This window comes from Taudactylus pleione, unplaced genomic scaffold, assembly GCF_031769625.1.
Source record: "Taudactylus pleione unplaced genomic scaffold, aTauple2 ptg000478l, whole genome shotgun sequence".
NCBI classification, from domain to species: Eukaryota; Metazoa; Chordata; class Amphibia; order Anura; family Myobatrachidae; genus Taudactylus; species Taudactylus pleione.
Window position 1 is genome coordinate 55682 of NW_028284880.1, and position 576716 is coordinate 632397.

The 576716-nt window shown below is 47.0% G+C and overlaps 3 protein-coding genes, 1 non-coding gene and 1 pseudogene across 9 annotated transcripts; 2 read left to right on the forward strand and 3 right to left on the reverse strand.

Annotated features, from left to right (window-relative positions):
* Positions 1-3923: 3923 nt before the first annotated feature.
* Positions 3924-46173, reverse strand: CCDC83 (coiled-coil domain containing 83). 2 transcript variants are annotated; one of them, XM_088449022.1, is made up of 12 exons: positions 46103-46173; positions 38924-39080; positions 37611-37731; positions 31411-31495; positions 29070-29238; positions 22571-22738; positions 19101-19192; positions 13220-13288; positions 11673-11794; positions 8385-8479; positions 7521-7645; positions 3924-4268 (listed from the first exon to the last, which is right to left on the reverse strand). In XM_088449022.1, the coding sequence occupies exons 3-12, from the start codon at positions 37718-37720 to the stop codon at positions 4098-4100; spliced, it is 1206 nt and encodes a 401-aa protein (XP_088305148.1). In that variant the 5' UTR covers positions 37721-37731; positions 38924-39080; positions 46103-46173; the 3' UTR covers positions 3924-4097. The 2 variants fall into 2 exon arrangements, with proteins under 2 accessions (XP_088305148.1, XP_088305149.1); XM_088449023.1 differs by lacking the exon at positions 38924-39080 and having other exon boundaries at positions 46103-46170.
* A 38522-nt stretch (positions 46174-84695) lies between these two features.
* Positions 84696-84803, reverse strand: LOC148503013 (U6 spliceosomal RNA). Its single transcript, XR_015869947.1, has one exon. It is a non-coding gene; the product is annotated as a U6 spliceosomal RNA (small nuclear RNA).
* Positions 84804-107927: 23124 nt separating this feature from the next.
* CCDC81 (coiled-coil domain containing 81) lies at positions 107928-165954 on the forward strand. Of its 2 annotated transcripts, none has more exons than XM_088449038.1 (16): positions 107928-107988; positions 111081-111156; positions 115181-115242; positions 119405-119561; positions 120432-120688; positions 123198-123283; positions 125800-125945; positions 130269-130386; positions 136048-136159; positions 138179-138325; positions 146579-146686; positions 147234-147403; positions 152688-152766; positions 156391-156617; positions 156922-157047; positions 165520-165954. In XM_088449038.1, the coding sequence occupies exons 2-16, from the start codon at positions 111090-111092 to the stop codon at positions 165656-165658; spliced, it is 2001 nt and encodes a 666-aa protein (XP_088305164.1). In that variant the 5' UTR covers positions 107928-107988; positions 111081-111089; the 3' UTR covers positions 165659-165954. The 2 variants fall into 2 exon arrangements, with proteins under 2 accessions (XP_088305164.1, XP_088305163.1); XM_088449037.1 differs by lacking the exon at positions 107928-107988 and adding an exon at positions 108381-108465.
* A 1225-nt stretch (positions 165955-167179) lies between these two features.
* On the reverse strand, positions 167180-417122 carry ME3 (malic enzyme 3). Of its 4 annotated transcripts, none has more exons than XM_088449041.1 (15): positions 417063-417122; positions 400667-400895; positions 359726-359859; positions 349111-349260; positions 313230-313305; positions 292095-292256; positions 272891-272994; positions 249281-249390; positions 208696-208793; positions 190422-190535; positions 180655-180760; positions 173190-173332; positions 172840-173013; positions 172324-172422; positions 167180-169812 (listed from the first exon to the last, which is right to left on the reverse strand). In XM_088449041.1, the coding sequence occupies exons 2-15, from the start codon at positions 400886-400888 to the stop codon at positions 169651-169653; spliced, it is 1854 nt and encodes a 617-aa protein (XP_088305167.1). In that variant the 5' UTR covers positions 400889-400895; positions 417063-417122; the 3' UTR covers positions 167180-169650. The 4 variants fall into 4 exon arrangements, with proteins under 4 accessions (XP_088305167.1, XP_088305168.1, XP_088305166.1 ...); XM_088449042.1 differs by lacking the exon at positions 417063-417122 and adding an exon at positions 411595-411676; XM_088449040.1 differs by lacking the exon at positions 417063-417122 and adding an exon at positions 411376-411523.
* LOC148503016 (U8 small nucleolar RNA) lies at positions 345147-345252 on the forward strand (annotated as a pseudogene).
* Positions 417123-576716: the final 159594 nt, after the last annotated feature.

Below are 576716 nucleotides of genomic sequence, written 5' to 3' on the forward strand. Positions count from 1 at the left end.
CCGACTACTATATAGCAACCCGCAATCAACGATCGCGGGTCCGTATAGTAACTTGCTCGATATCGAGCAAGTTGACCGGCATGCACGGCCGATGGACGATATCGCTCTCGTCCATACGTGGCCGCGCATCTCTGGCCGATGGTAAGTTGGTAGGGTCATTTTATATGAGCAATTTGTACGATGTCGAAATTGTTCTTTTAAATCGCTACGTGTTCACGTGCCATCAGTTTTTTTTTTTCAAGTACATGTATTTGGGTCCCTTCTCCCATATATCGGGGCTGCGTTGCTTACTTGCTACATTGTTGCTTGGTGGTTGAGGTATAATTCTCACATTGGTATTTAAGGCGGCAGTCATAACACAATGCACCTGGAAGTTTAAGCGCCAGTTTTATGTTACTTTAATCCTAACATTCTGATGATGACGACCTTCAACTATCGACATTTTGGTGTCAACATAGTTAATGTTAATCTTGTGGTGTCAACGTGGCCAATGCCAAGTGACTAATTTTGTGGAACCTCCCCACCCGGAAATAGAAGTTTTGGGGCGATTACTGGAAGAGTTAAGCATTCTTAGGATGTATGAAGGGGGTTCTGCAGAATATATCCGATATCTGCCGTTTCCAACCGCAATAGCAGCCCCAGTAGGGTTCTAAGGGGCACGAAATGGTCACACCAAAGCTTGGCTGGGAAACTATTTCTACGCATTTTTACCAGAGAGGATTCCTTTGGATCCCTTCCCATCAGCTCGGGAACTGGGCTTGTGCCATACGCTCACCGGGTCTGAACAGGGAAGCAAAGTGTTAGCGGTAACTATCAATGCTTTCTAGCCCTTCACCAGGGCAGGTTCTTTGATAAATGCGTGCAGGAATTGAGATGGAGCGTAATCGCATCAAATCCGGAGTATGAGAGGCCGCCTTACCTTCCAGGTCACGCCTAACATTCCCAAATAAATCACTTCTAGCAGATAAGTTCTATCTTGATGAAGAAAGCCTGATCTTTCCTTCCTGCCCACCCTACATGTATAGTGGTGCCCAATCGCTGTGTTCCTGCCCATTGGGCTTGCTGCTACGTTCTTCTGTCATCTCACCAAATGGTTATCCGCCAGATCGGAGCAGCTATCTGACCAGTGGGGTTCTTTATTTTACACTGGACCTACAGCTAGCAACAAGTTACCAGGACTCCAGTGACTTACAGTGCAATGCGGGACACGGACTTGGGTTTATACACATTGCTGCATTAGTGATCATAACACTCCAATAAGCAGCAAAGGAGTCAGCAATCAAGTGTTAGGTGGCCTTGTGGGGAGTAAGGAGAAGCACATGAGGGAAGAGGGCCCTGCTCATTAGAGCTTACATTCTAAAGGGGGAGGGGCAGACAAACGGGTGACACAGATGGGGTAGACGGGGAGGAAAGAGCCTGTAGTAGTGGGTTAGGATGAGAGCTGTATAACTCCCCTGACCCTGGTGTGATGAGGCTGCTCAGCACTAGCTTATAACTGCCCACCGTCTTCACAACGATGTTGTACATTTAGCAATGACTATACACACACACACACACACACGGCCACATACACGACTCCAGCAATAATTTGTACTTGACCTCGTGAAACCTAGGTGACCCTTACTGTATGTCGCAGAGGCTAATAGATCTTTCCAGCTAATTGAGTTCCTTAGAAGCTTCTTGGGGTCGGCTCACAGCCCACTGCAACTTAGTTACCCTATGGGGCAAATCCAGAGTTCTCCACAGGTGATCGTATCTCGCATGTTTTCACGCTGCGCATTCTCAGGTGCCTAGCGTGCGTCGCGTCTACGGGCGAATAGAATTCCTGATTAAATGCTAATAAACATCATAGCAGTCCAATGATTTGTTGGTACTTTCCCTGGGGTTTGCTTCTGTGTGTGTGAACCTATACTACAAACATTGTATTCACAACTTACAGTAACGCCAGCTACGCGATATGTAGCCCGCCGATCTGTCGACGGGACCCTGCATCGGCAAGTGTATACACACCTGCACAATGCTGGGCGTGACGACCCGATGTAAGATGCCATGATGCAATCGGCAGAATGGCATTGTACACGATATCTTCTGACTGACCGTGCAGCACGACCAACTAGAGAAGATATCGCATGCAACCACGGAAGCGCACAAATTGGGCATACACATTTAATATGCCTGATTTGACGTTCCGATTTGCCAGGGCACAACAAAACGGGCCATTATCGTTCTAGTCTGTACCCACCGTTACTGGTATATTGATGGTGCCTAATAATGGTTTGTGGCTTTTCCACTGTGAACTTTAAGTTGAATAAATGGTAATAGGAGGCTATTATTGGAACGCTGTTCTCGCTACTCTGGACCTGTTTGACTAGATGTGGTGTCTGCAATGCCCCATTTAACAGCTGCAGGAATTAGACACTTTAATTACACAAAGCACAGCCTCAGCTCCCTAGTGTGCAGGCCAGATGTAAAGGAGGTCCGAGGCACTGCGCAATGAAGTAAATTGGGAGTGCGTGCCTCAGAGCGAATAACTGATGTGCTCCACAGTGAACTTAAATGACCCCTCCCCCCACTACCACCACCTGAAGTAATTGCCTACTGTGATACAGATGGTCCAGACCTTCTCTGACGCTGACCACTCTCTGCCCCCTGGGAAATGACACCCACAGGGCTGTATTCAATTGGAAGAGAAAAGTCTGTTTCGCCGATGACGTAATTTTCGCAGATTTCACTTTTCCCCGTATTCAGGTAGTCTGACTTTTTGCCGGTGCGAAAAGTTTGCGCCTTGTAACCAGCAGAAAATGTTCGCCAATGAAGACCCAGGGTTTCGGGGTGCAATGTTGCTGGAACCACCCTGCACCCATTGGACATCCCCCCCCCCCCACTGACGTTAACTGCGTCAAAAAATGTAAAGAAAACCCCCCACAAAGGACACCCCAAAAAAACACTTTGAAAAAGTGGGGAAAAAAAAATTCAAAAACTAGCGAAATAAACTGGGGGGTCCCCAAGTATGCCCCAGGGTTTTGTTTTGTTTTTTAACTGATTGCTGAAGGTGCCTTTTTAGCGCTTTTTAATTCTTCACTTTAGCCAATTAAAAACATGCTTGCACCCATTTTCATGTACCCCAAATTTGATTTTGATTTGAAAAAGTATCGCACAGAAAAGTTGTGAAGACGGCGAAAAGTCCGGCAACAGTGTAACCGGCAGAGGACCTACCTAAGCCTGCAGTAAGTGAATTCAACCAATCTCCTTAATAACAAGTGACGTTTACATAAAATGAAAGAACTTTTTCTATAAAAACCTCAAAACTTGGGCTGAAATACTCTGTGCTGCTGCAACTCCATGGCTCTGATTGTGAGTGGGCTGTTGCAGCTCTGCCTCTCCCCTCTCCTGCGTGTGTCTGTGTAACAAGTCTAGGAGAGAATACAACAGAAGCCCCGGTCACACATGCCAAACTAACAATGTACTATCGCTCTAATTGAGATACTTGAAGGGTTACTTTAAAGCCAATGTTCATATAATAAAGGATTCTATAGGGGAAAGTCAGTTATCAGGGACTGTATGGTACCAATGTCTGGCTGCGCACCTCAGGATAATTACGCTAGGCCGACCGCACAACGCTGGTGGCCACAAGGTGCTAGCGTCCCGACCGGTTCTCCAACATCTGGTGGCTGCTGCCACTAACCAAATTGCCCCTTCCCCACATGCTTGAATTAATCTGTTTTAAATGAATCAGTAATTCTATTCTAGTGTACATGAGAACCAGTATTGATACATGTGCGATGTCTCCTGTTTTCCAGTAGAAATGGGCTATGTTAGTATATTACATCCGATTCCTATTTAATTAACCTGGAAATCATCCATCATTGTAAGAAGGCGCAAAAGCTATGGTAGGAAACCGCTGTTCCACATGTTGCCATGGTTATAATTCTGTTTAATAGATGTAATGGATCTGCGGACACACAAAAGGCCTTCCTGCCATTGTCCCGGCCTGGACCATCCCAGCAGAAATATGCGGCTTCTGCATAAGTCTGCTGAGTGAGGTTTGTACATTGATTGTGCAGAGCTCTGTGCCCAGAAGCTGTCCCCGCACACCGTCACTGTGGTAAGGCCGATATGATCATCCTAGGAGTCACCGACCACTTTACCCTACTGTGATTGTGTGGCTCCTGGGTGCTCTCCGTCTCTTGGCTCTCCCTGTGTATGGGCTTGGCTCGTCCCTCGATGCTTAACAACTTCCTCTCCAATGGGCCCAGCTGTAAATATTCCTGCAACCGAGTTCAAATAAATGAGTTATAAGAGAATTCTGAAAGAATGCAAAAATTTCCCACTTTACGTATATCTACATTTATTCTCTCCTGCGATACCTTCTATATCAAGTATACCCATGTGTACATCTCTATTACACGGATCTACCAAAATGAAAAGGAGTTAGGAAAATACCTAACTTTTACTAGGCGCTTCTATATATACGCATAAAATCAAGCCTTTTTTTTTTTTTTACAATAATATAATAAACGCAGCTCCCCAACAAGTAACTGAGTTTATTCACAAGGACAATAAAACAAAAGAGATGGGATAAAATCCCACCACTGGGTGCATGTACCAATATAATCAAAACACAGGTGTATGTGATGCAATTAAAATGCACTTTAATATTCAAAAAATTGCCTCTAAAGCATAAAATATAAAGACATCAATACAAATGAATGAATGCAACTTATCATGTAAATATTGCTATATATGCAAGTCCCTGAATTATCAATCTGATTCCCATAAAAGGATTTATATTTATTCCAATCACTCCATTGACAGGTAAGTATAGGGACAAAAAATCATTTTTAAGTGCCGTTTTTCTGTGTCAGTATGTAGGTACAAAGTCTTGTGTTCCAGTTGAAGATGTAGGGTTAATACCCAGGAAAATAAACTTCCAATGAAAAAAAACTCTCTATTACACACTTCCATGCATAGAGGCCACTACAGTGGACAGCTGTTTCTAAGTCGTCGTCTATAGAAACACACTTTTGACATTACTAGTGCCCGAGGTCCTCTTCTTTGGACCTCTACCAAAAGTACAAAGTTTGCCACCTGGTGGCAGCTTTTTAATTCCCACAAACCAATAAGGTCAAATTAGAATGGCAGAGAAAAGTTCACCAGCTCCGAGCACTCCAGGGATTTCTGTAAAATTTTTTACTCAAAGATGTCAGAGCAGGTAAGTAAAAAAAACAAATTCAAGGAAAGTAACCTTTAGGGCATAAAAATGGTAGATGTTTTGATCAAATACTCAATTTATTATTTTCACAGTGAAATCATTTGCCCACTTCAGTGGACGTCGTGCAATAAAATGAGTCAAAATCAGTTCACCGAAGTGAAAAAGGCTAACTTCTAGGTATGACACAATTTAAGAAATAAATGACAACATTTGTGTTACAAACGCTGAGGGCATTTTTATTTCTGCATGAATATATCCATAAATAGACGTGATGAGAACAAATTGCAGCCGTAACAGACATTTCATTTTACTTTACGTTTTTTTGCAAAAAAAACCACCAAAAAATTACTTTCACTATTAAACCTGTTCCGCAATAATAGGGCAATATTTTTTTTATGTTGCAGATGCAGGTTGTCCTCACCAGTAGACATGTGTATACCTCCTTTAGTTTTACAGTTAAAAAATTTTTTTTAATAAACCCTGAAGATGAATAAAAACATAAAAAAAATAAAAAAATTAGGATTATCATTATGCGTGCATGAAAGGGTTAAACACTTTGGGGGGAGATATACCAAGCCTTGGGGGAGAGATAAAGTTGAGAAGTTACCCAAAGAACCAATCAGCTTCTACCTGTCATTTAGCTAGTGCAGTCTTTAAAAATGACAGCCGCTGATTGGTTGCTTTGGGGCGAGTTCTCCACTTTATCTCTCGCCAAGTCTTGATACATCTCTCCCTTTTGTGTTTTCTAAACCATGTACTGTGTGTGGCTTAATTCGTTCTCGTATGTTGATTGTTGAAAACGTGAAATAGTTTTATATATTTACATCTCCTCAGACGGTGCTATGTAGAAAAGTGTATATAATAATAATAATAATAATAATCATTATGTGACTCTTGCTGTTCCTTCTGTCACAGTGTCAGCTGTAGGAGCTGAGGAAGGCAGTGTAAGTGGATTAGATGTGAGCCATTAATGTTGCTCTATTAAATGTTATATATTAATAATATTAGATGAGCTGTATACATGTCACCCTTACAGCACCATTGTAAAGGTACGCTAGCGTCTTATTGGTTGATAACAGACTCAGGGGATTATATAAAAGATTCTAATATTATGGAACCGGCGGGATTTCAGCTAATTTGCCAGTAAATCAGTCAGAAGGTCGGAAATCCCACCGGTTCCATAAACTCGGAACCTATCACAGAACCCCCTCAGACTCTGATCATCGGCCAGCCAGGAACATGGGGCAGTTGTAATCCCACTGACTGACCTGATCTGCTCACTACCGTACCTTGTGTGTGGTCACATCATTCACAAATCTGATTGTTCAGTCATCAGTCCAAGCTGTAGTATTACACTGCAGAGAGCAGCTGGTTTTTATTCTGTGTTCATATTCTATGCAGCATAAGTTGTACATTACTACTTTGATATTGTGCCCTGTGGGAGTGGAGGTTAGAGGGAGCACAATCTGCTGCATTGGTGACCTAGGCCACAATGACTGAATTTGCAGCAAATTGCATCATCAAGCCCTCACCCCTGAACGCCTGGTACCCCAGTGTAGGATCCAGGGGTCTGCTCTACTCTCCCGGGAATGTGGGGGACACTCCAGAAAAGTAAGCAAGTATGGATTATATAGACTCCGACCCAAGATGTATCATTTCCCCACAAACAATCAGCTCGCCGACTCACTGGAATCTAGATAATCTGGATTTCAGTAAATAGAGTCTCCAAAACATAGCAAGCACCTGATGTGACACCATTTACCCTTACCGCGGCTAACAGCTCTCGACGCCCGGCTTACCAACGTTCGGTATGCCTGGCATAAAGATTTCGACGTGGGGCTAATGATAGGCGTCTGTATTTAGACGCCTATCTTTAGTCCCATGCTGAGCTTTCAGTGTGGGGATTCTGGCAGTCGGCATTCCGGCCACCGGCATCCTGACTACATTCCCCTGTCACCTACACACAGTAGAAGAGGCCATTTTGTCATTGTACTATTGTCTGGAACATTGCCTTTGCCCAAGAACCAGTGACGACATGGAGGCACAATACGTCTGTGATGTCCCATGTGCCTAGTGACTGTATAGACTTGTGTTGTCCTAATGGAGTTCCAGCCACCAAAATAGCTGCTGCATTGTGCATAAGTAATGGACGCACTTTAACGTCACTGCTTCAACCCAGCTAAAGGTATATTTTGAGTAACTGTAGTTTTGCATTTATGAAAAAGTGCAAGTACTTATAGTTTCATAAACGATAAAAGTATTCCCCATATAGTCTGTATAATGTATGCCTGAAGAGCTAGCACTTTACTTTGAAATCCTTTTCATCTTCAGTCAGTAAGTGTTTAAGATGAAGAGGTATTACTGCGTCCGTCTCTTCTCTGTCTGCAGTCTCCCCGAGTGCGGCGGCCTCGCTCCCATGTCCTTGGTCTCCACCTAGAGATAACAGTAGTAAATATGAAACATGTTTAGGTGCTGATTTGAATGAAATGGACATGTGACCCACACACCGTGACCAGCGCTATCATGTAATTATTGGCAGTTGCCTAGGGCGCTATTGATTAGGAGGCTCCAAAATACTGAGTGAGCAACAATCACTGTCTTACTGCTGCCCCTGAGTCCCCATACGGAGTGCTGACAGCTGCTGCTCCACCATGTCTGTGTTGTGTTGGGAGTCTGGCACTGACCGTATCATGCTGTCACAGCCACATAGCTGGTCCCCGGAAGTGAGGATGCTGCCTCCACCTTCCCCCTGCTGAGGTGAGGGGCTAGGAGTGCCATGTAACAAATAGAGGTAGGGCCTCTGTCTATGGCACCCCCAGAGCCAGCACCAGTCCTGGAGTCAGCCATTTTGTGTGAGGAATTAATATGGGAATGAAGCCTGTCAGTTCAATAGTAACCACTACCTCATCAATATTCGTCAGGCAGTGCCTCAGTGGTGATACAGAATGGATGCCTCCAATATCCTGCGTGACGATGGATAAGAAAATACTAATAACAAGAGTATTTGTTTTAGAACCGTAACCGAACATATTTGGATAAAAATTGGGACTAAATAAGCCTTGACCATGATCCACTCAAACCACAATACACCCAGGATCATCTGCTTACACTTGCTGCTGTTTCATGTGTAAGGTTAATATATATACGGTGTGATATGAAGGATTTTTCTGACCTGGGGATGCGTTCAGATCCTGCCTGGCAAAATCTTCTTCCAGTGATCCATCTGCTGGGAAATCCAGGCCAATCACCTGGGTCAGGAATGCTCTCCTGAAAGAGATGCAGTTTCATGTGTTACAGGACATATTTCTTGTTTCCTGATTAGGGTCATTCGTGTGAGGTTTTATTTCATACACTTGGGTGTTTCTAGCCCACATTACAGAAGAGGCGAGTTCCATAAGTTCCTCAGACACAGTCCCTACATGTAATTACAGGGTATTGTATACGAGATAGACAGTAATTAGTTAGACAATGTCTAGATAGACACCAGAAGTTGGACAGGGAAAAAAGTTAGACCCAAACAAAAGTCAGACACATTAAAGTTAGACATGTTAAAAGTTCGACAGGTACAAAAGTTCGATACAAAAATGGTCGACAGTTTTTTTTTGTTTGTTTGTTTTTTTTAGCCCTAACTTTAGCCCTCCCTCCTGGTGTCTAACCCTAACCGTGGGGGTAAGTGCCTAACCCTTAAGCTGCACACACCCGTAAATATTTTCTGTCCAACCATTCAACTAGTTGATTGGTTGGAATGAAAATCTGGTAAGGTATGGGAGTAACAGATGATCAGCAATTTGCTCCTAAATGCCAGAAAACAGATGAAAATGCCGTCAGACAAGTTTGAACAAATTGTTTAGATCAAACGTTTAACAAACAACAGTTTTTGTCCATTTTCGGTCATTTGGGAGCAGATTGCTGATGGTCATTTGCTTTCATACCTTACCAGATTTTCATTCCAACCAGTCAACTAGTTGTATGGTTGGACAGAAAATCTTTGTGTGTACCCAGTTTAACCCTCCAGTAAGTGCCTAAACCTAACCCTAAAAAAACAAACAAAAAAATGTGTCGACCATTTTGTGTCGATCTTTTTCATGTCGAACTTTTTACATGTCTAACTTTAGTGTGTCTGACTTTTGTCTGTGTCAAACTTTAATTCTTGTCTAACTATTAACTGTCTAACACCAGGTGTATACATAGACATTGCCTAAGTAATTACTGTCTGGCTATAGTCTGGAACCCGATCCCGCAGCTGAATCAAATTTAGGAGACAGTCCTAGCGCTTGCTGGATGTTCTTGGGTACCCTGAAGCCTTCTTCACAACTATTGGACCTCTCTCCTTGAAGTTCTTGATGATCCGATAAATGGTTGATTTAAGTGCAATCTTACTGGCAGCAATATCCTTGCCTGTGAAGTGCTTTTTTGCAAAGCAATGATGACTGCACCTGTTTCCTTGCAGATAACCATGGTTAACGGAGGAAGAACAATGATCTCAAGCTCCATCGTCCTTTTTAAGCTTTCAGTCTGTTATTCTAACTCAATCAGCATGACAGAGTGATCTCCAGCCTTGTCCTCGTCAACACACTCACCTATGTTAACAAGAGAGAATCACTGACCTGATGTCAGCTGGTCCTTTTGTGGCAGGGCTGAAATGCAGTGGAAATGTTGTTTTTGGGATTAAAGGCCCGATCAGAACCGCTCGCTAGATGCGTTTGCACGCAGCTGTCAGCTGCCAAAGTATGCAAATTCCACGATCGCACGGCAAGACATTAGCACGCTTACTATGTCTTGGCGTGCGATTGCGGAATGTATTTAGATACCCACCAGCCTGTCACAAGACGCCCACTTTGCTTTAGTAACATATGTCATCTCCAGGAAGTGTATTAAACAATCGGTAACATCGGAGCCGTACGCAGCACTTATGGCTGACCATACCCTACCGCTAGCACTGCGAGTGCTGCTGTGTGTAAATCAGCCATGTGACGTGTATGCTGACGCTGCGTCTTAATTATGCACGCCCCTGAAACGGCATTCAGATGCACAGACATGCCTGTGTTCGCACCACCACACCCCCATTTCCACCGACCACCCCCTGTCACCACCCACAAATGGCTCATCCTGTTACTCATTCTAGCGAGGCATCTATGTACAAGGGGCCATCGCTTTGCGATCGCATGGACTGGTTCGTGCACACGCACTGCATCTTATACGCAAGCGCATATTGCAAACATTGCAGGCTACGTGCGAACGCATCCTAGTGAGTGGGTCTGAATCGGGCCCTGAGTTCATTGCCATGGCAAAGAGGGACTTTGCAATTAATTGCAATTCATCTGATCACTCTTCATGACATTCTGGAGTATATGCAAATTGCCGTCATAAAAACGGAAGCAGCAGACAATGTGAAAACCAATACTTGTGTCATTCTCAAAACTTTTGGCCATGGCTGTACATCACTCATCTCCTGATATACTCTGTGCTGCTCGGGACTGTGCACCTTCCACTATATAACTCTGTCTGTCGCTTCCTGCTGCCTCCATTCCCCTCCTTACATCATGTCACTGCCCCTGTCACATGCAGCCCTGTCCTCACTAACATCACTCATCTCCTGATATACTCTGTGCTGCTGGGGACCCTGCTCCTCACACTATATAACTCAGTCTGTGGCTGCCTCCATTCCCCACCTCACATCATGTCACTGCCCCTGTCACATGCAGCCCTGTCCTCACTAACATATCACTCATCTCCTGATATACTCTGTGCTGCTTGGAACTGTGCACTTTCCACTATATAACTCTGGCTGTGAGTTCCTGCTGCCTCCATTCCCCTCCTCACATCATGTCACTGCCCTGTCACATGCAGTCCTGACACTAACACATCAATCATCTCCTAATATACTCTGTGCTGCTGGGAACCCTGCTCCTCCCACTATATAACTCTCAGTCTATGACTTCCTGCTGCCTCCATTCCCCTCCTCACATCATGTCACTGCCCCTGTCACATGCAGCCCTGTCCTCACCAACACATCCCTCATCTCCTGATATACTCTGTGCTGCTGGGGACCCTGCTCCTCCCACTATATATCTCTGTTTGTGGCTTCCTGCTGCTTCCATTCCCTTCCTCCCATTATATTACTGCAGCAGTTACATGCAGTCCTACCATAACAGCGGTGGACGGAGGCGGCACACATGCGCAGCGATCATTTAGTGCAAAAAGGATAAAAACAGGGGCATGAGAGGCAGCACGCCCCCAAACTTCACACCGGCAAGGGGGGGGGGGGGGGGGGGATTGGTGGCCTAGAAGCCCCTGCCACTTTTTTCCATGCATGTCTTTGGCACACGCATATCAACCCGGCTCCAGATTTCTGAATATTGCCATATACGGGTGGTCCAAAACTCATTGACAATTGCAAACATCAAACTGGTTACTTCACATAAATATAGGGTAGGATCAGTGTCATTAAATCGCATACCGTGATATATTTAGGTCATGAAGATGGCCATCGAAAAGGCAACTTATCAATTCCACATTTTCTTGCTCGATCTTATAGACAGTTTCCTCCAGATCCTGAACATCTGTCCTGTAAATCGCAATCTGCCGTGCACACAGGATGGAAAGCGGATATCTGTTATACTCAGATGTGGGAGTTGGCAATGCCGGCTCAGAGCCTCATTTATCAACCAGTTTTTTATCAATCAGCTCCCTACTGTCATTGGTTTGAAAAATGACAGTTGGGAGCTGATTGGCTGGAGCACCATTATCCTACAAAGCGAGTTTCATCACTCGTTATCTGTTTGAAAAATGACAGTTGGGAGCTGATTGGCTGGAGCACCATTATCCTACAAAGCGAGTTTCATCACTCGTTATCTGTTTGAAAAATGACAGTTGGGAGCTGATTGGCTGGAGCACCATTATCCTACAAAGCGAGTTTCATCACTCGTTATCTGTTTGAAAAATGACAGTTGGGAGCTGATTGGCTGGAGCACCATTATCCTACAAAGCGAGTTTCATCACTCGTTATCTGTTTGAAAAATGACAGTTGGGAGCTGATTGGCTGGAGCACCATTATCCTACAAAGCGAGTTTCATCACTCGTTATCTGTTTGAAAAATGACAGTTGGGAGCTGATTGGCTGGAGGACCATGTATCATACGCAACAAGTTTTATCACTCGTTGTGAATGATAAAACTCGTTGATAAATGAGGCTCTCAGTGTAAGGCGAGAAGTTACCTTATAAGTAGATTACAAGCGATAAGGTGACGGGAGTCCTACTCTGCAAAGTGAGAATAATACGCTACAGCTCTGCGATCAGTATTATATACTCTAACATAAAGGTACCGATTACATCCAGCCAATAGCTCGGCCAAGCCCCGCTAGTGTCAAGTTTGCTGAGGGGAGCGTTGCTGTGACATCTTGGCTGGGCTGGATTAAGGTTCGTGGGGGGCCCAGCTCACATACAGTATGCTACAGTGCCCCCTACGCTGGTGATATAGCTATATGTGTGACTGCCCCTTGCCACCCTGTTGTTATTCCAGCATTACAACTTGGCAACCCCGAGCCCCCCCCCCCCCCCTTTTTGGTGCCCGTGACTACATCTTTGGCACTTGTCTGACAGTGTGGTAGAACATGACTTAATTGTCTGTCATGCCTACGTGAGTGGATGATACATATATACTAACATTCCGATGTTTGGAATCGGGAAGGGGGTATGGTTGCATCACAATGGGGGTTGTGGCTACAACACCCAGGTGTGCGCCCAACCCCCATTTAACCTGCTAATAATCATTCCCTACAGCAAAGCTCGTCCGGCAGCACTAGCCATGGGTTCTGTTAATAGCCCTTAAAGCTATGGAGAAGATGGTAAATGTAAGTGACGGATTTCTACCATAATATAGAATTTAAAAAAAATAATGATTTTATTCTATTATCAGATGCATACTATGACTTGGAAAAAGAACCAAAACAACTAAATGTTTGTAGGTCTCATTTACCAGTTTATTAAGTCAGACAACACAATTACCTCTTTCTTTAACCAGTTGTTCTCTTTCATCTCTTTCCGGCTCTGGGTGTCGATGTGCTTCACTGCGTCCTGTCGAGAGACCGTAAGGTGAGTCCTCTGTTCCCTCATGTACGGATACATTGCTGTAGAGTGCCTTCATGGGCGTTAAGGAGGCACACCCTGAATTGGCCTTAAGATGCCCCATTTCCGTATAAGTAGCGCCTGGGAGGTGGCTAGAAGTGCACGCAAACATGGGCCGGTCAGTGGGCGTGTTATGGGAGTGTAGGGGGCGTGTCAGCGCAAGCGCCTGCATTCCCAGACGCACAGCCGCAGGCATAGGAGGCCGTGGTCAGATGGGAACATTGCACCTGCCATAGCGCTGGTGCAGATTCGGATGGCACAACCGATGGTGACGTATAAGGAAGCGCCAATCGGTATTACAGCGTGCATCGGCACTAATAATGGGCGTCTCAGTCCTTGTACATTCGGCCGTACGGATGTAGACAAGGGAGCGATAATTTGCATAAAGTCGCAGACGAGCGACCGCCAATAGATGCTGCTGCGCGCACTTCTGCGTGTGACTCTAAATCCTAATATGTGATCAAATCTAATGTCATAATATCCCATCACATATTTTACCTTCTCATTGTTAGTTCTACAGTAAATAATAACATAGGAAGGCCAGACGTGAAAAAGTAAGTGCACCCTTAGTGATTCCATCAATAAAGACTGTAACTTGGGCCGGCTGCAAGTCATTATTTAATAATTAAGAAGCACCCCCTCCCTTCTCTATACAAAAGCAGAACCTTAAGCAGTTCCAGTTTTGTATGAGATCCTGACAGATTTCTGAAAGTTTTAAAACCAATAGCCTAACCCGAACCCTCCCATCCCGCATCCTAACCCTAACCTTCACCCTAACCCACCCATTCCACAGTCTAACCCGAACCCTCCCATCTCGCATCCTAACCTTCACCCTAACCCACCCATTCCACAGTCTAGCCCGAACCCTCCCATCCCAACCCTAACCCACCCATTCCACAGTCTAACCCGAACCCTCCCATCCCGCATCCTAACCCTAACCTTCACCCTAACCCACCCATTCCACAGTCTAACCCGAACCCTCCCATCCCGCGTCCTAACCCTAACCTTCTCCCTAACCCACCCATTACACAGTCTAACCCGAACCCTCCCATCCCGCATCCTAACCCTAACCTTCACCCTTACCCACCCATCCCGCATTATAACCCTAACCTTCACCCTAACCCACCCATTCCACATCCTAACCCTAACCATCCCATCCTGCAGTCTAACCCTAATCCTCCCATCCCGCATCCTAACCCTAACCTTCACCCTAACCCACCCATTCCACAGTCTAACCCTAACCCTCCCATCCCGCATCCTAACCCTAACCTTCACCCTAACCCACCCATCCCACATCCTAACCCTAACCTTCACCCTAACCCACCCATTCCAGTCTAACCCGAATCCTCCCGTCCCGCATCCTAACCTTCACCCGAACCCACCCGTCCCGCATCCTAACCCTAACCTTCACCCTAACCCACCCATTCCACAGTCTAATCCTAACCATCCCATCCTGCAGCCTAACCCTCCCTTCCCGCAGCCTATCCCTAACCTTCCCCCTAACCCTCCCATCCCGCAGTCTAACCCTAACCATCCCCCTAACCCACCCATTCCACATCCTAACCCTAACTTTCCCCCTAACCCACCCATTCCTAACTCACCTATTCCACAGCCTAACCCTAACCCTCCCATCCTAACCCTAACCTTCACCCTAACCCACCCATTCCACAGTCTAGCCCGAACCCTCCCATCCCAACCCTAACCTTCACCCTAACCCACCCATTCCACAGTCTAACCCGAACCCTCCCATCCCGCATCCTAACCCTAACCTTCACCCTAACCCACCCATTCCACAGTCTAACCCGAACCCTCCCATCCCGCATCCTAACCCTAACCCACCCATCCCGCATTATAACCCTAACCTTCACCCTAACCCACCCATTCCACATCCTAACCCTAACCATCCCATCCTGCAGTCTAACCCTAATCCTCCCATCCCGCATCCTAACCCTAACCTTCACCCTAACCCACCCATTCCACAGTCTAACCCTAACCCTCCCATCCCGCATCCTAACCCTAACCTTCACCCTAACCCACCCATCCCACATCCTAACCTTCACCCTAACCCACCCATTCCACAGTCTAACCCGAACCCTCCCGTCCCGCATCCTAACCCTAACCTTCACCCTAACCCACCCATTCCAGTCTAACCCGAATCCTCCCGTCCCGCATCCTAACCCTAACCTTCACCCTAACCCACCCATTCCACAGTCTAATCCTAACCATCCCATCCTGCAGCCTATCCCTAACCTTCCCCCTAACCCTCCCATCCCGCAGTCTAACCCTAACCATCCCCCTAACCCACCCATTCCACATCCTAACCCTAACTTTCCCCCTAACCCACCCATTCCTAACTCACCTATTCCACAGCCTAACCCTAACCCTCCCATCCTGCAGCCTAACCCTAACCCTCTTCTCCCACAACCTAACCATAACCCTCCCCCTAGAGCCTAACTCTAACCTTCCCCCTAACAACTTACCCGGGCTCGGGCTTCCTGGAGGGGCCCGGCGCTGCCCCAAAAGTCATACATCACAGCAACCCAGTTGTGTGCTGGGCTGCAGTGGGAGGCAATCTCCAATGCCTGTGGGGGGAGCGATCACACTGATCGCGCCCCCCACTGGCTATGCGCCGGGCTCAGGGGGCTCACAGGGCCCCCTCCCCAGGGCGCAGCGCCACTTGGCGGTGCTTCAAAAAAAATCTATATTTTTCCCTAAGGGGTGTGACCACACCTCCCACTATTAGGCCACACCCCCGTAACATGGGCCCGTGGCTCTTGGCATTCCTGAACCCTAACCATCCCATCATGCAGCCTAACTCTAACCCTAGAGTAGAGCCTAACCCTAACCCTCCCCCATGCCTAACCCTAAGTCTCCCCCTAACCCTAACCCTCCCCCATGCCTAACCCTGAGTCTCCCCCTGACCCTAATACTTACCCAGATTCGCTCCAGGGGGAGCCGTGCCCTGTGCAGAACGGGACTGAGGCACCCGTTACTGCGCGCGGCCAAAAATGGAGGCATGCCCACACCCCCTAAATGACATTATTTTGGGGTATGCCCGTATCGTCAGGCTAGGGACGAGCCCATCACTCCATCAGTAGCTGGGCTGCCCCAATGCTCGCAGCATCCATTCTCTTCTCTGGGGTCCGGCACCACCGCACAGATGCGGAGGTGGAGGTACCTAACCTCCCGACCGCCCGTGGAACAGCGGGGCAGCGCCCGAAAAACGGGACTGTCCCGTTGCAATCCGGAATGGTTGTGAGGGATGCGCCCACTATGGGGTGGCGTCCCTGTTCGACCGCACTGGTCGAACGTGCCTCAAGCCGGCCCTGTACTTACCTACGCAGTCTGTCAGTATTCTGACAGTCGGGATCCCGCATGTTGTAACCGTCGGGGAATCCTGACTGTCGGGATGCTGATTACATCTCAGCAGTTCGGTGTGGAGCACTCAGATTTCCGATAACCTCATGACAAGTGGGGAAGACGTGCAGTGAGTTCAGAGAAATCATTGTTGCTGCTCATTAGACCAGTGAGGGGTGTTATGGCCACTTCCAAACAATCAGAAGTTTAATGAGAAAGATTAGTTACAAATTGAGGACAGAACTTATATTTTTAGTACTTCCTAGGTCCAGCTTTGCCCACAATGATGTAATATATCCCTTATCATTAGGCTATGCTCTGAGGGCCTGATTCAGAGCCGGACGCTCTGACAGAGCGCTCGCTCTGAATCAGGGCCGGCCCTCTGGTTTTTCAGAACGGCCACCTGGCCGCTCGCATAGCTGTGGGTGACCACCCATAGCTATAGCGAGCGGCCATGATGATGGTCGCGATGGTCAAGACCATCGCGACCATCGGAATTGCGACGAGACCCTTGTGGTAGGGTCTCGTTGCCGCAAGCCCAAGAGTGCTTTCGGCTGAAACAGAGCCGAAAGCACTCCCACTGACATCACAAGTGATGTCAGTGGGGCCGGCCCCAGACGGTAGGCGTTTCCATGGGAACGCCTCCGTCTGGGCAGCCACGCCCCCGTCTGAATCAGGCCCTGAGTTGTTATATAGTTAGCGGATAACCGACACTCATCACTAAGGGACGCATTTATCACAATCCGCATTTTTAATGCAGATGTGATTAATTATTTTCACACAAATTAATAAAATTCTCTTGCCAAGAGACTGGGAGCCTGATTCAGACCCGTTCGCTAGCAAGCAATCGCTCGGAGCGAGCGATGTCTTGCAATGTGTGCATGCATATAAATCGCAGTGCGTGTACGCAAGCCACTATTTGCGAGGGGAAATCGACCGCTCGTAGTACACAGACTGGCCGCTACTTTGAGTGACAGTGCCGTGTGTGTGGTAAAATGGGAAGGTTATTGTGAATGGGGGAGTGGTGCTGTGGACGCAGGCGTGTCTGGCCGTCAAAACGGAGGGGACGCAGGAATTATCAGAGGTAAATGTTGCGGTCATTCCATGGTACATTCGGGGGATACTTCATATTTGCGGATATCCCACAAAACTTATTTGATAAATAGGACCCTAAGACTGACAGGAGGGTTCTGAGAGACAACAACAGGAGTGCAGGGACCAGGAGAGAATGGAACCATTACTGCACGGCAAGCTGTACTAACACCATCTAACTAGGTAAAGTCAAAACAAAAGTTACAATTATGTTCACGCAATCATAGAGACCTTTTAAAAAGCAGATACGGCAACAAAAGTAAATAATGTATCAATGGGCCTGATTTACATTTGGACACAGTCTATTTGCAGTCTGTACCAATATTTCGAACTGTGCATGTGTACAAATTACACGTGTCTGTATTTAGAGATGGACATATTACACTATTGGCCCGACACCAGGAGAGGGGGATAGGGGACGGTTAACACGCAAATCCCATTGTATATGTTACAGCCGCAGGAATCTGTACCGAGACTCCCACTAGGGCCCTTTTGAGTTCAGCCGCTCGCGTACAAAGACGCACCATCGGTCACAGCATCGATGTTCTGAGCAATCTTATGGCCACTTGGAATGTCCGTCACAAGTAAGCTGCAGGAGCCTTTACCACTGCATATGAATTCTCATTCGCAGGCTGAGACACGCCCCCAAAATGGTCTCCACTCGTCTGCCTCACCACCCCCTGTAACCTCCCACATACGCTCCCCGACTGTCAATCACTATGGCTTGAAGTCCTCACTGCGAACGCCGTTGGAAATCTAATTTGGCACGTGTGCGGTGTGCCTCATACGCGTGCGCAGTATAAAGAAAATCGCTCAGATCTGCAAAGATCAGCTTTGCGTCCGCAGGATCAAGGGTCAGCTGCGATAGCAAGCCAAGCCACTGTGATCGCAATGCCATCTCAGCACTAAATAAGGACGCCCACTATACCATACGCACATCCGTAATACTTAGCAGAATAACTAAACCATCGGTACAATCGAGTACCATCGGACCCATACGCGCACTTGCACAAGCCCAGGCCTTACTCAGAAATTGCTAACAGCCACGCACGCTAAGGCCTCAGGCTGCGTAGGGCTTCACAGTGGATACTTTAAGCACTGGCACGCCTGCGTTTGGAAGCCCCCCCCGTCACCGCCCACAAGCGGCACTTCTTGTCAATCACTCTGCGAAGGGTCTGCGTAGCCTCTGCGATCGCAGTCCAGATCGCTGTGGCTGGTTCGCGCACACGCACTGCGAACACAACAATCGGCCAATCCTTGCTGAATCAGGCCCCAGGTCTATAGTTACAAATATTTATTCATTTATTTTTACCAGATTCGCACTTTCCCTGGTTTCATCCATCTTCCTCCCTGTTTCTCTGTCTATCGTATCTTTCGTCTTCTCCAGGCTTTTCCTGAAATATCCTTTTTTGGGCAGAGAGAGGAAATAATATCAATAGTAACCTGCGAGGAATTATAGCCATGTACAAACACGTGCGATCGCTGGCAGACGCCAGGGCCCCGCGGCCGCAGTAATGGGTATTTTGTTTGGTTAGCTGTCACTGAAATGTGGAACTGCAATATATATCGTCACTGACTAAGGAGAAAATCATATTCAGTTATTTAGAGCCTTCTTATACTGTTAAACCCCATTTATCATTAACCTTAGTCATTAATGGAGACAAATCTGGAAGTCCCAGAGATCCTGACTTGTCGGTCAGCAGAGCTGAATAAAGGCATGCATTGTATCTGGCTCTGCAGTGTCCTCCATCAATTTCCTCCTGGCTCCCCCCTGGCAGACCATTAGTGGCATTTGTAGCTCCAACCTATGCAAAGCAGTACATATGTACTGAATATAATTGCCATTAGATAAAATGTTTAGACGCTGCTACTGTATGTATAAAGGCAATAAATGTGCTATAAACTAGATTTAAAAAAAATAAATAAATATTGAGATTGACTGAATATTCTCTGTAAAGCTCTGCAGAATATGTATGAGCTATATAGATAACTGGGAATAAATAAATAATGTACTGTAGAACGCTGTCTTACTAAAGTGAGAGTTTTTAGAAGTGAGTTTTAAAAGTGATGTTGCCCATAGCAACCAATCACATTCTAGTTATTATCTTCTAGAAGGTGCTAGTTAAATGTTAAGTAGAATCTGATTGGTTGCTATGGGCAACATCACTTTTAAAACACTTCTCAAAACTCTCACTTTAGTAAATTTAACCCTGAATGTCAACATTTTGCACCGCGCCCATCTATTAACGTTACTTTATATATTATTCATACAATGGCCCTCATTCAGAGGCGCTCGCAAGAAGCGAGTGCTCGTTCTGAATGAGGGCGGACGCTTAATTTTTGAAGTGCGGCCTCCTGGTCGTTAGGGGAGCTGTGGGTTACCACCCACAGCTTAACGACCGACCAGGTTGATGGTCGCGATGGTGAACACCATCGCGACCATCGGGGCTTGCGACGAGACCCTAAGGTTGGGTCTCGGCAGCCGCAAGCCCCAAGGAGCTTCCTGCTCTGAAAGAGCAGGAAACTACCCACTGACATCACTGATGATTTCACTGCGGCCGCTCACAAAACGGTAGGCGTTCGTTAAGGAACGCCTCCGTTTTGGAAACACCCCCCCGGCCCGCCTACAAAACGGGGTGAGCTGTCGATACATCGACAGCCGCCCCTTTCGTAGAGAGCTCCGGAGCGAGAGAGTTTCTCTAACTATCGACCCGGTTGCGAGCACATTGGTGCTTGCGACCGGGTTTGAATGAGACCCAATGTCCTTTCTGGCGCAAGTTCCCCAGTGGAATAGCCAGCACCACCTCTTCAAAATAAATAGTTTATGGAAGATTTGTAGTACGGCATTAATACAAACGTGTCTTGATTGTCTGGTACAGTGTGTGATAAACTGCATAAACTTTGTTACGCATTTTACAGGACTGCTCCTCTCTTCAGACAGTTTGTGCCTATTTTTTTATGACCATCCTATTGCTGGAATCAGAATAAACACACTTTATCTCCTTGCAGAATGCCAGCTTCCAGTTTGATCTGTGCTGGGGATTTTTAGCGGCCCTGTGAAACGCGTCAGAAGTTTATGCAGTTTATCACACGCTGTACCAAACAATCAAGACACGTTTGTATTAATACGATACTATAAATCTTCCATAAACTATTTATTTACAAGAAGTGGTACCGATTACTCAACTGGGGGAACTTGAGTCAGAAAGGACATTGGACCAGATTCAGCCATGAATGTTAATGCAGTTTTTATGCAGATTGAGCAATTGTTTGCCATTGCGAATGCGCCGCACTGCGCACACACTTCAATTGTCTTTCCATTTCACAAGCAAAGTGGATCCATTCGCAAAGTGAGTGACCGGTAGTTTAACCCTTACAATAAACCTCCCCATTCCTTACCTTAACCCTCCCCCGTTAGTGCCTAAACCTAACCCTCCCCCCTTGGTGCCTTTACCTAACCCTCCCCCCACTGGTACTTTACCCTTCCCCCGTGACTAACAGCTAAGATGCCTGCCGGACTTTCCGCCTACATGGTGTATTTTTGAAGAAAACAGTTTCTGCGCGTGCGACCGCTTTTCGCCCTATTTAATTCCAAAGGACGCGAAAACTGCACCCGGCGAAACTTGAACTTGAAAGTCCACTCAAACATGGGGAAATCATCCTGACACCCCCCAAAAGATGCACTGACATGGGGGATCACTATGGATACCACCGAATTGCCCTACTAAAGGTATTTGGGGTACTTAAATGGTCTCAAAAGGTGCTGTTTAGCGTATTTGCATTAGGGGTGAAGAATAGCATTTAGAAGTTTTTTATGATGAAAATAACTAGTCCCAGCAAAATTGGGGTACCTGAAATGGGGGGTAGCATATTTTAAAGTTGCTAAAGTAAAGTTTTAAAAATCGTGATAAATCCACCTGCCGCAACCACCTGCAAACTTAAAAACACCTGGGGCATATTTGGGGACCCCCCTGGAGTCTATTTCGCTGGTTTTTAAGTTTGTCCCCCTACTTTTTAGTTTTTCGCCCCCAAAACAAAGTACTTTTTTGGGGTGTTCTTAAGTGTTTTTTTTATTTTATTTTGACGCAGTTTACCTTTGGGGTTTCCACAACGGTGCACCCCAAAACCCCAAATCTGCAATTTTTTTCTGCCTGCTTTCAGAGGCAAATCTTTTTTGCCTATCCGAATGCATTGAATTTCCGCGCACACGAAAAGTCTTTGCTATTGAAGACGGCGGAAAGTTTCTGACAGGCGAAATTACGTCATTGCCGAAAACTTTTCGCCGAGAACGGCTTTTCGCCTGCAATTGAATACGACCCTGAGGCGTGTCTTGATCATTTATTATTTCTGCCATATGACCACAGCCACCTTTATTATTAAAATGACGCTATTCACGGTATTTCAGCCCCGCCCCCTCCCTACGGACCCATCTATCTCTCCATCCTGTTATTTTCTATAATTTTTCAGTATACCTGAATGCTAATTATAGTGTCCTCTTATTATTATCACTGTAACTTTACTTAGCGAATGGATATTGTTCTATTTCTAATTGTAACATTCGAGCCAGGTTTAGTGCTCTCGCTTGTTGTGGAACTACAAGGCCCAGCAAGTGACGCCCTCGGCCGCCTCTGGTACTGCATCCTGTGTAGAAGCCATCTAGGGTGATGTGATACTTTTCATGTTTCCACTTTAGAAAAATAAGTGTATAAGAAATAAACCCCAGAAGGATGTGCGGGGGAAGTGTGCGATGTCTATTGCTTCACTAAATCACACTCAACCCACCGTCTATTTCTGAGAAGCTCTGTTTCATGTCGCTGATTTCCCCTTCTAGACGATGGATGTGTTTATCGTGCTCTACGCTCCCAGCATTCTTATACGCCAGCCAGTAATCCCGCTCAGCCTCAGTTACTGTGATCTGCTCCTCCAGGACGCTCATTTCCCGGCCAAGTTCTGAAAAGCAAATATTTAAAAGAGAGAATAAGTAGCAGTGATTTTATTTCCATACAGATGAATGCTCGGGCTGCCGGCATCATCGTCACCAAGTATAGTCAGGTCCTCCGCACGCAGAGCGGCGTCAATAACTCCCACTCACGCATCAATTCATCTCTAGATTACAAACACTGCTGGAGAGGAACGGGCTAAGCGCCCTCTACTGGTATTGCTTTAAAAAATATTGCTGCTTTAAATTCAGCAGCAAAATGGCTGAAATATCAGCACTTTTACACACTTGTACCCTATTACATTGCCACCCTAAGGGGCAGATTCATTTGCACGCAGGGGGTTCCGGCTTTGTCACTGGGTTGCATAAGCTGCTCATTTCCGGTTTGCAACCTATGGAGGTGGGAGCAGTAATGAGCTATGTAATTGCGGTTATGTGAGCAACGTAAGGTCCTGGCCCCAGTTAGTGTGTATTTGAGTCTGCCCCTAAGGGGTCAATCCAATTAGGTGCGATTATCTCACCCTCGTGAGTAAGTGGCGCTGAATGCCAGAGGGCTGCTAGCAAAAATGTGCCAGTCTGGGGTGAGATCTGGCGGTAAAAGTGCGAATTGGCGTGCCGTTGCTGTCGTTTCTAGGCTGTTCCAACGGCAATTTGCCCCCTTCGCACCGAATTGGATTGAAACCCTAATAGTCACTCTCATAGGAATATACAAAAGTCCATAGCTACTTCGTCCAGGTCATAGCTGAAGCACTGCCGTTCCCACATGATTTTAAGGTAAAAGGGGCTCAATAAATGGGCGCCCATGGGAGGTGGACGTTTCAGTGAACATTAAATTGCAACCGGGTTCTTTTTCCATGTAAAATAACAGAGGCGTATCTATATGATAATTGGGGGTAAGTGTGGGAGCTGGACATCAGGGGGGGGGGGGCTAGGGGACACACCGAACGGAGCTGGGTGTGGCAGGGTGGTCCAGAGCAGCAGAGAGGGCGTGGGATGGGACAGGGTGAGGGGGTTAGACCAAGGTGTGACCTTTTACTAGTATGGTCACGTAATTGTTATATACCTATGTAAGGCACTGCAGAACACTTGTGGCGCCATATAAATAAAAGATAATAATATATACAGTATTTGCCAGCAGTGTTTCATCTGCCTGTGGCACATTGCTGTATGCTATCCTTACCGCATGCCCACTTAGTGACCAATATATTCCTTAAAATCAGGGTTCGGTCTGGCTGGGACACATAATGGTCTGCGTGGGACTTCTGGACGCAGGAAGCTGTCAGATGCGTGACCGCATTACGTACGACTTGGGGCCCCATTTATCAATGATCACTTTTGCAATGCGATCAGGGCATGCCAGTAACGCCCCTGATCGCATTGCAAAATGCGATCCTATTGGCTGGATGTATTATCCGGGACATGCAGGGAGACGGGCTCTGAAAGGATCCCATCCCTGTGATGTCTCCAGAGGGCAGTCGGGGCTGCTGCGCATGCGTAGTCCTGCGGACTGCACATGAGCGGTTCTCATTGCCGGCGGAGGGTTCCATGAGATCCCTCCGCCGGCTGATATGCGGTAAGTGCCTATAGACTACAGCGGCTAACGCTGTCTTCAGATGGCGTTAGCTGCTAGTGCCAATATCGGGAATGCTCTGTTTGAGCCGAAAGCTCTCTGGGGCTTGCGGCCACGAGACCCTACCACAAGGGTCTCGTCACAAGCCCGATGGTCGCGATGGTCTTGACCATCGCAACCATCATCCTGGCCGCTCGCATTAGCTGTGGAGGCGTCCGGCTCTGAATCAGGGCCTCTGCCTCTTCAAATCATTGTATTGTAAGATGGAGAAATACAATTTCTTCCCAAAAGAGGATTCTCTGGAGACATCATCATCTACACCAGTGGTTGGGGAACAGGGGTAAATTACCCCACATGGGGTAAAAATGAAATTCCTGGGGGTAATGGACGGACAGCCGGGCATGCATATAGGTATAATATAGAATGATTCCTATGCATGCCCGGCTGTGCCGCAGGAAGGCTCTAAGCCGGACGCCCGCTGAGATGTTATTACCAGCGGGCGACTGGCTCCTTCCCTGCAGCGCCGCATTAGCCAGCATCCGGCTCTCTCCATGCGTTCTCTCCCATAGTTCCGAGGAGCAGCCGGGCGGACAGGACGGCGGCGGATGCAGGAGCGGGGATTAAGGTAAGTGGGGTTTTTTTTGTACAAGCGGCACTACAGGGGCATTATATGAGGGCACTACTACAGGGATATTATATGGGGGCACTACTAAAGGGGGATTATATGGGGGCACTACTACAGGGGGATTATATGGGGGCACTACTACAGGGATATTATATGGGGGCACTACTAAAGGGGGATTATATGGGGGCACTACTACAGGGGGATTATATGGGAGCACTACTACAGGGGCATTATATGGGGGCACTACTACAGGGGCATAACTGGGGGCACTACTACAGGGGCATTATATGGGGGCTGATTTCCTTCCTTTCAAATCAAGGAGGTAACGTCGGCGTATCTAAACATATTTTGGGGTAAAAGGTTCCTGACCCCTGATCTACACCCTCATCCGGGGATCCTGCTACTTCACAGTCTCTTTTTCATTATTCCAGAAATCTCCTGTCTCTCAGCTAACTGAGCAGACACACGTTGGTTTGGGAGGCCCAATGCAATCTTGCAGTCTGACTTAAACAAACAGACTGTCAGAGATGAGGATGAAGGCGAGAGGACTCTGGACTCTAGGGAGGTAAGTGGTAAATACTAAAGCAACACTGAGCAAAATAATGTATATAAATAACACTATTCCTATGGCAATTCCAATAGAAAAATAAATTCAATACTGTTACTGCAGGTTATGTACAGTATGTCAGAACGTACGGCTTAGTATACAGGTAGGAGTGTAACCAGCTAGAAGGTATAAAACTGGCACCTTGGTAATACCATGTTGTATTGTATGGTGGGGGGTGTAAAATGCGGGGACATATTTAGGGGAAGAATTAATTAAGTGCACAAGCTGCCAGCAGGTCTTCCGCACGGCTATGCGCCTTAACTCACAGAGGCTGATCCTGCTCACAGCCTATCAAGTTTTGAGCAGAAACAGCCCATCGTAACTGGCTGATAACTGGCCGCCATCGGGTTTGCATACATCTCTGATTCAGACCCACTATATGATCCACTGTGCGATATATCGGTTCGACACAGATGGAAACAAAAAACAACGTTTTTCTGCACTCCCGAAAAAAAGGTGTGTAGTTTTGTGATACAATAATGCCCCTTACACATTATGCCACACTAAGTAGTGCGCCTTATAACACATTATGCCACACCGTAATGCCCCTTACAACACATTATGCCACTCAATAATGCCCCTTATAACACATTATGCCACACAGTAATGCCCTTTATAACACAATATGCCACACTAAGTAATACCCCTTATAGCACATTGTTGCACACAGTAATGCCCCTTACACATTATGCCACACCAGTGGCGGCTCTCGCAGGTAGGGGGCGTGGCCTCACGGCATCACTCCATTGTAATCACTCCGGGGTGGGGGGGTCCTGGAGGTGCGGACTGCCTCCGGGAACTGCTCTGTGTGCAATGCCGGCTCCCTCACTGTGTTAGGAGCCGAGTGCTTCACGTAATGCTACAATGCAGCACACGGCTCCTGTCACTGAGGATTAGTTGGCACTTTGGTGTCAACCCTCAGCTTGTGAAGCCACTGTGCCACACAGTAATGCCTTTTACATCCCACCCTGAAAGATCTACTTCACCAACCCTCATCTCCGCTCCACCTCAGCTCAAAACAGGTTGCACAATTTCTATGTCCATATATAGAACCAGATTATTGGGAACATAGGTTATAACCTGTAAACTCTGGGCCTGATTCAGACCCGCTCGCAAGCGGGTCAATGGTGCCCTAATGCGCATGCGCACAACGGAGGGAGCTCCGTCGTGCGCATGCGCGAGACCCGCATAGCGACAGCCAGCTGTCGTTATGGGTCTCGCACCAATGGGGGCGTGCTGTCGATGGTGAGTGGGAGACTAGATGTCAGTGGGAGTGCTTTTGGCTCTGATAGAGCCGAAAGCACTCCTGGGCTTGCGGCAGCGAGACCCTACTGCAGGGTCTCGTCGCAAGCCCGATGGTCTTGACCATCGCGACCATCTTTTTGGCCGCTCGCATAAGCTCGGGGTGGTCACCCACAGCTATGCAAGCGGCCAGGAGGCCGCTCAATATTTAGGTAGGAGGGCCCTGATTCAGAGCGAGCGCTCTGGTCAGAGCGTCCGGCTCTGAATCACGCCCTCTGTATGTATCAGGTTTGTGCCCATTATGCAGTTACCCCTGTAGTAGTGCCCCTTATGCAGTTCCCCCTTATGCGATCCCACTGGAGCAGGTAGGATATCACCATGGAAAATCCAAAGAAGAAACACAGGTCCTGATTCAGAGACGGTTGGTAATGCAGCCGCTCTCGCAATAGCGGTTTTGGGAATATCCAAATGCTAATCTCAGTCTTCCTTTTGTGCTCCAGTGTACGAGATACGAGTGTATGAGATCCCCGCTTTCAGGCTCTGTGGTCTGTGCATTTACGAAGGAGATTGTAAACACTTCAATACCGACCCAACATTGGTCCCACCATTGACATTTGCAGTTGCCTAGGGTCTACTCTAGCTACTCTCCTCTAATCCATAACACACCCATTAAATGGGCCGTTTCTGCGATCACTTTAGGTCACCTCCCAGTCTACACACAGATACGCCCAGGGATCGCAAACCCCTTCTCAAGTGTTACCGATGCCGTAAGCATGCCGTTTGCACTCACAGTAGCAAAACATTGCTCAGGTGCATACATTTCGGCACTGAGCCCGTCTCTGCATCAGGCCCACAAATCTCACGGCTCAAACATAGCAAGTGTGGTGACTAAAGGTGGTCCTGAAATGTTCACTTCTGTTGCAGCGAACTTTAAATAGGTGTGAAACAAATCATGTAACTCCAGGAATTGCAGCAAAATAATCCTATGTGTATAGACAGGAAAAGCAACTGGTGATATTTGCACAATTTTCAAAAAGGATGAATATGCTCACATATATATACTGACAGCAATAATACTGAGTGTATTATAAGGTGTGATTATCTCACCACAGTGGCGTATCTATAATGGGTGCAGAATAGATACTAGATGTAATGTAACCAGACAAGTCGTCCAGCTTGTACATCCCACGGAAGACTCAAGGCCACCGCCTGCAGCTAGAAGAAATGGATTTTATTCTCCAGCTATGAAAGGGATCTTTACTGTAAGAGCTGTGACACTATAGGATGCATTTCCACATGGACTGGCATTGGCAGATACTACAGTACAACAGAATAAATGATCAGACAAAACAGGGCATACAAAGTTACTGTTATTAACATAACACAATATAATATATTGATCCAGAGAAGCGATTGATCATCAGTATGGCGTCAGGAAGGAATGTTCGTCCTCTGCATAAAACTGGACTTTACAGGGTTTTTTGCCACCTTCTGGATCAGCCATGATTTGCCGGGAGTAACTTTGTGTAACTATGGGGGGAATTCAATTCCCAACATTGATGCGATGTGCAGTTCCGGAACACATTGCATCCTGCCGGCATCGCGTGCTTTCTCTGTGGGGTGCGAGGGGAAACTTGCGATGTCGGCGCTACCACACAATGGGCCTCATTCAGAGGCGGTCGGAGGATGCAAGCGGTCGCTCAGAAACTGGGCGGCCGCTTGCATCCTGACCGCCCGCCTCTGTTGCGGTCGTTAGGCTGTGGGTTAACACCCACAGCTCTAACGACCGCTCCGGTGATGGTCGCGATGGTCTGTGACCATTGCGACCATCAGGGCTTACGACGAGACCCTAGGGTAGGGTCTCCCTTGTCGTAAGCCCCGGAGAGCTTCTGGCTCTGTCTGAGCCAGAAGCTCTCCACTGACATCACTAGTGATGTCAGTGGGGCCTCCCCCAAACGGTAGGTGTTCCCATGGGAACGCCTCCGTTTGGGCTGCCACCCCCCGGCCCGCCTTCCAAACGGGGCGAGCTGTCAATCAACATCGACAGCTCGCCCCCTTTGGATCGAGACCCGCTACGACCGGCGCTGTCGGTCGTAGCGGGTCTCACTCATGCGCACGACGGCGCTGTCGTGCGCATGCTCTGTGGGGGGCCATCGACCCGGTCCGAGCGCATCAGCGCTAACGACCGCCTCTGAATGACCCCCAATATATGCGCAGCTGGGCATCATGGAACCTCCCACAGAACTGACCCCTTCCCCAGATATAACACCATAAGGGAGGCAGGAAATATTCTTTTACCTTCAAACAGAATCTCCTTCTGGTGAACAAAGTCCCAGGTGTCTTGCTTCGCCTCATCCACTTGTTCTCTGTTGACGATTTCTTTCTTGGCCAGTTCCTGTTCCTCGGCTTTTGCCTGTCCGAGAAGCTCCTTGATGTGTCCGGTCTGTTCGGCTTTTAGGCGTTCATTCTGGATGGGACGTAACAGCTGGTTACATTGGTATAAACTGGAAGCTTCACCATAGACAGCAACATCGCCTTTTTCAAAAAACAAACTGACCTCATTCACAGAGCACGTTCCAGATCACATATGTAAAGTCCGGCCAACGTTAGGAAACTTTCATGAATAGGGGCCTTTTACATTGGAGCCTTTGTGCATTGTGTCACTTGTAACCTCTGTACTCTACAGAGACGGAATGCCGGCTAGGGATTATTGATAGTTGTGGAAATACCGACGCCTATCACAATACCGACCCCGGAATACAGAATGACGCCGGACCGAACGAGGTAAGTATGGTCCGCGCGTCCTCATACACACGGGGGGGTGGTTAGGTATAGAGCGCCTGGTGGGATTTAGGGTTAGGCATCACCCCCGGGAGGTGTAGGGCTAAGCTAGGGGAAGGGGGGGGGGTTAGGGATAGGCACCCCCGGCGGAAGGTTAGGGTTAGGCACTAAGGGGGGAGGTTAGGCACCCCTAAAGGAGGGTTAGGGGGGGGGAGAGGGGAGGTTTAGGTAGTTTACTCACCTCCGTCGGGATCTCCGCTGTTCGCCCGGCGTCGGGATTTTGACCGCCGGGCTCTCGTTCTGCGGTCATTCATACCGGTTCCACAGAGACACATGGACACTCAAAAGGCATGATGCTGAGACACAGGCAAAGTGGCTGCAGCTGCGGGTGCCTGATTTACTACGTTATGCTAATGTGAGATTCCGTACAGTTAGTGCAGCAGTGCGTGCGCAGGCAAACGGAAACCCGTGCCACCTATTGACTTCTCGCCAGCCGCCAGATGCAGGCTTCCCTTCCCCGTATGTACGAAGCTGTAGATACACGCCCATGACTCTCCTGTGACACGCCCACAGGTCAGGGCAGTTCCGTGCACTCCCATCGCCGCCCTGTTCCCACCCCAAAGCGCCCAATTTCACAGAAAGACCGATCCTGACAAGTTCTGTCCCTACTCAGAATGGGACGGACATAAGCAAATTTTTGTAAATATGGCATCTGCGCATGTGCTGTATACAAGAACTCGCCATTTCAGCCCGTGCACAGCGTTTTGTCCTACTAAGGCCCCAGGTGTCTGTGGCAGATCCATCACTTCAGTTACAGGGTGACCATACAATAATGGACACTTATTATGCTGGAAAACTTAGGCTGCCGCCCAAATGCCCGGGACGTTCCTTGCATGATGTGGACAAAGTACAGGGACGTCTCCTATTATACCCACAGGCAAATGTTATATTTTGGGTTTAAAAACAAGAGATTTATTACTTCAATTGCAGGAGCATACCGGGGTTAGAAAATTTAGCCAGCGCTTCTTTCCAACTCTGTAATGAACTGATTATTACTCTTTACGTGAAATGCCGTTTCTGGGTGGTAGCTGGGCAGTGACCATGCGGTCCTTGTGGGAGTGTTGTGGACGTGTAGGCTGACTTCCGTGCTCGTTCATTGTGTGCGGATGCGCATATGACGCCTGTTACAGACGCATCTCTTGCACCCAGTCCTGATACTAGTGATGACAGCTGCGGACCTAAAAACAGTGGGCGGTATGCAGTCGGAAGTCGGCGGACCTAATCCCGATAGCCGGCTTCCCGACTGTCACATCCCGGCAAGGGTCTAAAGACAGGCGTCGAAATGCCGACGCCTATCAGACATACGCCGGGAGCCCGACGCCCGGCATTCAGATTGAAGGGGCGCAGAGCGCGGATAGCCGTGGAGGGGTAGGTTTAGGGTTCCCGGGGGGGACAGGGTTAGGCACCCTCCCGGGAGGTTAGGTTTAGGCTAGGGGAAGGGGGGGTTAGGGTTAGGCACTGGGGGGGAAGGTTAAGGTTAGGCACCCCTAAGGAAGAGTTAGGGGGTAGAAATAGGTTAGTCAATACTTACCTTAGGACGATCGGGATTTCCTCCTCTGCCAGGATGACGCTGTCGGGATTCCAACCGCCGGGCATGGGTCCAGCGGTAAATCATACCGATTCTCAGTGGGCGCATGCAGGTGCAGGGATTCTCGGCGTACACGGGTGGATACTCACATTAGCATAAGATAGTAAGCAGGCAGCCACGGCTGTATGGAACTGCGGCCGCGAATGCGTCTAACCTAGAATGAGTCCCATTGTCAGCTTTTTAATAGAAGTAAGATATCGTCACTCTTACCCGTTCTTTATACCTAGCATTCTTCTCTTCCATTTGTTTGACCTCAGCCAGAAGCTCTTCAGTTCTAGACTCCTTCATCTGGATCCTGAAAGGAGCGATTCACTTAATTAGAACATATTCTATAAGCAAGATAAAACTGATTTGGAAGGAGCTTTAGCTAAGAGGATGCTGGTCAAGAAATGAGGTAGAACATTTTTGGTCGTCAACCTCATCAAACTAAAGCTACAGACTCTGCTCCAAAGAGCTGAAAAACAACTTTGGTTAAAGCACGGACAATACCTTTTATCTTCGCTTTTCACAGAGCATTTGAAGTGTGTTCTTTAACGGGTTCAAAGCCACCCCGGCAACCCATTGTACTACGTACTCCATCAGTGCTCCCACCAAACTCGTATTTCTACTGAGCATTAATGCTATTAAATTGCTGCAGGCAACCCTGAAATTAATACAAAGCAAAGTGAAGCAAACGCTTGTAAGAAAGTGCATGAGGATGAGACATTTGGCGCACATTTATATTAGGGCTATGAGCATCACAGTTGTTTTTTAGAATGTACCTTAATTAATGCCCAGGTATATACCGTATGAGGTCTAACGGTCAAACCTTTTTAAGAGGACAAGTGGAGATGTTGCTCATAGAAACCAATCAGATTGCTGCTATCATTTATCTAGTACCTTCTATAAAATGATAGCTAGAACCTGATTTGCTGATCTGGCTGCTATGGATAACACCTCTGTTTCTCCGATAATTTCCACACTCCCCATACTTAACTATGGGGGATGTTAAAATTGTGGGATTCATCAAACTCCGAAAATGCTTTATTTTCGGAATTTGAAAGTGAAACTGTTCGTCATCTTCAGATGGCGTTCAGTTTCCCGAATGTGCTTACAAGCTGCTGTTCAGATCTCTCATGCTGTGCTGCTCGCTCCTCCTCATCCCGGCCGCCTGCAGTTAACTTGTCCCGGTGACCGCTCCTTTAATATGGCCGTACCTGATTCTTTGATTTGTAGTAAGTGGTCACCGGACGAGGCTGCCACTCACTGCTACCCCGGCTTAGTTTAGGTTCTGCATGTTAATGCATATTTCTTAAATAAAGTTTTTAAGAAGAGAATTTTTTAAAATTTATTATAGGCTACTTCTCCACGTTGATGCCCGCGCATGCACATTAACATTATCATCCGGCGAAGAGCTGGATTTCTAACCGCAGCAGGTGAAAATTACAGTATCACTAGTCCGAAAAGTTGTCTCCGCAAAAGGAGGCACTTTTCGGAAGTGGTCATGTTATGAAGGGGGAATGATGAATTACACAATTTTCTTTATTTTAATATGCAAATTTAAAACTAAGTTTTCACTAACTACAATTTTAACATGATGAATAGAGCCCTTATGGCTCTATTTACTACAATCCGCATACTGAATGCAGATTGTAGTGTGATATTACGGAGTGAATTCGCATTGCGAATTCAGGCAATATCACAGGGATTTACTACAAATCCCTTACAGGGACAGAGCTTGCGATAAAGCTCTGTCCCTGCAAATCCCCTTCGGAGCCTTATCACGGTATTTTTGCAAAAAATACCGTGATTAAGTGCCCGTGCATGCGCCGACCGATTGCCGCTGCTACCTCCCCTGGCGCTAAGCCCCGCCCCCGCAATCATGGACCCCCCTCCCCTCCCGCGACCCCCCCTCCCTTAATAGCACTTACCTGCATGCTCCGGGCCTCCGGTGATGTTCTCCATTCCTCATGTCAGGTGATCTCCCATACTGCACTGGGGCCCGATCACCTGATGACCGGGCAGCAGTGCACTATGTGAGACCAGCTGACTGGAGGGGAGTCATCACCGGAGGCCCGATCACCAGTCCCTCGAGTCAGGTAAGTACATTTTTTTACTATTTTTTTTTTCTTACAGTAATCAGCTTGCGGTCTGTTTAGACCACACAGCTGATTACTGGGACCGACTCCCGGCTCTGCTCTCACCGTTAGAGTTGGGCAGGAGGCCGGTAACCGGGGGAGACCCTGGATAACTCCACCTCCAGGTGGCGTTATCACAGGGCTTTCCCCGATATTTTTTCACATTTTATTTTTAGTAACTCTGGTCGGATCACATTTCCCATTACAGTTATGAGAAATGTGATCTGCTTTACTAAAAATAAGTGATACTTAGGGGTTGGAGTAGAATTTTACAAATTCTACTCCAATTGCACTGTAATAACTATAGTTGATACTAAAATAATGTGAAAAGGGTGTGAAAACACCCTTTTTCACATTATTTTAGTAAAAATAATGTTGATAAATAGAGCCCTCTGTGAGAACCATGTCAGATGTCTTAAACACAGTAGAGGCTAACCTAGAAGAACTGACTCAAATGAGCATGCAACATGTACAGTAATTCCACAAGGAACCAATGGGGGAAGTAGAACTATAGGGAGTAAATTTACTAAGAATCATGTCTTGTCCGAGATTGCCCCAAGTTGAAACTCGATTAGAATCGCTGAAACACGGGAGATTTTTGCCTGCTGAAACTCTCAAATTTACCAAGAATCGTGATTTGCTGAATCGTGTTTTTCGATGATGTATGTCATCGAGTTTTCTCTGCCCTAGTTCCCTGTGTCTGACCGCAGCTAAACTCACCCGAACATGCAGCCTGCACATATCAGTGAGATACTGTACGTGCAGACTGTTTGTGTGTGTAAAAAATAAAGGGTTAATTAAAAAAAAAAAAATGACAGAAAGGTAAGTATGTGTGAGTGTGTTTTGTATGTAATAAAATTTTAATTTCAACGGTGTGTGTACTGTGATTATTTTACTATTTTTTTTACAGCAGGGGTATGGGGGCACTTGTAATTCCAGAAGTGCCAAAAGGCAGGCACGCTGGCACCTGTAATTCCATTGTAAAAAACAATAGTACATATACAGTCAGGTCCATAAATATTGGGACATTGACAGAATTTTCAGATTTTGGCCTCTATTCACCACCACAATGGCTTTGAAATGAAACAAACAAGATGTGCTTTACCTGCAGACTTTCAGATTTAATTTGAGGGTAATTACATCCAAATCAGGTGAACGGTGTAGGAATTACAACGGTTTCTATATGTGCCTCCCACTTTTTAAGGGGCCAAAAGTAATGGGACTATCAACTCAAAAGCTATTTCATGGACAGGTGTGGGCTATTCCCTCGTTATTTCATTATCAATTAAGCAGGTAAAAGGTCTGGAGTTGATTCTAGGTGTGACATTTGCATTTGGAATCAGTTGCTGTCAACTCTCAATATGAGATCCAAAGAGCTGTCACTATCAGTGAAGCAAGTCACCATTAGGCTGAAAAATCAAAACAAACCCATCAGAGAGATAGCAAAAACATTAGGTGTGGCCAAATCAACTGTTTGGAACATTCTTAAAAAGAAAGAACGCATCGGAGAGCTCAGCAACACCAAAAGACCCGGAAGACCACAGAAAACAACTGTGGTGGATGACAGAATAATTATTTCCCTGGTGAAGAAAAACCCCTTCACAACAGTTGGCCAAATCAAGAACACTCTCCAGGAGGTAGATGTATATGTGTCAAAGTCAACAATCAAGAGAAGACTTCACAAGAGTGAATATAGAGGGTTCACCACAAAATGCAAACCATTGGTGAGCCACAAAAACAGGAAGACCAGATTAGAGTTTGCCAAACAACATCTAAAAAAGCCATTACAGTTCTGGAACAACATCCTATTGACAGATGAGACAAAGATCAACTTGTACCAGAGTGATGGGAAGAGAAGAGAAGGAAAGGAACTGCTCATGTGTGGGAGCAGGTGAATTGATTTCCCGAATTTAGACACGAGTTTTGTCCAGACCTGTGTAGCTGACCTTAGTGCACACGTTACTGACAAATAAATCTTTGCAGTGCAATGTGGTGTCATCCATCTTTTGTTTTGGAATCATCTAGAAAATTATCTCTCATTGCACATAACATTGGGAACAACCAGAATGTAAATTGTGCACAGTTGGATATAACTGACAATAAGGATATTTCAAGAAATTATTCTTTAACACCTGGACATTAGGCACAATCTTCCACCATGCAAAATCCAATATATTTGTCATTTTATGGCTAAACATGCTGAGCCTGAACCACCAGAGGTGGACAAAGTGCTGATGTTTGCGCAGCTGAGTGATTAGTTGATACTGCGCATGTGCAAAAGTCCTGAAAACCCCTAGGACCCATGCATTCTCTTAAGTGTACGTGGAATCTGCTGTTGTGTTCAGAAACGCTGGCATTAAAACCATGGGCATTCCTGGGCGGTGTCTGGGAGGTGGCCTGAAGTGTGCTAAAAGGAGGCCATCTCATGGGCGTGTTTCTCATGGGCGCTTTCCCAAACACAGAGGCCATGTTTAGTCAGAGTTTAGAAGTAGACACTGTGCCAGCCGGGATGTAGTGGGTATGCCAGTGGACGGGATGCCGAGCGTCGATATAACGACGCCGTAATCCCGCCACCCGGCAAAATGCCGACACCGCTATCCTGAAGGGGATCAGGATACCGGCATCAGCATCTCGACCACTGGAATCCCGAATGATGAATCCGGGTAAGTATGCATGGTTAGCCCAGGGAAGGGTGGGAGTTAAGGTTAGGCACCCACCAGGAGGGTTAGGTTTAGGGTACAGGAAGGGGGGTTAGGGTTAGACACCACAGGTGGGAGGTTAGGGTTAGGCACCCCCACCAATGAGGGAGAGTTAGGGTAGGGAGAGGGTTAGGTTACTTACTAACTCCGTCGGGATTCTCCACCTTCGGGCTTGCACTGTCGGGATCTGAATCGGCGGTATTTCATACCCAACCCGTGCCTGCCATAGGCTGGTGTAAGTGTTGTGATGGTGGACACGATGGTGGAGTGCTTGTAAAAAAAAACGTCGGATTTGTACTGTCCACGAGCAATGAAAGTGGGCGTCTCAGGGTATGTACAGTGTGCACAAAGGGAAGGCTGAGACTGAGAAGGCTGAGACTAGCATTTGCATATTACCGCCGCTGTGACTCCGCAAATATACGTCACCATGGCGGCATTAGTGTCCTGCTCTGAATCAGGCCTAGTGGCTTTGGCCACACATCCTACAGTGCGGAAGTGAATAAGAACACGTGCAGAACAGGCCGAATGTAGGTACAGTAGATGTTTTGTGTCAGGACAAACTGGTGCCATCATTTAGAAGCCCCTTGAGGCATTGACTGAATAGGCTGCCATTTATGTGGCATTACCCAGAAGTCTGTTCCCCTTTTACGGTGGGATATTTGCATATTATTTGGAAATCAACTGGTACCACTGTTTTAGGTAGGTTGTCTCTACAGCACCTCTAGGTGACCAGAGAGACCTAGAGGGTTTTTAGAAGTTGTTGCCCATAGCAACCAATCAGATTCTAGCTATGATCTTCTAGAAGGTGCTAGATAAATGACAAGTAAAATCTGATTGGTTGCTATGGGCAATTTCTCCACTTCTATAAACCCGCAATTTAGGGCCTGATTCAGAGGTGGACGGATGGAGAGGTGCGTATAAAAAAACAGGTATGTCACCGGTATTTTGGGAGCGTGCCAAAGCCATACAGGGTCGCTCAGATGTCCGATGGTCCAAGCGATGTTTGCGTCTCATTACAGAAGACAGCACCTGCAGCATTTGTATATGTTCTCAGATCCGCATGGACTGAGCCGGACTGTGGCCACCTCTGAATCAAGCCCCGAATAAGGATGCAATAGATTGTTCCCATAGGGATGTCCTGTGTAAGTAGAATACCGCATCATGCTTTTAACAACCCGTATGTGGTGTATTGGCTGAAGGGGTTGGCATGAGAGTGGCATTACCCAGAAATCTCTTCTCAATTCTAAGTAACTTAGGAACTAAGAGGTGGAGGCTGCTGTGTCCACTCTTGCGTCTGTTGCTGGAGTCGCGGCCCCGATAATATGCAAATGCTGGTATCAGCCCCTGGTGCAGTAGCACTGAGTCGCCGCAGGGCACATTGCAGAGGCTCCACCCACCTATGTGACCAGATACTTACTGATAGGCCAGCAGGGCATACTGCAGAGGCTCCACCCACCTATGTGACCAGCTACTTACTGATAGGCCAGCAGGGCACACTGCAGAGGCTCCATCCACCTATGTGACCACCTACTTACTGATAGGCCAGCAAGGCACACTGCAGAGGCTCCACCCACCTATGTGACCAGATACTTACTGATAGGCCAGCAGGGCTTCAGCAAAGGTCATTTTGTCTTCCTTAGATGTTTTACTTTCCCTCTTTTTCTTTGTCCCTTTCTTTCCCTTCTTCTTTTCATTTTTCCCCATCAGGCAAAGGGCTGTGAAGAGAGGGACAGGAGTGTTACAATATATGCCCCTACAATGTCCTAGTGTGATGCCCCAACACAGACTGTCTGGCCCTAATGGAAGGTCTTGTTTATGTGAAAGAACACTGGCATTGAGGGGGTTAATCATTCCCCTCACATTGTGACATCAGTGGGTAGCAGGAGAGCTTTAGGACCCAGGGGACTCAAACAGAGTGAGTGAGGAGCAGGAAGAGCCCTGAGAGGAAAGAGCAGCCTGACCTGTGAACTGAGGAGGCGGAGCCTGTTAGGAGGGAAAACAGAGCTGTGAGGAGAGCTGGGCTGACAGGAGCAGGCACGGAGCTTGTCAGGATCCAGTGTGAGCTGCAAGAATCAGCGAAGAGCGGAGGCTGCAGGGGCTGCTGAGTGAGAGCCACGCTGCAGGTGTCAGTTGCTCAGATAAGGAGAGCGGACAGCGAGCGAACATACGACGGGCAGGAGCTGCGCCTGTGATACTGCCACAGGTCCAGGACACCAGTTTTAACGAGCCGCAGACATCCAAGACAGCTGATCCTCCGGGTAAGCCACAGGGGAGACCAGCTGAAGGGGGTGGACAGATAAAACAGAGATAGCGCAAATGGACAGGTCAAGAGCCCTCAGTGCTCATCCCCAATTGTCAGCCCACTAGTTTGTTCCTCAATGAGGAGTGATCCAGCCAACCCTGCACCCAAGGAAATGACTTTCAGTAACTAGGCAGCCAGTATAAGCTAGCTGCAGTATTCAGCCCTACCCACTGTAAGGAAGTGAACACTAAACTCATACTCACTACCCTAATCTACAGGGAGATCTGTATAACCTGCTGCACTAATGCTTCAGGGAGATTGCCATAACTGCTACCCTAATTCTACAAGGAGATTTGCATAACTTGCTATTCTAGTGCTACAGGGAAAACAGCAATAATTGCTACCACATACTTTGAGAACTGTGTTGTCTGCTACCAATACTAGCAGGGGACGTACTAAAAGGAATGACAAGCCCCTACTAGCAGGGAGGACTGCTATATCTGTTTCACAGTTAGCTAAGAGTACTGTCTTGAAGGGCTATCTGAATATGTAATGTATGTAATGTGATCCTCAGATTGTAGTTGCATTTGTGAATTCTGTTTATTCTGAAGTGCAGTTATAGCCAACAGTAATTCCAATACTGTATGTTGATTTGCATAACTGACCTTTTATTCACCAGAGTACCATGACACCGTGTTCCAGTTAAATAAAATTCATAGTCACTGTCCAAACGAGTAGTGACTTTGTTGGGGGTTCTCTGGGGGGTCCTTGTCTCTCTGCACACCAACTAAAGGATTCCAGGAGTGGAGCGTGGTCCAAAAGCTGATGGAAGGTTGGGACCAATTACAAATACAGAAGGAAGTAGGTACGACACATACACCGCTCATCAACGCTCATCCCTTAGGCTGCTTTTACACTAGGAGTGGCACTTACACTACACAACAAAACACTAACGTGTACCCATTGCCTGCAAGAGGTGGACTCATAATATTCATAAAGTCACTATGAAGTAGGGGCACAATTGAGAGATTAGGATCAAAGGAGCTGATATGTAGCAATCTCCTGGTATTGATACATTCCCTGCTGGCTGTTAGTGATGTGTATACATTATAGCTCAACTAGGGGATCTTTATCCAAACCATTATTGGACTCCGGGATTCCATATCCCATTGTACTGGGACCCTGTATCTCTGTGTGCCATTGTACTGGGACCCTGTATCTCTGTGTGCCATTGTTCTGGGATCCTGTGTCTCAGTGTGCCATTGTACTGGGACCCTTTGTCTCTGAGACGCGGGTCTCAGAAGACTAGCACACAGAGACAAGGGTCCCAGCACAATGGCAGACTGAGACACGTGGTCCCAGAAGACTAGCACACAGAGACACATGGTCCCAGAAGACAAGCACACAGAGACACTGGGTCCCAGCACAATGGCAGACTGAGACACGTGGTCCCAGAAGACTAGCACACAGAGACACGTGGTCCCAGAAGACTAGCACACAGAGACACATTGTCCCAGAAGACTAGCACACAGAGACACTGGGTCCCAGCACAATGGCAGACTGAGACACGTGGTCCCAGAAGACTAGCACACAATTTAACATTGTTCTGGGACCCAGTGTCTCTGTGTGCTAGTCTTCTGGGACCCTGTGTCTCTGTGTGCTAGTCTTCTGGGACCCCGTGTCTCAGTCTGCCATTGCTCTGGGACCCTGTGTCTCTGTGTGCTAGTCTTCTGGGACCCTGTATCTCTGTGTGCCATTGTTCTGGGATCCTGTGTCTCAGTGTGCCATTGTACTGGGACCCTTTGTCTCTGAGACACGGGGTCTCAGAAGACTAGCACACAGAGACACTGGGTCCCAGCACAATGGCAGACTGAGACATGGGGTCCCAGAAGACTAGCACACAGTCTGCCATTGTTCTGGGACCCAGTGTCTCTGTGTGCTAGTCTTCTGGGACCCTGGGTCTCAGTGTGCCATTGTTCTGGGACCCCGTGTTTCTGTGTGCCATTGTTCTGGGATCCTGTGTCTCTGTGTACCATTGTTCTGGGACCCCGGGTCTCTGTGTGCTAGTCTTCTGGGACCTCAATTAAGCTGAACACCAAAGTACCCTAAAAATAGGATTCTGGAAACTCACTTATAGATTTGACCAATCTTGCTTACCCCTACTCTATAGGGGTTGGGTATGGGATGCCAGCACTCGGTATCCCGGCTGTCAGAATCCAGACAGCGTTATCCGACAGGGTTAGCATACCGACACTTGTTGGTCGGTATGCTAACCCTTCCCCTAACCCCTTAGTGCCTAACGCCTAAACCTAACCCTCCCCACACCATACCTTCAATATCCCGACAGGATGCCGGTGCCGGGACTGTGACCGACGCTGGGATTCTGTCGCCGGTAATGTAAGTGTCGGCATCCCGACTGCCGGGATGCTGAATGTATTCCCTCTATAGCATGTTAAAATGTTTATTTAATTCTTTTTTTTAGTGGTCTATTTAATTCAATTGTAAGAAAAAAACACCAAATCGTCAAGTGGGAGAACACTCTGCTTCTAGTGCCTGCATGTCGCAGATCTGCAGGGGGAACACCATCCCAAATGTACAGAACGTTGTAAGTTATTATCTACCACACCTGGCCAACACCTAACAGGCATCCCATAATAGCATTGGCCAATACCTAACAGGCATCCCATAATAGCATTGGCCAATACCACCCAACAGGCATCCCATAATAGCATTGGCCAATACCATCTAACAGGCATCCCTTAATAGCATTTGTCATGGCTTCAATGTATCTTCCATATTGTCAGAACTTTATTTATATCACTTGTATACAATTATAGCGTTTTATTTATTGTCGGGTTTAATCATTTAGATGTTTGAATAAATCATAGGCTTTCATTTTTAATGAAGCTGAATAATGGGAAAAAAAACTCTACTCTGGTTCCGTTTGGTGTTGCCTAGTCGTCACTATCCCTATTTATAATGAAACGCATATATTATTGAACAAAGGAAAGAGATTACCGTACATCAAACTTGGAAAAGTGTAAAATGGAGTGAAAATGCTAAATTTCCTGCCTGATTCTATAAGTTGGCTCAGGATATACATTATATTATATACAGCTGTTCCTTCTTCTTTTTTTCATTCCATTTGAGGAACAGGTTCTATTCGTCTGGCTCCCAGCCTGAGAGGAAAATGTGCCGTAATTCAGGGAAGTACAGGAAGAATCACTTCATTTATGAACTTAAATAGAAATCGGCACTGTTTGGTGATTCCTGTTCTGTATGGAGAACAGCTGAATAGACAGGAAGGGAGGATAGCCATGTCCTGCTTGGTACGCCAACAAAAATTCATTATACTCCCAATTCGTACTCGCCCTGAAAGCTTTGCCTTTGAGCAGACTTCTGAATTGCTGCTCGTATAATATGTCATACTGGAAATGCTACTTTAAAGAGGGGTTTCACAGCCATCTCACAGAAATGCTAGCTAGGCTTACGTCAGTAAAATCAGCACATTCAATAGGGCTGGAAGCAATTAGCTGTTTCATCTTTAAATAAAAGTCAGTAAAGGGACTAATAGAAAATTAGGGGTGCGGGGGTGAGGTGATGTACGATTGGCTGCACAATTACATACATATGTCTGGCCCACTGTGCCAAGTGCAAGATGACAGATTTGGGGAATGAGGGCATCAAACATAGGGCCTGATTCAGAGCCGGACGCAATTAGCGCTCGCTCGTCCAGAAAATAGGGGTGGCTATTCAATTCAACCGTTCGCTCTTTGCGGTCTGTTCACGCCTCTAGGTCTGAACGAGCGAACAAAACTTGTGGTCGTTTTTTTTTAAAATACGCCCCCTGGCCGCTCGCATCCTACGTCATGTCCGCTATTTATTAGATTAATCGAGTACATCGACCAGGGTATGAACTGCTCGCTATTCTTGGGGTTGGTTTTTGCTACCACAATTTTGCAGTTCTGGCTATAAAATAACCCAGTGACGTGGTCAATGACGCTGCTGTTTTAATTATGCACACCCATAAAACGCCCGTTTTGACCTTTAAGCACGCCTGCGTTCGGATCTCCACTCCCCGTTTTCAAGCACCTTCCCCTGTTACCACCCACATACGCCTCATCCTGTCACTCAAATTATCAGGCATTCGCTATTTTGCAAGGACATTAATTTCGACCGCACTGACTGGTTCGCGCATGCGTATAACGATCCGTACGCATGCACAGTTGGGCAAACATCGCTCAGAGCAAACGAGCGGCCGCTTACGAGCGGGTCTAAATCAGGCCCATAGTGTAGCAAAGGGCTGATGTTTTAAGCATTTACTTATTTGAAACTGAAGCAGCAGAAATAATGAAAGATTTAAAGAGACCGAACAAACAGAAAGAATTAAGGTCTGATTTAGTGGTGGATGCATCTATTGGCGGTCGTCCCGTCTGCGACTTCGTGCAAATGCCACTCCGAAGCCCTTCCCTGGTGTACATCTGTGTGTATGAATGTGCAAGGACTTAGACGCCCACTTTCACCGCCAATACAGGGGTGTCAAGAGTGGTGTGGGGAGGGTGCTGATTACCCGGGCCCAGGTTCCCCTGGGGGGCCCAGGCCAGCCGTGGATGAGGCGGAATGCCCCCCTTCTAGGTGCACGCCACCGCAAAACATAATAATTTAGGTCAAAATTTTAACGATCAGGTGTGACCACAAACCTATGTTTGGCCATGTCACCTTTAGCACCTGCGCCCGGCGTCCATACAAGCTGTAATACCACCTGGTGCGTCTTTAGGCATCACCATCGGTCCCACCATCGAACTTCCAGCAGCCCTATAGCAGGTGCAGATGTGCCGTCTGAGAATGGCCTCCAAAGTGAACAATTGAGTGTGCGAGTGTGCAAACACGCCCACAACACTGCCATAACACATCCAGACCATCACCGAGCGTGTTAAATCACCTCCCTGTCACCGTCCAGCACTTTTCCAAGACAGCTCTCATGCCGTATGTCTCAATTGCAACATCGCCATTGTGTGTACACGCTGTAGAACACATGCGCCATAGGAGTTTTAGGGATTTTCACGTACACACATTAGAAAAAAAATCGTCTAACTCCGTCAACCTTGGCGCTGCGTGTGACTCTGAATCAGGCCCCTAGTATGTGTAACTATAGCCATGTAGGAATATCAATCTGAAAATCCACAGGTCAGCCCCGAAAGATGAAATAATGAGCATGTGCAATATTCCAGCATCGTGGTCTGGTCAGCGGCATCTCCAACTTCTGAACAGCAGACTAGGGATGGCCAGCGGAAACCAGTAGTTGGCAACCATCAATTTCTGATATGATGGATACGAGCATCAATGTCTCTGATATGATGGATACGCTTTTGCTACTCAATGCCAATATTGTATTGGATGTCACCACCGAATGCTCCTTTCTGATGGCTGCTGACGTCACTTACACCAATAGGAAGAAACCATGGGGTAGATGAATGAAGCAGAGAAAAGAGTGGAGAAGTGTGCCAGTAGAGATGTTACCCATGGCAACCAATCAGCTCCTGCCTATTATTTTATAGACTGTACCTGATAAATGCAACTTCAAAGCTGATTGGTTGCCATGGGCAACTCCTCCAGACTTTCCACTGCTTCATACATCTACTCCCCTGTGTCTCTAGCAGAGCTCCTTTGTGCATGCACAAACTACGGGGTCTATTTACTAAGCCTTGGATGGAGATAAGGTGCCAGCCAATCAGCTCCTGTCATTTTTCAAACACAGCCTGTGATATGGCAGTTAGGAGATAAAGTACCAGCCATTCAGCTCCTATCACTTTATCTCCATCCAAAGCTTAGTAAATAGGCCCCTATATCTGTCCACTGCACGCGAGCAATATATTCTCAGCTCTATTTATAATCATTATAGATACCAGACACAAAACTATGGGAAAATCCCTCTTATTCTGGACACTGACCCCCTTATCAATATATAATATATTTCTATCTATAATATCTAATTCTGTTGTTATTCTACCAAGCATAATGCATAATTCTTGGGCCTCGAACCCTGGTAATCCAAACTGGGTAGCGTGTAGGGTTAAACATCTGGGTCAGCCGACCCGAGTCCCATTTACACCATGGGAAGATCCGGATTTCCTGGCGCTTGGCGATTATGTCATCGCCAAGGGCCAGTAGAAGAGTACCACTGCACACGGGTGCAGTGTGAACGGCGCTGACCTGGGAATAACTCGGGTTGGTGCCACAGTGTGAAAGGGGTCTGTCCCAGATTGTAACCGTGTTCCAAATCTCGGGCCAAACCCTGGACTTGGTGTAAATGGGGTATTAGCTGTATAACCCTCGTTACTAGCACATGCTCTGCATGATTTCCTGAGCATGCATATGTATCATGCCTCCCTCTCCTCTCTCTGTATCATGCCTCTCTCTCCTCTCTGTGTATCATGCCTCTCTCTCCTCTCATGCTTCCCTCTCCTCTCTCTGTATCATGCCTCTCTCTCCTCTCTGTGTATCATGCCTCCCTCTCCTCTCTGTGTATCATGCCTCCCTCTCCTCTCTGTGTATCATGCCTCCCTCTCCTCTCTGTGTATCATGCCTCCCTCTCCTCTCTCTGTATCATGCCTCCCTCTCCTCTCTGTGTATCATGCCTCCCTCTCCTCTCTCTGTATCGTGCCTCCCTCTCCTCTCTGTGTATCGTGCCTCCCTCTCCTCTCTGTGTATCATACCTCCCTCTCCCCTCTGTGTATCATGCCTCCCTCTCCTCTCTGTGTATCATGCCTCCCTCTCCTCTCTGTGTATCATGCCTCCCTCTCCTCTCTCTGTATCATGCCTCCCTCTCCTCTCTGTGTATCATGCCTCCCTCTCCTCTCTCTGTATCATGCCTCCCTCTCCTCTCTGTGTATCGTGCCTCCCTCTCCTCTCTGTGTATCATACCTCCCTCTCCCCTCTGTGTATCATGCCTCCCTCTCCTCTCTGTGTATCATGCCTCCCTCTCCTCTCTGTGTATCATGCCTCCCTCTCCTCTCATGCCTCCCTCTCCTCTCTCTGTATCGTGCCTCCCTCTCCCCTCTGTGTATCGTGCCTCCCTCTCCCCTCTGTGTATCGTGCCTCCCTCTCCTCTCTGTGCATCGTGCCTCCCTCTCCTCTCTGTGCATCGTGCCTCCCTCTCCTCTCTCTGTATCGTGCCTCCCTCTCCCCTCTGTGTATCGTGCCTCCCTCTCCTCTCTGTGTATCATGCCTCCCTCTCCTCTCTGTGTATCATGCCTCCCTCTCCTCTCTCTGTATCATGCCTCCCTCTCCTCTCTGTGTATCATGCCTCCCTCTCCTCTCTCTGTATCATGCCTCCCTCTCCTCTCTGTGTATCGTGCCTCCCTCTCCTCTCTGTGTATCATACCTCCCTCTCCCCTCTGTGTATCATGCCTCCCTCTCCTCTCTGTGTATCATGCCTCCCTCTCCTCTCTGTGTATCATGCCTCCCTCTCCTCTCATGCCTCCCTCTCCTCTCTCTGTATCGTGCCTCCCTCTCCCCTCTGTGTATCGTGCCTCCCTCTCCCCTCTGTGTATCGTGCCTCCCTCTCCTCTCTGTGCATCGTGCCTCCCTCTCCTCTCTGTGCATCGTGCCTCCCTCTCCTCTCTCTGTATCGTGCCTCCCTCTCCCCTCTGTGTATCGTGCCTCCCTCTCCTCTCTGTGTATCGTGCCTCCCTCTCCTCTCTGTGCATCGTGCCTCCCTCTCCTCTCTGTGCATCGTGCCTCCCTCTCCTCTCATGCCTCACTCCCCCGCCCCGTGTATAATCAGGTAGAAGTATCACCTTGTGTGTTATATAACCATACTGGGTGCCAGTCTCAGTACCCACCTGTTACCAGCAGATGAGAGACACTCAGTCCCCTGGATCACAGAAGCCTCATGCAGCAGCTTCCTCTCTCCCACAACAATCACTTGTTACCTTAACAACAGCAAACTCACTGACTGCTGGTTACTCTGTATCTGTCATGTTTCTGTGTAGTCGTAGGATTGTAGCGCCACTTGCTGGACGCACAGAATATGACAATATATAACAGACAACATGCCATCTGCAGTGTGAGTTGTGTGTTGGTGAAGCCACTCTGGTGCTACTAAATCTGCTTATAACTTAGATCATAAAAAAAAAACCAGCAACATTAGACAGATATTAAAGTAACAAAACGTGCATGTATTAATGTTAATCAATATAATAATAATAATAGTAAACAATGAAGTTGACTTCACAATTCATATACTTTGTAAGCTTTGCCCGGATTAAAAGGTAAATGTAACAGAACTGTCATAGGGGCATATTTAGATTGGTGTAATATCCCACGGCTTTTGTGACACTGAGGGTCTCATTCAGACCCGCTCGCGAGCGCTGTACGCTCGCAAGCGGGTCGATGGTGCCCAAGTGCGCATGCGCACGACAGAGGGAGCTCCATCGTGCGCATGCGTGAGACCTGGCGAGCGACGGGGAAGCTGTGCTGTCGATGGTGAGTGACAGCACGGTGGGCGTGCCAGGGGCGTGGCTGCCCAGACGGAGGCGTTCCCATGGGAACGCCTACCGTCTGGGTCCGGCCCCACTGACATCACTACCACAAGGGTCTCGTCACAAGCCCGATGGTCGCGATGGCCTTGACCATCGCGACCATCATCATGGACGCTCACATAAGCTGTGGGTGGTAACCCACAGCTATGCGAGCGTCCAAAAGGACGCTTCGCAATTAATAAAAACATGCCCTGATTCAGAGCGGGTGCTCGTTCAGAGCGTCTGGCTCTGAATCAGGGCCTGAGTTTGCACAATCAGGGATCTGCTGTCTCTGGTATGCAGTGTCTGGGCATAATGGTAAGCGGTTAGCATACTGTACCTGTTTCTCAGAACCTTGGATGCTCTGTAATTGCTGGCCTGTGGCGGCCGCCTGTCTTTTCTCTTCCTGGCAGGGGCGTATCTATAATGGGTGCAGGCCATTTTCCCGGTGACCTGCGCATATTCTATAGACTCTGGGCGCACTCTAGTTCCCAGAGTCTATAACTCCAGCGCTGGCCACGCACAGCTCAGTGCGCTGCCAGCCGCAGGACAGAGAGGAGGGGGCCCGTGTCGGAGACTGCACACGGGCCCCCTCCTCTCTAGAAACGCCCCTGCTTCCTGGTCATAGTCTATGTGCATGTGCAGAACAGGTCCTGCAATCTCGCTCGCAGACCCCCCAAGCTGCAGTATGATTGACATGCTGCAGCATTTGGAGGGTGGAGTGGGGGTGTGGCTGGTCACCATTCCCGGAAATGGGGGGGTGTCGACCCCATTTTCCAGGTGGGATAAGACCAGGGTCTACGTTGATGGACGCAGATTCCTGGCCTCTTTTGTAGACAGCACCCAGTCAGGTTGCGGGAAGCTTCAGCTTCTGCAGCCCGATCAAAGGCGCAACCATTCTGACTATGGGTCGTATTCTATTTGGAGCGAAAAGCCATTTTTGCGTGTTTTGGGCAAAAACTTTTCGCCAATGACATAATTTTCACCTGTTTTGGTTTTACCCCGAAGACTTTTCGCCTAGACGGAAAGTCAATGCAATGTAATAGGCGGAAAAGTTTTGCCTATGAATAGCAGGCGGAAAAAAGTGCAGAATTGGGGTTTTGGGGTGCAACATTGTGGGAACCCCCGTGCAGCCTTCAGACAGTCCCCCAAAGGTAAACTGTCAAAAAAAAAAAAAACACTTAAGGACACCCCAAAAAATCACTTTGAATTTGGGGGTGGAAAAAAAAATGTTGGGGGACAAAGATAAAAAGTAGCGAACTTGACTCTGGGGGGGTCCCCAAGTATGCCCCAGGTGTTTTTTTCATTGCAGGTGTGTGCGGCAGGTGGATTTTTCATGATTTTTTCAACTTAACTTTAGCAACTTTAAAATACGCTGACCCCCATTTTCAAGTACCCCAAATTTGCTGGGATAAGTTATTTTCTGCAAAAAATACTCCTGAATACTATTCTGCATCAGGTATAGAAAACGCTATTTAGCAGCTATTGAGCCCGTTTAAAAACACCAAATACCTTCAGCAAGCCAAATCGGGGGGTACCATAGCTAACCCCCTTGTCAGAGCATCTTTTGGGGGGTGTCAGGCTGACTTTCCACTTGTTTAAGTTTCGACAGGTCCCGTTTTCGCCTACTTTCAAATTGAATATGGCGATACGCGGGCACGCACGCGATACTTTTCCACCTGCAAAACATGCGATGTAGGCGAAAAGTCCGGGAGGCGGAAAAGTATCGCGGTTCGGCTCAAATTGAATACGGCCTATGTCTGATGGTGATCCCGATCCCAGCCTGTCGCCGTCGGTCGCAGTGCTGGGATTGCTAATGCAGCAAGGACGTGTCTGACACCTCGTTCATCATTTGCATTGGAGATGGACGGATTTGCCCAGCCGCTTGTGTGCGGCTCTGCAAATCCGTCCATCTCTGAATCAGGCCCTAAGCTGCTGAAGGCCGCTCCTGCTTCGCCTGCTAGCGTTGTGAAGCAGGATGCGGTTATCGCGATTGTTACTAACATTAGCCTACCGACGAGAGTGACCCTTGGAAGTCACTAACCCGACACATTTCTCAACATCCTGACGGGTTTCTGCGCATGCACAAAATCCATCCACCAATTAATATCAGGACAAACCAATTGGTTAACAGTCACCGTCGATGGCGTTGCCATATAGAAGCCTACTGGGTTAATTTCAGAGCATACCCTGAAAGGGAACCAATCTCTTCGGCGGTTCTCTCTCCGGCGGTCCCACGGCACTGCACTGGTGGCAGTAGATTCTGGCGGGCCTCCGGGAAAATGGCGCCCATGACATTTTCCTGGGGACAGCGGCATTGCACATGCGCAAGTCACCAGGAAAATGGCCGCCACCATTTTCCCAGTGATTTTTGCAGTATTGCAGCACCAGCTCGGCGATGTAGAGCAGCACTACGGACAAGTATAAGACTCTATGGGTGCAGGGTGTGCGGTGTCTGCCCCCCTGGACCCAGGGGCCCGTGTGCACCGCACACCCTGCACCCATTATAGATATGCCCCAATAGGATCCCTCCCAGGGTCCCCTGGTGCTGGCCGATGGCCCTGCATGCGCAGAGGAATTGCTAGGTCATAGACCTGGAAATCCTCACACGGTTTTAATCACAACTGTACACCCATACGGCTGTTTTTGCGATAAGTGGCGGGATGCATCACTTTCAAAGGACGACGAGGGAGCGAGCAGTATGTGCTTTGATGTGGGCAGTGGAGGGGGCAGTATATGCTTTGATGGGGGCAGTATGTGCTTTGATGTGGGCAGTGGAGGAGGAGGTATGTGATTTGATGTGTCGCAGTGGAGGGGGCAGTATGTGCTTTGATGTGGGCAGTGGAGGGGGCAGTATATGCTTTGATGTGGGCAGTGGAGGGAGCAGTATGTGCCTTGATGTGGGCAGTGGAGAGGGCAGTATGTGCTTTGATGTGGGCAGTGGAGGGGGCAGTATATGCTTTGATGTGGGCAGTGGAGGGGGCAGTATATGTTTTGATGTGGGCAGTGGAGGGGGCAGTATGTACTTTGATGTGGGCAGAGGAGAGGGCAGTATGTGCTTTGATGTGGGCAGTGGAGGGGGCAGTATGTGATTTGATGTGGGCAGTGGAGGGGGCAGTATGTGCTTTGATGTGGGCAGTGGAGGAGGAGGTATGTGATTTGATGTGGGCAGTGGAGGGGGTGGTATGTGCTTTGATGTGGGCAGTGGAGGGAGCAGTATGTGCTTTGATGTGGGCAGTGGAGGGAGCAGTATGTGCCTTGATGTGGGCAGTGGAGAGGACAGTATGTGCTTTGATGTGGGCAGTGGAGGGGGCAGTATGTGCTTTGATGTGGGCAGTGGAGAGGGCAGTATGTGCTTTGATGTGGGCAGTGGAGGGGGCAGTATGTGCTTTGATGTGGGCAGTGGAGGGGGCAGTATGTGCTTTGATGTGGGCAATGGAGGAGGCAGTATGTGCTTTGATGTGGGCAGTGGAGGGGGCAGTATATGCTTTGATGTGGGCAGTGGAGGGGGCAGTATGTGCTTTGATGTGGGCAGAGGAGAGGGCAGTATGTGCTTTGATGTGGGCAGTGGAGGGCGCAGTATGTGATTTGATGTGGGCAGTGGAGGGGGCAGTATGTGCTTTGATGTGGGCAGTGGAGGAGGAGGTATGTGATTTGATGTGGGCAGTGGAGGGGGCGGTATGTGCTTTGATGTGGGCAGTGGAGGGAGCAGTATGTGCTTTGATGTGGGCAGTGGAGGGAGCAGTATGTGCCTTGATGTGGGCAGTGGAGAGGACAGTATGTGCTTTGATGTGGGCAGTGGAGGGGGCAGTATATGCTTTGATGTGGGCAGTGGAGGGGGCAGTATATGCTTTGATGTGGGCAGTGGAGGGGGCAGTATGTGCTTTGATGTGGGCAGTGGAGAGGGCAGTATGTGCTTTGATGTGGGCAGTGGAGGGGGCAGTATGTGCTTTGATGTGGGCAGTGGAGGGGGCAGTATGTGCTTTGATGTGGGCAATGGAGGAGGCAGTATGTGCTTTGATGTGGGCAGTGGAGGGGGCAGTATATGCTTTGATGTGGGCAGTGGAGGGGGCAGTATGTGCTTTGATGTGGGCAGTGGAGAGGGCAGTATGTGCTTTGATGTGGGCAGTGGAGGGGGCAGTATGTGCTTTGATGTGGGCAGTGGAGGGGGCAGTATGTGCTTTGATGTGGGCAGTGGAGGGGGCAGTATGTGCTTTGATGTGGGCAGTGGAGGGGGCAGTATGTGATTTGATGTGGGCAGTGGAGGGGGCAGTATGTGCTTTGATGTGGGCAGTGGAGGGGACAGTATATGCTTTGATGGGGGCAGTATGTGATTTGATGTGGGCAGTGGAGGGGGCAGTATGTGCTTTGATGTGGGCAGTGGAGGGTGCAGTATGTGCTTTGATGTGGGCAGTGGAGGGGACAGTATATTCTTTGATGTGGGCAGTGGAGGGGGCAGTATGTGCTTTCATGTGGGCAGTGGAGGAGGCAGTATGTGCTTTGATGTGGGCAGTGGAGGGGGCAGTATATGCTTTGATGTGGGCAGTGGAGGGGGCAGTATATGCTTTGATGTGGGCAGTGGAGGGGGCAGTATGTGCTTTGATGTGGGCAGTGGAGGGGGCAGTATGTGCTTTGATGTGGGCAGTGGAGGGGGCAGTATGGGCTTTGATGTGGGCAGTGGAGGGGGCAGTATATGCTTTGATGGGTGCAGTATGTGATTTGATGTGAGCAGTGGAGGAGACAGTATATGCTTTGATGGGGGCAGTATGTGATATGATGTGGGCAGTGGAGGGGGCAGTATGTGCTTTGACGTGGGCAGTGGAGGGGGCAGTATATGCTTTGATGTGGGCAGTGGAGGGGACAGTATACACTTTGATGTGGGCAGTGGAGGGGGCAGTATGTGCTTTGATGTGGGCAGTGGAGGAGGCAGTATGTGCTTTGATGTGGGCAGTGGAGGGGGCAGTATATGCTTTGATGTGGGCAGTGGAGGGGGCAGTATATGCTTTGATGTGGGCAGTGGAGGGGGCAGAATGTGCTTTGATGTGGGCAGTGGAGAGTGCAGTATGTGCTTTGATGTGGGCAGTGGAGGGGGCAGTATGTGCTTTGATGTGGGCAGTGGAGGGGGCAGTATGTGATTTGATGTGGGCAGTGGAGGGAGCAGTATGTGCTTTGATGTGGGCAGTGGAGGAGGCAGTATGTGATTTGATGTGGGCAGTGGAGGGGGCAGTATGTGCTTTGATGTGGGCAGTGGAGGGGGCAGTATATGCTTTGATGGGGGCAGTATGTGATTTGATGTGGGCAGTGGAGGGGGCAGTATGTGCTTTGATGTGGGCAGTGGAGGGGGCAGTATATGCTTTGATGTGGGCAGTGGAGGGGGCAGTATATGCTTTGATGTGGGAAGTGGAGGGGGCAGTATATGCTTTCATGTGGGCAGTGGAAGGGGCAGTATGTGCTTTGATGTGGGCAGTGGAGGGGGCAGTATGTGCTTTGATGTGGGCAGTGGAGGAGGCAGTATGTGCTTTGATGTGGGCAGTGGAGGGGGCAGTATGTGCTTTGATGTGGGCAGTGGAGGGGGCAGTATATGCTTTGATGTGGGCAGTGGAGGGGGCAGTATGTGCTTTGATGTGGGCAGTGGAGAGGGCAGTATGTGCTTTGATGTGGGCAGTGGAGGGGGCAGTATGTGCTTTGATGTGGGCAGTGGAGGGGGCAGTATGTGCTTTGATGTGGGCAGTGGAGGGTGCAGTATATGCTTTGATGTGGGCAGTGGAGGGGGCAGTATGTGCTTTGATGTGGGCAGTGGAGGGGGCAGTATGTGCTTTGATGTGGGCAGTGGAGGGGGCAGTATGTGCTTTGATGTGGGCAGTGGAGAGGGCAGTATGTGCTTTGATGTGGGCAGTGGAGGGGGCATAATGTGCTTTGATGTGGGCAGTGGAGGGGGCAGTATGTGCTTTGATGTGGGCAGTGGAGGGGGCAGTATGTGCTTTGTTGTAGGCAGTGGAGGAGGCAGTATGTGATTTGATGTGGGCAGTGGAGGGGGCAGTATGTGATTTGATGTGGGCAGTGGAGGGGGCAGTATGTGATTTGATGTGGGCAGTGGAGGGGGCAGTATGTGATTTGATGTGGGCAGTGGAGGGGGCAGTATGTGCTTTGTTGTAGGCAGTGGAGGAGGCAGTATGTGATTTGATGTGGGCAGTGGAGGGGGCAGTATATGCTTTGATGGGGGCAGTATGTGATTTGATGTGGGCAGTGGAGGGGGCAGTATGTGCTTTGATGTGGGCAGTGGAGGGGGCAGTATATGCTTTGATGTGGGCAGTGGAGGGGGCAGTATGTGCTTTGATGTGGGCAGTGGAGGGGGCAGTATGTGCTTTGATGTGGGCAGTGGAGGGGCCAGTATGTGCTTTGATGTGGGCAGTGGAGGGGGCAGTATATGCTTTGATGTGGGCAGTGGAGGGGGCAGTATATGCTTTGATGTGGGCAGTGGAGGGGGCAGTATGTGCTTTAATGTGGGCAGTGGAGGGGGCAGTATATGCTTTGATGTGGGCAGTGGAGGGGGCAGTATATGCTTTGATGTGGGCAGTGGAGGGGGCAGTATATGCTTTGATGTGGGCAGTGGAGGGGGCAGTATGTGCTTTGATGTGGGCAGTGGAGGAGGCAGTATGTGCTTTGATGTAGGCAGTGGAGGAGGCAGTATGTGATTTGATGTGGGCAGTGGAGGGGGCAGTATGTGATTTGATGTGGGCAGTGGAGGGGGCAGTATGTGATTTGATGTGGGCAGTGGAGGGGGCAGTATGTGATTTGATGTGGGCAGTGGAGGGGGCAGTATGTGCTTTGTTGTAGGCAGTGGAGGAGGCAGTATGTGATTTGATGTGGGCAGTGGAGGGGGCAGTATATGCTTTGATGGGGGCAGTATGTGATTTGATGTGGGCAGTGGAGGGGGCAGTATGTGCTTTGATGTGGGCAGTGGAGGGGGCAGTATATGCTTTGATGTGGGCAGTGGAGGGGGCAGTATGTGCTTTGATGTGGGCAGTGGAGGGGGCAGTATGTGCTTTGATGTGGGCAGTGGAGGGGCCAGTATGTGCTTTGATGTGGGCAGTGGAGGGGGCAGTATATGCTTTGATGTGGGCAGTGGAGGGGGCAGTATATGCTTTGATGTGGGCAGTGGAGGGGGCAGTATGTGCTTTAATGTGGGCAGTGGAGGGGGCAGTATATGCTTTGATGTGGGCAGTGGAGGGGGCAGTATATGCTTTGATGTGGGCAGTGGAGGGGGCAGTATATGCTTTGATGTGGGCAGTGGAGGGGGCAGTATGTGCTTTGATGTGGGCAGTGGAGGAGGCAGTATGTGCTTTGATGTGGGCAGTGGAGGGGGCAGTATGTGATTTGATCTGGGCAGTGGAGGGGGCAGTATGTGCTTTGTTGTAGGCAGTGGAGGAGGCAGTATGTGATTTGATGTGGGCAGTGGAGGGGGCAGTATGTGATTTGATGTGGGCAGTGGAGGGGGCAGTATGTGCTTTGTTGTAGGCAGTGGAGGAGGCAGTATGTGATTTGATGTGGGCAGTGGAGGGGTACAGTATGTGCTTTGATGTGGGCAGTGGAAGGGGCAGTATATGCTTTGATGGGGGCAGTATGTGATTTGATGTGGGCAGTGGAGGGGGCAGTATGTGCTTTGATGTGGGCAGTGGAGGGGGCAGTATATGCTTTGATGTGGGCAGTGGAGGGGGCAGTATATGCTTTGATGTGGGAAGTGGAGGGGGCAGTATATGCTTTCATGTGGGCAGTGGAAGGGGCAGTATATGCTTTGATGTGGGCAGTGGAGGGGGCAGTATGTGCTTTGATGTGGGCAGTGGAGGAGGCAGTATGTGCTTTGATGTGGGCAGTGGAGGGGGCAGTATGTGCTTTGATGTGGGCAGTGGAGGGGGCAGTATATGCTTTGATGTGGGCAGTGGAGGGGGCAGTATGTGCTTTGATGTGGGCAGTGGAGAGGGCAGTATGTGCTTTGATGTGGGCAGTGGAGGGGGCAGTATGTGCTTTGATGTGGGCAGTGGAGGGGGCAGTATGTGCTTTGATGTGGGCAGTGGAGGGTGCAGTATATGCTTTGATGTGGGCAGTGGAGGGGGCAGTATGTGCTTTGATGTGGGCAGTGGAGGGGGCAGTATGTGCTTTGATGTGGGCAGTGGAGGCGGCAGTATGTGCTTTGATGTGGGCAGTGGAGAGGGCAGTATGTGATTTGATGTGGGCAGTGGAGGGGGCAGTATGTGATTTGATGTGGGCAGTGGAGGGGGCATAATGTGCTTTGATGTGGGCAGTGGAGGGGGCAGTATGTGCTTTGATGTGGGCAGTGGAGGGGGCAGTATGTGCTTTGTTGTAGGCAGTGGAGGAGGCAGTATGTGATTTGATGTGGGCAGTGGAGGGGGCAGTATGTGATTTGATGTGGGCAGTGGAGGGGGCAGTATGTGATTTGATGTGGGCAGTGGAGGGGGCAGTATGTGATTTGATGTGGGCAGTGGAGGGGGCAGTATGTGCTTTGTTGTAGGCAGTGGAGGAGGCAGTATGTGATTTGATGTGGGCAGTGGAGGGGGCAGTATATGCTTTGATGGGGGCAGTATGTGATTTGATGTGGGCAGTGGAGGGGGCAGTATGTGCTTTGATGTGGGCAGTGGAGGGGGCAGTATATGCTTTGATGTGGGCAGTGGAGGGGGCAGTATGTGCTTTGATGTGGGCAGTGGAGGGGGCAGTATGTGCTTTGATGTGGGCAGTGGAGGGGCCAGTATGTGCTTTGATGTGGGCAGTGGAGGGGGCAGTATGTGCTTTGATGGGGGCAGTATGTGATTTGATGTGGGCAGTGGAGGGGACAGTATGTGCTTTGATGTGGGCAGCGGAGGGGGCAGTATATGCTTTGATGTGGGCAGTGGAGGGGGCAGTATATGCTTTGATGTGGGCAGTGGAGGGGGCAGTATGTGCTTTGATGTGGGCAGTGGAGGGGGCAGTATGTGCTTTGTTGTAGGCAGTGGAGGAGGCAGTATGTGATTTGATGTGGGCAGTGGAGGGGTACAGTATGTGCTTTGATGTGGGCAGTGGAGGGGGCAGTATATGCTTTGATGGGGCAGTATGTGATTTGATGTGGGCAGTGGAGGGGACAGTATGTGCTTTGATGTGGGCAGCGGAGGGGGCAGTATATGCTTTGATGTGGGCAGTGGAGGGGGCAGTATATGCTTTGATGTGGGCAGTGGAGGGGGCAGTATGTGCTTTGATGTGGGCAGTGGAGGAGGTAGTATGTGCTTTGATGTGGGCAGTGGAGGGGCCAGTATGTGCTTTGATATGGGCAGTGGAGGGGGCAGTATATGCTTTGATGTGGGCAGTGGAGGGGGCAGTATATGCTTTGGTGTGGGCAGTGGAGGGGGCAGTATGTGCTTTAATGTGGGCAGTGGAGGGGGCAGTATATGCTTTGATGTGGGCAGTGGAGGGGGCAGTATATGCTTTGATGTGGGCAGTGGAGGAGGCAGTATGTGCTTTGATGTGGGCAGTGGAGGAGGCAGTATGTGCTTTGATGTGGGCAGTGGAGGGGGCTGTATGTGCTTTGAGGTGGGAAGTGACGTTGACAGTATATATTGATGAGTGAGCTGGGTGGGAGGTCAGTGTGCTGGAGGGGGTCAGTGAGTGTGTTGAGAGGGACAGTAATGGGGTCAGTGTGTGTGCTGTGAGGGGCTCAGTGTGCTGTGTGGGGGGATGAGTGAGTTGGGAGAGAGGTCAGTGTGCATGGAGGGGGTCAGTGAGTGCTGTGAGGTGGGCAGTAATGGGGTTAAAAAACAATTAAAAAGTGTGAGTAGGGCGCTAATCAAATAAAAGGTAAATTTTAATGAAGCAACACATATTCAACACATATGTAATAAATAATTGAAGATATCATGGCTAAAAGATCAAAAAAACATCTAGAGGTAAGCGTGAAAATGGAAATAAATATGTGAAAATAAAAACAGAAATCAAACAATGTTATATAGAATCAGCAAGCACCACAACAATAATACGATGCTACGTGTACAAATTAGCTCAGCTCCTAAATAGCACTAATCAATGCTGCTTGGCAATACAACATCAGAAAAGGAGTCTGGTGTGAGATGTTTGTAGCTTAAAAGTATCAGATTGTAACTCCATTTGGGAGGGATAATTTGGTCCCTTTTTTAAAGACAAATTGTTGACAAAAATAGTCTCTAGCAAAGGGCCTGATTCAGACCCGTCGATGGCCGTGCAGTGCGCACGCGCAAGTCCCGGTGCGAGCGAGAAATCACTCGCTCCGGCGCTCGCATCCAAAAGGGGCGGCTATCGATGTTGATCGACAGCTCACCCCGTTCGGTAGGCGGGTTGGGGAAGGTGGCTTGCCAAACGGAGGCGTTCCCGAAGTAACGCCTGCCGTTTTCTAGGCGGTCCCCACTGACAACACTCATTACGCGTTTCTACTGCCTCAAGCCCATCGGCGGTTTCCTCAGACCATGTGCCTCCAAGACCCGGCAGACGCTATAAGTACTGGTCTGCCGTCAATTAGTGACAGGTGTTTCCTCCGGCTCTATATTACGCAGGTTCATTCTTTATGCGTAGTGAGCATCGTTCCGGGTATACATAGTGTCAGAGCAAAAACGACACTGTATTCAAACGCTATTTACTTAGTTAGATTGCCAATAGTTATAATCGCTTAGTCTCATATGTGCTGTCACTTTGTTATAGCAATTCACTTGTAGAGTAAACATTATAATCATTATAACAGAGACTAGACTATTTTGGTGGAGCATTGCTGACAGAATAAACTCCCTACAGTTATAAAACATTTGACATATATAAAAGAAAAAAATGGGGGTGAAAAAAACATGTATCATTCTATGGTATAGCCCGATGTCAATATAATATTATGAATTTATATCACCTCATTACTGGGTATCGATCATAGAACTACAGTCAATAGGACTTTATATTTTATTTTTATTAATATCATTAAAGTTGATTTTTTATTTAATATTTCATATGTATAGTATAAATATAAATATATACCACCTCATTATATTACGTACATACTAGAACCACTACAGACCATGTCATCTTTCAAAACCACACTGTATATGTTTTCATAGGTGTGTATAGTTTTTTTGTCAGTGCCGTTTTTGCTCTGACACTATGTATACCCGGAACGATGCTCACTACGTATAAAGAATGAACATGCGTAATATAGAGCCGGAGAAAACACCTGTTACTAATTGACGGCAGACCAGTACTTATAGCGGCTGCCGGGTCTTGGAGGCACATCGTCTGAGGAAACCGCCGATGGGCTTGAGGCGGTAGAAACACGTAATGATAGTGCCCACCTGTGGAGAAGCTAAAAGGTTTATGGGCTGCCGTTCCCTCTGAATGTGGTTCCCTGCTTCATTGGAAAGAGACACGGTGACTGGTTTATACCACTGCTGGTTTTGTCACATACACCACGCAGCACCATTGGGGTACAAATTTTGAGTGAGACGTTTTACTCACTACAAGTGCATGTTGTTTAAACTCCCCCGGCAACCCACGCTTGAAACTCCACAGCCTCACTATTATAAAGTTTCCCACCTGGATTCACTTATAGTTTATGCCCTCGATTGGGCCTGCTACATACAGCAAAAAACAGTGGCCCTGATTCAGAGCCGGACGCTCTGACAGAGCGCTCGCTCTGAATCAGAGCCGTCCCTCCTACTTTTTGGAGCGGCCTCCTTGTCGCTCGCATAGCTGTGGGTGACCACCCACAGCTATAGCGAGCGGCCAAAATGATGGTCACGATGGTCAAGACCATCGGGATTGCGACGAGACCCTTGTGGTAGGGTCTCGCTGCCGCAAGCCCTGGAGTGCTTTTGACTCTATCAGAGCCAAAAGCACTCCCACTGACATCACTAGTGATGTCAGTGTTGCCAGCCCCAGACGGTAGGCGTTCCCATGGGGACGCCTCCGTCTGGGCAGCCATGCCCCCGGCACGCCCACCAAAGGGGGCGTGCTGTCAATCACCATCGACAGCACGCCCCCTTTGGTGCGAGACCCATAATGATGGCTTGGCCGTCGTTATTCGGGTCTCGCGCATGCACACGACGGAGCCGCCTCCGTCGTGCGCATGCGCACTTGGGCAACATTGACCCGCTCAGCGCTCGCGAGCGGGTCTGAATCAGGCCCAGTATACGACATATACCGATTTCTTTTTTTTTTTTTCTATCTGGTGTTTTTTATTGAAAGTTTTCCATAAACATAACATTCAAACAAAAACAAAAATAAAATAGCATCATCATTATATTGAAACACAGTCGTGAGTAGATTGTAATAGATTACATTGTTACAATAAACAGAGAAGAAAATTATTGAAATAGACATTATATAAGCAAACATGACATGTGTGATTATTTTGCGCCGACAAAAAGATTATAAATGATTACGAATGCAACTGTTGCATAGTAACGGGCAATGTACAAATTGCCAGAAAACAATAAAAAAAAAAAAACAGGTTATTACATAACATCACATCAGTATAACACTTTAATTAGTAGAATATTGGGAATACATTTACAAATTCACTACAACCCAAGGTAAGCCAGATACAACTCGACTCCAATCAGTATATTTATACGTCAGTTTCTGCCTCATTCGCTCTGCCCAATTCTGAGTGACACCATCTGTCCCATTTTTTGTGATATGTATTCATAGCATTGCGGGACCTAAACATATGTCTTTCATGTCTGATTACAACATTCACCAACGCTCTCCACTTATGTAGAACGGGGAAGTCAGTTGTAAACCACGTGCGGGCCACAATCACTTTAGCCATTGTGGAGAGACACATAACATCGATAGAGTACTGGGGAGTGCGTTTCTTCCAAATCCAGTCCAAACAAACAAGTCACAGGACTAAAGTCTGGCAGAGAAGGTTCCGTAACCAAAATATCTCCCCATACCTGCCTCCAAAATTCATTTACTAATGGACAGCTCCATAATAAGTGCCAGAAACCAGCACTCTCTTCCTGACATCTAGGACAAAGTGAGTCCATTCTAAGTCCGGCTCGGTGCAGGGATACAGGTGTACGGTATACTCTGTGCACTACGTAATAATGCACCTGTTGATACCTAATACATGGAGTAGTATAACTAATTGAACCCAAGATCTGTAGCCAGTGCTCATCGGAGATGGGGCCAAAGTCAACTTCCCACTTCAGCCTGAGGGGAGCAAGCAACTCTGGGTTTAATTTATTATTAAGAGTCGCGTAAATACAGGATACCTTACCCCTAGACCCCAAGGCAGAAAGTAGAGTTTTAACAGGAGATGGAGATAGTATAGGAGCAGCTCCTGTAAACTGCGCCTGCACAGCATGTCGTAACTGTAATTACCTAAATAAGGCTACATTGGGGACAGCAAATTCAGTTTGTAATTGTGAAAATGATTTAAGATGACCATTCTCATATAACTGACCTATAGATTTAATATCCCTTAAAAGCCACAAATTGTCATTAGACAGTTTGAACAATTCAGCATAAGAACTGTTAAACCAGAGGGGGGAGTCCACGTCTGTCCCAGAACATTCAAACAGAGTATGGGTATATCGCCAAATCAGCATAGCTTGTCGCAATAGAGGGGGCAATCTAGAGGTGGACATGCCTGATAGTAAAAATAACAAAGGGGTACAAGAGAATCCCACCCGTTCAGTCAAGAAACCCTGTAACGTCAAACTGGAGGTATCAGATATCCACTCAGATAAATGTACTAACTGGGCAACAATGTAGTAAAACCGGAGATTAGGAAGACCTAAGCCCCCACAGGTTTTATTTTTACAAAGGGTTTTGATAGAAACACGAGCAGTACGACAACCCCAGATGAAAGATATAATAATACTATCAATACTACTGAACACCCTTTTAGGTAAATAAACTGGAGAATGCTGTAAGATGTATAGATACTTGGGCTGGATAGACATTTTAAACAAGTTTATACGCCCCAATACTGACAGAGGTAATTTTTTCCAAACGTGGATTTTTGCTTTAAAATTAGTGGTTATGGGGTCTATATTTTGTGAGATATAATCTGATGCCAATGGAGTAATCCATACACCCAAATGTTTAAACCTTAGGGTCCACTGCAGGGGGCAAGGCAAATGTTTCTGTACAGGGATACATCCCGATATGGGAAAAATATTGGACTTATCCCAATTAATATGTAACCCCGAAAAGTCGCCAAACACACTAATAATACGTGAAACTGATTCCAATGAGTGTGCATAGTCCTCCAGAAAGAGGAGCATATCATCTGCATATAGGGCCACTATATCCTCTGCCACACCTGTCCTAATTCCTCGGACATCAGGATCCGCCCTAAGCATACAGGCTAATGGCTCAATGGCCATAGCGAAAAGAGCAGGTGATAGAGGGCATCCCTGACGAGTCCCCCTCATCAGGGGAAATGCATCTGACATATGGCCGTTCACAGATACCCTAGCTGCCGGAGAAGAATACAGAAGCTGAATCCATTTTATAAAACGGGGACCAAAGGCAAACTTATGAAGTACTGTTCACAGATAACCCCATTCTATTGAGTCGAAGGCCTTGGCGGCATCCAAAGACACCACCACAGCCCCCTCCCCAAGCATATCTTTTCTCTGCAAATGATAGAATAATCTACGGAGATTTTGAACCGTAGACTTCCCCGGCATGAACCCAGTTTGATCAGGGTGTATAAGTGAAGTGATAAATAAATTTAGGCGAGTGGCTAACAATTTAGCTAATATTTTAACATCTGTAGATAATAATGAGATAGGACGTTAGGATTCAGAGAGAGTAAGGTGCTTCCCCGGCTTAGCCAGTACTACAATAATAGCCTCGAACATAGACGGGGGATAGCTCCATAGTCAAATAATGAGTTGAATAAATTTAATAAATAGGGATTAAAAAAATCTTTAAATTTCCTATACACTTCTACAGGAATCCCATCGCTGCCCGGAGCCTTAGAAGCAGGAAGGGAAGACACAGTCAACTCTATCTCCTCCAAAGTGAATGGTGCATCTAAACATGTGATAGCCTCTTGAGATAGTTTCGGTAGAGTAACACAATCCAAATATTCCCGAAGTCGATCTGGGGAATAGGAAACTCTGGAGGCATATAGGGAAGAATAGTAGTCATGAAATACCTTAGAAATATCGACACCAGAGTAGCGTAACTGGTCTCCAGAATCTCTAATAAACTGTACAGTGCCAATATGGGAGTCTGCCTTAGCTAAAGAGGCTAAATATCTACCCCCAATCTCCGACTGAAAATACTGATTGTGTCTAGAGAAGAGTAGTCTACGTCTAGACCTGTCAAATAAGTATTCTGTCCACTCCCTCTGTGTACTCAACCACAATTCACGATCACATGGTAATCGAGAGAGGACATATTGACCCTCCAGCTGTGAGCACAAGAGCTCAAGACGAGACCCCTCCCCCTACTATACTTTTTAATCTCAGATACCCGTCTAATAAACGAGCCTCGCATGTAAGCTTTGAAAGCATCGTGCCTAATACCTGGATTTGGACATTGGAAATTATCTATCTGGAACTTCTCCCATGCCGCAACCAGTTCAGAGCCAGCTCCCATCATAGATAGCCAGAATGGATGTAATTTCCAAAACCACACCCCTCTATCTTGAGACATGTTTATAGCAAGTAAAATAGGAGAATGATCTGAGATACCCCTAGACAAATATTTTATATCGCTTACCATGGGCAGAATATTAGAGGACAACAAAGCTAAATCAATTCGGGACAGTGTCTGATAGGAGGTAGAATGACATGAATATTGAGTGGCATTCGGATTTCTACTACGCCAAGCATCAATCCAACCCAATTCAGCTATAAGATTGGCGAATGGAGTGGGAGAGGGAGAGGGCAGCATCAAATCAGTACTCTCCCTCCACCTGTCCAACCGACGATCTACAACGTTATTAAAGTCCCCCACACAGATCACAGGGGTATCAGGAGATTGAGCAACAAACATAGCAGCCTGTCGCATAACATCATTACTATACGGAGGAGGGATGTAAATCGCTAGTATATGAAGATGAACACAATTAACAACAGCACGCATAAAGACATATCTACCTTGGGTATCAATCTGGCTGGATTCCAAATTAAAACGTGTTTTACTAATAAGGACCGAGACTCCTCTTGCATTATTTGAGAAAGTAGAGTGGTACATGTGACCTCTCCAAGGCTTTTTAAGGGCCAATACCTTACTACCATATAAGTGAGTCTCAGAGAGACATACAATTTCAGCCTGGTATTTCTTAATTTGCGTCAGAACAAGAGAGCGCTTGACTTTATCGTTCAGGCCTCGGACATTCCAACCCAATATACGTAAATCACCTACAGACGTAGCCATGAGTTATACATCTCGACAGATATAGGATGGCGCAGCAGGGATCATTAATGGGGAACAATACTGAGAGAGCGATGAAACATAAAGAAACGAGCCCGTGTGCATCTAGCCGGCAGGGCAGCAACGAACAACATATCACATTCAAAAAAGCAGAGACATTACAACCTGATGACAGCAAAAAAATAAATAAATAAACAAACATCCACCCCCTCCCTAACCCTCCCTGTATAACCTTGAAAACCTAAGGCATACCTAGTTCCCATGCCCTAAACTCCCCCCCCCACCTAACACTAATTAACTAACTAACCAGTATACTTCAATTTAGAGCTTGAGTTATTAGGGAATAGGATATATATCCTACTGCTATATTCAGCAAGGAACTCCCTAAGAAAAAATAAACGTAATTGGTCCCCTGGTGGAGACAGACATCTATATATAAATTTTTTTCTTCCCCAGAGTCACACTGGAAAAAAAAAAAAAATCAAACCATTACAAAATATGGACAATAATATTTGCAAGCATTAATTCCTTTCAGCGAGGAGCACGGGGCTGACGTTCCAGCCAGGATTCCGCCTCCTTAGGATTAGCAAAAAAATGGGTGTTATTATCATGTACTACCCGCAATCTAGCAGGGAATAGCATAGAGTACTGAATATTACAGTCACGGAGTTTGCGTTTGACTTGTAGGAACTGTGAACGACTCTTCTGCACCTCCAGTGCAAAATCAGGAAAGAATGAGACGGATTGATTTTCAAATTGAAGTGGACCCCTGGTGCGGGCCAATCGAAGAGCAGTGTCCCGGTCTTTAAAGTGTAGTAAGCGGGCAATGAAGGTTCTGGCAGGAGCACCCGGTGGAGGAGGCCTGAAAGGAAGTCTATGGGCACGTTCCACAGCAAACTGTGGACTAAACGCCTCACAAGAAAATAGATGAATTAGCCAGTCCTCGAGGAATTTCTCAGGCGTCGAGCCCTCAGCCCTCTCAGGGAGCCCAACAATACGGATATTATTGCGCCTGAGGCGCCCCTCCACATCCGAAAGTTTGGCCTGGATAGATACTACTTGCGAAGACAAATCCTCCACTTTATGTTTTAGTGGCATGGTGATGTCCTCTAGGTCGGAAATACGGTGCTCAGTTTCGCCGACTCTCTCACTTATTTTTTGCATGTCCTGACGTAATAAAGACACATCGATCTGCACCTGACCAATTTTAACTCGTTGTTCGGATGTGGATATTGCCTGTAGGATCTGCTGAGTAGAGTGTGATGTATCATTAGAATCCGTGTCACCCTCGACAGGCAAAGGCGACGGGGGATGAAGAGCACCCTGACCAGATGGTTGATGCACCTGAGAATTTCTAGCGAACTTTTCTAGTTTAGCAGCCGCTAAAGCAGCATTGCTAGTTTTCCCCATGATGTAACTTAATATGTGGGCAGTCGGGCAGTGCTAATAACAACTGATAATTCCACCCTAAGTGAAAGAATCACTATATGTGCCCAAAGTAACAATGGTCAGAGCAGGCCAGCAAAACAGGGGAGTTGTAATGGAGGAACACAGCGTCAGGTGACCTAGGAGCCGTCTAAAATGGCGCCCAAAGACGAGCTTACCAATCCAAGGACCAGCGGAGAGGCACCAGCAGCGGAGAACACCCACTGTCAGGATTAAGGAGCGCAGAGACTCCAGACAGCGCGCGGCAACTGAGAGGGAGAGGAGCAGCGCGCCAGCGGGACCCGCCGATCAGAGGGATTCAGCCAGGAGAGAGGAGGCACAGACCTCACCGCGTCACAGGCCCCAGCAGTCCGAGACACCCGATTTCGACTGGGAACTTTGTTTGAGACTTTTTTTGTCAACAATTTGTCTTTCAAAAAAGGATCCATATTATCCCACCCAAATGGAGCTACAGGGGCCTATTCATTAAACGTAAAAATTCTCTGGAGATAATTAGCTTTAGAACTCGCATGGAGTTCTACCTAATTATAGGTGGAATTCATCATTCCACCTCTCCATAAGTATCTATTCCGAAAAGCTGTCATTTTTGCGATGACAGCTTTTCGGGAAATAGATACTTTTCCCTGCCTACACTACCTTATCGCATCTGGAAACAGTGCTGCGCATGCGCTGTTACATCTGTAAAACCAGCGCATGCGCAGCACTGCCTACAGATGCGTTAAGTTTTGTACCCCCCCCGTTTCCCCCCCCCCCCGACTTACCTGTCCGCGCAGCAGCCTCCGGCTCCGTCCTGCTGGTCTGTCATGTGGTTTCCCAGCAGACCACATGACAGATTAAAATAAAAATAAAAAACTTTTTTTTTTTGACTAAACTTTCTTGTGCTCTGCTGGGGAGCACACATGACAGACCAGTCTCCGGAGTCTGAGGACGGAGCAGAGCACCGGAGGGACTCGTCGGGGGACCTGCACACGTGGATACAGGTAAGTTTCACCTGCTATTAAATTGATAATTTTCGGAATTTGATGAATACCATAATTTCCACATCCCCATACTAATGTATGGGGAGTGTGGAAATTAACGCAGGGGAACTTAGCAAGGAGATATCTGTGATATCTCCTGTGTTAAGTCTGTTCATGAATACCAAAATAACGTTATTTAAGGAAAATGTCCTTAAAAACTTTATTTTAGTGTTGATGAATAGGCCCCACAATCTGATACTTTTATGCTACAAACATCTCAAACCAGAATCCTTTTCTGATGTTGTATTGCCAAGCAGCATTGATTAGTGCTATTTAGGAGTTGAGCTAATTTGTACATGTAGCATTGTATTATTGTTGTGGTGCTTGCTGATTCTATTTAACATTTTTTGATTTCTGTTTTTATTTCTGTTTTTATTTTCACATATTTATTTTCGTTTTTATGCTTACCTCTAGATGTTTTTTTGATCTATTAGCCATGATATCTTCAATTATTTATTACATGTGTGTTGAATATGTTTTGCTTCATTAAAATTTACCTTTTATTTGATTAGCGCCATACTCACACTTTTTGCTTGTTCTTTATCTGTTTTTGGGGATCATCCAGTTTTCCCCAATTGTGGAGGGCTGGTTGTCAATTAGGTGGTGCTTATTTTTAAGAGACGGACCACTGATATTCTTTAGGTATTAGCGCTTGGGGTTTTCTTATACATAGTATTGGGGTTAGTGTGTGTGCTGTGTGGGGGTATAAGTGAGCTGGGAGAGAGGTCAGTGTGCTGGGAGGGGGTCAGTGAGTGCTGTGAGGTGGGCAGTAATGGGGTAAGTGTGTGTGCTGTGAGCAGGGCCGGCTCCAGGGTTCGGAGCACCCTGTGCCAGCCCTCGAGAAGGCACCCTAACCGAATTTGGGGGTGTGGCCTAATTACCATAGGCCACTCCCCCTGTGTGTTGTTATTTGGAGGCATGCCCGCATGGCACGCCTCCAAATAACGTCAGGCTGGGGGTAAAGCCCAGCACTCCGTCACTGGCTGGGCTTCCCCCAGCCCTCTCCCGTAAGTGAATGGTTGCCGCGCGCATTCACACTCCGGGAGTCCGGCACCACCGCACAGCTGCGGCAGTGGTGGTCCCCAACCTCCCGATTTGACCAACCGCAGGCCACATCGGCCCGCGGGTGGAACAGCGGGACAGTACTGTCCCGCTGAAATTGGGATGCTGCGGAGGGGTGCCGCTCCTCTACGGGTGGCGCCCCTGTGCGACCGCACTGGTCGAACACCCCTAGAGCCGGCCCTGGCTGTGAGTGGCTCAGTGTGCTGTGGGGGGGGGGGAGAGTGAGCTGGGGGGGAAGTCAAGTGTGCTGAGAGGGGGTGAGTGCTGTGAGGTGGGCAGTAATGGGGTAAGTGTGTGCACTGTGAGGGGCTCAGTGTGCTGTGGGGGGGCAATGAGTGAGCTGAGAGGGAGATCAGTGTGCTGTGTGGGGGCAATGAGTGAGCTGAGAAGGAGATCAGTGCGCTGTGTGGGGGCAATGAGTGAGCTGAGAGGGAGATCAGTGTGCTGTGTGCGGGCAATGAGTGAGCTGGGCGGGAGACCAGTGTGCTGTGTGGGGGCAATGAGTGAGCTGGGAAGGAGATCAGTGTGCTGTGTGCGGGCAATGAGTGAGCTGAGAGGGAGGTCAATGTGCTGGGACTGGGTCAGTGAGTGCTGTTGAGGGGTATGCAGTCGGGATGCCGACTGTCTAAATCCCGACCGTCGGCATCACGACTGTCTAATTCTGCCAAGGGTCTAATGAAATGCGTCGAAATTCCGACGCCTGTCATTTACATGCGCTGGGAGCCCGGCACCTGGCATACCGATCGAAGGTAAACCGGGCGCCGGGCACGGATAGCGGCAGCGGGGTTAAGTTAGGGGCTCCCTGGGGGGACTTAGGGATAGGTAGCCCCCCGGGAGAGTTAGGCTAGAGGAAAGAGGGGGTTAGGGTTAGGCACCCCCGGGGAAGGTTAGGGTTAGGCAACCCCCGGAAGACTTAGGTTTAGGCAGCGGGGAAGGGGGGGTTAGGTTTAGGCACTTAGAGGGGGGTTAGGGTTAGGCACCCCTAAGGGAGGGTTAGGTTTTTGGGGAGGTTAGTTTGTGCTCACCTTAGCTGCTGACGGGATCTTCACTTCTGCCAGGCTTCCGCTGTCGGGATTTGAACCGCTGGCCATCCCCTGTGAGGTGGGCAGTCACAGGGTTAGTGTGTGTGCTGTGAGGGGCTCAGTGTGTTGTGGGGGGTGGGGCAATAAGTGAGATGGGAGGGAGGTCAGTGTGCTGGGAGGGGGTCAGTGAGTGCTGTGAGGTGGGCAGTAACAGGGTTAGTGTGTGTGCTGTGTGGGGCTCAGTGTGCTGTGAGGGGGGCAATGAGTGAGCTGGGAGGGAGGTCAGTGAATGCTGTGAAGTGGGCAGTAACAGGGTCAGTGTGTGTGCTGTGTGGGGGGGTGATTGTGCTGGGAGGGGTCAATGAGGGCAGGGCTGTAACTAGTGGCATGCGAGCAGTGCGGCCACAGAGCTCTTTGGGCGGCACAGCTGCTCACCCGCGGTCCCTGCATCTCGCTAGCAAGGTGACTGTAATGGCACCCTGCTACCAGAATCTCTGAAGCAATACCGCCTGGCGCATCCTTAGGATGCTTCAGGCATGCCCACCACTGCCCTTACAGCACCCCAGTGCATCCTGAGGAAGCTTCGGGCAATGCTATAATTACTGTTGTTCGTGGCCCCCGTCCCCTCCAAATGACATCATGCAGAGGGGGCGTGGTCTGCACCGTAATGTAGTTATAGCACTGAGTGAGCGCTGTGAGGTGGCCAGTAATGGGTCAGTGTATGTGCTATTAGGGGCTCAGCATGCTGTGGGGGAAGGTGATGAGTGAGCTGGGAGGAGGTCAGTGATGCTGTGACAGGGCAGCAAGGGGGTCAGTGTTATATGAAAAGAACTGTCAGTGAGAGCTATGAAGAGGGCTATAAGGGAGATATGTGTGTGTGTGTGTGTGTGTGTGTGTGTGGGGGGGGTAATGTGACAGCTAGGGGGCAGTAAAATAGATATGATTAGTGAGAGAGATATGGGGGCATATCCAATTATCCGCAGGTTTTTTTTAAGCTCTGTGTGTGATTTTCTTTTTGAAATATTTTGAACAAAAAATAAGAGTTATGGTAGACTTACCTTTGTTAACTCTTTTTCTTCGAAGTCCATAGGCTCCACAGGGATACCATGGGGAAATGTGGTTGTAGTTAAGCTTTCTGCTCCCAGGATGCCTCAGGTCCTCCTCCACACATACCCCGCCCATAGGCATTCAGTTTTGTAAACAAGCCCAAGGTAGGAGAAGGAAGGACAAAGTACACCAGAAACACTCACATAAGATGAGGGAATCGGTGACCGAAAGAAAAATTACCCAATGCAGCCAGATGTGTCAGGGTGGGCGCCCCATGGACCCTATGGACCTTAAAGAAAAAGAGTTAACAAAAGTAAGTCTACCATAACTCTTATTTTCTTCTTCAGGGTCCATAGGGGCTCCACAGGGATAACCATGGGCATGTCTACAGCAGATTTCCCTAAGGGTAGGAACGCTCCTGAGCAGAAAGGAGAACCCACCACCCAAAAGGAAGAAAAAAGAAAAACAAGAGCGCTATCACTATATATATAAAAAAATAGAGGAGGCTGCTAATCAGGGGGTTAAATCACTCCCCCTAAAAGACAACGATCCAAAGAAAAAAAGGCAATCAGCGCCTAAAGCTCTATTCTAATAGAAATAACCATATGGTGGGGGGGCGTGGCCTGACTGTCAATGGAGGCAGCTGCGTCTCACCAAAGCTCCGAGCCAGCATAGAGAAAGCTAGCCTCTTTAGCCCCATTCCAGTCAGCAGAGACCTCCAGACCCCTACTCATGCTTCCAGGGTTTGACACTGACCAAGCGGGTGAGAGCCGAGGAATCGGGAAGCGGAATAGGCGCTTTCGCGGGTTGCAGCTGGCCTGCTTCCCCTTGAGCCGGGGACTGAAGCTCACAAACTAGCCGCCGCTGACTTCTGGCGGCATCACCTGTACAGTGGGCGCCCGATGGAGTCCTCCCTGCCGCACCTCACGGGATCCCTCTTCGGTCCTCTAGCCTTGGATGCCCCGCTGCAGTGTCGGAGCTGGTGTTCCTGCTCCTGGGAACTCCCGGGAGACGACTCTGGCCAGACGCCTCAGCATCCTGCAGTCTCCGGTGGCCATCTTGGATCTCTCCCCACATGCTGCTGCTGGTCATATTTCAGCCGGGTTGTTAGATGTGAAGCCCCGATTGCTGACAGGAACATTTGCTGCTTGTGTGACTCCGTAGAGTAAGGGGAGGGTGGTGAGTCCCTGAGGGGAGATTATATTGCATCTGAACATAACACTGCTTTACCTGCTTCACTGACACTATCTCGTGACCGGTTGGCATTTTTTTCTGTATCTGGAGATCCTGTCTAACTACCTGCACATACCCATTTTATTTTTCACTAGCCTAACAGGGTTAATTTTCCTCAGTTATTTTGTTTTCTCTTTCCTGATATCTTTTACTTTACTGCTGGTGATTATTTGCCATTTCCTATACACTGGCCCCCTCTTGTGGTCGTTTGTGATAATTACATCAAGTACTAATTGTGGCCTCAATTAGTGAATCTCCATTTGCTATTATATTTTTTCCCAGCTTTTCACGTTCCTTCTGAGGCGTACAGATTCTCTTGGATGGTGCATCTCTGGATTTAAAGATGTACGCTTAATATTATCACCCAGCTTGCCTTCATTATTATTTTAGAGCCCTGTGTCTCACTTTTTATACCATAGTTTTTTTTTTTATATTCATTAATTCATTATGTCGCAAAGAGGTAAGAAACCTCCACCATCCTCTGCAAATTTCTTCGGATCTAAATCCAAAGGTTCTCAGAGTTCGTCATTGCTCCCAGAATCCCCTTCCTCCCCTTGCTCATCCGACGCTGGCATTGATCCCCAAATTCAAGCGGTTATGACGGGTTTGTTGGACGGAGTTCAATCCACATTCAAGCAAGAATTGTCGAAAGCTATAACAGAATTTAAATCAGAATTGACATCTCTCGGCAACAGAACGGACGCGCTGGAATGTAAATCGGACGACTTATGCCGTTCCCAACATTGTCTTGATAAAGAACTCTCTAGACTTCATGAATAGGTAGAAGCACTCAAAGAAAGACAAGAGGACCAAGAGAATCATTCTCGTCGCAACAACATACGTATCCGGAATATAGCAGAATCGGTCCTTGGTTCCTCCTTACCGTCATTTCTGAAAGACTTTTTTCAACACTTAGTGCCAGCTCTTACAAATGAAGATTGCTTATGTGATATAGCCCACATGGCACTCCGAAGCCCTCTCCCACTCAACCACCTAGGGACGTTATAGTCCGCCTGCATTATTTTCGTTCAAAGGAACGGATCTTGTTAGCTATTCAAGACTCTCCGGTGATACCCTTCCAAGATATGCAGTTATAAGTCTTCCAGGACCTGGCCTCCTCTACTATTCAGAAACGGCGGGATCTTCAGCCAGTTACTAAGATTCTACGGCAGCATCAAATCCGATATCGCTGGGGATTCTCTGTTATGCTTCAAGTTTCAGCAAACAACACTGTGCATAGTGTCAAGACCCTCACTCAAGGTCAAGAATTATTAGCCAAGCTTAACCTTCTGATGCCAATTTCTGCTCCAGTGACTACCACACTCTCTCCCAAACCACACCGCTCCCAACCTGCTTCACCGGACTGGACTAGAGTGTCCCGTCACCATACTAAGGACTGTGAGCCCACCTCAACTGTGCGGTCACTCTCTGGTGTTTATTCTCTTTATAATAGGGTTTAATCTCCCTACACTCTTCCTTTTGAAGTTTGCTGGGAGGAACAGTCCTCTCTTTTTGGTTCTTTGCGACATACGTTATTATTTTCATGTATACTACGATGTTTAGATTATGAGTTTTTCTTTTTCCCTTGTCTTTCCCATTCTCCTCCCACCCCCCCTCTTTTCAGTTCCCCCTGCCCTTGTCTATCCCTCCCCCTTTTTTCCTTCTCCCCTTCCCTATTTTTCCCATTTATATATTATTATTTTTTTTCCTTCTTATATTGACACAGGATTATGATCCCTGTACTACAGGGATTTTTGTTTGATTTGGTTATAGCCGATCTTATATGTAAGGTCCAGACAGTCCTTCCACTCCCTTTAATACTTTTGATAAATGTTATGCTGATTGATATTATTGCGGTCCTTGCTTGGGACCCAATTTACCAGGGTTGTGTTAACCAAATGGGTTCTCTCTTTCTTTCTTTTTTCTGTGGCTCTCCCATGTTTTTCCCTCCCATTTCTTTCTGTCCCCAAGGGTGGCTCTACTTAGGCCAAATTTCTGACTCATTATATCTATGTGTTATGTATGTAGTACTTTTCTATATATTTTTCCATGTCTCTTAAATTGCTATCAATTAATGTAAACGGTCTTAACTCTCCTAAGAAACGTACTGTTTTCTCGGGGGCTTGCGGGAGGGAGAAAGCCGATGTTGCATTCCTACAAGAGACGCATCTTACGGGCCTGCACTCCCAACTTCGAGGTAGGTGGTTCGTCCAGATCTTCTTTGCTTCAGCGAATTGTAAAAAACGTGGGGTAACCATTTTAATTCGGCGTAATATCCCTTTTGTCCATATTAAAACTGTGTTAGGGACTTCCGGTGGGCGGGCCTTGTATATGGCCGCGTTTTAGAAGGGTTCCCGATTGCCTGGGTCTTTTACCGAATCTTAAAGCAATAAATTGCTGCCCCAGGATTCCTTAACGGTGCTGGCCACTGTGGTAACCCTTCTGAGAACTGATTGTGGTCTTTCCAGTTCTCCATACTATCCCCGGAGTCCTGCTCCAAATACTAGGAGATCTCCTGCCTCTCCCGCCATCTTGCTGACACACCTGCAAAACCCAGCAACGCAGGTTACTGCGGAACATCCATTGCAGCCACCCTGTCGCTGCTTACCTGAAACAGGGGTCGCTTGCTTGGAAACCGGAGGCCCTCCAGAGAGCTGTTTCTGCCGGGCGTTGCTGGACGGAGCGTCTGCTGCCCGCGACGAGTCAAGCGGACCACGTGGTGACACCACCGGAGGGAGAAGACACCTGCTTGAAAGCAGGAACTATTCAGGGAGCTGTCTTTGCCGGACACTGCCGGAGGAAGTATCTGCTGCAGGGTGACTGGAGTTGAGCGGACCACGCGGTAATATCGCGTGAGCCAGAGGACACAGAGACCACCGGAGGAGCTGTCTTTGCCGGCGCTGCTGCAGGACGACTGGAGTTGGGAGGATCACACGGTGATACCGGAGGTGCAGTAATCTACCTGTATGGCCATTCCTGCTGGATGAGGTGGAGCCCTGCTGTTTGGTGTCCGGAGCTTGCATCTTGCTGTGGCTGCCTGAGGCTTTTGACGGAGCGAGTGACTGGTCTAATAACAAGAGATATGGTAAGAAGAACTTACCTTTGTTATCTCTGTTTCTACGAAGTCCATAGGGTCCACAGGGTGACCTTGGGGTATAGCTGGATCCTGGATCCTCGGGCACCACGGAGTTAAAGCTTTTAGCTGCTCCCAGGATGCACTTGGGTCCAACCTCCCCTATACCCCGCCCCCGAGCCACAGGCACCTCAGTTGGTAAGCAGCCCAGGCCGGAGGAGGAGACGAAACAGAGAGAAGGAAGACTGGAACACACAAGAACCATACTCACAGAAATGGGAGACGGAAAACCGGTGACCAGTCACAGAGCCCATATGAAGCCAGGTGCGTCAGGGCGGCTGCCCTGTGGACCCTATGGACTTCGTAGAAACAGAGATAACAAAGGTAAGTTCTTACCATATCTCTTGTTTTCTACTTCAGGGTCCATAGGGGTCCACAGGGTGACCTTGGGGATGTCCCAAAGCAGTCCAACTAAGGGCGGGGACGCTCCTGTGCTGATAGGAGAACCCGGCGCCCAAAGGATGCATCCTGAGAGGCAAAGGTGTCAAACGCATAGAACCTCAAAAAGGTCTGAATGGAAGACCAGGTGGCCGCCTTACAGAGCTGAACAGCAGAGGCGCCACGGCTAGCAGCCCAAGAAGGGCCCACGGACCGAGTGGAATGAGCCTTAACAGAGGCTGGAACAGGTAAACCCTCCTGCATATAAGCCTCAATAATAACAGAACGAAGCCAACGGGCTAGAGTCTGTTTGTTGGCAGGCCAACCCCTCTTGTGAAAACCAAAGAGGATAAACAAAGAATCCGACTTCCTCACAGAACTAGTCCGGTCCACATAAACCTGGAGTGCCCTTACAACGTCTAAGGAAGTCTCCCCAGCCGAAAGATCAGGTGACTGAAAGGCTGGTACAACAATTTCCTGATTAATGTGGAACCTGGAAACCACCTTAGGCAGGAAATCAGGACGAGTGCGAAGCACCGCTCTGTCCTGATGAAAAATCAGAAAAGGGGGACGACAAGAAAGCGCCCCCAAATCTGAAACCCTCCTGGCAGAAGCAATTGCCAAGAGGAAAACAGTTTTAAAAGTTAGCCACTTGAGCTCCACTGACTCCAAGGGCTCAAAAGGAGGACCCTGTAAGGCCCTAAGAACCACCGCCAAATCCCACGGGGCCACAGGTGGCACAAAGGGAGGCTGGATTCTCAAAACACCCTGGAAAAAGGTGTGTACGTCCGGCATAGCAGCGATCCTGCGCTGGAACCACACCGACAGACCAGACACGTGTACCTTCAGTGAAGAAAGACGTAATCCTAAATCCAAACCGGACTGAAGGAAAGCCAGAATACGCGAAACTCGGAACACCTGGGGATCATAGTTTCTGGCCTCGCACCACTGAAAGTAAGTGTGCCACACTCTGTGATAGATCCTCGCGGAAGCAGGCTTGCGCGCCCTCAGCATGGTGGTAATAACGGAGCTAGAAAAGCCCCGAGACCTCAGGACGGCTGTCTCAAGAGCCACGCCGTCAAAGACAGTCGACCCAGATCCGGGTGAAGACAGGGCCCCTGAGACAACAGGTCCCGCCGTTGAGGTAGGAGGTACGGAGCGTCGATGGACAGGCTCCGCAGATCGGAGTACCACGGCCTTCTGGGCCACGCTGGGGCCACCAGGATCAGTGTGCCTCCGTCCTGTTTGAACTTGCGCAGGACCCGAGGCAGCAGAGATATCGGAGGGAACAAGTAAGCCAGTTGAAACAGCCATTTCACCGACAGCGCGTCTATCAGACTTGCGCCTGCGTCCCTTGTCCTTGACCCGTACACAGGCAGCTTGTGATTGTAACGGGACGCCATCAGGTCCAGCTCTGGCAGCCCCCACTTGTCCACGAGTAGTTGGAATACCTCTGGATGAAGCGACCATTCCCCGGGATGCACATCGTAACGGCTGAGGAAGTCTGCCTCCCAATTGAGGACTCCTGGGATGAAAACTGCCGAGAGAGCTGGAAGATAGCGCTCCGCCCAAGCCAGGACGCGGACACCTCCAACATCGCAGCTCGACTGCGAGTCCCTCCCTGGTGATTGATGTACGCCACCGTGGTGGCGTTGTCTGACTGCACCTGAACGGCCCTTCCGTGAAGAGCGGTGCCGGACGACTGCAGGGCTCTGTATACTGCCTGCAGTTCCAGGATGTTGATGGGAAGAATCGCTTCCTCCGCCAACCAACGACCCTGAAGTGACAAGGAGCCTGTCACCGCCCCCCAACCCCGGAGACTGGCATCTGTCGTGAGCAGAACCCATTCCGGGATCCAAAAGGGGCGCCCCTCCAGGAGATGCGCTGTCTGCAGCCACCAGGCTAGGGACAGACGCACCTCCGAGGACAACACCAGCATCTGAGAGCGGATCCTGTGTGGCAATCCGTTCCATTCTGAAAGAATCAGCCCCTGCAGGGGCCTGGAATGGAACTGGGCAAACTCCACCATGTCGATTGCCGACACCATGGACCCCAAAACTCTCATCGCTGAGTGCACCGACACTCTGCCACTGCTCAGACAACTGTGAATCCGCAGCTGTAAGGAGGAGACCTTCTCTGGAGTCAGAAAAATCCGTTGCTGACGAGAGTCCAGCAGGGCCCCCAAATGAACCATCCGTTGTGATGGGATGAGGGAGGATTTCTTCCAGTTGATCAACCAGCCGTGCGCCTGTAGACAAGCGACCGTCAGGTGGAGATGCTGGATCAGTACCTCCGGGGAGCTTGCCAGCAAGAGGAGGTCGTCTAGATACAGTAGCAACCGTATCCCCTGGCTCCGAAGGTGAGCCGCCATGACCGCCATCACCTTGGTAAATACCCTTGGTGCCGTGGAGAGACCAAAGGGTAGAGCCCTGAATTGGTAGTGGTTGTGGAGAATAGCAAACCGCAGAAACCGTTGGTGCGATGTTGCTATAGGCACATGGAGGTAGGCGTCCTGGATATCCAGGGAGACCATATAATCCCCCGGTTCCATCGCCAGTATGATGGAACGCAAAGTTTCCATCCTGAATTTGGGAACCCTGAGAAACCTGTTCAGGGACTTCAAATTGAGGATGGGGCGATGAGAGCCATTGGGTTTCTGCACCAGAAACAGCGTAGAGTAATACCCCATCCCACGTTGAGACTGTGGTACGGGTATAATGACCCCCGCCGTCAGCAAGGCCTCTATGGCTTCCTGAACCTGCAAGGCCTTGGTTTTGTCCTGAGAAGGACTTGTGCAAAAAAACTGGCAAGGCGGCCTGTGCCGAAAAGACAGGGCGTACCCCTGGGAGACCACTTCTCGCACCCAGGCATCCGTGGTGGTATTGTGCCAGCACTGGGCGAATTGAAGAAGTTGGCCTCCCACTCTGGGGTCCCCCAGAGGGAGGCCCGTCCCATCACGCAGAAGGCTTATCTTCTGGCTTGGAAGAAGGGCGCCTAGCACTCCAGGCTTGCTTCTTTGGCTTTGAGGCGGTCTTGGGTGCGGACTGCCTCGGGAAGGACTGACCCTTTGCCTTGCCCTGAACCCGAAAGGAACGAAACGCAGAGCTCCGGACCTTAGCAGGTGTAGTAGCTGAAGGGAGGAAGGCTGACTTGGATTTTGCCAGGGTATCTACTATTTTGTCCAGGTCCGGACCAAATAGTAATTCCCCATTAAAAGGTAAGGCCTCCAAGCCTTTCTTTGAATCCGCGTCTGCTCTCCAAGACCGCAACCACAAGGATCTACGAGCAGACACTGCTGCCGCCGAAACCCTAGAGGTCAACAGGCTAGCATCCAAAGATGCTTCTCCAATGTAGGAGGCGGCATCTCTCATCTGTCCTAACAACGCCCTCTGGACGTCCGGAGATTCATCCATAAACGTGTCCTCCAAGGCGTTGGCCCACCCCTCAATGGCCTTGGCCACCCAGGAGATGGCCATGGACGGCCGGGCTACAGCCCCTGAGAGAGAATAAATAGACTTTAGACAAGTCTCCACCTTCCTGTCCGTAGGATCCTTCAGCGAGGATATAGACGGCAATGGCAAAGTAGCACTCCTGATGAGGCGTGTTACATGGGAATCGACTGCAGGCGGAGTTTCCCATTTCTTACAATGCGCTTCCGGGAATGGATAATTGGACGCCAAGCGTTTCTGTGGCAGGAAACGCTTACTGGGCGTCTGCCAGGCCACCGCCATGTGATCAGTCAACTGATCAGACAAGGGGAACGCTGTAGAAGTAACCTTAGCTTTTTTAAAACTAGGATACCTTGACTTGGGAGCGGGTGCCTCATCCTCAATCAGAAGAATAGCCCGCACCGCCTTAACCAGAGCCCGCACATTGATGGAAGACTTAGTGTCTACCTCCTGGACTGAGGCATCTGAGGCTGAGTCATCCTGTACCTCACCATCATCCGAGAACCCCTCAGAATCCGAAAGATGCGCAGCCTGTGCCATGACTGAGCATTTAGACGCCCTGGAGGGCACGTCACTGCGCAACATCGACTGAAAAGCCGAAGATGCTGCCGCCAAATCTTGGACAGTGTGGGAAAGCGCATCCACCCAGGGTGGAGGAGCTGTCACAGGAGCCTGAAACGGCACCACAGCCGGCTGTGCCACAGGGGTGGACTGAATATACATTGGCAACCCCGCATAGGGACCAACAGGCTGAGACCCCGGGGGAGTCTGCAATAATTGTGGGACACCCGGGGAATGGGGGATGGCAGGCTGGGGCAACGCCCTAGTAGGGGCGGCAGTCGGGACCGACAGACGGTCCGCGATGGACACCAGCACCTGGGAAAACATCGCCCATGGTGGCTCCTGCGAAATGGGAGGTTTAGACGTACCAGGGACCGCCTGGCACCGTCCGCACAGGCCGTCCTGTGACAAATCCTCCCTATCCACTCCTGCAGAACAGCGCCTGCAGGAGAACAATGCTGGAGCCCCAGAGTGCTCAATCTCCTCCTCAGACATGACTTAGGAAGAAAACGTGCGCACTCACCAGTGTGCTGAACAACAGCCCACAATATGGCACCGTGTAGCACACAACTGTATGTGACGGACCTCACAAATACGTGATCTATATAGGTGAGGTCAGTAGAAACACCCTTCCCCCGCACACCTGTAGGGCTTGTAGGAGAAGGAAAGGGATAGGTACAGGCTGACAGTAAGTAGAAAAAAGACACAGACAGGCAGCACTAGCAAAAGTCACATACCATGCAGGAAGATATACTCACTGCACCTTTCCACTACAATCAACCTCCCAGATTCAGTGTCTGGGAGGGCTATAGCGCTGTGTACACTGTCCTTGTCGGGGGAGAGGTACACAGGGGGACCGGTCCGCATGCTCCCTGAGAGTATCCACGCTGCCAGTAAGAAAATGGCCGCTGGAGACCTCAGAGGAGGAGTGGCCCGAGTAGCTGCAGCTCAGCGACGCCAGACTCCGAGCTGAAAGGCGCGCTGAGCTGAGGGGAGGAGCCGCTGACAGGGAAGGCTTCCTCCCCTAGCTAGCATATTTAACCCCCAAGGTTGCGGCATCCCGCTTGCCGCTTAATTACCCTGGTGGTCTAGTGGTCTGGCGGGGTATGCCTCCGATGGAGGGGGGGCCCGCCGCCACCGCTAGCGCCCCCGGTCTGTCCCCTAGACCGGGGGCATGGGACTGCATATGAAAGGCATTACCTGCGCACCGCCGCTAATCAGCGGTGCGCGGCTTACCTGATCTCCCCGGCATCTTCCGGCAGCAGTCCCGGGGGAAGCCAGAGTCCGGCTAGTACAGACTCTGGCTTCCCCCGCCGCGATCCCCAGTTCAGTGCTGGCGTCGCGGCGCCAGCAGGGAGAAGGAGCGGCAGCGTGGGCGTCTGTACAGACAGCCCATCGCTGCCGCTCTGGAGAAAAAGAAAAAACTGTAGTCAAAAAATAAATAAATTTAACTAAGTTAAAAAAGCTTTAGGGGGCTGCTCCTGCAGACCCCCCCCGCAGGGTGACCCGACTCCGGCCGGGCACCATCTTAAACTGAGGTGCCTGTGGCTCGGGGGCGGGGTATAGGGGAGGTTGGACCCAAGTGCATCCTGGGAGCAGCTAAAAGCTTTAACTCCGTGGTGCCCGAGGATCCAGCTATACCCCAAGGTCACCCTGTGGACCCCTATGGACCCTGAAGTAGAAAGTACCCTGGTCCTGGCTGTGGGTCGAGTGAAGTTGCTGGAAACGAGTGGGGGAGAGTCGATACCTAGGTGGTGAGAGGCGCTGTCCCCTGCCAATTTATTTTCTTTTTTTCAAGTTCTCTTTCCATATGGGAGTGCTCTTGAATTTCTTTTTCTTTTTTTTTTTTTTAAGCCCTGAGATCTGAATTATTTACTGAAGTGAAACAAGCTGAGCCACTAATTTCTATATGTAATAGAGTGATGGTAAAATTATTATCCCAACTATATTATCTTTCACTGATTGAACTGCTATGTAACCAGTACTGGACATAATATTATAATCCAGAGCTATTTTTATTTAGCTGCTTTTTGGTGAAGAGTGACGCTGCCATCTAGTGGTGAAGATACTATTTACTTAAAATATACATCAGAGAGTAATATTTATCTCAGCGCACTATATGTTACTCTCTTAACTATTGATGTAACTGATTTTGTTCTAATGTAAATTAGATTTCTATATATTGATATCCCTCGAATATCTGTTTACCAAATGTGATTTTACAGGTTATGTACAAATATTATACTATGACTAGAAAATCTACTAAGGCGAATTCCTCTCAACCAAAAACTACACAATCCATGTCTTCATCATCTCCTTCTTCCCCGAATTCACCAATGACCTCTCCAGACACCCCTCCTTTAGCCCCTATAGGAGATACACAATCCTCTATTGTGTTAGCCGCTCCCTCAGCAACGGCGGCAGCTCAGGAGATGTTAGTTATCAAACCCATAATGGAACAACAATTTAAAGATTTTCGTGATACTATCACTAATGTGGTTTCCCAATTGGATTCACATTCCAAACGTCTAGATGCGGTGGAACAACGCACGAGTGATGTGGAAGATACTTTAATATCCCTTCAATCTTCCTCCAAATCTCAAGGTGATACTGTCAGATCTCTGATTGACAAAATCGATGATCTAGAAAATAGGAATCGCCGTAATAATCTTAGATTTATAGGGATCCCTGAATCTGTTAAAGGACAACATTTATTAGAATACTTGCAACAATCACTAACTGTGGCCCTTGATGTTACATCATCAACAATCCCTATGATAATTGAACGGGCACACAGATTGGGTCCTGAGAGATCGACTACAGGATCACGCCCACGTCCTGTAATTGCCAAATATTTAAATTATAGGGACAAAGAATTGATTCTCCGATCCTATCGTCGCCTAAACTCCCTGACCGTAGATGGTCACTCTATCCTGATCTTTCAGGATTTCTCTGCTAACGTATCTCAAAGACGTAAAGAATTTTCGCCTACTTGTAAAATATTACATGATAACCATGTTCAATTTGCATTGCTATTCCCTGCAAAATTAAAAATCACAAATGAAGGCACTACTCATATATTTGATGATCCTAAACAAGCCCAAAACTATGTTCGCTCAATGTCTATTTTCACTGCTTCCGCTGCTGGGCATGTTACTTGATATATTATAAAGATATAAAATGTACTTTGATATAGAGGGACTATATATTGTATATTGTATGTTTGTTTCCTTATATTTCTATTATTGGTTGATATGTCAGGAAAGAAGATGGCAACATTTTTGGGCTCTATTCTCTCCTGTTTTGGTATTTTATATATCAATGTTGATTTTTGAAAATTTTAAAGTATGTTATTTGATACATACTTCTTTTTCATTGTTTTTGGTGGAAAATGTTGGAAAAGGAAGTTTTTCGGAGCATGTGATTAAAAATCTCACACTTATTAGAAGTATATGTTTTTTCAATTCTATCTCTCTTTTTCTGTTATATGTGATTGCTGGGTGTGGTCTGTTGGGTCCTTTTGATTTATTTTTTCTTTTTGAAATTTGATGCCCTTCCCACTGGCTGGGATGGGAGGGGAGCTGGATACTAATTATGTTTCTTATTATCAAAGCTCTTTTTGAAATCAGATGACGAATTTAAACAAGGAACAATCTGAACCTCTCTCTCAGATTTGAGACAATGTACGAATAGTTTCGTGGAATGTTCGGAGTTTAAACTGTCCTGTTAAAAGAAGACGGGTAGCGGCCCATCTTAGACGCCTAGACTCTGATGTTATCTTTTTGCAAGAGATGCATTGGGTAAATTCTGAAAAGGGGACCTTACGTGGGTCTTGGATTGGAGATTGTATATCTTCTTCCTATATTTCAAAAAAACGAGGAGTTGCTATTCTGTTTAATAAATATTTAGATTACTCTATTTTGAGCTCAGAAGAAGACCCTGAGGATAGATATTTGCTCTTAGATGTTATGATAAGGGGAGATCCTTATACCTTACTTAATATTTATGCTCCGAACTCCCCTAATATGGATTTTTTTCGTAAAATATCTAACTTACTTTTGAGGAGACCTACCCCGAATCTGGTGGTGGGAGATTTTAATAGTGTGGCAAATGAGACATTAGATAGATTTGGAACTTCTTCTTCACCTTCTATCCCTATATATACTGGGGGGATTGGACTACTAACTTCGATTCATGGATTATGTGATGTTTGGAGACTGTTTAACTCTACGGATAAAACTTATTCTTTTCATTCTCGAGTACATAGATCCTTTTCTAGGATTATTTAATGGTGGCGGACCATATGGTCCCCTCAACAGTATCTCCTGATATCCATAGTATTATGATATCGGACCATGCCCCTGTTTCTTTAGATATTAAAACTAGATCCCCAGGATGGTCTTTTAGATTTTGGAAATTTCTGTCTTTTTTGATACAATCAGATGATTTCAAACAATTTCTTACAACTAAGTGGAACGAATTTGTAGATGATAACCTAGAACATTGGGAAGATTCATCCTTATTCTGGGAAACTTCCAAAGCAGTGCTGAGAGGCCATATAATGGCCTATATGGCTGGGAAGAAACGGGAAAATCGTACAAAATATGATAATTTACAGAAGGCAATGAATGAGGCATATGAGAATTATGTGACTGACCCATCAGAGGTTAATTTTACATTTTATAATCACCACCGTCAGTTACTGGAGAGTTTCTTGTTGGCTAGTGCGCGAACCCAGCACGAATATACTAAGAATACATTTTATAGATGGGGAAATAGATCGGGCCGTCTTTTGACAAACATGGCCAAACTGCAACACCCCAAACATTCTATAAAGGCGATACGTGACCCCTTTACTCAAACTAGAGCCTTTGGTACTTCCGAGATAGTGTTTATATTCCAAAAATATTATGAACAGCTATATACCGCTATTCCTGAATTCCCTGAACTACATGATGATTTACTAGATGAAGCAAGGCTGCCTGTGCTCTCTTCTTCCCAAAGAGAAGAACTAACCCAAGAAATAACTGGAGGTTTCAGCAGTTATCACTAATCTTAAAAATAACAAAACACCTGGCCATGATGGGTTCTCAGGAGAATATTAAAAAATGTTACGCCCGCAACTAACTCCGTTTTTGACACAACTTTTCCAAAAGATATTATCTGGCCATATCCAGTACCCAAATTTTAATAAGGCACATACTATTGTTTTACCTAAACCTTCCCGTGATCCAGAACTGGTCACCTCCTATAGACCACTAACACTCCTCAATTAAGATTTTAAAATTTTGACAAAAATAATGGCAAACCGCCTTCAGCTTCTTTTACCTCAAATTCTCACTAATCATCAACTTGGATTTACTCGAGGTAGATTTTCTGTTAAAGGAATTAGAAGAGCTTTGGCGGCTATTATATCGCATTCTGAGGTAGGCGATTCTCCCCCGGCCATGCTTTTAAGTTTGGACGCGGAGAAAGCGTTCGATTCCGTCTCCTGGACTCACCTGTTCAAAATATTTGAGAAAACAGGATTTTGGTACTTACCGATAAATCCCTTTCTCCGATTCCACAGGGGACACTGGAGTTCAAGACAGTGGGGTATAGACGGTGGTAGAGCAGAGCCTGGCACTTTAAATAATTCAGAAGTGTGACTGGCTCCTCCCCCTCTATGCCCCATCAGCCCCAGTTTAAGAACTGAGCCCGAGAGGAGACGGAGGACAATAGGAAAATGAGGAGAAGGAGATGAACACAGAACGGAACAATACCGACTGAAGGAGAACCGAGGAACCCACTGCAGGGAACACATGCAGTCACACAACCATATAAGGAACTAAAAAAACACGGCAGGTACGCAGCGCTGGGCGGGCGTCCAGTGTCCCCTGTGGAATCGGAGAAAGGGATTTATCGGTAAGTACCAAAATCCTGTTTTCTCCTTCATCCACTAGGGGACACTGGAGTTCAAGACAGTGGGGACGTCCCAAAGCCAACCTCCCGGGTGGGAAGCGCGGAGAACTTGCAGACCCTTTGGCAAAACCGAAAACCCGGATCGCCAAGAACCGTAGGCTCAATGGAAAGGCAAGAGCTGAGGATCAAGTGTCGCAGAGCAGAAGAGACAATCAAAACTCCCTGCTAAACAACCACAGAAATTCCACAACTTACAGCGTAATTCGAATGGAACAACAGCTAGCGAAAGAACACCCGCAGATGAAAACATCAAAAGCAGCATAAACCCAGCTGAAAACAGACCAAGTCCGAACCATAGTCGAACATAGGAAGCTGTATAAGTCGCCGACAGCAGACCTCCAGCAGTGCTGGACAGAATACATATAGACATACGTATAAGAATACCAATCTACAGATACAGAGCTGATCCTGTCCACAGACTCCTAACAAGAGTATACAGGGAGGAAAAAGTGAAGACCGAACAGTCGCCCTGGACCATTCTCGAGGCCCAACTACTACAAGGCTGTCAACCAGCGGAAGGAAGTCTCCAACAAATAGAGATCCCACGGGGTATGAGGCAGAGGCGGTTTTGAAAGGAATTGTGGTCTCAATTCTTTCAGAGAGTCAGACAGCAGTACCACCACTCTGAAACAGAGAGATCAAACAGCAACGGAAACCCTGCAATAATAAATCCCCATACCAGACCACTGGCAGAGTGTCTGGCAGCTCATCAGTTGCCTGCCTATAGGGAGGTCACTACCGCTTGGGATGGGTCTCAAACTCGTGTATGGGGCGCCTCAGGCGGGGACTATACGGCACACGCCCTGTGCCGGCCTGAAAAGAAAACCACAGCAACGACCCCAAACAACAGACAACATCCCTCATGATGGAAGTGCGTAGTCAGTACAAACTGCTGGCCCGAACATAGTATGAAAACAACCCGGATACCCAGGCAGTTAAAAAACACGGATGCAACAGCCACCCAGGGAGAGCTACCAATATATATAGAAGCATCCCATACAGCAAGGCTAGAGAACTAGGACAACCATAAAAGTACCCATCAGGTACCTGTCAGTGTGATGAAAATATTCAAAGATACTGAACAGGAATCGGGCTCCCAATGCAGAACAGAATGACCGCACACTTTAATGTAAAGAAGTGCCTTAGCCCATAGAAGTGCTACAGTCCTTTATAACTCCAACAAATTCTAGTAGAATAAAGTGACAATTAAGTATGGAATGCTTCACGAAAATGCGTGTCATCCTTGCGCAGGGGCTATGCAAATCTTCTCTGTATCGTTCCAATTTTTAGAAAATGTGCTGCTGAAGCGAGCACTCTCAATGTTGGAACTATGCACCCACACGCCAGGAAAGCTCTAAAGTGTAGTAGAGCCAACTGATCATGAGAGCGGATGGCTGCTAGGACTGCAGCTAGGGTGCGGACGGGAGACTTGTAATGCCAGGTTGCATGAAATAGTAGCCTCTTCCGAGGAATTAGTGAGGTACCGCTTACCTGTGAGTAACCAGAAGCCCTCTAGACGCTATGTAGAATGTCACTGACCTTTTCCCTCTCACAGCAACCCGTCACGTCAGGTATAGAGAGTAGTTCAGTGGGCTAAAAGCAATGCTCTACAGCACGGACTTCAGTCTGGCGATGTTGTCTTAGGAAATACTGTAGAAAACTAGCAAAATGTTAGTGGAGACAAGAAGCTTGTACAACAGGACTCTAAACCTGAGCTTGTTACATTAGGGATGTGTATACATATAGAGATTATACATATACCCTAAATACGGTCTGCTAGTGTATCAGTACATTCATACTTATAATGGTGAAGTGCATATTAGTTAAAAGGCGGATTTAAATAAGACCTTGTACCGGTAAAGATACACACAGAAATATTACATATTTGATGATGGATCCCCACCAGTGACCCTTGAAAGTTATAGTGATCACAACGTGAAGGATTCAAAATTGAACCGCAGGTCCAAGGATTTACTTGATACTCACCCATCTAATCAAGCCAGGCCTGACCCCGCCTATTCGGCGGGTGGCCCTAGGCCTTCAGGCACAGGAGCAGTAACTGCAGTCTGTTGTCATTTAAACAATTAGGTCCTGAGCATGGTGTAGAACCTGGATTCCCCATGTACTGATATGAAGTGTATCTAGGGGCCACTTTATAGCCTTGTTTAATTGAGATATTGACAAAACAATAATCTTGAGTACTAGAACCTATACTGAGAAAGGCACCTGTACATAGACATAGAGTGCCTTAATTATCCCAGGTAAAGAAGGATATATCTGTAGCGATAACCCCAGTTAGGGTTAAAAAACAGGTTTTCCCAATTATTAGTAAATATTCATACAAAGAATGTGAATATATCAGTATATATACACACGTACACCCAGAGAACATAGTTGCATGAGAAGGCAATCTCTTTGAAAGGAAGAGTTAGCACCAATATAGGAAACTTACTTGTCAGACTCCTGTACTAGGAGATTAGCATGCTATATTATATAAATATATATATATATCTTGCATTCTTAGAGTCCTATAGTTTGCTCCACAATATACATGTGTGGACATACAAGAAGGCCCCAGGACATGCATAGGGTCCATACTAGAAGCAATGCCTGAGGGAATTGTGACTATCACAATGTAAGCTGCAGGACATGACTCTAGGCTATAGAGCCACCATATTATATATACGGTATATGGATATAGTACCAAACTACCGCATCAGGAGAGTCCAGTCTCCAATCGCAGGATCCTTCTTTTAAAATATGCTAGGTATCAGACAAAACTGATAACAGATCCTCCACTGCCTTTACGGTAAGGATAAGAAGCGATACTATACGCGTACCTACATCAAGATCAATAGGTGACAATAATATTTAACATGAGCAACAGGTAGAGCCATGGAATGAACTGAGCCAAGACCTTGGTTGAGCCCAGGACAAACTTCACTCCAGACATATTTATATGTTCTAAAGTAGGGCTTATGTATATATAAAAAAAAACAAAAAACAAACAAACAAATATATACATACATGTGGCTTACCTCCACGCAGGGAGACTGCTCATGTGCCGCGTGTGGCCGTCATTCTGCTACGGCATAGGGGCCTGGATATTTTAACAGCGTGATGTCCCAGACTGGTTTTGATCCTGGGACCCTTCTGTCACTGGTGTACTCGCCTTATTGGGTGAGCCAGTTGAGCTCCAGTTGAACCCGCTTTTTCAAAGTGGGAATCAAAGAGACGACCTCAGTGCAGTATACTGATGTATACAGGCCTATTTGACACAGACATAGATCAATCGGCAGATCATGCGGAGGGCAAGTGACACGGACACAGCCTCTGTATTAGGCTGCGGCATGTTCCTCCCTGAGCTAGTGTCAGGGGCCCAGACACTCACTCTATAATAGTGCCGGCGGGTCCCATGATATGTAGAGGTGCTGCTCTTTACTAGGAGTACTGATTAAAACTTAATCAAACAGACTCCTGCAGCCATTTTGAGATAAGACAATCGTAAAATGGTTATAACTATCCTCTACACAGTAACATCACAATGACGTAGGGCAGCAGTTAGGATAGTTATGGGGCCGACTGTTTTGCAGTGCTCTCTCTTCTAACAATTCATTGTGGAATCTGACCACCATTCAAGTTCTATATGGACCTTGCCGCTGCGTAACTCAGTAAGCAGGAAGACTGCTACACTGCGTGCGTAGGTTTGTAATTCACTCAGTATGCATCAGCATAATCTATTCTAGCAGTATACTATTATAGAGACCAAACTAGGTTCTATCTAGATTCTGCCGCTGCCCATATATGCTACTGCTATGCACAGGGGATTATACATATATACATTTTTTTTTTTTTTTTTTTAACAGATTCTACACAGCACAGCTGGCAATACTGGCAATAACAGACATTTTATATACATATATACACATATATACATACATATACATATATACATACATACACATATGTGTATGCGTGTGTGCATGCATGCACACACACATACACACAAATGCACACACATGCAGGAAGGCCCCGCACATACATACATGTATAAACACACACTTCCCCATGTAGGCATGTCATATTACATTAGGCATGCCTTGTACTAGCTGCAGCAGCGGAATTGCATTTAAGGTTACAGTGGGTGTAGCCTCTACAGGGGCCCAGACCTCTCTCTGCACTGCCAAGCGTAAACCTGCGCTGTACTGCGCGCCAACTAAGCGAGAGGCTTAGAAGCAATTGCGGAACCTGCTCCCCGGGAGTAGTGATGGCCGCCGGACCTAAGCCACGCCTCCGCACAACCAGGAATAGCACTAACTTCGTTACCGTTCCCGCTAATGGCGGGCATTTGGCGCTACACCTCCCATCTTCATTTTGGGAGGACTACTGCGCGCCTCACGTCCTGTCAGCGCTGTAGTCAGTGGTGCAGCGTCTCCTTCTTTATAAGAGGAGGGAGAGCCTGACTCTGTTTAAGCGCGCCTATAACAGCCGCGCGGGAGATTAACTTGGCGCCGGTGTTCTTTGTAAGCACCGGCGCTGTGATAATTGACAGCCGCTGAGCGGCTGCTAGATTACAGACAGCCACGCTGAAGCGGTGTCTAAGTGCCCCCCGTTAATGCCGTCGCCGGAGCTTCTACGGTACAAGCCCCGGTGCGGCTACAATTATTCCTCCACAGAGGCACCTATAGTGACTCACTGCCAGACGGTCCTCCCCTCATTAAATAGGAGGGGGAATTAGTGGCTAGTAGAGACCCGGCCGCTGACTGCAGAGTGCAGCGGCGGGTCACATAAGCAGCTCCGACACTGCCAGTTTACTGACAGGGGGAAAGAGGCTGTAATAGCCGCTTGTTCCTGAGCCCAGCGTTTTTGGCCCACCACTCCAGCTAGTCAGGAGTGGTGGGATACTTACGGACTGCTGCGGCCGGGATGCTGGGCTGAGGGGGCGGCGAGGAACCCGGACACATGCCGGTGTCAGCAGTGGCGGGCCTCGCAGAGTCCGATGACTCAATTTGTTATTGCCCCCTCCTCAGGGTCACCGGACACAGGCTGCAGTAGCCGTGTGGTGCCCTCCCGGCGGCTCCCACGTAGCAGGCAGACTGCCACAGTAAGCAGCCTGCCTGTCCTCAATGCTTGTTAAATAAACCTTAAAATTAAAAACTATGAAAAAGGCTGGAGACAGCCTGATGTGCGACCGGCTCTCTCGGGCACATTCTAAAAACTGGGGCTGATGGGGCATAGAGGGGGAGGAGCCAGTCACACTTCTGAATTATTTAAAGTGCCAGGCTCTGCTCTACCACCGTCTATACCCCACTGTCTTGAACTCCAGTGTCCCCTAGTGGATGAAGGAGAAAATAAATTTTGGACTCCCGTTCTCCAATTTTGTTGAATTTTTATATGAATCTCCAACAACTACTCTTATTGTTAATGGAGTGTGTGGTTCCCCGATAACTATGACCAGAGGTACCAGACAAGGCTGCCCAATGTCGCCGTTACTCTTTAATATAGCTTTAGATCCGCTACTGCGATTATTACAATCTTGGACTAAGTTTCAAGGAATTAAAATAGGTACTCCGGAATTGAAACTTCAGGCATTTGCAGATGATCTACTCTTATATATCTCGAACCCAGGCACTTTACGCTAAAATATCAGGTTTTAAAATTAACCCTGATAAATCAGAGGCCTTATATTTGGGCCGCAGAGTGAAACCGGTTTGGGGAGACTCTTACCCTATTATTTGGGCTAAAAGATCCCTAAAATACTTAGGAATTGAGCTACCTAGATACATTGAAGATTTATATGATCTCAATATGAGACCCCTAATTGATAAAGTGATTGGAGAATTATCTAGATGGAAACATCTTTTACTATCCTACCTTGGTAGAATTCATCTGCTGAAGATGATTTCTTTCCCTAAATTATTATTTCCTTTACAAATGTTACCTATTTTATTGACTGTGACGGATGAGAAGCTAATATATAAAAGTTTCAGAACATTTATATGGAAGTCCAGTCATCCCTGCATGGGACTACTGAAACTTCAACAAACCCGAAATAATGGTGGAGTAAACTTACCTAACCTTAAACTCTATAGCCATGCTGGGATTTGGAGATATATCAGAGATTGGCTACATAAAACAGATCACTATACAGATTCGGCTTTGGATCAATCCTTTACTCCTCGATGCCATTTAATAGCGCTCTTACATCTTCACAAAGAGGAATTACCAGAAGAGGTTACTCGCAATCCTCTTTTAATTTCAGCTTGGCGAGTATGGCATTTTACACAAACACAGAGAAATCTCAATAGTCATTATTCTTTATTTCTCCCATTAATATTTAACCCTGAATTTCAAAATGGTGCTGCTTCGATGCCTTTTGGTTCTTGGGAATGAAAGGGGATCTTGTGGGTTCGTGCGCTGGTTGACACTGAGACTTGCAAGTTGTTGCGGGTGGCTGACGTTTCCACTAAATATAATTTACCCCAATCTCACTCTTGGGCAGTCCATCAAGCTCAACATTATGTAAATTCGGTAATTAGGGTGTTCTCACCTTTAGACTGGTCTAACTCGCTAGACCTTTTATTAGCCTATGGGGGGAGGAGGGACGATATCCCTACATTATAAGATTCTTCATCCTCCAATGGACCATGAAAGAATAACCACAGGTATTTCTTCTTGGTCAAAGTTATTCCCTCATTTATCTATGACTAAAATATTGAATTCACTTTCCTACTCTCAATCTATACTCTCAGCAAGTATTTATAGGGAGATGTTTTATAATATTTACCACAATGGATATATTTCCCCCCCATCGCAGGTTTGTGATGGGAGCGTCTGACACTAGCAATTGCCTAAATGTGGGGCTGAGGAGGCAAATTTTGTTCATTGTATGTGGGAATGTCCATTGATACGACAGTTTTGGTCATCAGTCAATAGATATGCCTCTTCTTGCCTGGTTTATTTACCCCTATCGGCGGAATGGGCAATACTGGGCATTTTACCATCTAATGTTCAAGCTCCATCTGAAAGTAAGAAATTGTTGATGATAATCTCTGCAGTGGCCCGTAAAAGTATACTCCAGATGTGGATTAACCCATTACCTCCATCGATTTCACTATTTAGAGATAAACTACTTCATGTTTTTCGGATGGATTGGTTAGAATCCACCCTACAAAAAGAGATCAAAACAACTTATTTTTTCCAATTATGGGAAGGATATATAGACTCGCTATCTACATCTATCAAACAGCAAATTTTCAACTGTTTTCGATATACCTCAAGGTATGAGACTCGTATATTGCTTAATGACCCTCCGATTGTTTTTAACACTCCGGGTTGATATTAGACATTTGATTCTATTTGGATGGGAGTGGGGAGGGGGGGACCCGGCGGGCCACGTCCAGTGAAGAAAAATCTATGTATACAAATTGTGTTATTGTATGATTGATTGTATACTATATATACTGCCAGTTTAAATTGTGATATGTTTTTCTATGCTCTGATGAATAAAGTTTGAAAAAAAAAAAAAAACTGTGTTAGACCCAGAGGGTCGATTCCTTATAGTGATTGGTACCCTACGTACTGAGATTTTCACTTTGGTGTCAGTGTACGCTCCTAACCAAGACCAGCCCCAATTCTTTGATTCTCTGTTCCGGCGTATTAGCAGAGTGGCACAGGGCCATATTATTTTGAGTGGAGATTTTAATACCATTATTGATCCCCTGTTAGATAGATCCAACCTACCTTCAAACTCCTCCGGGATGTCTCTTCCTAGAGCTTCTCACTCTCCTGGCTTCCCTTAAACATTATGACCTTTGTGATTTCTGGCGTCTTAAACATCCCCATGCCAAGGACTATACTCATTTATTCCAGGATAGACATGATCCATATTTCCTCCTCTATTACCTCTCTGGTTACGGAAGCAGGTATTTCCCCCTTCACATGGACAGACCATGCGGATTTCTATATTCTTTTAGATGTACATCGTTCTCCTCGTGGGAAGCGTAATCGGCGCCTTGATGACTCCCTTTTACAACATCCTCCCGCTCTGCTAGAAATAAAATTGGTGGTGACCCGCTATTTTGAGAATACCTCTCCTGATATTACTCCCAGTATCCTTTGGGAAGCCCATAAGGCTACTATACAGGGTTTCTCATTTCTAAAACCTCAGCAGTTAGGAAAGCGGCTGCACAGGAAATCCATTCCCTTGAGTCACAAATCTCAGTACTATTGATTCAACATAAGACATCCCCTAGCGCTTCCGTTCTAACCCAAATTGAGAACCTACGAGGTCAGCTTAATGCCCTTCTGTCTCGCCGCGCTGCACTTATCTTGCAAAAACTCTGTCAATGCTTTTATGATAAAGCTGACAAAATTGATTCTTTATTAGCCAATAAACTGCGTCGCAGACAAGCATTAGGTGCGATAGACAAATTATACTCTCCGTCTTCTGGTTCTCTTACCTATGATCCTGAAGTTATGGCTGAGGAAGATTTAAGAAAAAAGTTGGATTTTTATTTGTAATTACTAACAGGTATAAAAAATCCTTATGTAGCACCTGCCAAGAGGAGGTCTCCTGCACTAATTCAGAATGAATAAAAACAACAAGGGGGACGTGGCCTAGCCAGCAGACTGGACAGAGATGGCTTTTTGCAGCTCCTGCCTACCTGTTCTACACAGTGAAAACCTGCCCTATCACGTCAATCCAACCCCCCCTCAGAGACCCCTGAATTCCCGGTCCACCCTAGCTCCACTTCCTGAGCTCTGAAGTGGATTTGGACCCCTGCCCAAATTGAGGCCGACCTCTCCTGCTGAAGCCGCGGCCTTGAGTTTGGGCCATACGCAGACAGTTGGCTGCACTCCCTTCGTGGACACCGCCGCTGGTCTCTGCTACCTGCCGGGATGTACCGGTGCCTCTCCCAGTGAAGATCACCCAGATAGGGAATCCCCTGCAGTCTCTCTCGGACCCCTGGAAGCGGCTTCGGAAGGTACTGTGCTCCTGTTACGGCTGCTGCCGCTAGTCTCCGCTGCCTCCCGGGAGGTGCCGTCTCTGCCCGTGCCACTGATCTCTGCTACCTGCTGGGACATGCTGGTGTCTCTCCCTGTAGAGATCCTCTGGATAGGGAATACCCTGCTGTCTTTCTAGGACCCCTGGAGGTGGCTCTGGAGGGTACTGTGTTCCCGTCACAGTCGCCGCTGCTGGCCTCGACTGCCTCTGCCTGTGAAGCCCCTCCTGGTGGGGACTCCCCTACTGCCTCTTCTAGACCCCTGGAAGCAGCTCTCTAAGGTGCCACAAATCGCGGAGGTGTACCATTTTGGCCCTTAATATACAGCCCCCAGCCCCCACTGCACCCTGCCAAATCCCTGTCATTTAACGCTCACCTCAGATGTGGGTGAGTTTTTTCAGGGTGGACACTCACCTCTATGGCCACTCTGAGTAAACCAGCAACAAGCCCTTTCTTCATAATCCTGAGGAATATTGCCGACTAATTTCTGTTTGACACCCCCCTTCACCTCTCACAGCACTCTATATGTTACAAAGGGGTTAATCTGTGCTGAAACCAGCAGTTATCGTTTTTCAACTTTACTGAGTTTGTAGTATGCTTCAGTAATCTTGGAACTCCCTCCTGTGGTCATAGCTTCATATGGCAGGACATAAAGGTATTGAATTTATTTTTCTTGTTCTCATTTTTTTTTATGCCATAACCTCTGACCTACACTCATGTACTGGTTGCTCAAAACCGCAACTAGTATCCCTACTATGCTACCATGAAACTAGGCTTCACTCGACCATAATGGCTGCTTAAATTTTGGCATCTGGGGGTTGGTGCTCGACTGCCTCATTTCTCTATGGCATCGTAACACTACTACATACGTATCCTGCCCATCTTTAACCTACATTTGCTAATTCCTACATGCCATGGGCAGGACCAGGAAATCTGCTCATACGAAAGACGCTTCTCATCCTAGAAGAGTCATCACAACCAAACCTACATCCTTTCCTTTTGCCGACTCCTTCTAAACAAGATTCTCCCCGTTTCTTTAGTTTCCTCTCCAGTTCCATCGAATACTCCTAGCCCTTTGTCAATGGAAACCTCAGCTTCTCAACCATCTGCAAGGTCAGGCAACAACATACAAGAACTTCTGGCATACGTTAAGACTCTGCCAACGAAAAATTATATCCAAAATACTCTACGACAGGAACCGGCCTCTGTTAAACAGGATCTCTCCTTACTTTCAGACCACCTCACGTCCCTAGAAGATAGTCGGAATCACACGGATGCTACTCTGTCTAAGCTGACAAATATAGTATCTCAACAGTCTATGGAATTACTCTCGCTTAAGACTAGGATGGAGGACTTGGACAATTGTGGCCAAAGAAACAACATACGCATAAGGGGCCTGGCCGAAGATGTTCCCCCCCTTCTAGCTTGATCGACGCTCTAACAAAATTCTTCAACAAGATACTTGCCAATGATCCAAACGATAAGCTACAATTCGACCGAGCCCATAGGGTACTGCGGCCTCGTGGCTCCTCCTCCGATCGCCCAATAGATGCAGTCTACCGACTACACTATTTTTCTCAAAAAGAAGAATTAATGCGGAAAGTTAGGCAACTGGATAAAATAGATTTTAATGGCGATGCCATTCATCTTTATCAAGACTTATCCTGGCATACTCTACAGCAACGCCGAGCCCTACGCCCGCTGACCCCACACCCCTGTGATGTATAATACTACTAAGAACTCGGATGATAATTTTTGTTCCATGATCTCAGTCGCAGGTTTTTCATTGTTGTTTATCTCGTATATCTTGTTACTATTTGTACTTTTCCGTTTCTCTGCTCATTTTTCCTTCCTCCTTTTTCTTCCAGGGTCTACGACTGCTTCCACTCTCCTCTGCCCTCCCCGATGTCTCTACCTACTAATCTCCTCCATAAATGCCCGTGAACTAAATTCCCCCGAAAAACGATCTAAACTTTTACGCTCCTTATGGGCAAACAGGGTAGCTGTAGCACTGGTTCAGGAGACCCATTTTAAACTGTCTGCACGATCCCAGTCGCTATGTGATATGCATTATCCTACTGCCTTCTATAATAATAACCACAGTGGGAAATCTAAAGGGGTTGCAATCTTTTTCTCGCGGAAACTACCCATTTCTGACGTTACCGTACGCAGACTCATTCCAGGCAGACTCCTCTTGCTTACTTGCCACATTTATAACCAGGACTTCACATTCATTAATATATATTCCCCCAACCAAGGCCAATATAACTTCCTTCGATCTGCCTTAGACATGCTTGATCCCTTAATTAAAGGTATCATACTTTTGGGTGGAGATCTCAACTGGACGTTGGCCCCCCCCTACTAGATACATCAAACAGTGAACCTAGATATCCTCCCACTAACTACAAGCAGGTCAAGACATTGTTCCATAATTACCAATTGGCAGACTCTTGGAGGACTTTATATCCCATAGGCCGCAACTATTCCTTCTTCTCCCATCCACACAACACTTATTCCCGCTTAGACTATTCCTCAGTCACAGACACCTACGCATGGTCGCTGAAGCTGACATTGGACCAATATCATGGTCGGACCACACTCCAGTCTCCCTGACTTTGACTCTCCCACATCTTTTCTCTAAGCAATGGACATGGCGACGAGTCCCTTCTTCAAGATGCATACTGTAAAGCTGAACTTGATACGGCTCTGTCTGACTACATTGGCCATAATGTTACCCCAGAAATTTCCCCAATTTCAGTTTGGGAGGCGCACAAATGCGTCCTCCGAGGCAAGCTTCAATTAGGCTCACATATTAAAAAACAAAATCTGCACAGAATGCGGTCCTGTTACAACAGATTAAGTTGCTAGAGGCGTCTTATAAGCTTAATATGTCCAAAGATGACTACCATAAGCTTTTGGAAACCCGCAATGCTCTTAGTAAAATACTTTCTAATAACATCCAATCGTCCTTTAAAAAGTGTAGAAATCGCTTTTACCAATGGGGGAACAAGCCGGGAAAACTTTTGGCTAGAGCGCTGAGAGCCCAGTGAGCATCTGGATTCATACACACACTTAAGGATAGTCTATAACCTGCCTGACCTTAATCTTGTCTTGTCTAATCCCCTTGCTTCATAAATTTTTTCTCTCCTCTATTTTCATTCCTACTATCTCCCCTTCCGATAATCTCGCTTCGGAACGTCCGTTTTCCATACAAGAAGTGGAGCTAGTTATAGCTTCTTTGCCTGCGGGCAAAAGCCCAGGACCTGACGGCCTAACCATAGCCTACTACAAGATTTTTCAAGACAAATTAGTCCCTATGATGTTAAACGCCTTTAATAACGTCTCAGCGGAATCTCGATTCTCTAAGCAATTCCTGGAAGCCCACATTTCCGTCATTCCTAAAACAGGTAAGGACCCCTCCCTGTGCCCAAGCTACAGACCCATCTCGTTATTGAACGTGGACCTTAAATTATATGACAAATTAATAGCCAAATGGGTAAATCTCCTCCTTCCTCAGTTGATCCACAATCACCAAGTTGGATTTGTCAAAGGTTGTGAGGCACGTGATAACACCACGAAAGTCCTCAACCTGGTTAATTATGCTACTTCTCATCGAAGACCCCAATGATCCTACTCTCAACCGAGCGCAGAAAAAGAGTTTGATAGAATCAATTGGTCTTTTATGAGATCTGTGCTTGTACACATCGGATTGGGTCCTCTCACCCTTCATAGGATTTTAACTCTATATTCCTGTCAATGGTGTATTATCGTGATCCTTTTCCATAAACAATGGCACACGACAGGGTTGCCCTTTGTCGCCGTTGATTTTCATCCTTTGCTTGGAGGCATTAGCAAGATCTATACGAGCCAACCCTCATATTTCTGGGATTCTAGCAGGTGACCAGGAACATAAACTGGCACTATTCGCAGATGACCTACTAGCTATCGTATCCCACCCAGGGACATCTCTGCCTCACTTAATGCCTGAATTTGAACATTTTGGACAGTTTAAGATTAATTTCTCAAAATCTTGGGCTTTAAATTTGTCTGCTCACACCTCCGTAATTTCAGGTCTATGGTCCGCGTTCCCTTTCCCTTGGCACTCCTCCCATATCACTTATTTAGGGGTTAAAATTACTAAAAACTTGTAGCAACTCTTCGCCACTAATTTCTCCCCCCTCCTCTCATCCATCCGAACGGATTAGTCTCATTGTCATTTGAAGCATCTTTCTTGGTTGGGGAAAATTAATATGGTAAAAATGAATACACTTCCCAAGTTGCTTTACCTCTTTCAATCTCTACCCTTTCAGATTCCAGATTCTTGATTTTGTTCACTGCATTTCTTAATCCAGCAATTTATCTGGTCCAGGAAAAAAACCTCAGATCAGACGTGATCTTTTAATGCGGCCAAAACAATTGGGCGGTCTCCAACTTCCAGCCATCAAATCATACTACCATGCTACTCATCTTAATAGAATCCTTGAGTGGACTAGATATAGAAAGGTCAAGCAATGGGTCGCTCTCGAAGGGTGCTTTATGAATCTTCCCCCTGAAATTATACATTGGCTTCCTTCTATTCCTAAATTATTAGACATTCCTCATCTGACAATTTCTCCCTCGCTCTATTGGGATGTCCTTAAGACATCTATACCACATTTCTTCATGCTTTGGCCCTCTTAATTTCTGGCTAACCCTGATTTTCCCCCTGGTATTAATCTTACACATTTCCCTAATTGGGTGCGGGAAGGCCTTTTTAGAACTGGCCAGCTGGTGACTACGTCAGGTGTTAAAACATTTATTGAACGCCAAGGAAATTGGTCAATCCCACACTCTGACTTTTGGATGTACCTACAGGTTCGCCACTTTCTGACCTCCGCAGACACACTAAAAATTTCTAATAGAGAACTCACTTCATTTGAGAGACTATGTATCTCGCCAACTTCTCCCTCCCACACAATTTTTGCCATATACCAGATACTCTTACCAACCCTTCCTCTTCCATTCCTCCATGGGCTAAAAAATGGGAACTATATCTGGGTATTTCCCTCACGGAACAAGAATGGCAAACTATTTCTCAAAACTCACTGTAGCTCAGTCTGCAGGACTACCATAGAAACTCAATATAAGATTTTAATGAGATGGTACAGACACCCTACTCTACTCCATGCCATGTTGGTGGGATTGCCCTCAGTTATCTAAATTTTGGTCGGAGGTTAGCTCCATTTAACAACAAATTATAGGCACCCCTGTCCCTACTGATCCGGCATTCTGGCTATTTATTCATTCAGATACCTCACTGGGATGCTACAAAAGTCCCCGCTGCACCATTTAAGTAATGCAGCAATGGCAGTCATCCCAACTTTTTGGAATTCCCACAACTCCCCTACTCGTAAAGATTGGTTTCGGAGAATTGATTATTATATATCCATGGAAGACCTGTTGATCTTTTCTACAAATAGGACTTCTATTTTCACTAACACTTGGTTTCCATAGTTAGAATATAAAACCTCAGTGGAATTTAAAAACTATATGTCTTTAACCATCTCTACCACGTAATATGACATGAAGTTAATCTTATATTACAAGATGACCCTCCCCCGTCCCCGCTGCCTGATACTCCTTCTGTTCTTTCCTTTTTTCTGTTTTCTTTTGTTCTTCAATATAATTAGTGTTTCTTATATAAATTTGTAATACTGGATTCCAATATGTACACATTTTGATATGAATATGTTGCCATTTTTATGCCTTTGTTGTATGTCTGTACGTTTTCTCTTTGGAACCCTTAATAAAAAAAAAAAACAGATTGCACAAAAACATAAAAACAAGAAACAAATACATTCTCAGATGATACACGATTTTAAAACATAAATATGAGCTGGAAGAACTAATAAAACTGTTTATAATAAACCTTTTAGCATTGCTTGGTAAGATATTTTCAGTCCCATATTGAGATTTTACACAAACTGACTAGGGAATCAGAAAGATCATTTAAAGGTGCAGATCGAAGATTGAAACCTAGCATACCACACATAGCTAAACTGCAAAGCAGGTTAGAATATATTAATATTAACATTAGGGAAAGCAGGGGGGGGTAAGGAAAAGGAGAGGGAGGGAAAGGAGAGAAATAGGGTTAAGTAGTGTCGAAGTCAAATAATTGAATGTGATCGCTCACAATTGTTATCTGACGATCTGGTCATCTATAGTCTGATGTCGAGTGAACCATGACGCTACTTTGCATCAGCGCAATCCGATGCGCACAAATGAGAATCCACCACATACACTGATGCACATAACGCACACACATAAACTTATATGCGTACACATAGACGCTCACATTCATATTCACATACATACGAACATTTCCTATTATAGGCACATACTTACACATGGACGTTCATTGTATATAGTTGCTATTTCAACACACAGACGCACATATGCGGACACATATGTGCAAGATGGTTCCCACACATTATAGTTAATAACCAGTGTTATTAAAGGTATTATTGACTAATAATTATGATGTAATATGTGCTTAAATGAGATCTAAGGTTTAGAACATAGTGGACATGTCATGTTTGGTATCATACTAAATCCCTGTTTATTTGCAGACTCCCGTACCTATCGGCAAAGGAGTCGCATCTTGCGTCTGCTAGTTATGGATGATAGGGAGTTATTGCATAGAATGTTATTATCTGTATGCAGTGTTGTAGCTAGTATTAACCAGTTGTTCGGCGGGAAACTACACAATGTGACCGTTTGAGGACTAAGCTATGCCCCTGATGACACCGTATGAATCAACCAATGACCAGATTATCCAGAAGCAAGAACCAATGGAAACCTGTAAACTAGTTCCTTTGTTAACATAGAACTCTGTAAGGTATATAAGCTGTGACCCGACTCCAGTGTACGGACATCCTCATTGATGATCACAGACTTCTGGATTGATGACTGTATACTGGGACCAGTGCGCATGCGTATGTATCGGCTTGTACTATTACTGATTGCTTTTTACTCTAATTGTTAAATCTTTCATCGTTTTACTTTTTCTTTACATAAATAACTTTTTGTGCTTTGGAACCATACGATTGGACTAGAAAGCAATTCTTTATTAAGCGACTTGCAGCGCTAAATAGCGACTAATAGGAATCAATAGTAGGGAGATAGGAGGGCACACAACCCTCATCTGGGTAACTCCAAAATGATCATGGGCAACACAGAGGCTGACACAGAGCAGATACAAGTCTAAAGTTACAGGATAGTCACAAAAACTCCAGATCAATGGTCTCATTCAGCCCATCTGGATGCAAGGTACCCATCACATGTATCCAGTGGGTTTCTCTCATACATAAATCTGTCCCCTCCCCTGAAGGTTTTAGGGATTTGTTCTAAAGCCCAAAGTCTCAGACTATCCGGTTTACCATTATGTTTCTCCATAAAGTGACGTGAGACACTTTGTAATTAACTTTTATTAATGACATTACGGCGATGTTCAAGGAACCTTTGTTTAAGAGGAAGAATTGTGTGTCCCACATACTGTAACCCACAGTCACATAGGAAAACATAAACCACATATGGAGTTGTGCAGTTAATAAAATACATGATTTTATGCACTATTTGTGTCACTGTCGAATGTACAGGTAATACATTTTTGATGGCCACAACGAAAATTCCCCCTAGGTTTTAACCACCCTATATGTGTTGATTCTTGAGAAACAAAAGCACTTGGAGCAAGATGGTTCTGCAAATTTTTACCTTTTTAAAAAAAAAAAAAATAGATGGTCTATCCTTTATGTTTTCCTTCAACAAGGGATCCAATAATAGCATAGAATAATTTTTCTTTACTATCTTAGTGATTTCTTGTGCTGAGTTGTATTTAGTAGAAAACAAACTACAGAAGGATCAAAAAAATGTAAGTTTTTATTCCCTTTTTTATGAAGAGGCCTGGATAGGATGGCATCTCTATCAAAGGTTTTTAGGTGGGCTTTAGCAATAAGGGACAACGGGTATCCTTTCTTTCTGAAGGCTTCCCAAAGTTGATCTGCCTGTTCTACAAATTTGATCTCCGAGGAACAGTTACGTCTAATCCTTCGTAGTTGCCCTACTGGAATATTGGATAACCATATATTCTGGTGATTACTGGAGTAATCTATAAACGTATTAGTATCCACTTCTTTTTCGTAAATGTCTGTTGTAATCGTATTCTTACAGATTTCTAGTGTGATGTCCAAAAAATGTATTTTCGTAGGTTGATGAGTACTAGTAAAGGTCCTATATTAATTTTTATTCAAACGCGCAACCAAATCAGTCGGATAAATCATCCCCATCCCAAATGAAAAAAAGGTCATGTATGTAGCGGCTGAGGGTTGCGCTGTGTGCCTTGTCGGGAAGCAGGCAAGTCAGAGAATGCCGGTTCTCGCGACTTAACCAGGGTGTTAAGACGCGGTAACCGGCATTCTCCAACTAAAGTGCCGGGTGTGCGGCTGTTAGCGCTGCGCTAAGCCGGCAAACAGCTGCGCGCCCGGCACTTTTGTCGGAATTCTCCTCGCATCCCCAGGGTGTGCGAGAGGAAATCCTTTAGCCGCCTATACAGCGAGTTGTATTGAATAGCTGCAGGAGCTCCCTCCCGCAGCTATACTACATCGCATTGAACTGAATTCCCCCCTTTGTTTCCAAGTAATCTGATTTTATGTAAAAAGTCAGTGGTATCAAATAATAATACAAATAAACTGATAGATTAGCCGTAATGGATTCAATTCCTGATATAATAGGGCGCCCCGGGGGATGTGCAAGGGACTTATGGATTTACTTATGTAAAGTAGCAGACAAAATGTAGTTATATATACACAATACCCATCCAATAGTCCGAATACACATATATTCCCTTGTGTCCCTATTAATTTCAGTGGGTATGCCGATGAAAATAATGTCCCACAAGGTGAATGTTGTAATCCGCGTGGTGACAGGTGTGTCTCGCTATTTAGCAAACATGCCAATCAAAGTGTCATTGCATAGAGTATATTTTTATAATAATTTTAAAAAAAAATTTATTCACCATATGGTTATTTTTATTAGAATAGTGCTTTAGGCGCTGATTGCTTTTTTACCCAAAGGGAGCATCCTGAGAGGAAAAGGTGTCAAAAGCGTAGAACCTAAGAAAAGTGTGGACAGAAGACCACGTGGCTGCCTTGCACAATTGTTCAGCAGAGGCACCACGACGAAACGCCCACCATGGTCCCACAGACCGAGTAGAATGTGCGGTCACCATGTTTGGAACAGGGAGATCAGCCTGCGTGTAAGCCTGAGAGATAGTCATACGCAACCACTGGGGCAGAGTTTGTTTGTTAACTGGCCAGCCTCATTTGTGAAAACCACACAACACGAAAAGAGTGTCTGATTTTCTAAACGAGTTTGTACGATTAAAACGAATATGAACCGCATCCAGGGAGGCTTCACCTACACAAAAGGTCTGAAGACTGGAGATCTGGAACCACAATCTCTTCAATCACATGAAAATGGGACACTACCTTAGGAAGGTAACCCGCCTGATTATGGAGGACAGCTCTATCCTGGTGAAAAATCAAAAAGGGAGATCGACAAGAAAGCACTGCCAAATCAGAGACTCTGCGTGCAGAGGAGATAGCGAGGAGGAAAAGTGTTTTCGCTGTCAACCACTTCAAAACTACTGAGTCCAGAGGTTGAAATGGGGGAGCCTGTAGCCCCTTGAGAACCAAAGACAAATCCCACGGTGCCATTGGTGGGACAAAGGGTGGCTGAACCCAGAGAACACCCTGAAAAAAGATTTCTAACATCCGGCAGAGAGGCGATCCTTCACTGGAACCAAACTAACAGCGCAGAAACCTGTACTCTCAGGGTGGCCAGGGGGAGACCGAGGTCTAACCCAGCCTGGAGAAAAGCAAGTGCCAGGGAAACCCTAAAAACTGTAGGGTTATACTTTCTGTGGGAACACCATTGACCAAAAGACTGCCAAACTCTGTAATAGATGCAAGCACAGGAAGGTTTTCGTGCCCTAAGCATCATCTGAATCACAGAGCTGGAGAAACCCTTGGCTCTTAATAAGGAAGACTCAAGAGCCACTCCATCAGAGACAGACTAGGTAAGTCCGTTTGCTCGCAAGGGCTGGAAGGTGGACAAAAATGGTTGTTCAGACAAATTAGTTAAAAACACACAAATTTAACCAATTTGATCATTTTTTTTTGTCCTTTTTTCAGTGTTTGGGACCATGTGGTCAGCTGTCATTTGCTCCCATGCATGATTTTCGTTCCGGCCCACCGGATTGGACAGATGTCTGAGAGAGAATTGTGTAGTGGACGCCCAGCTTTAACCAACTACCCATTTGTAACACAAAAGGGCTCTAGCATAAAGTAGTACAGGGAGATATGCATAATTCCTATAGATATAAGCACGATCACTAAAAATGGATAGATTATGGTAAGATACCAATTGAATACGTAGAAACATACAGCATTCGTTGATTTAAAGAGCTGAATCACCATTCATTAACATATGAAATCTGCATACATTATGAGTACAACCATAAAAATGGCTTCCCACTGGGAGGTACATTGCATTAACATAAAGCTCATACCAGCAGTTATAATGCCCATTTAATAATATGGGAGATTAACATGAACATAGCAGGCATGCAAAAAGGAGATCCATGGAGTATAAATAACCAATAAGATGGCCGCCCGCTACTTAGCGACACAATCGGAGACCAAGGACAAGTTCAACCAATAAGATGGTCGCTGTAAGACATTCAGCACTACGAATAATCTCCGCCAAGATGGCCACCATAGACGGCGCATGCGCAATGACACTATGGGGACTCCAACACATGCTTTAGTGAGAGGAACACGCAAGCCAGCTGTGACGAACTGACAAACCCGGAAGTGCGGGTAACACGGACACCGGTAACAAGTAATTGACCACCTTATATAAAGGACGTGAAGGACAAAGGTGGGCACCCTTGAAAAAGTCCATATTCTGGATGAAACGCGTTGGTACCACACCCCTTATTCACAGAACTACTACTTGACACTAAATGTGCATAGGTGCACTTTGGAACCAATTTATTTATAGAGACTGCTAATGTCTATTAACATAGATGAACTCTGATGAGTCAGGGTACACATGCTTAAATCAATAAAAGTGTTATATTAGACACAAGTGTATAGTATTATCTATAGTGCCATTTACCTGCATGCATATAAACACACCACCTCCACCGCTGCAAGCACCGGGACTAGGAGAACCAGCAGGAAAATACTGTAATATTTGGTAAGTACATGCATTTCTTACCTATCCTGCACCATCGTGTTTTACCAAGTTCCAGATACTGTGCAATTGCATTACATTTGAGGTGGAGAGGAGGACGAAGAGGGCTGCATTGTCACCAGCTTACATTATAAGAACACCCATCCTACAGATATCACGGGACTACAATTTTGGGATTGTCCAGGAACTTTCTCCCTAAGAGTCTCTTGTTTTTTTGGACATAGAGACATTTCTTCAGAAGGGACTGGGATTATTTACAGGCTTTAAAAGAACAATTTTAAGAACACCCTACCCACAGATTACAAGTTGGGATTGTATCAATATAGAGTGGGACAATTTTCTGATCTAGTCATTTAAAATACATATACAAACAAATCCATATAACAGAATAGGATTGCCCCAGAGCGCACCACAATTAATTATATATATATATATATATATATATATATATACACAGTCAGGTGCATAAATATTGGGACATTGATAGAATTTTCATATTTTGGCCTCTATACACCACCACAATGGCTTTGAAATGAAACAAACAAGATGTGTTTTAACTGCAGACTTTCAGATTTAATTTGAGGGTAATTACATCCAAATCAGGTGAACGGTGTAGGAATTACAACGGTTTCTATATGTGCCTCCCACTTTTTAAGGGGCCAAAAGTAATGGGACTATCAACTCAAAAGCTATTTCATGGACAGGTGTGGGCTATTCCCTCGTTATTTCATTATCAATTAAGCAGGTAAAAGGTCTGGAGTTGATTCTAGGTGTGACATTTGCATTTGGAATCAGTTGCTGTTGACTCTCAATATGAGATCCAAAGAGCTGTCACTAAGCATGGTGGTGGTAGTGTCATGGCGTGGGCATGTATGGCTGCCAATGGAACTGGTTCCCTTGTATTTATTGATGATGTGACTGCTGACAAAAGCAGCAGAATGAATTCTGAAGTGTTTCGGGCAATATTATATGCTCATATTCAGTCAAATGCTTCAGAACTCATTGGATGGCGCTTCACAGTGCAGATGGACAATGACCCGAAGCATACTGCAAAAGCAACCAAAGAGTTTTTTAAGGCTAAAAAATGAAATGTTATGCAATGGCCAAGTCAATCCCCTGACCTGAATCCGATTGAGCATGCATTTCACTTGATGAAGACAAAACTGAAGGGAAAATGCCCCAAGAACAAGCAGGAACTGAAGACATTTGCAGTAGAGGCCTGGCAGAGCATCACCAGAAATGAAACCCAGCGTCTGGTGATGTCTATGCGTTCCAGACTTCAGTCTGTAATTGCCTGCAAAGGATTTGTAACAAAGTATTAAAAAGTGAAAGTTAGATTTAGGATTGTTTAGTTTGTCCCATTACTTTTGGCCCCTTAAAAAGTGGGAGGCACATATAGAAATCGTTGTAATTCCTACACCGTTCACCTGATTTGGATGTAATTACCCTCAAATTAAATCTGAAAGTCTGCAGTTAAAGCACATCTTGTTTGTTTCATTTCAAAGCCATTGTGGTGGTGAATAGAGGCCAAAATATGAAAATTCTGTCAATGTCCCAATATTTATGCACCTGACTGTATATATATATATATATATATATATATAATATGAGATATGGTAAGAAACCTTTGTAATCTCTATTTCTACGAAGTCCATAGGGTTCCACAGGATACCTTGGGGTATAGGTGATGACGTCAGGCATCGGGCACCATAGTTAAGTTTTCAGCCTCCCAGGATGCACTAGGGTCCCCCTCCTATACCCCGCCCCCGAGCCAAGGCATCTCAGTTACGTACCAAGCCATAGGCCGAAGGAGAAGGAAGAGAGAGAAAAAAGATCTGGACACACACAAGAATCACATTCTCACCAGAGGGAGACGGAAAAAACGGTGACCAGAGTAAAGCCCATCTGCAGCACAGGTGCAACAGGGCGGGAGTTGTAAAAAAAAAAACTTCTGGGGAGGATGCCTCCGGAAGGTGAGGGCATAACCCTGAGACCACTTCCTGGACCCAGGCGTCTGTTGTTTGATGCCAGTATTCCGCAAAATGAAGAACTCAGCCTCCCACCCTGGAATCCTCCAGGAGGAGGCCCGCCCCATCAGGCAGAGTATTTGTCGTCCGGCTAGTAACCCGGGCGTCTGACCGGCCAGGACCTCTTATCCTGGCTGTAAAGGATAACTGAAGTCTGCATGCTGATAGAAGAGCACAAGGGATATAACCATTCAGAGATGGGATGCTGTGAGATGTGGAAGGGGGGGAAAGGCAAGGGATAGATTTGCATTTGTAACTAATATAATTGTCCTTTTATTTCAGTAATCTCTTGCAGAAATGAATCTTGTCCAGAAACATTAGTTTTTAATGTTTAGTTTTTATATACAATAAAATAAATTTGAGTGTATCAGTTATGTGTATTGTTTTGCAGCTGCTTCAGTTATGTCCAGTGGCGTAACTAGGGTTTTCGGAGCCCAGGGCAAGATGAAGAACGGCGCCCTCACACACACTGTAATGCACAGGTTCTCAAACTCGGTCCTCAGGACCCCACATAGTGCATGTTTTGCAGGTCTCCACAGAATTGCAAGAGAAACAATTAGCTCCATTTGTGGATCTTTTAAAATGTGTCAGTGAGTAATGAATACACCTGTGCACCTGCTGGGTGACCTGGAAAAAGTGACCTGTGTGGGGTCCTGAGGACCGAGTTTGAGAACCATTGATGTAATGTAAATGTGCACGCGGGAGGCGTGGTCACATTCCGGAAGGGGCATAGTCACTGTAAATGGGGTCTGCTAACATGACAAGCCACCCGTTTCTCGTCACTCTGGGAACATTCCTTTCCATATGCACCTTACTTATATGGTGGTTTCTCACAATGTGGAACTCTGAAGAAATGTATCCTCCCTGGGATGACGGCGTCTTCCGTCAGCATTCACTATTCATGTAGGTCTTATCGTCCGGAAGATGCCTGTTTGTATAGGAATATTAACAAGGTCATCATCATACAACAGAGGCTCAACCAGACTCGTGCCCCATGTACTGTAGCGGATTTACCGCTAGGCAACCCAAGCGGCCGCTTAGTGCCCAGCGGGTCACAGCTTGTAACATAGTTTAGCCCCAGGTAGACTGTCAGCACATTGATTGGACAACTGCCAGGTCTGTCTCACATAGCACAACCACTCCCTTACTGGGCACATTTAGCACCCCCATACTGGGCAAACCTAGCACCCAGGGCTGGATTAAGGGGGGGCGATCGTCCCTGGGCCCCCACATTAGTGTAGTGTAGACCGCAGAGCGCCGCCACACTACACAGTGACAAACACACAGGCGCCAGTGGCGGCTGTGTGTTTGTTATAGCAGCCAATGAGAGTCAGACAGACTCTCATTGGCTGCTTCGTCAACTGAGGGAGTCAGCTGTAGCTCACTCATGAGCTCCGCCTTCCGGTCGCGTCTGGAGCGGGGATTCAGGTAAGCTGTGGTCTTTTGTGTGTGCACGTATAAGGGGCACTGTCACTGCATGGGGGGGCGCTACAGGGGTCCACTTCATGGGGCACTGTATAGAGGGGGCTACTTCTGGAGGCAATGCATAGAGGGGACTACTACTGGGGGCACAATATAAGGGGCACTGCATAGGGGGGGGGGACTACTACTGGGGGCACTGTATAGGGGGAACCACTACTGGAGGCACTGTATATGGGGCATTACTACAGGGGGCACTGCATAGGCGGGACTACGACAAGGGGCACTGTATAGGGGGAACCACTACTGGAGGCACTGTATATGGGGCATTACTACAGGGGGCACTGCATAGGCGGGACTACGACAAGGGGCACTGCATAGGGGAGACCATTGCTGTGGGCACTGCATACTACTACTGAGGACACTGCATAGGGGACACTACTACAGTGGGCATTACTACTGGGTGCATTAAGGGGAATAGAAATATTTTTTTTTTCTTCCTAGTGGCCGGCGACCTCCTAGGGTCCATAACGGGCTAACCCCAATCTGCGACAGGACGCCCAGCCCACCCACCTACGCCTCTGTAGTTCTGCGCGTCCACGCACTCCTCCTACTCTCATTGCACGGGAGCGCGCGGGTGACGTCACTCCTAGCAACAGCGCGGGAGCCGACCGCCGCGCGTCCTAGTGACCGGCGCGCCCCCGCCGCAGCACTGTGTCATCTCTGAGCAGCCCGGGTCCCGGTAGACAGCGGGTAAGAGCGGGTGTCTGGGGCTCTGTAACACCTATCAGCGAGGCAGAGGACAGAGTGTGTGCATGCGCTAGGGGGTAATTAGAACTATAACTCATTGATAGAGCTGACGATTTAGTGTCTCTCCAGCAGCTAGAGCAGGGGCAGGCAACCTGAAGCCCTCCAGCTGCTGGGAAACTACACATCCCAGCATGCCTTGCCACAGTCTAAGCAATCCCGGACAGCAAATATGTGGCAGGGCATGCTGTGAGATGTAGTTCCACTGCAAGGGAGTGCCACAGATTGCCTGCCCCTGGCTAGGAGGGTTAATCACCCTGCATGATGGAGTCTCTGGGGGTCACAGCCCGTCCATATATTAATGCAGCTAGATCTGTTATATTTATTGGAGCAGAGCTTGCAATCTAATCATGTATGTTGCCTAGGAGGAGGAGGAGGGTGCCGTGTATGTGGGGGTTGATAAAGTGTCTTATAACCTTTGCAGTAAGTATATAGCAATATACAATTTCACAACAACAAAAAACCAAAACCTTCTTCAGGGTCCATAGGGGTCCATAGAGAGACAATGGGGATGTCCAAGTTTTGTTGGTGTCCGGTCCCCCAAGTACCACCTACACCCCAGTTTCGCCCTGTGGACCCTATGGACTTAGAAGAAAGAGAGTTAACAAGAATAAGTTTTACCATAACTCTCCTTATTTGACATGTGAAAATGTTTGCTGCATTAGTGTTTTTTTTGGGGGGGGGGGGGGGAGGCGGGTTAAAAAAAAAGCTCATACGGAATTGTAAAAAATGGCTTTGCAAATACATCCCCTCCGGAGGTACTTTCTTTAGAAGGGACTGTAGTAAGCAGCGTAAAAATACGCGTATAAAGCACCCAAATAGACGCAGCGTAAATACGCAGGTGTTTGGCAAGCGCAGGTTATCAAATGAACCCAGTACAAATGAAAACAAAGGAAAGCAGCTAAGGGACCTTTTGCGTGCGATTCTAACATAGGGACAAACATGCAGTAAACTGCCCAAGAAAGCAAATCCATGGGAACACTGTATTATACTACATGCAAACCTGCACAATTTTACTCACAATCCGACCGGCGTGGTTATTTTCAGAGCGCCAAAGCGATCTCAATAACCTCTGATTTCAAGTGTACACATTAGTAATTTACCATTCCGGTCCGAAAAATAATACTTATTAGAGCCTTGTCACAAATGTGACGTTTTAAAATTAACTGTGGGCAGACATGTTGGACAGATGATTGGGAATTCACACACACTACTAGTGCTCACGCCATGCCAGGGGCAAAGCACTGAGGTGCGGGCAGGGCTTCCCTGGGCACACTCCCAAAAAGGGGGCATGGCTGACCATAGAGAGGGCATGTCCTTGTGACACGTCCCCAATTTGTCACTCTTGGGCACGTGCCCAGCTCTTCTGGAGTCGCAGGGTTTCCACCAAGCTCTCCCCTCATGGTGATCAGAAACCCGCTGGACTTTTCGGCCGGCAGGTGGGGACGTCACAGGGACGCTGCTATATGGGCAGGGCGCATTTTGCCACTTTAAAATCAGGCAGGGTGCGGCTCCCCGCTATATCAGCCTAGCGGGAACACTACACTACAAAATGTGCACGATATTGGCTCATCGTTTTGGATAAATGCCGTGCAGCAGGTCAGATCCAATCAGCAGTTCTGACTATGGGCCTTATTCAATTAGCCGCGAAAAGTGAAGTTTTGGAGAAAAGTTTTTGCCGATTTGGACTTTTCGCCTGTTTTCAACTTATCTCTGTATTCAATTGCAGGAGTTTTCGCCTAAGCGGAAATGAAACAGGAGAAAAGTTTTCTCTATGTAGAGGCGGGCGAATTGGAAGTGCAAAATCACTATTTTGAGGTGCAAATGTGGGGATTTGGTTCAGAACCCTTTGTACAACACCCCCCTAATGACTAATCAGTCCAAAAAACGTAAACATTTATTTGAGAAGACTCCAAAAATGAAAATGAAAAAAAGTGTTGGAAAATATGTAAAAAGTGGGGGGCCTGGTACTTTGGGGGACTATATGGTTGGGGCAGGTGTTTTGGGGATTGCAGGAGGCTGCAGTAGGTGTATTTTGCAGATTTTTTAAATCTTCACTTTAGAGACATCAAAACATGCTAGTACCCATTTACATGTACCCCAAATTTGTCCTCGGTACTTATAGTTTCTGAAAAGAAATAGCTTTCTGTAATTTTTCAGCACTTATGCATATACGCATATAACAGCCAACTCTGACACTTTAAAAACATGAAACACTTTTATTAGGTCTAGTACACAGGTTCTCAAACTCCGTCCTCAGGACCCCAAACAGTGCATGTTTTCCAGGTCTCCTCACAGAATCACAAGTGAGATAATTAGCTCCACCTGTAGATCGTTTAAAATGTGTCAGTGAGTAATGAATACACCTGTGCACCTGGTGGGTGACCTGGAATACGTGACCTGTATGGGGTCCTGAGGACCGAGTTTGAGAACTGCTGGTCTAGTAGAACACTTCTATATTGATTTCTAATGTTAGTGCAGCTTTTTCAGGAGTACAGACTGATTTCCCCAAAATCTTAGGGACTTTTCGCCAGTTTCGCTTTCTGCAGATTTCGCCTTTTGCCTTTTCGCGTCTATTGGAATTGAATACGGCGATAAGCGGGAGCACGCAGGGATTAAGTATCGCCTAAAAACATGCGAAGGCGTGCGAAAACATCGTGGCTCGGCTTTTCGCGGATAATTGAATTCGGTCCTATATCTGGTACAATAATCGCCCCTGGTGCTGCGTACACCATGTGCGATTATCGTGCCGAGCAGCCAAACATCTGCTAATCAGCCGATTATTGCATGGAGCACAGTTTCCCAAGCTGTCCAGGTTTTAAGGTTATCCATGCGTGAGTCCCAGATAGTTACATCAAATTGACTGAGTTACTTATTACTTCATCTGTGCTGAGGCATGGATATCCTTAAAATCTGGACTGTAATGGCTGTGTTTGGGAACATATGGATAGAGTTTACCTAGCTTTATACACATTGTAGCAGTTTGTGCAGTCTTGTGTTATTTTATTGCCCTTACTCTTTAACCCCGTCTCCATTAGGTTTGCAAAATGTTGTATTTTTTACAAGATGCTGACAGGAATGGCTTTCCCACACTCTGCAAACTCTCCGAGGATGGTAAGTACAGTCAGGGGATTTTTATTACATAACTGTATAGCTCATATTCAGAAATACTGTTAATAATATTGAGCTCGGTGCAGTACAGCTGACTGTGACAGACAGTGCATACACCTCACAACATTTTATTGGTAATATAGTAAGTTGGGGCCGGCTGTGCTGATTAAATGGAGGATGTATTCCAGTGTCTCAACTGCTGCCTCTTGTAGGAGATGTTGCCCAGAGCATCCAATCAGATTATAGCTATTATCTTCTAGAACAGTGATTCCCAACCCTGGTCCTCAAGGCACACTAACAGTCCTGGTTTTAGTGATATCCATGATTGTGCACAGATGGTTAAATCAAAATAACTAAGGTACTAATTAAGTCACTTATGCTCAAGTATGGCTATCCCTAAAACCTGGACTGTTAGTGTGCCTTGAGGGCCATTGTTGGGAACCCCTGTTCTAGAAGGTGCTAGTTAAATGTTAAGTAGAATCTGATTGGTTGCTATGGGTAACATCTCCACTTCTAAAAACTCTCACTTTAGTAAATATACCCCTTACAGTGGCGGATTTCTATCTGTGTCTGCGAATATTCCAGCGATGTTTAACATTAATGAACCCCCTGGCGAGGTCCAGCGATGTGCCCCCTCCTCAGCAGCATCCTCCGCTCTGTTGATGGCAGCCTACCGATGCTTGCGACGGACTGCAGCGTAATGCGCATGTGCGAAGCCTGTCTGTGCATTGCACTTTCTCCCGGGGACTGGAAAGCTTTGCTGAGGGCGGAAGGGCTTTTTCCTGGATCAACGTTGCCGGGCAATGGGCACCGTACATGTAACACCAACTACGCATAAGCGGTACAGTCTCTAACAGTAGTAACCCTCCTGCTGTTTGTTAAATACTGAACGGAGGACAAGCCCCCTTTAGCGAGCGCTGAAGGGTTTATGCCTCGTTGCTAAATGGAGCCCTGGGTAACACTTGTCAGGAGGAGTCTGTAAAGCAATGTATATAATATCTGAGAAGCCTTTTACGTTATTGCAAATCTGTCCTTAGCAAAAATAAAAGGGCATTCTATCTAGAATAGCACCTATATAACCTTCTCCCAACAAAGGTTTAGGCAACCGCTAAATATAATATGACATTTTGGCAGCAGCTAAATGTAATATGGAAAATGAGGTTTCCCCCAATGTTATTGCTGACACCAGAATCCTATGTACTATTCTGCTCTAGGCCGTGCATTAAGTGTTACACTTAGCAAAGCTGCCGGCTCACTTCCCTGGGAGAAACACTTGCATTGTCTTGTGGATTACCGTATTATGTTACCTGGTAATAAAGCTACTGTATATTGATAAAAGATTCAATAGAGAGAAATTGAATACCCTCTAATTAAGTCCATTAGCTCCCTGCGTTAGCAGACATGTATTGTTCTCAAAAGTACATGCAAAATAGGCCTGTATATTAACTTTCCACTTTTTGATTCGTGTGTACTGTAAATGTACAAAAAAACTCAGATATCAAGTATATTTTTATTCCATTAAAAACCTACTTAATTTAATGCAGATGACTTTAAATGGTCTTTAATTTTATTCCCTCCATAAATGTCTAATGTGTATATTATGTAATTAATATAAAAAATACACACATTCTTGTTATTTGTTTTTAAGTTTCTATAATGGTGCTATGAAGTTTGCAAGGCAGAACAAACCATTCAGTACAGTTCCATAATTTACCTTCTCATCCTCATAATTAATCTCCTTCCTCAGCTCTCCTGACAATCCTAAAGTCTAATAAACTTGTCAGAATACAATAGGGTGTGGTAAAATGGCTATAATAATGGATTAAATGCAGCGTATGACATAAATGGATGTGGGGGGTCAGGTGTGGAGAGGGCTGACAAGCCAGGTGTAGGCATAGGGGTAATAATGGTCCTTTATATGAGACCGGTTGGACTTGTTGCAGATTTCTGTACAGTATGTTGAGTATCATATTCTAAAAATAATTGAACATGATTTTATTTTTAATTCTAATAAAAGACTGCTGGTTAATAGCCTTGCACAATATGGGAGGTCTTTTCCATGCTGACCCCCGCTATTCACTTACAGCCTATCCTGCTGCTTGCTGTCAGCTATGGACGACAGCGTCAGTGTGCAATTTGGCCACACATCTAGGATAAATCGCACAGGGTTTGGATTTGTCCATTCAGCCTCTTGTGCTTTTGCATGGCATGGTGGAAAGTTTACCACAAAGACAGACAGCGTTAATTTGTAGTCACCCTCTGACTGCACGTGCCAGCATGCCATTACTCAATGATACCATCAATATCTGTTGATAACAACCATATTACGCTATTGGGTCAGTTACTGGACGGGACGGCACTGGTGAAGTGTGTGTGGTCGATCGTAGTTCTTTCAGCAGACAACCTGCCAGTGCTGGTAGTTTCGCACTGTCATACATATTGTACAATAGGTCTCTGTACTGTACATGGAAATTCCCATAGTAATGTATAGTATCTTTATTTACTATTTATTAACAGTTTCTTATATAGCGCAGCATATTCCGTCGCGCTTTACAATTTGAATCAACATTAATAGAACAAGACTGGGGGGCCTATTCATCAAACCTAAACTTTCCCTGGAGGTAATTAGGTTTAGAACTGGCATGGCGTTCTACCTAATTACCGGAGGAATTCATCATTCCTCCTCCCCATAACTATCTATTTAGAAAAGCTGTCATTTTTGCGATGACAGCTTTTCAGGAAATAGTTACCATGTCTACACTAACTTACCGCAGCTGTAATACGTGCTGCGCATGCGATTAGTTAACCCAGCGCATGCGCAGCACTACCTACAGCTGCGGTAACCTCCGCTCACCTGCCCCACGTCCCCGCACTTACCTGCTCGCGCAGCAGCCTCAGGCTCTATCTGCTATGCTCTCATGTGTTCTCCCCAGCAGAACTTAGTAGTTAGAACTAAAAAAAAAAAAAAATTTTTTTTTTTCTAAACTTTATTGTGTTCTGCGGGGAGAACGCATGACAACATAGCAGACGGAGCCAGAGGAGAGTCCAGAGCAATGGAGGAAGACACCAGGGGACATGCCCAGCTGAAAGCAGGTAAGTGTTACCTACTATACGCCACCTCACAGTGGCATATGGTAACGCCATCAAATTCCGAAAATACATAATTTTCGGAATTTGATGAATACCATAATTTCCAGTGTGGAAATTAATGCAGGGGGACTTCAGAGACTTAAAAATATACTAGTACTCATTTACATGTACCCCCAATTTAACTACAGCAATTATTTTTCGCAAAATAAATTGCTTTAGATCATTTTCAACACTTATGCACATATGCAAATAACAGCCCATTGCCTCAAATTAAGGACCCTAAATACGTTTATTAGGGATATTAATACACTTCTATATTGATTTCCAGAGTCAGTTAGGCTTGTTAGGGGGTACAGACTGATTTCCCTAAAATAAGCTGTCCTTTTCGCTAGTTTCGCCATTCACTGCATTCGCACAAATGCATTTTCGCCTGTTTTGGAATTGAATAGGGCAAAAAAGTGGGAGCGCGCATTGTGAAAGTACGCGAAAACAACCAGGCGAATGAGGCGCCGGCTGTGACTTTTCGCCTCTAATAGAATTCGGCCCGTATTGTTAAATTGCCCTGATACTAATGTTTGCCTTACCGTTCCTGCATGATGTAAAGCAAATATTTACGTCACAAATAAGCTTCTACACCAGGCAAGGCTGACGCTAGCATTGGCATATTATTGCAGCCGCGATTCCAGCAACAGGCGCAGGAACGGACGCATCAGTCTCCACCTATGAATCAGTCACCAGGTGTGCACCATTCATGTGCAAGTGGAAACTTATCCGGACGAAGGCCTGAAGTCTAATATTAAGATGTAGCTGCTTACAAGAGACTGAGCAGTGAAGTGGAATAAATAAATCATTTGTTGTTGCTATATAATGAATTACTTTTGAGAGGGTACAAGACCCAGGAACCTTATATTTGTCTGATTTTTCTGTTCTCTTTCAGATGTTTGCACAATATGGGCTTGTGTGTCTGACTTCATTGAGCATCAAATGTCTCTGCAAAAGGTAATGTATATATTATGTATTAAGTCGACTACTTGTCTACCCACAGTGGAGGCAGCCATTTTGTGTCTTACTGATCCCTAAGTCATTGGCATGAATATCAATTTAGCCCACAAAATGGCTGCCTCCACTGTGCATACTGTATATAACGTAACTTGTTATCATGCATTAAACTACAGGAGTGTCATTAAAAAAACATAGTAATAACGATCAGAGGCGTTTTGTTTATGGATATGTTTTTGTACTGTATACATACATGTACAGTATATGTGAAGTATTTTCTGGTGCAAGAGCTTACAGCTGTATGCTACTGTAATTAAAATTAGATGACCTTCAATGTACCCCATGATGATGAAGGGTGGGGTGTAAACGAAAGCTGTGCTGGCCAACAGACAATGGGACTGTTTTGATAAAGGCACCTTCATTTGTCCCTTATTGGTGATTTATACGGCGCTCTTCAATAAAGACAAGAAGAGAATGTTTTTGCACGTGATACTATTTTTGTGCTGACACTTTGTGCTGCCTGTCTCTTTGCTATTTTTGACTTTATTAGTGTGATCCCATTTCTCATAGTCTTGGGCACTTTTTTGTGTTTGCATTATACAATTTTCTACTAGTAAACAATAAGAAGCCTAGTGACCAGTATAGATTGCAGAACCCAATCCCTAGTTATATAGAGCCATTGTCTTATGGCCACTGTACGATAAAAAGCCCATTGCCTAGTGACCAGTATAGGATGCAGAACCCAATCCCTAGTTATATAGAGCCATTGTCTTATGGCCACTGTACAATAAAAAGCCCATTGCCTAGTGACCAGAATAGGATGCAGAACCCAATCCCTAGTTATATAGAGCCATTGTCTTATGGCCACTGTACAATAAAAAGCCCATTGCCTAGTGACCAGTATAGGATGCAGAACCCAATCCCTAGTTATATAGAGCCATTGTCTTATGGCCACTGTACAATAAAAAGCCCATTGCCTAGTGACCAGTATAGAATGCAGAACCCAATCCCTAGTTATATAGAGCCTTTGTCTTATGGCCACTGTACAATAAAAAGCCCATTGCCTAGTGACCAGTATAGATTGCAGAACCCAATCCCTAGTTATATAGAGCCATTGTCTTATGGCCACTGTACAATAAAAAGCCCATTGCCTAGTGACCAGTATAGGATGCAGAACCCAATCCCTAGTTATATAGAGCCATTGTCCTATGGCCACTGTACAATAAAAAGCCCATTGCCTAGTGACCAGTATAGAATGCAGAACCCAATCCCTAGTTATATAGAGCCTTTGTCTTATGGCCACTGTACGATAAAAAGCCCATTGCCTAGTGACCAGTATAGATTGCAGAACCCAATCCCTAGTTATATAGAGCCATTGTCTTATGGCCACTGTACAATAAAAAGCCCATTGCCTAGTGACCAGTATAGGATGCAGAACCCAATCCCTAGTTATATAGAGCCATTGTCCTATGGCCACTGTACAATAAAAAGCCCATTGCCTAGTGACCAGTATAGAATGCAGAACCCAATCCCTAGTTATATAGAGCCTTTGTCTTATGGCCACTGTACGATAAAAAGCCCATTGCCTAGTGACCAGTATAGATTGCAGAACCCAATCCCTAGTTATATAGAGCCATTGTCTTATGGCCACTGTACAATAAAAAGCCCATTGCCTAGTGACCAGTATAGGATGCAGAACCCAATCCCTAGTTATATAGAGCCATTGTCCTATGGCCACTGTACAATAAAAAGCCCATTGCCTAGTGACCAGAATAGGATGCAGAACCCAATCCCTAGTTATATAGAGCCATTGTCTTATGGCCACTGTACAATAAAAAGCCCATTGCCTAGTGACCAGTATAGGATGCAGAACCCAATCCCTAGTTATATAGAGCCATTGTCTTATGGCCACTGTACAATAAAAAGCCCATTGCCTAGTGACCAGTATAGGATGCAGAACCCAATCCCTAGTTATATAGAGCCATTGTCTTATGGCCACTGTACAATAAAAAGCCCATTGCCTAGTGACCAGTATAGGATGCAGAACCCAATCCCTAGTTATATAGAGCCATTGTCCTATGGCCACTGTACGATAAAAAGCCCATTGCCTAGTGACCAGTATAGAATGCAGAACCCAATCCCTAGTTATATAGAGCCATTGTCTGATGGCCACTGTACGATAAAAAGCCCATTGCCTAGTGACCAGTATAGGATGCAGAATCCAATATCTAGTTATACAAAGTACAATACATAGCCGTTGTCTGGTGGCCACTGTACGATAAAAACCCTAGTTCCTGGTGGCCAAATATACAATAGAGAGTCCTATCACTGGGAGGAATTCAATTCAACACGCTATTGAATAGCGACGGGAGGGACTCCCAAAGCTATTCAATACACGGCGCTGTTTGGGCGCGCTAAGGATTTCTTCTCGCACCCCCCTGGGGATTCGAGGAGAAATCCGACCAAAGTGCCGAGCGTGCCGCTCTTTTTCTGCTTAGCGCGGCGCTAACAGCCACGCGCCCGGCACTTTGGTCAGAGAATACCGGTTAACGCCCCTTAACACCCTTGCTAAGGTGCGATAGGCGCGTTAACCGGCAATTCTCCGACCACACAGCGCACTGAATTGAATAGTTCCGGGAGCTTGCTCCCGGCGAAATTCAATTTGCATTGAATTGAATCGCCGCCACTGATTGTAAAGTGAACAATATAGAACCTAGTCCCTGATAGTCATGTCTACAATATATTGCCCAGTCACTGTAGCCAAGTGTTCAGTATAACCAAGTAACTTATGGCCAAGAGTCCAATATAAAGCCCAGTCCTTTGTGGGAAAGCGTAACAAATATAGCCCAGTCCCTGGTGGCTAAGTGTACCATACACAGCCCAGGCCCTGGTGGCTAAGTGTACCATACACAGCCCAGTCCCTGGTGGCTAAGTGTACCATACACAGCCCAGTCCCTGGTGGCTAAGTGTACCATACACAGCCCAGTCCCTGGTGGCTAAGTGTACCATACACAGCCCAGTCCCTGGTGGCTAAGTGTACCATACACAGCCCAGTCCCTGGTGGCTAAGTGTACCATACACAGCCCAGTCCCTGGTGGCTAAGTGTACCATACACAGCCCAGTCCCTGGTGGCTAAGTGTACCATACACAGCCAGTCCCTGGTGGCTAAGTGTACCATACACAGCCCAGTCCCTGGTGGCTAAGTGTACCATACACAGCCCAGTCCCTGGTGGCTAAGTGTACCATACACAGCCCAGTCCCTGGTGGCTAAGTGTACCATACACAGCCCAGTCCCTGGTGGCTAAGTGTACCATACACAGCCCAGTCCCTGGTGGCTAAGTGTACCATACACAGCCCAGTCCCTGGTGGCTAAGTGTACCATACACAGCCCAGTCCCTGGTGGCTAGTGTACCATACACAGCCCAGTCCCTGGTGGCTAAGTGTACCATACACAGCCCAGTCCCTGGTGGCTAAGTGTACCATACACAGCCCAGTCCCTGGTGGCTAAGTGTACCATACACAGCCCAGTCCCTGGTGGCTAAGTGTACCATACACAGCCCAGTCCCTGGTGGCTAAGTGTACCATACACAGCCCAGTCCCTGGTGGCTAAGTGTACCATACACAGCCCAGTCCCTGGTGGCTAAGTGTACCATACACAGCCCAGTCCCTGGTGGCTAAGTGTACCATACACAGCCCAGTCCCTGGTGGCTAAGTGTACCATACACAGCCCAGTCCCTGGTGGCTAAGTGTAGAATACACAGCCCAGTCCCTGGTGGCTAAGTGTACCATACACAGCCCAGTCCCTGGTGGCTAAGTGTACCATACACAGCCCAGTCCCTGGTGGCTAAGTGTAGAATACACAGCCCAGTCCCTGGTGGCTAAGTGTACAATGCATAGCCCAGTCCCTGGTGGCTAAGTGTACAATGCATAGCCCAGTCCCTGGTGGCTAAGTGTACAATGCATAGCCCAGTCCCTGGTGGCTAAGTGTACAATGCATAGCCCAGTCCCTGGTGGCTAAGTGTACAATGCATAGCCCAGTTCCTGGTAGCCTGTATTGAATCCAGATCCTAGTTCTGGTGGCTAGTGTTCATTATAGAGCCAAGTTCAACTGTTTAATACAGAGGCCAGGAAATCATTATCTGTTATTCTCATTATCTCTTAGGGGGTGCAAGTACCCGGGCTGGGAACATTTACTCTGTCAAGGCAAAAGTTAAATGTTGGTAACAACAAATTTACTCCGGTACAACGCCCAGTCTTTCTTCTGTCTGAGAAATGTGCACAAACTCACGGATTAAAGTGCAACAAAGTATTCACAACTGGTAAGTAAGGTAGAGTCCCCAGCGCTACCTGTACACATTATTATTAACCATGAGTATACTAATGGAGGCGGGCACCAACATTGTACTAGCAGCGACAATGACTATTCTAACAGAGGTTTGTGACCAGGTCATGCTGGCAGCTCCCAGATTATATATTCTAGCAGAGGTGGTCTTAGTACCAGCAGTGGCCATGAGTATGCCAGGAAAGGTGGTGCCAGTATTATACTAGCTGTGACTATGACTACACCTCCAGGGTTGGGAAGCTGGTTGGCCATCGGCATGAGGGTCCCATACCCTCTGTGATATCTATAGTACATGCCCTCAGTTTTACAGCAGAATTATTATAAGTTACCTTTGGCTCAGTCCGGCACTAGTTGGCAGACCATCTGGCTGCTGGGTGTAGCGGCTGCCAATCTGGGACTGTGGAGGAGGAGAAATGGATGGGGTAGACTCTCTGTTATAAATGTAGAGATGCGCGGAGACTTATGCTGGCACATTTTTCGATGCCATTTCCTCTGCAGTCCCCAGGGTTTCTCCAACCCAGCACTGGCTGGCACAGGAGTTGGATCAACTGGCTATTAAAATGTGATATAATTGGCAACCAGACTACCACCCGCTAGCCCTAGCTAGCGCCATAATAGCATTGATGCCCGCAAATCACCAGCTATTACTTTTGGCCCACAGTCTTGTTTTATTTCTGTTTGTTTTGTGAAGTGCTGGGGATTAGGCTGGCGCTCTGTAAATAAGCGTTAATGATCCTAATAATGTCTGCGTTTGGTCCTAGTTGTAAACTGCTTACAATTATGTTGCACCTGTATAAGTACATTTTAATAATAATGGTAAATCTATTTCCCCCTCTTCTATTTGCAGGCGATATCCCAACTGTTCCTCTTAACTTCATTGCCCTGTCCTTTGCGTGCCCCTATAACAGAGACACCATCGAGGGCTGTGTGAAGGAGACCCTCGTTGTCTTCTCACGCTCTGTTGCGACAAAACAAAATGTAGAGTTTAGTTTTAAAGGCATCGGAACCCTCATCATCAGGGACCTGAAAGTAAAGATGACGTTTTATAAAGAGTTTGTTAATAGAATGGACGGAACGGGGACTCTGGTGCAGTCACTTTCTAATGTAAGTGCATATTCTGCTTTGTTCAGTTATTTTCCCCCGGTATCCATAAGCCCCGGCTGAAAACCAGGCCTGTGTGACATCTCCTGCTCTCACCCCCCTTCTGCAGTCTCTATACTGTGGGGAACAATCATGCTGAGGGCTTTATCTTGTAACACAGCCTCAAAGGACATGGCCACTTTTGTGGATTTTTATTTTTGGATAACAGTGCAAAATAAACCCCTAAAATCCTATTTTACAAATATAACCCCTCTCCTGTCTTTGTTGTTGGTTAGATACACTTTGTACCAGAGTGTATCTGAGTGGTACCTTTTTCTTTAGTCATCATATACCCAATGCCAGTAGTTTAATCTGGGATGTAGTTAAAATACCAGCCTGCGGCATCCCGGCTGAAGAAATTCTGGCGTTGGAATGCAACTACCTGGCTAGAAGACCGGCGCCGGAATACCGCCAGGAGGTGACATTCCGACGCCGGAATCCAGACAGCCAGCATGCCAAACGTGAGTATAGCGGGGATGGTCAGGACTTAGCCGTGGGGGGGAGGGTTAAGTTTAGGCACCAAAAGGGGATAGTTAAGGTTAGGATGGGGTTTAGGCATCACCGGGGGAGGGTTGGGTTTAGACACTAACGGGGAGGGTTAAGGTTAGGATGGGGTGCGGGGAAGGTGAGTGTTAGGATGTAGAAACAGAGGGTTAGGGGGAGAAGGGGGGAGGGTTGCCTGGCGGTGGTACACAGGATTGCGTACTTTGGACGCTGGATTGCGGTCTGTGCCGCCAGGTTGACACAAGCGGTGGTACACTGGATTGCGTACTTAGGCCCTGATTCAGAGCCGGACGATCTGACAGAGCCTCCTGGCCGCTCGGATAGCTGTGGGTGACCACCCACAGCTATAGCGAGCGGCCAGGAAGATGGTTCGCGATGGTCTTGACCATCGCGACCATCGGGCTTGTGACGAGACCCTTGTGGTAGGGTCTCGTGGCCGCAAGCCCCAGAGAGATTTCGGCTCTCACAGAGCCAAAATCTCTCCCACTGACATCACTCATGATGTCAGTGGGGCCGTCCCCAAACGGAGGCGTTCACATGGGAACGCCTCCGTTTGGGCAGACACTCCCCCGGCCCACCCACCAAAGAGGGCGTGCTGTCACTCAACATCGACAGCACGCCCCGTTTGGTACGAGACTCGGAGCGACGGTTTAGCCGTCGCTATCCGGGTCTCTCGCATGCGCACGACAGAGCCGGCTCCATCGTGCGCATGCGCACTGGGCCACCATCGACCTGCTTGCGAGGGCATAGCGCTCGTGACCGGGTCTGAATCAGGCCCACAGGACGCTGGATTGCAGCCTTTGCCGCCGGGTTGACACAAGCGATGATACGCTGGATTGCATACTTTGGACGCTGGATTGCGGCCTGTGTCGCCGGGTTGACACAAGCAGCTGGACGCAGAACTGCGCACTCTGGACACTGAGGGCTGTCCGTGCCGCCTGGATGACACAAACACCAGAGCGTGGATATGCAGATCGTGCCACCTAGATGACACAAGCGGCAAGTAATTAGATATGCGGACCGTGCCGCCTGGATGTCACAAACGGCAGGTAACAGAGGCAGACAGGAGGACTGGGTACTCGACTGGATACCAGGAGACAACACCAAAACCGGAAACACGTTAAACGCTATCACCGGCATCGGACCAGCGTTCACACCAGAAGGAAGTAGATGCAGGAGCCAATCCAGAACGATCCCGGAATGAAGGACAGGAGGTAGGAGGAGTTTCAGCGAACGCTCGCCCGGTGTTTGTCTCGTCCTGCATTCACAGTGCGGCGGCTTGTGACCGTTGCATCCAGATGCTTTAGGCTACAGCAGCGTTTGGCCTTAAAAAGAAAATGTAATTACAAGAAAGTAAAAAAGAAAATGTAATTACAAGAAAGTAAAAAAGAAAATGTAATTACAAGAAATTTAGCAGCAGAGAAGTCTCGGCTCTGTAGCTCCAAAGTAAATTAGGAGGAATTTGTAAATCCCCCGCTTCCTCCTCCCTTCCATCTCCTATCAGCCTGGCGGTGTCTGTCAGTGGGTATAGTCTCGCCTGCCTTTCGGCTGTATTATTGGCACAGAGAAGAAAGCAACAAGGGAAGAATGAAGTGGGAAAGAAAATTACAAAAACACCCCGAACAATTGTGGGCGCTACAAGAGGACAGAGAGGAGAATTCTGAGGAAACATAAAGGATATATAGACCATGCAGGCACTAGTTATTTTATCTCCTCAGTTATATGTACACGATGAAACAAAGTAAATATAATATTATGATGATACTGTCCTTCTAAGGGGTCAGTCCTATTCCGTGCGATGATCTCGTCAGTGCGAGTTATGGCGGCAGTGGCCGCACTTTATGGCAGCCCCGGATTCGCACCCTTCGCACAGAATAAGATTGACCCCTAAGTTACTGGAATGCTGCATCACTTGGATACGTTGTAATTCTACACAGTCAGTAATTGTCATATTCTGCTTCTTCATTAGAGACCGGGAACGGCTGATTCTGTGATGTCGGCAGGAGATGCCACTTCCCTGCGCCCTCGTTCATGTGGCGCTCTCCTATTCCCCAGGTAATTTACACCGAGGGATATATTTCCAGACAGGATATTTGACACCTGTCTTGTTGTTGTCTTATGTATAAGACGCAGCTATTGGACTTCACATATTTTCTCCTCCAGTTTGTGGATATAAAAAATGTTAAAGTAATTACCCCCCCTCACATACGCCAATGCTAGCCTCGTCAGCAGGACTGCGCCACGCAAACAGTTATGACAGTATTTCCGATATGATTTCTCTGATTACTCCACATTTACAGAGTACCCCCCTTTCTGTCTAAGGAGCACTGCAGGGAATTAATTAGACTCAGACTTGTGCCACAGCCCATGCACCATGTGTATAAAAAGATAGACAGGTGGATAAAAGAAGAAGAAAAAGTGATACGATTATGAAATGAGGGAAATCTGTCGCTCTAGGCCCAGTCATACACAATTCTGGGCCTGTGCTTCTTTTCAGCATTTATTAGTGTGTAGCTAGTTCATCACACTTTTCCCGTGTGTACAGATGAGGACTGGCTCTGAGAGAAGAGCAGGAATAACTTTCCTGTTACATAAGTTTTGGAGCATAGCAACAGCTACAGGCTGTATATTTGAAAAGCTCCACTGGAAGGACAGTAGGAGGCGCTGTGTCTAAAGTTGTCACTGTTGTAGCTTCTCCTTGTTGTTACAGTGTACCCTCTTCTAAAAATCCCACTAAAAATTCTTAATGAACCAAAGCAATGACAAAGTAACAGAGATGGCAGCCTCTGAATAGGACATGCTGTTTTTTTGTGGTCGCCATCGCAGCAATAACCCTGGGAATGGACATGGGAATTGTATTATTACAGGGGCCGAGTACACTTCTCCGCTGAATGGGTGATAATAATAGTATAGGCCTTGGGCGGAGTGACACATTTCTAGGTGCATTCTGCAATTAATAAAACCTCACGCAGGACCGGAAACCAGACAGGATGCACTCATCAGCATTACCTTACCAGCATTACTGTTCTCCAGTGAGAGCAGAGGTCATAGTGTGACATGTCAGGGACCACACAGCTGCCTTTGTCAGACACTCAGTGACAAATGGGGCAGCGTGGTCCCTGGAATATCACCCTGTGCACTTTGCTATGTTTTACTCAGATCCGAGTCCCTGGAGTTATACAGATATGTGCATCCTGTCTGTGGCACTGCAAACTCCTGTGTGGGGCAGTGCTTGGCAATGTTTGCACCAACTAGCAAGAGGACTGTGCTTTATGTTTTTTTGCATACTCTGATATAAAAAAAGGGTCACGTAACAAACACCAGTGCCGATGTCCCCTTACTCTCATGATTTTATATACAGTAATGCTAAACTGATCAGTATATTAATGGTTTATACCAGGGGTGGGGAACCTTTTTTCCGCCGAGGGCCATTTTTTTCAATATATAATATTATTTGCGGGTCCGGTGCAGGCCATGCCCCCTCTGTGTGATGTCACATAGGGGCAGGGTCACAATCGCCAGCGATTACAGCAATGCCCGGAGCATCCTCAGGATGCTCCGGGGAGCTGTAAAAGCAGCGCTGTGACCGTCTGAAGCATCCTGAGGACGCTCCAGGTGGCACTGCTGCATAGATTCTGGCTGCAGGGTGCCATTCTACGTACCCTGCTAGCCAGATGAGGCTAGCAGAAAAAGACCAGAGGGCCAGACCAAATGATTCTGAGGGCCTTATACGGGCCCCAGGCCTGAGGTTCCCCATCCCTGGTTTATACTATGGGAAGGAGTGATACTGGTGATAGTAAAGGGGTTTGGATGAACATGTGACATGTACGGTGCATCTACTAAAGAGGTTTCGGCTTCTCCGCTCACCATTGCACACTTTCATATTGTTTGTAGGTGCTACTAAGGGTGGAGATGAGGCATGGACCTTAATGTGCGCCGGGAGGTGATCTGCAGTGTACGGGTGGTGATCTTCATAAATTAGCTCCACAATTTCCAAATGTGGCCACACTGGGGGCATATTGACTAATTATCGAGTCCTAGTCCCTATGGTTATAATTTCGTATATAGCCGCTATTCGCATGCCGCCGGCACGTAACATGGAACACCTGCAGGGACAGGAGATCTGATAGGAACCCGTCCCTGCCATGTGTAATAGTAAAGGGATTGCATTAGCTGAGTGCCAGGGTGCCCGGTCCTGTGAGGAATGTAGTCTATGGGCATTAGCATTCCAGAGCTTAGTAAATTCGGCAAGGAAGCAGCCTTCACTTTTTTAGCTGCGGTCCCCTGTAGATACTTTCGGGGGACACTTATTATTTGCAGGTACCCCCTGAAAATGGGTGTTAACAAGTAATAATTGATAAATAGGCTCCTAGGTCTTTAAGCGATACCCACATTTTGGTCAGCCAGTTATTATGGCATATAAACAATGTGCAGATATGGATCTATGAATAACATTTGTCTGCTTTGTGGAGCATGCTGAGAGAGAGGAAGCCAGGGTAAGCTCTGCCTATGAAGCTGACAGTATTTCCCGTCTGCGCAGCTAAGGAAACGCATCTGTGTCTCTGTATTAGGATTGAGCTGAAAGCAGCAGAAAAAGCAACAGCTATGGAGACCATCCCAGAGGAACCTAGAGTCACGGAGAGTGGGGAGGAGCCTGCGTTAAGTCAACCAATAGAAAAAGAGCACGAGGAAGAGGAGCCAATCTCCGGCAGAAGAGGTAATGAGGAAGTGCGTAGTTATGAGTGACTGAATAATGCCAGGTCTAATGTGAGTTGTTGTAGGATTTATTACTGTAGACTGCTAAGTACAGTATATAATGGACGGTGCTGGGACAATCTATGCTATAAATACTTGTTTTCATGCAGGATATTTTAAATTATATATGTACCCGATCCAGGGGACAGTGCAGGCACTTTCTCTCACACCGCTCATCACTGATATCCTATCAGACAGGGGCACTATGTATTTATTATAATGCAAGCGTGGATAATGTGTAGTTATTCTAATGCAACAGGGAACACTAAAATGTATACAATAGTGTACTATACATATTTATTATACACAGTCGAGTCACATTATTGTGACCACCAGCTAATAGCCAGAGTAACCGCCGTGTGCAGCCACGGACAGCAGCTAGACGGGCTGGGAGTGACTCAATAAGGTGCTGGTAGGTTGGCACAGGTATCTGGAGCCAAGCTGACTGCAGTGCATCCCACAGCTGCTGGAGGGTGCGTGATGGAGGTTCCTTAGAGCAAACACAACGATCGAGGTGGTCCCACAGATGCTCAATTGGGTTCAAGTCCAGGGTATCAGCATGTACAGTATGGGTGTACGTGCTCTGCAAGGATGGATTCATAACCAAATCTGTTGAGGAAGCCTTCGACATGGATGAGTGGGCCCAGAGAATGCCATGAACACATTTCCCAGAGCATAATGCTGCCACTACCAGCTTGTGTTCTACCAGCAATGGTTGCAGGGTGTGTGTTCTCGAACACATCAACGTCCATCCGTCCGATGAAGCAGAAAAGCACGACTCATCGGAGAAGGCAAACATTCGCCAATCAGCTGAGGTCCAATTCCGATACAGGCATTAAAATTGAAGCCTTTTCCGCCGATGCACCTTCATAGCAAGTGACCATCTGTTTGCTTCGGAGCCTCATACGCAGCAGGGTTCACTGAACTGTCGTTCTGGTAGCCCCCAGGTTCATTTTGATGGTGAGCTGCTCTACTGTAGCGTGTCGGTCGGCCCTCGCACACCTTCGGAGCCGACGTTCACCTCTCACATCAATGACACGTGGTGCTCCGCAGTTTCCACGCCGGTTATTCACAATGGTGCCATTTGTCCAGTCACGATACACCTTCACCACAGCAGCACACGAACAGTTTGCAAACTGCGCTGTTTCAGAAGTACTGCCACCCTCGGCCCGAAAGCCAATAATCATCCCTTTTTGCAACTCGGATATTTGCCCCTTTTACCCATGACAGCAACGATTGATATGTATGCAGATGGCCTATCGCACACCTTATATACCCACCAAGCCAGCGCACGGCACGTGATGTACTTCATTGGCTACGCACTGCCGACGTCAAATGTAGGAGGTGGTCATAATAATGTGACTCGATCGTGTAATACAACAGGGGACACTATGGGGGAATGAAATTGTTTTACTCAGTTGACGTTCCGGTGAGTGCGAGTGTCGCGGCCGTCCATTTCTTATCACTTAAAGCTGCTAAACCCTTCTAAACTAATAGGTGCGCTGCCAAAACGGCAGTTTTGTACCCCAATGGGCCAACTTTTTGCACATTTCTGCTCGCCACCTCGAGAGGGTGCGAGCAGAAGTAAAGGGCGCACACTGCATTCACGCCCGATCGGAGTAACAATTTAAAACCTCCATCGGGCACTGAGACCCCAAAGAACAGTTGAATGTATTTATTATAACACAACAGGGAGATTACAGTTATTATAATGATATAAATAGGTATCACATGATCTTTTCTATTACTAATAGGTAACTACCCTGGTATCAGCTGGCCAGGGATACCAGGAGAGGCCCAGTGCCTCCTACCATTGGGCCGAGCCTCTCTAGGTGAGGGGACCTTCTCCCTAGAGAACCAGGCCCAGTGCCTCCTACCATTGGGCCGAGCCTCTCTAAGTGAGGGGACCGGATCATTTGCTCACACCTTCTCCCTAGAGGACCAGGCCCAGTGCTGGGCTTTTAGAAAGTTGTAGGGGAAAACCTGATGTTTGAGTTTTCAGTGGCCAAATCCTGCATAATTTGCTATATAAAATCTCATTTTTGTACATCTTCCCCCCCCCCACATGCAGATTTCATCTCCTATGGATACAGAGTAGTATTTAGCTACATTAGATAACATCTGGACCCTAAGGGGCATATTTGTTATTACGTGTCCCCAAATATTAAGATTCCTTATTGCCGCAAATCGCGGCAATAAGGAATCTTTTTTTTTTTTGCGCAATTTATGGAAGGACAGCCGCCGGGACAGGGGTTCCGATAAGTGCTCATCACAGCAATGTGCAATGGGACATTACCGGGGAGGGATACTTCTCATCTCTCGCCCAAACCATTTCTTTATATTTAGCCCATAGGCTAGAGATAGCGTTCCCTACCAAGCAGGTCGTCCGCAAAAGTCTATTGATAAATATTCTCCTTTACGTCTTTTAAGGGAACAATACAGACTTACAAAAATGGCAGCTGCTCAATCAATCTAGCAGTACTAATCAGGTGCATGAAAGGGAGGGGTCAGACTAAGTAGAAAAAGGAGGGGGATTTAACCCCCTATTGTACCTCAGCACACTGAATAATACCTGCAACAATATATGAAGACTATATGGTCATAGAAATTCAGAGATATTAGTTGCATGCATTTGCAAATACATGGGAGGCTGCTGGGCCACGTCACGGCTTCTCTGTTACCAGCAGTCCCTAACACTAAGGGGTTCACGTCCGGGGCGCAGTGCACCCCAAAAAACGTCCAGCCCAGGACCCCCCCAGGGCATCACACGAAAATGGAAAAAGAGTGACAGTGCAGTGTAAAGTATAGCTGTGTGTGAGTAATCATTAAGTGTGGAATGAGAGGTTAAAATATATGTGAAAAAATACATGAATAATAAACAAACATAAAAGGTGATGTGAAAAGCAACTATGTGTATTAAGTGGTGATGCCCTGAGGAGGCCCAGCCAGACCAGTCCCAGGGGCCCTACGCCCAAACGCTCACCCCAAATGTAAAATATACCAATTATAAGGCCTCATGATAAAGGCACATATATAATTTTGTCAAATGTAAGGCCTCATGATAAAGGCACATACATAAATGCATCCAAATTGAGAGCCAGCTTACCTGGGAGTCACCCCTGGGAACTCCAACTAGCACTACTAGAACCAGCATGCCCTACTAATGCTGGCTCCTTCATGCAACTCATAACAAATAAACAAAAATGGCAGCTGCTCAATCAATCTAGCAGTACTAATCAGGTGCATGAAAGGGAGGGGTCAGACTAAGTAGAAAAAGGAGGGGGATTTAACCCCCTATTGTACCTCAGCACACTGAATAATACCTGCAACAATATATGAAGACTATATGGTCATAGAAATTCAGAGATATTAGTTGCATGCATTTGCAAATACATGGGAGGCTGCTGGGCCACGTCACGGCTTCTCTGTTACCAGCAGTCCCTAACACTAAGGGGTTCACGTCCGGGGCGCAGTGCACCCCAAAAAACGTCCAGCCCAGGACCCCCCCAGGGCATCACACGAAAATGGAAAAAGAGTGACAGTGCAGTGTAAAGTATAGCTGTGTGTGAGTAATCATTAAGTGTGGAATGAGAGGTTAAAAAATATGTGAAAAAATACATGAATAATAAACAAACATAAAAGGTGATGTGAAACAATACAGACTTAGCTGGTCTTAGGAGTTTCCCTTTTTCGAAAATGGCTTATGGCAGGCCTGGCCAACCTGTGGCTCTCCAGCTGTTCTGAAACTACAAGTCCCAGCATGCCCTGCGACAGTTTTGCTATTAGGGAATGCTAAAACTGTTGCAGGACATTCTGGGACTTGTAGTTTCACAACAGCTGGAGAGCCACAGGTTGGCCAGGCCTGGCTTATGGTTTATAGTGTCTGGGAAAAAGAAAAAAACATTTCCAAGGTGAGAGGGATAGTTCGGGATAAATAATAAATGAACACACACATAACCCTCACAGAAAATGTTTTGCATCCATTTATTGCCCTATGAAATTAGAAGTGTTCCACAACTAGATGACGCTACTGACGGTCTCCTATTGTGGGCATTGTACTGTATAAGGAAAATCAAAATGGTTTTCTTGTAACATCCACATTTTTTCTGACCTTCTCAGGATGACTCCAGCGGTTTTCCATACCTTAATGAATAATGGGCGAAAAATCCATTACGTCACTGCACTAAATACATTTTGTGACTGTTCTCCCATACACCATGTGTCCTATCTGTGTTATTAGTAATGGAGGGCATTTTCTAATTTTATATATCATTTCATGTTGCAGAATATTCGCCGCCTAAGCGTTTGCTGAATAGACGGTGTATTGTGCCGGCGCGAGTGACCGGGATCAGCCTAAGTGAAGATCTGGAGAAACTTACTAAGCCAAAAACCGCTCCTGAAAGGTCAGAGGGCTCCCTGTGTTATGTGGTATCGGAAGTGTGCCCCAAATATTTCATTGGCTCTTGGCAAACTGCACTATCAATGTGGTACATTAAGTTCCCCCTTTCACTTAAAAAAAAAAGGAGAGAACACTTTTACATACAAAAAGGTTATATCCAATAAAGATAGAAATAAATAGATTTCAGATATATATGTAATGTACATACCAAGAGAATTATACATATTCATGGTGAAATCCACTTTGGGGGGGGGAATCCTTCCTATCCAGGGCCGGTGTAAGGTTTCTCAGTCCACTAGGCAAAGCTTTGGGCTGCCGCCCTCTCCTCCCCCAATACCCCCTTCCAAGCCTCTCACACACTTCACATTTGTACAATGAGAATAATAACTCTCAACTCCTCCTAGCAGGATGTGGAGGCTGCAGGCCAGATGCATTCCCCTCCTAGCAGGATGTCGTAGCTGCAGGCCAGATGCACTCCCCCTCCTAGCAGGATGTGGTGGCTGCAGGCCAGATGCAGTACCCTCCTAGCAGGATGTGGTGGCTGCAGGCCAAATGCACTCCCCTCCTAGCAGGATGTGGAGGCTGCAGGCCAGATGCACTCCCCTCCTAGCAGGATGTGGTGGCTGCAGGCCAGATGCACTCCCCCTCCTAGCAGGATGTGGTGGCTGCAGGCCAGATGCACTCCCCTCCTAGCAGGATGTGGAGGCTGCAGGCCAGATGCACTCCCCTCCTAGCAGGATGTGGAAGCTTCAGGCCAGATGCACTCCCCCTCCTAGCAGAATGTGGAGGCTGCAGGCCAGATGCACTCCCCTCCTAGCAGGATATAGAGGCTGCAGGCCAGATGCACTCCCCTCCTAGCAGGATGTGGTGGCTGCAGGCCAGATGCATTCCCCTCCTAGCAGGATGTCGTAGCTGCAGGCCAGATGCACTCCCCCTCCTAGCAGGATGTGGTGGCTGCAGGCCAGATGCAGTACCCTCCTAGCAGGATGTGGTGGCTGCAGGCCAGATGCACTCCCCTCCTAGCAGGATGTGGTGGCTGCAGGCCAGATGCACTCCCCTCCTAGCAGGATGTGGTGGCTGCAGGTGAGATGCACTCCCCTCCTAGCAGGATGTGGTGGCTGCAGACCAGATGCACTCCCCTCCTAGCAGGATGTGGTGGCTGTAGGCCAGATGCACTCCCCTCCTAGCAGGATGTGGTGGCTGCAGACCAGATGCACTCCCCTCCTAGCAGGATGTGGTGGCTGCAGGCCAGATGCACTCCCCTCCTAGCAGGATGTGGTGGCTGCAGACCAGATGCACTCCCCTCCTAGCAGGATGTGGTAGCTGCAGGCCAGATGCACTCCCCTCCTAGCAGGATGTGGTGGCTGCAGGCCAGATGCACACCCCTCCTAGCAGGATGTGGTGGCTGCAGGCCAGATGCACTCCCCTCCTAGCAGGATGTGGTGGCTGCAGGAGAGATGCACTCCCCTCCTAGCAGGATGTGGTGGCTGCAGACCAGATGCACTCCCCTCCTAGCAGGATGTGGTGGCTGCTGGCCAGATGCACTCCCCTCCTAGCAGGATGTGGTGGCTGCAGACCAGATGCACTCCCCTCCTAGCAGGATGTGGTGGCTGCAGGCCAGATGCACTCCCCTCCTAGCAGGATGTGGTGGCTGCAGGCCAGATGCACTCCCCCTCCTAGCAGGATGTGGTGGCTGCAGGCCAGATGCACTCCCCTCCTAGTAGGATGTGGAGGCTGCAGGCCAGATGCACTCCCCTCCTAGCAGGATGTGGAAGCTTCAGGCCAGATGCACTCCCCCTCCTAGCAGAATGTGGAGGCTGCAGGCCAGATGCACTCCCCTCCTAGCAGGATATAGAGGCTGCAGGCCAGATGCACTCCCCTCCTAGCAGGATGTGGTGGCTGCAGGCCAGATGCACTCCCCTCCTAGCAGGATGTGGTGGCTGCAGGCCAGATGCACTCCCCTCCTAGCAGGATGTGGTGGCTGCAGGCCAGATGCACTCCCCTCCTAGCAGGATGTGGTGGCTGCAGGCCAGATGCACTACCCTCCTAGCAGGATGTGGTGGCTGCAGGCCAGATGCAGTACCCTCCTAGCAGGATGTGGTGGCTGCAGGCCAGATGCAGTACCGTTTCCAGTCTCCACTCCAGGGGCAAATGCAGGATTTCTGGACTAGGGTTAGAAATGTTAGATTTTGGAACAAAAAGAAAACATGTTGCAATAAGCCGGCAACAATAACAATACAGAGTGTATTTTAGGAGTAAAGCATTAGGGGGATGGTGGTAAAGTAGAAGTAGTCATTGTAATTATATTTTTACCATTTCCATCATTCGCATTTTCGAGAGTGCCAACCAATCCACATATGTAGGAGCATCATCCTTTTAGTAGGGTAGTGGCAAAGGCCAGGCAGGAGCAGTGGTCCCTGATATGGGGGACACTTAGCAGACTTGTCTTGTGTATAATTACCATTAGTGCCGGCTCTTATTTATTTAGTTTGTAAATGACCCACATGGGCCTCACTTCTAATTGGTTACTGAGTACATAGAGGTGTTGTAAAATCATATAAATCACCCTCTACATAATCTCATAATATTCCAGTTTATTAAGTTTATTTTGATTATGAAACAGGGACATCTGTTCTTTATGTTCCTCCGTGGGAAATCCAGGGCACAGACCTTTGCTCTATACAAGGAGCTGGTTCATATATTCAGTCTTGTGAGGCTCATAAATAATTAATACAAAACAACAACAATGACAAATGTTCCCTTAATGGTTTAAATGTTTCACTATCTTAATTTTATACAAAAGTATCAAGTGTCAGCCAGACGTTGAATGGTATATACAGAGAAGGCAAGCAGGGTAGGGGGGATTTAATGTTACAGGAGGTTTTGGTGTCAGACTTTCCTCACACTTTGAAATGGAAACCGAGCTCTGTATGGTTACATGCCGCGCTCTGCGCTCTGATTGGTTACATGCAGTGCTATGCGCTCTGTATGGTTTCATGCCGTGCTCTGTGCTCTGATTGGTTACATGCAGTGCTATGCGCTGTGTATGGTTACATGCCGTGCTCTGCGATTTTTGTGGTTACATGCCATGCTCTGCACTCTGGTTACATGCTGTGCTCTGCGCTCTGTGTGGTTACATGCCGTGCTCTGCGCTCTGTGTGGTTACATGCCGTGCTCTACGCTCTGTGTGGTTACATGCCGTGCTGCCAGCTCTGTGCGGTTACATGCCGTGCTCTTAGCTCTGTGCGGTTACATGCCGTGCTCTGCGCTCTGTGCGGTTACATGCCGTGCTCTGCGCTCTGTGCGGTTACATGCCGTGCTCTGCGCTCTGTGCGGTTACATGCCGTGCTCTGCGCTCTGTGTGGTTACATGCCGTGCTCTGCGCTCTGTGTGGTTACATGCCATGCTCTTAGCTCTGTGTGGTTACATGCCGTGCTCCCAGCTCTGTGTGGGGTTACATGCCGTGCTCCCAGCTCTGTGTGGGGTTACATGCCGTGCTCCCAGCTCTGTGTGGGGTTACATGCCGTGCTCCCAGCTCTGTGTGGGGTTACATGCCGTGCTCCCAGCTCTGTGTGGGGTTACATTCCATTCTCCCAGCTCTGAGCGCTTACATGCCGTGCTCCCAGCTCTGTGCGCTTACATGCCGTGCTCCCAGCTCTGTGCGCTTACATGCCGTGCTCCCAAAGCTGTGTGGTTACATGCCGTGCTCCCAACTCTGTGTGGGGTTACATTCCATTCTCCCAGCTCTGTGCACTTACATGCCGTGCTCCCAGCTCTGTGCGCTTACATGCCGTGCTCCCAACTCTGTGTGGTTACATGCCGTGCTCTCAGCTCTGTGCGGTTACATGCCGTGCTCCCAACTCTGTGTGGTTACATGCCGTGCTCTCAGCTCTGTGCGGTTACATGCCGTGCTCCCAGCTCTGTGCGGTTACATGCCGTGCTCCCAGCTCTGTATGCACTTAAAAGAATAATTGCCATCCATACATACCTTAAACCTCACATATAACCAGTGATTCTTATCTGCTTGATACAATAATTATAGATTTATTCACATTTGTTGCTCCCCAATGCGTTACAAAGTTATATGATTAATCATACTGATAATTTGGTATTTTTTTTGCAATTTTAAGGTAGATTACAGTATACAATATACCGTTTATTTTCTTTATAAAAATTTTATAGACACATTGGATGTTTTTTTCCTATAAACCTTTGCAGTTTTGCATTCATTAAGATGTGTGGGAGCCTAACTAAAACAGAATAGTGCCTCTAGTGGTCAAACTGTTAAGAAAAATGATGGGTGCTGTGACACCAACCTTTTTAACAATTGTTGGGCGAGACAGAGGTCCTTACCAAGTAGCTACCATGTACTCTCATTTTCTCCTCTCCTCCTGAGACTGGCAATGAAGTGGCCGGGCCTGGCTTTGCCTAACTGACGAGAGACATGCTGTTCCCATAGAACGGTCACAAGTCCATCGTCTTCTCACTTAATGCAGACCACAGCGCGGTATGGCAGGATCACTGTCTAACTTGGCCTCACACACAGGCGATCAGAATGTGGTACAGTCCCTTGAGCCAGGCAGCTATGTTGCTCCCAACATGACTAGGATCTGTTTGTGTGTCTGTTGAAGACCACACACAGAACAATATTGTTATCTGCTGACATGTTCCAACTATTGCCGTGTTCAATTAGCGGCGAAAATGGCCATTTTTTTCGCCAAATTTTTGTGCAATTTTTGGGTGAAAACAAAAACCTTAAATGGTTTTAACGTATTGGGTCTGATTTTTTTGGGGGGGGCAGTATGGATGCGTCAAGTGTTTAAAACATCGCACACAGTCGCAGCAGGCGTTTTAACGGTTTTAAAATTGCATATTTACAACACGAAAATATACAGTACTTGCAACCATTTTAACGTACCCCCAATTTACGTGGGACAGTAATTTCCTTGAAAAAAAATAGCTTTCTATCATTTTCAACGATTTATTTATTTTTTCACCCAAAAACTGCACTTTTCGGCAAAGTACGCAACTTCCGAAAAATGTTTGGGGTAATTTATTATTAGGGGGATGTCCAAAGGGTTCTGAAAGAAATCCCCATATTTTTTGACAAAAATAGGGATTTTGCTTTTTTTTCTCTCCTGGTCTGGGATGGAGAAAATTTTTCTCCAGTTTTTTTTTTCTCCATTTTCACCTGTTGCCGTTTTCGCAGTTTTTTTTGCTGAAAATGTTGCCCTTTTTTTTTGCGAAAAACGTCCATTTTCGCTGCCGCTAATTGAATATGGCCCAGCCGCTAATGAGCTATTCTGATGGGTTACCTACCAGCTGCAGTATTGGAGTGTGTGTGGCCAGCATAAGGCTAGTTAACCGTACAAAAGTTGTCTTTCATCCCCCTAAGGCCTCCTCTGTCCTCCACCATTCTAGCTTATTATAAGGTCCCCTAACCATCTTGGTTCACACTGCCTTGTTTTATTGACCACTATTGAGAGCAGTATCTCTCAGAAGTTACACTTGTTTGATATAAGTAGCGTTCTACAAGACATATGTTAGACTGGTACCGCTGAAGGCTGGGGCTTGGCGCACAGAAATCACTAACTCCCATACTCCAGAAGCCAAATGGGCTGCACCAAATGGGACGTGACTTTATTTTTATGTCTTCCATTTTCAGAATGGGATCATCCCTTTCTACGAACATCCCAAGAGCTGATCCTGAAGTCAACCAAGCGAATGCCCTGCTAAGAATGCCACCGACGTGCCTGGACCACTGCCGCGCAGGGCAGGTACATAGACTGCTGTCATCCTTACACATTATTATAGTCATCCTGTATCATCAGAGAGACATTGTAACATTGTATCATCAGTGAGACATTGTATCATCAGTGAGACAGTGTGACATTGTATCATCAGTGAGACCATTGTATCATCAGTGAGACATTGTATCATCAGTGTAACATTGTATCATCATTGAGACATTGTAACATTGTATCATCAGTGATACGTTGTATCATTGTATCATCAGTGATACGTTGTAACATTGTATCATCAGTGAGACATTGTCACATTGTATCATCGGTGAGACGTTGTAACATCAGTGAGATATTGTAACATTGTATCATCAGTGAGGCATTGTATCATCAGTGAAACATTGTCACATTGTAACATCAGTGAGACATTGCAACATTGTAACATCGGTGAGACATTGTAACATCAGTGAGACATTGCAACATTGTAACATCGGTGAGACATTGTAACATCAGTGAGACGTTGTAACATCAGTGGAACATTGTAACATCAGTGAGACGTTGTAACATCAGTGAGACACTGTAACATTGTATCATCAGTGAGACATTTTATCATCAGTGAGACATTGTCACATTGTAACATCAGTGAGACATTGTAACATCAGTGAGACATTGTAACATTGCATCATCAGTGAGACATTGTATAATCAGTGAGACATTGTCACATTGTATCATCAGTGATACGTTGTAACATTGTATCATCAGTGAGATATTGTCACATTGTATCATCGGTGAGACATTGTCACATTGTATCATCAGTGAGGCATTGTATCATCAGTGAGACATTGTCACATTGTAACATCAGTGATACGTTGTAACATTGTATCACCAGTGATACGTTGTAACATTGTATCATCAGTGAGACATTGTAACATCAGTGAGACATTGTAACATTGTATCATCAGTGAGACATTGTATCATCAGTGAGACATTGTCACATTGTAACATCAGTGAGACATTGCAACATTGTAACATCAGTGAGACATTGTAACATCAGTGGGACATTGTAACATCAGTGAGACACTGTAACATTGTATCATCAGTGAGACATTGTATCATCAGTGAGACATTGTCACATTGTAACATCAGTGAGACATTGTAACATCAGTGAGACATTGTAACATTGTATCATCAGTGAGACATTGTATCATCAGTGAGACATTGTCACATTGTAACATCAGTGAGACATTGTAACATCAGTGAGACATTGTATCATCAGTGAGACATTGTAACATCAGTGGGACACTGTAACATTGTATCATCAGTGAGACATTGTATCATCAGTGAGACATTGTCACATTGTAACATCAGTGAGACATTGTAACATCAGTGAGACATTGTAACATTGTATCATCAGTGAGACATTGTATCATCAGTGAGACATTGTCACATTGTAACATCAGTGAGACATTGCAACATTGTAACATCAGTGAGACATTGTATCATCAGTGAGACATTGTAACATCAGTGGGACATTGTAACATCAGTGAGACACTGTAACATTGTATCATCAGTGAGACATTGTATCATCAGTGAGACATTGTATCATCAGTGAGACATTGTCACATTGTAACATCAGTGAGACATTGTAACATCAGTGAGACATTGTAACATTGCATCATCAGTGAGACATTGTATAATCAGTGAGACATTTTAACATTGTATCATCAGTGATACGTTGTAACATTGTATCATCAGTGAGACATTGTCACATTGTATCATCGGTGAGACATTGTCACATTGTATCATCGGTGAGACGTTGTAACATCAGTGAGATATTGTAACATTGTATCATCAGTGAGGCATTGTATCATCAGTGAAACATTGTCACATTGTAACATCAGTGAGACATTGCAACATTGTAACATCAGTGAGACATTGTAACATCAGTGAGACATTGTAACATCAGTGAGACATTGTAACATCAGTGAGACATTGTAACATTAGTGAGACATTGTAACATCAGTGAGACGTTGTAACATCTGTGTGTTACATTAGGAATTGTGCTACTTGTGCCTGCAACGTGCCCAGAAGAACATCCCAGTGTATTTCACAGAAGAGAGGAAACTGAAGGAGAAGGAGGAGGAGCGGATATTGCAGCAGTACCAACACCGGAGAGACCAGGAGGCCATACAGAAGTATCAGGTATTATATAGGACAGATGTAAGTGTATATCAGGGCACATGAAGGAGGAGGAGGAGCGGATACAGCAGCAGTACCAGCATCGGAGAGACCAGGAGGCCATACAGAAGTATCAGGTATTATATAGGACAGATGTAAGTGTATATCAGGGCACATGAAGGAGGAGGAGGAGCGGATACAGCAGCAGTACCAGCATCGGAAAGACCAGGAGGCCATACAGAAGTATCAGATATTATATAGGACAGATGTAAGTGTATATCAGGGCACATGAAGGAGGAGGAGCGGATACAGCAGCAGTACCAGCATCGGAAAGACCAGGAGGCCATACAGAAGTATCAGGTATTCTATAGGACAGATGTAAGTGTATATCAGGGCACATGAAGGAGGAGGAGCAGATATTGCAGCAGTACCAGCATCTGAGAGACCAGGAGACCATACAGAAGTATCAGGTATTATATAGCACAGATGTAAGTGTATATCAAGGCACATGAAGGAGGAGGAGCGGATATTGCAGCAGTACCATCACACGAGAGACCAGGAGCCCATACAGAAGTATCAGGTATTATATAGGACAGATGTAAGTGTATATCAGGGCACATGAAGGAGGAGGAGCGGATATTGCAGCAGTACCAGAATCGGAGAGACCAGGAGGCCATACAGAAGTATCAGGTATTATATAGGACAGATGTAAGTGTATATCAGGGCACATGACGGAGGAGGAGCGGATATTGCAGCAGTACCATCACACGAGAGACCAGGAGCCCATACAGAAGTATCAGGTATTATATAGGACAGATGTAAGTGTATATCAGGGCACATGAAGGAGGAGGAGCGGATATTGCAGCAGTACCAGAATCGGAGAGACCAGGAGGCCATACAGAAGTATCAGGTATTATATAGGACAGATGTAAGTGTATATCAGGGCACATGACGGAGGAGGAGCGGATATTGCAGCAGTACCAGAATCGGAGAGACCAGGAGGCCATACAGAAGTATCAGGTATTATATAGGACAGATGTAAGTGTATATCAGGGCACATGAAGGAGGAGTGGATACTGCAGCAGTACCAGCATCGGAAATACCAGGAGGCCATACAGAAGTATCAGGTATTATATAGGACAGATGTAAGTGTATATCAGGGCACATGAAGGAGGCTACATTGTGTTAATTCTGCCTACACAGGGCCTCATTCCAATGTGGATACGGAATCGGTTGTGCAATACCATCCAAATAAAATGCAAATGCAGCAGGTGTCTGTAGGAAATGGACGTCTCCTGCATGTATCTGCCATCCGAGTGCAGCGTCCATAGTCAGTCGCGATGGTCGCTGTTCTCGGTCAGTCTGTGTAAGCAGAAGCTTAATCAGCCCAGCCGTCTGAACCCCTCTGCCAGCTCCAGAAAATCGGTTGCCTGACAACGCAGACCCTGGGCTTGGCTGTAAGGCAGGGGTGATGCCCCTTTTTGTACAACGTTCCTGGGTGTAGACCAAATTTGCTGTAAGTAGTTTACCCCTCTGTGGTCATCCATGGTGGCCCCCAAGCATAGATTGAGCTTGGCTGCTGGGCACATACAGGTCACAGCTCCCAGGTAACCCTCACGAGGCAAGGGACAGCACAAGGCAACATCACAGCCTTGTCAGGATAGGACAGCTATGGGATTAGAGCACAGGACGTACTCGGGGAGAGGCCAGGGGTCCGGGCAGGCAGCATGAGCAGTCCAGACCACTAGCACACATTTTCAAAAAGGTAAAAAAGTAGCGCTGTCAAGAGAATATAGAAAATATCAAATTTATAAAAAAAAAAATACAGCTGCCGGGACAGCTGCTGTGTAAGAGACCCGTGACAGCGGCTGACGTGAGTCAGGATAGCGGCTCAAACAACTAGTGATCCCTGGAAGGATCCTCCTTTACAAATACTGGGGTAGTGAAAGTACCCTCGCCTGATAATCACTGTTCACACACACGGATAAGCGGCATTGCTCACGGAAACCCTCTCTCGGACACCGAGGAGTGGAAAGGTAATATATGGGCGATTTGGTAGGATTCTTTCAAGTTACATGTTTGATCGCATATAGTGAATGGGCTGACACCAATAATTGCACAGTTATATAACGCTCCCTGACTACATTTTTATATAAAAGATTGGACAGTGATTATACTTTATATGGGAGTGAACTTAAAAAGGACTATTTTTTCCTATATATTCTTGTCTCTATCTGGATCCTGCTATATAGAGTTTAGACGATTAGTGTTTACTGCTAAGTTTGAACACCGGAAAATCCACACTCTGGCTTCACTGCCTGCATAGCATCAGGTCCAGGAGATACAGAATAACCAATGCTCCCTGCATAGTATCAGGTCCAGGAGATACAGAATAACTAATGTTCCCTGCATAGCATCAGGTCCAGGAGATACAGAATAACACATGTTCCCTGCATAGTATGAGATCCAGGAGATACAGAATAACTAATGTTCCCTGCATAGTATGAGGTCCAGGAGATACAGAATAACTAATGTTCCCTGCATAGTATGAGGTCCAGGAGATACAGAATAACTAATGGTCCCTGCATAGTATGAGGTCCAGGAGATACAGAATAACAAATGTTCCCTGCATAGTATCAGGTCCAGGAGATACAGAATAACACATGTTCCCTGCATAGTATCAGGTCCAGGAGATACAGAATAACAAATGTTCCCTGCATAGTATCAGGTCCAGGAGATACAGAATAACACATGTTCCCTGCATAGTATCAGGTCCAGGAGATACAGAATAACTAATGTTCCCTGCATAGTATCAGGTCCAGGAGATACAGAATAACTCATGTTCCCTGCATAGTATGAGGTCCAGGAGATACAGAATAACAAATGTTCCCTGTATAGTATCAGGTCCAGGAGATACAGAATAACAAATGTTCCCTGCATAGTATCAGGTCCAGGAGATACAGAATAACTAATGTTCCCTGCATAGCATCAGGTCCAGGAGATACAGAATAACTAATGTTCCCTGCATAGCATCAGGTCCAGGAGATACAGAATAACTAATGTTCCCTGCATAGTATCAGGTCCAGGAGATACAGAATAACTAATGTTCCCTGCATAGTATCAGGTCCAGGAGATACAGAATAACCAATGTTCCCTGCATAGCATCAGGTCCAGGAGATACAGAATAACTAATGTTCCCTGCATAGCATCAGGTCCAGGAGATACAGAATAACTAATGTTCCCTGCATAGCATCAGGTCCAGGAGATACAGAATAACTAATGTTCCCCGCATAGTATCAGGTCCAGGAGATACAGAATAACTAATGTTCCCCGCATAGCATCAGGTCCAGGAGATACAGAATAACTAATGTTCCCTGCATAGCATCAGGTCCAGGAGATACAGAATAACTAATGTTCCCTGCATAGCATCAGGTCCAGGAGATACAGAATAACTAATGTTCCCCGCATAGTATCAGGTCCAGGAGATACAGAATAACTAATGTTCCCTGCATAGTATCAGGTCCAGGAGATACAGAATAACTAATGTTCCCTGCATAGTATCAGGTCCAGGAGATACAGAATAACTAATGTTCCCCGCATAGTATCAGGTCCAGGAGATACAGAATAACTAATGTTCCCTGCATAGTATCAGGTCCAGGAGATACAGAATAACTAATGTTCCCTGCATAGCATCAGGTCCAGGAGATACAGAATAACTAATGTTCCCTGCATAGCATCAGGTCCAGGAGATACAGAATAACTAATGTTCCCTGCATAGCATCAGGTCCAGGAGATACAGAATAACCAATGTTCCCTGCATAGCATCAGGTCCAGGAGATACAGAATAACCAATGTTCCCTGCATAGCATCAGGTCCAGGAGATACAGAATAACCCATGTTCCCTGCATAGCATCAGGTCCAGGAGATACAGAATAACCCATGTTCCCTGCATAGCATCAGGTCCAGGAGATACAGAATAACCCATGTTCCCTGCATAGCATCAGGTCCAGGAGATACAGAATAACTAATGTTCCCTGCATAGCATCAGGTCCAGGAGATACAGAATAACTAATGTTCCCTGCATAGCATCAGGTCCAGGAGATACAGAATAACTAATGTTCCCTGCATAGCATCAGGTCCAGGAGATACAGAATAACTAATGTTCCCTGCATAGCATCAGGTCCAGGAGATACAGAATAACTAATGTTCCCTGCATAGCATCAGGTCCAGGAGATACAGAATAACTAATGTTCCCTGCATAGCATCAGGTCCAGGAGATACAGAATAACCAATGTTCCCTGCATAGCATCAGGTCCAGGAGATACAGAATAACTAATGTTCCCTGCATAGCATCAGGTCCAGGAGATACAGAATAACTAATGTTCCCTGCATAGCATCAGGTCCAGGAGATACAGAATAACTAATGTTCCCTGCATAGTATCAGGTCCAGGAGATACAGAATAACTAATGTTCCCTGCATAGTATCAGGTCCAGGAGATACAGAATAACCAATGTTCCCTGCATAGTATCAGGTCCAGGAGATACAGAATAACCAATGTTCCCTGCATAGTATCAGGTCCAGGAGATACAGAATAACCAATGTTCCCTGCATAGCATCAGGTCCAGGAGATACAGAATAACTAATGTTCCCTGCATAGCATCAGGTCCAGGAGATACAGAATAACTAATGTTCCCTGCATAGCATCAGGTCCAGGAGATACAGAATAACTAATGTTCCCTGCATAGTATCAGGTCCAGGAGATACAGAATAACTAATGTTCCCTGCATAGTATCAGGTCCAGGAGATACAGAATAACCAATGTTCCCTGCATAGTATCAGGTCCAGGAGATACAGAATAACCAATGTTCCCTGCATAGTATCAGGTCCAGGAGATACAGAATAACTAATGTTCCCTGCATAGTATCAGGTCCAGGAGATACAGAATAACTAATGTTCCCTGCATAGTATCAGGTCCAGGAGATACAGAATAACTAATGTTCCCTGCATAGTATCAGGTCCAGGAGATACAGAATAACTAATGTTTCCTGCATAGTATCAGGTCCAGGAGATACAGAATAACTAATGTTCCCTGCATAGTATCAGGTCCAGGAGATACAGAATAACTAATGTTTCCTGCATAGTATCAGGTCCAGGAGATACAGAATAACTAATGTTTCCTGCATAGTATCAGGTCCAGGAGATACAGAATAACCAATGTTCCCTGCATGAGTCAAAGACGCTGCATTCTTTGAATACAATGTTCCATTGAATGTTCAGATTTATGATTATTTTATCTATACTTAGGATATGTTATTAAATTGTAGTTTTTAATAAATATGATATAATTTTCTATATTATCTGGACAGCGCTTCTTGTTTACCTTTTTGAAATTGCCTGAATTTGAGGGTCAGCTCCTCAATTACATTTGGGGCTGCAGTCCGGTAGTAGAGATTTATATCCATTTAGGAATGGGATTGAAATGCCGGCGACGTTCAAATCCCGATAGGGGCTGCCCAACATGATCAAGATCCCGACAGAGGCAGGTAAGTACCCTAACCTCCCCTGTCCAAACCCTTAGTGGTGCCCAACCCTAACCTACCCTCGGGGGTGCCTAACCCCTCCTTACCGCACCCTAAACCTAACCACCCAGGGGGGTGCCTAGCCCTAACCTCTCCCTTGGGGTGCCTAACCATAATTTCTCCCCCCCCCCCCCCCCCAAACCTAACCCTAAACCCGCTAGACTCCCTAATCCTAACCTTCCCCCCACGGCTAACGCTAAGGACTCCCCGAACTTACCTTCGATCGGGATGTCGTCCACGGCGTTCCGGCATCTGGATTATGATAGACGTCAGTATTTCGACACCTATCATATTCCGCTGTCGGGTTTGTGAGGGTCACATGACTACATCCCAAAGCACACACGACTGTTTTCAATCTAGCACCTTCAATATTTGTATATTTTTCACTAGCACACAAACCTAGACAGGTTGGTCAGTGACAGGTTGGTCAGTGACAGGTTGGTCAGTGACAGGTTGGTCAGTGACAGGTTGTCAGTATAGCAGAAGGAATGAGCAAAGACTGTAAGGACTAAACAAGCACTCAAGTGACTGTTGCTCAGAAATCTGTGTGATACCGGAAGGGTGTCAGGATCTGTGCTTCCATAAATCAGATAGGTGTTTATTAAGGACACACCTTCTGACATTTTAAGTTATGGAATCAGACCAAAATGTTAGGTTGGGAAATTGGGACAAGTGTGCAAGCAGAGCTGGATTATGGCTTAGTGGAGGCCCAGGAGCACTTGAGACTGGAGGGCTCTAAAGAGCAACATTTGGAATGCAGGAATCGGGCCCTTGTGCACATACCTTTCACGCGTACATGAGAAGAGGGCGAGGTCACACATCACGTCCCTATTTCATGTCACGCCATGCACATGTACATCGCTTCAGAGCGTTCCCTCCCAAGCTTTCCTCCCCGCGGGACACTGCAGCCCACGGGTGGGCCAGTACCTGTAAAGCAGGACTGTCCCACCAACATCGGGATGGTACGGAGGTATGTATACATACATAGTCACACACCTATACATATATACAGTCACACACCTATACACATACATGCACACACATATATACAGCCACACACTTACACATACATAAAGTCACACACACGTATGTATACATACATAGTCACACACATATACACATACATACAATCACACACATGTACACATAGTCACACACACATACACATACATACAATCACACACATGTACACATAGTCACACACCTATACATATATCCACACACATGCACACACATATATATACAGTCACACACCTGTACACACATATATACAGCCACACACATACACATACATAAAGTCACACACATATACACATACAAAAAGTCACACATGTATATATACATACATAGTCACACACATACATACAATCACACACTATACACACACACACATGCACACACATACATACCCATCGCAGAGTAATTGACAGGAAGTGCCGTTTGTGGGTGGTGACGTGAGGGGTGGTCGGCCGAACGCAGGCATGCCAGTGCATTCGCACGCCATTTCAGGGACGTACATAAGTTATCCACTGCAAAGCCATACGCATGTGTGAGGCCTGATAGCGTGCGTGCCTGTAAGCAATTGCTGAGTAAGGTCAGGGCTTTGTTGCGATGATACTCAATTGTACCGATGGTTTCGCTATTCTGCTAAGCATTACGGATGTGCATAAGGTAAAGTGGGCGTCCTTATGTGGTGATGGGTTTGCATTGTGATCGCAGTGGATTGGCTTGCTATCGCAGTTGAACTGTGTGCGTACGCAGCATTGCGATCTGCAGTGTACCCGCCCCATAGTCTGCATATGGACATTAAGGCATCAATTAGGGTTAGGTTTAGACTTCGAGTGAAATTAAACGGGAAATCCCATTGTCGATATTCTGGCAATGCCGACATGTCAGTGTCAACTTTTGACACGTCCATCAGTGCAGGCACCCTCCTTCATCCCCGAACATGCCCAACCTATCGTTATCGGCAGGTTGGCCGGCATGTTCAGGCCGATGATTGGTGTAGAAAACGACCAGCGGGAGCGCGCATCGCTGGTCGTTTTCGACATTATACTGCACGATTACTGAACGATTAAATAGCGATTGAACGATTACGATGTAGTAATCGTTCAATCGCTCATATTAATCGCCCAGTGTGTATGTACCTTTTACAATTCCGAGCAATGTATATTATGTAATAAGATAGCTTATACTCCTTGCTCTTAGAAGTCAGGGTGGCACCCGTTCCCAGGACAGCTTCTGTGTAGAGAGAGAGTGGAGGGCTCCTGATGGTGATGTGAATTTGGCACAAGTTAGAAGAATGCTCTGAGAACAAATGGCCTCCTATGTGTATAAATCATGCGCTATAGAAGATGATATGACGGGGTGCAGGATCTTGGGCATTGCAATGCTGTATATAGTATAGTACATTTAAATTGGCTTTTAAAAAAAAAAAAAAAAAAAAAAAAACATACGTAAAAAATTGTAACCTAATACCTATGGAGTAAAGGAACCTGCACAAAGGTTTCACAGGCTTATTCCACAGGTGAGGCCGCCTCTCCAGGCACATAACTCCTCCATGTCTGGGGGAGGTCTCATAGCGCCCCCTGCTGTCGTTGCTTTACCCTTACAGCTGTCAGCGAGAGGTATGAGCATTAATACTAGAACTACATTGATACAGCTCACGCCATGAGCTTTATTTCTCTTTTCCCACAGTTGGCGTCTCAGGCGAACCGAGAGCAAAGACAGAAAGACGCATTATACAATCGGGGCGTGGCGGATGCCATCAGGAACGAATGCAGCGTCCGAAGCACCGACTTCTATGTGAGGATACGGAATTCTCTGTCCTGTCAGGTTTCATTACAAAGCTGCAGCTGCTTAACGCACTAGGAATTAGTAATGTCCATCCTGTTATCCAGTCTGAAATATGGCTCCTTCCATTTCCATTAGGCTACATTCTCATGCAGGGGGCCGAGAGGGGGGGTCATGTACAAATGATCAGAGTGCAGACTAATAACCACACCCCCTGATATTCACAACCACACCCACTCCAGTGGCCACACCTCCAGATTATCTGGGCTGGTTGACATCGGCACGATCTTCGACTGTGCACATATATACGCCCTACACAGTACTCTGAATGCTGTGCATTTCTATGGGATCCGAGGACAAACCTGCAATGTCACTGGCCGCGATGTGCCGTTCCAAAGCAGAGCATCACGCGCCATCGTGCTGTATAGATCTGCCCTTATATATCTTTTCTTTTTTTTCTCAGTATACCTGAACCAAAGAAATTCTATATCTACATATAGTATTATTATAGCAGCTGCTTTCTGTCCTCGTTATAATGTGTATATACCTTTATTTCCAGAAATCCTACATTTTCCAGAAAAGGCCGCTGACCCCTCCAGCAATACTAAAACAAGAGCAATTCTACCAGTCACTGACCAAGCAGATGGCGGACAGAAGAGGGAAGGAAGCGAGGGAAAAACAGGACCAGGACTTGCTGGGCAGACTGGAACAAGTTCAGCTTGCTGAAGAGTAACCTCTAATTTACACTCACAGACCGCATCTAATCTGACCTATCTATGGGAGCATACACACTAGACGATATGGTCTCTGAGCGATATCGTCTAGTGTGCCCCTGGCAGGGTGTGCTCAATATCGTTCATGACATCGAGCACACCCGCTGATCGATATCATTAACGATATCGTTCAGCGCCAGGCTCTCTCCCCCATTCCCCAACATGCCGCAACCTGACAATATCGTCAGGTTGGCCTGCATGTTTGCCAGATGAACAACCTGCGGGCACGTGCATCGTTCGTCGTTATCATTCATCGATTTGGTAAAAAAATTAACGATAAAGTGAACGATAACGATATCGTTCAGTCGTCCACTTTAATCGCCCAGTGTGTACTCACCTTATGATGGGGCTAAAGGTGCCCATCCACTGGCAGACATGAAAACGACTGCACGATTACGACATTGTAATCGTGCAGTTGTTTGTCAGTCTGTGATGAGCCTGCACTGAACGAGCAATCGTTCAGTGCAGGATCATCAATCATCTGCAAACATGCTGAACCTGACTTTATCGTCAAGTTGACCAGCATGTTTGCACGATGATAGATGTCTAAACGACCGGCGGGCACGCGCATTGCTGGTCGTTTTAGACATTTTTGCAAACTATTTATGAACTTAGGGGGTCATTCAGACCCACTCGCAAGCGGCAGTACGCTTGCAAGCGGGTCGATGTTCCCCACTGCGCATGCGCACGATGGAGGGAGCTCCGTCGTGCGCATGCGCGAGACCCGGACTGTGACAGCCAAGCTGTCGCTCCGGGTCTCGCACCAAAGGGGCCGTGCTCTCGATGTTGATTGACAGCATGCCCCCTTTGGTGGGCGTGCCTGCCAGACGGAGGCGTTCCCATGGGCCTACCGTCTGAAGCCGGCCCCACTGACATCACTGATAGAGCCAAAATCACTCCAGGGCTTGTGGCAGGGAGACCCTACCGCAGGGTCTCCGTCGCAAGTCCGATGGTCGCGAGGGTCAAGACCATCGCGACCATCTTTTTGGACGCTCGTATATGCTGTGGGTGGTGACCCACAGCTATACGAGCGTCCAGGAGGACGCTCCATTTTAATGGAGGAGGGCCCTGATTCAGAGCGAGCGCTCTGGTCAGAGCGTCCGGCTCTGAATCAGGCCCTTAATCGTCTAGTGGATGGGCACCTTAATGCTGCCCATCCACTAGGTGATTTTGACAGGCAATTGCACGATAACGTCGTTGTTATCGTGCAATCGCTTGCAAATCGTCCACAATGCGTGCGCCCGCTGGTCGTTTCCGACATCAATCATCGGGCAAACATGCTGGTCAACCTGACGATAACGTCGGGTTCAGCATGTTTGCAGATGATTGATGAGCCTGCACTGAACGACTGTTCGTTCAGTGCAGGCTCATCACAGACATAGAAACGACAGCTCGATTACATGGTCATAATCGTGCTGTGGTTTCTATGGTCTGCTAGTGGATGGGCAGTATAACACTGCACATCACTTCTGTCCTTTACCTAGTATAACCTGCAGGCTATCTCTGATTCCTCTACAGATGAAAGCATTGGCTCTCCTGCTGTGCAAAGCTGAACAATGGGAGCTTGTACCTGACCCCTACGCTCTCCCTACTGATATTTATAGCTGATAGGTGCCCTGTGGTTTCAGATAAAATGAAGGATTTTAGTTTTAATAAGTTTCCTACTTTCTACAGCAGGAGTTCCTGTACAGTTATATAAGAGGCTGGTTTTGTAGCACTGACTATAGCACATACAATATACACCAGGGAGAAAAAATTGTTTTGAAATTGGAGTATATATATATATATATATATATATATATATACACTATATGGACAAAAGTATTCGGACGCCTGACCATTACACCAACAGGGACTGTAATGACATTGTATACAAATACATATACTTTAATATGGAGCTGGTCCCCCTTGTGCAGCTATAACAGTTCCCACTCTTCCTGGAAGGCTTTCCACAAGATATTGGAGTGTTTCTGTGGGAATTTGTGCCCAGTCATTCTGTACAGCATTTATGAGGTCAGGCACTGATGTTGGATGAGAAGTTCTGGCTCGCAATCTCCAAAGGTGCTTGATGGGATGAGTCTGATTCAGAGACGGACGCTCGCCCTGAATCAGGGCTTTTTTTTTTTTTTTTTTACCACCCACAGCTATTGTGAGTGGCCAGGATGATGGTCGCGATGGTCAAGACCATCGGGGCTTGTGACGAGACCCTTGTGGTAGGGTCTCGTGGCCGCAAGCACCAGAGAGCTTTCGGCTCTATTAGAGCCGGAAGCTCTCCCACTGACATGACTGGTGATGTCAGTGGGGCCGCCCACAAACGGCAGGCGTTCGCTTGGGAACGCCTATGTTTGTGAAGCCACCCCCCCCCGCCATGCCTTCAAAACAGGGCGAGCTGTCGATCAACATTGACAGCCGCCCCTTTTGTAGTGAGCCACGGAGCGAGAGAATTTCTCTCTCGCTCCGGGGCTTGCGCACGCGCAGTGCGGCTGCTGCGTGTGCGCAGAGCTCACCATCGACCCGCTTGCGAGCGGGTCTGAATCAGGCCCTCTGTGCGGGCCGGTCAAGTTCTTCCACACCGTACTCATCAAACCATGGGCCTGATTCAGACTTGGGAATAGAGAGAGAGATAGCACTTTACTGTGAACCTGAACAAACCATATTGCAATGCAAGGGGTGTAAATACATACATTTTATTGCATGTGGGTAAATACTGGCTGCTTTTGCATGTAGCCCACAAATACTGCACAGCTTTATTATTACTCTGCAATTTAGATGTCAGTTTGGACACCTCCCTCCCAAATCTAAATCTCCCTGCACATTTTAAATCTGCCCCCACCTGCAGTGCAGCATGGTCTCACCAAGATGATCAGTTGAGAGAGATATCTCTCTCTATTCCCAAGTCTGAATCAGGCCCTATGTCTTTATAGTCCTTGCTTTGTGCACTGGGGCACAGTCATGTTGGAATAGGATAGGGCCTTCCCCAAATTATTGCCACAAAGTTGGAAGCATAGCATTGTCCAAAATGTCTTGGTATTCTGAAGCATTAATATTGCCCTTCAATGTAGATAAGGGGCTTAGCCCAAACCCTGAAAAACAGCCCCATACCATTATCCCTCCTCCACCACCAAACTTCACAGTTGGCACAATGCAGTCACGTAGGTAACGTTCTCCCGGCATTCGCCAAACCCAGACTCGCCCATCTGACTGCCAAACAGAGAAACGTGATTTGTCAATCCACAGAACACGTTACCACTGCTCCACAGTCCAGTGTCGTTGTGCTTTACACCACTCCATCCGACGCTTGGCATTGAACTTGGTGATGTGAGGCTTGCATGTAGCTGCTCGGCCATGGAAACCCACATTAAGCTCCCGCCGCACAGGTTTTGTGCTCACATTAATGCCAGTGGAAGTTTAGAACTCTTCAGCTATGGAATCAGCAGAGTGTTGGCGACTTTTATGCACCATGCGCCTTAGCAGTCATTCACCCCGCTCTGATTTAACGTGGTCTTTCGATTTGTGGCTGAGTAGCTGTTGTTCCTAAACGCTTCCACTTTCTAATAATATCACTTACAGTTGACCGTGGAATATCCAGCAGGGATGAAATATCATGAACCGTCTTATTGCAAAGGTGGCATCATATCCCAGTACCACGCTTCCTATCACAGTACCACGCTTACTATCACAGTGCCACGCATCCTATCCCAGTACCGCGCTTCCTATCCCAGTACCGCGCTTCCTGTCCCAGTACCGCGCTTCCTATCCCAGTACCGCGCTTCCTATCCCAGTACCGCGCTTCCTATCCCAGTACCGCGCTTCCTATCACAGTACCACGCTTCCTATCACAGCATCACGCATCCTATCACAGCACCACGCTTCCAATCACAGCACCACGCTTCCTATCCCAGTACCACGCTTCCTATCCCAGTACCACGCTTCCAATGACAGTACCACGCTTCCTATCCCAGTACCACGCTTCCAATCACAGTACCACGCTTCCAATCACAGTACCACGCTTCCTATCCCAGTACTACGCTTCCTATCACAGTACCACGCTTCCTATCACAGTACCACGCTTCCTATCACAGTACCACGCTTGAAGTCACTGACCCATTTTGTATCACAAATGTTTGCAAATGGAGACTGCATGGCTAGATGCTTGATTTTATACACCTGTGGCAACGGGTCTGATTGAAACACCTAAATTCAATAATAACAGGTGTGGCCAAATACTTTTGTCCATATAGTGTGTGCAATATCTATAATTTATTGGCTATCGGCTATCACGTGTTTTAAATAACCAATAAAATATATCCGAACTTGCGATAATTTTGGCAAAAAGAACCAAGTAAATCCGAAGCCACACATCTCTAATATATATATTTTGACAATATCAACCTTTTCCTAGTCTTGCTTAGATCCACCACAAGATGGCGGTATAACCTCTCTAAGTGATTCCCAGATTTGAAAGACTATTGTATAAGGACATACTGTACTGAATACAATTTAAGACGGCCACCTTATTTTTTTTCTTTTGATAAATGATATTTACTAATACAGGTAGGTTTACAATGTACATGTAAATGTGCAGGAGCACTGATTAAACTTTTGCTTATGTTAGTGTAGCTTTCAATAGATCAATGAAGGCTAATTTCTGATTTGCTGATACAGGTTACTGCGATGGGTAAGCGAGTTTGCAGTTGTGTTAGTAAATAATATATAACACTGTTAAGGTGCATACACACGTAACGATTTTGTAACCAACGATTATCTGTCAGATTTTCCCTTGAATAAGTGAACGATTTTTTGAAGTGCAATGAACGATTTTTACAATGATGAACGAAAAATGTTCCTTCCTTTAATGAAAATCGTTATGTTGGAGAGTCTGAAATGGACGATGAATGATAACTACAAACGGGAGCGCACTTGAACGATTATCGTTCATCGTTCTAACCTAGAAACTGAATGATTTTTTTAACGATAACGACGTCATTTACGACAAATCGTTCACAAACTCGTTACGTGTGTATGCACCTTTAGTGTTAAGACGATCTGCTGCCATAAAGCTCCAGACAATTGAATCACAATGATATGCAAAATTCTTCTTACCAATTATGGACATAAATGATAAATAGCAGCTGTAGACTCCGTAATACAGGAACAAAGCTCCAGCACGTGTGGGCACTTAATTAACAGAAGTAGTCACTGACCATTCATCTGTTCTCCGATTCGGTTTTGTTTTTCAGGTTGGCTGCTCAGAGGGTTAAATATTTGAGGGAGAAGACTGAGCAAATGGTCTTATACAAAAATGCTCTGGACATGCAGGTAATAACGGGAAAATGCGTTCTCCCATTCGTACGCATCCGCTTTTGCGTATGTGGAAGCCTGTCCCACCCATAGTTATTACATATGCAAACATCCTCATTACTATCTGTATTTGCACACACCCCATGCTGGGTGCAAAATATCAGTTCGAAACATACGTCCCACCTCCGCCCGCAGGCTACGATCCAGCACAGAAGCCGGCTTACACATCCACGACAGTGCCCGCTAGATGGAAAAGTCCTGTGTGCTCACATGGTCGCCATCCAGTTAGTGCCCATTTTACCGGACAGTGCGGTCCATTGACGGACGGATCCATCTGTGCGCACTAGCCAGTTCCGTCTGTGTGCAGACACCCGATCCAGCGTGCTGAAATCCGCAAGATCTGTGCACATTGCGGCTTGTTTCCCACTCAAACAGACTGTGGGGTCTATTTAGCAAGAGTGACGATGTTACCCAGACTATTATCGGGCAACATCGTCACGAGATTTTAGCAATTATAAAATTTGGAAGCTATGCAGCAATATTTTGAGCAGGGACAGCGGTTGCGGTAATGCTTGATTGTAAAGCCTGACGCGCTATGTACTGACTGCAGCAGCCAGTGTAAAGCCTGACGCGCTATGTACTGACTGCAGCAGCCAGTGTAAAGCCTGACGCGCTATGTACTGACTGCAGCAGCCAGTGTAAAGCCTGACGCGCTATGTACTGACTGCAGCAGCCAGTGTAAAGCCTGACGCGCTATGTAGTGACTGCAGCAGCCAGTGTAAAGCCTGACGCGCTATGTACTGACTGCAGCAGCCAGTGTAAAGCCTGACGCGCTATGTACTGACTGCAGCAGCCGGTGTAAAGCCTGACGCGCTGTGTACTGACTGCAGCAGCCGGTGTAAAGCCTGACGCGCTGTGTACTGACTGCAGCAGCCGGTGTAAAGCCTGACGCGCTATGTACTGACTGCAGCAGCCAGTGTAAAGCCTGACGCGCTATGTACTGACTGCAGCAGCCGGTGTAAAGCCTGACGCGCTGTGTACTGACTGCAGCAGCCGGTGTAAAGCCTGACGCGCTGTGTACTGACTGCAGCAGCCGGTGTAAAGCCTGACGCGCTATGTACTGACTGCAGCAGCCAGTGTAAAGCCTGACGCGCTATGTACTGACTGCAGCAGCCGGTGTAAAGCCTGACGCGCTGTGTACTGACTGCAGCAGCCGGTGTAAAGCCTGACGCGCTGTGTACTGACTGCAGCAGCCGGTGTAAAGCCTGACGCGCTATGTACTGACTGCAGCAGCCGGTGTAAAGCCTGACGCGCTATGTACTGACTGCAGCAGCCGGTGTAAAGCCTGACGCGCTATGTACTGACTGCAGCAGCCAGTGTAAAGCCTGACGCGCCATGTAGTGACTGCAGCAGCCAGTGTAAAGCCTGACGCGCTATGTAGTGACTGCAGCAGCCAGTGTAAAGCCTGACGCGCTATGTAGTGACTGCAGCAGCCAGTGTAAAGCCTGACGCGCTATGTACTGACTGCAGCAGCCAGTGTAAAGCCTGACGCGCTATGTACTGACTGCAGCAGCCAGTGTAAAGCCTGACGCGCTATGTACTGACTGCAGCAGCCGGTGTAAAGCCTGACTGCAGCAGCCAGTGTAAAGCCTGACGCGCTATGTACTGACTGCAGCAGCCAGTGTAAAGCCTGACGCGCTATGTACTGACTGCAGCAGCCGGTGTAAAGCCTGACGCGCTGTGTACTGACTGCAGCAGCCGGTGTAAAGCCTGACGCGCTGTGTACTGACTGCAGCAGCCGGTGTAAAGCCTGACGCGCTATGTTCTGACTGCAGCAGCCGGTGTAAAGCCTGACGCGCTATGTACTGACTGCAGCAGCTGGTGTAAAGCCTGACGCGCTATGTACTGACTGCAGCAGCCGGTGTAAAGCCTGACGCGCTGTGTACTGACTGCAGCAGCCGGTGTAAAGCCTGACGCGCTATGTTCTGACTGCAGCAGCCGGTGTAAAGCCTGACGCGCTATGTACTGACTGCAGCAGCCGGTGTAAAGCCTGACGCGCTATGTACTGACTGCAGCAGCTGGTGTAAAGCCTGACGCGCTATGTACTGACTGCAGCAGCCGGTGTAAAGCCTGACGCGCTATGTACTGACTGCAGCAGCTGGTGTAAAGCCTGACGCGCTATGTACTGACTGCAGCAGCCGGTGTAAAGCCTGACGCGCTATGTACTGACTGCAGCAGCTGGTGTAAAGCATGACGCGCTATGTACTGACTGCAGCAGCCGGTGTAAAGCCTGACGCGCCATGTAGTGACTGCAGCAGCCGGTGTAAAGCCTGACGCGCTATGTACTGACTGCAGCAGCCAGTGTAAAGCCTGACGCGCTATGTACTGACTGCAGCAGCCGTTTACATTTTCACCTGTAACATTTATTTAATAGAAATGAGTTGACATTTAGCTTGTGTGCTCATGACAGCATCATGAATATAAAATAAAACAATTGTCATAAATATTTTATAATGTTTATTTAAAAGATACATTAGCAGGACTGAGGGGGGATGGATAAGGAACATACTGACTTCCCTACGTCTGCCGCCACCGCTGCTCGCGCTGTCACTCAGCAACGTCTACTGTACAAGATGTTTTGTTTTCAAAAGAAATGACTTGTCTCTGATAATGTCACTTTATCTCGCCTGCCTGGCATGTCCTCAGTGATCATTGTTACTCGAAGTACTAACAAGCTGTTTTATAATTAAATGATACGGCTCAGTAGAAACACAGAGAGAAAAGTGTTTTGTTAATTTGCATGGAGATGTGATAACACGGCCGGCAGCGGCAGATTACGTGGGGCCTGGCCAGCTGTTCCTCACAGTACGTTTGCCGAATGTAGATCATTTTCATGCACTGGTTAGTCTGGTTGTAACTTTAAAATCTGATCCTAAACTTTTTTGTTACAGTGCATCATCTTATTTATATCCCTACTACTCCCCTGTGGGTCTTATTCAGAGCCAGTCACATCCAGAATCGCATAAAGTAATTGCAAATCCATTCGCATCTTTGCGACCCATTCGCATGCGCAAATCTCGTGCTGCGACTAGCTCCCCTTGAGAACACTTTAGAATGTGCAGGCATAGGCGTATTTTTATAATGGGGGCAGAGTGTGCGGTGTACAAGGGCCCCGCACCGCACACCTTGAACCCATAGTATACTATGTGCTGCCAAGCAGGTCTCTCCTACTCCGCAGAACGCCATCTTCCAAGTCACCTCTTTGAAAAGTTTTCAGAACTTTTTGCACATGCGCAGTTGCGAATAATTGCTGAACTACATGAGCATCAGCATTACGTGCGATTTAGAACAGGGTTGCATAAAATTATGCAAATTTAAAAAAAAAAAAAATCAAAAACGGATTAATTTGATTTAAATCAGATTTTTTGGATTTAAATAGGATTTTTTATTAAAATGTTTTTTAAAGTAAACGTTTTAAATTTTTAAATGTGTATTTTAACAATTTTTTTTTTTTAATTAAAAATTCTATTGAAATCAAATAAATCCGTTTTTGATTTATTTATTTTTTTAAATCCAATTTTATGCAACCCTGATTTAGAATCCGGCCCATAAACTTATAATGTCCCAACTATCTGACTACAGATGAAAATAAAGCCACAGCTCGTGCTGCCTCCTGATGCGGAGGATACCAAGCCAATATTTGGGAGGAACGATTTGACCAATGAAAAACTGGCGGAGAGGAAGAGGCGGGCCCAGGAGGTGTCCAAGCACCAGCTACAGACTTCAGCGGACCATGAACGTCTGGTTATACTGAATGACCTGGTGCAGCAGAGGAAGGAAGCAGACATGTTGCAGAAGTCTAAAGAACAGTACGTAACCTATTCACCACGTTTAGACCATAGATCTATCGTTCTGTGCTGTAAATGCCGTATTCTCCGCTCTCACATGCATCTTACTGACAGAAGCGCTGCATACTAACCCCACACAACTTATTGTCTAATAGCAGAAGTGTGGCACCTTTAGGCTTGTATGGCTAATATAAGGGACAACCTAAAGCTTTCTGTAACCATAGAGCAGGGCACACTAGGGCAGAGGCGGCTGTATACATCATACACCATATACAAATGTCCTGTATATTCCTGGTATATTCTTTTCATCACATTTGTGTTCCAGGTTCTTGCTGGATAGAGCAGATCAGTACGAGAGGACTCACCGGTTACATAAAGGATTACAGGAAGATTGGGCAAAGAGCTTGGAAATGAAGAGACTCAGGGACCACAACGAGGAACGGTTCATCAAGTGAGTCCACTCACACTGTACTCAGCCGGTTATGGCTCTAACCAAAACACTGCTCCTGCCCTAACGTGGCCTCACACTGCCATCATCTGGCCGATGTAATACAATTACCGTGTGTGTCTGTATAGCAATTCAGTTGATGTCTGCAGTCTGTGGGGTAGATGTAATAGCCTGCGAGATGCAGCCATCGGCGAGATTGCTCTTTATATAATTGCATCTATAAACCATCGGGCAGCCTCGCCGATGCCGTCATCTTGCTGGATAGTACATTTACCCCTGTATGTGCCAACATTATTCTAAGCACAACGCAGAGCTCAGTATCTTCCCTCTCTGTAGTATCTCCAAAACTACTCATCTATCCCTCTCCGTGGACAACGTTACACTCTTCCCTGTTCCTCATGCTCACTGCCAGGGTGTCCTCCCCCCTCCCCTTTCCCCACATCCAGTCCCTCTCTCATCCTTATCAGTTCCATCTACAAACTGTCACCAGGATTAGACCCTTCTCCATGGTGCTACCAAAATTCACATCCATTATCTCCTGCCTCATATACTGCAGCCTGCTCGTGTGTGTGTGACGGGGGATGGGACGGGACGGGACGGGACTACTTGTTATAGAATAAACCAGGACAGGTATACGTTCTCAATAATAATAATAATAATTAAAAAAAAAAAAAAATATAGGAAGTGTGAGAATTGTTCCATGAGAGCAGCTCCATATTTCTCTATACTTGTAGAATGTCTCTGTTGTGCAGCATCTATTGGGAACCCCAGCGATGGAGAGTGTAGCAGGCCCCAGGCTGATTTTGTTAGGTGGGATATGAGAAAAATCAGAATCCAGTTGGAGATATTATTATAATTTATAGTGATTATTATTTCTTCTTCAGGGTCCATAGGCATCCTCAGGGATACCATGGGGATAGTGTGGTTGGAGAGATCCAGGCACCAAACAGTTAAAGCTCTCAGCTCCCAGGATGCCACGGGTCCTCCTCCATATATACCCCGCCCCTAGCCATAGGCCTTCAGTTGTTTGTTTGGTGTGGCAGGATTAAGCCGCACCTTTTGTAACAGGGGTCTGCTCAGGCAGTCCTAAGCTTTTATTTTATTTTCTATGTTTTTGGGTTGGCAGAATTAAGCGTCTGAATTAAGACACAAGTGCTATAACTCCATCTACCTCCCCCGGGCCGCAACACCAGTAACAGGGCTGGTGATCCCGGCGTGTCACAGCTGAGCATGCTAGCAGCGATGCTGGGACCAGGACTGCAACCGGACGCACTGAGATGTCCGGTAAGGCAATTCCTCGCTTACGGGGAATCACACGCGGCAGTCCTTGCTTCCAGCGCCGGAGACTCACTGGAAGCCGCTGCAGTCAGGGCCGGAGCGTCCGCATCCTCACTAGACCGCTGGGGCCTTATCGTCTGACGCCGGGGATCGTCAGCAGACGCTTTTGCTGTCATGAGGCCACCATACCCGGCTGGTTGATGCTCACAACCATCAATAGTTTTTGTGCGTCTGATTTGCTCTGCCTACCCTCCACGTGTATGAGACGCTCACGGTCCACTATATGTGCGCTGCTGTAGTTGTTGGTCTCAAGAGGGTTTGGGTCAGTCTCCCTGTATACCTGTCCCTTGGATAAGGTATATAGGCCTGATTCAGAGTTGGGAATAGAGAGAGATATTTCTCTCAACTGATCATCTTGGTGAGACCATGCTGCACTGCAGGTGGGGCAGATTTAAAATGTGCAGAGAGATTTAGATTTGGGAGGGAGGTGTCCAAACTGACATCTAAATTGTAGAGTAATAATAAAGCTGTGCAGTATTTGTGGGCTACATGTAAAATCAGCCAGTATTTACCCCTCATGCAATAAAATGTTTGTATTTACACCCCTTGCATTGCAATATGGTTTGTTCAGGTTCACAGTTAAGTGCTATCTCTCTCTATATTCCCAACTCTGAATCAGGCCCATAGTGCTCTATATCATACCATTCCTTGATTTGTGTAGTTGATTTAGAGTTTATTGTAATTATATTACATATGCATTGTATGTGACTGTTTGCTAGCTACTGTATTGATACTGTCTTTCATTTTTGTCTGTCAATTATAACTATCACTGTTTTTTCTCTCTCCATCCCTGTGGTTTGGAAGTTTTTCTTTGGGTCCTTCACATTCACTAAGTATTTTTGAAGACTGTGACATAACATTGCATTTATTGCCTTTATCTTCAACATGTCAAAGGATAAAGGGAAACAGGAGGTGTAGGCCCCTGTGCTGGTTTCATGTAAATTCTGTATGGCCAGTTTGTACCCTTAGGATGTAAAGGATGGTTTGTGTGTTGTCTGTTACAAAGAGCCACCTCACCATTCCAGTTTACCTGTCCCTGTACAAGAACCATCTTGGGTACCCTCTTTGTCCCAGGTAATGAAGCAGTTTGTGGATCGTATGGCTGCTCCAACACATCCTCCTTGGATGGGGTGTACACGGCATGCCATGTTTGCACCTCCTATGCATCTTTCCTGGAAAGATGTTTATGGCCATTATAGTCAGAGTTTGGCACCATCTAATGTTGAAAGCAGACCGTTAGTTACTAAGGTATCTAAGCGCAAGTTATCTTTTTATCAGTCTGCTCAACATATGGATTCAGACGCATCATCAGAGGAATCAGATGATGTGCAGGGTTCTTCTCTAGGGGCTAGATATTCAGGATGATGAACCAACTCATAGTAAGAAGGCTCCAGTGTTTAAACACCACCAGAAGGTGGCCAAAACGGAGTTTCCTATATTTGAGCAGCTCACTGAGCTGATGGAAGAGGCATGGGATAACCCGGACAAACGGTTTTATGTGAATAAAAGAATAACGTCGTTGCATCCTTTCCCAGCTTCTGTATATACTATGCGGGACGTACCTCCTACTGTGGATGCTCATGTGACTCATTTAATCAGAAATGCTACATTGCCTATTCCATCAGCATCTTCCCTGAAGGATTCCACAGATAGAAAAATTGAAGCACGTCTTAAAACAATATTTTCATGGTCTGGAGCTGTTACTCGTCCAGCTATGGCTGGAGCCTGGGTAGCCAAAGATGTTGAAGAATGGATGGGGGCATTGGAAGATTCTCTACCAGAGAACAGAGGAGGAGCTGCAGTAGATGCTGGAATTTTAGCTTCTAAGGCATCAGCAGCTTCAATAGTGGCATGCAGGGCCATTTGGTTAAGATCCTAGAAAGCTGATGCAGGATCAGAGAAGGCGCTAGAAGTCTTACCTTTCTATGGAAAATTACTTTTTGGAGCAGAGTTAGATAATGGCTACTCAGACAGCTTCAAAGTCAGCAGGTCTGCCATCTACGGCTACAATAAAATCTAAGCAGGTTACTTTTCAGTCCTTCCGTCCTCACGGATGAGCAAGGGATCAGTCTTCCTCTAAGCCGTCTAGTTTTCACAGTACAACAAGGCGACAAACTAAGAAGTCTGGGCCGGCAAGACGTCCAGCTTCTAAACCGGACGACAAACCCTTGGCCTGATGGGGCGGGCCTCCTCCTGGGCGATCCCAGGGTGGGAGACCGACTTCTTCAGTTTGCGGATTACTGGCATCAAACAACAACAGATGCCTGGGTCTGAGAGGTGTTCTCTCAGGGGGTATGGCCTATCTAGGGCTCCCCGGGTATTTACCAAAATAATGGCAGTCATGACGGCTTATCTCAGGCGTCAGGGAGTCAGAATACTGCCTTATCTGGACGACCTTCTGATATTGGCGCAGGCTCTGTTTGCTTTACAAAATCATCTTCAGCTGACCATAGCCTGACTACAAAAGCACAGCTGGATCATCAATTGGAAGAAATCATCTCTTACTCCAACACAGCAGATGGTACATCTGGGAGCTCTTCTGGATTCTCGGGCACAAAGAGTGTTTCTGCCAGAGGACAAGATTGCGGCTCTATCATTGCGAATACGCAAGATACTATGCAAGCGAACGGTATCCATATTATTAGCGATGCAGGTCCTGGGATCAATGGTATCCACCTTGGATATGGTGGGGTATGCTCAGTTCCTTTCCAGTCCTCTGTAAAAATTGATTCTCTCTAGGTGGAATGGACAGCATCATCTAATAAGGTCCCAAAGGATCCTTCTCACTCCAGAGGTTCGTCACTCCCTCCTGTGGTGGCTAAAAAAGGACCATCTGAACAAAGGGCACCCATTCTGGATTCCAAATTGGGTGCTTCTTACCACGGATGCCAGTCTTCGCGTATGGGGAGCAGTGACAGGTCATCACACCTTTCAGGGAATGTGGATAAATCAGGAAAGTAATCTGCCAAAAAACATTCTGGAACTGCGAGCAGAATACAAGGCACTTATTATGGCACCGGACTTGCTGCAGGGCAGGCCGTTCCAGATCCATTCCGACAACGTGACTAAAGTGGCCTTACCTCAACCATCAGGGATGCACAAGAAGTTATGCAGCCATGAAAGAGGTGACAAAGGTTCTGATTTGGGCAGAACGTCATCTTCCTGCCATCTCGGCAATATTCATACCGGGAGTACTCAATTGGGAAGTAGACTTCCTAAGTTGCCAGGACATACACGCCGGAGAGTGGTCTCTCCATCCGGGAGTGTTTAAGCTCCTGGTAAATAAATGGGGTCTACCAAAAATAGATCTCATGGGATCACGTCACAACCACAAGGTCCCCAGGTACGGGTCCAGGTCCAGAGACCCATCAGCATCCTTTGTGGACGCACTGGCAGTAAGATGGGACTTCAAGCTGGCGTATCTCTTTCCTCCGAATTCCCTCCTCCCAAGAGTGCTCAGGAAAATCAAGCAGGAAGGTGGAACAGTAATACTGGTGGCTCCGGTTTGGCCCAGACGTCATTGGTTCACCAACATAAAGAATCTATCCATAGACAGCCGTATCTTCCTCCTCTATGGCAGGATCTGCTAACGAGGGTCTCTGCTGGCATCTGGACTTACCTCGTCTGGCTTTGATAACATGGCTCTTGAATCTACCATCTTAAGAGCAAAAGGTTTTTTCAGTTTTGTAATTCAAACGATGCTTAGGGCACGAAAGCCTGCCTCTGCCCGCATCTATTACAGGGTTTGGCATTCTTTTGGTCAGTGGTGTTCCCACAGAAAGTATGATCCTAAGGTGTTTAGGATTTCCTGGTACTGGATTTTCTCCAGGCAGGTTTAGACCGGGGTCTCTGTCTGGCTGAGAGTGCAGGTTTCTACTCTAGCAGTCTGGTTCCAGAGGAAGATTGCCTCATTACCAGATGTTAGACTATTTTTCAAGGAGTTCTGCAAGTTCAGCCTTTTTTGTTCCACCGATAGCACTTTGGGATTTGTATTTGGTTCTTAAGGGGCTACAAGCTCCAGCATTTGAACCTCTGGACTCTGTAGACTTGAAATGGTTGACAGAACCCTTATTCTCCTCGCTATTTCTTCTGCACGCAGAGTCGCTGATTTGACAGCACTCTCTTATAGAACTGTTCTTCGTACAAGGGAGGGTTACCTGCCTAAGGTATTGTCCCATTTTCATGTGAATAAAGAAATTGTAGTTCCAGCTTTTCAGGCTCCAGATCTTTATGTAGGTGAAGCCTCCCTGGATGTACAGTAGTTCGTGCTCTCCGTATCCATGTGGAGTGCACAAACTCGGTTAGAAAATCAGATGCTCTTTTTGTATTATATGGTTTTCACAAACGAGGATGGCCAGCTAACAAGCAGACTCTGGTGAGATGGCTACACATGATTATCTCTCAGGAGTACACACAGGCTGATCTTCCTGTCCCAAGCACTGTGACAGCACATTCTACTCAGTCTGTAGGGCCATCTTGGGCGTTTAGTCGTGGTGCCTCTGCTGAACAGTTGTGTAAGGCAGCCACGTGGTCTTCTGTCCACACTTTTCTTAGATTCTACACCTTTGATACTTTTGCCTCTCAGGATGCTTCCTTTGGGTGACAAGCTAGCCTTTCTGCTCAGGAGCATCCCCCACCCTAGGGGAACTGCTTTAGGACCATACCCATGGTATCCTGTGGATCCCTATGGACTCTGAAGAAGAAAATTAGAGTTATGGTAGACTTACCTTGATAACTCCTCTTCTTCGAGGTCCATAGGGAACCCCACCCTGACTCACTTGGCTGTATGGGTAATTATTTGTTTTCAGTCAAATATTCCCTCATCTTGTGTAAGAGTGTTTCTGGTGTACGATTGCTCTTCCTTCTCCTGCCTTGAGGCTTGTTAACGAAACTGAAGGCCTGTGGCTAGGGGTGGGTATATATGAAGGAGGACCTGAGGCATCCTGGGAGCTGAAAGCTTTAACTGTTTGGTGCCTGTATCTCTCCAACTACATTATCCCCATGGTATCCCTATGGACCTCGAAGAAAAGGAGTTTTCCAAGGCAAGTCTACCAAAACTCTAATTTTATTTATAAGGTGCTACTAAAATGTGCAGGGGAAATAGGGGGTATAACACATATATATATATATATATACCAACAAGCAAAGCAATGGAAATGCAGTACCGAAGACGTACTAAGCAGGGAATATAACAGTGTAGTAAATAACATACAGGAGGAAAGAGACAAATACGCACAGGTGGATGAGGTGGGAGTAGAGATGGACATCAAAGGTCACTCTATAGGGTTCAATCGTAATGCGATTCAGACAATGTGGATCAATATTTTCCCAGTGATACAGGGAAAAAGCTAAAACAAGCCAACGTCCGCTTCCCTGCAGCCTATGAGGAGCGATAGAGGAAAGTGATCCGCATCTCTTCCAGCCAGTGGAGTCACGTGTTACATTGCTCTCTATGGGCGGGGACATGGATAAGGAGATGTGTAATGTGGAGTGAACAATGAAAGACTCAGCCTATGGGAGTGTCCCTATCACCCACTGTTCAGTTAGCATCAGGCAGGAACAGTCTTCTGTCAATATGGCAAAAGGACCGGTCTTTCCCTACCGATAATCGCACCGTGTCAGTACAATTAATCAATTCCAGATCAATACAAAATTACTCTTTGATCATGTATCTTTAGGGTGGGTGCAGACAAGTGTAAAGAGGGCTATGCTCGTGGCAGCTTCCAATGTAATAGGGAGTGGTGAAGCAGAGACAGGAGGGGGGTTGGCACAGGGAGGATGTGGGTGAGGGGGAGGCCAGCCAGGAGCTGGATACACTTGCGCTTTCTTATTAAAATGGACGTTGATTCAAAAGGAAGAAAATATGCAAAAAAACATTACATAACGTACTGTAAGGGCTAGATTTACTAACCCGAGGTTTGTCCAAGATCATTTTAAAATGGTAACAGGAATTAATGTTACATCAGGTTTGTTTAGCATCGATTCCTGCTGCTGCTTTAAATCCATCGGTCAAAGCTGTAGCTCATTGACAGCGTTGATAAATTGTTGAATACTAAATTTACCCCAAGGGTATTGTGGCATTAAGTAAACCACATCCAGGAGGAGATGGGAGGGAGGAGTGTCAGGAAGAATGGAGATAAAACGTGTAGGACAAGGACAGACTAAGGCAACATTTCCATTCCTACGTTCTAGAATAACTCCATAGGGATTATTATTCCCATTGTGCTCCCACAAACACTCCTGTGCGCTAAATGGGCAATTCTGGGTGGCAACAATGCGAACGCACGTTGGATAAGTTTCGTGGGTGTGTCATGGGTGTGTAGCCAGAGGCACCTCCTATTCCAAATTCAGGCTGATCCCCTGCACCTAGCACCGTGGTAGTGCCAAGTGCTGATGGTAGGGATAACGGCTGCTTTCGCGGACGCAGGAGTGGCGTGATCGCATATATGCGTACAACACAGCAAGTGGGCGGATAAGTTGCATTAGCATTCCGCGTCTGGACCTGTGTTCCCATCAGAGATTACAGTGTAGCAGGAATGGGTACAGGATGCCGGCTCTTGAGATCCCGGTGTTCAAAATCGACACCGGCATCCTGACAGGGTTAGGATACGGACACCTATCGGTAGGTATCCTAACCCTCCCTCCCCGGTGCCAAACCTATCCCCCCCCCCACTAGTGCCTAATCCTAACCCTCCCCCTAGTGCCTAATCGTAACCCATAATCCTCCCCCCCAACCCCGCTACTTACCTTCGGGATGCCGGCGGTCACGTTGCCGACAGGTGTCGGGATTCCAGCACTGGGATTCTAAGCGCCGGCATCCCCCGTTCCGGGATACTGAACTGAACGTATACCATGTAGCAAGCTAAGTGCAACAACAAAAGTACTTGAAAACAAAGCTTTGTTGAATCGTAGCTGGGTCAGCCCAGGCCACGTCTTCCTGAGATACCATCCAGCAGAAACAATAGTTGTGAGCTCGGTTTTGTAGGCTTTATTGTAACTGTAAATCTATGACTATCAAAACAAGCTTGTTAATGGTAATTCCATGTAACGCACACGGCTAGTTCTCCATTCCCCTCTTATCCCTGGTCACCCCCAGAAATTGGTCCATTGGTGTAATCTGTGATCTCTTTCCCCCAGGGCTGGAAGTCACCTCCTCCTAGATCAGTTTGAGAAGTATAATCGCTGCTTTCAGTGTAAGAAACGAACATCAAACTGCGGTGAGAGCAACGTGTGGCGGGAAAGCCGGTACATACCCGGGTCCCGGCTGATGGTGTGAGGACCTCTGACCGCTATGGATGGGACAGTCCTTGTTAGTACATGATGAAATAGGATTCTGTTTGTGCCTTCTGTACCCAATGTTGCTATCTACAATGACCATGTCTACTTACTAAGTCTGCCCAGTTATAAGACGTGAAAACACTCTCCTACCTCTGTCTGTGCTGTGGCTGCACCAGCAATTGGCTCTGCAGAATGACTGCTGCGGAACGCTCTGAAGGAAAAAATTGGTTTGAAGTTTAAATAGCGTCTGTAAGCAATCATTGTCGTATGCATAAATTATAATAAAGGATTAATGTGCACATTAGTTTGTGTATACATCATTGAGAACTACATCTCCCTGCAGCCCTTGTCTCTCCCACCAGCCCCTGGGACTCCCAGCAACCCCCTCTCCAGAGAGAGGGGAGGCCGCCGGGAGCCACGGAGACTACTGGAGGCCCCCGGTAAGGTGTTTGTTTTTTTTCAGCAAAAAATATGCGCCGCAGGGTTTTCAGAACTGGTTTAGGGCTCCCGGGGGGGACTTAGTGTTAGGCACCCCCCCGGGAGGTTAGGGTCAGGCTAGGTAGGGGAAGGGGGGGTTAGGCACTTAGAGGGGGATTAGGGTTAGGCACAGGGGGGGAGGTTAGAGTTAGGCACCCCTAAGGGAGGGTTAGGCACCCCCCCAGGAGGTTAGGGGGACTTAGGGTTAGGCACAGGGGGGGAGGTTAGAGTTAGGCACCCCTAAGGGAGGGTTAGGCACCCCCCCAGGAGGTTAGGGGGACTTAGGGTTAGGCAACCCCCCAGGGGACTTAGGCGGCGGGGAAGGGGGAGGTTAGGTTTAGGCACTTAGAGGGGGGATTAGGGTTAGGCACAGGGGGGAGGTTAGGGTTAGGCACCTTGAGGGGGGGATTAGGGTTAGACACTAGGGAGGAAGGTTAGGGTTAGGCACCCGTAAGGAGGGTTAGGGGGTAGAATTAGGTTAGTTTATACTTACCTTTAGGACGATCGGGATTTCCTCCTCTGTTGGGCTGCCGCTTCCCGGGATTTGAACCGCTGGCCGTAAATCATACTGAACCCACCCATATAGTGCTGACAACATAAATTTTTGACTATATGTAATGTTTACATTTTGTTCACACAAGGCAGATATTACATGGAGGCCTGTGGGATGGTGTGCAGACATGACGGTGCTTCAGTACTGTCCACTATCATTGTAGGATCAATGCCTTCATTCGCTAATTATTTATCTGAAGGGGCAATTTGTTGTACCCCCACTAGTCTCCATCACATTGACAAAAATGACTTTCTCCTAAGGGACCTTCTGCGAGGTGGGGGCACAGTTTTGCTGCTGCGTGTGTACGTCTTGCATCAAGGGCACAGAAATACATTAATCCTCAGGGGGAGCAGGATGTTCCTATGTTATATGAGGGGGCTGATAATGCGGCACTACAAATAACCTTGGTAATCTGGCCCCGTGTGTGTAATGTCGGGAGGGACCTTCACCGGGAATGTCCAGTTTATATAAACACGACACAGAACAGGGTACGGATCATGTACATTTATCAGAGCTGTGAGAAGATAGGGTTACACATGGACCAGGCGTCCAACCGCTAACATTTTACAGCTCTAAAACACTGTACAGAACATGATTTAAAACACGCTGATATAGATATTTTTTTTAAAAGGAGTTGTAAGTATAAAAGTTTCCCGGTGGTCCTGGTATAATAGAAACACTCAGTTACCTGACAAGTCAGAACATTTACAGTATAACATTACAAGAGCTAAGAGTCCTGACACTGGTATGTAAAGCTATAGGGGGGCGCGCAGTTCAGAAGCGGATTCCAAAATAAATATTTACATCTTGCGGATGTCACAGCTAATAAAGGCATTCTTACCGTTGGACGTAGCGCAGACAGTTTTACATTACCGTGTATGCTAAATATTTCAGGCACAGCTTCCTCGTTCCAGCTCGCAATCTTATTTTACTGTACGGGACGTGAAAAACTATCAAAAGAACTGTATTCACTGTTATGCACTTAGCAGGTATATCCACCAAACGTGACCCCTCACCCCCCTACTACCTGAATTATAGGGGCGACTGCCTTGGACCCACATTTATATATGGCACAGACCAAATCTGTGTTGTATGTTGCCTTCTGCTCTTATCGCCGCACAATAGCGGTTGACGCTCGTACCTCTGACATAATGAGGATCAGGGGGTGGGGCCGGCGCGGAGCTCAGCTGGTGGCCTAGTTACTGATCGGTTCTTCATTGTGGAAAGGTGGAATTACCTATTTTAAGAACTGTACAGTATAACTGAATTCCTCCCCCAACTAGACGATGCCGCTTGTCATAACATATTATTGCAGGAGGCTATTGAGAAATCCACAGGTCCTCCCAACTTCACAAAGTTAATTGTAGTAAGTAGTTAGAAAGGACACAGCGGCTACAGCTGTCTCCATAAGGTGCAACGGGTCCTTGGTTCTCAGTCTAAGGACCCAAATTGCTGATGGTGGGGCTGAGTAGCTCTCAGTTCTGCTAGTTATGTGGATAGGAATTATTGACAAGATGTCTATTTTTATGGACGTATCATTTAACCACTGAGCCGCCTCTATCCCACAGTACAGATTTGTACCTATCCTTGCAGATTAAACCATTCCAAAAAGATTGTTCTGCGAGATTTCAATCATTTACACTATGGATGACACTGGATGGTGTAAAATGTCCCAAAAACCTGAATATGCATCCTGCAGCTAGATAGGTTTATCCGGATGGTTTGGGGACAACCGTTAGATACTAGCCAGGGAAAGAGTAACCTGACCAGCTTCCTGCATTTTCTCAGTTGATTTTGTATTATAAAATCTAACCAAGCTGAAAAGCCTCAAACACACACATAACACAGGACTAATATGGAGGGGAGTTCGGGATATAACATTGAGGTCTTCCCTTTATATTAGAACCCCTGGCACATTTCATTTTATTATATAATGGCCAGAGTTACATTATGGAGGGTATCAGTATGGAGGATGTCAGATGAGGTCTGCTGAACGGGGAGGTGGAGGTGGTTGGGTGGAGGGACACAGTGACGGAAGTCTTATTACAGCTTCATGTGTTTTAAACAGTGCCTGTGGTCTACATACAACGCGCCAATATGCGTGGGCAGCCATGTTATCCATTACACTGCAACCAGTGACATGAGCCATGCAGTATTATTGTGGAGGCTACAGGAATAATCTGGAGAAAGACGCTTTTCAATTCAGGAGGCGCTAGTGACCTCACTTTGTGTCTCAGTCTCACAATTACTGGTGTAGCCCCACCTTTTATCTTCCATCCATACCTCGTGCCTCAGTCTAACAATTACTGGTGTAGCCCCACCTTTTAGCTTCCATCCACACCTCATGCCTCACTCTCACAATTACTGGTGTAGCCCCACCTTTTATCTACCATCCATACCTCGTGCCTCACTCTCACAATGACTGGTGTAGCCCCACCTTTTATCTACCATCCATACCTCAGTATGTCACTGGCTTCTAGTGAATGGATAGACCGGACTATTATAAATATGGTTACGTCCACAATATGGCTGCCTCAACTTAGTGTGAGTGATGGATACACTTTAAATGTGATAATTGTATGGCATCGGGGGAGCAATTGTTGTGTTATAAGCACCCTGTCAACCGTCAAACAAAGCCACAGTCACCTCTCACCGTGGGATTGATAACTGATTTAACAATCTCTGCTACCGCCATGATTGATTCTCTATTAATTACAGATTACAGATGACCACGGTGTCACTGGAGCATAGTTATAAATGCACTGATTCGTTCCTCGGGTGGTTGCTTGGCCAGGCCACGTACTGCTTGTGCTACATTATCATCTCAGGTCGCGTCTGCTTTACGGAGTGTTGTAATCTCACAAGAGGAAGCTTTCATATGAAATAAGTGTCTTTGTGTCCTCTGACACCCCCCGGAGTGTTTAGCAGAGCGACCGCACAAGCGTGATGACGGCGACAAGCTACACGTCTTGTATCTGCATGGCGTGCTCGGGCCACTTGTAGTTGTCGATGGTGAAGGAGTCGTAGTCTGGGCTGTAGACCAGGGATTTAACGAACGACAGCTTGTCCTGAGGTTCTGGATACCACGAGGCCAAATTATTCTTGTAGGCGTAGTCAACGATCTAAAACCACAAAACACAGCGAAAGGACAAGTTGGGTTATTTGAGCACGGAACAGAGTTAGTCACAGTAGGGCAACATTATACTGGGTAACGGGGATGTGGGGATAGTCAGTGTTGTTCCTTTGTGTATATAAATGTGTTATTAGCTGTGGCTTTTTTGCAGCACGTTCCAAAACACAATGCCCCTGTGATCTGTGTGTGACATAGATGTATGTGCAGCGAGGAGAAGCCGATAATGAGAGATACAGCACTGACACTCCGCTGTCACACGTGTCTGCATTGGTAGCTCTCATCTATTACATGCCCTGGGAGGTTGGAACTGGATGAGAGCCAGAACCAGCTGCCCTGTGCCTCCCTCTCACAGCCAATCACATGCTATTGCTCACCCATTCATTCATCTAATCTGGCACTGGGTAAGTACAATACCCACATCCCCGCCACACGCGTTATTTTACAATGAAACAAAATAGAGTGTGAAACGCTGCAATAGAGCCTAGCCCCATCCCTCCCCCCTAGTGCCTAACCCTCCCCCCTAGTGCCTAGACCCATCCCTCCCCCTAGTGCCTAGCCCCAACCCTCCCCCCTGGTGCCTAGCCCCAACCCTCCCCCCTGGTGCCTAGCCCCAACCCTCCCCCTAGTGTCTGACCCTCCCCCTAGTGCCTAGCCCCAACCCTCCCCCCTAGTGCCTAACCCTAACCCTCCCCCTAGTGCCTAACCCTCCCCCTAGTGTCTGACCATCCCCCTAGTGCCTAGCCCTAATCCTCCCCCCTAGTGCCAAGCCCTAATCCTCCCCCCTAGTGCCTAGCCCTAATCCTCCCCCCTAGTGCCTAACCCTCCCCCTAGTGTCTGACCATCCCCCTAGTGCCTAGCCCTAACCCTCCCCCTAGTGCCTAGCCCTAATCCTCCCCCCTAGTGCCTAGCCCTAATCCTCCCCCCTAGTGCCTAGCCCTAATCCTCCCCCCTAGTGCCTAGCCCTAATCTTCCCCCCTAGTGCCTAGCCCTAATCTTCCCCCCCTAGTGCCTAGCCCTAACCCTCCCCCCTAGTGCCTAGCCCTAACCCTCCCCCTAGTGCCTAGCCCTAACCCTCCCCCTAGTGCCTAGCCCTAACCCTCCCCCCTAGTGTCTAAGGCTGGGTACACAGCTAAATGACTGCCAATCGTGCCTATGTTCAGGGTGATTTGCCTTCACATGGACATCGCATGATTGCCGGTATACACTGCACGATTTAACGATGGAACGATTACTTGTTCCGTCCTTCATTAATATGTGTGGCACTGCATGCAATATAATTGGCTGTGCAGCACGTCCAATCACACGATAACGCATGCGACCAGCAGGAGTGCACAATAGTGCGTACACACTAGGTAATATACGTGATACGCTAAATCGTGCCGATATCGCCCTCTCCCATAGTGCCTGACCCTAACCCTCCCCCTAGTGCCTAACTCTAATTTGCACTCAGGTAGCCTAACCTTATCCCTCCCCCTAGTGTATATCCCTGAGGCGGCACACATGTAGCCTAACCTTATCCCCCCCCCCCTAGTGTCTAACCCTGAGGCGGCACACATGTAGCCTAACCTTATCTCTCCCCCTAGTGTCTAACCCTGAGGCGGCACACATGTAGCCTAACCTCATTCCTCCCCCTAGTGTCTAACCCTGAGGCGGCACACATGTAGCCTAACCTCATCCCTCCCCCCTAGTGTCTAACCCTGAGGCGGCACACATGTAGCCTAACCTTATCCCCCCCCCCTAGTGTCTAACCCTGAGGCGGCACACATGTAGCCTAACCTCATCCCTCCCCCCTAGTGTCTAACCCTGAGGCGGCACACATGTAGCCTAACCTTATCCCCCCCCCCTAGTGTCTAACCCTGAGGCGGCACACATGTAGCCTAACCTTATCCCTCCCCCCTAGTGTCTAACCCTGAGGCGGCACACATGTAGCCTAACCTCATCCCTCCCCCCTAGTGTCTAACCCTGAGGCGGCACACATGTAGCCTAACCTCATCCCTCCCCCTAGTGTCTAACCCTGAGGCGGCACACATGTAGCCTAACCTTATCTCTCCCCCTAGTGTCTAACCCTGAGGCGGCACACATGTAGCCTTATCCCTCCCCCTAGTGTCTAACCCTGAGGCGGCACACATGTAGCCTAACCTCATCCCTCACCCCTAGTGTCTAACCCTGAGGCGGCACACATGTAGCCTAAACTTATCCCTCCCCCTAGTGTCTAACCCTGAGGCGGCACACATGTAGCCTAACCTTATCCCTCCCCCTAGTGTCTAACCCTGAGGCGGCACACATGTAGCCTAACCTTATCTCTCCCCCTAGTGTCTAACCCTGAGGTGGCACACATGTAGCCTAACCTTATCTCTCCCCCTAGTGTCTAACCCTGAGGCGGCACACATGTAGCCTAACCTCATCCCTCCCCCTAGTGTCTAACCCTAAGGCGGCACACATGTACTTTGCATGTATTCATTCTGGCAGCACTATATTATTTAGGGGATACGCTACTTACCCTGACAGCGATTTTGAGGGACACCTCTCTGATGGTGCTGAGTGGAGGATACAATCTGCCCTCTGCTAGGTGAGCTTCCGTCACCTCCTCAGCGATGGCCTAAGACGAGATGAGATATGCAGTAATCACCTGTCGCTTACACTTACTGTACTGAACAAGTGACAACACTGGAGTATTAATGACATCACTGGGATATTAATGACATCACTGGGAAATTAATGAAAAGTGGTGAAGCACACAACATGGCTGCCTCTACTAAGTATTATGGCGCTTATAGTAAATAAGTTAATACATATGAAGTAAATAAGAATACATATGCAGTAAATCATTGGAGTATGCACTATTATACCAGAGAACCTTCTCTTTTGCCTTTAATTGTATGGAAAATCCATTTTCTAGCCATAACACCCCTTTGCCACCAAAACGGCTTTATTTGTAAATGCGTTATATGACGTATATGGAAACAGGGACATGTGACTGACACAGGAGGGGGGAATAAAGGACAGAGCGACTCACCTCTGCTGTAGTGAGAAAGATTTCCTCCGATATGTGTCTGACGCCACACGCAATCACCCCCAGCGCCACCCCTGGGAACACGTAGGCGTTATTCCCCTGACCTGGGTAGAAGGTCTGATTGTTTGGAAGCGTCACCTTAGAGAATGGGCTCCCGCTGGCAAAGATCCCTCGGCCCTGGAGAACAGGAGACAAGAGGAGGACTGAGCAAGGCCCAGTGAGCCAGCTGCGGAGAGGGAACACCTCACCACATGTCACACACGAAGCACCAAGGGCCAGAATAGTGTTAGCCGGTCCGGGCCCCTGGGTTACGGGGTATCTATAGCACAGTAATGGATGGCGGGGAAGATTACCTCTGTCAGACGATAACACTGCTCCGCCGTGCACTCTGCCTTGCTGGTTGGGTTGCTCAGTGCGAATATAATTGGTCGATTATTGAAAGCAGCCATAGACCGCAATATCTTCTCTGTAAATGCTCCACCAACAGCAGCAGCACCTAACAAGCCGAAAACGCAAATGTTTAACAAATGATCGCGTCCAGCTCATGGCCAGCGCTCAGGTCACAGGTCATAATACTGTCATGTTACCCTGATGGTTCTATAATACAGATTTATCCTTCAAGGCTTTATACTACCTGTATACCTGTAGTACTACCTGTATGTACTAGCTTTATACCTGTATGTACTGCCTGTGTACCTGTATGTACTGCCTGTGTACCTGTATGTACTAGCTTTATACCTGTATGTACTGCCTGTGTACCTGTATGTACTGCCTGTGTACCTGTATGTACTGCCTGTGTACCTGTATGTACTGCCTGTGTACCTGTAAGTACTGCCTGTGTACCTGTATGTACTAGCTTTATACCTGTATGTACTGCCTGTGTACCTGTATGTACTGCCTGTGTACCTGTATGTACTAGCTTTATACCTGTATGTACTGCCTGTGTACCTGTATGTACTAGCTTTATACCTGTATGTACTGCCTGTGTACCTGTATGTACTGCCTGTGTACCTGTATGTACTAGCTTTATACCTGTATGTACTGCCTGTGTACCTGTATGTACTAGCTTTATACCTGTATGTACTGCCTGTGTACCTGTATGTACTGCCTGTGTACCTGTAAGTACTGCCTGTGTACCTGTATGTACTAGCGTTATACCTGTATGTACTGTCTGTGTACCTGTATGTACTGCCTGTGTACCTCTATGTACTGCCTGTGTACCTCTATGTACTGTCTGTGTACCTGTATGTACTGTCTGTGTACCTGTATGTACTGCCTGTGTACCTGTATGTACTGCCTGTGTACCTGTATGTACTAGCTTTATACCTGTATGTACTGCCTGTGTACCTGTATGTACTGCCTGTGTACCTGTATGTACTGCCTGTGTACCTGTATGTACTAGCTTTATACCTGTATGTACTGCCTGTGTACCTGTAAGTACTGCCTGTGTACCTGTATGTACTGCCTGTGTACCTGTATGTACTAGCTTTATACCTGTATGTACTGCCTGTGTACCTGTATGTACTGCCTGTGTACCTGTATGTACTGCCTGTGTACCTGTATGTACTAGCTTTATACCTGTATGTACTGCCTGTGTACCTGTAAGTACTGCCTGTGTACCTGTATGTACTAGCGTTATACCTGTATGTACTGTCTGTGTACCTGTAATTACTGCCTGTGTACCTGTATGTACTGCCTGTGTACCTCTATGTACTGCCTGTGTACCTCTATGTACTGCCTGTGTACCTGTATGTACTGTCTGTGTACAGTGTACCTGTATGTACTGCCTGTGTACCTGTAAGTACTGCCTGTGTACCTGTATGTACTGCCTGTGTACCTGTATGTACTGCCTGTGTACCTGTATGTACTGTCTGTGTACCTGTATGTACTGTCTGTGTACCTGTATGTACTGTCTGTGTACAGTGTACCTGTATGTACTGCCTGTGTACCTGTATGTACTGCCTGTGTACCTGTATGTACTGCCTGTGTACCTGTATGTACTAGCTTTATACCTGTATGTACTAGCTTTATACCTGTATGTACTGCCTGTGTACCTGTATGTACTGCCTGTGTACCTGTATGTACTGCCTGTGTACCTGTATGTACTAGCTTTATACCTGTATGTACTGCCTGTGTACCTGTAAGTACTGCCTGTGTACCTGTATGTACTGCCTGTGTACCTGTATGTACTAGCTTTATACCTGTATGTACTGCCTGTGTACCTGTATGTACTGCCTGTGTACCTGTATGTACTAGCTTTATACCTGTATGTACTGCCTGTGTACCTGTATGTACTGCCTGTGTACCTGTAAGTACTGCCTGTGTACCTGTATGTACTAGCGTTATACCTGTATGTACTGTCTGTGTACCTGTAAGTACTGCCTGTGTACCTCTATGTACTGCCTGTGTACCTCTATGTACTGCCTGTGTACCTCTATGTACTGTCTGTGTACCTGTATGTACTGTCTGTGTACCTGTATGTACTGTCTGTGTACAGTGTACCTGTATGTACTGCCTGTGTACCTGTAAGTACTGCCTGTGTACCTGTATGTACTGCCTGTGTACCTGTATGTACTGCCTGTGTACCTGTATGTACTAGCTTTATACCTGTATGTACTGCCTGTGTACCTGTATGTACTGCCTGTGTACCTGTATGTACTGCCTGTGTACCTGTATGTACTAGCTTTATACCTGTATGTACTGCCTGTGTACCTGTATGTACTGCCTGTGTACCTGTATGTACTGCCTGTGTACCTGTATGTACTGCCTGTGTACCTGTATGTACTAGCTTTATACCTGTATGTACTGCCTGTGTACCTGTAAGTACTGCCTGTGTACCTGTATGTACTAGCGTTATACCTGTATGTACTGTCTGTGTACCTGTATGTACTAGCTTTATACCTGTATGTACTGCCTGTGTACCTGTATGTACTGCCTGTGTACCTGTAAGTACTGCCTGTGTACCTGTAAGTACTGCCTGTGTACCTGTAAGTACTGCCTGTGTACCTGTATGTTCTGTCTGTGTACCTCTATGTACTGTCTGTGTACAGTGTACCTGTATGTACTGCCTGTGTACCTGTAAGTACTGCCTGTGTACCTGTATGTACTGCTTGTGTACCTGTATGTACTGCCTGTGTACCTGTATGTACTAGCTTTATACCTGTATGTACTGCCTGTGTACCTGTATGTACTGCCTGTGTACCTGTATGTACTGCCTGTGTTCCTGTAAGTACTGCCGGTGTACCTGTAAGTACTGCCTGTGTACCTGTAAGTACTGCCTGTGTACCTGTATGTACTGCCTGTGTACCTGTAAGTACTGCCTGTGTACCTGTATGTACTGCCTGTGTACCTGTATGTACTGCCTGTGTACCTGTAAGTACTGCCTGTGTACCTGTATGTACGGTCTGTATACCTCTATGTGCTACCTGTATACACTTCGCTGATACGTTACACAGCTTGGTGGGGGAGATATGAGCCTTCGTGCATAACATGAAGAGGTTCTCAATCTTTTTTTAGCCAGGGCAGAAATTATTTTTGTGAATTCGTTTGTGACATTTTTCATCAATAATGTGTTTATTGTCAACTACAAATTAAACAGAATGGAGGACTAGCACAACATAATATTAAAACATAATTAGTGTTTATTAGTTTGTCAAACACAATAAAGCAAAGAGGGGATCATCCAGAATTTCACCACAAAATATGTCAGGCCCTGACCTATAGATTATTATCCTTCGATTTAAAATCCAGCAAGAAAAACATATATCCTGCAATGTAACGGCCAATTCTTCTAAACCAAAGTAACAATATTCCAAATAATAATGTACATTAGACACATAAACATAAAAAGCTTCTAATACTGATTAATTCAATAGCACAAATTTGTATTGTAACACTCAGCGGTCCCGGATAACCCACTAGGCAACCTCGGCTCCTGCCTAGGGGCACAGCGATCACTAAGAGGATGTAGTTATGATGGTCTCAATACCGACATCCGAATCCTGACAAGGGACTTAAGATAGGCGTCGAAATACCGATGCCTATCTTAATCCCGATGTCGGAACTCCAGCCCGAACGAGGTAAGTCCGGGGCGCTCTTAGCGTTAGCCGCGAGCGGGGACAGGTGTTCGGGGGTTAGGTTTAGGGAACATAGCGGGGTTAGGGTTAGGTTTTGGGAGGGGGAGGGTTAGGCAGCCCTGGGGGAAGGTTAGGGTTAGGCACCCCTTGGGAAGGTTAGGTTTAGGGTGCGGTAAGGGGGGTTAGGGTTAGGCACCCCCGGGGGAGGGTTAGGGATAAGGTACTTACCTGCTCTGTCAGGATCTTCTCCCTTTGGGCTGCCAGCGTCGAGATATGACTCGCCGGGACTTCATACCCATTCCCCACGAAGTGCCATCTCCTATTGGTCCCTGTCTGCCACATACAGGGGGAGATAAACTAAGTCGTGTAGAGAGATAAAGTGGAGAGAGATAAAGTACTGACCAATCAGCTCCTAACTGTCATTTTTCAAACACAGCCTATAAAGTGACAGTTAGCAGCTGACTGATTGGTACTTTATCTCCATCCACTTTATCTCTCTCCAAGGCTTAGTACATCTCCCCCACAGTCGCTTATTACTGTTCTGTTACTAGACGTCACCCGTTACACCCCTATATTGTCTGATGCCATCTCCCGATGGGTCTGTGACTGCTCCCCTTGTCACGTACACGTCATGTTACACCATTTGCATTTCACTCCTGGTTTCCCTGACACCTCTCACACCGTCCCCCACACCCTCTGGACAAAACGTCCGAAAATGATCCCTCATCCCCTTCATTACTGCGCCTGGAAACACCGAACGTCATGTCAGACACCACAGGGGTCTCAGTCTGGCTCTTTCCTATTAAATTCACTCTTTCACATGAAAAGGTTCCTAAACCAAAATGCACTGACATTAATAAGAGAGACTAGTATGCACATATTTCAGAAATACTCTTCTTTATTTCAATAAACAGGGCTAGAAAATGCTTCTCTGTCACCGTTAAACAATGGGCTCGATCCTACCTGCGATCTACGCTCGGGTGTAAGTATGAATATGCCGCACTTATGGTACTGCCGGACTTATGGTACTGCCGGACTTATGGTACTGCCGGACTTGTGGATTTTTGTTCACAGCGCCAAAGGGCTCAATACAAAAATCCATCTGGGGCAGCGAAGGGGGCGACTTCCGATGCCGTTGTTTGCACCCCGTAGCAACGGCCACCCACCCCTTTAGCAGGTTAATAGAACTGACCCCTATATCTAGTTTTAGCAAGTTCCTGAAATGTTTATACAGTATTTTCTCATTTCTTACATTCTCTGCAGATAGTGAGTGCATTTACACTAGCAAGTGGAATACATGGAGCAGGGCTGTATCCCAGACACATAAAGGGCCGGATTTTGAGTCAGACTCAGCTCCGACTGCGGACGCTTCTCGCAATTATCAGCAGACTGCGCATGCGCAGCACTGTCCAAATGCACCTTGAACGAGGATAAGACAGCGGCCATTTTGCTCAGTCTGTGATTTGGGCGTTTGCGGCCCTACGAACAGAAAAAAACCCCATCTCGTTGAAGTGTCCTGGGCGTGCTAGCTGATGTCTGGTGTACGGGGAAGGGACCCATTTTCGACAGACCTCTTGCTCCAGCATGGGGTTGGGGTAAGTGCCGATACTAATGATAATGGCTGGGGCTGCAGACAGACAAACAGTGCAGCAATACGCATGAAGATGGACATATACTCAGAATAAGGTAGTAATCTGGCTTCCGCGCCCGTCGGTCTTCACTTGCATCCGAGCCAGAATCATGGACAAAATATTTGCATACGGAAAGTATTCACAACCCTTCACTTTTCCCACATTTTGTTATGTTACAGCCTTATTCCAAAATGGAATAAATTCATTTTTGTCCTCAAAATTCTACACACAATACTCCATAATGACAACATGTAAAAAGTTTTTTTTGAGATTTTTGCAAATTTAATTAAGAAATACCCACTAAGAAAACACATGCATATAAGTATTCATGGCCTTTGCCATGAAGCTCAAAATTGAGCTCAGGTGCATCCTGTTTCCACTGATCATCCTTGAGATGTTCCTACAGCTTAATTGGAGTCCACCTGTGGTAAATTCAGTTGATTGGACATGATTTTGAACGGCATACACCTGTCTATATAAGGTCGCACACTTGACAGTGCATGTCAGAGCACAAACCAAGCATGAAGTCCAAGGAATTGTCTGTAGACCTCAGAGACAGGATTGTCCCGAGCCACAAATCTGGGGAAGGGTACAGAAAAATATCTGCTGCTAAATGGAAGAAGTTCGGAACCACCAGGACTCTTCCTAGAGTTGGCCGGCCGGCCGGCCGTCTAAACTGAGCGATCGGGGGAGAAGTGCCCTAGTCAGGGAGGTGACCAAGAACCCGGTGGTCACTCTGTCAGAGCTACAGCATTCCTCTGTGGAGAGAGGAGAACTTGCCAGAAGGACAACCATCTTTGCAGCAATCCACCAATCAGGCCTGTATGGTAGAGTGGCCAGACGGAAGCCACTCCTTAGTAAAAAGCACATGGCAGCCCGCCTGGAGTTTGCCAAAATGCACCTGAAGGACTCTCAGACCATGAGAGACAAAGATTGAACTCTTTGGCGTGAATGCCAGGTGTTAGGTTTGGAGGAAACCAAGCACCGTTCATCACCAGGTCAATACCATCCCTACAGTAAAGCATGGTGGTGGCAGCATCATGCTGTGAAGATGTTTTTCACCGGCAGGAACTGGGAGACTAGTCAGGATAGAGGGAAAGATGAATGTAGCAATGTACAGAGACATCCTGGATGAAAACCTGCTCCAGGGCGCTCTTGACCTCAGACTGGGGCGACGGTTCATCTTTCAGCAGGACAATGACCCTAAGCACACAGCCAAGATATCAAAGGAGTGGCTTCAGGACAACTCTGTGAATGTCCTTGAGTGGCTCAGCCAGAGCCCAGAATTTAATCCAATTGAACATCTCTGGAGAGATCTGAAAAAGGCTGTGCACCAACGCTTCCCATCCAACCTGATGGAGCTTGAGAGGTGCTGCAAAGAGGAATGGGCGAAACTGCCCAAAGATAGGTGTGCCAAGCTTGTGGCATCATATTCAAAAAGACTTGAAGTTGTAATTGCTGCCAAAGGTGCATCAACAAAGTATTGATCAAAAGTTGTGAATACTTATGTACATGTGATTTCTTAGTTTTACTTTATTAAATTTGCAAAAGTCTCAGAAAAACTTTTACATGTTGTCATTATGAGGTATTGTGTGTAGAATTTTGAGGACAAGACTGAATTTATTCCATTTTGGAATAAGGCTGTAACATAACAAAATGTGGAAAAAGTGAAGCGTTGTGAATACTTTCCGGATGCACTGTACATCATCAGCAGATTCACTATAGTGTAAGAGACAGCACATGTACAGATGTGTCCTGTATCTTTTTTTCTGATAAAGAGAGGACATAAAACATAGCCCTCACTGTATGCAAATTGCCGGAGGTCGCTTCTGAGTCTGGCTACCTACTGCTCTCTACTCCCGCCCTGGTGGATTCTTCCCTACATTACAGCTCCGTACTCACAAGGCAGAGGATCTGCTGACTGAACAGAACTCAGATTATAGCTATTATCTTCTAGAAGGTGCTAGATAAATGGTGAGTAAAATCTGATTGGTTGCTATGGGCAACATCACCTATAGAAACCTGCACTTTAGTAAATATACCCCAAGATATTAAAACTTCTGGAGGAAAATACCCCTTTGCCGTCCCCGCTGTAGCTATCTGCTACCCACCGATAATTGCTGTAGGTTTCAGTATATCCACAGCTTCTTCCAGAGTTTTCACCGGAGGGTGATCGTGGGCGAACATCTCTTTTTCATGATTGATGTTTCCTCGGCCCTGTGATAGAACAGAATGGGACTTTAGTCTCACAGACAGGTTTAGCACATAGACAGTACATGGATCAGTGTAACAATGTGCACAGCTGTGTGTATATCCTAGTATCCTGTGCTGCATCCAAGGAGGATTGTGGAACATCAAGGTTGGTTTAGGGAGCACCAGCAAAGTTTCATTAACGCTCTCCAAGGCCCAGGTTCCAGAAATAATGTAAGTCTGGGGGACCTGTACACACACACTGAAAGGCGGCTGTATCAACGCCAGCTCTGCAAACCGCATACGCCAGCGATAACTCTCTGTGGGCCAGGTAGACAGGGCCGACAATGACCACCTCACTGGGCTCATAATCTATTAGCCAGAAAGTTATTATAGCCCAGATACAGGCTAGAGGCTGTAACAACCATCTCTATATATAACTTCCTATAGGACTACTGCATTATATGCCGTCTGGCCAGCGGGTGGCGCGCAAATTACACGGCTGTATACAGAGTGATCGTTGCCCGTGTCATTACGGTAATTACACCACACTCCTCTTATCCATTATCCAAATGTTCACAAGTTGCATATTTTCTGCAATTATTATTATTAATGACAAAAATAATTACATTTAAATGTTGTAAATATTAAAAATAGTACAAATTGGTCCATTATTAAATATCAAGAAAATTATATATTTAATGCATTTGCTCATGTCTTTGTGTCCTTCCCGTTGCAGCGATATCTGTGTGACACTCATGGGATTTGTATGAACCCAACATATGAACATCAAATGCACATTGGAGAAACTATTATAAGCTCATACATACATACATACATACATACATACATACATAGAGTACATACATACTGTACATACACTTTCCCATCCTCAGCTAAAACATCTATGTTGTGTGTATTCTAGATAAATGACCGCTTTGTGGCTTGATTTGAAACAAAAGGCGAGTGACCAGCAGGTAAGGACGGCATTGTGGTTCCAGAGCCTGTTATGCAGGTGGGTCAGATTGCTAGATGTGCCATACATTCTAATGGGAAATGCCACTATGTTGGATGACTGAGCAATAACATTAACTGGTGAGTAGGGAGCACTCAAGCTGGCGCAGTCACAAATGCTGATTAGTTTTGTGGTTGCAACAAATTGTCCAGAACAACATCCAAAACTTCCTACCCTTGCTGTGTACAGGGGCAGTGGAGCACTAATAATCTGCACATTCTTGGGATTTTGCACAGTCCATAAAATTATAAAACAATATTGTTCCAGCTTCGTCAAGCAGAGGAACAGAAATATGGTTCTCTTTACTTTCTGGCACAGAAGCCGCTAATCAGTGACTCCCGGGGAGAGACAGGAAAAGAGCCAATACCAGATACATTATACCGAGCCTCGACGGCAGCCACTCACTCAGCGGGACCGTACAAACTCTGGACTGGAATATTCCAGCAAATTATTCTTAAAACACAATGGGTCTGATTCAGACCTGCTCACTAGCAAGCGGCCGCTCATTGCAGACGATGTTCGCTATTGTGCGCATGCGTGTAGTTCGCAGTGCGCGTGCGCAAACTAGTACGAGTGATCGGAATGTGCTCGCTCGCCCTGCAAAGGCAGCCCAGTGGAATGAGTGACAGGAGAGGCCGTTTGTGGGTGGTAACAGGGGCAGGACACTAATAACGGGGGAGTGGACTTGTGGACGCAGGCGTGCCAGAGTGTTTCAACGCCGTTTCAGAGGCGTGCATAATTAACAGGCAGAGTCATAGTACGAGTCACCTGGTTGAATAATACACTGAACTGCTCGCAGTGCTTGCGGTATGGTATAGTCAACCGCAAGCGCTGCGGTCAGATCCGATGGTTGTATATACATCCTGGAGATGACGTACGCTAGTGGGCGGCTAAAGACAGGCTGGTGGGCACCTGGAAACACAAAGGGTGGAATTCTATTGTTTTCATCCCCTATCGCGCCCGACTGAGCTATTCTATTCTTGCTCCTGTCGGGCGCGATCAGCTGCCAAGCGCTACATTTCAGCTCGCAGCCCCTGGGGGATGAGAGCTGAAATGTGCGAAAAGTGACATGTTTGGGCGCCCAAACATCACTTTTCGCGATCGCGCCCAGCACTTTGGTCGGGTTTAGCTGCTTTTTCGCGGCTAAACCTGACCTCTATGGGTGCGATCAGCGTGAAGAACGGCAGCAATTGAATGGCGGCCCGCGATCTCCTGTCACTTTAGACGGGAGATCCGGACCGCGTAATCAATTGAATTCCGCCCAAAGTGATCGCTTGCCAAGACATAGTGGGCGTGCTTATGCCTTGTCGTGCGAGCGGCTGCCTTGACGTCACTTCGATGAATTTACATACGCAGGGAGCGAGCGGCCGCATCTAGCGAGCGGGTCTGAATCAGGCCCAATGTTTGGTGAAATGCCATCAGTAAAGTATATATAGTAAATACAACATATTTTATTGCCAAACACATTAAGGCCCTCATTCAGAGCCGTACGCTCTGAGCAGAGCGCACACTCTGAATGAGGGCCGGGCTCCATTTTCATGGAGCGTCCTCCTGGACGCTCGTATAGCTGTGGGTCACCACCCGCAGGCTATACGAGCGTGCATTGTGATGGTCGCGATGGTCGAGACCATCGCGACCATCGAATTTGCGAGCCGAAGCCTGCGGTTGAGGTTTTCAACCGCAAGCTCCGGAGTGATTTTGGCTCTATCAGAGCCAAAATCACTCCCACTGACATCACTAGTGATGTCAGTGGGCCGGCTTCTGACGGGAGGCGTTCCCGTGGGAACGCCCCCGGCACGCCCACCAAAGGGGGCGTGCTGTCAATCAACATTGACAGCACGCCCCCTTTGATCGGACACAACGAGCGAAGGACTTTCCTTCGCTCGTCGCGTCTGGCGCATGCGCACGACGGAGCTCCCTCCGTCGTGCGCATGCTCAGTCCATAACATCGACCCACTTGCGAGCGGACAGCCGCTCGCGAGTGGGTCTGAATCAGGCCCTAAGTTCCTCTTGTTAAAAATGAATTTAACATAAAACGTAAACAGTATTTTCTATGGAAATTAGTTAGGTCCTACTTAAATTAGTTCCTGTTGACCTTGGGATTGTAAGAAAGCAGGGGATCATCAGCTAGCCAATATATATATATATATAACCTGGTAAGGCAGGGTGCACTGTGGGAGTGTAAGAACACTGACGGGTGGTCCTTAGCCTGCTTAGTGGATGCGCCAGCAGTGAGCGGCTATTATGCACGTGAGCAGGGTTTGTGTGTACATGAGCAGATTTATGTCATCTTGTCACCAAATGCACAGCAGAGGGAGATTCTCGGGTTCCTCAGACGTTTGGGGAGGAGCGTGGGGCTCTCTGATCTTCAAGACATCAGCAAAGCAAAAGCCGCCTCTCATTAGAACCTTCTTTAATACCTTCTGCTGTTTTGAAACCAATAATAGCATTGCCAGAAAAATATTAAGCAAAAAAGGTTTTCTTAATTAGAAACATATTAAAAATGGCAATCTGAACTAATAAAAGTTATATAAATGATTGATTTTCTAAGAACTTTAATTAGTAATATTAACAGGCGCACTACAGAGCCCTTGTGACAAGATTATCTATCGTTAGGGTTAGAACTGCTGGGTATTGTATCATTTACCTTACATCACACAGTTGGCCGCTCAGCTGAACCAACAATGGGCCTGATTCAGACCCACTCGCAAGCGGCTGTCCGCTCGCAAGTGGGTCGATGTTCTGGACTGAGCATGCGCACGACGGAGGGAGCTCCGTCGTGCGCATGCGCCAGACGCGACGAGCGAAGGAAAGTCCTTCGCTCGTTGTGTCTGATCAAAGGGGGCGTGCTGTCGATGTTGATTGTCAGCACGCCCCCTTTGGTAGGCGTGCCAGGGGCGTGCCTCCCTGACGGGGGCGTTCCCACGGGAACGCCTCCCGTCAGAAGCCGGCCCACTGACATCACTAGTGATGTCAGTGGGAGTGATTTTGGCTCTGATAGAGCCAAAATCACTCCGGAGCTTGCGTTTGAAAACCTCAACCGCAGGCTCCGGCTCGCAGTTTCAATGGTCGCGATGGTCAAGACCATCGCGGCCATCAAACTGCACGCTCGTATAGCCTGTGGGTGGTCACCCACAGCTATACGAGCGTCCAGGAGGACGCTCCATTTTCATGGAGGCCGGCCCTCATTCAGAGTGTGCGCTCTGCTCAGAGCGTACGGCTCTGAATGAGGGCCAATGCCCCTTAGGAGAGAAACAACAGCCATTAAAACCCTTGTGGATTCTCTAGTCCAGGGTTTCCCAAACTCCGTCCTCAAGGTTTCCCAACAGTCCAGGTTTTATGGATATCCATATTTGTGCACAGATGGGATAATCAAGCTGACTGAGGTGCTTATTAAGTCACATATGCTTAAACATGGATATAGGGTCCCTTGAGGGTCGCGTTTGGGAACCCCTGCTTCAGTCCAGTGTCGCGGAGCACTTACAGGGGCGTTGGTGGTCCAGGACCAAATCAAATTATTTATGGCCAATGTGATAAGCAAAGCCAGTGCTGGCAGCTGCCAATGATAAAATATGTATACAGAGGCACCACCACCATGTAACTGAACCGAAGGATGACAAATGAGCACAATTTACTTAATTTAAGAATGTTTGCAGAATTTCACAATAACAAACTCTTGGCTTAGAGGTGTGCCATGAAAAATATGCTGATACTCCAAGGAGCTGTGATTCAAGAAAGTTTGGGAACCACTGCTCTAGTCTATATACTGCCTCTAGTGGCAGCTATGGTGAAATGCCTGTTCTAATTCTTTGTACAATACTCCTTTTCCATTGCCGCTAAAACCTGGGTGATAGCCGTGTCAACCCGGGTCGTGGCTCAGTGGAAAAGGCTCCTATGAAAAAAATCCAGGCTCGACCGACCCAGCATTCCTTCCCAGGCCTCGAGCAGGGTTTTATGCGGGTAAGACCCGGTTAAGGCTCAGTTTAAACAGGTATCCAGGGGCGTATCTATAATGGGTGCAGGGTGTGCGGGGAACACGGGCCCCTGGGTCCAGAGGGGCCCCGCACCGCACACCCTGCTCCCATAGAATTACTTTCCTCTCCGGAGTCCCATGTCGGCGTGGGGGTCTGGCACTGTAAAAATGACTGGAAAATGGCCGCCGCGGCCATTTTCACGTTGTTTGCGCATGCGCAGTACAGGAAAAATGGCCGCCGCGGCCATTTTCCCGGTGACCAGCGCATCCTCTATAGACTCTGGGTGCACTCTGGTGCCCAGAGTCTATAACTCCGGCGCTGGCCGCACACAGCTCAGTACGCTGCTGAACAGAGAGGAGGTGGCCCGTGTCGGAGACTGCACACGGGCCCCCTCCTCTCTACAAATGCCCCTGCGGGTATCCCAGGTCATCCTACCCGGGTTCACTTCAAAGCATAGGTAGAGCTGCATTTCCAGGCGCTTGGAGATGATGTAAACTCCAAGCACCGGCAAAGGTAAGCTCCGGCAATATCACGGGTCCAGCCTGCAATGTAAATGGGGTACAAGCCACTATGACACAGCTTGAAACCCGTGTTCAGTGTCCCAGACTGGACCTGGGATTTTGATGGAAAAGAGGTACTTTGTGGGTAATGTATGACTTTTCCAAACTGTGTGACTGTGCAGGAAGTGTCAGGTTATATTATCTACTCTCTCATCATTATTTAGAGGGAGATAAATCAAATCTTCTAAAGAGTGGAGAAGTTGCCCCTAGCAACCAAACAGCCTCTAGTTATCATTTATCGTTAAGCACATTTTATAAAATGATAAGTATAAGATGATTGGTTGCTGTGGGCAACTTCTCCACTCTTTAGAATTTTATTCATTGCCCCCTTAGAGATGTAAAACTCATAGTTAGATATAACTACAGATGTGTCCACATAAATCTATCCTCCATGCGCTACAAGTCGCGCCACACAACGCGGGAGCTCCGTGCAACTTTTTACCATCAAATGCGTCTTATTCATACAGTGGTGCGAATAGCTAGCACATGGAGCTTCTGCTGATTAAAATGATATATATGCATGTGAAATGCTACGTTACAGGGTCAGCGGCTGTAACACTGTAACGTAGCATTTCACATGCAGATACAACGGCAGCAGCACTGAGAACATAGGCATATCATTTTAATCAGCAGAAGCTGCTTGTGCTATCTGTTCACTTCACTGTGTGAATAATGCTATTATGAAGGTAAAAAGTTGCCCAAAAAAGACGCTCAGCGTTACCGAGTCACGCCACGGCATGGTGTCAGTAGAAGGGCTGTTTAACCCGCAAGGAGGCTATCATTATTATATTCTCTATTGTTATATTTATGATCATCTGCTATATGACAATTATACCCTAACCTATGTGGGAATGAAATCATTATGATTCTCTGTTAATCAATTGAAGATTACATATAATTTTTACTAAATCCTGTTTTATAGGTGTCCATTTCATTTTATTTTATTAATATGAAGTTTATTCCTTGAATTTTTTATCTATCCCAGTGATAAATATGAGCTTACAACCTAATTGATTTTAATTATCTCGTGTTACTATTTACCATTACTGATCAGTATAAATAGAGCATGTCCTTTAGACACAAGTTACCTCTGATGAAACGGCCTTTCCTATTGGCCGAGAAACGCGTCAGTTGTTTCCTCTGAATCCTGGACTTAGGACCTGATTCAGAGCCGGTCGCTATTTGCGCTCGCTCGTCCAGAAAATAGGGGTGGCTATTCAAATGAACCGTTCGCTGTTTGCGGTCTGTTCACGCCTCTAGGTCTGAATGAGCGAACAAAACATGCGGTCGTTTTTTGGGAAACTACGCCCCCTGTCCGCTCGCATCCTACGTCATGTCCGCTATTTATTAGATTAATCGAGTACATCGACCAGGGTATGAGCTGCTCGCTATTCTTGTGGTTGGTTTTTGCTACCACAATTTTGCGAGCAGTTCTGGCTATAAAATAACCCAGTGACGTGGTCAATGACGCTGCTGTTTTAAATATGCACACCCATAAAACGCCCGTTTTGACCTTTAAGCATGCCTGCGTTCTGATCTCCACTCCCCATTTTCAAGCACCTTCCCCTGTTACCACCCACATACGCCTAATCCTGTCACTCAAATTATCAGGCATTCGCTATTTTGCGAGCACATGAATTTCGGCCGCACTGACTGGTTCGCGCATGCGTATAACGATCCGTGCGCATGCGCAGTTGGGCAAACATCGCTCGGAGCGAACGAGCTGCCGCTTACGAGTGGCTCTGAATCAGGCCCTTAGATAGCAGCTGATTGGCTGCACGCTTCCTTCCAGCTGGCTCTGCTTCCATCGCTCCAGTGAGCTCAGAGACGGACACGCTGCCGCATTTCAGCCGGCCGGGACATACACATTGCAGTTGTCACGTGGACCTTCGCTTTTGGCTCCCTTTTGCCGCTTAGACCCTTAGCGGCCAACACACAGTGGACACGCCGTTGCACATCAGCTATACATTGGAGGTGTTACCTGGACCTCCGTCCCTGGCTTCCCCCCCTCTTGCTGCTTGGGCTTACAGTGGTCAATGGGCAGTGGTCTATTCTCCCTGGATGGCTGACTGTTTACATAATTTCAGCTTTGAGAAGCAGCAGACGCCACCTAGTCACTTTGCCGGGACGCCGGCTATCAGTTCAAAGGTGGTAAGATTCTACTGTCATTTGACACCTATATAAGGCTCACACTGCCGTTATTGTCCTGAGCTAATACCCTTTTCCAGCTGGAATGACAATATGCATGCAAGCCTCTTGTCTACTAACAGATTGATTCGCTAACGATTTTTCAGCTCAAATGTGGAATGCATGAGATGCTTTGCCAGGGCCGTAGCTAGGGTAGTGCGGCCGGTGCCATCGCACAGAGCACCACAGGTCAGGGGGCGCTGTATGGGCCTGTCAAATTTCTGTTTATTATCATTCTTGTTTGTAACTTACTCTTATTTCATCCCCAGGATCTCCTGGCCTCCCCTATCTCTTCCCTGGCCCTTCCTCATGAAGCCATGGCCCTTTCTTGGGTGCATTATGTCCCTTTGAAAAATAAGGGGGGCGCCAATGCTATTTCTGGCACAGGGCACCAAAAAGTCTAGTTACGGCTCTGTGCTTTGCAACTAATTTTATGCTTATAATAGCTGTTTGGTGCATGCTGCCTTTTGCTACAGTATATGTTGATTCCCTCTTTGGAGGATTTCAGGTGGTTCATTTAATCTGGGATTCATGAATTTATACTGATATTTATGCTTATAATTGCTACTTTTTTTATTATATTATGCTATGTTATTGTCATTTACCTCTGTCCAGCGCTCTCCATTATTTTCGTTTTTTTAGATGTTTGAGGACACATCTGTACAAGGAAGAGCTATAGCGGCAATTCTCGATGTTGTGAACTGGACAGATCAATACAAAAAATATGTTTCTTTCCAGTCCCCAGATGACCTGAAGATGTATTACAGTGAGCGGAGCTATTGAGGGTTATGTAGTAAAAATATTTTAAGAGGAAATAAATCTGACATTGCAGAATTACTGCAGAAAACGTGATTTATATACAATAGTAGTAAACGGCAGCAATTGTAGAACCGTCACATAAAAACCCAGTTCATAGAATATGGGGATCACAGAATGGGCATCCTCCTTTTTTTTTTTTGTTTGTTTGTTTTGTACATTATTGGGGAGACGTATAATTGTGCGGTAACAGAAATAGGAGATGGCTATCTAAGATGATATGAAGTACACAATGTATGTATCAAGACCACAGTATCCTTCTAGCGATTAGATTTGGATATACAATGAAAAGTAATAGGCGCTACCTACATAATATTGGGCCTAGGCCTGTTCCGTCTCCGACATGTGCAGGGGGAGCCGCAGGCTCAGCGATGGGACAGACCACCCAGACATGAGGACGGAGAACATGGGGTATGTATAATGAAGTGGGCAGGGCAGCTCGGTACCGGTCTGTTCATTAGTAGATACTATTGATATAAAGACAAAAGAAGTTGCCCATGGCAACCAGTCAGCTTTGAGGTAGCATTTATCAAGTACATTCTATAAAATAATAGGTAGAAGCTGATTGGTTGCCACAGGTAACTTTTCCACTGCTTCATACATCTACCCCTCTGTCCCTGTGAGGTCACCATCAACTTGACCCGGGCGCTGAGCAATCTTCTCTAAGTGGCGTTCTGCCCCGGTAACCACATATCCTAGGGCTTCTGAGGCAGGTGGTGTTGATGATCATGTCCAGTTGATGGGGTATATATCTTTTTTCCAAGATCTTCTTTAGTAAATCTGTTCTAGGCCGACTTCATCTTCCTATGCCTCCAAGTGGCGCGCACTGCGGCAAAATGGATTACTAGCGGCCTGGGGATCTTCATTCTAAAATGCCAACTGATTCAGAAACTGAAATAGACTTTTGGATGGCAGTATACATGTTATCCGTAACATGAGTTGCCCTAGCAGGCACCTGGTGCCCAGCTGAGCCCATCCTCCCCATGGACAGACCATGGCACCCCCAACTGAAAGCATTCTTGGTTTGACTTCAAACAGGGCTATGTTAACAGTTCTGCCTCCATTTATTTCATACACAAAAGCTTGCTAAGCCTAATATACACAGACACATTGACATGTGAGTGATCTAAACCTACCTTTACTATTAGCCCCTTTGAATCCACCAACCAGATCTTCTTGATGGCCTCTTCCCTGGAGGTGCCTTCCTTTTCCATAGCCATGATTATGAGGTGCGCTATTCCCAAGGCAGCCTAAGGGACAAGAAGACGACATCTCAGGAATGTATGATAGGGATTAATATCCTGTAATACAAGTATGACATTAATAGCAGCCATTCCTAGGTGCACCACACTGGGGAGTTTACATCAATTGTATACAGTCATTTACTTCTGGAATTGCGGTTATACAAAAGTGGGTGTGTCGTCCATAGCTACCAATCAGATCCTACCTAACATTTATCTTGTACATTCTATAAAATGATAGCTACAATCTCATTGGTTGCTATGGGCAACATCAGCTTTGTAAAACTACACTTTAGTAAATTTACCCCTTAAGAGAAATCCAAAACAAAAGTCACTTCCTGAACCCGATCGGGGACCAGTGCCAGAGTCCTTTCCCCACTAACAACTTATGAATCTTACCCAGCTCTCCAGAACCTGCAGCGCTACCAAGACGGTGACTCCTGCCATCACTCAGGTGGTGACTAAGATAAGGGATTCCATTCCCTAACAGCCTTACACCTAAAACATAAGGCCATGGAAATGTTCACAGGGTCAGACCACTCACATAATGAAAAGAAAAAAAAAATGTTGAGAGTGGATCTTATTGGATGTTGTCAAGTGACCATTGGCTCCTTAACAAATACCTGACAAACTCTCAGCACTCGTTAAGTTCAGATGTCCAGTTACTGCACAGGGCTGGCTGGAGCAGGATGGGTATGAAATACCAGCGGCTCGAACAGTCAGAATCCCGACGGCGGCTGTAAGTATTATATCCCTACTCCTCTCCCCCCCTAACCCTCTCTTAGTGGTACCTAACCCTAACCTTCCTGGGGTTGCCATATCCATAACCCCCCCTTCTCGCACCCTAAACCTAACCTCCCTCTGATGTTGCCTAACCCTAACACCCCCTGCCCGCAACCTGACCTTAACCCACCATGGAGAATGCCTAACCCTGTCCCCGCTGCCGGGGGCGGCTAAACCTAACCCTATCCCCTCCCCCACACGGCTAAGTCTTACCTGGGTCTCCGGCGTCTTACGATCGGGATGCCGGCTGTCGGCATTTTACCGAGCGGTGGGATATCGACGGCCAGCATCCCATCCGCCAGCAATATAACTACATCCCGGCTGAGCAACCTACAGCCAATCACAGCGTTAGAATGTTCGCAAGGCTCTGATTCCGTATTGTATACAAAGATACTTCCTGCATGAAATATCTGCTGTGTGTCCAATATTTAGTATTTTAGGGATCATTATTTTTATTTGCTGCTGGCATTTATTTCCTCTCTTTCCCTCATTGCACCATGTTAGTACTGCCAAGAAGGATAGTCCCTGCTGTTGTGATTTAAGACAGGAATAATAACACCTGCTTTCCATCATACACAATCATTGAAATAGTTTGAAGACAGTGCAGTTATCTGGAGAGGACAAATCTCCCCAATCCAGATCTGTTCCTCATATCGCACGTGATAGCTTGTCATCCGCATTTAGGCTTATCTCAGTGACCCCAGAACTGTAAATGCCAGTGGCTCTTACATGCTGGAGAACCAATTACTCCATACAAATTACATTCTAAAACTGCACAAAGTAATGGCAGCAGCAGTTTCCAAGAGGTTCCGCAGCAGCTGTAGGGCTTGTGATCATTTTCCATATACAATGGATCACACAGATTCTTTAGATATAAAAGGAAAATTCACAAATGGTGACACTGACAAGGTAACACAGCCTAGAGATTGGCAGGGAGCTTGCCATGTGTGTGGCAGTTATGGAGAGAACACAGCCTAGAGACTGGCATTGAGCTTGCCATGTGTGTGGCAGTTATGGAGGTAACACAGCCTAGAGCAGTGATTCCCAACCTCGGTCCTCAAGGCACACTAACAGTCCTGGTTTTAGTGATATCCATGGTTGAGCACAGATGGTTAAATCAAAATAACTGAGGTACTAATTAAATCACCTGTGCTTAAATACAGTTATCCTTAAAACCTGGACTGTTAGTGTGCCTTGAGGACAGTGGTTGGGAACCCCTGGCCTAGAGACTGGCAGGGAGCTTGCCATGTGTGTGGCAGTTATGGAGAGAACACAGCCTAGAGACTGGCAGGGAGATTGCCATGTGTGTGGCACTTATGGAGATAACACAGCCTAGAGACTGGCAGGGAGCTTGCCATGTGTGTGGCAGTTATGGAGAGAACACAGCCTAGAGACTGGCAGGGAGTTTGCCATGTGTGCGGCAGTTATAGAGGCAACACAGCCTAGATATTGGCAGGGAGCTTGCCATGTGTGTGGCAGTTATGGAGGTAACACAGCCTAGATATTGGCAGGGAGCTTTGCCATGTGTGCGGCAGTTATGGAGGTAACACAGCCTAGATATTGGCAGGGAGCTTTGCCATGTGTGTGGCAGTTATAGTGGTAACACAGTCTAGAGATTGGCAGGGAGCTTGCCATGTGTGCGGCAGTTATGGAGATAACACAGCCTAGAGATTGACAGGGAGCTTGCCATGTGTGTGGCAGTTATGGAGGCAACACAGCCTAGATATTGGCAGGGAGCTTGCCATGTGTGTGGCAGTTATGGAGGCAACACAGCCTAGATATTGACAGGGAGATTGCCATGTGTGTGGCAGTTATGGAGAGAACACAGCCTAGAGATTGGCAGGGAGATTGCCATATGTGTGGCAGTTATGTAGGTAACACAGCCTAGATATTGGCAGGGAGATTGCCATGTGTGTGGCAGTTATAGTGGTAACACAGTCTAGAGATTGGCAGGGAGATTGCCATGTGTGTGGCAGTTATGGAGGTGACACAGCCTAGAGATAGGCAGGGAGCTTGCCATGTGTGTGGCAGTTATGGAGAGAACACAGCCTAGAGATAGGCAGGGAGATTGCCATGTGTGTGGCACTTATGGAGATAACACAGCCTAGAGATAGGCAGGGAGCTTGCCATGTGTGTGGCAGTTATGGAGAGAACACAGCCTAGAGATTGGCAGGGAGATTGCCATATGTGTGGCAGTTATGTAGGTAACACAGCCTAGATATTGGCAGGGAGATTGCCATGTGTGTGGCAGTTATAGTGGTAACACAGTCTAGAGATTGGCAGGGAGATTGCCATGTGTGTGGCAGTTATGGAGGTGACACAGCCTAGAGATAGGCAGGGAGCTTGCCATGTGTGTGGCAGTTATGGAGAGAACACAGCCTAGAGATAGGCAGGGAGATTGCCATGTGTGTGGCACTTATGGAGATAACACAGCCTAGAGATAGGCAGGGAGATTGCCATGTGTGTGGCAGTTATGGAGAGAACACAGCCTAGAGACTGGCAGGGAGTTTGCCATGTGTGCGGCAGTTATAGAGGCAACACAGCCTAGATATTGGCAGGGAGCTTGCCATGTGTGTGGCAGTTATGGAGGTAACACAGCCTAGATATTGGCAGGGAGCTTTGCCATGTGTGTGGCAGTTATAGTGGTAACACAGCCTAGAGATTGGCAGGGAGCTTGCCATGTGTGCGGAAGTTATGGAGATAACACAGCCTAGAGATTGACAGGGAGCTTGCCATGTGTGTGGCAGTTATGGAGGCAACACAGCCTAGATATTGGCAGGGAGCTTGCCATGTGTGTGGCAGTTATGGAGGCAACACAGCCTAGATATTGGCAGGGAGCTTGCCATGTGTGCGGCAGTTATGGAGAGAACACAGCCTAGAGATTGGCAGGGAGATTGCCATATGTGTGGCAGTTATGTAGGTAACACAGTCTAGAGATTGGCAGGGAGATTGCCATGTGTGTGGCAGTTATAGTGGTAACACAGTCTAGAGATTGGCAGGGAGATTGCCATGTGTGTGGCAGTTATAGTGGTAACACAGCCTAGAGATGGGCAGGGAGCTTGCCATGTGTGTGGCAGTTATAGTGGTAACACAGCCTAGAGACTGGCAGGGAGTTTGCCATGTGTGCGGCAGTTATAGTGGTAACACAGCCTAGAGACTGGCAGGGAGTTTGCCATGTGTGCGGCAGTTATAGTGGTAACACAGCCTAGAGACTGGCAGGGAGTTTGCCATGTGTGCGGCAGTTATAGTGGTAACACAGCCTAGAGACTGGCAGGGAGTTTGCCATGTGTGCGGCAGTTATGGAGATGACATCAGGAAAATATCCGTCAGATGGACATAAAATGCTCCGGTCGGGTTCCTGTGTGACTTGTGCACTAGGGCTGGATATGTGGATTAGTTGTGAAGGAGAAAACGTGGCACAGATTCAGCCTGTCGTCCTTACATATAAATCAGTGTGAAAACAGAGGACCATTTAAGATACATGTACAATATGAGGCTGAGCGGTATCAAGACTATTCAATCTAGCTCATTTTCCTGACAACTATACAAATATTTCCCATATACTGTACAGTAATGTTCCCTGTAATATTATTGCATCTCTTGTAGACCTAAAATATGCTTAGTTACATTAAAACACAGCCTGGCCTGATACAAAGGTGAGCACAATGTCAATGTCGCATAGAGAGGCGCCGGGCTCGATAGGTGTCGCCGCTGAATACTCCATTTGCCAAGCGCCCACTGAGATTTTGTTACCAGCAGGTGCCTGGCTTCTTCCATACAGCGGTCGTTCACTCCTGGGCTCCGCCTTCCGGCTCCCGCAGTGGTTGAGGGGGCACTACTCCAACAAAGGTAGTAGGGGCACTACTAATGGGGGCATTACTACTGGAGGCAATGGGGGCACTGCATAAGGGGCACCACTACTGGGGACACTTCATAAGGTGCACCACTACTGTGGGCTCTGCATAATAGGCACCACTAGGGGCACTGCAAAATGGGGCACTACTGCTGTGGGCATTATGTATAAGGGGCACTATTGTGTGTTATAACATGAATAAGGGACACTACTATGTGGTGTAATGTGAATCAGGGGCACTAATTTTAATTGGGGACATTATTGTGACCACGCCCCTTTCTTTTGAGACCACGCCCCTTTTTTTGCACGCACGCTGTCCCTTTATTGAAAAGAAAAAAGGGAGGGAGGGCACAAATGTATATATTTATAGTCTGCAGGGGGCACCAAGGATAGGGGGGGCTCTGAGTTCCACCACGCCTCTAGGACCACTTTATGCACTGGAGGGACCATTATTATTAGACTATATATTAATAGTGCCTATGAAAGAAGGCCTTATGTTCATATGCACACTACTTTTGGGGCATTTGCAGTAACTGGTGCAAAGGAAGAATTGTGCTGTTGCCTATAGCACCCACATTTGCTAGGCAATTTTTCTACTGCAGTTTTTTCGCTACTGTCCCTAAATGTGTTTTGCTAATGGCTTTGGACTCCAATGTGGCTCTGAGTAAGACACACTGGTGGCGGCTTAGTGGGAGAACGTGGTTATGACATCATTGTGTGGGGCATGACATCAATACGAGTGTGGCCATATCCCAGAGCGCAGGATGTATAGCAAAGAGCTGACAGGTGTGAATAGATACAAATCACTATCATTGTGCGCTCTTACACCAATATCACATGTAAGAAACAATTCATGTTAGTCCCCGTAAGGTCTTCAGCCAGACAACTCTGTACTTGTATCTCAGACATAAGGTAACTCTATAAATACTCTTACCATATGCTTTCCCTTTCTATAAAGCAAGACATGGCAGATCGGAGTGACCTACTCTCTGACTTTAAGAAACTTTAAAAAGGAATATTAAAATTAAATATTATTCAAGTTTCAGAAATCTCCTAATATGAGCAGAATGTTACTGTCTGACTCACTGATAAATGTTTTGGTGCAGGGAGAAGATATTTTTACATTCAGACCCCTCGGTGCTCGTTAATGGCTGTAAAGGAATGTTGGGAAAAAGGATGATTGATTGATCTGATCTGTTGTTATGTGTTTACTCAGAGTTCATTCCTTAAAAAAATAAATGTAAAAGTATTACAGATACTAAGCTAAATGAAAGAGAAAATGTGCTCTGTGGTACATGAAATTCCCTAATAGACATAGAGGTTTTATAAAAACATGGAAACTTAATGATACATATCGTAAACCAAACAAAAACATAGCGGGGAAAGGGGCAACCTGGGTGATTATAAGGGACACCCACTGGATAAATGTAAGTTATTCAACGCGATTTGAATAGCGCTGGGAAGGAGCTCCCGGAGCTATTCAATTCAGTGCGCTGTTATGTCGGAGAATGCCTGTTCTCGCGTCTTAAAAAGGTTGGGTGTATATATAAAGCACCTGAGTGAGGACAGGTTGGGTGTATATATAAAGCACCAGAGTGAGGACAGGTTGGGTGTATATATAAAGCACCTGAGTGAGGACAGGTTGGGTGTATATATAAAGCACCTGAGTGAGGCCAGGTTGGGTGTATATATAAAGCACCTGAGTGAGGCCAGGTTGGGTGTATATATAAAGCACCTGAGTGAGGCCAGGTTGGGTGTATATATAAAGCACCTGAGTGAGGACAGGTTGGGTGTATATATAAAGCACCTGAGTGAGGACAGGTTGGGTGTATATATAAAGCACCTGAGTGAGGCCAGGTTGGGTGTATATATAAAGCACCTGAGTTAGGAAAGGTTGGGTGTATATATAAAGCACCTGAGTGAGGCCAGGTTGGGTGTATATATAAAGCACCTGAGTGAGGACAGGTTGGGTGTATATATAAAGCACCAGAGTGAGGACAGGTTGGGTGTATATATAAAGCACCTGAGTGAGGACAGGTTGGGTGTATATATAAAGCACCTGAGAGAGGACAGGTTGGGTGTATATATAAAGCACCTGAGTGAGGACAGGTTGGGTGTATATATAAAGCACCAGAGTGAGGACAGGTTGGGTGTATATATAAAGCACCTGAGTTAGGAAAGGTTGGGTGTATATATATATAAAGCACCTGAGTTAGGAAAGGTTGGGTGTATATATAAAGCACCTGAGTGAGGACAGGTTGGGTGTATATATAAAGCACCAGAGTGAGGACAGGTTGGGTGTATATATAAAGCACCAGAGTTAGGAAAGGTTGGGTGTATATATAAAGCACCAGAGTGAGGACAGGTTGGGTGTATATATAAAGCACCTGAGTGAGGACGGGTTGGGTGTATATATAAAGCACCTGAGTTAGGAAAGGTTGGGTGTATATATAAAGCACCTGAGTGAGGCCAGGTTGGGTGTATATATAAAGCACCTGAGTGAGGACGGGTTGGGTGTATATATAAAGCACCTGAGTTAGGAAAGGTTGGGTGTATATATAAAGCACCAGAGTGAGGACAGGTTGGGTGTATATATAAAGCACCAGAGTGAGGACAGGTTGGGTGTATATATAAAGCACCTGAGAGAGGACAGGTTGGGTGTATATATAAAGCACCTGAGTGAGGCCAGATTGGGTGTATATATAAAGCACCTGAGTGAGGCCAGGTTGGGTGTATATATAAAGCACCTGAGTGAGGCCAGGTTGGGTGTATATATAAAGCACCTGAGTGAGGCCAGGTTGGGTGTATATATAAAGCACCTGAGTTAGGAAAGGTTGGGTGTATATATAAAGCACCTGAGTTAGGAAAGGTTGGGTGTATATATAAAGCACCTGAGTTAGGACAGGTTGGGTGTATATATAAAGCACCTGAGTGAGGCCAGGTTGGGTGTATATATAAAGCACCTGAGTGAGGCCAGGTTGGGTGTATATATAAAGCACCTGAGTGAGGACGGGTTGGGTGTATATATATATAAAGCACCTGAGTGAGGACAGGTTGGGTGTATATATAAAGCACCTGAGTGAGGACAGGTTGGGTGTATATATAAAGCACCTGAGTGAGGACGGGTTGGGTGTATATATATATAAAGCACCTGAGTGAGGACAGGTTGGGTGTATATATAAAGCACCAGAGTGAGGACAGGTTGGGTGTATATATAAAGCACCTGAGTGAGGCCAGGTTGGGTGTATATATAAAGCACCTGAGTGAGGACAGGTTGGGTGTATATATAAAGCACCTGAGTGAGGACAGGTTGGGTGTATAAAGCACCAGAGTGAGGACAGGTTGGGTGTATATATATATAAAGCACCTGAGTGAGGACAGGTTGGGTGTATATATAAAGCACCTGAGTGAGGACAGGTTGGGTGTATATATAAAGCACCTGAGTGAGGACAGGTTGGGTGTATATATAAAGCACCTGAGTGAGGACGGGTTGGGTGTATAAAGCACCTGAGTGAGGACAGGTTGGGTGTATATATAAAGCACCTGAGTGAGGACAGGTTGGGTGTATATATAAAGCACCTGAGTGAGGACAGGTTGGGTGTATATATAAAGCACCTGAGTGAGGACGGGTTGGGTGTATAAAGCACCTGAGTGAGGACAGGTTGGGTGTATATATAAAGCACCTGAGTGAGGACAGGTTGGGTGTATATATAAAGCACCTGAGAGAGGACAGGTTGGGTGTATATATAAAGCACCTGAGAGAGGACAGGTTGGGTGTATATATAAAGCACCAGAGTGAGGACAGGTTGGGTGTATATATAAAGCACCTGAGTTAGGAAAGGTTGGGTGTATATATAAAGCACCTGAGTGAGGCCAGGTTGGGTGTATATATAAAGCACCAGAGTGAGGACAGGTTGGGTGTATATATATATAAAGCACCTGAGTGAGGACAGGTTGGGTGTATATATAAAGCACCTGAGTGAGGACAAGTTGGGTGTATATATAAAGCACCTGAGTGAGGACAGGTTGGGTGTATATATAAAGCACCTGAGTGAGGACGGGTTGGGTGTATAAAGCACCTGAGTGAGGACAGGTTGGGTGTATATATAAAGCACCTGAGTGAGGACGGGTTGGGTGTATATATAAAGCACCAGAGTGAGGACAGGTTGGGTGTATATATAAAGCACCTGAGTGAGGACAGGTTGGGTGTATATATAAAGCACCTGAGTGAGGACAGGTTGGGTGTATATATAAAGCACCTGAGTGAGGACAGATTGGGTGTATATATAAAGCACCTGAGTGAGGACAGGTTGGGTGTATATATAAAGCACCTAAGTGAGGACAGGTTGGGTGTATATATAAAGCACCTGAGTGAGGACGGGTTGGGTGTATAAAGCACCTAAGTGAGGCCAGGTTGGGTGTATATATAAAGCACCTGAGTGAGGCCAGGTTGGGTGTATATATAAAGCACCTGAGTGTGGACAGGTTGGGTGTATAAAGCACCAGAGTGAGGACAGGTTGGGTGTATATATATATATATATAAAGCACCTGAGTGAGGACAGGTTGGGTGTATATATAAAGCACCTGAGTGAGGACAGGTTGGGTGTATATATAAAGCACCTCAGTGAGGACAGGTTGGGTGTATATATAAAGCACCTGAGTGAGGACGGGTTGGGTGTATAAAGCACCTGAGTGAGGACAGGTTGGGTGTATATATAAAGCACCTGAGTGAGGACGGGTTGGGTGTATATATAAAGCACCAGAGTGAGGACAGGTTGGGTGTATATATAAAGCACCTGAGTGAGGACAGGTTGGGTGTATATATAAAGCACCTGAGTGAGGACAGATTGGGTGTATATATAAAGCACCTGAGTGAGGACAGGTTGGGTGTATATATAAAGCACCTAAGTGAGGACAGGTTGGGTGTATATATAAAGCACCTGAGTGAGGACGGGTTGGGTGTATAAAGCACCTGAGTGAGGACAGGTTGGGTGTATATATAAAGCACCTGAGTTAGGAAAGGTTGGGTGTATATATAAAGCACCTGAGTGAGGACAGGTTGGGTGTATAAAGCACCTGAGTGAGGACAGGTTGGGTGTATATATAAAGCACCAGAGTGAGGACAGGTTGGGTGTATATATAAAGCACCTGAGTTAGGACAGGTTGGGTGTATATATAAAGCACCTGAGAGAGGACAGGTTGGGTGTATATATAAAGCACCTGAGTGAGGACAGGTTGGGTGTATATATAAAGCACCTGAGTGAGGACAGGTTGGGTGTATATATAAAGCACCTAAGTGAGGACAGGTTGGGTGTATATATAAAGCACCTGAGTGAGGACGGGTTGGGTGTATAAAGCACCTAAGTGAGGACAGATTGGGTGTATATATAAAGCACCTGAGTGAGGACAGGTTGGGTGTATATATAAAGCACCTGAGTGAGGACGGTTTGGGTGTATAAAGCACCTAAGTGAGGACAGATTGGGTGTATATATAAAGCACCTGAGTGAGGACAGGTTGGGTGTATATATAAAGCACCTCAGTGAGGACAGGTTGGGTGTATATATAAAGCACCTGAGTGAGGACAGGTTGGGTTTATATATAAAGCACCTCAGTGAGGACAGGTTGGGTGTATATATAAAGCACCTAAGTGAGGACAGATTGGGTGTATATATAAAGTACCTGAGTGAGGACAGGTTGGGTGTATATAATATGAGATATGGTAAGAACTTACCCTTGTTATCTCTATTTCTACGAAGTCCATAGGGTTCCACAGGATACCTTGGGTATAGGTGATGACGTCAGTCTTCAGGCACCACAGAGTTAAAGTTTTCAGCCTCCCAGGATGCATCTGGGTCCCTCTCCTATACCCTGCCCCCGGGCCAAGGCATCTCAGTTACGTCACAAGCCATAGGCCGGTGGAGGAGAAGAAAGAGAGAGAAGAAAAAATCTGGACACTCACAAGAATCACATTCTCACCATAGGGAGGCGGAAAAACCGGTGACCAGAATAAAGCCCATCTGCAGTACAGGTGCGACAGGGCGGGAGTCCTGTTGAACCCTATGGACTTCGTAGAAATAGAGATAACAAGGGTAAGTTCTTACCATATCTCATATTTTCTACTTCAGGGTCCATAGGGTATCCACAGGATACCTTGAGGATGTCCCAAAGCAGTATCCTTTAAGGGTGGGGACGCTCCTGTGCTGAGAGGAGAATCCGCCGCCCGAAGGAAGCATCCTGAGAGGCAAAGGTGTCAAAGCGTAATACCTCACAAAGGTATGGACAGAAGACAACGTAGCAGCCTTGCAGATCTGAACTGCAGAGGCACCACGTCTAGCTGCCCACGAAGGACCCACAGACCTAGTGGAATGAGCCCTCACCAAGGAGGGAACTGGAAGACCTTCATGAAGATAAGCTTCTGAAATTGCCATACGAATCCAGCCTGCCAAAGTCTACTTTGAAGCAGGTCAACCCTTTTTACGGAAGTCATAGAGGACAAACAAGGCGTCCGACTTCCTAAAAGAAGAAGTGCAGTCAACAAATTCTCAATGCCCGCACAACATCCCAAGTGGCGTCACCCACTGAAAGTCCAGGTGAATTGAAAGCCGGCACAACAATTTCTTCATTGATGTGAACACTGGATACTACTATGGGAAGTAATCCCGGACGAGTGCGAAGCACTGTCCTATTCCTCTGAAAAATCAGCAAAGGGGGTCTACAAGAGAGAGCCCCTAAAGCCCGAAGGAATATGGTTTTAGCTGTAAGCCATTTGAAGTCCACTGAGCCCAGTGTTTCAAACGGCGGTCCCTGGAGAACTCTGAGGACCACAGCCAAATCCTAAGGCGCCACCGGTGGAACCAAAGGTGGCTGAATGCGAAGAACACCTTGCATAAAGGTGCGCACATCAGAGAGCGCAGCAATCCTATGATGAAACCAGACTGACAGGGCAGACACCTGCCCTTTCAGAGAAGCCAGGCGAAGCCCATGATCCAGTCCAGCCTGTAGGAAAGCCAACACCCTAGACAGACAGAACTCCCTAGGGGAATACCCTCTAGGTCTACACCACCGGAAGAAAGTATGCCACACACGATGGTAGATTCTTACCGAGGAAGGTTTACGAGCTCTTAGCATGGTTTGCAGCACAGAGCCAGAAAACCCTCTGGACTTTAGCATGACCGTTTGAACAGCCACGCCGGCAAAGACAGCCGAGTCAGGTCCGGGTGAAGACAAGGTCAAAATGGTAACCTCAGAGGAACGTCTACTGACACTCTGGGGGTCGGAAAACCAGTGCCGTCTGGGCCACTCGGGAGCTATCAACAGTAGCGTACCTCCTTCTTGTTTGAATTTTCGTATTACCCGCGGAAGAAGGGAAAACGGAGGGAAAAGGTAGGCAAACTGGAACGTCCACTGGACGGACAGAACATCCACCAGAGACGCCTTTTCGTCTCTTGTTCGAGACCCGTACACCGGCAACTTGTTGTTGTGTCGGGACGCCATGAGGTCTATCTTTGGAAGACCCCACTTGCCCACCAGAATCTGAAAGACATCCTGGTGCAAAGACCACTCTCCCGGATGCACGTCCTGCCTGCTGAGAAAATCCGCTTCCCAGTTGAGGACTCCCGGGATGAACACTGCCGATATTGCCGGGAGATTGTGCTCCGCCCAGACCAGAATGCAGGACACTTCTGCGAGTGCTGCCCGACTGCGGGTTCCTCCTTGTGTGTTTAAATAGGCCACTGTGGTGGCGTTGTCCGACTGGACCTGCACAGGGTGACCCTGGAGAACCGGTTGCGCCAGCTGGAGATCTCTGAACACCGCACGGAGTTCCAAGATGTTTAGTGGAAGCTCCGCTTCTGCCCGAGTCCACCTGCCCTGAAACAAGTGTGGACCCGTGACAGCTCCCCAGCCCCGGAGACTGGCGTCCATTGTTAACAGGACCCAGTTCGCCAGCCAGAACGGACGACCCTTGTTGAGGTGGGTCGTCTGCAACCACCAGGTTAGAGACAGGCGAACCTCCGGAGTGAGCACTATCATCTGGGACCTGAGACACTGATGCAATCCATTCCACCTAGACAGGATCAATAGCTGCAGAGGTCTGGAGTGAAATTGGGCACCATGTCGAATACCGACACCATTGAGCCCAATAACCTCATTGCCGAGTGAATCGACACTCGACGACACTGCAGACAACTGCGCTCCCTCAACTGCAGAGCCAGGATCTTTTCCTCCGTCACAAAGATCCGCTGCTGCCTGGAGTCCAAGAAGGCCCCGAGGTGCAGGATCCTCTGAGACGGGGTGAGTGTGGATTTCTGCCAGTTTATCAACCAGCCGTGACGTTGCAGTATCGCAATCGTCAGGGAAATTGGAACATGCACTATAACTCCGGCCTGGAGCATAGTGTGCAATACCTTCCGCAGTTCCGAAGCTTTGCTCCGGTCTAGCGGAAGGCTTGTGGTAAAAAAAACGGAATGGAGGCCTGTGCCGAAAGGAGAGGGCATACCCGTGAGAGACCACCTTCTGAACCCAAGTGTCCGTCGTAACTCTCGACCAGCACTGGGCGAACTGAAACAGGCGGCCCCCCCCTATGGGGTACCCCAAAGGGAAGCCCGGACCGTCAGGCCGTAGGTTTGTCATCTGACCTAGGGGCCGGACGTCTGGTACTCTAGGCCTGTTTCCTGGGCTTGGACGATTTCTTGGTCCCAGCCTGTCGTGGAAAGGACTGTGCTTTAGGCCTACCTTGGACCCTGTGAGGCCGAAAGGACGACATACCAGCACTTGAATGCATCGTAGCAGACGGGAGACATGCAGATTTTGCTGCTGCCAACGTAGCTACTATTTTGTCCAGATCTGGACCAAATAGGACCTCTCCATTGAAAGGCAGACCTTCTAAGCCCTTTTTTGGAATCAGTGTCCGCCTTCCAAGAACGCAACCATAAGGTGCGACAAGCAGCCACCGCTGCAGAGGAAATCCTAGAGGTGAGCATACAAATATCTAAGGCTGCTTCATTGATGTAAGTGGCCGAGTCTCGGAGAATGCCCACCAACTCGGCCTGTTCAGCCGAACAGTCAGAGTCCAAAGACGCCTCCAAACTATCCGCCCAGCGCTCCATAGCTCTGGCTACCCAACACACGGCCATAGCCGGTCTGGATGCTCCCCCTGCCAGGGAATAAACGGATTTGAGGCAGATCTCCACCCTGCGGTCTGTGACATCCTTCAAGGATGACAGCGAAGGCATAGGCAACGTGGGACTTCTGACTAGACGTGTGACGTAAATCCACCTTCGGAGGGGATTCCCACTTAGAAAAATAATTGTCCGCAAACGGATAAGCCACGGCTAAGCACCTCTGGGGATGATACCATTTTCCTGGATTTTTCCACGCCTTCTCTAAATGATCCACTTTGATCAGAAAGAGGGAACACCGTAGCCTTGCCCTTAATATCCTTAAAAAAGGCATATTTGGATCTGGCCACCGGAGGATCCTCATCCTCAATAACTAAAGCCATGCGGACTGCCCGAATAAGACCAGGGATATACACCTTGGACTTAGCGTCCGGCTCTTTGGAACGGAGAGGTTCTTGGTCAGATAGATCCAGAATCTCCCCATAATCAGACGTCACGTCGTCATCCTCATAAGGAGCAGACAGAGACGCCACCGGCCGCTTATGAGGCCGCAACACAGACTCCCCTTGTAAAACATCGGACAAATGCTGAACCGATGTATGCAGGGTATTAACCCACGCAGACACCTGAGGAACCTGGTGACGGGAATTGGGGAGACTGTGGGGTACCATCAGTTGTCTCGGGAAACCCTGCATGGGTGATGACACCACTGACTGCTGGGACAGACCCGTCTGGGTAAACACAGGTGGCGGAGCTAGCTGGCCCACAAGGATTGTAAGCGCCTTAGCGAAACAAGACCAGGGAGGTTCCTGTACCGGAGCCGTGACCATAATTGGCCGTGACAGTGCCAGGCACTGGTGACATAGTCCCTCCGCGTTACCTTCCCCTCCGCTATCGGTACATAACATTTAGTACACATGAGCTGGAGAGGAAAATCAGTCTCAGACATGATGGTAAAGTATGTGACACTCACACCTATACTATTGGTATAGTGTGAAAAACGCCCTGCACTCCGTGCACCGCAAGGGCTTTGAGCAGAGCAAGATCAGGGACAGTAATATGGCTGACAGTAGAAAGTACAGACAGCAGGGCTAGCAGTTCAGTCACATACAATGCAGAAGAAACAAATCCCTGCACTATCAGCGCTGATCTTCAACTACTCAGACCCTCAGGCTGGTAGGACTCAGCGCTGCATACACTGACCTCTGGCAAACGGAGGAGAGGTATACTGGGGGACCCAGACCGCAATGCCACCGCTCACAGGCTTCCAGCAGCGTTCATCATGCTTTAAAGATGGCCACCGAGGAGCAGAGGATGAAGGAGGCCGGCCTGGGGGAGGAGCGCTGACACACTATGGCCAATCAGCCTAAGCAGAGAGGCTGTGTGTGAGACAGGGAAAGCACGCTCCCCTGGCATGCATTTAACCCCTGGGACGCCGCAGCGCATGCCGCTCAGCAGCGGCCCGCTGTCCCAGGGGGTTGTGGAAGCGCAGGTTGGTCGCCTGGCTCCACGCAGCAGCCAGTCCCCAGGGAGCCCCCTGCCTGGGCACTCAGGACCATGTGAACAGCGGGGACCCACCGCGGGACCCCGCTGCTTACCTGCTATCCCCTGTCATCCGGCCATGGTCCAATACATCTGGGGGCACCGCTAGCCGTGATGTTTACCAGCATCCCCGGATCGGTACCGGCGTTCTGGTACCAGCGGGGTGTAGGGGAGACAGCATGGACGTCAGTACTGACTGTCCATGCTGTACTCCCAGATGTGCAGCCAGCGCTGCCTTTAAAAGAAACTTCAGGGGCTCTTCATAGCCCCCCTCTGCACAGTGCCTCCGACTCCGGCCAGGCACCGACGAAACTGAGATGCCTTGGCCCGGGGGCGGGGTATAGGAGAGGGATCCAGATGCATCCTGGGAGGCTGAAAACTTTAACTCTGTGGTGCCTGAAGACTGACGTCATCACCTATACCCAAGGTATCCTATGGATACCCTATGGACCCTGAAGTAGAAATAAAGCACCTGAGTGAGGACGGGTTGGGTGTATAAAGCACCTAAGTGAGGACAGGTTGGGTGTATATATAAAGCACCTGAGTGAGGACAGGTTGGGTGTATATATAAAGCACCTAAGTGAGGACAGATTGGGTGTATATATAAAAGCAAACATTGCAGGGGGATTGTGAATAATACATTATAAAGAAAGGAATGAAGAGTGATGAAAGAAAATAGAGAGATAGGAAAAATACTAATGAGGTATTAATGAGAGTATTCACTGGGTAGAAGAAAAAGATGATGTGCGAGCGTCTATGTAATTCTAAATGAAAGGAAATGTATCTGTGTCCTGCATAATGTGCATTACCCGATTCATCTGTGTAGCTGGTAAGTGTCTCTAAGTTCCAAGGTTTTTTAAATTTGTCCATAGAAATGTCCCTAATTTTCTGTGCTGACCAACTGCACAATTAGATGTCATTGTTTTGTCCATCTAGTCTTATTCTTTGGGCTCTTTATTCATGAAAAATGTATTAAAGAGGATTAGTTATTATTATTATTTCATAGCGATGATAGTGTGCCAGGAAGCTAAGTCATGTCTGATTATCATAAGTGCACTGATTTAGCAGCAAAACGTCCCTGTGAATGACTATAAAACCTCTATGCGGTGTTTCCAGGTACACATGAATGCTGGATCCTGCGCTTCTCACAGTGGTTTTGGTTTTCTGAGCAGCATAGGTGGGAGTCAGGGGAAGAGGAGCTGATGAATAAGACTTTTTGGTGCCAAGAGAGGGGAGAGACAGAGGGCAGAGGCGAGGAGTGCGCCAGAGAGGAGGAGAGCCTGCACAGCCCCACCATCGTATCGTTGCAGAGAGACTGTTTGACTCTCCCTGTGCTGCAGGCAGAGAGAGTAAGAAGCTCCTGCTTACGGAATAACAGGTCCCAGCTAGCCTGTAAACTAAGACTGTATTCTGTAGAACTACCTTTGTGGAACTACAGTAATAGTCCCAGCCAGTTTGTCACATACTGGACTGCCCTGAGAGAAGCTGGTGCTCCAGACCCCATCTTGTCCCCTGGGAGAGACTGATAAAAGTGTGAGTCCCTTATCCTGTGATTGAGCTGCAGAAGGACTTCAAGCAAGAAGGGGATGTCTGGATGCACCTGGCTGATTTGGCCAAAGCTACTTGCGATGACCCGATAAGTTACCATGCGTCTGTTATACACAGCATTCCCAAGACAGATTGTATATTATACTTTTCGCTTTAGTTCATGCACAATGTGCGCCGCCGCCAACGGTACCCAGCCAGCTCAGTTCTGCAGTATTATGTACCTAGGGTAGATTGTTAATGCTTAGTGTTAGGTAGGACCTAAATTGTTGTTAGCCAGTACCACTGTGATGTGTGCGTATGTGAGGATTGTCTGGGTGGCAGAAAGCAATAATCTCAATAGTACGCAAATGAATTACTGTCCATCATTACGGTTCTTTATGTCAGTATTTGCTCTATGGCTATTTTGTGTATTTTGTGGTTGCCACCAATTCTTTTTGTTCCCTTACCCCTTTCCACCCACTTGTACCTGCCCTGCAACAAATGTGCTGAGGGGGATTTACAAGTGATGTGCATGCACTGTCATGGAGTAGGTCTGTGTGGATCCAAGGGGACTCCCAAGTGGGTCCCTGGTGGAAGAGTCACATCCACTCACAAGAGGAGAAGACTTGGGTGGAGGCGCTGCGTCACTGAGAGGAAGGAAGGGAGGACACACTCACACCGTACATGACCCCAACACTGAGAGGAAGGAAGGGAGGACACACTCACACCTTACATGACCCCCAACACTGAGAGGAAGGAAGTGAGGACAGACTCACACCGTACATGACCCCAACACTGAGAGGAAGGAAGGGAGGACAGACTCACACCGTACATGACCCCAACACTGAGAGGAAGGAAGGGAGGACAGACTCACACCGTACATGACCCCAACACTGAGAGGAAGGAAGGAAGTGAGGACAGACTCACACTCTGTACATGACCACAACACTGAGAGGAAGGAAAGGAGGACACTCACACTGTACATGACCCCAACACTGAGAGGAGGAAGGGAGGACAGACTCACACTGTACATTACCCCAACACTGAGAGGAAGGAAGAGAGGACACACTCACACTGTACATGACCCCAACACAGAGGAAGGAAGTGAGGACAGACTCACACCGTACATGACCCCAACACTGAGAGGAAGGAAGTGAGGACAGACTCACACTGTACATGACCCCAACACTCTTTCCTGAGTTCGGATAAGGGCTGTTGAAGACAAATATTCTCTGTACAGCGCTATGTAATTGTTGGCGCTATATAGATAAACAATAATAATAATAATTAACGTAAGGTAAATTAATTAAATGTACCTCAGCGCACTGTTTTATCGTTCTTACCTCACCAGCACCTTGAAAAACAAATTTATGGTCAGAAAGTCTGTTGTTTGTGATCCTGAGAGCAGCCAAGATACCGGCACCCGCCACCGACGCCGTTCCTAAAACACAGGAGGGAGACCAAGATATTAAACATCCTCAAAACACCTTGTGCTCTGTCTACACCACTGCTCACAGCCTATTTATGTTCTACAGTCCATAAAGAGACAGCCAATATACTAAACGTAGTACAACAGCAAGACAAATAATCCAGGCGCCAGCAGATGTGTAAGGAAAAAATCCTCTGCTGTCCGTAACAGCTGCTCACTCAGAGAGGTTTTGCCAACGCTGTCACAAACAACGTAATAGAAGGGATCTATATATACATATACTTACAGATATACATACAGTATATACATATATACTGTATATGTTAGTAGGTGGCGCTCGTCACACACAACGCATTGTTAATGCAACAATGATATAAAACACCCGGGAGTGGGGTGATATACAGTACTTGTCAAAAGTCTGAGCACACCAGTATATTTTAAGGAATTTTCAATTTAACTGCACAGTAACGAAATAAAACCTGTTTTATTGGCTTTGTTTACAAAATAAACAACTTTTTGAACAATAAGGAAACAAAAAATATACTTGTTTTGACTTTTAGGCAAGTTTATTTAGGTAGTTAATTATATAAAACTCCCGTGAGTGGGATGATATACATACAATAAATGTTTATATTAAAACATATACATCTATAAAAAAAACCTGCATAAAGACAATCTATAAGCTATAAACTCAGTGTCAAATGCAGGATTTTGAAAGGGAGTTCCAAGTAGTGGTCCCACCTTTGCAGTACCCCCAGTAGTGCCCCTTATATAGTGCACTCAGTAGTGGTCCCCCCTATGCAGTGCCCCCAGTAGTAGCCCCCCTTTGCAGTGCCCCTTATATAGTGCCCCCAGTAGCAGTCCCCCCCTATGCAGTAGCCCCAGTAGCAGTCCCCCATGCAGTGCCACCAGTAGTACCCCCCTATACAGTGCCCCCCAGTAGCAGTCCCACCATGCAGTGCCCCCAGTAGTGGTCCCCCCTATGCAATGTCCCTTATATAGTGCCCCCAGTAGTAGTCCTCCCCTATGCAATACCCCCCAGTAGTAGTCCCCCCATGCAGTGCCCTTATATAGTGCCCCCAATAGTAGTCCCCCCATGCAGTGGTCCCAGTAGTGCCCCTTATATTGTGCCCCCAGTAGTGGTCCCCCCAGAAGTGCCCCTTATATAGTGTCCCAAGTAGTAGTCCCCCTATTCAGTGCCCCTAGAACGGGCCACTCCCCTATTCAGTGCCCCCAGTAGCGACCCCCCCCCCCATGCAGTGGCCCCAGTAGCGGCCACCCCCTCTATACAGTGCCCCCAGTAGCGGCCACCCCCTCTGTACAGTGCCCCCAGTAGCGCCCCCCCCCTTCTATGCAGTGTCAGCGTCAGTGTCCATGCCCCTTACATACACACACACAAAAAAAAACACAACTTGCCTGAATCCCTGCTCCTGCCGCTGTTTGCTCCTCCTGGCCTGCTCTGCACTATGGGAGAGACATCATGACGTCTCTCCCATCACCCCCCGGCGAGTGGAGCCAGAACGCGGAGCTCATGCGGCTCTCTCCGTGGACGCAGCAGCCAAAGAGAGTCTGTCTGAATAAACACACCACCGCCGGGTAGTACGAGCGTACTACCCGGTGCTGGCGGCGGTATGTTTGTTAGTGTGTAATGCGGGCCGCACTCACTTAGTGATCGGCGGGCAGGGGGGTTTCTGGGTACTCAGAAACGCTCCGTGCGCACCTGAAACTAGTGGCAATAGTCCATTATAGGACGACTTTAAACATGAAAACTCACTATTCCATATAGCCTTAGTATAGACACAGTATCCAGTGCTGCTTTATATGACCTTATTAGAATCCAGAAACACACCGTTTACCACTGGTAATAGCTGCCTCCACACAGGTCACATGAGTAACTTAGTATCCAATAGTGGTCTTTCCAGTAGCAGATTGGTAGCAGTGTATAAAGGTATGGAGAAACGCACACTACGTTCTCAGGAAATCCAGGCTCTCATTGTCTTTATACAGACAATGTAGTAGATGTGTGGCTTGCAGACCGAGTGTATAGTGCGATCACTTAGATGTCAGGCTCTATACAAGAGAAGTCCCTCCGATCGCGGTCACAGCAATCTGCGACTGATGCCGCTGGAGTGTCATAGGGCCTGATTCAGAGCCGGACGCTATTTGCGGACGCTCGTTCAGAAAAAGGGGCTGGCTATTTAAATTAAGCGCTCGCTCTTTGCGATCTGTTGACGCCTCTATGTCTGAAAGAGCGAACGAAACATGCGCTCACTATTTTGGAAAAAACGCCCCCTGGCCGCTCGCATCATACGTCATCTCCGCTATTTATTTGATTAATCGATTACATCGAAAGGCTTATGAACTGCTCGCAGTGCTTGTGGTAGCATTTTCCTACCGCAATCATGCGAGCAGTTCAGGCTAAAAGACAACCAAGTGACGTGGTCAATGACGCTGCTTTGTTAATTATGCACACCCTTAAAACGCCCGTTTTGACCGTTTGGCACGCCTGCGTTCGGATCGCCACTCCCCGTTTTCAAGCACCTTCCCCTGTTACCACCCACAAACGCCTCATCCTGTCACTCAAATTAGCAGGCATTCGCGAGCACACGATTTTCGACCACACTGACTGGTTTGCGCATGCGCATTACATCCCATACGCATGCGCAGATGTGCGAACATCGCTTGGAGCGAACGAGCGGCCGCTTACGAGCGGCTCTGAATCAGGCCCATAGTCTCTATTCCAAAACGGTTTTGCGGTATTAGGTGGAACTAGAAAGCGTTCAAGCAGGGTATTAATTACAAGACTTAGCCACTAGATAAAAGCTCCTCCGTTTCCTCGACGTGTTACCCCGCACCTGGCGGCTTTTTCAAGAGTTGGAAGTTCCTTTATACGCTGCTACCAATCTGCTACCGGAAAGACCACTATTGGATACTAAGTTACTCATGTGACCTGTGTGGAGGCAGCTATTACCAGTGGTAAGCGGTGTGTTTCTGGATTCTAATAAGGTCATATAAAGCAGCACTGGATACTGTGTCTATACTAAGGCTATATGGAATAGTGAGTTTTCACGTTTAAAGTCGTCTTATAATGGACTATGGCCCTCATTCAGAGCCACTCGCTATTTGCGGTCGTTCGTTCTAAAACAAGGGGTGGCTATTCAAATGAACCGTTCGCTGTTTGCGGTCTGTTCACGCCTCTATGTCTGAACGAGCGAGCAAAACTTGCGTTCGTTTTTTGGAAAAATACGCCCCCTGGCCGCTCGCATCCTACGTCATGTCCGCTATTTATTAGATTAATCGAGTACATCGACAAGGGTATGAACTGCTCGCTATTCTTGTGGTTGGTTTTTGCTACCACAATTTTGCGAGCAGTTCTGACTCTAAAATAACCCAGTGACGTGGTCAATGATGCTGCTGTATTAATTATGCACACCCATAAAACGCCCGTTTTGACCTTTAAGCACGCCTGCGATCGGCTCTCCACTCCCCATTTTCAAGCACCTTCCCCTGTTACCACCCACATACGCCTCTTTTCTGTCACTCAAATTATCAGGCATTCGCTATTTTGCGAGCACATGAATTTCGGCCGGACTGACTGGTTAGCGCATGCGTATAACGATCCGTACGCATGCGCAGTTGGGCTAACATCGCTCGGAACGAACGAGCGGCCGCTTACGAGCGGCTCTGAATCAGGCCCTATTTCCACTAGTTTATAGCTTATAGATAGTCTTATGCAGTTTTTTATATAGATGTATATGTTTTAATATAAACATTTATTGTATGTACAGTACTTGTCAAAAGTCTGAGCACACCCCCTGAAATCGAAAGAAGCTTGTTTATCGTACAGTCTGCTGCTTGTGTATGAATGGAGTATGATAAAAAATAGCAAAATATATTATTTCCGATGCAACCCGGAAAATCGATAGATATGTGTAAAAAAAAAATTAGTATACTATAATAATGGCCACAGTAGCCGTGCCACTTATACTCATAATAAATGTCCATGGTAGTGGTGCCACTTATACAGTATACATAATAAATGCCCATGGTGGCAGTGCCACTTATACACATAATAATGCTACACAACAACTGCTCGTGAGGACAACTTCATTGTGACTACTAGCAAGCGTAACAGACGTTTGACCGCTCCGGAAATAGGAAGGGAGTTGTGGAAAAGTCGCTCCCAGCCAGGACGGTGGTCAGGCGCTTGCAGGAATATGGCCTTAGTGGTAGGGTTGCAGTAAGAAAACCACTTCTACGTGCTACAAACGTAGCAAAAAGGTACGCATGGGCTAAGAAGCATAAGGGTTGGACTGAGGAACAGTGGAAGAGGGTGCTTTGGACCGATGAATCGAAATTTGTACTTTTTGGCTCGCATCGCCGGGTTTTTGTGAGTCGTCGTCCAGGTGAGCGTCTTCTCCCAGACTGTGTAGCGCCAACAGTTAAGCATGGAGGAGGCAATGTGATGGTTTGGGGAAGTTTCGCAGGCAACCAAGTTGGTGACTTAGGGTCTCATTCAGACCCGCTTGCGAGCGCAGGACGCTCGCAAGCGGGTCGATGGTACCCAAATGGCGCATGCACACGACGGAGGGAGCTCCGTCGTGCGCATGCGCGAGACCCGGATAGCGACAGCCAAGCTGTCGCTCCGGGTCTCGCACCAAAGGGGGCGTGCTGTCGATGGTGAGTGACAGCACGCCCCCTTTGGTGGGCGTGCCGGGGGCATGGCTGCCAGACGGAGGCGTTCCATGGGAACGCCTACCGTCTGGGTCCGGCCCCACTGACATCACTAGAGCCAAAATCACTCCAGGGCTTGCGGTCACCGAGACCCTACGGCAGGGTCTCGTCGCAAGCCCGATGGTCGCGATGGTCTAGACCATCGCGACCATCATCATGGACGCTCGCATAAGCTGTGGGTGGTAACCCACAGCTATGCGAGCATCCAAGAGGCTGCTCCATTTTTAAGTAGGAGGGCCTGATTCAGAGCGAGCGCTCTGGTCAGAGCGTCCGGCTCTGAATCAGGCCCTTAGTCAGAATCAAGGGAATAATGGAGCAAAAGATGTACCACAACATATTAGTGCGTCATGCGATTCCCTCCAGAAGGCAACTTCTGGGTCAGAACTTTGTTTTCCAACAAGATAACGATCCAAAACATACGTCCACGTTGTGTACTAATTATTTGCAAAAGAAACAAGATGCTCAAGTTGTAACAAAAATAGAATGGCCACCTCAATCACCAGATATTTTCACTCATCGAGCTTTTGTGGGAAGAACTAGACAGCGAAGTCCGAAAACAGATGCCTAGCAACACTGAGGGCCTCTAGGAGGCTCGTCAAAGCTGATGGAGTCGATTGGATCGTCAAAAGCTGGAAAAATTAGTAAATTGGATGCCAAGGATATGCAAAGCGCTTATCAAAGCTAAGGGTCGTCACTTCAATGAAAGCAGACTACCTAAATAAACTTGCCTAAAAGTCAAAACAAGTATATTTTTTGTTTCCTTATTGTTCAAAAAGTTGTTTATTTTGTAAACAAAGCCAATAAAACAGGTTTTATTTAGTTACTGTGCAGTTAAATTGAAAATTCCTTAAAATATACTGGTGTGCTCAGACTTTTGACAAGTACTGTATATCACCCCACTCCCGGGTGTTTTATATCATTGTTGTATTAATATATGTGGTTAATGCACCAATAAAGTGCTTATTAAATACTCCTGCGTTGTGTGTGACAAGCGCCACCTACTAACATATATGTATATAGGTAAGTATATGTATATATAGATCCCTTCTAATACTAAATGTAGTGCCTGATTCAGGGATGGACGGTAATGCGACCGCAGCCACGATCCCGTACGCAGCGGATGTGCGAAAATGTGCAAATGTCGCAGCAGCCGGGATATGTATTGAGACACTCAGCGGCAGCACTGCAAATCCCAGCATCTGCGTACAAAGACTCAACAGCAGTCGCAGGGCAGTCCATAATCACCCTTCTGAGTAAGCCTATGATCGCGCAGAATGGGCGCAGGAACGCAGACGCCGGAGCCATTTTTAGTGCATACGAGATCGCAGATGCAGACTGGGACACGCCCCCAAAACAGTCACGACACGCCTGCATTTGGGCCGCCCCCTCCTACATACGCTCCCTGACTGTCAATCACCCTGCGGCCAAACACTCGCTGTGACTGCAAATGGTAATGAAAGCTGGCGAATGCGCAGAGCGACTCATACATCTGCATTACACGCCATCCTCTGAATAAGACCCTTAGTACGATATATATATATATATATATATATATATATATATGTTTTCGTTCTTTTTAAAGTGTTAAATGAGGTTTTTAATGTCAATTATTTTAAGCAAATGACATGCTAAAACGGTAAATGTATATTTCTAGCTAAATAAAAATTATACTGCAACAAAAAAAAGAAAGAACAAATCTACAGACACACATAAATGGGAGGGATTACACGCATACAGTCAGTCAGATATGGTTGGTGAACGCGATCGTCACCATCACTGTGCACGTTGCACCAGGGGTGAAGCACCCACGAGTGATCCACCATCAAATGGGCACTTTTGCATGGTGATCAGCATGGACGCATATTTCACGCACACAACACCCTTACTCAGATCCGTAGCAAAATTGCACCGGCCCCGCCCCTATGTCGCGCAGAAGGGGGCGTGACCAGCAGCTCCGTTAAGTGCAGCGCTGACCAGGCGTCCTCAGAACGCCCGATCGGCTGCATATAGATCTATAACAGGACACAATTGCGCCTTGTGCCGGCCTCGCCTCCTGAGCGTGCGACGTCCTAGGGACGCCCGATTGGCTGCATATACTGTGCAGGGTGGCAGGTCGGAGTGTCCACAGGACGCCTTCCGTGTGCTGCAGCAGCAATCCTGGCTGCAGGGTGCCGTTCCAGACACTCTGCTAGCCTGGGGCAAGGGCTGTGGGGCAGCGATGGTGTCACCCATGGAGCACCGATCTCGCATAGCTAGTTACGGCCCTGCCCTTACTGCACGTTGTGTACAAGCACCCTCCAATCTCTTAGCCACCATGGCGCGAGAAGAAAGATGCAACTTAGTTTGCATAGCAAAAAGCCTATAGATATCTATTGCGCAGGTGCGGTAAAAAAAATAAAAACGTGTTTTCGATTTATGCACTAGATACAATGATCCCCTATCATCATCATCATCCTCCTCATCTCACCACATACGTCATTCAGCTTTTTACTTCACAAGCCTAACAGCCACATTACGTCATTCTGCTCCTGGGTGGAGGGAGGAATAAGGATTATCGTCAGTTTCTGCTCAGATTCCCCCAGGACGATTAGAAAACTGTTACTGTTCTGTTCAGTGACAGAGTGATCACAAGTCCCCCCAGCCTTCTGTCTGTGGCAGCTCGGGATCTCGCAGGCTTACAATCGCTGGGATATGTTTCTTACTGACAATGAAACCATTGTAGAACCTCTGCAGCACTTCCATAATGATAAATCCCAGGGGTTACTTACATTACATAGGAGAAACCGTGTTTCATGTATGACATCATAGGTAACAGAATAGGAGGGAATCCGCATCTTCCTGATGATTTCCGCATTTCCCACTCAGCGCTGGATGGCTCCTTCTTAAAGGAACATGGCCACAAAATATATATATCCAGGGAATGAGCCTGATTCGGAGTCTTACGCTATGCTGACAGTTAGGCAAATGCCCGATGTTGTTTTGCCTCTGTGAATGCGCCCGAATCGCACCGCGCGTGTCCCCATTTTGTGCGCACAGAGTTGCAGATCAAATTTAGCAGTATAAATGTATGGAGCGTTCCTGGGGGGTGGCCGGGAGGAAACAGAGAGTGTAGTGGGGATGTGGCTAAAAGCTGCTGCATATAAAGACGCTGATCCGCTCACTTAGAAGGCCATGCTCCGCCTGAGAAACTGCACCTATCATCGAGCTGGTACAGAGGTTCCATGGTGCGTCTACCTATGCAGCAGACAGTGATGCAGCATCTATAAACTCTGCAAGTGGGCATCTCGGTGTTTGCACATTTGGATGCACGGCAGGGAAGGGCTTTGTGACGGCATAAGGGCACAGAGGAAGCAGTCGGAAAGGCGAAGGATAAAATCCCGACCGCCGGCATCCCGATAGAAGGTAAGCCAGGTGCCGACAGCCGCGCGGGGGGGGGGGGGGTTAGGGGCTCCTGGGGGGGGACTTAGGGTTAAGCACCCCCCCCGCGAGGGTTAGGCTAGGGGAAGGGGGGGGTTAGGCACCTCCGGGGGGAGGTTAGGGTTAGGTACCCCCGGAAGACTTGGGGTTAGGCTGCGGGGAAGGGGGGTTAGTTTTAGGCACTTGGGGGGAGAGGTTAGTGTTAGGCATCCCTAAAGGAGGGTTAGGGTAGGGAATTAGGTTAGCTATACTTACCAGAATGAACGATCGGGATCTTCACCCCTGCCGGGCTACCGCTGTTGGGATTAGAACCACCGGCCATGCTGATTCCGGGCACAGACCCATCAGCCCCAATGGCTGCTGGAGTAACCTGCTTGCTGCTAGTTTTGTCTGGGCTGGTAACGATGTTCTCCCCCATAATAGAGGGGTAAAATCTGTTTCATCAGGGCAGGACAGGTTTGGGATTTAACTTCATTAATAATAATATAATATTACTACAACGTCAAACATGACTGAAGTCCATCCCTAACAACCATCATCACCATCATCATTCCTTTAGGGACTTATTTAATTCTTATCCGGCCATAGACCCTGCAATGATACATTTCTTATCGCTGCTATCCACGGTAATAAGACATTAATGTACCACCAGGATATATTCATTTCCACACGCAGGGGACGGGGGCTCCGAAAGGTTCCTGTCCCTGAGATGTGTAACAGGTAAAATGATCGCTGATACAATTATTTCACTTCTCTATCGGGATCCCGCAGCGCTACTGCGAGTTCATGTGCATCGGCCATTACCGGGAAGGGTTCTCCCGGTATTTTCTGCGGTAAGTTGCCCTATAGGCTAGAGCGGCCAACTCTATCTGCAGATGGCATTAGCTGCCAGAGCCAAGCGGTAACGCCGACAGCCTAGTAGACACCTATGGGGGCTGCTTCTGCTGTCGGAAACGGAGGGGTCACAGCAGATGAGATATCTTCTGCGGCCACTTCATGGGTACATCCAGGGGATCCTTAATATTTCCCGCTGATATCATTTAATAGGCTCCCTAATCATTTAATATATTTCTCCTAAAATACTGCCCAAATTACCTTTATTTAGGGCAGGGGTGGGGAACCTTTTTTCTGCCGAGGGCCATTTTGATATATATAACATTATTCATGGGCCTGGTGCAGGCCACGCCCCCTCTGTGTGACATCACACGGGGGCGGGGCTACAAGCGCTAGTGATTTACAGCAGTGCTCGGAGCATCCTGAGGATGCTCCGGGGAGCTGTAAGGGCAGCGGTGTGACCGTCTGAAGCGTTCTAAAGACGCTGTAGGCGGCACTGCTACATAGATTCTGGCTGCAGGGTGTCGTTATAGGCACCCTGCTAGCCAGATGAGGCTAGCAGAAAAAAGCTCTGAGGGCCAGACCAAATGATTCCGCGGGCCTTATACGGCCCCCGGGCCTGAGGTTCCCCATCCCTGATTTAGGTCTTAAACATGAGGGTTAGGGAAAGCATCATCACAGATGGTAACAGTACAGGATGTGACAAAAACTTTAGAGGTGCAGAAATGACTGCAAGTCCTTATTTGGGGAGAAATAGGTTGTGCGCCCTCCCGCAAAGCACAGTTCGCTCCCTCCTAAAAAAAGCCCCTTCCCACCACTCAGTCTCTTTGTAATAATCTTATCTAATTTGTTGCAGCACCTGTAATACACCCAACTCCACTCACTGAATAGCGCAGTATTCTGCATCCTAAAGATGCCACAACTTTGAGCCTAGAATCCACGCACTTCATGGTAAAGGGGCTACATTTGTGAAATGTGTACTGTTTCTAAAGAGTGTATGCAGACCCTCCAACATGACCCCTTACACCAGCTTTAAAGTAGGGATGTGCGCCGGACCATTTTTGCCGGATTTGGATTTGGATTTGGTTCTAATTCGTCGTCCGGATTTGGATTTGGATTTGCCAAACTGCGGTGACTGGCTTTGGATTTGGATTTTTTTACAAAAATTGACAAAAAAAGCTAAAATCACATAAATTGGTCTTTTTTTTCTTCCTAGAGTATTATTAACCTCAATAACATTAATTTCCAGTCAATTTAGACCATATCACAGCTTATAATATTGTTTTCAACATTATTGGCCAAAGGTTGCAGTGAGCTGACTGGTTACTAAGCGACAAAGCAGCGGCACAACGACACAGACACCACAGTATAAAGCACATCTATGACACATTGCCACACAGCAGTGGCAGAAATGAAAAGTAGTGCACCCACCCAGTGGGGTACGGCCAGCAGAGTCACAGTACTTGTTTACAAAGTGGGCTACGGCCCTAGGAGTCACAGTGCACAATCTTATTAGCATTACACCGCACATAGGGCCTGATTCACATTACACCATAAAGTAGTGTCTCTTATTTATGTTACGACACACAGTAGTGCCCCTTTTACACAATGCCCACAGTAGTGACCCTTTTACACAATGCCCACAGTAGCGGTGTCCCTTACACAATGTCCCCCAGCAGTGGTGCCCCCTATGCAGTCCCCTTAGTAGTACGGTCCACTATGCAGTGCCCCCAGTTGAATGCTCCCCAGTAGTATGCCCCCCATTAGCAGGCCCCCCCCAGTAGTATGTCCCCCATTAGCAGGCCCCCCCAGTAGTATGCCCCCCATTAGCATGCCACCCAGTAGTATGCCCCCCCAGTAGTATGGCTCCCCCAGTAGCAGGCCCCCCCAGTAGTAGGCTGCTCCAGTAGTAGCCCCCCCTGTAGTATGGGCCCCCCCTGTAGTATGGCCCCCCCTGTAGTAGGCCCCCCCCAGTAGTATGGCCCTCCCCAGTAGCAGGCCCCTCAGTAGCAGACCCCCCCCCAGTAGTATAGCCCCCCCCCAGTAGCAGGCCCCTCTGTAGTATGGCCCCCCAGTAGCAGACCCCCCCCAGTAGTGCAGACCCCCCCAGTAGTATAGCCCCCCCCCCCCAGTAGCAGGCCCCTCTGTAGTATGGCCCCCCAATAGTGCAGATCCCCCCCAGTAGTATGGCCCCCCCAGTAGCAGACCCCCCCAGTAGTATAGCCCTACCCAGTAGCAGGCCCCTCTGTAGTATGGCCCCCCCAGTAGTATTGCCTCCCCCAGTAGCAGACCCCCCCCCAGTAGTGCAGACCCCCCCCCAGTAGTATAGCCCCCCCAGTAGCAGGCCCCTCTGTAGTATGGCCCCCCCAGTAGTATAGCCCCCCCCAGTAGCAGACCCCCCCAGTAGTGCAGACCCCCCCCAGTAGCGCCCCCGGACCTTTGACAAGTAAAAAAATAAAAAAAATAAAACTTACCTGTATCCCCGCTCCCGCGCCGTCCGCTCTGTCACATGCTGAGGAGGGAGCCGGAAGACGGAGCTCATGTGTGAGCTCCAGCCGGCTCCCTCCGTGCAGCAGCCAATGAGAGTCTGTGTGACTCTCATTGGCTGCTGTAACAAACACACAGCTGCCGCTGGCGGCTGTGTGTCTGTGTCTGTGTAGGGCAGAGCGCTATCACTGCGCTCTGCCCTACACGCGAGGAGACCTGATGTCGGATTGTCTAGTGAGAATCCGACATCAGGCGGCCGCCGTTCGGCCCCGAACGGGGATCCGAGTCAGGCGGTGAACACCCGAACAGGGTTCGGGTGGACTCAGATCCCCAATGTTCGGAGCGGTTCGGATTCCACAGAATCCGAACCGCTCATCTCTACTTTAAAGTGCTTTGCTCCCTCACGTCCCACTGTTTTTAACACAGGTGAGTCAGTCATAAATTGTTTTTAACACATCTCAGTCATAAATTGAGATATGGCACAAAATATTGCCATCCAGAACGTAGACATTGTGCATGTTGAGTCGGCATGCCGACTTAGCGGTTTGCAGTTGATTTTAGCTTTAACCGCAGCTTAAATAGAACTCTGAAACTGATAGTCAACATTCTGCCTGTCAACTTTCAAAAGGTCGACATTATGTCCATGTCAGCATGTCGACATAATGGCTGTGTAACATTAAGTGGGAAGTGCAGCGGTGGAGTATTTAGCACCTGGTGGAATAAATGTATTTATTTATTAACAGTTTCTTATATAGCACAACAAATTCCGTTGCGCTTTACAATTTGAATTAACATTATACTGGGTTGTAAAAGACATACATAAGGGTAAGAGGGTCCTGCTCACAAGCTTACAATCTATAGGGAAATAGGTGATACACAAGGATAGGTGCTACATATTGCAAATTGGTCCAGCCAGATTGCAGATATTCTTGGTGGGCTGTATGATCCAGTCACACAGGAAAGTTGGCCTAGGGTTAGGAGGATGTTAAATTGAAGAAAGAGAAGATGTGATAGGTGTTTACTGTAAGAAGAGCTTTAGATAGGGAAGATATAAAAAGGTTATGTGGGCGGTCCTGGAATCTGATAAGCTTGTCTGAAGAGGTGAGTTTTCAGAGAACGCTTGAATGTTTGGAAACTAGTGGAAAGCCTTATTGTGCGTGGGAGGGCATTCCGCAGGGTGGGTGTAGCCCGGAAAAAGTCCTGTAACCGTGCATGGGAACAAGTAATGCGCGGGGATGAGAGACGCAGATCTTGTGCAGAGCGGAGATGTCGGGTTGGAAGATATTTTGAGATAAGTGAAGAGATGTATGTTGGTGTGGTTTGGTTAATAGCTTTATGTGAGAGTGTAAGTATTTAAAATTGAATACGGTAGAAGACCGGCAGCCAATGGAGGGACTGACAGAGTGGATCAGCAGACACTGAACGTTTGGTGAGAAAGATCAACCTCGCAGCTGCATTCAAAATGGATTGTAGTGGGGAGAGCCTGTTTTTGGGAAGACCAATAAGGAGACTATTGCAATAGTCAATGCAGGAAATTATGAGTGCATGTATTAGAGTTTTTGCAGTGTCTTGCGTAAGATATGGTCGAATTTTGGCTATGTTTTTTAGATGTTTATAACAGGATTTAGAGACAGATTGAATGTGGGGAACAAAAGACAGTTCACAGTCAAGGATGACACCTAGGCAGCGAGCTTGTGAGGTTGTTTGTCGAGTTGTCAACAGTAATAGAGATATCAGGTTGGTAACTGCTATTGGCTGGTGGAAATAAAATTAATTCTGTTTTAGAAATATTATTAAGTTTGAGCTGGCGAGATAACATCCAAAATGAAATGGCAGAGACACATTAAATAAATGAATCTGTCTGTCACAAAGTCATATGTTGGGTACACACTTTGCGATGTGTACCCAGCACAACATCGACGGCGATGGGACCCGGCATGCGGCAAGTACATATACATTTGGCGATACCGGATCTGATGAGGTGGGGGTACGTGTCATGCATGGCAAAGCATCGTTATCGACATCCATGGCCGGCGCTAGGCTTCCCTGCGCCCAGCACCATTCCGTTCTGCCGCGCCCCTTCCCTCCCCCAGAGCGTTTACTCAATAACGCCAGTGGGAGGGTGGCGGGCGGGGTTTTCCATCACAGCCGGCTGCACGATGGTGGTAAGTTCAGGCAGGGTTGCGCCCCGGACGATGGCCCTGCTAGCTCGTGCCTAGAAACGCCACTGGCGACATCCCCCGTCGACCCTGCAGCGGGGGCCGACGGGCGATGTCGCTTGCGACCCGCCCAATCTCGCATATCATCGGTATACACTAGACGATGAACCCGAAATGTCGCTCTGATCCGCGGGTTTGGACAACTTATCGTATAGCGTGCACCCAACTTTAGAGTCATAGACAATGTTACCAGCTAATTGGCAAATCTGTGGATACATATTGTTTTAGTGAATTTCTAAAATGCATTGTAATAAACATTAGTTCAGCCTTTAAAACAGCTGTGCCTAGTTTATTTGTATGCATTACACTGAAATCTGAAAAATATAAATAAATTGAATAAGAGCTATGTTAAAGATAACCACTAGGGGGCACTGTATCAACATCTACCACTGCTGAATGGTCCAAGATTATTCTACCTTATAAAATCAGCAATATTTCTGCTAAATGTTCTGCATTAAACCTGTCTGACTGTAACAAAATGACAGCAACAAAAAATATATGCAAAGCTAGAGATGAGCGGTTTGGTTTTTGAGAAAACCGAACACATCTGAACTTAGGGGACCCTAGACAAACAGAGTCCAAGTTCGGAATCATTATGGATTCCGAGTGGAACAGAGGGCTCGATTCAGACCCGCTCGCTAGATGCGAACGCTCACTCGACGCATATGCAAATTCGACATTGTGACAGCACTATGTCTTGGCGTGCAATCGCTCTGTGTATGCAGACGCCCACCAGTCTTTCTTAAGACGCCCACTTGCGCACGTCATCTCAAGGAAGTGTATGCAACTATCAGTACCATCGGAAGCGAACGCAGCGCTTGACCATACCCTACCGCAAGCACTGCGATCACTTCAGTGTAAAATCTAGCCAGGTGACGTGTACTATGATGCTGCATCTTAATTATGCACGCCTCTGAAACGGCGTTGAGACACACAGGCACGCCTGCGTTCGCACCTCCACTCCCCTGTTTTCATAAACCAACCCCTGTCACCACCCACAAATGGCTTCTCCTGTCACTCACTCAGCTGGGCAGTCTATGCCCAGCGAGCGTACGCTTCCCAATCGCTCGGATTTGTTCGCGCACTGCGATGTGTACGAATGCACAAACATTGGCAGTCTGCGTGCGAATGCTTCTATGCGAACGGGTCTGAATCGAGCCCAGAGTCCCGACTCGGGTCTTCTCGACAAGTTCGGAACTCAGATGAAAAAAACGGATCTCACATGTTTTGAATGGTATTTAAGTCCCTCCCTCGTGATGTCAGGTGGTCAAAATTGACTGGAAATTATTAATATTGATGTTAATAATAGTATAGGAACAGAAACAGGTCCAAGTTACATGATTGTTACATGATCTGTTGGTATCAATTTTTAAAGAATTGCAGGACCAAAACCTTTGAGGGTGGTTTTGACAAAACAAAAACCAAAACATATACAGTGATATACTGCCAACAGCAAATAAAATGATACAGATCACACAAAAAAAAATAAGACATCCAAAAAATTAAAACTCCCTTCTGCTTTTTCCTACAGAGAATGTATTGTCTTCCATGCTGTTTTGTGGGATACAGATGGGGAAATCCTAGCCCTCTAGCAAAAGGAAATGACTCCCACAATTTTCAATGAGAAGATCCATATTTTTTTTTTACATTTTTAAGACTTATTATGTAAAGAGATCATGACTGGGCGAGTTCCTTCACATTATATGTAGAGATGAGCGGTTGGGAATCTGTGGAATCCGAACTGCTCCAAACACTGGGGATCAGAGTCCATCCGAGCAGCGGCTTGGGTGTTCCCGTCTGACCCGAATTCCACTTCGAGGCCAATCATCTCCAATGTCGGATCCTCGCGAGAGTTGGTTTCTATACAAGGCGCCGCAACCGGGACTCTGCGCCATTTCACTTGCACGCTGCGCACTGCTCTGCTAATTAAAGTGTCCAGTCTCACAAGTGGCTGTGCTGGTAAAGTGACTGTGTATAGGGGCACACTGCACGCTGATGTATGCTGCGCTATGCTCTGCTGATTAAAGTCCAGACTCACAAGTGGCCCGTGTGTACAAGGCATTCTGATGTATGCTCCAGTGTAAAACAAAAGTAAAACAATATATTTAAAAAAAAAAAAGTTTAAAAAGTAAAAAACAAAAACCTGTACCCCACTGTGTATACAAGCACTGTGACTCATTGGTCCGTAGCCCACTGTGTATACAAGTACTGTGACTCTGCTGGCTATACCCCACTGGGTGGGTGGGAGGGCCAAAGACAATTCCATCTTGCACTACCTCTCATTTCTGTCACTGCTGTGTGGCAATCTGTCATAGATGTGCTTTATACTGCGGTGTCAGTGCTGCTGCTCTGTTGCTTAGTAACCAGCCAGCTCACTGCAGCCTTTGGCCAATAATGGTGAGAAACAATTTTGAGCTGTGAGGTGATCTAAATTGACTGTAAACAGGGCCGTTTCTAGGGTCGGGCGACCCGTACAATCGCACGGGGCGTTCCGTCCTCAATGCAAAATATGCCAGGTCCGACTTCTGCATCAGCGCTGACGCTGTGACAGCCTGTCTCCCTCCTCAACCAGTCGGGCAGCTACAGTAACTTCGCGCGCACGGCGCACATCCAATAGCCGCCTTCCCGCCTCTCCTCCTGGGTGTCACATCACAGGAAGGGGGTCGGCGCACACAGCCGCACTGAAGAAGAGTCTGTCCGGACGCCGGCTGAGAGTGACCTCTGCTCTGACTGTCCTGCTGTTAGCTGCTCTCGACTTCTCACTCTCCCTCTGGTCTCACTGACTGAGTGGTTGGCGGCGGCGGCGGCGCCACTCCGGGCTGGGCGGCGCTGACTGAGCATGGGATGGAAGCGCGGCAAGTGCACAGTCAGCAGCTTCACCACACCAGGTTCCAACGTCCAGTTCCAGGTAACTGAACTGCACCTCTGTGGGGGGGAGGGGAGTGCGTGCAGTGTGTAAATGTTGCTGTCAGTTGTGCGGGGAGCAGGCTGCCTGCAGCAGCATGTTGGGGTCTGGAGCGAGGGGCACAGCATGTGCTATGTCAGGGGGGTGTGCAATGCAGCATGTGTAATATCAATGGGGGGTGCAGCATGTGTAATGTCAGTTGGGGGGGCAGCATGATGTGTAATATCAATGGGGGGTGCAGCATGTGCTATGTCAGCTGGAGGGGGGTGCAGCATGTTATTACAGTCAGGGTGTGTGTACAGTATGCTGTGTCAGGGGGGTATGGAGCATGCTACGCCATGGGTGTGTGTAGCATGCTATGCCAGTGTTGTGTGGACATCTGAAGCCACGGTGGTGAGGAGCATAGTGTGCCACACAACAGAAATTTTAGTGAAAACGAGGGGGGGGGGGGGGAGTGGGCGCATTTTGAATGCTCGCACTGGGAGCCAGATTGGCTAGAAACTGCCCTGACTGTAAATTAATGTTATTTAGGCTAATAATACTGTAGGAAGAAAAAAAAAAGCCCAATTTATGTGATTTTAACTTGTTTTGACCATTTTTGTAAAAAATCCAAATCCAAAACCAGTCACAGCGATTTGGCAAATCCAAATCCGGATGACGAATCAGAACCAAATCTAGCAAAAATGGTTCGGCGCACATCTCTAATTATATGTATTCAACAGATTGGATGATGACTGGGTAGGAAAATGGAAAAAAAATGAAATACTTGTTTATTTGCATGTATATTGTATTTTCCATTTAAACACTTGGTGTGTACACACACACAATGATTTTTTGAACGATTTAACTATAATGACGTCGTTATCGTTCAAAATATCAGTGTAAAACGATGAACAATTATCGTTAATGCGCGTTCACATTTGTCGATTGTAGTTCAGTCAAACTGGCCAACTGAACGATTTTCAATAGAAGTTGCAACATTTTTCCTCCAACACACAGAAAATCGTTTATTAAGTAAAGTAAAACCAACTACTTTGTAAAACGATTTTCGTTTACTTTTTCAAGGTAAAAACTGAATGAAAATCGTTCATTACTTACATAGTTGTGTGTGTATGCACCTTTAAGCTGTATACACAGAAAGATTATCTGTCCAACCATCCAACTAGTTGATTGGTTGGAATGAAAATCTGGTAAGGTATGGGAGTAACTGATGATCAGCAATTTGCTCCTAAATGCCAGAAAACAGATGAAAATAGTCGGTCAGACAAGTTTGTTAAATGTTTGATCTAAACAATTTGTTCAAACAGTTTTTGTCCATTTTCCGGCATTTGGGAGCAAATTGCTGATTGTCATTTGCTTTCATACCTTACCAGATTTTCATTCCAACCAATCAACTAGTTGGATGGTTGGAGAGAAAATCTTTACGTGTATATGCAGCTTTAGGGGTATATTTACTAAAGGTCGAATTTATTCGACTTAAAATGGATGAAAATCGATGTTGTGTTTCTGGGGATAAATCACACATTTATTAACAGACAATTAAGTGCTAGTAAATGTGTGATTTAGCCCTACAAACACAGTATCGATTTTAAATCGATCAACGTAAATTAAAATCGACCTTTAGTAAATATACCCCTTAGATCTGTAGTCTTTAGAGAGTTTTCATAGAGACTAGTAAATTAATGTTGTTGATGGCCCTGGTATGAAATACAGGATTTTTAAAATTTAAGGTAACTCCACTGAAAAATGGGTGTTGTTTAATTAAAAGCATGAAGCTGATTAATATGATTTTCTAGAATAACTTGTGATACTAGAAATAGAAGATCTGCCTGAAATAGCCTGCTTAAAATGCAGAAACACCCTATTGCTGTTATTTCAAAGTTTGGTTGTTAAGGGCCTACACTCCTAAATAATTTAGCAAACCTTTGGGGGAAGAAAAATCAGTGCAGTCCACAGCTTGTTTACAGAGTGACAGGTGTTGTAAAGGAGTTTCAGCTCTCAACAACCGATCTGTCAAACTGCAGCAACAGTTTGTTTCAGCATTTTAAAGAGGCAATTTCAGGCAGAAGAACTCTTTTGATGATTGCGGCAAAACCAGGAGCGGGACACATGCGTATGAGCAGAAATAAGCTATATTGGCACTTTTTTTAAAATGAATAATTTACATCCACTTTGTGAACAGCTCTACCGCAGCTTGTATGTGTGTTTACTGCAAATTCAAGCAATGAGTTGTGCGCATTTGGGCCACATGTACACTTCCGATTATATAGGTGTAACTGGCTGGTACTGTAACTGGGCCTTCTCGTGTAAGAAAACATCACTGAGGGCGTGCTGACATAAATGCGAGGGGTATGCAGACTGGGATGGAGGTACACACGTGTCGTTTGCCTCAAGTATCGGCTACCGAACATCTGCATGGAGGATGATGACAAGCAGCAAACCAAGCGCACAAACAGTAAAGCGGGCACGCCACTTAGGGCCAATGAGACATATTTATACGGGGGCTTGTGTACTAGGGGGCCAGGGTAATTAGTACTTGCTACCCTCTCGTTTCGGCACCTCCAAAACCGCAAGATGTGTAAAACACTGTATATGAGCGGAGATTATTATTATTATCCTTTATTTATATGGCGCCACAAGTGTTCCGCAGCGTCTTACATAGTACATAATAGATGAACAAGAAACGAGTAACTTACAGTACATTACAGTGCAGGACAAGGACACAATTTATATACATTGCTGCAATAGCGATTAAAGCACTCACAATAAGCTGCCGGGAGTTGGCAGTCACGTGTTAGGTGCCCTAATGGGGAGTAAGGAGTAGAAGAAAATGTAAAGAGAAGCACATGAGGGAAGAGGGCCCTGCTCGTGAGAGCTTACATTCTAAGGGGAGGGACAGACAGACAGGCGTGACACAGAAGGGGAAGATAGGAAGGAAAGAGCATGAGGTGGGTTAGGATGAGAGCTGGAAGGCCTTGATGAAGTAGTAAGTCCTGAGATGCATTTCTTTGATGCATGCGGTTTGAGAGTAATACTCCGAGTTACTTCCCACTCTGCAACAGGCCAAAAGTCTTCACAGCAGCTGGTGTAAGATGGTCATATTCAGGGCTCTCCGTCATACAAACCGGCGTTCACTGATAATACCAGCAGCTTACCGTACGGTTACATGTCGGAACCTGTCTTTTATAAAGCTACAATGCAATACAATTTGAACTATACACCTGCAGAACAAGTTATAGGGGCCAATTTATCAAAAAATATTTGTGGGATATCCCCTGAGAACAATCATTTTTTGGGGGTACTACCGACAAATACTAAGGATCACAGCTGACATCTGCTGTGACACCCTGTTTTCGACCACAAAAGCGTCTCTCATAGGTTTCTGTGGGGGCTGATAAATGGCGAATTTACCAAGCTGCTTGGCCCCGGTATCTAATTCTTCAGGTGGCGTTAGCCTTCTCAGCCTACGGGCTACATTACGCAAAAGTTACCGAGAGCCTCCCCGGTAATGGCCACTTGCACGTGCGCAGTCAGCAGACCGCGCCTCTGCAGTAGTGCAGCCGGCCAAACCCGGAATATAAGGAGACGGTGTGAGCTATCAGTTTACTACTTACATGTTGCAGGGGTGGTCTCCTATCGGAGACCCTGCCCCCGCATGGGTTTTATCATCCATCCCGGCGACTTATCGTGACAATAAATTATAATGATCGCAATCAAGTCCCAATAATGAAAGAATATGCCCCATAGTATTGTTGAAATGGTCATCGATTTGCTAGTCCATACAGTCAATGGGAACAACATACACCTGATTGCAAAGTATAAAGAGGTTTGAAGTCGGAGCTCAGTGGTACATGAATGTGGAAGCAGCATCTGCAGGGTTAAACCAGAGCAGACTCAGCAAGGAATAACAATAAGCACTGTAGTAATCTCCGGAGTTAGCGGATTGCTGGACATGTTGACTAGAGACCAAAAGAAAATAATAAAATCCGCCTGTCTACATAAGGTGCCCCGGGAAGACTTTGTGTAACTAGCTGCAGATAAGGAATTTTGAAGCCATCCATCAGGAAAAAATACTATGACTCAGTATATTATGTTCTGCACCTTCAGAGCCCCTGGGAGAGGGAGTTCCCCCAGTTATTCACCTACATCTCCTGATTCCCCGCTGCAGGGAAACTTAGTCACAGCTATGTAACCGCAGGTCGCTGCCAAACACACAGCCTGGGAACCTACACAAGTATCATCCAGGAGATTAATAACCGCTGGGCAGCTGACTGGTCAGTCAGAGAAATAAAAGGTTTACACGTCAGTAAGGATCTTGTAGAGGTCACTAAGACCTTTGAACACTACTTACAATTTAGTATACCAGTATAAGTTAAGCTGGGTACACAATGGGCGATATACATTGGTTGTTCAATCGAACGGCAGGTATATCGGGAGACCGCGTCGGCGGGTCTGTACCCCTGATATGTCTGTGAATTACGTCATTCACAGACAGATCGCATCTGCTCTGCAGCACAGCAGATAAGACAATATACCTGCAGATATATCAGCGCACCTGCTGGTGTGTACGGGGGCGGTTAGCCGACTGCCCGTACACTTGCAGCAGGGACAGCTGGTGACTGACAGCTCAATTGGGCGGGCAAATTCAAATCCCATCCAGTTGTGATGTCAGGCAACACTGGACACGATTCAGACCCGCTTGGTAAGAAGCGCTCGCTCGTAGCTGGCGATGGTTCGCAATGTGCGCATGCATTGCAGTGAATGTGCGCGAACCAGTCCGAGCGATCGGGAAGCGTACTCTCGCTGCGCATAGACAGCCCGGCAGAATGAGTGACAGAAGCAGTTTGTGGGTGGTGACAGGTGCTGGCCACTAGAAACGGAGGAGTGGAGATTCGAACGCAGGCGCGCCTGACCGAAGTAACTTGCTTCCAATAGTCACTGATGCAGCGAGCACTGAGTTAGTATAACAAGATTAGCAGTCTGTATATATGTATTTGATGTGCAGGATTGATTCAGAGGTGGGCGCTAATGCAGTAGCGGCAGTCACTAATGCTAATTTATGCTACAGCACTGCCGCAGCCGATGGGCTGACTACTGTGTCACCCACTGGATGTGGCTCTAATCCGCTGCAGAGCGCAAATACTCGCACCATCGAGCAGAAATCGGCCGCACCATCGGACATTATAGCAACCCTATGGTTGCTCATATATATGACGGTGCACGGCCGTTCGTGCCCCTACACCTAAACGCCCACGATGAAAACCACTCCCAGTCATCGCCCAGGAACGCCTATCAGAGTAGCATGGCTTTCCATGCAATTCCTATCTGCATCCCTTGGCATTAACCCAATTGCTCCCGATGTTTTAAATGCATCCACCTCTGAATCAGGCCTATTCTCTTTAAATGTATGTACATATATCAAGAGCCACCTGCTACGTTCCTCTGCTCACAGTCTGTAGGCACCAGAGAAACAAGCCCCACCTGCTACGTTCCCCTGCTCACTGTCTGTAGGCACCAAAGTAACAAGCCCCACCAGCTATGTTCCCCTGCTCACTGTCTGTAGGCACCAGAGAAACAAGACCTACCTGCTACGTTCCCCTGCTCACTGTCTGTAGGCACCAAAGTAACAAGCCCCACCTGCTATGTTCCCCTGCTCACTGTCTGTAGGCACCAGAGAAACAAGACCTACCTGTTACGTTCCCCTGCTCACTGTCTGTAGGCACCAAAGTAACAAGCCCCACCAGCTATGTTCCCCTGCTCACTGTCTGTAGGCACCAGAGAAACATGACCTACCTGCTACGTTCCCCTGCTCACTGTCTGTAGGCACCAAAGTAACAAGCCCCACCAGCTATGTTCCCCTGCTCACTGTCTGTAGGCACCAGAGAAACAAGACCTACCTGCTACGTTCCCCTGCTCACTGTCTGTAGGCACCAAAGTAACAAGCCCCACCAGCTATGTTCCCCTGCTCACTGTCTGTAGGCACCAGAGAAACAAGACCTACCTGCTACGTTCCCCTGCTCACTGTCTGTAGGCACCAAAGTAACAAGCCCCACCAGCTATGTTCCCCTGCTCACTGTCTGTAGGCACCAGAGAAACAAGACCTACCTGCTACGTTCCCCTGCTCACTGTCTGTAGGCACCAAAGTAACAAGCCCCACCAGCTATGTTCCCCTGCTCACTGTCTGTAGGCACCAGAGAAACAAGACCTACCTGCTACGTTCCCCTGCTCACTGTCTGTAGGCACCGGAGAAACAAGACCTACCTGCTACGTTCCCCTGCTCACTGTCTGTAGGGACCAAAGTAACAAGCCCCACCTGCTATGTTCCCCTGCTCACTGTTTGTCGGCACCGGAGAAACAAGACCTACCTGCTACGTTCCCCTGCTCACTGTCTGTAGGTACCTGAGAAACAAGCCCCACCTGCTACGTTCCCCTGCTCACTGTCTGTAGGCACCAGAGTAACAAGCCCCGCCTACTCGTGTCGCACTGATCATTTTGGAAATAGAACTGTATGGCAGTCATACAATGGTATGAGAATTACACTATACTTTTTTTTATTTTACTTTTCTGTTCTTCAGGCGTCCTTTTTTGTTTGTCCCCCTTAGATTACAGTGTACCTCTGTATAAAGACATAAACCACGTGTGTTCAATCGTATTTGCACCTCTAATCTGTGTGACTCTATGCTCCCTTGCACCATATTTTTGCTATTGAATCTCAGTACACAGCTCTTGTCTACCCTTATGGATGTCTGCCCTCCACATGCTTATTTCCCCTGATAACTTGTACTCCACCAGGATCCTTGCAACCCATCCTCACCCCATCTTCAGAACCGTCGCCCACTGTAAAATCTAATCGCATCTGCACCAGCACCTGACACGCCAAGCGGTAGATCTTGGTGCACATGCCCACCTTTAGACAGCTATTGTTTACTGGTTTGCACATGCCCTTCTGCGTCTCTTACTGAATAAACAGCTTTATCATTCGGTATTTTCCCCAAGGTCTTTATATCCCAAGGCACAGTTATTTCCTGCCATCGCACCATGAAATGACAAGTAACAAAAATGGACTTTGCACGTCATCTTCCAGGATGACATACGAATGATGGTGAAAAACCCAGACAGAAGTTCAAAGCAATGCATTTAGAAAAAGATGTAAAAAAATATTTTTACCTAAAGTTGGTTATCCTTACAAGACACACATCACCGGATAGGACAGATGTTATCGGTGGTTTCTATACCATGGCGTGTAGTATAGCGAGCTCCTGGGGCGGGTTCAACTCCTTTAAACCGAACAGTAAAATAAATGTTTCAGCAGAGTCTATGGCATGGACAGTGACCAATCGGAGGAAGGAAAGGGAATATTTTTTGTTATTTTTAGGTCATGTAGCAGCTTCTCTGGGTTATAGGGGTTGATTCTGAGACACAGGCAGAGCGTCTGTAGTTATGGGCACCCCCGCGGAAGCCTGATTTACTACCTTATGCAAATTTGAGAATCAACAGGGCTAATGTGAGGGTCTGTGCGTCTACGAGTGGGAAGCCGCCCCGCCCAATGACTTTACACTAGCCGCTGTAACAGTCATCATTAGTATCTGCACTTGCACCAGCCCCATTCTAGGCACAATAGGATTACCTTCCCAGTATGTATGACCCTGAACACGCCCGATTGCTCCCCCCCCCAAAAAAAACAAAAAAAACAAAACTGATCCGGCCGAGTTCCATCCGACTTACAATAGGACAGGCATATGCAAAAATCCGTAAAAAGATAAATTTGCATCAGTGCATGCGCTGTATGCCAACACTCGCCATTTGCGTCCGTGCACAGACATCCGTGTGACTCCCAATCAGCCCCTTAGTCAGTGGTATATTTCTCATGCACGGACAGCCGGGTGGCTGATACATTTACGGACCTAATGGTAAAATCACGATGGAGTAAGAAGCCTGTGACATAAGGAGTTTATTCTCTCTGCACTCATACAGATTTCATGCACCTGCCCAAATATGCTAGAATAATACAACGATTCGCCAATCATTTATGTGTGTTGTTGCTGATCATCTAAATATATAGAAGGCTGAGGCTAGGAAGACTAATACATCAGTCGTTCTCTGCGGGACCCGCAGGGCAGCATAACACATGATATATTGTCTTTCACATCTACAGTAAAAGCCCAGCACATATGCAAGAGAGAGAACACAGCTAAACCTACCCTAGAACGTATAGTACAGCACTACTTGTGGTGGGGAAAGCTTCCTTTGACCTCTGTATGTTTATGTTCTCTATTGAGGGTCACCAAGTTGCCATGCCTGGTATAGGAGACTGCTGATGGTGCGATTATAGGCATTTCTTCTATTCCTTACTCCCCACAAGGGCATCTAATGCTGCCCATCCACTAGACGATTAAGTTGAGCGACTGAACGATAACGATATCGTTCTCATTCATAAATAGTTTGCAAAAATGTCTAAAACGACCAGCGATGCGCGTTCCCGCTGGTCGTTTAGACATCTATTATCGGGTAAACATGCTGGACAACCTGACGATAACATCAGGTTCAGCATGTTTGCAGATGATTGATTGTGCCTACACTTAACGACTGCTCATTCAGTGTAGGCTCATCACAGACTGACAAACGACTGCACCATTACAATGTCGTTATCCTGCAGTCTTTTGCCTGTCTTCTAGTGGATGGGCAGCTAAACACTTGGTTGCTGACTCCCTGCTGCTTAATTTGAGTGTTATAATAGCTAATGCAGCAGCTGCTTATCCTTGTCCTGTATTGTACTGTAAGTCACTGGTTTCTTGTTCAGTTATGTTTATGTACTCTGTAAGGCGCTGCGGAACACTTGTGGCGACATATAAATAAAAGGATAAAACCTGGGAGGTGGATCTGCCTGCTGAATTGAAACGGCAATACCATTAAATGCAAAACATGCCTGGCTTTACATTTAAAAGATATTGCCATTTTAAATTCTGCAGTCTAAAATGTTTAGTCAGCGGCTTTCCAAAGCCGTTATTTATGAAATGACTCCCGGGTGTCAGCTGCCTGTAAAGACCTGATGGTAAGCTGGTCATAATTAGAGGTCATTTAAGACAAAAACTCCCAAACGATCCTTTGTGACATCATGCGCCTACCACGCTGCAAGTTTTACAGGAAAGCGCATAGATTTGCAGACAGAGATGGCGGCATTAGTACAGCAGACCAAAGCTTTGCAAACACGCAGTGGAGTGCGTTGGTCGGATTGAGGGTGTTCCGTGCAAGCGGATATTATGCACTGAAATGTAGAAATGAGAATTCATTTCCTGAGATGTCCCAGTTTCTCAAATAAATACAATTATTTAAGTGAGGTTGAATTTGGATGTGACGAGATACTGTCTACACCCTGCACAGCTTCCAGAGCATCTGTTTCCAAATATCATGAAGTGAGTGCACTATGAGAACAAAAAGGGCACTATATAAAGCAGATTGTAACGTTTTTAAATAGCCTATTACTGACTCTTGGGTTTGCAAATACAAACACACTCTCTCTATATGTGTGTGTGTGTATACTGTACATACTAGTATTTTGAACACACCCCCCCCCCCCCCTCACATTGCTCATCCCTGTCCCCTAGAGAACCCTGGCTCCTGGCACTCACTCTCTCTATCATTTCTGTCCCCAGACCCCCTTTCTATTCTCTCTCTTCTCTGTCCCTCCTATCCCCTTCCCCCTGTCTGATGCTTTCATCTCTGTCCCCAATCCCCTTTCCAGGCACTGACGTAGAGAACAGTTCTGTCCAAAAACACTGGGAAGGGGGGAGACTGTGTTGGAGTCAGGCAGCCAGTGAGAGCTGTAGGGGGAGGCAGGGCCTCAGTGCAGCTCTCACTCTTGTGCTGGACTTTGTATACATTAAACTTGCCTAGTCTTTTGTGAAGAAGCCACACTATCATGCAAAATAAAATAAAAAGACAGCACTATATTGTAAGATCTGGAGTCCCTATACCAGGACTGATAAATAATAACTGTGTGCCCGATTCAGAGCTGAACGCTCTGACCAGAGCGCTCGCTCTGAATCAGGGCCCTCCTCCATGAAAATGGAGCGTCCTCCTGGACGCTCGTATAGCTGTGGGTGACCACCCACAGCTATAGCGAGCGTCCATGATGATGGTCGCGATGGTCTTGACCATCGCGCTTGCGACGGAGACCCTGCGGTAGGGTCTAGCTGCCCAAGCCCTGGAGTGATTTTGGCTCTATCAGAGCCAAAATCACTCCCACTGACATCACTAGTGATGTCAGTGGGGCCGGCTTCAGACGGTAGGCGTTCCCATGGGAACGCCTCCGTCTGGCAGGCACACCCCCGGCACGCCCACCAAAGGGGGCATGCTGTCAATCAACATCGACAGCACGCCCCCTTTGGTGCGAGACCCGGAGCGATGGAGAGCCCGTCGCTCGCCGGGTCTTGCGCATGCGCACGACGGAGCTCCCTCCGTCGTGCGCATGCGCAGTGGGGGAACATCGACCCGCTTGCGAGCGTACTGCCGCTCACGAGCGGGTCTGGATGACCCCCTGTATTATTGGACATGACCACAATACAATTATATAGCATCCATCATTATTGTCTTCAGTCCATACTAAAAGTACAGCATTGCAACAAGTTGCTGAACTACTGTGTGTTGTTGGGGGACCCTGCCCCTTCAGTCTGTGACTTCCTGTTTAAGGCCATTCCTCCTATGTCCTAACTCAAATATCGGTCACTGCCTCTCACAAGATCAGTGCATTAATCGCCTGAAATAATTTGTGCTGCTGTGAACATCCTGATTGGCTGCAAATTGTTTTATCCCCACCCACTTCAAACTTGGAGGAGAAGGCTGATAAATATGTGATCCGACCCCGCTCAAACATATCTTTAAAATAATAATTAAAAAAAAAAAAAATTCCAGTAATTGGAAAAAAAATGATTCTAAAGAAATGTTACAGGTTTTATATTATTTTTAAATTAAATAAACTGTAGACTTGGAAATTGCAGTGATACTTAATATACCACTGGGACACTGATTAGCATCTATTGTTGGGAAAACGATATATCCAAGAGCTACAATCATTTCAATTAACCTCTTGTCTTGTTCTGTTACTATATCGGGTCTCCCTTTGCTCGGGCTGACCTATTAGCATGGCTGTTCAGCAGGGGTCTGCGCTCGCAATCTGTTCTCACAGAACAAGCGCTACAGCATACGCTTTAAAGATATATTTACTCAATGATGTCTGTTTAAAATTTCAAAATACATAATGTACTCTACAAAGTGCCATAATTGCAGAAATGTTCTCTTTGTACAAACTTGAGAGTATTCTGGAGGGGGAGATAATTGATAGAAAACACAGACAAGATTTGCAGATATATTTGGAAAGTAAGAAAATATCTAAGAGCACAAATAGACATGAACTCAGAATCTACAGAATAAAATTCTTAAAGAACAAGAAATAGAATAGACTATCCACTATGGGCCAGATTCAGAGATGGAGCCTGGGAACAGAAGCTTTGGGACCCAGCTGCCGTGCAAACTATGCTAATGCCTGCCGGAGGCATCTGAAGGAAAATAGATGCCTCCTGCTGGCACCTCACACGCAGGATTAGATCAACATCGCGACCGTGTTTGCAGCATCGACTATCAGAATAAACGTAAACTGACTCAGAAAGGCCACCTCCTGCCCGCTCGTGAGGCTAGTAAATCTGCTTGGAAGTCACAAACACTGGATTTGGCAATGCCAGAAAACGGGGCCCCACATGTCCCCGTTTTTTGGAAAAATCAGACAGCGCCGTCCTGTCCCCGCCTCCAAACTGCCGCCGCATGTCAACCGTGCGGCAGCTTGGGTGCACCGCATGCAATCTCGCAGGACACGTTCTGCACCTGCACAGATCAGCTCCTGGGCTTGCACAGTCCACCCACCATCGGAAATATGTGCCCAGATTTCTTTCTGACCTCTGATAGAAGGCGATGATGCAAAGTGTGATATTACCTGTGCCAATCATGTACTCATCGGATGACCAAAGCCACGGTACCCGATAGAGGGTACTCAGGATGTTCAAGTAGGCCTACACGTGAAGATCCGGTCGTTCAATCTGACCTGTACCCAATTTGCTGACAGTTCGCTGTGACAAACAACCGAGTCCCATTAGTGCGCTCATTTGCTGACTGCACACATAATGATGGCACTTTCAGCCGACTACAATTAAATCATCATTCCCGGCCAGTCATTGCTGATGCCAGGGTCACTTTGGACCTTGGGCACTGTTTGACCCTTCTGCACTTAGTGCCTTCAGCTTTGGATATCAGTGGCAAAAAAATAATCTATTCCCATGTCCAGTTCAGAATGTGGGTACAGATCGGTCAGACAATCTCATAAAATGGAAGAGGTAAATTTCCTGTGAGATGGATGTGCAGGAAATACACCAGGGTTCGGAAACTAAAGTAAATGACAGTAGTCAGGAGCAAAGTCAGGCCAATGCCAAACCATAAGAAGAGCGGCAGGATAGTAGTCCAGAGCTCAGCTGATTATATCCAGATAACCGTCAGGATCACAGGACACTTTGCAATGCAAAACCTTTCTTCGGGTGGAGAGGGAAGAGAGTTCTGGAATTCATCAGTCAGACACTGTTACACGACAGCTACAAACAAAAATGGTTTGCCAAGGTTTCACTCGGGTCAGACCAAAGGGCAGCGCAAAGCCTTAGCAACCAACTACCAGGTTATGAAAAGACCATTCAAAAAGTCAGCGGGCCCCAATTTTCAAGTCTCAGTGCCGGCGTGTCTAGATTTCCACCACAGTGCATGGGATTACGGACAAGCAGAAGTTTCCGCCAGCAGATGGGAAGAGTTGGGCTGATTGAGAGCCTAGTGACGATAAGATGAACAAATACAATGACTTTTGCAATGAAGCGCAGAAAAGAGATTCCCTTTTGTGGTATGGGATCGTTTAAAAGAGGTAAAAGATTAGAGAGGGTTCATTTAATGAGGGTTCCCTCCTTGGTCGTAGGGAGCTTTGCAAAAAGCCTCCGCTTCCAGGGACCTAAAAGGATGCACTTAGCTCCTCCCACATATACGTCTGCAAAATTATAGACCGTAGATTAGAGTTTGGGCATTGTGTACATCCGTTATAGTGATAAAATGCAATACATAGACTTTTCCATGGTAATTTGGTCACTTGCTGGCAGTTACTAATGTCTGTAAGTCCTTTTTTAATCATATAAAGAACTACCCTCTGTGCATAGTAACAGATTCACAGATGCAGTAGTTGAGGTTTACTGAATAAAAAGTAGGAAGCGGAACCTATTTGAAATGAAACAATATTTGCGTCATTGGGGCTGATGCAGGTGTGAATGTACGACCGTTTGCCAAGCGTACATTCCAGATATGGGCGCACATAGTAACGGGAAATAGAGATTCATCTGCATTTTTATCTCATCTACACTCACCAGCGGAGAGGCTTAATGATACGTTCTCACATAGGCAAGGTTCAGGATGGGCATGTTCACGCTGAAAAGGCAGGCCTAGACATGAGCAAAAATACACCTGTTAGGAGGCAAATCTTTTGCATCTAGTATAGGTGCAGGTGGTCTCTGATGACGATGACTAGCAGTGAACCAGGCACGCAGGCTACACAAGCAGAGGTGGGCGCAAAATGCCTCCAGCTCTGCGTGTGGGCGAATATACAGTATTTTTTCGTGCATGGTTCGTTTGCGCAATGTGCTCCAGTCCAGAACCCTGCACCAGCCCCATTATGTGGAGATGCCAGCCTAACAATGCCAGAAATTAAAATTGGATTATGAAGCCATCACGCTGAAATTCAAAATGGCACTACGTAATGTGTAAAAGTACATTTAACATCACAATGCCCGCATACCATGTACACGGGGGAATGTTTCTTACTTGTCTATATTATAATGAGCCCCAGCTCTGCATTCTTATTGTACGGTAGAAGTTCCTGTTATAATTACTAATTCAGTTCTCTGCCGCAGCTGAGTCAACATCTCAGACGCTTGGCTTCAGTATGTAATTAATATGTTAATGACACAGCATTGTCACTGACTTACAGGAATATACTCTCCAAATTCCGACCCCCCCCATCAGCCCCGTGTTTTTATCAGAAGGCGGCATGTTTACAAAAACATCAATTAACAGAAATAGGATGTGGAATTCATTAAGAAAGTATGTTAATTAGTGGACTCGTATAAATAAATTAAATGGGTTAGGCGCCCTTTCCTAACTCAACCACAATAGGACACACACACAAAGGCTACTTCAGTGCAGCACAAGTGAGGCTTCTGTTTCTTTAGGGGGCGCTAAAGAGCAGCGCAACAGTTTGTTATCCCATTTACAGCTACTTTGCATATAGGCAGCATTTTTTCTGCCCAGATAACTGTAGTTGTGCCCTTATGTGGGAACTGGTGTTTCCTCTGCCAAAATAAAAGCAAAGTTAAAGGAACCCTTTCATTTAAATAAACAAGCAAACCTCCACAACAACTACTTTATTAACTTTTTATGAAGTGCCATAAAGAAAACCAGTAACTATTTAAAAAGTTCCAAAGAGAACAGTAAAAAGTCTTACATTTTTTTTTAGAAATGTCCCTGTTAAACCTCTCCACCCCCCTCCCCTCCAACTTATTCAATTGCCGGCAAAAAGCCGCTATCGGCAATACTTTTTCGTCGATGACGTCATTTTCGTCAATCTGGACTTCTCCCCGTAGTCAATTCTTCCAACTTTTCGCCGGTGCGGAAAGTCAATGGTTCAAACCCTGCGAAAAAGTATCACCTATGAATAGGTGTCGGAAAAAAGTGCAGAATTGGGGTTTTGGGGTACATATATCCAGAAACCACCCAGCACCCCTTGGACTGTCCCCCAAAGGTAAACTGTGTCAAATTTTATTTTTAAAAAGTTACCCCCCCAAAAAGTACTTTCATTTTGGGGGCGAAAAAAAACAAAGTTGGGGGACAAACTTCTAAACTAGCGAAATAGACTCACGGGGGGCCCCAAGTATGCCACAGGTGTTTTTTTTATTGCAGGTGGTTGCGGCAGGTGAATTTTTCACAATTTTTAAAAGTTCACATTAGCCACTTTTAAAATATGCTTGCACCCATTTTCATGTACCTCAAATTTGCTGGGACTATTCATTTTTCCCCCCAAAATTTGCTAAATGTTATTCTTCATCACTTTTTCAAAGACGCTAAACAGCACCTATTGAGACCATTTAAAGACCCAAAATACCTTCAGCAGGGCTATTCGGGGCTACCCATAGTGTAACCCCATGTCACAGCATCTTTAGGGGGGCGTCAGGCTGATTTCCCCAAAAATGACAGCACTTTTCACTCACTTCATTTTTCACCGGGTCCTGTTTTCGCTGATTTGGAATGGAATACGGGGATACGCGGGGATGACTTTTTCGCACCCAAAACCTCCGGTGTCGGCGAAAAGTCTGGCAAAGGACTTTTCGCATTGAATATGGCCCTTAGTTGTGGAACTGCCGGAGATGAGGGACCTGGTCTGCTGCAGCTGAGCCCAGGTGGAGGACAGAAGGATCACTATCCCATACAGCTCTATGGGTGTCCAAACTAGACCAGATCTGACCATACTGTATGTCACTCAGGCAAATGTCCGGGATCACAGCTGGCTAACGCTGGGGTATGATTAGGATGTTTCCCAACATGTCTTAAACAATATATATCCGTCCACTCAATTTCTATCAGACTATTATCAGGTATCATGCTCATTTCAGTCACTGATCCTTGTATCGCTGTCAATGCCTAATGCTTGAGAGTATCAGGCTGTTATTATAACATTGCGGGGCCACAACAGAAGAGACCTGCAGTGTTATGTCCCACGCCCCCACTTATACCAGAGAGAGGGACAGCAGGGCCGGCTGCTAGTCTTCATATCATCAGGCATCTTCGATCTCTGGGAATCCACGTAATAGGGACCAAAACAAATATGTACGGGGAGCACAAGGCCTGTCTAGGCTTCTCTTGGCAGGAATTCTGTACTAGCTGAAAACTGTAGGAAACATCAACAGTAATAAATTGTGTGTGATACAAAAGCAACGTGTTATCTACAGCAGCAAAGACAACACATCTGCGCACAAGTAAATCTAACGGAATGTGATTTTCATGTTCACAATCACGAGTCGGACGCATCTTGCGGCTGCTCCTCCGTACGGCTGCGTCAGGCTCCTTACCAGTTTATGAGAGAATCCGCCCATGTAGGCTGAACATCCATGTGTATGCAGGTGGAAGGCCGTACCTCCCACCGATTTTACATCCGCAGCCGTCATCAGACACCCACCCCAAGCTGAGTGCAACCAATTCGTCTGAAACCGCCATCACGTTTCCGTCCACGCGCTACTGCCGTTGCCTTACACGCCCATGACATTCCCACTGGATCAAACATGGTCGCTGACCAGAAACGTCCATTTCACGTAAATATGGTCCGATGAATCAGACTGCACTTGCAACTTGTAACACTTCTTTGTCAGCTAAAGAGCACATACAAGAGGAGGTTAGATACAGGCCCTGTGGGTTTGTGAGGAAGGGGCAGGGCTAAAATTATGCAATTTACATAATTTTAGCCCCACCCCCTCCTTACGGACCTGCAAATCTTCCCATCCTGCCCACTTCACAAGGTTGTGGGAGATTCACCCACTTTTCCAGGGACTGCCTAAAAAAAAAGTCTCCTGCACCTTCTGGGACAGTAGGTAAGTATGTGCTATACGTGTCACTATGTTCCCTGCGGATTACTCTGATCCTGTCTGTCCGCCCACTGAGTAAGTACAGGCTCGTTCAGTGCTGTTTACTACCTGTATCCTCATACACCAGAACTGTCTATTATTGTATCATTGTGGAAACTGGATGAAGGAATGATGGGCAGGAAGTAGATATTGGATGAAGAAGAGATGGGTGAGGAGTAGATATTGGATGAAGGAATGATGGGCAGGATGTAGATATTGAATGAAGAAGAGATGGGTGAGGAGTAGAGATTGGATGAAGGAATGATGGGCAGGAAGTAGATATTGGATGAAGAAGAGATGGGTGAGGAGTAGAGATTGGATGAAGGATTGACGGGCAGGAAGTAGACACTGCATGAAGAAGAGATGGGTGAGGAGTAGAGATTGGATGAAGGAATGATGGGCAGGAAGTAGATACTGGATGAAGAAGAGAAGGGTGAGGAGTAGAGATTGGATGAAGGAACGATGGGCAGGAAGTAGGTACTGGATGAAGAAGAGAAGGGTGAGGAGTAGAGATTGGATGAAGGAACGATGGGCAGGAAGTAGGTACTGGATGAAGAAGAGAAGTGTGAGTAGAGATTAGATGAAGGAACGATGGGCAGGAAGTAGATACTGGATGAAGAAGAGATGGGTGAGGAGTATTGATTGGATGAAGGAATGATGGGCAGGAAGTAGATACTGGATGAAGAAGAGATGGGTGAGGAGTAGAGATTGGATGAAGGAATGATGGGCAGGAAGTAGATACTGGATGCAGAAGAGATGGGTGAGGAGTAGAGATTGGATGAAGGACAGGAAGTAGATATTGGATGAAGAAAAGATTGGTGGGTGGTAGAGATTGGATGAAGGAATGATATGCAATGAGCAACTGAATGAAGGACTGATGGGCAAGGAACTAAGGCCCTGATTCAGGTTGGTTCACAAGGCTGCGTTCGCAGTAAGCACGCAGTCCCATTATACAGTGATAGGCATGAAGTGACTGGGGGTGGAGAGGGGGGGTGGTCCGACGAACGCAGGCGTGCCTGTGCATTTGAACGCCACGCCATTACAGGGGCGTGCATAATTAAGCGATTCTTTACATAGCCAGAGAACTAGTTGGCGACAGGAAATTTAGCAGTATGTGCGGCAGGTCACGGTCAACCACACCTGTGCGTATGGACTCGATGTTACCGCTGACTTGCGGATGCATGTCATGGGAAGTGGGTGGCTTTATACAGTGGTGGGCGTCTTGGTATAGTGCTGCGGTTGCCGGGCAATTGCATTCATGAGCATATTTTTGCAGCGAGCGGGTGCGTGCGAACGCAGCCTTGCGAACCAAACTGAATCAGGCCCTAAGATCAGATGAAGGAGAGATCGGCACAGAGTATAGAGATTGGATGAAGAAAAGATGGCTGTGGCTGTACAATGGATGACACAAAGGAAATGGGATGACATCAGAAAGAAATGGATGGTGGGTAAAAGAACTAAAGCTGGGTACACAACAGGACGATGTTGGCACTATATGTCGAGTCTGGCCGAATCGGAACGATGTATTGTTTAGCAAGACTGTGAAACCATCGGTACAATAGAGCACCATCGCAGCCTCACGCACACTTGCACAAGCCCTGACCTTACTCAGAAATTGCTAACTTTATAGCACGCCTCAGGCTGCGTCGGGCATCGCAGTGGATAATTTATGCACGTCCTTGCAACGGCGTTCAAACACTCTGGCACGCCTGCTTTTCCCCGCCGTCACCACCCACAAACGGTACTTCCCGTCAATCACTCTGCGATGGGTCTGCGTAGTCACTGCGGTCGAAGTCACTGCAGTACGCAACTATCAGCCGATAACGTGCGTAATGGCAGAGTTGCGATCGGTAGTGAATCAGGCCCTGTATCTTCTCCTATAAACCCAGGTGTGCAGGAGAATAATAACTAACAGCCGAGTTCCCCTGCACAATGAGCATTCAGGGAATTAAATATTTACTACGAGAACTGGCAGACAATCCATCCCGGATTTATAACCGAAAACTATTCCAATCATACAGATAGGTTACAAAACATATATAAATATTCTGTGAGTTTCCTTGGCTTGTGTTCTGCAGCCAGGATACTCGGACACATAATCCTCTGGATGATCTACAAAAATAACATCTGCAGGGATCATTTGTCTGATTTCTACGCTTCCAACTCACATCGTCCGTCCGCTCTGACAGCCCGGCGCTACGGTTCTCTTAGTACTAATGTTGTTAATACAGAGCTATATTATCTCTGCAGAATTCTGTTTCCAGCCCTGCACTTCCCTTTCTAGTGTCACTGTATGAACAGATGTGGCAGGATGCGAAACGCAGTATAAAAGGTCGATCGTTTGCCTGACTCTGCCAGCTGTTGCTTAATATCACGCTAACGTCACATTTTATTATATTCTTCACTATTTGCATACTTTTGGCCATGGCTAGTCTCTGTACACTTGTTACACCAACGTTCCTATGGGATGTAGTTATACTGCCGGCGGACGGGATGCCGGCCGTCGTAACACTGCGGAGCCAGGTACGTCTTAGCCGGGGGCGCTGAGGGTTGGGTTTAGGCATTCCCGGGGAGACTTAGGGTTAGGCCCCCCTCACCCCCTCCGGGAGGGTTAGGATTAGGCAGCAGGGAGGGTGGGTTAGGCACCTCCGGGGGCAGGGGAGGTTACGGTTAGGCACTACTAACAGAGGGTTAGGTTTAGGGTGCGAGAAGGGTGGGGGTTAGGGTTAGGCACTACTAAGGGAGAGTTAGGGGGGCAGAGGGGGAGGGTCATAAGTGCCGGCTATCTGGCTGCCCCTTCCGGGAGGGAGCAGCCAGATCGGCATGACTGGGGGGGTGTGGCCAGCAAACGGGGGCAGGGCTGGTCAGACGACAAGGGTTTGCGGGCGGGTGGGGACGGAGCCACGCGATTGCGTAATTTTGGCCCCGCCCCCGCTACACACTGCTGATATTACAGTGAGAAGCAGGGGTTGGGGCCAAAATTACGCAAATCCGCGTGAATCGCGTCCCCCCCCCCCCAACGCGGCGGAGGTTTTACATGTAACTGCGGGGGGATAGGAGGGGTCGGCGGCAGCCGGGAGGTTGGGAGTGGCACTCCTTTTTCGGGAGCATCGCGACCAAATCGGAAGTGTAGGCAAGTATAGGGAAGTTTAGTATACTTACAGCCGCCATCCGGATTCTGCATGTTCGGGCTACCACTGTCGGGATTTGAACCAGCGGCTACTGAGCCACCGGTATTTCATACCAAACCCGTTCCTACTAGCTGGTTGTATATCCATTAATTGGTATTTGTTAGATACACTCTGCTAGAAAGTTATCTAGCGATCTAAAGAACATAGGTCTGAGCTTTAAGAATTAAAGTTGGTCATTATAGATATATATAAAAAAGGTGCAATTAATTGTAATGTAAAGCTACACTAGCAGACAGGATGAGCCCCCTACCTAGCTCTCCCCTCACAGGACGCCCTGGGGATTTTCCGTGCAGCGCTATTGACACACGCTCCATTTTTCAGCCAACCCTAGCCGGCCAAAGTCTTTGTGAAGCTTCGGAGTGGTGCGTGACAGCGCAAATCTGCAAAGAGCAGCAATCACACAGACTGCAACTTCTTATTGAGCCTCACATCCCCTTCCCCATTCCCCCACAGACATTATACAGCGGCTAACAAAAAAAAAAAAAAAAAAATACCACAGAAACAGAAAAGCAGCGGGAAAAGCAGTTTCATCGCGCATTTACACCACTTGGTCTAGGAAGGCTGTGAATGCTGCATTAAGTGATTTTAGCCACAGTAGAAAGTCTTTTCATAGCTGCTAAGTCTTGGGCATTGCAAACAAGTTTTGGAGCATCGGGCAATCCTGACTGACCATCTGACAAGCACACATGAAGCGGGGTCTTTGGTGAAATGGATATCTATCCCTCTTTTTCTTCCCTCACTTATATCATCATTTCCTTCCTCCTGCCAACAGCAGCAACAAACCTTTGGACTTGGCCGCCCCGCTGCTTATTTGGGTATTATGACCTCAGATACAGCAATGTTTATACACCATGGGCCTGATTCAGACCCGCTCGCTAGATGCGGCCGCTCGCTCCCAGTGTATGTAAATTTTGCAAAGTGACATCAAGGCAGCCGCTCGCTCGGCAAGGCATAAGCACGCCCACTATGTCTTGGCGAGCGATCATTTCGTGTTTATAGACATCCACCAGCCTGTCTTTAGCCGCCCACTAGCGTATGTCATCTCCTGGAAGTATATACAACCATCGGTACATCGGGTTCCATCGGATCTGACCGCAGCGCTTGCGGTTGACTGTACCCTACCGCAAGCACTGCGAGCAGTTCAGTGTATTATTCAACCAGGTGACTCGTACTATGACGCTGCCTGTTAAATATGCACGCCCCAGAAATGGCATGAAATCACTCTGGCACGCCTGCGTCCGCAACTACACTCCCCCGTTACTACTGCCCTGCCCCTGTTAACACCCACAAACGGCCTCTCCTGTCACTCATTCCACTGGTCTGTCTTTGCAGGGCGAACAAGCAAAACCTGATCGCTCGTACTAGTTTGCGCACGCGCACTGCGAACTACACGCATGCGCACATTAGTGAACATCGTCTGCAACGAGCGGCCGCTTGCTAGCGAGCGGGTCTGAATCAGGTCCCATGTCCATGACCTGCAATGTTTTGTACTGTAATAAGTCACTTTTTTTCCTGTTTTGTTCATACTGTTTATGTACCTTGTAGCGCCATATAAATATAGGATAATAATAATACAAAGATATTGCTGTGCAGTTGTATCAACTTAGAAGAATATGTTAAGTAGCAAGTGCAGCACTAGCCTTAGACCAGTCACATTTTTCCACCTTATAATTGGGGCAGGCTGGTGATTAGAAGCTCTTCTGGTTTCTGCTTTCAGCCCAACACGTTGTCCTAGTTGAGTTGACCAGTACAGGATTTCCTGTGGGTAAAAGTGTGGGAGTACTGGCTCTTTTAGCTGATGAACTGTTTCCATTCCTAAGTTATTTCTTCTATGATTTCACGTGATCCTAGAATCTTATGTCAGATGCTGCCAGATGAAGATGACACAAGATCTAATAGTATGGGGCATATTTATTAAACAATATTTGTGTGTACCGGCAAATATTAAAGATCCCCGGAGTTTAACACAAAGGTACTGCAGCAGATAGTCCCTCTATTCCCCACTATAGGTCTCTATGGGAGCTGCTATGCATCAGCTATAGGCCATTTACCAGGCTCCGGAATAGCTTGGTAGAGAGCGTATAGCAGTGGTTGCCAACCCGTAGCTTGCGAGTTACCGGTAACTTGCGGCTCTAATTTGGGAATCTCGGAGTCAACTATGAGGAAGTGACCTCTGACGTACACTCCCCCGTTGGCGTCAAAGCGGAGGGTGGAGCCACAGGGGAGCGTGCCAGGTGATTGCCAAAGCTGCTACGGCACTTACCTGATGCACTTCCCTGTGGCTCCACCCATGTCGTCGATGCCACGGCGGAGCGTCACAGCACATGATGGACACCGCAAGTGACTCCCTCCCAGCCCTGTCTGTATTTAATGAACCTGATAAGAGCCTGCAGTATTACAAGGTGAGTTGCTAGATCAGTTTTTGAATGAAAACAAAAAAAAACCCCACAAAGAGCAATTACACAGGGAACATACTGTACATGGGGATAGGAGAGAAAAGCGGAATTCACCAAGATATCACCATACAATATTAGTACCTCTTCAGGAAGTTTCATTATTCTCGAGTAGCTCACACCCCAATTAAAGTTGGCGACCACTGGCCTATAGTAACCTACGGACTCCTGTAACACTGATCCTTTCGGAGAGGGATCTCCCAGTGACGCGCGCACCAGCCGATGACCGCGCCTGCCTGCGCACTACGCGCAGAGGACCTGAACCAGAAAGATGGCGTCTCTCTCAGCAAGAGCTTGCTATTAAATGTGCGTGAAAATTTACTTTTTCACGTTGTGAATTTAAGTTGTAAAAACTTTATCATATCTGCATTAAAGATGCGTATTGCAATGAATATGCGGATAGAGGAAATAGGGCCCCATCAGAGGAAGACCTGCAAGAGCCTCCTATAAATCACCAGGCTCCCTCTACACAAAAATGAAAGACAAAAAATTCTACTGTTCAGATTTGCCCTTAGATGCGACAATAAATCTGCAGTGTAGATGCTACTGTATTTAATGTGGACAACAAAGATTATCTGTTGTCATATCCAAGTGCAGCGAAAATAAACTCTACCAGTTGTTTCACAAATGCAGTCCTCTTGGAACACTAACACTACCATACACCTGCTGGACCACAGGTGCATTCATTACTGACTGCCACAATCCACTGGGATGTAATCATGTCAAATGTTGACAATCTGCATGGACCGGCAACGCCTATCAGATGGAACACTGGGCTTGAATCAGAGACGGACGCTCTGAAAGCGCGCTCGCTCTGAATCAGGGCGTTTTTCTAATTTTTTTGTGCGGCCTCCTGGACGCACGCATAGCTGTGGGTGACCACCCACAGCTATTGCAAGTGGCCAGGATGATGATCGCGATGGTCAAGACCATCGGGGCTTGAGACGAGACCCTTGTGGTAGGGTCTTGTGGCCGCAAGCCCCAGAGAGCTTCTGGCTCTAATAGAGCCGGAAGCTCTCCCACTGACATCACTGGTGATGTCAGTGGGGCCGCCCACAAACGGCAGGCGTTCGCATGGGAACGCCTCTGTTTGTGAAGCCATCCCCCCGCCACGCATACAAAACGGGGCAAGCTGTTGATCAACATCGACAGTCGCCCCTTTTGTAGTGAGCAACGGAGCGAGAGAATTTCTCTCTCGCTCCGGGGCTGGCGCACGCGCAGTGCAGCCGCTGCGCATGCGCAGAGCACACCATCGACCCGGGTCTGAATCAGGCTCACTGCACCCACAATCGGGTAGGTGTAAGTGCCATACTAATGATGACAGCTGCCTTAAAAGATGGAAAACCACGGGGCGGTACGTTGCAGTATATAACCACATTAGCCTTCCGTATGCGGAGCTGTGTGCAGCCCAGCATTAGGCCCACTATGAGAATGCTGTAGGCAGAGGGAGTGTGGACAATAGACACAACATACTTTTCTGCTCCTGACCCATGAGCGCTCCGGCAATCCCTCACCTTGTATGTCGTCGTTGAAGGTACAGTACTTGTGGCGGTATTTGTTCAGCAGACGGAAGGCATTGGAATTCGCAAAATCTTCAAACTGTATCAAGCAATTCATCCCGTATCTGTAATCAGAAATGTGCACATTGTTACAGAGCTCGTAAAGGCAGCTTTCAGGTTTGATTGAAAATGACTAAGACAGTGGTTCCCAAACTTTTTTGAATCACGGCACCCTAGGAGTAACATCATTGTTTTCACGGCACCCCTAAGCCAAGCGTTTGTTATTGAGAAATTCAGAAAAAAATAAAAATTGTGCTGACCTGTCATCCTTAGGGTCAGTTATGTGGTGGTCCACAGGTCTCTGCGCATCGGTTTGTCCACATATTTACATGACATTGACCGTTAATCATTTGATTTGGTGCTGGACCACCGACCTGAGGCACCCCTGCAAGTGTTCTGAGGCACCCCAGGGTGCCACGGCACCCAGTTTGGGAACCACTGCACTAAGACAACCTGCACCGCAATTTATTCAGCAGCGCATGTGAGCATTTCATGTTTCGTTGGTAAGTACTGTTAGTGTTTGCCATTCCAGTTGTCATTTGTCTATACTGTACTGTAATGAACGATCTCCGCCTATTGTGTCACATGGCTCATTCTAAAAATGATTGGGATTGGGGTGGAGTCAGTTACTGAACACAAAACACATTCGTGCACTCAAATGGTTGATGGAAAATATGTTCATGTTCCTCGGGATTAGACTATGCTGCGCTGTAAGCTGTAAGGCTGGGGAAAGTGAACGGACACAACAAAGACTGCCACCTACAGGTCAGGGCTGTCCATCCATTTAGAGACATACATGAACACAAGGACACTCTGCAAAGCATGAAGATGTTTAAGCCCCTGGCCCTTTTTGGGTCACGTCTCCTCCAGACAATGCCCCACCACCAAGTCAACTACAATTATGGTTTTCAGAATTGTCTACAACAGTGGACTGTGTGACCTACTTCTTTAAGTCCACAGGACAGCTCCATGCTATAGTATAGAATATAGTTCTCAGGGACACAGTGTACAGTACATCTCCATCCCCATAATATAGTTCTCATGGACAGTGTACAGTACATATCCATGCCCATAGTATAGTTCTCATGGACAGTGTACAATACATATCCGTGCCCATGGTATAGTTCTCATGGACAGTGTACAATACATATCCGTGCCCATGGTATAGTTCTCATGGACAGTGTACAGTACATATCCGTGCCCATGGTATAGTTCTCATGGACACAGGACAGTTCTATGCCCACAGTACAGTTCTTATGGACACAGGGCCTGATTCAGAGCCTCTCGCAAGCGGCCGCTCGTTCGCTCCAAGCGATGTTCGCACATCTGCGCATGCGTATGGGTCATAATGCGCATGCGCCAACCAGTCACTGCGGTCGGAAATCGTGCGCTCGTAAAACAGCGAGGGGCTGCTAATTTGAGTTACAGAATGAGGCGTTTGTGGGTGGTAACAGGGGAAGGTGCTTGAAAACGGGGGAGTGGAGATCCGAACGCAGGCGTGCCAAACGGTCAAAACGGGCGTTTAATCGGTGTGCATAATTAACAAAGCAGCGTCATCGACCACGTCACTTGGTTGTCTTTAAGCCTGAACTGCTCGCAGTGATTGCGGGAAGTAAAACCTACCACAAGCACTGCGAGCAGTTCAGACGCCTTTCGATGTACTCGATTAATCTAATAAATAGCGGAGATGACGTGTGATGCGAACGGCCAAGGGGCGTTTTTACAAAATAGCGAGCGCACTTTTCGAACGCTTGCTCAGACATAGAGGCGTCAACAGACCGCAAAGAGCGAGCGCTCAATTTAAATACCCGGCCCCTTTTTCTGAACGAGCGTCCGCAAATAGCGTCTGGCTCTGAATCTGGCCCACAATGTACAGTACAGCTCCATGCCCATAGTGCAGTTCTCATAAACACTGTATACAATTCACCTCTGTGCCATAGTATATAGTACAGTACTCATGATCCCAGTATACAGTACCTCAGCATGTCCATATATATGTAGTACATCCCTCATGATCCCAGTGTACAGTGCAGCTGCATGCCCATATATAATTATATATATATATATATATATATATATATATATACACATACACACACACATACACTCATAGCGGGTAAAATAAGTATTGAACACATCAACATTTTTCTCAGTATATATATTTGTAATGGGGCTATTACAATGAAATGTTCACCAAATGTCAGCAACAACCCATGCAATCCACGCACGCAAAGAAATCAAAATCAATAAATGTCCATCAATTAAGTTATGTGTAATGACACAGGGTAAAGGTATATGAACACTCTTACTGAAATTTATTTAATACTGTATAGCTCCAATATGGGATAAGGCCTAGCTAGTGGCTCAGTTGTAGAACCCCTATGAGATCAAAGCCCCAATGCGTGGCTCACTCAAAATACTCATTCCCATTCACAGTTACAGGACTTTTTACGGGCTGCACCCACTCTGTGGAAAGCCCTCCCATGCACAATAAGACTTTCCTCTAGTCTCTAAACCTTCAAGAGTTCCCTGAAAACTCACCTCTACAGACAAGCTTATCAGATTCCAGAAGCGCCCACATAACCTTCATAGATTCCATATATAATTACATCCTCTCTCACAATCCACACATCACCTCACACATTTTCTTTCTTCACTTTCACATCTTCCTGACCTTTGGCCAACATTCCTTTGTGACTGGATCATACAGCCCACCAAGAACCTCTGCAATCTAGCTGGACCAATATGCAATTACTTCCGTTTAGATTGTAAGCCTGCGAGCAGGGCCTTCCTACGTCTATGTCTGTCTGTTATTACCCAGTTTTGTTCTATTAATGTTTCAAAATGTAAAGGGCAACGGATTTTGTTGCACTATATAAGAAACTGGTAATAAATGAATAATAAAATACCCCAGATAAGCTCAGCACTAGCTAGTGGCTCAGTTATACCGTCTCTCCACTTAAGTCCCGGGTCTGACCCGAGATTTGGAACACAGGACCCGATTCAGACCCGCTCGCTAGATGCATTCGCACGCAGCTGTCAGCTGCCAAAGTATGAAAATCTGACGATCGCACGGCAAGACATTAGCACGCCCACTATGTCTTGGCGTGCGATCACAGTGTGTATATAGACGCCCACCAGCCTGTCATAAGACGCCCCCTTTCCCTTAGTAACACACGTCATCCCCAGGAAGTGTATGCAACAATCTGTAACATCGAGTAACATCGGAGCCATACGCAGCACTTGTGGCTGACTATACCCTACCGCAAGCACTGCGAGTGCTTCAGTGTGTAATCAGCCATGTGACGTGTATGCTGACGCTGCGTCTTAATAACGTACGCCTCTGAAATGGCATTAAGACGCACAGACACGCCTGCGTTCGCACCACCACACCCCCGTTTCCAATGACCACACCCTATCACCACCCATAAACGACTCATCCTGTCACTCATTCTAGTGAGGCGGCTATGTGCAGCGTGCGAACGCTTACCGATTGCATGGACTAGTTCGCGCACGCGCACTGCGTCTTATATGCATGCGCACATTACAAACATCGGCAGGCTGCGTGCGAACGCAGCCTGGCGAGCGGTACTGAATCGGACCCACAGTTCCAAACTGGGTCAGACCGGAGACCGATCCCTTTTTCACTGTGGCGCTGATGCAGGTTATTCCCTGATCGGCGCCGTTCACACTGCACATGGGTGCATTGGCGGCGCTTGGAGATATCATCTCCTTGCGCCGGAATGTTGCTCTCCCCGTGCTGTAAACGGGTCCCGGGTCAAATGACCCGGGTAACCAGTTTACACTGACCTTACCCGGGCCCTTCTCGAGAATAATCCTGCTCACTAGCTGGGTTGATTTCCTGGGTGATCGGACCCGGGTCCGTCCCGGGAACAACATAACCCTGGTCGCTTGCAGGGTTGGTTTCCCGGGTGACTGGACCCTGGTGGAGCAGTTTCCACTTACCAAAATCCCGGGTTGATGGATGCGCACTCACGTGCAATAACCTGGGATTTTGAGGCTAGTGGAAAAGGGGGATTATAGACCCTTGATGAGTTTACCTTTCACCTAGTAGCCCAGTTTACAAGTGTACAGGATGCGAGATCAGGTTCTCGCTGATGCAGAAATGAAAGGAAGCAGAAAGACAGGTATTGGCAGCCGATAATCTAGTCATGGACTGAATAAAGAAAGTAATGCACAAATTGCACCTGCACAATGCTATGGATCACAAATGCGTCTGCTTGTCTTTATGTCAGGGAAATTGAAATGACTGATCCCCCCCGAATCTCCTGCTGGCTGCAGGCGACACAACAGACAGGACTGTCATTCATCCTTTTCTATTATGTCTACTGAAATGTAGACACGACAGACATCAGCCGACACCGATACTGAACCCTCAGGGTTTGCTTTAGGATAGTGACTTTGTCCATGAAACCTTCCTTTCACAACACCCCCTGTTACGTATGCCAGTGTTCTACATTTGTATTTTAATCATTATTCTCAGATTCTCGGTGCCTTTTGAATGGATAATTTAGAGGTTATGTTATTGCCCACAGATATGGAGAGAGTTTTCTGCCCCTGTGTGTGGAGGTGCCGGGGCGTTCATTCATTCATTGTGTTTCCTCAGATACTGTGTCACTTATGAATAGGTGGAAAACACTGTGTAAAAGGAGGACTAGGTTACAGGTCCATCGGTTATACAGTGAAGTGAACAAAAAAATGCAGAATGGAAACGTCATGTAAAGTATAATATAACACCTTAGTGATATGACACTTATAAAAGGTAATTTGAAAGATTTGGGGAAATGTGCTCTTACATGATACCCCCTGCACCCAGACAATGGCCCTGTGATTGGTCTAAACCATAGGTGGGCAATAAGCGGCTCCCCAGCTGCTGTTGTACTACACATCTCAGCAGTTCTGCTATTAGGGTACCTTTGCTATAAGAACTAGTTACTATTGTTACATTGGGGTTATTTATCTGGTGTAGGCATGAGGATCATACTGTACGGTCAGATAAAAAAACCTAGTGGTGCCCAGAGGTATGACAAATCTTCAAGTATGTTCAATCACCACCTCTTCCAGATCATTTAGCCTGCTTAGGACCACCCACTGTCTTTTTGGGACGGAAATGACGTGTGCAGTGTATTTAGTGGCAGCCCAGAACAGCAAAGAGACAGACGGCAGCGGTTACTGATTGCACTGTCATTTCTTATTATGGGTTATTTATTGACAGTTACAATAACAGAGTGCAAACCGGTGCATTACAATCATGTCTAGTGAACATGAATATACTGTACTGTACATTGTATATACCAGTGTTTCCCAATCCAGGCCCGCATGGCTCACTCACAGTCCAGACATTAGGGATATCCCTGCTTCAGCACGGGCTAATCAAAGTGACTGAGGTAACAATGAATCCACCTGTGCACATGCATGGATATCCTTAGTGACTGGACTGTGAGTGGGCCATGAGGGCCTGGATTAGGGAAGCACTGGTATATATGGTCCTATAAATGATACCTTCTGCCCTATATCCTGTACACTGGCCATCCACTTCTAATTACATTAGCTGCAGTAAATAAAGGAGACCCACAAAGGTTTCTGTCAGTGCTAACTATCATCTATTATAGGGTAGGCAACCTGTGGGCTTCTACCTGCTGTGGTACTACACATCCCAGCATCAGGCCGGGATTTGGCCGAATATTGGGTGCCACAACCAGCCCTGGAAAGACAGGCAAGCCACCGACCCGACCAGCCCCCCCGCACTAGTTATAGAAACCCCTGCAGCGGGGGAGGGGGGGCAGTGACGTGATTCGCGCTGAATCTCGTCATCGTGGCCCCGCCCCCTGCTTCACAATGCCTCTAATTTCTGCATTGTGAAGAGGGGACGGGGCCACGATGACACGAATGCCCTGGCCCCACCCCCAATACGTTGTCATTGTCCGGCCACACCCCCCGCTGTACACAGGCATTTAGCTCGTTCCCGGAAAGGAGGGAGCTGAATGTCGGCAGGTATACCCAGCATGCCATACAACGGTTGTGCTGTTAGGGCATACTAAAACTGTGGCATGGCATGCTGGGGTGTGTAGTTCCACAACAGCTGGAGAGCGACCACTTATCAATTAAAACAGGGGTTCTCAACCATAATTCTCAAGTACCCCAACAGGTCATGTTTTGTGGATTTCTGTCTGTGGAAGCAGGTGGGATAATTACTGACACAGCAAAATAGATCTCATTTGTACATGATTAAAGAAATCCTCAAAACAAAACCTGTAGGTGGTACTTGAAGATCACAGTTCAGAACCCCCTGTGTTAAAACAAATGTTTTCTAGGGGAAAACTGCTCCTCCCTTGGTATTATTATTATCCTTTATTTATATGGCGCCACAAAGGATCTGCATCGCCTTACACAGTACATAAATGAGCACACAAGAAAACAGTTAATAGTAATAAAAAACAATGTAGGACTAGGACAGGAATCGGTATGAAAAGCCGTCTGCCGCATGGCCGGCAGTTCGATTCCCGGCAGCGGCAGCCCGACAAAAGAGCAGAGCCCAGCAGCGGAAGCCCGACAGCGCTGGAAATCCCGATCGTCCCTAAGGTAAGTATTGACTAACCTACCCCACTAACCCTAACCCTCCTTTAGGGTGCCTAACCCTAACCTCCCCCCCAAGTACCTAACCCCCCCTTTAAATGCCTAACCCTAACCGCCCCTGTAAGTGCCTAACCCCCCTGTAAGTGTCTAACCTTAACCTCCCCTGTAAGTGCCTAACCCTAACCTCCCCTGTAAGTGCCTAACCCTAACCTCCCCTGTAAGTGCCTAACCCTAACCTCCCCTGTAAGTGCCTAACCCTAACCTCCCCTGTAAGTGCCTAACCCTAACCTCCCCTGTAAGTGCCTAACCCTAACCCTCCCTGTAAGTGCCTAACCCTAACCCTCCTTTGGGGTGCCTAACCCTAACCCCCCTGTAAGTGCCTAACCCTAACCCCCCCTGTAAGTGCCTAACCCTAACCCCCCCTTCCCCGCTGCCTAAACCTAACCCTCCCGGGGGGTGCCTAACCCAAAGTCCCCCCCCGGGTGTGCCTAACCCTAACCCTCCCTCCCCCTAACCTGACCCTAAACCTGTCCGCTCGAGGCGCCCGGCATCCCTTCAATCGGGATGCCGGGCGCCGGTCTCCCGGCGTCGGGAAAATGACAGGCGTCTAGATATAGACGCCGGTCATTTATCCCACGCTGGGATAAAGCAGTCGGGAAGCCGGCTGTCGGGATTACGTCAGCCGGCTTCCCGACTGCATTCCAGAGGACATGGTTTATACACATAACTGCATAACACAAGCAGTAGGACATGAGCAACCAGGTGTTAGGAGCCGTTGTGGGGAGTTAGGAGTAAATGATACTATAAGTAGGGGGAGGAGAAGCACGTGAGGATGAGGGCCCTGCTCGTGAGAGCTTACATTCTAAAGGGGAGGGGCAGACAGACAGGGGCGACACAGATGGGGTAGACAGTGAGGAAGGAGCATGGAGCAGTGGGTTAGGATATGTGCTGCGGAAAGTGTGTGTTTAAGATGACCTGATGTTATGTAAAAATTAGAGATGAGCGGTTCGGATTCTGTGGAATCAGAACCGCTCCGAACATTGGGGATCCGAGTCCACCCGAACCCTGTTCGGGTGTTCACCGCCTGACTCGGATCCCCGTTCAGGGCCGAACGGCGGCTGCCTGATGTCAGATTCTCACTAGAGAATCCGACATCAGGGCTCCTATTGTGTAGGGCAGAGCGCTGTGATAGCGCTCTGCCCTACACAGACACAAACACACAGCCGCCAGCGGCAGCTGTGTTTGCGCTACAGCAGCCAATGAGAGTCACACAGACTCTCATTGGCTGCTGCACGGAGGGAGCCGGCTGGAGCTCACACATGAGCTCCGTCTTCCGGCTCCCTCCTCAGCGTGTGACAGCAGAGCGGACGGCGCGGGAGCGGGGATACAGGTAAGTTTTTATTTTTATTTTTTTTACTTGTGTAAGGGCCGGGGGCGCTACTGGGGGGGGGGGGTCTGCTACTGGGGGTGCCTGCTACTGAGGGTGCGGGGGGGGCCATACTACTGGTAGGGGCTATACTACTGGGGGGGGTCTGCTACTGGGGGGGCCATACTACTGGGGGGGGCCTGCTACTGGGGCAGCCTACTACTGGGGGGGGGCTGCTACTGGGGGGGCCTACTACTGGGGGAGCCATACTACTGGGGGAGCCATACTACTGGGTGGGGCCATACTACTGGGGGGGGCATACTACTGGGGGGCTACTACTGGGGCAGCCTACTACTGGGGGGGCCTGCTACTGGGGCAGCCTACTACTGGGGCAGCCTACTACTGGGGCAGCCTACTACTGGGGCAGCCTACTACTGGGGGGGCCATACTACTGGGGGGCCATACTACAGGGGGGGCTACTACTGGGGCAGCCTACTACTGGGGGGGCCTGCTACTGGGGCAGCCTACTACTGGGGGGGCATACTACTGGGGCAGCCATACTACTGGGGGAGGCCATACTACTGGGGGAGGCCATACTACTGGGGGAGGCCATACTACTGGGAGGGCTACTACTGGGAGGGCTACTACTGGGAGGGCTACTACTGGGGGGGCCTGCTACTGGAGGGCATTCTACTGGGGGCACTGCATAGGGGACCCTTCTACTAAGGGGACTGCATGGGGGCACCACTGCTGGAGGCATTGTGTAAGGGACACCACTACTGTGGGCATTGTGTAAAAGGGGCACTACTGTGGGCATTGTGTAAAAGGGGCACTACTGTGGGCATTGTGTAAAAGGGGCACTACTGTGGGCATTGTGTAAAAGGGTCACTACTGTGGGCATTGTATAAAAGGGGCACTACTGTGTGTCGTAACATAAATAAGAGACACTACTTTATGGTGTAATGTGAATCAGGCCCTATGTGCGGTGTAATGTGAATAAGATTGTGCACTGTGACTCCTTGGGCCATAGCCCACTATGTAAACAAGTACTGTGACTCTGCTGGCCGTACCCCACTGGGTGGGTGCACTACTTTTCATTTCTGCCACTGCTGTGTGGCAATGTGTCATAGATGTGCTTTATACTGTGGTGTCTGTGTCGTTGTGCCGCTGCTTTGTCGCTTAGTAACCAGTCAGCTCACTGCAACCTTTCGCCAATAATGTTGAAAACAATATTATAAGCTGTGAGGTGGTCTAAATTGACTGGAAATTAATGTTATTGAGGTTAATAATACTCTAGGAAGAAAAAAAAGACCAATTTATGTGATTTTAGCTTTTTTTGTCAATTTTTGTAAAAAAATCCAAATTTAAATCCAAAGCCAGTCACCGCAGTTTGGCAAATCCAAATCCAAAGCCGGACGACGAATTAGAACCAAATCCAAATGCGGCAAAAATGGTCCGGCGCACATCCCTAGTAAAAATTAAGTCCTTCATACATCTATCTCTATGTCAGAAAAATAGATTGTTTAAGTGTTATTTACAGTAGAGATGTACAACATAAAGTTGTAGCACTTTAATTATTGTGTTACATTTTAGCATCTAAATACATCCAGATAAAAATGGATATATTATGGGACTGTCCCGCCATCCTAATACAGTAGTGAATACTTTAGTCCCAGCTGCTGGGTGCTATGCCATGCTCCTGTGAGTGGGTGCATCTCACATGCTAGACCCATCCACAAATGGGTGCAGCCATCCCCAACATGCTGTGGTCCCACAGGATGTTGCAGTACCCGGGCCCAGAATTACTTTTGGCAGCCCTGGAGGTGACAGGCAGAACCAGTTTGGCAGAGTGGTGGGGTAGCAAGGCCATGGAGGGAGGGAAGTGGTTGAGAGTGGAGGAACAGGAAAAGCAGGGGAAAGAAGCAGAGGGTATCAGTTCAATGCTTGGAGTATACCTCCCAGCATTTGGGAAGTACAGTTCGGGACCACGTGTGCGCTAAAGACGAGCGCGCTCGAAAGTGGGGGCGTGGACTCGTGTGTGCCCAGCACTCCCTGAGCAGCTGAGCCAGAGCTATACCTGTGATGTCTGATGCTGTACAACCTGTCCATCTCATTAAATAATGCTGATAAAATGATATCCATCTTCCTTTAAGAGCAAAAGATATTTTCAGAGTCTTATACAAGAGCTTAAGAACAGTTTAGCAAAGTTAGCACAGGGTCTGACCTTGTGCTCTAACTTCTGAAGTACGCAGCTCCCATATTTAACCCACATATTGTAAAAGCTCTGACAAGTCTTATGTTGTTTGTTCCACATGTTTTGCTAGACTAAGTGCCAGAGGAGATCTGTAGAATGAAGCGGCACTTACTGCTTACACAATTCCCTGTGTGCCGGGGTATGGGAACGCTCCGGGCATTCAGCAAATGTCTCATTTACAGGCCGTCGGTGTCAGAATAACAAAACAGTATTATATAATTTCACCTTCTGTGTTCATCAGATGCCCGGACATAATAACACAATAGCAGAAATCCATATATATATAGTACTGAGGGCCTGATTCAGACCCGGTCGCTCTGACAGAGCGCTCGCTCTGAATCAGGGCCGGGTTTTTTTTTTTTTATTAGAACAGCCTCCTGGCCGCTCGCAGCGAGCGGCCATGATGATGGTTGTGATGGTCAAGACCATCGCGACCATCGGGCTTGCGACGAGACCCTTGTGGTAGGGTCTCGTGGCCGTAAGCCCCAGAAGGATTTCGGCTCTAACAGAGCCGGAATCTCTCCACTGACATCACACGTGATGTCAGTGGGGCCGCCCCATGGGAACGCCTCAGTTTGGGCAGCCACCCCTCTGGCCCACCCACCAAAGGGGGCGAGCTGTCACTCAACATCGACAGCTCGCCCCCTTTGGTGCAAGACCCAGAGCGACGGAGTGCCCGTCGCTATCCGGGTCTCGCGCATGTGCACGACGGAGCCGGCTCCGTCGTGCGCATGCGCTCTGGGCCACCATCGACCCGGTTGCGAGCACTCAGCGCTTGCGACTGGGTCTGAAGCAGGCCCTGAGCCCAAGTTAGACAGGTGGGTTTGCGGATGTATCTCGCGGATTCCAATATACTGCGCAAGCGCCCAATCAGACGGAGACTGTAAGTACGAACTGTTTGATCGGACCACTGTTTCAGTGAAATGGCCTTTTCTGGGTGGTGACCATGCGGACGCATGGAACTGTTCTGTATAGTGAGAGTGTCAGGGGAGTATTGCAGGCATGTCAGTAGCGTGTTGTCAGGGATGTAACGTCTGTGTCAGATGGATCTTTGACAGCCAGCATGGAGTGGATGTACAGAATCTAACGACGACTGCAGGTGGAAAAACAGTGGGCGGGGCAAACACACAGACGCTCGGCGTACACGGACGGATTCTCCCATTAGCATAAAGCATAAAGCCGCATATCCACTAAACGACTATTGAACAATAATGACATCATTATCGTTCAATCATTGTGCAGTAGGACAATGTGCCCACAATGAACGATACGTCATTCAGTGCAGGCACCCGCCCTCATTCCTGAACCTGCCCAACCTGATATCGTCAGATTGGGCAGTATGTTCAGGCGATGACAGATGCCGATAACGACCAGCGGGAGCGCGCATTGCTGGTCATTGCCGGCATATTCACTGCACGATTAATGAACGATTGAACGACAACGATGTCGTTATCGGTCAATCGTTCATTTATATCGTGTAGTGGATAAGCGCCTTTAGTCAGTAACTAGGCAGTCACTGCTGTACGGAAAAACAGCGGCAGAGGCGTCCGGCTCAGCCCGTAAGTCCCCATAGTGTGGCACTTAAACACCCTGACATGCCTACGAGATTGCCCATGGGAGGAATGATTTATTGGAGTAGTTGTTGATGAATCTGTGACCATCACATTGAAGGATTGGGTTATTGGAATCATTTTTGATTAGTCTGAGAAATTAACCCCTTTTGGTACGCTGATCTCCATTATTGGGGCTGCGTTGACACTATTGGTCTCCTTGACACAGAAAATAAGGGATTATAGATATCTGCTACTGTACCTCTATTTCCAACCACAAAGCAGCCGCCCCCATAGTATAAGATAAAGTCCCTGGTAGACGTCTGACTTTTTGTACTGGCTAATCTCCAGAACCACTGGACAGATTTTGATGCAGTTGTCACTATTCTATACAGCATTGGGTAAGGAAGGCTTAGCTGTATGATACATTAATTTATGACAAAAGGGAGCTGAATAGCGACGATTTTACTGAAGCAAATCAATGAAAGACAAACGGACGTCCGAGCACTTTCTTGGCTTACGAGCTAAAGATATATATAACAAAGATGGATTTTTATTGTATGACATACATCTTAGCCTTCTTTGTATTACTATGTCATTGAATTATTATGTTTTTATATGTTATGTAGAGAAATGTATTCTCTGTTTAAACTGTGTAATAAAAATATTATAAAAAAAAAGATGGATTTTATTTCATACCATGTACAGATTGATACTTATTATCCGGTTTCTCCAGAACAATTGATGTAAGCCCTGTTTACCAATACAAAACGTCAGTGTTTCCCTTTGTTTACCGTTCCTATTACATTTATGGGAAAACTGATCTTTTAATTTCAAATGAGTCCAATTCCCGGTAAGAGTCTGTTTTGGCGTGACAATAAATAAAGCTCAGGGACAGACACTTAGCGCACGGAGGTGACCTACTGTAAGTGGAGACTGTTTTGCTCATGGACAACTTTACGTGGCCCTTTTGCGTGTCACGTCAAAACGAAATCTTTTTGTGTTGACGTCAGGAGGTCAATCGTTGTCTACAAGGCCATCTTATAAAAACGACTATCGCAGTAAATTCAAAATTGCTCCCGTGCGAAGCCGGGGCGGGTCGCTAGTGTAATATAGAAGAAATAGTTGGCTTGAACAAAACATTTGTATGGGAAGATGAGATGGGAAGATGCCAGTGGAAAGAGATGTTGACATTTAAACAATTACTATTATTATTGATTAAGATCATAATTTGGAGACACCACCCATTGAAAAGTTTAGTTTGGGCTCCTGAATTTGAAAAGACCTAAAAAACATTCTACCATTTTACTCTTACTTATTGATATGATCCATAAATTCTAATTCAAATAGTGGTACGTTAAAAACAACGTTTCCTCTGTATCAGCATTACAACATTACAAGAGTTTGCCGAGTGAGGTCTGAAGAACAAATAAGCTGTGAGAGGCTTTGCCAGAGTCGCATGTCTATATTGCGCTGAAATGGCGACGTCAATCTGGAAATGAGTTGTATATAAATAATCACAGGCACTGCCTTTAAGCGGTTGTGATGACTGCTTGTTAATCATATAAAGAAAAACAAAGAACATTGCTCTCCAGAGGACTGCGTTGTGCGACCTGAAGAGAAGCCTAGGAGCACATCAGTGCAAAAACACGCCAGATACGCTCCGCAAATGGGTGTGCATTCAATTCTGCATCATCGACAAAGTCTTTTAATGAGCTAAATAAATACCTGCAGCAGAGTTTTAATAATTGCATGTGTCCACCATATATAATATATCTCCCCTATGTAGAAAGGTGAAGCTCCTCTATCTCGCATCATTCTGGGGTTGACTTGGAGTCTCCTACTGAACAGCAACGATCTATGCAGAGTGGTGGACTCACCAATAAGTCACGGCTATGCTTTGCTTTAGAGCCAGTGACGTAGTTTTTACGTGCAACAGGCAGAAAGAGACTCAGGCCCTGATTCAGAGCCGCTCGCAATTAGCGCTCGCTCGTTCATAAAAAGGGGGTGGCTATTCAAATGAACCATTCGCTCTTTGCGGTCTGTTGCCGCCTCCATGTCTGAATGAGCGAGCAAAACATACGCTCGTTTATTTGATAAAAACGCCCCCTGGCCGCTCGCATCATACATCATGTCCGCTAATTATTAGATTAATCGAGTACATCGAACAGCGTATGAACTGCTCGCTATTCTTGTGGTTGGTTTTTTCAACCACAATATTGCGAGCAGTTCTGACTATAAAATAACCCAGTGGCGTGGGCAATGACGCTGCTGTATTAATTATGCACACCCATAAAACGCCCGCTTTGACCTTTAAGCACGCCTGCGTTCTGATCTCCACTCCCCGTTTTCAAGCACCTTCCCCTGTTACCACCCACATACGCCTCATTCTGTCACTCAAATTAGCAGGCATTCGCTATATAGCGAACAAACGATTTTCGGCCGCACTGACTGGTTCGCGCATGCGTACTAAAAACCGTACGCATGCGCAGATGTGCAAATATCGCTCGGAACGAGCATACTGCCGCTTACGAGCGGCTCTGAATGAGGACCTCGGTTTGTAAAAGTAAGCAGGTCCAGCAGGGCGCGCTGTGAGTCACTGGCCTGTGGGCCTGATTCAGGTTGGATCGCAAGGCTGCGTTCGCACGCACCCGCTAGCTGCGAAAATATGCTAATGAATGCATACGTACTGCCACCGCACCATATTATGAATAAAGACACCCCCCTTACCTTCACTAACATCCGTAATACTGTGCAAGATGGCAAAAACATCGCTACAATTGAGAACCATCAGACCAAGACGCAGAATAGTGGCTGATCTGACCCTCCCGCAGAATTGCTAAACTTCCTGCACGCGGTGAGTACTCAGGGTGGGTACTGGGTATGGGTTCACTGTGGATAATTTATTCACGCCCCTGCAATGGCATTCAAACGCACTGACATGCCTGACACCGACAAACGGCACTTCCAATGAATCACTGAGTACTGGCTCTGCATGCTGCCTGCAATCTACTCCAACTTCTCCCCCCGCTTCTACCCCAAGCTCTACCCCAACTGGGGTCGGCTAAGTATATTTATCCTCCCTTCGACCCCCCCTAACCCTCAGCCTCCCCACCCCGCACCCTAACCCTCCCCATTACTTCCTGAACCTATGTCCCCCTTCTTCGTGCCTAAACCTAACCCTCCCCCCTTAGTGCCTAAACCTAACCCCTCCGCAGTAGTGCCTGACAATAACCCTGCCCCCTAGGGGTGCCTAACCCTAACAGGGATGACCATTGGTTGGTGAAACCATCAATGGTAATCCATTTCATAGTTGGTTACCATCGATGGCCACTTGCTAAGTCACCATCGATGGTAACTACACAGATGGCCATCCCTACCAGGAGGCCAGAGCAACCCCAAATATTGCTACAGGGCCCGGTAATCTGGTGTGCCACCCATGACTATGTCCAGTTTGTGGTGTGAGCAAATACTTTACTATACCTTGTTTATAACCGTAACCACTATAAAGCTGTTTACATACAAACTGTTGCTAAGAGAAAAGTAAATATACTTTTCCATGACACGAACATAAGTTAAAAGAATGTAAAATAATATACGTTTCTGGGACAAAATTCTTGCAAGATGTATAGGTAGTTATGTATAGTACCTATGAATCATGTTATGCATGTTTGCCTGCCCCAAGGGTTACTTATGTTTTGGTGTCAGGCGGCAAATACAGATTAGGGTCACCATAACAAGGTGCTGCTGCCGAAAGTTAAAGAGACCTCTGAAAATAAAGTTATCCTGGGTGTGTAATGTAAAGTCAGGATGTCTTCCTCTTTCCATTATCACTTAATCACTCTCCTCAGCTGATAGCATGCACAGATACATGGTTTATTGCTCTGCTGCAGAGGGAGGCTATATACTAGGAACAGACAGAATAACTCCAGTCCCCAGGGGAACACACATGATATAGCTGAAGAATGTGGCCCTTTATGATGAAGACTTCTGAATGTGTGTCCGGGTCTCTAATCTCCGAGCAGTACCGGTGTCACAAGCATTTGGGTAACGTGTATCAGCTGTTTCCATTTAACTCTCATAATTGGTAACAGGAATGAAAAACATGGGAGATTTCTTGCAAAGCAGGGAAATCCCTAAATGAAGATTTTGCTCTAATAAGTCTCGGCTCCGCTGCGGATTCCAGCTGGTCTTGGTTAGAGCTGTGATAACCAGTGCTCGTCTGCCCACGCAGGGAAACATAGACTTTCTTGTAACCTAAATACTTAATGAAGCACAACAGTAACCAGGTTACGCAAAATACATATTTTTTTTATACTTTCCTTGCCATAAACAAGGAAAGATAATGGGGTAGATGTATTATAGCGGCACTTAACGTGCCGCTATAACGCTTCCCGCTTCGCCTCTTTACCGAGGCGAAGCAGGAAGCACTACCGATGAGATGTACGAACACCTCATCGGCCGGAGAGGGGGAGTGTTAACTCCCCCCTCCGGTGCTACCCGTTAGAGACAGCAGTGCATCAGCCTAGTGCTGATGCGCTGTGTCTCTCTCCCAGCCGGCTCCACTGAGCATGCGCGGGATCTCGCAAGTATCGCAAGATCCCCGCGTGGAGCCGACAGCTGCAGCAGCAGGGACAGCGCTGTCCCTGTTGTGGTGATAGGCTAGCGCCAGGCTGTAGCTGTCGATAACGACAGCTACAGCCGGCCGAACAGTCAGACGATCTGACCGTTCATACAAAGCCCAGGCTATCGGCGCTGCTATCTTGTAGATAGCAGGGCCGATAATGACAGGGGCGCATAGCGCCTCTGTCATTTACCACCCAGACCCCCGATCATACATCGGGGAGAAGCGGTATCAGCGCACATAACGTGCGCTGATACCGCTTCTAGGCTTCATACATCTCCCCCAATGAAACTACACTATCTAAGGCCTACAAATCTGATTATACAGTAGTAGTATTTTGAGGCTCTGCAAAGTGTTCACGGTCCCATATAAGGAACCAGGGCCGGTGTCTCCGCACAGGGTGGAATCCTCCAAGGTCACCGACCACAAACTGCCCGGCTCCAGAGGTCTGCATAAAGAGACCTCCTGCATTGCTGCTCAGCGCTCGCAGGCCACCGCCGCTGAAGATCCCCGCCCTCCACCCACCCCCTGGATTTAATGGTATGTGCTCGGGGGGGGGCGAGGACGAATGAGAGGGGCGGCAGTGCAGCACAGGGCATACTGCAGCCTATATACGGAGTTGGATGCTAATTGCATCACCAATACGTCTTTGTACGCAATGGCTATGCGAAATTGTGCAAATGCCGCAGGAAGCCTCCGGTGTAAATAGACGCCTCTTGCCAGCTTCTGAGATCCATTGCTGCATCCGAGGACGCAGCCATATCACTTGCATGAACATCGCCCATCTGAGTAACCCTCAGATTACTCAGGATGGCCGTGAAATTCGCGCTGCCAGGGCCAGTGAAGTTGTGTCGCAAGACGCAGGCACTGGCCTCGGCACGCCCCCGTTTTCTGGAATACTGGCCGTCGCCACCCCTTTCCCACCCACCAAATGGACGCAAGTGTCAATCATGCTACGGCTTAGCCGATTGGCAACTATCGAAGCGGTATGCAAACCATCGTTCTGAACCTATGCACGCTCCCATTTTTCACACAATTCAGTTGCAAAAGTTGCGTTGCTGCATTCCCGCGATAATTCTTGCTGGTTTTATTCACGATAAGTGTTGGTGAGAATGGGGAAATCTGCCTGTACCACAAAAAAAGGCAAAGTGATATCGGATAACAGTACAGAAGTCTATTAGTGGCCCTAATAAAAGTTTTTGGGGTTCTTAAATTGTACCAAATGGCTGTTATATGCATTTTTCTAAAACAGCCAAATAATGTTAGAAAGCAAGTGTTCTTTGGCAAAATAAATGTTCTACTTAATTTGGGGGTGCATAAAATGCCTATAAGTATATATTTGTGTCATTTAAACAACTTTTAAATAACCTCTATGCCTATAACATCCACCTGCAATCATATGGTGTATACACACGTAACTAATTTGTTAATGAACGATTTTCGTTCAGTTTTTCCTTTGAAAAAGTGAACGATTTTTGGAAGTGTAATGAACGATTTTTTTAACGATTTTTTTCAACGATGAACGAAAAATGTCCCTTCCCTTAATGAAAATCGTTAAGTTGGACAGTCTGAAATGGACGATGAACTACAAACGGGAGCGCGCTTGAACGATTATCGTTCATCGTTGTAACTCAGAAAGTGAATGATTATTTTGAACGATTAGGACGTTGTTATTATTAAATTGTTCACAAAATTGTTACGTGTGTACGCACCTTTAGAAACACCTGTCCCACATCAATTAACCCATTTTCCTGCACTTTAGCACACCAAAAATGACATGTCATCATTGGCCAAATTAAGCTAATTAAAAAATATTGTTTGCTAATTAGTCATTAAGGAGAGTGCCCCAGTGGTTCTGAACCAAGTCTTGACCTTAAAATAGGGATTTTCCCCAACTGATCACCTGCTCAGCAGGAGATGAAAACTGCAGCTAACAGGTTTGGGGATCAGTATGAAATACCCGACAGGAGAAGCCCGATAGGAGGAGATCACAACCCCGGCTGGTAAGTACCCTCCCCCTCTACCCCCCCCTTCCCCCCCTAACCCTGACCTCCCCTTAGGGGTACCTAGCCTAAAACTCCCAGCGTGGTACCTAACCCTAAGTCCCCCCCAGGAGTGTCTAAACCTAACCCTCCCAGGGCGGGGTGCCAAACCCTAACCTACCCCCAGAGGTGCTTAACCCTAACCCTCCCTCCTAGGAGTCCCTAACCTCCCCCCAAAAAAAACCTAACCCCGCTACACTCCCTAAACCTATCCCTGCTCCCCCCCCGGCGTGACTAAGGACGCCCCGGACTTACCTCGTTCGGGCTGTTGTCCTTCGGCGTTAGGTTTAAGATAGGCGTCGGTATTCCTACGTCTATCTTCAGTCCCTTTGGGCTTCTCCTGTCGGGAAATAGGACCTCATTCAGAGTCGGTCGAAGCGGCCGCAAGGTCGTACGCCACCGATGTTCGCTATACTGCGCATGCGTAAAGTTCGCAATGCGCGTGCGCAAACTAGGCGCTACGATCAGAAATTTCTCTCTCCTTGAACACAGCCAGCACGGTAGTTTGAGTGACAGATGGAGGCGTTTGTGGGTGGTAACAGGGGAAGGTGCTTGAAAACGGGGGAGTGGAGATCCGAACGCAGGCGTGCCTAATTATGCGAACAGCGTTTTGTGGGAGTGCATACGGTTTATGGGAGTGCATAATTAACAAAGTAGCGTCATGGCACATGTGACATGGGAGGTTTTACACTGACATGATCGTAGAGCTTGAGAGGGTATGGTCAACCTTAAGCTCTACGACCAGTTTCGATGGTTGCCGATGGTCTCGATTAATCCTTATATGCCCGGAGATTACGTGCAATGCATACGAGAAGGGGGCGTATTTTTTTGTCTTCCGACCGCTTCCTCCCCTTGGTCGGCCAGCTACCGATACGAACTTAGGGACGCAACTTGCGAGAAAATCATTTGCGGCCCCTTTTCCCGAACGACCGTGCGGCCGCTTCGACCGACTCTGAATGAGGTCCATAGACCGGCGGCATTCAGTCCGCCGGTCTATAAAGTGTATCCCTAGGATTGCACGATAAGTATTTAGATGCACAATAAGCAGTTTTTTTCGCGAAAAACCGGCTTATCGCGGTTAATTGAATACCCCCTATATTTGTTTTATAGGTTTCAGGTATATTCTTACTTAGAGCATATGGGGCATATTTATCACACCTTTTTCACAAAATGATGTAGAAACTACAGTTTCTGCATAATTTTATGTATCACCGTTATGTACCAATAGCCTAACGCAGGAGTCTAATTAGCGTTCCAAATCGCAGTCCCCATTATTCTAAAAGGGCACTGCAGTCTGACCCCCCCCAATGTTCCAGGATCCATAAAGCGTTGCCTACGTTCTCCTTCCACATTTTTCAGAAACTGAAACTGCGCGCAAATACGGAAGACTCCTCTGATGCGCCGGGAATCAATACCCTATGACAGCTTTTTTTCTAAAGCGCTTTCCCTGTAGAATTTTGTGTTCATGTTAAAAATGATAAATCCCGCTGCTGCCAGATCTGTTACTAATGGCGGCATTGCCACAATTATTAATACATAGCCCCCATATAGAAAAATAGGAAAATCCTCTAATGGTGCACACAGCGCTGAATGTGAAAACATGTACTGTTTATTGTGCTGGCTATACGAGAGGACAAGGTAACACTTTTTTGTGTTTAATATTGGCTGCTGTTGGTATAGTGCTGATGTATACAATATTACTGTATGTACATAGGAACAACACAAAGCTAGAACACAACAGACAGAAGGAGATGGACACGGGTGAGGGTTGGGCAGCTCATAGCGTATTGCAGGGCAAAAGGTGTTGAGTCACAGTGAGGACAGGCAGGGCGGCACTCGATGAGCCTGTACCCAATGTAAGGGCGAGCTCACAGTATCTGAGTCGCTAGGTGGGCATGGAGACAAAAGACCCCGTTAACGCGTAGGTCCGTGAACATTTGGCTTGGCGAGGGAGTGAGTTCCATAGGAAGGGGGCAGCACGAGAGAGATCTTGGAGATGGGCACAATAGTAAATGAGCGGAGGGGGCAGGTGGGGGTGTGAACAGAAATTAGGTTGGATGTGTAGGTGGGGGGGGGGGTGAATGAATAAGGGCTTTATACGTGCTGGGGAAGCATTTGAGTGGGATAGGGAGGCAGTGAAGAAGACTGCAAAGGGGGAGGCCAACGCCGAGCAGAGAGAGAAGAAAGCTAGAGGAGCAGCAGCATTAATGATGGATTGAACTGGAGGAAAGCGAGAACAGGGGGAGACCAGAGAGGAGGAGATGGGAGGCGAGAGATTATGAGTGTGTGGGTGAGTCTCAGTGGCATCTGGGGAGAGAAAGGGACTAATCCTAAATCTGACGGCCACAACTGGCAAAATTTATTTATACTGTACTTTTACACACAAAGAGGCAATAAAAATGCACTGCTTATGCTGGCCATACACGCTGCAATTATCGGGACGATCCGCCCGATATCGGCGGATCGCCGCGATAATTGTAGCGTGTGGGGGGGCGACCGAGGGTTAAATATTGCTCGGTCGGGCATGCTGGATTGTCCAGCATGCCCGTCCGATGCGATATTTAGCGGGGAAACTGTCGGCCGCATCGGGCAGTGTATGCCCAGCGCAGCCGACAGACATTTCCTGTGTTCCTTCCTACGGAAATGTCTCCTCCCCCGCGGGCGGAGCGCGGATGTCGGGCTATACACTGTGAGATTTCTCTCACAGTGTATGCCGGCGACTTCTGCGGCTGGCAGCCGGCCAGATAAAATGTCTGTCGGTCTGACAGACATTTTATCTGGTAGTGTATGCCCAGCATTAGTGATATCTGTCATGTTACAGTACATAGATCAATCTTTTTAACAATGAAAATAGATAAATCACATAACTCAACCCGATGTTGTCCATTTCAATCAGAGCTTGGCTCTCAATAGGCGCGGTGAGATGCCAGCTCATTTTTGATACTGACATAATATTACAGAACAAGTAATAATTTAAACAAGCCCAAGCAAGGTTTTAGCAAAAATGACAATGAAACGTACAGTGATTTGTAAAGGAATCTACTGATGATTTTGCCAGATGGGGCTTACACAGGCACACGCCAAAGACTCAAAAGATTTAAAAGGGAAATACATGCCTGATTTATTGCTGGTTACAGCTCCAGTGACTTAACTAAATACAGCAGTTCCCGCATCCCAGAGATTCACTGAAGTTACTCACTATACACTGTCATATTTCTGTGGAAGTCCATCCCACATCCCAAATCCCTGGTCTTTGCATATTTATATACCCGTTTCAGCACATCAGACTAATGCTTGCTCTCTTATTTATCAAGATTAGGCAATGAAGCATATTGGCTTCCACCACCCAGCATTAGAGGAAGCATCATAGCAGGGAGTAAAGGTTTACTCTTAAAACTAATAATACCATACTATTATTTGTGGTCTACAAAAAATATGTAAGTCAGTAAACCAGCTATACACATTCTGTACACACTACTGATAAACCTACGTCTCATTCATCTGCAGTTGTAGCCCTAATGCTGCGTACACGCGGTATGAAGGAAACGATCAGCGATCATTGTCTGATCGTCCTGCATGTGTTGGATGCAGTAACCCCGTAACGACTATAACGACCTGCGAAGTACGTTTGCGGGTCCCTATAGTAAGCAGGCTAACCTGGTCATTATTGACCAGGTCTGACTGTTTGCACAGACGACGGTAGTTGGTCGATAACGACCATACGTGGCCGCGCATTGACCGGTCGTTTGCAGTGGCCAGAAACTGTCAGATTTTAACGATAGGATCGTTATCATTAAAATCTGACAGCTTATCGTACCGTGTGTACGTAGCATAACTGTAATGTACAACAGAATATGCTGGCATTTCAAAGTAAATGTTAATAAATCAAAATAAGTAGTGTAAACATTGCAACAGACAAGAAGGATGTACGAGTACCTCTATGCCATATAATCACATACTGTAAATCTACACTACCCAGCAGGCAATGTGTCTCTCACACTATATAATGGACGGTACGGCTTTATGTAAAATATAAATGTGACAGTGTTGCTATAATCATTGGTCACTACGAGCCTGGTTCTGAGTCGCACGCAAACATTCACGTAGCAGCATCTACTGGCGGTCACCTGTCGGTAAGTTTATGCAAATGTCGCTACAAACTCCTTCCCTTATGTACATACATGCCGCCGAATGTGCCGAGATGCCCACTTTTAGTGTATATGCGCGCTGTAATACTGATTGGTGCATCTTTATTCGCACACCACTGAACCTTGCACAGGCCCTATTACAGGTGCAGTGGCTGATTACGGCCTCCTATACATGTGGCTCTGCCTCTGGGAATGCAGACGCTTTTTTCATCACTAAAAAAATAATAGCTATGTTTTGCTCTCCTGGGAGTCTTGGAGATCACCCAATAATCCACAAATCTCCTGTAGACACCAATAAAGCTCAAAGCAACCGATCCCGGTCTCACTACTTCACACTAACGTGTGCCGACATCAACTATTATATTATATGGAGCTTCTACAGGTTATGCATCCATGGCACAGCAACTGATTGCCCCCTGGGGTCCCCGCTGTGATGCCCACTTGCCACATGTGCTCTGAGAACTGTGGTAACAGGTTTAGGAGACTTTTGCATTTTGGAGCAACAGAAATGCGTTATGGGGTGTGAAATGCGTAGTCTGAGTGTTATTAGGGGTCTCAGGGGGGCAATTAGTGCTATATGTTGCACCTGCATTAGCTACACAACTGACCTGGGAGAAATTACTGTGTGTGATAATTAAGTTATTTGCTTCGGGACAGGTCTTGGTCCCCAGACTGATCTTTATGAAGCTTTGAACACCAGAATCTGCCGCTTTGGACCCAAATACCGTGAAATTGAGGCCCATTGGTGGAAAACAACCAGATTGCTGGACCTGGTTTATCTGTTTGGGGTCAGTGACCAACCACCTATTGTGTAAATGCTACACATCTGTGGTCAGGTACGTGTTGTGGTTAGAGCAACAAAGGCCCCTACAGATACATTTACTGACCACAGCGTTTAGGTTCTAATAAAGGCATTTAGTAAACAAAAAGATAACATCAAAGCGAATACTTCTACTTATTTTATAAAGGTAACAGCCTACTTACTTGTTGGTCACAGCCTGCATGAACTCATCAATCAAGTCGTCATACTGCTTCCCACGAACTCTTTTGTGCTTTAAACCAATATATAAAGGGTCATTCAGAAGGTCCTAGAATAAAAAAAAATAGCAAATGCGTAATTGAATGAAAGAGGGAAATGCATAATTTTAGGTGTCAGCGGTGTGTCGGGAAGATGTGCCGACACTGGCCGACTTTGTGCCTGTCCTAAACCAGCATTATAACAGACAAAACAACTACACAGAACGCCAGTTTTGTCATCATTACCGAATTCCCTGGACCCATGTGCACAGCTTATTCCACCCATGGTGTATCTTGCCGTAAGACACGTCACATGTTAATTCTGGTGCATAGTACGTTTAGTTGCCTGAATCTAGAGTGCCTAGTACAATGCGAGTGACTTTGTATGCGGCTACATATGAGAAGACGAAAAACTCAGGAAACCGCACAATCGCTCCCCGTGGTGGCAATAATCTCACACCATATGGCACAAAAATGCTAGGTGAGGGGCTCATCGGTAAGACCTGTAGGATGGCATCTAGGGAAGCATCTATTTTAACACAGACATAAATAGGTGAACTCCCCCATTCCGGACTGGAATGGTCCATCCAGCACTGTGAATTATATCTGAATTTTTTAATTTGTTTTTAAACAATGTTGAATTTATTGGAGAAGACCAAAAGGAGTACAAATAGCAAAACTGTATATAAAGCACATAAAATGGTGAAACATACACAAATCGTACATTTTGACAAAAGCTAATAGACAATAACAATATAAATACTGTCGTAATAAAGCTAGCATGGTAACATAACACAACTGTACAAAAAAACACAGAAAATAGATTAAATGTTATAACCCAGAGGTCACCCCAACATTTTTGTATTATTAAAAAGAAAAAATTGACACAATAAAAAAAAGTAGTAAGATAAGAAAAAAAAAGATGAAATAATGAAGCAAAATAAAAATAAATACATAAAAAGAAAAACTAATGTAAAAGAAAAGTTGGGGGGGGGAGGTGGTTGGATAGGGAGATCAACGGATTCCAGGAGCAGACAGGACCTGATATTGGATTCCTTTTTTTAATGACTGAAATGAGCACAGACATAGGGACATATTCAATTGGGAACAGGGTTTAGCGAGGTAAAAAACTTTGTGCCCAATTTTGGATTGCCACGGGTATGCGCGCTCCCGATCTCTGCGGTATCCAATTCAACAAAAATGGTTGCATGAAGAAAAAAATTACACTTACCTACAGAGACTGTCTGGGGGGTCTCTGCGGCTCCCGGTGGCCTCCACTCCATCTTGTCACTGTGGAAGGGGCTGCTGGGAGTCCCGGGGGCTGCTTGGAGGCACAAGGGCTGCTTGGAGATGTAGTTCTCCCAGTGCCCGTTAAAGAGAGGGACACACACACACACACACATACACACTCGTGCACACACTTACAAACACTCACCCTGCTGCAGGAAACGCTGGATGCAGAAGATACTGCTTCGGAAGGTGAGTAATTAAGGACTAATTAGTCCTCAGAGTGGGTGCCGCCGGGGTCCCAGAGCAAGTCCCGCTGATTTTTCTAACAATTTTAGGAAAAATCAGATTTGCTCTGGGGGTGTAAGGAAAATAACCTTCCGGTGCTCAAAAAAGCAAAAATCCCGCACCTAATTGAATAGAAAAAAATCCTGCACCTGTAGTAAAAAACCTTGCAGGTGCAGGATTGTCGCTATTCCCGTGCTCAATTGAATATGCCCCTTAGAGGGTGATGCAGAGATGCACGTAAACACATTTTGCACTGCACATGCTCAGTAGCTGAGCACCCGTCTATGGATGATTCAGAGTCTTACAGAACACAGGGCCTGATTCAGCAGCAATCGCAACTGCAACTACTTACGCAGATTAGCCGATTGTTCAGCACTGCGCATGCGCCGCACTGCAATAATTACGGACGCACAAAAGAACCCATCGCAGAGTAAGTGACAGGCCGTCAGCATTTGGGGGTGGTGACAGGGGAGTGGTTGGAGAAACGCAGGGCCTGCCCGCTTGAGCGCCGTTGCACGGCCGTGCTTAAATTAGCCACTGTGATGGCATAACCAGCCTGAGAGCTCTCTGCATATGACATGACGAGACTTGCAGATTCTATGACAGGTCAGAGCTGCTGCAATTGTGCGTGGGGGGCCGATGTTCTCCGATGTGCAGAGAGCACTGATAATGACCGCTATGAAACCAGGCCTATGAATAAGGACGGGACGGTCGCAAAGATGCCTACAAGGCCATTCCATGTCACGTACCGGACATTACAGAAACTTCTTGATAATTCAGCTCAACTCTTTGTACTAAGAGCCTTTTTTGTGTGTTTATATTAAACTTATGGGAAATAGCTATAATTGAACTTGTCACCTAGGCTGAAAACACAAAAAATACATAGGATACAGATTTGATTTGATTTTTTTTTACAGTGTCACGTATGGGATGGAATGGCCCTACGGCTGAATATATCTACATATAATGTCACAGTGCACACAATGCGAATGTAATTGCAGGGGGACTTGAGTGCAACTCGGAAGCGGCCCCTTTGGGGACGTCACACTCTTCCATACCAGCTAATGTGTCCAGATTTCTGCCATCTGTTTGTAGGGCATTTACAGACCGTAGGAGTCTTACCCCGGTCGATATGTGACGTTAGGTGGGGCGAACATGGTGTTATGCACCTAGTTTTGTACGGCAGTATATAAATGAGATTTTGTGGAGCAAGTGTATTATTTAAAATGTGGAGAGGGTGCATTATTAAGGTCACTTTTTTGGTTTACAGTAGGGCACCCTCTGCAAAAACACTGACATTTTTACATAAACGTATCACTGGCGGAGATTTGGGTCATGTCCATTAATGATAATGTAACGAATTTTGTAGCTTCCAGAAGAAACACAATTCTAGGTGCCCTTTGCCCAATGCAACAAGAGACTTCAAGCAAACAAGTCCCTATATCCCCACATTCTCATGATCACTGTAAGCCATACAAGAGTATACACAGCGTAGTATTATAGGGTGGAGAGCAAGCCTGCAGCTAGGGGCATCACCACAAAGCAAAGCTCATTTCCAGTGCGCATACTAAATAAGGTCCATTCTAGGCGAGCGAGCATTAAGAGAATCTGCAAGATGTTTTGTCCGGTGACAACCTAAAGCACACTTACACTTTCCAGGATGACACTGAGATTCACTGCTAGCGAGCATTTCCTGAGATCCCCCGCTGCGTGAGGATGTGTTGCATGCTGATATGTGGATTAGTTTGCAGAAGCTATTTCTGAGGTCATACTGGATAAAAGCAATCCACATCAGTCACATTCAACGCCAATCTGCGCTCTCCAGAGTCATCTGCTGTGTGTGCAAACCAGCACTTTCCGTCAATCATCTTGACATGTGAATAGTGCAGAAGAGACCTGGTAAGATGAACTTTTGGAAACTAAAGAATAATATTGAAAAGAGAATAAAAAAAAAAAAAAAAAAAAAAAGTAATCCTTTGTAAAAGGGTCCGTTCCTTAGATTTTTAATTGTCAATATATATTTGAATGTTGGGATAGATACTCTTTAGAAGTGTTACTCCATCTATTGAGATGAACACACATTGCAATAGAAGGTGCCAGCTAGAGAAATTTTGCATTAAAGAGTGTATCTAACCAATTAAACATAAAGTAGGGTAGTGATCAGTGGCAGATTTTACCCAGGACTGTGGAGTTGCAGCCCCCCCCCCCCCCAGTAAAACCCACCACCCACAGGGACTGCCTTGCACAGCCAGACAGTCCGTCCCTTTTTTCGCCCCTGGCACTGCCAGTCCGGATTACAATTAGCAGAGAGAGCGCTTCCAATGGTGACCCGCTCCCCTGTTATTACGGAAGCGCCATCTGGCCTCTAGGGTCTGCAGCTGATGCAGTCCCTATAAGCCTGGGCCGCTTGTACAATATATGAGCATGTGCATGTTCACAATCCTGCGGCGCATAAGTTGGTTGCGCAGGCCGTCAGAGAGCAGCAGACCTCCTGGAGGATAAAGGTACGAGTCACCACTGGCAATGATTAATGTTTACAAAATAGACCCTTTGCGCCCATTATATATTTATTACCAGTAATTTATATAGCGCACACATATTCCGCAGCATTTTACAGAGAATATTTGTCCATTCACATCAGTCCCTGCCCTGGCGGAGCTTACACTCTATATTCCCTACCACACGCTCACACACATGCACACTAGGGTTCATTTTGTTTGGAGCCATTTAACCATACTTGCCTACCCTCCCGATTTGGTCGGGAGCTTCCCGAAAATCGGGTGCCGCTCCCGACCTCCCGGGATGGCAGGCAAGTCTCCCGGCTGCCGCCGACCCCTCCTGTCCCACCGCAAGTCTCCCGGCAGCTAAGGGGGCGGTGACGCGATTCGCGTCATTTTGGCACCGCCCCCCGCTTCACACTGCCTGTAATATCGGCAGTGAGTGGCGGGGGCGTGGCCAAAATGACACGCTCGCATGGCTCCGCCCCCGCCTGAAAAACTTCACATCTTGCCGGCCCCGCCCCCTTCTGTTGGCCACACCCCCCAGTAATGCCGATCTAGCTGCTCCCTCCCGGAAGGGGCAGCCAGATAGTCGGCATGTATGCATTTAACCTACCAGTATATTTTTGGAGTGTGGGAGGAAACCGAGCACCCAGAGGAAACCCACGCAAGGAACACAATTTACAAATTAAAATGATGCATCTTTTAAAACCTGATATTTACTAAAACGTCTAAAAGGGAATGGTGCCAATCAGATCTCAGCTATCAATTTCTAATTGGTCAATTGATAACTGCTATCCATAATCTGATTGGCTGACACAAGCATCACCTCCAATTTTTCCCCTTTTAAAAGTCATACAGGCATATTTATCACAAGCCGCAAATAAAATGTGGGTGTGATGCAATGATATTGACTAAACTCGCATGACTGTTGCAAGAACGTATTAAAATTCGCATCACAGGACAGGGCCTGCAAGAAAGCACTGGCCGTGCAGCTCACTCATCACTTACTGTCAACCTGCTCACTCATCACTTACTTAAAATAATGCTATCTGTCCAGATTTACTATAACAAAAAAATTTATAACAAATATGCCCCTTAGTAAATCTACGCCAAATAATCATGTTATAAACAAAATGGCTTGCTTTATTAATTAAATCTTGGTCAACAGTCAATTCAAGGATGCAGCTGACTTTATATTAATTGTGATGAATTGTTTCATAAATCTGAAGAAGATTCCCATTTCCACTAAGAGATTTTTATCCCTATAAACTTTTGGAACGCCAGGAAAGTTTAAAACAGCATAATTTATACTGTTTGTTAATCTGCTGACGTGGGGGCAATGACTAACGACGGGCGTTCTGGAATGTACAGTATGAATCTAGGAGCTAGATAAAAGGTCAGATTATTCTCAACTGACATATTCCGTTTCCTAAAACATTGAGTCATTTCTATCCTATGCAAAGACAAACGCAGATCATCAGATACAAGTTTGTTGTCCATCAACTTCTAGTGCAACAAAGATCTGCTCTCCAGTATGTAGGGCTGTGAGCTGATGAATGACAGGAGGAGAAATTACTTAAATCAGAAGACTTTCCTTGGACCAAGGTGCTGTAATACTGATTGCCTGCAAATAACAGCACATTCACTTCTGTCTGTCAAATGATAACATTTCAGAGATACGATCTACTTTATGAAACATTACCAGTAGCAGCCGTGTGCGATGACTCAGACGTTACTGACTTCGGGGTGAACTCTTGTTTCTCACCGTATGCTGCCAACTGAGTAGTCTCTCCCAATACACAGTGAAACCACGCACGGATCCTCAGGCGTGTTTATAGATGTGTAGAGCACATGCATATGGGCAGCAGATCATCAAGTATTTCAGGCCAGAGGTTGCCGACTTGTCCCAGCGTTTGGAACGGTAGCCTGCTCTGGTGTGCACTGGTGTGGTATCCATGTATGAAAGAGTGCTAGCCATCTAGTGAAGTTTTAAATCTATTTCACTTAACAGGTCAATTATGACATGACCTCAACGGTTCCCTGTCGGTTCCAGCTACGCAACATCGCTCGTATTAGGCCTTTCCTCTCCCAGAATGCTGCCGTACTGATTATTCATTCACTAATCATTTCTCGGCTTGACTACTACAACCTTCTCCTCACAGGCCTCCCACGTTGCCATCTTGCTCCCCTCCAATCTGTTCTCAATGCTGCAGCTAGACTTATCTTCCTCTCCCGCCATTCCGCTTTCGCTGCTTCCCTCTGCCAAAATCTGCACTGGCTCCCATTCCCCTACAGAATCCTCTTCAAACTCCTCACCTTCACATACAAGGCCCTCTCTAACTCCACTGCTCCCTACATCTCCAACCTCATCTCCTTACATACTCCCTCCCGCTCACTCCAGTGTGCCAATGACTGTTACCTCTCCTCCACCCTGGTTACTTCATCACAAGCTTGTATCCAAGATTTTGCCCGTGCAGCCCCCCTCCACTGTTATGAGCGCTCCCGCTCGATCAGGCTCTCCCCGACCTTGCAGAGCTTCAAACGTGCACTGAAAAACCACCTGTTCATCAGAGCGTACCCTTCCACCACATAACCGTGCCACCAGGCCGCCTCCTGACTCACCCAATCTCTACCTCGCCTACTTCCTGCACTCAGGTCCCCCTCTACACACTCATGACATCTGTCTCTCCCCTAGATTGTAAGCTCCTAGGAGCAGGGTCCTCCTCCGCACTGTCTCACAGCCTTCTTCTCTAGCACTTCAATGACAGCCTTCAGCTTCCCAGCTGTATTGTGTATGGAGAATTGTGTTGCTAATTGTTACTTGTGCTCGGTTTATATTTTGGTTACTGTATTGTAGTGTAATCTGTGTACCCTCTACTGTATGTATGGCGCTGCGGACCACTTGTGGCACCCTATAAATAAAATGCAATAATAATAATATTAATGCACAGGTGAGTTAATCAGTTTTGCTGGGTCAGTAATTATCACAGGCAAAACTCCTGAAAACATAACTTGTTGGGGTGGGGGGTACTTGAGGATTGGAGCTGAGAACCACTGTACCACAAGACAGGATCAGGGGATTTTGAGTTTCCCACCACTTTGTAAAGGGTGATCTTTGTAATAGGCTCTGTCTGGATTACGAGGGGGTGCCCATTTCACTAGTAAGGGAATTTTGTCAGACTCAATAGAGGCGATGCAGGACACGAACCAGGTGACACCTTAAGATCAGAAGATACTCAGCGATATCCAGTTTACAATAAACCAGTGCAATCAATCATTTTAATAGCAGATGCTGTACAGAGGTGGTCTGCTCTAGTACAAGTGCCCACTCCTGTCACCAACGCTGCACAGGCCACTGACATAACGGGTGCAATGATCTATAATTCACATAATTCAAGATCAACCCAGGACATCTAAAGCTGGGTACACATTAAACCATGTGTAGCCAGCCGATCGTGCGCGACGGACCCAGCAGGGGTGCCGGCATCGGAGCAACAGCGTGGGGTATGCTGCTTTCCGCAGTATGGCATCGCTAGCTACATCCCCAGATATTTCTGCGTGTACAAAAGATCTGAGGATGCGACGGACGACCTGCGGGAGCGCGTGTCGGCATCGTGCGTACACACTGGACGATATGAACGATTTGTTGGTATCTTTGATAATTTGACTGAAGGCAAAAAAAAAAAAGAACGGTCACTTGTTCCATTGATCCAACCACTATAGTCACAGGGGCGGGTTCAAGCAGCCGCGAAAAGCTGCGTTTTGGCGAAAAGTGTTTGCAGGTGAGATCTTTTCGCACAAAAATGCGTATCGTGCAATCTTGTTGCTGTAGTTTTCGAAAACTCCATAGACAAAAACCGGCTAACTGTTTTCACCATCTCAGAGCAGGTGAAAAGTTGTACAAAATCCCTATTTTTGGCTAAAATGTGGGGGACTTGATTCAGAACCCTAAGGACATCCCCTTAATGACAAATTAGGCAAAATAAAAAAAGTTTTTCATTGGCTTAATTTGGCTAATAATGACATGTCAATTTTGGGGTGAAAATGTTTAAAAGTTTTGGAAAATGGGTGTAAAGTAGTGGGTCAGGTATTTTGGGTGGCTGTATGGATGGGACACGTGTTTTAAACATTGCAGGTGACTGCACCCAGTGTATTTTTATAATTTTTTAAAAGTGCTCTTTATAGACACAAAAATATACTTCCACACATTTTAATGTACCCCCAATGTAACTGCAGCAAATGTTTTCTCCAAAAAATATTGCTTTTTATAATTTATCCACACTTATACAAATATGCATTTAACAGCCATTTGACACCCCCAAATACTTTTATTAGGTCCACTAATACACTTCTATATTGATTTCCTATGTCAGTTAGGCTTTTGTTAGGGTACAGACTGATTTCCCCAAAATGCGCTGTACTTGTCACTGGTTTCACCATGTGCAGTTTTCGCTCAAATGCCTTTTCGCAACTTTTGTAATAGGATAGGGCGAAAACGTGAGTGTGCATAGACAAAAGACGTTTGAATATCGCACCAAAACACGCAAATGGTTCCAAATGGTTCCAAAACTTCCCCCGCGTTAAGTTTAGTCTGTATTCATTCATTTTGTGCTTTGTATTAAAGCAACATGAAAAAAAAAAAATGTTGTTAATAGGTTCTCATTAAATTCATCCTTCAGTATTTTAAGTATTCTAGTGAAATTACAGAGAACTATACTGAAGTGATACACTATCCGCCGGATTGCTGGATCCTGCGATGGGATCGGGAAGGCTGACCGGAGGCCATCGATGTTCCGCGATCCATTGGAGGATCGGTGAAATACTGAATGTTAAATTTCACCGATTTGCAAATCACGATAATATTCCCATCGTGATTGGCAAATCAGTGAAATCCAACATGTTGGATTTCACCGATCCTGCAACCCGGCATCTCAGGATAGCAAAAAAGTGGTGATCCGTCATAGTCCCACATCCATCCTCAGTGCCTGAATAGCCTGAAAGATCAGTCCACTGTATGTGACAGCAGGTTCCTCAGCATACAGTCATGGCACGCCAGATGAAAGGATGCAGTCAACGGTGATCTCACAGAGAACACCCAACCAAAAAATACACAGGATGGTTCAAAAGTGGACCACCATTTAAAAGGGCACATCTGCTGTCTACACCAATGGCAATATTGCTGTCACTGTCTGGTTCCATTAAAAAAAAAAAAACATCTGGCTATAAAGATTTTTAGGGGTAAATTTGCTAAGCACTTGATTGAGCCAAACCTCTGGGTTTTTGGGGGATTTAGCCAACAGTTTGGTGATCTTCCAATTTACTAAAGGCAAAACCGCTGGAAAACCAAGCTGGGTACACATACGATATTTCGGACAATCCGAGGGTTCGTTCTGATATATTGTCATTATCGTCTAATGTGTATGCTATGTCGGTCCATGCGCGCTCCCCTTTGGTCGTCAGTCGCACCATCAGATTTGCCCTAAATGCAGCTCAATCTGATGATGCTACTGACTACCCTGTGCAGCGGGAAGTGGCATAGGTCGACATATCTGACGGTCAGGCACCGGATCGTCTAATGTGTGCCGGCCATCTGATTTCTAATGAAGAGGAGCATGGTACAGTTAAGACAATATGTCAATTATATACATAAAAAAAGTGAGTTTACAGAATACATGCAAAATAGGGAAAGAAAACAAGGAACAGTAGAAACAATTACAATACTCTGAATTGAAATGGATACACAAATAACAAGGTACATAGGTCATAGGTAGTATACCCCACTAGCCGGCTGTCCAAATACCATGTTAGGAGGAACAAGTAGAGCTTGACAGGGCAATATACAGTCAGGTGCATAAATATTGGGACATTGACAGAATTTTCATATTTTGGCCTCTATTCCCCACCACAATGGCTTTGAAATGAAACAAACAAGATGTGATTTAACTGCAGACTTTCAGATTTAATTTGAGGGTAATTACATCCAAATCAGGTGAACGGTGTAGGAATTACAACGGTTTCTATATGTGCCTCCCACTTTTTAAGGGGCCAAAAGTAATGGGACAAACTAAACAATCCTAAATCTAACTTTCACTTTTTAATACTTTGTTGCAAATCCTTAGCAGGCAATTACAGCCTGAAGTCTGGAATGCATAGACATCACCAGACGCTGGGTTTCATCCCTGGTGATGCTCTGCCAGGCCTCTACTGCAAATGTCTTCAGTTCCTGCTTGTTCTTGGGGTATTTTCCCTTCAGTTTTGTCTTCATCAAGTGAAATGCATGCTCAATCGGATTCAGGTCAGGGGACTGACTTGGCCATTGCATAACATTCCACATTTTAGCCTTAAAAAACTCTTTGGTTGCTTTTGCAGTATGCTTCGGGTCATTGTCCATCTGCACTGTGAAGCGCGGTCCAATGAGTTCTGAAGCATTTGACTGAATATGAGCATAAAATATTGCCCGAAACACTTTAGAACTCATTCTGCTGCTTTTGTCAGCAGTCACATCATCAATAAATACAAGGGAACCAGTTCCATTGGCAGCCATACATGCCCACGCCATGACACTACCACCACCATGCTTCACTGATGAGGTGGTATGTTTTGGATCATGAGCAGTTCCTTTCCTTCTCCATACTCTTCTCTTCCCATCTTTCTGGTACAAGTTGATCTTTGTCTCATCTGTCCATAGGATGTTGTTCCAGAACTGTAATGGCTTTTTTAGATGTTGTTTGGCAAACTCTAATCTGGTCTTCCTGTTTTTGAGGCTCACCAATGGTTTACATCTTATGGTGAACCCACTATATTCACTCTTGTGAAGTCTTCTCTTGATTGTTGACTTTGACACATATACACTTACCTCCTGGAGAGTGTTCTTGATTTGGCCAACTGTTGTGAAGGGGTTTTTCTTCACCAGGGAAATAATTCTTCTGTCATCCACCACAGTTGTTTTCCGTCGTCTTCCGGGTCTTTTGGTGTTGCTGAGCTCTCCGATGCGTTCTTTCTTTTTAAGAATGTTCCAAACAGTTGATTTGGCCACACCTAATGTTTTTGCTCTCTCTCTGATGGGTTTGTTTTGATTTTTCAGCCTAATGATGGCTTGCTTCACGGATAGTGACAGCTCTTTGGATCTCATATTGAGAGTCGACAGCAACTGATTCCAAATGCAAATGTCACATATAGAATAAACTCCAGACCTTTTACCTGCTGAATTGATAATGAAATAACGAGGGAATAGCCCACACCTGTCCATGAAATAGATTTTGAGTTAATAGTCCCATTACTTTTGGCCCCTTAAAAAGTGGGAGGCACATATAGAAACCGTTGTAATTCCTACACTGTTCACCTGATTTGGGTGTAATTACCCTCAAATTAAATCGGAAAGTCTGCAGTTAAATGTCCCAATATTTCTGCACCTGACTGTAGGTAAAGTAAAAGTAATGCAGCGCTCTTCATTTAATTAATGGTGAAGACGTCGATGTGGAGTATTTAAAGCCAAATGTCTCAGTCTCAAAGCTCCGTTGAATACTGCTAATGACTTTAGTTTTCAGAGGAGGGTCAGGAGTCATCCAATCTTGAGCTATTGCAGCCCTCGTAGCTATAAGGATGTGACCAATCACATATTTGTTGTAAGACTGAACCATAGGGGGGGGGAGAGTGATGTACAAGAGCTATTTCAGGCGAATGAGGGAGAGACACAGGTAACTTGAGAAATTAAATAGAACATTTCGGGCCATAAAGGTTGGATGAATGGACAGGACCAAAAAATGTGGATCATAGAACCCACCTCTCCACAGTTCCTCCAACAGTACCTGAATAAATCAGGCCAGATTTTATGTAGCTTATATATAGGGTATAGTACAGCCTGTGGATAACTTTATACCACATCTCTGAGTGATTTATACACTTAGACAAACTAAATATATTGGTAAATAAAGAGGTCAAATCTTCCTCCGTCATTCCAATCCCAAGATCTGCTTCCCATTGGGCTTGAATAGGTAATTTAGTGTCATCTACAGGGGACATATTAAGATTTATGGTATACTTACCTTTCATAAATCTATTTCTTTGAAGTTCATAGGGTCCACAGAGATACCATGGGGTGTGTGGTTGGAGTGATCAAGGCACCAGTCAAAGGTTTAGCTTCCAGGATGCAGGTCCTCCTCCACATATACCCCACCCCCAGCCACAGGCAGACAGTTTTGTAAACAAGCCCAAGGCAGGAGCAGGAGAGATGAGAAGGAAGAACAATATACACAAGAAACACTCTCACAGAAGCTGAGGGAATCGGTGACCAAGAGAAAAATACCCAATGAAGCCAGGTGCATCAGGGTGGGTGCCCTGTGGACCCTATGGACTTCGAAGAAATAGAGTTAACAAAGTTAAGTCTACTATGACTATTAATTTCTTCGTCAGGGTCCATAGGGATCCACAGTGATAGCATGGGGATGTCCTAAAGTAGTTTCCCCTAAGAGTGGGGACGCTCGTGAGCAGAAAGGAGAATCCAACGCCCAAAGGAAGCATCCGGAGATGCACAGGTGTCAAAGGCGTAGAACCTGAGAAAGGTGTGGACAGTAGACCATGTGGCCGCCTTACACAATTGTTCAGCAGAGGCACCCACAAAAGTCCCACAGACCGAGTAGTATGTGCTGTAACTGTGTTTGGAACAGGGAGATCAGCTTGAGTGTAAGCCTGAAGATTGTCATGCAGAGCCATCAAGCCAGAGTCTGTTTGTTAGCTGGCCAGCCCCATTATGAAAGCCATACAACACAAAGAGATAATCAGATTTCCTAAAGGATTTGGTACGATCCACATCCAGGAAAGCTTCACCTGCAGAGAGGTCCCAGGACAGGAGGGTCAGAACCACAATCTCTTCATTCAAATGTAATCGGGATACCACCTTAGGAAGGTAACCAGCGAGAGTACGGAGGACAGCTCTGTCTGGATGAAAGATCAAAAAGGGGGAGCGACAGGAGAGCACTGCCAAGTCAGATGCCCTGCGGGCAGAGGAGATAGCGAGGAAAAAGAGCATCTTTGCTGTCAGCCACTTAAGATCTACTGAGTCCACAGGTTCAAACGGAGGAGCCAGTAAAGGCCAGGTCAAATCCCACTGGGCCACCGGAGGGACAAGAGGAGGTTGAAGGTGGAGAACACCCTGAAAGAACATTCTAACATCAGGCAGGGGAGCAATCCTTTCCTGGAACCAGACTGACAGTGCAGAAACCTGAACTTCAAGGGAGGCCAGGCAGAGACCAAGACCTAAACCAGCCTGAAGAAAAGCAAGAACCCGGGAAACCCTAAAAAACATAGGGTCATAGCCTGTAGTTAAGCACCATTGACAGTAAGAGTGCCAAACTCTGTGATAGATGCGGGCTGAGGAAGGCTTATGTGCCCTGAGCATCGTCTAGACCACAAAGTGAGAGAAACCCTTGGCTCTTAAGCGGGATGACTCAGGAGCCACGCCGTCAAAGACAGATGAGGAAGGTCCGGGTGCAGGAAAGGACCCTTTGCTAGTAGATCCTGCCGTAAAGGAAGTGGAAAAGGAGTGTTTATGGAGAGACTCCAATAGATCGGTGAATCAATGTCGCCTAGGCCAGGCTGGGGCTATTAGTATCAAGGTGCCGCCCTCTTGCTTGATCTTTCTGAGAACCCTCAGGAGGAGGGAGATCAGAGGAAAGAGGTATGCGAGACTGAAGTCTCACCTCACTGCCAGAGCGTCCTCGAAGGCGGCTGAGGTGTCTCTGGTCCTGGACCCGTACCTGGGGACCTTGTGGTTGTGATGTGAGGCAATGAGGTCTACATCTGGCAGGCCACATTTGTCCACCAGGCATTGAAAGATATCCGGGTGGAGAGCCCACTCTCCGTCGTGTATGTCCTGATGGCTTAGGAAGTCCACTTCCCAATTGAGGAATTGAGATGACATTCGGCACAGACCAGCATGTTTGCCACTTCCCGCATGGCTGACCGACTTCGCGTGCCTCCCTGATGGCTGAGGTAGGCGACCGCTGACGCATTGTCGGACTGGATTTGGATCAGCCTGCCCCGGAGAAGGTCTTGCGCCTGAGTGCTCTGTACACTGCTCGCAGATCCAGAATGATTATAGGCAGGAGGCTTTCCTGGGTTGCCCACAGCCCCTCAACGGTATGATGACCGGTTACCGCACCCCATCCGCGAAGGCTGGCATCTGTAGTTCCCAATTTGGAATCCAGAAGAGGCGACCCTTGTCCAGATGGGATGTCTGTAGCTACCATGAGAGGGAAAGCCGTGCCTCATGAGAGAGGAGGATCATCTGGGCCCGGATCAGATGATACTACCTGTTCCACCGGGAGAGAATCAGTTGTTGAAGGGGCCTGGAGTGGAACTGGGCGTATTCCACCATATCAAAGGTGAAAATAATTGACCCCAGGACCTACATTGCTTAGTGAATGGATACCCTCCGATTGTGGAGCAAGTTGCGCACACGCAAGTGTAGTGCCAAAACTTTGTCCACTGGCAAAAAGATCCATTGCATTCGAGAATCCAGGATTTCCCCCAGATGTACCATCCGCTGTGTCGGAGATAGGGAGGACTTTTTCCAATTGATGAGCCAGCCGTGTGTTTGTAGACACTCCTCGGTCAGCTAGAGATGGCGTTGTAACACAACTGGTGAATGTGCCAAGATTAAGAGGTCGTCCAGGTATGGCAGGATTCTGACTCCCTGGAGCCTGAGGCGGGCCACCAAAAATGCCATTATTTTGGTAAAGACCCAAGGGGCTGTTGACAGACCAAAGGGCAGCGTCCGAAACTGGTAATGTTGCTGCAGAACAGCAAACCATAGGAACCGTTGGTAGGTTGAGTAATAAGCACATGCAGTTATGCATCCCGAATGTCCAGAGAAACGATGAAATCCCCAGGCTCCAATGCCAGGACAATTGATTGTAGAGTTTCTGCGAAACTTGGACAATTGGATAAATTTGTTGAGGGATTTGAGATTCAGAATAGGCCAATGAGACCCATTAGGCTTTTGAATCAAAAAGAGTGTGGAATAAAAACCAGTTCCTTACTGAGACAAAGGAACCAGTATTATCACACCTGAACATAGCAGGGAGTGAATGGCTTCCTGGAGGGCCAGGGCCTTGATGGGATCTGATGGGGGACCTATATAAAAAATTGCTGGGGAGGATAGCTCAGGAAGGTGAGGGCATATCCCTGAGAGACCACTTCTCTGACCCAGGCGTCTATTGTTGTTTGACACCAAAAGTCAGAAAATTTAAGAAGTCGGCCACCCACCCTGGAATCCTCCAGGAGAAGGCTCACCCCATCAGGTGGAGGGTTTGTCATCAGGCCTGGAAGCTGTATGTCTGGCTAACCAAGACTGCTTGGATCGCGGCTTAGTGGTCTTGTGAAAACTAGACTGCCTGGGAAGGAACTGTGCTCTTGCCTTAGCCTGGGGGTGAAAGGACAGAGAAGAGGATGGCCTAGGCTTAGGGGCAGCTGCTGATGGCAAAAAGGCAGATTTTGAGGCTGCCAGGGTAGCCACGATATTGTCCAACCCTGCGCCAAGCAGCCTGTCTCCAGAGAAGGATTAGAGTGCCCTCCTGGATCCCGTGTCCGCCTTCCTGGACCGTAGCCAAAGGACTACCGAAGTCACAGATGCCATAGAGGCAAGGAGTCCAGTATCCAACACAGTTTCTCCCAAATTAGAGGCTGCCTCCTGAATATGGGAGATGTAGGCCACTTGTTCCCTGGTAGCGTCTGATGGCAGGCTTTCTTCCAGTGCCTCTGTCCATCTTTCGATAGCCTTCACCAGCCAGCCCGTGGCCACAGCCGGCCTAGTGATAGTGCCAGAAAGCGAGTAGACTGACTTGAGACAAGTTTCCAGTTTTCTATCCGTGGCATCCTTAAAGGAGGATGTAGACTAACGGCAGCATGGAGCTTCTGACTAAGCGTACCACATGCGAGTCAACAGTAGGAGGGACTTCCCACTTAGTACACTCACTAGTAGGGAGAGGGTAAAAAGACATCAATCTTTTTGGGAGCTGGAACAGTTTGCCAGGAGTACCCCAAGCTTCCCCCATGATCTCAGTGAGCTGGTCTGATTGAGGAATTTCAGCCTTAACCACCTTTTGACGTTTAAACATCAGGGTTTTAGGCTTAGGGGCTGGTTCATCATCCTCTATATTCAGGATCGATTTAACCGCCCTCACTAAAGAAGGGACATCCACTGTTGAATGATGATTCTCCTCGCTCGAGTGCGACTCGGAAAGAGAACCTTGTGCATCATTTGCCTCAGATGATGCGTCAGAATCCGAAAGCTGGGTGGACTGAGAAGATTACACAGAGTGCCTATGTACTTTGGTGGCTAACTGTCTGCCCCCCCTGTTACATTTGCTGATAGGCGGCAGACGTTTGAGCCATATTCTGAACTGAGTGGGTATAAACATCCATCCAAGGAGGATGCATAGGGGGTACTGACATAGTAGGCTGTAATAGCTGTACCCCATGGTGGGAGACAGCGTGGGGGCTGATAAGCAGTCCACTAACTGTGTCATAACCTGAGCTGAGGCGGACACTCACGGTGGCTCCTGAACAGGTGCAGGTAAGGTGGACTGATGAGGTGGCACATAACAATTAGCACACAGACCATCCTGTATGTAATCCTGAGGGGACAAGCCCGTTAAACAGGATTTACATGTAACCAGCCTGGGAGCCTCAATCTCCTGTATACCTTTGCCTTTAGAAGACATAGTAAATAACCAGCAAGTAGCACACAAAAAATGTATAGCTACTGATGCGATGTGACACCCTTCACAAATACAGGTAAATGTGAAGTACTAATGAACCCCCACACACACCTGTTAGTTAAGGGTTTAAGAAACAGCAGCAGGGATAGATATAACTGACAGTCAGAACATTTAAAGCAGTATGTTACACAGCAGAGCTAGCACAAATCACATACAATGCATATAAATATATATACTTGCAATGGGCAATGCCTTAATAGGCTGGTAGGATTAAGCGCTGTATAACCTTGCTCCGGGGAGAGGTATACAGGGAGACAGAACCCGAATCTCCAAAGACATGTAGCTTCGTAAAGCCAAGAATAATATAGGGAGAAGTGTGAGGAGGAGGAGGAGCAGCTCAGAGGCGGGAAACCTCTTGTGAGGGATCGTGCTCTGGCCTGGAGGAGGGGCTGCTGGGGGAGAGCCTACCTCCTCTCTGCTGCATCAACCATCTAGTGCCGCTGGCCTGCCATGGTCCCCGGCGGGAGACTTAAACTGCCCCGGTGGTCTAGTGAGGGAGCGGACGAACCAGTCGCCCCACTGCAGGGCCCTCTGGCAGGTCTACACCGCTGCAGGTAAGGACTGCACAAAACGAGATTACCCGCAAGCGGAGATTCACCTTACCTGTCCTCTCTGTGTGTCCGGCTGCAGCGCCTGGGTCCCCAGTGGAGCGGCTACCAAAGCCCTACAGGCGCCCGCCGTAATCACCGGACTGTTGCGGCGCCGGCAGTCAGAGCAGCAGCACAGGCGCCCATTAGGCACTGCTTGCTCTGATGTAGAAAAATAAAAATAAAGTTTGGGGATGCCTAAGCAATCCCCCTGTCTAAAGGTGTGAACGGTCCTGCTGGCACCAAACGTAAAACTGTCTGCTGGGGGCGGGGTATATGTGGATGAGGACTGGTGCATCCTGGGAGCTAAAGCTTTGACAGTTTGGTGCCCGGATCTCTCCAACCACACACACTCCATGGTATCCCTGTGGATCCCTATGGACCCTGAAGAAGAAAAAAGTGTAATCCCTAGCTCCTGGATTCTTAACCCACCACGTGTCATTAAGATCAAACTCCGCCAGTAATCGTGAAAAGGAGGATGTATATATATATATATATATATATTTTTTTTTTATTTATTTTTTTAATGACATGGGCAACATTTATTGTTTATATGTAGGCATCATTGATGTAGCCATAAAATAGTAAATGTTATCCCTGTTATAAAACATTCTTAGGGCCTGATTCAGAGCCGCTCGTAAGTGGCCGCTCGTTCGCTCCGAGCGATGTTTGCCCAACTGCGCATGCATACGGATCGGTATACGCATGCACGAACCAGTCAGTGCGGCCGAAATTCATGTGCTCGCAAAATAGCGAATGCCTGATAATTTGAGTGACAGGAGGAGGCGTATGTGGGTGGTAACGGGGGAAGGTGCTTGAAAACGGGGAGTGGAGATCCAAACGCAGGCGTGCTTACAGGTCAAAACGGGCGTTTTATGGGTGTGCATAATTAAAACAGCAGCGTCATTGACCACGTCACTGGGTTATTTTATAGCCAGAACTGCTCGCAAAATTGTGGTAGCAAAAACCAACCCCAAGAATAGCGAGCAGTTCATACCATGGTCGATGTACTCGATTAATCTAATAAATAGCGGACATGACGTAGGATGCAAGCGGCCAGGGGGCGTATTTTTCCAAAAAACGACTGCAAGTTTTGTTCGCTCGTTTAGACCTAGAGACGTGAACAGACCGCAAAGAGCGAACGGTTGATTTGAATAGCCACCCCTATTTTCTGGACGAGCGAGCGCTAATTGTGTCCAGCTCTGAATCAGACCCTTACACCAGTTAACAATTCATTTTGTCCCTTTATATAATTAATACAGAATAATGCACTATTAACAAAATTAAACATTAATTTTACCCCTCAATATATTAATAAAATGATACTGCCCACATAAGAGAATTATTACTGTTATTTGCCTCCATATAATCAATACATAATGATTTTAAGTGTATTGGGATTCCTCATCTTCTGATTGGCCAGACGGATGCAATGGTCTAACGGTGGTTTTGACCAAACTGCTCGCGGTTTAGCTATTAGTAGGCTGCCGGGTATCACCTGCAGATAAAGAATGACCACCCAAACCACTGAATAGCAAGTGCAGGCGATGTGTGGTGGTATCAAACCCCCGGAAAAATCAACGCTTCGCAAATTTTGCATTTAGTTGTCTCATCTCAGTTTTACTTTAGACTTTAGACCTCATTAGAGAGCAAATGTCATCTTCATGTGCAGCCGCACAGACGACTTTAAGTTCATGTGTTGCATGTGAACGAGCCAACAAAGTATATTTACAAAAAATAAAACAACTACATTTGCATTAATGAAGAGGGCAGTGACGGAGTGAATTACCTCATTATCTGTGCCCACATCCAGTAACACGGGAAGACACTGCTGCGGGTGCACCCCCCCGCAGGCTGTATACAGGGCCAGCTTGCCCACAGGAATCCCCATGCCGTAACTTCCTAGGTCCCCGAGTCCCAGAATACGCTCGCCGTCCGTCACAACGATTGCCTGTAAATAATGAAAAACATCTCAGACATGCTGCAATGAGGGGTGAGTATCGTAATTGTAGGGATATGAGAGATTAGCAGCACAATACAATATAAGTGAGACACTGATGAATGCAGTAAGCCGTATATAAGTTTTTGAGATGGTTCCCATGACGGTGGGAGATGCTTCTCTCTCGGGTAGGTCTTTCTGAAAGTTCCCTCTTGGGTAACCCTATCTATTTCCTCTTGCATGAATGAGAAATCACAGTTTACCGACATCGACTATAAATAACAGCAATAGATTAAAGCATTGCATAGAAGTACTATGAAGCAAACAATTCCATCATTTATATTTTGGGAAATACTTAATCCTGTTGCCAGGGTTTCTGCCCAATACGATGGGCCTGAGGTGTGCGCTATTGCAGCCTCGATTGCCATTTTTTGCTGAGTCGCTGCGGTGATAATATGCAAGTGCTAGTTTCAGCCCTCCCCTTCTGTACCACTGTAGCGTACAAGCACTGGGACGCCTACTTTCAATGCCAATGGATGATGTAATTACGCAGCTGGTTCTAAACAATCCATTATCGGTGCATAATCGCCATTCACCATCGGCAGTGTCTCCTTATCAACTCCGGATAAACATGGCCTCTCCTACTGCAGCTCTGCGTATGAGAACACAGGCGGTTGCATTGATATGCCCGTGACACCGCAATAGCACGACCATGGGGCGGCCTTTTTTTGCGTTCACATCAGGCCATCACCGAGCAATGACCATGGTTTTGCATTGCCAGAGATTACGTACACAATAGCGTACACTCATTGGGAACCATGCGCCGTTGGGATTTCTGAATACTCCGCACATGCGCAGTAGCAACTCCGCCAACATTGGCAATGCGTCCATCTCTGACTCAGGTATCCGATTTATTAATTGCATAATAAAGTAACAGGGATAATACTGTAGAGTTATATTTGGAGGCAGGAACCCCAGGGTAAATTATTTGGATCCCAGAAATCACATTATTCTAATTATTATTATGCTTTATTTGTAAAGTGGCCACACAGGGAAATAACAGCAAGTAACAATAGCAGTAAGTGACCCAGCGCCCTGGGAGAGTGGACAGACATGATCACTGCTGAGTGGGTCATAGTCGCATCACTTCGCTTCCTTCCCCCAATCCCACCTCCTTCCGGGAGGGGGTAGCCAGATCGGCAAATCAAAGGGGCGTGACTGGCATTTGTGGGCGGTGCGGTGGCTTCATTTTGGACCCTCCCCCGCTACACAATGCCGTGATTACAGGCATTGTGAAGCAAGGGGGGGGGGCAAAATGACATGATTCAGCGATCCTCTTATAACCACGGGGGGGGGGGGGGGGTGATTCTCGGGAGCCTCCCGCGTCGAATCAGGAGGGTAGGCAAGTATGCCTTATAGCCAGGGCTGGGTCCAGGGGTCAGAGCACCCTGTGCCAGCCCATCAGAAGGCACCCTTTCATCCATTACCATAGGCCACGCCCCCCTTTGTGACATTATTTAGAGGCGTGCCCGCATGGCACACCTCCAAATAACGTCAGGCTGGGGGTAAAGCCCAGCACTCCGTCACTGGCTGGGCTTCCCCCAGCCCTCTCCCGTCAGTGAATGGATGCCTCGCGCATGCGCACGGCATCCATTTACACTCCAGGGGTCCGGCACCGCCGCACAGCTGCGGCGGTGGGGGTCCCCAAACTCCCGATTAGTCCACCCGCGGGCCACTTCGGCCCGCGGGTGGCGCAGCGGGACAGTGCTGTCCCGCTGAAATCGGGATGCTGGGGAAGGGTCCGCCCTCTAGGGGTGGCGCCCTTGTGCGACCGCACTGGTCGAACACCGCTGGAGCCGGCCCTGCTTATAGCTGCAGATTGCAATGGCCCAAACCGTGTGAATAAAACAAACATCAGGGCCACAGCCTATGTGGTACAACTCCAATCGCACACCATGACAATAACTGAGATTCAAGGGCGCACATTTTTAATTTTGGCCAAGTGCACACGGGCTGCCCCCCATGCCATGTGCACACTGCGGCACACAGCCACCAAAGTCCTGCGATGCCAGTTATACATTTGATATTCTCTGTTTTTTTTTCTTCTTTATAGCGTTTTGATTGGACCGGGTGGGGGCTTATTTTATCTGAATGTAGCCTGCATGAATGTAGGGAGTGTTGCCTGAGTGCTGCTGTTAGATGCCTGCATACAATGGTTGACAGTACTTGTGGTTTTCTGTAACCACCATTGCGCACTGTGATGTATTTGTGCTGCATTATAGGAATATATACACCCTGAAAACTTGTACTGGGGTTCACAGAAATGTCAAAATTTATTTCTGGGGTTATAATAATAGAACAAACAAAAAAAACGGTAATAGTAGCTTTATTACACAGAATGAGCCTGACTCAAGTCCAAATGTGAATGGATCCCGCGGATATCATGTGCTGTAAAAAGCAATCGCAGACTGCGTGTACGCCGCACCACATATACTGTACACACCCACATGGAGAGCCATATATACTGTACACACCCACATGGAGAGCCATATATACTGTACACACCCACATGGAGAGCCATATATACTGTACACACCCACATGGAGAGCCATACATACTGTACACACCCACATGGAGAGCCATACATACTGTACACACCCACATGGAGCCATACATACTGTACACACCCACATGGAGAGCCATACATACTGTACACACCCACATGGAGAGCCATATATACTGTACACACCCACATGGAGAGCCATATATACTGTACACACCCACATGGAGAGCCATATATACTGTACACACCCACATGGAGAGCCATATATACTGTACACAACCACATGGAGAGCCATATATACTGTACACACCGACACGAAGAGCTGGAGAGCCATATATACTGTACACACCTACATGGAGAGCCATACATACTGTACACACCCACATGGAGAGCCATATATACTGTACACACCCACATGGAGAGCCATATATACTGTACACACCCACATGGAGAGCCATATATACTGTACACACCCACATGGAGAGCCATATATACTGTACACACCGACACGAAGAGCTGGAGAGCCATATATACTGTACACACCCACATGGAGAGCCATACATACTGTACACACCCACATGGAGAGCCATACATACTGTACACACCCACATGGAGAGCCATATATACTGTACACACCCACATGGAGAGCCATATATACTGTACACACCCACATGGAGAGCCATATATACTGTACACACCCACATGGAGAGCCATATATACTGTACACAACCACATGGAGAGCCATATATACTGTACACACCGACACGAAGAGCTGGAGAGCCATATATACTGTACACACCTACATGGAGAGCCATACATACTGTACACACCCACATGGAGAGCCATACATACTGTACACACCCACATGGAGAGCCATATATACTGTACACACCCACACCAGAGAGCCATATATACTGTACACACCCACATGGAGAGCCATATATACTGTACACACCCACACCAGAAAGACTGAAAGTGCGGATTGATGCTCCATCTGTTGACAAATCTGTCTTTGAGTGGAATGGGCGTGTGTCAGCGGTTACTGTGCGGATGAATAGAACACAATCGTCTAGTGGGAGTGTCGTGGAAGAGTCACAGACTTCCGTGCTTGTCTGGATTGTGTGGACGTAGATAGTACGCCTGTTTCTGACGGATCTTTTGCACCCAGCAAGTCCCGATACTAATTAATGATGGACGGATAATCGGTATAAACAGGCAGATACCTTGTATTATCATTAGGTAGTAAGCAGGCTGCTGCAGATGCATCAGATTCAGGCCTACTGAGGGTGATGTCCAGTATCAAGCAATGTAAAAGAGTGGAGAAGTAGGACATAGCAACCACTCATCTTCTACCTATCATTATATAGAGTTTACTTGATAAATGCCACCTGAAAGATGATTGGTTGCTATGGGTAACTTCTCCACTGGTCCACTTTTTCCAGTCTTTCCACTGCTTGATGTATCACCGCCATTCTTTGCAAAATGGAACAATAGATTTGATTAGAAGCGCAATCTAATTTCTCAAAGGAGAGAACCAATCCTGTATCCTGTAGGATTGGGCTGAATGCTTAAATGAATAGCGGATGTAACGTTCCCCTAAGATACGCTGCACATTTTACTCACTGTCACTGAACTACACAAACCAGGTGACTGACAATAAATATCCGCATACATGACAGTGATGAGTAATGGACGGAATAATAAGGGACACCGAGAACCGTCTCACTCTGGGCATTAAATGCAATAAATACATCACAGATTCCAACCAACGGAGACAACTGTTCATGGAAGATTACCCAAATACAAGTGATGGGAGCAAGCGCCACGGATAAATCAGTGACCCACAAATGTATCTCATTACTCTGTTCCCCCATATGTACCAAATCCAGGCGCACCGCTCTGTAACTGTACGATGCTGCACCGCTTATGGCACATGGCATTACAGTACCCCGGGGGGAGGAAGCAGGAGTCAATTGTATATGGCGGATTTATGAGGCATTGTGGGGTCATTACAGGGATAAGTAATGTACTGTAGCATTACTGGGGTCACGGCAAGGCTACGGGCTCTGTTTATAAAAGGATTCAGGATCGAATGAACAGAATAAAAACACTATATAACATGCATTTATCTGTTTACAAAATATATATATACACAGGTTTAGTCTCCCATATCCAAAATGCTTGGGACCAGGGGTATCGGAATATTCCGTATGTTGGAATATTTGCATACCATAATGAAATATCTTGGGAACGGGACCCAAATCTAAACACAGAATGCATTTATGTTATATACACCTTATACACACAGCCTGCAGGTAATTTTATACAATATTTTTAATAATTTTGTGCGCCACAAAAAAGTTTGTGTACATACATGAAATTCATTTATGTTTCATATACACACTATACACACAGCCTGAAAGTTATTTTATACTATATTTTTAATAATGTTGTGCCTTAAACAAAGTTTGTGTACATTGAACCATCAGAAAGCAAAGGTTTCACTATATCAGTCATGCTAAAAATATTCCGTATTTGGATATGGGAGACTCAACCTGTATATAGAATTTGATACAATGTTGTATGTGTCTTTTTTAGACCTTAGTTTACAAATCTGCTCTTTCACTTAAGCTGGGTACACACTGGAGCGATGTCGGGCTGATTTGCCATTTCGTAACGACAAATCGCCTACATCGCTCAGTGAATACGCTCAATGTGCGGGTGCCCGGGGTCGCTAGCGATGTCGTCCGGTTTGACATGCCGCACATCAAACCTGATGATATCGCATGCAACCTAATGTATGTTAATGAAAGATGAATTGAGTGATCGCTCTGTCGTTCATTAATCTCTGTAGTGTGTACCGGCAATCACGCTATGTCCAGGGAGTCCCTGGACAATGGCACGATTGACGATCGTCTCAGTCTGTACCCAGCTTTACTTGCACATGCATCAGCTGGCGTTTTATAAATAAAGTATAGTAATATAGTAAGTTATTATTACTACTTTGAGGCAGTATCGCCAGAACAGCTGACACATGGCGACGATACCTTATAAAAAATTACCGTTATGATTGTGATAATAACTATTTTAATAAACAGGCAAAAACGTAATTGCTTCCAAATTGTGACCAAGATCATGGGTCTGGTACAGGGGAGCACGCAAATTCAAATGCGTTGTAGCTAGTTAGTTTCAGGGAACTACGTAAGCGCTGCGACGAAAGATACTCGGAGCAAATCTGTGTCAGACCATTTCCCTCCATCCGTGAAATGGGTGTTACTGGGTGTCAACCGGGCTCAGGCACGTTAGAGTCCTGTCTCATGGGTGTGTAGTGGGAGTGCGTGTGCCGAGGGGGGTGCCTAGTTCACCGTAATCTTTTACACCCAGCATGGGTCAGCTGTAAGTGCCGCTAATAGCGATTACAGCTATTCTAGCGGACGGAGGGCTGGGGGCACCAGAGATCCGAGCAACGCAGGATACTCGCATTAGCCTTCCCATCGCGAACGGCGTGCAGCATTTGTGTGTGACTCAGAACCAGGCTCTATGTTTGTGCATGGGTGACTATGCAGAACCAAAGAAAACTCTGATTCTTTGGAAATCCGAATATATTTATTCAAATAAAACCAAATACAACTGTTTCTATGAACGGTATGATTCCAGCAGCTAGGAAATGGAGCGGGGTCTATCATTAAAAAGGCATAATTCCCGAAATGTAAAGTGCCTTTGCTATTCATCCGTATTATACATTATAAAATAGTAGCGCTCTTATGACTGTATTTATCAAGAGAAACCTTTTATATTGGCAGAATACTCAAAAATAATAATAACGATAATCTGTAAATTAGTGATTAGCTGTATTTAGGACACCAGTTATTTCACTGGATTACTAAACACATTTGCTAATGCATTAAGGCTCGACAGTGTGGAAAAAAAATAAGAGGTTTGACCTTTTGTTATTTGGTTTAGGTGCTTTACTCGGGAGAGGTTCTTTCTGCAAACAACTGGAAATGCGCAGAAGAAATCAGTAGCGCAAGACCTCCGCAGTCTGGACAAACCAACCCCTGTAGAGTAACAGGTGGGTAGAGCTAAAGTGGCGCTCAAATAATTAACAAGCGCCGTGTTTTGTGCCGAACAACGTTAACAATCTCTCTATATATCCATATATATGTCAGCAAATAAGAACAGATAAACGGAGAGTTATGGTAAAACTTGCCCTTGTTAACAATCTTTCTTCGAAGTCTATAGATTCCACAGGGAGACAATGGGGTGTAGGTGGTACTTGGAGGACCGGACACCAACAGCAAAGCCATTTTCTATCCCAGGATGCTCCGGTCCAACTCAGTTTTGTTAACAAGCCAAAGGCTGGAGCAGGATAGGAGAGAAGGAAGACTTGGTACACTGAATAATCACACTCTCACAGAGAAGGAAACAAGTGACCAAGAAAAGAATCCCATAGAAGCCAGGTGCGTCAGGGCGGGTGCCCTGTGGACACTATGGACTTCGAAGAAAGAGTTAACAAGGGTAAGTTTTACCATAACTCTCCTTTTCTTCTTCAGGGTCCATAGGGCTCCACAGGGAGACAATGGGGATGTCCCAAAGCAGTTGTTCAAGGGTGGGGACGCTCCTGAGCTGAGAGGAGAACCCGATGCCTGAAGGAAGCATCTTGAGAGGCAAATGTATCAAAGGCATACAGTAGAACCTAAGAAAGGTGTGGACAGAAGACCACGTGGCTGTCTTGCATAGCTGTTCGGCAGACAAGCCACGGCAGGCTGCCCACGGGGGACCCACAGAGCAAGTAGAATGAGCAGACACTGTAGCCGGGACAGTATAGTAATTTATAGTGCTTTGGAATAGTTTTTGGACTTAATAGACTATCATTGACTGACACTAAGTGTGTGAACTAAGGGACAAGTTGAGGTGTGGTGCTTTGGTAAACAAACCTATACAGATACTGGAGCCGGCACAGGAAGGCCAGTCTGCGTGTAAGCCTGTGAGATAGTCATACAAAGCCATCTGGCCAGAGTCTGTTTGTTAGCTGTCCATCCCTTCTTATGGAATCCATACAGGACAAAGAGGGAGTCCAATTTCCTGGTGGAACTAGTATGGTCCACGTAGATCTTCAGAACACGGACCACATCTAAAGAGGCCTCACCTGCCGAGAGGTCTGGTGATTGAAAGGCCGAAACTATGATTTCCTCATTCAGGTGGAAACAAGAGACCACCTTTGGAAGGAAGCCAGGGCGCGTCCGAAAAACAGTCCTGTCTGGATGAAATATCAGAAATGGGGAGCAACAGGAGAGCGCCCCTAAATCCGATACCCTATGGGCAGATACTATAGCCAGAAGAAAGAGGGTCTTCACAGTGAGCCTTTTGACATATACTTAATCCATGGGTTCAAATTGAGGTTCCTGAAGTGTGTGGAGAACCACTGACAAATCCCACTGAGCCACCGGAGGGAGAAAGGGAGGTTGTATACGGAGAACACCCTGAAGGAAGGTGTGAACATCCGGTGGAGGAACAATTCTGCGCTGGAACCAGATGGAAACATGCACTTTCAGAGAGGTAGGTGGAGTCCGAGAACCAATACAGGCAATCCAAAGCAAGGCAAGGTTTCAAGAAACCCTAAAAACCTGAGGGTCATAGTAGCACACCACCGGAAATATGTATGCCACACACGGTATAAATCCTGGCAGAAGCCGGTTTACGTGCTCTGAGCATGGTCTGGACCACAGAGAAAGGTCCGGATGTAGATAGGGACACTGAGACAGCAGGTCTGGTCGTAAAGGAACTTGGAGAGGAGCGTCTATGGAGAGACTTTGAAGGCTGGAGTACCAATGGCGCGGGGCCAAGCTGGAGAGGCTGCGTCTGGGTCCCTCTTGTCCTGGCCCCATACACTGGAAGCTTGTGGTTGTGTCGTGAGGCCATGAGGTCCACGTCCGGTAGACCCCATTTGTCCACCAGGAGCTGAAAGACTTCTGGATGTAGAGACTATTCCCCTGCATGCACATCATGACTGCTGAGGAAATCAGCTTCCCAATTGAGAAACCGTGGGATGAACACTGCAGAGATGGCGGTCGGCCCATCTGAGAATGCGAGACACTTCTGCCATCGCTGACCGACTTCGAGGGCCTCCTTGGTGATTGAGGTAGGCCACTGCCTTGGTGTACTTGTACTGGTCTGCCCTGAAGAATATCCTGAGCCAGAGTGAGGGCTTTGTAGATGGCTCGGAGTTCCAGAACGTTGATTGGCAAGATCGGCTCAGCTGGATTTCAGCGTCCTTGGAAGGAGTGCTGACCGGTCACTGCGCCCCCACCAGTGGAAGGCTTGCGTCCGTGGTGAGGAGTGTCCAGTCCGAGATCCAAAAGGGGTGACCCTTGTTTAAGTGGGACGTCTGTAGCCACCAGGATAGGGACAGGCGAACATCTGGAGAGAGGCGCATCATCGGGAATCTGAGCAGATGGGGCAGCCCATTCCACCTGGAGAGTATCAGATATTGTAGGGGCCTGGTGTGGAACTGAACGAACTCCACCATGTAGAAGGTGGACACCATGGACCCCAAGTGAAAGTGAATTCACACTTGGCAACTGTGGAGTAACCTGCGCACTCGGTGCTGTAGTGCAGAAATTTTGTCTGCTGTCAGGAAGATTCTCTGAGCCAGGAGTCCAGAAAGGCTCCTAGATGTACAATTCTTTGAAAAGGGGTCAGGGAAGACTTTCCAGTTGATCAGCCAACCATGCATTTGTATAAAGGCAATGGTTACTTGTAGATGGCAGTGAAGAATCTCTGGGGAGCTTGCTAAGAGCAAGAGATCGTCCAAGTACAGGAGCAGTCTGCACCCCTGACGACAAAGATAGGCTGCCATAACTGCCATGATCTTGGTAAAAAACCTGAGGAGCTGTAGAAAGCCCAAGAAGCAGTGCTTGAAATTGGTAATGTTCCTGTAGGACAGCAATCCGGAGATACTGCTGATGAGAGGGCGCGATAGGTACATGATGTACGTAAGCATCCTGAATGTCCAGAGACACCATAAAGTCCCCAAGCTCCAAAGCCAGGACAATAGAGTATACGGTTTCCATACGGAACCTGGGCACCCTGATAAACTTGTTCAGAGACCTGAGGTTGAGGATAGGCCGATGAGACCCGTTGGGTTTCTGAACCAAGAAAAGGGTAGAATAATAACCAGTCCCTTGCTGTGATGAGGGAACTGGAATATTACCCCCGAGAGCAACAAGGACTGAATGGCCTTCTGGAAGAGCAGGGCTTTGCTTGGGTCTGATGGAGGTCCTGTGCAAAAGAACTGCTGGGGGCCCACCTCAGGAATGAGAGGGCGTAGCCGCGGGTGACCACTTCTTGTACCCAGGCATCTGTGGTGGTCCGACACCAGAACTGGGAGAACTGAAGAAGTTGGCCACCCACCCTGGGAGCCCCCAGGGAGAGGCCCACCCCGTCAGGCTGAAGGCTTGTCCTCAGATTTGGTAGGTGGACATCTAGTAGCCCAGGTCTGTTTGGTCCTAGGCTTTGAGCCTTTGTGGATGTCTACTGCCGTGGAAAGGACTGACCTTTAGCTTTCCCCAGGGGACGAAAGGACCGAAAGGATGACATCCAAGGCTTTGTAGTAGATGCAGTGGGCAAGAACACAGTCTTATAAGCTGCCAAGGTAGTCACAATCTTGTCCTGATTCTGGGTAAAACAGGATCTCCCCAGAGTAAGGCAGAGACTCCAAAGACTTTTTAGAGTCCGAGTCTGCATTCCATGAGCGAAGCCAAGTGATACGGGCAGGCTACCACGAAGTAGCAGATGTCTTGGAAGCTAGGAGACCAGTATCCAAAGCCACTTCTCCTAAATAGGAGGCACCATCCCTAATGTGAGATATGTAGGACAGCTGTTCCTTGGAAGCATCAGAGGGAAATGTATCTTCTAGGGCCTCTGCCCAACTGTAAATGGCTTTTGCCACCCAGGCCGTAGCCCTGGCAGGATGAATAATAGCTCCTGTAAGAGAGTATATAGACTTCAGGCAAGCTTCAATCCTTCTATCCATAGTCTCCTTTAAGGAGGCTGCTGTATGGATAGGTAAGGTAGTGTTCTTAAACAGGCGTGTCACATGGGAATCCACTCCAGGGGGAACTTCCCATTTAGTCCAATCAGTAGCTGGAAGAGGGTAAAAATAAATCAAGCATTTAGGTAGCTGAAACCTATAATTTGGCATATTCCATGCTTCACTAATTAGATCAGATAGCTGATCAGAGTGAGGAAACTCTGGCAAACCTATTATTATTACTATTATTACTACTACTATTACCAGTTATTTATATAGCGCACACAGCGCTTTATCTTACCATTCATATCTGTCCCTGCCCCAGTGGAGCTTACAATCTATATTCCCTACCACATGCTCACACGCATACACACTATGGTAAATTTTGTGGGGAGCCAATTAATCTACCAGTATATTTTTGGAGTGTGGGAGGAAACTGGAGTACCCTGGAGTAACGCTAACCATTACACCGTCTGTGCTGCCCCTTCTGTGTCTCTTAAAAAGAGTGGGTTTGAAGAATATATTTTACAGCTCTCACAAATGCAGGTATATTCAATTTAGAGGGGGCTCCTCTAGAGGAGGAATCAGAGTGAGAGAGGTCTGCGTCTTCTGACTCCCCAGATGATAACTGAGAATCTGATAGCTGGGTGGACTGGGGAGATAACACAGCACGCTTAGTAGGTTACTATGTAAGGGTCTCTCCTTTTGCAGCATTTGTTGAAAGGATGTAGAGGTATCTGCCAGACTCTGTACTGAGGTAGAAAATACGTCTACCCATGGGGGAGGCAAATAAATTGTAGGGAGTACCTGCTGTGGCCATAGAGGGAGCTACCACAGGGACCACTAGGTTGTCCGCAATTTTTGCCAACACCTGTGAAAAAGAAGCCATGGGGGAGGGGGGCCTGAGGAGAGGATGCAGGGGCTGATGGACCAGGTGCCGTATAACAAGATGCACATTGCACATAGACCATCTTGAATGAGATCCTCTGAAGCTAAGCCTGCTAAACAGGACTTATAAGAAACCAGAGTGGGAGCAGCAGGCTGCTAGTTATTCTTGCCTTTGCTAGACATAGCTGCAAGGATAATATGCACACAATCTGGCACAGTGCAGTGAACAACCCAGATATATGTACAATATGGCACAGTGTGTTGCGTAACACAGAAATACAGTATGTGACAGACCTTACAAATACAGGTAGATGTGAACCCCTTATACCTCAGTATTCCAGGGTTATAAAGAAAGAAAGGGAAAGGTATAAGCTGACAGATGAGAAAAATAAACAAACAGCAGCGCTAGCACAACTCACATACAATGCAGAGCATACAATATATCTGCAGGGGGCACTAAATTCAACTACACAGGCAGCGCTGTATAACCTGGCTCCTGGAAGAGGTATACAGGGAGACCGGACCCAGCATTCCCAGAGACCTGAGGCTGTTGCAGGAAATGGCTGCCGAGTCTCTGAGTGGGCGGAGGGTGAGGGAGGAGCAGCCTCGGGGGCGGCAAGACCGCAGTGGAACGGCGCACTGAGCTGGGGGAGGGGCCGCAGGGAGAGGACCTTCTCCCCTATGCCGACATCAACCAGCAGGTCCCTGACCTTAGCTGTCCCCTGCGCCAGTATAGGCTATGCCCTGGTGGTCTAGTGGAGTCCCGGACAAATTGGTGTCCACATCAGCGCCTCCGGTCTGTCTCCTGAGACCGGAGGTAAGACTGTGCGTAGATCCCCGCAAGCGGGAATCCGCCTTACCTGTCCCCTTGAGTCCCGGCTGCAGTCTGGGGTCCAAGAAGCCCTGCTAGCTAGGTCCCCCCAGAGCCCCACCGAGAGTACCTAGCCGATGGCTGGAATCGCGGCGCCGTGGAGGGGTGATGGAGCAGAAGTGCAGATGTCTAGGGGACTGTCTAGCATTGCTTGCTCTGTAATAAAAAAAATTAAATAAAAATAAATCATAAAATAAAGCTTAAAAGCAGCCCCCACTGTTCTAAGAGTGATCCAGCTCCTGCCGGACAGCAACGAAACGGAGTTGCCTTCAGGCTGTGGGCGGGGTGTAGGGGGAATGACCTCGGATAGAAAAAAGTATTTGCTGTCGGTGTCCGGTCCCCCAAGTACCACCTACAACCCATTGTCTCCCTGTGGAACCCTATGGACCCTAACGAACAAAATAATAATATTAATAATAAAAATAATTATTTTCTTTAGTTTAACATGAAGAACAGCCATCCAGGTCTCTGGGCGCCAAATAATTAAGGGCCTGATTCATTATGGGTCGCTATTGCGATCGCAGCTGCAGTTACGCACGCAGTCCCACTACGAAAATATGCTGTCGCAGTGCCATGGCAGCCTAACATAAGGACGTCCACATTACCTTACACACATCCGTAATACTTAGCAAGTCTGCGAAACCATCGGTAACATCGAGTACCATCATAGCCTCATGCACACTTGCACAAGGTCTCACCTTACTCAGAAATTGCTAACCTCATCGCGCGCAGTGAAAGCCCAAGCTGCGTATGGCATCGCAGTGGCTAATTTATGCACGCCCCTGTAACGGCGTTCAAACGCACTGGCACGCCTGCGTTTTCGCCGACCACCTCCCGTCACCACTCCCAAAGGGTCACTTCTTGTCAATCACTCTGCGATGGGTCTGCGTAGTCACTGCGATGCATGCACACTTCACAATACGCAACAACTGGCCGTCTGCATGCGTAATCGCAGTTGCGATCGATAATAAATCAGGCCCCAAGTTCTTTATTTTTTCACATGGAGACTTTCCAGAAAAATAAGAATCATACTATGTGTGCGCCTCAGGATTTGGGCTGGTTTTTAGGCTTCCAATCAGAAAAGGGCTGCGAGATTAATGGACATAGCATGGTCCAGGCTGCATGCTCGGTCTTACAAATACAGAGAGAGGAGGCGAGGCACAGTAATCAATACCTCTGTTTAGAGTGGTAATGTATTAACATAAGTAACATCTTTATAACCCAGGGGTGGAGGGCGCCTTAAGGTGCATACACACGTAAAGATTTTCTGTCCAAACAGCCAACTAGTTGATTGGTTGGAATGAAAATCTGGTAACGTATGGGAGTAAATGATGATCAGCAATTTGCTCCTAAATGCCAGAAAACAAATGAAAATGGCCATCAGACAAGTTTGTTAAATGTTTGATCCAAACAATTTGTTCAAACAATAGTTTTTAGTCCATTTTCTGGCGTTTGGGAGCAAATTGCTGATTGTTATTTGCTTTCATACGTTACCAGATTTTCATTCCAACCAATCAACTAGTTGAATGGTTGGACAGAAAATCTTTACGTGTGTATGCAGCTTTAACTGTTTTGCTGAAAAAGATTTGCGAGTAATCTGAACCTTAGGGGGGGAAATACATGTCCCACTTTGTGTTCTTTGTCGGGAATAACTTCTATTTTCAACTCTAGCCAGGCAAACCTTATGCTTCTTTTCTGTGACAATGACGCCCTGAAGAAGTCAACTACTGATGAAACGTGTTGGGTTTGAGTAGGAGCCTTGAGATGCAGTGGCAACAAAATCAAGGCTTCGGGCCGCATTCAGAGCCACTCGCAAAATGTGAGCGCTCGCTCTTAATGAGGGCGGCCGCTTGTCTGTAATGAGCCGGCCTCCTGGCCGCTCGCTAAGCTGTGGGTGACCACCCACAGCTTTAGCGAGCGGCTAGGTTGATGGTAGCGATGGTCTTGACCATCGCGACCATTGGGGCTTGCGACGAGACCCTTGTGGTAGGGTCTCGTCTGCCGCAAGCCCCAGTGAGCTTCCGGCTGTAATAGTGATGTCAGTGGGGCCGCTCCCAAATGGCAGGCGTTCCTTCGGGAACGCCTCCGTTTGGCCAGCCACCCCGCCTACAAAACGGTTCGAGATGTCGATCACCATCAACAGCCGCCCCTTTTGTAGTGAGCCCCGGAGCGAGAGAATTTCTCTCTTGCTCCGGGCTTGCGCACGCGCAGTGCGGCCGCTGCGCGTGCGCAGGGGCTCAACATCGACCCGGTTGCGAGCGCTCAGCGCTTGCGAGCGGGTCTGAATGAGACCCTCAGTGTGGTGAGGAGAGTGCCAGAAGTGTGTGCTGGAATGCGTACAGCACAGACATTGCACAGACGTACAAATTTATTGATATGCTCTTGATTTTAAAATGATTAATGGAATTGAAAACACGTACAAAGTGTAAATATTAAAAACGTACTTCATGATCCTGTGGCCATTCCTTTCTTTCTATGATCGCCTGCAGATGACACGCCTGAGGAAGGGTATACTAAGTGGGGCTGCGGACCACATGATAAAGAAAGTTACCTGCTCCATATTAAGAACACTCTTTTGTATATCTCTACATTCAGAACTACCACCCCCACAACCCCTCAGCGCCTAACCCGTCACTCCTGCGAAGTAGTAGTTGTTGTTCCCTTTCTATTCTGCATTCATGTGTTTGAATCAAGCTAAGAGTAAAGGTGCGTACACACAACGATTTTTTGAACAATTTAACTATAACGACGTCGTTATCATTAAATCGTTTATAAAATCGTTAATCTTTTTAAGGTGAACGATGATCGTTCATGAGCATTCACGTTTGTAGTTTATTGTTAATTCTGACTGTCCACCAAACTACGAGGGTTGTTCAAAAAGTAATGCCTAAATGCTCATAACTCTGAAATAATATGTAATATTTATTTGAAACTTTGGGCCTGATTCAGACCCGCTCGCAGGCACTGAGCGCTCGCAAGCGGGTCAATGTTGGCCCAGTGCACATGCGCACGACGGACCCGCCTCAGTCGTGCGTATGCGCGAGACCCGGATAGCGACAGGCACTCCGCCGCTATGGGTCTCGCTACAAAGGGGGCGTGCTGTCGATGGTGAGTGACAGCACATCCCCTTTGGTGGGCGTGCCGGGGGCGTTGCTGCCCCCGGCACGCCCACCAAACGCCTACCGTCTGGGGCCGGCCTCACTGACATCACAAGTGATGTCAGTGGGAGTGCTTTTGGCTCTGAAGTTCAGAGGGACGGCCCTGATTCAGAGCTAGCGCTCTGTCAGAGCGTCCGGCTCTGAATCAGGGCTTTTGTCAGTTTGTAGTTTAATATGTCTGCTAGCTATATATGTATATTTGTTTAGGTATTCCAAGAAATACCATGGACTCCAAGATGAAACAAAGAGCAGTCATTGAATTTCTGGAAAAAGAAGGCGGCAGTGCTACAGAAATCCACAGAAGACTGAAAAAAGTGTATGGTGAGCGTACAATTGACTATAGGAATGTCAGAAGGTGGATGAAGCGTTTTCAATTGGGAGAATAGTCCGTGTGCGACAAACCTCGTGGTGGCAGACCATCAACCGCAGTGACAGCAGAGAACCGACACAAAGTCGATGCCATGATTCAGGAAGACCATCGTGTGACCATCAGAGATATCAGTGGTGAACTTGAATGTAGCCATGGCACTGTAGAAACACTAATCAATGATTTGGGATATCGTAAAGTGTGTGCTAAATGGGTTCCAAAGCAATTAACCAGGGATCATAAGGCCCAGAGGGTGGAAGTGTGCAATGACCTTTTGACCAACTTTGAAGCCAACCCTGAGACGTTTTTGAAAAATGTCATTACAGGAGATGAGACCTGGGTATTCCTTTATGACCCAGAAACAAAGGCCCAATCAAAGCAATGGAAACACCCAAGTTCACCTAGGCCAAAAAAGTTTAAATCACAGTGATCCATAAACAAAGTCATGGCCACATTCTTCTGGGATTGCCCAGGTGTTATTCTCATCGATTACTTGGAACCAAACCAATCAATCAACAGTGATCGATACATTATTACACTTAAGAAGCTGAAAGAAGCCATCCGCAAAAAAAGGTCAACAATTCCACTGTAAAATGTCATCTTACATCACGACAATGCCAGACCTCACACTTCGATGGCAACATCTGCGGCCATTGCCAAAATGGGGTGGGCAATAATGCCACATCCACCATACAGTCCTGATTTGGCCCCTTCTGACTTTCATCTGTTTGGCCCTCTCAAATACTGTCTCCGTGCTCAACATTTTGAAGACATAGAGGTTGTTAAAATCGTCATACGTTCCTGGGTCAAACACCAACCACTGGAATTTTTTCAAAGTGGATTCACAGCTTGGGTTGAGAGGTGGAGAAAATGTTTGAAGTCAGATGGTGAATTTTTTCAGGAGAGTCATTCTGTTACTAAGATTTCAAAGTATTTTACTGCAAATTTTCAAATATGTATCTACAATAAAATTTGAGTTGTGAGCATTTAGGCATTACTTTTTGAACAACCCTCGTATTTTCGTTCAGAAAATCGTTCATGTTGTACAGTACGAACGATGAACGATGTCCATTCACTGTATGCATGATTAAAAAATCGTTCATCGTTCACAAAATCGATCAATAATTTAATACCCAACGATTTTTATAAGTGATTTTCGTTCACTTTTTCAAGGGAAAATCTGAACGAAAATCGTTCGCTAATTTCGTTGGTTACTAACATCGTTATGTTATGTGTGTATGCAGCTTAAGAATTGGACTTCGGTGGAACAACACACTAAAACGCAGCTAGCTGCAAAATACTCTTGGAACCTCAAGTGCTGTCCGGCTGCGCACACTTCCCATTATTGTGATAGTTAAAACCATGCTTATTTTTGCAAGAACCTCTACATGAGCAAAAATATTCTAGGTCAGGCCTGGCCAAACTGTGGCTCTCTAGCTGTTGTGAAACTACAAGTCCCAGCAGGCCCTGACACAGTTCTGCTATTAGGGAAAACTAAAACGATGGCAGGCCAGGACTTGTAGACAGCTGGAGAGCCACAGGTTAGCCAGGCCTGTTCTAGGTTTTACTACCCTAATATCCCACTGAGTGTCAGTACATGTTGGCTAATTGAATCCCAAGTCCAAGTAGAATATTACTTGTGATTCTTTTTAATGATCAGACCAATTGTCATGACAGTGTTAAAGGAAATAAGGGGTGGGTTTACTAAAGCTCCTAAAACAGGCAAGTGGTGGTGTTGCCCATAGCAACCATTCAGATTCTGTCTATCATTTTCTAGAATGCAAAATAGATATGTTAGATAGAATTTGATTGGTTTCTATAGCTTGTCTGTTGTAGAAGCTTTAGCAAATCTACCCTGGGGGGAGGGGGGAGGGGGGAGAGAGAGAGAGAGAGAGAGAGGGAGAGAGAGAGCGAGAGAGAGAGAGCGAGAGAGAGAGAGAGAGAGAGAGAGAGGGGGAGGGGTAGAGGGAGAGGGAGAGAGGGAGAGAAGGAGAGGGACAGTGAGAGAGGGACAGAGAGAGAGGGACAGAGAGAGAGGGACAGAGAGAGAGGGACAGAGAGAGAGGGACAGAGAGAGAGGGACAGAGAGAGAGGGACAGAGAGAGGGGGAGAGAGAGAGAGGGAGAGGGGGGGAGAGAGAGAGAGGGAGAGGGGGGGAGAGAGGGGGGAGAGGGGGGGGGAGAGAGGGAGAGAGAGAGGGAGAGAGAGAGGGAGAGAGAGGGAGAGAGAGAGGGAGAGAGAGAGGGAGAGAGAGAGGGAGAGAGAGAGGGAGAGAGAGATGCAATGGGAGTCTAGGCTCTCCAATTCATATATGGTGGCTCTGCCCTTCATTGGCTTCTTTCTGGAGACAGGTCATCCAAATCACTAAGGATATTTTTGGCGAGGGGGTCCCTGATGGACCGGAGTTTTGGGTTTTGAATATAATATCTTGGGGAATCTCTAAATATAAGAAATCACTTTTACGGCATATGAATAGTGCCACTAAGGCAGTCATACCAGTTAAATGGAGGTCAGCATCGCCCCCAACTGTTAAAGATTGGTTGCTTCGATTAGATATGTATAAGACTATGGAAGAAATCTCTCTGTCTGCAACAGATCGGTTTTCGAATTTTATTGTCACTTGGTTTCATTGCCTAGAATTCAAAGATTCCACCACATAGAAAGTTTTAATGGTTTAATTTTGGTTACTATAGTGTGCCGCCCTGCCCATTGATTGCTTTCTCATTGATTGACCTGGGAAAAAAAAAACTCACCCCTTCTTTCTTTCTGTCTACTTCCTCTCTTTTTATTTTATTCTCTTTTTATTTTATTTTGGGTATATTTTTTTGATTGGTTTATAATAATATTATTCAAAAAATTGGATGTACTTGGTTAACTGTATATTATCTATATGTGATATATTTGTGATTATTTTTTCCATGTACATCTTTAAATAAAAGAATATATATAAAAAAAAGGGCAAAACAGACAACATAAATAAACTTTTCCTTGAGAATTCCTATTTGAGAGATACAGACAAATCTCAGTTTATGGTAAAGCTCTAAAGTTATACTAATTGCATAAAATGTACAGCAACCATATTTAGATCTAGACGAGTCGCAGAAGACTTTGATAGCCTCCTCTATTTGCCAGCAATAATAGATGCAGTGTGAACTGGGGGCCTGATTCAGAGCCGGACGCTCTGACCAGAGCGCTCGCTCTGAATCAGGGCCCTCCTACCTCAACTTGGAGCGACCTCCTGGCCGCTCGCATAGCTGTGGGTGACCACCCACAGCATATGCGAGCGGGCAAAAAGATGGTCGCGATGGTCAAGACCATCGTGACCATCGGGCTTTCGACGAGACCCTGCGCAAGCCCTGGAGTAATTTTGGCTCTATCAGAGCCAAAATCACTCCCACTGACATCACTAGTGATGTCAGTGGGGCCGGACCCAGACGGTAGGCATTCCCATGGGAACGCCTCCGCCTGGCAGCCACGCTCCCGGCACGCCCACCAAAGGGGGCGTGCTGTCACTCACCATCGACAGCACGCCCCCTTTGGTGCGAGACCCCGAGCGACGGATTTCCCGTCGCTCGCCGGGTCTCGTGCATGCGCACGACGGAGCTCCCTCCGTCGTGCGCAAGCGCACTTGTGCACCATCGACCCGCTTGCGAGCATACAGCGCTCGCGAGCGGGTCAGAATCAGGCCCTGGATCCCATAGTAAAGACCCCCACAGACAGTGCGATTTTTTTTAACGATTTGGGCGTTTTCGACCGTTTGGAACGAGAAATTATTTAAAAAATGCCGTGTTTGGCCATGATAACGATGCTGATGCGCGCTCCCGCTGTCACTGATCAACTGAACCTGCAGAAAGATATCGACCTATCTTTCACGATTTGGCACACATCGTTTCGTGTGTGAGCACGATGAACGATGCGATGTCGTCATTGATCCTGGCCACTCCCCTCCACTATTTTTAAATGTTCCAGCGGATGCATTGTGAGGTTGTTTGCTGCCAAACGATATATCGTTAACGATCCATCTATATCGTTTGGTCGTTTGTACCATCGATCCATGTGTAGGCACAATCTCGTTTGTCTGGGAATACTAAGGAGTTCCAGGGAAATCGCAAATGAGATTGGATCGTTTGCAAGTCGTACCGCGTGAGGGGGTCTTTACAGATCTATTCTGGCATTATAGCAAGTTATTACAGTTGCTGATATCGGAGTTAAAGTTGGACCATAGGTGGTTCTATTCACATCTGTCAATAAGACATTTGCTGGAGACAGCAGGTAGCCATTTACAACATAAACCCACATGAAAACATTAGCTTAGGCAGCCACACAGCAGCTGGTTATCAGGATAGGGCTGTGCCAGGCATCATAAGCAGTATTTAATAGAGATGACACATAGGACTCGACTCAATTCGCTGCGAGGGGTGCAACAGCATGGAAACGCCGGCAATGGCACCTCATCTCACCCCCGCACCCCCCCCGCCGCGGCCCGTTCTCGCAGATTTTCTGTACACAAGCCTATGGAGCTGTAAACTAAAACCAGTGCGTCCTGAGCTACCGTAAGTGCGGTATATCGGTACATTTATTCTCAAGGACTCCCGGGGTGAGTCTAAATGAATCAACCCAATAATATTATATATAATGGAAATCTTTATCATCATCTCTCTTCCGGCTTCTATTGGGGCCGACAGGGAGAGCGGTCGGTGATCTTCAAAGTGCCAACTTTGCAGTCGTGGTATGGGAGCTTTTCACTAAAAATCTTTCATCATCAGATGGACTTATTCTACACCTATAAAGCATTGATGGGCAACAAGACTTCTCCAGGGACCTCATCAGGAGGCCCCCACATGACTTTTGAGTTCCCACCATGAGGTCATCATACAGTGTCCACGCAGCCCAGTATAAGCCGGTCCGTGGCTGGATAATCAAGCTGGCAAGAAGTCTTCGCTGTCCAATCACAATCCAATCTGTGATTTCAGAACCAATAGGAATCGGGGCACCTATGTGCTCCCAGGCTGCCTGTTGCCCACCAATCCTACAAAGTCCCATAAAGAAACAAGGGTGTTAGGAGTACTTTGACCGTTCTAGAAGGTGCTCAGCAGGTCATCTTACCTTTATGTCTTCTTCTGGCCAGGAGCTTAGCATGGTTGCAATATGACCTTTATCGTGGATGGTTATGAACAGGCCGCTGGAAGAGAAGAAAACACTCATTATATTAACATCTCTGCATTCATTCTTCCCACGTGTAGGAATTCTATAAACATGAGAAGTAAAACACATTAGATACCTAGCTACAAAGGCCTGACCGCTTGAAAAAGAACACACACAGCCTTATTAAAATCACATTAGCGTGCTAACCCTTAGCAACCGACGAGCCGTTTGCTTTTATTAGTTGAAGCATCTAGAGAGGATTGCACTAAAGGTGACTGTGTTAGACGTTATGTAATTCTCCATCCCTTTCCTCTCATTCCTCCTTATTTATTGAAAGTACAATTAGAAATAAACATGAAGCTCTTGCAAGCTAATAGATAACAAGAGCAGACATGTAATCGTTTCTTGTAGATGTACACTACCGTTCAAAAGTTTGGGGTCACTTAGAAATGTCCTTATTTTTGAAAGAAAAGCAGTTTTTTTTCATGAAGATAACATTAAATTAAATCAGAAATACACTCTATACATTGCAGCTAGTATAGTGATTTACCAGATTAACAAACGTCTGTTTTTTTAAAGGAATATCTACATAGGTGTATAGAGGCCCATTTCCAGCAACCATCACTCCAGTGTTCTAATGGTACATTGTGTTTGTTAAGCGCATTAGAAGACTAATGAATGATTAGAAAACCCTTGTGCAATTATGGTAGCACAGCTGAAAACGTGTTTGCTCATTAGAGAAGCTATAAAACTGGTCTTCCGTTGAGCTAGTTTACTATCTGGAGCATCAAATTTGTGGGTTCGATTATACTCTCCAAATGGCCAGAAAAAGTGAACTTTCATGTGAAACTCAACAGTCTATTCTTGTTCTTAGAAATGAGGGCTATTCCATGCGAGAAATTGCCAAGAAACTGAACATTTCCTACAACAGTGTGTACTACTCCCTTCAGAGAACAGAACAAACAGGCTCTAACCAGAGTAGAAAGAGAAGTGGGAGGCCCCGGTGCACAACTCTGCCAGAAGACAAGTACATTAGAGTCTCTAGTTTGAGAAATAGACGCCTCACAAGTCCTCAACTGGCAGCTTCATTAAATGGTACCCGCAAAACGCCAGTGTCAACGTCTACAGTGAAGAGGCGACTCCGGGATGCTGGCCTTCTAGGCAGAGTGGCAAAGAAAAAGCCATATGTGAGGCTGGCCAATAAAAGGAAAAGATTAATATGGGCAAAAGAACATAGACATTGGACAGAGGAAGATTGGGAAAAAGTGTTATGGACAGACGAAACAAAGTTTGAGGTGTTTGGATCACACAGAAGAACATTTGTGAGATGCAGAACAATTGAAAAGATGCTGGAAGAGTGCCTGGCACCATCTGTCAAGCATGGTGGAGGTAATGTGATGGTCTGGGACTGCTTTGGTGATGGAAAAGTGGGAGATTTGTACAAGATAAAAGGGATTTTGAATAAGGAAGGCTATCACTCCATTTTGCAATGCCATGTCATACCCTGTGGACAGCGCTTGACTGGAGCCAATTTCCTCCTCCAACAGGACAATGACCCAAAGCACACCTCCAAATTATGCAAGAACTATTTAGGGGTGAAGCAGGCAGCTGGTATTCTGTCTGTAATGGAGTGGCCAGCGCAGTCACCAGATCTCACCCCCATTGAGCTGTTGTGGGAGCAGCTTGACCGTATGGTACGCAAGAAGTGTCTATCAAGCCAATCCAACTTGTGGGAGGTGCTTCAGGAAGCGTGGGGTGAAAATTCTTCAGATTACCTCAACACATTAACAGCTAGAATGCCAAAGGTCTGCAATGCTGTAATTGCTGCAATAGGAACATTCTTTGGCGAAAGCAAAGTTTGAAGGACACAATTATTATTTCAAATAAAAATCATTATTTCTAACCTTGCCAATGTCTTGACTATATGTTCTATTCATTTTGCAACTCATTTGATAAATAAAAGTCAGTTTTCATGTAAAACACGAAATTGTCTGGGTGACCCCAAACTTTTGAACGGTAGTGTATGCTTTGTAGGTCATAATGCGATCACACTACTATTACATTTCACCTGTGGAGACCACAGGATCTCTCAGCACATACTTATGTTATTAAATGCAAATAAGCTAAGAAATTAAGTTCTTTTTGCAGACTGACTTGAGCTACAGGTCCATATAGTCCTCATTTAACATATATAGCAACAATATACGTGTACGAAACATCATCTCACATATAGGTATAATTGACACCACAATCTCCCTACATCAGTGTGATAGGAGCCTCACATCACTCCTCTGTGCTGTAGATGGACCCTGCTCCTGCACACCTTGGAATGTCCCTCAAAAGGTATTTTGTGTCAAAACATTTTTTTAAAGTTCCTCAGGACATCCCAAAAAAGGTACTTTCATTTTGGGGGTGATAAAAAAAATATTGGGGGACAAATTTCTAAACTAGCGAAATCGACTCCGGGGGGTGGTTGCGGCAGGTGGATTTTTGAAGAATTTTTAAAGTTCACTTTAGGGACTTCAGAATATGCATGCACCCATTTTCATGTACCCCGAATTTGATGGCACTACTTGTTTTTCAAAAAAATTAAGCTAAATGCTATTCTTCATCACTTCTTTAAATACGCATAAAAGCACCTGCCACGGCCGCTTAAAAACCCCAAATACCTTTTGCAGGCCAATTCGGGGGTACCCATAGTGATCCTCCATGTCAGACCCTCTTTTGGAGGTGACAGGCTGATTTCCCCAAAAGTGACAGGACCTTGATACTTACCTTTCCGCCGGGTCCCGTTTTCGCCGAATCCTAAATGAATACGAGGATACGTGGGCACGCACCTTATACTTTATCCCCAGGAAAAACGTTGATGATGGCGAAAAGTCCGACCTCGGACTTTTCGCCTCAAATTGAATATGCCCCCAAAAGCAAAAACAAAAAGTTTGCTCAGACCTTAGTGAAGCTGCTTAAAAATAACATGAAAACAGTCATCACTACATTACAGTATGTAGAGATTCTAAAACTTACTAAAAGCCAAATACAGAAAACATTCCTTTCCTGAGAACTTTTAGAATATACTTGCTTAAGATAAAAGGAAAAACACAGCCAATGCTGACTTTAATACATTTACAAACGTTTTCTACATTTTACAGGGATGTGCAATGATGAAATGATCTGAACTTATACATAACATAAGGTTCTAAAAAAAATAAAAAAGACGTAATCTATCAAAGGTGAAAAAAGAACGCGGGATTCACAATAAGTTGTGTAACACAGCTGTTCCTATTGCCAAGTTGCCAGTTTTACAGATCACACAGGATGAGAACAAGGGCGATCGTCTCCATGAAGGCTTAGAGTACTTTTTTGGCATCAATGAAGATGCTTCATAGGCCGTCAATAAAAAGGACGCTGTGTGTTCAGAGACGTGGTGGGAAAAGGAAGATAATGGCAGCGATATGAGATCAGCCAACGAGGATCTTTCCACGGTGCGGATAAACACGGGAGAGAGAGATTATGTAATGAGAAGAGACAGCTATTTAATAATATTGGACAAGAGATTATAATTCCCACAGTTCATATCATAGCTGAGAGAGGCAGACCTGTGTTCTCATTAATTAGGCAGTATCATTACCAGTAAAAGAGGCCTTTTAGAAGCAGAGACAGAGGCTTATCTCTAGGATCTAAGTAAAGCAGCTTTGTGCCAGTATGCAAACACCTGTCATCCTCACACACCCAGCTAATGCCTGGGGGGAAATTTACTAAAGTCAGAGTTTTAAAAGTGATGTTGCCCATAGCAACCAGTCAGATTCTACTTAACATTTAACTAGCACCTTCTAGAAGATAATGGGTGTTACCTAAGGTAAGTATCGCTAACCTAATTCCCCCCCCTAACCCTAATCCCCCTCTAAGTCCTAACCCTAACCTCCCCCTGGAGGTGCCTAACCCTTACCCCCCCTTCCCCTAGCCTAACCCTAACCTCCCGGGTTTGCCTAACCCTAAGTCCCCCCGGGAGCTCTAAACCTAACCCCCCCCCCCAGCGGCTGTCCGCGCCCGGCATCCCTTCGATTGGGATGCCGGGCGTCGATCTTCCGGCGTCTGATTAATGACAGGCGTCTAGATTTAGACGCCTGTCATTAGTACCACGCCGGGATTAGAGCGTCTGGAAGCCGGCGGTCGGGATTTAGACTGTCGGCTTCCAAACTACATCCCAAGATAATAGCTAGAACCTGATTGGTTGCTATAGGCGACATCACTTTTAAAACTCACTTCTAAAAACTCTCACTTTAGTAAATTTACCCCCAGTAGTCAAATCGTGTAAAATAAATAAATCACATTTGCTACTTTATTATTGCAACACAGATAACTTTTATAACCGACAACAGTCCTCATTTTTGACAGCCAAACGGGGGTGATGCCAGCTGCAATATTGTGTAGTGTTGGCTGAATGGAAGTGGTTTGGGTAAAGCTGAGTTGGGACTTATTTTGTCCCAAATTACCATTGAGAGATGTTAACAGGTAGAAACTTTGTGGCCAACAGGAATTGCCAATCTTTCTCTGGGAAGCATGGTTGGTGTAATGGTTAGCATTACGGCCTCACAGCACTGATTCTTGAGTTCAATTCCCAAAACAGCTCTACCTGTGTGGAATTTGTATATTCTCCATGCGCTCACGTGGGTTTCCTCCCACAATCCAAATATATACTGGCAGGTTAATAGGCTGCAGACAAAAATTAACCCTAGTGTGTATATGTGTGGGTACATGTGAAAGAGAATATAGAGTGTAAGCTTCACTGGTGTAGAGACTGATGTGAATGGCCAGTCATTCTCTGTGCGCTCATATAAATAACTGGCATTAAATCATTTTCTCTGTCTCATTTTCACAGACTCCATCATTAATTTTTGCTTATTTAAAACAGCTCCACCGTATTACAAAATGCTGTACAGAAAATATTTAGTCCTTCCATCCGCCCCCTGAAAACCATGTGAACACGGAGAGGACATACAAACTCCAGTCAACCTCAGAGCAGTGAGACAGCAATACTACCCACTGTGCCATCACGCTGTCCTATAAACAAGTAAAATAAGGACTATCAGCAGGTGATACTAAAAGGATAAGCTGTATTTCTGTAAAATATTTGCTTTGCTTATGGTGTGCTGAAAAAACAATATGCTCAGATAGCTGATCAGAGTGAGGAAATTCTGGTAAAATGACCTTTTGTCGTTTAAAATATGGATGTTTTGCCTTAGGAGCGGGTTCTGTCTCTTCTATTTGAAGAATAGATTTTACAGCTCTCACAAGTGCAGGTATGTTTAATGTAGAGGGGGGGTTTCTCGTCTCCCGAAGGGGAGTCAGAGTGAGAGAGGTCTACGTCTTCTGCCTCCCCAGATGATAAATCACCATCTGATAGCTGGGTGGACTGGGGACATAACACAGCACGCTTAGTAGCTTACTAGGTGAGGGTCTCTCTTTTTGCAGTATTTGCTGAAAGGCTGTAGAGGTAGCCACCAGACTCTGCACTGAGGTATAAAGCACGTCTACCCATGGGTGAGGCAAAGGATTTGCAGGGAGTACTGCATCCCATAGGGCAGGGGTGGGGAACCTTTTTTCTGCCAAGGGCCATTTTGATATATAGAACATTATTTGCGGGCCTGGTTCAGGCCACACCCCCTCCATGTGATGTCACACGGGGGTGGGCCATATTTTCTGGTGATTACAGCAATGCCCGGAGCATCCTGAGGATACTCCAGGGAGCTGTAAGGGCAGCAGTGTGACCGTCTGAAGCGTCCTAATGATGCTCCAGGCGGCACTGCTGCATAGATTCAGGCTGCAGGGTGCCATTCTAGGTACCCTCCTAGCCAGATGAGGCTTGCAGAAAAAAGCTCTGAGGTCCAGACCAAATGATTCCGGGGGCCTTATACGGCCCCCGGGCCTGAGGTTCCCGATACCTGCCATAGAGGGAGCTACCACAGGGAAGGTTAAATGTTCCGCAATTTTACCAGCACCTGTGAAAAAGTGGCCCAGGGTGGGCTCTGAGGAAAGGACACTGGGGCTGATGGGCCCAGGGCAGTATAATACGATGCACAAAGACCATCCTGAGGTCCTCTGTAGTTAAGCCTGCTGAGCAGGACACAAGTCACCAAAGTGGGAGGAACAGTCTGTTTGTCATTCTTGCCTCTGCAAGAATAATGTAACACACAATCTGACACAGTGCATAAGCAACCCAGATGTATGTGTAATACGGCACAGTGCAGTGCACAACAGCGATATATAGTAAGTGATAGCCCGTACAAATATATGGAGATGTGAGGTACAATGAACCCTTAATACCTTAGTATGCCAGGGTTATAGCAGAAGAAAGGGAAAGGTATAAAACAGACAGCAGTGCTAGCATAAGTCACATACAATGCAGAATATACAATATAACTGCAGTGGGCACTAAAAATCAACTACACAGACCGCAGTGGTTGGTAGGAAATAGCGCTGTATAACCTGGCCCTTGGGAGAGGTATACAGGGAGACTGGACCCAGCGTTCCCAGAGACCTGAATGTAGAAAATGGCTGCCGTGAGTCTCATAGGGGGTGGATGGTGAGGGAGTAGCAGCTCAGGGAGCAGCGAGACGGCAGTGGAATGGCACCCTGAGCTGGGGAAGGGGCTGCAGGGAGAGCATCCTCTTCCCTATGCTGACTTTAACCACCAGGTCCCCTGGCCTTACAAATGCCCTGCGCCAGTGCTAGTAATGTCCTGGTGGTCTAGTGGAGTCCCGGACGAACCGGTGTCCACATCAGCACCTCCGGTCTGTCTCCTAAGACCAGAGGTAAGACTGCGCATACGTGCGGGTCCCCGTGAGCGGAGATCCGCCTTAACTGTCCCCTTAAATTCCCAGCTGCAGTCTGGGGAGCCTCGTTAGCTAGGCTTCGCTCAGAGCCCCGCCGAGAGTAGCTAGCCAAGGGCTGATGTCAAGGAGGCGCAGAGGGGTAATGGAGCAGCAGTGCAGACGTCCCAAGGACTGTCTCGCGCTGCTGCTCATTAGTAGAATAAATGAAAATAAAAGTAAATCATAAATATAAGTTTGGGCTGCTAAATAGCAGCCCTCTGTTAAAACGGTGATCCAGCTCCTGCCGGACACCAACTACAGAGAGTTGCCCTCAGGCTGTTGGTGGGGTATAGGGGGAAGGACTGGAGCATCCTGGAATTGAAAAGCTTTGCTGTTGGTGTCCGATCCTCCAAGTAACACCTACATGCCACCATTGTCTCCCCTGTGGAGCCCTATGGACCCTGAAGAAGAAATAGACCTATCCCGATTATTCACTGGCATATGTGGAGTAGAGATGACTCAACCCAATGCACACAAATAGTATGCCCAAGACATACAATGTCTATATCACATGACATCACACACGCCGCACTGCCAAGAAGTAATGAGGAGAGGAGCCTGGACCGCTGCCACGGCCAGGAGGGGAGCATCGAAAGATGCTGAGTAATGTAAGTAACTGGCCTGGAACCTGAGGGAGGTTAGTAGCCGGAACTGGAGAGACACAGTATATTTCATTTGATGTCACTCCTGTCAGTCCCTATTTTCTGTAATCAGTCCCTGCCAGAGTCAGTGCTGATCAGTAGCAGTGCATGAGTTCCCTCATGGAGGGGGGAGGGCACGCCTGTGCGCCAGTCTCTTACTTTGCCAGGGTTGCACGGACCCCTAGATACACCCTTGCTTAGGGGGGAGACGTATCAAGCAGTTTAAAGAGTGTAGAGGTTGCCCATAGCAACACCAATCACCTTAGAGGTAGCATTTATCAAGTACACTTTATAAAATGCTACCGCGAAGCTGATTGGTTGCCATAGGCATTTTCTACCATCTTTTCATACATCCCCTTTGACTGTCAACACCTAAAATACATTGATTTACTGGTGTAATATCAAAAAAAAAAAAAAGCATCCTGTGTTTATATAACTGCATTTAGTAGTATAAGGAGGGGGTATACATCAGACAAAACATCACAATAAGGCTTTCCGTCACACAGTGATGGCAGCTATAAACAAGAGCTCCATTAATAATACTGAAGATAGAGTGCTAATGGCTTCTAGGAAAAGCATACAGTATATAGGATTTCTGCTATTAAACTCCTGTCAGACAAAGATTATATAGGTTTCAAAACAAGGAAAGATCTTCAGTGAAACATGGCAATTACAAAGGTCAGTGACAGGTCTCATACTTCACTGGTTAGGAAATGTACATTAGACTTCCTTTGTCTCTGATGAACACATTAGCCTGAATTTCTGTACATTGCAGGCTCTGATCTGGGCTGGAATAATATATAAGGGGGATTACTTTTTATCCAAACACACTCAGAGGGGGCCGAAGTATGTACGAGACGGCCCATCAGTCATCTAATCATTAACTCATTACATTGAAATGAAGAGTTGCCAAGAGGGTACAAATACTATTTCTAAGAACCCCTTCTCTGTGCCGTGCATCTGCCCCCATCTCCCCACCCCCTTCCTCCTCTCACTTCTCAATCCCTCATCTCACTTCTCTATCTCATAAGCCTCAGTACTCCCTTAGGGGTCTATTTACTAAGCAGTGTTAGGAGACAGAGTGAAAAGTGATAAGGTGCCAGCCAATCAGCTCTTGTCATTATTCAAACACAGCCTATGAGATGACAGTTGGGAGCTGATTGGCTGCCACCTTATCACTTTTCACTCTGTCTCCTAACACTGCTTAGTAACTTAGGCCCTGATTCAGACCCACTCGCAAGCGGCTGTCCGCTCGCAAGTGGGTCTGCACTGAGCATGCGCACGACGGAGGGAGCTCCATCGTGCGCATGCGCCAGACGCGACGAGCGAAGGAAAGTCCTTCGCTCGTTGTGTCTGATCAAAGGGGGCGTGCTGTCGATGTTGATTGACAGCACGCCCCCTTTGGTGGGCGTGCCTCCCTGACGGGGGCGTTCCCAAGGGAACGCCTCCCGTCAGAAGCCGGCCCACTGACATCACTAGTGATGTCAGTGGGAGTGATTTTGGCTCTGATAGAGCCAAAATCACTCCGGGCCTTGCGGTTGAAACCCTCAACCGCAGGCTCCGGCTCGCAGTTTCGATGGTCGCGAAGGTCACGACCATCGCGGCCACCAAACTGCACGCTCGTATAGGCTGTGGGTGGTGACCCACAGCTATACGAGCGTCCAGGAGGACGCTCCATTTTTATGGAGGGCGGCCCTCATTCAGAGCGTGCGCTCTGCTCAGAGCGTACGGCTCTGAATGAGGGCCTTAATCTCCTCCTTCCCGCGGTAAGTATTTCCCAGGTCACCAAGCTTTAAATATGAAATGTATAGAACACTGGAGTGTCCAGCGGAGTTAATTTCAGGGATATCTAGAGACAGATACTCTGCGCCGAGGGGCACTTCTGAGAGGGGTGTCTTGCGCTACTGTCATGTCATCGATCCCCCCCCCCAAACTCCCCCATACCATCTTATCCCATCAATCCACACTCCATCACCTCACTTACCTATGACCATATTATGACATACCGGCCCCAAAATGATGCCATTGAACTGGACGGTGTATGTATTTCATAAAGTACATGTAGAACTCAAATTTTTGCTCCACCCTCAGTTACACAGGGGTGGAAATAGTTAAAGGCGCAAAGGGAAGGGCGCCATTGCGCCTTGTGAGTCATTGAGTAACTTGCTCACTGGCTGGGCCATCTCATTACAATGTTAGCGACAAGGATACATTTTACTCCAGGGACAGCACCTAATAATAGGACTCACCCTACAACTACACATGTATGGTGCAAGACGCCCTGTGCGGCTGGGACCCTCCGAGAGCAGTGTACTGTATCTTTATTTACATTTTGCATCTTAGTCGCATCGCAGACTCGGCGAGAAGCCACTCGCAGTGTACCAGAGACGCTGGGCTGCAACTCTATCCGCACAGGAATTGGTATTACACACGTAGAAAGTGGCAGATGAAGCACAACGTAACATGGCGGGGGGAAAAGCTGCGGCCGCTCACATCTAAGCCCTCTTTACGCAGGTTCAGACTAAGGGCCGTATTCAATTAGTTTCGCCTTGGCGAAAAAGTTCCGCCTACCTGACCTTTCGCCTACATCGCGTGTTTTGGATGCGAAAACTTATCGTGCGCGGCCCTGCTTTTCGCCCTATTCAATTACTGACCAGGCGAAAACGGCAAGTGGCGAATGTAAAACAGGCGAAAAGTACTGTCAGAATAGGGGAAATCAGTGTGTACACCCCAAAGAGATGCAGGAACATTGTAGAAGTGTTCCAATAGCCCTAATAAAACTATTTGGGGTACTGAAGTTGTTTAAAATCCTTGTTATTAGCGTCCTTGTACAGTGGTGAAGAATGGCATAAAGCAGTATTTTTTGGTGTAAATAAGTAGTCCTGGCAATTTTGGGGTACCTGAAAATGGGTGCTAGCATCTTTTAAAGTCTCTAAAGTAAATTTTTTTAAAAACGTGAAAAACGCACCTGCTGCATGCACCTGCAATCCTAAACACACCTGACCCATCCTTGCAGACCCCCAATAAGTCTATTTCGCTAGTTTTATGTTTGTCACCCCACTTTTTACTTTTGCCCCCCCGGTTTTTTTACACAGTTGTCCTATGCGGGGGGCTGTCCCAAGGGTTCTGAGTGGTTTCCCCACGTTTGCACCCTAAAATAAATATTTTGCACGTCTTTTCTCCTGCTATTCGTAGGCGAATCTTTTTCGCCTACTACATTGCATTGACTTTCCGCGTAGGCGAAAAACGGCTGGATTTGAATTTGGAGATAAATACTGTTCACACGAAAAGCTGCGATCGTCGATAGCCGATTTCCGTGGAAAACGGCTATTTCGCTTCTAATTGAATACGGCTCTGATTCGCACACAGACGTACAAATGTCGCACACCTCAGTGGTCAGTGTATGCTAGTAACGCAGTTGTGTCACTCCCAGTGGTTTTATTTATTGCCAATAAGATGCACATTTTGAGCGTGGAACCTGGCACGCCGAAACAACTGCTCTACAAACTGGGTGCTCACATTGTGGAGGCTCGATTTCATCAGGAATCGCCAGACCCCCAATGTAGGGAAGGATCAAGGGAGCCACCGGCATTCAATTACTTGCCTGGCGAGTTGGCATCGTTTGCGGCCACACCAGGCAGTGCATTAACTGACATAGGGCCTGACATCAGACATGGACACCAATGTAATCGCAGCTGCGTTTTCGTACGCAACGTATTTGCAAAGATCACCTTAGCATAAAGACGCCCACTGCTACCATCCTACCAGCGTGTGACAACGCATACCTGCGTAAATATCGGTACCATCGAAGCACATTGGCGGGCGTCTTGCTCTTGCGGAAGATCTGACCAGCCGCAGAGTCGGGAGCTCTCCTCACGCAGTGCGCTCTCATGCTGCGTATGCACTCTAATTTATGCACGCCCATGTAATGGCATTTAAATGGACAGGCATGCCTGCTTTTTTCTGACCACACCCCCGTCACCACCACCCCAAACATCGACTACGTGTCAATCACTGTGCGATGTAGTCCAATGTGCGTCTGTAATCGCAATGCGCACACACAGTGCGGCTTATACGCATGTGCAATGGTAAATAATCGCTCGATTTGCGTACGTAATCGCCATTGCGTTCATCTCTGAATCAGGCCCATAGTCGCAAACACCGTGACCTGTCAGAAACGCACAATTGGAAGATAATCTTCCAGGAGACACTACTAGCAGAGGGACCTCACAACCCCTCTACATCCCTGCAGCATCTCCCAGTGTCTGCCAATCACTGCTGATCGGTCAGCACGGCAGGACTCCCCACCCGGCGGCTGTGAAGATGAGCGGCAGCTGGGAAAGGTAAATGAACCAACCTTCAGCCCCCCTAGTGTATGCCAGACGCCTGCTCAGAGGAGCAGCCAGGTTCGATATTTGATGACAGATAAAAAAAAAAAAAAAAATATCGATGTTAATGTTATGTGTTTAAACAAAAAATTATATATATATATATATTTATATATATATTTTTTTTTAATAAAAGATTTAAAATAGATGTTCTTGACCCATTTCAATTATAAAAAGTCATTTTCTGAGCAATTTAAAAAATAATAATAATAATTTACCAGTTGACTGGTTAAATAATGAGTTGGCATAATTAAAACAACTGGGTTTTTTTTATTATTTTTTTTTTAGCAGCATTAGGGGTCTATTTACTAAGCTGTTAGGAGATAAAGTGAATGCTGATAGAAACATTTAACAAGATGATGATAATGAATGAGGTCATTTAGGGGGAGATTTACTAAGCCTTGGAAAGTGATAAAGTACCAGCCAATCAGCTCCTAACTGCCATTTTTCAAACACAGCCTGTGACATGGCAGTTAGGAGATAAAGCGAACGGTGATAAGGTACTAGCCAATCAGCTGAGTCCTAACACAGCTTAGTAAATAGAGCTCTTAGCCTTTAAGTACAGCATTACTTACAAGTGTCTATAGAAGTAAGCCTGTGGCATAGTTTCCCCACTGTTGGAAAACACAATTTTCAGACACTAAATAGACGGACACAGCTAGTGTTATTGTGGCCTATTCAACATGATAAATCCAATCGGCAGCAGGTCAGGATTTCTAAGAATGTCACAGCAGTCTTATATATAAATATAATAGGTTCACGGGTGGCTCTCATCATACTGGTTTTCAGTCTGTGGTGTTTTATGACATTTTGTCATTTAATGTCACGCTCCGACAAGATGCCCCTGACTTTTACTTGTCGAGACATAATGACGTGCCTGTGTTGGGAGGCCGATAAATTGCTTTGAGGCTATTACAGACTGAAACACAGATGTCATTGTCAAATTATCTATCTACGTTCTGCGCCTTAAAGGTACACTGCACCAAATGTATTTATGCTTTAAGCGCCCACTTTGACTCCCAATCCTGTGTATACTGTATGTTCTGCTACAGCACGAAACACTTATAAAAATTCCAACACGTTCTACAAATTCCTAGAGGTCTAAAGGGGTCTGTTTATTAAACCACATTTGCAATCAATTGCAGAAAGGAAAACTAGGGTATTGGTGAGCCTCAAATGACTAGATTCACTCAGAGTCCATGGGAAGATGGAGAGGAAGCTCTATAATGATCCAGCCAAGGGGGCCATAGTACAGAAAAGGTCTGCTGTGTGCTAGAGATTATACACTCCATTTTATAAATAATCCACGCCTTCTCTACTGTGGTGCATTGGCATCACTGGTGGTCGGTGACACCCAGGGCGGCCAATGAATCCCCTGCGTGTGCCTTGTGGGCAAGGGGGCGTGGCCACTCGACACCAAGTGTGGTCCGCAAACCCCCCTAGTGAAGCCACTGCTATCGAACCAATTGCAGGAGAAGCTAATGGATGAGCATATTTGGCAGTGTGTTGCATTAAGAATTAGCCAAATCATGCACAGAGTCTGATTCAGAGGTACACACTAACTGCACGCTATGCCGCCGTTCACGCAGTTGAGCGATTATTTGGTACTGCGCATACGGAATATAGTGCCTGTTTCAGACCCGGTCGCAAGTTAGAGCGCTCGCAAACAGGTCGATGGTGGCCCACAGCGCATGCGCACTACGGAGCCGGCTCCATCGGGTCTCGAACCAAAGGGGGCGAGTTGTCGATGTTGAGTGACAGCTCGCCTCCTTTGGTGGGCGGGCCGGGGGGGGGTGGCTGCCCAAACGGAGGCGTTCCCATGAGAACGCCTGCCTTTTGGGGGCAGCCCCACTGACATCACAAGTGATGTCAGTGGAGAGACTCCGGCTCTGTTAGAGCCAAAATCTCTCTGGGGCTTGCGGCCATGAGACCCTACCACAAGGTTCTCGTAGCAAGCCGACGGTCAAGACCATCGCGACCATCAACCTGGCCGCTCGCTATAGCTGTGGGTGATCACCCACAGCTATGCGAGCGGCCGGGAGGCCGCACAAAAAAAACCAAAAAAACGCCCTGATTCAGAGCGCCCGGCTCTGAATCAGGCCCATAATCTGGAAACACCAAAAGAAAGGCACAAATGCGTTACACAGAATGCACGTACAGATGCGTTGTTGTGTAGGGGACCTCTTGCATCAGCACTGGCGAGAAAAAACCATGGGCGTTCCTGGGTGGCAACTAGGACGTGACCTTAATAGAAAGCAAAATGATTTGTTGCATGGATGTGTTATGGGAGTGTCAGTGATCGCTGCTGCATTCTGAGACACGGTGCCGCAGCCAGCTTGTAAAAATGACAATAATGCACAAAATGGCGCGCCGATGGCGGATTGTTCAGAAACACCAGCGGTATTGAACTGTGCACGGGCATGAAAAGTGGGCATCTGAGGGATTGCACACACCGGCTCACACTAGTACATAAGGGGAAGACTAAAACTAGCATTTACATTTTATCGACGCCGCAACACTGCAAAAACACGCGGCCGTGCTGGCGTTTATCTCTGAATCAGGCCCTGAGTGTATATGGGGGGTCAGGGAAGAGCTAAGGAAGAAGAGAGGTCACATTAGAATTTTGTGCAGTATGACAAACAAACAAAACAAAACAAAATGTACTTTTACCATTAATTCTATTCTACATGAGCCCCAAAGTATTAACTAAACATTGGGCGACTTCCCTATATCTAACTGTAGAGGACAGGTCACAGAAGTGTTATATCGTGTTGAGATTGCAATGCAGTCTCAGTCGGTGCTCTGTTGCCAGCCTACCTGCATAAATGACTGGTTTTGTTGACGAGAACAAATCGCTGAACATCTCTCACGCTCACAAATACCATCCCCTGACTGAACACCACTAGTTTCCAAATTAGCCTGCATTGTGCAAGGTTTACTTAAGGGCAGACATGCCTGCGTGTGACGCAATGTGCGCAAACAGTATAGCCGAAGGATGTTATTCTTTGGTGTGTCATCCAAACGGGATCAGCGCAGATTACATACCGCGGCGCAGACAGATGATCTGTATGCAGAACATGACATGTATGACATCATAAGCATTGATGGTGCCAGATCGACATGCAAACATATATAATCCTTCACAGAAAAACAGGACATGCCAGTATAATTATGGGAACAGATGGGTTGTCATGGAAATAAAACAATATTCAATGATCTTACTCACTTTATAGGCACAGCATGGAGATAGCGTGATTAGCATGCGTGATTGTGTACTGACGGATTATCAAAATATTCAGCAGAAAAAAAAACGTATTGCGGTTGTGTAAAGCTCAGTTCCGCCACCTTGTCAGATATACTAAGCTGCATACACCCAATGGATCTCCTTACCCCACCTCACCAGGCTCTCCTACAGTATTCACACTTTCAAACGGTCCCTTATAATGCATCTCACCTCAACCTGATACCTCCTACCACTCATCTCACCTCCCACCAAATCCTCCAGCCTCCTTCTGCCCTCGCCCTCTATACTGTAAGCTCTCACGAGCAGGGCCCTCTGTGCCATATGCCTGACATCTGTCCCCCAGCCTCAACCCTTTTGCACACAGGGCCTGATTCAGAGCCGCTCGCTAGATGCGATCGCTCGCACGAGGTGTATGCAAATTGTGTAGGCAACGCTATCACACAGCAATGTATTTCTTAGAGAGCGATCACATAGTGTATGCAGACACCCACCAGCCTGTTTTAAGACGCCCACTTGTGCACGTCATGTCCCGGAAGTGTATGCAACGATCGGTACATCGGATGCTATCGCAGCGCTTGAGGTTGACCATACCTTGCTGCAAGCACTGCGAGCACTTCAGTGTAAAAACAAGCCAGGTTACGTGTACTATGATGCTGTCCTATAATTATGCACGCCTCTAACACGCAGTTGAGATGCTCAGGCACGCCTGCGTTTGCACCTCCATTCCCCCGGTTTTTAATGGCCAGCCCCTATTACCACCTACAAACGGCTTCCCCTATCACTCCCTCTGCTGGGCAGTCTATGCGCAGCGAGCGAGTGCATTGTGAACTTTCGCTAAGGTATACACATGCGCACAATGCATACACACTGCATACCATCGGCAGCAGCGAGAGGATGCATCTTAGCGAGCGGGTCTGAATGAGCTCCACAGTCCATTCTTTGTTACTGTATGACCATTACATGCTTTGAAGGATATGCACATGCTCTGAAGTGTATGACCATACCTGCTCTGAGAATATACACCGGTCCTGCCCTGCTGTTATCACATGGCTGGTATGTTCCTGTTCTATTTGATTCATTCTGAGTTATATAATCTTTTCCATTCCTGTGTCCGGGGACTTCTATATACACTCTGATTGTGATGAGGATTAGGATACACACAATCTGCGGTACTGCAACCGTTATTGGACAGTTGGCTTCAGAAACAACTGCGATACCAATGGTCCAAGCAAAGATCAACAGTCGTTATTGTGTATTTTGGTAGATGCAGATGGAAGATGACCGCTATCAGCCTATCCTTCGTTATCTCTCAACCGCACTACCAGGCCCCAGTGTCGTAGCATCACCCAGGACAATGATACCGCCGGCCGGCTCTAGTGCTGAGCAGGATCTGGGCACGTGGGTTAGCCATAGAGCTGACTTGCTTTCGAAATTTTGGTGACTTTTACCAATCTATTCAATATTTAGGGGCATATTCAATTTGGAGCAAAAAGTCCATTGCCGGACTTTTCGCCGTCAACGGAGGCTTTGCCACTCCCCGCTATTCCCTGTATTCAATTTAAATTTGTCGAAAACGGGACCCAGCGAAAAAGGAAATCGGCGAAAAGTCCTGTCATTTTTGGGGAAATCAGCCTGACACCCCCCAAAAGATACACTGACATGGGGGATCACTAGGGGTACCCCCGAATAGCCCTGCTAAAGGTAGTTGGGGTCTTTAAACGGTCTCAATAGGTGCTATATAGCGTCTTTGGGAAAGTGGTGAAAAATAGCATTTAGCAACTTTTTTTTGAGAAAACAAGTAGTCCCATCAAATTTGGGGTACATGAAAATGGGTGCTAGCATATTTTAAAGTGGCTAATGTGAAGTTTTAAAAATCCAGAAAAATCCACCTGCCGCAACCACCTGCAATAAAAAAAAACACTTGGGGCATACTTGAGGAACCCACCTGAGTCTATTTCGCTAGTTTAAAAGTTTGTCCCCCAACTTATTTATTTTTTGCCCCCAAAATGAAACTACCTTTTTTGGGGGTGTCCCGTGGTCCTTTTTTAAATCTTTTTTTTTTACACAGCATAACTTTGGGGGGACTGTCCAAGGGGTGCAGGGTGGTTTTTGGAAGTCTGCACTGGTTCTCGCCACCTATTCATAGGTAATACTTTATCGCTGGGTTTGAACCTCTGACTTTCCGCACCGTCGAAAAGTCGGGGGAATTGAATACGGGGGATAAGTGAAAAATGCGAAAAAGTATAACGGCTTTTCGCTCCAAATTGAATATGGTACTTAGTATTTGCTATGTTCTGTATTGCATACGGTCTTAGACTACCCACTGTGATGGCTGATAAAACACACAGAGAGCCTGATTCAGAGATGGACAATGTTAGCATCGTGTTGCGTCTTTAGATGCAGCAGAGATGCCAACATATGCTGATGCAGTTGAAGGCACCTGATGTCATCAGTCACAATGGCCGCAGTTATTGCCAATCTGAGAAAGCTTACTCAGAATGGGCAATGGAACTGCTCAGCAGGGACCAGGTAATCTACATTGGGGCCTCGGAACGCGTAAAAAAAAAAAAAAAGAGGGGCAATATGCCCTTATTTTATAAAACGGCCCCAGCACCACTCCCACATGGCCGTAGCATGTCAACCACCATTCTGCGGCTTTGGGTGGACAGCGAGCGATCTCGCAAGCCCCGTTCTGCACATGCAAAATCCCCCCCTGCCATCGGAGATGTGTGCAAGCCATCAGGTTTGCGTACACCACTAAATCAAGCCCAGAAAGTGCTAGTTACACAGCCATGAATTATTAAGAAGAGCTCCCCTCATCTTGCAGATCTGAGAAGGCTCCCAACATCTTTGATGGAATCTGCAGTCCCTCTTAACATTAAGGAACTGCGATAGGCGCAAGATCAAGGTTCTCCAAAACGGTTGGGTCCCAGGCATGTGATTTTGAGGATCTAAACATCAGCAAAAGGTGTCAGGGTATGGGAACAAAATAATTTGGACAGGCGCGTGAGAGATCCAGGCTTTACAATAATCCCTCTCCTTCAAAACCATTTAAAGAGGAGTGTGTTACTGCTCAGTCCATACTTGCCTACCCTCCCGATTTGGTCGGGAGCCTCCCGAAAATCGGGTGCCGCTCCCGACCTCCCGGGAAGGCAGGCAATCCTCCCGGCCCCCGGCGATGTGTCCGCAATCGCCGCACCCCCCCGCGCTTATAAGAGAAAACCCCCAGCAGCAGGGGGGCCGGTGACGCGATTCGCGCTGAATCGCGTCATCATGGCTCCGCCCCGGCTGCAGAATGCCATTAATCACGGCATTGTGAAGAGGGGGCGGAGCCACGATGACGCGATCGCGCTACCACGCCCCATGCTCCGCCCCCAATGTTACGTCACCTGCCGGGCCCCGCCCCCTTTGACTGCTTCACACCCCCAGCCATGCATGCCCGACAGCTCCCTCCCGGAAGGAGGGAGCTAAATATCGGCAAGCCTGGCTCAGTCTCCAGTCTTTTTGTTCTCCAGAGAGGCGTCACGCCCTGTCCCAAGATGGCTGCCGAGCCAACTACTGAGCATGTGCAGGGGCCATCTTGTCTTTACTGTGTGGTGCATACAAAAGGTCAGATATGTCAGATGAACGATTTGAACGATTGAACGATTTCAGACCCTATTAAAATTAATGGAATCGTCTTTATCTGCCCGCAAACACATCAGATGTCAGATATCGTTATCTGACAAGCGGGAATGCGCATCGTTCATCGTTGCAGGCTGACATGTCAGATTTTCATTCAGATATGAACGATTGAACGATTTTTTTAATAGTTATCGTTCAGATTTTACAGAAGATCTGACTGTGTGTATGCACCAAACGAGAAACATGGTTGGAAAATGGAGGTCTTCTACTTAGATCCTATGAGAGACCTAGTTACTACCTGCATTTAACACTGTGCCAGCATCCTGCACCACTACCCATTTACAGCATACTCACCAGCCGCTGAGCTATATAGAACTCCGCTTCGGTCAATCTCCACCCCAGTACCAGTGTACATGTAACAGTGAGTACGGCAGTACCTGCTATCTTTTAATATAACTAATACCACTGGTTAAGTAACTGGGCTGTTCATATTTTGGGTCATCCGCTGCAGTGCCCCTATCTAACTCTACAATATCAGCACCTGCACACACATCATTTCCAACAGAAACTACATACACACTGAAGAGGGTTGTTTTGTTGGTTGAACAAGACACAGTGGTACCGGATTCAGATTATCTGTAATCTGCGCATGTGTACGAGCCAAATTTTATTTCCGTTGTGGCGCGCAGTGAGGATTTATTCACAAAAGTGACTGACAGGCAGGGAACATTTGGTGGCGGAGCAACAGGGGGAGGTTTACTCAACCGCAAGCATCCTGTACGCAGTAATAGCAGCTACTACGGCGCCTCAGTTGCCACACCCTCTACGCGCAACCATAGCGTTAGCGGTGCTGCGTCTTTTGTACACAGACGCTTGGATTTGCTAATACAATACAATTTCAATACAAATCCTGGCGGCTGCAACTTTTTGCATATTTTCGCACATCCGCTGCATAGGAATTCGCAGTCGCAGGGATATGAGTGCACATCTCTGAATCAATAGCCATAATTTGCTTCTGACGTATCCACACAATTTCTATCTTTTTTTTCATAGAATACTTTGAATCTTCAGAAAGAACCATTAGTTTCCTTACACCTTATCCAGGGGCATTTTTCAAGAGAGGAAGGGGTCCGTATGCAGCCTCCGTGCAGGGCGCACCCCCACCTCGAACTGGCGCATGCGCAGAGCAGACCTTGGCAACTGTGCCAGAGTGTGCAGCGCTTGTGCGTATCTCCAGACGCCATTTTCACAGAGCTTTGCCCTCTGCGCATGCAGCGTCAGTGGAAAGGGAAGTATAGTAATGTAAGCTCTTACGAGCAGGGCCCTCTACCCTCTTGTGCTTCTCCCTACTTTACTTTTATCTACTTCTTACTCCCCACTAGGGTACCTAACACTTAGGGCCTGATTCAGAGCCGGACGCTATTTGCGCTCGGTCCTTCAGAAAATAGGGGTGGCTATTCAAATGAACCGTTCGCTGTTTGCGGTCTGTTTACGCCTCTAGGTCTGAACGAGCGAACAAAACTTGCGGTCGTTTTTCGAAAAAATACGCCCCCTGGCCGCTCGCATCCTACGTCATGTCCGCTATTTATTAGATTAATCGAGTACATCGACCAGCGTATGAACTGCTCGCTATTCTTGTGGTTGGTTTTTGCTACCACAATTTTCCGAGCAGTTCTGGCTATAAAATAACCCAGTGACGTGGTCAATGACGCTGCTGTATTAATTATGCACACCCTTAAAACGCCCGTTTTGACCTTTAAGCACGCCTGCGTTCGGATCTCCACTCCCCTTTTTCAAGCACCTTCCCCTGTTACCACCCACATACGCCTCATTCTGTCACTCAAAATAGCAGGCATTCGCTATTTAGCGAACAAACGATTTTCGGCCGCACGGACTGGTTCGCACATGCGTATTACGATCCGTACGCATGCGCAGTTGGGCAAACATCGCTCGGAGCGAACGAGCGGCCGCTTACGAGCGGCTCTGAATCAGGCCCTTAGTTGCTTAAGCTCTGCTGCTTATCTGGGTGTTATGGTCGCTAATGTAGCAATGTCTATTATCCATGTCCTTGTCCTGCATTGTACTGTATTGTAAAGGTGCCTATCCACTAGAAGACATGAAAACGACTGCACGATTACGACATTGTAACCGTGCAGTCATTTGTCTGTGATGTTCCCGCACTGATCGAGCAGTCGTTCAGTGTAGGAAGTGGAACATCAATCATCTGCAAACATGCTGACCCTGACGTTATCGTCAGGTTGTCCAGCATGTTTGCCCGATGATAGAGGTCTAAACCACCAGCGGGCGCGCGCATCGCTGGTCGTTTTAGACATTTTTGCAAACGATTTATGAACGATTTCGTTATCGTTCAATCAAATCGTCTAGTGGATGGGCACCTTTAGTCTTTGGTCACGTATTTGTTTATATATTTTGTAAGGCGCTGCGGAACACTTGTGGCGCCATATAAATAAATAATAATAATAGTCTATGGGTTCATCCATTGTAGATACGTTTCTGTTATCACGGAAAAGAAAATCTACTCAAAGAGGGCAAAGGAAGTTTTTGTTTTTGTATTGAAATTGCAAAAACGTGAGCTGTAACAGCATGCCAGTTACAGACAAGCCGCCAGACTTCGGACCCATGACCTTGGTGCCGTGAGGCTGCAATGCTAACCATTACACCAACCATGCTGCCCAAATTATTTCTGCAGTGCACATTGTTAATGTCATTTGATCACCAGACAATACCTACTAAGGGGGCATTGCACTCTTCCAAACAAGGTTACCCCGGAGTCTGTAGGTGCCAGGATGGGAGAAGATCAGTTAAACTGAAGGGCATAAGTAGTGTAAGTCACATACGGATTTCTATTAGATTAAATAAGATATTAAACAAACAACAGGAACGCTTTGTAGGACATTAACGCTTCAAACTGGGCGTAGAAGGGGCACTGCACACACTGCTTAATTAGCACAGGAAACCGTGGAAGTGTTAGGGAGTAGTAATATCTGGGGAGCAGAACAGCAGCAGGATTCCCAGTCAGGACCTTTATTATTTTCCGAAGAAACTCATCAGCGAGACTGCGGCAGCTGGTTACTGCTCTATGGGATTCCCAGCGAGGCAGGAACAAAAGCATCAGTGATTGTGCTTTTATAGGACTATAATCAGGAACCATGCATTTACAGTACCACGCAGGCCAATTAGGCCCACGTCTAGGAAGTATAGAAATGGTTTTAAGTTTCCTTTTCAGCGGTCATGTTTATCTGCTCTGTTTCCATCATGTTTGTTGTTAAAGTGATCAGAGGGTGCTGCAGCCGAAGTGGAGAGTTTTTCATAATCCAAAAAAAAAAAAAAAACATTATTACCATCTGATATCACTAAACCAGCCCATGCTGTAGATTAGTGCATGAAAGTGTGTTACATGAAATACATGATTAAAAACACCAGAGGCTGCTTGTGGCTGGATTTACCAGTGGTCTCTGTCTATCGCAGTCTGCCGATGGTCTCCAGTCATCCACTTTGCTCAGTAACGTAATGGGATGTTGGGCATATCGGGCCTGATTCCGATGCCAGCCCAAATACGGATAGATCCTGTGGATATCAGTAAACTGCACATGCGCTTTAGTAATCGTTCGCTGGTTGTACAAGTGCCGTAGCACGAATATACACACAATTGGAGATTTTAATTACAGACAGATTGATCTGTTGGCTGAAGGATCACTTTCCATGAAATAGGAATTTCTGGGCGGGGACCCTGCGATCGCACTACTCGTGGGCGTTTCATGAGAGTGCCGTGGGCATGTAGGCAGACTTCCTTGTTCGTTTGGGGCGTGCATGGGAAGGTTTAAGCAACAATACTATGGATGACGGATATTAAGCATAGACGGGCAGATTAGCATAAGATTAGCATAAGGTCGCTTCAGTCTTACAGCATATAGGCCGCAACTGCGTCCCACTTAGAGGAAATAAATAAAACAAATGCAAAGACATAGAAACTTTTCTTTAGTGAAGATTTTGCTCTTCTTTTAAAGGTGTGATTACTATGTCAGAGGACACAACATTCTAGGCCTGATTCAGAGATGGACGGAATTGCAAAGACATACACAAGCGGCTGTGCCATTCCGTCCATCTCAAATACAAATGCAGCAGGAGGTATGTGTAGGAAACAGACACCACCTCGCTGTATCTACGATCCCAGCGCTGCGACTGAAGTCTCAGCCTGCGATCACCATTGCAACCATTGCTCCTTTGGCCAGGCAGCGGAACCTGAAGCTTATCGCAGCGAAGCCAGGAAAAATGCGTCCACCGACGCAGCCCTGGCCTCGTCTCCGCTCCCCCCTCCCAATCTCAGCAGCATGTCAATGATGTTGCAGCTTGGGTGTGGGGGGGGGGAGCAAGATTGCAGGACCCGGTTATGTTCATTTGCAGAATGGGTCCTGCGCATGCACAGACCCTAAACCATTGCAGATGTACGCTAACTGTTGGGTTAGCGTATGTCTCTGTATCAGGCCCTCTTTCCGCACACACTTTACATGGGCAGATCCAAAAATCGGAAGGCTGGCATCATCTAGGAATGGCCGGGGCGGAAAAATAGTTGCTTCCTTACAGCAGCAGGGGCCATCGTATTATTACACCTACAAGCCACTCTCATATGCACACTGCGCAAAGTAAAGGCATAAATTGTTTTAAAAAATAATTCAGAATCACGACTTAGGCCCGTATTCAATTTGAGGAGAAAAGTCCGGATCCGCGATACTTTTTCGCTGATGACGTCATTTTCGCCTGTTTTGCTTTTACCCTGTATTCAATTTGAAAGACTTTCTGCCTAGGCGGAAAGTCAATGCAATGTAATAGACGAAAAAGTTTCGCCTATGAATAGCAGGCGGAAAAAAGCGCAGAATTGGGGTTTTGGGGTGCAATGTTGCGGGAACCCCGGTGCAGCCTTCAGACAGTCCCCCAAAGGTAAACTGTGTAAAAAAATAATAAAAAAAACCACTTAAGAACACCCCAAAAAAAAAATCACTTTCATTTTGGGTGCATAAAAAAATAATAATAAAATGTTGGGGTACAAAGTTAAAAACTAGCGAACTTGACTCTGGGGGGGTCCCCAAGTAGGTGTTTTTTTGATTGCAGGGGCTTGCGGAAGGTGGATTTTTCACAATTTTTTCAACTTCACTTTAGCAAATTTTACATATGCTGACCCCCATTTACAAGTACCCCCAATTTGCTGGGAAGTTATTTTCTGGAAAATATACTCCTGAATACTATTCTGCACCACGTATAGAAAAACACTATTTAGCAGCTATTGAGCCCGTTTAAAAACACCAAATATCTTCAGCAAACCAAATTGGGGGGTACCATAGGGAACCCCCATGTCAGAGCATCTTTTGGGGGGTGTCAGGCTGATTTCCCCAAATCTGACAGTACTTTCCGCTTGTTCAAGTTTCGCTGGGTCCCGTTCTCGTGTACTTTCAAATTGAATACGGGGTAAAGCGTGCACGCGCGCGATACTTTTCCGCCTTCAAAACAGGCGAAAAGTCCAGGACGCAAAAAGTATCGCGGCTCGGCTCAAATTAAATACGGCTCTAATATTGATCATTTTTTGTTTGCATTACTGAATCAAATAGTTGATTATTGAAGATTAAATCGCCTGGTCTTTAAGCGTTCTCATTTTCAGTTACAACCAATTTTTAGTGAAGGCCTATCGCCCCATGCAAGCCCCTATAGCTGCGCAGTGGTGTAAAATGAATGACCTTAGCTGAACTCACAATATTGTCTATAACACAAGAACACGGATAAGGATACCTCAGGAAGTCCAGGCCCATTGCCATTTCCTTTCACTTCCGGGAGGACAGAACTTATTGCGCCTTTAGTTTTATGTTTCTCATAGGGGACCTGGCCGGGACCCAGATGAGAGAGATAAGAGAAGAGATTGGGAACTTTCAAGTTCAACCTAAATACTTTGTAAGACTCATTTTTGAAGATAAGGAGTTAGGTGAAGTTGGAGGTCAGGAAGAAGGAAGCAATAAACAGAAGGAAGTTACCCTGGGTGGGGCGCCCCGTCGGTGGGGAGACCATCAAAACACCATTTTATTTTCAGCTAAACTCCACATGATCTTTTTTGTACAGCTGCTTTACAAAGTGGGATTTCCTCAAAATTGAACTACATATCTCACGATATCCCTGGAATGGGAGACATTATTCACCGTTATTTATACAGAGACAGCATATTCAGTTGCGTTTCACAGCTGGGAGCACAGTTCTTAAACAAGATTTGGGGGTCTATTTACTAAGCAGTGTTAGGAGACAGAATGAAAAGTGATAAGGTGACAGCCAATCAGCTCCCAACTGTCATCTCAAAAATGCTTGAAAAATGACAGTTGGGAGCTGATTGCCTGGCACCTTATCAATTTTCACTCTGTCTGTCTCCTAACACTGCTTAGTAAATAGACCCCTGGGTAATTTAAACAGACAGAGAGGTCAGAGGGCCCTGCTCACAAGCCTACACTATAGGGAAATAAGAATGTGATACATAAGGTAAAGTGCTACATAGAAAGTGCTTAGTGGGCTGTATGATCCAGTCATAAAGCAATTTTCTTCTTCCCAATCCATAGGGGACACAGGCAGAGACCATGGGGTTTAGGGTGGAGCAAGAGGAGTCCAGGCACCAACTAGCTAAACTTCTTTTCCCAGTAGCCCCGGCTCCTTGGCCCTATACCCTGCCCCCAGCCTCAGGCAGGCCAGTTTAGTTTGGTGCCCTGCAGAAGCAAGGCACATGTTAGAGACTTCTCTGTATTTATTTTACTATTTTTCTTCTATGAGCAGGCGCTGCCACTTCACCGAACCCCAGCGCCGGCGGCCGCAGCACTGGCGAGCGGGTCAGTGAACACTGCCGGTCCCACAGTTCACTCCGGGAATCCGCAGGCGCAGCCGGACGCCGGGGGAGGGAGCAGAGCACAGAAGGTAAGAGCGGCTCCCTGCTTACAGGGAGCCGCACTGCAGCGGCTGTTACCCACGGTGTGGGAGACCACCGGCAGCGCTGACATCGGTCGCTCAGGCAACCTGGCGCCTCCGCTAGACCACCAGGGCATAGGCAATGGGGCGCATCATTAGAAGCAGCCATTGCCCCGGGGATCTGATTCAGCTAGGCTCTCCCCATTCAGCCATGCCACAGGGATTCTCCCTCCTCTCTCCCCTCCCAACTGAGACACTGAGCAGCCATTTTAATATGGGCCTGCTTCAGTCAGTCTCTGGAGAGCAGTATAGGGCTCCTGTCTCCCTGTATACTTCCCTCTGGGGTCTGGTTATACACTAAGGGCCTAATTCAGACCCGCTCGCTAAGATGCATTCTCTCGCTGCTGCCGATGTTATGCATTGTGTATGCATTGTGCGCATGTGGATACCTTAGTGAAAGTTTATAATGCATTCGCTCGCTGCGCATAGACAGCCCAGCAGAGTGAGTGACAGTAGAAGCCGTTTGTAGGTGGTAACGGGGGTTGGCCATTAAAAACGGGGGAGTGGAGGTGCAAACGCAGGCGTGCCTGAGCATCTCAGCGGTGTGATAGAGGTCGTGCATAATTATAGGACAGCATCATAGTACACGTCACCTGGCTGGTTTTTACACTGAAGTGCTCGCAGTGCTTGCGGCAAGGAATGGTCAACCTCAAGCGCTGCGATAGCATCCGATGTACCGATGGTTGCATACACTTCCTGTACATGACGTGCACAAGTGGGCATCTTAAGACAGGCTGGTGGGTGTCTGCATACACTATGTGATCGCTCTCTAAGAAATACTGGGCGTGCTAATGCATTGCTGTGCGGTAGCACTGCCTACGCAATTTGCATACACATCGTGCGAGTGATCACATCTAGCGAGCGGCTCTGAATCAGGCCGCAAGCTCCTTCCTGCCGGCTGGGGTTTCCATTGCTGAGCATTAATTGCCCATATACAGCATTGAATGTTTCTGTGTGCATAGTCTGTAAATCCCCGCTTATTGTGGGGTGAGGTTACATTCATCGCACTCCCCTTTTTATTGCACACAGTAGTTTACATAACTGGTGTGTGGGGACTGCCGTGGATTGCGGTACCAAGTTTTCCAAGGGCAAAGCACCCAGGGGTGGGGGGTGCTTCAGTGTTGTGTAACTGCAGGATTTGTACCACTGTACTTTCTACTCAGGCTCCGTACCACGATGGGCTCTGTGTCCGTTGTTTCGCAAATTCGCAGCCAGAGTGTCAGTCAGCCATGACTTCAACCTGGAACCGGCCGGGGCTACCTCTCTTATACGTAAGGTAGCAGTTGGCTAGTGCACATCCTCTGCGTTATCTGGTTGTTTGATCGACCAGAGATCGACAATACATACATCGACCACAGTACATCGACTCCAACTAGTTTGAGAGGAACAATTGCTCGACAAACCATAGATCGACCACCTGAAGATCGACACAGACATGAGATCGACACAACATAAGATCGAAACAAAGCATATCGACGATATGCAGATCGACAATAAACAAGATAGACAGAATAACAGATTGAAGCCAAATAGGTAGACAGTGAATAGTTTGACATATCAAAGATCAACGAGTTCAAGATCTAAACCAAATAGATCGACAGTTGATAGATCGACAGATAAAAGATCGACGTGTTACTTTTAGACAATACAAAAAGGTATACATATCCTACACGCTGCCCACTAATAGCGCGTCCCCCGACGCTACTTTCAATCGTGGAACTACAGGTACCAGCCAGCCCTTTCATCCATGCAAGCGCTCCTGGCAATGCTAGCCCCAACGTACACCTTGCAGGCCTTTTCCCTAATTGCTGGGCACCACCATGCTCTGCAGTGCACTCCATCATTACCACCACCCCCCTCTGCTCTCCGCTATTCCTAGTCGCCTAAACTTAGATGCATGTTAACCACGGCAACCCGTCTACTTCTAGACGCGTCCCGCTAATAGCGCATCCTCCGCCGCTTTCAACCGTGGAACTACAGGTCCCAGCCAGCCCTTTCATCCCTGCAAGCGCTCCTGGCCATGCAAGCCCCCTACATCCACCCTGCAGCCCTTGTTCCTAATTGCTGGGCACCCCCATGCGCTGCAGTGCACCCCTTCATCAACCCCCCCCCCCCTCAATTTCAAATGTGCGAAAACGGGACTCGGCGAAAAGTCCTGTCGTTTTTGGGGAAATCAGCCTGACACCCCCCTAAAGATGCTCTGACATGGGGGTTCACTATGGGTACCCCCGAATAGCCCTGCTAAAGGTATTTGGGGTCTTTAAATGGTCTCAATAGGAGCTATTTAGCGTCTTTGAGACAGTGATGAAGAATAGCATTTTGCAACTTTTAAAAAAAATAAATAAATAAGTAGTCCCATCAAATTTGGGGTACATGAAAATGGGTACAAGCATAGTACAAAAAAACTAAAATCAAGCTTTAAAGTGCTAAAAATAATGCACCTTCAGCAAGCACCTGCAATAAAAAAAACCCTCCCCCATAGGCTATTTCGCTAGTTTTTGAATTTGTACCCCCACTTTTAATTTTTTCGCCCACATTTTCAAACTGCTTTTTTGGGGTGTCCTTTGTGGGGGATTTTATGCATTTTTTTTTACAAAGTTTGCGTCAAGGGGAGTGTACAAAGGGTTCACAGTGATTTCCGCACCTCTGCACCCCAAAACCCCAATTGTGCACTTTTTTCTGCCAGAAAACTTTTTTGCCCATTACATTGCATTGCGTTTTCCGTATTCAATTAGGAGCGAAAAGTCCGGACTTTTGGGGAGAATTCTCCATTGACGTCTATGCTGGGAACCGCAACATTGTATCTACTGCTGTAACCACAAGGTTACTTGAGGTGAACCTTGTGGTTACAGCAGTAGATACAATGTCGCGGTTCCCAGCATAGACTTCAATGGAGAACTCTCCCCATTGAAGTCTATGGGGAGACACGCTGACTGCACACAGCCAATCAGCGAGCTGCTCCGACGGAGATGCCCGCTGATTGGCTGGCGGCTCCTACAATGTCTGGAGCACACGTGTGCTCCAGTCATTCGCGCAAAGTAAAGGTATGTGTACACACATACCTTTACTCAGTCCGGCTTGGTTGGTTAATACTCGGTTATTTTAACCCTTTGGATGCCTACAGGGAACGAAGAGGACCTGGACAGCGCATAGGAGAGGTGAGTATGGATTTTTTTTTATAGGTACCCCTATGGATTACTATGGATACTAGGTGAATATGTGTGAGGGTATGTTAAAATAAACTTACTATCACGTATTTCTTTAGTTGTAGAACTACAGGTACCAGCAGACCCGTAAGAACCCGCATGCTGGAATGTTTAGTACCACAACTAAAGACAATATGTAACAGACTATTTAGCACTACACTAAAACACTATCAACCCGGCACCCACCGCCCTAGGGTGCCAGGGATAGCCCCGGGCTATCAGTCTAGTCTTGGGTGCCCTGGAGAGGGTGACCCCTTTATTGGGGGGGGGCCCCAGCTCCCTAGGGATCCCCAGGCTGGGATGACTAGCGGTCAGGGGTAATGCTTTGGCCGGGGAAACCGGGGAAAGGTTTTCCCTGGCTGTGGCATTATCCCCCCGCTAGAAAGAGTCCGGTGCTGGTTATGGAAATTACAGGGGATCCCTACTCGTTTTGTCCCGTTTTTCCATAACCAGGACCGCCTCTGCAAAGCCCTGTGCTGGTTCTTAATATACAGGGGACCCCTACGCATTTTGTCCCCTGTATTTTTAGAACCAGGACAGGCATTATAAAGCCTGGGGCTGGTGAGGCTTTTGGGGGAGGGGGGACTGTACATAATTTCTTTCTTAAACTTTTTAAACGTTTTGCATAAGTACACACAGAAACATGCACATATCTCATGGTTATGTGCATGTTTCTGTGTTAATCTGACATGCTCAGGATATACTCGCTATCCTGAATCAGGTCTATTATTTGGGGACTTTTGGTTAACTTTTTTTTGCGAGTCTTAAACAGACACCCTATTACATTTGGCCCATGGTGCGAAAATCCTAAATGAATACGGAAAAAGCCATGCAATGTAATAGGCGAATAGTTTCGCCTATGAATCACCGTCGGAAAAAAGTGCAAAATTGGGGTGCAGAGGTGCGGAAATCACTCTGAACCCTTTGTACACCCGCCTTGACACAAACTGCGTGAAAAACCACAAAGGACACCCCAAAAAAGCACTTTGCAAAATGCTATTCTTCATCACTGCCTCAGACGCTAAATAGCTCCTATTAAGACCATTTAAAGACCCCAAATACCTGTAGCAGGGCTATTAGGGGGTACCCATAGTGGACCCCCATGTCAGAGCATCTTTAGGGGGGTGTCAGGCTGATTTCCCCAAAAACGACAGGACTTTTCGCAGATTTCGTTTACACCGGGTCCCGTTTTCGCACATTTGAAATTGAGGGGGGGAGGGTTGATGAAGGGGTGCATTCCAGCGCATGGGGGCACCCAGTAATTAGGGACAAGGGCTGCAAGGTGTACGTTGGGGCTAGCATTGTCAGGAGCGCTTGCATGGATGAAAGGGCTGGCTGGGACCTGTAGTTCCACGGTTGAAAGTAACGTCGGGGGATGCGCTATTAGTGGGCAGCGTGTAGGATATGTATACCTTTTTGTATTGTCTAAAAGTAACGTGTCGATCTTTTATCTGTCGATCTATTAGCTGTCAACCAAGTTGGCATAGATCTTGGGGCCTGCTTCAGAGCCGCTCGCTCTGACAGAGGGCTCGCTCTGAATCAGGGCTGGGGTGGTTTTTTTTGGATCGGCCTCTTGGCCACTTGCATAGCTGTGGGTGACCACCCACAGCTATTGCGAGCGGCCATGATGATGTTCGCGATGGTCAAGACCATCGGGCTTGCGACGAGACCCTTGTGGTAGGGTCTCGTCGCCGCAAACCCCAGAAAGATTTCGGTGCTAACAGAGCCGGAATCTCTCCACTGACAGATGTCAGTGGGGCCACCCCCAAACGACAGGCGTTCTCATGGGAAGGCCTCCATTTGGGCAGCCAACCCCCGGCCCGCCCACCAAAGGCGGCGAGCTGTCATTCAACATCGACAGCTCGCCCCCTTTGGTGCAAGACCCGGAGCAATGGATTGCCCGTTGCTAGCCGGGTCTCATGCATGCACTGTGAGCCACCATCGACCCGGTTGCGAGCGCTCTGCACTTGCGACCGGGTCTGAATCAGACTCTTGGACTAGGTGATCTTTTATCTGTCGATCTATTAGCTGTCAATCTATTTGATTTCGATGTGTTATTATGTCTATTTGTGTGGTGTCGATCTATTATTTGTCTACCTATTTGGTTTCGAACTTGGAACATTGTCTAACTATTAGTTGTCGATCTACGTTGTGTCGCCCTTATATACCTTTCGATCTTACATATTCGATATATTACATATCGATCTAATGTCCCGTTCGACTATATTACTGTCTGACTATTGTAACTGTTGATCTATACTTTGTCTATCTAAACGACATGTCGAACAAACGTGGTCGACCATTTAATGATCTAACAAGTTGTGTCCAATCTAATAATCCACACCCATCCTCTGCAGTGTCAGAGTGTGTCCATCACACGGACTGGCAACCTCAGGACCCGCTCCCCCTACTAGTATCCCTACTGGGGCCTAGCTGGGTCCTTATAGCATTCTGCCTTGGGGGCCATGGATGCAACCTTTCTCACTTTAATCGCAGGTGTCTACATCTTTCCAGCAGAAGCTGGACAGGAACCGCACTTCAGGCGCTAGTCTTAGATAGTGCTGCATCCCAGTCTAGATTGTGCCGCGTCCGTGTCCGGTGATAACAGTTTCAGGCAAGACCTTCGTCCATCCCATATTGCAGCTAGATGTAGCCGCCCGGTTTAACAGGATAAGAGCTGTTCTTCGCTTCACTTGGGGGTATAGTTCAGTGGTACAGCATTCCACTGCAGATCGAGAGGAAAGATGCCGAGGCCTATGGCCACTCCACCCTGAACACACCTGATATCGTATGATCTCGGAAGCTAAGCAGGGTCAGGCATGGTTAGTACATGAACTGCCTGAACTGAACCAGGTGCTGTTGGCTTCAGACCACTAAAGCTAGCGCTTCGGCTCATCAGTGAGGTTGATCCTTACCTGTTCCTCCTTTTGGAGCGACAGACATGATGACTGGGGAAGGCTGAGTATGTATTTACCCTGATCCCCAGCACCGCCCTGACCGAACCAGACAACTGTGCTGATGATCGATGGTTACAAGCTTCAGTAGACGGTTTCTACAGAATTCCCGTCTTTTGCACAGCGAGTATACCTTCTACGGAGGGCTCACCCTAATAGCCTCCTCCTCAATAGATGCTCACATGGCCCGCTTAGGCAAAATCGCTACCTTCCTAGTCCAAATACGGCATCCCTTGGGATCCGACGGACAGGACAATGGAATTTCCTTCAAGAGGGGCTTCTATTCTGGACATGCTATCGCGCATCCAGCCATGACTTCTGCTTGGGATGCTACAGCCATTGGAGTTTGGAAGATTGCTCTTCAGAGAGCCTTAGCTCAGATTCCCATTGGAACGAGCTGCGTCAGGTGAGAACAGAGGGTGGCCTCTCATATAGGAGAGGCAACAATAGATACTAGTGTCCTGACTTTAGCAGATGTCAGTATCCTCGGCTGTTAAGCGAGCTCTCTGGCTTAATTTCTGGCTCGTTGACTCAGACTTTAGGAAGGCCTCAGGGGCTTCCTGTTTTGGACAGGATTGTAGCCACAATGACGGCGACCAGGACGGCTTTCCTCCCATCTGTGACCTAGGTCCGTGAAGCTCTATATGTAAAATACATGTATTCAAATGTAGAAATACGTTTCTACACAGAACCAGAACACAAGTAATATAAAATTTAGCAGCACATTTTATGTGACAAACACCCAGTTTTGCTCTACTCAACTAGTAGAGTCATCTCTAGTCATCTCAACTTTTCCGCTGTCGACGCTCAGATTTTCGGGAAATAAAAAGTTCCCAATATTTATCCAGCAATTTAATAGCTGCTATACAGTATTCTAAATCTAAATAATTCCTAGAAAAGGTTATTTACAAATTAACAATAGTCATTGGGGGAGATTCAATTTAGCGCGATGCTGAATAGCCCCGGGAGGGAGCACCCAGAGCCATTCAATTCAGAGCGCTGTTTAGTGCGACTAAAGGATTTCTTCTCGCACCCTCCTGAGGATGCGAAGAGAAATCCGACTAAAGTGCCGGCCGCGAGGCTGTTTTCCGCATTAGGGCAGCACTAACAGCCTCGCGGCCGGCACTTTAGTCGGAGAATTGCGGTTTACAAGACTAACACCCAGGTTAAGTCACGAGAACCGCCATTCTCCGACTTAACTACTTCCCAACAAAGTTAAACATTGCTGTGAATTGAATCGCCCCCATTGAGACTGAGGATGTGTTACCCACAAATGTTTTGCATGTGCCGCTTTCACTATTTTTGTCTAAAATGAAAATGCTAATCATTGTGTCCATTGGCGTATTCCAAGCCTGTCGCTCACACACTTCCGAAGAATAAACAACAAAAACACTTCCTCCCAACATGGCAGCTTCTTGTAGGTAAGTGAATAATGGACATTAATGCATATGATGGCCATGTACGTAAACTTTCAGACAGGGACATAAAAAAAACACATTATACAGTGATAATCTAGTATTCAAATGCTGTGTAGTTGAAGAGTTAAATGTTACCACCCACTACATAATAATAGACAGCTGGAATCCCTCTCGGGTCCTAAAGAGATCTGCTACATGTCAGAGCTGCGACTGTAAAGATTTAAATTGTAGGGACTTCAAAGGGGCTCTGTAACTGCTGTCTGTAGCAGATTCGCTCACAGAACATCTTACATATATGTTTAAATAAATATACTTATTTCCAAGTTGATTAGATAAATGACACTAGAAGCATTTAGTAAATGGGATTTGCGCTTATTTAATGTGAGGTAACGGCCTACTTGCTTTATAACCTAAACCAGGGGTAGGTAACATGTGGCCCTCCAGCTGCTGTAGAACTACACATCCCAGCATGACCCGACACAAGTTAGCTAAAACTGTGACAGGGCATGACCTCACATTAGCCTTTTGCTACTGGTGTCAGACACTGTGATGGAACCAGATAATAATGGATGTGTTCACTTATACAGGCAATTATAGAGTGTATGTATGTGTGTATATATATATATATATATATATATATATATATATATATATATATACACACATACATACATATATATATATATGTATGTATGTGTATATATATATATATATATATATATATATATATATATATATATATATATACACAAAATATCCATCCCTTATTGGTTGAAAAGAACCTTTCAGTGTTTTTTCCCCCTAGTTTTCCTTTTATGGCTGTATAGATAAACCTCATTGACAACAGAACAACGCGTTTCGGTCATTAACGGATCTTTCTCCCTGTTCATTTTAAGATATCAAGATATCATGTGAGTTTGTCAGTCTGGAATTATATTTGTGTGTGTGTGTGTGTGTGTGTGTTTAGAGGAATTAATCAGGGTGACACCATGAAGCTATTGCTGGATTTTCAGTCCACTCATATGGGGAATGACCGGTCATGGAAATCGCATTGATGACAGAGGGGGGCCAGACTGACGGCCATTCCACTGCAGATTGATGCACCCCATTCCATTTGCCTTCCTGCGAGTGTGATATCCTAAAGGGGACTCCTGAGATATCCCACCTGCGTAGTGGTGGTGGTGGTGGTGCCCTAGAATTCAATTGTGTTATGATATGTCCTGTTTTGTGAGTACAGTACCTCAGGGGGGCTTTTATACAGTACATCTCCCGTTTTGGTTCCCGGTATCCTTCGTAGAATCGTTTCCCTGTTGGCTTACTAAATGACACTTATTCAGGGGTCTATTTACTAAGCCTTGTATGGAGACAAAGTGGACGAAGATAAAATACCAACCAACCAGCTCCTAACTGTCATTTTTCAAACACAGCCTGTAACAGGACAGCTAGGACCTGATTGGTTGGTACTTTATCTCCATTCAAGGCTTAGTAAAAGGGTTGCATAAAATTGGATTTAAAAAAATTAAAATAAAAAACGGATTTATTTGATTTAATCCGATTTTTTGGATTTAAATAGGTTTAAATAAAAAATACTTTAAGTAAACGTTTTTAATGTTTAAACATTTATTTTAAAAATAAATTTAATAACAAAAATCCTATTTAAATCAAATAAATCGTTTTTTTATTTTATTTTTTTTAAATCAAATTTTATGCAATCCTGGACCGTCACTCCCCTAAGTGTTTCTTAGGATAATATTCTATTGCGGTTCCCTGCTTTCTGTTGTTTTTCAGGTTTATACACACAGCTATAAAAAGGAAGAAATCTGGAAGGATCTTTTCAACCAAAAAGGGATGTATATTTGGTGCATACATATGTGGTTTATAAGCACCTGTCTAAGGGGCAGATGTATTAAGCTCTGGAGAATGATAAAGTACCAACCAATCAGCTCCCAACTGCCACTTTACAGGCTGTGTTTGAAAAATGGCAGTTAGGACCCGATTGGTTGGTACTTGATCACTTTCCAAGGCTTAGTAAATCTCCCCCCTAAATGACCTCATTCATTATCATCTTGTTAAATGTTTCTAGTGTTGGTGAAACTAAAGTGTTCACTAGTCTTGGCTACTCGATGCGCAACTAGGGTTACGTTGCCTTCCTTGCTGGGAATGGAAACCTTAGTCACCTAGAACACAGACCTGTAATACCAGATATGTGTGAGATCTGTGATGACTTCAAACAAGAGGCTTAAAACCAGGTCTAGTAGACAGGAAGAAAAAAGCAGCTGAAAGGACGGACGGCTGGAGGTTACTAGTGACATATATAAAATGCTTGCTCCAGGGCTCGGAGGCTCCGTAGCCCATCCTGCTGACTGATGACTGCGTCTGCTGCCAGTGTTATACATATCCTCTGACAGAGCCCAGAGCCACTAAGCGCTGTAATAACTGAGGTCTCACACTCTATTTACAAATCACACACACTCGGTAACTCACCGCGGTCTCCGGAAAGCCAGGCCGTACTGCTGACACGCCAGGCCCACGGTGGGGGTGTACACTATGGGCATGAAGCGCTCAATGTCTGAAGTCAGCACGCGATAGAAGAGTTTCTCATTCCTGTCTTGTAAGGTCATTAGGATAATATATCTAAAAAAGATAAAACAATGGAAAAATCAGGAGTAGTAGTATACTGGCAGACACACATATATAATGCTAGCACTGACGATGAAAGGAACTAAGCAGCATGGGATGTAAACCATACACTTATCAGTAGTCTCCTATGAAAGAATACACACACAAGGCCTACTGTACACAAGGACTACAGATATAGCCTACTTATCTAGAGAGAGGGGTACGTGGTTCTTTATATTACTTACAGCTCATGTCACTAATAGTCTGACTGGGTACAGGTAGGTCTAGATCAGTGGGTCCCAGTCATGTTCCAGCCGGGTAACCCCCAACATTTGCAAAGCAAAATATTTGTAATAAATATAATTGTTATGAGATAATTGGCCTGATTCAGGAGGTGAACGCAGTTAAATTTCGGTCTCAAGCGGCCGATGTCTTCTGTCTGCGCAGGCGTCCGAGTTGCACTGCGCATGCTTCCTAATGGTGACCGCCGGGAGACGCAGAACGAATCTGAACGCACAGAGAGACAATCACAGCGGGCGTTCCTGGGTGGCAGCAGGGGGGAGTGGCTAGCTAGACAAGGGCGTGTCGCGGCCAGCCGCGCCGTCTTTTCTTTTTCAGTTGCACTGGCATCGGAGGCTTGTTCTGACAGACATTCTGGGAAACCATAGGGCTGCTCTAATGTCCGATGGTGCGACCGATATGTGTCTGATGGTGCGGCTTATTATGCAAAGCGGTGGATTTGAGTGGAAGTCGGTGGGTGTCGCTGCAGCATCAGCATAAAGACGCCGTCGTGGCTGCATTACCATCCACCTCTGAATCAGGCCCAATATGTTTAGGCACCACTACATACAGTACACAGCCATACACATACACCAAGGTATGAAGTCAGGAAGCCGGCGGTCGAAATGCTGACCGTCGGCTTCCTGACAGTGAAATCCCGGCATGGGACTAACGATAAGCATCTAAATACAGACACCTATCATTAGGCCCAAGACGAAATCCCACCGCTCGGGGTTAGGTTTAGGGTCTCCCGGGGGGACTTAGGGTTAAGCACCCCCCCCCCCCGTGAGGGTTGGGGTTAGGCTAGGGGAAGGGGTGGTTACCGTCTGGCACCCCTGGGGGGCGGTTAGTGTTAGGCACCACCCCGGAGGGTTAGGTTAGGCACTCCTGGGGGGAGGTTAGGGTTAGACACCCCTAAGGGAGGGTTAGATTTAGGGGGCGGAGAGGGTTAGCCTACTTACCTCCCCTGTCGGGATCTACATCTGCCGGACTTCCGCCGTCGGTATTTCATCCGCCGGGCTGACATCTGGTGGTATAACATACTGATTCCCACGGTAATACACAATTAGGGCCGGATTATGAGCCAGATGCAGTTTCCATGCCGCACGCAGTTGGCCGATGTTGTAGATCTGTACATGCATCGCAGTTGCACAGCCCATGTGTCCTGATTATCAGCACTCATACTGTAGATGCAGTACAGATGCAGTGGGCGTTCCTGGTAACGGGGCGGCTGAGCTGACACAGGCGCATAGCTGCGTGCAAAGATACACATCCACTCAGACAGGAGGCCGCGGTCAAACGGAGAAGATGCACCTGCCATAGGGCTGGTGCAAGTTTTGATGGTGAGACTGATGGTGGCGACTAAAGATGCGCAGAGACAGAAATGCGCTCTCAAGGCACTGCAAGTTGGTGTCTCAGTTTTATGAAAATCAGCCGCGCTAATAGCATAAGACACGACTGCGACATTACAATGCACTGATCCGATACAGGTTAGTCTAGATCTGTGGCTGCTCCAATGCTCTGACTGAGTACAGGTAAATCTAGATCTGTGGACATTACAATGCTTTGATTGGGTACAGGTAAGTCTAGATCTGTGGCTGCTAAAATGCTCTGACTGAGTACAGGTAAATCTAGATCTGTGGACATTACAATGCTTTGATTGGGTACAGGTAAGTCTAGATCTGTGGACATTACAATGCTCTGATTGGGTACAGTTAAGTCTAGATCTGTGGCTGCTCCACAGCTCTGACTGAGTACAGGTAAATCTAGATCTGTGGACATTACAATGCTCTGATTGGGTACAGGTAAGTCTAGATCTGTGGACATTACAATGCTCTGATTGGGTACAGGTAAGTCTAGATCTGTGGACATTACAATGCTCTGATTGGGTACAGGTAAGTCTAGATCTGTGGACATTACAATGCTCTGATTGGGTACAGGTAAGTCTAGATCTGTGGCTGCTCCAATGCTCTGACTGAGTACAGGTAAATCTAGATCTGTGGACATTACAATGCTCTGATTGGGTACAGGTAAGTCTAGATCTATGGACATTACAATGCTCTGATTGGGTACAGGTAAGTCTAGATCTGTGGCTGCTCCACAGCTCTGACTGAGTACAGGTAAATCTAGATCTGTGGACATTACAATGCTCTGATTGGGTACAGGTAAGTCTAGATCTGTGGACATTACAATGCTCTGATTGGGTACAGGTAAGTCTAGATCTGTGGCTGCTCCAATGCTCTGACTGAGTACAGGTAAATCTAGATCTGTGGACATTACAATGCTTTGATTGGGTACAGGTAAGTCTAGATCTGTGGACATTACAATGCTCTGATTGGGTACAGGTAAGTCTAGATCTGTGGCTGCTCCACAGCTCTGACTGAGTACAGGTAAATCTAGATCTGTGGACATTACAATGCTCTGATTGGGTACAGGTAAGTCTAGATCTGTGGACATTACAATGCTCTGATTGGGTACAGGTAAGTCTAGATCTGTGGACATTACAATGCTCTGATTGGGTACAGGTAAGTCTAGATCTGTGGACATTACAATGCTCTGATTGGGTACAGGTAAGTCTAGATCTGTGGCTGCTCCACAGCTCTGACTGAGTACAGGTAAATCTAGATCTGTGGACATTACAATGCTCTGATTGGGTACAGGTAAGTCTAGATCTGTGGACATTACAATGCTCTGATTGGGTACAGGTAAGTCTAGATCTGTGGACATTACAATGCTCTGATTGGGTACAGGTAAGTCTAGATCTGTGGCTGCTCCAATGCTCTGACTGAGTACAGGTAAATCTAGATCTGTGGACATTACAATGCTTTGATTGGGTACAGGTAAGTCTAGATCTGTGGACATTACAATGCTCTGATTGGGTACAGGTAAGTCTAGATCTGTGGACATTACAATGCTCTGATTGGGTACAGGTAAGTCTAGATCTGTGGCTGCTCCAATGCTCTGACTGAGTACAGGTAAATCTAGATCTGTGGACATTACAATGCTCTGATTGGGTACAGGTAAGTCTAGATCTGTGGACATTACAATGCTCTGATTGGGTACAGGTAAGTCTAGATCTGTGGACATTACAATGCTCTGGTTGGGTACAGGTAAGTCTAGATCTGTGGCTGCTCCAATGCTCTGACTGAGTACAGGTAAATCTAGATCTGTGGACATTACAATGCTCTGATTGGGTACAGGTAAGTCTAGATCTGTGGACATTACAATGCTCTGATTGGGTACAGGTAAGTCTAGATCTGTGGACATTACAATGCTCTGATTGGGTACAGGTAAGTCTAGATTTGTGGACATTACAATGCTCTGATTGGGTACAGGTAAGTCTAGATCTGTGGACATTTCAATGCTCTGATTGAGTACAGGTAACTCTAGATCCGTGGACATTACAATGCTCTGACTGGGTACCAGTTAGTGTAGATTTATGGAAGTTCCAATACTTCCATTGGTCATAGATCAATGCTGATCTGCTACAGCTTAGTCAAGACCTGTAGTCTTGACCAGGGTTCACACTATCTCATGTCTCACACAACAGATTGTGCCCAGCGTCAAGTGTGCAAGGTCTTCGCTCTATGCAACCACTTCTTTTCCTGTTGCTCTAGCCAACTTTTTTTTTTTCCCCTCAAAGCATCAGGGACTTCCACAGTGAGTCATGGTACTATCCATCTGCATCCTATGGTCACCAGAAATATGTTTCTCTTTAATGTTAAAGGTCTAAATGTACCAAAATAAAAGAGAACTATTTAAATAATCACCATGGCCCAGGAGGAGCACTTTTATTTGAGAAACAGAGCTAAAATAATTAACCAAAATTTATTCAAGGGTCCATTTGGCCACCTGTGGTCATGTTGGCAAAGGGTATATCATTGGCAATCAGTTAAATACATTTGCCTGAGTCTAGCTTCCCAATCTAACCAAGTGGCATTTCTGTAATCTCTCCTGTAGTCTGGTCAGTGGTTCTGCACTAAACATTCATATGGTCTGGGCAGGGTTGGACTGGCCCGCAGGGGTGCAAGGGAAATCCCCGGTGGGCCCCATTTTCTGGGGGCCCACCCCATCCTCTTGGTGTCATGTTCCAGACTATGCACTGAATTGTACATTGTTACTCTCTTAGAGGGTCAGTTGCCTTGTAGAGCAGGACTGCTGATAAATATTGTTTTTTGGTTTGCTTCTAGAGAAACTACACCAAGATGTGCCTAATGGTTAGCCAAGCAACTGTGGTGGCTGGCCACACTCCCTTTGGTGGATGACCACACCCTTTAAGCATTTGCCCCTATCACTGCTTCCCCTGGTGGGCCCTTTATGCCCCAGTCCGATACTGGGTCTGGGATATTCTCACCGAGACCTCCTATGAGGATTTCCATTGTTTTACACAGCTTTGAGAGCCACTAACATGGCATTTCCCACGGATCCCCTGATTAAGGTCAGTCGAGTTCAAAATCTGACAACAGGGATCTTACATACTTTCTAAGATACATAGGGGGAGATGTATGAAATGGTGTTACCTGTAATTTTGGTTATGTGCTGCAATTACTGCTTCCCTGCATGTAAAAATGCAGAGCAGTGAATAGAATGACAGGGGAACATAGCACTGTACATTAGTACCAGGGCGGGACTGGCCATCTGGAAGTTCTGGCAAATGCCAGAAGGGACGATGGCGGGATGGGCCGGTCCAGCCAGCTGAGCAGCAGTTTTGTATTGAAGAAACAGCTCAGACCCAGAAATTTCGTTAAGCCATGCCCCTTGTGTGACATTACCTAAACTGTCTGTCCACCTAAATGGGTTCTTCTCTAGCAATCCTCCCCAGCTGACAGCTATGGAACGATCCTTTTCTATTAGATACCTCCACCCCCACGCAGCTCTGCACACAAAGAAGGCAGACAGCCACACATCAGCAGCTGCTGATGGTAGCACAACATGTGAGGTGACTGAGCATACAGAGAGATAACACTTCAAGAGTGACTGGTGTTAACCCCTGCCAGGGGTGTATCTAGGGACCCGAGCGCCCCTGGCAACATAATGGACTGGCGCCCCCCATAATTTCAGGAAGTGCCCCCAGTAGTACTCTCCTCTATGCAGTGCCCCCAGTAGTAGTCCCCTTTATGCAGTGCCCCCAGTAGTAGTACCCTCTATCCAGTTCCCCCAGTAGTAGTTCCCTTTATGCAGTGCCCCTAGTAGTAGTCCCCTCTATGTAGTGCCCCCAGTAGTAGTCCACCCTATGCAGTGCCCCCAGTAGTAGTCCACCCTATGCAGTGCCTCCAGTAGTAGTCCACACTATGCAGTACCCCCAGTAGTAGTCCCCTCTATGCAGTGCTCCCAGTAGTAGTCCCCTCTATGCAGTGTCCCCAGTAGTAGTCCACCCTATGCTGTGCCCCCAGTAGTAGTCCACCCTATGCTGTGCCCCCAGTAGTAGTCTACCCTATGCTGTGCCCTCAGTAGTAGTCCCCCTCATGCATTGCCCCCAGTAGTTGTCTCCCCTATACACAGTGGAGTAACTATGGAGGGTGCAGGGGGTGCGGTTGCTATGGGGCCCGCCGGCCCAGCGATTGCACCCCCTGCACCCTCCATATGCCGGGCGCCCGCTGAGACTGTGTTACCAGTGGACGCCCGGCTCCTACTCAGACCCCCGGCGGCAGCCGGAGGACGGAGCTCACTCCGTCTTCCGGGTCCCGCAGTGCACTATGGGAGTGACGTCATGACGTCGCTCCCATAGTGCCGAGGAGCGGGCGCCGGGGCGGACGGCGGCTTCACAGGAGCGGGGATAAAGGTAAGTGTTTTTTTTTGTTTGTGTGTGTGCGCGCGCGCGGGGGGAGGGGAGGCAGCTACTGGGATCTCACTACTGGGGGCAGCTACTGGGATCTCACTACTGGGGGCAGCTACTGGGATCTCACTACTGGGGGCAGCTACAGGGGGTCACTACTGGGGGCAGCTACTGGGATTTCACTACTGGGGGCAGCTACAAGGGGTCACTACTGGGGGCAGCTACTGGGATCTCACTACTGGGGGCAGCTACTGGGATCTCACTACTGGGGGCAGCTACTGGGATCTCACTACTGGGGGCAGCTACTGGGATCTCACTACTGGGGGCAGCTACTGGGATCTCACTACTGGGGGCAGCTACTGGGATCTCACTACTGGGGGCAGCTACAGGGGGTCACTACTGGGGGCAGCTACTGGGATCTCACTACTGGGGGCAGCTACTGGGATCTCACTACTGGGGGCAGCTACTGGGATTTCACTACTGGGGGCAGCTACTGGGATCTCACTACTGGGGGCAGCTACTGGGATCTCACTACTGGGGGCAGCTACAGGGGGCTCACTACTGGGGGCAGCTACAGGGGGTCACTACTACTGAGGGCAGCTACTGGGATCTCACTACTGAGGGCAGCTACTGGGATCTCACTACTGAGGGCAGCTACTGGGATCTCACTACTGAGGGCAGCTACTGGGATCTCACTACTGAGGGCAGCTACTGGGATCTCACTACTGAGGGCAGCTACTGGGATCTCACTACTGAGGGCAGCTACTGGGATCTCACTACTGGGGGCAGCTACTGGGGGCTCACTACTGGGGGCAGCTACAGGGGGCTCACTACTGGGGGCAGCTACAGGGGGCTCATGACTGGGGGCAGCTACAGGGGGCTCACTACTGGGGGCTTTACAGGGGGCTCACTACTGGGAGCAGCTACAAGGGGCTCACTACTGGGGGCAATTACAAGGGGCTCACTACTGGGGGCATTACAGGGGGCTCACTACTGGGAGCAGCTACAAGGGGCACACTACTGGGGGCAATTACAAGGGGTTCACTACTGGGGACAATTACAAGTGGTTCACTACTGGGAGCACTACAGGAGGCTCATAACTGGGGGCAACTACAGGGGGCTCACTACTGGGGGCACTGCGTAACTGGTACCATTTCAGTGGGCATTGCATAAGGGGCACCATTACAGTGGGCATTTAATGTTTTAGGGGAACTACTGTGGTTATTGTGTAAGACCTAAGTTAGGGGGGCCCCTTAAAAATGTTGCTATGGGGCCCAATAAGTTCTAGTTACGCCCCTGCCTATACATTTCCCCCAGTATTGCCCATCCCCCCCATAATGTGCCCCCAGTAGTGGCCACCCCCCATAACGTGCCCCCAGTAATGGCCATCCCCCCATAATGTGCCCCCAGTAGCAGCCCCCCTATACACTCCCCCCCTGTGCTGTGCCAAAAAACAAACAAACACCCAAACACACAGAAAAAAAAGCAACTTACCTGATCCCTGCTCCTGCCAACATCAGCCGCTGGCCAGTCCTCCGGGCCTGCTCTTGCTCTGCACTATGGGATGGGAGAGACGTCATGACGTCTCTCCCATCACATGCTGCAGGGGGAGCCGGAAGGTGGAGCTCATGAGTGAGCTCTAGCTGGCTCCCTCTGTGGATGACGCAGCAGCCAATGAAAGTTTGTCTGACTCTCATTGGCTGGCTGCTATAACAAACACACAGCTGCCACTGGTGGCTGTGTGTTTGTTTCTGTGTAGGGCAGACCACTCTCTCTGCGGTCTGCCCTACACTTGTGGGGCCCGGGGGACTAGCAGGGCTAGTTCAAGCCCCTGGAGTAGTCCACCCATTGGCTGCTAGTGGCACTGCTGGATGGTTCCCCCCTTTGGCCAGCACCCCTGGCAAGTGCCATCCTGGCCAATGGGTAGATACACCCTTGACCCCTGCAATGCCTTTCAACTGTGGACACTAGCTAACTGCCTTTATCATAAGGTTGAGACTGCACCCTCTCTCACCTTTATTATTTCAGCTGTAGATTAGTCCAATTTGCTGGTCCTCTAAGATTAATTAAAAAATCACTGCTTGATAGGAGAAGGTGCGATTTTATTTGCAGAGTCCTATCAATCTCTGTATTCTACGTTGCACAGCACAGTCACTGGTGGGACGGAACTAAGTTTTGTGACTTTACAAGGGGCATTACTGTGTGTGGCATATTGTATTATAAGAGGCATTACTGTGTGGCATAATGTGGCATAAGGGGCAGTACAGTGTGTGGCATAATGTGCAGCACAGACTGTGTAATGGGTAGCATTACTGCCTCACACCACTAAGGTCGTGGGTTCGAATCCCACCTCGGCCCTAATTGTGTGGAGTTTGGTTTCCTCCCAGACTCCAAAAATATACTGGTAGGCTACTTGGCTCCCAACAAAATTAACTCTCATGTGTGTGAGCATGTGATAGGGAATATAGATTGTAAGCTCCACTGGGGCAGGGACTGATGTGCATGGCCAAATATTCTCTGTAAAGCACTGCGGAATATGTGTGCACTATATAAATAACCGGTAATAAATAAATAAAGTGTTATAAGGGGCATTACTGTGTGTGACATTATGTATTACAAGGGGCATTACTGTGTGTGGCATAGTGTATTATAAAGGGACATTACTGTGTGTGGCATATTGTATTATAAGGGGCATTACCACGTGTGGCATAATGTGTTATAAGGGACATTGCTATGTGTGGCATAATGTGTTATAAGAGGCATTATTGTGTGGCATAATGTATTGTAAGGGGCAATACTGTATTTGGCATAAGGGGGGTATCCACTAGACGATAAAGTTGAACGATTGAACGATAATGATAAAATCGTTCAATAATCGTTTAAACATCGTTTGAACATCGTTTGCAAATCGTGCAGTAATTGTTTCTAACGATGTACGATGCGCGCTCCCGCTGGTCGTTTGATCGTCTCCTCCATCGACTGAACATGCAGGTCAATTTCACTTGATTGCTTACAAATCGTTTACACATCGTTCATGCTGAACGATCAAACGATGAACCACTGTCTGCCCACTATAGCTGAAAGCTCTCAATTACAGATTAAAACAACATAGTTTATTGTTAGATCTTTTGCGAATCGTTTGCAGATCTTTTGCAAATCCTTTGCAAATCCTTTGCAAATCCTTTGCAAATCTTTTGCAAATCCTTTGCAAATCCTTTGCAAATCCTTTGCAAATCTTTTGCAAATCCTTTGCAAATTGTTCAGAGTGGAAGATCATATTTCAAGGGAAACTTCAAGGGAAAATCGTTAAGAGGTTGGACAGGGATAAAATCGTCTAGTGGATGCCCCCCATTAATGTCCTATAAAGGGCATTACTATGTGTGGCATAATGTCTTATAAGGGGCATTAATGTATGTGGCATAATGTCGTAGAAGGGGCATTACTGTGTGTGGCATAATGTCTAATAAGGGGCATTACTACTGTGTGACATACTATGAATTCGGGGTCCTACTATGAAATGAGGGCGCTGCTGTGCTTTGAATTGGGGGCCCTGCTGTGTAGTATCGGCCTGTTAGGTGGGCTGTGATATCATTGCAGGCTCCAGCATTAGGCCTGCTGTCACTGTGTAGATCCGGGCTCAGTGTCGCACTCCGCAGCCCCCTCAAATGAGTGCAGGTGTGACTGTGACCGGGTGAGTAAGAGGAGTGCGAGTGCGGCTCCTTCCCACGTGTCGCTGATCAGATAATACATTAGTGTAGTAGTAAATGTGAGATTCATTCTGAATATTATTTTTTTTCAACTAAATGTTTGTTTCCTGTTTTCTCCTTGTGTATCCTTAGTATGCGAGGTCATGTTTATATTCATTCAGCCATCATCTGACTCCTTTTCTGTTTTATGATGGATGGAAATTGGGGGCATGCCATGAGACCATGCCCCTCACAGTACCCTTTTCTGGTATGTGTGCACCTTTGGTACATGTGTGCCATCCTCGGCGATCACCAATGCCGCAGCAATCGCCAGGCTGTGAGCACTTGTAGCCATCGATTACTCCATTAAAGTCTATGGTGTGCGTAACACATGCGAACGCCATAGCCGCGGGCACGCTAGCCACGCCATCCATGCCACGATGCATCGCGGCATAGATGAGCGTGGCTACATCTGTAATAAAATTAGATTTTTTTAAATTAAATTCATTTTCTAAGCGCTTTATTTCAACCACATGACATGACAGGAAATATATCAGCAATTATTTGCAAATCAGGTTATCATATAAGAGGTTTTAAGTTAAAAAAAAATAATTACGGGTAAGCATAATATTCCTTCGGACGCGAGTTAATAAAGAAGATTTTACGCCTGTTGAGAAAGTAAAACACATTACTGGCACACATTTAATAAAACGCCAAGGAAATGAAACCTCTAACTTACTTATCTAGATCGTTGGACTTGGTTTCATAACTTCTCATAACACGTAGGGCTTGTACATCTTGACTTAAGAAACAAGGGGGCAGGAGTCCGTGAATACCAAGCTGTAGTCTTTCTTCAATGGTAAATGCCATTCCCTGAAAAGGCACAAACACTATTTTTAACAAAGAAAAGCAACATTGAGAAGTTAAAAAGTTCTCTAACTTGTGTAATGCTAATAACCTAGTATAAAATGTAACAAATATCTAAAACGTTGTTACCATAGGAAATAAAGCACCCAAGTCAAGGAATACATTAGCACCAAACTGTACTACACATCTGAACAAAAGAAGAAAAAACATGCAAACGAAGAAGCGAAATGCGTTATGAAAGTCTGAGGCCAAAAAGAGTAAGATAAAGAGAGCTGAAAGGAAAAGAAAGCAGCATAAAGACTATAGAGTTATGAACCCAAGCCCCTCAGCTGTAAGGCCCATCGGGAGACTCATACCATAGGGACAATAGCATATGGTATTCGTGATTCGCTTCTCTGCTTGCATGCATAAATCATTCATGGTTGTATTAACTAGGGCTATATATTTTAGCCCAAAGGGACCATCAAGTGCCATCTATTCCCTGGCTATAATGAATCCAAGGACAAATTGAAAAAATATGTAAACACAGGTTTGATGAGCACATCCTTCAGGTTGACTCCAAATAAGCCAACCTTGGGGCTCAAAGGAGGGATTGCTACTCCAGACAAGCAAATAATTTCCCATACATCTGCAGAAAATGTAAACCCTACTGGGCACCTCCATAGCAGATGTCAAAAAGTGGAAATCGCCATAGTCATGTATCATGGCTGCTTATTCTAAACAACTGATTTGGGGTGACTGATGTACTGTAGGATATAGAAATGGATCTGTTGCTCTCCCTTGCTACTTACATACACAGTCCTCTATTTTCAAAATCTGAAGTAGTTTGACTATGACTCCACCCACTTGTTTTGAGTCCATTTTTTTGATTGACAGTTCCAGCTATACAAAAGCGCCTACTTATACTACATACAGTAAGTGCTGTCTCTAAAGAATGAGTTTTTTGTGTGTTTTTTTTTTTTTTTTTTTAAAGAATAACGCTTCCCTTCCAAATAGGTACAGCAATGAGGGACTGTTGCTTCTTCTCCAAAGACAACCCACAATGTGTTTCACAATATATAGATTAAAAAATAAATGCATGAAAAATAAAATAGCAAAAAACTAAAAATAACATGATAATCTACAAACTAGTAATCTTCTGCTACTAAGTGCGCGATTCACTACAGGTGTAGTTGTGTTGTTTATTCTCCTACTCGTGTACGGAGACTTGAAGCTTTGACAATCAAGCCGATGGATTGAAGGCCTGACTGAGCAGCATAGACAGACGGGTGTCTAGGGACAAGCAGAATGGCTGCATATCCAGAGTGCTCCTAATTCTGTATTTTAATTGCCGTTACAGAATTAGAACTAGGGACATCAGAAATATGGGACCATGATCAGGGAATATGGGGCACAGGTTATGGAACTAGGGACATCAGAAATATAGGACCATGATGAAGGAATAGGGGGCACAGGTTATGGAACTAGGGACACCAGAAATATAGGACCATGATGAAGGAATAGGGGGCACAGGTTATGGAACTAGGGACATCAGAAATATAGGACCATGATGAAGGAATATGGGGCACAGGTTATGGAACTAGGGACACCAGAAATATAGGACCATGATGAAGGAATATGGGGCACAGGTTATGGAACTAGGGACACCAGAAATATAGGACCATGATGAAGGAACATGGGGCACAGATTATGGAACTAGGGACACCAGAAATATAGGACCATGATGAAGGAATATGGGGCACAGGTTATGGAACTAGGGACACCAGAAATATAGGACCATGATGAAGGAATGTGGAGCACCAGGGATATGGAAAAGGGATTAAAGTATTTTTGACACCAAGGATATGGTTAAAGGAATTTGGGACAAGGGTTACACAGTACGGAACAAGGATTAGGGAATAAGGGACAGGGAATATTAAATTTGTGATATAGGGGCTGATTCAGCCGTGGTCTAATAATCGGGAATCTGCATTAATATCCAAAACTGCTGAATAAGGCCCAAAGATTGGAATACACTGAATAATTCTCTTGGTCTGTGTCACGGCCATAACTAGGGTGCTGCGACCTCTGCCATGGCACAGGGCACCGCAGGGTAGAGGGCGCTGTTTGGGCCTGTCAATTTTCTGTTTATTATCATTCTCACTTGTAGCTTCCTCTTCTTTTATCCCCAGCATCTCCTGGCCTCCCCTATCTCTTCCCTGGCCCTTCCCCATGAGGCCATGGCCCTTTTTCCAGTGCGTGTTTTATGTCCCTATCTGAAAAATAGGGTGGGGGGTGCCAATGCTCTTTCGGGCACAGGGCACCAAAAAGTCTAGTTACGGCTCTGGTCTGTGTAAACGCAATAGGTGGCAGCTGTGTTGCAGTCTTCAGTTCCAATTCTTTTGCATTCTTTAACCACAGTAAACTTTATCTAATACTTTTACATCTGAATTTCATTTGAGATCTGTGATGGATATATTCCCTCTTGCGGTTTCTGAAAATGATAACTGCAGCTTCTCTGGAGAGCCATTCATGTCAGTCCTGTATATATTGTGTTTTAATGCTCCAGAGACCTCAGGGCCAGAGAATTAATTCAAGTATAGAAAGATTAATCTTGCTGTTACAAGTCATTACCAGCAAATGATATTCACACTCTTCTGTGGATAGCAGTGACACCGATCTAATCTCCATTGGAGCTGAGACAATATGAGAACCGCCAGTTCGGACGGAGCACGGCGAGACCTGGATGCCGGAAATTCACGCAGATCTTATCTCATGCTCCCTGCGCAGAGGAAAATTACTGAATAAAAGTCAAATGTATGTTCATAATTGGCATTCTGGGAACGTTAGCGAACTGCTGCTGTCACAAATAATTCTACTAGCAGCTAATATTTAACCCCTTTTCTTAAAGTCAAGATTAAGTTTCTAAATATTAACAGATTTTTGAAGCCGGATGAGTCAGAGCTTTATCCTCATCCACGGGTCATAGCCTGGTGTTCAAAAAGCACAAGAGTTTTGTGTTTAAGGACCACTAAAGAATGAAGAGCTTCTAGTAAGAGTCCCAGGGGGGAATTCAATTCAGTGCAAAGTTGAATAGCCGCGGGAGGGAGCTCCCGAAGCTATTTGGGCAGGCAAAGGATTTCTTCTCGCACCCCCCCCCCCCCCCCCTGGTGATTAGAGGAGAAATCCGACAAAAGTGCCGGGCGCGCAGCTGTTTTACTGCTTAGCGCGCGCTAACAGCTGTGCGCCTGGCACTTCAGTCTGGGAATGCCGGTTCTCGTGCCTTTACACCCTTATTAAGTTGCGAGAACCAGGATTCTCCGACATAGCTGCGCACTGAATTGAATTGCTCCAGGAGCTCCCTCGCGGCACTATTCAATTTGCGTTGAATTGAATCCCCCAAAAGTGTTTACTTTTTTTCCAGAACAAAGTAATTTCATATTTACAGATGTGTCCACATACATCTAACCTCATTACGCGTAAAACAGCCCTTCTAGTTGCGCCATGCCGTGGCAAGACTCGGTAGCACTGAGCGTCTTTCCGTCCAGATTTTTACCTTCAAATACGTCTTTTTCAGTGCAAATAGATAGCACATGCCACGTCTGCTGATTAAAATGATATGCGGCATGCCTATATTATCTGTGCGCAACTGCGGGTGTACCTGCATGCAAAACGCTACATTACAGTGTCACAGCTGCTGGCACTGTAACGCAGCATTCCGCATGCAGATGCAGTCGCACACATAATATAAGCATGCCGCATATCATTTTAATCAGCAGAAGCTGCTTGTACGTCCTATTCACATCACTGTGCGAAGAAGACGCATTTAAAGGTAAAAAGTCGCAGGAAAGAAAAAACGCTTAGCGCTACAGAGTAACAGTGCACTCACGCGATATGTGTAACGCGACTTGTAGCGCACAGAGGATAGCTGTATTATGGACACATCTACAGTTGCATTTTAGTGGTGGTTGTGGGAAATCTTTCTAATTATTGTATTTGGCCTTTTCAGTTACACCCCCATACATCAGATATTGATTGCAGCAATCGTTCAATTTGCAATCGATTGAAAAAGGGAAAGATTTTTAGACACAATCGATTGCAAATTGCACGATTGCTGCAATCAATATCTGATGTATGGGGGCCTTTACACTCATTGCTAACAGGTGTATAAAATCAATCATTCATCCATTGCATTTCTGCACTGAAATGGGTCTGTGTATGCTCTACAGTATGACTTTCAGCCTGGCACTGCCATGGCATATCACCTCTCAGAGTCAAAATTCTGACCTGCTAGAGCCAGTAGTGGATCCAGGGGGGGGCGATAAGCACCCCCCGTAAACACAGCCCCCATTCCTGAAATCCCCATCCACTTATTAACACGGTGCAGAACCAGCGCGAGTGACAGACTGTCTGTGACAAACGCAAACAGATTCTCCGGGGCCAGGTCAGGCCGAGCTGGGGGGGCAAGCTGAGACTGAGGTAATCGTCTTTTCTGCGGCTGACCCCAATGTCCTCCTTTACGCATGCGCAAGGCAGAGATTTCTGACATGCGCAGTGAGGAGTGACGCTAAGGAGCAGACTGGCTGTATGGTCTGTGTTGGCAGACGGAGGGCTGTAAGTCATTGGCAAATCATTAGGGGTCAGGGGAGGATCCCGTGAACATGTGGGACTAGGGGGACCTGCTCTGTGAGGATTATTATTATTAGGGGGCTCAGGGGAGGTCTGGTGCACATGTGGGGCTTGGGGGAGCCTGCTCTGTGGGGCATACTATTATTGGGGGTGGGGGAATGGTGCGCATGTGGGGCTGGGGGGAGCCTGCTCTGTGGGGCATATTATCATTGGGGGTGGGGGTATGGTGCACATGTGGCACTAGGGGAGGTCTGCTCTGGGGGGCATATTATTATTGGGGGGCCCAGGGGAGGTCTGGGGCGCAGAAACCGCCCCCCCCCTCTAAAAGTAAAGTCTAGATCCGCCACTGACTAGAACTGCCCAGGTTGATTGTAAGCGCCGTTACTGTGAAGAGCGGCAACAACAGCGCAGCACAGTGGTCGGACATATAAAGTGAAGCACAGGACCACCGAGTGCTGAATCGTGTAGCTTGTAAAAATTATTGGTAGCGACACTCACTACAAGTTCCAAACTACCTCGACATGGACTATGCTACATGTCGTCTGGAGTGTTGTATAGCAAGCTTCACCATCTGGCAAACTGACAGACAAATCTGGGTTTGGTGCCTGCCAGGAGATCTCTTCCTGCCCGAATGCCTGCATTGAAATGTAAAGTTTGGTTGAGGAGAATTCTGTGATTCCAACTTTGTGCCAATTTTTGAAAAGGCCGTTACCTGCTCCAGCATGACAATGTCCCTGTGCGCCAAGAGAGATCCATCAAAGAATGGTGTGCCAAGTTTGATGTGGAAGAAACTGGCCCGCACAGAGCCCTGACCCACATCGAACACAGACTATGAGCCAGGCCTCACCATCCAACATTAAGGCCCGACCAAACTAATGGCTGAATGGTCATTTGAATCCATGTTCTAAAATCTAGTGGATAGCCTTCCCAGAGGTGTGGAGGCTGTTACAGAGGCTGGGTGGGGGCAGGGGGCCATGGTTTTAGAATGAGATTCTCTTGTTAATTATGGGTATGATGATCGGGCCTGGTCATACAGTGTGCTCATGTTGTTTAAATGTACAATTCTCCAAGCTTTAATCTACAGCTGGCATCAGTGGGGGCAAATGCCTGCCCAACTCTGAGGGATGCCAGGCATTGGTCTTTTGTGCATGTACTAGATAGGAGAAGCGGGGATCAGGGTTAAACCATAGATTTCACAGAGTTTCTCCTTTAGCTAAACCATACAGTATGTTTGTGGTTCTGGAAGCCAGAAAGGTTACAAACTGAAATCAGCAATGCGATGCGACTACGACACCAGGAGACTGCACGGATTCATTTCATATGCAACACTTGTATATCTTTGTGCGACTGAGTCTGTAAATTAAGCACAATGGAACATGGCGTGGGAAAAAGCCGTGGCCGCTGCATCCTAGCACTTCATATACAGATTCAGATTAATCAGTGCAGTCTCCTTTTGTGTCTTAGGCCCATATTCAATTGCCGGCAAAAAGTCCCAGACTTTTCACCTGCTGGACTTTCCGCCTACATTGTGTGTTTTTGGAGAATAACACTTTCCGTGCGCGCGACCGCTTTCCGCCCTATTCAATTCCAAAGGACGTCCCGGCAAAACTCAAACAGGCGAAAAGTACTGCCAGATTTGGGGAAATCAGCCCAAAAGATGCACTGACATGGGGGGATCACTATGGATACCACCGAATAGCCCTGCTGAAGGTATTTGGGGTGCTATAATGCTCTGAATTGCTGCTATTTAGCGTGTTTGCACAAGTGGTGAAGAATAGCATTTAGTCCTTTTTTGAGGCAAAAATAAGTAGTCCCTGCAAATTTGGGGTACATGAAAATGGGTGCAGGCATAGTTTAAAATCGCTAGAGTGAGGTTTTAAAAAACGCACCATCAGCATGCACCTGCAATAAAAAAAAACAACAACTGGGGGATACTTGGGGGACCCCCTGGAGTCTGTTTCGCTAGTTTTTAAGTTTATCCCCCAACTTTTTTTTTTTTTTTTGCCCCCCAAACCGAAAGTACTTTTTTGGGGTGATCTAAAGTATTTTTTTTACGTTTTTTTGACGCAGTTTACCTTTAGGGGACTGTCCTAAGGCTGCAGGTGTGTTTCTGTAAGTTTGCATCCCAAAACCCCAATTCTGCATTTCTGCCATTCAGTTGCGAATCGTTTCCGCTGGTTACAAGGCGCAGACTTTTCACACAGGTGAAAAGTCTTTGCAATTGAATATGGTGGAAAATTTCCGACAGGCAAAATGACGTCATCGGCGAGAACGGCTTTTCGCCTGCAATTGAATACGGCCCTTAGTTGCATCTCACTGTAACCAAGACACATTTTCAGACGAAAAAGATGCCAAAAAAAAGATGGTCGGCGCAAGCAGAGTTGCAGGGGACCTGGCGCATTGGGCTGTTTGGCGTGACTGTAGCAATAGTGTATATGCCATTAGTGTATACACATATGATGCATCACATTGGGCTTTCCAACGCAAAGTCATTGGAAGCAGTACTGCTGAGTCAGACCTGACTAATCCACTATTCAAAGTGCTTAAATAAGCACATTAGGAAAACCATGTAATACACAGGATATCGCGCACTTCCTACACTGTTCTGGAGTTGCTGTCTTCCTGAGGAAACACTAGGCAGGGTATCGGAAGCTTGGTGTCCCGGGCAGGCTGTGACTATATAGCGAGTAACCATGAGGGCTTAGCGCTCCACTGAGGCAGGCCACAAGGGTTACGCTACTTGTCGCTTTATAGCGCTAATTTATTAAGCATGGTACAAAGAACAGTGATGTGCTGTAACCAATAACTAATGGGCTGAACTGCTAGTAGCAAAGTATAAAATATCTGGCGTCTATGAGCTGTAGTAGCCATGCGCAACCATGTCAAACTTGAAGGGCTGCATCTCATTAATATTACTTGATGCCCAAGACTGAGCTGCTGCATCCGCCTTCTACTACCTTTTAAAAGTAATTGAAACTTGTTCTGCTTAAAAGCTTGTACTGCAAAGAACCCTTTACAGAAGGAACATCCAAGCAATAATTAATGTGTTGCTGATTGCAGCTGATCTCCACGCGCAATATAAAAAAAGTTATTGGAGATGGAGTCCAATGCTGCCTAAATGCAGTGGAAACACCTACTCAGTGTCGGAATGGGGCATTTAGTGGCAGGGGCCCATGGTTAAGGGCAGTGTCAGATTAATATCCGCATGGAGCTGGAATGTATTGTATTGTGTGCTACGGCAGAGGGCGTGACAAGCGCTGCGGCACTCTGACTAGTGATGTGGGGGCGTGGCCAGTGTAGTGTGGGTGTGGTCTACATAGGGGGCGTGGCCTGTGCCATGGGTGTGGCTATCTCCATGGAGGGCACAGCTAGCGTCTACCTCCAACCGCTTTACAGTGGAGCTATAAAAAGAAAAAGTTTGAGTTTTTTTGTGAAAGGGCGTGAACTGTAATTGTCTGACTTTCCTTGACTGCTAGAATTATTTAGATAAAAAAAAAATAAAAAATCAATAAAAAACAATATCCAAAATAATTGTTCACTATTGGCATATTTTTATACATGTTCATCCCACATCCCAAGCCACTGCAGTAATTTAATAAATTAACTGTCTTCTTAAACTGGGTACACACTATAATATAATTGATGCCAATCCAATAAACGCTCCAATCCGACGGAGCGATTATCGGATGGGTGCGCACCCGTACACAAATTGAGCAATTTCTTGCTCAGTGTGTATTTTTTTTTTTTATGTTTTCAATGGGATGTTTTCTGTATATTATTACTATTAGTATTAATAATATTATTATATTATATTATTATTGAAGCTAGCTAAAACATTTTTTTGTTTTACCCTTTTTTGCTTATGGCAGTGGTTCCCAAACTTTCTAGAATCACGGCGCCCTGGAGTATCAGCAAATTTTTTTCACGGCACCCCTAGGCCAAAAGTTTTCAGAAAACATTATTAAGTGAAGTCATCGTTCATCCTTAGGGTCAGTTATGGGGAGGTGGTCTGACGTATCTATGGAACATGCAGGCTCATCTGTCTCACAACTCAATGGCTAAGTATCGCTGCCTATTATAGTGACTGTTATATAACACAGTGATGCAAATTATTATTATTATTTATTACCAGTTATTTATATAGCGCACACATATTCCGCAGCGCTTTACAGAGAATATTTTGGCCATTCACATCAGTCCCTGCCCCAGTGGAGCTTACACTCTATATTCCCTACCACTTACACACTATGGGTAATTTCGTTAGGAGCCAATTAACCTACCAGTATATTTTTGGAGTGTGGGAGGAAACCGGAGTACCCGGGGGAAACCCACGCAAGCACAGGGAGAATATACAAACTCCACACAGTTAGGGCCGTAGTGGGTATCGAACCAACGACCTCAGTGCTGTGAGGCAGTAATGCTACCATTACACCGTCTGTGCTGCCCAATCAGCTATACTGCTACTAAATGTCTGATTCAATGACGGAAAACCTAAAATTCATTCCTACATGTGTCAGATGGTTTTGAAGAGGTTTCTTTAAACCTGAAAGGTGTGAAATACAGATCTAATGAAGTCAAAGATATCGGCAGCATCTTGTCCCCTTTGCTGAATGACTAAAGGAGTCTCGGCTCCCTGTTCTGTATTAGGAAAGTGGCTCCTGTCCAGAACAGGCCGTCTTGTACGAATAAATACCCACGATAAACATCACGTCAGGAACAAAAAGCTAAATTTGTGCTACTGGCCCAAATATCCTTGGAGACCGGTGAGATGACTGAACGGAATTTATACCAAGAGCTAAGTGGTCCTATCAAAAACACAGCTGACTGAAAAAGACCTGTGTTTTCTGCTGCCCCTCACGTTACTCATTGCGACCCCCTGCCAGGCAATAAAACACAATCGCCTAGATCATTTCTAACGCTGCTTAAGGAATGCGCATTCCCACTGTATTGTGTCTGTATCAGCGCCGCGTGACTGAGTCTTCCAGGTGCCCCGGTTTTCTCAGAATATTCCTATTTTTATTTTCCGAAGATTTAATTAATCTAAAAAATGGTAGCTGGAAGCAATAAATAACCGTAGACAACTTGGTGACACGGTGGGTGTCCTAGAAGTGCGGATTTTACTTGATCTCAAAACCATAATGACACGTGGGAACAGACCACTTGCAGCAACTTAAAAGGGGCATTTGTAATCAACGAGCGATTCTCTTCAAAGTCTACATCTTACGAGGGTTGGTTTATCCTCATGGATAAACAGATAGTGGCTCAATTAGCTGGGACAGTAGGATACATCACCGGATGGGAGCATCACGTGATCACCTCACATCCAATCATGGGACGCCATCTAGAGCTAAGAACGCCCGCTGTGTTGCTCATTCCTAACCAATGGTGTTTTGCCAACAGGTTAATTGCCCAAAACATATCAGAGATGGGATAGGTGACACAGAAGCAATACATGATTATAGAAACGCTCAAATATTATAAGAGTAGAAAAGGAGGAACTGTAGTATATGAATGAAACGCTCATTTTTTGGAAAAAACTCTTCCAGCAGTTGTTTTGGGGGCTCAGACAGAAAAATGTTGCAACCTGTTGTTAGGAATCGTCTGTGACAATTTCATCTAAGGCAACCAGAGGGCGCTGTTGTAACTAAACCTGGTTATTGATAGTGGCCTTATTTTTAATTACTGTGTATTTGCACAGCACAACCAATTAACCTACCAGGGTATTTTTTTTCAGTATGGCCGGAAAATATGGAACCTGGGGGAAACCTGTCCAAGTACAGGGGTAACATATAAACTCCACACAGATAATTACCTTGTCGGAATTAAACTCATGACTCTAAACGCGGTGAAGTAGTAATGTAATCTACTGTGCCACCATGTCTTTATTCAAAATCACCACTGGCACAAAAAAACTCTTGGACCCAGTCTCATATTTAGGCCCAAATATAGGCACTTCCTGCTGTAGCACTGTGCTTCAGTATTCTGTATGCTCAGCTGCTGAGACCTGAACATGTTCATCTAGTACCTCCTTGTGTGCCAACCTGGATAACTACTGACTACCATCATGTGTGCCAACCTGGATTACTACGGATTACCTCCTTGTGTGCCAACCTGGATTACTACTGACTACCACCTTGTGTGCCAACCTGGATTACTACTGACTATCATCTTGTGTGCCAACCTGGATTACTACCGACTACCATCTTGTGTGCCAGACTGGCTTACTACTGGCTACCAGCTTGGCTTACTACTGACTACCAAGCTGGTCTCCTAATGAAGATGGATATCATCTGTGGTCCGGCCTTCCTCACAGCTGCCTTATCTCCTTCCTGCATTTACCTCACCTGCCCCCACTCCAGTCACTGGGACGGAAGTTGCAGGGCAGCAGTAATATCATTGCACATAAGGCTCCCTTAACGTTGTGTCTTGCTCATATTCCAGTACCTATAGGTTGAACAAGTCTCACTATTACAGAAATATACCTGATATCAATGAATAGTTTATACCAAATATGTGCTGCTTGTTACCTTACACATTCCAAGTACAGTACAAGCCATACTTGCCAACTCTCCCTCATTGTCAGGGAGACTCCCTGAAATAGTAGCAATCTCCCTGTCTCCCTGAAGAGTCTAGAAATCTCCCTCATTTCATCCTTACCCCCATTATGAAGCTGTTATATTAAAAAACAGAGATATATACATTCAAATGGGATCATTAGTGTAATTTCCTTGCATTGGTTATTATAAGGCACAATGGGCCTGATTCAGACCCACTCGCGAGCGGCTGTACGCTCGCAAGTGGGTCGATGGTCTGCACTGAGCATGCGCACGACGGAGGGAGCTCCGTCGTGCGCATGCGCCAGACACGACGAGCGAAGGACTTTCCTTCGCTCGTTGTGTCCGATCAAAGGGGGCGTGCTGTCAATGTTGATTGACAGCACGCCCCCTTTGGTGGGCGTGCCGGGGGCGTGCCTCCCTGACGGGGGCGTTCCCACGGGAACGCCTCCCGTCAGAAGCCGGCCCACTGACATCACTAGTGATGTCAGTGGGAGTGATTTTGGCTCTGATAGAGCCAAAATCACTCCGGAGCTTGCGGTTGAAAACCTCAACCGCAGGCTCCGGCTCGCATTTTCGATGGTCGCGATGGTCACGACCATCGCGGCCATCAAAATGCACGCTCGTATAGCCTGTGGGTGGTGACCCACAGCTATACGAGCGTCCAGGAGGACGCTCCATGAAAAAGGAGCCCGGCCCTCATGCAGAGCGTGCGCTCTGCTCAGAGCGTACGGCTCTGAATGAGAGCCAATGATCCCTATGAATTTCTGAAAAGTATTAGTCATACTTGCCTACCCTCCCGATTTGGTCGGGAGCCTCCCGAAAATCGGGTGCCGCTCCCGACCTCCCGGGAAGGCAGGCAAGTCTCCCGGAACCAGCCGCAGCCATCCCGCACCCCCCCCGTTGGCGGCCACATAGTATGCAGCCCGGGGGATCAGATGACGCGATTCGCGTTAAAACGCGTCATAGAAGCCCCGCCCCCTGCAGTACAGTGTCTGTATTACGGGCTCTGCACAGCGGGGAGCGGGGCCACGATGACGTTTTGAGCCGCCACGCCCCCCGCTCCGCCCACCTGATGTGTAAAGAGCGTGGTCCAGGCTGTCCCCTCCCGGAAGGGACAGCCTAAAGGTAGGCAAGTCTGGTATTAGTGTGTTTTCATGTACAAACAGATCTTACTAACTGCTTTTGTGCTGGTTACATGTGGATGTAAGTCAGGTTTAGGACACGCCTCTCAGATTTATCAGTACACGCCCATCACATGTATGACACGCCTCTCAGATTTATCAGTACACGCCCATCACATGTATGACACGCCTCTCAGAATTATCAGTACACGCCCACTGTAAGACGCGCTCATAGGTGCTGCTTTCACAATCTCCCTGAAATGCTTTTACAAAAGTAGGCAAGTATGGTACAAGTTGCTTTTGCAGAACAGTACAAAATCAGATAACATTTTCCAGAGTCACCCAAGAGGATTTTGCACTGTGCCTCGCCCCTGTGTCTTCCAGTCAGGCCTGGATTTTAATTTTTTACCCTACTAGGTCCATTTTCCTGACACCCTTCTCCTCCATTTTGTGATACAGAATTAAGCCATCAACCCCACCCAATATCATATGGACTAGCAGTTTTTTTTTTTTTTTCAAAGCAAACTGGCATATATAAGATATAAATGGACAGCACAGATGGTGTAATGGTTAGCGTTACTGCCTCACAGCACTGAGGTCATGGGTTCGATTCCCACCACGGCCCTAACTGTGTGGAGTTTGTATATTCTCCCTGTGCTTGCGTGGGTTTCCTCCGGGTTCTCCGGTTTCCTTCCACACTCCCAAAATATACTGGTAGGTTAATTGGCTCCTGACAAAATTGACCATAGTGTGTATGTGATAGGGAATATAGATTGTAAGCTCCACTTGGGCAGGGACTGATGTGAATGGTAAAGCGCTGCGGAATATGTGTGCACTATTTAAATAACTGTTAATAAATAAATGTGATAAAACAAAAGACATATCCCCAAACTTTTTAAACCTAAACAAAATAAACCCACATCATAACTCCACCTAAAGCCATCATGTGCAACATGTGTCTAACGCAACAGAATGGAAACAAATGGAAATCCACTCAGATTGCACCTAACAAGTACACATACAATATACATATTTCACATCACTTAAAATGATATTAACTTATTACAAAAACATTGATGTGTATTTGTGACCATTATAAATAGATTATAAACACTGGATAAATTAATGTTTACATGTACTAAACACAGCGATATTAAGAGTTTGAACTAGTGATCGTTGCGGCACTAATAATCTGGATTAAACAAATCCCTGACTGACTGTGCCCCTGATTCAGTACGGATCGCAACTGCGATTGCAATAGCGATTACGCACGCAGTCTCACTAAGATAGTATGCTAATCCATTGCCATCGCTATGCCGTCGCAGGACAACACAAGGACGCCCACTTTACCTTACACACATCCGAATTACATAGAAAGACTGTGAAACCATCGGTAACAGTGAGTACCATCGCAGCCTCACGCACACTAGCACAAGCTCTGACCTTACTCAGGAATTGCTAACTTCATTGCTCGCTATGAGTACTCAGGCTGCGTATGGCATCGCAGTGGATAATTTATGCACGCCGCTGTAACGACGTTCGAACGCACTGACACGCCTGCATTTCGACAGAACGGCCGATTGCGTGCGTAATCGCAGTTGCGATCGGTAGTGATTCGGGCCCTTAGTTTGAAACCATAATTTAGTTGCAAGACAAGTTCCATCTAGCAAAAGATTGAAGCATTTCCCCACTGCAGCGATTATTTACAATGGATTGAGCATGACCTGGGTTAAACCACTTTCTACAATACAGTATCGTGCAGCAAGTGCTTTTCCAACCAATTTTGCAGCTCTCCGGACATTCTGTATAGAGGAGACACTCGGGACAATAATTGTAACATATATCTAACAGTTATGTCCTTCACGCGCTTTCATGCAGTCATCGATTCCCACTCAGCGATGTGCTCAAGAGATTTGGTACTTGACAAAAAAAATAGTCATGGATGGTAAAGTGATGGTGACCTCAGTATGAATCCAGAGCGAGCTTCATAACCGCTAATGTACCTTTCTGTGGGAGGTAGTCCAGTAGTAGACATCAATGCTGCCTACAGTCAAAATATGTCGATAGTACAATGACGCAGTAGTGATGCAATTTAAAAAAATGTTAACCGTGTCGCCATTATAACTTTAAACATGATGTTTTACTTTCATGCTGAAAGTTATAATGCCGACGTTGTTAACAAGCTGTAAATAGCGTCACTAACACGTTGGCATGGTCTCATCAACATTGTGATGTCGGCATTTTGACTGTTGACAGCGTTAATGTTGACAAAACTTACTTATCCTGCTTTTTGTAACACGCCGCAGGGGAACTTAAAATGGAATCCGACATAACAAATATATTTTGAAACGCTGTAGAGAAGGGAGAGATGCGCGGTTGTCTTTCCTCGGATGACAGAACCGGTGTGTTGGCCAAGCAGTTGATCACAATCATGTGTAATAACAACCAAGCGTTGCCCTGCATGGCATGGAGCGGTGAACTGCTCTAGGCAGACTAGAAAGTCTTTATAAAATGACCAACTAACTCCATTCCCTGAGCTGATGGATTGGAAAAGGGAAAATAGCTCTATAGGATACTGTGCCCATTATATGGACAAGAATTAGTCACTGATTGGGACAATGGGCCCGATTCAGACCCGCTCGCCCCGGGGCTCGCTACAAGACGGGGCGATTGTCGATGTTGATCGACAGCACGCCCCGTTTTGTAGGCGGGGAGGGGGGGGGTCGCTGCACAAACAGAGGCGTTCCCGAAGGAACGCCTGCCGTTTTTGGCCGGCCCTACTGACATGACTCGTGATGTCAGTAGTGGACTTCCTGCTCTATTAGAGCAGGGAGTCCACTCGGGCTTGCGAGACCTGAGACCCTACCACAGGGTCTCCTCGCAAGCCCGATGGTCGTGATAATCTTGACGATCGCCAGGCCGCACGCACATGCTGTGGGTGGTCACATACCATTTACCGCATTTTGAAAAAGAAAAACCATAATGGCCAACGCAGAATTGCTTTTTGCGTAACTTACCCGTCTGCAAACATTTGCACATAAATAGTACTGCGCGTACACGATTTCCATTTTGCATATGGGCATTACACTGAAAGGATAAATATTTATTGGACATGCAGCCAAATCGGCTCATGCATGCCCAGCCTAGAGACAAGTACCACTGATAACTGTGCATGCATGAGATCTCCTGCCCCTGCGTGCGCTATACTGGAGATCCTCCATGATAGGATAAAAGCCCTACAGCGGAGCATTTACGCTACCAGTGTGGGCTTGTTAGAACTTCGAACCAGTTTTGCGCAATACATCGGGAGACAACAAAATGGAAGTGTCTGTTCATAAATTGCACTATCGACACAGAATAAATGTACAGACGCAGGCGAATGAGCCATCATACAGGGAGATGTGAACTATGCACTGTATGCAGACTTTAAAGGAAATTATTTTTTTAAAGCTTGTGGTCGGGGATCTTCTCTAATAAGTCTTAACAACATCAATGTATCCGATAAAGAGTTGAAAGCGAGTCATGGTGCGTACACACAGTACGATTTAAATACACAGTATGAATGCTAACGATATCGATCATATCGTTAACATCGTGCATTTTTCGGTGCCACCAACGACCTGCGATGCGCGGGCACGTATGGACGATAAAGATATCGTCCATCGACCGTGTATGCAAGTGAACTTAGTCGATATCGACCAGGTTACTATAGGGACCCTCGCTAGCCGTTGGTGGTGTGCTGGATGATCGATATCGATCATCCAGCACACCAGAGAGATCGTTCAGCGATATTGTTATCGTTGACGATTGTCCTGTGTGTATGCGCCATCAGACTTTACGGGCTCCTGCTTGATTTCACCTGGCGCATACTCCAGAATTGAGCATACACATCCACAGGCATTTCAGAGTTGTGCGCAATTCAATCCCAGCTACACTTGTACCTGAAGCGGCATAGCTGGGTAATGACAGGGGGTCTACACATACGCAAAGTTTAGCGAGGGCATGTCTACAGAATTGTGGGCTGTTAAGTTGGTCCTAAGTGAAGTTCTCTTGCACCAGGGACTCAGCTGGTGACACCAACCATACAGATAAGATGGCGCGGAGCAGTCACATTGATGTATACAGGCGATATTCTTGCACCCAATGTGTGTAATTACAGCCAACTTGCGTTGAAGACAGAACTGAGCTCCATCATATTCCTTTGGCCACATTTGCCTTCAGGTACATGGAGGTCTAAATGATGTGGTACAGGTACGCGGAGGTGTAAATGATGTGGGGCAGGTATGGTGAGGTGTAAATGATGTGGGGCAGGTATGGTGAGGTGTAAATGATGTGGGGCAGGTATGGTGAGGTGTAAATGATGTGGGGCAGGTATGGTGAGGTGTAAATGATGTGGGCCAGGTATGTGGAGGTGTAAATTATGTGGGACAGGTACGTGGAGGTGTAAATGATGTGGGACAGGTACGCAGAGGTGTAAATGATGTGGGACAGGTACGCGGAGGTGTAAATGATGTGGGGCAGGTATGGTGAGGTGTAAATGATGAGGGACAGGTACGCAGAGGTGTAAATGATGTGGGGCAGGTATGGTGAGGTGTAAATGATGAGGGACAGGTACGCGGAGGTGTAAATTATGTGGGACAGGTATGTGGAGGTGTAAATGATGTGGGGCAGGTATGGTGAGGTGTAAATGATGAGGGACAGGTACGCAGAGGTGCAAATGATGTGGGACAGGTATGTGGAGGTGTAAATGATGTGGGGCAGGTATGGTGAGGTGTAAATGATGTGGGACAGGTACGCAGAGGTGTAAATGATGTGGGACAGGTATGTGGAGGTGTAAATGATGTGGGACAGGTATGTTGAGGTATAAATTATGTGGGGAGGTTGTGTGGAGGTGTAAATGATGTGGGACATGTATGTATAAGTGTAAATTATGTAGGACAGCTATGTAGAGGTGTAAATGATGTAGGACAGGTATGTAGAGGTGTAAATGATGTATGAGGTATGTAGAGGTGTAAATAACGTGGAGCAGGTGTGTGGAGATGTAACTTATGTAGGACAGGTATGTAGAGGTGTAAATAACGTGGGGCAGGTGTGTGGAAGACATTTGCTATTAGATGTTTGCTATTATTTTTCAACCATTAACAAAAAGTGCCAAAAGCAGCTTTTAAAAACCTCCAGTACTTTATTTATGATCACTAACAGCATACTAAATGGTCCTGTTATCTCAGTTGCAAATTTTTGGGGGCCCAGGATGGTTTCCCCGATTTTTCATGTTCTTCTCCCAGGTCGCTTTTTGAAGAAAAGTCACGCAGCCCTGTTGAGAGTCTTGCAAATCTGCATTTCTATTTTTATCTAGCATTTCTCAGGTGCGCGCATTCACGTTATGTATGAGAGTTTAACAACGCAAACTCGCTTTCGCAAACTTGCACCTAACAGGATTGACCCTAAACTAGGAGATGTGCATTAAAAACAATGTAAACATTCACGATTCCGTTCTCACAAGGTGGGGGGCACCGGGCAGCTATCACGATGGTTTATTCGTTATACACGTTTGCATTGGACTGCATATATACCAATTCTGAACATCCATAGGGGTGGAAAATTAAGTGCTGTGTGTTGCAGGCTGGTATTCAAAGACTGTGATTATAAACCAGGTACCGTTCATTAGAAACTCGTCTCAGCATGCCATTGCTGGACCCAGGTAATAGCGGCCATTATGCTCCGCTGTGCCCTTAATAATAGTTTAGTTTAGACACAGCTCCATTTCTCCTTAGAGAAGTACATTAATCCTCCAGGTGAATAAAGTTATTTTCGGTCAACCAGCAGGAGGACCTGACATTTGACTAGCAGAAGATATGAGAATTAAAATAAAAATTCCCAAATGCAAAAAAAGATTCTTTTATACGTCGCAAAACGCGCATTTCTTTCACGGGAACAAAACAGGTAAAATTCTGACTTTCTATAAATCTGAATTGCAGTAATCTGCTGTTTCTATCACGACCGATCTCTTATTTAACGTCTCAACTTTCACCATCTCTGTTGGAAGAATGTTGTATGAATTGCGCACTTATTCAGGCCTAAGCTCTTTGCAAACAAGATCATAGCCTGTTTGGAATAGTGATTTTGTTTTAACTTTAACAAACAGTTTTGAACTTTCAAACTTAACAGAACTTTAGAGATAAGGGAGCGATGGCCGAACAGCTAACTCCCCGCTGCTATACTGTATGATAGATTTGTAATGGTAACGATATGCAGAAAAGCGAGGCTATGAAATTTCCTAAATCAATAAACTGCACCATATTCTGGCAGCCATATAAGCGCCGCAAATACGCTCCTAGAAACCAGAGCTAGACACACACGACCCCTACACTCGTCCTTGGCACTGTTCCCATTGAGGCTCAAGCATTGAATGTGAATTTGGGAGCTGCTGGCTCTTTCATGTTCCCCTTTCCGATTGCTATGCATTTTTCGCTCACATGATACCGGTGACCATCGGCAAAGAACCAAAAAGAGATAATATGACAGTTACGGACAATCAAAAATTGCAGAAAATCAAAACAAAACATGGCTACAAGACGACCCTTGAAACAATTAAAAACTATCAACCTTTGGCCCCACCTCCTTGCAATTTCTATACATAAAAATATAGGTAATTCCTACCGGAAATGCTGCCTGTCTAGCTGCCTTTTAAACCTGCCCAATGAGCCCAACTCTCACCCACTAGACCAGGGGTCTTCAAACTTGGCCCTCCAGATGCTGTGGAACTACACATCCCAGCATGCACTGCACATAGTTTTAGCATGCTGTTATATCAAAAAGGTGGCAGTGCATGCTGGGATGTGTAGTTCCACAGCAGCTGGAGGGCCAAGTTTGAAGACCCCTGCTCTAGACTGTGCGGCTGCTGGCCCCTTTAGCTTCCCAAATGTGAAAGGTAGCGTGGGCTTACTAGCCTCTCCAACTTCCTTCAGCCGGGGCCATGCAGCTTATCAGTCCCGGCAACCATTTAGCGCTTTCATCCCTAATTCTACAGAGAGTGATTTCTCACTGTCACCCACTTACTAGCCCATGGTAGGAAGTTTTTTTAGGTTTATATAAAGGTGATACTAATGTATAAACTCTTGAAAATTCTAGATGAACAATGTTCGTTCTGATGTCATCATTTCAGTGTTCATTAGGAAAATGTACATAATATAAGGAATAACGCACCGCTGTTGCAAATTATTATGGCCATTATAAAACTTTGGTGGGGGATTGAGCAATAATCATTTTTGAATGAAGAACTCCTTAATCCTCTTATTGCAGAAGCAGCAGCACACACATTCAGTTCATCAATGACAGAAGAAGGATCAGAATTTTGGAGAATTTTCGTCCGGCATCATCTTTTTTGTCAAAATCAGGCAGGACCAGGGCCTGATCATCCACAATGAGGAAGAGGCAACCGCTTCAGCCTGCTGATCACTCGGGTGTGGGGTTGGGAGGTCTGGTTTTGTGGACGCTGCTCCATTGCCTTGTCGCATGAAGCATAGGCACAGGCGGTTATAAACATGTTGCCAGTGGCGATCCTTGCAGCTCTGAGACTCTCCTGCTCGTGATCGGGAAGTGCTGTTCATGCTGATCGCCCCACACAGCAGATTAGACGATTCAATGAACGACGGATCAGACGTACACTCTATACAAGGTGTACGATATATCGTTCCGATCCGGGTCGGGATGATATATATCGTAGGGTAAGTACCCAGCTTGACTCAGTTGCTGACACGACCAATCATAGGCAGATGGCAGGGGTCGGATTAACGGCAAGGGAGAACATGTGACCGTCTAGAACACGGTGGAATCCAGGGACTTGCCTGCCATCTGTCCTAGGTATGTTTTTGTATAACTTTGGAAGGAGGCATGGTTAGATTGTGGGCAGATGATAGGTGTGATTGGGCGCATTGTGTGTAATCAGGAACAGGTCATCTACAGAGAGCGTCAGGGGAGGTCCCTGCAACTCTCACTGAGTCAGTAATCCCATAATACAGAACACACGGGTCAGGAGAGCATGTGCTGGGCTCTGATTGGAGGAACTCAGGGTTTCATTCAGACCTGCTCGCAAGCACAGGACGCTCGCAAGCGGGTCTATGGTACCCAAATGAGCATGCGCACGATGGAGGGAGCTCCGTCGTGCGCATGCGCGAGACCCAGCGAGCGACGGGGAAGCCGTCGCTCGGGGTCTCGCACCAAAGGGGGCGTTCTGTCGATGGTGGGCATGCCGGGGGCGTGGATGCCAGACAGAGGCGTTCCCATGGGAACGCCTACCGTCTAGGTCCGGCCCCACTGACATCACTAGTGATGTCAGTGGGAGTGATTTTGGCTCTGATAGAGCCAAAATCACTCCAGGGCTTGCGGCAGCGAGACCCTACCGCAGGGTCTCGTCGCAAGCCCGATGGTCGCGATGGTCTTGACCATTGTGACCATCATCATGGACGCTCGCATAAGCTGTGGGTGGTAACCCACAGCTATGCGAGCGTCCAAGAGGCCGCTCCAAGTTTAGGTAGGAGGGCCCTGATTCAGAGACAGCGCTCTGGTCAGAGCGTCCGGCTCTGAATCAGGCTCTCAGACATTATGTTTAATTGTTATACTAGTTTAGACTTTGATTCAGATTTCCTGAAGGGAGATTTAGATGAAGAGATTAATATGGAACATCCTGGACATTATAATGACGACATGTTCCAAGAAGAAAGCATTGTACGGTCTGCAGGAGAGCGGCCGCTGCTGGTATGCTAGCAGTTAGACGCAGTACTTTTGCAAATACTGTAGACTTTGGCCCTCATTCAGAGCCGTACGCTCTGAGCAGAGCGCACGCTCTGAACGAGGGCCGTCCTCCATAACTATGGAGCGTCCTCCTGGACGCTCGTATAGCTGTGGGTCACCACCCACAGCCTATACGAGCGTGCAGTTTGATGGCCGCGATGGTCTTGACCATCGCGACCATCGAAACTGCGAGCCGAAGCCTGCGGTTGAGGTTTTAAACCGCAAGGCCTGGAGTGATTTTGGCTCTATCAGAGCCAAAATCACTCCCACTGACATCACCAGTGATGTCAGTGGGCCGGCTTCTGACGGTAGGCGTTCCCTTAGGAACGCCCCCGTCAGGGAGGCACGCCCCCGGCACGCCCACCAAAGGGGGCGTGCTGTCAATCAACATCGACAGCACGCCCCCTTTGATCAGACACAACGAGCGAAGGAAAGTCCTTCGCTCGTCGCGTCTGGCGCATGCGCACGACAGAGCTCCCTCCGTCGTGCGCATGCTCAGTGCAGAACATCGACCCACTTGCGAGCGGAAAGCCGCTCGCGAGTGGGTCTGAATCAGGCCCTTTGTTAGTTCACAGACTAATTACTGTCTATACCACAAAACAATAGATTTTGGTCGGGATTCAGATTTATAGTCGATTTTTGCCTTTAGAAAATTTTGCAATGCCCACAGAAAATCACCTTTACACACACACCAAAAATCGACTTTTAGTAAATATACCCCTCAGTCTGCATTCAGAAGTTTTTGGCCTCGATTCAATTGAACGCAAATTAAATAGCGCCAGGAGGGAGCTCCCGCAGCTATTCAATTCAGCACGCTGTTAGGTCGGAGAATGCCCGTTCTCCCGCCCCTCGAGCCTTAAACAGCGTGTTTAGTCGCGAGAACGGGCATTCTCCGACTAAACTTCCCAGCGCGATGCTGTTTTTCGTGGCACTAAGGGCAGAAAACAGCTTCGCACCTGTACTTTTGTCAGATTTCTGCTCGCACCGCTGGAGGGGTGCGAGAAGAAATCCTTAACAGCGCGCTGAATTGAAAAGCTTCAGGAGCTCCCTCGCGGCGCTATTCAATTCGCGTTCAATTGAATCGAGTCCTTTATGTCCCACCTTGTGACATATGAAACACTTGCAGCCTTTTTAGACTTGGGGGTAAATTTACATCGATGTCGTGTTACTAACAGATGCTTTTTTGATATTGATTTTTAAGTGATAGTAAACGTGTGATTTTGCTCCTGAAAAAACAAACATCGATGTTGATCGATTTTAAATCTATTAAAATCAATTGAAATCGAGGTTTAGTAAATTTACCCCATAGTGTCCTTTGTTAGTAAAAGCAGAACTCTCAGCATTGGCCTCAACCAGAATGGATTCTTGCAACTGCAGCAGTGTAACCCTCCCAATCTCCATTGATAGCGTAGTCGTACTGGGTTCTCAAACCACCACTGAGAATTTGATTACAGACGTTAGATTCTGCAGCATTGCCATTGCATCCGCACAGTACTGCGACACTCTACCACAGTAAAAATTAGGGATGTGCGCCGGACCATTTTTGCCGGATTTGGATTTGGTTCTAATTCGTCGTCCGGCTTTGGATTTGGATTTGGATTTGCCAAACTGCGGTGACTGGCTTTGGATTTGGATTTGGATTTGGATTTTTTTACAATAATTGACAAAAAAAGCTAAAATCACATAAATTGGTCTTTTTTTTCTTCCTAGAGTATTATTAACCTCAATAACATTAATTTCCAGTCAATTTAGACCATATCACAGCTTATAATATTGTTTTCAACATTATTGGCCAAAGGTTGCAGTGAGCCGACTGGCTACACTAAGCGACAAAGCAGCGGCACAACGACACAGACACCACAGTATAAAGCACATCTATGACACATTGCCACACAGCAGTGGCAGAAATGAAAAGTAGTGCACCCACCCAGTGGGGTACGGCCAGCAGAGTCACAGTACTTGTTTACAAAGTGGGCTACGGCCCTAGGAGTCACAGTGCACAATCTTATTCGCATTACACCGCACATAGGGCCTGATTCACATTACACCATAAAGTAGTGTCTCTTATTTATGTTACGACACACAGTAGTGCCCCTTTTACACAATGCCCACAGTAGTGACCCTTTTACACAATGCCCACAGTAGCGGTGTCCCTTACACAATGTCCCCCAGCAGTGGTGCCCCCTATGCAGTCCCTTTAGTAGTAGGGTCCACTATGCAGTGCCCCCAGTAGAATGCCCCCCAGTAGTATGCCCCCCATTAGCATGCCACCCAGTAGTATGCCCCCCATTAGCAGGCCCCCCCAGTAGTATGCCCCCCATTATCATGCCACCCAGTAGTATGCCCCCCAGTAGTATGGCCCCCCCAGTAGTATGGCCCCCCCAGTAGTATGGCCCCCCCAGTAGTAGGCTGCCCCAGTAGCAGGCCCCCCCCAGTAGTAGGCTGCCCCTGTAGTAGCCCCCCCTGTAGTATGGGCCCCCCCTGTAGTATGGCCCCCCCTGTAGTAGGCTGCCCCAGTAGCAGGCCCCCCCCAGTAGTATGGCCCCCGCCAGTAGCAGGCCCCTCAGTAGTATGGCCCCCCCAGTAGCAGACCCCCCAGTAGTATAGCCCCCCCCAGTAGCAGGCCCCTCCAGTAGTATAGCCCCCCCCAGTAGCAGACCCCCCCCAGTAGTGCCCCCGGCCCTTGCACAAATTAAAAAATAAAAACTTACCTGTATCCCCGCTCCCGCGCCGTCCGCTCTGTCACATGCTGAGGAGGGAGCCGGAAGACGGAGCTCATGTGTGAGCTCCAGCCGGCTCCCTCCGTGCAGCAGCCAATGAGAGTCTGTGTGACTCTCATTGGCTGCTGTAACAAACACACAGCTGCCGCTGGCGGCTGTGTGTCTGTGTCTGTGTAGGGCAGAGCGCTATCACTGCGCTCTGCCCTACACACGAGGAGACCTGATGTCGGATTCTCTAGTGAGAATCCGACATCAGGCGGCCGCCGTTCGGCCCCGAACGGGGATCCGAGTCAGGCGGTGAACACCCGAACAGGGTTCGGGTGGACTCGGATCCCCAATGTTCGGAGCGGTTCGGATTCCACAGAATCCGAACCGCTCATCTCTAGTAAAAATGGCGCCAGCTGCAAGATTGATAGCTCTGCAGTGAGTTGAGTCTGGGTCTTAGGGCCTGATTCAGACCCGTTCACAAGGCTGCCTTCGTATGCAGCTGTCAGCAGCCAATGTATGCAAATTCCGCGATCGCTAGCAAGAAATTAGCACGCCCACTATGTCTTGCGGTATGTATTTAGACGCCCACCAGCCTGTCACAAGACGCCCACTTTCCCTTAGTAACACGTCCTCTCCAGGAAGTGTATTAAACAATCGGTAACATCGGACCCAAACACAGCACTTCTGGCTGACCATACCCTACCGCAAGCACTGCGAGTGCTGCTGTGTGTAATTCAGCCATGTGACGTGTACGCTGACGCTGCGTCTTAATTATGCACCCCCCTGAAATGGCGTTCAGACGCACACAGACACGCCTGCGTTCGCACCACCACACCCCCATTACCACCGACCAACCCTGTCACCACCCACAAAAGGCTCGTCCTGTCACTCATGCTTGTGGAGCATCTGTGTACAGGGTGCGAACGCTTCCCGATCGCATGGACTAGTACGCGCACTGCGTCTTGTACGCATGCGCAGATTGCAAACATCGGCAGGCTGCGTGCGAACGCAGCCTTGCGAACGGGTCGCAATCTGGCCCTTAGTGCCCAGCTGCATCCTATTCCAAATTGGATTCTTCTTTGTGGAGACCCAAATTTTTCAGCGACCGCAACAGCTCAAAAGGCTGGGGGTCCCAGAACATGAGCGCCCACAGTTCATATAAGGCAAAAGCTAGGGTTTAATATATTAGGTACCCTTAGACTTTTCATCCCAAAATAAAGGAAATGTGAATAAAAACTTTCAGAAAATTTAATTATTTACACGGTTTGTACTTTTCCATCTGTTTGGGTTAATGTTCTCGGTCAGTACTTACGTGCGAGATTACTCCTGCTGTTTTTGGCCATAAAACTAAAGGTCATTATTATAATAATACAAATCAGAATAAGTGTTTTTTTTATTTTTTATCAGTAGGGTCACGGAGCCAACTAAAATGTTTCTTAAACGTATGGAGAAAAATTTAAGTTATATCATTGTCTGTGACCACAAGCTTATCTGAAGAAGGGTCACATCGAGTCCTGTCTGTCTCATAGGGACGGACAATGAGAGACCATGAGAAGCACAGCGCAAATAAAGGACGTGCCTAAATATGTGACTCAGGAGTTTCTGGCCATTACAGGGGATAACAGTATACCATAACAAGGCTATAGGCAGTTTAGGTTCCATTAATATGTCTTGGGGCATTCCATTATTCCAATACTGCACCACACTGATGCATGCAAGGGTCGTACACAACGGCCAAAGTGGATGTTACTACTTTGACCATATAAAATCAAAAGGCCGCAGCTGACTTTTACTCCAAGGCTCAATTTTGGAGTACGGCCCATTAAAGCTGCAGCAGACGTCTTTCACAGTCCAACGAATGTACAGTGTTTCCATGTACCGGACAGGATTACAAATTATCATGGCATATTTAAAATGGTATCAGTTTGTGAATTCAAATAATCTAAAACATACCAACAAAACTTTATAAATAAGATAGAATTCTGGTTAGTAAATAAAACAGGACAGCACTAAGCACACAGCATATGTGATTGCAATTATATAGGATTTCTACAGATAAGTTTCTGCTTCAAAATAAAAATGGGGGAGTGCAAGCGCACTGCACAATTAGCTGCGGGCACCCACGGAAGCCCGAATTACTACTTTATACTAATGAGAGATTCCATTCAACTAATGCAGGGGATCGTGCGTGTGCAAGCGAAACCCTGTGCCACCCGTTGAGGTTACGCCAGCCACTGCAATGTCATCGTCATCATCATTATTATCTGCACTTGTACGAGCCCCATGCTAGGTGCAAGAGATCGTCAGATACAGGCTTCCCTTCCCCGCACGCACGAAAGTCAGGGTGGTAACGTGCGTTCACTTTGCCAATGTCCAGTTCACGCCCTATGTCATAGAAGGACAGATCCGGCCAAGTTGCACTCTAAATAGGACAGACATGCCCAAAATACCTAAAGCCGCTTCTGCGCATGCGCTATATGCAAAAACCCACCATTGGCATCCGTGCAACTTAGAACCAGCCCTTTAACCACAAATCCTCTCACCTTTCATCCATGGGCACTCCACAGACTACTTATCACTGCTACCACCTAATGTTATTCAAGCACCTTCCTCCTTGGCACTATTAATCAGATTGCCAGGAGCTTTTTATCTAGTACTAGCTGACCAGCAGCGCTATACAGACTGGTGGCAGCGGCGCCTTCACCCATCACTCCCACCAATGTCACTGTGTGCCCTGTGCACAGACTGCTATGTAACCTGTCCTATTCACCGACCACTGACACCAATGTCACTGTGTGCCCTGTGCATAGACTGCTATGTAACCTCTCCTATTCACCCACCACTCACACCAATGTCACTGTGTGCCCTGTGCACAGACTGCTATGTAATCTCTCCTATTCACCCACCACTCACACCAATGTCACTGTGTGCCCTGTGCACAGACTGCTATGTAATCTCTCCTATTCACCCACCACTCACACCAATGTCACTGTGTGCCCTGTGCACAGACTGCTATGTAACCTATCCTATTCACCCACCACTCACACCAATGTCACCGTGTGCCCTGTGCACAGACTGCTATGTAACCTATCCTATTCACCCACCTGTCACACCAATGTCACTGTGTGCCCTGTGCACAGACTGCTATGTAACCTATCCTATTCACCCACCACTCACACCAATGTCACTGTGTGCCCTGTGCACAGACTGCTATGTAACCTATCCTATTCACCCACCACTCACACCAATGTCACTGTGGAGCTCATTCAGAGCCGCTCGTAAGCGGCCGTTCGCTCGCTCCGAGCGATGTTCGCACATCTGCTCATGGGTTGTAAATAATACGCATGCGCGAACCAGTCAGTGCGGTCAGAAATCGTGTGCTCGCAAAATAGCGAATGCTTGCTAATTTGAGTGACAGGAGGAGGCGTTTGTGGGTGGGAACAGGGGAAGGTGCTTGAAAACGGGGAGTGGAGATCAGAACGCAGGCGTGCCAAAAGGTAAAAACGGGCGTTTTAAGGGTGTGCATAATTAACAAAGCAGCGTCATTGACCACGTCAGTTGGGTGTCTTTTAGCCAGAACTGCTCACATGATTGCGGTAGGAAAATCCAACCACAAGAATAGCGAGCAGTTCAGACGCCGTTCGATGTACTCGATTAATCTCATAAATAGCGGACATGACGTATGATGCGAGCGGCCAGGGGGCTTTTTTTTCAAAATAACGACCGCATGTTTTGTTCGCTCGTTCAGACATGGAGGCGTCAACAGACCGCAAAGAGCGAACGGTCAATTTAAATAGCCGGCCCCTTTTTCTGTACGAGCGAGCGCAAATAGCGTCCGGCTCTGAATCAGACCCTGTGTGCCCTGTGCACAGACTGCCATGTAGCCTATCCTATTCACCCACCACTCACACCAATGTCACTGTGTGCCCTGTGCACAGACTGCTATGTAGCCTCTCCTATTCACACACCACTCACACCAATGTCACTGTGTGCCCTGTGCACAGACTGCTATGGAACCTCTCCTATTCACCCACCACTCACACCAATGTCACTGTGTGCCCTGTGCACAGACTGCTATGTAGCCTATCCTATTCACCCACCACTCACACCAATTTCCCAGTGTGCCCTGTGCACAGACTGCTATGTAGCCTATCCTATTCACCCACCACTCACACCAATGTCACTGTGTGCCCTGTGCACAGACTGCTATGTAACCTCTCCTATTCACCCACCACTCACACCAATGTCACTGTGTGCCCTGTGCACAGACTGCTATGTAGCCTATCCTATTCACCCACCACTCACACCAATGTCACTGTGTGCCCTGTGCACAGACTGCTATGTAGCCTATCCTATTCACCCACCACTCACACCAATGTCACTGTGTGCCCTGTGCACAGACTGCTATGTAGCCTATCCTATTCACCCACCACTCACACCAATGTCACTGTGTGCCCTGTGCACAGACTGCTATGTAGCCTATCCTATTCACCCACCACTCACACCAATGTCACTGTGTGCCCTGTGCACAGACTGCTATGTAGCCTCTCCTATTCACCCACCACTCACACCAATGTCACTGTGTGCCCTGTGCACAGACTGCTATGTAGCCTATCCTATGCAAGGGACCGCAGACACAAAGCACCTCTCCCCTTACCGGCCGTGCGCATGGTGCCACACTTATCTCTTACATTGATGAGGTCAGTACATTTTGTTATTGCTCAGCTTTAACTTGTCGGATGGAGATGACACAAAGTGCAGGTTATTTCTAGGGGTTTCCACTACACAATGATGTAGTTTTCATGAAAATCAGTTCAGCTGTTTTTGCGCCAACTTGGAAAAAAACAGACAGACACAACGTTCATATTATATATTAGTATAGATATAGACATTCAGCATGTAAAAATCATTAATCTCTGAGCTGGACCTTATGCTGTCTATACTGATCCAGGCACACACACATGTTCGGCTGGTGGGGTTCTGTTTGCCGCTGTGGGGGGGGGCATATCCAACTCCTGACAAGAAACTTTGCAAATCCACTTAACTAAAGTAAAACTGGATACAGACCTTTTAAAAAAAAAAAAAAAAAAAGATACAAAAGCTTTTTCAAATTAGGTAAACTACATCGCTCTAATTTCAAAGTTCAGCTTTGAGAATTTCAAATTATGGCTACTTCTAAAGGCAGCATGGTCAAGATGTTTCTCATTTTAGCGGCTATTCATCTATAATAGAGAAGTGATTAAGGGACTATTGTGGTTTGCACAGGTCAATTATATGATGTCAGGACATTTTCAAGCATATCTGCGTCTGCAACAGAGTTCAACAGAGGATACAGGGCCTGATTCATTCCGGATCCCTATTGCGATCGCAACTGCGATTACGCATGCAGTCTCACTGCAAAAATATGCCAAGGATCGCAATGGTTAATTTATGCACGCCCCTGTAACGGCGTTGAGACGCACTGGCACGCCTGCGTTTCGCCAACCAAAAAAAACGTTCACTTCCTGTCAATCACTCTGCGATGGGTCTGTGTAGTCACTGCGATCGCAGTGGAGTCTTTGCGCACGTGCACTTCGTTGCATATGCATGCGTAGAACGCAACAATCGTCCGATTGCGTACCTAATCGCAGCTGCGATCAGCAATGAATCAGGCCCACTGTCCATTATACAGCTCCCTAAACCATACAAAACATTTAAAGGAAAATGTAACCTAAACCTCAACCCAACATTCTGCGCAATGCTCCTTGTCCAAATGTCAGCACCTGAAAGAAGGGGAGGGAGGGAAGAACTGCATCAGGGCAATTTCTTACACTAACTGAGACACTGTACAATCAGCATCTGTAAGGGAAGGTTTCAAGGTAATTGTAGGGCAAGGGGACAAAGGTCAGTTTTGATGCAGACGACCAATAACGAAAACAGGGACAACATTTTAAAACTTGGAATTTTCTTTGTAAACTAAGGATCACAAATATGGAAAAACAAAACAAAACCTGAGACATTTTGCAACAGTGAAGCTACTGTATTTCCTGCCATATAACCTCTGTGGAGGGAAATATTTCTTCTTGTAGCACCCACTTTAATGTGCACCAGCCACCTACACCCAGCAGAAGCAGCCACTTTATGTGCACCAGCCACCTACACCCAGCAGAAGCAACCACTTTATGTGCACCAGCCACCTAGACACAGCAGAAGCAGCCACTTTATGTGCACCAGCCACCTACACACAGCAGAAGCAACCACTTTATGTGCACCAGCCACCTACACCCAGCAGAAGCAGCCGCTTTATGTGCACCGGCCACCTAGACACAGCAGAAGCAGCCACTTTATGTGCACCAGCCACCTACACCCAGCAGAAGCAGCCACTTTATGTGTACCAGCCACCTACACCCAGCAGAAGCAGCCACTTTATGTGCACCAGCCACCTACACCCAGCAGAAGCAGCAACTTTATGTGCACAAGCCAACTAGACACAGCAGAAGCAACCACTTTATGTGCACCAGCCACCTAGACACAGCAGAAGCAACCACTTTATGTGCACCAGCCACCTAGACACAGCAGAAGCAACCACTTTATGTGCACCAGCCACCTAGACACAGCAGAAGCAACCACTTTATGTGCACCAGCCACCTAGACACAGCAGAAGCAGCCACTTTATGTGCACCAGCCACCTACACACAGCAGAAGCAACCACTTTATGTGCACCAGCCACCTACACCCAGCAGAAGCAGCCGCTTTATGTGCACCGGCCACCTAGACACAGCAGAAGCAGCCACTTTATGTGCACCAGCCACCTACACCCAGCAGAAGCAGCCACTTTATGTGTACCAGCCACCTACACCCAGCAGAAGCAGCCACTTTATGTGCACCAGCCACCTACACCCAGCAGAAGCAGCAACTTTATGTGCACAAGCCAACTAGACACAGCAGAAGCAACCACTTTATGTGCACCAGCCACCTAGACACAGCAGAAGCAACCACTTTATGTGCACCAGCCACCTAGACACAGCAGAAGCAACCACTTTATGTGCACCAGCCACCTAGACACAGCAGAAGCAACCACTTTATGTGCACCAGCCACCTACACCCAGCAGAAGCAGCCACTTTATGTGCACTAGCCACCTACACACAGCAGAAGCAGCCACTTTATGTGCACCAGCCACCTACACACAGCAGAAGCAGCCACTTTATGTGCACCAGCCACCTACACACAGCAGAAGCAGCCACTTTATGTGCACCAGCCACCTACACCCAGCAGAAGCAACCACTTTATGTGCACCAGCCACCTAGACACAGCAGAAGCAGCCACTTTATGTGCACCAGCCACCTACACACAGCAGAAGCAACCACTTTATGTGCACCAGCCACCTACACCCAGCAGAAGCAGCCGCTTTATGTGCACCGGCCACCTAGACACAGCAGAAGCAGCCACTTTATGTGCACCAGCCACCTACACACAGCAGAAGCAGCCACTTTGCAGAAGCAATAGTCATGAAAATATTGCTGACCAGTCCAGTAAGAACGAGTGACCGCAGGCATAGAGGGACTTCATCCGCTTTAAGGGCGGAACCAGAATCTGGGAGAATGCAGCCTATCACTGGTTAAGGAGCAGGAATTAAAATGGCTGCAGTCACTAGACAACGTCTTATTCCTGCTTTTACTGACACCAGTGTAGTTTTATAATGAGGATAATATAACGTTAGGAAAACCCATCCCTCTGGGTGCTGAGAAATGAAGAGAATAATTAACTAATCAAGTTCTAAGTACCATGACCAGGAAAGAGATAATTAGGAATAAACTGATATAGCAATATGACATGAAAGGTATCAAAGTCTCATGACTGCAGAGTTAGAACTTTGCATTCTGGCAAATTGCACCTTTCTGTTCTATGATTACTATTGGAGAAGGAATCTAACATTGGGCTGCCTGCTATATTTTTGGGTCTGCACATTACTTTTCTGTAATATTCTGTAATGATGATGTTTGTCCATGCAAGATGACATTTTGCCTCTTTCTGAGTTCCGTTTTTTTGGAGGGAGAAATCCGAACTCAGCGTGCAAACTCGAACCTATCCGCGCCTGCACATCCCTAATATATATATATATATATATATATATATATATATATATATATATATATATATATATATATATATAATATATATTTATTTATTTGAAAAATTGACCGTTTCTATATCACATGCACCTAGCCCCATTGGTTAATGGTGATGCAAGAATCCTGAAGCGGTCACTGTACAAATGTATGCGTTTCAATGTTGAAAAACAAGCGTGATCAATGCATCGCTATGTACAAAAACGTCAGAGTATTGTAGTGTCCTAACCATGTATCATTTTTTCCATGTTTAGTCAACTGTCAGCAAACAAAAAAAAATGGTCTTTGTTATTACAATTTTGGTGTTTCAATTTTACATAATTTAGGGAATACAAAAAATAATCTCACCAAACAAAAGGAGAAGGCATTAAAATGAACTAGAAAACAATTGCTTGAGCACAAATCAAGAAAATATAGGGATAACATTATCCCGTGGGTTAATCACTATAACCCGGCAAGCAGTACAATAAAAAGACAAAATGAAAAATCTCTGGCCGAACATAACTAGCGATAGGAGTTTACCTACATTGAGAAATACACGGATTACGCCATGTTTTACACGTTGTAGAAATTTAAAAGACACCTTAAGGAAGTCTGATGTTACATCAAAAGAACAGCTTCCAACAGGGTTTACTCTTATAGTGCATACACACGGTCAGATTTGTCAGATCTGTCAGATGAACGATTTGAGCGATCTTACCAAAGATTTGAGCGATTTGAACGATTTTTGACTACATTAAAATGAATGGAATCGTCCAAGTCTGACTGCAAACACATCAGATGTCAGATATCGTTATCTGACCATCGGGAACGCGCATCGTTCAGGCATGTCAGATATGTCAGATTTTCCTTCAGATAGGAACGATTTTTTAAATTGTTATGGTTCAGATCTGAAGAAAAATCTGACCGTGTGTATGCACCATTAGAACTAAAAAAGTAGGTTGCTTCAAGTGTGCCAATTGTATTACGTACAGGTACAGGTAGCCCCTTGCTTCACCATCGCCTAACAGGGAAATCATTTCAAATCAGACATTTTTTTTTTAACATGCACCACGAAATTCGTGATATACATGATTACCTGCCCGTGTAGCAAAACGGATAGGATGTTCAAGGAACGCATGGCGCTCCATCGTAGTGCCATTAGAATAGCGTTGGAAAAGGGTCACAGCGACCAACTTGTGGCCAAGCATTTCTTGGAAGCAAAGCATAGCTTGGCATTTATCAGATACAAAATAATCGTTCATGTGCCTTCTCAGAAGTGGTGATCGGTCTCGCAAACTATTGCAATTATAGGGTCCCAGCGGATATATCGCTTAGACACTCTCTCGCCTAAAAGGTCTTAATGAACGACTAGAATGTTTCTTGTCATGCCGGATCCTTTAGGTTTTTAGTTACCTTCTTTATTTAATAAATATCCTGCGATCAATAGATTGATTAGGGTCGCCACTAGCGTTTCCTAGTCATTATCCTCAAAAGGATGATATTCATTATTACAGATGTGCCCACATACATCTATCCTCCATGCGGTACAAGGTCGCGCCACACAACAGAGTGTCTTTTCGTGCGTCTTTGTACCTTCAAATGTGTCTTATTCACACAACAATACAAATAGATAGCACAAGCAGCTTCTGCTGATTAAAATGATATGCAGCATGCCTATGTTCTCTGTGTGTGACTGTAGGCATATCTGCATGCTAAACGCTACGTTACAGTGTTACAGTCGCTGACACTAACGTAGCATTTCTCATGCACACTTGCTCAGAGAACATAGGCATGCTGCATATCATTTTAATCAGCAGAAGCTACTTGTGCTATGCAGCATGCTCATGTTCTCTGAGCGAGTGCGGGTATATCTGCATGAGAAATGCTACGTTACACTGTCAGCGGCTGTAACACTGTAACGTAGTGTTTCGCATGCAGATACACCTGCAGACGCACAGAGAACATAGGCATGCCGCATATCATTTTAATCAGCAGAAGCTGCTTGTGCTATCTATTCACATCATTGTGCGAATAAGATGCATTTGAAGGTAAAAAGACGCACGAAAAGGGGCTCGGCACTACTGAGTCATGCCATGGCGCGACTAGAAGGACTGTTTAATGCACTAGGAGGCTAGATGTATGTGGACCCATCTCTAGTTCAGTTTCCATTATCATCATTATAGGAGTTTTGTATTTGCATAGTATTTTGTCACTATTGTTGCTATAGACAAATTATTTGTTTCCTTTGTAAATTTGGCTAGAAAGTTGCAAACTTCTAGATTATCTCTATTTTGTTCCTTTTAGGTTACTGTAAACCAGTGTAAGCATCAGTTGTTACTATGGTGATGGGTTTTGGCACACAATTATGATGTCAGGTTTCAGCCGCGTCTACGACCGGCTCCCGGCGTCTGGTCACTCTTGGTGTTTTCTTATTTAAGGTAAGATATTTTGTATAATTCTCTTTATCCCGACGAAAGAACTAAAGGTTCTGAAACGTTGATTTACTAAAAGAGTCAATTGGACTTTATTTAAGACGTCCTGAGTGCTGCCAGTTGTATGCTACTGTGTTCCTCCACCGGCTGGTGTGAGGTAGTTTTGGAGGGCGCCGGACGCGCTTGCACAGTACCGCATGATAGATATATATATACACACACACACACACACTATATATATATATATATATATTTCACTGATCCATATAACCCAACCTGCAGCTGATTGTGGGCAGAAAGCATCGCTGAGCATTATCAGAACCAAAAGCCCCACTTAAGTTTTCGTATTAATCGTATTACATATTATGCAGGGGATTTTTATTTCTGCAGCTCGGCTGCATACAGGATTTACCCTTCATAGTTATGTTAGTTATCTTAGAAAATATAAAAAGTTACGTTGCATATACATTTTCTAAAGGCATATACAAATTAAAAAAAAAAAAAAATTTTATGCTCCAAAACCAGCATTTAGCAGACGCATCACGTATTTCTGAGAAGTGCTTAGTCTGCAGTAGCAGGAGACTTCGTTATCAAAACTGCTGAGACAATTATATTATTTGTAGATAAAGAGGAACAATCAGGTTATGAAGACTTTCAATTTCAATACACAGGACAGTGCGTACCATAGGTCATGTCAGCGCGCTATTTCCTAACTGTGCTCCCCGGCTATAAGAGTCAGACTCTCACTCTAGCAGAGACTGGTTATTACTGCATGTTACACAGATGCTGCATGGAAGCTTCTGTTGCAGGTACAACAACCCCTTTAAAGGGCTCGTTTACACCCATCAGTTACAACAATGAGTTTTTCCAGAACTGATGCCTCAAAAACACATTAAAACATGAATGAATGGCTTCTAATGGCGTGTTTCCCACCATTGCGTTACCTGCTTTAACGCAAGCATTAGATACAAAAATGCATGGAAAAACAGAAAGAAAAAACACGTAAAAATGCAACATTGCAACAATAATAAACGCGTGTGAAAGCACATATTCGCTTTCACAGGCGTTTTGCCTATTTTCTCCTAGCGCAGAAAGGTGAATGAGGCCTAAAAAGTCCTTTTCAAGAACTGCACTCTCTCAGAAACCAAAAAATATTAGAGATTCCAAAATGTTGCACAAAATATGCCCCACGCAGGGCCCGAGTTTTATGCTATACCATTGTTCACACATTTGCGCGAGTATCTCCTGACTGCACATGTATCACTGCCGCTATGTGCAAGCATGGCGATAGAATTTCGAATGCGCTAGTCCAGAGAATTTATCAGCCAGTGATTGACAGCCAGGGGCAGTTTTGTGAGGGATGGTGGGAGAAAAACGCGGGTGCGTTGCGACCGTCATTGGGGCGTGTATCAGCCGTCGCCTCTGGCGTCACGGTTCCATGGCTCCGGCGTCTCAGATACTGTGGTCATTCCGAGTGACCATGGACTCGCTCAGGAAGTTGAGGTTTGTGTCTGATGCTGCGTACGCAGCTGCGGACAGCTGTGGTGGCTCCGGTTGGCGTCTCAGTACAAGTTTCTGCGGCTGGTGCATTAGCATATTTTAACACATCCGCAGCCGCGAAAATGGCAGCAACGGCAGCGTTAGCGTAGAACTCTAAATCAGGCCGGCTACAAACATTTGCACTCAATTTGGAAATGGTGCTGGAAAAGACAAGCACAGCAAATATTCTGTATGTACGTCATTTTCTCACAGACGAAGATATTTGCAATGCAACTAAAAACGAACAGCCAACACTGCTGAGAAAATGAAATAAAACAGACAATAATATATTTTATAAAAGATCACCGCTGCAATGTTCAACTCAATTACTGGGAGCAGATTCACCCCTCTGTAACTGTAATAAATGTCCCTAACATGCGGCTCAGCCTGAACATTATACACCCGCCATAGAGGCACATTGGTGCGCAGTTACCGTACACAAGAGGAGATGTATAAAGGCTGGGGGAGATGTATAAAGGCTGGGGGAGATGTATAAAGGCTGGGGGAGATGTATAAAGGCTGGGGGAGATGTATAAAGGCTGGGGGGAGATGTATAAAGGCTGGGGGGAGATGTATAAAGGCTGGGGGGAGATGTATAAAGGCTGGGGGGAGATGTATAAAGGCTGGGGGGAGATGTATAAAGGCTGGGGGGAGATGTATAAAGGCGGGGGGAGATGTATAAAGGCTGGGGGAGATGTATAAAGGCTGGGGGGAGATGTATAAAGGCTGGGGGGAGATGTATAAAGGCTGGGGGAGATGTATAAAGGCTGGGGGAGATGTACAAAGGCGGGGGGAGATGTATAAAGGCTGGGGGAGATGTATAAAGGCTGGGGGAGATGTATAAAGGCTGGGGGGAGATGTATAAAGGCTGGGGGAGATGCATAAAGGCTGGGGGGAGATGTACAAAGCTCTGGAACGTGATAAATTGGAAAGTGATAAACTGCCAGTCACTCAGCTCCTAACTGTCATGTTAAAGGCTATGTTTGAAAAATAACAGTTAGGAGCTGATTGGCTGGCAGTTTATCACTTTCCAGAGATTAGTACATCTGACCCTTTGAGAGAGATAAAGTGGAGGTTACCCATAGCAACCAATCAGTTTACAGCTTTAATTTATCTAGCAAAGTCTTTGAAATGATTGTTAGAAGCTTTACTGGTTGCTATGGGCAATTTCTCTACTTTTTCTCTCTGGAAGGATTGTTACACCTCCCCCACAGTCTGTCAGTGGCTGCTCCGACCATGTAAAAGTCAGAAACAAAAATTTGCAAAAAGTCTGCTGGAACGCGGTGGCGTATAATGCGCAGGAGTGTCGCTGGCGTTATGGGTCACGCCAAAGCCAGTGCCTGCATCTTGGAATGCAGAAGACTGCTCAGATGGCCGACGTTCATCCAATGCTGCGTCTTCGGATGCATGCAGCAGATCAGAGAAGCCGGCGGCATTTCATTGCAGAAGACAGCACCTGCAGCATTTGCATGTGTTCTCAGGTCCGCAGCGACCAAACACGCAGCACAGACCCGGACTGCATCCTGCTTCAGGTCCATTGTCCAAACTGCTTTCTTGTAATGACTAAGGGGGTCTAGTTACTAAGGCCGGGATGTACTAAGGTTGCGGTGACCATTCCGCCGGTCACCGCAACCTTACTAATCGCATATGTACTAACATATGCGATTAGTATCGCAAAGGACAGCTCTTGCGATAAGAGCTGCCCTTTGCGAAGTACCCGACGCCGGGTGACGGGGTCTCCGTGGGACCCCGCCCCCTCCGAGCCCCGGGAGCTTCCTGCTGGTCACATGTGCAGGAAGCCCCGGGCTCCTCCTCCTCCCTGCACCCGGAAGAAGCTTAGGAGGGGGAGGAGACGGAGGACCCAGGAGGAGCGCAGGCTGGCGACCATGGACAGCAGGTGAGTGGGGCTAGCGCTGGGCGACGGCGGGGCAGCGGCGAACCGGCGTGAGCAAGGTGCGGTAAGAAGCCCATAGGCTTCTATAGGGTAACGCCAGGTTTTTCTGGCGTTACCCTATACACCGATAAAAGTGCGTCCAGGCCTTAGTACATATGCAAATGCGGTAAAAACCCCGTTTTCTGGGTTTTTACGGCATTTTCCCTTTAGTACATCCCGGCCTAAGCAGTGTTAGGAGATAGAGTGAAAAGTGATAAGAAAGTGATATGGTGCCAGCCAATCAGCTCCCAACTGTCATCTCACAGGCTGTGTTTGAAAAATGACAGTTGGGAGCTGATTGGCTGGAACCTCATCACTTTTCACTCTGTCTTCTAACACTGCTTAGTAACTAGACCCCTAAATAAGGCGATACACTGGGACTTTTCTGTGGAAGTAGAACTAGATATTTGCGGAAACACTTGCTAGGCCTCAGGCAGAACAAAGCATGAACATAAAAAACAAATATATGACAGGAATCACGTAGACCTGCCTCTAATCTGGAGAGTCATTGAGCTGACTCTGGGCCTGATTCAGCGATGGACGCTAATGCGATTCTCACCCAGATCGACCGATCGTTTGCCATTGCGCATGCGTAATGATCGCGGACGCATATAGGAATCCATCGCAAAGTGAGTGACAGGTTGTCAGTGTTTGATGGGTGGTAAAGGGGGAGTGGTCAGAAAAACGCAGGCGCGCCTGTCCATTTCAACGTCGTTACATGGGCGTGCATAAATTAGCCACTGCGAGTGCATACGCAGCTCTGAGTGTCAGGAGAGCTCCCAAGGCTGCGACTGCGCAGACCTGTCGCAAGTGCAAGATGGCCGCCGATGTGCGGCAATGTTACCGATATTTAAGCGGATTAAGCGTCGTCGCACGCAGGTAAGAAGGCAGCACTGGGCGTCTCTAAGCTCGGGTGATCTTTGCAGACACTAGCAAGTTTTCGCAGCCGCGCACCGTGTGAAATCTCAGCTGCGATTGCATTAGCGTCCGTCTCTGAATCGGGCCCTCGGATAACAGCACGGATTCTAGACATCATTTTAATTGAAAAAGAATAGCAAACATCCGGTTGGTTACCGTGCGTTACAGCAAGTATGAAAAATGCAATCTGATGCGAGGTAAAGGGTTAAGGTGCAGGGAAATATTGCTGAAAATCAGCATTCCTCACATTGCCAGTGACAGCTCCGATAACAGCTCACAGCCTGGGCGTGCGCCAGGGTCAAAACTAACATTTTCTGAGGAAACTTTTCCTCTCAAGGACGGTGAGAATGACTCAGTGTCTGGCATGAGGTGGGGGAATTAGGAGTTGCGAGCAGCGGAATCTAGTCAAGAAAGCATTGAAGGCATCACACAATGTACCCATCGCCTACGCACGGTGGAGGCAGACAATCTGTGAGCTGCAATAATAGTGAGAACGAAGGTGACATCGCTGAGGAATGAGCCGTAAATAAAATCGGCTGCATTCTTATAAATACCGGTATAGGCCCCGATTCAGATACACTATGTCGATGTTTTCACAGTTGAGCAATTATCGGCAATCTGCGCATGTGGCAAGGAGCATTACCATAGTCGCCCACAGCGACGTTTTACTCGCAACGTGAATGACAGTCAGGGAGCGTTTGTGGGAGGTAACGGGGAGTGGCGGCAATAAACGGCAGGCGTGTGGTGAGCGTTTCGGGTGCTTGTTACTCCATGAGTCTGCGATCCCGTATGCAAGAAATAAGGCTCCGGTGTCTCAGTTCCCGAGGCCATTCTGCGCGACCATCAGGTTACTCAGAACTGCGATATAATGATCAGCGACAGATGCCGCATCTTTGTACACAGTTGCTTGAATTGGCAAAGCTGCCGGTGGGCGGCTCAATACATCTCCCAGTGTCTGCGATGGTTACATATTTTCGCAGAGCAGTTGTGTACACAGACGCAGCAGCAGCATTAGCGTATAGCTCTGGCTTACAGTCCGCAAGATGGCTGCCTCCACTGCTTGTGGGCGTCGGTTACACTTTAAACCCAATGTTTGCCGATTTTTAATTACAATATAATTGGTATCATTTTATCCTTATTCGTCTAATATACAATTTTAGCAACGGAACCCCTCCCTTAGGGCGCCCATACACAAAAGCAGGGTCGGCCACTGCTCTCCAGGGTACGGGTCCATTTATAATTTTGGCCAACAGTCTGGCCAAGTCGACGGCCTTACGGGGCGTGATTAGTGTAGTCAGATCATGGAAGCACACCCGGTCAGATCACGGCTACCACCATTTTACATTTTCCAGCGATCCCCAACCCCCCCTGCAGCAGACAAAATGGCTGTGTATAGACACAACGGCATTCATGACATCACAGAGCAAGATGTAGTGGCCCAGAACAACAAGAAAGTACATGGCGTTACAGCACAGATACAGTGGCGCTAATTAGGAGATGGGTTAGCAAAGCTCATTGTGGGGAGGGGGGGAGAATTTGCTAACAAGGGTGCAGGCATGCAACAGTGTCTTCATATTTGAAAGCAAATTTTGCTCTAGTTCCAGACACCTATAAACTGCCCAGTACGCGCCTATACCTCTGTTAAGTGAACAGACCACGATATCGCTGCCTGATGGTCCTGCACCCTCCTGGTGTGCTGGATGATCGATATCGATCATCCAGCACACCACCAACTAACCAACGACTATAACTATAGTAGCTTGCTCGATGTTGAGCAAGTTGACCTGCATGCACGGGCGATGGACGATATCGCTATCATCCATACATGCCCATGCATCGCAGGTCGTTGGTGGGTTGGAAGGGGCCAAAAACGAAACGTTTTGAACGATAACGATATGAACAATACAGTTTTATCGTACCGTGTGTACGCCGGTTTAGTTAATGTCCCTGTTTCGGCAGTAGTGTACCAATTTGTGAACTCATAAAGGGGGGTTGGAGTTGTGATAATGTGCACGCTGTTTCCACATATAGTGCTTTTTGAAACATCGCTAGATGTCCCGTATGTCACATGAGTATGGCACAGCAGGTTATTACTGATGGAGTGAGCACTCACCTTATTGAGATGGGGGTTTCTGGTGATGTCATATCCCCTCTTCTTGATGGCCTGTGGCTTGGTTGGGTGCACACCCACGGACCCTGAGTGACACACTCTGACCAGCTCCCATGTTGCTCTTTGAGGGTTTCGGAGAAGCGGGAGCCATGTTCCCACTCTGAGCGCACAGCTGGAAGCTTGCCTTCCCGCAGACATGGCGTGCTTTACAATCAGGCTATTCATTTTTTATCTAAACAAACAAAATTTAAATAAAAATATTTATAATGAATCCTAGACACATACAAAAATCGACCATCAGATAATCAATAGTTTAATGCAATAAACCGGTTAATAATAATAACGCACAATGGAGGAAGACATTTTGTGAACGGGTGCGGTACATTCCCATGAATATTGGTTCAGACAACAATATGGCTGCCTCAAGTATGCATGATGTCACTGGTTACTTACATCATTGTTATGCCAGGCCTGTCAATGGTACGTATTGCCATCGACGCAGTGACTATTGAGCATTTCAACACACACACACACATTTTATAATATATATATATATATATATATATATATAGTTACATTTATTTTTAGGGAATCTATCATGTGATCAGCTACGATTTACAGGTAAATATAACTTACATTATCCTTTCATGGAGTGGACAATAAAAACTTGAACATACCGGATCGCACAAGACAAGAAAACAATTTATGCAGCACTTCAGCATTACATCGGGACAATGACCTTGTGCGTATTTTTAGTGGCTGGCGATACTGAGAACTATGCAGGTGATAGCTTGTATTGTAAAGACATTACAGCAGACTGAAAAGAGGGACAAGGTGTATAGCTATACTGACATATCATTAGGCACTGAGGGCTCATTCACATCTAATATCCAATATTTTCTATTTTTTTTTCACCATTACGCTGAATCCCCATTGTTATATCAGCACTACTACACTAACTCTGGTGTGTACATTGCCCTGGATTTTTCTCTCTATATCGGTGCAGTGTAAACAGCCTGTTCAGGGATTATCTTGCGTTATGTAATGACGCCATGGTGTTCCCAGACCACAGTTTCCATGCGAAGCAACTATGCATCACTTGCCGCTTGTACAGCAGCTCCTGCCTCTCATTGGTAGGGATTAGTCAAACAGGTCCAGTGTTCTCCCCAGAAATTTTTTCTAACCGGGTGGCATCAAGAAGTAGCCGGGTGGGGGCTTTCGCAATAATAAAATGTTTTAAACCCTGACCTTATAATGATTTTGGGGTCTACTTACTAAGCAGTGTTAGGAGACAGAGTGAAAAGTGATAAGGTACCAGCCAATCAGCTCCCAACTGTCATCTCACAGGCTGTGTTTGAATAATGACAGTTGGGAGCTGATTGGCTGGTACCTTATCACTTTTCACTCTGTCTCCTAACACTGCTTAGTAAATAGACCCCTTAAACGTGAAATAACATTTTATATATTAATTCTCCTCTTCTTATTAGAGGCCCAGTCTTCTGATTATGAAAAAGCTGCAAAGTCTGTAGGATCTGGTCCTTTTTATACAGCTCCCAGATACTGTCCCCACTTGCAGGCTCCCAAAGTGCGCGGTGGTAGGCCGTTTCTTGCCGGGTTGGTGCACCCACAAAAAAACAGCTTGGGGAGAACACTGAGGTCTACGGCCAGATGACCAACAATAGAATGAAACGGGAAATAACTATATTTATAAGGAAATGAATATCCTCTTCTTCCATTACATGTTTCCAGGTGCAGAGAACGATTATAGCAGTTACTTTTTATAAGTATCATCAGAGGCTGATTGACACCTCACTGGGGCCCTAGGCAAGATACTGGTTGTGGGGCCACTATCTCTCCTTCATTTGCTAGAAGAACACACAAACAAATGGGTTACAGTCATTTGGACTACTCAGTGTCGTCTGGGCCCTAGGCAGGAGCCTAGGTTGGCTAGTAGGTGACCCGGCTCCGATTAGATTTTGTTCCCAGTTAATTGATAAGCTGCATTCTCATGAATGAAAATACATCCAAATGGATAATATTCACAGGAATATGTATTTTACATTATAAGAATTGGGTAAAAATACAGACATCCTACTGTATTACAAGCTCTAATGTTGCAACTGGGAAGGATACAACCCCCAGAACTGATTTAGGTGCTTTCACAAAGGATAATCAGGTGCAACGTCTTGGGAGAAGCACAATACACATCCAAAGTTATGTAAAAAAATAAAATAAATAAAATTGTGGTGCCCATGTAGTGTTTATGGTGTTATTTAATAGAAAAAAAAACTGTAGTCACAAATTAAATATCCAGCTCTGCAACGAGACAGCATAAGTGCCCAGGTTTATGTTAGGGGGAGAACTGTGGTATATACACCAAGCGGAGGCCAACAGGAAACAGCAGTACAGTATGTGTCAGTAGTAAATGTTAAGGTTACAGTACCTAATCCATACACCCTATAGTACTCTAATGAAGTGTCATATGCAGAAGACAGTCTGTCTAGGCCTGGACAGTGTTAATAAATACTAGTCCCCATTTACGGTGCAAATGCAAAATATAAGCAGTAATTGTGTCCAGCAGTTAAATGCAAACATCCGTTATCTTCCCCTTTAAAAGTCGAATGGGAATCTGCTTTACTGCCGCAGAGCGGCTGCAAATTTTTAGCAAAATTACAGCGATTAGACTGCATCAGCCATACTGATAGAACAGCGGTATCGGTGAGAGGCAACATCGGCCGATCACCATCATCAGTACATATTTTGGGCCAAAGCACCTAAAAGTTACACGCCTCCTGATATGTCCTGTCAAAATGCATATGGGCCTATTTGTACGATCACATCCTCACTGTGGGCCTGAATCACTACGGATCGCAACTGCGATTGCAATAGCCATTACGCATTCAGCTCAACTGCGATAGTTTGCTAATCCATTGCGATCGCTATGCTGTCGCAACACTACACAAGGACGCCCACTTTACCTTACACGGAGCCGTAATGTTTAGCAAGACTGCGAAACCATCAGTAACAGTGAGGACCATCGCAGCCTCACGCACACTGGCACAAGCTCTGACCTTACTCGGGAATTGCTAACTTCATCGCACGCGATGAGTCCTCAAGCTGGGCACGACACTGCAGTGGATAATTTACGCACGTCCCTGCAACGGCGTACGAACGCACCAGCACGCCTGTGTTTCGTCGACCACCCCCCATCACCACCCACAACCGGCACTTCCTGTCAATCACTCTACAATGGGTTCTGCGTAGCCACTGCGAACGCAGTCCCGCTCGCAGTGGCCGTTGCGCGCACTTGCACTACAGCAATCGGCCAATGGCGTGCGTAATTGCAGTTTGCAATCCTTGCTGAATCAGGCCCTGTAATCCGCCAACATTTGTACGCCCCACTCCAGCTTACAAATATAATAGCAAGACTTTTTCTGCGCCGTGCGAAAACATATTAGTCCAGGCTGTACGTGAGCCCCCCACAAGTGTATAATCTTATGTGTAACCTGCATAATGATATCTATAAGAAATCACGATAACAGTCTACACGCTGGATTTAAATGATAAACAGTCTAACATCTTCCCAGACAGAGGGGTTACGCAGCAGCAGGCATAGGGATCACTTCCGCAGTCTGCTGTCACAGGATGAAAGCAAAAGCCTCACAAATGATCCACCAAGCCAAGACATACATGTGGCTACCTGCACACAAGCAGGGTGATAAACAGCCTCAGTATGCAAAGCTACATCAGGCTCCATATACATATGTGATGCATTATATCCACTCCCTGGTCATACACAAGGTTAGTGAAGTCATTACAATGTATCTATCCAAGGCCACAAATCAATACACACAGGCTGCAAAGCACAGTGCATGTCTGCCTCCTTTGTGTCATTACCTCCAGGCTTCAGCAGGCAGGGGACCAAGGCTGCAGCCAGCACGGCAGGAGTTAAGTGAACTGAGATACTGTGCTGCTCTCTATTAGGAGGACACAGGCTGCCAGCTGCTGCTTTTTTTTTTTTTTTTTCTGGAACAACTTTATTCAGCAGAGCAAAAATGTTTTTGTGGACATACAGACCTAGATCCAGAGAGTTAAATGTCTCCTGCTACAGATTTTGGCATTTTTTCCTCCATCTGTAAATTTCATGCCCATTAGCTCTGGTATAGTAATTCATGTATAAATGCCCCAAAAAGTTCATGTAGTTTTTGATTTTTTTTTTTATATTTTACAATATATCAACATTTAGAATATGATTATTATTATCCTTTATAGGGTGTCACAAAGGGACCGCAGTGCCTAATGGTGCATACACACGGTCAGATCTGTCAGATGAACGATTTGAACGATTTTACCAACGATTGAACGATTTCAGACAGCATTAAAATGAATGGAATCGTCCAAATCTGACTGCAAACACATCAGATGACAGATATCGTTATCTGACACGCGGGAACGCGCATCGTTCATCGTTGCGGGCTCACATGTCAGATTTTCTTTCAGATATGAACGATTTTTTAAATCGTTATCGTTCAGATCTGACACAAAATCTGTGTGTATGCACCATTACACATACTTGCCAACTTTCTGGCTGCCCTCGTCGGAAGAGGGTAGCCAGGACGGTGCAGCAGGAGGCGTGGCGGCAATAAAGGGTGGTGCAGGGGGGGGCAACAATGGGCGGTGGGTGGCGTGGCGATCACGTCAATGTAGCCCCACCAGCGCTGTACAATGTCGAGATTGCCTGCTTTGTAAAGCTGAAGGAGGGCCTCCGATGAGGATTCAGCTTGAATCGCGTCATCGGCCCCCCAGGGCGGCCCACTTTCAGTCAGTAAGTGGGCAGATGTGGGTAGGGTGGGGGAGAGTCGGCAAGTATAGCCTTACATAGTGCAAACAAATAAGTTATATGGGGGGAGATGAATCAACACTTCTAAAGAGGACTGGTGGAGACATTGACCATATCAAACAAAGTGCGTACACACTTGCCGATACTTTGGACGACTGAACGATATCGTTATCGTTCAGTCGTTCACTATTTCGGCCAGTTTGTACTAGGGATGTGAAGGCTCGGATAGGTTCGAGTTTGCACGTTGAGTTCGGATTTTTCCCTCCAAAAAAACGGAACTCAGAAAGAGGCAAAACGTCATCTTGCATGGACGAACATCATCATTCCTGGACAAAAGTCATCTGGACAAAAGTTCATCATCATTCCTGGACAAAAGTCATCTTGCATGGACGAACATCATCATTCCTGGACAAAAGTCCAGGAATGATGATGTTCGTCCATGCAAGATGACGTTTTGCCTCTTTCTGAGTTCCGTTTTTTTGGAGGGAAAAATCCGAACTCAACGTGCAAACTCGAACCTATCCGAGCCTGCACATCCCTAGTTTGTACGCAAAAACGATAAACGATAATGACCAACGACGCGCGCTCCCGCAGGTCATTTGTCTTTGACGTTCATCGCCCGAACATGCAGGCCAACTTGATGATATTGTCAGGTTGTTGCATGCTCGGGGATGAGGGAGGGTGCCCGGCACTGGACGATATCGTGAATGATATAGTTCAGTCTGTGTGCTCCATGTAATGGATCGAATCGTCTAGTGTGTATGTCCCTTTAGATGCAAGCTATTATTTCATAGAATGTACTGCATAGAATGTACTACATAAGCTAGAAGCTGATTGGTTGATTTCAGGAGGTATGGCCCCCTCACCATGATGAATTGTGCCGCCCACAGGCACTAGAGGCAGGATTGTAATTTATGAAGGCGGAAATAATTTTGAGGTAATGGGATTCCTAGCATTTTGCTATGCTATGCACATCTCCACCCAGCGAAACAATGTAACCTCAATTGCTAAAGTGCACGGCCTTCCGGAGCCATGTTCCAATTTAGATATGTCCAAGTAGAATAATGTTGCCACCTGTATAAGTGCTGCTATAAGACTCACGCCTTGTACAAACTGGTGTTTGGAAATAACTCCCTGCAATGCCTCCTCACTGTGCACCGCCTGCGTCTTTGAAAATGTCAACTGCTGCTCCTCCATATTGACTGGCAGTACGATGCGGGATGATGATGTCACAGCCCTGCGTCCAGGGGCTGGCTGGCAACTTTCAGCCTGGGGGGCAGACGCAAGCAAGTGGTCCCGGCTTTTCTACCAGCACACTGCAATGTGGGCATGGTTTATCTAATGTGGGTGTGGTTTAAATAACCAATGCAATATATGAAAAATAGCTATAAACAAATACAATTTCTACCAGTCCCATCTGACAAAACAAAAATTAGATATTCAAAAGAGCATTACAGTGATTTCTATACAATACAGGGATCATTCTAGAAACTGATATAAAATACAGAAAGCATCCTAGTGACCACTATACTATACAAAAGCATCACAGAGGGTTGTAGGTATGATCCCGGCGGTTGGGATGCCGGCACTGGAATCCCGACACCAGTCAGAATCCCAGTATCAGCATCCCGACCACTGACATCCCGATGGTAAGTATTGTGGTTAGGAGGAGGGTTAAGCACTAGGGGGAGGGTTAGGGTTAGGCTGCGGGGGGTGAGGATTAGGTTTAAGCTGCTAGGGGAGGGTTAAAGTTAGGCTGCAGTGGGGGCAGTGTTAGATTTAGGCTGCGGGGAGGGCGGGTTAGTTTTAGTGGTAGGGTTAGCCTACTTACAGGTAAGTGTCAGCATTGTAACCCAGTCAGGATGCCGGCGTCGGGATTCTGAGTGCCACTATCCCGTACCCAACCCATCCCAGATGTTCCCTGCTCTGTGGCTAACGGTTTCGCAATAAGATCAAGGGACTTTGGCTGCTAGAACACGGCAGTGCCTTACATATTTCTGTATAATGGTCATATTTCCCCTGACCTGTCATTAGAACTTGGTTATAGCATTATAGTTGGGGAAGAGAATTGTGAGGTTTTAATAAATTGTGTTCTCCCCAAAACAGCAACCCCACCCCCTCATGCCACACATTAGTGTCCCCAATGCATAATTATGTCACACATCAGTGCCCACAATACACAATTATGCCGCACATCAGTGCCCACAATACATAATCATGCCGCACATTAGTGCCCACAATGCATAATTATGCCACACATCAGTGTCTCAAATACATAATTATGCCGCACATCAGTGTCCCCATTGCATAATTATGCCGCACATCAGTGTCTCCAATACATAATTATGCTGCACATCAGTGTCCACAATACATAATTATGCCGCACATCAGTGCCCACAATACATAATTATGCCGCACATCAGTGTCCACAATACATAATTATGCCGCACATCAGTGCCCACAATACATATTTATGCCGCACATCAGTGCCCACAATGCATAATTATGCCACACATCAGTGCCCACAATACATAATTATTCCGCACATTAGTGCTCACAATACATAATTATGCTGCACATCAGTGCCCACAATACATACTTATGCTGCACATCAGTGTCCCCAATACATAATTATGCCACACCTCAGTGTCCCCAATACATAATTAGGCCATACATCACTGTCCCCAATACATAATTATGACGCACATCAGTGTCCCCAATACATAATTATGCCGCACATCAATGCCCACAATACATAATTATGCCGCACATTAGTGCTCACAATACATAATTATGCCGCACATCAGTGCCCACAATGCATAATTATGTCACACTTCAGTGCCCACAATACACAATTATGCCGCACATCAGTGCCCACAATACATAATCATGCCGCACATTAGTGCCCACAATGCATAATTATGCCACACATCAGTGTCTCCAATACGTAATTATGCCGCACATCAGTGTCCCCATTGCATAATTATGCCGCACATCAGTGTCTCCAATACATAATTATGCTGCACATCAGTGCCCATAATAGTTACCACAATGCATAATTATGCCGCACATCAGTGCCCACAATACATAATCATGCCGCACATTAGTGCCCACAATGCATAATTATGCCACACATCAGTGTCTCCAATACATAATTATGCCGCACATCAGTGTCCCCATTGCATAATTATGACGCACATCAGTGTCTCCAAACTCATAATTATGCTGCACATCAGTGCCCATAATAGTTACCACAATGCATAATTATGCCACACATCAGTGCCCACGATACATAATTATGCTGCACATCAGTGCCCACAATACATAATTATGCTGCACATCAGTGTCCCCAATACATAATTATGCCGCACATCAGTGTCCCCAATACATAATTATGCCGCACATCAGTGTCCCCAATACATAATTATGTCATACATCACTGTCCCAAATACATAATTATGCCACAAATCAGTGTCCACAATACATAATTATGCCACATAGCTGTGCCCACAATACATAATTATGCCGCTCGCCAGTGCCCACAATACATAATTTTCCGCACATCAGTGCCCACAATATATAATTATTCCGCACATAAGTGCCCACAATGCATAATTATGCTGCACATCAGTGCGCACAATACATAATTATGCTGCACATCAGTGCACACAATACATAATTATGCTGCACATCAGAGCCTGCAACACAAAATGGCCATGGAGGCAGAAAACGAAAATCTCCATGAGAAGCCAGTCTCTCAGTAAAGGAGGCAGAGCAGCACAACCCTCTGCCAATCCAAATGACTCTCGTCCGGAGTTCCAAAAGGGGTCAGGGTGCAATTTTCCATCTGAAAAAATGCGCCCAGGGAGCAGCGACATGCTAAACCAACCTGGCATCAACCTACACATTTCACATCCTGTCAGCAAATCTATGAAACACTTGTATACGTAGAGCTCCCAATATGCCCCATTTACCCCCAGCAAACCATTTACTCACCCTACCAGCAACCATTAACCCATTCAGCAAAAATTACCTTGCCCCCACCCATCACCCATTCCCCTCTAGAATCCATTAATCAATTAACCCCCGATAAACCATTCTCTCAAGAATCCCCCTGAGCATCCATTAACCTATAGGCTGGAGGGGACAGAGGGCCTGATTCAGACCCGGTCGCTATGAGCGTATGCTCGCACGATGCGTATGCAAATTTGTCAAAGTGACGCCACGGGAAGCAAACGCTCGCCAAGGCATAAGCACGCCCACCATATCTTAGCGAGCGGCCACTTTATCTGAGCATATGCCCAATCGCACAGGCAGAACCGCCCACCAGCAACACATCCTCTCCAGGAAGTGTATTAAAACATTGGTACATCGAGCACCATCGGATGCTAACGCAGTGCTTGCGGTTGCTATACCCTACCACAAGCATTGCGAGTAAATCAGTGTAAAAAAAAGGCATGTGACGTGTACTATGACGCTGCCTGTTAATTATGCACGCCTCAAAAACGGCGTTAGAACACTCAGGCACGCCTGCGTTCGCAAATCCAACCCACTGTTTTTACTGGACTGCCCCGTCACCACCCACAAAACGGCCTCTCCTGTCACTCGCTCTGCTGGGCTGGCTGTGCTGGGCAAGCGAGCGGTCAATGAATGCATTGTGTAGTTCGCGCACGCGCACTGCGATGCATACGCAGATTAGCAACCATCGGCAATAGCGAGCGCATTCCAGATACCGTCCGGGTCTGAATCAGGCCCAGAGCTTCTTATGTGACTGGCTTGGACTCCAAGGTTAGGAGGAGAGGACCTGTGGTGAGGGATGAGGTGGCAACTACACTGCCTGCAATGTACCATCAAATGGTAAAAAGTTAAATACTAACATCACAAGAAAAGTATTGATGGACGGCAAACATCGACCATCTATGTCCATCCCTAAGTCCCAGCTGTTACAGAGAGCACTCTTCCGCATTCTGAGGAAGAGGAGATAATGGTCTTGATTCAGAGAAGCTCTCTATTTGCGAGCGCTCACTATGAATCAGGGCGGATCTTTAAAAAAAAAAATCCACCTTCAGGCCACTCACATAGCTGTGGGTGACCACCCACAGCTTGTGCGGGCGGCCCGGTGATGGTCACGATTATCGCGACCTTCGGGCTTGCGACGAGACCCTTGTGGTAGGGTCTCGTCCACCGCAAGCCCCAGTGAACTTCCTGCCCTGATAGAGCAGTAAGTTCACTACTGAACTTCGGGAACGCCTCCGTTTGTGCAGCCACCCCGCCGATCCGCCTACAAAATGGGGACGAGCTGCCGAACAACATCGACAGCCGCCTCATTTTGCTGCGAGCCCTCAGCGAGTGAAGTTCTCACTCGCTCCGGGGCTCGCGTGCGCACTGCCCGACCATCGACCCACTTGTGAGCGCTATGCGCTCCGAGCGGGTCTGAATCAGGCCCCATATTCAGAATTGCAGATGAGAATGGAGAGGATGGGGCTAAAATTAAGCCATTCCAGTCATTTTAGCAGCAATCCTTCCCCACAGACTCGCAAATTTACGCCATTTTGTGGGTCTTAATAACACAAACAGCCCGCCCACCGAAATGGCCGGCTGCATCTCCTCTCAGAGAGAAGCCACTAAAAGTCGTCAGGTATGATTCATTTCAACACAACAATTTAGATTTGAGCTAGGACACGCCCCTCTCATATCTAAATCTCTGTGCGCATTTTACATCTGCCCCACCTGTGATTTCCACTTTCTTTGCTTTACTCCCAGCTCAGAATCAGACCCAATGTAATTTGCAATGGAAAAAAAAAAATATTTCAAATAAAATGACACGCAACAAAAATAATAAACGCATCAAGCTGTAAAACTCAGATCATACTTATCGACTTTTAGTATCTCCTCGTCCGGAGAGGAGACACAGCTGGACACCGGGGGGGCAAGGCCGCGTTCATAAGTCATTAGGCCCCGCCCCCATCACGGCAAACTGCTGGGAATCACGAGGCCGCGATAAGGGGCTGGAGGCTAAATGCTGCGTTTTCCTTACAGTGCAGCAATTCTCGGCAATTATCTCCCCATCCTGCCAACCTCATTAGCATACCTCCCAACATGACCCTCTCCAGGAGGGACACAATGCTCTGGTCCTGGACTTCCCTGGTAAGAAGTGGGGCTGCAGCGCAGTTCAAAAGTCAAATAGGGGAGTCAAACCAACTGTCATTTCACACGCTGCCAAACATCACTGGCTGGGACTCACTGGAGGTTGGTGTGACTCCCCTATGTGAATTTTGGACTGTGCTGCAGCCCCACCCCTGGAGCCTCCACCAATCATAAATTACCAGGGAAGTCCAGGACCAGAGCACTGTGTCCCTCCTGGAGAGGGTCATGTTGGGAGGTATGGATTAGGAAGCGGGTGGTATGCAGGAGATCCAGATATTCTTCTGGCGGTGCGGGGGGGGCTACCCGAAAATTCTGGAGCTTCCCACAACAACCGGGAGAGTAGATAAGTATGAATCACATGCTCTTAAAAGTTAAAGTTTGTTAACGCATCAGATACTGTGTAGCATACTGTTTTCATGCACTGTAAAGGCTGTAAAATCACTGCTGTACTTTCTCCCCACTTCAGATACGGGTATAATTGGTTTTCCGCGCTTATTTCATGCAGATTCATGCGTCCTTCAGGCATCTATGATGGCTTTTATGTTAGGATTACATGCCTATCTGTATGGCTTTTATTTTCTATATTAGAAGTCAGCACCAGTATGAATGATCCCATCATCCAGCCTTCGGCCTGTTTCTGCATTTGTTACAATAGGAGTTCATGTGACATACTGCAAAATAAATCTGCATGAAAACTGTATTAAGTATTAACGGCTGAGAGGCGATGCCACTACAGATCCCAGCCATGCCTCTCCGGGGTACAGCAGTCTTCCCTAGAGCAGAAAGAAAAACAATAATCGGAAATGAAGGCGCTGTGGTTAAATGATGTATGATGTTGTCAATCTACCTGCTGCTCTCTAAAAAAGTGATGACTAGTCACTTTGGTGGGTAACCCAAAAAGATAAAAAAGATGTGAAAGCGCAATGAGATATAACAATTAAATAATAGATAATTTAATAATAGGGATGTGATGTATGGAAAATTGGTAAAAAATAGTACTATATCACAAAGAATTAATAAAAACACAGAATATACAATGAAAAGACACTAATAGCATCAAATATATACATAAATAGAATGCACATGAAATACTGAATGTACAGGTGAGTAGTTGGTAATGATTGTATTTCTGTATGTGAGACAGAATGAAGTAATTAACCCAATTAATAAAATAGAACCAATGGAAATATTCTTATGGGACAAAATGAAATAATAGTCTCGGATGATATAGAAAAAGACAATAAGAATGCTCCTGTAAAAGGTAAATTAGCGTTGGTATTGTGCACAATACAGGCTAACCTTAGAGATGTGGCTCCCGGTTAGACTTCACTGAAACACAGAGGGCAGTGTCCGGAATGCCTCTCTGGTATATATCTCACCCACCAAGGAATGATCCGGCCTCCTACCAATGTAGGGGAATGAATGTTGAGTGCGGTGGCAGGGAAAGTTGGATGCGGAGTAACCGCTGGTATGAGGCCGCTATGAAAAGATCTGAGGACTGGTCTCTGCCCGTCCTGTGAGCGGCAATGGCTATTCGTGGCTTCTGCTGTCAGCTGTCGGGACTCCGTGTGCAGGAGAACCAGGGGGTCAATGCGCCCAGTCTCAGCTGATGAACGGCCGTGATGGAAAAGGGCTGTGCTGACACACTCCGACCTCCGTCAGATGGTTGGATCGGGATAGTTCAAAGTCACCATATGAATGCTCTAATAGATGCCGTATGGTACTGTGTAGGTCGTCGTGTGGAATCAATAAATAGGTGTGGAACAGAAGTGGTCTAACGCGTTTCTCAGCCTTTAAACGTCCGGCCGTTTCCTCAGAGACAATGAGTCTTCCCTAGAGCACTAGAAAACTAAACTACAGTATAGGGCATGAACAATGACAGTGAGGAGCGGTACCATTGGATGAATTCAATTTAAAGAAAGATGGGGGAGGGTTAGAGGAAGATTTAGAGGAACGAAACATTTGTGGCAAATCGAACTGAAAGGAGAATAAGGAACTTCAGAAGGTGGGGGAGATGTATTTCCAAATCTTTACCAGAGACTCCTTTTCAATAAATGTTACTTTATAAACCTTAGGAATAGGTAAGAATTACATCTAACTACATCTAACTTGCAGAAATTGGTGCAATTAAGCATACCACGATAATTAACATACTAACTCGCTGCGAGCGCCGGAGAAATTCAATATTGCTCCGCGCAGAGACAGCTGATCCGAAAATCAGCTGTCTCCCCGAAAATTAGCACTGCCGAGTTTACGCGGGTGCACAAAGCCCCGGTGTCTGGCGGAAGGAGCCGGTCAGCGGCGGAGGGATCCAAAAGGATCCTTCTTCGCAACCCGGGACTACTTCCCCTAGGGAAAGAGCAGGGTGAAGGTCCTAAAAAGTGTTAAAAAGATGTTTTCAATGCAGGGAACAGGGGGTTGGGGGAGGCCTACCACTTTGGAAGTACTAGACATGTTCCCCTGTACCACTCTTCATATTCTCTGTGCGCCAGTGTCCTCCATCATCTCTGAGCTGCCTGAGGCCAGCTACCCTGGATAGCACCAAGCAGATACTGTCTGTATTTATTTATCAGTACGTACTGATCACCTGCAATGTGCAATTCCTCCTTTTATGTATAATTCATGGAATTCTCACTTCATATTTGGGAATTATAAGTTAATTTATATTGAAGTGCATAAATGAGACCTTTGATTAGAGCCACATTTGCAGAAATGTGATTGGGACAGGGCCATTGAGACATCCACTAGACCTGGGTACTGATGGTATAGGGACGAATGTAGAAGGTGTGACCACATCCCCTCTGGTAAAATGTGGTGCCATTTGCTGAAAAGAGCATTATTTGTCCCCCTTAGCAGCTGCTCCCTCCAACAGTCCCAGGCCCGGTAAAAGTAGTACCCACTCTTCCCCCCACCCTCTCGGTGCCCCTGGATGAGGATTGTGAGCACCAAGGACTATTTGCACAGCAGCATGTATGGATTCATCATTTCTGATGCCAAGTGCCTGTGGAAAATATTTAATTATTACTGTATAGTGGCTATGTAATACTCTACATATTAATAATGCCTTACTATGGTCATTGTATATAATTCCCCAATGTCATTCCTTGGAGTTTGTAACAATAAGTTATTATTTATGACCCTTTGCAGTTTACCCCTGAAAAGTATCATTGTTTATTATCGCACCCATGCCTAACTTTTGGCTGGCACTAGCTATGGGGACCAAGCTCTGAAAAAAGAAGCTATTTGTAGCTTGATATGTATTGTAGCTCCATATCACTGTCACCATAGAGAACTATGGGGAAGGCACTTTTTTAGGGTACCCAGCTTATACTTGCTGACTTTTAATTTCCCCCTCCGTTAAAGTCCTGGAGGGGCCATCCATGTCCAATCTGAGGGTATGTGTGGCACTACATCGCGTCATCATAACCCCCAACCCCTGTTGTTCAAAGCTGTATTGCAGTGCAGGGGGCGTGGCCATGACACAGTGATTCAATGCGGGTAATGTCATCCCACCCCAGGGCCGCTTACTTCATTGAAGAAGTGGGCAACATGCTTGAGACGAGCCTACTCTGCCGAAAGTCCAGGAGAGCTCCCCCCATCCCCCCCCCAAAAAAAAATTTTACGACTCTCAACCAGAAATTCCAGGAGAGTTGGTAAACCTGGCTTACCGGTATTTTAGAAAATGACATTATTAGTATCAGTATATGGGAGTGAAACCTACACTTTTCAAAAGCATAGGGTTACATCTGCTAAAATCACCTGAAAATGGTCGTACTTGCAGGATTAATGGCTTAACAGAGATTCACAAACTTTTTTGAATCACGCCACCACTAGGCCAAATATTTCTCATTCAGCAAAAATGATCACAATCAGTAAATTGTGCTTACCTGTCATCCTTAGGGTCAGTTATTTGGTGGTGGACAGGGTTGTGCTCTGTTTGTAGACATAGGGCCTGATTCAGAGCCGGACGCTATTTGCGCTCGCTCGTTCAGAAAAAAGGGGTGGCTATTCAAATGAACCGTTCGCTCTGTTCACGCCTCTAGGTTTGAACGAGCGAACAAAACATGCGGTCGTTTTTTGGAAAACTACGCCCCCTGGCCGCTCGCATCCTACGTCATGTCCGCTATTTATTAGATTAATCGAGTACATTGACCAGCATATGAACTTCTCGCTATTCTTGTGGTTGGTTTTTGCTACCACAAGCAGCAAGCGAGCAGTTCTGGCTATAAAATAACCCAGTGACGTGGTCAATGACGCTGCTGTTTTAATTATGCACACCCATAAAACGCCCGTTTTGACCTTTAAGCACGCCTGCGTTCTGATCTCCACTCCCCGTTTTCAAGCACCTTCCCCTGTTACCACCCACATACGCCTCCTGCTGTCACTCAAAATAGCAGGCATTCGCTATTTAGCGAACAAACGATTTTCGGCCGCACTGATTGGTTCGCACATGTGTATTACGAATGATCCATACGCATGCGCAGTTGTGCAAACATCGCTCGGAATGAATGAGCGGCCGCTTACGAGTGGCTCTGAATCAGGCCCAGAGTTCATGATTGCCAGCCACCAGCACTGGTTTTGCCTATCACACTGACCGTAAAGAATTTGATCTGGTCCTTGACCCCAACCCTTGGCAACCCTGAAAGTGCCACAGCGCCCAGTTTGGGAACCACTGGCTTAATTAATAAGCCCCTCATCTGTAGGAAATAGTATCTGTAAAACCATAGGTCACAAAACCTAGTCACAGATGTATATAATGTATATAACATGAAGTGCAGTAGGCTTCGTGTAACGAAGCAGCACTCAGGGGAAAAACTTCCAAAGACTTAAGGTGCATATCCACCAGCCATGTGTAGAACGACTGTACGATTACAACATTGTAACCGTTCAATCGTTCATCATCCTGTGCAGTTGGATAATGTGCCCACACTGAACGATATGTCGTTTAGTGCAGGCACCCTCCCTCATCCCCGAACATGCACAACATGTCGATATCGGCAGGTTACCTGCATGTTCAGGCGATGGTAGATGCCGGCAACGACCAGCGGGAGCGCGCATTGCTTCTTCATACCGGCATATTTACTGCGCGATTAATGAACGGTTGAACGATACCGATGTCGTAATCGTTCAATCGTTCACTTTTATCGTGTAGTGGATACGCGCCATTAATTTTTGGATTTTCGCAGTCAGAAGTCTGCTCTGTTGTTATTTGTGACAGGTATCTGATTAACAAATAGTTACATTAAGTACATTTATGATATTGTTTTTTTTCTGTGCCATTATTGCAAGACCTGCATACCTTCAGGTTTGGTAAGTCTCCCCTCCAGCAGTTAAAATGTATATATATATCCATTACCCATCACATGATCCCAGTATGACAGTATCCTATTTCTCCTTACTGCGCAGCATTACCTCAACTCTCTCAGGCTCCCACTGTATCCCGGAGCTGGAGCCAGTGCCTGTGCTGTGAGGGCTCTCGCTATCACACACTCCGGCTTTGAGTGACAGGTTGGACATGTGACTGATGTAGGGCATTGGAATCCTAATTTCCATTCTGCAGCCTGCACTCCCCTCTGCCCCTCCAATCCCAGAGGAGAATCAGGGGGCTGCTGTCTGGAAAAATGTTTCACAAGTGTTCCTCGTTTGCCTTATGGTTAACATATTGTTCACTGCACATACCTTATATGATAACAAAATATAGGGTTCTATTTATCAAGCTGCAAGAAGCCAAAAATCAGGGGAAAAGAGAATGGCGATCCTATTTAGGAAAGGATTAACGCCCCCCAAAAAATCAGAGATGTCTCCAACGTTAATCTATTTACTGGCGCTTACCGCTGTCCGCACAGACCTCTGCGGGCACAATGAATTTCCTCAATATATCAAGTGGTGAAAAGCAGGGATGGCTTTACTTACTTTTTACATGGGGCCCAGCACATGCAGAGAGGCTTGGCTGGATCCCTCGCCGGGTCTCATCAAGATCTGCAAGCGCCAACGTTAGCAGAGCATTAACATGGAGGTTTATCATCGCCAGGGGCTGGCTGGCAACTTTTAGCCTGGGCGGCAAGCACAAGACAGTGGCCCTGATTTACCGATAATCACTCCACTCCGTAAACATTCGGTATTGCGTACAACTATGAATCAGGCCCTCTGCTAATACTTTTATGCAGGTCTCCAGTAGTGATCCACCCTATGCAGTGCCCCTTCTGCCCCAGAAGTAAGTCCCTTATATAATGCTCCCAGTAGTAGTCCACCCTATGCAGTGCCCCCAGTAGTGGTACCCCTATGCACTGCCCCTTATATAGTTCCCCCAGTAGTAGTTCCCGCCCTCCCATGCAGTGCCAATAGTGGTACCCCTTATGCAGTGCCCTTTAAATAGTGGCCCCATTTATAGTCCCTCCCTATGCAGTACCCCCAGTATTGCCCTTTATATAGAGCCCCCAGTAGTGGTCCCCCGATGCAGTGTCCCCAGTGGTAGCCGCCCCTCTATGCAGTGCCCCTAGTGGTAGTCCCCCCCTTCTAGTGCCCCTAGTAGTAGTCCCCCCCTTGTAGTGCCCCCAGTGGAGGTCCCCCCATGCAGTGCCCCTAATAGTTGTCCCCCCTTGTAGTGCCCCCAGTAGTAGTCCCCCCCTTGTAGTGCCCCCAGTGCCCCTAATAGTTGTCCCCCAATGCAGTGCCCCTAATAGTTGTCCCCCCTTTATAGTGCCCCCAGTAGTAGTCCCCCCCTTGTAATGGCCCCATTAGAGGTCCCCCCCTTGTAGTGCCCCCAGTAGTGGTGACCCCTTTGCAGTGTACAGCAGACACACATGTAATAAAATAAATAAACACTTACCTGAATCCCTGCTCCCCCGCCACCATCCGCTCCTCCGTCCGTCATCCCGGGCTGGCCCGCTCTGCATTATGGGAGAGATGTCATGACGTCTCTCCCATTACCCACTGCCGGAGCCTGTTGATGGAGCGGCTCCGGCAGGGGGCGCAGCACCAGCTAATGAGAGTCTGTCAGACTCTCATTGGCTGCTACTTAAAACAAACACACAGCTGCCGGTGCCGGTGTTTGTCAGTCCCTGTGTAGCGCTGACCGAACTCCATCTGGTCAGCGCTACACGCGCGGTGCAGCTGTGTCACAGAGACACAGACTGCCCGCGGCACTAGATAGTATAAGGCGCTGCGGCCCGGGGGGCACATGGCACCCTGCCCCCCCGGCCCAGCCCGCCTCTGATCATCGCTACATGCTTCTGTCGCAGTGTCAGGCTGTATGCAAGAGGAAAATTGCCATGGTAGAGAAGGGGGGATTTCGCCAGTGCTTGCAGACAGCCACGGCATTAGTAAATAGCGGTGGTACTACATCATGATTCACTGCGATATGCAGCGACATACAGTCAGGTGCATAAATAATGGGACATTGACAGAATTGTCATATTTTGGCCTCTATTCACCACCACAATGGCTTTGACATGAAACAAACAAGATGTGCTTTTACTGCAGACTTTCAGATTTAATTTGAGGGTAATTACATCCAAATCAGGTGAACGGTGTAGGAATTACAACGGTTTCTATATGTGCCTCCCACTTTTTAAGGGGCCAAAAGTAATGGGACTATCAACTCAAAAGCTATTTCATGGACAGGTGTGGGCTATTCCCTCATTATTTCATTATCAATTAAGCAGGTAAAAGGTCTGGAGTTGATTCTAGGTGTGACATTTGCATTTGGAATCAGTTGCTATCGACCCTCAATATGAGATCCAAAGAGCTGTCACTATCAGTGAAACAAGCCATCATTAGGCTGAAAAATCAAAACAAACCCATCAGAGAGATAGCAAAAACATTAGGTGTGGCCAATCAACTGTTTGGCACATTCTTAAAAGAAAGAACGCATAGGGGGCTGCTTGTTTGCTGAATTTACCAAGTTCCGGGAACGGCATTAAACATTGCAGCCCATGGCCTACTTTCCACAAAAAGAACTGGGATGAGTGATCTTTAGGATCCCTTCTGGTCACTCACCACTTGCACAGACATGGTCAGCAGATGGTGCACGTGCACAAGGGCTCCCAGCTCCCACATTAACGATCCCTTCGCTTGTAACACTCCCCGGGGATGGGCTGCTTTCAAAGCCCATGTACCTGCGGGTGTATCTTAATACATCCCGACATATGTCTTGGTTGCCCTCTGTTTTATATGGCAGTCACTGCCATATATTATATGTATTAAATGATGGTCAATGATTCCAACTGTATTATTTGGTGGTCACTGATGCTCTCTGTATTATAGGGTTATCAGCGGTGCCCCCTGTATAATATGACAGTCACTGATTCCCTCTTATATCGTCATCACTGATGTCCGCTATATTATATATCAGTGGTACTGATGCTCTCTGTATTAAATAGCAATGGTCACAGATGCCCTCTATATTATATGGCAGTCACGAATGCCCCATTAATTATATGGCAGTTATTTTGATGGCCTCTGTATTATATGGCGCTGGTCATTGTATTATATGACAGTCATGGATGTTCTCTGTATTATATGGCGGTCTCTGTGTGCTGTATGGTGGTCACACCCACTTCAACGTTACTTCACTATGTAGCTAGTTTATTTTTCCTGTTTTGAACAAAACCTTATCGTTTTCAGAACAGAGAGCAAGCACTGCTGTGCTGGTCTTTTTTTTTTTTTTTGCCCAACAACACTTCATTGTCTTTCTCTTCCTGCCATTTAGAGTTTATTTTCTGCAAGTTAATGATCAGGCTCATCTGTTCAAAGACACATGAGACTGATCTGGAGGAGTGCCTGGGAAATGACAAATCATATATGCGTTAATGCAATCACTGATATTTATCTAATAGTAAAAGTATTTATTTTGAAGCTGGAGTCGGAGGCAGCAGATTTATTCCAACTTCGACTTCATCCTAAATTGACTCCGAGGCCGACTACATAGTCCTGACAGGCCAATTCAAGCACCTCTCTATTCCAACTTTCATTAGCTGTCTGTGATGTTCTGGGTTGTTTGTGGACCCGGGGTGGTAGCAGGAGCGATCACAGAAGCAGATTTGAAAATAAAACTAGGATTTTTAATAAGTGCTTGATTAGACATATAATGTGGCAGTAAATAAAAGTCCAGGAATATATAAATGTGCACAAGAGTTCTGTGGTGGGAGTAAAAGGGTTAATGTCCAAGTAGAAACAATTAGAGCTGTCCAGGTGTGCAGGTAGTGAAACTGAAAATAATCAAACAAGGTATGCAGGTAGCGAACTGAAAATAATCAAGTCAGGTTTGCAGGTAGTGAACTGAAGCGCAGGATGTCAGCAGGCTCAGGCACTCAGGTATGGGCAAGGGTGATGGAGGAAGCGGGGTAGTCCAGTGGGAGCTAGGAGCTGACAGGCAGACTGGCAGACAGCGAATTCACAGGAACAGGAAAGCACAGAGAACTCCCTCTCAGCTAGGCTGAGATACACGTTGCACTGGCAAAGAAGGAAGGCACTGACCCTTCCTAAATACCCCATGCTGTGCTGTTACTGGCCGGAGGGAACATGTGACTCACCAGGATTGGCCAGCCGCATCACATGGCCAGAAGACAAGATGGCGGCGCCCATGCCAAACGGAATGGAGATGCCGCCAGGCCTTACCAGCGCAGAGTGACAACAGGCCCGCACAACAACGCGCGCAGCCAAAGCCCCCCGCCAGACACCAGCTCTGCCACCAGACAGCCCGTGCCACAATGACCTCACAGGTAACACTCGCCTAGAGCCATGCTGAAATACCCTGGCCGTGACACTGTCTTGATAACTAACTTATGCTGTATCATTGTCTGTGTTACGCTGTATCATTCCCTGCCCAAATATTCTGCATTTCACCATAAACAAACTATAGGAAAGTAATGAATTGAATGGAGAAATATGTTATCGGGACAATTTGTACATCTTAATAATACTTAGGGCAGAACAGAGCAACATCCTTCTAACCTCTGTCCATCGCTGTTTGTCTTTCCAAGACTCCCTGGCATAGGGGTCAATTCAGTTAGGTGACAATTGGGCCCTGTGAGCCGTTCACATGCAAACTCGCACTGAGACTTCCATTGAAAAAATTTTTTTTTGTGTGCACACCCCTCTGAGCAAATGAGAAGATACGGAAATTCTTTACTCTAAGGTAAAAATTTCAGGACATAGGGTCTGATTCAATACAGATTGCAGCTGCTATTACGCACGCAGACCAGCGGTGTAAATATGCTAATGAATGCAATCGCAATGCCATTGCAGGCCAACATAAAGACGCCCACTTCCCCTTACACCATAGTTGCCTACCTTTTTTTTCTCCTCCCCGGGAGAAGCCCAGGGAGGAGAAGCAGGTGGGTTGTGATGGGGGCGGAGCCTGACGGTCTGCGTCAGTAAGCCCTGCCCCTTCATGGAAATTCTCCACGATCGGTGCAAAATTAAATAGGAGGAGGGGCTAAATTAATGACGAATTGCTTCATTAAACCCTGCCCCCTACACGGGGACCCGCAATCGCCACGGAAATTCTCCCCATTCTGCACACTTCACCCTTCAGGGGGTTACCCGAAAAATCGGGAGCCTCCCGCGAATTCTGGGAGGGTAGGCATTTATGCCTTACACACATCCGTAATACTAAGTTTGTGAAAACATTGGCACATCAAGTAACATTGCAGCCTCACGCACAATTACAAGGTCAGACTCTACTCAGAAAATGCTATAGGAATTTTCATGCACGCGCAGTAGTAAAACAATCGTTCAACTCGGTGAACATGGGCAATGCGTACGCCTCATGTTGTATTATTCAGCTTCTTATAAACTGTTTTGTTGACAATGTTGTCAGCCAATCTGTCACACGGCTAATTTAGCTCTGCTGCCCCCTACTGTTAGATAATGCTCCTCAGTAAGGAACAGCAGCCAAATACCATACAATATACTGTATATCATTATGTACAGTAGGTACCTGGCGATCTCAGTACCAATGGTATTAATTAAGATATAGGGGCTTATGTAATATGTAGGGATGTGCGCCGGACCATTTTTGCCGGACTTGGATTTGGTTCTAATTCATCGTCCGGCTTTGGATTTGGATTTGCCAAACTGCGGTGACTGGCTTTGGATTTGGATTTTTTTACAAAAATTGACAAAAAAAGCTAAAATCACATAAATTGGTCTTATTTTTCTTCCTAGAGTATCATTAACCTCAATAACATTAATTTCCAGTCAATTTAGAACACCTCACAGCTTATAATATTGTTTTCAACATTATTGGCCAAAGGTTGCAGTGAGCTGACTGGTTACCAAGCGACAAAGCAGCGGCACAACGACATAGACACCACAGTATAAAGCACATCTATGACACATTGCCACATAGCAGTGGCAGAAATGAAAAGTAGTGCACCCACCCAGTGGGGTACGGCCAGCAGAATCACAGTACTTGTTTACATAGTGGGCTACGGCCCAAGGAGTCACAGTGCACAATCTTATTCACATTACACCGCACATAGTGCCCCATATTCACATTACACCATAAAGTAGTGTCTCTTATTTATGTTACGACACACAGTAGTGCCCTTTTATACAATGCCCACAGTAGTGACCCTTATACACAAAGCCCACAGCAGTGGTGTCTCTCACACAATGGCCCCAGTAGTGGTGCACCCTATGCAGTCCCCTTAGTAGTAGGGCCCCCTATGCAGTGCCCCCAGTAGTAGTAGTGCCCCCCCTTAGCAGGCCCCCAGTAGTAGTCGTAGTGCCCCCCCTTAGCAGGCCCCCAGTAGTAGTAGTGCCCCCCCCTTAGCAGGCCCCCAGTAGTAGTAGTGCCCCCCCAGTGGCAAACGCAGGATTTCCAGAGGGGGGTTTCCAAAGGCTTAATTTTAGAGTGAGTGTGGCCTGTCAATGAAGAGGGCAGAATTAGTACTTAACCAGCTTTAATAAGCATCATACAAAGTGTATTGTGTGTATTAATTCCAGCATACACAGGACCAGTGATCACAGTAAGCCATTAGATGCGTCCGTAGGCCATCCTGCCTGAGCTGAACGTATTTATTTTAGATGTGGGCTCCATTCCAGACTATTGGAGCAAGTCCGGGAGCCTGGAGGAGCAGCAGAAGAACCTAGCACTGCCCTGGACATACTGTATATGTACATATTGGGCTCTATAGCAGTGCATCCCTAACAGTGCATGTTTTCCAGATCTTCTAGTTGGTGCACAGGTTATTTATTACTGGCTGATACATGTTAAAAGATCCACAGGTGGTGCTAATTATTTCATTTGTGATACTGAGAAGAACATGCAGCACTAGTAACAATCTATTATTTTACTATTTCTATTATGGTCATGGTGTGGGCTGGGTAGGGGGGTTTCCAGGCAGACGGAAACCCCCCCTGCGTTTGCCTATGCCCCCCCTTAGCAGGCCCCCAGTAGTAATATGCCCCCCCTTAGCAGGCCCAAAGTAGTAGTATGCCCCCCATTAGCAGGCCCCCAGTAGTAGTATACCCCCCAGTAATGCCCCCTTACACACACACACACATAAAAAAAATAATAATAATAAAAAAAAAAACTTACCTGAATCCACGCTCCCGCCGCTGTCCGCTCTGCTCTGCTGTACAACGCGCGGAGGGAGCCGGAAGTAAGCTCCAACCGGCTCCCTCCGTGCAGCAGCCAATGAGAGTCTGTGTGACTCTCATTGGCTGCTATTTCAAACACACAGCTGCCGCTGGCGGCTGTGTGTTTGGTCCGTGTAGGGCAGACCGCTATCACAGCGGTCTGCCCTACCTACACTAAAGGAGCCCTGACGTCGGATTCTCTTGCGAGAATCCGACATCAGGAGGCTGCGTTTGGGTGGACTCGGATCCCCAATGTTCGGAGCGGTTCGGATTCCACAGAATCCGAACCGCTCATCACTAGTAATATGTTGCAAGCTGCAGCCCCTGCCAGTCTTCCCATATTTTTTTGCCTTTAAGATTGGGGGCTTATGTAATAGGTTGTGGCTAATCTTACTGGTTTTTATAATATATTAAAGTATATATTTTATTGGGAGATTCTGAGGCAGAGTTTATTGCAGCACAAACATTCAAAAAGTGGATTCGTGAAACATTCTCCATCTTGCAATCACCGACCAGCAGTCTCATAGTTCCCTACATACTATGGAGATGATGGCAAAGAGATCGCACATAACCATCCTCACTTCTAGGAGTGCCATGGGCGTGAGAGACTATGGGAAAGGGAAGCCTGTTTCTCACAGATCTTTTGGACGTATGGGTCTATTTACTAAGCAGTGTTAAGAGACAGTGGCCCTGATTCAGAGCCGGACGCTCTGACAGAGCACTAGCTCTGAATCAGGGCCGTCCCTCCTACTTTTTGGAGCGGCCTCCTGGCTGCTCGCATAGCTGTGGGTGACCACCCACAGCTATAGCGAGCGCCAAAATGATGGTCGCGATGGTCAAGACAATCGCGACCATCGGGCTTGCAACGAGACCCTGCAGTAGGGTCTCGCTGCCGCAAGCCCTGGAGTGCTTTTGGCTCTATCAGAGCCAAAAGCACTCCCACTGACATCACTAGTGATGTCAGTGGGCCGTACCCAGACGGTAGGCGTTCCCATGAGAACGCATCCGTCTAGGCAGCCACGCCCCCGGCACGCCCACAAAAGGTGGCGTGCTGTCACTCATCATCGACAGCACGCCCCCTTTAGTGCGAGACCCATAACGACGGCTTGGCCGTCGTTATTCGGGTCTGGCGCATGCGCACGACGGAGCCGCCTCCGTCGTGCGCATGCCCATTTGGGCAACTTCGACCCGCTTGCGAGCGCTCAGCGCTCGCGAGCGGGTCTGAATCAGGCCCAAAGTGAAAGTGATAAGAAAGTGATAAGGTACCAGCCAATCAGCTCCCAACTGTCATTTTTCAAACACAGCCTGTAAGATGACAGTTGGGAGCTGATTGGCTGGCACCTTATCACTTTTCACTATGTCTCCTAACACTGCTTAGTAACTAGACCCCCGAGTATCCTACTTACTGACATTCTGCTGCCCCTCTTGTGAGAGGGCAGCTAGGTCTGCAGTGTAGGGGGGAGTGAGGGGACTTGGCGCGGCATAGGGGAATGTGGGCAAGATTGCATTTTTCATGGCCCTGTCCACACTATACAATGCCAATATTAATTGCATTGTGAAGCGGTGGGTGGGACGGGGCTACAAGGATGCGATTCAGTGTATATCGTGTCATCTGCCCCCTTGGACCACCCACTTGTGCTTGGTAAATAGGCAGCTGAGGGCGAGTAGTGGCTGGGTACCGGGAGACTTGCCCACTCTTCCAGGCGGCAGGGAGGAACATTCGATATTCCGGAGGCTCTTGGCCGGTCCAGGAGAGCAGGCAAGTATGCTTAGTATGGAGTTGGTACAAGTGCCGACACTGATGATGACGGCTGCCAGTTTAACATCAATGTGATGCACGGCTTTCCACTTGCACATGGATGAACCTCCGCATGAGTTGAATGGGTTCTCACATTGGCATAAGGTGGTAAATCAGGTTAACTACGCTGCCCGCAGCTACAGGCATTTTGCGTGCCACTCAGAATCAGCCCCTATACAGACATAGGGTAAAATTTAGTAAGCGGCGGGTTCTAAACCCCGGTGGTTTGGTGGCTGTTTTGCTATCTGCCAAGGCCGGATTAAGGTCTTTGGGGGCCCCTGGACAACAAACTTGTGGGGGCCCCTATATACCACCGTCCCCTGTAGTAATGCCCCTTATGCAGTGCCCCCAGTAGTGGTCCCTGTATGCAGTGCCCCCAGTAGTGCCCCTTATATAGTGCCCCCAGACCCAGTAGTGGTCCCCCCTATGCAGTGCCCCTTATATAATGCCCCAGTAGTGGTCCCCCTATACAGTGCCCCCATTAGTGCACCTTATATAGTGCCCCCAGACCCAGTAGTGTTCCCCCCTATACAGTGCCCCTTATATAATGCCCCAGTAGTGGTCCCCCTATACAGTGCCCCCATTAGTGCACCTTATATAGTACCACCACACCCAGTAGTGTCCCCCCCATGCAGTGCCCCTTATATAATGCCCCAGTTGTGGTCCCCCTATACAGTGCCCCCAGTAGTGCCCCCTGACCCAGTAGTGGTCCCCCCTATGCAGTGCCCCTTATATAACTCCCCCTATACAGTGCCCTCAGTAGTGCCACTTATATAGTGCCCCCAGACCCAGTAGTGGTCCCCCCCATGCAGTGCCCCTTATATAGTGCCCCCAGTGGTCCCCCCTTATGCATTTCCCCCAGAAGTAGTCCCCCCCTATACACTGCCCCCAGTAGTAGCCCACCCCTATTTAGTGTCGCCAGTAGTTGTCCTATGCATTGCCCCCAGGGCCCCCATGAAGCGCCCCCCCCCATGCAGTGCCCCTTACACACACACAAAAAACAAAACAAAAAAACAACACAACTTACCTGAATCCCCGCTCCTGACGCGACCGCCGCTGTCCGCTCCGGCTCCTCTTCTCCTGCACTATGGGAGAGATGTCAGCGTCATGACGTCACTCCCATCATCACCCGGGGAGGAGCCAGAATACGGAGCTCATAAGTGAGCTCCAACCGGCTCCCAACGTTGAAGCAGCAGCCAATGAGAGTCTGTGTGACTCTCATCGGCTGCTGTAACATACACACAGCTGCCGCCGGCGGCTGTGTGTTTGTCACTGTGTAGTGTGGCCGCGCTCACTGTGTGGTCTACACTACACTAGCGGCGGGTGAAGCCACCGGCTGCACCGCTGCTAGTGGAGGCCCCTCTGTGTGTGGGGCCCAGGGACGACCGCCCCTGTCGCCCCCCCTTAATCCGGTCCTACTATCTGCAGATTTACTAAGGCCAAAACCGCTGCAAAACCGCCATCAAAACACATTCACTGTATGCCGAACACTGCCTACCTTCCAACATTGGTGATTGGGGAGTCATTTGTGGGCACAACCTGCCACTCTGGGGGCAGTCCCAGCTTCTCTATACACTAGATAACGAGCAGCACATGATAAAGTGAGCACCCAGAATCCCCCCAGCCACCTGCTGGACAGTGCAACCCATGATTAGAGATGTGCGGTTCGATTTCCCTGAAAAACAAACACACCCGAAATTTGGGGTTCCGAGTCGAATCAAGTCCCGGCTCGGGTGACTTTTGGGGTTCCGAGTAGTACTGAGTCCCGGCTCAGGTCTTCTGTAAGTTCGGAACTCTGATTTAAAACTGAATCTTGGTTTTGGATTGCATGTAAGCAGGTCCAAATGACATGATTCTAGCTATTTTTATACATTTGAAAGCAATCCAAAACCGAATCCAAACCTAGACACTGGAGGGTGGTTTTACCAAATCCAAAACACGGGGTCCCGTGTACATTTCTACCTATGTGTGGGACAGCAGGACAGTATCTCGAAAATGGGACTGTATGCCAAAATTGGGATGCTACTGTTAAGCTGTTGGCTGCTGATCCTCCATTTGGTAATGGGCTATAAGTAAGCACTGGGTTATGATGTCACAGCTCAGCAGTACACTTCCAAAGAGATACTGTCCCACTGGGGGGCACACTTAGGACCTCATTCAGAGCTGCTCACAAGCGGCCCGATGGTTTGCGAACGCGCATGCGCACGCTATGTTCTGCTCGTGCGCAAACTACTCCGTGCGATCGCAGCCCGTTCGCTCGCCCAGCACAGACAGCCCAGTGAAATGAGTGACAGGAGAGGGAGTTTGTGGGTGGTAACAGGGGCAGGACACTAATAACGGGGGAGTGGAGGTGCGAACGCTGGCCCGTCTGAGTGTTCCAACACCGTTTCAAAGGCGTGAATAATTAAGAGGCAGCGTCATAGTACACGTCACATGCCTGTTTTTTACACTGAAGTCCTCGCAGAGCTTGCGGTAGGGTAAGGCAACCACAAGCGCTGCGATCGCTTCCGATTTTTCCTCGATGTACCAGTGTTTTAAAACACTTCCTGGAGATGACGTGCGCTAGTGGGCGTCTCTACATACGCTAATGGGTGTCTGCATACACAGAACGATCGCTCGCACAGCCAAAGTGGGCGTGCTAATGACTTTCCGAGCGAGCACCTGCCGTGGCGTCACTTTGCCGAATTTGCATACGCTGGATGCGAGCAATCGCATCTAGCGAGCGGCTCTGAATGAGCTCCTTAGGTCACACTGGGTGCACCCGCCAGCACTGATTACAAGTCCTCCTATAAGCCTGCCTATAAATTTTGGCTTTGTCCATGAGAACTAATAGTATTACTGAGGCACCCGGATTAGTGAAGACAATGATGTATATATGTAGTTAACAAACTACAGTACCCGGCGCTCCAAAGTAAATATCAATAATAATAATATTAATCGTCCACCTGCTAGCTAGTAGCAATCTTTGATCTAGTTAGGACCAAATAAATTATATAAACCTGAAAATAACAAAACTGTGTAGCTACTGCGCAAGGTGGATAATGATACTATATGTCTATACAGAAAATAGATCGCATTTATGCTCTCTGTAGAAATGAATAGGAGACTGGATGAATAAAATCTCTATTTAATATCCAATGAATACACATATATAAACAAACATGATCACAAGCCAATAAATAATGGTTTCTCTAGATGACACTGTATAATGAGATACCAATAACTGTTTGAGTGACAAATCTGATGAAAAATGGTGTCAACTTGATAGAAATCACAATGAGTGAACACGTGAATTTGAATAAAAGATATTACTAGTGAAAAGGTGCTGGCGTCCCAGCTCCAATATATAAAATATATTCTGAATTTTGCTTGATCTCTAAGTAACCAACGGTAATAACTATAAGCGTGGCCACGCTAATGATGTACATACTGGACCTCATTCAGAGTCGGTCGAAGCGGCCGCACGGTCGTACGCGAAAAGGGGCCGTATATGCAAATGATTCCCTAGCAAGTTGCGTCCCTAAGTTCGGATCGGTAGTTGGCCGACCAAGGGGAGAAAGCGGTCGGAAGACAAAAAAATACGCCCCCTTCTCGTACGCATTGCACGTCATCTCCGGGCATATAAGGATTAATCGAGACCATCGGGAACCATCGGAACTGGTCGTAGAGCTTAAGGTTGACCATACCCTCTCTTAAGCTCTACGATCATGTCAGTGTAAAAACCTCCCATGTCACATGTGCCATGACGCTACTTTGTTAATTATGCACTCCCATAAACCGTATGCACTCCCACAAAACGCCGTTCGCATAATTAGGCACGCCTGCGTTCGGATCTCCACTCCCCCGTTTTCAAGCACCTTCCCCTGTTACCACCCACAAACACCTCATTCTGTCACTCAAACTAACGACCTGGCTGTGTTCAAGGAGAGAAAAATTTCTGATCGTAGCGGCTAGTTTGCGCACGCGCATTGCGAACTTTACGCATGCACAGTATAGCGAACATCGGTGGCGTACGACCATGCGGCCGCTTCGACCGACTCTGAATGAGGTCCCCGGTCCCATGGAGATATTCATAGTCATATCAAGAAATAACCAAATGGGTATGGGGTGGAACTCATGGGATGCGGTGGTATCCGCTGATGATACAAATCAAATGCACTAATAGAAATGCTCTTCTAATCCTCCAAAGAATACTGCAAGCACAAACGGCAATAACCGCTGTGTGTGGAGCTTGGAGGGCTTGTTGGGTGATATGTCCTCCAGTGACTCCTGACCCGAACACCGATGATGACGCGGCGGCTCCAGCCACTAGATGAATAGCAAATGAGGTGTACGCTGTAAATCAGCTGAATGGCAGGTCCCGCTATGCAAGCGGCGGGTAGGGCTTGCTGGGCAATAAGTCCTCCAGCAGCTCCTATCCCAAGCACGTCTGTGTAGGAGCAGCTCCGGTTTCTGGCTGGGTAATCAGCAAGTTGTGCCTCAGCTGCTGTGGCCGATTCCCAATGGCTGTAGCTGCGTCCTGGGTGGAAAAAAGTCCCAAAGTGAATACTGGATAGAAAAGCTTTGGGCTGTATAATATCCTGGATCTCCTGGAAAGCACTTGGTGGCTCTGGTCAACGCGTTTCGTCCTATACTTGATTAGGACTTTTTCAAGACTGGAGACATGTCTCTATTTGGTCTCCTTTTAAACTTCCAGGATTGCCTTAATTGATTGTTTAATTCCATACATGTGAATTACCCTCTTCCCTTCAATTAACCCATCAAATAGAAATAAAAAGAGGAAGAGAGATTGCGTGAACACATATAAATATATACACACAATTTCTTTTATCATTCAACATATTAAAAATATATTATTTATTTATTTATTTATTTTCCTGTCTATATCTATACACTTAAAGAGATATTCTTAAAATGAGTTAAAGATGTTAATAATTATTACTCCAGATCTCCCATTGTAAACTAAATATCTCCATCTATAAAACATTCGTAACCATATAGTCAGTGACTAGCTGATACATATTATACAAATTATATAGATCATATACATACATAACATCTATCTTCATTAAAAGATGAGACATATCCAAATGTATAAAGATATTATCTCTGAAACATATTTGAATAATGAAAATGAAAAGGGAGAGGAAGAGGATAAATCTAAACGTACCCATATGTTCGCAGAACAATGGCCCTCATTCAGAGCCATACGCTCTGAGCAGAGTGCACGCTCTGAATGAGGGCCGTCCTCCATAATTCTGGAGCGTCCTCCTGGACGCTCGTATAGCTGTGGGTCACCACCCAGAGCCTATACGAGCGTGCAGTTTGATGGCTGCGATGGTCTTGACCATCGCGACCATCGCCACTGCGAGCTGGAGCCTGCGGTTGAGTTTCTCAACCACAAGGCCCGGAGTGATTTTGGCTCTATCAGAGCCAAAATCACTCCCACTGACATCACTAGTGATGTCAGTGGGCCGGCTTCTGACGGTAGGCGTTCCCTTGGGAACGCCCCCGTCAGGGAGGCACGCCCCCGGCACGCCCACCAAAGGGGGCGTGCTGTCAATCAACATCGACAGCACGCCCCCTTTGATCAGACACAACGAGCGACGGAAAGTCCTTCGCTCGTCGCGTCTGGCGCATGCGCACGACGGAGCTCCCGCCGTCGTGCGCATGCGCAGTGCACACCATCGACCCACTTGCGAGCGGACAGCCGCTTGCGAGTGGGTCTGAATCAGGCCCAATGTCCCCGGAGCACATAAGAATGTAGAAGATGATAGAGAGAGGAAAGAGGAACTAAGAGTATCTAAACTCCCCATGGCCATTCCAAGTGCTTGTAAATAATAAGTGTTTTCGAATAAAAATAATTGTGAGTGAGTATAAATAATATGGAATATAATATGGAATTTAATACAAAGTCACGTCGTTTTACTGATAAACTTTCATCAGTTTCTAGATAGCATCTAACAACTTCCAATCCATTTTGATGAGGGATGTTTGTATATAATGCTTGGACATCTAGGGTGAGTAATCCCCACCCTTCTGTACAACTTACTTCTGAAATCTTTGGTAAAAATTGTTTTGTATCTTTCAGATGTGATTTTAAATTAACGACGTGACTCTGTAAATGAACATCAACAAAATGTGACAAATTAGAAGTGATAGAACCAATACCTGAAATAATAGGGAGCCCAGGGGGTGAGGTAAGTGATTTGTGAATTTTTGGTAAATGATAAAAAATCGGAGTGATGGGGTGTGCACAATGTAAAAATGTAAACTCTTCCTCGGATATCGCGCTCTCAATCTTGGCTTCAACCAACATATTATCAAATTCTCGGCAGTAATTTGCAGTGGGATCTTTAGGCAAAATAATATAATATTTATTATCGCATAACTGTCTTTTAGCTTCACAAATATAGTCAGTTTCATCCTGAATAATAATTCCTCCTCCTTTATCCGCTGATCTCAAAATAAGTGAACTGTTATCTTTTAATTGTTTTAAAGCTAATCTTTCTTCTTTGGACAAATTTTGTTTAAATGACGGCTAAATTTGTTTTTTTCTTTTTTCTCTACTTTTGAGCAGAGTTTTAAATTCGTTCAAAGTTTTATTATAAAAGAAGTTAATGGCAGGACTTTTGTGATCAAGAGGGAAGAATTGTGATTGTTTTCTTTAATTTAGTAAATTTTGCAACTGTAGCATTTTCTGTTTGTACTTTGGTATCAAACAATAGTACCTCCGTATTATTCTCCTTCAATAGTTCTTCTAAACAAGATAGGCCTTCTTCGTATGATTCATTCAATATAATAGGCATATCTGTATTAGTATTAAGAGATTTGGAAGCAAAATATCGTTTTCTGCATAGCTCCCTAATACATTTATTTAAGTCCAAAAATAATTCAACAATATTTGGTTCTTTTGTAGGTGCGAAGCTGAAACCCTTTTTTAATAGTTTGATTTGATTCTCAGTGAGTTCTTGTGAAGATAGATTGTATATTCCTCTAGTATCTATCTGTATCTTACTTTTCTTATTCCCTTTTCCTCTACCTCTTCTTCCTCTCTTTCTCTTCGTTTTCCCCTTGGAGTTAAATTGATGTGGGTGTCGTTTAAATTCAAATGACGGTGCTTGTTTAACTGAAAAAAATCCCCAGTAGAAGTGAGCCTCTCCCTTTCTTTCTTAGATACTGCATTGGGGGGTTTGTATGTTCTCTCCTGAGGGATATCTGTCTTAGATGGAAAATGATCCGTATATCCCTTACCTCTACGTTCAATGGGGGAATGTGCTCGCTGGTACGTAGGTTTTTGATAAGTTGGTACCTTTTCATTATCTTTCCTGGATGTAAAATATCTATCAGATTGAGGTTGTTCCCTCATATAAACATCTCTCTTTTTCTTATTGTAGGATCTTATTTTGTCATTCCTGTAGTCTTCTTGATCTCTTATTAATTTACGTTTTTTGGTTAATATTATTTCTCTTTCAAATCTCTCCACTCTATTGTTCATTTGTTCATCCTTTTCTTTAAATAAAATGTGTTCCTTGTGTTTAAGTAGGTCATCCTTAACAACCTCTATTTCATCAATTATCTTTGTAACTCTTTCATTCCTATATTTAATTAGGAGTTTTATAAGAGAAAATGAGCAATGGTCCAATATTTCATCCCATTCTTTCTGTAAGTCTGGGTTATCATTAATTGATAGATGTTTAAATATCCTTAGACCTCTAGGTACAATTTTTTCATCCAAATATTTTTGCAACGAAATACTGTCCCACCAATTCCTCATTTCCTCTTAAAGTAAATCCTCCAGTTGATAGAATAATTTATTCATATCAGGGTTCCTCTTTGGCTCTTGATCGTTATGTATTTATCTTCCATGAATGTAGAAATAACTATCACGTCTAGTTTTTCTTTCATAATAACTTCTAAAGTCTGCCATTTAAACAGAGAGCAAAAATCCTGTAGTGAATATTGGATACTTAGATGTGTTGAGCTGCCTTGGGTATCACTAGAATTGGAAAGACAACGATGTATATATGTAGTTAACAAACTACAGTAGCCGGCGCTCCAAAGTAAATATCAAAAATAAGTGAAACAAAATGACAACGACGTCACGTGTACCTAGTGAATTAATGGGCTGCATTAAATAAAAAAACATGAAAAAGTCTGCATCCGCTGTATAAAATAGGCAGGTGCACTGTTATCCTAAAAGTAAAATCCAACTGGGCAGGATCTCTTTGTAAAACTCAGCTGCGCTATATTTTATTTTCCTATCTTTGAGTTTGACAGGTCCTACAAGAGCTGTGACCCGACTGATCTGCAAACACCGTACATGCCTCATTAACTAATGTGAGAGCTCGTTAAGTCATCTTCCATCTCTCTTCTTTCTTCTGAATACGATTCGCCGCCTGTTTGTTCTTGTCTACAGGGAGAAAAAAGCATGTATCATTATGTATTTTATTATCAAAGATTGAAAATAGTGTGTACAATAAGCACATCATACTCCAAGCTTCCTGCTGAGAACATAACGGTTCTCTCTTCTATTTGCACATAAACTGAATCACACATAAAGATCACAGGAGCTATTAACCAGAACTTTATTTTCAAAACGCTACAAAAATTGCTGACTTGAAAACCAGTCCTATTTTCTTCCTAATAATATAGTGCCGACGTTAAACAGCAGGGGAGGGGAGAGAGAGACAGTTATGAAAGTGTAGCACGCCAAGCGACTGCTATGCAGGAAAGTTTGGAAGATTGAGGTGAGTTGAGTACAGGAACGCAGGGAATGCAAATTACTTTTACAGGCAAAATAAATGTGTGTGTCCCGGAATAACAGCAATCACACAGTATGTCTGTCGATTTGAAAGCTCACATTTTCACAGGCACTGAGGGGTATATATTTACTAAAGTACGGGTTAATAGAAGTTGAGATGTTGCTCATAACAACCGATCAGATTCTACTTATCATTTATTTAGCACCTAGAAGATAATAGCTAGAATCTGATTGGTTGCTGTGGGCTGCAACTCCTCTCATAAAACCCACACTTTAGTAAATATACCCCTGAATCTTGTTCTTGCATTAACAATATTGGGAAAAGTAAGTTCAACCAGTGCAATATGAGGTGGGTGGATAGGGGCAGCAGGAAAGCTCAGTCGGTGTGGTGGTGGAGGTGTGTGAGGTGGCTTGGTGCGGGGTACTGTTTACCAGTGGCGTAGCTAGGGTATTTGGAGCCCAGTTCAAGACGAAAAACAAAGCCCACCCCATTATGTGCACTCGCGTCGGAAAAAAGGGAGTGGTCTCATGTCACAAAGGGGCTTGTCCACTGAAAAATGGGGGCATCAATGTGACACACCACCATTTCTCGTCACTCTGCAAACATTACTTTCCATTCCATATGCATCTTAATGCCCCCTGTAGTAGTGCCCCTTATACAGTGCTTCCTGTAGTAGTGCCCCTTATACAGTGCTTCCTGTAGTAGTGCCCCTTATTAAGTGCCCCAAGTAGTAGTGCCTCTTATGCAGTGCCCCTGTTGTAGTGCACATTATGCAGTGCCCTCCGTAGCGCCCATTATGCACTGCCCCCAGTAGTGCTCCCAGTAGTGCCACTTATGCAGTGCCCCCAGTAGTGCTCCTTATGCAGTTCCCCCAGTAGTGCTCCTTATACAGTGCCCCCAGTAATGCCCCTTATACAGTGCCCCCAGTAGTGCTCCTTATACAGTGCCCCCAGTAGTGCTCCTTATGCAGTGCCCCCAGTAGTGCTCCTTATACAGTGCCCCCAGTGGTGCTCCTTATGCAGTGTCCCCAGTAATGCCCCTTATACAGTGCCCCCAGTAGTGCCCCTTATACAGTGCCCCCAGTAGTGCACCTTATACAGTGCCCCCAGTAGTACGCCTTATACAGTGCCCCCAGTAGTGCCCCTTATACAGTGCCCCCAGTAGTGCCCCTTAACAGTGTCCCCAGTAATGCCCCTTATACAGTGCCCCAGTAGTGCCCCTTATACAGTGCCCCCAGTAGTGCCGCTTATACAGTACCCCCAGTAGTGTCCCTTATACAGTACCCCAAGTAGTGCGCAAGGTACCCCCAGTAGTGCGCCTTATACAGTGCCCCCAGTAGCGCGCCTTATACAGTGCCCCCAGTAGTGCTCCTTATACAGTGCCCCCAGTGGTGCTCCTTATACAGTGCCCCCAGTAGTGCGCCTTATACAGTGCCCCCATTAGTGCGCCTTATACAGTGCCCCCATTAGTGCCCCTTATACAGTGTCCCCAGTAATGCCCCTTATACAGTGCCCCAGTAGTGCCCCTTATACAGTGCCCCCAGTAGTGCACCTTATACAGTGCCCCTTATACAGTGCCCCCAGTAGTGCGCCTTATACAGTGCCCCAGTAGTACGCCTTATACAGTGCCCCCAGTAGTGCGCCTTATACAGTGCCCCCAGTAGTGCGCCTTATACAGTGCCCCCAGTAGTGCCCCTTATACAGTGTCCCCAGTAGTGTGCCTTATACATGCCCCCAGTAGTGCCCATTATACAGTGCCCCCAGTAGTACTGCCTGCCTCTTACACATAAAACACACAGACTCTCATTGACAGACAAAATGATACTTACCAGAATACCCACTCCTGCACCCGCCGCTGTCCGCTCCTCCCGTCCTGCATGGTACTATGAGAGGGACGTCTTGTGGCCGCCGTTGCCAGCAGCGTGCTTGTTTTAGTTTGTAGTACTGCAGACCGCACTGCCCTAGACTGCAGGGCAATTACACCACTGCTGATTACCCCGGCCTGGGCCATTTGCTGAGGGGTACAAAAGTCTCTCTTTGCAGCGTACATAATATTTTGTATTTTTTTTTCCAGAGTGTTCATGCCTCTTGGATTTGGAAGAGCACAGCCAAAAAGAGTTACAGGCAGGGTGTAGTGCAACAGGGAAGTTTAGGTGCAACAGCGTTGTGTTAGATTCTAACACAGGGGCCTATTCATCATCACTTAATTTTCACAAAAGCAGGTGAAAATGCACATTTTCACCTTCAATTGTGAAAATTAAGTTAACGGGCCATTCATCAAGGACGTAAAGCAGGAGATATCACAGATATCTCCTACTTACCTTCCTCTTGTGGAATGGCCCGCTGTCCCCATACACTAGTATCACTGATATCTCCCGCTTACCTTCCTCTCCCGGAATGGCCCGCTGTCCCCATACATTAGTATCACAGATATCTCCTACTTACCTTCCTCTCCCGGAATGGCCTGCTGTCCCCATACACTAGTATCACAGATATCTCCTACTTACCTTCCTCTTGTGGAATGGCCCGCTGTCCCCATACACTAGTATCACTGATATCTCCCGCTTACCTTCCTCTCCCGGAATGGCCCGCTGTCCCCATACATTAGTATCACAGATATCTCCTACTTACCTTCCTCTCCCGGAATGGCCCGCTGTCCCCATACATTAGTATCACAGATATCTCCTACTTACTTTCCTCTCCCGGAATGGCCTGCTGTCCCCATACACTAGTATCACAGATATCTTCTACTTACCTTCCTCTTGCGGAATGGCCCGCTGTCCCCATACACTAGTGTGGGGACAGTATTCATCAAGCTCCCAAAATACAATATTTTCGGAGCTTGACTGCGGGAGCATTCGCCATCTTCAGTTACTTACACCAGCGCCGGCTTCCCCTGATCCCTCGGGTGGTCAGACATCAGGTGCGGTGGCGAGTGATGCGCTGAGCATTATGCCTAGAGTCATGTGGACACCCATGAGCTATTCCGTGCCTTGTTTACTGTGGTTGCCATCATGGATGCAGCCATGACAGTCTGCATCAGCTGACTACTCTTTACCCAATGATAGCATGTTGGTGGTCAGCTGACACTGTCCACCAATGATCTGCTACCTCAGGGTATAAAGCCTGTCTCTGGACAGCAGGAAGTTGCCTGTGCAGCATTGTCGCTACCTTGTGTATACTTGCCTTCACCTCGTTCCAGGATTGTGATACCCTCGAGTCTCAAGTGCCATCTTCTTATGCAACAGTGCGTCCGAACACCTTGCCTGTATGCTATGCAAGTGCCATCTCCTTGTGCAACAGTGCGTTCCAGCGGGATGCAGTCAGGAAGCCAACAGTCGAAATGCAGATGTGATGTTCTGGGTTGTTTGTTGACCCGGGGTGGTAGCAGGAGTGATCACAGAAGCAGATTTAAAAAATAAACTAGAATTTTTAATAAGTGCTTTGAGTAGACAGATAATGGCAGTAAATAAAAGTCCAGGAATATATAATGTGCACAAGAGTTCTGTGGTGGGAGTAAAAGGGTTAATGTCCAAGTAGAAACAATTAAAGCTGTCCAGGTGTGCAGGTAGTGAAACTGAAAATAATCAAGCCAGGTTTGCAGGTAGTGAACTGAAAATAAACAAGCCAGGTATACAGGTAGTGAACTGAAGCGCAGGATGTCAGCAGGCTCAGGCACTCAGGTATGGGCAAGGGTGATGGAGGAAGCGGGGTAGTCCAGTGGGAGCTAGGAGCTGACAGGCAGACTGGCAGAAAGCGAATTTACAGGAACAGGAAAGCACAGAGAACTCCCTCTCAGCTAGGCTGAGATACACGTTGCACTGGCAAAGAAGGAAGGCACTGACCCCATGCCGTGCTGTTACTGGCCGGAGGGAACATGTGACTCACCAGGATTGGCCAGCCGCATCACATGGCCAGAAGGCAAGATGGCGGCGCCCATGCCAAACGAAACGGAGACACCGCCAGGCCTCACCAGCGCAGAGTGACAACAGGGCCGCACAACAACGTGCGCAGCCAAAGCCCCCCGCCAGACACCAGCTCCGCCACCAGACAGCCCGCGCCACAACGACCTCACAGGTAACACCCGCCTAGCGCCATGCTGAAATACCCTGGCCGTGACAGTACCCCCCCTTTTGGGGTGGCCTCAGGACACTCACCAGGCTTCTCCGGATGGGCAGAATGGAATCTCCTGATGAGCGTGGGAGCGTGGACATCACGAGCATCGGTCCAGCAACGTTCCTCTGGACCGTAACCTTTCCAGTCCAACAAATACTGAAGATGACCTCTGCGCAGACGAGAGTCCAAGATCTGGGCGACTTCAAACTCAACTCCTCTCTCCGTCTGGACTCGAGGAGAAGCAGGTAGAGCATTATGGAACTTATTCAGGACTAGGGGCTTTAATAAGGAAACATGGAAGGAATTGGGAATTTTTAGGTATGGGGGTAACTGTAAACGGTAGGCCACTGGATTAATGACTTCTGTTATGGTGAAGGGACCGATGAAGCGGGGTGCGAATTTCATAGACGGAACTCTTAGACGAAGGTTCCGAGTAGACAACCAGACCTGGTTTCCTACTTGCATGCGTGGAACTATTCTACGCTTCTTATCGGCCTGGGTCTTATAGCGAGAGGATGCCTTCAACAAATCAGACTGTACTTGAGTCCAGATGGCAGCAAAATTCCACACCGTGTCCTCCACGGCTGGAACATCGAAAACAGGCAGGCTTCGGAAATTCGGGAACACGAGGATGAAGGCCATATACAACCTGAAATGGTTTGGTTAGTTGACGAGTGGTAGGAAGCATTATGTGCAAACTCAGCCCACGGCAGCAAGGCAGCCCAATTGTACTGGGAAGATGACATAAAAATTCTTAAGAAAGTCTCTAGATCTTGATTAACTCTCTCGGTGGAGTCGTTGCTTTGCGGATGGTAGGCCGTGGAAAAGTTTAACTTCACTTGAAGAACAGAACACAAAGCCCTCCAGAATTGTGCAGTAAACTGCACACCACGGTCAGAGACAATTTCAGCAGGAAGGCCATGTAGACGAAATATGTGTTGGACAAACAACTGTGCCAGGTCAGGGGCAGAAGGTAATTTCTTCAACGGTATATAGTGGACCATCTTAGAAAATCGGTCTATTACAACCCAGATAGTGTTGAAACCTCGAGAGACTGGCAGGTCTGTGACGAAATCCATGGAGAGATGCGTCCATGGACGTGATGGAGTAGGTAATGGAAGCAATTCCCCAGCTGGAGCTTGTCGTGATGATTTATGCTGGGCACAGGAGGAGCAGGAAGAGATAAACTCCATTACATCTGCCTTCATAGAAGGCCACCAATAGTGTCTTTTCAGGAACTCCAAGGTCTTCCGAGTGCCTGAGTGCCCTGCGAAGCGAGAGGAATGTGCCCAAGTGAGAAGCTGCTTCCTTAATTCCGGGGCCACAAATGATTTTCCCGTAGGAGGCTGAAGTTGTAATGCGGCGAAAACTCTTGATTCCAAGAGAGGGGTATGGCTTTGATTTTCAGATTGATCATCACAGAGGAGAGATCTCGATAGGGCATCAGCCTTCTGATTAAGTGCTCCAGACCGGAAGGTCAGGGTGAACTGAAACCTGGCAAAGAATATTGCCCAGCGGGCCAAACGAGGACTCACACATTGGAGGTTTTTGAGAAATAGGAGATTTCTATGGTCCATAAATACAGTAAATGGAAACTTGGGCGCCTTCTAGCAAATATCTCCATTCCTTCAACGCCAACTTTACAGCTAGTAGTTCTTGCTCACCTATGGCGTAGTTCCTTTCGGCAGGAGAGAATTTTTTAGAAAAGAACCCACACGGATGGACTCGGTTGTCCTCATAATGTTGAGACAAGACTGCTCCCACAGCTTCAGATGATGCGTCTACTTCCAACAAAAAAGGCCTGTCCAGATCGGGTTGTTGAAGAACTGGTGCTGAGATAAAGGCCTGTTTTAGAAGATGAAAGGCAGACTCTGCCTCAGGTGACCATTGGGCAGGATTAGCACCTTTGCGGGTCAAGGCTGTAATGGGAGCCAGCAGTGTAGAAAATCCATTAATGAAGCGTCTATAATAATTTGCGAAGCCCAACAATCTCTGGATGGCCTTCAGTGTCTGAGGTCGGGTCCAATCCATAATTGCCTGTACCTTCTTGGGGTCCATTTCTAAACTGGAGCCAGATATTACATAGCCGAGAAAAGGTACACTGGGCACTCCAAAGACGCACTTCTCCAGTTTGCAGTAAAGGTGGTTTTCTCTCAAACGGGTCAGAACTTCTTTAACATGTTCTTGATGTTTAGCCACAGAGGGTGAAAAAATCAGTATATCATCCAGATAGACAACAACAGAAACATATAACAGATCCCGGAAAATCTCATTAACTAAACTTTGAAAGACAGCAGGGGCGTTACACAATCCAAAAGGCATTACTACATACTCAAAATGTCCATCTCTGGTATTAAAAGCGGTCTTCCATTCATCGCCAGCTCGGATACGAATGAGGTTGTAAGCCCCTCTCAGATCTAATTTTGAAAAAATTACAGAGCCCTTGACCCTATCAAACAACTCAGTAATCAGGGGAAGAGGGTATCGATTCTTTACAGTAATGTCATTAAGGCCTCGATAATCGATACATGGTCTTAGACCACCGTCCTTCTTGCCAACGAAGAAAAACCCAGCTCCGGCAGGTGACATAGAGAGGCGAATGAACCCCTTTGCCAGGTTGTCCCGGATGTATTCGGTCATGGCTTGAGTCTCAGGCAAGAACAGCGGATAGGTACGACCACGAGGTGGTATCTTATCAGGTATCAATTCAATTGGACAGTCCCATTCCCTATGAGGGGGTAAGATATTTGCTTGTTGTTCAGAGAAAACGTCGGCGAACATCTGATATTCCTTTTGAATGGCAGAAGAAACTAATGGAACTGTCTTTCTCACAGGTCGAATTTTTGGAAGACAGGATTTCTGACAGTCCATACCCCATGACAGAATCTGCATAGAACTCCAATCAATCCTGGGATTATGTTGACGTAACCAGGGTAGACCAAGAACAATTTCTTGAGAGGCCTCTGATGTCACGAGGAATTTTAAGGACTCAGAATGAAGTGCCCCAATTCGGACCAATACTGGTTGAGTCTCTTTGGTGACTATCCCGTTAGTTAGAGGGCGTCCGTCTATAGAGGTCAGAGAGATGGCATGGTTGAGAGACAAACAAGGAATCTGAAATTTATCTATGAAACTAGACGTTATGAAATTTCCGGCTGCTCCCGAGTCGAGTAGAGCAGTAGCAAAGACAGGTTTGGGTTTAAGATCCAAGGCTAGGGTAATCGTGAAATCTTTAATTTTTGGAGACGGGTTCATAACTCCTAACTTGATGTCTCCAGGGTCAGTTAGGATTTGGCATTTCCCGGTTTACGGGGGCAGGAGATCAGCAGGTGACCGTACTCTCCGCAGTACAGACAGAGGTTCTTTTGCATTCTTCTCTGACGTTCTTCTTTAGAGAGGTGTGTATGATTCACCTGCATAGGCTCCTCTTCAATAGGGGAAGGAATGGGACGGGTAGAAATGGAGGGGGTAAATGACCTTTGCCGGTCAGTTCTGTTTTTTTCAGCCTGACGTTCCCTGAAGCGTAGGTCAACTTTGATACACAACGAAATCATGTCGTTCAGATTAGTAGGAAGCTCTCGAGTGACTAGATCATCCTTTAGTCGGTCTGACAACCCATGCCAGAAGGTCGAGGTGAGGGCTTCCTCATTCCATTTGAGCTCTGATGCTAAAATTTGAAATTGCACGGCATATTGACTGACAGGACGGACCCCTTGTCTCAGTGTCATGATGTTTGATGATGCTGATACAGTACGCCCAGGTTCATCGAAAATCCTCCTGAAGGATGACACAAAGCCTGCATAATTATCCAGCAGCGGATCTGAGCGCTCCCAGAGTGGGGAAGCCCATTCCAAGGCCTGGCCGGATAACAGAGAGACTATATAAGCCACTTTAGTTCTTGCAGTTAGAAAGTTGTCAGGCTGCAGGGTAAAATGTATGTCACACTGATTTAGGAATCCTTGGCAGAGTTTAGGGTTGCCATAAAATTTACTTGGTAAAGGAAGATGTAAGCGGGGAGATGATCTGCCTCCTGTATTCCAGGACGCTTAAGCGGATGTAGATGCTGGTACTCCAGGGGTAGAAAAGGAAGTTTGCAAACTATCCTGTCGCTTGGACATCTTTTGCAGAAATTGAGCCATCTGATGTTGCATGTTTTCCAGATTTTCTAAACGACCAGAAATGCACCTGAACAAATCCACTCCTGACTCCTGATCCGTGGCCGGCTCCATGTGGCCAGTGCAAACTGTGATGTTCTGGGTTGTTTGTGGACCCGGGGTGGTAGCAGGAGTGATCACAGAAGCAGATTTAAAAAATAAACTAGAAATTTTAATAAGTGCTTTGAGTAGACAGATAATGGCAGTAAATAAAAGTCCAGGAATATATAATGTGCACAAGAGTTCTGTGGTGGGAGTAAAAGGGTTAATGTCCAAGTAGAAACAATTAAAGCTGTCCAGGTGTGCAGGTAGTAAAACTGAAAATAATCAACCAGGTTTGCAGGTAGTGAACTGAAAATAAACAAGCCAGGTATACAGGTAGTGAACTGAAGCGCAGGATGTCAGCAGGCTCAGGCACTCAGGTATGGGCAAGGGTGATGGAGGAAGCGGGGTAGTCCAGTGGGAGCTAGGAGCTGACAGGCAGACTGGCAGACAGCGAATTTACAGGAACAGGAAAGCACAGAGAACTCCCTCTCAGCTAGGCTGAGATACACATTGCACTGGCAAAGAAGGAAGGCACTGACCCTTCCTAAATACCCCATGCCGTGCTGTTACTGGCCGGAGGGAACATGTGACTCACCAGGATTGGCCAGCCGCATCACATGGCCAGAAGGCAAGATGGCAGCGCCCATGCCAAACGAAACGGAGACACCGCCAGGCCTCACCAGCGCAGAGTGACAACAGGGCCGCACAACAACGCGCGCAGCCAAAGCCCCCCGCCAGACACCAGCTCCGCCACCAGACAGCCCGCGCCACAACGACCTCACAGGTAACACCCGCCTAGCGCCATGCTGAAATACCCTGGCCGTGACAGCAGACCGCCGGCTTCCCGACTGTCAAATCCCGGCAAGGTACTAATGACAGGCATTGAAATCCCGACTGAAGGTAAGCCCGGCGCAAAGGGGTGAAGGGGGGGGAGGGTTAGGTTTTAGTGCTCCCAGGGGACTTAGGGTTAGGTACCCCCCCGGGAGGGTTAGATTTAAGCTGCAGGGTAGAGGGGATTAGGTTTAGGCACTTAGAGGGGGGTTAGGATTAGGCACTAGGGAGGGAGGTTAGGGTTAAGCACTAGGGAGGGAGGATAGGGTTAGGCACCCCTAAAGGAGGGTTAGGGCCCCCCCTAACCCTCCTTTAGGGTAGGGTTAGTAAATACTTACCTTTAGAGCTGTCGGGATCTTCACAGCTGCCGGTCTTCCGGCGTCGGGATTTGATACCGATCCTGTCCAAACACCTTGCATGTGTGCTATACAAGTGCCATCTCCTTGTGCAACAGTGCATCCAAACACCTTGCCTCTGTGCTATACAAGTGCCATCTCCTTGTGCAACAGTGCGTCTGAACACCTTGCATGTGTGCTATACAAGTGCCATGTCCTTGTGCAACAGTGCATCCAAACACCTTGCCTGTGTGCTATACAAGTGCCATCTCCTTGTGCAACAGTGCGTCCGAACACCTTGCCTGTGTGCTATACAAGTGCCATCTCCTTGTGCAACAGTGCATCTAAACACCTTGCCTGTGTGCTACACAAGTGCCATCTTTTTGTGCAACAGTTTGTCCGAACACCTTGCCTGTGTGCTATACAAGTGCCATCTCCTTGTGCAGCAGTGCGTCAAAACACCTTGCCTGTGTGCAGTTAGAAGTGCCACCTCTTGGTGCAGCAGTGTGTCTAAAACCCTCTACCTGTGGACAACTACAAATACCAACTCCTGGTGCAGCTGTACTTCTTTCAGAAATATTTCTCTTGGGCCATTGGTGTACTTTCTCTATTACCGTGTATATATCGAATACATGACCAAGGGACCACGACCTGCCTGCTGGGTACAGCTCAAACCCATATCCCTCTTGGAGGGGTCACTGGTGAACACCCTCCAGCCGGTTAGACTCCACACCCTTGGTCAAGTCTCATCAACATCCGATATTCGTGAATGAGGAGATCTTACATACAGGCCCCTCGCCTCCGATTCCTCCCTCAACCCGTGACCTCAGCTTTCACCCCCTCAGTAGGGGATTTCCCAAAGTCAAACGTGACAGCTACTATAGGCTAACGCCATCTTCGCATTCCAGAGCCGGTAAATACGACAGTATAGCAGCCACCATAGAAACCTACAGTATGGGTGTCACTTTGCAGTCAAAAATGGGGGGACCACGGCAGATATCAGAGAGAGGACCCACACACACAAACCCTGAGGAAACAATAATGAACAATTATTTGCTGACATTAAGTTTTCCATTTCAGAACTTACCATTAAAATATTTATTTGTTTATTTATTGGTCCTGTGAAAAAAAAAAAAAAAAAGTTGACACGACAAACACAATATTGTGTAAAGGTACACCAATTGTGGCATACTGGTTTTATGCAATGTTTCACACAAAGGGGCCCTATTCATTAAAATCGGGAACTTAATTGAGTTTTTAAAGTGAAGTTAACGATTAAAATCCCAATTGTAATTATCACATGAATGTATCTAAGCTTCCACGCCGGGACAGAGCTTCCGGTAAAGCCTTGTCCCGGCGAATCACTCTACCTGCTTGTAGTTAAATCTAAGAGCACCATTTATCAAGGATCGCTTTTGCAAAATGCGATCCTATCTGCTAGATGTATTATCCGGGGCATGCAGGGAGATGGGCTCCGAAAGGAGCTCATCCCAGCGATGTCTCCAGAGGGTAGTCGGGGCTGCTGCGCATGCGTAGTTCCGCGGACTGCACATGAGTGGCTCTCATTGCCGGCGGAGGGTTCCGTGAGATCCCTCCGCCGGCTGATATGCGGTAAGTTGCCATAGGCTACAGCGGCTAACGCTATCTTCAGATGGCGTTAGCTGCTGGGGCCAATATCGGGAATGCTTCGCATTCCCGATATTGGTACATTTGGCAGCATCGCATCCCCCATAGAAACCTATGGGGCAGGCGACTGCCAGCAGCAATGGAGGGATCGCAGCAGGTATCGGTCCCTCCTTCATACATCCGGCAGATACTTAGTATTTGAGGTAAACCCCCGAAAACAGGTGTTTTCGGGGAATTTACCTCAAATTCACTGATAAATGGGCCCCTTAATCTAATTTCCGATACACATTCTGTTACTGCGCATGTGCCGTTATTAGAACGGCCATGCACAGCTTCAAGGATCAAAGAGAAAGCTGCGGCACTGTACGGGAGGGAGAGACCTGTTAATATGAGAGCCAGCCGTGGCGCTGGACGGGAGGGAAAGACCCGCCATGGATATGAAATAATATTCACATATATATCGCTCCCTCCTGTCCAGCGCTGTCTGTCTTGATCCTTACCGGGTTTCTCCCTCATGTCACGCTGGCTCTCTCTTTGATCCTGCATGACGACCTAACCTGCCAGTGATTCTCCAGCAGCAGCATGCAGTTTCTTCGGTATGACAGCTGTAAGTGTAAACACAGATGCAGAGTAGAGGGAGCCCGCATAACGGCAGATGAAGCTGATGTTATTATCACACAGGCTCCCTCCATTACTTTTTAACAATTTGGGCAAAATTTACTAAGCGGCGTTTTGACGGCGGTTTCTATTCTATTCTAAACCCCGGCGGTTTGGTGGCGGGTTCTATTCTGTTCTAAACCCCGGGGGTTTGTTGGCGGTTTTTCTATTCTATTCTAAAATGTGTTTTGACTGTGGTTTGGAGGAGTTTTTGCTATCTGCAGATTTACTAAGGCCAAAACCGCTGCAAAACTGCCATCAAAACACATTTTACAATACAATAAAACAGGGCTGTCATTTAGAAACTGCTGCAAAACCGCCAACAAACCGCCGGGGTTTAGAACAGAATAGAACCCACCATCAAACCGCCGAGGTTTAGAATAGAATAGAAATCGCCATCAAACTGCCGCTTAGTAAATTTTGCCCTTTGAGTTTAGTAACTTTCAGCAGATCACATCTCCCATTACAATTATAGGAAATGCGATCTGCTTACTCAAAAAATGTAAAATGAAGGTCTTGGAGGAGAAATATGCGATTTCTCCTCCAATTGGCCTTTAGTACATGTGTGTGTTACTTAAATATTTTTGTGAAAAGGGTGTGACAAAACCCGTTTTAGTAAAAATAACGCTGATAAATAGGGCCCAATATATTTCAACAGGCAGAGTGAAGCCTATTTCTAACATATGTTTCAATTGTATTTTTTGGGGGGGGAAATTGCTACAGATATACAGTAGAGCTCCATCAAGTGCCCATCCTATGGGCTTGTCGAAGCTGGACTATTGGCTGAGACAAGATCAGTTTAAAATTGAATCGCAGCGACACCATCTTGCGACTGGCCACAAGACGCCATCTTGGAAATGAGATCGCAAGACGCCATTTTGCAAATGGCCGCCTAATAAAGATTATTTGGTAACTAAGGTTTTATACATGATAAGTGAGCCGTGATTGGTATTGTTCTGATGCGTACTCTTTCAACAGTATTCCGGTACCATCGGTGTGGAGATCGCATCATGCATTCTCAACTTATGGACCGCAGAGACTTCAAGCAACAAAATGTACATTATATGAACAACTGTTAGGATGATGTATGAGGCAGGAAACCAGAGACCCCCAGATGTTAGAGGCTGGGTTGGGTCTATTTGAATCAACCTGTTAAATGCCTTGTAACATATGACCTCTCCTCTTTAGGACCAATGGTATTAGCAACAAACTTCTCTACTGTGTTGTTTATTTCTGGGGGGTATAAATATGTGTGCTCTGACCCTGAGTTCCTAGTCTTTGTGCTGAATGCTGATTGACGAGGGGTTTCTTGCTGATGCCTAACATCTGGACCAGAGAGCGCTGCGTATGTATAATTGTACTTGGGTCTGTATAATCTCTTTGCGCTAAGATTATATGAGGATCATAGCGTGTAACTGCTGTACTTTTACTTGAATAATACTTTGTGCTTTAGAACCACAGGTTCTAGGTCTGGAGTCTTTATTTACTGTATGACTGCGTATGCAAATTAGCGTCATCCTTAGAGGTTTATAGGCAGGATATTAGAAGGTATAGGCAGGGGTATATAGAGGTTCAAAGGCAGTATCCTTAGTTGGGGGCTCATAGTGAAGTCACTTACCTACTCACACGGCACATACGGTTATCGATATCTCAGCAAAGGGTGGAGTGGCCACATGCAGGGTTTACCTGCAAACGCTTTGTGCTGAAAGATCGCTATCCATTTTCGTGTGAGCCAAGGAAGCTGACTAGAATCCAGGGACAAGAGAGGAAAAAGTTTGTTTTCCTTTGTTGATAGAACGTAACGTTTAAAGGGGTGCCGCAGTATTGAGCACGTGGCTGAGTCGCAGTTTTGCGCACTGTAAAGATGCACTTTTGCGTACGCAGCTAAAAAGTTGTCATACGGTTGTGTGGTAGTCGCATTATTGTGTATGTGACTGGTCGCACAATAGCGTATACGTACTTCCGGTTGTGCTGCCACATGTTTAAATAAAGCCGTTGAGGTTTACATTTTTCAATTGTTATCAATATCTGGGTTAACGTGTATTTTTCTGCGCAGGAAAAAGTGTGTAACAGTGAGTATTTGTTGGTAGGGGTAACTTGTTCCCTACAGTTAGAGGTACCGTATGACCTTTAAGGACTAAGTGCTAGTTGCTCAGTAAGCAGCTTACCGTTCTATACACAGTAGCAGGTGTACATGTTGTCTTTATTGTAGAGAGGTGCGTGGAAGTAGCCTACTTAGACTTCCATAGGTGTGGAAGTTGCCTTACTAAATCTTATCCGGGTGTGGAAGTTGCCTTTTTCAAACCTTATCCAGGTGTGTGGGCGCTGCCGTTTAAATCGTCCACAGGTAAGTGAAAGTATCTTGATTGTCTTTCACCAGTTTAAATCTTTATTGAAAAGCGTAGGATTTGTCTCAGAATGGGAGCCGCGCAAACAATAGAGATGTTAGACAATGATGTGCTGCTAATGGAAGCGCCGTTTGGATCGGCCCGTCGTATTATGCATACTAAGTACGGTACTTATGCTATAAGGTATTGTGATGTATGATTTAAAATGACGATGAAGAGTGTTAGACCGTTTCCCAGAATTGGTAGTTTTGATAAAAATGTACTAGATAATGTCTGGGATCACATCAGTCTGATGCGCTCCCGAGAGAAAAAGGTCAAATATTCTGAATGTTTAAAGTTGTGGCAGCATGAAGGGGATGCGTGGCTTAAAACTGTGCAAGCGACGCAAACTAGCATTGCGAGCGCATTGCCAGAGAATACATCTGCGACACTGAATTGCAATACGGGCGAGCCGCAAAATGGAGCGCACGTGCAGCAAGGTAGCATTGTGGAGAGTATTGCCAGCAGTTCACGCTCACCACCCCCACCTTATGTGGATGGAGGTGCAAGTACAGTTACCAAAAATACCCATAAAAATGTAACAATCAATTTGTACCCTCTCTTAAGCAACCATAAAGAAAATGTTTATGATGTGGATGATGAGCCTATTGTAATGTCTGCCATTTCCCATGCTGTGCAAATGATAGATGCTGCATCACCACAATCACGAGTGGTGCCGCCATCTCCATCGGTAACAGCAAGAGAAATGCTAACACCCTCTGCACCCGTAGAGGAAGTTGTTAATACCATACGTAGCAGCAGCAGATTAAACCCCCAGCCAGGTAACAAGGTCAAAGGTAGCAGCGCTGCCGGTCTGCATCCCATTCGGACAATAACCGTTCCGAATGGAAATGCAGATGCGAACGGTGTAGAGCCCACGAGGGAAGTAGTAATGCATTGTCCCTGGACAAGAGCAGAACTAAATTCCATCATAAATGATTTCCCCGATCCCAAAAAGGAAGTAGCCAAATGTCAAAGATTTTTGAGAAATTTCGGTAGTTTTCATGAGCCAACTAATAAAGATTGGCGTGTGGTGTTAAGGGCCTGTCTGCCACGCAATACCGACGTGACAAAATTTATCACGGATTGTGTATTGGATGGTGACGTTCCCTTAACAGACCAAGTAAACCAAGGTAACATTTCCTGCATTGTAACTCAATTGGGTATATATTTTCCCGTAGTAGTTAACTGGAACAAAATTTTCACCATTAAGCAAAAGGAGAGTGAATCTGCAGAAGATTATTGCGACCGAGCTCTGCAGGCTATCACCCAGTACACTGGGTTAGAAGATATTAAAGATAGCACTCACCACAGGGGAATGATAGTCACGGTACTCATGGATGGTCTGAAAGAGAATTTAAAGACTCGGGTTCCGACCTCACAACCTGGCTGGAGGGGAGTCACAATAGATACCCTCATAGAATCTGCCATAGAACATAATAAAAACATCTCAAAGAAGAGAGAGACCCAAAGCGAAAAACTAATGGCTGTCAATATACAAGCTCTGGAGGGAATGACAGTAACATCACAGCCAACAGACACACTCGCATCTGCACACACACTTACACCTGAACAGTTATATGCTCTCACTAACCCCACGCAACAACAAACACAGCTCTATTCCACAAACCCTATACAACCACAGGTCCCATACTACTCCCAAACCTCATATCCCCCACAATACCCTTACCCTCTCTATCCTTACCCATATCCACCACCTTTACCCTCTGCTCAAACCTCACAACAACATGTGTCTTCACCCAATCCACGAACATGTTTTGATTGTAAACAAGCAGGACACTTAAGTAGAAACTGTACAGTAAAAAGAGTAGGAACCCCAAATCAGGGAAGACCTGGACATCCCCATAAGGGATATGCACAGAGACCAGCAAATGTCCAGCAGGCACCAGCGCCAATTGTGGCCGTAAATGCTTTATTGGAGAATGGTAGCCAACGCTAGGGGTCAGGTCATACCTGTAGTGTACAGATAGTAAGGTTAGCAGCAAGTACTAGGGAAGAACCGGTCATAATGGTTGATGTAGCTGGTACTGAATATCCTTTTCTTGTAGACACAGGGGCGACCAGGTCAGTGATAAAATCTCCTGTTAATTTACAGGTGACCAACGAGACAGTACCAACAATGGGTGTAACAGGTAAAGTGGAACATTATCCTTTAACAAAGTCCACAGAGGTTACTATTGGGCCGTTGCATACCAGGCATTCTTTCCTTCTGGCTGCTGCGACTCCTACTAACCTGCTGGGTAGAGACTTGTTATGTAAGATGGGATGTGTTATATATTGCACCCCTGATGGTGTATTTTTAGATATCCCAGAAAGAGTTGCACACGAGGTGCAGGATATGTTGGACACTCCCCAAAGGATAAGGTATCACTCTACAAGTTTAAATGAAAATCCATCTCAGGTAGATGAAATGTCCCAAATTCCAGATTCCCTTTGGACTAAGGATGGACAGGACACTGGATTAATGGCAAACGTAAGCCCTGTAATGGTAAATTTAAAAAGCAGTAGGCAAGCTCCAAAAATTCCCCAGTACCCACTAAAACAGGAGGTAGAATTAGGGGTTTTTCCAATAATTGAGCGATTATTGCAACAGGGAATTTTAGTTCGTACAGCTAGTGTAGCCAACAGTCCCATCTTCCCGGTGAAGAAGAGTGGTGGGAGGGGTTATAGGCTGGTCCAAGACCTTAGAGGTGTTAATAAGGTAGTAGAGAGCCAATTCCCTGTAGTGCCAAATCCAGCTGTCATCCTGATGCAGATCCCACCAAATGCAACCCATTTCACTGTCATTGACCTCTGTTCTGCTTTCTTTAATGTGCCTCTCCACCCTGACTGTCAGTATCTATTCGCATTTACATACAGAGGTGTACAATACACATGGACATGGTTACCCCAAGGTTTCATACACATCCCCAGTATCTTCTCCCAGGCATTGCACGACTGTTTACAACCTTTTCAACCTGCCAATGGATCTGTTCTAATTCAATATGTGGATGATTTATTGCTATGTTCTGACTTGTTTATGTCATGTTTGAATGATACTAAACTTTTGTTGCTTCATCTCTCGCATACAGGACTCAAGGTGGCTAAGGACAAAATACAGCCATGCCAATCCGGAGTAAAATATTTGGGACACGCCTAACCCAGGGGTTATGTCATCTTACAAATGATAGAATCCAGGCCATACAGAACATGACACTGCCGTAGAATCAACAGCAAATTCGTACCTTCTTGGGAATGTGTGGATACTGTAGAATATGGATCCCAGGTTTTTCTATTTTGGCCTTGCCTTTACAGGAATTAGTCTCTTCCTCAAAGCCCGATCGTGTCATACACACAGAGGAAACAGAGCAGGCTTTTCTTAATCTTAAGGATAGTCTGACAAAAGCTCCTGCATTGGGAATACCTGATTATGAAAAACCTTTTGATTTGTATTGTACGGAAGCCGATGGTTGTGCTGCAGGTGTCCTTACACAAAAACATGGTGATGCCAGTAGGCCCATAGCATACTACAGTGCCCAATTGGACACTGTGGCAAGATCACTCCCCGCTTGTTTGAGAAGTGTAGCAGCTACCACTTTATGGTGAGTAAAAGTGAGGACGTAGTATTGGGTCATGATATGATTGTCTACACTCCCCATGCTGTATCTGCTCTGTTGAACTCAGCTCAAACCAGACACGTCTCTTCGGCTAGGTTTACCGAATGGGAACTAACTCTAATCGCACCCCGCAAACATCACTGTTAAACGTTGCAGCACGCTGAATCCAGCAACATATTTACCATATGTACAAAATGATGTACAAAGGGTGGAAGGAGGCGAGTTGCTGGCAGGAGGTTCAGCGGACATAATGATATGCACGATTGTATGGAATATCTGAATCAGACCTTTACTGCTAGACCTGACATACACGACACACCTTTAGAGAATGTGGATGTGACTTTTTATACGGATGGGAGTTGTCATAGACAAACAAACACAGGTGAATTATGTACAGGTTATGCTGTTGTAAATGACACAGACATCATAGAAGCTAAACCGCTTGGTCCTCCTCACTCAGCCCAGGTGGCAGAGTTAGTAGCACCTACTAGAGCGTGTGAGCTGGCAGTAGGCAAATCTGCTAACATTTACACTGACTCGAGGTACGCATTCGGGGTGGTGCACGATTTTGGGGTTCTATGGCGTCTGACAAATTTTATGACAGCAGCAGGCACACCAGTTGCACATTCCCGACACATAAAACATCTTTTAGAAGCAATCCAACTGCCCAAAGTGGTGGCAGTAATTAAATGTAAAGCCCATACATGTGAGGATGATCTGGTGTCACTGGGCAACAACAGAGCCGATGAAGCTGCAAAATGGGCAGTAGGGTTATAAATGTTTTCTCCCACTGAAAAAATTATGTCTTTCCAAACAATTGATATGCTGAAATTAATTGAGATGCAAAATTTGTGTTCAATTCAGAAAAAGTCCATTTGGAAGTCCAAGGGATGTGGGCAAGAGTCCTCCGGGCTCTGGAGGGACGGACAAGGTAAACCAGTAGCCCCCAAGGCATGTTACCCCAGCCTGGCTGAGGCAGCACACGGTCTGACTCATCTGGGAAAACAAGGTATGTGCAAGTTGGTGAGAGGATACTGGTGCACACCAGGTTTTTCTTCACAAGCAGAAAAGATAGCAATGTCCTGTCTGACCTGCTTGAGGAAGAACATAGGGGAAGCGATCCCTACCGAACCTTCCCACATTCCACTGACTGATGGACCTTTCCAGGTGATACAAATTGATTTAATCCAATTACCACCCTGCAGGAATCTTAAGTATGTATTAGTGTGCACTGATGTATTTTCTAATTGGGTTGAGGCCTACCCAGCGGCCACTAATACTGCTGCGTTTACTGCCAAGAAAATAGTTCAGAAATTTTTATGCAGGTACGGTATACCTAAAATCATTGAGAGTGACAGGGGTACTCATTTCACAGGTGATGATTTTCAAAATATGTGTAAGCTGATGGGTATTAATAGCCGACTTCACACCCCCTACCGACCGCAAGCCAGTGCCAAGGTAGAGAGGATGAACGGGATTATTAAAAATAAGTTAAGTAAAATCATGGCAGAGACTGGACTAGGATGGCCAGAAGCATTATCTTTGGTCCTACATAGCATTAGGACCACTCCTAGACCCCTCTAAATCTGTCCCCATTTGAAATACTATTCAGTAGACAACCTCATTTGATTATAAGTCCACAGGAAGACTTGAAGGGTAACAACGAGGTAACTGTAAAGTATCTTATATCAATGAGTAAGCAGTTAAAGCAACAGCAGCAGAAACTGAAATTGTTGTCCCATGATATGCCTGTAACTAACTGTCATGATGTTGAACCAGGAGAATATGCTATGATCAGAAGTTTCTTGCGTTCAGGTTGTTTGACTGATCGGTGGGAAGGTCTGTACCAGGTGCTGCTGACAAGTACTACATCTTTGAAGGTGGCTGAGAGAGATACCTGGGTCCATTCCACTCACTGCAAAAAGGTCAATCAACCGGTGGAGAAACAAGTTGGAGACAAGGCTGATAGCGTGGACCTGTTGCTCGCGAGCTTGTTCTGGGAGGATTGAAAATGTCGTAGTGAGATACCTGAACTAAGAGAAATTTGCAGGTCTTGTTGTGACAATGGACGGGCCTGCTGTGTTCATTTTCATATTCTCTTTTAGAGTGTTCACCATCCTGGTCGGTTCGGGAATATCCAGTTTCTGTGATGGGAGACCGATTGAGGAAATGGGAGCTGATGGCAGTGCTGATGGAGTGGAGTCAGGAGGAGTGCAATGCCAATCAGGGGAGTGTCTGACCAATCTTAGTACTGTTATTGTTAAGAGAGCTGTCATTCCGGATACTCGGGGACAGTGTGGAGCTTTATCGTCTGAAGATTCCTGTATTTGTGAGCTTTGTGGGTTCCTACTTGATGAGAACTGTATCCAACGGTGCCAACCTAAATATAACCCGTACTGGGGTGGATATCCTTTAGAGGATTATCATAGCATGGTAGGCAAAGTGTTAAATCAAACTGATTGCTGGGTGTGTTCACATGTGCCACAGGGACAGCATAATGTAGGAGTTGGTGCCATTTCCACTGAATATTACGGAAATTTTAGAATTACAAAAAGGGAAAACATTGGATGGAAAATTTCTCTCATCCAAACCACCTCATTGCAAACTATATCAATTCCAAGTAGATAGATCACTTTTGTGTTTAAACATAACCAACTCCAATAAACCCGGGAGTTGGGAAGTGACGGGGAATAATCAGACAATGACCAGGAGCTGATAATGAGTCCATAAACCATGATCTGTTACGCTCAATTAAATCTAGTGGGAAACATTTTAGGTATCGGTATACATTGAGTTCCACCAAAGAAATTATTGGTAAGGTGCCAGATGGTTATTGTGCTAAAATAATACAGCCAGAAACTTGCATGTACCAGATGGAAGACCCAGAAATAGGATTGTTTACAAGGGAAATGTGCTTAATGATAATGATGCATACATTTCCTTATGTTCTCCCTGATAATGTATATTTTATATGTGGAAGAAAAGCGTATAAGTGGCTCTCCCCGAGTTCCGAAGGTTTGTGTTACCTGGGAAGAGTAGTCCCAGAAGTTATGACCCTCACACATGTTGAAATGCTTGGTATACATAAAAACACACCATCACCATATCTTCACACACAATATGAACACAGAGGCAAACGAAATATGATACCTGGTGACGTGCACAAAACCACTCAGTTAATTAGTGAGACAACTGGCTTTCAAGTTTTAGTCGCATTCGATCCCACCAGGATTGCTCGGGGTACATTAAACTTTAGATATATTCAGGAACTTGCTAAATTGATAGATAATATCACCGAGATGTACGATGACACATTCAGGTATACAGGGAGAGAATTGCAAGCGTACAAGAAAGAACTGGTGAAACAAAGGCTAGTGTTAAATTATTTAACTGCTGTTACTGGAGGGTATTGCGTAACGTTGGCCACCCAATTTGGAGTAAAATGTTGCACCTATGTCACCAATGATACCAGCGACCCTAAGGAGGTGATAGACCGGAAGATGGATGAAATTCTGCAGCTAAAATGGGAATTTCGTAAGAACCATAATGCTTCAGTGGCTGAAGTAGGGGAGAAGATAGAAGGATGGATTTCATGGCTGAACCCAGTGAAATGATTCTCAGGTCTAGGGGAATGGGTCCAGGAAGTGATCGCCAGTATAGGCAAATTCTTAATCCTTATACTGATTGTCATCATAATAATTGGCAAATGTGTCCGGTGTGTTCCTATTGTGTTGAAGTGTGGAAAATGTAAAAATAGAGTAAAACGAAAGAACGAAATTATGATGGTGGTCAGTATGAATACCAAGGTAAATACAGAACTGCATTACAACCCTGAGCTAGGAAACACCATTATTTTAATGTATTATATTTAGACATGCATAGAATGTATTATTGAAATGTTATTTTAAAAACACCTCAGATAATGTAAAGTCTCAATTCCCCTTCAAGACTGCCTTTATAGGACTGGTGTATCCCCACACCTGTCACATGATCTTCCAAGATCCGCAGTGTGCGTATAATAGTAGTTTTATGTCCCCACTCAGAGACACATTATTGATGGATTAAGAACCACCTTGTGCCATCCCATAATAACACTAAATAGTATATAAATGTAAGCCTAAATTATATTTTAAAATCAGATTGTGATAGCATGTTGTTCGCTATCAAAGGGTGGACTGCCGAAGCTGGATTTTTGGCTGAGACAAGATCAGTTTAAAATTGAATCGCAGCGACACCATCTTGCGACTGGCCGCAAGACACCATCTTGGAAATGAGATAGCAAGACGCCATTTTGCGAATGGCCGCCTAAGCGCCATTTTAGATAAACTCACACTTTAGTACATGTGGCGATATTACTATTAGCATCATGCGATTGCATCTGTGACCATCACCATAAGTTACGGCGATTCATCAAAAGCCCATTTCATGACTTTACGTAGTTTGGGTGCTCTGGTTAAAGTGTATATTATTATAATTCCCCTAAAGGATATATTTCAGAAATGGCTGTACAATATGTCAAAATTGGATTGCATCAGCTAAACAGAGCAAATGGCCACGTGACAACTAGCCAGTGTAGACAAGCTTCCTGGACATAACATCTGCTCTCACTCCAGGTGGCCCTGCTCGAATACCGCAAGAGGGTCGTTTGTAGCACCTTACATTAGCAGGCTTCCTACAATAAAATACCTTCAAAGCCAAGAGTGTTATCTGAGGTTTGGGTCTTGTAGCTGTACTAATTTGCATTTACACAAGAACCTGGGAGAACAAAGGACTGTACTTTTGAGCCTGGGAAGGGTGGGGGCTGCTGAGAGATGGGGGCGTGTGGAACTATAATGCTCAGCATTTTACACTGCTAGGTGTTCACTTAGTTTAAGTGAGATTTAAGTGCACCATTTCTCATACACACATTAATACTCACAATTGCACTGTTAACTAGTCACATATTAGCGAATGCATAAGATCCTGTATGAAAATGCTGTTTATTAGCTTTATGCGCATGCATCTGCCCCAAGTTAACTAGTATCTTTACATCACACCCCGCATACTTACACATTACATATTCACATAAAAGTTTTAATAAGCTTTAAAGTATAAGATTTAAGTTTGTTCATTTAGCATAGATGCTGTGAAATAAAGATTATTTGGTAACTAAGGTTTTATACATGATATGCCGTGTTTGGTTTTGTACTGATTTCAACAGTTTTCCGGAACCATCGGTGTGGAGATTGCATCATGCATTCTCAACTTATGGACCGCAGAGACTTCAAGCAACAAAATGTACATTATATGAACAACTGTTAGGATGTTGTATGAGGCGGGAAACCAGAGACCCCCAGTTGTTAGAGGCTGGGTTGTGTCTATTTGAATCAACCTGTTAAATGCCTTGTAACATATGCCCTCTCCTTTAGGACCAATGGTATTAGCAACAAACTTCTCTATTGTGTTGTTTATTTCTGGGGGGTATAAATATGTGTGCTGACCCTGGGTTCCTGGTCTTCGTGCTGAATGCTGATTGACGAGGGGCTTCTTGCTGATGCCTAACATCTGGACCAGAGAGCGCTGCGTATGTATAATTGTACTTGGGTCTGTATAATCTCTTTGCGCTAAGATTATATGAGGATCATAGCGTGTAACTGCTGTACTATTACTTGAATAATACTTTGTGCTTTAGAACCACAGGTTCTAGGTCTGGAGTCTTTATTTACTGTATGACTGCATACGCAAATTAAATTGTAAAAAAATATCGGGGAAAGCCCTATGATAATAACGCCATCTGGAGGAGCAGAGCCGGGAGTCGGTCCCAGTGACTGTAAGCTGATTACAGTAAAAAAAAGAAAAAAAAATGTGTAAAAATTTTTTTTACTTACCTGGCTCCAGGGACCGGTGATCATGCCTCCGGTGATGTCTCCCCTCTGGTCAGCTGGTCTCCCATAGTGCACTGCGGCCCGGTCATCAGGTGATCGGGTACCAGTGCAGTATGGGATATCACCTGACAGGAGGCATGGAGTACATCACCGGAGGCCCGGATCATGCAGGTAAGTGTAATTAAGGGAGAGGGGGAGTTGCGGGGGTGTTTGCCAGGGGCGGGGCTTAGCGCCAGGGGGGTTAGCAGCGGTGGCCGGTCGGTGCATGCGCGGGCACTTTTTCACTGTATTTTTTGGCGAAAATACCGTGACTAGTGTGCGGAGGGGATTCGCAGGGATAGAGCTTTATCGCAAGCTCTGTCCCTCCATGCGGATATTAGTACATCCAAGTGATGTTTTCTAAATTCGCAATGCAAATTTAATCGAAAATATCGCAAAACAACGAATGTCTGTTTCAATCCGATTTGATCGTTGTTATTTTTCTGGTGCTAAATCACACATTTACTAACAGATAATTTTATTTTTTTTAAGTATTAGTAAGTGTGTGATTTAGCCCCAACATCGATGTTTTAAAATCGATTAAAATCGACCTTTAGTAAATATACCCCCCAGAATCTCATGATCAAGAATTAAGCATACAATACTTGCCCATTTTACAGAACTCCTCCCCAGGAGAAGGAGAGGAGGTTCTGCTGACATCTTCGGGGGCCGGGGCTGGACTGTAGAAGTCATTAGGCTAAAAGTCAAGATTCGCTTCATTTTAGCCCGCCCCCCTCCTGAAGGGGCCCATGAATTCCCCGTAAAATCTCCCCATCCTGCCCACTTGACTAGGAAGTGGGAGGGATGCGAGAGATCTGCCTACTCTTTCAGGGGGTGTGGGGGGCTTCCACGAAAAATCGGGAGCCTCCTGCAACTTTCGGGAGTGTAGGCAAGTACAGAATTAAGCAGAAGCGCTTGTGCTTTCCCTGTAGAAGAACAGCAGCCATTGCCTAACGAGCGCAGAGGCTGGGAAGGCAGAAAAGTGATGAGGAGGGAGATTCAGTGCTATAGTTATTAATTGCTCCTTTTTCTCTGCACTAAGGGCCTGAAGCTGAGGTGGACGGTAATGCATATGTGCCAGTGGCGGAACTCCCGGAGACAATGGAGTCATTTGCCGCCGGGCGTCAGCCCTGAAGGGGGCACCTGGCTCCATTGTCCCCTTGAGCTGCATGGAGAAGGAGCGCCGCTGATCGGCGCTCCACCTCCATTGGTGTAACTACGGAGGGTGCAAGGGGTGCAGTCGCACCCCTGCACCCTCCATTTGCCGGGCGCCCACTGAGTGTGTTACCAGCGGGCGCCCGGCTCCTATCCTCCTGGCGGTAGCCGGAGGACGGAGCTCCCTCCGTCTTCCGGGTCCCGCAGTGTACTATGGGAGTGACGTCATAACGTCACTCCCATAGTGCCGAGGAGCGGACGCCGGGGACGGAGCTCAGGAGTGAGCTCCGTCTTCCGGGTCCCGCAGTGCACTATGGGAGTGACGTAATGACATCACTCCCATAGTGCCGAGGAGCAGACACCAGGGATGGACGGCAGCAGCACTGGAGCGGGGATAAAGGTAAGTGTTTGTTTTTTTTGTGTGAGCGCGCGCGGTGGGGGCCATCACTACTGGGGGCAACTACAGGGGCTCGCTACTGGGGGCAACTACAGGGGCCTCACTACTGGGGGTAACTACAGAGGCCTCAGTACTGGGGGTAACTACAGGGGACTCACTACTGGGGGCAACTACAGGGGCTCACTACTGGGGGCAACTACAGGGTGCTCACTACTGGGGCAACTACAGGGGCCTCACTACTGGGGGTAACTACAGGGTGCTCACTACTGGGGGCAACTACAAGGGGCCTCACTACTGGGGGCAACTACCGGGGGCTCACTACTGGATGTACTGCATAGGGGGACCATTACTGGGGAGCACTACATAGGCGGACCACTACTGGGGGCATTATATAAAAGGAACTGCATAAGGGGGGCGGCGGCAGCTGGGGCTGGCATAGGTACTGGGGGGTGGTACATTTTAGTTTGGGGGGGGGGCACCAACATTTATCTTGCCTCCGGGCACCTGGGATAAAGTTACGCCACTGATATGTGCTGCAATTTTTTTCTGGATTCGCAGCTGTAATTAATGCTAGTCTCACCCTACCACTTGTGTACTAGCGTGCAACGGGCTGTGCAAGCCCTGAGACGCCCACTTACAATGCCCGTGCACAGTGCAGCTTCGCTGCTGGTTGTAAACACTCCACCATCGCATGCACCATTGACTCATACTACAGCTTATTGGCTACTCCAGGGGCGTCTTTAGAGAGGAGGAGGCCTGTGTGCATCCCCCCCGGACACGGGCCCCCTCCTCTCACTCCGGTGGCCGGCAGCCGACTGACGTGGCTGGCCGGCCACTGCAGAATCAATAGACTCTGGGCACTAGAGTGCGCCTAGGGTCTATTGCACATGCACAGATCGCCGGGGAAATGACGTGGCCGCCACTGCCTTGATAAAGCAGCCACTCGGCAAAACACGCGTCGGCATTCCACATGCTGCCGCCGGACTTAGCAACATTATGCTATAATATACCAAATGTATTGAATGATTGAGTACTCAATCCCGATTGTGATACGAGACGGAGGTTACAGTGATACACGGGAGCATATAAGTGTTTAATAGAAAAAGGGAGGACAAACTGATATCACGCTGGGATCGGTTCGTCTGCATTTTCTATATACCCAGTCATCGGAATACATTCTATGACATGTGAACTTAACTTCACAATTACTTTGTAATATGAAAGAAGGGATACTATCAGATATTGCGAGGAAGTTACAGTATATGGTTACTAAAACGAGCTATCAGCTAGAAATGCAGGAATGACAAAAGGTGCATACACACACAACGATTTTTTGAACGACTATCGTTAACGTTTATCGCTCAATCGTTGAAAAAATTGTTCACCTTCTGAGTTAAAACGATGAACGATTATCGTTCATGCGCGTTCACGTTTGTAGTTTGTAGTTCAGTCAGACTGACCAACTCAACGATTTTCAGTAAAGGAATATGCAAAAATCGTTTGTAGTTCAAAAAAATTGTTCATTACATTTATTAAATGAACGATTTTGGTAAACGATTTTCGTAAATTTTTCTCTTGAAAAAATGAACGAAAATCGTTTACTAAAATCGTTCATTTACTAAATCGTTGTGTGTGTATGCAGCTAAAGTGTTCCTGAATTAAAACGGGACAATAATCCCAACCTTGTAGTTGACAATATTAAAGATACCTAAGACATCCTACATATATAAAATCTCATTGGAGAGATGGAAAGATAAGGAAGAGATGTCAATGTAATGAAGAACCGATAAGCCCACCAAATTGATACCCATTCTATTAAACAAAGTAATATAACACTTATCGCAGTGATAGATCGCAGTATTTCCAGAAGGGGGTTTCCAAATGCTTAATTTTAGAGCGAGTGTGGCCTGTCAATGAAGAGGGCAGAATTAGTACTTAACCAGCTTTAATAAGCGTCATACAAAGTGTATTGTGTGTATTAATTCCAGCATACACAGGACCAGTGATCACAGTAAGCCATTAGATGCCGCAGTAGGGCCATCCTGCCTGAGGTGAACGTATTTATTTTAGATGTGAGCACCATTCCAGACTATTGGAGCAAGTTCGGGAGCCTGGAGGAGTAGCAGAAGAACCTAGCACTGCCCTGGACATATATGTACATATTGGGCTCTATAGCAGTGCATCTCTAACAGTGCATGTTTTCCAGATCTTCTAGTTGGTACACAGGTTATTTATTACTGGCTGATACATGTTAAAAGATCCACAGGTAGTGCTAATTATTTTATTTGTGATACTGAGAAGAACATGCAGCACTAGTAACAATCTATTATATTACTATTTCTATTGTGGTCATGGTGTGGGCTGGGGAGGGGGGTTTCCAGGCAGACGGAACCCCCCCCTGCGTTTGCCTATGTATCGTATCCCTTTCTCAGGATTAAATTTTACCCACCTGTAATCTGATATCACTTTATTAAATTTACTTCGGGAGTACGGATATTAGATGGTTATAGGTCAGACGGCAGTAGGAATTTATTTTAAATCTATATCACTTTTCTATATATCTTTACATTCTTTATTCTAATGTTCTCTTTTTGATTTTATACAATATTTTGCCTGACTTTTGGACTTCAGGCCACCTCCCAGTCACCGCCCAGCAATGCCCATGGTTGTTCGCTGCAAGCTCCATTGCAAGCGACAGCGGTTTCTGCATACACTCAGTGGTACGCATGCACCGTAGGGGGTTTCCAGACCAACGATTGTGCACCTAAATTCACCACCACTAAAGCGGCAAGCCTGCGACACACCTATAAAACAGACCATCTCCTGAGCCTGTACTTCTCCTGTGCGCCTCAATCACAACTGCGACTCTGTGCATAGGGAATCTGGAGACTTAGATGCGTGCGCAGAAGAAAAAAAATCGTTCAACTGCTTCCAACATCGGAAGTGGGTCCGATTGAGAATCAGCCCCACTATCTGCAAACTGTCAGAGGAGACAAACGACTTCATGTGAGAAACAGTAAGGAAAAACCTATTAAGGAAAAGAGATATATATTTTGTAACAATATACATGGTGGCGGCCAGCGGTACGCAGGAGGTAGAGTAATCCGTTTCATCAGCGCACACACAGGAATTGATAGCTTCTGTCTGTTGTGAGGAAATGATTTGTGTGGTCCTGACATGTGACCCATTCAGCATGGCCTTGATCAGGAAATCATAATTCACATAACATTCCAACAGCTGAAGTGACCCAGCCTGCATGAGTGAGATGAAAGAGAGTGTAGGAGAATGGGATATAACTATAAACACGTCAAACTTATACAGTATGTACTGTAAATCAAGGCAACAATCACCCCTGATCCCATGGTTACATACAATGAGTTATTCATTATTCTTCCATAGTAAAAATCAGGGCACTGTTGTATGTGAGGTCTAGTTGATTATAAACCAGTTCTGTTGCAGCTGGCAGACTGCTGGTTTATGGTACTGCTGTATAAGACAGGGGGTCTCATTCAGACCCTCTCGCAAGCGCTTCAGCGCTCTGAAGCGGGTCGATGTTGGTCCCTGCGCACGCGCAGCGGCCGCACTGGGCGTGCGCAAGCCCCGGAGCGAGAGAAAAATTCTCTCGCTCCGGGTCTCACTACAAAAGGGGCGGCTGTCGATGTTGATCGACAGCTCGGCCCGTTTTGTAGGCGTGGCGGGGGGTGGCTTCACAAACGGAGGCATTCCCGACGGAACGCCTTCCGTTTGTGGGTGGCCCCACTGACATCACTCGTGATGTCAGTGGTGAACTTCCGGCTCTAATAGAGCCGAAATCTCACTGGGGCTTGCGGCAGACGAGACCCTACCACAAGGGTCTCTTGTCGCAAGCCCCGATGGTCGCGATGGTCTTGACCACCGCGACCATCATCCTGGCCGCTCGTTAAAGCTGTGGGTGGTAACCCACAGCCTAGCGAGCGGCCAAGAGGCCGGATCACTTTTTAGATGCGGCCGCCCTCATTCAGAGCGAGCACTCGCATTTTGCGAGCGTCTCTGAATGAGGTCCAGGGTACAAGATGAAAGCTACACACGCAGAAGACAGTATATGGCATCACAGACCAGTATTTCGTGGCACAGTACTATACAGCATTATATAACACGCTTATGCTGGATCAAGGCATAGCCTGCAGGTGGGAATGCAGATGATATTGCGGATTTCAGCATACTGTGTATGCACCTATGAAAGTAATGGGAGATGTGCATGCGCTGTATCAGGCATATCGTAACGGACGCTGATCGCTATGTGCAAACGGATTGATCTGTCTGTACTGTAGAGGGGCCACATTTTCCATGAAGTGGGCGTTTCTGAGTGGCGACCATGTGATCGCACGCAACTGCCCCGACTCCTGAGGGTGTCACGGGAGCATAAGCCGACTTCCATGAACGATCGTGGAGTGCGGACGGAGATGGCGCACGTGTTTATGATGGGGTGGGTGCAAATGATGATGGTTGTGTCTGCGGATGTAAAAAAAAGTGGACAGGATTTTCTTACACATGCAGACTCCCGAATATTCAGCATACACGGGCGGATTCTGGCATTAGAATAAGGAAGTACGAGTAGCCTGCCGCAGCCAAATGGGGAAGCCTCCGACTGTGCCCCATAGAGTGTGTTACCTTAACTATCATTTTATGTATTGAAGATCTGATCCAGCGGCAGATGGTAACGCAATTGCATCTGCATTCTCTCACGGCTCGCAGTTGCTAATGCCTTCCAAAGCACAGCTGAGCATAGGGACGCCCACTGCTGCCTTCTCATATCCGTCCAATGGCGTGCAATAGTGTAAACATCGGTACTATCGATGCACAGCAGTTAGCCATGCTTCATATGTGGCGTCTCTGACCAGCCGCAGGCTCAGCAGCTCTCCTGACGTGCAGTGATCTCTTGTGCTGCTAAAGAGATTGCAATGGCTAATTTTATGCACGCCCATGAAACGGCGTTTAAATGGTCAGACACACAGGCGTTTTTTTCTAACCACTCCCCATTACCACCCCCAAACACTGACTACCTGTCACTCACTTTGCAAGTGGTTCCTCTGTACGAACGTAGATGCAATGCAATCGCCGCGAGTTCGCAGTGTGGTGTTTGCACATGCGCAGTAGCAAACAATCGCTCGAACTGCGTAAGCATCACATGGCGTCCTCTGCCGAATCAGGCCCTGAGTAAAAAAATAATAATAATAAAGATAACATTTTTGCTACGTTGGGGAGGGGGGTGCTGTGAGTCCCCTCAGCCCGGCGCATAGCCAGTAGGGGCGCGAGCAGTGTGATCGCTCCCCCCACAGGCATAGGAGACTGCTGCAGCAGCTGCATAGCAGCAGTGAGTGGTCGCCCAGTGCAGCCCAGCACACAGCAGTGGACCTGGGCCTGTAAAATACGAGGGACCCCTACATCTTTTTCCCCCCATAGTTTCACAACCAGGACAGGCTCGGTGCTGGTTGTGTTTTTGTTTTTTTTTGGGGGGGAGCAGCACATCATTTAAAAAAATAGCTAGTATTTACACACAGAAGCATATCACAGATTTCACTGATATGTGAAGGCCTCTGTGAAACACGCGAACAAAGGAATAGATGTGGAGCGCTGGTTAAGTCAGATGACCACACTAGTACATATAATGGTTTAATGAAAGATATCAAGGGCTCTATTTATTATCATTATTTTTACTAAAATAAAGTGAAAAAGGGTGTTTTCCCACCCTTTTCACATTACTTTAGTTTCACCTAAAGTTACTACAGGGCAATTGGAGTAGAATTCGTAAAATTCTACTCCAACCCCTAAGTATCACTAAGGGCTCTATTTATTATCATTATTTTTACTAAAATAAAGTGAAAAAGGGTGTTTTCACACCCTTTTCACATTACTTTAGTTTCACCTAAAGTTACTACATGGCAATTGGAGTAGAATTCGTAAAATTCTACTCCAACCCCTAAGTATCACTAAGGGCTCTATTTATTAACATTATTTTTACTAAAATAAAGTGAAAAAGGGTGTTTTCACACCCTTTTCACATTATTTTAGTTTCACCTGTAGTTACTATAGGGCAATTGGAGTAGAATTAGTAAAATTCTACTCCAACCCCCAGTATCACTTATTTTTAGTAAAGCAGATCGCATTTCCCATAATTGTAATTGAAATGTGATCCGACCTAAGTTACTAAAAATAAATTGTAAAAAAATACCGGGGGAAGCCCTGTGATAATAACGCCGCCTGGAGGTGGCGTTATCCAGGGTCTCCCCCGGTTACCGGGCTCCCACTCTGCTCTATCGGGGAGAGCAGAGGCGGGAGCCGGTACCAGTAATCAGCTATGTGGTCTAAGCAGACTGCAAGCTGACTACTGTAAAAAAAAAGAAAAAAAAAATTAAACATTTTTTTTTTTACTTACCTGAATCCAGGGACCGGTGATCGGGCCTCCGGTGATGGCTCCTCTCTGGTCAGCTGGTCTCCCATAGTACACTGGGGCCTGGTCATCAGGTGATCGGGCCCCAGTGCAGTATGGGAGATCACCTGATCGGGAAGCCCGGAGAAGATCACCGGAGGCCAGGAGAATGCAGGTAAGTGTAATGAAGGGAGGGGGGGTCAATGGGGGGTAGTAGCGGTGGTCGGTCGGCGCATGCGCGGGCTCTTAGTCGCGGTATTTTTTCCGAAAATACCGCAACTAGAGTGCAGATGGGATCCGCAGGGACAGAGCTTTATCGCAAGCTCTGTCCCTGCAAGGGATTTGTAGTAAATCTGCATTCAATATGCGGATTGTAGTAAATAGAGCCCTAAGGGAGGAGGGTTAGGTTTAGGCACGAAGGGAGTAGACTTAGGTTTAGGAACTAACGGGGAGGGTTAGGCTACAAGAAGGGAGGGTTAGAGGGAGAAGGGGGGAGGATTAGTATACTTACCTGACTCCTGGGATACCGACCATCGGGATGTGCAGTAGTCCTCTCCATCTTCAAAAGAATTAAGGACCACATGAGCCTGGAGCAGCAAATGACCAAGGGCCCTTTGTGAGAAACAGATGAGGTGTGACCAATGCTGTGCGGGTGTGTGTACACCTCCTACACTATCAGCCCCAATGTCCTCCCTCCTGCAACCCTCCCTGGCGGTCGTCCCCAATCCCACGACCCCCCTTACTTTTACTTACCTCCGGTCAGGTCATCGCTGCTCCGGTGATGTCCTCCCTCCGGGGCTCCGGTCAGCTGGTCTCCCATCCTAAATACTGAATACAAACTATAACGCGCTATCATGAAAGCAGCTGGAAAAATGGGTTGTCAATCCCAACAAGAGTTAAGAGAAAACGAATGTATAATCAGCGCTAGAGACACAATTATAAATGATGGATGGTTTTATAATAAATCAACAGATGTTTATTAAATAATCTAAAATCTGCAGTCTGCAATTTCATGCACAAATTGTTCTAATGCTAAACGCGCATACCGATGTGAACAAAGCAGTAAAATACAATAAAGTAAATGATAGACTCCATTTGAGTCCGCTCCTATAATAATTGTTATATTGGAATTGTGAGCTCTCCTTCTATGTCCCAAAACTGAAAGGCTTTAGCAGCGATAAAGACTTTACCAATATATGGCTGAGGTAGCTTTGACGGAAGTCCTCTGGCATCCAGCAAATCCAAAGGGAGGGCTGAAGCTCTATCCGCAAGGAATCAAAGTTCAAACGGAAAAGTCCAAAAGTCCAAGGAGTCCGGATTGTGGGTCTGGGATCTCGAAGATCCCTGACCCACAATGGGGAGCAACACATTATGCTAGTGGTATACTGTATAAATAAATGTTAATAAACAATAAATAAGTGCAATTTAGTAATCACACAATATTGCTCACAAGCCTAAATGACACAGGGTTGTTTTTGTCTTAATAGTTTCTTTACATTAAGACATTTTAGTGTTATTTTAAGTAATCTCTAAATCGCAATAAATTAGGAGGGAGTGTTACACGTACTAATTACCAACTTCAGATTTTGATATATGTGTAGCTGGGGGCTTAAAAACAATGTGAGCCTTTGTACATTACCCACACACATAGTTTTCTGGTTACAGGTTACCCCAAAGCTGAGATAATTATCAGATAGTATGTGTTTTTATTCTGTCAGTACAAGACAAATGTTTATATAATTAGAAGATTTGGCAACTAAGATAATCAGTCAGAATCGTGAAAACAAACTGTGATGGATTATATCTAGTGTTCGGGAAAAGTATAAACTATCTACAGAGATGTGACCGAAGCAAAGGGATGACAGGGTGCAGTGTGTGGTATTGTAATCATAATATACTGTATGTACCAGGGTCGGATTGGGATGGGAAACCAGCCCGGGATATTTATGGAAGCAGCCCTAATGGGGGCGGGGTCTTTTGAGGGGGTGGAGTCTGTCGAGAGGGGTGGAATACCTCCTTATAGGGCCTGATTCTGAGTTGGACACAGTCGCCGAATTCCTTGCATCTTTTGCTGCAGCTGCGTCTGTGACCTTTTTGCCAATGCTGCTACAAAGCCCTTCCCTGGTGTATGCGTAACATTGTGCAATATAGAAAGCTCAGACCAGAGACTGACTGTGGCTGTGATAAATAACAGGAGCAACTCTGGTCACTGCTAGGCCTTTTTCCCCGGGCTGACCCTCATTATTCCCTGCCTAGTGAGTGCTTGATCTGGGAGCTGGGCTGGACAGGGACACCGAGGACTCATCACATCTGCAGGCCGCCATATATATTATCACAGGCAGCAGAGGAGGAGTGCCTGGCCACCTGCCTGTGTGTGTCCCTGGGCCGCGCTGGGGAGCGTGTAATCTGTATCTATGGGCAGGCCTTCCATTCCCTGGGCCGTGCTGGGGAGCGTGTACTCTCTATCTATGGGCAGGCCTTCCATTCCCTGGGCCGTGCTGGGGAGCGTGTACTCTCTATCTATGGGCAGGCCTTCCATTCCCTGGGCCGTGCTGGAAGCTGTGTTTCCCGTTACTAGCCACCACTGACGCCCCACCCTCTTTCCGGGCTCCCAGCGAGTAGACCCAGCTTGTCAGTAGAGCCAGACCAGGCACCTGCAGAGCATGCCGGGAACACTGTATGTGCGTGTTACAATGCTGCAGAGCTGCTCCCAGCTAACAGCACTCGGAAGGGAAGAGTATAAAACCCCTTCAGTAGCCCTACCTGGAAGTGACGTGAGTGAGGGCAGAAGTGGAGGTTTCTGCCCACACTTTCCAGGAAAATAAGAAAGTTGTCCCCTTGCGGGCACGGTGGCTCGCTTCGCTCTCCACAAGAATATATTCCCCCTCTATGCCCACTTGGATGGTAGGGAATGACATTGGACACTGGTTGATGACGTCATCGTACAGAAACGGAAGGGGATCTATCTCATTCCCACTCGGAGCCTGTATCAACTTCCGGCTAAATCCCGGAAGTGCAGGAAAAAGGCCAAACAGAAATATACTATAACTTATACTGGGCCAGTAAGCAGGGTAAGCCAGCCTGGCAGAGGTGGGGAATGGGACTGGCCCAGCGGGAATTTACCACTTTCCGGTGGCCCAATCTGTCCCTGGGTGTTACTATTTCAACACCGACTTATTAAGAAGGACTGGTTGTTGTTAAGTTAATTAGCTAAAATGAGGCTGTTTAAATGAAACTAGGTATGAACAGCACTAGAGAATCTATCAGTACATGCAAATGATAACTAAAATTACATAGATAATAAATATATATCATCATGATCTGCTACATGACTCTATACGGCTTGATTGAAAAAGATAATTTAATATAATATCCACAATCTGGACAAAGAAAGAGCAATCAATAAAACCAATATAAATAATAAATAGGTACAATGACAATAATCATGAAAATGAAAAATAAACAATATAAATAAATAATAACAGTACATAAAAAATTATAATAAATAAAATAATGTCCAAATCAATAAAGAAAGAAAAAAATGTCCATAAGATAAACGGTATAGACCAATCTCGAATAATGGCTGATTAGAAAATATGTATATTTCAATCACATTGTAGTAGGAAGTTTAAAAGAATATAGTAACAGTCACTGGCCTACACAGGTGGATCCGGAATAATATCCAGCTGATATATTACCAGACTTGGTTAGATGTCCACAGCCTATAACTGGTGTAGAAATTCTTGCACTGGCATGCTGATATGTGTAAATGGCTGGAGCTGGAAAATGATGGATAACGCTGGTCCGGAGAATGTAATCCACATAGGAATCCAAGTGCTGTACAATATAGGGGTGGCAAACGCGTTTCGCTGTGGTAGATCCCACAGCTTCCTCAGTAGTAGGAAGCTATGTGGATTACATTCTCCGGACCAGCGTTATCCATAATTTTCCAGCTCCAGCCATTTACACACGTCAGCATGCCAGTGCAAGAATTTCTACACCAGTTATAGGCTGTGGACATCTAACCAAGTCTGGTAATATATCAGCTGGATATTATTCCGGATCCACCTGTGTAGGCCAGTGACTGTTACTATATTCTTTTAAACTTCCTACTACAATGTGAATGAAATCTACATATTTTCTACTCAGCCATTATTCGAGATTGGTCTATACCGTTTATCTTATGGACATTTTTCTCTTTCTTTTTTGATTTGGACATTATTTTATTTATTATCATTTTTTATGTACTGTTATAATTTATTTATATTGTTTATTTTTCATTTTCATGATTATTGTCATTGTACCTTTTTATTATTTATATTGGTTTTATTGATTGCTCTTTCTTTGTCCAGATTGTGGATATTATATTAAATGATCTTTTTCAATCAAGCCGTATAGAGTCATGTAGCAGATCATGATGATATATATTTATTATCTATGTAATTTTAGTTATCATTTGCATGTACTGATAGACTCTCTAGCGCTGTTCATACCTACCTTTTCCCTACATTATATTATTAGGAGCTGACACATCTGCCTGAACTAGCTGCTTTTTGACAGCGCCAACTGATATTCTTTCTCCGTTTTTTTGTTTAAATGAAACTGTAACTCAGTGTTTTTGAAAACGAGATCAGCCGCAGCTAGTTAACCGCCAATACCATACAAAATATGGCCCTGGCGCTTGAGAGCATAGACCACATCCACAGCGGTCACAGTCTTTCTCTTGGAGTGCTCGGTGTAAGTGACAGCGTCCCAAATCACATTCTCCAGGAACATTCTTCTGCTTCTCCCTGACATCTTGCAAACGGTTAAGAATAGCAATAGGAAGGAATAAGCAGAGACTGTACCTCATTGGTGTATCTAGGGGGGGTTGAGCGGGCACATGACCATGGTGCCGTGGCAGGACCGACAGAGGGGAGCGCCATAAACATTTAAAATTTGAGAGATTATATCATTTTAATTTTATTTCTAATATATCTCACAATACCCACCACATACCAATCACCACCCACTGATTCCTTTATGTCAACAAGGCAGGAAAAGCGTGCAAAACACCACATCAATCACAATGCACTATTCACAAAGGTAATTTGCATATGTGCAAATTATTTAGCCCACAATGCACCATGCCAGTAACTGATGCAATCTCGGCGCTCCCCCCTATGTGGATCTCACACAAGAACCAACAAATAGTCACTAGCACATACCAAGTATTAAAGAAAGAAAAAATACATTATAAAAAATAAAAAATATTACATTTCCCTAATCCTACTTGTGTGTAATTTAAACTACCCCATTTGTCATACTAGTGTATTTATATTCACCAAATGTGGGTACTGGACATGACCTTTATGGGTTGTCTTTGTACTAATGACTAGGGATGGCCGTCAGTATGGTTTACGTTGATGGCACCTAACTGCTATGGATAGACATCGATGGTTTTACCAATATATGGGCATCCTTCTTTTTAGACTGACTGGTCCGTGGTCTTGTGTTGTTTGCATAAACAACTCATAAACAGTGGTTTGCAATATAGTAAGTGTTAGAAATGAAATATATATATATTAGAAAGAAAAATAAATAAAAAATGATCTCCCTATTTCTACAGGTGTGTGATTTAAACTACCCCTAGTGTAATGCTAATGTTTCAAGGTGGGGGAAAGGGTGAAATCTACATGGGCTACATTTGTTCTAAGGTCTCATCTTTTGGGGGAGAGCTGAGGAAAGGGAATCGGCATGATTTCGAATCCCGACAGCGGCTGCCCGACATAGGTGAAAATCCTGATCTTCCCTAAGGTAAGTATTCACAAACCTAATTCTCTCCCCTAACTCTTCTTAGGGGTGCTTAACCCTAACCTTCCCCTCTGAGTGCCTAAACCTAATCCACCCTTCCCCGCCACCTAAACCTAAGTCCCCCAGGGGGTGCCTAACCCTCCCTCCCCCTAGCCTAACCCTAACCTCCCGGGGGGTGCCTAAACCTAACCCCCCCCACTCCGGCTGTCCACGCTCGGCGCTCAGCATCACTTCGATCGGGATGCCGGTCTCCCGGCGTCGGTAAAATGACAGGCGTCTAGATTTAGATGCCTGTCATTTAACCCTCACCGGGATAAAGCAGCCGGGAAGCCGGCTGTCGGGACTGGGTCTGCCGACTTCCTGACTGCACACCGAGGAAAGCCATGACCAACCTAGGGGTTAGTGTTACATTTCTAACTGCACTCATTGCCTACACACAATGGAGTAACACATGCTGGATCCACCACTAAAGAATGAGCCACAAAATTACTGCCTCCAGGGGGTGTGTGGCCAAATCAGGGAGGTGTGGCCAATGGCCACGCCCTCTTCAGAAAAGAAATGAAAAAATACTATGCGCAGTGCCGCGAATCCTGCTCCACTCTCTGCATAGGGAGACATTTATCCCCCTCAGCAGCTGACCTGATTGATCGTCTGAGCACCTATGATAAGGGTCAGCAGACAGCAAGACCCAGCTCCTGTGCGCTTGAGGGTGACTGAGCGGCAGGGATCTTACACCCGCTGCTTCAGTTTTTCCCCTGTCTCCTGTTACTAGTAAGATGGAGACACATGTGGGTTCTCTCGCCCACCCTTTACATACACATATACTGCTGCATGGGGATGGGTCTACCATCGATGGGGCCATCAGTGGTTTATATCAAATAAAGGAAACCTCTGTGTAAAGGTGGGGACTCGGTGGGCCAGTCAGGGAATGGGGCAGTGTTACAGGGGCGGGCTATGTTCCCCTAAACTAGGAAAAAGATGGCAAAACGATCAATGGCAGATCTTTGGTTGATCTATAGATGGTTATCAACCAAAGATCTGCCATCGATCTTTTTGCCACCGACTTTGGCAGGGGAGTTGGGACTGCCCAGCTGGGTGCCTAGTAGCAGCATCGCCCTTTGCACCTAGGGCAGTTCCGCATTTACCTTTCAATGTTTCTTTTCCAGACTCCAGACTTGTGATACACCTGTCATACCAAAGATCAAAGGAGGTCATGGGGTTATGCTAATGGTCTAGGGAAAACTTCCTGATACAGCATGTCCCGGTGTTTATTTGTAGTTGCAGCATGCCAAGCATTTGCCATATAACGTTACAGTAAAAGGCCTATTGGTTGCCTCTGGACATTCTGAATCATTCCAATGAATTACTTGTGTAGCTACATTTCATTTGTTTTTATATTTTATATGCTTAAAACAAAGGCACATTGTTATCTGGAGGAGATTGTGGTTCACCCATGCTGTATAGAAATTGTAATTTTTGAGTCATCTCCATCTTCAAGGTGAGCGGTGGTTTCCGCAGTTCTGACATGCTTGATGTTTCAGACTCAGATGTATAAGTACAGTACACAGACTTGTGCGTGGAACCTGAATATAATGTTGCTTTTAGAGGTACAGTAAACTCGTCATATAAACTGATCATTAGACATGTGCAAGGTAACGGCATAGTTTCACTGCTAACCAGGCGTTTCACGGAGACGCCAAGCTCTGGCGATGCAATGTGTGAGACCCACTCTTGTTTCACCATTCGGCAATGTTTTTGTAAGTTCACATTTTGCGGAATTTATAGTGTACTGGGTGTATACAGCAGATCTGGCAAAATGATGGTCAATTCTCTCAGAGCCGGAGCAGGGCTCGTGCTGGCCCCGCCCCTGAACACGTGTCACTTTACATGAGGGGGCAGGGATGCTGGCAGGAGAAAGTATGGAGCTGCCTGGACAATCCAGGCACCACTGCAGCATCGCTACTGGCTACAGGGTGGCGTTCCGGGCACCTTGCTAGCCAGATGCTTTGGGGTAGCAACACTGCCAAATTTGGGCCCTGTGCGATGGCACCACTCGACACACCTCCCTACGGCCCTGAATTCCCCGTACTGTTTGATATGGTTGAGGTTCTGTAGGAATAGTAACACTTTTTGCTTACCAAGAGAACAGCCTCAGTTACATTGTTCATACTATGAGCACTAGAGATAAATGACTGAATGCTTTTACTTTTGCAAATTTGCTTCTATCCCAAGAGATACAGGGCTTGATGCACTGTGCACGCAGTTTCCTGATTATCGGGAAATCTACGCTTGCGCAGGACCCATTCTGCGAGTGTGCAAAATGCGTCCTGCTCAATCGCATGCAAGCCCTTGAACAGGCATTTAAGGTGCAGGGGCGGGGTCAGCTGGCATTCCTGGAAACATGGGCGTGTCCTCCCCATTTTCAGGGAGTGACCAGCCCAGAGACTGCGTGGACTTCTGGGCTTGCAAGCCGGCCAGCCTAAGTAAGCTGAGGCTTACTCAGCTGTCCATCCACCCGGCACCGTCCACCATTGCGAACATGGACCAACATGGACGCGATGGTGATCCCTGCCTGCGACCTCCGTCGCACTGCTGGGATCGCAAATGCAGCAGGGGGTGTCATACACCTCCTGCTGCATTTGCATTATTGCAAAGATCACCATTGCAAAGCTGACTGCGTATACAGTGGTGTCACAAGGGGGGTGCCACCAAGGTGCAGACTGACACTCCCCCACAGTGACAGGAGCCGGTGCTGCACTGTAGTATTATGTGCAGCACCCGACTCCTGACACTGTGAGGGAGCCGGGCACTGCAAGACAAAGCAATCAGCACGCACCCTCTGCACCCCCTCCCCTGTAATATTAAGAATGGGACCACAGGGATTCGGGCCACGCCCCTGTTCCATGATGCCACGCCCCTTCTTTAGGGCATGTGCAGCTTTGCCACGCTCACAACATCCCTCCGCACACTGGGTGATACCACGGGGAGGGACGCCACTGTGCGTATATGTATATATGTAAAAATGTTTAGTAAATCCGGGGTTGGTGCAGTCTTACTGGATGGTTTTGGGCAATTATAAGAAAAAGCAGAGAGGAAAAAGAAATTAAAAACATGCAATATATACAAAAACATATAGGGCCTGATTCAGGGGCGCACGGTATTGCAGCTGCAACTGTGTGTTTTGCCACAGCTCAACTGCCTCCTTATGCTAATGCCATGTGGCGCTAATCTACCACCTTGCGCATTAAGATGCACAATTGGTCGCACCATTGGACGCACCATCGGCGAATGCACCAACCCTATGGCAGCATGGACACAGCTGACTGCGAAACGCCTGTGCCTGGCTAGCCAACCCCCCATTACCACCCATAAAAGGCCACCTAAATTGCCTCTCTCTGCGTCCACATTCGTTATGCGGCTCACGGTTTTGAAACCATTGAGATGCATTCGCAATGTGACTCGGACACATGCACAGACTGAAAACACTGGGCCGCCAGGGGCGGTGTCCTTGGTCGCAGCTTCACTGGCCACGGCAGCGGATTTTGCCGGACATGCTGAATAGACTGACAGTTACTCAGATGCCCAACATTCATGCGATTGATCCGTTACTTTGTGTTTGAATGCAGCAGCCATTCGGAGAAGCCGGCAATCAGCGTTTTTTTACTTAAGACGCCTCCTGCGGCATTTGCCTATTGTAGCACAGCTGCTGCGTACATCTCCTGAGTCAGACCCTCTGTTCCTGATTGCTAATTGCTAAACGGGGCGTAGTGCAGGTTCCCATGCCTCCCAGGAGATCTTCCCTAACTGATGGCACAAGTTAATGAAGTTATTAGGTCACTTTAAAGTCCATGAACGAACTGTGAAATCTTTAATTACCTGATTTAGAGAAGGATTGGAGTTGAGTCCAGGGCCAAAAATGTATATTAAATTGCATAATGTAATGTACTGAAAGATGAGCTCAGTCAGAATCCCAGGGCTAATAATGAGGTGATGGAAGTGAGAGAGAGTCCCAAGCCGCTACTAATCCAGTCAGTGGAATTTGCACTTGAAGCGAACGCTGTGTATTGAATGCTGCTCGTCACTGTTATAATGGAGAAGGTAGTAGGCACTGAGCTGTAGGGACCTCTAATACAAAGTTCTGTAACTCTTCCCAACTACCACAATGCACTGCTGTATGGTGTCTACTACTGATCAGCTCACATTTCAGGCTCCTGGCTGTAGGATAACTATATAATAATTTGCTAAGGTCTGTACCATTTCAAACATGCATTCGTAGTGGGGGCATGCTAACCAATGTCAATGATTCGCACTGTGCTTGCGTCAACTTTCTTTACCGTAGGCAGTCGCTACATGTATTTGCCCTCAGAGTGAGACAGCCAGGGAGAGTTTGCGGGTGGTAACGGGGAACGGCGGCTCAAATGCTGACATACTGCTCCTATTATGGGGCGCGTCACAGCCTGCATCTGTGATTCCGAACGCAGTAACAATGGCTCTGTCTCAGTGTCGACAGCCATTCTCCGCGAACCTAGGGTTACTTAAAAGGCCGATTATCGAATGATCTGTGACCAATAATGTGTTTTTGTACGCAGTCGTGGGTGGGCGTCTCAATACACATCTCGGCTGATGCAATATTTGCATATTTTGGCACATAAGTGACGGCAGCACTTGTAAACAAACCATAGCTAAATACAGAAAGTGTAGATGAATACTAATAGACAGTAGGGGCAGTGTTGCCTCAATAACAGGCATAAAGCAATAGTCTCATAACAGTGAATGGGCCAAATGTAATAGGGTGAGAGTTTAGAAAATGTGAGAGTTGAGCAGTAAACTCCTACACTTTATAAACTCGGCCAATGTAATAGAGTCCAAGAACAGGGAAACTCACATGTTTTAGACTAAAAAACTCTCACGATTTAAACTCTCATCCAGATGTTTTCCCATTTTGAAGATGAAACCCGACCAATGTGAGAGTTTTACTGCTAAACTCTCACCCTATTACATTGGCCCAAGCAGTGATCTGTGTACCTCTTGCAAAAAATTATATTTTAAATAAGTGTCTTTAAAGGTATAATGCCCTGTAAATTACATTAAATCGGTCCCCATGTCAGATCTCCACTCTACTTATTTTATATGTTAATTTTAAGTTTCCCTCAGACCCCAAAGAGGTGTGCAAGAAAATGTGCGCAGTTCGGGTACATAACTCTCAGTGATGCGTGCAGTTGGGGTACATAACTCTCAGTGATGTGCGCAGTTGGGGTACATAACTCTCAGTGATGTGTGCAGTTGGGGTACATAACTCTCAGTGATGCGCGCAGTTGGGGTACATAACTCTCAGTGATGCGCGCAGTTGGGGTACATAACTCTCAGTGATGCGCGCAGTTGGGGTACATAACTCTCAGTGATGCGCGCAGTTGGGGTACATAATTCTCAGTGATGCGCGCAGTTGGGGTACATAATTCTCAGTGATGCGCGCAGTTGGGGTACATAACTCTCAGTGATGCGCGCAGTTGGGGTGCATAACTCTCAGTGATGCACGCAGTTGGGGTACATAACTCTCAGTGATGCGTGCAGTTGGGGTACATAACTCTCAGTGATGCGTGCAGTTGGGGTACATAACTCTCAGTGATGCGCGCAGTTGGGGTACATAACTCTCAGTGATGCGTGCAGTTGGGGTACATAACTCTCAGTGATGCGTGCAGTTGGGGTACATAACTCTCAGTGATGCGTGCAGTTGGGGTACATAACTCTCAGTGATGCGTGCAGTTGGGGTACATAACTCTCAGTGATGCGCGCAGTTGGGGTACATAACTCTCAGTGATGCGTGCAGTTGGGGTACATAACTCTCAGTGATGCGTGCAGTTGGGGTACATAACTCTCAGTGATGCGCGCAGTTGGGGTACATAACTCTCAGTGATGCGTGCAGTTGGGGTACATAACTCTCAGTGATGCGTGCAATTGGGGTACATAACTCTCAGTGATGCGTGCAGTTGGGGTACATAACTCTCAGTGATGCGTGCAGTTGGGGTACATAACTCTCAGTGATGCGCGCAGTTGGGGTACATAACTCTCAGTGATGCGCGCAGTTGAACATCATGACCGCACATAGCAGAGAATTCAATTATCTCCTTTAAAAGAACAACAAAGACATCTATAGACATGTTAGGCTGATGTTTGAATATACTCTAATCCATGTGACAGGCATAGAGCGAGATGCCTCATAGCATGTGTCTCTGGCATTTTAACATGACCGTGCACTTATCCCATGACCGTGCACTTAGCTCATGACCGTGCACTTGTCCTATGGCGTGCACTTGTCCCATGACCGTGCACTTATCCCATGACCGTGCACTTATCCCATGTCCGTGCACTTATCCCATGACTGTGCACTTATCCCATGACCGTGCACTTATCCCATAACCGTGCACTTGTCCCATGACCGTGCACTTATCCCATGACGAGCACTTATCCCATGACCGCGTACTTAGCCCATGACCGTGCACTCATCCCATGACCGTGCACTCATCCCATGACCGTGCACTTATCCCATAACCGTTCACTTATCCCATGACCGTGTATTTGTCCCATGACCGTGCACTTGTCCTATGGCCGAGCACTTATCCCATGGCCGTGAACTTGTCCCATGGCCGTGCACTTGTCCCATGGCCGTGCATTTGTCCCATGGTGTGCACTTGTCCCATGACCATGCACTTATCCCATGACCGTGCACTTGTCCCATGACCATGCACTTGTCCCATGGCCGTGCACTTGTCTCATGACCGTGCGCACTTATCCCATGACCGTGCGCACTTATCCCATGACCGTGCGCACTTATCCCATGTCCGTGCGCACTTATCCCATGACTGTGCACTTATCCCATGACTGTGCACTTGTCCCATAAATGACTGTGCACTTGTCCCATGGCAATGCACTTGTCTCATGACCGTGCGCACTTATCCCATGACCGTGCACTTGTCCCATGACTGTGCACTTGTCCCATGACAGTGCACTTGTCCCATGACTGCGCACTTATCCCGTGCACTTATCCCATGACCGTTCACGTGTCCCATAACCGTGCACTTGTCCCATGACCGTGCACTTGTTCCATGGTCTTACCCTCGAGATCTCCCGGCAGGTATGGGATTGCATTCTTTGTGACCAAACCCAAATCTGCTGTCACTTGCGTTGTGTGAGGGAGAGTGAGGGAAGACAGCTGACAGCTCGCCTGCCCCTTCTTATATGTCACTAGTTTTGTCTTAAATTATTTTACTTATCCTGTGATACAGCCTACCAGCAGAAACATCTAACACTTTTGGGAGATGTAGAAGAATTAGTTCTAACTAGCGGTGGCTCGTTACCTGTCTGGCTGGGGGGGGTCTGCACATCATCATAGGCTGTAATCAATGCAGCCCTCTTCTCCCTGCCATTCTGGTGATTGACAGCTTATGTCACCGGGAGGCGGTGCTTAAGTTCAGTGCCCGCGAGTGGCAGAGCCTAAATAAGGGGGCCTAGCTTAGGCCCGGAGCTGCTAGCAGACATGCTGTTTTTTAGGGGCTGCATCGGCTGCAGTCCGTAGAAGCCAGATGGGCTGCCATGATAGCAAGGTAGTAGCTTCCCATGGGAAGCGCTCTCTCTGCTATTGTAGTCTGGACTGACAGTCCCAGGGGGAGAAAACACCTGCCCCTGGGACTGCCTGTCTGGCTGTGATCAGCAGGTAGCACTTCCTATGGGAAGTCATTGCCACTGTTAGGCAGTCCTTGCGGGTGGTGGATTTTACAGGGGGGGTAATATCCGCCATTTATGACGGATATTCTGAACAACCGAAGGGTTACTCAGAACTTCGATAAACGAATGATCAGCGTCAGATGCTGCATCTTTGTACGCAACGCTTTTTATTTGCGAAGCCATCAGTGGGTGTCTCAGTGCAAAATCCCAGCAGTTGCGTCATTTGCATATTTTCGGACAGTCCCTACAATGACTTAGTTGCAACGTGATTTGCGTCCATCTCGGATTGAAGCCCAATACCCTGGCCTGAGAGAGGCGGAATAACACTGAAGCTGGGACTGTAGGTGCTTTTTACATTGTTCTTGCATGTACTATGATTGTGTGAGCGTATTTTAGCAAATTGTTTTATGTTTATCATTTCTGCAGTCGAGAGTTTTTCTTTCCATTCTGTTTAAACCTAATAGCAAATTTATAGTTAGCTATTAAAACCCGTTTTCTTAAAAAGGGTTCCATACAAAAGGTCAACAATGATTTGATCGACAATGATTTTGGCGACACCTGAAGGTTGACGTGGAAGAAGGTCGGACGGTACAAAATGTTGACAGGTACAAAAGGTGAATATGGAAATGGTCGATACAAATATGGTCGACACATGTTTTTTTTTTTTAGGATTAGGTTTAGGGTCAGGCACTTACTGGAGGGTTAGGGTTAGGCACTTACTGGAGGGCTAGGGTTAGGCACTTACTGGAGGGTTAGGTACTTACTGGAGGGCTAGGGTTAGGCAGTTACTGGAGAGTTAGGGTCAGGCACTTACTGGAGGGTTAGGGTTAGGCACTTACTGGAGGGTTAGGGTTAGGCACTTACTGGAGGGTTAGGGTCAGGCACTTACTGGAGGGTTAGAGTAAGGCACTTACTGGAGGGTTGGGGTTAGGCACTTACTGGAGGGTTAGGGTCAGGCACTTACTGGAGGGTTAGGGTTAGGCACTTACTGGAGGGTTAGGGTTAGGCACTTACTGGAGGGTTAGGTTTAACACTTACTGGAGGGTTAGGCACTTACTGGAGGGTTAGGGTTAGGCACTTACTGGAGGGTTTGGCACTTCCTGGAGGGTTAGGCACTTACTGGAGGGTTAGGGTTAGGCACTTACTGCAGGGTTAGGGTTAGGCACTTACTGGAAGGTTAGGGTCAGGCACTTACTGGAGGGTTAGGGTCAGGCACTTACTGGAGGGATAGGGTCAGGCACTTACTGGAAGGTTAGGGTCAGGCACTTACTGGAGGGTTAGGGTTAGGCACTTACTGGAGGGTTAGGGTTAGGGACTTACTGGAGGGTTAGGGTTAGGTACTTACTGGAGGGCTAGGGTTAGGCACTTACTGGAGGGTTAGGGTCAGGCACTTACTGGAGGGTTAGGGTTAGGCACTTACTGGACGGTTAGGGTTAGGCACTTACTGGAGGGTTAGGGTCAGGCACTTACTGGAGGGTTAGGGTAAGGCACTTACTGGAGGGTTGGGGTTAGGCACTTACTGGAGGGTTAGGGTCAGGCACTTACTGGAGGGTTAGGGTTAGGCACTTACTGGAGGGTTAGGTTTAACACTTACTGGAGGGTTAGGCACTTACTGGAGGGTTAGGGTTAGGCACTTACTGGAGGGTTTGGCACTTCCTGGAGGGTTAGGCACTTACTGGAGGGTTAGGGTTAGGTACTTACTGGAAGGTTAGGGTCAGACACTTACTGGAGGGTTAGGGTCATGCACTTACTGGAGGGTTAGAGTCAGGCACTTACTGGAAGGTTAGGGTCAGGCACTTACTGGAGGGTTAGGGTTAGGCACTTACTGGAGGGTTAGGGTCAGGCACTTACTGGAGGGTTAGGGTTAGGCACTTACTGGAGAGTTAGGGTTAGGCACTTACTGGAGGGTTAGGGTCAGGCACTTACTGGAGGGTTAGGGTTAGGCACTTACTGGAGGGTTAGGGTCAGGCACTTACTGGAGGGTTAGGGTTAGGCACTTACTGGACGGTTAGGGTTAGGCACTTACTGGAGGGTTAGGGTCAGGCACTTACTGTAGGGTTAGGGTCAGGCACTTACTGGAGGGTTAGGCACTTACTGGAGGGTTAGGGTCAGGCACTTACTGGAGGGTTAGGGTCAGGCACTTACTGGAGAGTTAGGGTCAGGCACTTACTGGAGGGTTAGGGTCAGGCACTTACTGGAAGGTTAGGGTCAGGCACTTACTGGAGGGTTAGGGTCAGGCACTTACTGGAGGGTTAGGGTTAGGCACTTACTGGAAGGTTAGGGTCAGGCACTTACTGGAGGGTTAGGGTTAGGCACTTACTGGAGGGTTAGGGTTAGGCACTTACTGGAGGGTTAGGGTTAGGCACTTACTGGAGGGTTAGGGTCAGGCACTTACTGGAGGGTTAGGGTCAGGCACTTACTGGAGGGTTAGGGTTAGGCACTTACTGGAAGGTTAGGGTCAGGCACTTACTGGAGGGTTAGGGTTAGGCACTTACTGGAGGGTTAGGGTCAGGCACTTACTGGAGGGTTAGGGTCAGGCACTTACTGGAGGGATAGGGTCAGGCACTTACTGGAAGGTTAGGGTCAGGCACTTACTGGAGGGTTAGGGTTAGGCACTTACTGGAGGGTTAGGGTTAGGTACTTACTGGAGGGCTAGGGTTAGGCACTTACTGGAGGGTTAGGGTCAGGCACTTACTGGAGGGTTAGGGTTAGGCACTTACTGGACGGTTAGGGTCAGGCACTTACTGGAGGGTTAGGGTCAGGCACTTACTGGAGGGTTAGGGTAAGGCACTTACTGGAGGGTTGGGGTTAGGCACTTACTGGAGGGTTAGGGTCAGGCACTTACTGGAGGGTTAGGGTTAGGCACTTACTGGAGGGTTAGGTTTAACACTTACTGGAGGGTTAGGCACTTACTGGAGGGTTAGGGTTAGGCACTTACTGGAGGGTTTGGCACTTCCTGGAGGGTTAGGCACTTACTGGAGGGTTAGGGTTAGGCACTTACTGGAGGGTTAGGGTTAGGCACTTACTGGAAGGTTAGGGTCAGGCACTTACTAGAGGGTTAGGGTCAGGCACCTACTGGAGGGTTAGGGTCAGGCACTTACTGGAGGGTTAGGGTCAGGCACTTACTGGAGAGTTAGGGTCAGGCACTTACTGGAGGGTTAGGGTCAGGCACTTACTGGAGGGTTAGGGTTAGGCACTTACTGGACGGATAGGGTCAGGCACTTACTGGAGGGTTAGGGTCAGGCACTTACTGGAGGGTTAGGGTTAGGCACTTACTGGACGGTTAGGGTTAGGCACTTACTGGAGGGTTAGGGTCAGGCACTTACTGTAGGGTTAGGGTCAGGCACTTACTGGAGGGTTAGGCACTTACTGGAGGGTTAGGGTTAGGCACTTACTGGAGGGTTAGGGTTAGGCACTTACTGGAGGGTTAGGGTCAGGCACTTACTGGAGGGTTAGGGTCAGGCACTTACTGGAGGGTTAGGCACTTACTGGAAGGTTAGGGTCAGGCACTTACTGGAGGGTTAGGGTCAGGCACTTACTGGAGGGTTAGGGTTAGGCACTTACTGGAGGGTTAGGGTTAGGCACTTACTGGAGGGTTAGGGTTAGGCACTTACTGGACGGTTAGGGATAGGCACTTACTGGAGGGTTAGGGTCAGGCACTTACTGGAGGGTTAGGGTAAGGCACTTACTGGAGGGTTGGGGTTAGGCACTTACTGGAGGGTTAGGGTCAGGCACTTACTGGAGGGTTAGGGTTAGGCACTTACTGGAGGGTTAGGGTTAGGCACTTACTGGAGGGTTAGGTTTAACACTTACTGGAGGGTTAGGCACTTACTGGAGGGTTAGGGTCAGGCACTTACTGGAGGGTTTGGCACTTCCTGGAGGGTTAGGCACTTACTGGAGGGTTAGGGTTAGGCACTTACTGGAGGGTTAGGGTCAGGCACTTACTGGAAGGTTAGGGTCAGGCACTTACTGGAGGGTTAGGGTCAGGCACTTACTGGAAGGTTAGGGTCAGGCACTTACTGGAGGGTTAGGGTTAGGCACTTACTGGAGGGTTAGGGTTAGGCACTTACTAGAGGGTTAGGGTTAGGCACTTACTGGAGGGTTAAGGTTAGGCACTTACTGGAGGGTTAGGGTCAGGCACTTACTGGAGGGTTAGGGTTAGGCACTTACTGGAAGGTTAGGGTCAGGCACTTACTGGAGGGTTAGGCACTTACTGGAGGGTTAGGGTCAGGCACTTACTGGAGGGTTAGGGTCAGGCACTTACTGGAGGGTTAGGGTCAGGCACTTACTGGAGGGTTAGGGTCAGGCACTTACTGGAGGGTTAGGGTTAGGCACTTACTGGAAGGTTAGGGTCAGGCACTTACTGGAGGGTTAGGGTTAGGCACTTACTGGAGGGTTAGGGTTAGGCACTTACTGGAGGGTTAGGGTTAGGCACTTACTGGAGGGTTAGGGTTAGGCACTTACTGGAGGGTTAGGGTTAGGCACTTACTGGAAGGTTAGGGTCAGGCACTTACTGGAGGGTTAGGCACTTACTGGAGGGTTAGGGTTAGGCACTTACTGGAGGGTTAGGGTTAGGCACTTACTGGACAGTTAGGGTTAGGCACTTACTGGAGGGTTAGGGTCAGGCACTTACTGGAAGGTTAGGGTCAGGCACTTACTGGAGGGTTAGGGTTAGGCACTTACTGGAGGGTTAGGGTTAGGCACTTACGGGAGGGTTAGGGTTAGGCACTTACTGGAGGGTTAGGGTCAGGCACTTACTGGAGGGTTAGGGTCAGGCACTTACTGGAGGGTTAGGGTTAGGCACTTACTGGAAGGTTAGGGTCAGGCACTTACTGGAGGGTTAGGGTCAGGAACTTACTGGAGGGTTAGGGTTAGGCACTTACTGGAAGGTTAGGGTCAGGCACTTACTGGAGGGTTAGGGTTAGGCACTTACTGGAGGGTTAGGGTTAGGCACTTACTGGAGGGGTAGGGTTAGGCACTTACTGGAGGGTTAGGGTTAGACACTTACTGGAGGGTTAGGGTCAGGCACTTACTGGAGGGTTAGGGTTAGGCACTTACTGGAAGGTTCGGGTCAGGCACTTACTGGAGCGTTAGGCACTTACTGGAGGGTTAGGGTTAGGCACTTACTGGAGGGTTAGGGTCAGGCACTTACTGGAGGGTTAGGGTTAGGCACTTACTGGACGGTTAGGGTTAGGCACTTACTGGACGGTTAGGGTCAGGCACTTACTGGAAGGTTAGGGTCAGGCACTTACTGGAGGGTTAGGGTTAGGCACTTACTGGAGGGTTAGGGTTAGGCACTTACTGGAGGGTTAGGGTTAGGCACTTACTGGAGGGTTTGGCACTTCCTGGAGGGTTAGGGTCAGGCACTTACTGGAGGGTTAGGGTCAGGCACTTACTGGAAGGTTAGGCACTTACAGGAGGGTTAGGGTTAGGCACTTACTGGAGGGTTAGGGTTAGGCACTTACTGGAGAGTTAGGGTTAGGCACTTACTGGACAGTTAGGGTTAGGCACTTACTGTAGGGTTAGGGTCAGGCACTTACTGTAGGGTTAGGGTCAGGCACTTACTGGAGGGTTAGGCACTTACAGGAGGGTTAGGCACTTACTGGAGGGTTAGGGTCAGGCACTTACTGGAGGGTTAGGGTCAGGCACTTACTGGAGGGTTAGGGTCAGGCACTTACTGGAGGGTTAGGGTTAGGCACTTACTGGAAGATTAGGGTCAGGCACTTACTGGAGGGTTAGGGTCAGGCACTTACTGGAGGGATAGAGTCAGGCACTTACTGGAAGGTTAGGGTCAGGCACTTACAGGAGGGTTAGGGTTAGGCACTTACTGGAGGGTTAGGGTTAGGCACTTACTGGAGGGTTAGGGTTAGGTACTTACTGGAGGGCTAGGGGTAGGCACTTACTGGAGGGTTAGGGTCAGGCACTTACTGGAGGGTTAGGGTTAGGCACTTACTGGACGGTTAGGGTTAGGCACTTACTGGAGGGTTAGGGTCAGGCACTTACTGGAGGGTTAGGGTAAGGCACTTACTGGAGGGTTGGTGTTAGGCACTTACTGGAGGGTTAGGGTCAGGCACTTACTGGAGGGTTAGGGTTAGGCACTTACTAGAGGGATAGGTTTAACACTTACTGGAGGGTTAGGCACTTACTGGAGGGTTAGGGTTAGGCAGTTACTGGAGGGTTTGGCATTTCCTGGAGGGTTAGGCACTTACTGGAGGGTTAGGGTCAGGCACTTACTGGAGGGTTAGGGTTAGGCACTTACTGGAAGGTTAGGGTCAGGCACTTACTGGAGGGTTAGGGTCAGGCACTTACTGGAGGGTTAGGGTCAGGCACTTACTGGAAGGTTAGGGTCAGGCAGTTACTGGAGGGTTAGGGTTAGGCACTTACTGGAGGGTTAGGGTCAGGCTCTTACTGGAGGGTTAGGGTTAGGCACTTACTGGAGAGTTAGGGTCAGGCACTTACTGGAGGGTTAGGGTCAGGCACTTACTGGAGGGTTAGGGTTAGACACTTACTGGACGGTTAGGGTTAGGCACTTACTGGAGGGTTAGGGTCAGGCACTTACTGGAGGGTTAGGGTCAGGCACTTACTGGACGGTTAGGGTTAGGCACTTACTGGAGGGTTAGGGTCAGGCACTTACTGGAGGGTTAGGGTCAGGCACTTACTGGAGGGTTAGGGTTAGGCACTTACTGGACGGTTAGGGTTAGGCACTTACTGGAGGGTTAGGGTCTGGCACTTACTGGAGGGTTAGGGTAAGGCACTTACTGGAGGGTTGGGGTTAGGCACTTACTGGAGGGTTAGGGTCAGGCACTTACTGGAGGGTTAGGGTTAGGCACTTACTGGAGGGTTAGGTTTAACACTTACTGGAGGGTTAGGCACTTACTGGAGGGTTAGGGTTAGGCACTTACTGGAGGGTTTGGCACTTCCTGGAGGGTTAGGCACTTACTGGAGGGTTAGGGTTAGGCACTTACTGGAAGGTTAGGGTCAGGCACTTACTGGAGGGTTAGGGTCATGCACTTACTGGAGGGTTAGAGTCAGGCACTTACTGGAAGGTTAGGGTCAGGCACTTACTGGAGGGTTAGGGTTAGGCACTTACTGGAGGGTTAGGGTCAGGCACTTACTGGAGGGTTAGGGTTAGGCACTTACTGGAGAGTTAGGGTTAGGCACTTACTGGAGGGTTAGGGTCAGGCACTTACTGGAGGGTTAGGGTTAGGCACTTACTGGAGGGTTAGGGTCAGGCACTTACTGGAGGGTTAGGCACTTACTGGAGGGTTAGGGTCAGGCACTTACTGGAGGGTTAGGGTCAGGCACTTACTGGAGGGTTAGGGTCAGGCACTTACTGGAGGGTTAGGGTCAGGCACTTACTGGAAGGTTAGGGTCAGGCACTTACTGGAGGGTTAGGGTCAGGCACTTACTGGAGGGTTAGGGTTAGGCACTTACTGGAAGGTTAGGGTCAGGCACTTACTGGAGGGTTAGGGTTAGGCACTTACTGGAGGGTTAGGGTTAGGCACTTACTGGAGGGTTAGGGTTAGGCACTTACTGGAGGGTTAGGGTCAGGCACTTACTGGAGGGTTAGGGTCAGGCACTTACTGGAGGGTTAGGGTTAGGCACTTACTGGAAGGTTAGGGTCAGGCACTTACTGGAGGGTTAGGGTCAGGCACTTACTGGAGGGTTAGGGTCAGGCACTTACTGGAGGGTTAGGGTCAGGCACTTACTGGAGGGATAGGGTCAGGCACTTACTGGAAGGTTAGGGTCAGGCACTTACTGGAGGGTTAGGGTTAGGCACTTACTGGAGGGTTAGGGTTAGGTACTTACTGGAGGGCTAGGGTTAGGCACTTACTGGAGGGTTAGGGTCAGGCACTTACTGGAGGGTTAGGGTTAGGCACTTACTGGAGGGTTAGGGTCAGGCACTTACTGGAGAGTTAGGGTCAGGCACTTACTGGAGGGTTAGGGTAAGGCACTAACTGGAGGGTTGGGGTTAGGCACTTACTGGAGGGTTAGGGTCAGGCACTTACTGGAGGGTTAGGGTTAGGCACTTACTGGAGGGTTAGGTTTAACACTTACTGGAGGGTTAGGCACTTACTGGAGGGTTAGGGTTAGGCACTTACTGGAGGGTTTGGCACTTCCTGGAGGGTTAGGCACTTACTGGAGGGTTAGGGTTAGGCACTTACTGGAGGGTTAGGGTTAGGCACTTACTGGAAGGTTAGGGTCAGGCACTTACTAGAGGGTTAGGGTCAGGCACCTACTGGAGGGTTAGGGTCAGGCACTTACTGGAAGGTTAGGGTCAGGCAGTTGCTGGAGGGTTAGGCACTTACTGGAGGGTTAGGGTCAGGCACTTACTGGAGGGTTAGGGTCAGGCACTTACTGGAGAGTTAGGGTCAGGCACTTACTGGAGGGTTAGGGTCAGGCACTTACTGGAGGGTTAGGGTTAGGCACTTACTGGACGGATAGGGTCAGGCACTTACTGGAGGGTTAGGGTCAGGCACTTACTGGAGGGTTAGGGTTAGGCACTTACTGGACGGTTAGGGTTAGGCACTTACTGGAGGGTTAGGGTCAGGCACTTACTGTAGGGTTAGGGTCAGGCACTTACTGGAGGGTTAGGCACTTACTGGAGGGTTAGGGTTAGGCACTTACTGGAGGGTTAGGGTTAGGCACTTACTGGAGGGTTAGGCACTTACTGGAGGGTTAGGGTCAGGCACTTACTGGAGGGTTAGGGTCAGGCACTTACTGGAGGGTTAGGGTTAGGCACTTACTGGAAGGTTAGGGTCAGGCACTTACTGGAGGGTTAGGGTCAGGCACTTACTGGAGGGTTAGGGTTAGGCACTTACTGGACGGTTAGGGTCAGGCACTTACTGGAGGGTTAGGGTCAGGCACTTACTGTAGGGTTAGGGTCAGGCACTTACTGGAGGGTTAGGCACTTACTGGAGGGTTAGGGTCAGGCACTTACTGGAGGGTTAGGGTCAGGCACTTACTGGAGGGTTAGGGTCAGGCACTTACTGGAGGGTTAGGGTCAGGCACTTACTGGAAGGTTAGGGTCAGGCACTTACTGGAGGGTTAGGGTCAGGCACTTACTGGAGGGTTAGGGTTAGGCACTTACTGGAAGGTTAGGGTCAGGCACTTACTGGAGGGTTAGGGTTAGGCACTTACGGGAGGGTTAGGGTTAGGCACTTACTGGAGGGTTAGGGTCAGGCACTTACTGGAGGGTTAGGGTCAGGCACTTACTGGAGGGTTAGGGTCAGGCACTTACTGGAGGGTTAGGGTTAGGCACTTACTGGAAGGTTAGGGTCAGGCACTTACTGGAGGGTTAGGGTTAGGCACTTACTGGAGGGTTAGGGTCAGGCACTTACTGGAGGGTTAGGGTCAGGCACTTACTGGAGGGATAGGGTCAGGCACTTACTGGAAGGTTAGGGTCAGGCACTTACTGGAGGGTTAGGGTTATGCACTTACTGGAGGGTTAGGGTTAGGTACTTACTGGAGGGCTAGGGTTAGGCACTTACTGGAAGGTTAGGGTCAGGCACTTACTGGAGGGTTAGGGTTAGGCACTTACTGGACGGTTAGGGTCAGGCACTTACTGGAGGGTTAGGGTCAGGCACTTACTGGAGGGTTAGGGTAAGGCACTTACTGGAGGGTTGGGGTTAGGCACTTACTGGAGGGTTAGGGTCAGGCACTTACTGGAGGGTTAGGGTTAGGCACTTACTGGAGGGTTAGGTTTAACACTTACTGGAGGGTTAGGCACTTACTGGAGGGTTAGGGTTAGGCACTTACTGGAGGGTTTGGCACTTCCTGGAGGGTTAGGCACTTACTGGAGGGTTAGGGTTAGGCACTTACTGGAGGGTTAGGGTTAGGCACTTACTGGAAGGTTAGGGTCAGGCACTTACTAGAGGGTTAGGGTCAGGCACCTACTGGAGGGTTAGGGTCAGGCACTTACTGGAAGGTTAGGGTCAGGCACTTGCTGGAGGGTTAGGGTTAGGCACTTACTGGAGGGTTAGGGTCAGGCACTTACTGGAGGGTTAGGGTCAGGCACTTACTGGAGAGTTAGGGTCAGGCACTTACTGGAGGGTTAGGGTCAGGCACTTACTGGAGGGTTAGGGTTAGGCACTTACTGGACGGATAGGGTCAGGCACTTACTGGAGGGTTAGGGTCAGGCACTTACTGGAGGGTTAGGGTTAGGCACTTACTGGACGGTTAGGGTTAGGCACTTACTGGAGGGTTAGGGTCAGGCACTTACTGTAGGGTTAGGGTCAGGCACTTACTGGAGGGTTAGGCACTTACTGGAGGGTTAGGGTTAGGTACTTACTGGAGGGTTAGGGTTAGGCACTTACTGGAGGGTTAGGGTCAGGCACTTACTGGAGGGTTAGGGTCAGGCACTTACTGGAGGGTTAGGGTTAGGCACTTACTGGAAGGTTAGGGTCAGGCACTTACTGGAGGGTTAGGGTCAGGCACTTACTGGAGGGTTAGGGTTAGGCACTTACTGGAGGGTTAGGGTTAGGCACTTACTGGACGGTTAGGGTTAGGCACTTACTGGAGGGTTAGGGTCAGGCACTTACTGGAGGGTTAGGGTAAGGCACTTACTGGAGGGTTGGGGTTAGGCACTTACTGGAGGGTTAGGGTCAGGCACTTACTGGAGGGTTAGGGTTAGGCACTTACTGGAGGGTAAGGGTTAGGCACTTACTGGAGGGTTAGGTTTAACACTTACTGGAGGGTTAGGCACTTACTGGAGGGTTAGGGTCAGGCACTTACTGGAGGGTTTGGCACTTCCTGGAGGGTTAGGCACTTACTGGAGGGTTAGGGTTAGGCACTTACTGGAGGGGTAGGGTCAGGCACTTACTGGAAGGTTAGGGTCAGGCACTTACTGGAGGGTTAGGGTCAGGCACTTACTGGAGGGTTAGGGTCAGGCACTTACTGGAAGGTTAGGGTCAGGCACTTACTGGAGGGTTAGGGTTAGGCACTTACTGGAGGGTTAGGGTTAGGCACTTACTAGAGGGTTAGGGTTAGGCACTTACTGGAGGGTTAAGGTTAGGCACTTACTGGAGGGTTAGGGTCAGGCACTTACTGGAGGGTTAGGGTTAGGCACTTACTGGAAGGTTAGGGTCAGGCACTTACTGGAGGGTTAGGCACTTACTGGAGGGTTAGGGTCAGGCACTTACTGGAGGGTTAGGGTCAGGCACTTACTGGAGGGTTAGGGTCAGGCACTTACTGGAGGGTTAGGGTTAGGCACTTACTGGAAGGTTAGGGTCAGGCACTTACTGGAGGGTTAGGGTTAGGCACTTACTGGAGGGTTAGGGTTAGGCACTTACTGGAGGGTTAGGGTTAGGCACTTACTGGAGGGTTAGGGTTAGGCACTTACTGGAAGGTTAGGGTCAGGCACTTACTGGAGGGTTAGGCACTTACTGGAGGGTTAGGGTTAGGCACTTACTGGAGGGTTAGGGTTAGGCACTTACTGGACGGTTAGGGTTAGGCACTTACTGGAGGGTTAGGGTCAGGCACTTACTGGAAGGTTAGGGTCAGGCACTTACTGGAGGGTTAGGGTTAGGCACTTACTGGAGGGTTAGGGTTAGGCACTTACGGGAGGGTTAGGCACTTACGGGAGGGTTAGGGTCAGGCACTTACTGGAGGGTTAGGGTCAGGCACTTACTGGAGGGTTAGGGTTAGGCACTTACTGGAAGGTTAGGGTCAGGAACTTACTGGAGGGTTAGGGTCAGGCACTTACTGGAGGGTTAGGGTTAGGCACTTACTGGAAGGTTAGGGTCAGGCACTTACTGGAGGGTTAGGGTTAGGCACTTACTGGAGGGTTAGGGTTAGGCACTTACTGGAGGGTTAGGGTTAGGCACTTACTGGAGGGTTAGGGTTAGACACTTACTGGAGGGTTAGGGTCAGGCACTTACTGGAGGGTTAGGGTTAGGCACTTACTGGAAGGTTCGGGTCAGGCACTTACTGGAGGGTTAGGCACTTACTGGAGGGTTAGGGTTAGGCACTTACTGGAGGGTTAGGGTCAGGCACTTACTGGAGGGTTAGGGTTAGGCACTTACTGGACGGTTAGGGTTAGGCACTTACTGGAGGGTTAGGGTCAGGCACTTACTGGAAGGTTAGGGTCAGGCACTTACTGGAGGGTTAGGGTTAGGCACTTACTGGAGGGTTAGGGTTAGGCACTTACTGGAGGGTTAGGGTTAGGCACTTACTGGAGGGTTAGGGTCAGGCACTTACTGGAGGGTTAGGTTTAACACTTACTGGAGGGTTAGGCACTTACTGGAGGGTTAGGGTTAGGCACTTACTGGAGGGTTTGGCACTTCCTGGAGGGTTAGGGTCAGGCACTTACTGGAGGGTTAGGGTCAGGCACTTACTGGAAGGTTAGGCACTTACAGGAGGGTTAGGGTTAGGCACTTACTGGAGGGTTAGGGTTAGGCACTTACTGGAGAGTTAGGGTTAGGCACTTACTGGACAGTTAGGGTTAGGCACTTACTGGAGGGTTAGGGTCAGGCACTTACTGTAGCGTTAGGGTCAGGCACTTACTGGAGGGTTAGGCACTTACAGGAGGGTTAGGGTTAGGCACTTACTGGAGGGTTAGGGTCAGGCACTTACTGGAGGGTTAGGGTCAGGCACTTACTGGAGGGTTAGGGTCAGGCACTTACTGGAGGGTTAGGGTTAGGCACTTACTGGAGGGTTAGGGTCAGGCACTTACTGGAGGGTTAGGGTCAGGCACTTACTGGAGGGTTAGGGTTAGGCACTTACTGGAAGGTTAGGGTCAGGCACTTACTGGAGGGTTAGGGTTAGGCACTTACTGGAGGGTTAGGGTTAGGCACTTACTGGAGGGTTAGGCACTTACTGGAGGGTTAGGGTTAGGCACTTACTGGAGGGTTAGGGTTAGGCACTTACTGGAAGGTTAGGGTCAGGCACTTACTGGAGGGTTAGGCACTTACTGGAGGGTTAGGGTTAGGCACTTACTGGAGGGTTAGGGTTAGGCACTTACTGGACGGTTAGGGTTAGGCACTTACTGGAGGGTTAGGGTCAGGCACTTACTGGAGGGTTAGGCACTTACTGGAGGGTTAGGGTCAGGCACTTACTGGAGGGTTAGGGTCAGGCACTTACTGGAGGGTTAGGGTCAGGCACTTACTGGAGGGTTAGGGTCAGGCACTTACTGGAGGGTTAGGGTTAGGCACTTACTGGAAGGTTAGGGTCAGGCACTTACTGGAGGGTTAGGGTTAGGCACTTACTGGAGGGTTAGGGTTAGGCACTTACTGGAGGGTTAGGGTTAGGCACTTACTGGAGGGTTAGGGTTAGGCACTTACTGGAGGGTTAGGGTTAGGCACTTACTGGAAGGTTAGGGTCAGGCACTTACTGGAGGGTTAGGCACTTACTGGAGGGTTAGGGTTAGGCACTTACTGGAGGGTTAGGGTTAGGCACTTACTGGACGGTTAGGGTTAGGCACTTACTGGAGGGTTAGGGTCAGGCACTTACTGGAAGGTTAGGGTCAGGCACTTACTGGAGGGTTAGGGTTAGGCACTTACTGGAGGGTTAGGGTTAGGCACTTACGGGAGGGTTAGGGTTAGGCACTTACGGGAGGGTTAGGGTCAGGCACTTACTGGAGGGTTAGGGTCAGGCACTTACTGGAGGGTTAGGGTTAGGCACTTACTGGAAGGTTAGGGTCAGGCACTTACTGGAGGGTTAGGGTCAGGCACTTACTGGAGGGTTAGGGTTAGGCACTTACTGGAAGGTTAGGGTCAGGCACTTACTGGAGGGTTAGGGTTAGGCACTTACTGGAGGGTTAGGGTTAGGCACTTACTGGAGGGTTAGGGTTAGGCACTTACTGGAGGGTTAGGGTTAGACACTTACTGGAGGGTTAGGGTCAGGCACTTACTGGAGGGTTAGGGTTAGGCACTTACTGGAAGGTTCGGGTCAGTCACTTACTGGAGGGTTAGGCACTTACTGGAGGGTTAGGGTTAGGCACTTACTGGAGGGTTAGGGTCAGGCACTTACTGGAGGGTTAGGGTTAGGCACTTACTGGACGGTTAGGGTTAGGCACTTACTGGAGGGTTAGGGTCAGGCACTTACTGGAAGGTTAGGGTCAGGCACTTACTGGAGGGTTAGGGTTAGGCACTTACTGGAGGGTTAGGGTTAGGCACTTACTGGAGGGTTAGGGTTAGGCACTTACTGGAGGGTTAGGGTCAGGTACTTACTGGAGGGTTAGGTTTAACACTTACTGGAGGGTTAGGCACTTACTGGAGGGTTAGGGTTAGGCACTTACTGGAGGGTTTGGCACTTCCTGGAGGGTTAGGGTCAGGCACTTACTGGAGGGTTAGGGTCAGGCACTTACTGGAAGGTTAGGCACTTACAGGAGGGTTAGGGTTAGGCACTTACTGGAGGGTTAGGGTTAGGCACTTACTGGAGAGTTAGGGTTAGGCACTTACTGGACAGTTAGGGTTAGGCACTTACTGGAGGGTTAGGGTCAGGCACTTACTGTAGCGTTAGGGTCAGGCACTTACTGGAGGGTTAGGCACTTACAGGAGGGTTAGGGTTAGGCACTTACTGGAGGGTTAGGGTCAGGCACTTACTGGAGGGTTAGGGTCAGGCACTTACTGGAGGGTTAGGGTCAGGCACTTACTGGAGGGTTAGGGTTAGGCACTTACTGGAAGATTAGGGTCAGGCACTTACTGGAGGGTTAGGGTCAGGCACTTACTGGAGGGATAGAGTCAGGCACTTACTGGAAGGTTAGGGTCAGGCACTTACAGGAGGGTTAGGGTTAGGCACTTACTGGAGGGTTAGGGTTAGGCACTTACTGGAGGGTTAGGGTTAGGTACTTACTGGAGGGCTAGGGTTAGGCACTTACTGGAGGGTTAGGGTCAGGCACTTACTGGAGGGTTAGGGTTAGGCACTTACTGGACGGTTAGGGTTAGGCACTTACTGGAGGGTTAGGGTCAGGCACTTACTGGAGGGTTAGGGTAAGGCACTTACTGGAGGGTTGGGGTTAGGCACTTACTGGAGGGTTAGGGTCAGGCACTTACTGGAGGGTTAGGGTTAGGCACTTACTGGAGGGATAGGTTTAACACTTACTGGAGGGTTAGGCACTTACTGGAGGGTTAGGGTTAGGCAGTTACTGGAGGGTTTGGCATTTCCTGGAGGGTTAGGCACTTACTGGAGGGTTAGGGTCAGGCACTTACTGGAGGGTTAGGGTTAGGCACTTACTGGAAGGTTAGGGTCAGGCACTTACTGGAGGGTTAGGGTCAGGCACTTACTGGAGGGTTAGGGTCAGGCACTTACTGGAAGGTTAGGGTCAGGCAGTTACTGGAGGGTTAGGGTTAGGCACTTACTGGAGGGTTAGGGTCAGGCTCTTACTGGAGGGTTAGGGTTAGGCACTTACTGGAGAGTTAGGGTCAGGCACTTACTGGAGGGTTAGGGTCAGGCACTTACTGGAGGGTTAGGGTTGGACACTTACTGGACAGTTAGGGTTAGGCACTTACTGGAGGGTTAGGGTCAGGCACTTACTGGAGGGTTAGGGTCAGGCACTTACTGGACGGTTAGGGTTAGGCACTTACTGGAGGGTTAGGGTCAGGCACTTACTGGAGGGTTAGGGTCAGGCACTTACTGGAGGGTTAGGCACTTACTGGAGGGTTAGGGTTAGGCACTTACTGGAGGGTTAGGGTTAGGCACTTACTGGAGGGTTAGGGTCAGGCACTTACTGGAGGGTTAGGGTCAGGCACTTACTGGAGGGTTAGGGTCAGGCACTTACTGGAAGGTTAGGGTCAGGCACTTACTGGAGGGTTAGGGTCAGGCACTTACTGGAGGGTTTGGGTTAGGCACTTACTGGAAGGTTAGGGTCAGGCACTTACTGGAGGGTTAGGGTTAGGCACTTACTGGAGGGTTAGGGTTAGGCACTTACTGGAGGGTTAGGGTTAGGCACTTACTGGAGGGTTAGGGTTAGGCACTTACTGGAGGGTTTGGGTCAGGCACTTACTGGAGGGTTAGGGTTAGGCACTTACTGGAAGGTTAGGGTCAGGCACTTACTGGAGGGTTAGGCACTTACTGGAGGGTTAGGGTTAGGCACTTACTGGAGGGTTAGGGTCAGGCACTTTCTGGAGGGCTAGGGTTAGGCACTTACTGGGCGGTTAGGGTCAGGCACTTACTGGAGGGTTAGGGTCAGGCACTTACTGGAGGGTTAGGGTAAGGCACTTACTGGAGGGTTGAGGTTAGGCACTTACTGGAGGGTTAGGGTCAGGCACTTACTGGAGGGTTAGGGTTAGGCACTTACTGGAGGGTTAGGGTTAGGCACTTACTGGAGGGTTAGGTTTAACACTTACTGGAGGGTTAGGCACTTACTGGAGGGTTAGGGTCAGGCACTTACTGGAGGGTTTGGCACTTCCTGGAGGGTTAGGCACTTACTGGAGGGTTAGGGTTAGGCACTTACTGGAGGGTTAGGGTTAGGCACTTACTGGAAGGTTAGGGTCAGGCACTTACTGGAGGGTTAGGGTCAGGCACTTACTGGAGGGTTAGGGTCAGGCACTTACTGGAAGGTTAGGGTCAGGCACTTACTGGAGGGTTAGGGTTAGGCACTTACTGGAGGGTTAGGGTTAGGCACTTACTGGAGGGTTAGGGTCAGGCACTTACTGGAGGGTTAGGGTTAGGCACTTACTGGACGGTTAGGGTTAGGCACTTACTGGAGGGTTAGGGTCAGGCACTTACTGGAGGGTTAGGGTTAGGCACTTACTGGACGGTTAGGGTTAGGCACTTACTGGAGGGTTAGCGTTAGGCACTTACTGGAGGGTTAGGGTCAGGCACTTACTGTAGGGTTAGGGTCAGGCACTTACTGGAGGGTTAGGGTCAGGCACTTACTGGAGGGTTAGGGTCAGGCACTTACTGGAGGGTTAGGGTCAGGCACTTACTGGAGGGTTAGGGTCAGGCACTTACTGGAGGGTTAGGGTTAGGCATTTACTGGAAGGTTAGGGTCAGGCACTTACTGGAGGGTTAGGGTTAGGCACTTACTGGAAGGTTAGGGTCAGTCACTTACTGGAGGGTTTGGGTTAGGCACTTACTGGAGGGTTAGGCACTTACTAGAGGGTTAGGGTTAGGCACTTACTGGAGGGTTAGGCACTTACTGGAGGGTTAGGGTTAGGCACTTACTGGAGGGTTAGGCACTTACTGGAGGGTTAGGGTTAGGCACTTACTGGAGGGTTAGGCACTTACTGGAGGGTTAGGGTTAGGCACTTACTGGAGGGTTAGGGTCAGGCACTTACTGGAGGGTTAGGCACTTACTGGAGGGTTAGGGTCAGGCACTTACTGGAGGGTTAGGCACTTACTGGAGGGTTAGGGTTAGGCACTTACTGGAGGGTTAGGCACTTACTGGAGGGTTAGGGTTAGGCACTTACTGGAGGGTTAGGCACTTACTGGAGGGTTAGGGTTAGGCACTTACTGGAGGGTTAGGCACTTACTGGAGGGTTAGGGTTAGGCACTTACTGGAGGGTTAGGGTTAGGCACTTACTGGAGGGTTAGGGTCAGGCACTTACTGGAGGGTTAGGCACTTACTGGAGGGTTAGGGTCTGGCACTTGCTGGAGGGTTAGGGTCAGGCACTTACTGGAGGGTTAGGGTTAGGCACTTACTGGAGGGTTAGGGTCAGGCACTTACTGGAGGGTTAGGGTCAGGCACTTACTGGAGGGTTACGGTTAGGCACTTACTGGAGGGTTAGGGTCAGGAACTTACTGGAGGGTTAGGGTCAGGCACTTACTGGAGGGTTAGGGTTAGGCACTTACTAGAGGGTTAGGGTTAGGCAATTACTGGAGGGTTAGGCACTTACTGGAGGGTTAGGGTCAGGCACTTACTGGAGGGTTAGGGTTAGGCACTTACTGGAAGGTTAGGGTCAGGCACTTAGTGGAGGGTTAGGCACTTACTGGAGGGTTAGGGTTAGGCACTTACTGGAGGGTTAGGCACTTACTGGAGGGTTAGTGTTAGGCACTTACTGGAGGGTTAGGCACTTACTGGAGGGTTAGGGTTAGGCACTTACTGGAGGGTTAGGCACTTACTGGAGGGTTAGGGTTAGGCACTTACTGGAGGGTTAGGGATAGGCACTTACTGGAGGGTTAGGGTCAGGCACTTACTGGAGGGTTAGGCAGTTACTGGAGTGTTAGGGTCAGGCACTTACTGGAGGGTTAGGGTCAGGCACTTACTGGAGGGTTACGGTTAGGCACTTACTGGAGGGTTAGGGTCAGGAACTTACTGGAGGGTTAGGGTCAGGCACTTACTGGAGGGTTAGGGTTAGGCACTTACTAGAGGGTTAGGGTTAGGCAATTACTGGAGGGTTAGGCACTTACTGGAGGGTTAGGGTCAGGCACTTACTGGAGGGTTAGGGTTAGGCACTTACTGGAAGGTTAGGGTCAGGCACTTACTGGAGGGTTAGGCACTTACTGGAGGGTTAGGGTTAGGCACTTACTGGAGGGTTAGGCACTTACTGGAGGGTTAGTGTTAGGCACTTACTGGAGGGTTAGGCACTTACTGGAGGGTTAGGGTTAGGCACTTACTGGAGGGTTAGGCACTTACTGGAGGGTTAGGGTTAGGCACTTACTGGAGGGTTAGGGTTAGGCACTTACTGGAGGGTTAGGGTCAGGCACTTACTGGAGGGTTAGGCACTTACTGGAGGGTTAGGGTCAGGCACTTACTGGAGGGTTAGGCACTTACTGGAGGGTTAGGGTCAGGCACTTACTGGAGGGTTAGGGTTAGGCACTTACTGGAAGGTTAGGGTCAGGCACTTACTGGAGGGTTAGGGTCAGGCACTTACTGGAGGGTTAGGGTTAGGCACTTACTGGAAGGTTAGGGTCAGGCACTTACTGGAGGGTTAGGGTTAGGCACTTACTGGAGGGTTAGGGTTAGGCACTTACTGGAGGGTTAGGGTTAGGCACTTACTGGAGGGTTAGGGTTAGACACTTACTGGAGGGTTAGGGTCAGGCACTTACTGGAGGGTTAGGGTTAGGCACTTACTGGAAGGTTCGGGTCAGGCACTTACTGGAGGGTTAGGCACTTACTGGAGGGTTAGGGTTAGGCACTTACTGGAGGGTTAGGGTCAGGCTCTTACTGGAGGGTTAGGGTTAGGCACTTACTGGACGGTTAGGGTTAGGCACTTACTGGAGGGTTAGGGTCAGGCACTTACTGGAAGGTTAGGGTCAGGCACTTACTGGAGGGTTAGGGTTAGGCACTTACTGGAGGGTTAGGGTTAGGCACTTACTGGAGGGTTAGGGTTAGGCACTTACTGGAGGGTTAGGGTCAGGCACTTACTGGAGGGTTAGGCACTTACTGGAGGGTTAGGGTTAGGCACTTACTGGAGGGTTTGGCACTTCCTGGAGGGTTAGGGTCAGGCACTTACTGGAGGGTTAGGGTCAGGCACTTACTGGAAGGTTAGGCACTTACAGGAGGGTTAGGGTTAGGCACTTACTGGAGGGTTAGGGTTAGGCACTTACTGGAGAGTTAGGGTTAGGCACTTACTGGACAGTTAGGGTTAGGCACTTACTGGAGGGTTAGGGTCAGGCACTTACTGTAGGGTTAGGGTCAGGCACTTACTGGAGGGTTAGGCACTTACAGGAGGGTTAGGGTTAGGCACTTACTGGAGGGTTAGGGTCAGGCACTTACTGGAGGGTTAGGGTCAGGCACTTACTGGAGGGTTAGGGTCAGGCACTTACTGGAGGATTAGGGTCAGGCACTTACTGGAGGGATAGAGTCAGGCACTTACTGGAAGGTTAGGGTCAGGCACTTACTGGAGGGTTAGGGTTAGGCACTTACTGGAGGGTTAGGGTTAGGCACTTACTGGAGGGTTAGGGTTAGGTACTTACTGGAGGGCTAGGGTTAGGCACTTACTGGAGGGTTAGGGTCAGGCACTTACTGGAGGGTTAGGGTTAGGCACTTACTGGACGGTTAGGGTTAGGCACTTACTGGAGGGTTAGGGTCAGGCACTTACTGGAGGGTTAGGGTAAGGCACTTACTGGAGGGTTGGGGTTAGGCACTTACTGGAGGGTTAGGGTCAGGCACTTACTGGAGGGTTAGGGTTAGGCACTTACTGGAGGGATAGGGTCAGGCACTTACTGGAGGGTTAGGGTCAGGCACTTACTGGAGGGTTAGGCACTTACTGGAGGGTTAGGGTTAGGCACTTACTGGAGGGTTAGGGTTAGGCACTTACTGGAGGGTTAGGGTCAGGCACTTACTGGAGGGTTAGGGTCAGGCACTTACTGGAGGGTTAGGGTCAGGCACTTACTGGAAGGTTAGGGTCAGGCACTTACTGGAGGGTTAGGGTCAGGCACTTACTGGAGGGTTAGGCACTTACTGGAAGGTTAGGGTCAGGCACTTACTGGAGGGTTAGGGTTAGGCACTTACTGGAGGGTTAGGGTTAGGCACTTACTGGAGGGTTAGGCACTTACTGGAGGGTTAGGGTTAGGCACTTACTGGAGGGTTAGGCACTTACTGGAGGGTTAGGGTTAGGCACTTACTGGAGGGTTAGGCACTTACTGGAGGGTTAGGGTTAGGCACTTACTGGAGGGTTAGGGTTAGGCACTTACTGGAGGGTTAGGGTCAGGCACTTACTGGAGGGTTAGGCACTTACTGGAGGGTTAGGGTCAGGCACTTACTGGAGGGTTAGGCAATTACTGGAGGGTTAGGGTTAGGCACTTACTGGAGGGTTAGGCACTTACTGGAGGGTTAGGGTTAGGCACTTACTGGAGGGTTAGGCACTTACTGGAGGGTTAGGGTTAGGCACTTACTGGAGGGTTAGGCACTTACTGGAGGGTTAGGGTTAGGCACTTACTGGAGGGTTAGGGTTAGGCACTTACTGGAGGGTTAGGGTCAGGCACTTACTGGAGGGTTAGGCACTTACTGGAGGGTTAGGGTCTGGCACTTGCTGGAGGGTTAGGGTCAGGCACTTACTGGAGGGTTAGGGTTAGGCACACTGGAGGGTTAGGGTCAGGCACTTACTGGAGGGTTAGGGTCAGGCACTTACTGGAGGGTTACGGTTAGGCACTTACTGGAGGGTTAGGGTCAGGAACTTACTGGAGGGTTAGGGTCAGGCACTTACTGGAGGGTTAGGGTTAGGCACTTACTAGAGGGTTAGGGTTAGGCACTTACTGGAGGGTTAGGCACTTACTGGAGGGTTAGGGTCAGGCACTTACTGGAGGGTTAGGGTTAGGCACTTACTGGAAGGTTAGGGTCAGGCACTTACTGGAGGGTTAGGCACTTACTGGAGGGTTAGGGTTAGGCACTTACTGGAGGGTTAGGCACTTACTGGAGGGTTAGTGTTAGGCACTTACTGGAGGGTTAGGCACTTACTGGAGGGTTAGGGTTAGGCACTTACTGGAGGGTTAGGCACTTACTGGAGGGTTAGGGTTAGGCACTTACTGGAGGGTTAGGGTTAGGCACTTACTGGAGGGTTAGGGTCAGGCACTTACTGGAGGGTTAGGCACTTACTGGAGGGTTAGGGTCAGGCACTTACTGGAGGGTTAGGCACTTACTGGAGGGTTAGGGTTAGGCACTTACTGGAGGGTTAGGCACTTACTGGAGGGTTAGGGTTAGGCACTTACTGGTGGGTTAGGCACTTACTGGAGGGTTAGGGTTAGGCACTTACTGGAGGGTTAGGCACTTACTGGAGGGTTAGAGTTAGGCACTTACTGGAGGGTTAGGGTTAGGCACTTACTGGAGGGTTAGGGTCAGGCACTTACTGGAGGGTTAGGCACTTACTGGAGGGTTAGGGTCTGGCACTTGCTGGAGGGTTAGGGTCAGGCACTTACTGGAGGGTTAGGGTTAGGCACTTACTGGAGGGTTAGGGTCAGGCACTTACTGGAGGGTTAGGGTCAGGCACTTACTGGAGGGTTAGGGTTAGGCACTTACTGGAGGGTTAGGGTCAGGAACTTACTGGAGGGTTAGGGTCAGGCACTTACTGGAGGGTTAGGGTTAGGCACTTACTGGAGGGTTAGGATCAGGCACTTACTGGAGGGTTAGGGTTAAGCACTTACTGGAAGGTTAGGGTCAGGCACTTACTGGAGGGTTAGGGTTAGGCACTAGGAGGGACGGTTAGATTTAGGCACCAAGGGGAGGGTTAGGGTGAAGATTAGAGTTAGCAAAACCATTTCCATGTCGACCATCTTCCATGACGACCTCTTGGTGTCGACCAAATCAGTGTCGACCTTTTTATTGTCGACCTTTTGTATCACACCTCTTAAAAATATTGGCGTATGTATATCTTTACCCAAGCCTAACATAAACATGGCACACATGCTACTGTTTCCAAGCTGGACGCAACTTGAGATGCGTACACAACCGCATCACAACTTACTTTTATGTGCCACTTTTTAAAAGCACTTATTTGTGTGCCGCTTTGTTACGCCTTTTTGTGCGTAAATTACGTCCAGTTCTGTATTCGCCCAACTCAGCAACAGACTGCTTAGTGTCGCAATAAAGAATATGAAATGCATGAATTCCCCGCCACCCCTGAAGCCTCGCATATCGTTTCTCGTCCCTATGTTTATCACAACATGCACTGTGCAACTTGCAGTAACGCACTAAAGCAAACGTGGACCAATATAATTAAAAGACTTCACACACGCAAAACTGACGTATATAATAGAGACTGTCCAGATGTTCCCTTGCTCTAATAATTAATTTAAACATATGGCATAAGGCTAAACTGTGTATTTGAGGAAATATGCAGGTCAATAAATAATGTTCAAATAGTCAAAAGATATTAAATCACAAAATAACTGCTTATCACAGATGCTAGTTAACTGTCCGCTTCATATAGACTGTTCTGCAGAAGATAGTGAGATCCTTTGTAAATACTATCTGAAGGTCAGGGCACTGCGGGATTTGCACTCATGCCAACCAAATATTATTTGGAATTCCAAAGATGACATCATGTACATCATCTCACGATTCTGGCAGCTCGGAAAGAGCCTGCTGAACATTACTGACAGATCAAACCCTCAACTTCAAAAAATTCCCTCTTTTGTCATGGAGACAATCCCACCGCACACGGCACAGAAATCCCTGCGCACACTCGCCACAAGAAACCTACTGAGCACAAGAGCTGAAGTCATGAAACCCACATCGACAGAAGTGCCACATTGTGACTGGTCCGCTATGTCAGCATCTGACCGTCGGAGGAGGCCACACCCAGAGTGACTCACTCTATAATTCCTCACAGCTATCTAAATTCTCTGGAAGAGATTTTTCTGGAATACTTCAGAGCTAATTATTGTTCCCTAGGAGCGGGTGGAGATCTTAAATAGCTCGGTCCAGGTTACATGAGAGCTCAATGAAACAATTTAGTGTAATAAAAATAAAAAAAATATATATATATAACAGCTAAACTATTGGACCCAAGAGAGTGAATATAACACAGTAAATCTGATTTGTGGTTCGTGTTGCAGCATTCCATTGTCTCAATAATTAAAAAAAAAAAGTATTATTATTAGGGGTGAGCGGGTTCGGATTTCTGAAATCCGAACCCCCCCGAGCCCCCCCGATCTGTGGCAGATCCGAGTCAGGCTCGACTTTTCCCGCCTGACTCGGATCTGAAATCGAGGCAAAACGTCATCATCCCGCCTTCCGAGTGGAACCTATATAAGGTACCCGCGTCGGCGCCATTTTCTCACTCGGCTGTGGACAGTGAAGAGGGAGGGTGGGAGTTAGGGCTGGCTGGGCTGTGTAGTGTAGTGTAGTGCAGAGTAGTGTTGTGCTGTGCTGTGCTGCGCTGTGCTGCTGTTGTCCACTACTTCAAAGTCCATAGGGGCCGGCTGTGTTGTGCTGTGCTGCTGTTGTTAATAGGGGCTGTGTCCACTACTTCAAAGTCCATAGGGGCTGGCTGGACTGTGTTGTGCAGTCAGTTCTCCATAGGGGCTGTGTCCACTCCAAAGTCCTGTGCAGTGTCCCAGTCCTAAAGGGGTGCTGTAGTGTTGTCCAGGGGGTGCTCTGTCCATCAGGGGTGCTCCCCCCAAGTGCTAAAAAAATTATATTTTTTGTGTGTTTGTGAATTGTGTGCGCAGTAGCCGCACGTGCATCAACAAAGTAGTGCCAAGCGTGCGCCTGTGTCATAAGTAAAGGGCCGGCTGGCTTGACCGTTAAAGGGTGCTGTAACCCCCAAAGTACACTCCAGTCCAAACCAAAAAAAAAATTATTTTCTGTGTTTGTGAATTGTGTGCGCAGTAGCCGCACGTGCATCAACAAAGTAGTGCCAAGCGTGCGCCTGTGTCATAAGTAAAGGGCCGGCTGGCTTGACCGTTAAAGGGTGCTGTAACCCCCAAAGTACACTCCAGTCCAAACCAAAAAAAAAATTATTTTGTGTGTTTGTGAATTGTGTGCGCAGTAGCCGCACGTGCATCAACAAAGTAGTGCCAAGCGTGCGCCTGTGTCATAAGTAAAGGGCCGGCTGGCTTGACCGTTAAAGGGTGCTGTAACCCCCAAAGTACACTCCAGTCCAAACCAAAAAAAAAATTATTTTCTGTGTTTGTGAATTGTGTGCGCAGTAGCCGCACGTGCATCAACAAAGTAGTGCCAAGCGTGCGCCTGTGTCATAAATAAAGGGCCGGCTGGCTTGACCGTTAAAGGGTGCTGTAACCCCCAAAGTACACTCCAGTCCAAACCAAAAAAAAAATTATTTTCTGTGTTTGTGAATTGTGTGCACAGTAGCCGCATGTGCATCAACAAAGTAGTGCCAAGCGTGCGCCTGTGTCATAAGTAAAGGGCCGGCTGGCTTGACCGTTAAAGGGTGCTGTAACCCCCAAAGTACACTCCAAACCAAAAAAATATATATTTTCTGTGTTTGTGAATTGTGTGCGCAGTAGCCGCACGTGCATCAACAAAGTAGTGCCAAGCGTGCGCCTGTGTCATAAGTAAAGGGCCGGCTGGCTTGACCGTTAAAGGGTGCTGTAAACCCCAAAGTACACTCCAAACCTAAAAAATATATATTTTCTGTGTTTGTGAATTGTGTGCGCAGTAGCCGCATGTGCATCAACAAAGTAGTGCCAAGTGTGCGCCTGTGTCATAAGTAAAGGGCCGGCTGGCTTGACCGTTAAAGGGTGCTGTAACCCCCAAAGTACACTCCAGTCCAAACCAAAAAAAAAATTATTTTCTGAGTTTGTGAATTGTGTGCGCAGTAGCCGCACGTGCATCAACAAAGTAGTGCCAAGCGTGCGCCTGTGTCATAAGTAAAGGGCCGGCTGGCTTGACCGTTAAAGGGTGCTGTAACCCCCAAAGTACACTCCAGTCCAAACCAAAAAAAAAAATATTTTCTGTGTTTGTGAATTGTGTGTGCAGTAGCCGCACGTGCATCAACAAAGTAGTGCCAAGCGTGCGCCTGTGTCATAAGTAAAGGGCCAGCTGGCTTGACCGTTAAAGGGTGCTGTAACCCCCACAGTACACTCCAAACCCAAAAAATATATATTTTCTGTGTTTGTGAATTGTGTGCGCAGTAGCCGCACGTGCATCAACAAAGGAGCAGCGCCAAGCGTGCGCCTGTGTCCCATAAGTAAAGAGCCGGCTGGCTCATTTCTTAAAGGCTGGTGTAACCCACAAAGTGCACTACTCTCCAGCAAAAATAAAAAAATATTTTCTGTGTTTAGCCGCACGTATATATCAAATCGATATAACATAAATGGAGGACCAAACTTTCTCCGATAAAAATAAAATAGAGAAAGATCAAGAACCACTTCCTCCTAGTGCTGAAGCTGCTGCCACTAGTCATGACATAGACGATAACATGCCATCAACGTCGTCTGCCAAGGCCGATGCCCAATGTCATAATAGAGGGCACATACAATTACAAATGACAAAGTTCAGGAAAATGACCTTGAAAAAACATTTAAATCAGCTGAAGAGAAACGTAAACTTGCCAATATGCCATTTACGACACGGAGTGGCAAGGAACGGCTAAGGTCGATCCCTAGTATGTTCATGACTAGTGGTTCAGCTTCACATGACGATGGAAGCCCTCCTCCCACTAAAAAAATCAAAAGAGTTAAGCTGGCAAAAGCACAGCGAAGAACTGTGCTTTCTAAGAAGATATCACAAATCCCCAAGGAGAGTCCAAGTGTGGTGGTGGTTGCGATGCCTGACCTTCCCAGCACTGGACGGGAAGAGGTGGCTCTTTCCACCATTTGCACGCCCCCTGCAAGTGCTGAAAGGAGCACCCACAGTCCACTTGCTGATATGCAAATTGAAGATGTCACTGTTGAAGTACAACAGGATGAGGATACTGGTGTAGCTGGCGCTGAGGAGGAAGTTGGCGAGGAGGATTCTGATGGTGATGTGGTTTGTTTAAATCAGGCTCCGGGGGAGACAGTTGTTGTCCGTGGGATGAAAAAGCCCATCACGGTCATGCCTGGGCAGAAGACCAAACATTCCACCTCTTTGGTCTGGCAATATTTCTATCCAAATCCGGACAACAACTGTCTTGCCATATGTACCTTATGTAAAGGTGGAATAAGTAGGGGTAGGGACGTTAACCACCTAGGAACATCCTCCCTTATACGGCACCTGCAGCGCGTTCATAATAAGTTACTGTCAAGTTCAGAAACTTTGGCTAAGACCGTAAGCAGTCCAGGGACACCTAAATCCCGTTGTCCTGTTGTATCCAAGCGCCTGCAAACCACACCGTCAACTCCCTCCTCGTCAATTTCCTCCTTAGTCAGGATCGGAAGTAGTCCTGCAGGCCATGTCACTGGCATGACTGACTCTCCCAACCCGGTTTCCTCCGGAGGATCCTGCATTGCTACGCCTCCTGCTGCCGCTGCTGCTGTTGCTGCTGCTGGGAGTCGTTCATCATCCCAGAGAGAAAGTAGGAACACCACTACTTTTACTAAACAATTGACCCTCCAACAGTCCTTAGCGAGGAGGATGAAGTACGACAGCAGTCATCCTGAAGCAAAACGTATAACTGAGGCCTTGACTGCTATGTTGGTGTTAGACGTGCGTCCGGTATCCGCCATTAGTGCAGTGGGATTTAGATAATTGATGGAGGTAGTGTGTCCCCGGTTCCAAATCCCGTCTAGATTCCACTTCACTAGGCAGGCGATACCGAGACTGTACAGAAACGTCAGAAAAAGTGTCCTCAGTGTCCTGAAAAATGCCGTTGTACCCAATGTCCACTTAACCACGGACATGTGGACAAGTGGAACAGGGCAGACTAAGGACTATATGACTGTGACAGCTCACTGGGTAGATGTATCACCTTACGCAGCAACAGCAGCAGCGTCACCAGTCGCAGCATCTCAGAAACGCCAGCTCGTTCCAAGGCAGGCTACGCTGTGTATCAACGGTTTCAGCAAGAGGCACACTGCCGACAACCTCTTAGAGAAACTGAGGGAAATCATCGCCCAGTGGCTTACCCCACTTAGACTCTCCTGGGGATTTGTGATATCTGACAACGCCACCAATATTGTGCGGGCATTACATCTGGGCAAATTCCAGCACGTCCCATGTTTTGCTCACACAATAAACTTGGTGGTGCAGAATTTTCTGAAAAGCGACAGGGGCGTGCAGGAGACGCTTTGGGTGTCCCGAAAAATTTCTGGCCACTTTCGCCATTCAACGACTGCGTGGCGAAGACTGGAGCGCCAGCAAACACTCTTGAACCTGCCCCGCCATCACCTGTGAAGCAAGAGGTTGTGACGCGGTGGAACTCAACCCTCTATATGCTTCAGAGGATGGAGGAGCAGCAAAAGGCCATTCAAGCCTATACATTCACCTATGACATAGGCAAAGGAGGGGGTATGCACCTGACTCAAGCGCAGTGGAGAATGAGTTCCGTGTTGTGCAAGGTTCTCCAGCCCTTCGAACTTGCCACACGTGAAGTCAGTTCAGACACTGCCAGCTTGAGTCAGGTCATTCCCCTCATCAGGCTTTTGCAGAAGCAGCTGGAGAAAGTGAAGGAGGAGCTAAGACGGAGCGATTCCGCTCGGCATGTGGGACTTGTGGATGAAGCCCTTCATTCGCTTTGCCAGGATTCCAGGGTGGTCAATCTGTTGAAATCAGACCACTACATTTTGGCCACCGTGCTCGATCCTAGGTTTAAAGCCTATGTGGTGTCTCTCTTTCCGGCCGACACAAGCCTGCAGAGGTGCAAAGATCTGCTGGTGAACACACTGTCAGCTGAAGCGGAACGTGACACGTCAACAGCTCCTTCTTCATTTTCTCCCGCAACTGGGGCTGCCAGGAAAAAACTTAGGTATCCTAAGCAACCCGCTGGCGGTGATGCAGGGCAGGCAGGACCAAGTTTGGACATCTGGTCCGGACTGAAGGACCTGGCAACAATTTCTGACATGTCTACTGTCACTGCATATGATACTGTCACCATTGACAGAATGGTGGAGGATTACATCGGTGACAGCATCCAAGTAGGCATGTCAGACAGTCCATACCTGTACTGGCAGGAAAAAGAGGCAATTTGGAGGCCCCTGTACAAACTGGCTCTATTTTACCTGAGTTGCCCCCCCTCCAGTGTGTACTCCGAAAGAGTGTTTAGTGCAGCCGGGAACCTTGTCAGCGAAAGGCGTAGGAGGTTGCTTCCACAGAATGTGGAGAAGATGATGTTCATCAAAATGAATTATCAGCTCTTCCAGGGAGACCAGCCTCCAGAACACACAGAGGGACCTGTGGTGGTGGGTTCAAGTGGGGACGAGTTAATACTTTGTGAGGATGAGGATGTACACACTGAAGAGGGTGAGGAATCGGTGGATGAGGAGGATGAGGATGACATCTTGCCTCCGTAGAGCCAGTTTGTGCAGGGACAGATTAATTGCCAGCTTGTTTTGTGGGGGCCCAAACGAACCAATCATTTCAGCCACAGTCATGTGGCAGACCCTGGCGCTGAAATGATTGGTTTGTTAAAGTGTGCATGTCCTGTTTATACAACATAAGGGTGGGTGGGAGGGCCCAAGGACAATTCCATCTTGCTCCTCTTTTTTTTCTTTGCATTATGTACAGTTTGGGGCCTAGTTTTTCAAACTGCCATCCTGTCTGCCACTGCAGTATCACGCCTAGATGGGTCACGTGTTTGTGCCGCCCACTCGTGTCGCTTAGCATAGTCATCCAGCTACCTCGGTGCAACCTTTTGGACATAAAAACACTATTGTGAGGTGTGATCCAAAACCAAAACACAAAACACGAAAAGTGGCCGGTGCACACCCCTAATTATTATAAGGTTTTTTTCGTTATGTACCTTCATTCAACTGTATATATATATTTTATTTATTTATTACCAGTTATTTATATAGCGCACACATATTCCGCAGCGCTTTACAGAGAATATTTGGCCATTCACATCAGTCCCTGCCCCAGTGGAGCTTACAATCTATGGGGGTCATTCAGACCCGCTCGTGAGCGGCAGTACGCTCGCAAGTGGGTCGATGTTCCCCCACTGCGCATGCGCACGACGAAGGGAGCTCTCCATCGCTCCGGGTCTCGCACCAAAGGGGGCGTGCTGTCGATGTTGATTGACAGCACGCCCCCTTTTGGTGGACGTGCCGGGGGCGTGCCTGCCAGACGGAGGCGTTCCCATGGGAACGCCTACCGTCTCAAGCCGGCCCCACTGACATCACTAGTGATGTCAGTGGGAGTGATTTTGGCTCTGATAGAGCCAAAATCACTCCAGGGCTTGCTGCAGCGAGACCCTACCGCAGGGTCTCCGTCGCAAGCCCGATGGTCGCGATGGTCAAGACCATCGCGACCATCATCATGGACGCTCGCTATAACTGTGGGTGGTAACCCACAACTATGCGAGCGTCCATGAGGACGCTCCAAAAAAAGGTAGGAGGGCCCTGATTCAGAGCGAGCGCTCTGGTCAGAGCGTTCAGCTCTGAATCAGGCCCTCTGTTCCCTATCACATGTACACACACATACACACTAGTGTTAATTTGTGTTGGGAGCCAATTAACCTACCAGTATATTTTTGGAGTGTGGGAGGAAATCGGAGCACCCGGAGGAAACCCACGCAAGCACAGGCAGAATATACAAACTCCACACAGGTAGGGCCGTGGTGAGAATTGAACCCACGACCTCAGTGCTGTGAGGCAGTAACGCTAACAATTACACCATCTGTGCAGTATACACACACACACACACACACACACACACGTGACTGTCACAGCTGCCGTCCATTCTTCCCTGGCCTAAGTGATGCCGCAGCGTGATACTCGGTTAGAGCACAGCACCAGGGTGTAGTGAAAATGGGCGATATTAGAAATCGAAAATGCTTGGGTATGGAAAATGCTCTACCCCATGGTAGTAATTAATTGCCGAAGGTTCGTCGTCCTAGGTCAATATCAGGGGCGTATCTATAATGAGTGCAGGGTGTGCGGGGCACACGGGCCCCTGGGTTCAGGGGGGCCCGCACCACACACCCTGCACCCATAGTATTACTTACCTCTCCGGAGTCCCACGTTGGCGCGGGGGTCGGGTGCTGTAAAAACTACTGTAAAATGGCCACGGCAGCCATTTTCCTGTCGTTTGTGCATGCGCAGTACAGGGAAAATGGCCACCGCGGCCATTTTCCCGGTGACCTGAGCATACCCTATAGACACTGGGCGCACTCTAGTGCCCAGAGCCTATAACTCCGGTGCTGGCTGCGCACAGAGAGGAGGGGGCCCGTGTCGGAGACTGCACACGGGCCCCCTCATCTCTAGAAACGCCCCTGGTCAATATCTTCAGCTCCCAAAATTGTCTCAAAGTTTTGAAATTTGGTCTAGATAGGCAATCCCGCAATGCACTAATACATAATGCATTTGATGTTGCTACGCAAGTGAAGACTCGAAACATCATGGCAATTTTTGACTATAATTTTGCACAATTCTGGTAATGTTGACCTTTTCAGAAAATTTCCAGGATCCATCACGTAGTGAAGCTCCCAGATGAGGGTTCCTTTGCCTGAAACTGCTGATAGGTTTGGCGTATCACGCACAGCTGCAGCAGCACTTGAGTGGTCAGTCCTGGAAGATGTTGGTTTGGTTACTTCAGAAGATAAAAGTATGGTCATTGACAGGAGCAAAATTCAAAGAGAGAGAGTCAAAACTAGACAGCAATCTTCTACCTCAGACAAATCACCAGAATTTGAGTATATTTCGATGGCAGAGAGGATCGTACCTTGGTTAATGAAAAGATTGGCTCAAAGTATCACAGGCGACTTATCGTAGAGGAGCATATTTAGCATATGTCACTGGTTCAGGAACCTGGAGTAAAGTACATTGGGCACATTTCTCCTGAGTCAGGCAAAGCAAACAGTATAGCCGCAGGAATCCTCACTCACCTTAAAGATGAAGGGTAAGGAAGAATTCTTGAAAATGTGCGTGTCATCGGGAGCGATGGCACGAACTGAAATACTGGCCGTTTGGGAGAATTGTTATCGCTTGCAGAGAAATCTTCAATAGACAATATAATAGCCTTCTTCATTTCAATGAATTGCCACTTCGTCACCTCTTCATGTTTCTTGATGAGCGAACAACTGGTCCTGACATTTTTTCATGTCCTATAGGACAGAACCTTGCCGACTGTGAAAAAAATCCAGGTGTTAGATTTCGCAATATAGATACAGAACTTCCAGATATTGACACAAGTGACCTAAATACTGACCAAAAGTACCTCCTAGAGATGTGAGGAGCCCGAAGATCTTGCCAACAGAGACCCGGGCAGCTACATCATTTCAGTTGCCTGACACCTGGGAATCGCACTCTTCGGTTGTACATTGCCACGTCACGCCCTTCACGAAACCTGGTAACAATTACAAATTACATTCTGAAGGTATATGCCAGGCTTTGGTTCTCTATTAAAAGAGACTGGCAAATAAGACACGCAAGCATACATACCGGGAACGCTATACTCACGATACTTACCTGACCCTGCACGACGAAAAGTCGATAAGGTCATCCAGACTAATGCTTACTTTTTGCATCCAGAAAATGTACTGGTCAGTATCAGGGCCGTAGCCAGGGTAGTGCGGCCGGTGCCATCGCACAGGGCACCACAGGTCACGGGGCGCTGTTTGGGCCTGTCAAATGTCTGTTTATTATAATTCTTGCTTGTAGCTTCCTCTTATTTCATCCCCAGCATTTCCTGGCCTCCCCTATCTCTTCCCTGGCCCTTCCCATGAAGCCATAGCCCTTTTTTGGGTGCATTATGTCCCTTTGAAAAATGAGGGGGGCGCCAATGCTCTTTCTGGCACAGGGCACCAAAAAGTCTAGTTACGGCTCTGGTCAGTATGCTGTTCGATGAACAGTCGGATATCAAACGTTTAGCTGTGAAAAGAATTATGAATGAGTCCAGGAAGTTGCACAAAGTGTGATATAGTTCCAAATTGCTACACTAAATTTCAGAGCCAAATACTGAGGTAATTGACTGGGAAACAACTAAAGTGACTCCACCTCTGCTCCGCAGAGACATGTCTGAGGAAGAACTGATGTTGTCAGTCATGGAGCCAGTCGCATTTGCATAACGGGGTATATGGCAGTTTTCATGCCACACACAGGCCGCTGCGAGGACTGTGAAGCTAGATACCGTGGCCGCAGAGTCTATATGTGGATTTAGAACAAGAGACATAAATACTCTAAAATCTAAAAGATCATAAATACTCTAAAATCAATGGAGGAAATGCCAAAATTTGCAAAGAAATCTTATTACAAAGATGCAACAAAATAACTTACAATCTCTTTCTTCATGTATAGATGACACAACACATGTATACATGAACAAACATTGGGCCTGATTCAGAGCCGGTCGCTATTTGCGGTCGTTCGTTCAACAAAAAGGGGTGGCTATTCAAATGAACCGTTCGCTCTTTGCGGTCTGTTCACGCCTCTATGTCTGAACGAGCGAACAAAACTTGCGGTTGTAATTTTGAAAAAGACGCCCCCTGGCTGCTCGCACCATACGTCATGTCCGCTATTTATTAGATTAATCGAGTACATCGAACAGCGTATAAACTGCTCGCTATTCTTGGGGCTGGTGTTTGCTACCACAAATTTGCGAGAAGTTCTGGCTATAAAATAACCCAGTGACGTGGTCAATGACGCTCCAGTATTAATTATGCACACCCATAAAACGCCCGTTTTGACCTTTAAGCACGCCTGCGTTCTGATCTCCGCTCCCCGTTTTCAAGCACCTTCCCGTTACCACCCACATACGCCTCCTCCTGTCACTCATATTAGCAGCCATTCGCTATTTAGCGAACAAACGATTTTCGGCCGCACTGACTGGTTCGCGCATGCGTACTACGATCCGTACGCATGCGCAGTTGTGCAAACATCGCTCGGAGCGAACGAGCGGCCGCTTACGAGCGGCTCTGAATCAGGCCCATTATCTCCTGCTCCATGGTTGGTTGAGTGGGGGGTGGGATGGCAGCCCAAACTGCAGCCATCTCCTCGCGATGGGTCCTGAATATTTTCTGAATACTTGTATTGCGGGATTGCCTATCCGGACCAAATTTCAAAACTTTAAGGCAATTACGGGAGCTGACGATAATGACCTAGGAATACGAACCTTCGGCAATGAATTACTACCATGGGGTAGAACATTTTCCATACTCAAGCATTTTCGAGTCCTAAAATCGGCCATTTTTACTACACTGTATATATATATAAAAATGCTCCCCCGGACAGGTTTCCTGAATTCTGGGCTGCCCCGCGTAACCCTGGATGGATGGATGGATGGTAACTCTAATACCCACAGAAGTAGCCCTGCAGTTGAACCTGAAGATTTGGTGCCATTGTGGTCATGGGGGAGGAGATGATGATATAAGTGAGGGGCGTATTCATCAAATGATAAATGGCCTGGTAACCACGCGAAAATGCCAGTTTCTGCATATTTAAGTTTATCATCATCAGGGGTCCGATAGAACCCCCTTGGCATTCAGCAGGCTCCGAAAACTGCAAATTGTTTTCGGAGTTTGCTGCCGAGAACAAGCGCCATCTTCAGATGGCGCTTGCTCTTGTAGCCCCGCTCCTTCCTATGGATCCCTCCCCCGCCTCCTCCCTACGTCCCCGGCGGCTGTGCGCATGCGTGACCTCGGGTCACACATGCGTAGCCGGGCCAACGGGCTAACAGTTGTCCCCTCACTGGAGCAATGATGAATTGCTCCGGAGTAATCTATCCCCCGCTGCGAGGTGGATACTTAAGTATCCCTCTTAGTGAGTTCAATACTTCATCATCGGAGGCCATATTGCCATTTATTTATATAGCGCACACATATTCCGCAGCACTTTACATCAGTCCCTGCCCCAGTGGAGCTTACAATCTATGGCCCTCATTCAGAGCCGCTCGCTATTTGCGGTCGTTCGTTCTAAAACAAGGGGTGGCTATTCAAATGAACCGTTCGCTAATTGCGGTCTGTTCACGCCTCTAAGTCTGAACGAGCGAGCAAACCTTGCGGTTGTAATTTTGAAAAATACGCCCCCTTGCCGCTCGCAGCATACGTCATGTCCGCTATTTATTAGATTAATCGAGTACATCGAACAGCGTATGAACTGCTCGCTATTCTTGTGGCTGGTTTTTTCAACCGCTATTTTGCGAGCAGTTCTGAGTAAAAAAAAAACAAGTGACGTGGTCGATGACGCTGCTGTGTTAATTATGCACTCCCATAAAACGCCCGTTTTGACCTTTAAGCACGCCTGCGATCTAATTCCACACCCCCGTTTTCAAGCACCTTCCCCTGTTACCACCCACATACGCCTCCTTCTGTCACTCAAAATAGCAGGCATTCGCTATATAGCGAACAAACAATTTTCGGCCGCACTGACTGGTTCACGCATGCGTATTAAAATCCGTACGCATGCACAGATGTGCGAACATCGGTCAGAACGAACGAGCGGCCGCTTACGAGCGGCTCTGAATCAGGCCCTATGTTCCCTATCACATGCTCACACACATACACACTAGGGTTAATTTATTGTTGGGAGCCAATTAACCTACCAGTATATTTTTGGAGTGTGGGAGGAAATCGGAGCACCTGGAGGAAACCCACGCAAGCACATGGAGAATATACAAACTCCACACAGTTAGGGCCGTAGTGGGAATCGAACCCACGACCTCAGTGCTGTGAGGCAGTAATACTAACCATTACACCGTCTGTGCTGCCACGGCCTTTGATAATGAATAGGCCCCAAAATTACTTAAATTACTCATAACAGAGAGTGGACACTAGGGCTGTCTTTATTACATGTGTCACTTTGTGTATTGGAAGCTTTTAAATACATTGGTCGAAGTGCGCCTTAAAACAGACTTTAATGCAAAAGACCAAATGGAAAGCGCTAAAGAATACTGCCAGAAATCGTTCAATTGTTCATCGTTGATGAAATCGTTCAAATTGTTGTAAAAATCGTTCACTCGTTCATCTTTCATCTGACAAATCTGACCGTGTGTATGCACCATTAGGTGTAGTCAGACGGAATGGTGGCAGGTAGGGGTGTACAAACGCAGACCGAGTCCGGTGAGGGCACGGTCACATAATTACAAATATATTACAACTGCTGTATTATAGAGGGCGGCCATTAGAAATTACCTGGCTCCAGCGAGAAGGGGGTGTGGCTATGTGAGGTGACATGGCCATACCACATAGGGAAATGTGCGCCTTATCTGTTTGGGCACTGCTGAAGGCGTGTGGCCACACCATATAGTGGGGGAGACAGTGGCTGTGCCTCTATGGTAGGCTTGGATTCCCAGACAAGCCTGAGTCTCTGTACTTTCTACCTGCCTCTTCTCACTAAGGGCCTGACTCAGGCGCTCGCTACTGGTATTTGCGAGCACATGCTCTGAATCAGGGCGGGGAGAAATTTTTTATTTTTTTTACTTGTCCACTCGCAAAGCTGTGGGTGCCCATCCACAGCTAGTGCGAGCCGGCATGAGATGGTCGCGATTATCGCGACCATCGGGTTTGCGAGGAGACCCTGTGGTAGGGTCTCAGGTCTCGCAAGCCCGAGTGGACTTCCTGCTCCAATAGAGCTGGAAGTCCACTACTGACATCACTCGTGATGTCTGTAGGGCCGCCCACAAACGGCAGGCGTTCTTTCGGGAACGCCTCCGTTTGTTCAGCCACCCCCCCTCCCCGCCTACAAATCACTTGCTCCCTGTTGCGAGCCCTGGAGCAAGTGATTTCTCACTCGCTACGGGGCTTGCGCACGCGTGTTGCGCACGCAGCTCGTGTACACTGTCCTACCATCGACCCGCTTGCGAGCGCTATGCGAACAAGTCTGAATCAGGCCCTAAGCTCCTCTCTCTCTGTGTGCTCCTAGTAGCAGCAGGGGGAGGAAAGTTTATCTAAAAATTAGGGGTGAGTGGGTTCGGATTTCTGAAATCCGAACCCCCCCGAGACCCCCTGATCCGAGGCCGATCCGAGTCAGGCTCGACTTTTCACACCTTACTCGGATCTGAAATCGAGGCAAAACGTCATCATCCCGCCTTCCGGGTCTCGCGGGTTTTGGATTCTATATAAGGTACCTGCGTTGGCGCCATTTTCTCACTCGGCTGTGGACAGTGAAGAGGGAGGGTGGGAGTTAGGGCTGGCTGGGCTGTGTAGTGTAGTATTGTGATGTGCTGTGTTGTGCTGTGCTGCTGTTGTCCATAGGGGCTGTGTCCACTCCTCCAAAGTCCATAGGGGCTGGCTGGACTGTGTTGTGCAGTCAGTTGTCCATAGGGGCTGTGTCCACTCCAAAGTCCTGTGCAGTGTCCCAGTCCTAAAGGGGTGCTGTAGTGTTGTCCAGGTGGTGCTCTGTCCATCAGGGGTGCTCCCCCCAAGTGCAAAAAAAAAATTATACTTTTTCTGTGTTTGTGAATTGTGTGCGCAGTAGCCGCACTTGCATCAACAAAGTAGCGCCAAGCGTGCGCCTGTGTCATAAGTAAAGGGGTGGCTGGCTCGTCCGTTAAAGGGTGCTGTAACCCCCAAAGTGCACTCCAAATAATTATAATATATATTTTTTCTGTGTTTGTGAATTGTGTATGCAGTAGCTGCACGTGCATCAACAAAGTAGCGCCAAGCGTGCGCCTGTGTCATAAGTAAAGGTCCGGCTTGCTTGACCGTTAAAAGGTGCTGTAACCCCCAAAGTGCACTCCAAACAAAATAAAAAATTATTTTCTGTGTTTGTGAATTGTGTGCACTGTGGCCGCACGGTTATCAACAAAGTAGTGCCAAGCGTGCCCCTGTGTCATACGTAAAGGGCCGGCTGGCTTGACCAGTAAAGGGTGCTGTAACCCCCAAAGTGCACTCCAAACAAAATAAATTATTTTCTGTGTTTGTGAATTGTGTGTACTGTGGCCGCACGTGCATCAACAAAGTAGCGCCAAGCGTGCGCCTGTGTCATAAGTAAAGGGCCGGCTGGCTCATCTGTTAAAGGGTGCTGTAACCCCCAAAGTGCATTCCAAACAAAATAAAAAATTATTTTCTGTGTTTGTGAATTGTGTGCACTGTGGCTGCATGTGCATCAACAAAGGAGCAGCGCCAAGCGTGCGCCTGTGTCCCATAAGTAAAGGGCCGGCTGGCTTGTCCATTAAAGGGTGCTGTAACCCCCACATTGCACTCCAAAAAAAATAAAAAAATATATTTTTTTGTGTTTGTGAATTGTGTGCGCGGTAGCCGCACGTGCATCAACAAAGTAGTGCCAAGCGAGCGCCTGTGTAAAAATAAAGGGCCAGCTGGCTCATCTGTTAAAGGGTGGTGTAACTCCCAAAGTGCACTCCAAACAAAATAAAAAAATATTTTCTTCTGTGTTTGTGAATTGTGTGCACTGTACGTGCATCCTCAAAGCAGCAGCGCCAAGCGTGCGTCTGTCTGTTAAAGGGTGGTGTAACCCCCAAAGTGCACTCCAACAAAAATAAAACATTTTCTTCTGTGTTTGTGAATTGTCTGCACTGTACGTGCATCCTCAAAGCAGCAGCACCAAGCGTGCGTCTGTGTGTTAAAGGGTGGTGTAACTCCACAAAAAATAAAAAAATCTTTTTTTTCTGTCTTTGCGAATTGTGTGCACTGTAGCTGCACGTGCATCAACAAAAGAGCAGCGCCAAGCATGCGCCTGTGTCCCATAAGTAAAGAGCCGGCTGGCTCATTTCTTAAAGGGTGGTGTAACCCTAGTCTCCAACAAAAATAAAAAATTATTTTTTGCGTTTGTGTGCGCTTTAGCCGCACGTATATATCAATATAACATAAATGGAGGACCAAACTTTCTCAGATAAAAATAAAATAGGGAAAGATCAAGAACCACTTCCTCCTAGTGCTGAAGCTGCTGCCACTAGTCATGACATAGACGATAACATGCCATCAACGTCGTCTGCCAAGGCCGATGCCCAATGTCATAGTAGAGGGCACATACAATCCCAAATGACAAGGTTCAGGAAAATGACCTTAAAAAAAAACATTTAAATCATCTGAGGAGAAACGTAAACTTGCCAATATGCCATTTACGACACGGAGTGGCAAGGAACGGCTACGGTCTTTCCCTATGTTCATGACTAGTGGTTCAGCTTCACATGATGATCGAAGCCCTCCTCCCGCTAAAAAAATGAAACGAGTTAAGCTGGCAAAAGCACAGCGAAGAACTGTGCGTTCTAAGAAGATATCACAAATTGAAGATGTCACTGTTGAAGTACAACAGGATGAGGATACTGGTGTAGCTGGCGCTGAGGAGGAAGTTGGCGAGGAGGATTCTGATGGTGATGTGGTTTGTTTAAATCAGGCTCCGGGGGAGACAGTTGTTGTCCATGGGATGAAAAAGCCCATCACGGTCATGCCTTGGCAGAAGACCAAACATTCCACCTCTTAGGTCTGGCAATATTTCTATCCAAATCTGGACAACAACTGTCTTGCCATATGTATCATATGTAAAGGTGACATAAGTAGGGGTAGGGATGTTAACCACCTAGGAACATCCTCCCTTATACGGCACCTACAGCGCGTTCATAAAAAGTTACTGTCAAGTTCAGAAACTTTGGCTAAGATCGTAAGCAGTCCAGGGACACCTAATTCCCGTTGTCCTGTTGTATCCAAGCGCCTGCAAACCACACCGTCAACTCCCTCCTCGTCAATTTCCTCCTTAGTCAGGATCGGAAGTAGTCCTGCAGGCCATGTCACTGGCATGACTGACTCTCCTATCTGGGATTCCTCCGAAGGATCCTGCATTGCTACGCCTACTGCTGCTGCTGTTGCTGCTGCTGGGAGTCGTTCATCATCCCAGAGAGGAAGTAGGAACACCACTATTTTTACTAAACATTTGACCCTCCAACAGTCCTTAGCGAGGAGGATGAAGTACGACAGCAGTCATCCTGAAGCAAAACGTATAACTGAGGCCTTGACTGCTATGTTGGTGTTAGACGTGCATCCGGTATCCGCCATTAGTGCAGTGGGATTTAGACAATTGATGGAGGTAGTGTGTCCCCGGTTCCAAATCCCGTCTAGATTCCACTTCACTAGGTAGGCGATCCCGAGACTGAACAGAAACGTCAGAAAAAGTGTCCTCAGTGTCCTGAAAAATGCGGTTGTACCCAATGTCCACTTAACCACGGACAAGTGGAACAGGTCAGACTAAGGACTATATGACTGTGACAGCCCACTGGGTAGATGTCTCACCTTACGAAGCAACAACAGCAGTGTCACCAGTAGCAGCATCTCAGAAACGCCAGCTCGTTCCAAGGCAGGCTACGCTGTGTATCACCGGTTTCAGTAAGAGGCACACTGCCGACAACCTCTTAGAAAAACTGAGGGAAATCATCGCCCAGTGGCTTACCCCACTTAGACTCTCCTGGGGATTTGTGATATCTGACAACGCCACCAATATTGTGCGGGCATTACATCTGGGCAAATTCCAGCATGTTCCATGTTTTGCTCACACAATAAACTTGGTGGTACAGAATTTTCTGAAAAGCGACAGGGGCATGCAGGAGACGCTTTGGGTAGCCCGAAAAATTTCTGCCTACTTTCGTCATTCAGCGACTGCGTGCCGAAGACTGGAGCACCAGCAAACACTCTTGAACCTGCCCCGCCATCACCTGAAGCAAGAGGTTGCGACGCTGTGGAACTCAACCCTCTATATGCTTCAGAGGATGGAGGAGCAGCAAAAGGCCATTCAAGCCTATACATCCACCTATGACATTGGCAAAGGAGGGGGTATGCACCTGACTCAAGCGCAGTGGAGAATGATTTCCATGTTGTGCAAGGTTCTCCAGCCCTTCGAACTTGCCACACGTGAAGTCAGTTCAGACACTGCCAGCTTGAGTCAGGTCATTCCCCTCATCAGGCTTTTGCAGAAGCAGCTGGAGAAAGTGAAGGAGGAGCTAAGATGGAGCGATTCCGCTCGGCATGTGGGACTTGTGGATGAAGCCCTTCATTCGCTTTGCCAGGATTCCAGGGTGGTCAATCTGTTGAAATCAGACCACTACATTTTGGCCAGCGTGCTCGATCCTAGGTTTAAAGCCTATGTGGTGTCTCTCTTTCCGGCCGACACAAGCCTGCAGAGGTGCAAAGACCTGCTGGTGAAAACACTGCCAGCTGAAGCGGAACGTGACACGTCAACAGCTCCTTCTTCATTTTCTCCCGCAACTGGGGCTGCCAGGAAAAAACTTAGGTATCCTAAGCAACCCGCTGGTGGTGATGCAGGGCAGGCAGGACCAAGTTTGGACATCTGGTCCGGACTGAAGGACCTGGCAACAATTTCTGACATGTCTACTGTCACTGCATATGATACTGTCACCATTGACAGAATGGTGGAGGATTACATCGGTGACAGCATCCAAGTAGGCATGTCAGACAGTCCGTACCTGTACTAGCAGGAAAAAGAGGCAATTTGGAGGCCCCTGTACAAACTGGCTCTATTTTACATGAGTTTCCCCCCCTCCAGTGTGTACTCCGAAAGGCGTAGGAGGTTGCTTCCACAAAATGTGGAAAAGATGATGTTCATAAAAATGAATTATCAACTCTTCCAGGAAGACCAGCCTCCAGAACGTACAGAGGGACCTGTGGTGGTGGATTCCAGCGGGAATGAATTAATACTCTGTGAGGATGAGGATGTACACAACACTGAAGAGGGTGAGGAATCGGTGGATGAGGAGAATGAGGACGACATCTTGCCTGCATAGAGCCAGTTTGTGCAGGGACAGAATAATTGCCAGCTTATTTTGTGGGGGGCCAAACGAACCAATCATTTCAGCCACAGTCGTGTGGCAGACCCTGGCGCTGAAATGATTGGTTTGTTAAAGTGTGCATGTCCTGTTTATACAACATAAGGGTGGGTGGGAGGGCCCAAGGACAATTCCATCTTGCACCTCTTTTTTTTCTTTGCATTATGTACTGTTTGGGGCCTAGTTTTTCAAACTGCCATCCTGTCTGCCACTGCAGTGTCACTCCTAGATGGGCCACGTGTTTGTGCCGCCCACTCGTGTCGCTTAGCATAGTCATCCAGCTACCTCGGTGCAACCTTTTGGATATAAAAAACACTATTGTGAGGTGTGAGGTGTTCAGAATAGACTGGAAATTAGTGTAAATTAAGGTTATTGAGGTTAATAATAGCATAGCAGCAGAAAAACCCACAAATTTTGTGATTTTAGCTGTTTTTATGCTTTTTAAAAAAAAATACAGATCCAAAACACAAAACCCAGAACCCAAAACACGGAAGGGTGGTTTTGGCAAAACCAATCCAGATCCAAAACACGAAGAAAGATCCAGATCCAAAACCAAAACACGAAAAGTGGCCGGTGCACACCCCTACTAAAAATACAGTAGGTGCAGCATTGTGGAGAGAAGGCAGCTTTGCTGATTATTGCTCATATGATGGCATTGGGATAATGCGAGCGCTCGCTCTGAATCAGGGCGGCTGCTTTTTTTTTTAAAACTGGCCTCCTGACCACTCGCTAAGCTGTGGGTGACCACCCACAGCTTTTGCGAGCGGCCAGGTGATGGTCGCAACCATCGGGCTTGCGATGAGACCCTTGTGGTAGGGTCTCATCTGCCGCAAGCCCCAGTGAGCTTCCTGCTCTAATAGAGTGATGTCAGTAGGGCCGCCCCCAAACGGCAGGCGTTCCTTTGGGAACACCTCTGTTTGGCCAACCAACCCCCCGACCCGCATACAAAATGGGACGAGCTGTCGATCAACATCGACAGCTGCCCCGTTTGTAGCGAGCCCCGGAGCCAGTGAATTTCTCACTCGCTCTGGGGCTTGCGCACGCCGCGCGTGCGCAGTGCCCCACCATCGACCCGCTTGAAATCGCAAAGCACTTGCGAACGGGTTTGAATGAGGCTCATAGTCAAAAGGTCAATAATGACCATGTCGACATAATGTTGACACCACAACATCGATGTCGACATTGTCAAAATGTCGGCAGGTAACGTGTCAACATACTCAGAATATTGACAGGTGAATGCCGACATTGGCAGAGTATCGACATTAGGGTTAGGCTGCGGGGATGGGGGAAATTAGGGTTAGGCAATAGAGGAAGGGTTAGGTGTAGGGATTAGGGTTAGGAATAGAGGAGAAATACTCGAACACTTGAGGATCTGACGTCTCACCCGAAAGTTATAGTCACATGATCCCTGGGACCCGGAAGATGGCGCTGGAGAACCTGCAGCCGTTGGGAGCAGGTAAATCACCGCTGGGCCACTAGGAATCATATGTCGACATTCTCTTGCCGACATAATGAATGACATATCAAACCCAACCTGATTGCATTAACAGTGACTAGTAGAACAGGGCTCCCACCCTGACTGGTTTGTATTTGGATTGTGACCCGCAAGTTATGACCCCCATTTTAACACTTTGTGGTGCAATATTTGATGTACAAACAGTTTAAGTAACTATTATTTCCCAGAAAATCTTGTCCACGCCTGTAAGCTCTTGGGATCAATAACAGACAATCTAAACAATTACTCTGAGTTTCCATGAACTTTAATATCTTCCTTAGAATGAATGACAGGACGTCCATGAATATGAAGCCTCTGTTGTCTGGCTGTCATAGCAACGTAACATGAGCTACACAGCAAACTAAACAATAAGTAAATGCCCCCCTTTGTGTGACAGAATAGTTATCACAGGCTGTACTATGTGCTGTGCAGCCATTTTCTTTGAAGGAATCTTAATTTGTCCTGACCTGGAATGTGGGTCTGAGGTCTCTGGAAGCTCCCAGGTGTAATGGCTGATAGCCCATGTACACGGCTGCCAAAATGCAAGTTCATTAAACTCTCTATTGTCAGATGATGGATGTAACCATAAGTTCTTTAAAACCATATTTCTCAAAATAAAGACACAGACCAAGTTAATGCAGCTCAAAAATAATAGGTCAGCTTTATTTATGTACAATAATGAGTATGGTGGCAGAGGAAAGAACGGCAAACCACCGGCGCCCACTTAACTTAGGCAAAAGATGTCCCCTACTTACCCGGGCCGATATCCCAATTAATGGTGAGATATAAAATACTTGCAAGGGCCACTCTCCCTTTATAGCAAGTGAGACGGTATCCCACACCCATACCAATGCACCATTTCGGCCCACCCGGATGAATGGCGCCGCTGACCCCAGTAGGGTCAGCGGCGCCATTCATCCGCCGCTGATCCCAGTAGGGTGAAATCAGCCTAACCAGTGCATTGAAGGGATGTGCACTCCTCCTACTGCAGCAATATGGATGCTTTACAGACTGCCGGTCTTTCCCGCTATGAAATAAAGCTCACAATAGGGAAGGGAGGGTCAGAATCAAAAAGGCAGAATATCCATCAGACATTACCCCTAAGCCCAGTAACCACTCCCCCCTTAACAACAACCTATCCCTGCGACTTTAACAACTGCCAATCCTAAATTACCACTCCTTTACTATATTAACCCCATCTATCCCTGTCTAGAGGTTTATATGCAGTGGCGTATCTATAATGGGTGCAGTGTGTACGGGGCACACGGGCCCCGGATCCAGGGGGGCCCCGCACCGCACACACTGCATCCATATTTTTTTTAAACTTATCTGTCCAAGGTCTCGCGTCAGGTGTCACTGCTGCTGAGAACACCAGAAAAATGGCTGCCGCAGCTATTTTCCGGTGTTCTGTGCATGCGCAGTAGACTCCGGGCACACTGTAGTGCCCGGAGTCTACTAATGCTCCGGTGGCTGTCCAGCCGCATCAGTCAGCTGCCAGCCACCAGGGAGAGAAGAGGGGGTCCCACATGAGGAGTACACATGGGCCCCCTCCTCTCTTAAAACGCCCTTGTTTATATGCCCTTTGTTCTATGCAAACCTCGGTTATCTTTTGCACTGTTATTGTTATGCTGGCTTAGATGCATCTCACAGGGGCATATTCATCACAATTCACATTTTGAATACAGATGTGATATTCTGTGCCTAAATTCGCATAGTAAAAATTAATATTTTCAAGCAAATTTAGTATGATGCTCTTGCTGGGAGACAGGCTGCTGGTGAACACCTGGAAGCTGAGGGATAGCTTACGCTATCCGTCTGCTTTCTGAGCCCTCGATGCACAATGCACATGCAAGAAAGCCTGGGGGCGTGATTGGGCGCTGTGGAAGAACGCAGCATTAGAATGTTCTCTTCTTGCTTTTCTCCAGTGCAGGCAGACATCATTGTGCTATGTTATTTTGTACCATAGTTTTGCATTGCATTCCCATTATTTCTTCTTTAAATTGCGGATGTACCAGGACCCCATTGTTAGCTATAGGGCCGCCACTTCCACAAAGCGCAAAGCGAAACAGCAGAGATCTGACCATTTCTCTGTAGTTTCTGCTATTTGTGCGTTGCGTCTGGGTAGGTCAATAACGCAGTGTCCATCTTATACTTGTGCGAGAAAGGTGTCTCCCACTGTAGGCCAAAATCAGGGTTAGGAGCACATTGTAATGGCGCCTCTGCCTTCTCTCAGTTCCTTACCCCAAACACTCCAATGTGCAGGGCCATATCTAAGGGTGTGCTAGCTGTGCCACCACTCAGAGCACAATAGCGAGGGGACAGCACCATCACCTCCTATGTGGCACTTGTATTTGGCTTGTAGAGTGCCGCCAGCTTGGAGAGCCACCTGGGAGCCTCCCGACCCATTCTTAGGACTTGTCCGGTGCTCAGCTTTCTGGTCTCTAGGCAGGGCCGACTCCAGGGGTCGGAGCACCCTGTGCCAGCTCTCTACAGTGCGCCCAAACGACCAAAAATGGGGGTGTGGCCTAATTATCATAGGTCACGCCCCCTATGTGACACCTCCAAATGGCATGGCACACCTCCAGAAAACATCAGGCTTCATTCAGACTCTGTTCAGACTCCGTGGTCCGGCACCGCCGCACAGCTGCGGTGGTGGGGGTCCCCAACCTCCCGATTTGACCACCCTCAGGCCACTTTGACTCACATGTGGAACAGCGGGACAGTACTGTCCTGCTGAAATCAGGATGTTGGGGAGGGGTGTGCCCTCTATAGGTGGCGCCCCTGTTCGACCACACTGGTCGAACACCCCTAGAGCCGGCCCTGTCTTTAGGGATGGCCATCGACCATCGATAATTCATATTCATCAATGGTTTATGGCTGATGGCAAATGTTTTTCCCATCGATGGGGAGAACCAGATGGAAAAGTATAAATTAATAGTTTTGTTTTTTTTTCCACGGAGCATAGCTCTGCCCCCGACACCCGTGAAGCCATGTCCCCTGGTTCTGATTGGCCCACGGGCCAGTCAGTCATAGAACAGGGATGACCATCGGTTGGTGAAACCATTGATGGTCATCCATTGCATAGTTGGTTACCATTGATGGCCACTTGCTATTTTGTCATCGATGGTAACCATTGATGGCTACCATGCCGATGGCCATCCCGACTGGTCACAGCCCTCTCTTTGGAGAAGTCATGACATCACATGTGTAGGGGGTAGAGGGGTTGGCCCCTGGGTGCATTAGTGGAGTGTTTTCAGTCCTTCACCCTTTTGTGTGGCAGGTTGGTGTCCGGGTTGCTATGGGCAAAGTGGTTTTCTCCATAGGTCAGTCAGGCAGACCTAGTAAGGTAGCATCTGCAACACTCCTGTAAATAATATTACTGTATTTCCTTCCCAAAAGACATCGTCAGTGAATTGGACCAAGAACCTTCATGTCCTAGGGCTGGCCTGATTACCTGATTAAAAAAAACAATGAACCCTAAATACATTCCACTATAACATTTATTTCACAATATTCTGCAGACTACAGTATTTGACCTGAAGAAAAACGCATTGCAGCATTATAGCGATTGAAATACGTGTACTCTAGTAATCCTTCCAACATTAGTGTCACTATCTGCAAAATGCCAGTGTGAAGCTTTCTGCGATATAAACACTAATTAACTGTGAACGGGATCGCTTGGGGGTCACACACTCTTGGCTGTCACTTTTAGGAACAGTGTTTGAAGATGAAAGCTTTGAAGTGAGACAAAGCAGAGAAGTTTTATAATTCAGAGAAGTTACATTACTTTTGATGTCTATGTGCACATTTGGGGCTGAACAATAGGACAGCCCAAGTGATCTGACGTTACTGTCTGCTCTGTGTGCCACCTCGCTGGCAATTATCATTTCCCATTTTGTTTCTTCTTTATACCCTAGCTGGGTATAAAGTTATTTGATGCATTATCAGAGCTCATATTTGTGCTCGTTATTATTTCCAATCATTGTCACATAATTTATTGCTGTCCGTGATCAGCTGAACTCCATCCTGCTGGTTTTCTGTGTTGCTTTCAAAAGTAATCACATTGGCTTTGGGACGACCTTACACAAAGTTTGATTAAGAATCCATGGGGCACTAGGTGAGATACTGGGCTGGCACACTAATGAGTAAAAGTGACTTGTCCATGCCCAATCTGACCCTAGGCAATATGAGCATACCTCCCAACATTCTCATACCCTGTGGTGGGACTCCTCGCGTGCATATGCAAAAGGGGGGCGTAGCCTTGTGTCAGCTAGGCCACACCCCTGGTGTATGAAGCTTGGGGGCATCACCGCATGTCACGCCCACCATTTCTCATAACGCTGGGTGCCCCTTGCCCCCCCCCCTGCCCCCATGACACTAAATTGACTCTGCACATGGCATCCATTCACAAATCCAAGTGTATGCAACAACGCAGCATCGTTTGCAGATCAGTCGATTATCAGGGTTCTAAGTAACCTATTTTTTTCTGTGTACAAGATCGCAATCACAGTATGCAGCATGCCCCCAGAACTGTCATGGCACGCTTGCGTTTGAACCGCCATCGGTTCCCTTCACCAAACACTCACTGACTGTCAATCACACTGCGGCCAAAACTTTGCTGCAACAGCTGACTGCAATATAATTTGGCGGATTGACTCGCAGTGCGACTCATATGCACGCACAGACCACCGATAATCGCTCAACTATCGGGTTTGCGTCCATCTCTGAATCAGTCCCTATATGTTATTATGCTGGTTGTCCCCACTAGGCTGGTGGAATATCAGGTCAAGCCGCTTAGTCCTGGAGGGATGGTTGTGAGGGACAAAGCTGAAGTAGACAGGTGAGGGGCAAAGCATTGGACAAACATTACTGCAATGTGCTGGTGCTAGTGGGTTTGGGCTCACCGGAACCAATGGCTTCCATGCCCTTACCCATTCAAATGATTTTAGTAGTTAAAATGCACTGGTAAATGCATGCGGAATGCAGTCAGGACGCCGAAGGTCGAAACGCCGACCGCCGGCTTCCCGACTGTGTAATGCCAACAGGGGTCTAATGACAGGCGTGGAAATGCCGACGCCTATCACTATCCCTATGACGGGAGCCCGACGCCCGGCATACCAAACAAAGGTAAGCCGGGCGGCGGGCGCAGACAGCCGCGCGGGGGGGGGTGGGTTAGGTTAAGGGCTCCCAGGGGGGATTTAGGGTTAGGCACCCCCTCCGGGAGGGTTAGGATTAGGCTAGGGAAAGGGGAGTTAGGGTTAGGCACCCCCGGGGGGAGGTTAGGGTTAGGCACCCCCCTGGGAGGGTTAGGTTTAGGTTGCGGGGAAAGGGGGGTTAGATTTAGGCACTTACAGTGGGGATTAGGATTAGGCACTGGGGGGAAAGGTTAGGGATAGGCACTCCTAAAGGACTGGATTAGGGTTAGGGGGAGGGAAAGGGTTAGGAAAGGATTAGTGAATTTACTTACCCTGTCGGGATCTTCACTGCCGGTCTTCTGCTGTCGGGATTGAACCGCCGTGCATACGTCCAGCGGTCATTCATACCGATGCCATGCATGCATACTTCCCTACTCTTGGAATGTCAGGGAGAGTCATGAACTTCGCGCAATTCTCCTGATCACCCATAGGGAAGACATAAAAGGTTGGCAAGCAGGTAGTAAAAGCATGTACAGTGCAGTAGCAGGATGCCACTGGTCCAGCAACCCCCTTCACACACACATCACCATGCACCTTACTAAGAACAGTAGCCCGGCTCCTCTCCAGGCATTCCACAAGGGGGAAGTGGTGGCAGGGTGCCGACGGGTAGCGACCACACCGCCCCCTCAGCCTTGAGTGGCTTGGATGGCGATTAATAATAATAAAACAGTAGTAGAGGCAGGTATTTTATATCCAGTAAGTGGAAATGGTTTGCAAATTATGGCCCTCATTCAGAGCCACTCGCTAGCGGCAGTACGCTCGTTCCGAGCGATGTTCGCACATCTGCGCATGCGTACGGTTTTTAGTACGCATGCGCGAACCAGTCAGTGCGGCCGAAAATCGTTGGTACGCAATATAGCGAGGGCCTGCTATTTTGAGTGACAGAATGAGGCATATGTGGGTGGTAACAGGGGAAGGTGCTTGAAAACGGGGAGTGGAGATCCGAACGCAGGCGTGCTTAAAGGTCAAAACGGGCGTTTTAAGGGAGTGCATAATTAATACAGCAGCGTCATTGACCACGTCACTTGGTTTTTTTTAACTCAGAACTGCTCGCAAAATAGCGGTTGAAAACACCAACCACAAGAATAGCGAGCAGTTCATACGCTGTACGATGTACTCGATTAATCTAATAAATAGCGGACATGACGTATGGTGCGTGCGGCCAGGGGGCGTTTTTATCAAATAAACGAGCGTATGTTTTGCTCGCTCGTTCAGACTTAGAGGTGGGAACAGACTGCAATTTGCGAACGGATCATTTGAATAGCCACCCCTTGTTTTTGAACGAACGACCACAAATAGCGAACGGCTCTGAATCAGGCCCTATATTTTTTTTTTCTCCTGCCTTCTGGTGGTGCGATAACTACATATTGCACCACCGAAAGGTAGGAGGGAAAAAAATTATAATTTACAAACCATTTTTATTATCAACTGAGGACATCAATTTAAAAAAAATAAAAAATAACAAAAAAATAATCTAGTCTGTAACCACAGCTGAGAATTTTTTTTTTTTTTTAACTCAAATGCTATTATTTGTAACGTGTTGTCAAAACGGTGCTTGGTCTAAAAGGAAAAACTTATCTGGTATGAGATAAGGAGCTAATTATAAATCATCTGGAAGAGAGAAAGTGGAGCTGACTAGATAACTGTACAGACAAATGCAGATAAGATAAATCCATGAAGTACTGTAGGATTTAGTAGAACAGTCTATTCTGTAAGTGTAAGGTACAGTACTAAGGAGTACTTCACACAACATGTGCTCCACATTTTAAAATGACTACAATATATATTTTATTAATTTACCATCTTAATTTTTTTTTAACCTCTCTTTTTCACTCTTTCTAGCATAACTGTGGCACTAAGATATAGATGCTGCTGGTCTAGGAGGTAAATGTACTTATATGGGGCAACATTGGAAGACAGTGGGCCTGATTCAGAGCCGGACGCTATTTGCGGCCGCTCGTTCAGAAAAAGGGGCCGGCTATTTATATTGAGCGCTCGCTCTTTGCGGTCTGTTGACGCCTCTATGTCTGAACGAGCGAACGAAACATGCGCTCACTATTTTTGAAAAAACGCCCCCTGGCCGCTCGCATCATACGTCATCTCCGCTATTTATTTGATTAATCAATTACATCGAAAGGCGTGTGAACTGCTCGCAGTGCTTGTGGTAGCATTTTCCTACCGCAATCATGCGAGCAATTCAGGCTAAAAGACAACCAAGTGACGTGGTCGATGACGCTGCTTGGTTAATTATGCACACCCTTAAAACGCCCGTTTTGAGCGTTTGGCACGCCTGCGTTCGGATCTCCACTCCCCGTTTACAAGCACCTTCCCGTTGCCACCCACAAACGCCTCATTCTGTCACTCAAATTAGCAGGCATTCGCTATTTTGCGAGCACACGATTTTTGACCGCAATGACTGGTTCGCGCATGCGTACTAAAACCCATACGCATGCGCAGATGTGCGAACATCGCTCGGAGCAAACGAACGGTCAGGCCCAGTGTCATCCAAGGATACATTTAAAATAGGGTTTGTGCCATACTTGCCTACTCTCCAGGGAGTCGCGGGAGGCTCCCAATTTTTTGGGTGGTGAAGTGGGCAGGATGGGGAGATTTTCTGAGAAATTTGTGTGGGTCCGTAGGGAGGGGGCGGGGCTAAATGTCACAAATCGTGTTATTTAGCCCCGCCCCCTCCCCAGGACCCGCGAATCACTGGGTTTTTCTGTAAAGGGGGCAGGGCCTAATGACCGCTATAGTCAGGCCCCGCCTCCCGAAGATGAGAGCATCAGGTCCTCTCCGGCTGCTCCCGGAAAGGTGCCCTGAAAAGTCGGTAAGTATGGTTTGTGCTGGTTTGGGCAGGGGCACCTATAGCCGGATTTAGACCTCATGTGGCCCTAGGCAAGATATCGGTTTGGGGCCCCCTCCCTCAAACAATCCATAGCACTATATTTTCATTCCTGATTCATGCCCCTTACATTGTTTGCTGTTTTTCCTCCTTATAGTCAACTTTTTAAAGCTTACCTAGTATGCGCCACACGGTGTCTTACCTAGTATGCGCCACACGGTGTAACAAACCTAACACGTGCCGTCACTGAAGGCTCCACCCTGTCCCCTCCATTAACTAACCTAACTGGGTCTTTTCTCTAGCTATTTTGTGTTCATGGAAAAGCATCAAGCCCTGTGAACACACCGGGGGCAGGATGTATCAAAGCTTACCGACGCTGTCTAAGCTCTCGAATGGTGGTGCTGACTTCATCGGGTTTCTTTACATAAAGTTAATGTGAAAAAAAAAATTGAAAAGAGCGTTGTTGAACTCCCGCGATGCTGCATACACAGCTGATGGGACAAGCGGCTGCGCGTACGTAACAAGGGAGGCGGAACTACTTTTCACGTTAACTTTATGTAAAGAAACCCGATGAAGTCAGCACCGCCATTCGAGAGCTTAGACCCCATCGGTAAGCTTTGATACATCCCGCCCCCTGTCTGGAAGTAGGCACCGCCATGCAAGGGAGAGCGTGTGAAGAAGAGAGGGCCTGCGCATAGGGCAGAGTGAGTGAAGAGGGTGGTGCATTGGGGAAAATGAATGAAGGAGAGGCTGTGTATTGGGTACAGTTAGTGAAGAGGGGACGGCTGTTAAGTTTCTTGACCTGGGCAACACTGGGCATTACTGTACATGTGATTTTACTACATTTAGGCATGGTGCTCAAAGAAAGAAAACCACCAGGCCCAAACTTTTCAGACAGTATATCCCACACACATGTAGCTAAAATGCATTAATCATGTCACAGAACAACAATCACCATTTAGCTGTGTTTACAGACCACTAGCAGAATAGTAAGAGAAGGCTGGCACTGGGTGTGCAGGACTGGCGCAGGTTTTTTTGGCCTGTCTCAGTGAGTAACTGGGCGCTAGGGGCCTGATTCAGATCAGAACGCTAGTGCATATACTCATCTGAGATTTATAAGACTATGGACTTGCTAAGCATCGTAAGTGAAGCAGCCGTCCAGAGAAAAATAGACACCCCCCGGAGCCTTCTCACAGTCCACAGCAACTGCGTACACATACTGCACTGTATGCTGCATCTATGCGGAAATGAGGAACATCGACTCCCCAAGTGAGCGTATGGACACGCAGACTAGCCACGACAGTAGCAAGTTAGCAACTACGTACATGATCTCAGCTAAAGGAAGAAACACACCCCAAAAAAGGCCATGACACGCATCCCTACCCTAATCCTGACCCTAACTTAACCTTAACACCAAACCTCACCCTAACCATAACTCTAACCCTAATATCCTAACCCCCAAACCATACCGCTAAACCAACGCTAATAACCTATCCCTAATACCATAACCCAAACCCCTAAACTAACCCTAATACCCTAACCCAAACCACCACACCAATCCTAATACCTGGCCTAACCCATACCACTAAACCATCATACCCTATCCCCTAATAACCTTACAACCCTAACCCAAACTGCCACACCAACCCTAATACCCTATTCCTAATACCCTAAGCCATACCACTAAACCAACCCTAATACTCTATCCACTAATAACCTTACTACCCCAACCCAAACCGCTACACCAACCCTAATACCCTATTCCTAATACCCTATGCCATACCACTAAACCAATGCTAATACCCTATCCCATAATAACCTTACTACCCCAACCCAAACCGCTACACCAACCCTAATACCCTATTCCTAATACCCTAAGCCATACCACTAAACCAACCCTAATACTCTATCCACTAATAACCTTACTACCCCAACCCAAACCGCTACACCAACCCTAATACCCTATTCCTAATACCCTAAGCCATACCACTAAACCAACCCTAATACTCTATCCACTAATAACCTTACTACCCCAACCCAAACCGCTACACCAACCCTAATACCCTATTCCTAATACCCTAAGCCATACCACTAAACCAACCCTAATACCCTATTCCTAATACCCTAAGCCATACCACTAAACCAACCCTAATACCCTATTCCTAATACCCTAAGCCATACCACTAAACCAACCCTAATACTCTATTCACTAATAACCTTACTACCCCAACCCAAACCGCTACACCAACCCTAATACCCTATTCCTAATACCCTAAGCCATACCACTAAACCAACCCTAATACTCTATCCACTAATAACCTTACTACCCCAACCCAAACCGCTACACCAACCCTAATACCCTATTCCTAATACCCTAAGCCATACCACTAAACCAACGCTAATACCCTATCCCATAATAACCTTACTACCCCAACCCAAACCGCTACCCCAACCCTAATACCCTATTCCTAATACCCTAAGCCATACCACTAAACCAACCCTAATACTCTATCCACTAATAACCTTACTACCCCAACCCAAACGCTACACCAACCCTAATACCCTATTCCTAATACCCTAAGCCATACCACTAAACCAACCCTAATACTCTATTCCCTAATAACCTTACTACCCCAACCCAAACCGCTACACCAACCCTAATACCCTATTCCTAATACCCTAAGCCATACCACTAAACCAACCCTAATACCCTATTCCTAATACCCTAAGCCATACCACTAAACCAACGCTAATACCCTATCCCCTAAACTAACCCTAATCCAAACCGCTACACCAACCTTAATACTCTATTCGTAGTACCCTAACCCAAACTCCTAAACTAACCCTAATACCCTAATCCTAAATTAGATGTTATGACTATGGGCCTGATTATGCACGCAGACCCACTGTGAAAGTATGCTAATGTTTGCAACCGCAGTGCCGTCACAGCCTAACATAAGGACGCCCACTTCCCCTTACTCACATCCGTAATACTTAGCAAATCAGCAAAACCATCGGTAACATCGGAGCCTCACGCACACTTGTACAAGGCCTGACCTTACTCAGAAACTGCTAACCTTGTTGCACGCAGTGATAGCTCAGGCTGCGTATACCATCGCAGTGGTTAATTTATGCAGGCCCCTTTAACGGCGTTCAAACTCACTGACACGTCTGCGTTTCGTGGACCCCCGTCACCACCCCCAAACGCTCACTTCCTGTCAATCACTCTACAAGAGGTCTGCGTAGTGTCTGCGATCGCAGTGTGATTGCAGTGAGACCTTCGCCCACGTGCACTGCGATGCATACGCATTCGCAGAACGCAACAATCGGCCGTCTGCGTGCATAATCGCCGTTGCGATCCGTAATAAATCAGGCCCAATCCTTACAAGGAGTCATACAGATGTTTATAGCGGCAGACACCACTGACATCAACATAGGGGGCGGGATGTACTTACTTGCGGTGTACATCCCGCCAGTCACCGCAACCTTACTAATCACATATGTACTAACGTATGTGATTAGTATCGCAAAGGACAGCTCGTGCGATAAGAGCTGCCCTTTGCGAAGCAGCCGACGCTGGGGGAGGGAGTCTCCGTGGGACTCCGCCCCCTGCACCTGGAAGGAGATTAGGAGGAGAAGGAGGCGGACGACCCAGGAAGAGCATGGGCCGGCGACCAGGAGACTAAGGTGAGTGGGGGCCAGTGCTGGGTGACTGCGGGGCGACGAGGCGGCGGCGAAGCATTGGGCGCGGGATGCGGTAAAAAGCCCATAGGCTTCTATAGGGTAACGCCAGATTTTTCTGGCGTTACCCTCCGCACCGATAAAAGTGCGGCCGGGGCTTAGTACATTACGAAAATGAGATAAAAACCCCGAAAATGGGTTTTTTACCGCATTTTTCCTTTAGTACATCCCGGCCAATGATTGATGATTAATATACCAATTATTTTGTATGTTATTTTTTGTGCCCAGTTTAATATACTGTACTTATCATATACGTTATATGACAAGTATTTTACATGTAACCTAGGCACAAACAATAACATAAAAATAACTGGTAAATGAATCATCGTCCATTATGTAGTAGTAATAATACTGTATATATTTTTAGTTTATTGACCTGCCTGCACAGTGCTGCATCCTTCCTTGTCACTCGGCCTCACCACCAGTCCTCTCCTCGGGCTCTCCCTTCATTTACTGCCAGGCCAGCATATGGCTGCTGTGCTGGGGTCAGCTGGAGCCTGATGGAAGCCCTCCGAGCCACTGCAGAGTGCAGACACAGGGTTTATTTATCAAACAGTGAAAAACTTAGTGAAGCGGACCAGTGGAGAAGTTGCCCATGGCAACCAATCAGCTTTGAAGTAACATTTATTAAGTACAGTCTATAAAATAATAGGTAGAAGCTGAATGGCTGCCATGGGCAACTTCTAGACTGGTCCGCTTCCTAAGTTTTTCACCGCTTGATAAATAAACCTCACAGTGCCAAGTGGGACTCTGGGAGTGCGGAGCAGGTCTGTGTGACCTCATGACGCAATGCTTCTCTGGGATCGTTCTACAAAGGCATGGTAATGGAGCCCAGTGCCAGTATTACTGAGCGTTGCAGCAGTTTCCTCTGTCTGCGCAAACTAAGAGGGGGAGAGCAATCGCACTGTTCACGCCCCCTCCCCCCCCAGAATATGCCATGGCTGAGGGGCAAAATGGCTTACCTCTGTGGAGTGCACGGGGTAGGTATGAAATCCCAGTGGCTCAATAGCTGCCGGTGACTAAGTTCTAAGGACGGCCGGACTTACCTTGATCGGTCCGGCGTCCTTCAGCATTCCGGCGTCGGGATTAAGATAGGTGTTGGTATTTCGACACCTATTTTAAGTCCCTTGTCGGGCTTCTGTTGGCGGGATATAGACTGGCGGCATTGTGTATGCTAAGGGTGGTTTTTTTTGTAAGGAGACATAGCCATGAATAAGGCCACATCCCCAAGTACCTGGGCTCTCTACAGCACTGGGTGTGGGACACTAAATATTTATATTTCTTTATTGGATGGGTTAGGTATATGATGGGTGTTTTCATGGCAGGATGTTGGTTGTAGGTTTCATTTATTACTGGCACATAAAAGGACACATGGGTCACACTGCATAGCACCTACATAGTGCATGACAGCAAAGAGAGCCCAGAGTAGGGATGGACATCAGAAGCTCACCATCATTTGATAGCTTGGCTTCCAACAAAGAATCTTTTGATGTAATGGTAACTAACCATCGCATCAAAAGAATTTGATGGTAAAAACTATTTATATGATGTGCTCATGAGCAAAACCCCCAGTGCAAGCCGGTTGGTAAGGGGCGGGATTGGAGGCGGGGCCTGGAGGCGGAGCAACAACAAACACACAGATGAGCCAGGCAGGCAGCGAGCCGAGGATGAGGAGGAGAGAGAGACACTGCTGCTGTGAGACGCCTGACACTGGGCTCGATTCAGACACGCTCGCACGTAACTAAAGTATGCAAATGCGCGATCACATGGCAAGGCATTAGCACAGCATTCGCAAGTGGCTCAATGTTACCCCACTATGCATGCGCCGCGTCCGGCGTGCGCATGCGCAAGCCCCGTCCAGCGACTGCAGCTCAGCCGCTACGGGGCTCGCTACAAGACGGGGCGGCTGTCGATGGTGAGTGACAGCTCACCCCGTTTTGTAGGCGGGGAGGGGGGTGTTTGTGGGAGGCCTTACTGACATCATTACTGATGTCAGTAGTGGACTTCCTGTTCTATTAGAGCAGGAAGTCCACTCTGCCTTGCGGCAGCCGAGACCCTACCACAGAGCAGCGTGTATGCAGAGCTTATGCAGAGCGGGAATATTCACAGTAGGGGGGGAGCCCGGGGCCAGCACAGCATCTCGGAGATGCTGGGCACGCCCATTAGTGATGAAAACGGGGCGTGTTGTCAGGCCACGCCCCTTTACACATAGACCACGCCCTTTTTTGGGAGCGCGCAGATGTCCCAATTGGGCTTCACCAAATGTTGGGAGGTATGCGATGGGGAGTTTAAAGGCTTATATACACACCAGTGGATGCCCTATCAGTACAGACAGCCCAGTTGCTTAACCATTTGAATAGTTTTTTGTTATATTGTACAGTTGTACTCACTATGATACACTGGTTAGGATGGAGCGGAGCGGAGTTTGATACAACTCACTAGCCGGTGAGTGTATACTGCAATCAGGTAGCGGTGTAGGGAGCTGGATCAGCGGTAAAATTGGTAGTATTTCAGGTATTTTAGAAAAGCCCAATTGGTGACAATCACGATGTTCTCGCATCATTCGCGTGTTTTGCAGTGGCGGATCCAGGGGTTGATCAGGGTGATCGCCCCACGTACCGCACACAGCCCTAGCCCTGTCCACCTACTGATCCTGCAGGCAGCAGAGGCTGGGGCCAGTTGCGAGCGTCAGCTGGGACCTGGCACATACAATTGGGTGGAGAGACGGCACCTCGCCAGCCAGAGAAGTGGAGTGACATGGGATTTGTAGTTTTTCTTGTACTGCTCAGAGTCTGAGAAGTGAAGATAAACTACAAATCCCATGAGTCATTGCGTCTTTCGCAAAGATGACTGCCGCTGGAGCAACCCAGCATGTGGATAGGGTTATGACTAGAATAGTGGGCTACAGGGGACCTGTGAGGTCACACCCACGTGACCCGGCATGAAAGGGGCGGGGATGCTACCGGGGGACCAAAAGTGTCCCCTTATGGGCTCGCTGTGCTTACCATGCTTCGGGAATATTTGTTCCCCCTCTATGCCCTAGTGGATGGTAACGCAGGAGCGGTCCAGCCTCCTGCAGCGGTCACGTGGTTGATACGTCACAGAGGTCCTTTAGCCACATAAGATCTAGCATCAACCATGTGGGATAGGGAGAATAAAGTAAGTGACATGCTGACAGGACTGGGACTGAGTGGTACACATTACAGACCACTTTGTTAGAACTTTAAGAGGGAGGGACCCTCCGCCATCAGGTAGGACCATCCAGTGACTGATCCAAGGGAGGTGGAGTTAAATATGTGTATTTCAGATACCATTGGTGATGGTAAAATAAATAAACGGCTCCTGTTTTAAAATATGCTATGAGTTTAGGGGTTTTTTTTTGTATGTATGTATGTATGTGTGTGTGAAGTGTATGTATATATATGTATAAATATGTATGTGTTTTATATATATATACAGTCAGGTCCATAATATTGGGACATTGACAGAATTTTCAGATGTTGGCCTCTATTCACCATAGGGATGTGCGCCGGACCATTTTTGCCGGATTTGGATTTGGTTCTGATTCGTCATCCGGCTTTGGATTTGGATTTGCCAAACTGCGGTGACTGGCTTTGGATTTGGATTTTTTGCCAAAATTGGCAAAAAAAGCTAAAATTACATAAATTGGGCTTTTTTTTCTTCCTAGAGTGTTATTTACCTCAATAACATTAATTTCCAGTCATTTACAGTCAATTTAGACCACCTCACAGCTTAAATTATTGGTTTCACCATTATTGGCCAAAGGTTGCAGTGAGCTGACTGGTGACCAAGCGTCAGAGCAGCGGCGCAGTGGCACAGACACCACAGTTTAAAGCACATCTATGAAACTATGCCACACAGCAGTGGCAGAAATGAAAGGTAGTGCTAGATGGAATTGTCCTTGGGCCCTCCCACCCACCCTTTATGTTGGATCTTAAAAAGGACATGCACACTTTAACAAACAAAGCATTTCAGCGACAGGTACTGCCACTTTGTGGCTGAAGTGCTTGGTTTGTTTGGGCCCCCACAAAAAAATCTTCCAATCTACTAAAGGCAACAGGTCTACAGTGGCATGATGTCACCATCATTGCCATCCTCACCCTCATCAGTGTGTACATCATCCGATTCCTCACACAATATCAGTTCATCCCCGCTGGAATCTACCATTACAGAAGTATCTGTACTGTGACGTGATTGGTGAGAAAGGTTTTCCTCGTGAAATTTCCAGTTCATTTTAATGAACATCATTTTTTCTACATTTTGTGGAAGTAGCCTCCTTCGTCGTTCACTCACAAGGTTCCCGGCTGTACTGAAAACTCTCTCCGAGTACACACTGGAGGGTGGGCAGCTTAAATAATGCAAAGCCAGTTTATACAAGGGTCTCCAAATTGCCTTTTTTTTCTTCCAATATTCGAAGGGACTCTGTGACATGTCTACGTGTATGGTGTCCTGAAAATAATCCTCCACCATTCTTTGGATGGTAATCGTATTAGATGGAGTTGCGGTAGAGGTGTCACTGGTGTTGGGCAAATCTTTTAGACCCGACCAGATGTCAAAATGTTGACTTGACTTATCTGCATCACCACTGGGTCTTTTGGAAAAGGTGCATTTTTTTCTGGCTGCTGCTGCAGAAACCGAAGGAGGAGACGTCATCGTAGTGCCATGTGTCACTTCAGCTGCCAACTTGCTCACCAGGAGCGCTTTGGTTCTTTTAAGATCTGGGTCAGTTGTAAAGAAAGACACAGCATATGACTTGAACCTAGGATCAAGAATGGTTGCTAAAATATAATGATCAGATTTCAAGATCTTGGCCACCCGTGGATCCTGGCGAAGCGAACAAAGGACTTGATCTATCAGTCCAGCATACTTTGCGGAATCACTTTGTTTAATATCATCCTTCAATTTCTCCAGCTGCTTTTCCAAAAGCGAAATCAGGGGAATCACCTTACTCAAGCTAGCAGTGTCAGCACTCACTTCACAAGTGGCAACTTCAAATGGTTTGAGCACCTTGCACAAGACAGAAAGTACTCTCCACTGTGCTGGGGTAAGGTACATTCCCCCTCCTCTCCCAATGTCATGGCTTGTCGTATAGCTATGGATGGCTTTTTGCTGCTCCTCCATCCGCTGAAGCATATACAGGGTTGAGTTCCACCTCGTTACCACTTCTTGCTTCAGTTGATGGCAGGGCAAATTAAACTGCTCTTGCAGGTGCTGCAATCTCCTGCACGCTGTTGCTGAATGCCGAAAATGTCCCGAAATTTTTCGGGCCACAGACAGCATCTCCTGAACGCCCCTGTCGTTTTTTAAAAAACCCTGCACCACTAAGTTTATTGTGTGAGCAAAACAGGGGATGTGTTGGAATTCACCCAGCTGTAATGCTTTCACTATATTTGTAGCATTGTCAGAAATCTCAAATCCTGAGGAGAGTCCAAGTGGGGTAAGCCATGTTTCTATGACATCTCTTAGTTTTTCTAAGAGGTTGTCAGCGGTATGCCTCTTATTGAATCCGGTGATGCACAGAGTTGCCTGCCTCTGAATGAGCTGGTGTTGTTTGTTAGATACTGCTGCTGCTGAAGGCGATTCACCCACCCAGTGGGCTGTCACAGTCATGTAATCTTTAGTTTGTCCACTACCGCTTGTCCACATATCTGTGGTTAAGTGGACAGTGGGTACAATAGCATTTTGCAGACCAATAATTAGGTTCTGTTTAACGTCCTGGTACAGCCGAGGAATGGCTTTTCGGGTAAAATGAAACCGAGATGGAATTTGGTACCGGGGACACATGACCTCAACTAGCTGTGTAAATCCCACTGCATTAATTGAGGATATTGGACGCAGATCTAATATTAGCATAGCTGTCATGGCGTCAGTGATCCGCTGTGCGACAGGGTGAGAGCTGTCATACTTGCTTCCCCTTGCAAGAGATTCTTTAACAGTCAATTGTTTTTTTGGTATACTACTAGTAGTCTTCTTTGTCCACTTCTGGGATGAAGATCCACCAGCAGCAGCAGCAGCAGGCCTAGCGCTCAAAGATTCAGTTTCTTCTGAGGTGTCCTGGAAATTGGAGGAGTCACCGTGACTTAGCACTAATAAATTGGATGTTGTACTACCACTGATCATTCCTGAGGATATTGAGGAGGAAGGTGTTGTCGGCGGAGATTGCAGGTGCTGGGATTTAGTAGAGAGAAGGCATCTAGCTAATGCTGGACTGCTTGTTGTTATTTTTTTTGCAGTAGTTTCTGTTATCAAACACCTGTCATGAGCTCGCTGCAGATGACGTAATAGCGTAGAGGTTCCTAGATGTTTAACGTCCCTACCTCTACTAACTGTGGTCTCACAGAGGCTACAAATGGCTTGACAAACGTTGTCAGGGTTTGGGTAAAAGTAATTCCACACAAAAGATGTGGATTTCTTGATTCTATGCCCAGGCATGGCAATGGCCTTCTTATCTTGGCCAAGAGCTGCTTCCACTGGTGCCTGACTTATACAAATAATATCCTCATCCTCAACATCCTCATTAGTGCCAGCATCAGCTGCACATATATTCCTCTCATCCTCTTGCAATTCCACGGTGGCATCCTCAATTTCTATGTCCTCGGCAATACTGCTCATCCCCACAACTACAGATGGAAAAGAAACTGTGGAGGGCGGCTTCTCTGAAAGGTCAGGCTTACACATAGAAATGCCACTTGTGGACCCACTTAGACTCTCCTCAGGGATTTCTGACATTTGTGTTTCAAAAAACACAGTTTGTTCGACTGCCTTATTGGTTTTAAATTTTTTCACACTTCTATAGTCTGATTGAAAAGGTCTTTTATCATCACGAGAGGCACAAGATGCCTCACTGACAGCTGCAGAACCACCACTCAGAAATAAAGGGCAAAGCCTGAGTCTTTCCTTGCCGCTACGTGTGGTGAATGGTATGTTGCCAATTTTCTGTTTCTCTGCAAAAGTAGTAGTCTTTAGAGGTTTTTTTTTTGTCTTTACCCCTGTAAAATCTAAATTTTTTGATTTCAGGTTCCCTAAGGTTTTAAAGCCTCTACGCCCTTGAGCATCAGCTTTAGATAAAAGTGATGGACTTCCAGCCGCTGCAATGCTAGCATTTACATGTTGTTTCTGCTCTCCTCTCAGTTCATTCTCGTGATCCATATTACTTTATCACTATGAACTGGAGTCACAGAGCTTGTATACACACAGTGGGCTATGCCCTTTCACGGAGCTTGTATAATAGACACAGTGGGCTATGCCCTGTCACGGAGCTTGTATAATACACTCAGTGGGCTATGCCCTGTCACGGAGCTTGTATAATACTCAGTGGGCTTATGCCCTGTCACGGAGCTTGTATAATAGACACAGTGGGCTATGCCCTGTCACGGAGCTTGTATAATACACTCAGTGGGCTATGCCCTGTCACGAAGCTTGTATAATACTCAGTGGGCTTATGCCCTGTCACGGAGCTTGTATAATAGACTCAGTGGGCTATGCCCTGTCACGGAGCTTGTATAATAGACACAGTGGGCTTATGCCCTGTCACAGAGCTTGTATAATAGACACAGTGGGCTTATGCCCTGTCACGGAGCTTGTATAATACTCAGTGGGCTTATGCCCTGTCACGGAGCTTGTATAATACACTCAGTGGGCTATGCCCTGTCACGGAGCTTGTATAATAGACACAGTGGGCTATGCCCTGTCACGGAGCTTGTATAATACTCAGTGGGCTTATGCCCTGTCACGGAGCTTGTATAATACTCAGTGGGCTTATGCCCTGTCACGGAGCTTGTATAATACACTCAGTGGGCTATGCCCTGTCACGGAGCTTGTATAATAGACACAGTAGGCTATGCCCTGTCACGGAGCTTGTATAATACTCAGTGGGTTTATGCCCTGTCACGGAGCTTGTATAATAGACACAGTGGGCTATGCCCTGTCACGGAGCTTGTATAATACACTCAGTGGGCTATGCCCTGTCACGGAGCTTGTATAATAGACACAGTGGGCTATGCCCTGTCACGGAGCTTGTATAATACACTCAGTGGGCTATGCCCTGTCACGGAGCTTGTATAATAGACACAGTGGGCTATGCCCTGTCACGGAGCTTGTATAATACTCAGTGGGCTTATGCCCTGTCACGGAGCTTGTATAATACTCAGTGGGCTTATGCCCTGTCACGGAGCTTGTATAATACACTCAGTGGGCTATGCCCTGTCACGGAGCTTGTATAATAGACACAGTAGGCTATGCCCTGTCACGGAGCTTGTATAATACTCAGTGGGTTTATGCCCTGTCACGGAGCTTGTATAATAGACACAGTGGGCTATGCCCTGTCACGGAGCTTGTATAATACACTCAGTGGGCTATGCCCTGTCACGGAGCTTGTATAATAGACACAGTGGGCTATGCCCTGTCACGGAGCTTGTATAATACACTCAGTGGGCTATGCCCTGTCACGGAGCTTGTATAATAGACCCAGTGGGCTATGCCCTGTCACGGAGCTTGTATAATAGACACAGTGGGCTATGCCCTGTCACGGAGCTTGTATAATACTCAGTGGGCTTATGCCCTGTCACGGAGCTTGTATAATAGACACAGTGGGCTATGCCCTGTCACGGAGCTTGTATAATACACTCAGTGGGCTATGCCCTGTCACGGAGCTTGTATAATACTCAGTGGGCTTATGCCCTGTCACGGAGCTTGTATAATAGACACAGTGGGCTATGCCCTGTCACGGAGCTTGTATAATACACTCAGTGGGCTATGCCCTGTCACGAAGCTTGTATAATACTCAGTGGGCTTATGCCCTGTCACGGAGCTTGTATAATAGACTCAGTGGGCTATGCCCTGTCACGGAGCTTGTATAATAGACACAGTGGGCTTATGCCCTGTCACAGAGCTTGTATAATAGACACAGTGGGCTTATGCCCTGTCACGGAGCTTGTATAATACTCAGTGGGCTTATGCCCTGTCACGGAGCTTGTATAATACACTCAGTGGGCTATGCCCTGTCACGGAGCTTGTATAATAGACACAGTGGGCTATGCCCTGTCACGGAGCTTGTATAATACTCAGTGGGCTTATGCCCTGTCACGGAGCTTGTATAATACTCAGTGGGCTTATGCCCTGTCACGGAGCTTGTATAATACTCAGTGGGTTTATGCCCTGTCACGGAGCTTGTATAATAGACACAGTGGGCTATGCCCTGTCACGGAGCTTGTATAATACACTCAGTGGGCTATGCCCTGTCACGGAGCTTGTATAATACTCAGTGGGCATATGCCCTGTCACGGAGCTTGTATAATACACTCAGTGGGCTATGCCCTGTCACGGAGCTTGTATAATAGACACAGTGGGCTATGCCCTGTCACAGAGCTTGTATAATAGACACAGTGGGCTATGCCCTGTCAAGGAGCTTGTATAATACTCAGTGGGCTATGCCCTGTCACGGAGCTTGTATAATACACTCAGTGGGCTATGCCCTGTCACGGAGCTTGTATAATACTCAGTGGGCTTATGCCCTGTCACGGAGCTTGTATAATACACTCAGTGGGCTTATGCCCTGTCACGGAGCTTGTATAATAGACACAGTGGGCTATGCCCTGTCACAGAGCTTGTATAATAGACACAGTGGGCTATGCCCTGTCAAGGAGCTTGTATAATACTCAGTGGGCTATGCCCTGTCACGGAGCTTGTATAATACACTCAGTGGGCTATGCCCTGTCAGTTGTCACGGAGCTTGTATAATACAGTGAGTAGTAGAGTACACATACACACAGTGGGCTTATTATGCCCAGTCACGGAGCACACACAAGGGCTTATGCCCAGTAAAGTCACAGAGCACTGCCTACTCTAATCTATCTAACACTAGAACAGACAGCGCACTAGCTAACTACCTAACTACGCGTCACGCGAGAAATGGCGCCGACTGCCGGGCGCCGCGCCTTTTTATTGAGGCCGAACGTCACTCGGCTCTCGCGAGAATCCGACGCCGGACGGGTGATGTTCGGCCTCGAGGTGGAATCCGAGTCAGGCGGGAACACCCGAACTTGCGTTCGGGTGGACTCGGATTCCACCTGTTCGGAGCGGTTCGGATTCCTCAGAATCCGAACCGCTCATCACTAATTCACCACCACAATGGCTTTGAAATGAAACAAACAAGATGTGCTTTAATTGCAGACTTTCATATTTAATTTGAGGGTAATTACATCCAAATCGGGTGAACGGTGCAGGAATTACAACAGTTTCAATATGTCCACTCCTCCAAAGTCCATAGGGGCTGGCTGTGTTGTGCTGTGCTGCTGTTGTCCATAGGGGCTGTGTCCACTCCTCCAAAGTCCATAGGGGCTGGCTGGACTGTGTTGTGCAGTCAGTTGTCCATAGGGGCTGTGTCCACTCCAAAGTCCTGTGCAGAGTCCCAGTCCTAAAGGGGTGCTGTAGTGTTGTCCAGGGGGTGCTCTGTCCATCAGGGGTGCTCCCCCCAAGTGCAAAAAAAAATAAAATATTTTCTGTGTTTGTGAATTGTGTGCGCAGTAGCCGCACGTGCATTAACAAAGTAGTGCCAAGCGTGCGCCTGTGTAAGTAAAGGGCCGGCTGGCTTGACCGTTAAAGGGTGCTGTAACCCCCAAAGTACACTCCAAACAAAATAAAAAAATATTTTCTGTGTTACTAATATGCTAACGTATGTGATTAGTATCGCAAAGGACAGCTCGTGCGATAAGAGCTGCCCTTTGCGAAGCAGCCGACGCTGGGGGAGGGGGTCTCCGTGGGACTCCACCCCCTGCACCTGGAAGGAGATTAGGAGAAGAAGGAGGCGGACGACCCAGGAAGAGCACGGGTCGGCGACCAGGAGACTAAGGTGAGTGGGGGCCAGTGCTGGGTGACTGCGGGGCGACGAGGCGGCGGCGAAGCATTGGGCGCGGGATGCGGTAAAAGCCCATAGGCTTCTATAGGGTAACGCCAGATTTTTCTGGCGTTACCCTCCGCACCGATAAAAGTGCGGCCGGGGCTTAGTACATTACGAAAATGAGATAAAAACCCCGAAAATGGGGTTTTTACCGCATTTTTCCTTTAGTACATCCCGGCCAATGATTGATGATTAATATACCAATTATTTTGTATGTTATTTTTTGTGCCCAGTTTAATATACTGTACTTGTCATATACGTTATATGACAAGTATTTTACATGTAACCTAGGCACAAACAATAACATAAAAATAACTGGTAAATGAATCATCGTCCATTATGTAGTAGTAATAATACTGTATATATTTTTAGTTTATTGACCTGCCTGCACAGTGCTGCATCCTTCCTTGTCACTCGGCCTCACCACCAGTCCTCTCCTCGGGCTCTCCCTTCATTTACTGCCAGGCCAGCATATGGCTGCTGTGCTGGGGTCAGCTGGAGCCTGATGGAAGCCCTCCGAGCCACTGCAGAGTGCAGACACAGGGTTTATTTATCAAACAGTGAAAAACTTAGTGAAGCGGACCAGTGGAGAAGTTGCCCATGGCAACCAATCAGCTTTGAAGTAACATTTATTAAGTACAGTCTATAAAATAATAGGTAGAAGCTGATTGGCTGCCATGGGCAACTTCTAGACTGGTCCGCTTCCTAAGTTTTTCACCGCTTGATAAATAAACCTCACAGTGCCAAGTGGGACTCTGGGAGTGCGGAGCAGGTCCGCGTGACCTCATGACGCAATGCTTCTCTGGGATCGTTCTACAAAGGCATGGTAATGGAGCCCAGTGCCAGTATTACTGAGTGTTGCAGCAGTTTCCTCTGTCTGCGCAAACTAAGAGGGGGAGAGCAATCGCACTGTTCACGCCCCCCTCCCCCCCCAGAATATGCCATGGCTGAGGGGCAAAATGGCTTACCTCTGTGGAGTGCACGGGGTAGGTATGAAATCCCAGTGGCTCAATAGCTGCCGGTGACTAAGTTCTAAGGACGGCCGGACTTACCTTGATCGGTCCGGCGTCCTTCAGCATTCCGGCGTCGGGATTAAGATAGGTGTTGGTATTTCGACACCTATTTTAAGTCCCTTGTCGGGCTTCTGTTGTCGGGATATAGACTGGCGGCATTGTGTATGCTAAGGGTGTTTTTTTTTGTAAGGAGACATAGCCATGAATAAGGCCACATCCCCAAGGAGAAATAAAGTAAGTGACATGCTGACAGGACTGGGACTGAGTGGTACACATTACAGACCACTTTGTTAGAACTTTAAGAGGGAGGGACCCTCCGCCATCAGGTAGGACCATCCAGTGACTGATCCAAGGGAGGGGGAGTTAAATATGTGTATTTCAGATACCATTGGTGATGGTAAAATAAATAAACGGCTCCTGTTTTAAAATATGCTATGAGTTTAGGGGCTTTTTTTTGTATGTATGTATGTATGTATGTGTGTGTGAAGTGTATGTATATATATGTATAAATTAGAGATGAGCGGTTCGGATTCTGTGGAATCCGAACCGCTCCGAACATTGGGGATCCGAGTCCACCCGAACCCTGTTCGGGTGTTCACCGCCTGACTCGGATCCCCGTTCGGGGCCGAACGGCGGCCGCCTGATGTCGGATTCTCACTAGAGAATCCGACATCAGGTCTCCTCGCGTGTAGGGCAGCCCTACACAGACACAGACACACAGCCGCCAGCGGCAGCTGTGTGTTTGTTACAGCAGCCAATGAGAGTCACACAGACTCTCATTGGCTGCTGCACGGAGGGAGCCGGCTGGAGCTCACACATGAGCTCCGTCTTCCGGCTCCCTCCTCAGCGTGTGACAGAGCGGACGGCGCGGGAGCGGGGATACAGGTAAGTTTTATTTTTTTTATTTTTTTACTTGTCAAAGGTCCGGGGGCGCTACTGGGGGGGGGGGTCTGCACTACTGGGGGGGTCTGCTACTGGGGGGGGGCTATACTACTGGGGGGGCCATACTACAGAGGGGCCTGCTACTGGGGGGGCTATACTACTGGGGGGGGGGTCTGCACTACTGGGGGGGGTCTGCTACTGGGGGAGGCAATACTACTGGGGGGGCCATACTACAGAGGGGCCTGCTACTGGGGGGGGCTATACTACTGGGGGGGGGTCTGCTACTGGGGGGGCCATACTACTGGGGGGGCCTACTACAGGGGGGGCCATACTACAGGGGGGGCCCATACTACAGGGGGGGCTACTACTGGAGCAGCCTACTACTGGGGGGGCCTGCTACTGGGGCAGCCTACTACTGGGGGAGCCATACTACTGGGGGGGCATACTACTGGGTGGCATGCTAATGGGGGGCATACTACTGGGGGGGCCTGCTAATGGGGGACATACTACTGGGGGGGCCTGCTAATGGGGGGCATACTACTGGGGAGCATTCAACTGGGGGCACTGCATAGTGGACCGTACTACTAAGGGGACTGCATAGGGGGCACCACTGCTGGGGGACATTGTGTAAGGGACACCGCTACTGTGGGCATTGTGTAAAAGGGTCACTACTGTGGGCATTGTGTAAAAGGGGCACTACTGTGTGTCGTAACATAAATAAGAGACACTACTTTATGGTGTAATGTGAATCAGGCCCTATGTGCGGTGTAATGCTAATAAGATTGTGCACTGTGACTCCTAGGGCCGTAGCCCACTTTGTAAACAAGTACTGTGACTCTGCTGGCCGTACCCCACTGGGTGGGTGCACTACTTTTCATTTCTGCCACTGCTGTGTGGCAATGTGTCATAGATGTGCTTTATACTGTGGTGTCTGTGTCGTTGTGCCGCTGCTTTGTCGCTTAGTAACCAGTCAGCTCACTGCAACCTTTGGCCAATAATGTTGAAAACAATATTATAAGCTGTGATATGGTCTAAATTGACTGGAAATTAATGTTATTGAGGTTAATAATACTCTAGGAAGAAAAAAAAGACCAATTTATGTGATTTTAGCTTTTTTTGTCAATTTTTGTAAAAAAATCCAAATCCAAATCCAAATCCAAATCCAAAGCCAGTCACCGCAGTTTGGCAAATCCAAATCCAAATCCAAAGCCGGACGACGAATTAGAACCAAATCCAAATCCAAATCCGGCAAAAATGGTCCGGCGCACATCCCTAGTATAAATATGTATGTGTTTTATATATATATACAGTAGAGATGAGCGGTTCGGATTCTGTGGAATCCGAACCGCTCCGAACATTGGGGATCCGAGTCCACCCGAACCCTGTTCGGGTGTTCACCGCCTGACTCGGATCCCCGTTCGGGGCCGAACGGCGGCCGCCTGATGTCGGATTCTCACTAGAGAATCCGACATCAGGTCTCCTCGCGTGTAGGGCAGAGCGCAGTGATAGCGCTCTGCCCTACACAGACACAGACACACAGCCGCCAGCGGCAGCTGTGTGTTTGTTACAGCAGCCAATGAGAGTCACACAGACTCTCATTGGCTGCTGCACGGAGGGAGCCGGCTGGAGCTCACACATGAGCTCCGTCTTCCGGCTCCCTCCTCAGCGTGTGACAGAGCGGACGGCGCGGGAGCGGGGATACAGGTAAGTTTTATTTTTTTTATTTTTTTACTTGTCAAAGGTCCGGGGGCGCTACTGGGGGGGTCTGCTACTGGGGGGGGGCTATACTACTGGGGGGGCCATACTACAGAGGGGCCTGCTACTGGGGGGGCTATACTACTGGGGGGGGGTCTGCACTACTGGGGGGGGGTCTGCTACTGGGGGAGGCAATACTACTGGGGGGGCCATACTACAGAGGGGCCTGCTACTGGGGGGGGCTATACTACTGGGGGGGGGTCTGCTACTGGGGGGGCCATACTACTGGGGGGGCCTACTACAGGGGGGGCCATACTACAGGGGGGGCCCATACTACAGGGGGGGCTACTACTGGAGCAGCCTACTACTGGGGGGGCCTGCTACTGGGGCAGCCTACTACTGGGGGAGCCATACTACTGGGGGGGCATACTACTGGGTGGCATGCTAATGGGGGGCATACTACTGGGGGGGCCTGCTAATGGGGGACATACTACTGGGGGGGCCTGCTAATGGGGGGCATACTACTGGGGAGCATTCAACTGGGGGCACTGCATAGTGGACCGTACTACTAAGGGGACTGCATAGGGGCACCACTGCTGGGGGACATTGTGTAAGGGACACCGCTACTGTGGGCATTGTGTAAAAGGGTCACTACTGTGGGCATTGTGTAAAAGGGGCACTACTGTGTGTCGTAACATAAATAAGAGACACTACTTTATGGTGTAATGTGAATCAGGCCCTATGTGCGGTGTAATGCTAATAAGATTGTGCACTGTGACTCCTAGGGCCGTAGCCCACTTTGTAAACAAGTACTGTGACTCTGCTGGCCGTACCCCACTGGGTGGGTGCACTACTTTTCATTTCTGCCACTGCTGTGTGGCAATGTGTCATAGATGTGCTTTATACTGTGGTGTCTGTGTCGTTGTGCCGCTGCTTTGTCGCTTAGTAACCAGTCAGCTCACTGCAACCTTTGGCCAATAATGTTGAAAACAATATTATAAGCTGTGATATGGTCTAAATTGACTGGAAATTAATGTTATTGAGGTTAATAATACTCTAGGAAGAAAAAAAAGACCAATTTATGTGATTTTAGCTTTTTTTGTCAATTTTTGTAAAAAAATCCAAATCTAAATCCAAATCCAAATCCAAAGCCAGTCACCGCAGTTTGGCAAATCCAAATCCAAATCCAAAGCTGGACGACGAATTAGAACCAAATCCAAATCCAAATCCGGCAAAAATGGTCCGGCGCACATCCCTAATATACAGTCAGGTCCATAAATATTGGGACATTGACAGAATTTTCAGATGTTGGCCTCTATTCACCACCACAATGGCTTTGAAATGAAACAAACAAGATGTGCTTTAATTGCAGACTTTCATATTTAATTTGAGGGTAATTACATCCAAATCGGGTGAACGGTGCAGGAATTACAACAGTTTCAATATGTCCACTCCTCCAAAGTCCATAGGGGCTGGCTGTGTTGTGCTGTGCTGCTGTTGTCCATAGGGGCTGTGTCCACTCCTCCAAAGTCCATAGGGGCTGGCTGGACTGTGTTGTGCAGTCAGTTGTCCATAGGGGCTGTGTCCACTCCAAAGTCCTGTGCAGAGTCCCAGTCCTAAAGGGGTGCTGTAGTGTTGTCCAGGGGGTGCTCAGTCCATCAGGGGTGCTCCCCCCAAGTGCAAAAAAAAATAAAATATTTTCTGTGTTTGTGAATTGTGTGCGCAGTAGCCGCACGTGCATCAACAAAGTAGTGCCAAGCGTGCGCCTGTGTCATAAGTAAAGGGCCGGCTGGCTTGACCGTTAAAGGGTGCTGTAACCCCCAAAGTACACTCCAAACAAAATAAAAAAATATTTTCTGTGTTTGTGAATTGTCTGCGCAGTAGCTGCACGTGCATCAACAAAGTAGTGCCAAGCGTGCGCCTGTGTCCCATAAATAAAGGGCCGGCTGGATTGACCGCTAAAGGGTGCTGTAACCCCCAAAGGGCACTCCAAACAAAATAAAAAAATATTTTCTGTGTTTGTGAATTGTGTGGGCTGTAGCTGCACGTGCATCAACAAAGGAGCAGCACCAAGTGTGCGCCTGTGTCCCATAAGTAAAGGGCCGGGTGGCTAATTTCTTAAAGGGTGTTGTAACCCACAAAGTACACTCCAGTCCAAACCAAAAAAAAAATTATTTTCTGTGTTTAGCCGCACATATATATCAAATCGATATAACATAAATGGAGGACCAAACTTTCTCCGATAAAAATAAAATAGGGAAAGATCAAGAACCACTTCCTCCTAGTGCTGAAGCTGCTGCCACTAGTCATGACATAGACGATAACATGCCATCAACGTCGTCTGCCAAGGCCGATGCCCAATGTCATAGTAGAGGGCACATACAATCCCAAATGACAAAGTTCAGGAAAATGACCTTAAAAAAAACATTTAAATCATCTGAAGAGAAACGTAAACTTGCCAATATGCCATTTATGACACGGAGTGGCAAGGAACGGCTAAGGTCTTTCCCTATGTTCATGACTAGTGGTTCAGCTTCAATGACAATGGAAGCCCTCCTCCCGCTAAAAAAATCAAACAAGTTAAGCTGGCAAAAGCACAGCGAAGAACTGTGCGTTCTAAGAACATATCACAAATCCCCAAGGAGAGTCCAAGTGTGGTGGTGGTTGCGATGCCTGACCTTCCCAGCACTGGACGGGAAGAGGTGGCTCTTTCCACCATTTGCACGCCCCCTGCAAGTGCTGAAAGGAGCACCCACAGTCCACTTGCTGATATGCAAATTGAAGATTTCACTGTTGTAGTACAACAGGATGAGGATACAGGTGTAGCTGGCACTGAGGAGGAAGTTGGCGAGGAGGATTCTGATGGTGATGTGGTTTGTTTAAATCAGGCTCCGGGGGAGACAGTTGTTGTCCGTGGGATGAAAAAGCCCATCACGGTCATGCCTGGGCAGAAGACCAAACATTCCACCTCTTTGGTCTGGCAATATTTCTATCCAAATCCGGACAACAACTGTCTTGCCATATGTACCATATGTAAAGGTGAAATAAGTAGGGGTAGAGACGTTAACCACCTAGGAACATCCTCCCTTATACGGCACCTGCAGCGCGTTCATAAAAAGTTACTGTCAAGTTCAGAAACTTTGACTAAGACCATAAGCAGTCCAGGGACACCTAAATCCCTTTTTCCTGTTTTATCCAAGGAATCGGTGGATGAGGAGGATGAGGACAACATCTTGCCTCCGTAGAGCCAGTTTGTGCAGGGACACATTAATTGCCAGCTTGTTTTGTGGGGGCCCAAACGAACCAATCATTTCAGCCACAGTCATGTGGCAGACCCTGGCGCTGAAATGATTGGTTTGTTAAAGTGTGCATGTCCTATTTATACAACCATAAGGGTGGGTGGGAGGGCCCAAGGACAATTCCATCTTGCACCTCTTTTTTTTCTTTGCAGTATGTACTGTTTGGGGCCTAGTTTTTCAAACTGCCATCCTGTCTGCCACTGCAGAGTCACTCCTAGATGGGCCATGTGTTTGTGCCGCCCACTCGTGTCGCTTAGCATAGTCATCCAGCTACCTCGGTGCAACCTTTTGGCCATAAAAACAATATTGTGAGGTGTGAGGTGTTCAGAATAGACTGGAAATGAGTGGAAATGAAGGTTATTGAGGCTAATAATTGAATAGGAGCATAAAAACCCACAAATTCTGTGATTTTAGCTGTTTTTATGCTTTTTAAAAAAAAAATACAAATCCCAAAACACGGAAGGGTGGTTTTGGCAAAACCAATCCAGATCCAAAACACGAAGAAAGATCCAGATCCAAAACCAAAACACAAAACACGAAAAGTGGCCGGTGCACACCCCTAGCCTCCGTAGATCCAGTTTGTGCAGGGACAGATTAATTGCCAGCTTGTTTTGTGGGGGCCCAAACGAACAAATCATTTCAGCCACAGTTGTGTGGCAGACCCTGGCGCTGAAATTATTGTTTTGTTAAAGTGTGCATGTCCTGTTTATACAACATAAGGGTGGGTTGGCGCTGCTCCTTTGTTGATGCACGTGCATCCACAGCGCACACAATTCACAAACACAGAAAATATTTTTTATTTTGTTTGGAGTGTACTTTGGGGGTTACAGCACCCTTTAACGGACAAGCCAGCTGGCCTTTTACTTATGTGACACAGGCGCACGCTTGGCGCTGCTCCTTTGTTGATGCACATGCAGCCACAGTGCACACAATTCACAAACACAGAAAAAATATTTATTTTTTTGCACTTGGTGGGAGCACCCCTGATGGACAGAGCACAGGACTTTGGAGTGGACACAGCCCCTATGGACTGCACAACACAGTCCAGCCAGCCCCTATGGACTTTGGAGGAGTGGACACAGCCCCTATGGACAACAGCAGCACAGCACAACACTACACTGCACTACACTACACTACACAGCCCAGCCAGTCCTAACTCCCACCCTCCCTCTTCACTGTCCACAGCCGAGTGAGAAAATGGCGCCGACGCGGGTACCTTATATAGGATCCAAACCCTGCGAGACCCGGAAGGTGGGATGATGACGTTTTGCCTCGATTTAAGATCCGAGTATGGCGGGAAAAGTCGAGCCCGACTCGGATCGGCCTCGGATCGGTTACCACCCACAGCTATGCGAGCGTCCATGATGATGGTCGCGATGGTCAAGACCATCGGGCGTGCGACGAGACCCTGCGGTAGGGTCTCGTCGCAAGGCGTTCCCATGGGAACTCCTCCATCTGGCATCCACGCCCCCGGCACGCCCACCAAATGGTGAGTGACAGCACGCCCCCTTTGGTGCGAGACCCCGAGCGATGAATTCCTCGTCGTTCGCCGGGTCTCGCGCATGCGCACCATCGACTGCATCAGGCCCTGTGTGTTTATGGGGCTCCTGTGACATATATTAGGTTGTATATGGAGTACTGTACATGTATTACAGAGACTGGCAGTACTGGTATCTGAGTAGAGTGCAATGTCCAGAAACAGAGCAATAGTGGTTCCCAAACTGTGCGCCGCGGCACCCTGGGGTGCCTCGGGAAACTTGTAGGGGTGCCTCAGGTTCGTGGTCCAGCACCAAATCAAATTATATATGGTCAATGTAATGTAAATATGTTGACAAACAGAAGCACAAACCTGTCACCTACTATATAACAAACTTTTGGCTTAGGGGTGCACTAGGGTGCGCGTGCACTAGGGTGCCGCAATTAAAAAAAAGTTTGGGAACCACTGCAATAATGTATTCAGTGTCTATTAATGTTCTCGGGTAATGCTTATTTGGGTTACCAGAGTTCCCACTGGTAGACCAAAACTGTTGAAATAACAGTCTAAAGTCGGTAAATGAGTTTGGGATGATTCAAATGATTTTTGGGGGCCCTACGCAGAAATTAAATTGTTGCTCCAATCAGCCATGCATGCCAGGGACGCCTATTATTTCTGCTCACCCCCTACGGATTAGCACAAAAAATGAGTCCGGCTTCGGCACAAACATTTGCCTATTGCCCTGTCTAAAGTGTTGGGCGATATGCAGATATCGGCGTCAAAAACCATTTGAATTATCCCTTTTGTGTATTATAATTTCAGGCACCACAGAAACTCACTTTGGGGGCAGGACTATAAGTGGGAGGAGCAATCATTAGATAGGGGAGGAGTCAGTATTAATTCATAAACCGCCCCCCCCTCCAAAAAGTAAAGTCTAGATCCGCCACTGGTGTTTTCAGTTTTCACCTGCTTTTTGCCATAATCAATTGCAAAACAGGTGAAAACGCATATGGACGAATGCAGCGAATAGCGGAACTGGCGAAAAGGTCAGTTTTTTACGGGGAAATCAGTCTGTACCCCCAATAAAGCCTAACTCCCCCGGGAAATCAATACAGAAGTGTATTAATAGCTCTAATAAAAGTCATAAGGGTCTTGTTTTGACTTGTTTGTCCAATGGCTGTTATATGCATATTTGCATAAGTGTGGAAAAATGATATTAAGCAATGTCTTTTATGGCAAATAATTGCTGTAGTTAAATTAGGGGTACATGCAAATGGTTGCTAGTATATTTTGGGGTTTGTAAAGTGCAGAATAAAAAAATGTTAAAATACACCTGCTACAGCCTCCTGCAATCCTAAAAACACCTCTCCCATCCATACAACCCCCCAAAATACCTATCCCAGTACTTTAGCCCAATTTTTAAAGCACTTTTTGCATTTTCACCCCAAAATGACATAATGACATGGCTTTTTTAGGGGGTATTTAGAAATGTTTTACATTTTTTTGCCTATAGTCTAATTTTTTTGCCTAATTAGTCATTCGTGGTGCCCAAAAGGTTCTGAACCAAGGCCCTCATTCAGAGCCGCTCGTTAGCGGCAGTACGCTCGTTCCGAGCGATGTTTGCACATCTGCGCATGCGTACGCTTTTTAGTACGCATGCGCGAACCAGTCAGTGCGGCCGAAAATCGTTTGTACGCTATATAGCGAGTGCCTGCTATTTTGAGTGACAGAATGAGGCGTATGTGGGTGGTAACAGGGGAAGGTGCTTGAAAATGGGGAGTGGAGATCCGAACGCAGGCGTGCTTAAAGGTCAAAACGGGCGTTTTATGGGTGTGTATATTTAAAACAGCAGCGTCAATGACCACGTCACTGGGTTATTTTAGAGCCAGAACTGCTCGCAAATTTGTGGTAGCAAACACCAACCACAACAATAGCGAGCAGTTCATACGCTGGTCGATGTACTCGATTAATCTAATAAATAGCGGACATGACGTATGGTGCGAGCGGCCAGGGGGCGTTTTTAACAAATAAACGAGCGTATGTTTTGCTCGTTCGTTCAGACTTAGAAGTGTGAACAGACTGCAATGTGCGTACGGATCATTTGAATAGCCACCCCTTGTTTTTAAACGAACGACCGCAAATAGCGAACGGCTCTGAATGAGGGCCCAAGTCCCCAATTTTTTACTCAAAAATAGTGATTTTGCTCTTCTTTTCTCCTGCCTTTTGGTTGAGAAACTCTTTCGCCTGTTTTTGCCTATGGAGTTTTCGCCTAGGCGATAAACGTCGAATAGGGCGATGCTTCGGAAACAGGCAAAAAACACGTGATCAAAGGCTTTTCATCTCTGATTGAATACGGGCCTAAGTGGGAGTCATCCGTCTCCCACTGTGTCACTCATATGGTGCATACACACCGTCAGATTTCTTATCAGATATGAACGATAACGAATGTAAAAATCGTTCAATCGTTCATATCTATGACATGTAGGCCATGCGTCGACCAACGATGCCATGCCTGCATGTCAGATAATGATCTCTGACATCGACTGTGTTTGCAGACAGGTTTGGACGATTTCATTCATTTTAATACTGTCAGAAATCGTTCAATCGTTCATCGTTGATGAAATAATTCAAATCGTTGTAAAAATCGTTCAACCTTTCATCGTTATCAATGAATTGACAAATCTGACAGTGTGTATGCACCATTACACAGTAACAAGATGGTGCCGTGCATGCATAGTACTGTTAGTACAGACCTCTGCAGCCATCTTGGATTAGGGAATGAAGCCTCCCTGGAGGTATTTTATGCCTGAAGTCTGCACAGTAGTAGTGGATGCTGCGTGATAAGCAGAGACAAGGAAAATATGGTAAGCACTGGGTGATTAGCATAGCGCATTTACAAATGCTCTGCTACTGAATAACGTATTGCACAATAGATAGTAAGATATCATTTGTAAGCTGGCTGTGGGAGCTTGTAAGATATTAATCACTAACTAAACTGATTACTTTTTTTTAATGAAAGATATCAAATATTCTCATTTAAAAAAAATTAAGTAAAAATTATATTTTTAAAAGTATATTTAAATGTTTTAGTGAAAAAAAGCACACCTAGGGCAGTTTACCCCCCCTCCCCCCAGTGTCCAGAGGTCCCTATTGAAACATTGGCAATGAGGGCCTGATTCAGAGCCGGACGCTCTGACAAGAGCGCTCGCTCTGAATCAGGGCCGTCCTAGCTCAAATTGGAGCGGCCTCTTGGCCGCTCGTTTAGCTGTGGGTGACCACCCACAGCTTATGCGAGCAGCCAAAAAGATGGTCGCGATGGTCAAGACCATCGCGACCATCAGGCTTGCGACGAGACCCTTGCAGTAGCCAAAAACAGAGCCAAAAACACTCCCACTGACATCACTAGTGATGTCAGTGGGGCCGGACCCAGACGGTAGGCGTTCCCATGGGAACGCTTCCGTCTGGGAAGCCACGCCCCCGGCACGCCCACCAAAGGGGGCGTGCTGTCACTCACCATCGACAGCACGCCCCCTTTGGTGCGAGACCCGGAGTGACGGCTTCCTCGTCGCTATCCGGGTCTCGCGCATGCGCACGATGGAGCAGCCTCCGTCGTGCGCATGCGCACTCGGGCAACATCGACCCGCTTGCGAGCGTTCAGCGCTCGCGAGCGGGTCTGAATCAGGCCCTGAGCCCCACCTCCTCACCCAGTGGCAATAGATCTCCAAAAAGTGACAGATTCTGGGGGGCCGGGTCAGTGGCAGGAAATCAGTTCTACACTTGTGCAGAACTGATTTTCTATTGTAAATGCAGGGGACGCAGCTGGAGTGTACGGTCGCATTTCCTATTTTAAACGTCAGGGACGCAGCGGCAGTGCAAGGTCGCATGCCATGGGATGCATCCGCTTCAGAGAAGAATAACGGAAAGACGAATGTCCCCGATGGCCTTTAAACCTCTCGTCAGCGTTAGATAGGGTTAATAAATGTTGTTGGGGATTTAAAGGGGTGGGGTTAGTGTCTGGTGAATAGGTTGTATTACTATTTACTATTGATTGGTTAGTGAGAAGGGTTGGGTGGTTTAGGTTTCACAATGGTTGCACTTTCTAGATTAATTCTCTTTTTTTCCTGACTTCCCATCCTCCCTTCCTTATTGTGCCTTGCGTGTCGGCTTTATTTGCATGCGGGAAAGAACGGCAGTCCAGCGTCCGACTTACTGCAGTATGGGGGTGCGCTTCCCTTCAATACACCCTAGTGGTGTCAGTGGCACTTCTCACCTGAGCGGGCCAGAATGGTGCTTTGGTATGGGAGCGGACACCTCCCACTTGCTGAGAAAGGGATAGTTGGCCCTTGCAAGTGTCAGCCCACGCTTGCCGTTGATTATGGGTTAGTGTGCCCTCGCAAGTCATGCAGCTATTTGCCTAAATTCAAGTGTACGTTTATGGACTGCTGTCCTGTCCTCTGCCACCATACCTTTGTAAAGCTGACATTCTTTTTTAAAGCAGCATTCCGGTCTCATGTCGTTATTTTAGTTACGGTTAACAATGTTAAGTCTGGTACATTTATCTGTCTACTGACCTCTGACGAGAGAGCGTTTACACCAATCTGGCAATGGTTGTATCCATTGCTACCGTACCAGTTTAGTCACGATGACGGTCGCAGAGAGAGGGAGCGAATAGGGGGTGGTTACAAAAACGGAGGTGTGCGGGGACCATATTTTGGTCCTGCCCTAGTGTGCCTGTTCAAATCTGTATGCAGTTGGGAGAGGCTGAGACTGCTTAGGCTTACTCAGAAGTTCGATATGCGACCGATGTGTCTGAGTTTTTACGCAGGGGGCAGATATGAGATGCGAGACATCAGCTACCGTGTTTCCACAATAATAAGACACAGTCTTATTTTTTTTTTTTGGCAAAAAAACCCCCATAGGGCTTATTTTCGGGGTAGGGCTTATTTTAATAAACATTTTTTTTTCAATCTCCCCCTCCCTGTTGAATGCAGTCTGAATGCCCGCCATTTCCCCACTTACCTTTACCTTCCACCACGGTCCACAGCTCTTGATCCGCGGCTCCTCCGACGTCATGAAGTCACGCGCGCTGACTCCAAAACAAGCTTTATTATTTGGAGTGTGACTACTGTATCTCACTGTAAGCTGGTGGAGGAGTGGCCCGAGCGGGCCGGGCAGCCTCCTCCAGCTCTATCAGTTAGTAAGGGAGCGGGTCGGCGGGCGGTAGCAGCGGGGGCCGAGCCTCCTTTCCCCCTCCTGGCGGCATCCATTTCATGCGGGGGGTGGAGCTGGGGGCATTTTAGTGTAGGACCAGACAAAATGGGGATTTAGGTAGGGGTTATTTTCGGGGTAGGGCTTATTTTGGACCGGCTTTCAAAAGTAGGGGTAAGGCCTATTTTCGGGGTAGGTCTTATTATCGGGGAAACACGGTAGGTCATTAATATTTTCCCAAGTCCACTGCATACAGAATCGCAGTAGTGGAAGCATTTGCATCTCTAAGTCGGGCCCTTAATCTGGCAGAGGGCAGAGGGCCAGCCTAGAGTGCTTTAGTGCCTTCCTACAGCGCTGGTGTAAGCCCACCCCATTACGCTAGCTCACTGTATATATGTGTTATGTATATTAATAAAAATGTACAATGACTGACTGCCCAAATCCATTTCTAATACATGCTGATTATTTCTCAGGATCTATAATGGGTCCGAGGGCCCGCACTGCACAGCCTGCACCCATAGATAATTATACTTACCTTTCCGCCGATTCCCGAAGTGCTTCTCTGCAGTTCCGCACCAGCGCTTTAGAGCAGCAAACCCTCACTGGTCAAATGGAATTTTCCCAGTGATCCGCGCATGCACAGAAAAGATGTCCCAGGGAAAGTAGGCGCGGGCGCCATTTTCCTGGAGACCCGCGCATGCACTGTAGGTTCTGGCATGAACCCAGAATCTACAGTGCTCAGTGCCGGTGAGCCGCCATCAGAGAGGAGGGGGCCAAAACAGAGACTGCACACGGGCCCCCTCCTCTCTTAAAACGCCCCTGGGATCCCTAAACCCCAATTAGTGGAACAGCCTGCTCTGCTTCTCTCTAAAACAACCTTATCGCAGGCAGATACGTTTTTTCATTTTTATTTTCACAGTCATTTGAGTGTTTATTCCCCTCAGATCCTCATATTGTCCTTTGCCTTCAGGTCTGCTCAGTAGCAAAGCTTCTATCTTAGCGCAGGGAGTGATAACAAACCGGCTTCTGCGTCATGATGTCTGGGCGTGATGGACACAGCGGATGAATGATGGAGTACTAATAAGTGCTTTACAATGAACAGACCTGTGTCAAATTAAGCACAATTTCAGGGCCTGATTCAGACCCGGTCGCAAGCATTGTGCGCTCGCAACCGGGTCGATGGTGGGCCAGTGCACATGTGCTGCGTGCGCACTGCGCATGCGTGAGCCCCGGAGCGAGCGCAAAAAGCGCTCGCTCCGGGACTCACTACAAAAGGGGCGGCTGTCGATGTTGATCGACAGCTCGACCCCTTTTGTAGGCATGGCCGGGGGGTGGCTATCCCACAGCTATGCGACCGGCCAAGAGGCCGCTCCGAAAAAAACAAGCGCCCGCCCTGATTCAGAGCGAGCGCTCGCTTTTTGAGAGCGCCTCTGAATCAGGCCCACAGTTCTAAAGTATATCATTGCTGTTCATCATGACACAGGTGATACTAAGGCAGGTCATTCTCAGAGTCCCTAACCTACAAGTTCTGACCTCAAAACTCTTTATGTATTATTATATGATTTATATTCATCATTGAAAACGTTAAGAAACGCTCTGAGAATGACCTGCCCTAGTGGATGATGAGTGGTTAATGGGACTGATAGCCAAAACTCTACCTGGAACTTGTGGGAATGTTCGCATGGCTGTGGTAGTGACAGGCGGGTCTGCAAAGAGATTTGTCTGACCTATCCCTGAGACTGTGCTTCTTACAATGGGGCATAGTTATTGATTATTAGCCTCTAGACCTAATTATCAATTGTTATTGCCGCAATAAGAAATTAAAGATAGCCCAGACGTATAAAAAAAAACAGGATGTAATCAGCATCCAGCATATGTGATGCCGATGGTCGATATACCAGAGCCAAGCCCCAGAATCCCGACCGTCTGCATCCCAAAGAGAAGTATCAGGGGTTAGCAGTGAGGTTAGATTCAGCGTTAGGCACCGGGGAGGTTACGGTTAGGCACCGGGGAGGTTACGGTTAGGCACCGGGGAGGGGAAGGTTAGAGTCATGCACTAATGGGGAGGGTTAGGGTTAGGCATCGGGGAGGGGTATGTTAAGGTTAGGCACTAAGGAGGAGGGTTAGGCCCCAGGGAGGAGGGGGTTAGGCACCGTGGGAGGATAGGGTTAGGCACCGGGGAGGGGGAGGTTAGTAGTTAGGCAACGGAGAGGGGGAGGTTAGGATTAGGAACTGGGGAGAGTGGGTTAGGGGTGAGGGTTAGTGTTAGCTTACTTACCTAAGGATGTCGGGATACTGTTGTCATTATTCTAACCAGCGGAAATCCGACCGCTGGGATCCCATACTCAACCCCCAAAAAACACATGCAGGGACAGGGACTTCGATCACTTCACTTCTCCTTCAGAAGCCGGACGCGCTACCAGGGGCGTCTTAAGAGAGGAGGGGGCCCGTGTGCACTCCCCGTGCGGGGCCCCCTCCTCTCCCCCCGGAGGCCGGCAGCCGACTGATGCGGCTGGCCAGCCACCGGAGCATTAGTAGACTCCAGGCACTAGAGTGTGCACGGAGTCTACTGCACATGCACAGAACAACAGAAAAATGGCCGCGGCGGCCATTTTTCCTGTGTTCTAAGCAGCGCTGACAGCTGCCGCGGGACCACGGACAGGTAAATTTTAAATAATATGGGTGCAGGGTGGGCGGTGCGGGGCTCCCCTGGACCTGGAGGCCCGTGTGCCCCGCACATACTGCATGCATTATAGATACACCACTGTGCGCTACTGAACATGCGAGTGGAGAGTGCCAGGGAGAGATTCCCTCACCCGGTACTTTTTGTGGAGTGTAGCCCATAGGCTACAAAGCTAATGCCACCTGGAGATGACATTGCCTACTGGGGCCAATCAAGGTAGAGATGAGCAGATCGGTTCTACTCGGTTGTTTTTGCCAAAGTAGCGCAAGTTCGGATTTATCATATTTGCTATCCAAAACACGCGAGAGCCGGAGAGCCCATAAGATGCCATTTTTCAGATCCGAACGTAAACGTGTAGAATCGAACCGCTCATCTCTAGTTAAAAGTGTCATAGCATAATTGTTTTTTCACACACATTTTCTGGGAAATTAAAATCCCTTTCTTGCGTTCTGGGCTGCATACAGTGAATGCAGCCAATTAATTAAAACTTTTTTTTTCCTTAGGACAGTCTGCTGTCTGAATGCCCAAGACCAGAAAATGCTATGAGCCTAATGTCATAACCTGCGAGATACAGACACGTGCGCGATGTCGATGAATTATCCCCTATTTTAAAAAGCAAAATTAAAATAACTCACTCTGCCGAATGTTAGACACCTCCTAAAACACACAAAAGTGACATGTAATAAAGCAATTCTGATGTCCCATCACTGTCATGATGAGCATAAACCATAAATGAGGCTGTGCCAAGCAGTGCTTTAGGAGAACTATTGACACGTTTTAATTAATGTAAGGGTACTCAGAATAGGGGTGCTGGTACTCAGAACAAGGGTGCCGGTACTCAGCTCAAGGGTGCTGATACTCAGAACAAGAGTGCCGGTACTCAGAACAAGAGTGCCGGTACTCAGAACAAGGCTGCCGGTACTCAGAACAAGGCTGCCGGTACTCAGAACAAGGGTGCCGGTACTCAGAACAAGACTGCCGGTACTCAGAACAAGGGTGCCGTTACTCAGAACAAGACTGCCGGTACTCAGAACAAGGGTGCTGGTACTCAGAACTCGAATGCCGGTAAGGGGCTGAACTATGGGAGAAAACAGAGGCACCTGCCACCGGGCTCCAGCTCTGAAGGGGCACCTCCTCCATTGTCCATAACATATGCATCCCACTTAGGGTTGTAATCATGTACCCGGAGTGTACCGTAATGGCCGCCCAATACATGGCACCACTTCCCGGCACCTGAGAAGCCACCATACACTGGTGGAGAGCTCCATGTCAGACCATCAGCTGCTGCCTTCGTGTATCTATAGCCTGTCTGCATGCAAATTGCTACATTACAGTGTCAGCGGCTATGAAGGGGGGGGGGGGGGCAATTATCATAACTTGCCTCCGGGCAACTGGGATGAACTTACGCCACAGGTGCCGGTACTCAGAACAAGGGTGCCGGTACTCAGAACAAGGCTGCTTGTACTCAGAACAAGGCTGCCGGTACTCAGAACAAGGGTGCCGGTACTATAAAGAAGGGTGCCAGTACTTAGAACAAGGGTGCTTGTACTCAGAACAAGGCTGCCGGTACTAAGAACAAGGGTGCCAGTACTATAAAGAAGGGTGCCAGTACTTAGAACAAGGGTTTTTGGTACTCAGAACTAGAGATGTGCGCTGACCCCTGTGTTTTGGTTTTGGATCTCCCCTGGTTTTGGATCTGAATCTGGTTTTGGATTTTTTTTGTTGGTGTTTTGTTTTGGATCTGTATTTTTTTTTAAAAATTAAAAATGATATAAACAGCTAAAACCACATAATTTGGACCTGTTTTTGTTCCTATAGTAATATTAATCTTAATAACAATGATTTTCAGGCATTTCTAACCACCTCACAGCTCACAATATTGATTTCACTATTTTTCACCAATATAGGCCAAAGGCTGCAGCGAGCTGTCTGGCTAAAGTAAGCAACAGAGCACCGGCACAAACGCACGGCAGTTTAAAAAAATATCGGACATCTATGAAACATTGCCACACAGCAGTGGCAGACAGGATGGCAGTTTAATAAACTATAATAAATTAATAATGTCAGTCGGCAATGCCCCAAATTGTGCAAAATGTAAAGAAAAGAGGTGCAAGATAGAATTGTCCCTCCCACCCACTCTTATGTGGGATATTAAAAAGGACATGCACGGTTTAACAAACCAAGCACTTTAGCGACTAGGATTAACACTTTCATGGCTGAACTCCTTGGTACGTTTGGGCCCCCAGAAAACATTTTTTGGAAGGACTACCTTAAATTATTAAGGATGAGGTTGATGAGGAGAGTGTTGGTGGTGGAGATTTCATGTGCTGGTCCAAACTGCTGGTAGCTGATACTGGACTGCTTGTTATTAATGTACAAATGATTACAATTTTGTTAAACAAATTGCATGAACTCGCTGCAAATGATGTAACAGGGAGAAGGTGCCTAGATAGTTAATGTCCCTTCCTCTGCTAACTTTGGCTTTACAAATGGAACAGATGCCTTCACAACTGTTGTCAGAATTTAAATTAAAATAATTCCACACCTAAGACGTTGCTTTTCTGGCTTTCTTTTCATCATGAGCAAGAACTGCTGCCACTGGTGGCTGATTTAAGCAAACATCCTCACCATCAACATCCTCATTAGCGTCAGATAGGACACAAATTTCCCCCTCATCCTCCTTTTGCACTTCCTTCATGCTATCATCCTCATTTTCTATTATTTCACCATCTAATACTAGTACAGCCATCATGGTGTCACTGATCTGCTGTTAAACTGGGTGACAGCTGTTATACTTCCTCTATCAAAGGACTGTTTAATAGTTAATTGTTTTTTTAAATTACTACTAGTAGTAGACTTCTTGGTCCCTTTCTGGGATGAAGATCCACCCCCAGCAGCAGCAACAGACGTAGCACTCAAGGATCCTTCTGAGGAATCACAGATAGGAGGAGTCAGTCATACTTTTGAAATTGGATGCAGGACTACTTCCGATTATGATTGAGGATGTTGATGATGATGCAGGTGTTGGTGGTGGAGATTGCAGGCGCTTGGATCCAGATAGAAGGGAGCAGCTAGGTGACACTGGACTGATTGTTGATCTTTTTTTGTCCCCAAAGTTTTAGAATTTGAAATACCCTTTTCAATTTGATGAATGCGCTGCAAGTGATGTAACAGGGAGGAGGTTCCTAGATGGTTAAAATCCTTACCTCTGCTCACTGTTACTTGGTAATGGTTACAAATGGCTTGGAAAAGGTTGTCCGGATTTAGGTGGAAATAATTCCACACATGAGAAATTTATTTTTTGGTCCTTTGCCCAGGCATGGCAACAATGGGCTTTTTCCCACCATGGCAACAACTGTTGCCTGATTTACAAACATCCGCGGCATCAACATCTTCATCATCCTTATTGTTTATCGCCAACTAGATAAATATCCTCCTCATCCTCCTTATGCAATTCCACAGAAGCATCCTCGATTTCTACATCAGAAGGCACACAAATGGTAGAAGGAGGATCCTCTTCAAGTACAGTATATTAGAAAAGTCAGCTCACACATGGCAACAGCGGACACACTTGGACTCTCCTCTGGGATTTGTGATTTTTCAGAGCACATAGTTGGTTTCGGTGTCTTACTCATCTTAACAAGTTTTATTTTTTTTTGTACCTCTCCTACAAGCAGAGGGGCTTAAATAATCATTAGAACCATCAGTCATCATAAATACAGGCCAATGCCTTAACCTTTCTTTGCCACTTCATGTAGTGAATGGCATATTGCCAATTTTTTGTTTCTCTAAAGCTGCATTAGCTTTAATTTTTTTTGCTTGAACAGGGTAAAAGTTGATTTTTTTGTCCTGACTTAAGCCCTGGTACATCGGCCATCATAGATGACGTTGACGGCCTTGCATCGTCATCATGACTACTGCCGGCTGCTACAAGACTGGTATGTGGATCCTGCTCTCCGGTCATGTGACTGTCCTCCATACTCACTACGCACACAACCAAACACAAAAAAACTTGTTTATTTATTTTTTGGGCAGCAGCCCTTTGACAGACAGAATCAGCACAGCACCCCTGTGCAGCTACACCGATGACAGGAGTGGCTAACATGCACACAAATTTTTTTTTAATTTATCTTTGGGCAGCAGCCCTTTGACAGACAGGAGCACAGCACTCCTGCGCAGCTACGCCGATGACAGGTGTGGCTAACGCACATAAAAAGTTTTTTGTTTTACTTGAACATTTGGGGTGAACCCCTGAAAGAGGCAGCAGCCCCTTGGCAGACAGCAGCACAGCACCCCTACGCACCTACGCTGATGACAAGTGTGGCTAACACGAACACAGAAAAAAAATATTTTTTTTTCCCTCACTGGATTGGGTGAAGAGCACCCCAGTAGGGCAGAGCACCCCTTGGACAACACAGCTCTACAGCCAGCCAACCAGCCCCTATGGACAGGACAACAGCCAGCCAGCCCATCTATAGACAACAGCCCTTATGGACAGGATAGACAACAGCCAGCCCTTATGGACAGGACAACAGCCAGCCCCTATATGGAAAACAGTAGCAAGCCAGCCCCTATATGGACAACAGTAGCCAGCGCCTATGGTCAGCATCAGCGTCAGCAACAGATCTCAGCTCCCTCCTTCACGCTCCACAACCAGAATGAAAGAAGGTGGCGACCACGGGACCTTTATAGAAACCAAAACCTGCAAAAATCCTACAGCGTTAAGATGATATTTTGCCTCGTTTTCAGATCCGAGTCAGGCGGGAAAACCTGAGCCGGTTTGGATCTGCCTCAGATCCCCGTAGTTCGGGCGGGTTCGGTTCTCAGGGAACCGATCCCGCTCATCCCTAATCTGAGCGTTCATTGGCTGAGAGAGGTGGGGCTCACCTCTCTCAGCCAATGAACGGCTCCTCCATTGAAGTCAATGGTGGGAGCCGCAGAATAAACTTTAGTAACCTGTGGCTCTCCATTGAATTCAATGGAAGAGCCGTTCATTGGCTGAGAGAGGCGGGGGCTCACCTCTCTCAGCCAATGGGTTGCATACAGTGAATGCAGCCAATTAATTAAAACTTTTTTTTTCCTTAGGACAGTCTGCTGTCTGAATGCCCAAGACCAGAAAATGCTATGAGCCTAATGTCATAACCTGCGAGATACAGACACGTGCGCGATGTCGATGAATTATCCCCTATTTTAAAAAGCAAAATTAAAATAACTCACTCTGCCGAATGTTAGACACCTCCTAAAACACACAAAAGTGACATGTAATAAAGCAATTCTGATGTCCCATCACTGTCATGATGAGCATAAACCATAAATGAGGCTGTGCCAAGCAGTGCTTTAGGAGAACTATTGACACGTTTTAATTAATGTAAGGGTACTCAGAATAGGGGTGCTGGTACTCAGAACAAGGGTGCCGGTACTCAGCTCAAGGGTGCTGATACTCAGAACAAGAGTGCCAGTACTCAGAACAAGAGTGCCGGTACTCAGAACAAGGCTGCCGGTACTCAGAACAAGGCTGCCGGTACTCAGAACAAGGGTGCCGGTACTCAGAACAAGACTGCCGGTACTCAGAACAAGGGTGCCGTTACTCAGAACAAGACTGCCGGTACTCAGAACAAGGTTGCCGGTACTCAGAACAAGGGTGCTGGTACTCAGAACTCGAATGCCGGTAAGGGGCTGAACTATGGGAGAAAACAGAGGCACCTGCCACCGGGCTCCAGCTCTGAAGGGGCACCTCCTCCATTGTCCATAACATATGCATCCCACTTAGGGTTGTAATCATGTACCCGGAGTGTACTGTAATGGCCGCCCAATACATGGCACCACTTCCCGGCACCTGAGAAGCCACCATACACTGGTGGAGAGCTCCATGTCAGACCATCAGCTGCTGCCTTCGTGTATCTATAGCCTGTCTGCATGCAAATTGCTACATTACAGTGTCAGCGGCTATGAATGGGGGGGGCAATTATCATAACTTGCCTCCGGGCAACTGGGATGAACTTACGCCACAGGTGCCGGTACTCAGAACAAGGGTGCCGGTACTCAGAACAAGGCTGCTTGTACTCAGAACAAGGCTGCCGGTACTCAGAACAAGGGTGCCGGTACTATAAAGAAGGGTGCCAGTACTTAGAACAAGGGTGCTTGTACTCAGAACAAGGCTGCTTGTACTCAGAACAAGGCTGCCGGTACTCAGAACAAGGGTGCCAGTACTATAAAGAAGGGTGCCAGTACTTAGAACAAGGGTTTTTGGTACTCAGAACTAGAGATGTGCGCTGACCCCTGTGTTTTGGTTTTGGATCTCCCCTGGTTTTGGATCTGAATCTGGTTTTGGATTTTTTTTGTTGGTGTTTTGTTTTGGATCTGTATTTTTTTTAAAAAATTAAAAATGATATAAACAGCTAAAACCACATAATTTGGACCTGTTTTTGTTCCTATAGTAATATTAATCTTAATAACAATGATTTTCAGGCATTTCTAACCACCTCACAGCTCACAATATTGATTTCACTATTTTTCACCAATATAGGCCAAAGGCTGCAGCGAGCTGTCTGGCTAAAGTAAGCAACAGAGCACCGGCACAAACGCACGGCAGTTTAAAAAAATATCGGACATCTATGAAACATTGCCACACAGCAGTGGCAGACAGGATGGCAGTTTAATAAACTATAATAAATTAATAATGTCAGTCGGCAATGCCCCAAATTGTGCAAAATGTAAAGAGGTGCAAGATAGAATTGTCCCTCCCACCCACTCTTATGTGGGATATTAAAAAGGACATGCACGGTTTAACAAACCAAGCACTTTAGCGACTAGGATTAACACTTTCATGGCTGAACTCCTTGGTACGTTTGGGCCCCCAGAAAACATTTTTTGGAAGGACTACCTTAAATTATTAAGGATGAGGTTGATGAGGAGAGTGTTGGTGGTGGAGATTTCATGTGCTGGTCCAAACTGCTGGTAGCTGATACTGGACTGCTTGTTATTAATGTACAAATGATTACAATTTTGTTAAACAAATTGCATGAACTCGCTGCAAATGATGTAACAGGGAGAAGGTGCCTAGATAGTTAATGTCCCTTCCTCTGCTAACTTTGGCTTTACAAATGGAACAGATGCCTTCACAACTGTTGTCAGAATTTAAATTAAAATAATTCCACACCTAAGACGTTGCTTTTCTGGCTTTCTTTTCATCATGAGCAAGAACTGCTGCCACTGGTGGCTGATTTAAGCAAACATCCTCACCATCAACATCCTCATTAGCGTCAGATAGGACACAAATTTCCCCCTCATCCTCCTTTTGCACTTCCTTCATGCTATCATCCTCATTTTCTATTATTTCACCATCTAATACTAGTACAGCCATCATGGCGTCACTGATCTGCTGTTAAACTGGGTGACAGCTGTTATACTTCCTCTATCAAAGGACTGTTTAATAGTTAATTGTTTTTTTAAATTACTACTAGTAGTAGACTTCTTGGTCCCTTTCTGGGATGAAGATCCACCCCCAGCAGCAGCAACAGACGTAGCACTCAAGGATCCTTCTGAGGAATCACAGATAGGAGGAGTCAGTCATACTTTTGAAATTGGATGCAGGACTACTTCCGATTATGATTGAGGATGTTGATGATGATGCAGGTGTTGGTGGTGGAGATTGCAGGCGCTTGGATCCAGATAGAAGGGAGCAGCTAGGTGACACTGGACTGATTGTTGATCTTTTTTTGTCCCCAAAGTTTTAGAATTTGAAATACCCTTTTCAATTTGATGAATGCGCTGCAAGTGATGTAACAGGGAGGAGGTTCCTAGATGGTTAAAATCCTTACCTCTGCTCACTGTTACTTGGTAATGGTTACAAATGGCTTGGAAAAGGTTGTCCGGATTTAGGTGGAAATAATTCCACACATGAGAAATTGATTTTTTGGTCCTTTGCCCAGGCATGGCAACAATGGGCTTTTTCCCACCATGGCAACAACTGTTGCCTGATTTACAAACATCCGCGGCATCAACATCTTCATCATCCTTATTGTTTATCGCCAACTAGATAAATATCCTCCTCATCCTCCTTATGCAATTCCACAGAAGCATCCTCGATTTCTACATCAGAAGGCACACAAATGGTGGAAGGAGGATCCTCTTCAAGTACAGTATATTAGAAAAGTCAGCTCACACATGGCAACAGCGGACACACTTGGACTCTCCTCTGGGATTTGTGATTTTTCAGAGCACATAGTTGGTTTCGGTGTCTTACTCATCTTAACAAGTTTTATTTTTTTTTGTACCTCTCCTACAAGCAGAGGGGCTTAAATTATCATTAGAACCATCAGTCATCATAAATACAGGCCAATGCCTTAACCTTTCTTTGCCACTTCATGTAGTGAATGGCATATTGCCAATTTTTTGTTTCTCTAAAGCTGCATTAGCTTTAATTTTTTTTGCTTGAACAGGGTAAAAGTTGATTTTTTTGTCCTGACTTAAGCCCTGGTACATCGGCCATCATAGATGACGTTGACGGCCTTGCATCGTCATCATGACTACTGCCGGCTGCTACAAGACTGGTATGTGGATCCTGCTCTCCGGTCATGTGACTGTCCTCCATACTCACTACGCACACAACCAAACACAAAAAAACTTGTTTATTTATTTTTTGGGCAGCAGCCCTTTGACAGACAGAATCAGCACAGCACCCCTGTGCAGCTACACCGATGACAGGAGTGGCTAACATGCACACAAATTTTTTTTTAATTTATCTTTGGGCAGCAGCCCTTTGACAGACAGGAGCACAGCACTCCTGCGCAGCTACGCCGATGACAGGTGTGGCTAACGCACATAAAAAGTTTTTTGTTTTACTTGAACATTTGGGGTGAACCCCTGAAAGAGGCAGCAGCCCCTTGGCAGACAGCAGCACAGCACCCCTACGCACCTACGCTGATGACAAGTGTGGCTAACACGAACACAGAAAAAAAATATTTTTTTTTCCCTCACTGGATTGGGTGAAGAGCACCCCAGTAGGGCAGAGCACCCCTTGGACAACACAGCTCTACAGCCAGCCAACCAGCCCCTATGGACAGGACAACAGCCAGCCAGCCCATCTATAGACAACAGCCCTTATGGACAGGATAGACAACAGCCAGCCCTTATGGACAGGACAACAGCCGGCCCCTATATGGAAAACAGTAGCAAGCCAGCCCCTATATGGACAACAGTAGCCAGCGCCTATGGTCAGCATCAGCGTCAGCAACAGATCTCAGCTCCCTCCTTCACGCTCCACAACCAGAATGAAAGAAGGTGGCGACCACGGGACCTTTATAGAAACCAAAACCTGCAAAAATCCTACAGCGTTAAGATGATATTTTGCCTCGTTTTCAGATCCGAGTCAGGCGGGAAAACCTGAGCCGGTTTGGATCTGCCTCAGATCCCCGTAGTTCGGGCGGGTTCGGTTCTCAGGGAACCGATCCTGCTCATCCCTAATCTGAGCGTTCATTGGCTGAGAGAGGTGGGGCTCACCTCTCTCAGCCAATGAACGGCTCCTCCATTGAAGTCAATGGTGGGAGCCGCAGAATAAACTTTAGTAACCTGTGGCTCTCCATTGAATTCAATGGAAGAGCCGTTCATTGGCTGAGAGAGGCGGGGGCTCACCTCTCTCAGCCAATGGGCTGCATACAGTGAATGCAGCCAATTAATTAAAACTTTTTTTTTCCTTAGGACAGTCTGCTGTCTGAATGCCCAAGACCAGAAAATGCTATGAGCCTAATGTCATAACCTGCGAGATACAGACACGTGCGCGATGTCGATGAATTATCCCCTATTTTAAAAAGCAAAATTAAAATAACTCACTCTGCCGAATGTTAGACACCTCCTAAAACACACAAAAGTGACATGTAATAAAGCAATTCTGATGTCCCATCACTGTCATGATGAGCATAAACCATAAATGAGGCTGTGCCAAGCAGTGCTTTAGGAGAACTATTGACACATTTTAATTAATGTAAGGGTACTCAGAATAGGGGTGCTGGTACTCAGAACAAGGGTGCCGGTACTCAGCTCAAGGGTGCTGATACTCAGAACAAGAGTGCCAGTACTCAGAACAAGAGTGCCGGTACTCAGAACAAGGCTGCCGGTACTCAGAACAAGGGTGCCGGTACTCAGAACAAGACTGCCGGTACTCAGAACAAGGGTGCCGTTACTCAGAACAAGACTGCCGGTACTCAGAACAAGGTTGCCGGTACTCAGAACAAGGGTGCTGGTACTCAGAACTCGAATGCCGGTAAGGGGCTGAACTATGGGAGAAAACAGAGGCACCTGCCACCGGGCTCCAGCTCTGAAGGGGCACCTCCTCCATTGTCCATAACATATGCATCCCACTTAGGGTTGTAATCATGTACCCGGAGTGTACCGTAATGGCCGCCCAATACATGGCACCACTTCCCGGCACCTGAGAAGCCACCATACACTGGTGGAGAGCTCCATGTCAGACCATCAGCTGCTGCCTTCGTGTATCTATAGCCTGTCTGCATGCAAATTGCTACATTACAGTGTCAGCGGCTATGAAGGGGGGGGGGCAATTATCATAACTTGCCTCCGGGCAACTGGGATGAACTTACGCCACAGGTGCCGGTACTCAGAACAAGGGTGCCGGTACTCAGAACAAGGCTGCTTGTACTCAGAACAAGGCTGCCGGTACTCAGAACAAGGGTGCCGGTACTATAAAGAAGGGTGCCAGTACTTAGAACAAGGGTGCTTGTACTCAGAACAAGGCTGCTTGTACTCAGAACAAGGCTGCCGGTACTCAGAACAAGGGTGCCAGTACTATAAAGAAGGGTGCCAGTACTTAGAACAAGGGTTTTTGGTACTCAGAACTAGAGATGTGCGCTGACCCCTGTGTTTTGGTTTTGGATCTCCCCTGGTTTTGGATCTGAATCTGGTTTTGGATTTTTTTTGTTGGTGTTTTGTTTTGGATCTGTATTTTTTTTTTTAAATTAAAAATGATATAAACAGCTAAAACCACATAATTTGGACCTGTTTTTGTTCCTATAGTAATATTAATCTTAATAACAATGATTTTCAGGCATTTCTAACCACCTCACAGCTCACAATATTGATTTCACTATTTTTCACCAATATAGGCCAAAGGCTGCAGCGAGCTGTCTGGCTAAAGTAAGCAACAGAGCACCGGCACAAACGCACGGCAGTTTAAAAAAATATCGGACATCTATGAAACATTGCCACACAGCAGTGGCAGACAGGATGGCAGTTTAATAAACTATAATAAATTAATAATGTCAGTCGGCAATGCCCCAAATTGTGCAAAATGTAAAGAGGTGCAAGATAGAATTGTCCCTCCCACCCACTCTTATGTGGGATATTAAAAAGGACATGCACGGTTTAACAAACCAAGCACTTTAGCGACTAGGATTAACACTTTCATGGCTGAACTCCTTGGTACGTTTGGGCCCCCAGAAAACATTTTTTGGAAGGACTACCTTAAATTATTAAGGATGAGGTTGATGAGGAGAGTGTTGGTGGTGGAGATTTCATGTGCTGGTCCAAACTGCTGGTAGCTGATACTGGACTGCTTGTTATTAATGTACAAATGATTACAATTTTGTTAAACAAATTGCATGAACTCGCTGCAAATGATGTAACAGGGAGAAGGTGCCTAGATAGTTAATGTCCCTTCCTCTGCTAACTTTGGCTTTACAAATGGAACAGATGCCTTCACAACTGTTGTCAGAATTTAAATTAAAATAATTCCACACCTAAGACGTTGCTTTTCTGGCTTTCTTTTCATCATGAGCAAGAACTGCTGCCACTGGTGGCTGATTTAAGCAAACATCCTCACCATCAACATCCTCATTAGCGTCAGATAGGACACAAATTTCCCCCTCATCCTCCTTTTGCACTTCCTTCATGCTATCATCCTCATTTTCTATTATTTCACCATCTAATACTAGTACAGCCATCATGGCGTCACTGATCTGCTGTTAAACTGGGTGACAGCTGTTATACTTCCTCTATCAAAGGACTGTTTAATAGTTAATTGTTTTTTTAAATTACTACTAGTAGTAGACTTCTTGGTCCCTTTCTGGGATGAAGATCCACCCCCAGCAGCAGCAACAGACGTAGCACTCAAGGATCCTTCTGAGGAATCACAGATAGGAGGAGTCAGTCATACTTTTGAAATTGGATGCAGGACTACTTCCGATTATGATTGAGGATGTTGATGATGATGCAGGTGTTGGTGGTGGAGATTGCAGGCGCTTGGATCCAGATAGAAGGGAGCAGCTAGGTGACACTGGACTGATTGTTGATCTTTTTTTGTCCCCAAAGTTTTAGAATTTGAAATACCCTTTTCAATTTGATGAATGCGCTGCAAGTGATGTAACAGGGAGGAGGTTCCTAGATGGTTAAAATCCTTACCTCTGCTCACTGTTACTTGGTAATGGTTACAAATGGCTTGGAAAAGGTTGTCCGGATTTAGGTGGAAATAATTCCACACATGAGAAATTGATTTTTTGGTCCTTTGCCCAGGCATGGCAACAATGGGCTTTTTCCCACCATGGCAACAACTGTTGCCTGATTTACAAACATCCGCGGCATCAACATCTTCATCATCCTTATTGTTTATCGCCAACTAGATAAATATCCTCCTCATCCTCCTTATGCAATTCCACAGAAGCATCCTCGATTTCTACATCAGAAGGCACACAAATGGTGGAAGGAGGATCCTCTTCAAGTACAGTATATTAGAAAAGTCAGCTCACACATGGCAACAGCGGACACACTTGGACTCTCCTCTGGGATTTGTGATTTTTCAGAGCACATAGTTGGTTTCGGTGTCTTACTCATCTTAACAAGTTTTATTTTTTTTTGTACCTCTCCTACAAGCAGAGGGGCTTAAATTATCATTAGAACCATCAGTCATCATAAATACAGGCCAATGCCTTAACCTTTCTTTGCCACTTCATGTAGTGAATGGCATATTGCCAATTTTTGGTTTCTCTAAAGCTGCATTAGCTTTAATTTTTTTTGCTTGAACAGGGTAAAAGTTGATTTTTTTGTCCTGACTTAAGCCCTGGTACATCGGCCATCATAGATGACGTTGACGGCCTTGCATCGTCATCATGACTACTGCCGGCTGCTACAAGACTGGTATGTGGATCCTGCTCTCCGGTCATGTGACTGTCCTCCATACTCACTACGCACACAACCAAACACAAAAAAACTTGTTTATTTATTTTTTGGGCAGCAGCCCTTTGACAGACAGAATCAGCACAGCACCCCTGTGCAGCTACACCGATGACAGGAGTGGCTAACATTCACACAAATTTTTTTTTAATTTATCTTTGGGCAGCAGCCCTTTGACAGACAGGAGCACAGCACTCCTGCGCAGCTACGCCGATGACAGGTGTGGCTAACGCACATAAAAAGTTTTTTGTTTTACTTGAACATTTGGGGTGAACCCCTGAAAGAGGCAGCAGCCCCTTGGCAGACAGCAGCACAGCACCCCTACGCACCTACGCTGATGACAAGTGTGGCTAACACGAACACAGAAAAAAAATATTTTTTTTTCCCTCACTGGATTGGGTGAAGAGCACCCCAGTAGGGCAGAGCACCCCTTGGACAACACAGCTCTACAGCCAGCCAACCAGCCCCTATGGACAGGACAACAGCCAGCCAGCCCATCTATAGACAACAGCCCTTATGGACAGGATAGACAACAGCCAGCCCTTATGGACAGGACAACAGCCAGCCCCTATATGGAAAACAGTAGCAAGCCAGCCCCTATATGGACAACAGTAGCCAGCGCCTATGGTCAGCATCAGCGTCAGCAACAGATCTCAGCTCCCTCCTTCACGCTCCACAACCAGAATGAAAGAAGGTGGCGACCACGGGACCTTTATAGAAACCAAAACCTGCAAAAATCCTACAGCGTTAAGATGATATTTTGCCTCGTTTTCAGATCCGAGTCAGGCGGGAAAACCTGAGCCGGTTTGGATCTGCCTCAGATCCCCGTAGTTCGGGCGGGTTCGGTTCTCAGGGAACCGATCCCGCTCATCCCTAATCTGAGCGTTCATTGGCTGAGAGAGGTGGGGCTCACCTCTCTCAGCCAATGAACGGCTCCTCCATTGAAGTCAATGGTGGGAGCCGCAGAATAAACTTTAGTAACCTGTGGCTCTCCATTGAATTCAATGGAAGAGCCGTTCATTGGCTGAGAGAGGCGGGGGCTCACCTCTCTCAGCCAATGGGCTGCATACAGTGAATGCAGCCAATTAATTAAAACTTTTTTTTTCCTTAGGACAGTCTGCTGTCTGAATGCCCAAGACCAGAAAATGCTATGAGCCTAATGTCATAACCTGCGAGATACAGACACGTGCGCGATGTCGATGAATTATCCCCTATTTTAAAAAGCAAAATTAAAATAACTCACTCTGCCGAATGTTAGACACCTCCTAAAACACACAAAAGTGACATGTAATAAAGCAATTCTGATGTCCCATCACTGTCATGATGAGCATAAACCATAAATGAGGCTGTGCCAAGCAGTGCTTTAGGAGAACTATTGACACGTTTTAATTAATGTAAGGGTACTCAGAATAGGGGTGCTGGTACTCAGAACAAGGGTGCCGGTACTCAGCTCAAGGGTGCTGATACTCAGAACAAGAGTGCCAGTACTCAGAACAAGAGTGCCGGTACTCAGAACAAGGCTGCCGGTACTCAGAACAAGGGTGCCGGTACTCAGAACAAGACTGCCGGTACTCAGAACAAGGGTGCCGTTACTCAGAACAAGACTGCCGGTACTCAGAACAAGGTTGCCGGTACTCAGAACAAGGGTGCTGGTACTCAGAACTCGAATGCCGGTAAGGGGCTGAACTATGGGAGAAAACAGAGGCACCTGCCACCGGGCTCCAGCTCTGAAGGGGCACCTCCTCCATTGTCCATAACATATGCATCCCACTTAGGGTTGTAATCATGTACCCGGAGTGTACTGTAATGGCCGCCCAATACATGGCACCACTTCCCGGCACCTGAGAAGCCACCATACACTGGTGGAGAGCTCCATGTCAGACCATCAGCTGCTGCCTTCGTGTATCTATAGCCTGTCTGCATGCAAATTGCTACATTACAGTGTCAGCGGCTATGAATGGGGGGGGCAATTATCATAACTTGCCTCCGGGCAACTGGGATGAACTTACGCCACAGGTGCCGGTACTCAGAACAAGGGTGCCGGTACTCAGAA

Coding starts and splice junctions, on each gene's coding strand:
- ME3 (XM_088449041.1), bottom strand. CDS start 400,888: ATGAATAGCCTGATTGTAAAGCACGCCATGTCTGCGGGAAGGCAAGCT. Junction 349,261..359,725: donor AAGTCCAACGATCTAGATAA/GTAAGTTAGAGG, acceptor TATCTTTTTTAG/ATATATTATCCTAATGACCT. Junction 292,257..313,229: donor GGCCAGAAGAAGACATAAAG/GTAAGATGACCT, acceptor CATTATTTACAG/GCAATCGTTGTGACGGACGG.
- CCDC83 (XM_088449022.1), bottom strand. CDS start 37,720: ATGGGGAAAAATGAAAAGAAGAAGGGAAAGAAAGGGACAAAGAAAAAG. Junction 29,239..31,410: donor ATGCTAGGTATAAAGAACGG/GTAAGAGTGACG, acceptor CGTCCCATCCAG/AATGAACGCCTAAAAGCCGA. Junction 4,269..7,520: donor AAGATGAAAAGGATTTCAAA/GTAAAGTGCTAG, acceptor ACTCGGTTGCAG/GAATATTTACAGCTGGGCCC.
- CCDC81 (XM_088449037.1), top strand. CDS start 108,397: ATGTTGCCTAGGAGGAGGAGGAGGGTGCCGTGTATGTGGGGGTTGATA. Junction 108,466..111,080: donor AGTGTCTTATAACCTTTGCA/GTAAGTATATAG, acceptor CGTCTCCATTAG/GTTTGCAAAATGTTGTATTT. Junction 136,160..138,178: donor ACCACTGCCGCGCAGGGCAG/GTACATAGACTG, acceptor GTGTTACATTAG/GAATTGTGCTACTTGTGCCT.